Below are 551,145 nucleotides of genomic sequence, written 5' to 3' on the forward strand. Positions count from 1 at the left end.
TAAAACTTCATAAATTTATTAACATCTAGTATTTTTTTTATAAAAATTGATGCGATTATCTATCGGCGTTTTGTGATATGGTTATATTTTTCTTTTTCTTCGAGTGCTATAATCGTTTATCGATCGTAGGCGATTTCTCTGCATATATTTGTGAATCAGATATATGGGGCTTACAGTTTAAAACTCGATTTCGAATAGCTTTCTCTAAAGGGATTTTCGATTATATTTATATCTTTAGCATATATAATCTTCATCAAAACTATAAAGCATACATATTTGTTGTTACGTTCGTTGTTTGTATTTTCTTACAATTATGTTCTACAGCAGATTCTCATAGTTTTCAATTAAATGTATTATTTTCTTTTTTATAAGTGCACGTTAAAAAAAGAGGAAGTATTATAGCCGTGCAAGGTGAAGAAGTTAGATTCAATATAATTATTATTTTAAAAATGAAAGTGAGTTAACTCAAACAGCAAAATTAAAAAATTGTAGTATGTCAGAATAGTCGGCATTCTGACATACCCAGTGAGGTCTTTCACTTCTCATTAAATTAGCAGGCAACAGGCTACTTCAGTTATTAATAGATCGTTCAATCTGCACGCGACGAACTGCTTGGAGATAGATACTTCTGTACGTAGAAAGGTTAAAGAGTAGCAGCATCGGTTTGTTTGCACAGGCCTTACCTATTGACATAATTGAAACACACATGTAGACATTATCTACACATTATGTATCACATATGCATTACTTTTGTTTCCTTCTAGCTCCCGCTTGTTCTTTTTCTACCATTCGACACATGCAGACACATGAGAAGTGGCCGCGACAGCTGCGACCTCAGTGCACCACGTGCATCGGACGGTGCAATTTATTGTTGAAACGATGAGAGACACTTTGTCGTCCTTTCGTGGGTTTTGATGGAAATGATAATACTTAACACGCGACAGCTTGTGAAAACTGCACGTTTGAAAAAGCAATTTTAAGCCTAATAAAATAATTAGAATGCGGACAAAAAAGCTTCGCGGCTGAACTGTTTTTGAATAATTTGGAGAATTCAAGGAAAAAAGCAAGAAAAGCATCAATTATCGAAATAACCATTTATTTTTATTACTCTCTCGTCGCAATGCATCAACATCACTTTGATGTTTTATGTGAAAATCGTGTTTGTTGATTGATTCTTATTTGAACGAATCTTTCTCTATTCATAACGATGTGGTCATAAGCAGAATGCAAATTAGTTTTGTCTAGGCAGCGTAGATCGATCCTTTCTTCCTTTATTCGATAATTTCATTTGATTATGATTGATAGAATGCGTAAAGATGGATTTATAATTGATGCATTGAGATACATCGATGAAATTCGTTTGATATCATTATAATAGGTGAAATAGGGGCCACTGTAAATCCATAATTGTACATATATAAGCGATAATGAGGGTAATAATTGCTTTACGCCAGGTAGATACGGCGATTGTTTACCAGCACTGTCTAATAGCTCGACAAATAATAGTAATTGTGGTAATGGTAATGGCGATGTTGTTAGCGAAATAATCGACTGAATAGCATTTTACTAAAAAGTATGCGAGAAAAAAAGAGACAAGGAAAAACACAAAAGAATAGAGGTACATTAGTGAATACACATTAGATGAAATCAACAAGGGAAGGCAGATAATTGGATTTGTATACGTAATTTTAACCAATGATGAAATTAACATTTGCACTAATTAACAGTTTGCCATTAGAATAGTCATGTTTTCTAACATTTAATTCGACAAAAAGTGTCTACAAACCTTCTTTTTCTTTGATTTGTTGAGTGCTGGTTCGTGAGAGAAACGAAAAATGTATGTAAAAATTATTTTCATTTATTGTACAAACCTGCGTTACTGTGTAAATATGAAAACCAGAGAACAATTCTTGTTACACGAGAACATTTTATTTTGTTGAATTTATCAAAGCTTTTCACATTTCAAAATATTTCAAAATGTTTTTATTCCACCTACAATTATTTGCAACGAGGGATCTTTGCAAGCTTGTAACAGCTTTGTCTCTTTATTCTCTTTATAGTTCTCTTATTCTCTTAGTTTATTAGTTTTGCGTCAACGTGTGTATGCGATTCCGCATACGTAATTTAAATTCAAACAGGATACACCAGGGAATGACGGATAAAGCGATCAATGAAACTAGGGCAGCTTGTCTTAGTCTTATATATTCACCATTAGCTTCTCTGAAGGAAGTTGTTGATACAAAAACGGCTTAATCCTTTTTCGATTCATGTGATTATACATTAATATTTAGTCACTTCCACTTTCGTGATCATTCATTATGCGTGTCTTAGGTATGTTAGATCGCAAAGTCTTAAACTGTCCAAATAATCTAATTACGCTAAAACTGAACAGATTTTACAGAAAAAAATTTTTATTTTTTTTTATTTTCTTGCGTAAAAGATGCAAAGAATGATAGAAATGATATTTTAACATGGATACATAATTTATAATCTAAAAATGTTAAATAGTTTGAAATGCTACTAGATTTGTTCCGCTTGTAAATATAACTTTGAAATGTAGTTCTTTGTAAAAAATTAATTGCCAATAGTATTTTTGGTATGACAAATCAGTATATTCAAATTAATTAACTAAAATTATCATTACTGCACAGTCTAAATTACTGGCTTTTGATGACGTTATTAAACAGAGTAGCAAATTCGCATATATAGTTAAGTACATTCAAGTATGCCATAACTATGTCCAATTCTAGAACATGGGAATATAGTTTACAATTCATTACTGAACAACACAAACATTTGTCCATAATATCTGTAGTTGCAAGCTGTTTTTCTTCACTTTTTATCGAGGAATATTATCGATAATGGAATGGGCGATGATATCCGATTGTTTAAAATCAGGGAGTTATTGGAACGTCGCTCTTTCGCCAATACGAAGATGCACTAATCGTCTTTGCCTAGGTCTTTGTCTTCCGGATCTATAGTCACGCCACGTTGGGCGAAGCTCTTGGAAACGCAAAGCTCTACCCACTTGTTGCTATATAGCCACTTTTATGGCTGATTAAAGTCTCTAGGCCTCTGCTTGTTATACTCTACTTGTGTGGGTGACAAGAGCCATGTGCAATACACGCGTTCCCACGAACGCACAACGCCGTGATACAATTTCCAGGCGTTTAATTATGACGTCCCCGCTCGTTTCCGTCGAATCGATGGCGATTTGCAACCATTATCTTCCGTCTCTGTGCATAGATTGTAGTAAAAAAACGTTTCAATATTTTATATGAGATTTTATATGAGATGCTCTTGGTCTTTCGTAATTCAATTGCAGTCAGTATTATAATTTTCCTTTTAATTATTTTGGAAAGAAAATATGCTAAAATTTAGGTATTATACTTTTGGAAACCATGAATGAAATAGAACGTATATTTTTTGTGTTTTATATGTTTTATTATATGTGTTTTATAGATAGATTGAATGTGCTTTATAAGCATTTATTATATTTATCAACGAAATTCAGACCTTCCTTAGTTACGATCCTCATATTACACGAAAATCTCGAGATAGAAATAAATATCCTTTTAGTGCTCCGGGATGTAATAGTCTTCTTTTTTCTTCGCGCGAAGAATCTTGACGATCCTTTCTTGAATTATCGGGGATCTCTGTAACTGGCACAAATAAGCTTCTCACGTTCCACGTTGGTAATAATATCGATAAATTGTAATCGACCACGCAGCGTTTCGCACATCCTTTCACTTTTCTCCTTGCGTATTTCTCTTAGATCATGATATAAAAGTATCTGAATGTTATATCGTCGTATCAAAATTATTGGATGTAATTATATAAGATGATTCAGGAGGAAATTGTAATAGAACTGTATATTGTAAAATATATTCAGATGATTGAAATAAGAAAAATAGTCCTTGAAAACATTGTTTAGTCTGAATCAACACAACCATAGCAATTTAAAATAAATATTGTACTTGCGTAAATGCGTATACAGAGGCTTAGACTTGTAGCAGAGATGTTTCTAAAGTGAGATATTTACTAGATGACATAGACACTTTAAGATACAATCCTCTAATTGTTTTAGCGTAGTTTTGCTTCCCATATCGTGATTTCGCAGACTGGCTCGCCTTCCGGGAAATCAGCCCGCGCAATATCTCGCTGATGTAATAATGAACTTGTTATTTGGGAAGTGCGAAATCCTCTTGCTCGAGCACGCGCGTGCCGAAACATGGGAATTATTCGCGATCGAGGGGCGTTATCTTTCGCGCGAGGAGCGTATAGAGCGCACGAATGGCGCGAGCGTGAATTTCGAGCGTGGCAGATCGGGAGAACGACAGGGGTAGGTGGAGAGGCAGGTACCACTACCATAAAATTCTCTCCGGGCAGCTACGGGCAGCTACGGGCGTAACGACGTTTCCCCATGTTTATGGGCTACCGTAAACGCGGAATGACTTTGCTGGGAAATTTTACGGGCCGCGGTTCCTCCCTGCGGCTCTCCTCGCATTTTCCCTCGCACCACCGCGCCGCACCGACCTCGCTGACGTACGAGGCACGACGTTCAATGGATTTATTGGTTTCCGCGATGGCGTCGTCCTTCTTCTGTAATAGGGAAAGAGAAAGAAAGGGAGAAAAACTTTCCGGGAACGAAAGAAGGGATATAATCGTGGAAAACGTTGAGCACTGAGAAAACGTGCCGCCTGGGAACGAGTGAGATTTTGACAAAGAGAAAATAAGGGAGAAAATTGCCGGGCTCAATATTTTTAGGATTCTTTTATCGAAGTGAGAAATTTTATTAATCATGCCAGATCGTAAAGAATCTTGACGAAAAGGTTTTGCGCGACGGGAAAAGAAAGAGCACGGGATTTGTAACATACCTATGTTAAAATAGTGTAAACTTGTGCATTCAAAGTAACCAGGACCTGACAAGGTCTTCATCTTCTCTGTAATTTTTATGAAATTTTCGAGATGTAGAATAGTTGTCGAAAAAATGTCGACATGAAAATATTGGATTGATTTTATTTATACTCCGATGAGGCGAGAATATAATGGAACTTCTTTCGAAGATAGCGTTCGTAGATTTACGGAAAGACGGGCAATGGTCCGTCGACAATATATACTTCCACAATATAAAATTGCAAGTATAAAACTGCAGCGAGATGTTTTTACGAGCATACAGAAAAGACATTTATCACACAAACACGAGAACGCGAGATTTTCTTTATCGTGACGTAACCTCGTATTTTTGAAAATACATGATACAGGATATCAATGTATTTTCTCAGAAATGAAATAATACGAATAGTTTATAGTCTTATCAAAGAATAGAGCCACACACATAAAACGTGATTTATTTGATTGAGAAATATTAATTTTCTTATATCCGTCATATTTTCTCCGCAGTGAGTAACGGAGTAACGTGATTTTTTTTAAGCGAATTTGTTTGTAATTGAAAACGCATGTATCCGATAGTATTGTAGTTTAGCGGTTTACGGGTTTTTAAATCTGCAAAGATGTTTGCGTGTCTAATGGACGATTAATTAAGCCGCTAATGACTTAAATCAGTCTGGAGACACAAGTGTTTACTCGGATGCGTTCATTGATTTATACGATCCTTAAGCGGAGCCGTGCGAAAGAGGAATATCCAAGCAACAAGTAGAACGTCCGCGTCGCTGCGAAAGGAGACGCTTAATCAATAATATAAGGAGATGAGAGACGTATCTCGGTTCTGCTCTCTCGGCAGAGCGTGAAACTCAATTGTGTCATCCGTTACGCCGTCATCAGATGAAGTCTCCACGAAGTCACTACGCAGCTTTTTTCTGATACACATTATTTAATGCAAACGCCAACGCGACTTTTACACACAAAAAGAAGAACTCGACGACACGGAGAGAACGCGTTGTTCCGAGACGAGTCCTTCTAGTCCTGTCCTAATTTGCATCTCGCGCGGCGACAGATGTCTCTTTGCAACCAGAATTACCTCTCCATACAAAAACCCTTCTCCAGGTTTTGCGTCTTCCGTCCCCCTTTCTCTTTCCATCCCCTCCGCTCAGTTGCTCTCCTTTTTTATTCAAATTCCATCTTGCGGAATAATAAAGCGCGAGACTCTTGTATCGAGACAGAAAGTGAGAGGGGAGGGGGAGGAGAGAGAGAGAATTGCGTCGACTCCCCCAATATTCCGAACACCGAAAGGTGATTTAAATCGATGCAGCGGGAAGTCAGCGGTGATTTCGATAATGATTGTCGCAGCGAGAACAAGCATCACATTTCAATCGATGTATATGGGGTATTTTAGTAATTGATGATGGGGCAAGTAATTATCTTACACAGAGAATTTTTTGTTATATTTTACCCTTAAATTTATTTCAATCACTTGGGACAACTTGACAACCAAGGAATTTTTAAAATATACAAAAGACATTTTACAAACAACGTGATAAAAATTACCAAGCAGATTGGTAAATTTTGAAAAATTATTGAAATTTCCTAGATATATTTTAGTAAAATTAATCAAACATATTTTATATTTTAATATGTAATAGATATTAATATTTTTTATTATGGTGGATATTAATCAGAATAGCTCGCATTTTCTTGGTGGTACATGTTGTCCTACAACTACCATGATTTCAGGGTAAAGGACCCCGCAACGGTCATGGGGGGTTTTGGCTCCCAGTCAAATTTAACAATAATATAGGATAATGTAGTTCATAACATGCTGATAAAAAGTGTCCATAGGCACCAAGCCCAAAAATGGACAGTTTTCGAGATATAAGGCATTAAAGAGTGGAAAAATGAGGGTTTCAGGTTTCAGCTAATGGCAGTTTGCAACAGGCTGAATGCCATGCTTTCACTAAAACATTTACTTGATTGCTGGATGAATTATACTTATGCACAATATGCGTGTTCACATAGTCAAGTCAATGATCAAACCATACGTAATATGTCATTGCATCGAATGACATGTATGCAACATATATAGCAAGCAAAAATCATTTACTTATTTAATGTTAATCTTTGCAATGTATGAAAAGTACAATAATAACTGTAATTCACAAGTCGGTTTAGTAGTATTATATTGTACTTTTCATACATTGCAAAAATTAACATTAAATAAGTAAATGATTCTTGCTTGCTATATATGTTGCATACATGTCATTCGATGCAATGACATTATATTACGTATGGTTTGATTATTGACTTAACTATGTGAACACGCATACTGTGCATAAGTATAATTCATCCAGCAATCAAGTAAATGTTTTAGTGAAAGCATGGCATTCCGCCAGTTGCAAACTGCCATTAGCTGAAACCTGAAATTCTCATTTTTCCACTCTTTAATGCCTTTTATCTCGGAAACTGTCCATTTTTGGGCTTGGTGCCTATGGACACTTTTTATCAGCATGTTATGAACTACATTATCCTACATTATTGTCAAATTTGACTGGGAGCCAAAACCCCCCATGACCGTTGCGGGGTCCTTTTAAGAGAAAATTCTCTCCGTGTACGATTGTGCTGAAATTGTTAACTAGCCATTCCTTGAGTATGTTTTAAAAATCAAGTTGATTTATAGAAATCTCTCTCTTTCTCTCTCTCTCATTACGGATACTAATTATAATTATTTACCGTACTGATGCAATTAAGAGTCAAGGCGAATTCATTGCCCCTCTAATTTAAGTGTGACGAGAGAGCAAGGATGCTAACACAATATCCTGTCACGTTGGCGAACAGGACCGGTTCATCGGATTACAGGACGTCCCGTGAGATATGATCCAATCGCGGCTGCTGTACCATGCATCATCGAGTGACGTAATTAAGCCAACGTGTAGCGTCTGAGAAATGCATAAATTCATGAAATAATTTTCAAATTGCACGTATATATATATCCGTAAAAATATTCTTTCCGAATATCTAGTCATAAAAGATACATATTGCATTGTTATATTGCATTAATGATATTTTACTCATAGTATTTTCGTAATAATTTTATGAGTCAACACGCGAGCATAAATCTAATGCGAATGAAAAATCTTTTTTCTAATTAATACTGTCAACAAAATATTTTAATTAACTAATATTTTAATATGCGTTGCGATTTATCTGCAGTTGCGGTAAACCGCTATTTAATTCGATGCTCACCTAAAAACCGGGATATATTCACGATTCGAGCTCGGGCGATGTACATTGTCGCGATATTGCTGCGATCTCTCGCCACGGAGAGAAATTCCAATTGCATCGGCAATGCACCGCACCGCCGTCATACGGAACGGCGCGCGGCGCGGTGCAACTGCACGCGCCTACTCGCATCTGTACGTTCTCGGAGCTTCGAAGGAATCTGGTCCCGAGTCGGACGAGTGCAACGAGAGGTCGCCGAGGTCAAGGCAGGGAGGGCGTTCACCAGAATTATTCTCCCCTTTTCTTCCTCCTTCTCTTTTACTGCCTCCGCGCCGTCGTCCTCGGGCGGCAGCGCGGCACGGCGGCGTGGCATGCCTTCGCTCGCGTGTACAGCCTCTTTCATAGTCAATAAAATCCGCTCTTCCGACTAATGGAAAAACTCTGAAAGAAGAATCGTTTTTGCGATTGTGCATTTCCGCTAAAGAATATTCCGCTATATGGTTGGGAAGTTAAACGTCCTTTTAACTTCGAGTATAATTTTTCTGTGTCAAGTATCGCTTGTCCTCCGTTTCTCGTTAGACATTTTTAATTTGATTTTATATTTAGTATGAAATATCTTTATTTTAATTTTTGAATTCTTTGAAATTATAAGCCTTGTTTGATGTTACTCACAATATACAAGTAGTTTATCGCACGGTATAGAAGGCAATATTTTGCATAAACGTTACGTTTTATTGTTTTTTTATTTGCAAGTGTTGTCTAGAATGCATGGTTTTATTTTTGTGGATTATGAAATATACGCATGCGAACCTATCGAACTACATTACAATATTCGCGATATATTTTATAGTCAATATCACATTAGTGCTTTTGTCAAAAAGTTATTCTCTTTACTACTGAACGTTACGGGTTCGTGTCGTGATTACGTCGCCATTGAAGTTAGTAAATTGGATTTGCCTCGGTAACTAAACTACGGTGAACCATCGTATAACTCGTAACTATCGCGAGCATTAAACTTATTGTTTATCGACTCATTACCATCATGACGGCTCCTGAATTAATTGACTTATCCTCTATAACTTTTGATTAGTCTCGCGATTGTACGCTTCCGGTGATATAGAGAACGTTGTACGATCGTTGTATCGTAACGGTGAAGACGGCGGAAATGAAACTGTCGTCGTAGCTTTTCAGAAACAAAGACTGCAAGCACGGCTCTTTGCAGTACGTGGCAGTACGTGACATGGTAGAAATAATATTTCGGGGAACAGATGTACGCGATAGTCTCGTTTCTAATCGGCCGGACGGCGCATCGATTTAATTATCTAACCGTTCTCGGTCATGCTTTAATTATAATCGAGCAATATATGTGCGTTACGGGATCCGGAAATTAATATTCTCCGGATGCATTCTGCTGAATCTATCTTCCTCTCTCTCTCTCTCTCTTTCTCCCCTCTCCCTTTCTCTTTGTATTTGTGCAAGGTGATACGCGCGAATTATCTAATTAAATTTGCACCGTTCTGAGGTTTCCATGCATGGATAAAACGCACGCTTTTATAGATATTATACTTTTGCGTATAATTAATTAATATAACGTTTGATTAAATCTCTCGATGTTGTACAATTTTAAAAAGAGTTATTCTTTATCGGTATACACGGATTTAAACTCTATTTTGGATATTGTGCTATTATAAACGCATGAATTTATCGTATAATCATGCGAGAACCCGTGAAATAATAATTATTGGACGAGATGTTCGATCCGTGATAATGCATTTGTGGGAAACATACAAAATACGTCAAACAGTCTCCTCCGTGGAAATAACTATCCCTGTTGGGAACAGACGAAGAGATCCATTTTCGTAAGATGCGTTGACTTCGCGAACCGGTTTTCTCAGTAGAATATATTCCGGGATATTTCCTGGAAGGAAATTGCAGGATTCTAATTTGCTCGGCTGCAGGCCATTCCTATCGCGATGCAACTTTTTTTTCGATCAAGAGTATGAGAGTACTTTTCACGGTAATAATTGCGTCTCCAATCCCTCCAACGCCCGTTCAATTTTTCTGTCGTAATCCTTTTTATATAAATGTTCTATAACGAGCGATCTTTCCCATTTCACTTTTCAACTACGTGACATAACGATTTCCTTTTTATTTAATTCTATTTAAGCTTTACATGTACAGAATATCATATTTGATGTGAATATTTCAAAAGAGATTGCGTTACATAAACGTTTGTCATATTTTTGAACAAAATTCGACTATCTGAGATAAACGCGAAATATTTTTAATAATTTCTTTAAATATTACTGAACTAATTACAAAATTTTATCTTATAATTAGTAATACATAAATTATGTGCAAGAAATAATTATTAAATAATTTCCTTTTCTTAGGTTAGGTTAGGAGATTAAATAATGATAATTAATAAATAATTATAGAATTACAATTGTGCAAGTTTTTAAAGGATCATCTGTCTGACATTTATGACGGATGATTTTTTAATAATTACCCATTGTTTAATAATTATAACTTTATTAATCCTCATTATTGCTCAGTGACTTTTATCATTCATTTAATAATTAATATAAGTATTTCACTATGTAAACGATTTTGGATCGTCGAATAAAACCGCTCAGTCGCGCAAATGAAATGGAGAATTACGCGAAGTACAATTTTAAACTTTATCTTTGATAAAAAAAAAGGAGGAAACATTGATAGCATCTGGCTGAAAGAACTTGTTCCAATAACGGCCTGTGCCTTCTCTCTTTACGGTGAAAAAATCTTCGAGAAGGAGGATGGTCCCCTTCGGTGCGAGGTTGCTTTTTATGTGAGCTAAGTCGAAATGCCCATGTCGAGATGCCTCCATACGAAAATCCATCGCTAAAAAGAAGCCGGCAACGTAAATCCTCGACCGAGGGTAAATACCGAAGAGGCGATCGTAAAAAAGAAAAGGAAAAAAACCGGAGTTATCGCGATAAAGCATGGGGGAATTCGGGCGAATTTTTAGAATAGATAGAAAAAAATATTGTGCCCGTTCGATGTCAGTCACTTGTCGCTCTGGGGCTTGAGCGTCCCTTCCGCATACCAAAAATCTCATTAAAGCGACGTATATCTACGTTGGGATATGATGAAAACTGCGCGTTCTCTCTCGATCGCAAATTCTTGGTAAGATTTGAAATTGAATTTCAGATTTTTCCTCTTAGCGCAAATTTAACCCGGTGATATCTTTTTCCGCGATTCCTTTCCCGACGAATTTTTTAATCCTTTTAAGGCATTTGTTCGTTCGAAAGTCGTCGTTACAATTAACGTAAGTAGATCGGTGCGATATAGTAGCGAGGCGAAAGGTGCACGGCCACTAGCGCGCGTTACGTAAAGGAAGCACGATGTGAACTGGCCAAGTATCCACCTGCAAAAAAGGAAGTAGAGAAAAAAACAAACGACTGACCTGAAACGAAAGTGTCGGCCATCCTCGAAGCACTTTCTTCTTCCAGACTTCTCTTTCGAAAAGACAGAAATTATCCGTAATGTCTTAAAAATTTTCGATGTGTTTCATTTTTAACTTTTTTTTAACTTTTCTTGATATCAAATGCCATGTTAGGTATTGAACAAAGTCTAAAGGAATCTGAAATAGTTTTACATATTTTGAAAAATACAGGTGATTAAGAATGATATTTAGATTTCATCTTAGGTAGACTCTGTGTCATCTATAAATATTGTGCCTGAACAGATATTTTTTTGAAGAAAGTTATGCAATAATTGAGATTTAATCGATATCCATTACATATAGCTTTAAAAACTGCTAATTAATTCATTGTAATATAATATTGAACGTTGCGGTAATTACATCGTTTAACGACCGTAACAGCTCGCATTGTTAGCTCAACTACCGGTAGTATTACAACTAATGCAAGGAATATCCACTTTCTACAGTGACCTGAATCGCCGTTACCTTAGCGAGTAATAGATCCTTCAAATGCTGTCGATGACGCAAACTCACCCGCTTATTGTGTAGAATATTATACAGTCTCTTCCAAAGTTAATTTATCTTCTAATATTCTTATCTAAATATTATCATTACTCGGAAGGGTATAACAAAACTGTGTTTTAAGCGTACTTATTGATGAATAAATGATATGGAATTCAAAAATATATATTAATTGCTCTTCAAGTATTTAAGAATAAATTTTATAACCGCGTTTATTATTAAACGTTATATATTAAAACTTCCTTATTTCTAATATAAAAATAATATAGATAATTATATTTTAAAAATATTTTTATTTTATAATGATATTCTGATTTGTACATCAACAGTAGTTAAAAAATATTGAGAAATATTATTTTACATAGAATATATATATTTTCTATTATTCTCTATTTAGAAAATATTTTCTTGTCAGAATATAGATGTCTATACATAGACGAAAAAGGAAACGTAAGTCACCGTAAATATCGAACATGAAACATCGTAACTTTCGCGTCAATATTAGCGTTTTATTGGTCTTGGATACGCGTAAATATCGATTCGATTCCGATGAACTTTAGTTAGATACGGAGAAACTCGATTGAGAAACCTTCTTTCTCAAGATAGTCGTTAGCGGAAGAGGAGATTGTGTCTCGTAAAAATACGGAAGAAGATATTGCACTTCAGGATTGTCAATCTTGAAAGTGGTTCACATAGTTTGCACAACTGACGATCATCATGGATATTATGGCTATTATACCGAGAATCCTTTGGCTTCGAGAAACGAGTTTTGTTACGTTTTAACTTCTCTTGGCACGGCATATCATTGCCACAGTTCATCTTTCCCTTTCCTATTTTTCCTGTACTCTGAAAATATTTTGTGGTGGTTAAAATTTTTACAAACATAAAAAAGTATTATCCCCAGTATCTTTCACTTCACTATCTTTGTATTTGTAAAGATATTATTGCAATTTTAGAAAATAGATAGCGTTGTTATTCTCTATCGCACAAATTGATTATTTTTGACAAGGTACATCGTTATTGTAATAATGCCATGCATTTTTTTCTATTTGATAAAAGAAAAAAATTTTCGTATTTACGAATAGACGACATATATAGTAAGCAAATTTCGCGAAATCAATGTATCGGACATTTTTTTATATTTTTATGGACACATTTGAAACAGATATTTTCTTTAAACGTGACGCTCTCTCCTCCTTTTTGCGATTGTCTGGTAAACAGGAAGAATATTATATCTCACAATAGGACAATCATCTCACGGTGAAATCACTTCCGTAGCAATTCAGGGAGGAAAACGACGCGGTTAAAGATCGGACTTGTCGACAAAACGACCGGAGTAATCTCAAGTAAATGCACATCGAGTCGCAAGATATGAAATCCGGTTAAAATTCAAGCCAAACTGAAAATGACGCGCCGCGTCTGATCATATTGTATCACTAAATACATTAAATTACGCATATTGTAGTTTTTAGAGACACTTTAGACTGTTTTTAGCTATATAAAACTACATTAACGGTAGGCTTAAACAAATGACATTATACTATAGAAGTTTAGTGACGACATACATACAAAATAATTTTCAAATGTAATTAAATATAATTTTCAAATATAATTTAACATAGGCAATTAGTTATTACAGATTTTAGAAAGTTTAGGAAAACTAACGTAAAATTAAAATATTAGAAAAAAATTTAAAACAAAACATCTTTATCAGAGTGATCATCCAAGTGGATAAATAAGTAACTAAATGTATTGCTATTAACAGAATTATGATCTTGAAATAATTTTTCTTCTAATAATTCCTGCATTATTATATTACTTATTATTGCTAATAAATTTATTTGAGCGCATAGCTATGATTTACATTTACAGAATATGCAATATTGTAATAAAATAAGGGCATTAGCTGCGAGTGCTCTGAAAATAACTATAATAGTTCTGACATCGGAATCGTCTGTGGGAATTGCGGGATAAGGCATATCGGTGAAATAGGAGCGGGCAAAGTGCAGTACGCGGGAGATGTACAGGGGGTTAATGCATTTAGAATGGGACATAAGCTCCGTGGAAGCTTTCGCTACAAAAGCTACCATGGACCTGGCGAGAGAAAAGATGGTGCTTCGAGAAAGCTGGCTGTGACTAAACCTGGTTTAAATTCTCATCTCGTAACCGTCGTGTATTCCTTCCTCTCTGATGTCTAAATACGTCTTGTCGGGTTGTCGGGCCATCTGTAATCACGTTTCGTCACTCTGAAGCTTAAATTATAACGCCTCTCGCGATTAGATATATCTGCAAGTTTATCTTTTAAATTAGAATCAATCTCTTTCTGATGTAGATGTTAATGTTAATCTACTTCGATCTGATATCGAAGATAGGCTGAACTTTTTCTATATATGTCGTATAAATATATGTTATTGAGCATGTACGTAAAGTATAGATATTACAAAACAGGACTATAAAATTTGTCATAACTTCTTTATTAATACGATGATCATAAGGAAATTTAGAACAACTGAAAACTAGAGAAGGAAATTGCCCTTATATATACATATATGTATAATGTATATATAATGGCCATTTAATTATAATAAATAATTCAAAAATTAGTTGGGGACTGTACTTTGCAAAGTTATTTAAATTTAACGAGAATTATAAATGTGCTCTTTGAAACAAGCTTCTGATTAGAATACTGTTTCAAAGATGCGCGCAGTAACGAAGTCGAGTGATAAGGCGAAAATTGCATCGCAGACCAAAGACTTCATCCTGGTTCCGTTGCCGCGAGATCATAAAAAGTAATCATCGTTCCGGTGTCGTGCACTTTCCGCGAAGTCTCGCTCGCTTACGCGTTGTCTTTTATCTTTCTAAGTTTATTCTATTGTTAGAGAGTGCATTTCGAGACAACTGTACCAGAACCGCCGTCGTCGGTCCTTCTCTTTGTCCGAGCTGGTCCAAGGAACTTCGTGACCTACCGTTATGCGCGATGAAACGTCGCGGAAAAGCATATACCGTAATGCAGGTCGTCGAGGTTTTTCCGTAACTTTAATTTTGCAGGCGAGCGCATATCGGAAAATGTGTTGCGAGGCGTCAGTTTCCTCGTCCTTGACCCGCAGTCGCGGTGGATCTCTGATTTCAGCTAAAGGATTATGAAACAGTGAAGCAATGCAGGCAAATTATGAGATTTAACGATGATAAATAATGGCTTTTATTTGTTTACATAAACAATAAAATTTAGTGAGATACAGTGATAATGAATAATGAATTTTTGTTGTTTCGAATAAAGTTTGGTGAGAAAATTACCGGTAAGCTGATAAGAAGAAAGATATTTAACGCAATCAAGGAAGATTGTTGATCAATATCATTTACTTATTTTGTTATTTTCATTAATTCAGGCTAGATTTATTATAGAAAATGCAGTACTCGAGCACTTGGGAAGCAGATATTATCTTAGAATTTCACAAAAACAACAGTACAAAAGCGGAGCAAAATACATTCTCACAAACGTTGTACAATTTCATCCGACTGATTGTGAGAGCATTTATGGTTGATGCGTGCGCAAGTAGTAAGTTCCGTGATCTAGTCAGACCGTCTGCAGCAAAGAACGAGACTTCTCGTGTACTTAAAAGCGTGTCTATCTAGTCAAAGCATGATTATATCCGTCTTTCAAAGATATTAATTTCCAGTTACATACTCTTGCTTAGAAATAAATTCAGGGCATTCGTTATCTCTAAAATCAACGTTTAAGCATCCGACAATGGCGTAATGGTCTGAAAAAAGAAACGAGGAACAATAATAGCGTTATTCAGAACAATAGCGTATTGTGCTAGTGCAATATGTTGGCAAATGATTGAAATAACTGCGAGATGTGTGCCGGAGTATCTCGAGGTCGTGCCGAGCGAATCTCAAGGTGAGGCTCACTTAAGCGCAAGGAAATGAGACGCGAACTCGTCTCGTAATTAAGAACCGGTGAGAGAAACGCGCAGAGGACGGAGGAAACGGTTAAGGGATATAGGTCCAGGGACGTGGAGGTAGGGGGTCGCGTCGGCCGACTGGAAGTTTAACGAACTCGAACAAAGAGAAAGAGCCTTCAGCAACGAGGGACGAGGATTGACGAATGGGATGCTGCTGGCGCTAGCTCTGCCTCCGCCAGGTTAGAGCGGAGGGTGCGCACGTACATTTTCTCTCTCATTCCCGTTCTCTCTTTTCAACCCTCTCTCTTTCTCTGTCTCTCTCATCTCCCTCCCCCCCTCTCTCTCTCTCTTTCTCTTTCTCTCTGCTTTAGCCATCACGGAATAGCGGCGAGCCCCCGTGTATTACGAACCAGCCACCCCCATAACACTACCCCTTGGTGCTGTATCGATCCATCGCGGTGCCGGCTTCGAGCTCTCCCTCCAGAGCCAACGCCGGAGACTTCGGCGTTGTGCGACGCGACGCGACGCGACGCGACACATCGCGTGGCGGGATTGCTTGAACAAAGGAAACGCGAAGCTGCTGTGGAACCTTTGCGGTGTTTCTTTGTCTCTTGCCGGCGAGATTCGCCGAGACTCGCGTCTTTCTCGGTCGTTGCGTATTTGCCGGGCGAAAAAGCGTCGACGAGTGATTCTAAACTTCCACGCTTTTCTTGAAATTCTCTTTTACTCCTGAAATTAGAAATTAGAACGACGAGAATTTTTAATTGTCATTATTAATGGTTTTTGACTTTAACTACGCTAGATAACCCTGCGATATTTAAGAATTGTCGGCTATTGTGTTACCTTAGTTGGCTCAGCTAACAGCTCAAGCTTTGCTGGCCTTTGTTAGCCTTTCACCGCTAAAATAACATTCGCCGAGGAATTACTGACTAACTCGGAATTCTTAATAATGATTTAACAATTGTGATAATACAAGCCATTAGAAAAAAATTGCGCTTACAATTAGAAGAATTGCGCTATCAGAGATTTAAAGATTTGGAAGTTGATTGATATTAGTATAAATATTTAGGAATTAATCAAAACCAGCTGTCTGAACAAAAGTACAACAAATTAATAAGATTCAAATAAAGCTGTATTTCCGCAAGACGTACGCATGTTCTATACATCATATACAGTCGAGACAACTATATAGAGAATTAATTCAGCGATATATAAACAGACGTCTAATTTAAACATAGCATCGAGTGACATCGAAGCCAAAGTTTCGACTTCCTTTCTGTCTCGAGCAGTTTCTAAATATATGCTAATGAATTTCGAACTTTTACATTAAATTCAAAATATACAGCTACATTTCTGATCGCATATTAAAGAGCCTCCATTAAAGAGGATCTCTGTCGCGACATAAATAAAGAAATCATCGAGTAGAGAGATGTATACTTTGTTTAATTCCCTTTGTTTATCGTCCTCAAGAAAATCTCGCGATTTGCTTCCCAATTCTAAATATGACGAGAGCTGGCACGTTTATATTTATTTAAAGTAAAAAAGATTTGTATAGTATCACTTTTTTGAAGATTATTCTAATTATATTGCGATTATTCTAATTATCGAGTAACGTCGCGTCGAATCAAGCTTGCTACAAACAGATAATAAAGATTGCGATTATCTTTAAAGAAAAGATATTAAAAGTTTCAAAGGATGTACAAAAGTTTAAAATACATCCGAGAGATCGAGACACTTCTTGTTATTCGCATAAACGTATTACGTTATCACATCTAACATTTTAACGTTTAAGCTCGCGTCTTAAACAGGTCGGGGAATCGCACTTGACACGTTAACATGGCATTACTTATGGAGGTGTATGTTGAATGCAACGTGAGCGCGATACGGAATAAGCGCGGGTATCGCGCGCGCTCGGCCCGACGTATTGTCGAGCGAGACAAATGGATCCTTTTGGAACATTGACTACCGGCAACGTATTTGCCAGCCGCCACTCCGCGCTGGCGGAATTGTTTTGTCGGCTTAAAGAGCCGCGCGCCGGCCAGGGTGTTTTGTTCGGTTCAGCAGCTCGAGCGTTTCCCTTGTTCCGCGTCTGCCGCCGCGGAACCTACCCCGACGCTGTGCGTCCGCCGCGCGTACGGCACTTCCGCTTGAATCCTGCGATTTAACGTTCGTTAGAAAGGAAAGCGCGCTCGTTAAGCGTTAAGTGAAATTAACCCAGTTCTGACGTCGCGCGCGAGTCGAACTGGGTTGCCGTAGCACGAAAATGTTTCTTTGTGGATAATGACGACGATTTCTCTCGAAATCAATTAGATTTAATAACTCTGAAGTAAATATCGTTCACTAAAACATTGTAACAATTTCTATAGATATTCTGAAAGTTTTTAGATTTGTTATATCTCTAGAGATTTATATTATATTTGTATATATTTTATCACATGTTATACAGAATTTATATTTGTATTTTTATACATATATCTTTTTTAGCGATATTTATAAAGGATATTCTCTAGCTCCGGAATGTAAAATCTCTTGCTATTTGATTCGTATTCATAAATATATTTCTTTTTATTGAAGCAGCTGCTTTAATGTACATTGGCAATCGCCATTGAGAATTTTCAAATAGCTCGAATGCTGCAATATCTTCTCTGTCGTGTCAATAGCATTGGGCAAATAGCATCGTGATTCCGATATTTTATGTCAGTCTTTGGTTACACAGCGTATATATATGTATATGTATACTTTTATATATCGGAAAAAGGAAAGAAAGAAAAGGGACGATCACAGCGCGAGCGAAAGCGTTATTCACAAAGGGACGAGGGAGTATATCCAAGAGATAGCACTCGCCTTAGTAGATCCATTAAAGCACCCTCACTGAGCTTAAATCCACCCTTCTGTGTAACGTTCTTGCATATAAGAGCACGTCGAAGGACACTCCTATTTCATCTCGTTCGATTAAATGTCTCGAATTTCGGGCGATGTTCTCCGCCACGTCGTCCAACACAATCGAACGCGACCGCAAATCGCGCGAATGAATTCGCGCGGAATTTCGAACGAGACACCGGGAATTTTTTAAACGAGACTGATCATTAAATGCTCGTCTTCTTTTTACGCTCGAAACGGCACACGCCCGTTATACACGTCTCATTAAACGAACATACCGCCTCTGCTCTGAACGCATTATCTGTGGCATAATTAACTACGAATCAGCGATTAGAGGAGGCAAGCGATTCTGTGACGAAAGAACCTTTTACCTTGCTAATTTTATCGTGACTTTAACGGAAACGGCAGAAACGGAAACAAGCGATCGCTTTTCCGTGTACCGCTTAAGATAAATCTCCGCTTAACCGGATTACACTTGCATTTTTTTCTCATTTCGTAACACGCGCCTCACGGTACGACTTTCTGACGGATAACGAGCGAACACCCGACCGCGCGCGGTCGCCCGAAGCGCGACTCGTGAATCGCGTAACGCGTATTTCTGCACGACACGATGATACGTAAGAGATGGGCTTCTCTTCGCTCGAGCGACGAGCGCAGCAAATCGCTCGTTTCCTGCCGCGCGCGAACGAGAAAGTTCATTCCTCCGCCGTCGTGCATTCCTCGCGAGGCACGACGGCGACGTTTACAGCGACGAGAAAATAACGGGTCTCTTTCGCCTGAGACTTTGTCCGATCTGAGCTTTGTTCTTTTTTTCTCTCTCCCTCACTCTCTCTCACTCTCTCTTCAGTACATATTTGCAATGTGAAATAATGTTTCGCGAGTTTTTTTTATTACCGATGGTTGAAATACAATCGCTTAGCTTGTATTGTGTACCGACAAATCAGAATCTTAATAGAATTATGCATTTCATGTTAAAGACAGATATTCAAACAATTTAATAAATCAAATATACTTTGCCTTTTGATTACTTTATTTGTTCTAATAGGTGACACATGCGATTTTATATCGGATCGATTATTACGAATTTGTCTTATCTCGCACGTAACAATGATTAATGTATTACGTGTTAGAAATTTGTGATACATGGATCCGTTTATATCACTTTTCGTCACAAGTTCACAACCGCGAAGTTAAAGTAAAAATTATAGCAATGACATTATTATAGGTATAGAATCACGTCGCGTGATATGACGAATGAATAGCAAAGTGTGGCCCATGTATTTGAACATGACATTTTGCGTGCCACATGCTCCATGTAACATGCGTTTCCGTGCTGATAAGATTGATAAGGTCTCGAATGGTGGGATTGCGGCCTGAGCTCGTTTACGCCCAAAGTATCGGCACGTTCAGTGATAATTCTCGTTTAAACGTGTTGCCACGCAAACCGTCACTCGTGCTATTTAATTATTTGTCATAGCGTGACAGCGCGACAGTTTCGATCAAGGAACAATAATGCCTGGTAAGCAGTGACATTGAATATAATAAAGAAATAAACGGGTGAAGGTAGTAATAATCAAATCACGAAGCAAGTATAAAGTTCATGTTATTTTGATCTTGGGATACGATTCAAAAAATAAAGAAATAATTCTATTTTGTAATGTATTAGCTATTAAAATAATAAATATGTTGATTTAATAATTAGTTTAATAAGTATTAAATTATTTATAGCTTGTTGAACGTTTGTATTCGCCTTACCAAGTTTAGGAATTTTCTGGTAATGAATATCCCGAGATCTGTTGCGGTTTTATATAATTATAATTATATAATTATAATTATAACAATTTTATAATTGCATTTATTCGTTAATTATAAAAGAACTATTTAATTAAAATATTCGTTAATAATAAGAGAAATAAAAGAAAGTATATAATATTTCGACAAACATGATAAGCCAACGTGGAAGTAAATTATCTTTTCGTTATCTTAAACTTTTCTTCTTATGATAGGACATATAATAAAGCTTACTTAATAGTCACACACTGCAACTGTTAAAGGTTAGAGGATGAAATTTAAACTAATACCATGAGTTAGATTTATTTTGTTATTTTTAACTACCATGTGCGTCAAAATTTATTAGTTTGAAACAAAATAGGATATTATTTTAACTTCATTGGTTTAGTCAAATTAACATTGTTTTAGTTAAGTTAACTACATATTGAGTAGGAGCAGTGGCGACCTATGGAATAGTTAAAAATTACTCAAAATTGAGTTTAATTTAACAGTGTGTAACGGCGTTAACGATTACTCACTTATTTGCCTTATGAGAGGTAATCGATACGATAAGAAGCAGCGCGATAAATTATCGACTGGAATCTCGAAGTGTTAACATTACGACTAGATATTTCGTGGAAACATCACGAACATTTGATGATTTCTGTTGTAGGATATAGATGGGCGAGATGGCCGATATCTTACGGTGATCGTAGTATGTTGATCTCCATCGGCAGGGACCTGGACGGCATGAATCTCGTCGTAGGTCGTGCCATGCACATGGGCGACATGATACCGGCGAAAGTGAAGCCGGATCATAACGTTGCCTACGTGTGTCACGGAGGTTCCGAGCACACGAAGCACGACTTCGAGGTATAACCAAACGCGAGAAACAAGAGATTCGAGTCTCTTCGTTAATTCGGACGTCGAATTCAAGCGAAATTCTGTTTCCCTTCCAATTACGCGGCGCTGTTGATCGAACGCCATAAATCGCTGTCTTTTACAATCGTAATTAATCAATTTGTAATTACGTAACGCGCACTGCATTTTCATGTGCCTCTACCTAGGTAATTACAGGCGCTTTGGTTTCATAACGCTACTGTTCCTCCTTTCCTTAATAAGCGAATTAAAGAGCTCGCGTAAACCCTTACGTAACGCAGCGCACGAGCGCGTCGTCACCTCTATCTCTATATCCCTGGAGCATCTCGTTTCGACGAAGATAAGATTATGACTGTGCGATCGAACGAGGTGTGTTAGTCAGATATTTGCACGGCGATATTCCAGAAAACGATCGGAGCGCGTTTTATCGCTCCGACAAATTCTTTCCCCATTTCCCTTTATTTCCGCGCTATCCTTTCCTTCCTTGATGAAATCATAAGCGAACCTGGGGCATTGCATCTTTGCATACGAACGAATCGACGTGTAATTTGATTTGTAAAATCCCCGATTTGGCAATAGTCGTGATCGTGATTGTGCGGCATTCCCTATCCTTCGTGAAAATAGTGAGAATAATTATCGACAATTTTCCGAAGATGTCGGAAAAACGAAGGCGCGAGAATAGCGTAGACGCGACGAGACATATCAGTCAGTATTGATCGGTAGCGGGATTCGACGCGTTACCGAAGTTACATCCCTTCGATTCCGCATTAGACGAACCCTCTGTTTGCCTTTTGGCCGTGCACTCGATCGCGCTCGTCCGAATCAATTTCTTCTCGGCTCGGCTTACACAGCCGCGCGGTCGCCCGCGGATTAATCTATTTGCGTCGGGTGAGGTCGGAAGAAAAGTGCGAAGTACACCGCTTCTCGTTGGCTGGATTCGAACCCCTCTCTCCTTCTTCCTTTCCTCTCCGTCACAAGATTCAGACGGATGTAATTCGAGACAAGCTGGCTTTCGTACCTTAGGTATTGATGCCCGCCCATTTCAACTGGGTCCGAACGGGTCACGGTCACGTACCGGAACACGCGGTGGAGGCTGGGACGACCACGAACGGGGAAATGCTCTACGTCGGCCGTACATTTCACAACGGCGTATTCTGCGTAGGGAAGGTACGCTAGTAACCGGAATGATCCGCTCATCTATTCGTTAATTTCAGCGATAATTTACCTGCGCGAACGATCAGGAATATTTATGTATACTTTATCTATTGTTTGGCAGGTCCAGAGAAGTCACGGTGTTTTGTACATTCCGTTCGACGGGAAGGAAATACCGTACAGGGAGTATGAAGTCTTGGTGCAATGTTAAATCTTATCTACAATCATTGTGGCGTGCGCATTAATATTTTCATATGAAACTGTCGGGATGAATAATGAATGGTTCATAATTGCGGGAAAAATTATTTTTACACAAGTATATTTCAGGATTACATATATTTTACGTCGTATTTTATAGTGGACAAATACGTATGATTGGAACATTCTATCTTGATGCTGTTATTTCATTTTATATTTATTTGTATATACTTTTGTGAAATGAAATATTGACAAACTGTGTACCGCAAATTCCGAACAACATTTTGAGTCATATTGCCACGTCTATTTATGAGGGTTTCCCGAGTTGAAGTTAGATTAAAATTTTATAAAGTTGGCGGCGGAAAGTCGCGAGTTCTTATCTACCCTCGCTTATATAAGTCCTATTAGTATGCAGAGAAAGTAATTTATCGACGCTTAAATTAATGGAAGGAAAGGGCATAATGGGCCACGCCAAGGCCCGGCGACTACCGGCGATGGCGTCGCCGTTTTGCACCCTCTCTTGTAATTTTGAATCGTAATTACGATCCAATTGCAATTCGTCATGTCACTTTCGGTCTTTCGGGTTTATTTTTTGCGCTGACGACGCGCGACGCGGTCGCGAGCATCGAATGATTCAGCGGTACGTAAAAGCGTGAGTCAGAAAATATCATCTCTCTGAAACTTCACAACGGGCCGTTCCCCATTACGCACAAACTTTACGTTTTGTAATTTTCAGTGGAAAGCGAAGACGGTAAATATTAACATCAAATAAACTCTGACTTATTTTATCTCCAAGATGAGACATCGAAGATTATGAAAGCTTGAAATAAGGAGTGAATTTTAAAAGAATAATTATATAATTGATGTAAATAACTAGTAGTTTATTATGACGTCGTACGTCGAGAAATTGAGATACATTGAAAATACAGAGCAGCTCATGGAAAAGTAGCTCGGTCTAAGTGCTACCAACAGTTTTACCAGTACCAGAAGATATATTTCCGATGAAGACAAAAAAGTATGCGTTATTGGTGGTCTATTTTCAGATTCTCATTTAATATGACAAAACAGTTTATCCTACGTATAACATAATATTCGTATCACTATTTTATTTCAATAAAATTACATTAACGCTAAAACCGAGGTACTTTCTCAAACTTTGTACAACTGCCGCGGAGTTACTCGAGTCAATTACCACGCGCATTTACTTAATCACGGGGATAAGTTACATACAGAGTGGCTCCCTGTGTTTTCTCATCGGTGGCGATTCAATTTTCACGCTTCTCAACTGAGGTCCGCGCTCGAGATAGATCCCAGATGCAAATAAATATTGCCGACTGCGCGAGGGAATTAGAAAGCGAAAGCCGCTGCGACGCAACCAGTGGTCGTTTTCTGCCGCTACACCCGATAGGTGCTGAGCACGTGGCCGTTGCGGCATTATTCCCATAGTTGGCACGTGGCCGTTCGCTCCTTCATCTCCCCTTTCTTCTTCCCTCCTCGTCTAACTCATTGTTCCGGGCCTCGAAGCGGAATTGTCAAGGGGGGTTGCGCTATTTAATATTTTGATCGAGGAAAAGCGCGCGTCTGCACAGGGGCGGAGAACGGGGGGAGGAAGAGGCTTGCCCACGTGCGACCGATCGTCCCCTTTTGATTAATTTCGGCTCGGATCGACTGGCATGAGCGAGTGCGAGGCCCGACAAAGGAGCCCGGGGGCGAGCACGAGCGAGGAGGGGCTAAATAAAAAAAAAATGGCAACAGCTGGCATCAGCAAGACCAGAATCAGGCAGACAATGCTGCTTAGGTCGAGGGTGAGAGCCACCCCTCTCATCGCCGAGTCGCCGACGCGAGTCGATTGACACGCGCGCGATCATCCTCGCGTAGTATGCGCGATACGCCATAATCGACGCGCGTTATGGATGCGCGAAAGGGGAGCGACGTTTATTAGGCCGAAGGGGTGAAACCGGTTCGACCGGAGAGAATTTCCAATGATGAGAATGATGATACGAGATTATTCTTATTATTCTTAACGAGACCCAAACTCCGGATAATCTTCAGGTTTGGCAACGAGCTCTCCTTACCGAGAACTCGGTTAAACGCCGTTTCGCGCGACTGTCGTTGTATTTCGAATGTCGAACTCACAAGTTTGATATATAACACTTTTTTAGGTAACACTAGATGTCTATATCTGGATTTACAAATATTGGTAAATCGTCGAGACCATTCCCGAGATAAAAAGTTCCTTTCTTCAAGTTTACCTTTTGCGTTATCGCATCTATTTCCGCGATATCGATAGGTGGATGTAAGTGAATAGTGACTTATATCACGAAATAAAAGACCGAGTGCCGATCGTTTTCACGTCTGTCTACAATTTTCATCGTTTCTTCTATCGCGTGCCTGCTTCGCGCTCGGTTGGATCCTTTCTTCCTTTTTCCTTTCTTTTTTTTTTTACTTGCGTTTGTGCCCCGGACATTGCTGGCATTCGCGTATCGTCGATATACCGAGTCGATAAATCCGCGCTTATTGCGGTTTACGTCAATCGTATCGTCACATCGTCGAAGCGCAACAAGGGAAAACTCGTTATAGAAATATCCACTCATAATATTGCCGTTGTTCAACGTGAAATTTTCACCGATATTCCTCTTTACAATTTATGTCTTCAATATATTTTCAGTATATACATATATGTTTCGCGGACTGTTTTACATTAAAGTAGAACGGGCCCTTTTTTTCTAGTTTGTCGTAAAATAAAAATCGCAAATACATATATTTATTTCTATAAGCCGATCGCTAATATAAAGGACGGGGATTGAGGTTTTGATGGAAACATCAGCGCGTTCAATCCGACTCGGTCGCGTCGAGTTTCGTACATCGAACGTACTGTCGCGGTACTCATTTCATTTGAGTAAACACGTTTTTTGGAAGCAGCACGGGTCACTCTGCGAGTGACGGATCCATCTACGCATATGGCGCGGTAGATACAGCAAGCAGAACCAGAATCGGGATCCGGATTCGAGAGCGGCGAGGGAAAGAGGACAGCTGCTCCCCGTCTCCCCGCTGCGTCGAGAGAGCACAGCGGCAGCTGCTGTTTCGTATTGAGGATCCGCCGATTCCATGATAGGGTGAGTCTATGGCCGATACGTGAGCATGAAACTGCAATCGCGACTGATTTCGGTAATAAAATAAAATTTTGTTTTATCGAGTGAAACGTTAAAGAAGTCCCAGTTAAAGGAGTAACACACATTTTCTTTCTCTTCTTCTTCTTTTCTCTTTCTTTCAAAGATATATGTATCTTAAGAGAGAGCTTATGATTCCTGTCTGTACCACATCAAGCATTTATAAATCCATTCTTTCGTTTATAAAATCTATTCTTATTTTATTATAATTCTTATCTCACTATGCGATTTTTCCTACGAGTAGTCAGATCAGAGTTTTACACAATACAATCCCATTTCTAATATTTTATAAAATATCAACTGCCAGACATGTAAGTTTTTTCCTTTTCATACTCTCGTCTTAATAACGAAATCTTGGCATTTAACAATTAAACGAGGACTTCAGAACAAAAGAACAATGTACTAAAGTTCAAATTACAGGCGCATTTCGAATACGTGCTCCGTTCTTAGGCTGCGTTCGGGAAGCGCGTGTTTCTCCAAACGAATGGAAGTTAATCTTCCGAAAATCTTGACGTACAGTTCCGAGCGCCTCTCTCGTTGCTTTCTGTTTTAATCTGATTATATGGCACTACCGATACTAATCAATTTAAACGACAGAGCGTGCATTTCCCATTTACGGGACTGTGCGAGGCAAATGTGCGCAGGACAACAGCCCGTTTCGCGTGCTTAACGTACATCCATTATTCGCGGTCCGTGCGAGCGAGCTTTTCACCGTTGTCTGCAATAGGCACGCGCGCGGTGCGCATTGCAGGATGATAACGAGATTCACGCTCTCTCGCGTGATGCGCGTATACGCGTCGCGCTCGTACCAGCTCGTTCCCGGTTTTTCGGGATGAGTCCTTTTTTTCTCGTCGCACGATAATCGTCAAGTTGGCACGGGCCCAGCCACACACCAACAGGTTAGCGCTCGAGGGAGCAGCCCGCGCGCGAGGGGCTCCCCTCCGTCGGTTACGGGAGTCATAGGGTGATCCTCGCGATTCCGCGGGTTCTCTCCCCTTCGTCCTTTCTCGCTCGTACCGCCCCTCCCGTCTGCAGCTGCGCCGCAAACGCGGGCCCCAACACCATCTGCCATTAGAGGCTGCACGCGTGCACACGCGTCTCATCCGAAGCCCCCCCGGTCACCCCCAGCCGTGTAATGGCCTCGTAACAATACAAAATCTAACTACGAACTACTGAGGTCTCGATTGCCCTCGAGTGTGAGGACGCTTTCTCTCGTTCGGAATTATAAAGAAATATCATCCAAGTGTGTGTTATACGTACTATAATTACTATAATCGCGATTCATTTCCAGTCATTTATTAGTGCTAATATTAGCGAGAATGAGAAATGCGAATAGATGAAGTAATTCTTGAGATTAATCAAGCTTGTGTATAATGTATATTCATTGATTGCCAGAGAAAAATTGGTAACATTTTTTCATTAATTTATGTATTAGCATTAGGCATAAATAATTTTTCTTTGCTGTAATGTTTCGAAAGCCGAATTTCTTTTACCGCACGCTCCTCTTGAACGTCCTCTTGATATATATGATCGTATAATAATCTTATACATATTATATAAAATTTTACATATATACTAATATGCTCGCGACAAAGAGTATGAAATCGCTTTTATACTCTTCATATACGATTTCGTAGGGAGAGCCGCGCAGAAATTACCATAACTAAAGCGAATAGAGGGAGTGCGAGTATGACACGCGACATAAGGGGTGCAACAATAGCCAAAGTGACGATCTTGCGTTTGCAGCGCACGGGCGTGGCTCTGGGCAGTTTAAAAAAAAAAGCTTTGTGGTGTCCTGCCGTATAATAACAAACCGGCTCCACAAAAAACTTACTTTTTTCATTGCATCCGCACGCTATTCAACGCGAGGCATTGAGCTCGACAGATGTAAAAGGAGGAATTATATTATAGCAGCTCGAGCAATACGAGTAATAACGCAAAAGAGAGGCTGAAGGGAAGAATCGATCGCGATATGTAACGATTAGTCGATGAATGCAAATTGTCCATAAAATTATAAGTATCAATAATATATTTCAGGATCGGTTCGGGAAATATTTGTGATTAACAAATATTTTTTAAAGAAATATTTCTCTCTTTGCACGAGCTGATGTACGATTAATCGGTCTAATTATTCAGAAGGTTTCACATAAAGATGAATATTTTCGTTCGTAAAAGTATTTTCACTCGTTGCTCGTTGCCCGTTACTGCAATTTTTTTTAACTGCTCGCGTTTCTTATGCACGACGTGATCGTACACACAAATTGTACCGGCCATCAGACGGTATAAACTGCTAGGCGCTTTTACGGGCTTCGCGCATCTGGCTCTCCCGAAGCGTCCACGGATACGTTTAAAAAATTAAAAGTTAAGACCTCCAGAGGATCGGCCTCTCCTTTCCGTTTTGTTGGTGCTTCGCGAGGAAGGATACGTGGGAGGCGCAGCATGAGCATCGACCTCTTTCCTTAGAACGCGTTTATCGGTTAATAAATTTAGAAATTAAACGAAGTATGTAGAGTGAATTACGTGCACCGTTAATTTTTATGCGATAAAAATTACCTCGTAAATTCTATGAGATGGAATCATTGGCCAATAATACCTTATTTTGTCGGGAATGTCGGGTATGATAGTTCCGCTCGTTCCGATCGGCAATAACAACGATTTTAAGACTTAATTTAGAATCTTAAGATTAGAACTAACAATAAAACTGCAACGTGACAGAAAGTATGATTATAGTCACCGGACACGTTTCAATTAATGTGGAATTGCTATTTTAAAGCCTTTTAAAAACCACGTGATGGTCATTGACGCACGACACGATGTAAATAGATGGCTATTCGGGATATTGTATCGTTTTTCGCGGCGGACTGTCACAGTCGCGCGCGGAAATGAAATCATAGTTTCGCTCTACACTCTCATATCGGGGGTCAAATATCGCGGCGATATTCACGGTTCGAAACGTTATCATTGGAAACTGCCAGATGTACATGCGAGAAACCCTCAGCCTCGTGCCTGCTGTGAACGAACGCACATACATACACAAACATACGTATATGTGTGTGTGTGTGTGTGTGTGTGTATGAACTCACACCCTGAATATATGCGTGCACTTCGATCGGTCGCGTGGGTGGCGGCGTGCGTATCCGTCACGTGGAAGCCAATCGATAAGGGCGGTAAGGGTGCGGGAGAACAAAGAAAGGAAGCCCGCATATGTCGCTCCGCCCATCCTTTTCGGTGTAAACGGGCCCTCCCGATGGCCGACCGAATGGGAATTCATCTTAGTTGTTTGCTTGCAGGCGGTCTTTATGAATGTATGAGGGATTTAAGGGTGGTCCCCGGACGCATTACGTTGCGCGCCGGGCGCAAGTGGGACGCGCGAGAATAGAGGATTGGTCTGTATCGACGAGATAAGATTCGATCCCTAAATTCGCGGTGTGTTCGAACGCGAACGATTTGTCAAAGGATATATTCCGCGCCGTTTCATCCGAAGAAGAGAGATATCGGCTCAATTCAATAGACGCGACAATACGCAGGAAATCCTCGAAGGTGGTAAACTGAAAACAAGACACTTCTATTGAAGAAGATTACTCCTATTGATGTTTCATGAAATATTTCTGGATTGAGCTGATGTGTTCTAATTTCATCATATTATAGTGGTTAATTAATGTCAGATACGGAGTTTTTTCAACTAAAAATTTTCTATAAAGTCTTTTATACCCAGTAATTGAATAGACCAAATAAATCCGAGCAAATTGAAGTTTACGTCACAAAGATAAATCGCCCCTAAATTCTTCTTCGCGAATTTCAAAATTTCCGGCGCAGCATTATTCGCATAATAGGGAATATTCAATTCGCTGCACAAAGGGATTTTCAACTACCCCTTTGATATAATCTCTTCGGTGGACGTCGCAGCGGTATTCATGACGAGCGTCACCGTAATTGAATAATTACGGGAGCCGTCGTTTTCGGGGCGCAGTCGCGCTCATTAAAACTCGCGAAAGCGTATCTTTGATCTCGATCGCGACGGCGGCTCTGAAATATGTCGGCAGGACACCCGGAGAAGGGAGATCTGCCGTGGAGTGAACGGGATAAAAAGTAGAGAGAGCGGAAAGGACGAAAGACGGATCTATTAATTAACTATCTTAACCTTTGGTGGCTGCTCGAACGACCGAGAATGTCCAAGTCTTGTTTTATCGCCCCGTCTAACGCGGGGTCTCTCTTTCAGCCGGTGCTTGCACTTAATAAGCGTACTTCGTAGTCGAGGTCGAATTGCTCGCGATTCGAATGTAAATCATGCCGAAATTGGCGGAGTGCAGCGAAGCGGTCGACCGTAGGAAGCGTCTCTCTTTGAGCCCCGCTTGAACCAATTTGACGTAAGACAAATTGCCGGTGAACTCAATCGTAATCGATGTTTGTTTGCGCTCAAAATTCAACGGCGACACGTGTATGTGTGACGTGTATAAGAAATATATTCAAATATATACAATGTAATTTTGGCACAAAGTCACACTTGAACTATATTTTTATTCGAGAAAAAAAATCGCGTTATCTTTGCCTCATGCATATTAATACTTTTCACTGCAGAATTCAAACGATTGTACATAACATCGACGCAAATATACTTTTCGGCGTAACATTATTTCACGGGATAAACAACATTTATCCATTCTAAGCGGCTGTCATTATGTAATCGTCATTATGAAGTCGCTCATTAAGCGAAAATTGTGCCAACAATACAGCTTTTATTTTACCCATAAATATCACGTAAACATGAATTCCGTTTTCGCGCCGTGAATAATTCGTGATATTCGCATCCTTGAAAGAATTACATGGATTTTCGTGCGCGACGAAGAGTTTTTCCAGGAAAAAAATTTCATCAGCGTTATAATGTCCGGCGCTCTCAATCCTGTAAGCTTTTTTTCACTGTGCTGTTGCAAAAACTGATATGATATTTTAAAAACGCACGGCAAACGGGATGGTTTCGCAAGCGGCCGCGCACCCGCTATTTTAATCCGCGTTATGAAACAACGGTGTGTCAACAGCAATACACGGATTTGCGGTGGCATTAGAATTTAAATTGTTTTGGAATTACGAAAGACGTAGCTACGCATGTTGGATTTAACGAAGCTCCTATTGATGATTTTTCAAATTCCTCATACAGAAGCGAAATTTGAAAATTAATCCGCGTTATGAAACAACGGTGTGTCAACAGCAATACACGGATTTGCGGTGGCATGATTAGAATTTAAATTGTTTTGATGGAATTACGAAAGACGTAGCTACGCATGTTGGATTTAACGAAGCTCCTATTGATGATTTTTCAAATTCCTCATACAGAAGCGAAATTTGAAAATTAAACCGTAACTGTGGGGGTGTGTACCTGACGTCCTTCAAGCAATGCCGAACGTAAAATCGACGTTGAGAACTTTAGTGCAGCTTTGCGCGCGTGCCAATTTTTGTCCGTACATTGGTATCGACAGCTATTGCGAATTATTGTTTCAAAAATAAAAATCATGTAGAGAGCATTTTGTTCGTTCCTGGTGCATTGGACGTACTATTTTCCACGCTGTCGCACGTTAAACGTTAGTTTCGAGCGTATTATTTTATTGTTAGCGTTTCACGAGTCAATTTTACGGAGGCTTTCTTGTATAACATCCTTTGTCGCAGAGAACTACGAGTGGCTCGCGAGCCATCCGATTTTTTTTTTTTTTTTTACGACGTGGAGAAAGAAAGCAGCCCGAGAAAGTCGAAAGATGGGAAAACAGATCTCGCGAGAAGTCTACGTGTAATAAGCGAGAGGGTCGTAGATTGTAGGGGCAGTTTGCTTATGGGAAATGCGTAGCGTACGTTCTCACAATCAGATGTATATTAGGTGCGCATGATAAGGATCGGCGTTTATCATCGAGTATGAACTCTCCGGTTCTATGAACCGTGCTGGAATGTTCGGTCTACGTCGCGTGGTCGTCTCACATCTTGAATATGCGTCAATAACGTGTGCACTTGTAATATACATATATATATATATATATATATACTTAGATTACGTACGCGGACGTTAATCTTTCTCATGTAGCCGGAGGAAAAAAGAAGTTACATAAATCAGGCTGATCGCACCTGTCAGCTCTGGTGAAAAACCACCGTGTATTAATGCATGATAATTGTGGTCGCCGGGTAATGACGTTCGAAATGAATTTTAATTCTACCGATGGCCGTCGCAGGTGAGGGGTAAGCAGAAATGTGACCGTCTGGTGATTTACGAGTGATAACCGGAGGGTAACGTATGAATTATAAACCGGTTTTCTTATCGTACTCGTTTACATATCATAATTATGATATGTGAATTATGAACGGTTGTGCTATATTCTCTTTTTTAATTGCATGCGAGCGCGCGCTTTTGAGAATCGCGTTTGAACGTTACAAATGTAAATCGGTTAAGATTATAACATCTGAGAAAACTGAAATAATAACTGCTGTGTAATGGTAATATTCGTCTCGTTTTAGTGCTACTCTGCGATGTAATTTTCGTGGTTACATAGTCGTTTACATTTACGTAGTTGAAGCGTTTTCATAATCGCTACCCTTCGAGGACTTGGTAAATTTAGGAGAAATGTGTATTGCAAGGTGATAAAGCGGCCAAGTCCTAAGCATTTGACGAAGGAGCCGTGCTTCCTTCGACGGTTATCGAATAAGCGACTACAAACTTTCTTGCAATCCTTTCTCGTCTACGCATGAACGTTATGTCGTCGGTTTTTTTATGAGGAAACAAAGGAATCGACACCCACGTGTTGCGAGGCGAAATTCGGTTTCTACGACACCTCCTGCGAGCAAAGTTCCGGAATCGATACCGGAGTCGTCTAAAAAAAAATAAATCTTCTCTCGCGGGTATAGAGTTCGAGATTTGCCTACGTTCTCCGCAGAACATTATCGAGATATTTATTATTCGCTTTGTTATACAGTTTAATGAGATATAAATCTTAATTTAATGTCTTAATGTTATATCGCATATTCCAAGAATGACGATGTAAATTTTATTATACATATATATATTTCTAAATTATAGCTTCTGAATAAAATTTATATCGTTCTTAATGGCGTACCAAACATGAACGCATCGCATAATCCGCTAGACTTGAACGTCATGGTGTGGCGAACGAAATACACCCTTCGGCGGATCATCGAGTCGAGTTGCTGAATATTCGGAGCAGGGGTAATGGGACACGTAATAACATCTGTAGGGTCACGTATAACGATCGACATGTTACATCGCCGCTTTATGGATCCAGCAACAGCATCGTGAACTGAAATATATAAATAAACGAATGCTGAATAAAGATAGTACGCATATGCTGCGCTTAGAGACTAAAAAGTATCTGGAAAAGTACGGGACTAAAGAGAAGAGAAGTAGTAACGAGAATCAATGGACATTATGAATCCTTTAGTAGCAAGAAAATAGTTCCAATATAATTTCAATATAAATGATATGTTTAGCGGAAGAAACATATCAAATAAGAGTGATATTTAAGTAACATTAATTTACTCAACAACACAAAGAAATGTTTCCATAGTGTGTTTGAATGCAAAAACATTATTATGGAAAAACAAAAAATTCTTCGTTGGAAATTTTCTATTGTGCGGGATGTCCGAATCTTAAATTATGCTCCGGAACTCGATTGAACTGCGGTTCTTTCAACTTTCGACCTAGATTACAAAAATAGCATACTGCAATAATTTAGGTATTGAAAACCATATTTTCGTAGGAACAATTCATTTACCATATGAATGCACACTATGCATAGACGAATCGCTTAAAAAAAAAAACTAAATCCATCCATACGTGTTCATTGTCGACAAAAATGTTTAAATAGAGATGGAAACTTTATTCTTGGATTCACAAGTGACGCGATCACCGGAGCGCGACGGAATAAATGGAAGCGTGGAGATACGGCAAGGCCGTGTGCAGGCGAAACAATAAAAGTGAATAAGGAATAAATAAAATGGTCGAAAAAGGCGAGGAAAAAGAGACGAGGAGAGCGGTGAGGAATTGCGGACGGAGGAACAACTTGAATCGAGAGACAGAAAAGAAAAAGAGAGCAAGAGAAAGAAGGAGAGGAAGACGGAGAGAAAATGTCGGAGAGAGTGGAGAACTGTGCGGGAGATGAGAGCGAGAGAGAATGCGAGTTTATAAGGGTTGAGGGTGGTAAGCGGAAGAAGGGGAGAGGAGAGGGTGCTGCAGACGCGCCACGACAAGGGTAAATGTACGTACGAATGCACCCCGGATTGGCTTCGGGATGGTTTCCATGGAGACCAATTCGCTCAGCCCGGGGAAGTCGTCGCCGCCGCTTCCACCACCGCCGCCGCCGCCACCATCACCACCGCCGCCGCCGCCGCCACCGCCGCCGCCGCCGCCGTTACTACTATTACTGGCGCAGTTTCCCCTGGAAAATCGTACTACCTCTAAATGCCAAAAAGTTAGAAACGACTAGTTCGTTCATTACCTACAGAATCTCGCGCGCGAGATCTCTACTTGTTGGAGATTGACGCTGGAGAAGTTGTCAACCGAGTCTCCTTCCATATAAAATTAGTTCGATTAAATTTCCGTAAACTACACTTGTTTTCACGGGATTAATTTCAGTCCGGATAACGATCTCGCGTTACATTTTGTGTGCACTGGGCAAAGTACACACAATTTTATTTTTTATTTTTTATTTTTAGCACATATTTTGTACGTGATTGTGAAGATATTAGAGGAAAATACATAAAGAATTGGGTACTTAGTTTTTTAATAATTTATAAAGCATTATGATTAATTACATTGTAACAGAAAGACATGCAATATCTCTAGAAAGACACTTACTTACAAAAATAATAGATCCATTTTTTATATAATCTCTGTAATAAATTTAATGCGTTAATTTGACAAGAAAATAATAACTATAGTCCGTTATTTTTCTAAAAAACATATTCGTCGAATAATTAAACGTACGATTTTCCAGTTACAAAAATATTGTTTATGAATATTAGCAATCTTTTGACTCTGTCTTTTTATTTGACACAATTTATATTGTGTTACATATTAATAAATTCAAGAAAGTCGATGCTAATGTGGCTATATAAATGCAAAAATTAAGAATTTTAATGGTGTGTGGCGATGAGAAACTCGAGAAGGAATTTACGACGCCAACGTCCCGACCCCGTAATTTCGTACTTGCAAGTAAGATGCGGTGACATCGCCACTGCATAGAACTCGACGTAAGCGAAAATTCATGATTTACATTGTCAGAATATAATTCTTAGACACAATCTAGAAAGTTGATACATCCTACACTTCCTACAGCGATATAGAACCGTTGGGAATAAAAGTTTTTGTTTAGAAGATACCCTCTTTCTAAATAAATCTACAGGGTAAGTTTTTGAACGAACATATCCTGTACAGAGATATAATACTTATGAATAATTAATATTTAAAGATACTTAATATAAAAATATGAAAATTTTTTGTTTTTAAGATATTTAATATAAAAAATAAGAACTTATAATTATGGAACAAAATTCGAAACGTACATCCAAACAATAAATGATTATTTTATAAAATTGATAAAAAAAGTACAATTTAAAATCTAATCGGAAATGTGAGAGTCATAAAGCACTTCTTTTGGAAAATATTGCGTTGGGGTTCTCTGACAGAGAGAAAATTGTGTACGAAGGGTAGAATTGCGCAACTTATTCCCTTATACATTACCTTGACACAGTCGACGTGTGTATAAGATGTGTATTTTTGCCAGATAATACGAAGTATAAATTCTCTTCTCTCGTACCGAGTGTAAACTCAGAGTTTGTAAATTGAGCGGTCGCGAGGGGCGATGGAATTACAGTAGCCCGCGCTACGCAGATACGGTCGTCGCTAATAAAATCGTCCCTCCAGGCTGGTTTTCGCTGCCGTGTGAAAGCGTTCTGATTGTATGCGCGAAATAGCGCTAAGTAATCCCAGTGTAATTTCGTTGGCGTTGCGATCTATTCGTTGTGGCCATCTGGCACAATTGCACGCTATCAGAACGGAATACATGCGAGATAGGGGGGAGAATCAGTCCCCGCTTGCGTCGGGATAACTTCCGCAATTTAGCGCGGAACGACGTTTCAAAGTTCTTTTAGGGGATGAAAGCCCGTGACATGCGCGCGCCTTCATCCTTACGAAAAATATTTTTCTTCCCCCGTCCCCAGAAGCAACGGCATATTTTCAGTAAACTGGCGGCGTAAACTGTGCGCGTTTAACAACGTTTACGTAAATATTATTGTAATAAAAAGACGCTAACCAAGGGAACGTTAGCTGACCATTGACTTTTATTAAAAATAGAGTAATCTTCCATGCGTAATTATCTTATGAGTAATTTCCAGCGTTATCAGTAATTCAATATTAATAGTTACAGCCGTTATAATAATATATCGTTACAATGCGTGTAGCACAGAGACGTATGACGCTGACGATTTCATGATCTGCGACAAATAACGTTGCTGCGTGTATAAAAAAATAAACATTGTTCTAATCGTATATGTTAAGGTTAACGATTTACGTGATGAACGTAATAACGAAGCTCTGTTACACATAATCCGATCGACGTATGTAGTACGTTGCGTAAAACTTACATTCGCGAACTGTTGCAAAGAGAGATTCGTGAATCTGCCGACGGTGATCGTCAATTGTTTTTGTGATCTCATTATCAGGAACAGCAGGATTCGATTCTCGCTAGGAGACAAATCGTACCACAGAGACTCGTACGCCGCGTCGCCGATCGTCTTGCTCTGGAAGTCAAATTGGAGTAAAAATTCGAAAAGCATCAGGAGGTAGAAAATTGTCTCGGTAAAATCAGCAGCTGTAATTGCTCACCTTCATGCTTAGATATTCGCCGGCGAAACAGAAAATGAACGCTTCTAAATTTATGACGACATAAAACAAAAGGGATCTCACTAACATAGAAGAGCCTTGATCGGCGCCGATCGACTGCAATTGAAATAACGATGTGCACTATCGAATCTTTTCTACCGCGAATTGCATTGTAAAAGTTTTGAAATTGTAAGTTGCTGAGTATTATAATATAAATATACAAGTACAAGGTAATAATGTCACTTGGGAACGATAACTTGATTCGCACACATATTCGATATACATACGTGTGTTATCGAAGTAAATCAAAAGTGTAATTGATTAATCTGTGCGCGGCGAAAGTCATTAAAATTACTTACATTCACGATGATAAGGCCTAAGCAGCAAATAACAAGGGTGTTCGATACGAATTGGGCTAGCGCGATGTAAGAGTAGAGGCTTTCGATCTTTTCGGTGAAAATAATGATGTTTTGATGCCTTCGAATTAACGAGCCTATCGTGATCATGGAAATAGTTGATTTCTTTTCTTTCGAGAAAATTTCCAATAATCTTTCCCGCAAAATATCTATCTGACCGCCCGCATGAAGCACCTAAAGATTTAATTTTATTATCCGTTCTCTGCACAAATGATATTACGTAAAAGTGTAAAAGAAATATATATAATGTTATATGATATAATAATAGATGTTTCAAAATTTCTACTAAAATGGAAATTTATTGATAATTCTTAAATTTATTATTATAATATCGAAAATTTTGTTAATGAGAAAATATATTTTTATATATAAATATTTATAAATTATATTTAAACAAAACAAATAATAATCAATATTTTTAACATTAGTTAAGAGAAGGCAGATAAGTTATCAAGCCAAAACTTTGATTAATGAGCTCAACAAATCAATTAGACTGGTTAGAAATCAATTTCCGACCAATAACTTTTCTTCCAATTTTTCCTAAACGAATTGAAATGTGTTACGAACAGTCATCGCGGTAACGTGGGCTGAGTTCTAGCTCCCGGGATGCATTCCCGGGAGTAATCTCAGTCGGGAACTTGAAAATCCCCGGGAGGGTTGAAAGCCTCCGAGGCCCCCAACTTACCAGTGTAACGAGTAGCGCGCTGAGCACGCCGATCACGGTGGCGGCCGTCATCTGATGCAGGAACTGCGTGGTCATGACGACCTCGTAAATTGGCGACGTGCCACTCTCGAAGGGTAACTCCATCTTGAGAAAAAGTTCACGATCGGCGGCGTCGGCGACGTCGTTGCTGCGCAGGGCGACGACGCCGATGCCGTAGAACAGCACGGCCGTCGAGTGCAGGCCGATGATCAAATTGGAGAAACGATGCGACAGATTGGCCACGCTACTCATGCTGTACAAGTCGTCCCCGCATTCCTTCCAGTCCGTCGCGATGCTCGTTAACACGTCGTTAAATATTCTAGGAAGAATCGATTTCCTGCAGCACCGCGAGAGCGAAGGTATTCCCCCCTTGAAGACTACGATTGGGAAACTATATTTGTCTGTATTCGATGACAAATGAAGGTGGAAGGTAGATTGAAAAATACGAAGATAAGTATATATGGGTATCATTGTAGATAGTGATATTCCCCGATGTAATAACGAGTACAATTAAAAAAGGATAATAAAGGACGTATTAAAATCCTATTATTTACAAATTACTGATGATGCATGAGAAAGAAATGATATGTATATTATTTCCCGAAACAATGACTTCTAATGTGCTAAAGCTTCCTCATTGCAAAACACAATCACTAATTCTTTCTAATGCTTTGATACGATGCAATGATAATTACTGATGCATGTCAGTTGCTCTGTATTATCGAACGTTTTGCTCGACTTGTACAGCTCATCGTAAAATCATAGACTGCGAGGATCGCGACGACGTACCGTTGTTTTGTCCAGAAAACAATCAACTTGACAAACAACAAACTGTATGACAGCGTTGCGCTCAAGCCGTCCATTAGCTGTGAGATGTCCTCGGAATTAAGGTGCAACGCCATGTGGCGATATTGAAAGATCTGCGCGGCTATCATCGTCGTGGTCCAGTAAAGTCGACTGATGATCACGTAGGCCGCGCCTGGCCAGATGCCGGCGACTCGAAGTCCGATCTCGATCGACCGGGTAATTGTGTTAACAGACATTTAACGAGGCTTAATTCTCGGTCGATTGATGAATACGAACACCCTATGACATAGTCGGCGACGCGGAGCTAAAATGAGGGTAGGCCATGCACGTCCCTCTTACGAGAATGCCTCCTTTCAAGAAAGCGAGAGATATTTGTTCGGGATTGTAAACTTTCTAATTAAGATTAATTTATCTCAGAGAACGATCTGTAACGGTTTACGGCGAATGTGTTAACGGCAAGAATAGAAAGGGAATGTCCGGTGTCGCGGCGTGTCACCAGTCGACGTGGATTAATGAAATGGATGCACAACGCTCGCAGTTAACCGAAGCGCGCGCGGAAAGAACGTCAACGTTGAACGCGATCGCGGAACAGATATTTATGGACGATAGAGGCACGAGACACGCACCTGTAAGCGCTGTGGATGGACTGAAGGATGCCGGAGGGTCACTTGCCGCGAGCCCTACCTTCGTCCACCGTCGACCGGGCAGGGGGCAGCTCATTAAATATTTTCATCGTTCTGCGTACGATGAAGCTGTCGTAGCGTCGTCGGCGATCGCGAATTTTGCGGATGGAAGAGAAACCGAGGGGCCGTCCTTCCGCTCCACGCACCGAATGGTATGGTGCCGTGCAATTTTCGTTAAAAATGTACGATTACGCAAGACGAAGGTCGATGTATATAGCCCGGTTTATAGTACGTCGAAAAATCATGCGCACTGATCTAAGGAAAGATGAAGTAGTTTCCAAAGGGTCGCACCGGAAAGGAAGGGATAATCGCCGCGGGATTCTTGGAAATCGAGAATACACTCTAACGATCTCTTTTTTAAATCAAGATTTTGTACTGCAGTTTAAAGGCCATATAGTTTGATATTATTCTGTAAATAATTTTATTGCTAATTAAATTATATTATCTCGAAGTATGTATGTTCGAAGAATTATATTGTGTTACGCGCTCATCTAATTAGTGAATTTATGTATTACTGGATACATATTTAAGATTGTTAATTGAAAGTCAAAGAGAAACGCGGCGCTCACTGTATCGCTAATAACACCGATATAAGTATTGATATTCCATAAAATTTATAATCTATAACAACGTCATCAGAGTTTAATTTTAATTTAACATTTGTTATTATAGTCAAGCTATCGTTATGAGAATGTAATACTTATACTTATTAAGTAATCTATGTGATAAAAAGAGCTATATGAGCAAACATAAACCTGGAGATATATAATTACGGCAAATGTTACGTGTGTATGTACAACTAGATAAATTACATACTATGCACGAATCTTACTCTTGCGAAGCATTGCAACAAGAGATCCATCATTTTCCCAATTGTGAGCGTCAGCTGCTTCTGCGATCTCAGTGTTACGAATAACAGAATGTGATTGTGTTTGAGTTCCAGATTGTACCAGGCACAATTATACGCAGCGGATCCAACAGTATCGCTCTGCAAAAGTAAAAATAATGAAGGAATTTATAGAATTTTTCTAACAATCAATCAAAAAAGGAATACATAAATTGAACTATAATAGTCATCAGCTCTTATTGATTATGAATTTGCGTTTATTTTTATTGTATAGATATGATAGAGCCTAATATGTTACTTCTCAGCAATTTAACTATAATCTTTCCTTTAATTGTTCTATGAAAGAAGAATCATGAAAGAGAAGATTACAGAAAGAATCATTTATTGAGTGCTTATTTTATTTTAGTTTTCTCTAACCTGATTTGTCAGATTCCTGCGATAGGAAAATATGAACACCTCGATATTTGTTACGCTGTAAAGCTTTCAACTATCTTCCTTATCGCATCGGAACTATCGAATGTCTGCAATATCGAAATAGGATAACTCCAGTATTTACGCCGCGCAGGATTTTACACAGCAGATGTCAGAAAAAATAGAAGGAATGAAGGTACTTGCTCGCAATTATTCTATTGTGTTGTAATTTTCAGTTGAATGTCATATAACCCATCTCTCTGGGATATATGGCAAAAATGCAAGAGTTTCTAAAAGTTTTGTTTATTAAATACAAAGAATAAATATTTTATATTTCTATTTTTTTTATAGTAGTAGACAGTATAAAGTTTTTATTGGTATAATTTATTTGCTTTAAACATAGTAAATAGTACTCGATAAATTAAGTTTCCCTCAGCTGCGGCGTATATACCGGAGTTACCTTATATGATACAAATAATTCGTCGAAACCGCGAATAGTTTATCGATGCAACAATCTATATACAATGCATGAAGGAATTAACAAGATACGCACAATGCAAATACGTAATTAATTTTGCGGAATAAAATACTTATTTTTATTTATTTATACCAATTAACGTCTGTTTTACAGTCACAGTCACATATGACTAAAATCCTAATAAGTAAATTATCACAGTGTTCCATACAAATTACAATAGTGCGATGTATAAATATAAATATTTGATATTTTCCCAAAACTAAATAATCTTCTGATGTTTCTGGATGATTTTATTTATAATAATGACGGGATAAATTTGCATTTATTTACGTTAGTTTTTGTTCGGCAGTATATTGTATACTAAAATTGGATATATTAATTTCGGATATCAGCCTCGCCAATCAATAATGCAGGATATTTATTTGACTACCCACGTACAAAGTCTAAAAAGAAGAAGTCCACTGAAAATGAAGACTCATGTTTAAATTGCAGTAAGTTGCAAAAACACATATATATTTTTGTCAACCACAGCTTGACGTTACATCAAATATCCGGGTGAAGACTGGGAGGTCGTAAGAGGTCATCACACAGGTGCGTCTCTAAGCCAACGGCCAATAGGAGTTGCACATTAAATATTTGTATCGTATCATGAGCACGCATTCGTCGCTGCTCCTCCCCACTTTGATAAAAGAATGGAACAGGCAGAATTATTTCTCCCTCTTTCGTGCACGCGGTGATGTGATCGCAAATTGTTTGTCTTAAGCATGCAACGATATACACGCGGCATACAGGCGGGGCGACGTCCGATGATGAATCAAGCTCGGGGATCCTTCAAAAAGTTTTTAAAATCTAGAGGGTGAAGAGACTTCGATGAAGAACCAGAAAACTGAATTGCGTGATGCTACGGGACCGTGTATATTGTGTATATCTGAATGTGCATTAGTGTTGTAAAATATTCAGCGACAGATTTAGTCTGGATATTGGCTGACGAATACAAAAGTAAGTAGTTTATGGAATAATATTGGAATATATATGTCACGCTTCGTCGTACAAAACGATTTAACAACGTCAATACTGAAGAAATATTTATTTGAGAAATATTGATCTTTGAATTTGCTTTTGCCTATAACTTTAACTATGGCCAGTATTCATGGTCGGTTTTTATATTTAAGACCATCTTAAGTACAATCTTAAGATGTCATCTTAAGATTGTATCTTAACCAATCACAGAGCCGTATTAGCATCTTAAGATATTACTTAAGACGGTCTTGAAATAAGATCTGATTATGAATACCGGCCTATGTGTACATAATATCTCAGAATTTCAGATCGTAGTTTAAATTTCGCATCATGTTCTTTACTCCAAATATATACATATTTAGAAAACAACCTGTATTGTTAGGTGTTTTTCTAACTGGTAATTTGCACATTATTTGATGTGTGTTTGACAAGCATCAGCTGAGAAGGTCGACGAGATCGGATATGATGTTCATTGGATCGCCAACATCACCGATAAATACGATCCCGAAGCATTCATGATCCATAACAAGTATCATTCTTTGTATTAAAAGTAAAGACTATTTTTATAATTATAAATTTATAACAGATTATATTAAATTATTGCAAACAGGCGCGCTTCAATTATGGGTAAAAAATGTACATAAGTAAATCAATTCTAAGAAAGAGAAAAGTAAATATGTTATAACAAACATTATATATATGTAAATAATGTGCAAAATTAGTTTGTGTGTTATACGTATAATTCTTACACTTGCGAAATATTCTAAAGAGAGATCTGCCAACAGAGTAAGTGTTAGTTGCTTTTGCGATCTTAAGACTATAAATGGTAAAATGCGACTATTCTCACAGGTTTCCAATTACACCATGCGGAATTATATGCTGCGTTTCCGATCGCTTTACTCTAAGAAGGTGGAAATTATAAAAAAGATTTTCAATACATTTCACAAATATTTGTTTTAATATAATGTCTGATAACTTATTTTTTATTGTTATTGTTGTAACTGTCGTTCACTGTAAAAAATTTTTGTAAAATTACAACTATTATAGTGGGTAATTTTGAGACCCACTATAATAGGTGTAAATTTTCACACATCTTTAATTTGTGTAATTGTAATACAAAATTACTTTTTCCTTCCGTATTGTAATTTTGTAAAATTAACTTGCTTAACTTACCAATGTTAAAAGCAAAGCATTTACAGCACCAGCAGCCCAGCTGCACGTGATGACGCGCGTATACGGTTTGCATGATTAGAATCATTTTATACGTTCTTTGTGTGTTCACGTCGAAGGGAAGTTCCGTTTTGTGAATGTAGGGTGGCTTGGACGTGTGATCACTGATATCGTCATCGGCCAGCATGATGCGTGTGCTGTATGCGATGGCGCTTAACGTATGAAGAATTATCATTGCGTTAGTGATGCGATTCGATGATTTCGCCTTGCATATCGTTTCATGCATGTTGACCTCGTTATTGGCACAAATGTCCCAGTCCTCCGTCATCATTCCAAGGTTTTGATGAATTCTCTGTGGATGATTTGGTACGTCGATTATCCTATCCGATTACGAAAAAAGATCATTTCAAGTTTTTAGAAAATTTATCGTCTTCTAAATATTACTGGATAACTCTAGCAAGTCAATATTATGTCACAACATTTTAGCTTTTCCGCTTTGTACACTTTTTTAAATTAAATGAGAATGCAAAATCACATTAAACGCGCATAAATATACATAATGTATATACTAAACGCAATTTTAGAATGTATATATATAAAATATGATTATATTGAACACAAATTAAATTAATGAATGGATTATAGATTTCCTTTCGCCACGAAAATTGTTTAGAAACATGTCACATTTAACTGTAATTTGATTATAAACTCATCACTGATTATAAATTATTCATATCATTATTTATGTGTATAATCGTATTACTTACCGCTGATTTAACCAAAACACAACAAATTTTGTCATCACTTTTCATGTATGCTAGGAAGCTACTCAAGCAATTCGTCAAATTGAAAAGATCATCGGAATGGAAATGTACTTGAAGGTAACGATAATGGTAGAATTAAACAATTATTATCGAGATAATCCAAAATATTCTGCAAAACGAAATGCACGATGTGCCTGGCCATATACCGAACAAAGTGAACACAACTTCTATTGTGCGATTAATTGTGGTCTTCCGGATCATAATGTTCTTCTTTACCCCTTTCTCCATACGCGCGCGAGCACACCAAAATGTATAATAAGTATTTTTAACGAAGCAAAAGGAAATACAATGAACTTGATCATGTACTTCAGCCAGATGTACGTTTCGATGGATTGACGTACACCATAGAATTGCTGCGTAAAGATTGGGCGTTCCTAAAAGGTCATCGCACGAATTCACCCTTGGATTGTCGACCAATGGAAAAAACTTATTAAATATTTTTACCGTCCTGCGTGCAGACAATCCATACATCTGTCGCAGGTCCTGACAATTTTAATGAAAAGGAGGGAACACACAGGTGGGGTCAGCTCTCTCTCTCTCTCTCTCTTTCCTGAGAGCCGATGTTGCGATAGAAAATTGCTCGCCTTAAGTAAGCAATGATACGCTTGGACATATTAGGTATGGTATATTCGATTGCAAGTCATGCTCAGTGAGCTTTGGAAACATTTTGAAGTTTAGAGGGCGAAAGAAAATAAAAAATTAAATTACTGCGTATCTAGCATCGCGTGTTATATCTTTACACCGCAAATTCTTAGCTTGAAGAAAGATCCACGATTTCTTTTTCCAATCTTTCCATAAGAAATTGAGATACGGCAATTTTTACAGAGAACAGTACAGTGTATATTATAATTTTATGTTATATTTCATGTAAATTATCTTTATGTCATAGAATATGTTTGGAAAAATATGCAATACTAATGTCTGTTAGTGTAACTAGTGAAAACGCGTATTTAAATGTCGCTCCACGACTATTGATTAAATGTTATCGAGGTGAACGTGATGTTTATTGAATCGCTAACAACACTGACAGGTAGGATCCCGAAGCATTCATGATCTATAACAATGTTGTTTGCACTAGGAATTAATATTTATGCAAATGGAATATTACTATAACAAAAAGAGCGCTCATAAAGGAGAATACGGTCTTGTAAATACTGCTAGAATAGAAAGATAGAGCTAAATTTTTCTTGCATCTTATACTTGCAAAGGATTTCAAGATGAGATCTATTAGCTGGCCAGCTGTTACCGTTAATTGCCTCTGGGATCTTAATATTATAAATAATAAAATGCGAATATCTTTAGATTTTAAATTGTACCATCCGCAATTATACGTTGCAAATTTGATTTCTCCACAAGACATTTGTAATATTAGTTTAATAATAAAATCTAATTATGCCTTATTTTATAAAAAAAAGACATAAAGTATCTATACTGTTATTAGTAATTTTATTGTTATAGTAATTATCTTTCATCGCTGACCTTATTGTTCAAATACTCTCCAGCGTAGCAAAATATAAATGCCTCCAGATTCGTTGTCGTATAGAATAAAAGATGACTTTTTATAATCTGCTCCATAGCATCGCAGCAGTACCAATTGCCTGAAGGAATTAAGGAGATATAATAGTATAATTCTTTCGCGTAGGATACTTAATAAAATATTTTAATATTTTACCTTAAATTGTGCGAGAAAAAATCCCTGATTTTTATGACACTTACGCAGAATCTGATTACATTGTAATGTATTGTAATTTTAGAAAGAACGATTCAGATTATTGTTTAATATTTATATTTGGAGAAATATAATGTATTACAACATGAATTTCTAGAACTACTGATATATGTATAATTCATAATTTTTTACTGTTGTTAAATAATTGATCATTTAGTATTTATCGCATCGCCAATAGCATCGACAGAAATGATCCCGAAGCATTTATGATCTAAAGAATTATTTTTGCGTTACATAATTCTAAATCTCTGTTTTTAATATTAAAAAAAAATGTTTTATTGTATAGATGGAGTTTCTATGTATAAATCTTACACTTGTAAAGGATTGCAAGGATAAATCCATCATCTTTCCAGCTGTAAGTGTCAATTGTTTTTGCGATCTTAACATGATAAATAACAGGGCACGACTATCTTTAATTTTCATGTCATACCATGCAGAGTTGTACGCCGCAGAACCAATTTCTTTGTTCTATAAAGATGGAAATAATAGAGAAATTTTTTATGTTTTGGTATTTTTTACAATATTTTTTTTTAATTAGATGAAATATTATTTATCATTAACAATTTACGACAATTATTAGTATTTTATTATAAATATTACTTTATTGCTAACCTTGTTTTTCAGGTATTCTCCAGCAAAGCAAAATATATACGCTTCGAGATTTGTTATAACGAAAAAAAAAAAAGATCTCACTATTTGCTTTGTCGCATTAGGGCTACCGATTGTCTACGACATTGCATAACAACGATGTGCGAAAAATTATTAAATATAAAGTTAGTATATAATTAATATATAGTATACAAATATATTAATAAAAATAATATATTTAATTATTGTATTATATTAGTTATTATATATTAGTTATTATATTATATTTGTTATTGTATTAATTGTTATATGCATATAAATTAATAACTCTTTAGAATACTTGTATATAATAAAATGTAAATAAAATTAATAAAAGCATAATTTAAACAGCTGAAGTAAAATTGAATATTAAGAAGTATTATTATTTGCAATTACGTTAGAGAAATATTATATAAGTTTATATTTAAAATAATCTTACTCACTGTTACGACAAGGAAAGCTAGTGCACAGATCATTAACGTGTTTGACACAAATTGCACCAGCGCAATATGTGTATAAAGGCTTTCTATATTCTTCGAAAAACATATAATCTTGTTGTGCTTTTCAATAATTTTAGTCGTTGCGGCAGCGAGTGATTTACCTTTACTCGCATTTCCGGAGGGTGTGAGCTGCGTTAACCAATAACGCAAAATATCGATTTGGCCGGCTGTATGTAAGGTCTGAAAAGAAAGATCCCGTTGCTTATGAAATAATCGAAATCCGTAACTGGTTTGTATTCAAGCGGTGCAAATGGATGCGGAATGGTATTATTAAAATACACGGAAATAGTAAATCGAGTAACATAGATAATTTAGCCCAAATTTTAGATCTATCGTGCCTGGCTTTTAAAATGCATACAATGTAGTTACTGTATAAATGAAATTTTAAAATTGTTGTTTAAATTATGTTTTTGAGCTTGAATATCGTTTGTACATCTTCAGCTTACCAGAATTAATAACAAGGAATTTGTTGTACCAGACGACCAGGCCATCATGAATATAAAACACAATTCTATTAGTAAAATAAATCTATATGTGCGTTGCGTGTTTATATCGAAAGGAACTTCTATCTTAGTGAGGAAGATTAAGTCCGTCGTGTTACTGGTGACATCGACATTGGCCAGGATGACACCGATACTGAAGCTAACAACTGACATTGTATGAAGGATGAGGATAATTTTTGTAATACGTTCCGACGTTTTAGCTTTGCTTGCTGTCTTGCGCATGCTGATATCGTCATTAACACAGTCACTCCAATCCTTTTTCATTATTGTTAGCACTTCGATAAATTTTCTGTGGATGATGGTGCTCACCGATTATATTGTCGATCTTAAAGTAATCTTAATTTTCACACTGTAAACACTCATCTTTTTGGACATTTGTTATTTCCAAATGTCATATATGTAAACCAAACTTCACATATTCCAACCAGAAAGTTTAATGGGATACATTTGTAAATTGTTCGCAAGTTTGTGTATATACACGTTACTTACGGCTGATTTAACCAAAGCACAAGGCACTTAAAAAGCACCTTGCAATTTGCCAAAGCAATAGACAAGCAGTCCATAAAGTCCCAAAGTGTGGCAGAATGCATATGTATCACAACGTAACGGTAGCGACAGTACTGAGCGATTATCACTGAAACGATGAAAAACATTCTCCAGAATAGAGCGGATGATGCGCCTGGCCAAGCACCGCTCAAAGTGAGCATAAATTTCATCGTGCCATTAAGCGGATTTTGACGAACCATAATTTTCTATCTCTTTTTATTCTCGTCTATTCGTACTAGTAAATTTGTCAATGTGACATACAGCAGAATAAAATGCTTCAGTGAAGCAAAAGAAATCCAATGCTCAAATATGTATCTGTCTTTCGATGGACAGTCCGATGAATTATAGTTTATATCTCGATGGAAACTATACATCACAGAATATCTGCCTGAGACTGGGAAACAGAGAGAAATCTAAAAGATCATTAATACAAATACAACCTGCAGCAACTGATCAATGAAAGATGTTCATTAAATATTTGTATCGTACCGCGTGCACAGGTCGCAAATATATTTGTCGTCATTTTTCGCAAGTTTGTTGCAAGATAAGGGAAGAAAGCACGTTTTGCTTTTCTTTCTCTTGAATACTAGCAATACAACCGCAAAATTATCTACTTGAATATGCAATGATTCATGTGGAGATAGATATGGCTATGTATATCCGATGGTCAGTCATGTCCGCGACCCTTCAGGAAAGTTTTGAAATTTAGAGGTTAGATAATTGGAAGGAAGAAGGACGTGTGGGGAAACTTCACATTCGGTTGCTTGTAGTAATTTCAAGTGTTTGTAATATTTTGTTATTAGCAATTCATGCTTTAGCGATGTAACAATAATTTTATAAATGCACGAATTTCTGTGTGAAAGTGAAGCAATTTATCACATTTCTAATAAATCAGGACTGATTGCGCGCAAAGACAGGATATATATATATAATTATATGTTTGGCGTGTATTACAGATTATTTTATATAAAGACAATTAATCAAATAAATATGTCGTGTTAATCACAAAAAATCATCATAAATGCAGGTATTAAAAAATATGTTCTTTAAATGTTTATATTAGATAAATTTTACAATTTTACAAAAATTTACTAAATATTTTTATTCTGTTGCATTTACGATACATTCGTCATTTTTGTTGTTTGAGGGGAAGAAAATGGGGTCATTCTTCCCTCTCTTGACTGTTAGTCATACAACCGATCTGTTTTAAATATGCAATGATTCGTGCAGACGTATCGTCATATGACGATGATGTGTGATGATTCATTATACCTATGAACCCTTAAAAAATCTCAAAATCTAAAGGGGAAGAATGAGTTCAACGCTACGGAAATTTATATTATTTTATTTCTAATAATTAGAATTCAAACAAATTTGTTTTTTGCATAGCGAAAAGTGTTTACGATATTCCTTAACTGTAAATATATCGATGATTTAAACATAAAAATAACAAATTTTATAAATATCTTGCATTATATTTAGAAAAATATGTCATATTACAATGTGTATTTTTGTAACTAGTAATATACGGATAACTTCTAAGTTTTCTGTGATTATTTAAAAATTATGGAACTGCTTATTGCATCGCCAACAGCATTGACAAATATGATCCCGAAGCATTCATAATCTGTAACAATGTTGTTTGCACTAGGAATTAATATTTATGCAAATGGAATATTACTATAACAAAAAGAGCGCTCATAAAGAAGAATACGGTCTAGTAAATACTGCTAGAATAGAAAAATAGAGCTGATTTTTTTTTCTTTACTTTTCTTACACTTATTGCAAATGATTTCAAGATGAGATTTATTAGCTGACCAGCTGTTAGCGTTAATTGCCTCTGGGATCTTAATATTATAAATAATAAAATCCGAAAATCTTTAGATTTTAAATTGTACCATCCGCAATTATACATGGCAAATTTGATCTTTCTACTCTATGAAAGCGGAAATAATAAAGACATTTATAATATTAGTTTAATAATAAAGTCTAATTATGCCTTATTTTATATAAAAAAAAATACATAAAGTGTCTCTATACTGTTATTAGTAATTTTATTGTTTACGTAATTATCTTTTATCGCTGACCTTATTGTTCAAATACTCTCCAGCGTAGCAAAATATAAATGCCTCCAGATTCGTTGTCGTATAGAATAAAAGACTTTTTATAATCTGTTCCATAGCATCAGCAGTACCATTACTCTGATTTTGTACATATGTTATATAAATCTGATGTGTTTCTGTATTATATGAAATATAATTGTATGACGCAGAAAACCTTTATTAGGAACTCTTTATTAAAATAATATTGATGCTAATTTGAATATTAATAATTTAATATTGGTAATTTAATATTGATGACAATTTGTGCATTCGTTATCATGTATCCAATATGCAAAGGGAGGAATTCTTTCGCGTAGGATATCTAATAAAATATTTTAATATTTTACCTTAAATTGTGCGAGAAAAAATCCATAATTTTTATGACACTTACGCAGAATCTGATTACATTGTAATGTATTGTAATTTTAGAGAGAACGATTTAGATTATTGTTCAATATTTATATTTGGAGAAATATACTGTATTACAACATGAATTTCTAGAACTACTGATATATGTATAATTCATAATTTTTTACTGTTGTTAAATAATCGATCATCTAGTATTTATCGCATCGCCAATAGCATTGACAGAAATGATCCCGAAGCATTTATGATCTAAAGAATTATTTTTGCGTTACAGAATTTAAAATCTCTGTTTTTAATATTGAAAAAATAGTTTTATCGTATAGATGGAGTTTCTATGTATAAATCTTACACTTGTAAAAGATTGCAAGGATAAATCCACCATCTTTCCAGCTGTAAGTGTCAACTGTTTTTGCGATATTAACATGATAAATAACAGGGCACGACTATCTTTAGTTTTCATGTCATACCACGCAGAGTTGTACGCCGCAAAACCAATTTCTTTGTTCTATAAAAATGGAAATAATAGAGAAATTTTTTATGTTTTGGTATTCTTTACAATATTTTTTTTTAATTAGATGAAATATTATTTATCATTAACAATTTACGACAATTATTAGTATTTTATTATAAATATTACTTTATTGCTAACCTTGTTTTTCAGGTATTCTCCAGCAAAGCAAAATATATACACTTCGAGATTTGTTATAGCGAAAAAGAAAAAAGATCTCACTATTTGCTTCGTCGCATTAGGGCTGCCGATTGTCTACGACATTGCATAACAACGATGTGCGAAAAATTATTAAATATAAAGTTAGTATATAATAAATATATAGTATACACGTATATTATTAAAAATAAAATATTTAATTATTATGTCATATTAGTTATTATATATTAGTTATTATATTATATTAGTTATTGTATTAATTGTTATATGCGTATATAAATTAATATTTCTTTAGGATACTTGCATGTATAAAATGTGAATAAAATTAATAAAAGCATAATTTAGATAGCTGAAGTAAAGTTGAATATTAAAGGGTAAATGGAGATTTAATATTATCATATTATTTGCAATTATATTAGAGAAATACTATATAAGTTTACATTTAAAATAATCTTACTCACTGTTACGACAAGGAAAGCTAGCGTACAGATCATTAACGTGTTTGACACAAATTGCACCAGCGCAATATATGTATAAAGGCTTTCTATATTCTTCGAAAAACATATAATCTTTTTGTGCTTTTCAATAATTTTAGTCGTTGCGGCAGCGAGTGATTCACCTTTACTCGCATTTCCGGAGGGTGTGAGCTGCGTTAACCAATAACGCAAAATATTGATTTGGCCGGCTGTATGTAAGGTCTAAAAATAAAGATCCTATTGCTTAGTTGCTTATGAAATAATCGAAATCCGTAACTGGTTTGTATTCAAGCGGTGCAAAAGGATGCGGAATGGTATTATTAAAATATACGGAAATAGTAAATCGGGTAACATAGATAATTTAGCCCAAATTTTAGATCTATTGTGCTGGGCTTTTAAAATGCATACAATATAGTTACTGTATAAATAAAATTTTAAAATTATTGTCAAATTAAGTTTTTGAGCTTGAATATCGTTTGTACATCCTCAACTTACCAGAATTAATAACAAGGAATTCGTTGTACCAGACGACCAGGCCATCATGAATATAAAACACAATTCTGTTAGTAAAATAAATCTATATGTGCGTTGTGTGTTTACATCGAAAGGAACTTCTATCTTAGTGAGGAAGATTAAGTCCGTCGTGTTACTGGTGACATCGACATTGGCCAGGATGACACCGATACTGAAGCTAACAACTGACATTGTATGAAGGATGAGGATAATTTTTGTAATACGTTCCGACGTTTTAGCTTTGCTTGCTGTCTTGCGCATGCTGATATCGTCATTAGCACAGTCACTCCAATCTTTCTTCATTATTGTTAGCACCTCGATAAATTTTCTGTGGATGATGGTGCTCACCTATTATATTATCGGTCTTAGAGTAATCTTAATTTTCACGCTGTAAACATTCATCTTTTTGGACATTTGTTATTTCCAAATGTCATATATGTAAACCAAACTTTCACATAATCCAACCAAAAAGTTTAATGGGATACTTTTGTAAATTGTTTCCAACTTTGTGTATATACACGTTACTTACGGCTGATTTAACCAAAGCACAAGGCACTTGAAAAGCACCTTGCCATTTGCCAAAACAACAGACAAGCAGTCCATAAAGTCCCAAAGTGTGGCAGAATGCATATGTATCACAACGTAACGGTAGCAACAGCACTGAGCGATTATCACTGAAACGATGAAAAACATTCTCCAGAATAGAGCGGATGATGCGCCTGGCCAAGCACCGCTCAAAGTGAGCATAAATTTTATCGTGCCATCAAGCGGATTTTGACGAACCATAATTTTCTATCTCTTTTTATTCTTGCTTATTCGTACAAGTAAATTTGTCAATGTGACGTACAGCAGAATAAAATGCTTCAGTGAAGCAAAAGATATATGTTCCAATGCTCAAATTTGTATCTGTCTTTCGATGGACAGTCCGATGAATTATAGTTTATATTTCGATGGAAACTATACATCACAGAATATCTGCCTAAGACTGGGAAACAGAGAGAAATCTAAAAGATCATAATACAAATACAACCTGCAGCAACTGATCAATGAAAGATGTTCATTAAATATTTGTATCGTGCTGCGTGCACAGGCCGCAAATATATTTGTCGTCATTTTTCGCAAGTTTGTTGCAAGATAAGGGAAGAAAGCACGTTTCGCTTTTCCCTCTCTTGAATACTAGCAATACAACCGTAAAATTATCTACTTGAATATGCAATGATTCATGTGGAGATAAATATGGCTATGTATATCCGATGGTCAGTCATGTACGACCCTTCAGGAAAGTTTTGAAATTTAGAGGCTATAGATAATTAGAAGAAAGAAGGACGTGTGGGAAAACTTCACATTCGGTTGCTTGTAGTATAATTCCAAGTGTTTGTAATATTTTGTTATTAGCAATTCATGCTTTAGCAATGTAACAATAATTTTATAAATGCACGAATTTCTGTGTGAAAGTGAAGCAATTTATCACATTTCTAATAAATCAGGACTAATGGAGCGCAAAGATAGGATATATATATATATATATATATATATATATATATATGTATATATATATATATATACATCAATAATTAAACTATAAATAAGAATAAGATTTTAAAAAGTAATTAAAATAATTTTAATTAACGCACTCACTTTACTTACTGCTGAGTTATCCAGAACGCAACGAATTGAGCAATTGCTTTTACGTGTGCCAAGAAGCTGCATAAGCAATCCACCAAGTTAAAAAAATTCTGCGAATTTAAATGTGTCGAAAAATAAAGATAGTGACAGAATTCAATAAACGCTATTGTAACAATCCGGAACAATCTAGTAATTAAAATGATTAATTTGTGTGGGCTAACGCCGAACTAGGGGAGCATAAGAAACACTATGCGATTAATCGTGCTCTTACGAGTTATATATTATAGTCATTTATATCTCTTTTTACACTCGATTCTGTCCAAACAAGTGCATTAGGAAATATCTAACGAAGTTAGGATTTTTTAAGAGAAAAAATTAAAATGAATACGCTATCGCTGTTCCTCTTAACAACAGAGGTGTATTTCCCAATTACAGCGATGATTTATATCATTAGATACCTGTGTAAAGACTAGTGCGTCGTGGGAGTTGTTCAAACGTGTACCGTCGGCAAATCGACCAATGAAAGTTGCTCATAAAATATTTTTATTGTGCGTGCAGATCTCAAATGCACCCGTCGCGTTTTCCTTACAATTTTGTGGGAAAGAGGGAACAGATAAGATGTTTTTCGCCCGCCTTTGGTACCGACAGTATAGCCACAATGCAGCCATGAAGTGCGCATATATTAAATACATATAATGATACCTGCGGAAAAATACGTGTATTATTGTCTCACGAAGAGGACGTCTTCGATTTTTGTCCATCACGGCATCACAACTTTTCATAGAAATCGCTCACTGGGCAGCAAACGGATGATAAAGTCCCAGAAGAAGCAATAATCAGTGCTACAATGCTGTATGTTGATATAACTTATGTTGATTTTATTGTTAGTATTACATCGCGTTAATTCACGATAGTAATGTCACGCGGTGAATGTCAATTTTTGAAACTCTATTACTCTGATTTTGTACAGATGTTATATAAATCTGATGTGTTTCTGTATTATATGAAATATAATTGTATGACGCAGAAAATCTTTATTAGGAACTCTCTATTAAAATAATATTGATGCTAATTTGAATATTAATAATTTAATATTGGTAATTTAATATTGATGATAATTTGTGCATTCGTTATCATGCATGTATCCAATATGCAAAGGAAGGAATTCTTTCGCATAGGATACCTAATAAAGTATTTTAATATTTTACCTTAAATTGTGCGAGAAAAAATCCATGATTTTTATTACACTTACGCAGAATCTGATTACATTGTAATGTATTGTAATTTTAGAGAGAACGATTCAGATTATTGTTTAATATTTATATTTGGAGAAATATACTGTATTACAACATGAATTTCTAGAACTGATACATGGATAATTCTCATAATTTTTTACTGCTGTTAAATAATCAATCATTTAGTATTTATCGCATCGCCAATAGCATCGACAGAAATGATCCCGAAGCATTTATGATCTAAAAAATTATTTTTGCGTTACAGAATTCAAAATCTCTGTGTTTAATATTAAAAAAGAATGTTTTATCGTATAGATAGAGTTTTTATATATAAATCTTACACTTGTAAAAGATTGCAAGGATAAATCCATCATCTTCCCAGCTGTAAGTGTCAATTGTTTTTGCGATCTTAACATGATAAATAACAGGACACGACTATCTTTAGTTTTCATGTCATACCACGCAGAGTTGTACGCCGCAAAACCAATTTCTTTGCTCTATAAAGATGGAAATAATAGAGAAATTTTTGATGTTTTGATATTCTTCACAATATTTTTTTTAATTAGATGAAATATTATTTATCATTAACAATTTACAATAATTATTAGTACCTTATTATAAATATTACTTTATTGGCTAACCTTGTTTTTCAGACATTCTCCAGCAAAGCAGAATATATACGCTTCGAGATTTGTTATAACGAAAAAGAAAGAAGATCTCACTATTTGCTTTGTCGCATCAGGACTACCGATTGTCTACGACATAGCATAACAACGATGTGCGAAAAATTATTAATTATAAAGTTAGTATATAATTAATATATAGTATACAAGTATATTAATAAAAATAATATATTTAATTATTATATTATACTAGTTATCTATTAGTTATCATATTATACTAGTTATTGTATTAATTGTTATATGTATATAAATTAATAACTCTTTAGAATACTTGTATATAATAAAATGTAAATAAAATTAATAAAAGTATAATTTAGATAGCTGAATTAAAGTTAAATATTAAAGAGTAAATGGAGATTTAATATTATCATATTGTTTGCAATTATATTAGAGAAATACTATATAAGTTTACATTTAAAATCATCTTACTCACTGTTACGACAAGGAAAGCTAGCGCACAGATCATTAACATGTTTGACACAAATAGCAGCAGCGCAATATGTGTATAAAGGCTTTCTATATTCTTCGAAAAACATATAATTTTTTTGTGCTTTTCAATAATTTTAGTCGTTGCAGCAGCGAGTGATTCACCTTCACTCGCATTTCCGGAGGGTGTGAGCTGCGTTAACCAATAACGCAAAATATCGATTTGGCCAGCTGTATGTAAGGTCTGAAAATAAAGATCCCGTTGCTTATGAAATAATCGACATCCGTAACTGGTTTGTATTCAAGCGGTGCAAAAAGATGCGGAATGGTATTATTAAAATACACGGAAATAGTAAATCGGGTGACATAGATAATTTAGCTCAAATTTTAGATCTATCGTGCTGGGCTTTTAATGCATACAATGTAGTTACTGCATAAATAAAATTTTAAAATTATTGTTCAAATTATGTTCTTGAGCTTGAATATCGTTTGTACATCCTCAACTTACCAGAGTTAATAACAAGGAATTCGTTGTACCAGCCGACCAGGCGTACATGAATAACATACACACTTCTGTTAGTAAAATAAATCTATATGTGTGTTGCGTGTTTACATCGAAAGGAACTTCTATCTTAGTGATAGTGAGGAAGATTAATTCCGTCGTGTTACTGGTGACATCGACATTGGCCAGGATGACACCGATACTGACTCCAACAACTGACAATGTATGAAGGATGAGGATAATTTTTGTAATACGTCCTGACGTTTTAGCTTTGCTTGCTGTCTTGCGCATGCTGATATCGTCATTATCACAGTCACTCCAATCCTTCTTCATTATTGTTAGCACCTCGATAAATTTTCTGTGGATGATGGTGCTCACCGATTATATTGTCGATCTTAAAGTAATCTTAATTTTCACACTGTGAACACTCATCTTTTTGGACATTTATTATTTCCAAAAGTCATACAGTCAGTTAAGTAAGAGCGTGTACAGCATAACTGGCAGTTAGATTTGAAATATCGCCCTAATTTTTGCGTGAGTCGATGGATGGAACTTTTTTTGTCCTGGATGCTTTGTCACGAAAGATTCAGTTGGTGTTGGAATTCTTGCCTGAGAAAATAATTCCGTTATTTACTTGAGAATATGGATTGACTGTTTTTTTTTAAGTAAGAGCGTGTACAGCATATCTGGCAGTTGGTTTTGAAATATCGCCCTAATTTTTGCGTGAGTCGATAGATGGAACCTTTGTCCTGGATGCTTTGTCACGAAGGACTTAGTTGGCGTTGAATTCTTGCCTGAGAAATACGTAAACCGCCATGAGTGCCGCATTTAGTCGAAACCATATGCCTCGAAGATGCCAGGCAATTATTGACGCCGGTGACTGGACACATTATTGATGGAAAAGCATTTTTTTTCTGATGGAGTACAACAAACCCATGTATTTAAAAATTATTTAAAATAAATTTTTCTACACTTTAACTTGTACACGCTCTTACTTAACAGATTGTATATGTAAACCAAACTTTCACATATTCCAACCAGAAAGTTTAATGGGATACTTTTATAAATTGTTTTTAACTTTGTGTATATACACGTTACTTACGACTGATTTAACCAAAGCACAAGGCACTTAAAAAACACCTTGCAATCTGCCAAAGGAAGAGACAAGCAGTCCATATAGTCCCAAAGTGTGGCAGAATGCATATGTATTACAACGTAACGGTAGCGACAACACTGAAAGGTTATCATCGAAACGATGAAAAACATTCTACAGAATAGAGCGGATGATGCGCCTGGCCAAGCACCGCTCAAAGTGAGCATAAATTTCATCGTGCCATCGAGCGGATTCTGACGAACCATAATTTTTTATCTCTTTTTATTCTCGCTTATTCGTACAAGTAAATTTGTCAATGTGACATGTAGCAGAATAAACTGCTTGGAATTACTACAAGCAACCGAATGTAAAGTTTCCCTACACGTCCTTCTTTCTTCCAATTATCTAGTCTCTAGATTTCAAAACTTTCCTGAAGGGTCGCCGACATGACCATCGGATATACATAGCTATATCTATCTCCACATGAATCATTACATATTCAAGTAGATAAAATGTTTCAGTGAAGCAAAAGAAATATGCTCCAATGCTCAAATATGTATCTGTCTTTCGATGGACAGTCCGATGAATTATAGTTTATATCTCGGTAGAAACTATACATCACAGAATATCTGCCTAAGACTGGGAAACAGAGAGAAATCTAAAAGATTATAATACAAATACAACCTGCAGCAACTGATCAATGAAAGATGTTCATTAAATATTTTTATCGTGCCGCGTGCACAGGCCGCAAATATATTTGTTGTCATTTTTCGCAAGTTTGTTGCAAGATAAGGGAAGAAAGCACGTTTTGCTTTTCTTTTTCTTGAATACTAGCAATACAACCGCAAAATTATCTACTTGAATATGCAATGATTCATGTGGAGATAGATATGGCTATGTATATCCGATGGTCAGTCATGTCCGCGACCCTTCAGGAAAGTTTTGAAATTTAGAGACTAGATAATATAATTGGAAGGAAGAAGGACGTGTGGGGAAACTTCACATTCGGTTGCTTGTAGTAATTCCAAGTGTTTGTAATATTTTGTTATTAGCAATTCTTGCTTTAGCAATGTAACAATAATTTTATAAATGCATGAGTTACTGTGTGAAAGTGAAGCAATTTATCACAATTCTAATAAATCAGGACTAGTGGAGCGCAAAGATAGGATATATATATATATATATATATATATATATATATATATATATATATATATATGTTTTGGCGTATATTACAGATTATTTTGTATAAAGACAATAAATCAAATAATTATGTCGTGTTAATCACAAAAAATCATCATAAATACAGGTATTAAAAAATAGGTTTTTTAAATGTCTACAGATCAATTTTACAATTTTACAAAAATTGACTAAATATTTTTATTCTGTTGCATGTACGATACATTCGTCATTTTTGTTGTCTGAGGGGAAGAAAATGGGGTCATTCTCCCCTCGCTTGAGCGTTAGTCATACAACCGCAGATCTGTTTTAAATATGTAATGATTCGTGCAGACATATCGTCATATGACGATGATGTGTAATTATTCATTATGCCTACGACCTCTTAAAAAATCTTAAAATCTAAAGGGGAAGAATGAGTTTAACGCTACGGAAATTTATATTATTTTATTTCTAATAATTAGAATTGAAACAAATTTGTTTGTTGCATATAGCGAAAAGTGTTTACGATATTTCTTAACTGTAAATATTATCGATGATTTAAACAGAAAAATATGAAATTTTATAATTATCTTGTATTATATTTAGAAAAATATGTTATATTACAATGTGTATTTTTGTAACTAGTGATTTACGAATAACTTCAAGTTTTCTGGGATTATTTAAAAATTATGGAACTGCTTATTGCATCGCCAACAGCATTGACAAATATGATCCCGAAGCATTCATGATCTAAAACAATATTGCCTCTTATTTTAAAAATCAATATTTTTAATTTTAATAAGTAAATATATGTGCTTTTTTGTCCTTCATTTTTCTCTTCATCTTTAAAGGCGAGAAGTTTATGTATATAAATACTATAAATCTTACGCTTGTAAATGATGCTAAGGAGAGATCCATCATCTTTCCTACTGTGAGTGTCAGCTGTTTCTGCGATCTTAATATGACAAATAACAGAAGACGACTTTCTGTACATTTTAAATCGTACCATTCACAGTTATATGCCGCGACACCAATTTCTTTGCTCTATGAAAATGGAAATAAAACAATTTATAGTATTCTTTTTAATTTTATGCGAGATGAAAGAAACAATTATATACTCGCAATGTTTTATTATTGTGATAAATATTGTCTTGTCACTAACCTTATTGTTCAAATATTCTCCAGCGTAGCAAAATATAAATGCTTCAAGATTTGTTATAGTAAAAAATAAAAATGATTTCATTATTTGTTCTACCGCATTGGAACTACCGATTGCCTGCAATATTGTGATAAAATAATGTGCGAGTTATATTAAATATAAATAACTACATATCTATAACTTTTTATTATGATATGTATAATAAAAAGTGAGCGAATTTATAAACGAGAAAAACTTGAACAGATGTAACATGTAATAGAATATTAAAAAATAAATAAATTTATATCTAATAATATTATATTATTAGCAACTACTTGAAGAATTACAATAATTTTGTATTCAATGCTATTACTCACTGTTACTATAACGAAACCTAGCGAGCATATCATTATCGTGTTTGACACAAACTGAAGCAATGCGATATATGAATAAAGACTTTCAATGTTTTTTGAAAAACTGATAATTTTTTGGTGTTTTTGAATAATTTTACTCGTAGTCATAGCAATTGATTCGCCCTCGTTTTTACGAGACACAAGTTGCGTCAGCCGGTGACGCATAATTTCGATTTGGCCAGCCGTATGTAAAGTCTGAAAATAAAAATACAATTACATGTGAAATTAATTATAATTCACGAATGAGATTAATATTTAAGCAGTGCATCAGATAAACTTACAACGTGCCAAATAATATAATTAAAATCAATATAAATAAAAAAATTTGTGAACCATATATTTAATTTTTAAATGCATACTATTATTTTTAATTAGATACAGCCTCATGAGGCTGTATGAAGTGGAGAATGGAATCTCATCTTACCAATGTTAATAATAAAGAGTTTGTTATACCAGCCGCCCATCCACAAAGAATCATAAGCAAAAATTCTGCGATTAAAATGATTCTGTATGTGGACTGCGTGTTTATGTCGAAAGGAATTTCTAGCTTATTGATTAAAGGTAATTCTTTTGTAGTGTCAGTGACATCGGCATCGGCCAGGATGATACCGATGCAATATGCAACAATTGTCACCGTGTGAAGGGTGACGACCGCATTTGCAATACGATCCGATATTTTCGCTTTGCGTGCTATCTCGCGCATACTAATGTCATTATTAGTGCAATCGCTCCAGTCTTCCGTCATCACTGCCAAGATTTCGATGAGTTTTCTGTGGATGATTATTTTCATTAATCGTAAGATAATCTTAAAGATAATCTTAATTATCGTCACGTAAATTGGTCTCTTTAAAGATTTGTTATCTTTAAATATTACAAACTAATTGTCCATGCTTTTTATTCACCAACAATCTTTGCTCATAAATTTATTAATATGATTAAAATATATATTGACGGTAAAAATGAAAAGTACGATGCAATTGTATTTTTAAGTGAGAGAGCGCTTTACAATATTTTCTCACCTGAAATCGGTCGAATCGCTATGTGATGTACATTGTATTAAAAAAGAAAGTTTTGTGGCTAATATAATATATTACTCACAATTCTACTTTTGAGAAGAAAGCTATTGTACAAATAAATCTTCTGAAAAATTATGGTTCTGGAGTTACAGCATCTTTCGTTGGAGCTTTGATATGAGTGCATATTAATCGTAACATTTTTTTCCGAATGTTTCTAAACGTTATAATAAATTATATTATATTACTTACCGCTGATTTAACCAAAACACAATGAATTTGATAATTATTTTGGAATACGCAAGGAAGCTGGACAGACAGTCCATCAAATCCAAGATTTCGGCAGAATATACGTGTGTCAGAAAATAACGATAGTGGCAGAATAAAGTAACTGTCAAAGAAACGACCCAAAATATTCTGCAGAGCAGAACGTACGGTGTACCCGGCCAAATACCACACATAGTGAGCATAAACCTCAACGTGCGGTTAAGCGTACTTTTACGAGCCATAATTTCTTATTTCTTTTTGTCCTCCGTTGTTTACAGCAAATCCATCAAGATGTGTATAACAGAACAAAAATCCTCCGGGGTAAAAGAAAGATAGAAGAAATATATTCTGATCAATTAGCGCGCGTTTCGATGACAGTTCTACGTGTATTATAGAATATCTGCGTGAAGAAAACTAGATATTCTAAGAAATCAGCAAGTTCAACCTTCGGCAATTGATCGCAATTGGAAGTTGCTCATTAAATATTTTTATCCCGCCGAGCGTATAGATCGCGAATACATTTTGTCGTGGTTTTTCATGAATTTAATGTAAGAAACGGAAAGATAGATGAGGTCTTTTTCCCCTCTCTTTTGTGCGCCGGTACAAGCTACAATCGCGAATTGTCCCCTTTAAATATGCAACGATACATGCGGACGTAGATACGGCGATGTATATCCGACGGTCAGTCGTAACCACGGTGCTTCAGGAAAGTTTTAATCTCTAGAGGATGAAGAGCCGGGTATAACTATGTGCAACACTACAAACTTTACATTGCTTCATTTGTAATAGCTGAAAGTGGGTTTGTGTTGTAGAAATATTGGTACTGATGAAACACATAATTTGGATTTGAACAAATGCACGGATTTGTACCCGAAAATGTACGTGAAATGATGGATTACATGTAAATCATCAGAATTTACGTAGATGAATATTTAAACAGATTAAATATTATATTGCTGTTAAATTGTATTAAGACTTTCTATATTGTATTTTCTATATGTATGTGCAAATTAATTTTTAGCGTTACATTTTTGCATAACGAGTGTTGTATATATTTAGTTATTTAATTGTTTTATTCAGTATTCTTAGTCAATTTAATAAAAAAGTATGCAAATATGTATAAAGCTGACATGGAAAATATAAAAGTTATATCAGGCTGCCATATACTCTTTGTTAATTTAATTTTAATTATTAACGTTGTGGATATGTAGTATTATAAAATTTTATGATTCCTGGGAAATGAGGATTTATTAAGGTGTTGTGACAACATAAAGAATGACATATCTTTTTATATTATCTGTAAATGATTATTATTTTAAGGTATCTAAATCATTACTATTTTAGACTATATTTTACTAGGCCATTTTTATATTATGAAAATATATATTGTACTATATTTTCTATCATGTTTCTATCACTGAAGATATATTTACATGATATACGCTTCAGGACTATTGTATAAAAATCTTCAAATATATGATGTGTTTATTGCATAGCCAGCAATACTGACAAATATGATCCCGAAGCTTTCATTATCTATAATAAAGTATGAACTTTTTGTATTATATATAAAAATTAATATTTTAAAGGATTATAATTTTGTTATCAGGAAAAATTCATTTTGAACATTGCTATAAGAAATTTACAAACTTAACGGATTGGTATAGAAGAATTGTAATATATATAGACAAAAGGTAAATTTTATGTAAAAAATATCTTGATACAAATATTATGTATACAATTATTGTCCAAAATTATTTTGTGTGTTGCGTATGAATCTTACACTTGTAAAAGATTCTAAGGAGAGATCCATTATTTTTCCGACTGTAAGTGTCAATTGCTTCTGCGCTCTTAATATCACGAATATCAAATTACGACTGTTTTTAGGTTTCATTTCGTACCAAGTGGAATTGTACGCCGCATTTCCGATGGCTTTGCTCTAGAAAGGTGGAGATAGTTAAGGGATCGTCATGACGCGCGATGTCCTCTAACTCGAAAAATTCAAATAACCGCGTTATTGACCATCATATAATTATTGTCCCGTGTCTAACCTTGTTTTTTAAATATTCTCCTGCGTAACAAAATATGAACGCTTCGAGATTCGTTACGGTGTAAAATAAAAGAGACCGCACTATGTGCTCCGTTGCGTCGGGACTACCAATTGCCTACAATATCGAAACAGCAATAATTATATCTTTAAAATTAAACATAAACGTCTATGTTAGTCTGATGCATGTAACAAGGTGCAAAGAATTTATTTTATAACAAAAAAGCACGGCTAAGTTTATGGAATGTAATGTTCACTATGCGTAATACTTAATGTCTTCACTCGCCGTTACAATAAGAAACCCCAAGGAGCAAATCAGCACGGTGTTCAATGTGAATTGCACTAACGCGATGTATGTATATAGATCCTCAATGTATTCCGAAAAGTTAATGATTCGTTGATGCTTGCGAATGATTTTAGTCGTCGCAACGGCGACAGATTCAGATCTTTCTTCACTTCCTCTCGGTACGAGCTCGGTTAACCAACAGCGCAGAATATCCATCTGACCACCTACGTGTAAAGTCTGAAATATAAGAATTGCACGTTGTGTTTATTCAAATTGATCGAAATTCGAAATGATATACGTTTAAACAGCAAGAAAAAAATATTGTTTTGAAATCATTAATTGGTTGAGATATTAATTGACAATTATTTTTATAATTACCAACTTGTATCATTTATGACAAGTGTATTTCGCACGCATTGCAACTTACCAAAGTTAAGAGCAGGGCGTTCAGTAGACCCGTACCACAGCCGGACATAATGAGATGCACGAATTGCATGCCCAATAGCGTTTTATACATGCGTTTTGTATTTATGTCGACAGGAAGCTCCACCTTTAAGAGAAGAGGTAATTCGGACTGACTGGTGACGTCGACGTCGGCCAAGAAAATGCCGATACTGTACGCAACGATGGTCAACGTGTGAAGAGTGAACATCGCGTTAGTAATACGGTTTGCTAATTTAGCTTTGTATACCGTTTCGCGCATGTTAATGTCGCTGCCAGCGCAATCATTCCAATCTTCTGCCATCATCGTCAAGATCTCGATGAATTTTCTAGGAATTATTTGGTATCGTGAATTATTCCATTATTCCACCGCGGCTGTGGAAGAAACTATAATACATAGGAGCTTATGTATTTAGAGAAGTATATTACAAAATACTCATATAGTTGTATTAATATATCTATATATTTTTGTCTTAATTTTTTTAAACGATATTTTATTTTTTTTATTTTTTTACATTCGGGAGAAGAAAAATAGGTGAACACACTTATCGACAAACTTAAGACAGAAAGTAAATATTTGTGAATGGTTAAATATTTTATTTATCTATACGTATATATTGATTATAAATATAGACCATATTGACAGAAAATGATGGAATAATTTTTTAGTAATACACGTACAAATCATTTATATATTATGTAGTACATATTACTTACCGCTCATTAAGCCAAAATATAATCAACTTAATCGAAAATTTTACTTGCGTTAAAAAACTACTGAAACAGTCCATCAAGTCAAAAAGATCGTTAGAATGCAAATGCATTAAAAGGTAACGGTAGTGGCAAATTTCATCTGTTGCTAACGCGATAATCCAATATGTCCTGCAAATCATAATACACGATGTGCCTGGCCATATACCGCATAAAGTGAGCATTAATTTTAACGTGCGATTAATTGTGCTTTTACGCGTCATATTCCCTTAGTTCTTTTTCGTTCTCGCGCTTCTTGCGCGAAGGAAAGTATTGATTTAAACGCAACAGGACAAACGCTCTTTCAGGAAGGTAAAATAACTCTGTTTTCTCTTTCTATTTTTCTCTCTTTGTCACTCAATGCATTTGCCAATGAAGACTCGATGTGTATTGTAGAATATCTGCATAAAGACTGGGAAGTCCTACAATGTAATCAAATGGGCGCTCTCTACCATGATCGGCCAATGAGAGTATCTCATTAAATATTTTTATCGTGCCGCATGCAGCCCTCGCTCGCGCACGCTTACCGTAGCTTCTCGCAACATTGATACAAGAAGAGGGAGAACACGTAGGGTCATCTCTCCTTCCCTTGGACGTCGATGATGTAATCGTGTATTTAAATATGCAATGATTCGTGCGAACGCGAACGTGGCGACGTACACGTCCGTCAGTCATATTTCAGCGCACTCCGGAAAAGTTTTCAAGTTCATGCGCTGGAGTAGCGGAAAAGCAACGAAGAAACCCCTCCAAGTGTTACGAAAATCTCGCATGTATGGCAGTTTGCAGCGCATTAGTGCAGGATAACATTTATATTTATAGTGGTAATATTTATAAAAAATCAACAAGTGCATAGATGCATAAACAAAAATGCATAGTGTGTAGAATGTGTTTACATGCGCAGAAATATATTTGAAGAGTTCAGAAATTGTGTCCTACAGAAGCTATAGAAGTACATATAATTTTTCTCACACTAGCAAGAAGAATATCATGACTTCAATGTTAAAATTTTCTGTTTATAGTTAGTAACTACGTATATAATGTTGATGTCTAGAAGTAAAAATTTAAAAAATATTTATGTGTGTGTATTGTGTATGTGTATATAAACGTACATCCTACATACATACATACATACATATACATATATATACGATAATAAATGTATACGTATGTATATACTGTCCCAATATGTTTTCTAAATTAGAGAAATCAACAGATATGATCTTGGTTCGTTACTTGACGACTATTATTTAGGAAAGATATACATTACGGCGCGCTTATTTCATTGCCAGCAGTACCGATAAATACGATCCCGAAGCTTTCATGATCTACAAAAATGTTGTCCTCATTAGCGATAAAAAACAAAACATATGTGAAAAAATTTATATCCTAGAAAGATTTACTTTAAACGATAATAATCATTCGCTATGTACAAATGTATGTTAAATACCAGAAATATTATTGTAGGTAACAGAAACATAGGTAACTGTGTCATTACATTTAAAAGTTTCAATTAATTAAGATGTTTTTTTTTTATAATTATTATGTACGTATCTTACAGTTGTGAAGTATTCTAAGGAGAGGACAGCCATCTTGCCCGCTGTAAACTGCAATTGCCTTTGCGATCTTAAAATTATAAACAATAGAACCCGCCTATCTTTAGCTTTCATATCGTACCAAGCGGAATTGTACGCTGCGTTTCCGATCGCTTTGCTCTATGAAAATAAAATTAATAACAGAAAGAATTTTATAGTATTGCTCTTTATAATATTAGTTTTAATAACAAACACACACGGAAAGAACGGTTTTGTTGAAGTATTTTAAAATTTACCTTGATACAAAACTGAAAATAATTTTGTTGCACCATCAAAATAATTATAGTAGGTCGCTGATCAGTGTGATGATAATACTGTAAAAAATTTTGGCATTTTAGCAATCAGTTGAGTGCTCTACATAATTATTTTGATGGTGCAACAAAATTATTTTCAGTTCTGTATCAAGATAAATTTTTAGATACTTCAGCAAAACCGTTCTTTCCGTGCAGGGAATATCTACATGTCTCTTTTATTATTATCATGGTAATCTTCTGTTGCTAACCTTATTACTCAGATATTCTCCAGCGAAGCAAAATACAAATGCTTCAAGGCTTGTTACAACGTAAAATAAAAGAGACCTCGTTATTTGTTCACTGGCGTCGGGGCTTCCGATTGCCTACAATGTTGGAACATAATTGAAAATGAACACATTTATGCATGAATAATGTTGTAAATAAAAATAATAAATTAATTAAAATGATACAGGTATGTATATATAATAGAGATTAATGCATAAAAAGTTAACTCATGTAATTGACTCTAAAATGGAATATATATTTTTACATTTAAAATTATAACAAGTTTACTCACGGTTACAACGAGAAATCCTAATGAGCAAATCATCACCGTATTTGATATGAATTGCACCAAAGCGATATATGAATAGAGATTTTCAATGTTCTCTGAGAGGTAAATAATTTTTTGATGCTTCCGAACAATCTTCGTAATGACAGTAACGAATGAGTCATGCCGGTCATGCGTTTTCTCGATATCTTTAGATCCAACTTCTCCCAACCAGCAAATCAGGATGTTTATTTGACTGCCCACGTGTAGAGTCTATAAATCAAACGTGATTACAATTGCTTACTTTACATATAAAGACTAGGAGTGTTATAAGAAATAATTTTTACAAAATGCACATTGGCGAATTAGAATCTGTGATATACGTATTTAATTTTTCTCGAATTTACAGTCTAAAATTTTCTTGTGTCACCAAGATTTGATTATTATTTCAATGTATAAAAGTAACATACAACAGTTATGTTATTTTTTTCTTAAAATTTTCATGTGTTACATTTATGTCAACGTGATAACATAACACTTTATATATATCATTTAGAAATTAAATATTATTTTGTGTTTTTTTAACACAATTATTTAAAAAAATTAACACGTCTTAAAGTTATTTTAACACATAAACAAAAGTTAACCGTAAATTTTCAAATAATCGTAAACTTTGATATACAAAATAAATAAATTTACTAAAATTAAATGTTTTTATTACACATAATTTAAATAAAATAATTAATATCATGTGTTAATATAACTTGAAAAATAAAGTCAAAAGAACAAATATAAATGTAAAGTATAGTGTCAATTAATTAACATTTCTAATTTGTCAACAAGTAACACATGATAAATGAGTCATTTTAACTTAAAATTTAGAGTGAACTTTCTCAGACATGTAAAAAATGTTAAAATTACGTTTTATTTTTTACTGGGTATATATTGCATATAATACTTGTTTATGCAGGTTACCAGAGTTAGAAACAACGCGTTGAATAAACCGGCGCTCCAACTGCACACTACTACGGAAAAGAATTGCGTAGCTAATACCAGTCTGTACTTGCGTTGCGTGTCTATAACGAAGGGGTATTCCATTTTAAAAATGAGAGGCAGTTCAACCGTTCGATCGGTGACGTCGACATCGATCGACGCCTGGAAAATGCCAATGACGTATGCAAGCGTGGCCATTGTCTGAAGAATAATTATTCCATTGCCAATACGACTCGATAGTTTCGCTTTTTTTGCCGTTTCGCGCAACTCGACGCCAGTGTTATCGCAATCATTCCAGTCTTCTGCCGTCATCGTCAAGATTTCGAAAAATTTTCTACAAACGATCAAGTATTTCGAGATAGCTAATGCATATTCTCAGAATGTTATTATCCTTTTCTTTACAAAGTTCTAATGGTTAAATTTATTAAGTGTCTCTTACCGCTGCTTCAACCAGAAAATGAAGAGCTTAGAGAACAGTTTTATAAACGCCAAGAAGCTAGTCAAACAATCCATCAAGTCGAAAAGGTTATGGAAACGAAAATGCACTACGAGGTAGTGGCAATGACAGAATTCAGTAATTCCTACCATTATCATCCAAAACACTCTGTAAAGTACTACGCATGATATACCTGGCCAGTAACCGAACATGATCAGCATGAGTTGTACTGTGCGATTGATCGTACGTCTACTCGTCATAATCTTTTTCTCTAATATTGTTTATGTACAAGCCGGGGCATCAAATTCTACTATTATAGAAACACTCTCGTCGAAGTATAAGAAACATATGCTCTCGCTCAAATGATATTCTCCAACCACAGTTTGATGTGCGTTGTGGAAAATTTGCGTAAGAACTGAAAAATTCTAGGGGCATTGTGAAGTAAATACCTCCGTTAAGCAATTGATCAATAGCAGTTGCTCATTAAATATTTTTATTCTGCTGTGTGCACCCTAAGAAGAAATAACCTTTTGCAATTTAAAAAAAAAGAGAGCGAACAAAGTGGTCTTGCGTTTCCTCCGCTGACAATGCACTCGTGAATAATTTGCTTAAATATGTAATGATCTATACGCGGCGATGTGCGTACATCCAGTGCGTATATCAAGTCACATACAGCGATATTTGAAAAAGTTTTAAGATCTAAAGAACAGAAAAGAGATTCTCCAGGGGAAAAGCTAAAGGAAATGACAAGGTAATTGCGCAACAAACAGTGCACGAAATGTTATTAAACTGTTATAATGTCTTAACTTCTTAGAATTTCTTTCATGTGAGTCGCTCACTGCGCATTTGCGCGACTTATTTGCTTTAATAATTTAGAGTACCATATGAAACATTGTGGACCGTACGCGATTGCGTACTAAAATTATATTTGCCCATAGGTCTCGGTAAAATGTATGAGATGTAAGGCATAGAGCAAATGAAAAAATAAAATTATTAAAAATGACGTATATATATATATATATATATATATATATATAATATTCTTTTCTGTGAAGTACTTTTAATACCTTTGTATCAAATTATAACTGTTATACATCTCATCACTGATAAAGCCAGAAAATAATAAATTAAAAAAAATTGGTTAAATGTTGCACTTAATTGTCATACATTAGAAAAATCGATCGCGTGTATGAGTGCATAATAAAATATCGATAATGAAAAAAGTGGCCAACATAGTAATCTAAATCAGTCTACAGAATGAAGTGTACAGTGAGTCCGGCAATATTGCAAAAATAAGAAGCGGAAATTCTATAGATCGATCGATGGTGTTCTATACTTTTTTTGTTTTTACCTTCTTATATCCGTTCACTGACCTTTTCTTTAAAAAATGTATTATATATATTATTCGTGTTACTAAAGTGTCAAATGTTATTAAATTGCGGAAAGCTGATCGATAATTGTGTCTATCAAATTGATTAAAATTTGATTATTTTATAATTACCAATTAATATCGTCTGAAAACAATAATCGTTTTCTCGCTGTTTATAAGTGTATCATTTATGACGAGTGCATTTCGCATGCATTGCAACTTACCAAAGTTAAGAGCAAGACGTTCAGTAGACCCGTTCCACAATCAGACATAATCAGATGCACGAATTGCATTGTCAATAGCGTTTTATACATGCGTTTTGTGTTTATGTGTCGACAGGAAGCTCCAAATTTAAGAGAAGAGGTAATTCGGATTGACTGGCAACGTCGACGTCAGGCAAAAGGATGCCAATACTATACGCAAAGATCGTCAACGTGTATAAAGTGAACATCTCATTAGTGATACGGTCTGCTAATTTGGCTAGTATGCGCAATTGTTCCAATCTTCTGCCATCATCGTCAAGATCTTGATGAATTTTCTAGAAATTATTTATTGGTATTATAAATAATTCCACCATCTGTAGAGGCGGTAATACACAGAAGTTGTGAGATACAGAAGCTTATATATTACAAAGCATTTTTATAGTTAAATTAACATTTATATATTTTTGTTATTAATTTCTTTAAACAATATTTTATTTTTGTTATTCCCATATATTCAAAAGAATTAAAAAAGGTATGCACTTATCGACAAAATTTTTAAAAATAGCAAATATTTTTAAATGTTTAAATGTTTTCTTATCTATATATATATTATTTATAATATAGATGCACTAAATATATAGAAGATATCGACAGAGAATTATGTTGAGTATCGTTTAGGTATTCGTGGAATTTGGTTTTAACATTTTTTTTTTATTAAGCGGTATCCATAATTAATGTAGAGAATCTAAGCCGATTTTTAGTATTTTTTGAATTTAAAAAAAAAAACCTAAATTTGAGAGTTATAGCTTGCTAAAGTTTCTTTGATGACGGCAACTTCAAAAGATATGACGTCATTTCTTATATAAAGTATGACGTCACAGCACACTTTCGTGTACTATATTTCCTTCAATTTAGAAGAGATTGCAAAAATTCAAAAAATTTACAAAGAAAGTATGCCATGATTTATCAGACCGCTTAATAAAAAAAATTCATGTTAAAACCGAATTATTGTTGTTATTAATACATATGCAAATTATATATATATATATATATATATATATATATATATATATATATATATATATATTAAAAATAGCGTTACCATTCATTCAGCAAGAATGTAATCAATTTAATCGTAAATTTTATTTGCGTTAAAAATTTACTAAAACGCTACATCAAATTAAAAAGATCGTTAGAGTTTATATGCATTAAAAGATAATGGTAATTCATCTCGTGCTAACGTGATAATCCTTTACGCTCTGCAGATCATAATACGTGACGTGCCTGATCATATATCGCACAGAGTGAACATAAAATGTAACGTGTGATTACCCAAGGAGAACAGAAATGTCAAAATGATATTAATTTAACGTCATATTGACCAGTAAATGTCGAAGATTTGGTCGATATGATGTTAAATTGGCATCATTTTGACTTTTCTGTTTTTCTTAGGTAATCGTACTTCTACGCGTCGTAATTATAATTTATTTCTCTTTTGCTCTCTTTTTTAAGCGAGGGATAGTATTGATTTATACCTAACAGGACAAACGCTCTTTCAGGAAGGTGAAAGAACTGTGGTTTTTTTTTCTTTCTTTCTTTGTCACTCAACGTATTTGCCAATGAGGACTTTTGATGTGTATTCTGAACTGGAATATCTACATAAAGACAGGGAAGTCCTACGAGATCATCAAATGGACGCTGCCTACCAGGATCGACCAATGGAAGTATCTCATTAATTTTTTTTTCGCGTCATATGCAGCCCTCGCTTGTGTACGCACCATAACTTCTCGCAACATTGATACAAGAAGAGGGAGAACACGTAGGGTCATCTCTCCTTCCCTTGGACGTCGATGATGTAATCGTGTATTTAAATATGCAATGATTCGTGCGAACGCGAACGTGGCGACGTACACGTTCGACGTTCAGTCATATTTCAGCGCACTCCGGAAAAGTTTTCAAGTTCATGCGCTGGAGTAGCGGAGAAGCAGCGGAGAAACCCAAGTGTTACAAAAATCTCGCATGCATGGCAGTTTGCAGCGCATTGGTGCAGGATAATATTTATATTTATAGTGGTAATATTTATATAAAATCAACTAGTGCGTAGAATGCATAGGCAAAAATGCATATGTGTAGAATGTGTTCATATGCGCAGAAATATATTTGAAGAGTACAGAAATTGTGTCCTACAGAAGCTATAGAAATACATATAATTTTTCTTAAACTAGCAAGAAGAATGTCATGACTTCTATGTTACAATTTTCTGTTTATAGTTATTAACTATGTATATTACGTTGATGTCTAGAAGTATAGATTTAAAAAATATTTGTGTGTGTGTGTGTGTGTGTGTGTGTGTGTGTGTGTGTGTGTGTGTGTGTGTGTGTGTGTGTGTGTGTGTGTGTGTGTACATGTACGTACATCCTACACACATACAGACATATATATACATATATACAATAATATATGTATACGTATGTATATATGTATATGCGTATGTATATACTGTGTCCTAATATGTTTTCTTAATTAGAAAAATCAACAGATATGATCTTGTTTACTTGATGACTAATATTTAGGAAAGATATACATTACGGCACGCTTATTTCATTGCCAGCAGTACCGATAAATACGATCCCGAAGCCTTTATGATCTACAAAAATGTTGCCCCGGTTAGCGATAAAGAACAACATATGTGAAAAAATTTATATACTAGAAAGATTTACTTCAAACGATAATAATTATTCGCTATATACAAATGTATGTTAAATACCAGAAATATTATGGTAGATAACAGAAACATAGGTAATTATGTCATTGCACTTAAAAGTTTTAATTAAGATGTTTTCTTTTTATAATTATTTTGTACGTATCTTACAGTTGTGAAGTATTCTAAGGAGAGAACAGCCATCTTGCCCGCTGTAAACTGCAATTGTCTTTGCGATCTTAAAATTATAAATAATAGAACCCGCCTATCTTTAGCTTTCATATCATACCAAGCGGAATTGTACGCTGCGTTTCCGATCGCTTTGCTCTATGAAAATAAAATTAATAACAGAAAGAATTCTATAGTATTGCACTTTATAATATTAGTTCTAACAACAAACACACACGGAAAGAACGGTTTTGCTGAATTGTCTAAAACTTTAGCTTAATACAGAAACTGTGGATGGAACTGAAAATAATTTTGTTGCACTATCAAAATAATTATAGTAGGTCGCTGATCAGTATGATGATAATACTGTAAAAAATTTTGGCATTTTAGCAATCAGTTTGAGTGCTCTACATAATTATTTTGATGGTGCAACAAAATTATTTTCAGTTCTGTATCAAGCTAAATTTTTAGATACTTCAGCAAAACCGTTTTTTCCGTGCAGGGAATATATACATGTCTCTTTTATTATTATCACATTAATCTTTTTTTCGTTGCTAACCTTATTGCTTAGATATTCTCCAGAGAAGCAAAATATAAACGCTTCGAGATTTGTTACAGCGTAAAATAAAAGAGACCTCACTATTTTTACACTGGCATTGGGACTTCCGATTGCCTGCAATGTTAAAACAGAATTGAAAATGAACATATTTACGCATGAAAAGTTAAAAATGAAATTAATAAATTTATTAAAATGATATATGTATACATATATATATATATATATATATATATATATATATATATATATATATATATATATATATATATATATATGTAGGTCTAGAGGTATGTTCCGGGACTGTTTACGTTTTTTGAAATGTACAGTCCTGGAATATAACGCATATATATGTAATCAGATTCAAAAAATTGTCCCGAAACGTGCCGTAGGACATGAATTTTTTCCAGGACAGTCCTGGAAACTGCCAAATGTCCTGGAATATACCGATGTAAAAAATAAAAGTCCCGGAACATACTTCCGGACCTACATATATATATAATCGAGATTAATGCATGAAAAGTTAACTCATGTAATTGACTCTAAAATGGAATAGGGGGAGTCCGGGAGACTTGACCATAGAGGAGAGTTGAACCACTTCAAATATCTCGTTCAAATTTTGAACAAAGAGCTCAATCCGAGCACGTTAAAACACGTTTGTCTCAATCACAGTCGAAACGCACTACCAAGCGTCATGTTGTCACGTGCTCGGATTGAGCTCTTTGTTCAAAATTTAAACGAGATATTTGAAGTGGTTCAATTCTCCTCTATGGTCAAGTCTCCCGGACTCCCCCTACATATTTTTATATTTAAAATTATAATAAGTTTACTCACGGTTACAACAAGAAATCCTATTGAGCAAATCATCACCGTATTTGATAAGAATTGCACCAAAGCGATATATGAATAGAGATTTTCAATGTTCTCTGAGAGGTTAATGATTTTTTGATGTTTCCGAACAATCTTCGTAATGACAGTAACGAATGAGTCATGTGTTTTCTCGTTATCTTTAGATCCAACTTCTTTCAACCAGCAAATCAGGATGTTTATTTGACTGCCCACGTGTAGAGTCTATTAAATCAAACGTGATTACAATTGTTTACTTTACCTATAAAGACCAGGAATGTTATAAGAAATAATTTTTAAAAAATGCACATTGGCGAATTGGAATCTGATATACGTATTTAATTTTTCTTGAATTTACAGTCTGACATTTATATAGATAATTTGTTGTGTTATTATTTATGAATATAATTACACAGTAAAAAATCGTGTGTACATAGCGGTCCATATGTTAAAATTTTCTTGTGTCACCAAGATTTGATTATAATTATTATTTCAATATAAAAATGACATACAACAGCTATGTTATTTTTTCTTTAACATTTTCGTGTGTTACATTTAACACTATGTCATTTAAAAATTAAATATTATTTTGAGTTTTTTTAACACAATTACTTTAAAAAATCAACACGTCTTAAAGTTATTTTAACACATAAACAAAAGTTAAACGTAAATTTTTAAGTAATCGTAAACTTTGACATACAAAATAATTAAATTTACTAAAATTAAATGTTTCTATTACACATAATTTAAATAAAATAATTAATATCATGTGTTAATATAACTTAAAAAATAAAGTCGAAAGAACAAATATAAATGTAAAGTATAGTGTTAATTAATTAACACTTCTAATTTGTTAACAAGTAACACATGATGAATGAGTCATTTTAACTTAAAATTTAGAGTGGACTTGCATTCATGTAAAAAATGTTAAAATTATGTTTTATTTTTTACTGTGTATATATTGCATATAATACTTGTTTATGCAGGTTACCAGAGTTAGAAACAACGCATTGAATAAACCAGTGCTCCAACTGCACACTGCTACGGAAAGGAGTTGCGTAGCTAATACCAGTCTGTACTTGCGTTGCGTGTCTATAACGAAGGGGTATTCCATTTTAAAAATGAGAGGCAGTTCAAGCGTTCGATCGGTGACGTCGACATGGAACGACGCCAGGAGAATGCCAATGACGTATGCAGACGTGGTTATTGTCTGAAGAATAATTAATCCATTGCTAATACGACTCGATAGTTTCGCTTTCCTTGCCGTTTCGCGCAACTCAATGCCAGTGTTATCGCAATCATTCCAGTCTTCTGCCATCATCGTCAAGATTTCAAGAAATTTTCTACAAACGATCAAATATTTTGAGATAGCTACTCCATATTTTCAGAATGTTATTATCTTTTTTTTTTTTACAAAGTTCTAATGGTTTAATTTATTAAATGTCTCTTACCGCTGTTTCAACCAGAGAGTGAAGAGTCTAGTGAACAGTTTTATAACCGCCAAGAAGCTACTCACACAATCCATCAAGTTGAAAAGGTTATGCAAACGAAAATGCATTACAAAGTACAGGCAATGACCGAATTCAGTAATTCCTATAATTATCATCCAAAACACTCTGTTGAGTAGTGCGCATGATATACCTGGCCAGTAACCGAACATGATCAGCATGAGTTGTAGCGTGCGATTGATCGTACGTCTACTCGTCATAATTTTTTTTTTAGTATTGTCTATGTACAAGCCCGGGCACCAAATTCTATTAGAAACACTCTCGTGGAAGTATAAGAAACATATGCTCTCGCTCAAATGATATTCTCCAACCACAGTTTGATGTGTGTTGTGGAAAATTTGCGTAAAGACTGAAAAATTCTAGGGGCATTGTGAAGTAAATATCTCCGTTAAGCAACTGATCAATAGCAGTTGCTCATTAAATATTTTTATTCTGCTGTGTGCACCTTAAGAAGAAATAGCTATTTGCAATTTAAAAAAAAAAGGAGAGCGAACAGAGTGGTCTTGCGTTTTCTCCGCTGACAATGCACTCGTGAATAATTTGCTTAAATATGTAATGATCTATACGTGGCGATGTGCGTATATCCAGTGCGTATATCAAGTCACATCCAGTGATAATTGAAAAAGTTTTAAGATCTAGAGAACAGAAAAGAGATTCTCGAGGGGAAAAGCTAAAGGAAATGGCCAGGTAATTGCGCAATACACCGTGCACAAAATGTCATTAAACTGTTATAATGTCTTAACTTCTTAGAATTTCTTTAATGTGAGTCGCTCACTGCGCATTTCCGCGACTTATTTGCTTTAATAATTCAGAGTACCGAGTACCATATGAAACATATTGCGTACTGTACGCGATTGGATATCTAAAATTATATTTGCCCTTAGGTCTCGGTAAAAGGTATGAGATGTAAGGCATAGAGCAAAGAAAAAAATAAAATTATTAAAAATAACGTAGTATTTTTTTCTGTGAAATACTTTTAATACCTTTGTATCAAATTATAACTGTTATACGTTTCACCACTGATTAAGCCAGAAAATGACTGAAACTACATAAATTAAAAAAAAAATTGGTTAAAAGTTGTACTTAATTGTCATACATTAGAAAAATCGATCGTGTATGAGAGCATAATAAAATATCGATAATGAAAAAAGTGGCCAAGATGGTAATCCAAATCAGTCTACAGAATGAAATGTACAGTGAGTCCGGCAATATTGCAAAAATAAGAAGCGGAAATTCTATAGATCGGTCGATGGTGTTCTATACTTTTTTGTTTCCAGTTTTTTTATCCGTCCAAAAGTGTATTATTTATGACAAGTGCATTTCGCACGCATTGCAACTTACCAAAGTTAAGAGCAAGGCGTTCAGTAGACCCGTCCCACAATCGGACATAATCAGATGCACGAATTGCATGGTCAATAGCGTTTTATACATGCGTTTTGTGTTTATGTCGACAGGAAGCTTCACCTTTAAGAGAAGACGTAATTCGGATTGACTGGCAACGTCGACGTCAGCCAAAAAGGTGCCAATACTATACGCAACGATCGTCAACGTGTGAAAAATGAACATTTCATTAGTGATACGGTCTGCTAATTTGGCTAGTATGCGCAATTGTTCCAATCTTCTGTTATCATCGTCAAAATCTTGATGAATTTTCTAGAAATTATTTATTGGTATCATAAATAATTCCACCACCTGTATATGCGGTAACACACAGAAGTTGTTAGACGCAGAAGCTTATGTAGAGAAGTATATTACAAAGCATTTCTATAGTTAAATTAACATTTATATATTTTTGTTTTTAATTTCTATATAAACTATATTCTATTTTTGTTATTCTCATATATTCGAAAGAAGTAAAAAAGGTATGCACTTATCGACAAAATCTTAAAAAAAAAGCAAATATTTTTGAATGTTTAAATATTTTCTTATCTATATATATTCATTATAATATAATGCATTAAATATAGAAGATATCGACAGTGAATTATGTTGGGTATCGTTTATTCGTCGAATTGTTGTTGAGTAATACATATGCAAATTATATATATATTAAGGATAGCGTTACTTACCGTTCATTCAGCAAGAATGTAATCAATTTAATCGTAAATTTATTTGCGTTATAAATCTACTAAAACGGTACATCAAATTAAAAAGATCGTTAGAGTTTATATGCATTAAAAGATAACGGTAATGGCAAAATTCATCTCGTGCTAACGTGATAATCTTTTACGCTTTGCAGATCATAATACACGACGTGCCTGATCATATATCGCACAGAGCGAACATTAAATAATGTAACGTGTGATTACCCAAGGAGAACAGAAATTTTAAAATGATATTAATTTAACGTCATATTGACCAGTAAATGTCGCAGTTTGGTCGATATGATGTTAAATTGGCATCATTTTGACTTTTCTGTTCTTCTTAGGTAATTGTACTTCTACGCGTCGTAATTATAATTTATTTCTCTTTTGCTCTCTTTTTTAAGCGAGGGATAGTATTGATTTATACTTAACAGGACAAACGCTTTTTCAGGAAGGTGAAGGAACTGTGTTCTTTTTTTATCTTTCTCTCTTTGTCACTCAACGTATTTGCCAATGAGGACTTTTGATGTGTATTCTGAACTGGAATATCTACATAAAGACAGCGAAGTCCTACGAGATCATCAAATGGACGCTGCCTACCAGGATCGATCAATGGGAGTATTATCTCATTAAATTTTTTTTCGCGTCACATGCAGCCCTCGCTTGTGTACGCTTACCGTAGCTTCTCACAACATTGATACAAGATGAGGGAGAACACGTAGGGTCCTGCCCTTGTCATTTTTCCTCGAGCGCGGTGATGTAATCGCGTATTTAAATATGCAATGATTCGTGCGAACGCGATCGCGGCGACGTGCACGGCCGACAGTCAGTCGTATTTCAGCGTACTTCGGAAAAGTTTCGAACCTCATGCACCGGAGCAGTAGAGAAGCAGTGAAGAAACCCAACCGTTACGAAAGTATGTGCGTTTTCTCGCATGCAATTCGCAGCGTATCTGTGTGCGATGGTGATATTTACAAGAAATCAACAACATAGAGTGCATAAGCAAAATGGCATGTGCAGCGGTAGCCAATGTGTTCATATGCACGGAAATTTATTTGGAGGATTAAAAAGCTGTGTTCTACACAAAAACCGTATAGGTACACATATTTCGGCTCACACTACCGAAAAGAATATCACGACTTCTGTGTTACGGTTTTCAGTATATCAGTTAGTAACTGTGTATATTACGTTGATCTAAAGGTATACATTTAAAAAAATATTTATTATGTATATCAAGGCGTTTATTTCATTGCCAGCAATACTGATAAATACGATCCCGAGGCCTTCATGATCTATAAAAATGTTGTCCTCATTAGCGATAAAGAACAATGTGCATTATTATGATATGTGAAAAAATTTATATGCTAGAAAAATCTACATTAAATAATAATAGTATTATTTGCTGGGTCAAATATCAGATATATTATGATAGATAACAAAAATATAAGTATCTAATAATTATTGTACATAAAAGCTTCAATTAAGATATGTTTTTTTGAATAATTATTACGTATCTTACAGTTGTGAAGTATTCGAAGGAGAGAACAGCCATCTTGCCCGCTGTAAACTGCAATTGCCTCTGCGATCTTAAAATGATAAACAATAGAACCCGACTATCCTTAGCTTTCATATCATACCAAGCAGAATTGTACGCTGCGTTTCCGATCGCTTTGCTCTATAAAAATAAAATTAGTAACAGAAAGAATTCTACAATATTTCTCTTCTACAATATATTTCTCTATACATTAATATTAGTTCTAATACAACAAGCACAGGAATATCTACATGTTTCTTTTATTATTACTTGACATCACAGAGGCGCGCTACGCGCGTGCTATTTAGCTTTAATATTTTACTGTTACTATTACACTATTACCACACAACTGTCAAAATATGCCATGACAGCCGCTCATGAAGTAAGCGCAACGTGAAAATTAATCGGCATCGTGGAAAAGCAACAGCAATACTTCGATAGATTTGAGTAAATGATCGATGAAATGCTCTTTTTAAAAGTGGATCACAGTAATCTTTTTTTTGCTAACCTTATTGCTAAGATATTCTCCAGCGAAGCAAAATATAAACGCTTCGAGATTTGTTATAGTGTAAAATAAAAGAGACCTCACAATTTTTTCAGTGGCGTCGGGGCTTCCGATAGCCTGCAATGTTGAAACAGAATGAAAACACATTCATGCATGGAAAATTATAAATAGTAGTTTAGATAATCATAATAAATTAATTAACACTATGCGGACACTGTGGGCGGACTTTTAAGGCATAGTCGATTTTATATTTATGATTTTCACGGGAATGGCAACGCTTGCGAAGCGAATTGCAACAGTTCCGGCTTATGTAAATATAGAAATCACTTTTTGAAACCGTATAATACACGAATTTTTATAGATTTTTTTGTAACAGAAACGTTTTTCAGAACCCTTCATTCTTAAAAGTCCTAGGGTGTCCGAGTGAGTGCTCCAAAGACACAGTGTCCGCGCAGTGTTAATATGATACATACAGAGATCAAAGTATAAATAACAAACCAAAGTGACTGACTCGAAAGTAGAGAACACATATTTTTACATTTGAAATTTAATAAGTTTACTTACGGTTACAGTGAGAAATCCCAATGAGCAAATCATTACCATATTTGATGTGAATTGCAACAAAGCGATATATGAATAAAGATTTTCAATGTTCTCCGAGAGGTTGATAATTTTTTGATGTTTCCGAACAATTTTTATCATGGTAGTAACGAATGAGTCATGCGTTATCTCGATATCTTTAGATCCGACTTCTCTCAACCAGCAAAGCAGGATGTTTATTTGACTGCCCACGTGTAGAGTCTATAAATCAAAATTCTGTTATTTATGACAACGTGATTACAATTATATATTTTATCTATAAAAATGGGAATAATAATGCACGCGTGCGAATTAAAAATTGAAATAAATTGGTATTCAATTTTTCTCGAATTTGCAGCCTAACATTTATATGGATCATTTGACATGGGCACTAATTATGAATATAATTATATTTTGCTCACGATACTTGCTTATGTAGGTGCAGGTTACCAGAGTTAGAAACAAGGCGTTGAATAAACCAGCTCCCCAACTGCCCACCATCACGAAAATGAGTTGCGTAGCTAATACCAGTCTGTACTTTCGTTGCGTGTCTATAACGAAGGGGTATTCCATTTTTAAAATAAGAGGCAGTTCAGCCGTTCGATCGGTGACGTCGGCATCGGCCAGGATAATGCCAATGACGTATGCAAGCGAGGCGATTGTATGAAGAATAATTATTCCATTGCAAATATAACTCGATAGTTTTGCTTTTCTTGCCGTTTCGCGCAACTCAACGCCAGTGTTATCATAATCATTCCAGTCTTCTGCTGTCATCGTTAAGATTTCGAAAAATGTCCTACAAACGATCAAGTATTTCGAGATAGCTATTGCATATTTTTAGAATGGTATTATCCTTTTCTTTACAAAATTTATTAAGTGTTTCTTACCGCTGTTTCAACCAGAAAATAAAGAGCCTAAAAGACATTTTTATAAATGCCAAGAAGCTACTCAAACAATCCATCAAGTCGAAAAGATTAAGGAAACGAAAATGCATTGCAAGGTATTGGCAATGAAAGTATTCAGTAATTGCTAGTGTTATCATCCAAAACATTCTGTAGAATAGCACGCATGATATACCTGGCCAGTAACCGAACATGGTCAGCATGAGTTCGACCGTGCGATTGAGCGTACGTCTACTCGTCATAATCTTTTTCTCTAGTATTGTCTATGTACAAGCCCGGACACCAAGAAACACCACTATAAGAAACACCCTCGTCGAAATAGAACATATGCTCTCGCTCAAATGTTATTTTCCAACCACATGTTGATGAACGTTGTGGAAAATTTGCATGTAGACTGGCAAATTCTAGGAGCGTTAGGCAATTGATCAATAGCAGTTGCTCATTAAATATTATTATTCTGCTGTGTGCACCCTAAGAAGAAATAGCCTCTTGCAATTTAAAAAAAAAAGAGAGCGAACAGAGTGGTCGTACGTTTCCTCCGCTAACAATGCACGATCGTGAATAATTTGCTTAAATACGTAATGATCTATACGCGGCGACATGCGTATATCCAGTGGCCAGTCGCATCTAGTGATCTTTGAAAAAGTTTCAAGACCTAGAGGACAGATAAAAAATTCGAGGGGAAAAACTAAAGAAAATGGTCAGGTGATTGCACAATAAACAGTGCAAAAAACGTCGTTAAACTGTCATAATGTCTTAACTTCTTAGAATTTCTTTCATGTGAGTCGCTCACTGCGCATTTGCGCGACTTATTTGCTTTAATAATTTAGAGTACCATATTAAACATTGTGGACCGTACGCGATTGTATACTAAAATTATATTTGCCCTAAGGTCTCAATAAAATTAAAAGGTTTGAGATGTAGGCATATAGCGAAGAAAAATATAAAATTACCAAGAATCGTGTGTGTAAATCACTCGTACGACTCTTCGAGTTCTCGATACTTGTGATCTACCAACCTCTCTCATATAAACGTAGAAGTTCAGCATACTTTGCAAAAAGTTTTTGAAGTTCATTCGTCAGGACAGTGGAAAAGCAGCGGTGAAATCGAAGTGTTACGAAAGCATATGAGTTATCTCGCATACATGGCTATCAGCAGTGCATCTATGTATGGGGTGTGGTGGTATTTAACAAAAATTAACAAGTGCTTAGAGTATTTAGATAAATATGCCATGGCTTGTATGTAAAATGTGTTTATGTGAGCGGATCTATTTAAAGAATTGAGAATCTGTGTCACACACAGACAGTAGCCGCAGAAGAACAAAGTTCTTCACACGAAAAGAATATTACGATTTTTGTGTTGTAATTTTTTGTATACAGATAGTAATTATGCATATTACGTTGGTCTAGAAGTATACATTTAAAAAATATTTGTGTGTGTGTATATATATACAGATATTCTACATACATACATATATATATATATACAATAATATATATGTATACATGTATATACTGTGGTACCACCCCTGGTGGTATGTATGTACCTAATATGGTTTTTTAATTAGAGAAATCAACAGATATGATTTTGGTTCGTTACTTGACGACTATTATTTAGGAAAGATATATATTACGGTGCGCTTATTTCATTGCCAGCAGTACCGATAAATACGATCCCGAAGCTTTCATAATCTACAAAAATGTTGCCCTCATTAGCGATAAAGAACAATAATGTGAAAAAATTATATGCTAGAAAAATTTACTTCAAACGATAATAATTATTTGTTATGTACAAATGTATGTTAAATACCAGAAATATTATGGTAGATAACAGAAACATAGGTAACTATGTCATTGCACTTAAAAGTTTCAATTAAGATGTTTTTTTAAATAATTATTATGTACGTATCTTACAGTTGTGAAGTATTCTAAAGAGAGAACAGCCATCTTGCCCGCTGTAAACTGCAATTGCCTTTGCGATCTTAAAATTATAAACAACAGAACCTGCCTATCTTTAGCTTTCATGTCGTACCAAGCGGAATTGTACGCTGCGTTTCCGATCGCTTTGCTCTATGAAAATAAAATTAATAACAGAAAGAATTTTATAGTATTGCTCTTTATAATATTAGTTTTAATAACAAACACACACGGAAAGAACGGTTTTGCTGAAGTATCTAAAAATTTACCTTGATACAAAAATTAAAATAATTTTGTTGCACCATCAAAATAATTATAGTAGGTCACTGATCAGTATGATGATAACGCTGTAAAAAATTTTGGCATTTTAGCAATCAGTTGAGTGCTCTACATAATTATTTTGATGGTGCAACAAAATTATTTTCAGTTCTGTATCAAGATAAATTTTTAGATATTGCAGCAAAACCGTTCTTTCCATGTAGGGAATATCTACATGTTTCTTTTATTATTATTATCGCGGTAATCTTTCGTTGCTAACCTTTTTGCTCAGATATTCTCCAGCAAAGCAAAATACAAATGCTTCAAGGCTTGTTACAATGTAAAATAAAATAGACCTCGTTATTTGTTCACTGGCGTCGGGGCTTCCGATTGCCTACAATGTTGGAACAGAATTGAAAATGAACACATTTATGCATGAAAGTTGTAAATAAAAATAATAAATTAATTAAAATGATACAGGTATGTATACATAATAGAGATTAATGAATAAAAAGTTAACTCATGTAATTGACTCTAAAATGGAATACATATTTTTATATTTAAAATTATAATAAGTTTACTCACGGTTACAACGAGAAATCCTAATGAGCAAATCATCACCGTATTTGATATGAATAGCACCAAAGCGATATATGAATAGAGATTTTCAATGTTCTCTGAGAGATTAATAATTTTTTGATGTTTCCGAACAATCTTCGTAATGACAGTAACGAATGAGTCATGCCGGTCATGCGTTTTCTCGATATCTTTAGATCCAACTTCTCCCAACCAGCAAATCAGGATGTTTATTTGACTGCCCACGTGTAGAGTCTATAAATCAAACGTGATTACAATTGCTTAATTTACCTATAAACATTAGGAATGTTATAGAAAATAATTTTTACAAAATGCACATCGGCAAATTAGAATCTGATATACGTATTTAATTTTTCTCGAATTTACAGTCTAACATTTATATAGATAATTTGTTGTGGGTTATTAATTATGAATATAATTATATATTGCTTATAATACTTGTTTATGCAGGTGCAGGTTACCAGAGTTAAAAACAACGCGTTGAATAAATTAGCACTCCAACTGCACATTGCTACGGAAAGGAATTGCGTAGCTAATACCAGTCTGTACTTGCGTTGCGTATCTATAACGAAGGGGTATTCCATTTTAAAAATTAGAGGCAGTTCAACCGTTCGATCGGTGACGTCGACGTCTAACGACGCCAGGAAAATGCCAATGACGTATGCAAGCGTGGCCATTGTCTGAAGAATAATTATTCCATTGCCAATACGACTCGATAATTTCGCTTTCCTTGCCGTTTCGCGTAACTCAACGCCAGTGTTATCGCAATCACTCCAGTCTTTTGCCATCATCGTTAAGATTTCGAAAAATGTTCTATAAACGGTCAAGTTAATCAAGTATTTCGAGATAGCTACTGTATATTTTCAGAATGTTATTATTCTTTCTTTTACAAAGTACTAATGGTTTAATTTATTAAATGTCTCTTACCGCTGTTTCAACCAGAAAATTAAGAGCTTAGAGAACAGTTTTATAAACGCCAAAAAGCTACTCAAACAATCCATCAAGTTGAAAAGGTTATGGAAACGAAAATGCATTACAAGGTACTGGCAATGAAAGTATTCAGTAATTGCTAGCGTTGTCATCCAAAACATTCTGTAGAATAGCACGCATGATATACCTGGCCAGTAACCGAACATGATCAGCATGAGTTGCATCATGCGATTGATCGTACGTCTACTCGTCATAATCTTTATCTCTAGTATTGTCTATGTAAAAGCCCGGACACCAAATCCCACTATAAGAAACACTCTCGTCGAAATAGAACATATGTTCTCGCTCAAATGATATTCTCCAACCACAGTTTATGAACGTTGTGGAAAATTTGCGTGAAGACTGGCAATTTCTAGGAGCATTGTGAAGTAAATATCTCCGTTAAGCAATTGATCAATAGCAGTTGCTCATTAAATATTATTATCCAGCTGTGTGCACCCTAAGCAGAAATAGCTTCTTGCAATTTAAAAAGAAAGAGGGAGCGAACAGAGTGGTCGTGCGTTTTCTGAGTTTTCTCCGCTGACAATGCACTCGTAAATAATTTGCTTAAATACGTAATGATTTATACGCGGCGTATAGATGCCACTGGATATGCGTATATCCAGTGGCAAGTCGCATTTAATGATCTTTGAAAAGGTTTCAAGATCTAGAGGACAGAAAAAAATTCGAGGGGAAAAGCTAAAAGAAAATGGCCAGGTGATTGCACAATAAACAGTGCAAAAAATGTCGTTAAACTGTTATAATGTCTAAACTTCTTAGAATTTTTTTTATGTGAGTCGCTCACTACGCATTTGCGCGACTTATTTGCTTTAATAATTTAGAGTACCATATGAAACATTGTGTACCGTACGCGATTGCATACTAAAATTATATTTGCCCTAAGGTATCAGTAAAATATATGAGAGATGAGGCATAAAGCAAAGGAAAATATAAAATTATTAAGTATCGTGGATGTATATTACTCGTACGACTCTTCGAGTTCTCGATGCTTGTGATGTATCAATCTCTCTCACATAAATGAAGAAGTTTATCATATTTCGGAAAAAGTTTTGAAGAGCACTTGTCAAAAGATATCTTTTATGTGAGACATTCACAATTCACATATTATATAATTAAAACTAACGTAGTATCTTTTTCTGTGAAATACTTTTAATACCTTTGTATCAATTTATAATTATTATACGTCTTGCTATTGATTAATCTAGAAAATGATGAATTAAAAAAAATTGGTTAAAACTCGAAGTTACACTTAAGTCATATATCAGAAAAATCGATCGCGTATGAGTGCATAAGAGAATTAAAATTGGCCAAGATAGTAATCGTTCAAAGCTGTCTACAGAATGAAATGTACAGTAAGTCCGGCAATATTCCCAAAATAAGAAGTGGAAATTCTATAGATGGATTGATGGTGTTCATATAGGAATTTGTTCTATACTTTTTTTGGTTTCCACTTTTTTATATCTGTCCACTGACTTTTTCTTTAAAAAATCTATTGTTATTAAAGTGTCAGATGTTATCAAATTGCAGAAAGCCGATCGGTAATGGTGTCTATCAAAATGACTGAAATTTGATATGATAGACTTTTTTTAAACAGCGAAAAAAAGAAACCCAACCATTACGGAAGTATGTGAGTTTTCTCGCATGCAATTCGCAGCGCATCTATGTGCGATGGTGATAATTACAAGAAATAAACAAGTGCATAAAGTGCATAAGCAAAAATGCGTGTGCAGTGATGCGCGCATTTATCGATAAAAGGGGGTTCAGAATACGGGCCAATGTGTTTATATGCACGAAAATTTATTTGGAGGATTAAAAACCTATGTTCTACACAAAAGCCGTATAGATACACATAGTTTGGCCCACGCTAGCGAAAGGAATATCGCGACTTCTGTATTACAGTTTTCTGTATCAGTTAGTAACTGTGTATATTACATTAGTCTAAAAGTATACATTAAAAAAATATTTATTATGTGTATATATATATATATATATATATATATATATATATATATATATATATACACATGATGGATATTAAGGCGTTCATTTCATTGCCAGCAGTACTGACAAATACGATCCCGAAGCCTTCATGATCTGTAAAAATTTTGTCCTCATTAGCGATAAAAAACAATATTGTACATTATGATATATATATGTAAAGAAATTTATGTCCTAGGAAAACCTACTTTAAAATATATTAATATTATTATTCGCTATGTTAAATACCAGAAATATTATGATAGATAACAAAAATATAGGTAACTATGGCATAGTATATATAAAAGTTTTAATTAAGATATGTCTTTTTATAATTATCACGTATCTTACAGTTGTGAAGTATTCTAAAGAAAGAACAGCCATCTTGCCCGCTGTAAGTTGCAATTGCCTTTGCGATCTTAAAATTATAAACAATAGAACCCGACTGTCCTTAGCTTTCATATCGTACCAAGCAGAATTGTACGCTGCGTTTCCTATCGCTTTGCTCTATAAAAATAAAATTAATAACAGAAAGAATTCTACAGTATTTCTCTAATATACATATAATATATATTAGTTGTAATACAGCAAACATAGGAATATCTACTCTGTCTCTTTTATTATTATCACATTAATCTTTTTTTTGTTGCTAACCTTATTGCTTAGATATTCTCCAGCGAAGCAAAATATAAATGCTTCGAGATTTGTTACAGCGTAAAATAAAAGAGACCTCACTATTTTTTCACTGGCATCGGGACTTCCGATTGCCTGCAATGTTGAAACAGAATTGAAAATAAACACATTTACGCATGAAAAGTTAAAAATAAAAAATTAAAATGATATATGTATACATATAATAAAGATTAATGCATGAAAAGTTCGCTCATGTAATTGACTCTAAAGTGGTATACAAATTTTTATATTTGAAATTTTAATATTAATTTGTTTATATATACTCACAGTTACTATCAGAAATCCCAATGAACAAATCATGACCGTATTTGATGTGAATTGCAGCAAGGCTATGTACGAATAAAGATTTTCAATTTTTTCTGAGAGATTGATAATACTTTGATGTTTCCGGATAATTTTTGCCATGCCAGTGAAGAATGATTCATTCGTTCTATTAATGTCCTTATATCCGACTTCCGTCAACCAGCGAAGCAGGATGTTTATTTGACTGCCCACGTGGAGAGTCTAGAAATCAAAATTCTGTCATTTATGACAACGTGATTACAATTATATATTTTTATCTATAAAGATAGGAATAAAAATGCACGCATGCGAATTAAAAACTGAAATAGCTTGATATTCAATTTTTCTCGAATTTGCAGCTTAACATTTATATGGATTAATTGACATAGGCACTAATTATAAATATAATTATATTTTGCTCACGATACTTGCTTATGTAGGTGCGGGTTACCAGAGTTAGAAACAAGGCGTTGAATAAACCAGCTCCCCAACTGCACACCATCACGAAAACGAATTGCGTAGCTAATACCAGTCTGTACTTGCGTCGCGTGTCTATACCGAAGGGATATTCCATTTTCATCATGAGTGGCAGTTCAGCTGTTGGATCTGTGACGTCGGCATCGGCTAAGAGAATTCCAACGACGTATGCAAACGCGGCGATTGTATGAAGAATAATTAATCCATTACAAATACGACTCGATAGTTTCGCTTTCCTTGCCGTTTCGCGCAACTCAACGTCAGTGTTATCACAATCTTTCCAATCTTCCGCTGTCATCGTTAAGATTTCGATAAATTTTCTACAAACGATCGAGTGTTTCGAAATAATTGTAGCACATTTCCGCAATGTTATTTTTGCCTTTCTTTACAAAATTTTCCAACAGTTAATTTTTTCAAGTGGCCCTTACCGCTGTTTTAACGAGAAGATAATGAGTTTAACGGTCAGTTTTACATGCGCCAAGAAGCTACTCAAACAGTCCATCAAGTCGAAAAGATTGTCGAAATGAAAATGTGTTACAAAGTACCGGTAGTGCAAAAATTGATTAATTGCTAACGTAATCATCCAAAACACTCTGTAGAGTAGTACGCATGATATACCTGGCCAGACACCGAACATAGTCAGCATAAGTTCTACCGTGCGATTAATCGTACGTTTACTCGCCATAATTTCTTTCTCTGCTGTTGTCTATGTACAAGCCAGGGCATCAAAACCTGGAGATACTCTTGTCACTGTATATAGAACATATGCTTTCACTGAAATTATATTCTTCAACCACAGTTTGATGTACGTTGTTGAAAACTTGCGTATAGACTGGAAGATTCTAGGGTTATTGCAAAGTAAATATCTCCCTTAGGCGAATGATCAATGGCAGTTGCTCATTAAATATTTTTATCTTACTGTGTGCGCAGTACCACGAAGAAGTAGCTTCTTGTAATTTAAAAAAAAAAGAGAGCGATCAGTCTTTTTTGCGTTCTGTCCACCGCTGACGATGTGAATAATTTGCTTAAATATGTAATGATCTATACGTGGAGGTGTATGTACATCCGGTGGAAAATCGCTTCCAGCGAGAGAAAAGAGATTCGAGAGGAAAACTAAAGAATATGGCTAGGTAATTGCGCAATGAACAGTGCACGAAATGTCATTAAACTGTCATAATGTCTTAACTTCTTAGAATATCTTTCACGTGAGACACTCACTGCGCATTTGCGCGACTTATTTACCTTAATAATTCAAAGTATCTTATGATACATGGTGGATCGTACGCGATTGCATACTAAAATCATATATGTTCTGAAGTCTCAGTAAACTAATAATATTAGATGTATGGTACAAAGTATAGGAAGAAAATAAAATTATTTGGTATGCGCGATATACTCGTACAACTCTTCGAATCCTCGTTATTTGTAACTATCAATCTTTTTCAGGTAGAGAATTTAGTATTTTACAATTAACATGATATTTTTCGAATTACTTATCTGGGATTTTGCGTGCACTTGCACGATTGAATCGGAAGATAAATATAAAACAGGTATACGATTACAATAGGATAAAAATTTTATTTAATATATGTTCATATTATATATATAGATATGCATTATAACGAAACTAATCACTCTGTCTTACTTTGGCCTCCAGCCGGGCTTTATTGGATAATATTATTTAGATATTATGTAGCATTACTTATCGTTTATTCAGGTAAAATGTAAACAATTTAATCGTAAATTTTACTTGCTTCAGAATTCTACTAAAACGGTCCAATAAATAAAAAACAGGTCGTGAATTTAAATACATAAAAAATATCGATGGCAAATTTCATCTCGTGCGAACGTGATAATTTATTACGTCCTGCAGATTATAATACACGATGTGCCTGGTCATTTATCGCATACGGTGAGGATTTAAGTGTAACGTGTGATTTATCAATGAGAACAGAAAAGTCAAATTGATATTTCGATTTTCTATTCTCTTTAGTTAATTATACTTTTACGCGTCATAATTCATCATTTCTCTTCACTCTCGTTTTTATGCAAGGGAAAGTATTGATCGATTTATACGCAACAGAACAAACACTCCTTCAGAAAGGTGAGAGAACCGTGTTCCCTTTCTATTTCTCTCTCTTTGTCTCGTTCACTCAATGTATTTGCCAATGAGAACTCGATGTGTATTTTAGACAAGAATATCTGCATAAAGACTGGGAAGTCCTACGAGTTCATCAAATGGACGCTCCCTATCAGAATCGACCAATGAGAGTATCTCATTAAATATTTTTTTTTGTGTCACGTGCAGCCCTCGCTTGTATACGCTTACCGCAGTTTCTCACAACATCGATACAAGAAGAGGGAGAACACACGTAGGGTCCTGCCTTTTTCCTTCGGGCGCAGGTGATGTAATCGCGTATTTAAATATGCAATGATTCCTGCGAACGCGAACGCGGCGACGTACACGTCCGACGGTCAGTCGTATTTCAGCGTACTTCGGAAGAGTTTTGAAGTTCATGCACCGAGAAGCATAAAAAAAACACAAGTTTTACGAAAGTGAGTTTTCTCGCATGCAATTCGTAGCTCATCTATGGGCGATGGTGATATTTACAAGAAATTAACAAGTGCGTAGAGTACAGAGTACAGGCACAAAAAATGCGTTTGTGTTTATATGCTCGGAAATATATTTTAGATGATTGAGAAACTGTGTTTTAGATAAAAGTATAACTTTACATAATTTTGTTCACATTAGCGAAAAAAATATCACGACTTCTTAAACTGCAGTATACAGTTATTAACTGTATATTGTGTCTGGGGTTGATCTAAAAGTATACATTATAAAAAATATTTTCTATGTATATATTATATACAAGATTGATATTACAGCATTTATTTCATTGCCAGCAGTACCGATAAATATGATCCCGAGGCCTTCATGATCTATAACAATATTGACTTTATTAGCAATACCAAAAAATATATATGCATTATTATATGATATGTCTATGCAAAAAATTTTGTACGCTGGATAGATTAATTTTGGACTTTCGAATAATAATATTATCATTTGTTATATATCAGAATACATATCAAAAATATTCCAAATATTGTGATAGATAAAAATATAAGTAACTATGTCATCGCACATAAAAAATGTAATTAATATGTTTTTTCTGTAATTATTACGCATCTTACATTTGTGAAGTATTCTAAGGAGAGAACAGCCATTTTGCCAGCTGTAAGCTGCAATTGTCTCTGCGATCTTAAAATTGTGAACAATAGAACCCGACTATCTTTAGCTTTCATATCGTACCAAGCGGAATTGTACGCTGCGTTTCCGATCGCTTTGCTCTATGACGATAAAATTAATAACAGAAAGAATTCTATAGTGTTGTGGTGATCTTTACAAAATATTAGTTTTAATACAGCAAACGCTAAAATATCTATATGTCATTGTCTGTATTGTTATTACAATAATTGAATAATCTTCCGTTGCTAACCTTATTGCTTAGATATTCCCCAGCGAAGCAAAATATAAACGCTTCGAGATTCGTATTAAAGTAAAATAAAAGAGATTTTACTATTTTTTCAGTGGCGTCGGGGGTTCCGATTGCCTGCAACATTGAAACAAAATTGAAGATGAACACATTTACGCATGGATCAAAAGTTAGAGATATTGGCTTAAATGAACATAATGAATTAATTAAAATGGCATATACATAATAGAGACCAATACATAAAATGTTGACTTATGTAATTGACTCCAAAGTGAAATACATATTTTTATATTTGAAATTTTAATATTAATAAATTTACTCACTGTTACGATCAGAAATCCCAATGAGCAAATGATCACCGTATTTGATGTGAATTGTAGCAAGACGATGTATGAATAAAGATTCTCAATCTTCTCTGAGAGATTGATAATACTTTGATGTTTCCGAATAATTTTCGTAATGACAGTGACGAATGAGTCGTGCGTTTTCTCGATGTTTTTAGATCCAATTTCCCTCAACCAGCGAAGTAGGATGTTTATCTGACTGCCCACGTGTAGAGTCTAGAAATCACAATTCTGTCATTTTGACAATGTAATTACAATTACTTATTTTACCTACAATATAAAGACTAAGAATGTTATGAGAAATGTATTCGATAAAATGCAGGCAGATTAGAATCTGAAATAGATATTCAATGTTTCTCGAATTTACCTAACATTTATATAGCTTATTTGGGACATTAATTATATGAATATAATTATATTTTGCTTATAATACTTGCTTATGTAGGTGCAGGTTACCAGAGTTAAAAACAAAGCGTTGAATAAACAAGCTCCCAAACTGCCCACCATCACGAAAACGGATTGCGTAGCTAATACCAGTCTGTACTTGTGTTGCGTGTCTATAACGAAGGGATACTTCATTTTCATAATGAGAGGCAGTTCAGCTGTCAAATCTGTGACGTCAGTATCGGCCAGGAAAAAACCAAAGACGTATGCAAGCGCGGAGATTGTATAAAGAATAATTAATCCATTACAAATACGACTCGATAGTTTCGCTCTTCTTGCTGTTTCGCGCAACTCAACGCCAGGGTTATCGCTGCAATCTTTCCAATCTTCCGCTGTCATCGTTAAGATTTCGATAAATTTTCTACAAACGATCGAATGTTTTGAAATAATTGCACATTTCCGCAATGTTATTTATTTCTATCTTTACAAATTTTTTTAATAGTTTATTTTATTAACCGTCTCTTACCGCTGTTTCAATGAGAAGATAATGAGCTTAAACATCAGTTTTACAAACTCCAAGAAGCTACTCATACAGTCCATCAAGTCGAAGATATTGTCAAAATGAAAATGTGTTACAAAGTACCGGTAGTGAAGGAATTGATTAACTGCTAACGTAGTCACCCAAAACACTCTGTAGGGTAGTACGCATGATATACCTGGCCAGACACCGAACACGGTAAGCATAAGTTCTACCGTGCGATTGATCGTACGTTTACTCGTCATAATTCTTTTTTCTGCTGTCTCTGTTCAAGTTAAGGCATCAAAACCTAGGGACTCTCGTCAAAGTATAAAGACCGTAAGACCGTATTCTCTCGCTGAATTTATATTCTCCATTCAGTTTGATGTACGTTGTTGAAAGTTTGCGTGAGGACTGCAAGGTTATATATAGGATCATTGTGAAGTAGATATATCCCTTAGGCAATTGATCAATGGCAGTTGCTTATTAAATATTTTTATCTTACTGTGAGCACACCACGAAGACGTAGCTTCTTGTAATTTAAAAAAAAGAGCGATCAAAGTTATCTTGCGTTTCCTCCGCTGACAATGCACTCGTGAATAATTTGCTTAAATATGTAATGATCTATACGTGGAGGTGTATGTACATCCGGTGGAAAATCGCTTCCAGTGAGAGAAAGGAGATTCGAAGGGAAAAACTAAAGAAAATGGCTAGGTAATTGCGCAATGAACAGTGCACGAAATGTCATTAAACTGTCATAATGTCTTAACGTCGTGGAATATTTTTCATGTGAGACACTCACTGCGCATTTGCGCGACTTATTTATCTTAATAATTCAAAGTATCTTATGATACATGGTGGATCGTACGCGATTGCATACTAAAATCATATATGCTCTGAAGTCTCAGTAAACTAATAATATTATATGTATGGCACAAAGTATAGGAAAAAAATAAATATATTTGGTATGCGTGATATACTCATATAACTCTTCGAATCCTCGTTACTTGTGACCTATCAATTTTTTTCAGGTCGAGAATTTAGTATCTTACAATTAACATGATATTTTTCGAATTTGTTATCTGTGAATTTATAGGATAAATTTTTTATTATCATGTTTATATTTTATATATGGAAAATATTTATATTTTATAAATGGAAAATAAGTATACGATTACAATATATATATATATATATATATATATATATATATATACGTATATGATAGTTACATAGATTTAACACATATAAATTACTGTTATATCTTAAATAGTTAATTTATTAAAAAGGATTTTGCACATTTCTTATGGAAATTGGATTTCGGTGATAGTGGCTGAAACTTTGGAAATAGTTTATGTAATGCTGATCAAAATTAAAAGTCACAATGGATTGGTCACAATGGTCACAATATATTATTCTGCACAATCACTTATTTTTTTTATTAATACAAAAATGTATTTATATGAAAAAATATATATATGCATGTATATACACATATATGAATTATAACGAAACTAATCACGCTGTCTTACTTCGGCCGCCAGCCGGGCTTCATAATGCATAATATTATTTAGATATTATGAAGTGTTACATATCGTTTATTCAGTTAAAATGTAAACAATTTAATCGTAAATTTTACTTGCTTCAAAAATCTACTAAAACGATCCAATAAATCAAAAACAGGTCGTGAATTCAAATACATAAAAAATATTGATGGCAAATTTTATCTTGTGCGAACGTAATAATTCATTACGTTCTGCAAATTATAATACGCGATGTGCCTAGTGGTCATTTATCGCACACAGTGAGCATTTAAGTGTAACGTGTGATTTACCAAGAAGAACATAAAAGTCAAAATGACATTTCGACTTTCTGTTCTCTTTAGGTAATTATACTTTTACGCGTCATAATTCATCATTTCTCTTCACTCTTGTTTTTATGCAAAGGAAAGTATTAATCGATTTATATTTACGATTACGCAACAGAACAAACGCTCCTTCAGAAAGGTGAAAGAACCGTGTTCTCTTTCTATCTTTCTCTCTTTGTCTCGTTTACTTAATGTATTTGCCAATGAGAACTCAAGAATATCTGCATAAAGACTGGGAAGTCCTACGAGTTCATCAAATGGACGCTCCCTATCAGAATCAACCAATGGGAGTATTTCATTAAATATTTTTTTTCGTGTCACGTGCAGCCCTCACTTGTGTACGCTTACCGCAGTTTCTCACAACATCGATACAAGAAGAGGGAGAACACACGTAGGGTCCTGCCTTTTTCCTTCGGGCGCCGGTGATGTAATCGCGTATTTAAATATGCAATGATTCCTGCGAACGCGAACGCGGCGACGCGACGTACATACATGTCCGACGGTCAGTCGTATTTCAGCGTACTTCGGAAGAGTTTTGAAGTTCATCCACCGAGAATCAGCAAAAAAACACAAATGTTACGAAAGTGAGTTTTCTTGCATGCAATTCGCAGCGCATCTATGGGCGATAATAATATTTACAAGAAATTATAAGTGCGTAGAGTACAGGGCGTAGAGTACAGACAAAAATGCGGTTTTTTTTACATACTCGAAAATACATTTAAATTGAGAAACTGTGTTTTATAGATAAGAGAGAAAAGAAGCCGTATAACTTCACATAATTTTTCTCACACTAGCAAAAAGATATCGCGACTTCTTAACTGTATATACTGTATATACAGTATATACTTCTGTGAAGTATATACAGTATATTCTGTATATACTTCTTAACTGTATATAAAGAAAACTGTATACTGTGTCTGGGGTTGATCTAAAAGTATACATTTAAAAAAATATTTATTATGTTTATATTATATACAAGATAGATATTACAGCGTTTATTTCATTGCTAGCAGTACTGATAAATACGATCCCGAGGCCTTCATGATCTATAACAATGTTGCCTTTATTAGCAATACCAAAAAATATATATGCATTATTATGATATGTCTATGCAAAAAATTTTGTACGCTAGAAAATTAACTTTGGACGATAATAATATTATCATTCGTTATGATACATATCAGAAATATTGTGATAGATAAAAATATAGGTAATTATGTCATTGCACATAAAAGATTTAATTAATATATATATATATATATATATATATATATATATATATATATTTTTTTTTTTAAATATATATATATATATATTTTTTCTGTAATTATTACGTATCTTACACTTGTAAAGTATTCTAAGGAGAGAACAGCCATTTTGCCAGCTGTAAGCTGTAATTGCCTCTGCGATCTTAAAATTGTAAACAACAGAATCCGACTATCCTTAGCTTTCATATCGTACCAAGCGGAATTGTACGCTGCGTTTCCGATCGCTTTGCTCTATGAAGATAAAATTAATAACAGCAGGAATTCTATAGTGTTGGGTGTGGTTTTTACAAAATATCAGTTTTAATACCACAAACGCTAGAATATCTATATATGTCATCGTCTGTATTGTTATCACAATAATCTTCCGTTGCTAACCTTATTGCTTAGATATTCTCCAGCGAAGCAAAATATAAACGCTTCGAGATTCGTATCAAAGTAAAATAAAAGACATTTTACTATTTTTTCAGTGGCGTCGGGGGTTCCGATTGCCTGCAACGTTGAAACAGAATTGAAAATGAACACATTTACGCATGGATCAAAAGTTAGAAATGTTGGTTTAAATGAACATAATGAATTAATTAAAATGGCATATACATAATAAAAACCAATACATAAAATGTTGACTTATGTAATTGACTCCAAAGTGAAATACATATTTTTATATTTGAAATTTTAATATTAATAAGTTTACTCACAGTTACGATGAGAAATCCCAATGAGCAAATGGTAACCGTATTCGCTGTGAATTGTAGCAAGGCGATGTATGAATAAAGATTCTCAATCTTCTCTGAGAGATTGATAATATTTTGATGTTTCCGAATAATTTTCGTAATGACAGCGGCGAATGAGTCATGCGTTTTCTCGATGTCTTTAGATCCAACTTCCCTCAACCAGCGAAGTAGGATGTTTATCTGACTGCCCACGTGTAGAGTCTAGAAATCAAAATTCTGTCATTTACGACAATGTGATTATAAATTATACTGATTTTACCATAATATAATATAAAGACTAAGAATGTTATAAGAAATTTATTCGATAATATGCAGGCAGATTAGAATCTAAAATAGATATTCAATTTTTTTCGAATTTACAACCCTGCAACATTTATATGGATTATTTGGGACATTAATTATATGAATATAATTATATTTTTCTTATAATACTTGCTTATGTATGTGCAGGTTACCAGAGTTAGAAACAAAGCGTTGAATAATCCAGCTCCCAAAGCGCACACCATCGCGAAAACGGATTGCGTAGCTAATACCAGTCTGTACTTGCGTTGCGTGTCTATAACGAAGGGATACTTCATTTTCATAATAAGAGGCAGTTCAGTTGTCAAATCTGTGACGTCGGTATCGGCTAGGAAAAAGCCAAGGACGTATGCAAGCCCGGAGATTGTATAAAGAATAATTAATCCATTACAAATACGACTCGATAGTTTCGCTCTCCTTGCTGTTTCGTGCAACTCGACGCCAGTGTTATCGCAATCTTTCCAATCTTCCGCTGTCATTGTTAAGATTTCGATAAATTTTCTACAAACGATCGAATGTTTTGAAATAATTGCATCACATTTCCGCAATGTTATTTATCTTTACAAATTTTTTTAATAGTTTATTTTATTAAGCGTCTCTTACTGCTGTTTCAACGAGAAGATAATGAGCTTAAACATCAGTTTTACGAACTCCAAAAAGCTACTCATACAGTCCATCAAGTCGAAAAGATTGTCGAAATGAAAATGTGTTACGAAGTACCGGTAGTGAAGGAATTGATTAATTGCTAACGTAATCACCCAAAACACTCTGTAGAGTAGTACGCATGATATACCTGGCCAGACACCGAACACGGTCAGCATAAGTTCTATCGTGCGATTGATCGTACGTTTACTCGTCATAATTTTTTTTTTTTTGCTGTTTCTGTTCAAGTTAAGGCATCAAAACCTAGGGACTCTCGTCAAAGTATAAAGACTGTATGCTCTCTCTGAATTTATATTCTCCACTCAGTTTGATGTACGTTGTTGAAAGTTTGCGTGAGGACTGCAAGGTTATATATAGGATCATTGTGAAGTAGATATCTCCCTTAGGCAATTGATCAATGACAGTTGCTTATTAAATATTTTTATCTTACTGTGTGCGCAGTACCACGAAGAAGTAGCTTCTTGTAATTTAAAAAAGAAGAGAGCGATTAAAGTCATCTTGCGTTTCCTCCACTGCTGACGATTCACTCGCGAATAATTTGCTTAAATATGTAATGATCTATACGCGAAGATGTATGTACATCCGGTGACAAGATGTTTGGAAATTATTAAGAACTAGAGGACAGAAGAAAGATCCGAAGAGAAAAAATAAAATTATTCGTTCTGTAGTTTGCATGAAATGTCATTAAGTGCTAACTTTTTTCGAATTACCACTATTACGGAAAGAAGCATCTGTCGAAGAATATCTTTTATGTAAAGCACTTACTGCGCATTCGCGAACTTATTTGCTTTAGTAATTCAGAGTATGATACATCGTGGATCGTTCGCGATTGCATACTAAAATTATATATTTTTTTTAAGTATCAGTAAAATAAATAATATGAGATGTAAGAAGCAAGGCACCAGAAAGAAAAATAAAATTATAAAGTATCATGTATGTGAATTAGTTGTACGAATCTTCGAGTCTCCGTTACCTGTGTCTTATCAAACTTTGCAATAAGAAAATAAATGTAAGACTTTACGATTGCAGTGAAATGAGATTTTTATTCAATACGTGCATTTTTTAAATATAATAATTTGATGTAACACTTTTAAGTCAGTATTATAATTATTAATAGTTATTATATTTTAAGCACTCGTATTTTTGTCGTCAATACATCGCTAGCATGACTGATACATAAGATGCTGAGGCTTTCATAATCTATAACAATGTTATGCGTTTGTCATTAAATTAATATATGAAAATAGGAATTGTCAGATTAAGACATATGCGTAAAGTGTTATTAATTTATTATGAACACTACTGCATTATAGATAGCAAATACGCGGGATTGCAATTAAATCTTACATTACAGTAGAAAATAAACTTAAACATTTTTAACGTAACAAAATATTTTGAGGATATTCTTACATTAAGAAATCGTTCGAAGGAAAGATCCATGAATTTCCCAATTGTAATCGTTAGCTGGTTTTGCGATCTCATTATCAGGAACAAGATAATTCGGCTGTCTTGAAATCTGCACTGGTACCATTGGGAATTGTATGCAGCGTCTCCGATTGCTCTGCTCTATATACCGAGAATTTATAGAAGAAGAAAATCAGCGGTTCACTTGTTAATAATTGGACACATCATAGATGTTAACGCTAACCTTTGCGCTTAAATATTCTCCAGCGAAACAAAACATAAATACTTCAGAAGTCACTGCGGCGTAAAATCCAACGAATTTCATCAAAATCGTAGCAGAATCTGGGTTTCCAATTGACTACAATGTTAAAAATAATACTTTTCAACAATGATAATTTTAAAATAGTTAATACTAAGTCGTTGAACATAAGTTAAATCAATAATCCGCAAACTTTTCATTAAAATTATTTTCCATTGAATTATTGATCTTTCAGCTTTGGAACTCATCACGGTTCTTACCCTAACAAGCAAAAAATCGATGCTGCAAATAATCAAAGTATCTGACATGAATAGAATCAACGCAATGTCGGAATATAAATTCTTAATGTTTTTTGAAAAGATAATAATATTCTGATGTTTTTCAATTATTTTCCTTATCGTTTTTACGCTCAATCTGTATTCGTTATCCTTTGAAATGATGTCTGACAACCATTTATCGAGAATCTCGAGTTGGCCAGCTAAATGCAATACCTGAAAGATTTCGAAAGTTTGATTTCATCTTGTGCTTTTGTAATCGCAGTAATTATACAATAACATTGCGTTGCATTAGTTCGCGGACTCGACAGTTAAAAAATTTTTAATCAAAGCATTTTAAAGCAATTTTATTTCACTCACCAAAACAATGAGAAGAGCGTTTAGCATGACAGCAGCGCTACCGTAAAGCACTGTACAAAAAAATTGTATGACTAATACCAATCCATACACGAAACGCGTATCGCTGTTGAACGGGAAATCCATCTTTAGAATGAGTGGTCGCGTAGATATGTCAGTTGCTTCTAAGTTACTCATGAAAATGCTAGCGCAGTATAACGTTATAGCTATTGAATAGGTACCGAAGACGAAATTAGTAAAATTATGCGACAGAATGGCTTTGCTTATTGTCACACGTGTGCTAAAGTCGTCACTGCTTATTTTTTTCCAGTCCATTGCCATCATTGCCAATATCTTAACAAATGTTCTACGAGCGATTTCATGAATTACCACAATAATAGTAAAAAAATATATTAATTTCTTAGAGCTACGTACGTGCAAGAATTTTTATAACATTGTGGTGTGTCAAATGCACATATTATATAATTAAAAATAGTATTATTATGTCTCTTTCTGTGAAAATACTTTTAATATTTTTACAGCATTCAAATTATTACATGTCTCACCGCTGTTTGAGCCAGAAAATGATGAGTTTAGAAAAGAACTGGCTATAACCCAAAGTTGCACTTAAGCCGTCCATCAGATCGGAAAAATCGACGGTGTAAAAGTGTGTAATAAGATATCGATATTGAAAAGATTGAACAGCCACTACTGTAATTGTCCAAAACAGTCTACAGAATGAAATATACGGTAAACCCGGCCAGATACCAAAAATGCGAAGCGGAATTTCTATAGATCGGTTGATGGTGCTCGTAGGTATTTGTTTCATTCTTTTTTTTCGTTTCCTTTTATATTCGTTCACTGTTCTTTTCTTAAAAAGAGGATATATGTATAACTCGCGTTACTGAAAAGTCCGATGATATCGTATAAAGCTCAATCGTACGATGTGTAAAACTACGCGTGTCTGTATGAATTGGAAAGTCTCGAGAGAAGGCGAAACAAAAGAACACATTCTGCTTCCTTCCCTCACAGTCATTAAATATTTGCACATGCGTCTATATTAGTAGTACGCAATTGCTGTGCCTTTCCAGTTGCTTGTAACGTAGGAAAAAGAAAATACGAAAAGCGTATCCCTTAAATCGATTATTATACCTTGCAGACCGGTGCAGTAGTGAGCGATTTGCTTTAAAAATTCAAGCAAACGTAGGTGTGCAACACGCGAACGCACACCGAATGTTAAATTCATTGCGGTGATCGTAAAAAAAATTGTCAGCCTGCGTGGAAATCGCGTGTTCGAGGAAAACCAAGAGCACCGATCATGATTACGATTGCACACTCTCGCGGTTTCAGGTACGGGAAAATAAAAGAAAAAGTGAAGAGAAGAAAATTTACAATTCGCGCGAATTTACATTCTCCCTCCCTCAGTTTGTCGTTTCCTATAACGCAATAATAAAGTAATTCAGTTAAAATGCAAGACGCTGTGCGCGCAGAAAGTGTATAAAGTCCGAATGGAAATCGATGGCGGGGACTCAAAGCGGGGAGAATAATGGGCGAGCACGAGAAAACCATAACTCACTTTGTTCAATGACTTCATTTAACACAACTTTGTGTATTTCGAATTATGCGAGTATTCGATTTTCCGAGTTTATTCTGATATTCAACGAAAGCGTACGAACAAGTACATTGACGCACGTGATAGAGCAGTAAGTAACATCGAAACATTTTGACGAATTTTAATTTGTATGCAAATTTTCTATACAACTATATAATAGCCGACTTTTAATGCTTATTAGAAACGCGATATATAAAATGTTGTTTCACTTTGATATATAGAGCGATAGAATCGTGATACAGAGGCTAACATTTTAATCTATAACAACGTTAATTGTTTATTGTGATGACATATATGTTACGTAAAAAAAGTAATAAAAATTAATAATAAATAGAGATAACTGTAATATGAAATGCTATAATATTATTCATAATGGGTGGAAGAGAAAAAACAGTGATGTAGGATAGAGAGGAAAGAAAATAAGACAGAGGGAATGACAGAATCAAGATATAACATGGTATTAAGAACAATGGGGATGCTGAGATATTTGAGGGCAAGGATAAGTTGCGGAGGGTAGCGGAATGCAAGCATCAGAGAATTAAAAAAGCGTAGAAGAAACACAGAGAGAGGAAACACAAGGAGACTGGGAAATATGGAAATATGTATGAATGAGTGATGGACGGGAGAGAAAATAGCAGAGAATTAAGAGAGAGAAGACAGAAAGAGAAATTATGCTAAAAAAATGGATGAAAGAGCTGAAAGAAAATGTAAATAGAATAAAATAAATAAAATAAATATATGCAGCCAGGGGTATGTCGAAGAAAGAGAGAGGGTAAATAATTAGGTTTAAAGTGGAATATATAGGATGATATAAATAAATGTGTTGTATTTTTCACGTCACGTGCGCGGTCAGTGAGATATTCGGAGTGGCAATGCGAAATGGTAGAATAGAAAAGCGTATAAAATGCAGAGCTACAAGCGTTATCTCTTTTAATCAATTTTTAAATGTTAACATTTATAATTGTTTACAACTAACCATGAATAATTTTTTTTTCCAGGACATGGCCGTCATAGATACGTAAGACGCCGACATTTTCACGATCTATAATAATAATAATCACGGAAAAAGGATAAAAATATACTTCTGAAAATATATTAACGTACGCCCAGCTAAAGGATGACATTGATTGGATTAACTTTACTCTCAATAATTACTGTTTTATTAAGCATTATAGAAAAAAATGGTTCACTCAATTTTTTATGAGAAACAGCGCTATGTAATTAGTGAGCGCTCTTTAAGAAACACACTGTATATATAAAAACAAAAACCAATTGTTATTAATCTTTACGTAACTGCAGTTGTTAAATCGGTTATGCAAATCTAGATAATATGCTCGATTGTTGAGATTAAAGTTTACAGAGTAGGTATTAATTAAATGCCAAGATGTGAAACTTTATATTTAGACGACTTCAAAATGGATTATGAAATCGAGTTGTTAAGTTAACATTATACACTAACCTATGTACTTAAGTATTCTCTGGCAAAGAAAAAACTGGGCGCCTCGAAGTTCATAATGATGTAAAACAGTAGAGTCTTCTCCAACATTGTGGAAACGTCTGGACCGTTTATTGACTGCAACGTTATTTGCATTAATACTCTTTACACCCTTTTCACAGCTTCATTCTACAAACCATGCAATTACCAATTCTCTAAAAACAAAATCCCTCTCTTTTTAATATCATTATGCAGAATAGCATCGTTGAGAGAATGACATTATTATCTAGTGTTGAAACACGTACTTCCCCCATTTAAAATTTAAATCACTTGTTTAGCTTTCAAACAATTTAATTACGTTATTAATAATTTAGTTTTTGTTATTTAGAATACACTTTGAAAAGTGTATTCTAGTGTAGTAAGTTTCTAAAATTGTCCATCAAATCCATCAGCTCATCGGTATGATAGTGCAATGCAATATAAGCGTACTGACAAATTGAACGACGATTAATATGTCACGAACCAGAACAATCTGCGCAAAACAGTGGATAATACTGGCCAGATACCGAAGTTGCGAAGAATGAATTTTATAGAGAAGCATACTGTGCTCATAGCAGTCATTTTCATAATTGCGAGAAAGAAGCTTCTCTAATCAATGATTTATAAAGCATCAAACATCAGCAGGTTTTGTTCACTTTTATTGATTGCGGGATACCTCACTGAAAACTAAAACGCGAAAGCGCATCGACAAGCAATTGAGAGAAAACGAATAATCATTAAACATCCTTTTGGTAAGAACATAAGATACTCGATTACAACTATAGATATACAATTACGAAATTGTAAATAATAACAGAAAGTTTACGAATTCGTTCCTTTCCACTCGTTTTCACTCCCTTTCTCGTCAGGGTAATGCGATAACGGCCAATTATAATTATGAGACTTAAAAATAATGCTAGAAGCCGTGCGGGCAACAAAAGTATAATGTTCGTATAAAAGTTCTACAGAAAAATTTAAAAAAGAAAAAAAGAAGAAGAAATTATCGGGACTCGCAAAGTGGAGGGAATAATGCTAGCAGGGGGGAAAAGCAGTATAAGGTTAAATTTACCGACTTCATTTAATAAAAATTGCGTATCTCGAGTCATCGATCTACCGCTTGGAAGCCCCGAGTTTTATTCTTACTCCAATTGAAACGCATGCACGCATGCGAATATGCACGTACATAAAGAAGAATGGTATAGTAATACTGCAATGGTTCTCGCCGTTTTAATTCATATGCACATTTCTTAGAAACTAAACATATAACAAGCTATTAATGTTTATTAAAAATTCAATGTAACTGAAATGTAGTTTTGCTTCAATACATTGCAAGCAGGACTGACATGTAGGAGGCCGCAGCCTTTACAATCTGCAATAGTAATACTTGATTATTATAAGAATATTTATGTAAAAATTATAAATATTTAAATTTAATGTGAAAAGTTATTTATTTGTCATTTGACTCGTTTCTATAATATATAGCAATGCGCAGTAAATATTATTTGCTATTTGAACCAAATAGCAAAATATATAAAAATATATATTTAAATATGAAAATATATGGTGTATGACAAAAGTTAATTGATAGTAACATTCTATTTATATTTTAAAAAGAAATAACACATTTTTTATTCAATGTGAATAGGAGAGGCAATTAGAGCCAAGCGCGGTAATCAAAGCGCAAACAATTTATAAAAATAAATATATATATATTAACGTACGTTTCGACACATTATTCGTGTTCTCTTCAGCGTTAAAAGTTACATAAAGTCAAATACGAAGATTAACAAGGATAATCAAAAAGAAGTCGAGTATAAGGCGTAGTCAATAGACGAACAAAGTATAAAAGACGCAGTCAAAATTAAAAAAAACAAGGATTGAAATCCTATGGATGTACATACCGTTGCCGAAATAGTCGGCCATATGCCAAAAATTTGTAGACAAACTTCTATCGCTTTGCTAACTGTATTTTCCACTTTCATATTTTTGTTGTTATTATTATTCTATTTTACACCGTTAACTTTCGTTGATCATGAGAATTTTAAACGTTGTTACGAGTCTGATCGATCGTATGATATGCACTGTATGGTATCTCTGTACAAACTGAAAGCTCGAAAGAGAGCATGAGTGGGTTCACCTTCCCACGAGTCACGGCTTATTAAATATTTCGATCGAAACATGCGTGTAATATTGTCAACGAAAAAAAGAAAAGAAATTTCCGGGTGTCCGATTCTCTCCCTCTCGAATTCTCTAGCCAAACGGTGTAAAGCGCAGTCTGTTATTTTCTTTAAAAATTCAAGCAATAGCAGATAGCAACACGTGAATGTACATAAAATACTAAACCGTATTCCATAAGAAAAGTGGTGACCATAAGAAAAGTTTTGTATTTGCGTGCGTAGCAGAGAATATTTCGAGAAAAAGGGAAGGTGGAAGAGACGAAAGTTTCTCTTTCTACAAGATTTTTTTTTTCTTAATATCGAAAGATATACTTCCTCGCGTGTTACGGTAAGTGTGGTGAGTGTGTGCACGCGATCGCAACTATATTCTCCCGAAATATGTAAATCGATTTTGGCTGAAACTCTGGTGCACATAAGATAAAGGTTGCGTGATGCATTAATTGTGAAAAATGTGCCAGAAGCAGAAAACGAAGTGCTGAGAAAAGTTTTATATTCCAGTACCAACAATGTTCGCAAAGTATACATATATTATAAGCTATATAAAAACATCGTAAAGTACGAAGAGCTCATGTAAATTTTTCAAAGAAATTGTTTTATAAGCATTATAATATTAATTTAACATTTTGAAAATCTATAATAAAGGAATATATCTAATTATGCGAGAAAAGAGGATTTGTTATGTGATATTGTTATCGATATATTACATTACACATGGACGAAAAATAGAATAATTACCAGCATGTCCCTTCTCTCCTTTCCACGGTATTACCTCGAGAGTAGTACAGGGGCAGGAAGTCAATCTGGCTAAGTTCTTCTCCCTATCCCTCTTTTTTTCGGCCTCGCAGCAATTCCTTTTTAAGGAGCAGCTGCTACATCAGTAGCAGCAATTTTCCGAGCTCTGAAGAGCTTAATCTGAAGCTGAAGCTACTCCGCCGGAGAATGAGGCCCTTTGCGAGCCCTTATTCCCATTTACCCAAAAAGACCATTTTCAAATTCAGCTACATCTATTCTGGTTACATGAGTAGATAGAGAAAGATGGTCTACCCGGGAAAAGCACCGCATACACGTGCAAGGATAAATATTTTGGAATTTTGTCCGGTATCGCTCCTAGAAACATCATTCATAATGCTGCACCCCAGTGCCATACAGTCATCGCCACGGTAGCTCCCAGCTTGGTATGGAAAAGTTGGTTCACGGCAGTAGCTTTCCTGGCCCTAGACAGGACTTCACGTTCGGAGGACCGGTTAGTCAGGAGCCTACTCGGACAATCAGAAACCCGAAGATCACTTGCATGTTCTCATTGGATTCGCCACTTGGAAACACACCAGATAAGTAGGTCAGCTCACAGAGACTGAACGCACGCATGCATGCAAATGTGCACGCATATTCAAGAGAATGGTAAAAAATAGAACAACGGTTTGACTTTAATTTATATCCAAATTCGTTTGCAACTAAACAACAACTAACTATTAACGATTATTAAAAATTCGATGTAAACAGAAAGTAGTTTCACTTCAATACATTGCAAATAGAACTGACATGTAGGAGGCCGAAGCTTTTTGAATCTGTAACCGTATATTACTTGATTATTATAAGAATAATGTATAGAAATTAGATAAATATTGCCAAGGCAATCTTCAGCATAAAATCTGTGAAGAGTTTCACCTATAGAAAACAAATCTGTGATAGACTTACACTGCTAAATTGTTCTAGAGACAAATTCATTATCTTTCCAATTGTAATAGTTAATTGATTTTGCGACCTCATTATTAAAAACAATATAATACGACTGTCTCTGGAATTTGATTCGTACCATAGGGAATCGTACGCAGCATCTCCAATGCTTTTGCTCTATTAAATAATGGATTTTGTAGCTTTAAGAAGTAATTACGTAATATTTATTTATCGTGTACAATATTTGTCACAACGTCTAACCTTGGCGCTCAAGTATTCTCCAGCAAAACAGTATATGAACGCCTCCATATTCGTAACAAAGTAAAATGAGAGAGTCTTTAGTATACTTTGTAAAGCATTGGGTCGACCAATCGACTAGAATTTTAAGAAAGAGCAAGGGAAATGAAATAAAATAATGAATAATTAAAGACAGGAATTTTTTCTATTTTGCAGATTCAACAGCGCGGTTTCTATAGTATATATTCATCTGAACCATTATACATTTGATCAAAATCACTTACTGCGACAATTGTAAAACCCAAGCAGCAGATAATCAACGTATTTGTTACAAACAGCACAATCGCGATATACGAATACAAATCTTCCATATGCTCTGAAAAAGTGATAATTTTCTGGTGTTTTTGAATTATTTCCTTTATTATAAAACGACTCGGGCTGTGATTTCCTTCTTTTGGAAAAATTTCCATTACACTTTTACGAAGAATATCTATTTGACCGCTTATATGCAATATCTAAAATATACGTTTCTTTCAACAGCAATATGTAAGAGCGGTCGAAAAAAAACATTAATCTTTTAAAATTCGTAAAATATCACAATTACCAATATACTATGTTTGATAATGTAAGATATTTGCATATGTATAATACATTAGGGGTATTCAAATAAGTTAAAGTTTAACGGTTTGACAGGTTATGTCGGGTTAAAGTCGAGTAAAAAGTTAATTAATTAACTTTGGGCGCGTTATTCTTTAAGGTTATGCAAAATACATAAGTGACTCATTAACCTATCACATTAATCTTTGGGTTAAAAGTGTAAAAATTAACTTTTTACTCGACTTTAACCCGACATAACCTGTCAAACCGTTAAACTCTAACTTATTTGAATACCCCTATTCTGTCAATCAACTGATATTATACATGGTTAATGAGATATTACGAAATTGAGTTTTATAAGTATAAATATATATAAATAATAGATAATGCTCAAAATAATAATTATATTAATAACATTTTGTATAACAGGACTTACCAGATTTATAAGTAGAGCATTTAATAAACCCATTGCGTTAGCACATATCAGCAAATAAACAAATTGAATAATTATGACTGATTCATATACGAATCTCCGATTAGCGTCAAATGGCAAATCCATCTCTAGAATGAGTAATCGTGTGGAATCGTTGAAGGTTATGCCATCATCCGCGTTCTGTATAAAAACGTTGCTGCTAAAAAAAATTATAGACGTCGAATAAAGAATCACCGTTATGTTAGCGAAGCGGTGCGACAGTTTGACATTGCTGGTCGTCGCGAACATACTGAATTTCGTCTTGGAACATTTTTCCCAGTCGATCGCCATCATCGTTAATATCTTGTTGAACGTTCTACGAACGGTTTTTATTAATCATAATCGTGATAATGGCCGCAACGAAGCGTTATGCAAACTATCGGTGAAAAATTTCATGTTGTGCATTGACTTTACTTACGCGAGTCCGCTTATTTCCGATTTGTGCTCAATAATTAATTTATTTACAGCAATTTGTCCTAAATTCAAGTTTATTACATTGTTCACATTTGCAATTGCCAAACAATTTACTTTATCGATTAAAGCAATTATCAAATAATTTATTTTATCGGTTAAAATAATTGTTGAATTGATGTAATACCAAATTTATATAACAAACTTAATGTTATTAAATAATATAATTAAATAAGTAATATTTACAGCTAATTTTTTCACTGATAGTGCAATATTATTACATATGTGCCGTTTCGTATCTCACCGTTGTTTATACCAAAAAATAACGAGTTTACATAATAATATCGTGTACGCCATTGTTGTACTCAAAGTGTCCATCATCTCAGAAAGCTCGATCAAATTGAAATGCATTACGATATATCGATATTGAAAGGCTTGCTCGATTAAGACCGTAACGGCCCAGAACACTCTACGTAATAAAACGCACGATGTATTCGGCCAGATACCAAACATTCGTAGACAAATTTCTATCGCTTGGCTAACTGCATTCCCTACTTTCATATTTTTGTTATTATTTATTATTCTATTTTACACTGTTAACATTCGTTGATCATGAGAATTTTAAACGTTGTTACGAGCCTGATTGATCGTATGATATGCACTGTATGGTATCTCTGTACAAACTGAAAGCTCGAAAGAGAGCACGAGTGGGTTCACCCTCCCACGAGTCACGGTTTATTAAATATTTCGATCAAAACATGCGTGTACTTTTGTCAGTGAAAAAAAGAAAAGAAATTTCCGGATGTCCGATTCTCTCTTTCTCGAATTCTCTAGTCAAACGGTGTAACGCGCAGTAACGTCTGTCATTTTCTTTAAAAATTCAAGCAACAGCAGATAGCAACACGTGAATGTACATAAAATATTAATCCGTATTCGGTGACCGTAAGAAAAGTTTTGTATTTGCGTGCGTAGCAGAGAATATTTCGAGGAAAAGGGAAGGTGGAAGAGACGAATGTTTCTCTTTTTACAAGATTTTATTTCCTTAATGTCGAAAGATATACTTCCTCGCGTATTACGATAAATGCGGCGAGTGAGCACGCGATTGCAACTACATTCTCCCGAAATATGTAAATCGATTTTGGCTGAAACTCTGGTGCACATAAGATAAAGGTTGCGTGATGCATTAATCGTGAAAAAATGTGCAAAAAGCAGAAAACAGGGAAACGAAGTGCTAAGTAAAGTTTTATATTCCAGTACCAACGATGTTTGCAAACGACAAGTATATATTATAAGCTATATAAAAACATCGTAAAATACGAAAAGCTTATGTAAATTTTGCAAAAAAATTGTTTTATAAGCATTATAATATTGCAGTTTTAACATTTCGGAAATCTATAATAAAGGAATATATCTAATTATATGCGAGGAAACCACTTGTTAAAAATAAAATAATTACCAGCATGTCTCTTCTCTCCCTTCCACGGTATTACCTCGAGAGCAGTACAGTGGCAGAAAGTCAATCTGGCTAAGTTCTTCTTCCTATCCCTCCTTTTTTCGGCTTCGCAGCAATTTCTTTTTAAGGAGCAGCTGCTACGTTCCATGAGTAGATAGAGAAAGATGGTCCACCCGGGAAAAACACCGCATACACGTGCAAGGATAAATATTTTAGGATTTCGTCCGGTATCGCTCCTAGAAACATCATTCATAATGCTGCACCCTGGTGCCATACAGTCATCGCCACGGTGCTCCCAGTTTGGTATGGAAGAGTTGGTTCACGGCAGTAGCTTTCCTGGCCCTAGACAGGACTTCACGTTCGGAGGACCGGTTATAGTCAGGAGCCTACTCGGACAATCAGAAACCCGAAGATCACTTGGATGTTCTTTTTGGATTCGCCACTTGGAAACACACCAGATAAGTAGGTCAGCTCACAGAGACTGAACGCACGCATGCATGCAAATGTGCACGCACATGAAAGAGAATGGTAAGAAATAGAGCAACGGTTTTACTTTAATCTATATGCAAATTTTTTTGCAACTAAACAACCAACTATTAATCATTAAAAATTCGATGTGAATAGAAAGTAGTTTCACTTCAGTACATTGCAAATAGGACTGACATGTAGGAGGCCGAAGCTTTTTGAATCTGCAACAGTATTACTTGATTATTATAAGAATAATGTATAGAAATTAGATAAATATTGCCAAGGCAATCTTCAGCATAAATTCTGTGAAGAGTTTCACTTATAGATAACAAATTTGTGATAGACTTACACTGCTAAATTGTTCTAGAGATAAATTCATTATCTTTCCAATTGTAATTGTTAATTGATTTTGTGATCTCATTATCAAGAGCAAAATAATTCTACTGTCTCTGGAATTTGATTTGTACCACAGGGAATCATATGCATCATCTCCAATGCTTTTGCTCTATTGAATAATGAATTTTGTAGCTTTTAGAAGCAATTACGTATTCGGTTTATTTATCGTGTATATATACAATATTCGTAACAACGTCTAACCTTAGCGCTTAAGTATTCTCCAGCAAAACAGAATACGAACGCCTCGATATTCATAACGAGGTAAAATACAAGATTATTGATTATAATTTCTGAAGCATTGGGTTGACCAATCGACTACAATTTTAAAAAATATTATAAGTGCAAGTGAAATGTAATAAAATGAAAAATAATTGAAGGCATTCTTTCATTCTGCAGAATTAACAAAGCGGTTTTTATAGAGTATAGATTTCTCTTAACCGCAAAATTTATATAAATCGCTTACCGCGACAATTGTAAAACCCAAGAAACAGATCATTAAGGTATCCGATACGAATACCACTAATGCGATATATGAGTATAGATCTTCGATATGTTCTGAAAAGATGATAACTTTCTGATGTTTTTTGATTATTTCTTTTACCACAGAACGACTCGGACTGCACTTTCCTTCCTTTGGAAAAATTTCTGTCACACTCTTACGAAGAATATCGATTTGACCGCTTATATGCAGTATCTAAAATATATTCAACAACTGTACTTAATAGACGTCTCAAGAAAAAATATATACCTAAATTAAAATTCTGCACAGAATCTTTCAAAATCTGAATAGCAGTACAACTGCTAATAAATAATTTTTGATAATGTAGGAAACATGCACATGTACATTCCATCAGATAATATTATATTTAATAAAATATCAAGAAAATATAGCATTTATAAAGAATATAAATAATAGATAATACTCATAATAATAGTACACATTATTATCTTACGTAAGGATAAACCGGACTCACCAGATTTATAAGTAGAACATTTAATATACCCACTATGTAACCACACAACTGCAAATGAAGAAATTGTACAATTATGACTGATTCATATACGAATCGTCGATTAACGTCAAATGGCAAATCCATCTCTTGAATAAGTAGTCGTGTGGAAACGTTCGAGGCTATGTCATCATCCGCGTGCTTTACGAGGATTTTGCTGCTAAAAAGAGTTACATTTGCCACGTAGAGAATCACCGTTATGTTAGCAAAGCGCCGTGACAGTTTGGCATTGCACGTCATCACTGACATACTGAATTTCGTATTGGAACGCTCTCCCCAGTCGGTCGCCATCATCGTTAATATCGTGTTAAACTTTCTAGGAAATATATTCATTGGTCATAATCGTGATAACGATCGCAACGAAGCGTTATACAAAACATCGGTGAATAGTTTTTATTCGGTATAAGTAATAATTATAAGTTATAAGTAATAGTTATTATTATGCAATGGCTTTATACCCATTCGTGTCTGCTCATTTCTTCCTTGTGGTACACGGAAAGTACAGTTTTGCTGAAGTATTTAAAAATTCAGCTAGATATAGATCTGAAAATAATTTTGTTGCACTATCAAAATAATTATGTAGAACACTCAAACTGATTGCCAAATATATCAAAATTTTTTACAGCATTATTATCATACCTCTGCGACCTACTATAATTATTTTGATGGTGCAACAAAATTATTTTTAGATCTTTATATAGCTAAATTTTTAGATACTTCAGCAAAATCGATCTTTTTCCGTGTATATTAATTAATTTATTACAGTATAAGTACTTAATTCAGCTTTGTTACAATGTTCACGTTCTTAATTACTAAAGAATTTATTTTATCGGCCAAATCAATTGTTAAATAGAATATTTTAATAACTGAAGTAATTGTTAAATTAAGATGTATGACTAAATGTATGTAACTAACTAAATAATATAATTGAAGCTATTTTTTCACTGACAGTATGTATCACTACGTGCCGTTGCGTATCTCACCGTTGCTTATACCAAAAAATGACAAGTTTCGTTAAAAGTATTGTATACGCCAAGGCCGCACTCAGAATTTTCGTCATCTCGTCAAACTCGAACAAATGGAAATGCATTACTATATATCGATACTGAAAGGCTTGCTGGAGTACGAGCGTGACAATCCAGAAGAGTCTACGTAATAAAACGCAAGATATATTTGGCCAGATGCCAAAAATTCGTAGACAAATTTCTATCGCTTGGCTAACTGCATTCTCTACATTCATATTTTTGTTATTATTATTATTCTATTTTACACCGTTAACATTCGTTGATTATGACAATTTTAAACGTTGTTACGAGCCTGATCGATCGTATGATATGCACTGTATGATATCTCTGTACAAACTGAAAGCCCGGAAGAGAGCACGAGTGAGTTTACCCTCCCACGAGTCACGGCTTATTAAATATTTCGATCGAAACATGCGTGTACTACTGTCAGTGAAAAAAAGAAGAAATTTCCGGGTGTCCGATTCCTTCCCTCTCGAATTCTCTAGTCAAACGGTGTAACGCGCAGTCTGTGATTTCCTTTATAAATTCAAGCAATAGCAGATAGCAACACGTGAATGTACATAAAATATTAATCCGTATTCGGTGACCGTAAGAAAAGTTTTGTATTTGCGTGCGTAGCAGAGAATATTTCGAGGAAAAGGGAAGATGGAAGAGACGAAAGTTTCTCTTTCCAAGATTTTATTTCCTTAATATCGAAAGATATACTTCCTCGCGTATTACGATAAATGCGGCGAGTGTGCACGCGATCACAACTATATTCTCCCGAAATATGTAAATCGATTTCGGCTGAAACTCTGGTGCACGTAAGATAAAGGTTGCGTGCATTAAAAGGTGAAAAAATGTGCCAGAAGCAGAAAACAGGGAAACGAAGTGCTGAGTAAAGTTTTATATTCCAGTACCAACGATGTTTGCAAACGACAAGTATATATATTATAAGCTATATAAAAACATCGTAAAGTACGAAAAGCTTATGTAAATTTTTTAAAGAAATTGTTTTATAAGCATTATAATATTGTTTTAACATTTCGAAATTTGTTATGTGTTATTGTTATCGATGTTTTTCATTACACATAAACGAGAAATAAAATAATTACCAGCATGTCTCTTCTCTTCCTTCCAAGGTATTACCTCGAGAGCAGTACAGGGGCAGGAAGTCAATCTGGCTAAGTTCTTCTCCCTTTTTTCGGTTTCGCAGCAATTCCTTTTTAAGGAGGAGCAGCTACATTAGTAGCAGCAATTTTCCGGGCCCTGAAGAGCTTAATCCGGAGCTGAAGCTACTCCTCCAGAGAATGAGGCCCTTTGCGAGGCCCTTATTCCCATTTACCCAGAAAGGCCATTTTCAAATTCAGCTACATCTATTCTGGTTCCATGAGTAGATAGAGATAGATGGTCCACCAGGGAAAAGCACCGCATACACGTGCAAGGATAAATATTTTAGAATTTCGTCCGGTATCGCTTCTAGAAACATCATTCATAATGCTGCATTTCAGAGCCATACAGTCATCGCCACGGTAGCTCCCAGCTTGGTATGGAAGAGTTGGTTCACGGCAGTAGTTTTCCTGGCTCTAGACAGGACTTCACGTCCGGAGGACTGGTTATAGTCACCCAGGAGCCTACTCGGACAATCAGAAACCCGAAGATCACTTGGATGTTCTCCGATTCGCCACTTGGAAACACACCAGATAAGTAAGTCAGCTCACAGAGACTGAACGCACGCATGCATGCAAATGTGCACGCAGATGACAGAGAATGGTAAGAAATAGAGCAACGGTTTTAATTTTTATATGTAAATTTTTTTGCAACTAAACAACAACCAACTATTAACAGTCATTAAAAATTTGATGAAAATAGAAAGTAGTTTCGCTTCAATACATTGCAAATAGAACTGACATGTAGGAGGCCGAAGCTTTTAGAATCTGCAACAGTATTACTTGATTATTATAAGAATAATGTAAAAATTATGAATATTTAAATTCACTGTAAAAAGTTATGTATTTGTAATTTGACTTTTTTTAAAAATATATAACAATGTGAATATTGCAGCAAATATTATATGCAATTTAAAATAAATATATAAAAATATAACTATCGAATAAAAAAATATATTATTAGTATAAATTGTATATACAAGTATACTAAAAATTTAATTCATGTTAATTCTATTTATATTTTAAAAAAAAATAACATATTTCCTACTTTTTTAATGATTTTAGATCATTATTGGCAAGACACAATCTCTTCAGCATAAAATCTGTAAAATATTTCACGCATGAAAGAAATCTGAGATATACTTACACTGCTAAATTGTTCTAGAGATAAATTCATTATCTTCCCAATTGTAATAGCTAATTGATTTTGCGATCTCATTATTAAAAGCAATATAATTCGACAGTCTATGGAACTTGATTCATACCAGAGGGAACCGTACCCGGCATCTCCAATGCTTTTGCTCTATTGAATAGTAGATTTTGTAGCTTTTAGAAGCAATTACGTGATATTCTACTTATTTATAAATATTAGTCTTTATGTTTAACCTTAGCGCTTAAGTATTCTCCAGCGAAACAGTATATGAATGCCTCCATATTCATAACAAAATAAAATACGAGATTATTGATTATATTTTTTAAAGCATCGGGTCGACCAAGAGACTATAGAATATTAAGAAAAAAGAACAAGAGAAATGTAATAAAACAATGATTAATTAAAAAAGCATGAATTAATATTCTTCTATTCTGCAGATTCAACAGCGCGGTTTTTATAGCATATAGAACTCTTAACAGCCGAAAATCAAAATCGCTTACCGCGACAATTGAAAAACCTAAGCAGCAGATAACCAAAGTATCCGATACGAACAGCGCCATTGCGATATACGAATATAGATCTTCGATATGTTCTGAAAAAGTGATAATTTTCTGGTGTTTTTTGATTATTTTTTGAACCATAAAACGACTCGAACTGTTCATTCTTTTCTTTGGAAAAATTTCCATTACACTTTTACGAAGAATATCGATTTGACCGCTTATATGCAATACCTAAAATATATATTTCTTTCACCAGTTGTAGTTAATAAAAATCGCAAAAAAAAATTTTGAATACCTAAATTAAATTTATGCTGCACAGAATCTTTCAAAATCCGAAAAGCATCACAACTGCTAATAAACTATTCTTGATAAAGTAGGCAATATGTACATTCCGTCAGTCAATTGATATAGTTAATGTAATATCGAGAAGTAACATTGGTAAGTAATATAAATAATAGATAATTACTTATAATAATATTGATATTTATAACATTTTGTGTAACAGGACTTACCAGATTTATGAGTAGAGCATTTAATAAACCCATTGCGTTAGAACATACTAGCAAATAAAAAAATTGAACAATTATGACTGATTCATATACGAATCTCCGATTAGTGTCAAATGGCAAATCCATGTCTAGAATGAGTAATCTTGTGGAAACGTTTGAGCCTATGCCACCATCGGCGTGTTTTACGAGGATTTTGCTGCTAAAAAAAATTGCAGATGTCGAATAAAGAATCACCGTCGTATTAGCGACGCGCTGCGACAGTTTGGCATTGCACTTCGTCGTTAACATACTAAATTTCGTATTGGAACACTCTTCCCAGTCGTTCGCCATCATCGTTAATATCCTGTTGAAAGTTCTAGGAAAGATTTCCATTAGTCATAATTGTGATGACGGCCGCAACGAAGCATTATATACAAACTATTGGTGAAAAAATTATTGTCGCAATAACTTTACCCATGAGTTTCAGTTCAATTCTGCTCGTACACAATAATTAATTTATTATATATATACAGCATAAGTATTTAATTTAGCTTTATTACAATGTTCACGTTCTTAATTGGGAAATGATTTTATTTATCGAACAAAGCAGTTGCTAAATAATGTATTTTATTGACTAAAGTAAATGTTAAATTAAGATGTAATACTAAATGCATGTAACTGAATATTACTGAACTAATTAAATATAATTAAATTAAATAATAGTTAAAGCTCATTTTTCACTGATAGTACGTATTACTACGTGCCGTTGCGTGTCTCACCGTTGCTTATACAAAAAAATGACGAGTTTCATTAAAAGTATCGAATACGTTATGACTGCACCCAACATTTTCATCCTGTCGGAAAACTCGATCAAATAAAAATGCACTACAATATATCGATATTGAAAGGCTTGCTCGATTACAAGCGAGCCAATCCAGAAGAGTCTACATAATAAAGCGCACGATGTATTCGGCCAGATGCCAAAAATTCGTAGACAAATTTCTATCGCTTTGCTAACTGTATTGTCTACTTTCATACTTGTGTTACTATTATTATTATCCTAATATTTTGCACCGTTAACATATGCGTTAATCCCGATAATAGAATTTTAAACGTTGTTACGAAAAACTCCTGATCGATCGTACGATGTTCACAATGCGGTATCTCTGTACAAACTGATAGCATGAAAGAGAGCAAGACTGAGGCTCACCCCTCCAGGAGCTACACCTTATTAAATATTTTGATCGCAACATGCACAGATTGCGAATACGGTCGTCGATGAAAGAAAAAGAAGTTTCCGAGTGGCCGACCCTCTCTCTTCGAATTGTTGGGCAAAACGGTGGCCTAGCGTTCATTGCATTACTTCCTTTAAAAATTCAAACAAGTGATAGCAACGGCAGATAAAAACACGCGAATGTACATACGACATTAAACTTTTGTCGGTGAACGTAAGAAAAGTTTAGTATTTCCGTGCATAGGGGAGAATTTGTCGAGGAAGAGAAAAGATGAATAAAGTGGAAGTTTCTTTTTTTGAGATATTGCTTTCTTAATATCAAAATATATTCTTTCTTGAGCATTACCGTAAGTGCGGCGAGTGTGCGCGTGTTCACAACTTATTCTCTCGAAATATGTAAATCGCAAGATTTTGAATAAAACTCTAGTGCTCGTATATCAGATACGGTTTGGCCCTCCTTCTGTTGGCTCCGCAGCCATTCTTCTTCAAGCTGCTGCTGCTACACTGGTAGCAGCAAATTTCCGGGCCCAGTAAACCTCATTCCGGAGCTCCGAAGTTGCTCCTCCAGAGAATGAAGGTCCTTGCGAGCCGTTACTCCCATTTCCTTTGGAAAGACCATTTTCAAATTTAGTTACATCCACTGGTCCCATGAATAGCTAGGAAACGATGGTTTATTCGGGTAGAGCATGTCCGTATAAGGTTAAACACTCAGAGGTTCCGCCCGGGATCTCAGAAGCATCGTTTGCGTTCACGACGCTGGATTCTGGTGTCAAACAGCCATCTGCACTGTAGCTGTCTCAGCTTGACACGAAAGAGTTAGTCCATGGTAATAGCTTTTCCGGCTCCAGGATTTTACGCTTGTAGGATCGATTATAGCCGTCCAGAGGCTCACTCGGGTATTCAGAAACCCAAAGATTACCTAAACGTTTGTTGATACGCCACATGGACACGTGCCCGATAATAGCCCATATAAGTTAAAACGCACGCATGCAAATATACACGTACATGAAAATGAATAGTAAGTAATAAAGAAACGGTTTTACTTTAATTCATATGCAAGTTCTCTTACAACTACACAATAACTAGCCACTCATGCTCATTGAAAATTTGAATGTAGTTTTGCTTCATTACATTGCAAGTAGAATCGATACGTAGGAAGCCGAAGCTTTTAGAATCTGCAATAGTATTATTTGATTATTATAAGAATAATGTAGAATTTTTTAAACTTAATGTAAAAAGTTATTCATTTGTCGATTGATTTGTTTTAGTAATATACATATAACAACGTGAATATTGCAGAAAATATTATTTACTATTTAAAACAAAATATATAAAAATATAAATATGAAATAAAAAAATATATTATTATTATACATTTTATATTAAAAGCATTATAAAAATTAATTGATAATAATATTCTATTTATGTTTTAAAAACAAATAACACATTTTCTATTTTTCCATGATTCTAGATAATTAGCAGGACAATCTTTAGCCTAAAATCTGTAAAAAGTTGCGTACGAAACAAATGTGAAATAGACTTACACCGCTAAATTGTTCTAGAGACAAATTCGCCATATTTCCAATTGTAATAGTTAAATAATTTTGTGATTTCATTATTAAGAGCAATATAGTTCGACCGTGTTTGGAATCTGATTCGTACCAAAGAGAATCGTATGCAGCATCTCCAATGCTCTTGCTCTAATAAATAATGGATCTTGTATCTCTTAGAAACAATTATGTAATGTAATATTTATCGTATACACAATATTCGTCTCAATATCTAACCTTAGCGCTCAAATATTCTCCAGCAAAACAGAACAAAAATGCTTCTACATTCACAATGAAGTAGAACACGAAATTCTTGATTATATTTTCTGCAGCATTAGGTCGACCAATCGACTAGAAATTTAAAAAGGAGCAAGAGAAATGTTATAAAACTATGAATAATTAAAGTAACGAATTAGTACTGTTCTATTCTACAGAATCAACTCTGCGGTTTCTATAGTATATATTCCTCTTAACCGTAGAATTAATCAAAATCACTTACCGTGACTATTGTAAAACCCAAGAAGCAGATAAGCACAGTATCCGATATGAAAAACACCATTGCGATATACGAGTACAGTTCTTCAATATGTTCTGCAAAAATAATAATATTCTGGTGTTTCTTGATTATTTTCTTTATTTCCATAAGATGATTCGAACTGCACTCATTTTTCTTCGGAAAAATTTCCATCACACTTTTACGAAGAATATCGATTTGACCGCTTATATGCAATATCTGAAATATAAGTTTCTTTCAACAGCTGTCTTAATAGAGATCACGAGACAAAATATAATATGGCCACATTAAATTTATGCTGCACAGAATCTTTTAAATCCGAAAAGCAACACAATTGCCGATAAACTATTTTTGATAAAATAGGGTCCATGTATACATTTCTTTAATTAGTTGATCTTATGATTAATAAAATATCAAAAAATATTATTTATAAATAATGTAAATAATTGATAATATTTATAATATAATAATAATAATAGTAATAGTAATAATAATAATAATAATAATAATAATAATAATAATAATAATAATAATAATAATAATAATAATCTTTTTGCGTAACAGGTAACAGGACTTACCAAGTGTACAAGTAAAGCATTTGTTAAACCCGTTCCGTTAGCACATACCAGCAAGTGAAGAAATTGAACAATTATGACCAATTCATATACGAATGTTCGATTAACGTCAAATGGCAAATCCATTTCTTGAATAAGTAATCGTGTGGAAACGTTCGAGGCTATGTCATCATCCGCGTGCTTTACGAGGATTTTGCTGCTAAAAAAAATTACAGCAGTCAAATAGAGAATCACCGTTATGTTAACGAAGCGCTGCGACAGTTTGGCATTGCACTTCGTTGTTAACATGCTAAATTTCGTGTCGGAGCTTTTTTCCCAGTCGACCGCTATCATCGTTAATATCTTGTTGAACGTTCTAGGAAAGGTTTCATTGGTTATAATCTTATAATCTTAATTGCGGCAACAAAGCTCTATACGAACCATCGATGAAAAATTAATTGTTGCCCAATCACTTCACTTATGCAATTCTGCTTAATAAGAGGATAGAATTTTGACAAACGAAAAAATAGACCTTTTTTTAAAGTTAAATATTTAAGAAAAAAAATTATGAGTATTAGAAACTTTGGCATATAATTCTATATTCTTTTATGATTATTAAAAAAAAAAAATTATTAAAAAATATTAATAATAACGGGAGTTATCAGTAATAAATGGAAGTAGTTCTTTCCATTCAGTAGCTGATGGTAAGCATAATTTCGGAGTAACAATTGTAACAAGAAATCTAAAATAAAAAACTGATTCATAACTTTGAAAAGTGTCTCTAAGATATATTGAAAGCAAAATTAAAAAAAAAATTTTTTTTTTAATTTTATTAAAGAAAATTTAGTTTTATACTAGTTTGCAAATAAAATATTTTTATATTTTTTTAAGATTTTTTTCGAAATTCTGTTTCGATACATTTTAGATATTGCTTTCAACAACTAATAAAAAATTTTTGAAAAAAATTGTTGAAGTTTTCGAGATTTCATGTCCACCACCAGGTACTGAACTGCTTTCCGCCATTACCAATAACTTTATTATTAATATTTTATAATAATTTTTTTTTAAATAACCATAAAATCAAATGTGCCAAAATTTCAAATACTCAGAGGTTTTATTTCTTAAATATTTGATTTGAAAAAAGAAAAGATAAATTGTTTGCTTGTCAAGGTTGTTCCCTTTAAATTTTCTTCGTGTACAATAATTAATTTATTTTAGCGATTTGTATTTAATTAACTTTATTATTATGTTTACACTCTTAATTGCCAAATAAATTTTATTAATTAAAACGATTGTAAAAGTCGTATCTTATCGACTATAGTAATAAATCAAGATGAAATACTAAGTGTATGTAACTAACTTGTTGAATAATATTATTAATGTTATTGAATAATATTATTACATATAATTAAGTTAAATAATACGTAAAGCTAATTTTTCATTGACAGTGCATATCACAACGTGCCGTTACGTATCTCACCGTCGCTTATACCAAAAAATGAGAAGTCTGGTTAAAAATATCGAATACGACATGGCTGAACCCAAAATTTGTGCCATGTCGGAAAACTCGATCATATAAAAATGCACTACAATATATCGATATTGATAGATTTGCTCGATTACGAGCGTGATAATCCAGAAGAGTATACGGAATAAAGAGTACGATGTATTCGGCCAGATGCCAAGAATTCGTAAATAAATTTCTATCGTTTTGGTAACTGTATTCTCTACGTCTACTTTCATATTTCTGTTGTTGTTATTATTATCCTATTATTTTGCACCATTAACATGCGTTGATTTCGATAAGAGAATTTTAAACGTTGTTACGAATAACACCTGATCGATCGTACGATATGCACTATTCGGTATCTCTGTAAAAACTAAGAGCTGGAAGAGAACAAGAGTGGGGCTTATCTCTCCCACCCCTCCACGAGACATGGCCTTATTAAATATTTTGATCACAACCTACACAGATTGCGTGTACTATTGTCGGTGAAAAAAATAAAAGTTTCCGGGTGGCCGAAACTCTCTCCCTTTGAATCCTTGGACAAGACGGTGGTGTAACGTGCAGTGCATTACTTTCTTTAAAAATTCAAGCAGCTGCAGACATTAACATGTGAATATACATAGGGCATTGAACCATATTCAACGACCGTAAGGAAAGCTTTGTATGTCCACGCATAGGGGAGAATTCTTCGAGGAAGAGGGAAAATGGACAAGGTAAAAGTTTTTTTTTCTGAGATTTTATTTCCTTAATATCAAAATTCTTTCTCGTGCAGGAAGTGTGGCGAGTGTGCGCGCGTTTACAACTTATTCTCTCGAAATATGTAAATCGTGATATCTTGAATAAAACTCCGGTGCCCGTCAGATACAGATAATCGTCAAAAAATGGAGCTAGAAACGAAGTGATAAGTGAAGTTTTATATTGCAGTGCTAATGGCGTTTCTCGCAATTGACAAGTATAATATAAGTTTTAAGGAAACAGCATAAAATGCAAAAAGCTTATCTTGATCTTTCAAAAAAGACTGTTTTCTTATGTTATTATTTAAACTTTACGGTAATCTAAAAAAATAAATATATCTGATTATATGCGAGAACAGCATTTTGTATGTAATATATTTATCGATGTCTTATTTTACACATTAAAAAAGAATAAATTAATTTAATTGTTGGAAATAAATGGAATATTATTTTAGGTAACATTTAAAATAATAATGTTTTTTTTATACTGCTATTACTGAGATTCTTTTATTGTTTAATTTATAGTTTACTATTTCTTCATGTTAATGCCAAACACTGTTATGATAATATCATGATACTATTAGGATATTTTATGATATTATACATGTCAATCTGATAGCTTTAATTTCAAGATGTGTTCTTGCACGGACACATTTATCCTTTGAATATCACCGGCATTTACAGCAAGCATCCCATACAGAATTACCGCAGTCATGCAATTGAAGAATGAGTAATGACAAGATTAAGGTAGTTCGTCTGGCCGCGCTCGCACTAAATATAAATATCTTATTTTACAAGCTAGCCATAATACAAAATTTATATCTTACCGTTGATTCGCCTATAATGTGTTGAATTTGATAAACAACAGACTATATGCCATAACGCCGCTTACACATTACGTTATCCATTAAATCGGGGAAATTATCGATGTAAAAGTGTCTCACCGCCTATTGATATTTAAAAAATTGAGTTATGCTCAGCACCACGATCCGAAACAATCAGAATGAAACAATTGACAATAGATATGGCCAGATTCCGCAGGTGCGAAGATCGATCTTCATCACGCGATTGACTGTACTCATCTTCATGTTTCCCGTAAACAACAGATAATACTCCACGGACCGCTCCAGCTGTACATATGCCACCAGATAAGTTTGCACACTGAAACATCCTAGAAGGTAATAGAGTCTTCAAAAAGAATATAGCCGCGTTTCGCTCAACGTCCACCGGATAACTATACTCGTCGAATATTCTTATCGCCACGTATCGCAAACTTTGACAGACTTGCGACAATCTCATGGATGATCACTGTCTAGTATATACGTTAAAAAGTTGAGAGGATACCGTTTCTTTCTCCGCGAAATCAAGTATCTGACCATTCTGACCACGAGCAATATGACCTCGTGTTTTCTTTAAAAATGTAACACAACCTCAGAATAACAGTTTCCACAACTTGCACGACGCAAAGGTGAAGTTTCACTGTTGAGGGTGCGTCGCAAGAGAAAACGACGGGCGAACATATCGCGCTGGGGGATATATCTTTCTTAGAAATAAGTATTGCGAGGAAAATATAGCTCGTGTTGCAAGTATTCGTAAAATGAAAGAAACGTGACGAAGTCACGGCAATACATGACAAAATATCTAGCTAAGAAGCACAAGTTTATCAGTTTTAGCATGCTTCGGATCCAGTGAATTAATTTGTCCAGAACATACCGTCTCTCTACAAACAACTTCGTGCGAGGTGTTGTTAAAGGAGTATATATCGAAGAACATTCCTACCACGTAATCCTCAGTGTCGAACGGCACCTAGATTAGAAACACGAACAACAAGTTTCTGTGGAGATGCTTACCATATACGAATGTAGATTCTCGTACAGAGAGATCACAAGAATAACATCTCACAGGTGTAGACATCGATTACCTTCTTCAACGTCTTCAAAAGAAAAGGTGTCAGGCTGCTCAAAAGTGGCTTTTGTAAAAGTGTAGCGTGTTTCAAATAAATATTCTAGAATTTCGCCATAGGTATCGCTCCCAGCTTGGCTTGGAAGAGTTAATTCACGACAGTAACTTTCCCGCCCGCAAACAGGATTACGCTCGGAGGGCCGGTTATAGCCAACACTATCCAGGAACCTATTCAAGTAATCAGAAATTCGTAAACCTCCCGAACGTCTTCTGATCCGCCACATAAAAACACGCCAGATAAGTAGCTCGTCCTACAAAAACTGAAACGCACGCACGCATGCAAATGTGCACGCACATAAAAGAAAATAGTAAGTAATAAAGAAATGGTTTTATTTTAATTTATATGCAAATTCTTTTGTAACTACACAATAACTAGCTACTAATGCTCATTAAAAATTCGATGTAAATAGAATGTAGTTTTGCTTCATTACATTGCAAGTAGTACCGATATGTAGGAAGCCGAAGCTTTTAGAATCTGCAATAGTATTACTGGATTATTATAAGAATAATGTAGAATGTTTTAAATTTAATGTAGAAAGTTATTCGTTTGTCGATTGATTCGTTTTAATAATATACATAACGTGAATAATATTGCAAAAAATATTATTTACTATTTAAAACAAATATATATAAATATAAATATAAAATAAAAAATATATTATTATTATACATTTTATATTAAAAATATTTTACGCGTACAAAACAAATTTGAAATAGACTTACACCGCTAAATTGTTCTAGAGACAAATTCGCTATATTTCCAATTGTAATGGTTAATTGATTTTGTGACCTCATTATTAAGAGCAATACATTTCGACCGTTTCTGGAATCTGACTCGTACCAAAGAGATTCGTATGCAGCATCTCCAATGCTCTTGCTCTATTAAATAATGGATTTTGTATCTCTTAGAAACAATTACGTATTTTGTAATATTTATCATATATAATATTTGTCTCAGTATCTGACCTTAGCGCTCAAGTATTCTCCAGCAAAACAGAATATAAATACCTCTATATTCACAGCGAGGTAAAACAAAAAATTTCTGATTATGCTTTCTGAAGCATTAGGTCGCCCAATCGACTAGAATTTTAAGAAAGAGCAAGGGAAATGTAATAAAACGATAAATAATAATTAACGTCACGAATTAGTACTTTTATTCTCCAGAACTAACAGCGCGGTTTATATAGTATTCCTCTTAACCGTAGAATTAATCAAAATCGCTTACCGTAACCATTGTAAAACCCAAGCAGCAGATAAGAAAAGTATCCGATATGAAAAGCACCATTGACATATATGAGTACAGATCTTCAATATGTTCTGAAAAAGTGATAATAGTCTGATGTTTTTTGATTACTCTTTTTACCATAGAACGATTCGTACTGCACTTATTTTCTTTTGGAAAAAGTTCCAACACACTTTTACGAAGAATATCGATTTGACCGCTTATATGCAATATCTGAAATATACGTTTCTTTCAACAGCTGTACTAATAACGGTCGCAAAAAAGAATATTATATGGCTTATGACATTAAATTTATGCTGCACAGAATCTTTCAAAATTTGGAAAGCGCAATTGTTAATAAACTATTTTTGATAAAATAAGAAATTTGCACATGTATATTCCGTTAATCAATTAATATTATGGTTAATAAAATATTAAAGAAATAATATTTATAAATAATCGATAATACTCATAATAATAATAATAATATCTTTTTGCGTAACAGGTAACAGGACTCACCAAATTTATAAGTAAAGCATTTATTAAACCCATTCCGTTAGCACATACCAGCAAGTGAAGAAATTGAACAATTATGACCGATTCATATACGAATCTTCGATTAATGTCGAATGGCAAATCCATGTCTATAATGAGTGATCGTGTGGAAACGTTGGAAGTTATGACATCATCCATATTTTTTATAAAGATATTGCTGCTAAAAAGAGTTACATTTGTCAAATAAAGAATCACCGTTATGTTAGTGAAGCGCTGCGACAGTTTGGCATTGCACTTCGTTGTTAACATACTAAATTTTGAGTTGGTACATTTTTTCCAGTCGATCGCCATCATCGTTAATATTTTGTTGAACGTTCTAGGAAATTTTTTTATAGGTCATAATTTTAATAACGGCCGCAACAAAGCTTTATACGAACCATCGATGAAAAATTAATTGTTGTGCAATCACTTTATCCATGCAATTCTGCTTAAATTTTCTTCGCGTACAATAATTTAGTTATTTCAACAATTCGTATTTAATTAACATTATTATTATGTTTAGATTCTTAATTGCCAAATGAATTATTTTATCAACCAAAGCAGTTGCGAAAGGTGTATCTTAACGACTAAAGTAATAAGTCAAGATAAAATTCTAAATATATGTAACTAACTTGTTGAATGTTGTAGAATAATATTGTTAAATGTAATTAAATTAAATAATACATAAAGCTAATTTTTCATTGACAGTGCGTATCACAACATGCCGTTATTATCTCACCGTTGCTTATACCAAAAAATGAGAAGTCTAGATAAAAGTATCGAATATGCCATGGCTGCACCCAAAATTTTCATCCTGTCGGAAAACTCGATGAAATAAAAATGCATTACAATATATCGATATTGAAAGACTTGCTCGATTACGAGTGTGACAATCCAGAAGAGTCTACGTAATAAAGCGCACGATGTATTCGGCCAGATGCCAAAAATTCGTAGACAAATTTCTATCGCTTTGCTAACTGTATTGTCTACTTTCATACTTGTGTTACTATTATTATTATCCTATTATTTTGCACCGTTAACATGCGTTGTATCCGATAAGAAAATTTGACACGTTGTTACGAAGAAACCTGATCCATCGCACGATGTGCACTATGTGGTATCTTTGCACATACTGAAAGAGAACAAGAGAGTGGGGCTCACCCCTCCAGGACACCCAGCCACAGCTTATTATATATTTTTATCGGAACCTGCACAGATTGCGTGTACTATTGTCGGTGAAAAAATAAAAGTTTCCGGATGGCCGATCTTTTCCCTCTTGAATTATTCTAGGAGAAAAACAGTGGTGAAGCGCGCAGTGCATTATTTTCTTTAAAAATTCAAACAACTGCGTACGAAACACGCGAATGTGCATAGGGCGTTGAACTGTTTTCGGTGACCGTAAGAAAAGTTTTGTATTTCTACGTATAGGGGAGAAGTCTTTGAGGAAGAGGGAAGATGAATAAGGTGAAATTTTCTCTTCCTGAGATTTTATTTCCTCAATATTAAAAAATATTCTTTCTCAAGCATTATTACAGGAATCGTCAAAAAATAAGCCAAAAGCAGAAGACGGAGAAACGAATTGATAAGTGAAGTTTTATATTGCAGTACTAACGGTTTCTCGCAATTGATAAATAGGTATAATATAAGCTTTAAGGAAATAGTACAAAATGCAAGCTTCCACGACTCACACGATGCGAAAGTGAAGTTTCGCTGTTGGTAGTGCGTCGCAAGAGAGGGAACGACGGGCGAACACACGCATATCGCTGGGAGATATCTTTCTTAGGAATAAGTATTGCGCGGAAAATATAGCTCGTGTTGCAAGTATTTGTAAATTGAAAGATAAGTGACGAAGTCACGGCAGTACATGACAAAATATCTAGCTAAAGGCCTTCACACACAAATCGACGGAAGACGTAAGACGTAAATCGTAAGGAAATCCACCAATCAGAGTCGACTATTCCCCTCTTTAAGAGGGAAGAAGAGGGGAATAGTCGACTCTGATTAGTGGATTTCCTTACGATTTACGTCTTACGTCTTCCGTCGATTTGTGTGTCCGGGGCTTAAGAAGCACAAGTTCATCAGTTTTAGCGTGCCTCGGATCCAGTGATTTAATCTGTCCGGAACACCCCGCCTCTCTACAAATAACGTGCGAGGTGTTGTACCATGCGATCCTCAGTGTCGAACAGTACCTAGATTGAAGACACGAACAAGGGAAGCGCCGTTTCTGTGGAGATGCTTACTATAGTACAAAGAGAGTGCAGCACAAGAATAACATCTCACAGGTAGACATCGATTAGCTTTTTTAACGTCTTCAAGAGAAAAGGTGTCAGGCTGTTCAAACTATATTTTTTTGTAAAAATATAAATATAAAATAAAAAATATATTATTATTTTTCATTTTATATTAAAAGTGATATACAAAAAATGATTTATACTAAAATTCTATTTATCTTAAAAAAAATTCTAGACAATCTTTACCATAAAATCTGTAAAAATTTTTACGCGTACAAAACAAAACTACTGTAAGTCATGAAATTATCGATAAGTATTCGTTTCTTATTGATATCTCTCGATTTTACTCACAATAGAGATAACAAATCCTATGGAGCAAATGATTAAAGTATTCGATATAAATTGCATCAGCGCGATGTAACAATAGAGACTCTCCCATTCTCTATACATATATAAGATAATCTTCCGCTGTTTTTCTATCCGATTATTTATTGTGGATTTGAATTAAATTGTTTATGTGTTTGCTGGAAAATACGTTTATCAACTGTTCTCGTGTGATATTGATTTGACGCCCACCAACATAAAATACCTAAAAATTACAGCAAACAAAAATAACTGTTGAGATAGATTTTATAACATTTTACATAAATAGTTATGGGAGAACTAAGACACACATATACACATGTTCAAGTATTAATTGAGCTGAAAGAAAGATACATAAGTAAAAATTATTTTAAATATCTTTATTTTATTATACATTTATGTGATTCTAGAATAATTACACACAGTTAATCAATATTTATTGATTATACAAAAGTAAAATCTGTGAAAAAATAAAAAGTTTTTGAATTATATAAGTCAAAATTAAATAATTTTAATTTATGTTTCTTTCTTCCACACATTGCTTCAATTATGACAGTCAAATCATCCTATATCGACGCAATATTATTTTAAACAATTTAAATTTTAGTTTCCAGAATTGACCTTAAAGTTTTATCAATATCTATAGTCATCGAGAATTTCTGATCGGAAGGATGTTACGTTGATGATGATTACCTAACATAAAATCACTCGAAATTTAACGATAAATCTTGGGATTTGCCAACGTCATGATTAAAGCGTTTAGCACGTCAATCACGCTTGTGTTAACATGTGAAAAAATTGCATGATCATTACGAGCTCGTGCACGGGTAAACTGTTGATGTGATGATCCTCAAAACAAGTGCTTGAACGGCAGCAGTCGTTATATTAAGGTTATCACTTCCAATATCCCCCGACAAAATTATGCCCAGACTACAGGTCACTATAGCGGCTATGTGAAGGCCGACAATTGCATTCGAAACGCGATATTGATAGCCATGTTCGTCATCATGTTCATGCTGAACGGATATTTCGCATTTTCTTTTTAATCCGCAGCTGTCAACATATCGCAAAACTATCTACACCGTACAGAAAAACCAATGCTAAATAACTTACAAAATAGCAATTTGATACTTGTATCGTATGAAAGAAGACGATTTAAAATGAGAATAATCAGGTTTACTCACCGTCGATGGGTTCAGAAGATAATCAGTTTAAAAAGCAACAGGCTGTACGCCTGTCAAAAAGCAGCTCAAATTGTCCATCAAATCCATCAGCTCATCGGTATGATAGTGCAATGCAATATAAGTATACTGACAAATTGAATGACGATTAATGTCAGAACAACCTGCGCAAAACAGTGCATAATACTGGCCAGATACCGAAGTTGCGAAGAATGAATTTTATAGAGAAGCATGTGCTCATTGCAGTCATTTTCATAATTGCGAGAAAAAAGCTTCTCTAATAATCAATGATTTATGAAGCATCAAACATTAGCAGGTTTTACCTCACTGAAAACTGAAACGCGAAAGCGCATCGACAAGCAATTGAGAGAAAACGAATAATCATATTAAACATCCTTTTGGTACTGAACATAAGATACTCGATTACAACTATAGATATACAATTACGAAATTGTAAATAATAACAGAAAGTTTACGAAGTCGTTCTTTCCCTTATTTGTTCTCACTCTCTTTTTTGTCCGGATAATGCGATAGCAGCCAATTATAATTATGAGACTTGAAAATAATGCGAGAAGCCGTGCAGGCAGCAAGAGTATAATGTTCGTATGAAAGTCCTACAGAAAAATTAAAAGAGAAAAGGAAAAAGAAATTATCGAGACTCACAAAGTGATGCGGACAATGCTAGCAGGGGGAAAAAGAAAGCAGTACAAGGTTACATTTACCGACTTCATTTAATAAAAATTGCGTATCTCGAGTCATCGATCTACCGTCTGGAAGTCCCGAGTTTTATTCTTACTCCAATTGAAACGCACGCACGCATGCGAATGTACACGCACATGAAAAAGAATAGTAAGTAATACTGCAATGGTTCTTGTTATTTTAATTTATATGCACATTTCTTAAAAACTAAACAATAACAAGCTGTTTATTAAAAATTTAATGTAAATGAAATGTAGTTTTGCTTCAATACATTGCAAGCAGGACTGACATGTAGGAGGCCGAAGCTTTTACAATCTGCAATAGTAATACTTGATAATTATAAGAATATTTATGTAAAAATTATAAATATTTAAATTTAATGTGAAAAGTTATATTTATTTGTCATTTGACTTGTTTCTATAATATGTAGCAATGTGCAGTAAATATTATTTGCTATTTGAACCAAATAGCAAACTATATAAAAATATATATTTGAATATAAAAATATATGGTATATGACAAAAGTTAATTGATAGTAACATTCTATTTATATTTTAAAGGAAATAACGCATTTTCTATTTTTTATTGATTCTAAACAATTATCGATGAGACAAATCTTCAGCATAAAATCTGTGAAGAGTTTCACTTATAGAAAACAAATCTGTGATAGACTTACACTGCTAAATTGTTCTAGAGACAAATTCATTATCTTTCCAATTGTAATAGTCAATTGATTTTGCGACCTCATTATTAACAACAATATAATACGACTGTCTCTGGAATTTGATTCGTACCAGAGAGAATCGTACGCAGCATCTCCAATGCTCTTGCTCTATTGAATAATGGATCTTGTAGCTTTTAGAACCAATTACGTAATATTTGGCTTATTTGTCGTCTACATATTCTAGACACAATGTCTAACCTTGTTGCTCAAGTGTTCTCCAGCGAAACAGAATATGAACGCTTCCAGATTCGTATTGAAGTAAAATAAGAGAGTCCTAAGTATAATTTTTGAAGCATTCGGTTGACCGATCGACTATATAGAATTTTAAGAAATATTATAAGAGCAAGAGAAAAATGATAAAATGATAAATAGTTAAAGGCACGAATTAATATTTACTCTTCTAATCTGCAGCACACACAATAGAGCGAGTTCTATAATATATATTCCTCCGCAGAATTAATAAAAAATCCTTACCGCAACAATTGCAAAACCCAAGCAGCAGATAATCAAAGTATCCGATACGAATAATACCAACGCGATATACGAGTATAGATCTTCGATATGTTCTGAAAAGATGATAACTTTCTGATGTTTTTTGATTATTTCTTTTACCACAGAACGACTCGGACCGCACTTTCCTTTCTTTAGAAAAATTTCCGTCACACTCTTACGAAGAATATCGATTTGACCGCTTATGTGCAATATCTAAAATATACGTCTCTTTCAACTGCCATATGTAAGAGAGGTCGAAAGAAAAAACATTAAATACCTAAATTAAATTTATGATGTACAGAATTGTTTAAAATCCGTATAATATCACAATTACCAATATACTATGTTTGATAATGTAGGATATTTGCATATGTATATACATTCCGTCAATCAACTGATATTATACATGGTTAATTAGATATCACAAAATTCAGTTTTATAAGTAATACATATAAATAATAAATAATACTTATAAAATAACAATTATATGAATAACATTTTGTGTAACAGGAGTTACCAGATTTATGAGTAGGCAATTTAATAAAGCCAATGCGTTAGCACATATCAGCAAATAAACAAATTGAAAAGTTATGACTGATTCATATACGAATCTCCGATTAGCGTCAAATGGCAAATCCATCTCCAGAATGAGTAATCGTGTGGAATCGTTGAAGTTTATGCCATCATCCGCGTTCTTTATGAAAACGTTGCTGCTAAAAAAAATTATAGACGTCGAATAAAGAATCACCGTTATGTTAGCGAAGCGGTGCGACAGTTTGACATTGCTGGTCGTCGCGAACATACTGAATTTCGTCTTGGAACATTTTTCCCAGTCGATCGCCATCATCGTTAATATCTTGTTGAACGTTCTACGAACGGTTTTTATTAATCATAATCGTGATAACGGCCGCAACGAAGCGTTATGCGAACCATCGGTGAAAAATTTCATGTTGTGCATTGACTTTACTCACGCGAGTCCGCTTATTTCCGATTTGTGTTCAATACATAATTTATTTACAGCAATTTGTCCTTAATTTAAGTTTATTATATTGTTCACATTTGCAATTGCCAAATTTATTTTATCGATTAAAGCATTTATCAAATAATTTATTTTATTGGTTAAAATAATTGTTGAATCGATGTAATACCAAATTTATGCAACAAACTTAATGTTGTTAAATAATATAATTAAATATAATTAAATAAATAATAATTTAAAGCTATTTTTTTTCACTGATAGTGCAATATTACTACCTATGTGCCGTTTTGTATCTCACCGCTGTTTATACCAAAAAATAACGAGTTTACATAATAATATCGTGTACGCCATTGTTGTGCTCAAAGTGTTCATCATCTCAGAAAGCTCGATTAAATTGAAATGCATTACGATATATCGATATTGAAAGGCTTGCTCGATTAAGACCGTAACGGTCCAGAACACTCTACGTAATAAAACGCACGATGTATTCGGCCAGATGCCAAAAATTCGTAGACAAATTTCTATCGCTTTGCTAACTGTATTCTCCACTTTCATATTTCACTTATTATTATTTTCTTATTGTTCTGCAAAGTTAACATGCGTTGTATCCGATAAGAAAATTTGAAACGTTGTTACGAAGAAACCTGATCCATCGTACGATGTGCACTATGCGGTATCTTTGCACATACTGAAAGAGAACAAGAGAGTGGGGCTCACCCCTCCAGGACACCCAGCCACAGCTTATTATATATTTTTATCGGAACCTGCACAGATTGCGTGTACTATTGTCGGTGAAAAAATAAAAGTTTCCGGATGGCCGATCTTTTCCTTCTTGAATTATTCTAGGGGAAAACAGTGGTGAAGCGCGCAGTGCATTATTTTCTTTAAAAATTCAAACAACTGCGTACGAAACACGCGAATATGCATAGGGCGTTGAACTGTTTTCGGTGACCGTAAGAAAAGTTTTGTATTTCTACGTATAGGGGAAGAAGTCTTTGAGGAAGAGGGAAGATGGATAAAGTGAAATTTTCTTTTTCTGAAATTTTATTTCCTCAATATTAAAAGATATTCTTTCTCAAGCATTACAGGAATCGTCAAAAAATAAGCCAAAAGCAGAAGACGGAGAAACGAATTGATAAGTGAAGTTTTATATTGCAGTACTAACGGTTTCTCGCAATTGATAAATAGTATAATATAAGCTTTAAGGAAATAGTACAAAATGCAAGCTTCCACGACTCGCACGATGCGAAAGTGAAGTTTCGCTGTTGGTAGTGCGTCGCAAGAGAGGGAACGACGGGCGAACACACGCATATCGCTGGGAGATATCTTTCTTAGGAATAAGTATTGCGCGGAAAATATAGCTCGTGTTGCAAGTATTTGTAAATTGAAAGATACGTGACGAAGTCACGGCAGTACATGACAAAATATCTAGCTAAGAAGCACAAGTTCATCAGTTTTAGCGTGCCTCGGATTCAGTGATTTAATCTGTCCGGAACACCCCGCCTCTCTACAAATAACGAGGTGTTGTACCACGTGATCCTCAGTGTCGGACAGCATCTAGATTGGAGACACGAACAAGCGCCGTTTTTGTAGAGATGCTTACTGTAGTACAGAGAGAGTGCAGCACAAGAATAACATCTCACAGGTAGACATCGATTAGCTTTTTTAACGTCTTCAAAAGAAAAGATGTCAGGCTGCTCAAACTATATTTTTTTGTAAAAATATAAATATGAAATAAAAAATATATTGTTATTATACATTTTATATTAAAAATATTACAAAAAATGATTTATAGTAATATTCTATTTGTCTAAAAAAAAAAAAAAAAAAAAAAAAAAAACACTTTTTCTATTTTTTATTGATTCTAAACAATCTTTAGTATAAAATCTGTAAAAATTTTTACGCGTACAAAACAAATGAGATATAGACTTACACAGCGAAATTGTTTTAGAGACAAATTCGCCATATTTCCAATTGTAATAGTTAATTGATTTTGTGATCTCATTATTAAGAGCAATATACATAGTTGGACCGTTTTTGGGATCTGATTCGTACCAAAGAGAATCGTATGCAGCATCGGCAGCAGCTCTAATGATCTTGCTCTATAATAAATAATGGATCTTGTATATCTCTTAGAAACAATTATGTAATGTAATACTTATTGTATATATGATCGTATAGCCTAACATCGACTTAAAAGGAGACTATGTTGAAAAATTTGACCAAATTTGACCAAAAAAATATTTGTTTGAGGCTCTAAACTTTTCAGACTACCCACGTACAATATTCATCTCAATATCTAACCTTAGCGCTCAAGTATTCTCCAGCAAAACAGAACAAATATTAATTCTTTTTTTTTTCAGGACATGACCATCAGAGATACGTAAGACGCCGACACGGAAAAAGGATAAAAATATACTTCTGAAAATATATTAACGTACGCCCAGCTAAAAGATGACATTGATTGGATTAACTTTACTCTCCATAATTACTGCTTTATTAAGCATTATAGAAAAATGGTTTAGGACTCAATTTCTCTAAGGAATAGCGCTATGTAATTAGGGTAATCAGTGATCGAGCGCTCTTTAAGAAACACCCTGTATATATAAAAACCAATTGTCATTAATCTTTACGTAACTGCAGTTGTTGAATCGGTTATGCAAATCTAGATAATATATGCTCAATTGTTGAGATTAAAGTTTACAGGGTAGGTATCAATTAAATGCCACTTGTTAAATGCCAAGATGTGAAACCTTATATTTAGACGACTTTAAAATGGATTATGAAATCGAGTTGTTAATTTTTATAATTGCGAGAAAGAAGCTTCTCTAATCAATGATTTATAAAGCATCAAACATCAGTAGGTTTTATTCACTTTTATTGATCGCGGAATATTTCACTGAAAACTGAAACGCGAAAGCGCATGGACAAGCATTTGAGAGAAAACGAATAATTATTAAACATATCCTCTTGGTACCGAACATAAGATACTCGATTACAACTATAGATATACAATTATCCGTCTTTCGGAAAGAGACGTTAAGCCGTTGTTGGTCCAAAGGGTTGAGAGGAGAAGGATAGTATTGGTGGTAAATTGCGAACCCTACGGGGATATGCAATAAATTACGAATTTTACAGGAATTTACTATAGATATACAATTACGAAATTATGAACAATAACAGAAAGTTTACGAATTCGTTCCCTCCCTCATTCGTTCTCACTCCCTTTCTCGTCAAGGTAATGCGATAGCGGCCAATTATAATTATGAGACTTAAAAATAATGCGAGAAGCCGTGCAGGCAGCACGAGTATAATGTTCGTATGGACATCCTACAGAAAAATTAAAAAAAAAAAAAGAAAAAAATTATCGGGATTCGTAAAGTGGAGCGAACAATGCTAGCATGGGGGAAAACAGCACGGGGTTACATTTACCGACTTTATTTAATAAAAATTGCGTATCTCGAGTCATCGATCTACCGCCTGGAAAAAAGCCCCGAGTTTTATTCTAAGCTCCAATTGAAACGCACGCACGCAATGCGAATGTACACGCACATGAAAGAGAATGGTAAGTAATACTGCAATGGTCCTTGTCGTTTTAATTCATATGCACATTTCTTAGAAACTAAACAATAACAAGCTGTTAATGTTTATTAAAAATTCAATGTAAATGAAATGTAGTTTTGGTTCAATACATTGCAAGCAGGACTGATATATAGGAGGCCGAAGCCTTTACAATCTGCAAAAGTAATACTTGATTATTATAAGAATATTTATGTAAAAATTATAAATATTTAAATTTAATGTGAAAAGTTATTTACTTATTATTCGACTCGTTTCTATAATTTCTATATTTTTTTTATTAATTCTAGACAATTATATTATCGATGAAACAAATCTTCGGCATAAAATCTGTAAAAAGGTTTACACGTTATACAAAACAAATCTGAAATGGACTTACACTACTAAATTGTTCTAGAGACAAATTCATTATCTTTCCAATTGTAATAGTTAATTGACTTTGCGACCTCATTATTAAGAACAATGTAATACGACTGTCTCTGGAATTTGATTCGTACCATAGGGAATCGTACGCAGCATCTCCAATGCTTTTGCTCTATTAAATAATGGATTTTGTAGCTTTAAGAAGTAATTACGTAATATTTATTTATCGTGTACAATATTTGTCACAACGTCTAACCTTGGCGCTCAAGTATTCTCCAGCGAAACAGAATATGAACGCCTCCATATTCGTAACAAAGTAAAATGAGAGAGTCTTTAATATACTTTGTAAAGCATTGGGTCGACCAATCGACTATAATTTTAAGAAAGAGCAAAGGAAATGTAATAAAATGATGAATAATTAAAGACAGGAATTTTTTCTATTTTGCAGATTTAACAGCGCGGTTCCCGTAGTATATATTTTTTTAAACCGTAGAATTTATCAAAATCGCTTACCGTGACCATTGTAAAACCCAAGCAGCAGATAATCAAGGTATCCGATACGAAAAGCACCATTGAGATATACGAGTACAGATCTTCAATATGTTCTGAAAAAGTGATAATATTCTGGTGTTTCTTGATTACTCTTTTTACCATAGAACGATTTGTACTGCACTTATTTTCTTTCGGAAAAAGTTCCAACACACTTTTACGAAGAATATCGATTTGACCGCTTATATGCAATATCTGAAATATACGTTTTTTTCAACAGCTGTACTAATAAAGGTCGCAAAAAAAATATTATATGGCTTGTGACATTCAATTTTATGTTGCAGAATCTTTCAAAATCTGAAAAGTGCAATTGCTAATAAACTATTTTAGATAAAATAAAAAATTTGCACATGTAAATTCCGTTAATCAATTAACATTATGGTTAATAAAATATTAAAGAAATAATATTTATAAATAATTGATAATACTCATAATAACAATAATAATAATATCTATTTGCGTAACAGGTAACAGGACTCACCAAATTTATAAGTAAAGCATTTATTAATCCCATTCCGTTAGCACATATCAGCAAGTGAAGATATTGAACAATTATGACCGATTCATATACGAATCTTCGATTAATGTCGAATGGCAAATCCATGTCTATAATGAGTGATCGTGTGGAAACGTTGGAAGTTATGACATCATTCATATTTTTTATGAAAATATTGCTGCTAAAAAGAGTTATATTTGTCAAATAGAGAATCACCGTTATGTTACTGAAGCGCTGCGACAGTTTGGCATTGCACTTCGTTGTTAACATACTAAATTTTGAGTTGGTACATTTTTCCCAGTCGATCGCCATCATCGTTAATATCTTGTTGAACGTTCTAGGAAAAATTTTCATTGATCATAATTTTAATAACGGCCGCAACAAAGCCTTATACGAACCATCGATGAAAAATTAATTGTTGTGCAATCATTTTATCCATGCAATTCTGCTTAAATCTTCTTCGGGTACAATAATTTATTTATTTCAGCAATTCGTATTTAATTTACATTATTATTATGTTTACATTTTTAATTGCCAAATAAATTATTTTATCAACCAAAGCAGTTGCGAAAGATGTATCTTAATGACTAAAGTAATAAATCAAGATGAAATATTATTTATATGTAACTAACTTGTTGAATGTTGTTGAATAATACTGTTAAATATAATTAAGTTAAATAATACATAAAGCTAATTTTTCATTGACAGTGCATATCACAAACTGCCGTTATCTCACCGTTGCTTGTACCAAAAAATGAGAAGTCTAGTTAAAAGTATCGAATATGCCATGGCGTCACCCAAAATTTTCATCCTTTCGGAAAACTCAATGAAATAAAAATGCATTACAATATAGCGATATTGAAAGATTTGCTCGATTACGAGCGTGACAATCCAGAAGAGTCTACGTAATAAAGCGCACGATGTATTCGGCCAGATGCCAAAAATTCGTAGACAAATTTCTATTGCTTTGCTAACTGTATTGTCTACTTTCATACTTGTGTTACTATTATTATTATCCTATTATTTTGCACCGTTAACATGCGTTGATTCCGATAAGAAATTTTGAAACGTTGTCACGAAGAAACCTGATCGATCGTACGATGTGCACTATGTGGTATCTTTGCACATACTGAAAGAGAACAAGAAAGTGGAGCTCACCCCTCCAGGAGCCTCAGCTTATTAAATATTTTTATCGGAACCTGCACAGATTGCGTGTACTATTGTCGGTGAAAAAATAAAAGTTTCCGGGTGGCCGATCCTCTCTCTCTCGAATTCTAGGGAAAAACAGTGGTGAAGCGTGCAGTGCATTATTTTCTTTAAAAATTCAAACAACTGCGTACGAAACACGCGAATGTGCATAGGGCGTTGAACTGTTTTCGGTGACCGTAAGAAAAGTTTTGTATTTCTACGTATAGGGGAGAAGTCTTTGAGGAAAAGCGAAGATGGATATAAGGTGAAATTCTCTCTTTCTGAGATTTTATTTCCTCAATAATAAAAGATATTTTTTCTCAAGCATTACAGGAAGTGTGGCGAGTGTGCACGCATTCACAACTTATTCTCTCGTAATATGTAAATCGCGCGATTTTGAATAAAACTTTGGTGCCCGTCAGATACAGATTGCGCGCAATAATCGTAAAAAAATAAGCCAGAAGCAGGAGACGGAGAAACGAAATGATAAGTGAAGTTTTATATTGCAGTACTAACGGTTTCTCGCAATTGACAAATAGGTATAATATAAGCTTTAAGAAAACAGAACAAAATGCAAGCTTCTTCGACTCGCACAACGCGAAAGTGAAGTTTCGTTGTTGGCAGTGCGTCGCAAGAGGGACGACGGGCGAACACATATCGCTGGAAGATATCTTTCTTAGGAATAAGTATTGCGCGGAAAATATAGCTCGTGTTGCAAGTATTCGTAAATTGAAAGAAACGTGACGAAGTCACGGCAGTACATAACAAAATATCTAGCTAAGAAGCACAAGTTCATCAGTTTTAGCGTGCCTCGGATCCAGTGATTTAATACTTCCGGAACATTCCGCCTCTCTACAAATAACTTTGTGCGAGGTGTTGTAAAAGGAGTATATGACACGAACAAGGGAAGCGCCGTTTCTGTGGAGATGCTTACTATAGTACAGAGAGTGCAGCACAAGAATAACATCTCACAGGTAGACATCGATTAGTTTCTTTAACGTCTTTAAAAGAAGAGCTGTCAGGCTGCTCAAACTATGTTTTTCAAGTGTAGCGTGTTTTAATAGTTATTTGTGTAACAAATGCTGTAAGATGAAAATTCCCGGGTTTGGAGTTTACGCACTCGCCTTCGGCTCGTCACGGCTTACACACTCTATTTTATGTTGCAAGTGCCTGGAAAGTGGTCTATCACGCACGCGTAGCGTGCGTAATGGGGCACTTTCCATGCATGCACGTGTTGCATAAATAAATATTCCAGAATTTCGCCATAGGTATCGCTCCCAGTTTGGCATGGAAAAGTTAATTCACGACAGTAGCTTTCCTGCCCGCAAACAAGATTACGCTCGGAGGGCCGGTTATAGCCAACACTACCACTCAGGAACCTATTCGGGATAGTCAGAAATCCGAAAACCTCCTGAACGTCTTCTGATTCGCCACATAAAAACACGTCAGATAAGTAACTCGTCCTACAGAGACTGAAACGCACGCACGCATGCAAATGTGCACGCACATGAAGGAGAATAGTAAGTAATAAAGAAATACTTTTATTTTAATTTATATGCAAATTTTCTTATAACTACACAATAACTGGCTACTAATGTTAGTGCTCATTAAAAATTCGATGTAAATAGAATGTAGTTTTGCTTCATTACATTGCAAGTAGTACCGATATGTAGGAAGCCGAAGCTTTTAGAATCTGCAATAGTATTACTGCATTATTATAAGAATAATGTAGAATGTTTTAAATTTAATGTAAAAAGTTATTTATTTGTCGATTGATTCATTTTAATAACACACATAACAACGTGAATAATATTGCAGGAAATATTATTTACTATTTAAAACAAATATATAAAAATATAAATAAAAAATAAAAAATATATTATTATTATAAATTTTATATTAAAAATGTTACAAAAAATAATTTATAGTAATATTCTATTTATCTTAAAAAGAGAAATAACACTTTTTCTATTTTTTTTATTCTAGACAATCTTTATAAAATCTGTAAAAAATTTTACACGTACAGAACAAACTTGAAACAGACTTACACTGCTAAATTGTTCTAGAGACAAATTCGCTATATTTCCAATTGTAATGGTTAATTGATTTTGCGACCTCATTATTAAGAGCAATACACTTCGACCGTCTCTGAAATCTGACTCGTACCAAAGAGAATCGTATGCAGCATCTCCAATGCTCTTGCTCTATTAAATAATGGATCTTGTATCTCTTAGAAAAAATGACGTAGTATATTTTGTAATATTTATCATATACAATATTCGTCTCAATATCTAACCTTGGCGCTCAAGTATTCTCCAGCAAAACAGAATATAAATACCTCTATATTCACAGCGAGGTAAAACAAGAAATTCCTGATTATACTTTCTGAAGCATCAGGTTGCCCAATCGACTAGAATTTTAAGAAAGAGTCAAGAAAATGTAATAAAACGATGAATTAATTAAAGTCACGAATTAATACTCTTCTATTCTGCAGAATTAATTAACAGCGCTGTTCATATAGTATATATTTCTCTTAACCGTAGAATTAATCAAAATAGCTTACCGTGACCATTGTAAAACCCAAGCAGCAGATAAGCAAAGTATCCGATACGAAAAGCACCATTGAGATATACGAGTACAGATCTTCAATATGTTCTGAAAAAGTGATAACATTCTGATGTTTTGTGATTACTCTTTTTACCATAGAACGATTCGTACTGCACTTATTTTCTTTCGGAAAAAGTTCCAACACACTTTTACGAAGAATATCGATTTGACCACTTATATGCAATATCTGAAATATACATTTCTTTCAACAGCTGTTTATTAATAATGGTCGCAAGAAAAAATGTTATATGGCTGATGACATTAAATTGATGCTGCACAGAATCTTTCATAATTTGAAAATCGCAATTGCTAATAAACTATTTTTGATAAAATAAGAAATTTCCACATGTACAATGAGCATTAATGAGTTTCGTTCTCGGTGTAGATGAGCGCACTATTTCTACCTTTTAGCCAATTGCGAGCCTAGAAATAGTGCACTCATCTACACCGAAAGAGACCCATTATTGCTCCCTATTGTACATTTTGTTAATCATTTAACATTATGGTTAATAAAATATTAAAGAAGTAATATTTATAAATAATTGATAATACTCATAATAATAATAATATCTTTTTGCGTAACAGGTAACAGGACTCACCAAATTTATAAGTAGAGCATTTATTAAACCCATTGAGTTAGCACATATCAGCATGTGAAAAAATTGAACAATTATGACAAATTCATATACGAATCTTCGATTAACGTCGAATGGCAAATCCATGTCAACAATGAGTGGTCGTGTTGTGGAAACGTTGGAAGTTATGCCATCATTTGTGTTTTGTAAGAAGACATTGCTGCCAAAAAAAGTTACCATTGTGCAATAAAGAATCACCGTCATCTTAGTGAAGCGCTGCGACAGTTTGGCATTGCACTTCGTTGTTAGCATGCTAAATTTTGTGTCGGAACATTTTTCCCAGTCAACCGCTATCATCGTTAGTATCTTGTTGAACGTTCTAGGAAAGATTTTTATTGGTTATAATCTTATAATCTTAATAGCGGCCGCAACAAAGCTCTATACGAACCATCGATGAAAAATTAATTGTTGCGCAATCACTTTACCTATGCAATTCTGGTTAAGAGAGTAGATCACTTTGACAAACGAAAAAATAGACCCTTTTTTAAAGTTAAATATTTAAGAAATAAAAAATTATGAACATTAGAAACTTTGGCACTTAATTCTATATTTTTTTATGATTATTTAAGAAAAAAATTATTAAAAAATATTAATAACAACGGGAGTTATTAGTAATAAATGGAAGTAGTTCTTTCCATTCAGTAGCTTATTTTTTATGAAGTTATTGCTGCTAAAAAGAGTTACATTTGTCAAACAGAGAATACCGTTATGTTAGTGAAGCGCTGCGACAATTTGGCATTGCACTTCGTTGTTAACATACTAAATTTTGAGTTGGTACATTTTTTCCATTCAATCGCCATCATCGTTAATATTTTGTTGAACGTTCTAGGAAAAATTTTTATTGTTCATAATTTTAATAACGGCCGCAGCAAAGCCTTATACGAACCATCGATGAAAAATTAATTGTTGTGCAATCACTATAGCAATTCGTATTTAATTAACATTATTATTATGTTTACATTCGTAATTGCCAAATAAATTATTTTATCAACCAAAGTAGTTGCGAAAGGTGTATCTTAACGACTAAAGTAATAAATCAAGATAAAATACTAAATATATGTAACTAATTTGTTGAATGTTGTTGAATAATATTGTTAAATATAATTGAGTTAAATAATACATAAAGCTAATTTTTCATTGACAGTGCGTATCACAACTCACAACGTGCCGTTATCTCACCGTTGCTTATACCAAAAAATGAGAAGTCTAGTTAAAAGTATCGAATATGCCATGGCTGCACCCAAAATTTTCATCCTGTCGGAAAACTCAATCAAATAAAAATGCATTACAATATATCGATATTGAAAGACTTGCTCGAATATGAGCGTGACAATCCAGAAGAGTCTACGTAATAAAGCGCACGATGTATTCGGCCAGATGCCAAAAATTCGTAGACAAATTTCTATCGCTTTGCTAACTGTATTGTCTACTTTCATACTTTACTATTATTATTATCCTATTATTTTGCACCGTTAACATGCGTTGTATCCGATAAGAAAATTTGAAACGTTGTTACGAAGAAACCTGATCCATCGCACGATGTGCACTATGTGGTATCTTTGCACATACTGAAAGAGAACAAGAGAGTGGGGCTCTCCCCTCCAGGACACCCAACCACAGCTTATTAAATATTTTGATCGCAACCTGCACAGATTGCGTGTACTATTGTCGGTGAAAAAATAAAAGTTTCCGGGTGGCCGATCGTCTCCCTCTCGAATTCTGGGGGAAAGCAGTGGTGTAGCGCGCAGTGCATTATTTTCTTTAAAAATTCAAACAACTGCGAACGAAACACGCGAATGTGCATAGGGCGTTGAACTGTTTTCGGTGACTGTAAGAAAAGTTTTGTGTTTCTACGTATAGGGGAGAAGTCTTCGAGGAAGAGGGAAAATATGGATAAGGTGAAATTTTCCCTTTCTGAGATTTTATTTCCTCAATATTAAAAGATATTCGTTCTCAAGCATTACAGGAAGTGTAGCGAGTGTGCTCGCGTTCACAACTTATTCTCTCGTAATATGTAAATTCCGCGATTTTGAATAGAACTCCGGTGTCCGTCAGATACAGATTGCGCGCAATAATCGTCAAAAAATAAGCCAGAAGCAGGAGACAAAGAAAATAAATGATAAGTAAAGTTTTATATTGCAGTACTAACGGTTTCTTGCAATTGACAAGTAGGTATAATATAAGCTTTAAGGAAATAGTACAAAATGCAAGCTTCCACGACTCGCACGACGCGAAAGTGAAGTTTCGCTATTGGCAGTGCATCGCAAGAGGGAAGGACGGGCGAACACATATCGCTGGGAGATATCTTTCTTAGAAATGAGTATTGCGCGGAAAATAGCTTATGTTGCAAGTACTCGCAAATTGAAAGAAACGTGCCAAAGACGGTAGTACAAGCCAAAATATCTAGCAAAGAAGCACAAGTTTATCAGTTTTAGCATGCTTCGGATCCAGTGAATTAATCTGTCCGGAACATCCCGCCTCTCTACAAACAACTTTGTGCGAGGTGTTGTTAAAGGAGTATATATCAAAGAACATTCTCACCACGTAATCTTCAGTCTCCAGCGGCACCTACATTAGGGACACGAACAATTGGAGCGCCGTTTCTGTGGAGATGCTCATCATATACGAATGTGGATTCTCGTGCAGAGAATGCAACACTGCAACACAGAAATAACATCTCGCAGGTACACATAATCGATGAGCTTCTTTAACGTCTTTAAAAGAAGAGCTGTCAGGCTGCTCAAACTATAATTTTTTGTAAAGGTGTAGCGTATTTTAAGTATCGCTCTCAGCTTGGCATGGAAAATTTGATCCACAGCTTTCCTGGCGCGAGAAAGGATTTTACGCCAGCAGGGCCGGTAATAGCCATCACTACCCAGGAGCCTACTCGAATAGTCAGACACTTATACTTAGATCTCCTGGACATATTCCGATCTGTCACAACGAGATGTGCCCGATAAGTAACTCAGTCAACAGAGACTGAAACGCACATACGCATGCAAATATGCACGCACATAAAAGAGAATGGCAAGTAATACAGCAATGGTTTTACTTTAATTAATAAACATTTTTTTACAATTAAACAATAACCAATTATTAACTTTTATTACAACTTTAAATAAAACGTAATTTTGTTTCACTACATCGCAAACAAAACCGATATGTAGGAGGCCGAAGCCTTTATAATCTGAAACAGTATTATTTGATTATTAGAAGAATATTTATGTATAAAATATTTTAAATATAAAAATTGCAGTTATTAGTTTGTCATTTGACTCGTTTCAATAATATTTAACAATGAAAATATTGCAGCAAATACTGTTTGCTATTTAAGACAAATATATAAAAATATAAATATTTAATAAAAAATAAATGATATATTACGAAATTAATTAATAGTAATATTCTAATATTAATATTTAAAAAAAAGATGACACATTTTTTATTTTTCATGATTCTAGATTATTATTGGCAAAACAATTTTCAATATAATATCAGTAAAATGTTTAACATATAAAGCAAATCTGAGATAAGACTTACACTGCCAAATCGATCTAGAGACAAATTCATTATTTTTCCAATTGTAATGGTTAATTGATTTTGTGACCTCATTATTAAGAACAATATAATTCGACTGTCTTTGGAATCTGATTCGTACCACAAAGAATCATATGCAGCATCCCCAATGCTTTTGCTCTATTAAATAGTAGATTTTGTAGCTTTTAGAAACAATTACGTAATATTCTACTTATTTATCAATATTAGTTTTTATGTTTAACCTTGGCACTTAAGTATTCCCCAGCGAAACAAAATATGAACGCTTCCGAATTCATAAGAAAGTAAAATAAGAGAGTTTTAATTATATTGTTGAAAGCATCGGGGCGACCAATCGCCTAGAATTTCAAGAAATATTATAAGACCAAGGGAAATGAAATAAAAGGATGAATAATTAAAAAAAGTCACGAATTAATATACTCTTCTATTCTACAGATACAACAGCGCGGTTCCAATAGTACATATTTCTCTTAACCGCAGATTTAATCAAAATCGCTTACCGCGACAATTGTAAAACCCAAGCAGCAGATAATCAAAGTATCCGTCACAAACAATACCATCGCGATATACGAGTACAGATCCTCGATATGCTCTGAAAAGATGATAATTTCCTGGTGTTTTTTGATTATTTTTTGAACCACGAAACGACTCAATCTGCCATTTCCTTCTTTTGGAAAAATATCCATTACACTTTTACGAAGAATATCGATTTGTCCACTTATGTGCAATATCTAAAATAAACATTTTTCTCAACTGCTGTACTTAATTCGCGAAAAACAATTTAACTGCCTAGATTATGCTGCACAATTTTTTGTAAACCCAAGAAGCAACACAACTCCTAGTATATTATATTTTATTATGTAGACAATATGCTCGTGTAAATTTTGTCTATCAATTAATATTACGGTTAATAAAATGTTAATAGGTATTAGTAAAACAATAGATAATACTCATGCATAATAATAAAGATATAAATAATATCTCTGCGTAATAGAACTCACCAGATTTATGAGTAGAGCATTTAATAAGCCGATTGCTTCGGAGCATAACACCAAATGAAGAAATTGTACAATTATGATCGATTCATATATGAATCTTCGATTAGCGTCAAATGGTAAATCCATATCTAGAATGAGTAATCGTGTGGAAACGTTTGAGGCTGTGTCACCATTGTCATGTTTTACGAGGATTTTGCTGCTAAAAAAAATTACAGCAGTCAAATAGAGAATCACCGTCATGTTAACGAAGCGCTGCGACAGTTTGGCATTGCACCTCGTTATTAACATGCTGAATTTCGTGTCGGAACACTTTTCCCAGTTGTTCGCCATCATCATTAATATCCTGTTGAACGTTCTAAGAAAGATTTTTATTGATCATAATCGTGATAACGACCGCAACGAAGCGTAATACCAACCATCGGTGAAAAATTTATTATCACAATGACTTTACCCATGCGAGTCCGCTTATTTTCTTTTTGTGTAAAATAATTAATTTATTACAAGCTACTTGTTTTTCATTCAACTTTATTACGTTGTTCACGTTTACAATTGTAAAATAATTTATTTTTCGACTAAAATAATTGTTAAATTGAAATGTAATACTAAAATGTAACTTAATATAATTGAATAATGTAATTAAATATGTATACAATTAAATTAAATAATATTTAAAGCAAATTTTTTATCGATAGTGCGTATCACTACATCACGTTGCGTATCTCACCGCTGCTTATACCAAAAAATTAAAAGTTTAAATAAAAATATCGTATACGCCATTGTTGAACCTATAATTCTCATCATATCGATAAATTCAATCAAATGAAAATGCACTACAATATATCGATATTGAAAGACTTGCTCGATTACGAGCATGACGGTCCAGAATAGTCTACGTAATAAAACGCACGATGTATTTGGCCAGATCCCAAAAATACGTAGAGAAATTTCTATCGCTTGGCTAACTGTATTCTCTATTTTCATATTTCTGTTATTATTATTTTCCTATTATTTAATTGCACCGATAACGTGTATTCTAATAAAAAAAATTTTTAGCTGCGTTATGACAATAGCACTTGATAGATTATACGATATGCACAATGTGGTGTCTCTGTACAAACTGAACGCTTCAGAGGAAGCAAGAGTGGGGTTTTTACCCCTCCAGAAACCACAGCTTATTAAATATTTTGATCGCAACCTGCACAGATTGCGTGTACAATTGTCGATGAAAGAAAAAGAAGTTTCCGGGTGGCCGATCTTCTCCCTTCTGGGAATTTACTGGCAAAACAGTGGTGTAGTGCTCACTGCATTATTTTCTTTAAAAATTCAAGCAACAGCAGACAACAGCACGCGAATGTACATACATAGGACATTAAACTATTCTCGGTGACCGTAAGAAAAGTTTTGTACTTCCATGCATAAGGGAAAATTTTAGAGAGAAAATAGGAAAGATATGGAAAAGGTGAAAGTTTCTCTTTCCAAGATTTTGTTTCCCTATCAAAAGATATACCTTCTCGTGCATTATACTAAGCGCGGTGAGTGTGCACGCGTTCGCATTTATTCTTCTGAAATATATTGGTCGCTGTGCACAATAATCGTCAAATAGTCAGAAGCCAGAAGCAAAAGACAGGGAGACGCAGTGCTGAGTGAAGTTTTATGTTTCAGTATCAACGACGTTCTTCACAAAGGCAAGCATAATATAACTTTTAAAAAGACATCACAAGGTACAAAAAGCATATATTAATCTTTCTAAAAAACTATTTCATAAACATTATGATATTATTTGAACGAAAATGTAAAGGAATATCTGATTGTGCAAGAAGAGCATTTGTTATGCAATATACTTATCGCATGTTTTATTTTACACATGAAAAAAAAATTAAATTAATTATTAGCAAGAAATGCAGTATTTATGTTGCAATCTGCCCATAGATCACTTGGAGAACTTCCGAGCCGCCACATGGAGACGCACCCGATAAGTAGCTCAGCCCACAGAATTGAAACACTTTACACGCAAGCAAATATGCATGTACATAATAGAGAATGGTAGGTAATATAGCAACGGTTTTACTTTAATTCATACGCAAATTTTTTTGCAATAATATAATAACAATAACAATAGCGGTAACGCTACAGTAAACTCTGTAATGCTGTAATAATTAAGATGTAAATAAATTGTAGTTTTGCTTCAATACATTGCAAGTAGAACCGATATATAGGATACCGAAGCCTTTACAATCTGAAAGTATTATTTGATTATTATAAGAATATTATTGTAGAAATAATGAATATTTTAACTCAATATGAAAAGTAATTTATTTACTATTTTGTTCGTTTTAATAATATGAACAATGAGAAATTGCAACAAATATTGTTTGTTTTTTAAGACAAATATACAAAAATATAAACATTTATTTATAGAAAATAAACGGTACACAACAAAAATTAATGAAAATTAATATTCTACTTATATTAAAAAAAAAGAGATAACATTTTTTTTAATTCTAAATAATTATTGGCACAAAAGGGCAGAACAATCTTCAGTATAAAAGCGGTAAAATGTGTTACGTATAAGACAAAATCTGAGATAGACTCACACTTCCAAATCGGTCTAGAGACAAATTCATTATCTTTCCAATTGTAATGGTTAATTGATTTTGCGTCCTCATTATTAAGAACAATATAGTTTGACTGTGTCTGGAATTTGATTCGTACCAGAGAGAATCGTACGCAGCATCTCCAATGCTCTTGCTCTATTGAATAATGGATCTTGTAGCTTATAGAAGCAATTACGTAATATATATTTGGCTTATATATTTATCGTCTACAATATTCTCGACACAATGTCTAACCTTGTCGCTCAAGTGTTCTCCAGCGAAACAGAATATGAACGCTTCCAAATTCGTATTGAAGTAAAATAAGAGAGTCCTAAGTATAATTTTTGAAGCATTCGGTTGACCGATCGACTATATAAAATTTTAAGAAATATTATAAGAACAAGAGAAAAATGATAAATAGTTAAAGGCACGAATTAATATCTACTCTTCTAATCTGCAGATTCACAATAGAGCGAGTTCTATAATATATATTCCTCCGCTGAATTAATAAAAATTCCTTACCGCAACAATTGCAAAACCCAAGCAGCAAATAATCAAAGTATCCGATACAAATAATACCAACGCGATATACGAGTATAGATCTTCGATATGCTCTGAAAAGATGATAACTTTCTGGTGTTTTTTGATCATTTCTTTTACCATAGAACGACTCGGACTGCACTTTCCTTCCTTTGGAAAAATTTCCGTCACGCTCTTACGAAGAATATCGATTTGACCGCTTATGTGCAATATCTAAAATATACGTTTCTTTCAACTGCTGTACTTATAGAGGTAGCAAGAAAGAATATTAAATGTATAGATTAAATTTATGCAGCGCAAAATCTTTTAAAACTTATATAAGAGCGCAATTGCTAAAAAATTATTTCCGTAAGCGTTCTTTTTCGTATATAGTAGGCAATATGCACATGTACATTCTATTAATTCAGTTGATAATATAGTTGATAAAATATCAAGAAATTAATATTTATATATAATAGAATTAATAAATAATACTTACATGTAACAATAATATGATAATAATATCTCTTTGTGTAACAGGAACTCACCAAATTTATGAGAAGAGCATTTAATAAACCGATTGCTTCAGCACACAATATCAAATGTAGAAATTGAACAATTATGACCGATTCATATACAAATCTTCGATTAACGTCAAATGGCAAATCCATCTCAAGAATGAGTATTGGTGTGGAAATGTTGGAAGTTATTTCATTATCCGCGCGTTTTACGAAGATATCACTGCTAAAAAAAATTATAGATATCAAATAGAGAATCACCGTCATGTTAGCGAAGCGCTGCGACAGTTTGGCATTGTACGTCGTCGCTGACATACTGAATTTCGTGTTGGATCTATTTTCCCAGTCAATCGCCATCATCGTTAATATACTGTTGAACGTTTTAAGAAAGATTTTCATTGATCATAATCGTGATAACGGCTGCAACGAAGAGTTTTACGAACCATCGGTAAAAAATTGATTGTTGTGCAATAACTTTACCCATGCAAGTTTGCTCATTTCTTTTTATGTAAAATAATTAATTTATTACAGTATTTTGTCTCTGGTTTTTCTTTGTCACAATGTTCACTTTTTCAATTTATTTTATCGACCAACGCATTAGCAAATATTGAAGTCTATTTTATCAAAAGTAATTGTTAAAATGCAATATTAAATGTATGTAACAAACTTAATGTTGTTGAATAATATAATTAAATATAATTAAATAAAGTTAAATAATACTTGAAAATTTTTCACCGATAGTGCTTATCACTATGTGTCGTTGCGTGTCTCACCGTTGCTTATACCAAAAAATAATAAGTTTAATGAAAAATATCGTATACGCCATTGTTGAACTCAAAATTTTCATTATGTCAAAAATCTCGGATAATTCAAAATGCATTATGATATATCGATATTGATAGACTTGCTCGATTATGAGCATGACGGTCCAGAACAGTCTACGTAATGAAATGCACGATGTAGTCGGCCATATTCCAAAAATTCGTAGACAAATTTCTATCGCTTTGCTAACTGTATTCTCCACTTTCATATTTCACTTATTTTATTATTTTCCTATTGTTCTGCAAAGTTAACGTATGTATCGATTTTGATAAGACCACTTTAATCGGTGTTATGATCAGCACCTAATCTATACGATATGCACAATGTGGTATCTCTGTACAGACTGAAAGCTTCGTAAAAAGAGCAAGAGTGGGGTTCACTCCCTCCCTTTCCCCAAGAGCCGAAACTTATTAAATATTCTGATCGCAACGTGCATAGATTGCGTGCACTATTGTCGATGAAGAGAAAAAAAGTTTCCGGGTGGCTGACATCTCCCTCTCGAATTCTTGGGCGAAACGATGGTGTAGCGCGCACTGCATTATTTTCTTTAAAAATTCAAGCAACAGCGACAATAAATGTGAATATACACAGGGCATTGAACCGTGTTCAATGACCGTAAAAGTTTTGTATTTGCGTGCGTAGGGAAGAATTTTTCGAGAAAGAGGGAAGATGGAAGAGGCGAAAGTTTCTCTTACCGAGATTTTGTTTCCTTAATATCGAAAGATATTCTTTCTCGCGCATTATACGAAGCACGGTGAGTGTGCACGCGTTCGCAATTTATTCTTCTAAAATATATTAGTCGCTGTGCACAATAATCGTCAAATAGTCAGAAGCCTGCAGATGCAAAAGACGGGGAGACGCAGTGCTGAGTGAAGTTTTATGTTTCAGTATATATCAACGACGTTCTTTACAAACGGCAAGCATAATATAAGCTTTAAAAAAATATCACAAGGTACAAAAAGCTTATATTAATCTTTCTAAAAAACTGTTTCATAAACATTATGATATTATTTGAACCAAAATGTAAAGGAATATCTGATTGTGCAAGAAGAGCATTTGTTATGTAATATACTTATTCGCGCATGTTTTATTTTACACATGGAAGAAAAATTAAATTAATTATTAGCAAGAAATGCAGTATTCATGTTGCAATCTGCCCACAGATCATCTGGAGAACTTCCGAGCCGCAACATGGAGACGCACCCGATAGCTCATCCCACAGAACTGAAACGCTTACACGCATGCAAATATGCATGTACATAAAAGAGAATGGTAGGTAATATATAGCAACGGATTTACATTAATTCATACGAAAAATGTTTTGCAATAATATAATAATAATAACAATAACGGTAACGCTACAGTAAACTCTGTAATGCTGTAATAATTAAGATGTAAATAAATTGTAGTTTTGCTTCAATACATTGCAAGTAGAACCGATATATAGGATACCGAAGCCTTTAAAATCTGAAAGTATTATTTGATTATTATAAGAATATTATTGTAGAAATAATGAATATATTTAACCCAATTAAGAATTTAATCAACTGTACTGGCAATAATTATAATCGTGGCAACGATTATAATCGTCGTGACAAATCGTCACCGCGTTTCGACCAAGGATTCTGATGGTCATTCTAAAATTGATGTAATTTTAGATGCTTATAATGTAAGCATCTTAATTAAATAATTAAATTTTATTATGAAAAACATTACCTCAGCCAGGGTTCGAATCTGGAACCTCCCTCATTCCGATTTGTCACAACGATTATAATTGTTGCCACGATTATAATCATTGCCAGTACAGTCGATTAAATTCTTAATTGGGTTAATTATTGACTGGCGAAGTAAATGTTACTTATTCAAAATGAATATTTAAATTCAATATGAAAAGTAATCTATTTGTTACTTTGTTCATTTTAATAATATAAACGATGGGAAATTGCAACAAATATTGTATGTTTTTTAAAACAAATATACAAAAATATAAACATTTAATAGGAAATAAACGGTACACAACAAAAATTAATGGAAACTAATATTCTACTTATATTTAATAAGAGAGACAACAATTTTTTTATTCTAAATAATTATTGGCACAAAAGGGCAGAACAATCTTCAGTATAAAAACGGTAAAATGTGTCACGTATAAGACAAAATCTGAGATAAACTCACACTTCCAAATCGGTCTAGGGACAAATTCATTATCTTTCCAATTGTAATGGTTAATTGATTTTGCGTCCTCATTATTAAGAACAATATAGTTTGACCGTGTCTGGAATTTGATTCGTACCAGAGAGAATTGTACGCAGCATCTCCAATGCTCTTGCTCTATTGAATAATGGATCTTGTAGCTTTTAGAAGCAATTACGTAATATATATTTGGCTTATTTATCGTCTACAATATTCTCGACACAATGTCTAACCTTGTCGCTCAAGTGTTCTCCAGCGAAACAGAATATGAACGCTTCCAGATTCGTATCAAAGTAAAATAAGAGAGACCTAAGTATAATTTTTGAAGCATTCGGTTGATCGATCGACTAAAATTTTAAGAAATATTATAAGAGCAAGAGAAAATGGATAAAATGATAAATAGTTAAAGGCACGATAATTAATATCAACACATACACACACACACACACAACAGAGCGAGTTCTATAATATATATTCCTCCGCAGAATTAATAAAAATTCCTTACCGCAACAATTGCAAAACCCAAGCAGCAAATAATCAAAGTATCCGATACAAATAATACCAACGCGATATACGAGTATAGATCTTCGATATGCTCTGAAAAGATGATAACTTTCTGATGTTTTTTTATTATTTCTTTTACCACAGATCGACTCGGATTGCACTTTCCTTCCTTTGGAAAAATTTCCGTCATGCTCTTACGAAGAATATCGATTTGACCGCTTATGTGCAATACCTAAAATATACGTTTCTTTCAACTGCTATACTTATAGAGGTAACAAGAAAGAATATTGAATGTATAGATTAAATTTATGCAGCACAAAATCTTTTAAAACTTAATAGCGCAATTGCTAAAAAATTAATAGTTCTATATATAAGCGCTCTTTTTCGCATATAGTCGGCAATACGCACATGTACATTCTATTAATTCAGTTAATAATATAATTGATAAAATATCAAGAAATTAATATTTACATATAATAGAATTAATAAATAACACTTATAATGATATGATAATAATTTTTTTTTTGTGTAATAGAAACTCACCAGATTTATGAGAAGAGCATTTAATAAACCGACTGCTTCGGCACACAATATCAAATGTAGAAATTGAACAATTATGACCGATTCATATACAAATCTTCGATTAACGTCAAATGGCAAATCCATCTCAAGAATGAGTATTGGTGTGGAAATGTTGGAGGCTATTTCATCATCCGCGCGTTTTACAAAGATATCACTGCTAAAAAAAATTATCGATATCAAATAGAGAATCACCGTCATGTTAGCAAAGCGCTGCGACAGTTTGGCATTGTACGTCGTCGCTGACATACTGAATTTCGTGTTGGATCTATTTTCCCAGTCGATCGCCATCATCGTTAATATACTGTTGAACGTTCTAAGAGAATATTTTCATTGATCATAATCGTGATAACGGCTGCAACGAAGAGTTTTACGAACCATCGGTGAAAAATTGATTGTTGTGCAATAACTTTACCCATGCAAGTCCGCTCGTTTCTTTCTTATGTAAAATAGATAATTTATTACAGTATTTTGTCTTTGGTTTTGCTTTGTCACAATTTTCACTTTTTTAATTTATGTTATCGACCAACGCATTAGCAAATATTGAAGTCTATTTTACCAAAAGTAATTGTTGAAATGTAATATTAAATGTATTTAACAAACTTAATTTTGTTGAATAATATAATTAGATATAATTAAATATAATTAAGTTAAATAATACTTAAACTTAATTTTTCACCGATAGTGCGTATCACTATGTGTCATTGCGTATCTCACCGTTGCTTATACCAAAAAATAACAAGTTTAATAAAAAATATCGTATACGTCATTGCTGAACTCAAAACTTTCATTATGTCAAGAATCTCGGATAATTCGAAATGCATTATGATATATCGATATTGATAGACTTGCTCGATTATGAGCATGACGGTCCAGAACAGTCTACGTAATAAAATGCACGATGTAGTCGGCCACATGCCAAAAATTCGTAAAAAAATTTCTATCGCTTTGCTAACTGTATTCTCCACTTTCATATTTCACTTATTATTATTTTTCTATTGCTCTGCAAAGTTAACGTGTGTATCGATTCTGATAAGAGAACTTTAATCGGTGTTATGATCAGCACCTAATCGACTATACGATATGCACATAGTGGTATCTCTGTACAGACTGAAAGCTTCGTAAACCTTCGTAAAGAGAGCAAGAGTGGGGTTTACTCCCTCCCTTTCCCCAAGAGCCGAAGCTTATTAAATATTTTGATCGCAACGTGCATAGATTGCGTGTACTATTGTCGATGAAGAGAAAAAAAGTTTCCGGGTGGCTGACCTCTCCCTCTCGAATTCTTGGGCAAAACGATGGTGTAGCGCGCACTGCATTATTTTCTTTAAAAATTCAAGCAACAGCAACAATGCGTGAATATACACAGGCCATTGAACCGTAAAAGTTATGTATTTGCGTGCGTAGGGGAGAATTTTTCGAGAAAAAGGGAAGATGGAAGAGGCGAAAGTTTTCTTACCGAGATTTTGTTTCCTTAATATCGAAAAATATTCTTTCTTGCGCATTACAGTGAGTGCGGCGAATTGTGCACGCGTTCACAACTTATCGAGCAACTTATTCTCTCGAAATATATAAATCGCGCAATTTTGAGTGAGAGCTTGGTGCACGTCAGATACTGGTTGTAGGCAATAATCGTCAAATAGAAAGCCAGAAGCAAGAGACGGGGAAACAAAGTGCTGAGTGAAGTATTATATTTCGGTACCAAAGGCGTTCCTAACAAACAACAAGCATAAAATAAGCTTTGAGAAGACATCACAAAATACAAAGAGCTTTTCTTAATTTTTTAAATAGGACTGTTTCTTAGGCATCATATTGTTTGTACATTACGAAAATCTAAAGAAATATCCGATTATGCGAGAAAGGCATTTGTTTTGTAATATTTTTGTAGATATTTTATTTTACAGATGGAAGCTAAACAAATTGATGAAATTATTACAAACAAATATCAATATTATGTAAACACATAAAATATTAATAATAATAATATTTTTTATATTATTATTACTGTGATACTTTTATTATTCATTTAATAACTAATATACTATTACCTTATGCTACTCCGCTAAATCCTATCAGGATAATATTATACAATCATAATATTATAGAGATTGATCTTAATATTTAGTTCATCGCCGACATAAAAAACTATGATAACTAATACAGCAACGTTTTTACTTTAAATCATATGCAAATTTTACTGCAACTAAACCAGCTGTTAATTCTCATTAAAATGTTGATGTAAATAGAATGCAGTTTCGCTTTAATACATCGCAAGTAGAATCGATAAGTAAGAAGCCGAAGTCTTTATAATCTGTAACAGAATCATTTGATTTATTATAAGAATATTAATGCAGAATTTATAAATATTTAAATTCAATGTAAAAAGTATTTGTTATCTGACTCATTTTAATAATATAACAAAATAACTCGACTTAATAATTTAGTAAGGTGAGTATTGCAGCAAATATAATTTAATATTATGTAAAATAAATATATAAAAATACAAATATTGAATAAAAAATTATAGTACATTACAAAAATTAATTGGTAGTAATATTCTATATTTTAAGAAGAATTTTCCATTTGTTATTAATTCTGGATAATTATGGCAAAACAATTTTAATATAAAATAAAGTAATATAAAATTAATAAAAAGTTTTGCGTACAAAACAAACTTAAGATAAAACTTACATTGCTAAATTGCTCTAGAGATAAATTCATTATCTTTCCAACTGTAATGGTTAATTGATTTTGCGACCTCATTATTAAGAGCAATATAATTCGACTATCTCTGGAATCTAATTCATACCAGGTGGAATTATATGCAGCATCTCCAATGCTTTTACTCTATTGAATGATGGATCTTGTATCTTTCAGAAATAATTACGTAACGTTCTGCTTTTATGTATATGTATGTATAACATTAGTCCCAATGTCTAACCTTAGTGCTCAAATATTCTCCAGCGAAACAAAATATGAACGCTTCCGAATTCATAAGAAAGTAAAATAAGACAGTCTTGATTATACTGTTGAAAGCATCGGGTCGACCAATCGACTATAATTTTAAGAAACATTCTAAGAGCAAGGGAAAAGTCATAAAATGATGAATAATCAAAGTCACGCGAATAAATATCTTTTATTCTGTAGATTTATCAGAGCGGGTTCTGTAGTATATATTTTTCTCTTAACCGCAGAATTAATTAAAATATCTTACCGTGACCATTGTAAAACCCAAGCAGCAGATAAGCAAAGTATCCGATACAAAAAGCACCATTGAGATATACGAATATAGATCTTCGATATGCTGTGAAAAGGTGATAATTTTCTGGTGTTTTTTTATTATTCTGTTTATCATAAAATGACTCGGGCTGAGCTTCTTTTTCTTTGGAAAAATTTCTATCAAACTTTTGCGAAGAATATCGATTTGTCCACTTATATGCAATATCTAAAATATATCCTTCTCTCAACTGATGTATAGTAGCAAATAAAAATTTAAATGCCTAGATTAAATTTATGCTGCACAAAATCTTTTAAAACCTGAAAAGCTGTACAACTGCTAGTCAACTATATTTTATAACATAGACAATAAGTACCTGTACATTTCGTCCATCAATTGATATTATGATTTAATTATAAAAAAAAATAGATTTTATAAATAATATAAATAATAGAATAATATATAATAAATAATAAAATAATAATCATGACGATATTTTTTTGCAGGTGCAACAGAACTCACCAGAGTTATGAGGAAAGCATTTAATAAACCCACTACGTTAGCAGACAACAGCAAATGAAAAAATTGCACAATCATGACGGATTCATATACGAATCTTCGATTAACGTCAAATGGCAAATCCATGTCTAGAATTAGTAATTGTGTGGAAACGTTGAAGGTGATGCCATCATCCGCGGTTTTTACGAAGACATTGTAGCTAAAAAGAATTATAAATGTCGAATAAAGGATTATAGATGTCGAATAAAGAATCACCGTCATGTTAGCGAAGCGCTGCGACAGTTTGACATTGCTCGTTGTCGTAAACATGCTGAAATTCGTCCTGGAACACTTTTCCCAATCAATCGTCATCATCATTAATATCTTGTTGAACGTTCTACGAACGGTTATCATTGGTCATAGTCGTGATAACGAGCGCAATGAAGCATTACGAACCATCGGTGAAAAATTTTATGTTGTACATTGACTTATAACTTTTGCGAGTCCGATCATTTTCTCTTTGTGTTTGATATTTAATTTATTACAGCAATTTGTCCTAGTTTAGCTTTGTTACAATGTTCACGTTTTTATTTGTCCAATAATTTAATTTATCGACCAAAGCAATTGCCAAATAGTTTGATGTATCGACTAAAGTAATTGTTAAATCAAGATGTTATACATATGTAAAATGTATGTAACAAAATTAATGTGGTTAAATATTATAATTAAATATAAATAAATTAATTGATATTTAAAACAAATTTTTCACTGATAGTATCACTACGTGCCGTTGCGTATCTCACCGCTGCTTATACCAAAAAATGACAAGTTTAAATAATAATATCGTGTATGCCATTGTTATACTAAAAATAATCATTATCTCGGAAAACTCGATCAAATAAAAGTGCTTTACGATATATCGATATTGAAGAGCTTGCTCGATTACGAGCGTGAAAATCCAGAACAGTCGACGTAATAAAATGCACGATGTAGTCGGCCATATGCCAAAAATTCGTAGACAAATTTCTATCGCTTTGCTAACTGTATTCTCCACTTTCATATTTCACTTATTATTATTTTCCTATTGTTCTGCAAAGTTAACGTGTGTATCGATTCTGATAAGAGAACTTTAATCGATGTTATGATCAGCACCTAATCGACTATACGATATGCACAATGTGAGATCTCTGTACAGACTGAAAGCTTGGTAAAGAGAGCAAAGTGGGGTTTACTCCCCTTCTCCTCCCCAGGAGCCGAAGCTTATTAAATATTTCGATCGCAACGTGCATAGATTGCGTATGCGTATACTATTGTCGATGAAGAGAAAAAGTTTCCGGGTGGCTGACCTCTCCCTCTCGAATTCTTGGGCAAAATGATAGTGTAGCGCACTGTATTATTTTCTTTAAAAATTCAAGCAATAGCAACAATGCGTAAATATACACAGGGCATTGAACCGTGTTCAATGACCGTAAAAGTTTTGTATTTGCGTGCGTAGGGGAGAATTTTTCGAGAAAGAGGGAAGATGGAAGAGGCGAAAGTTTCTCTTACCGAGATTTTGTTTCCTTAATATCGAAAGATATTCTTTCTCGCGCATTACAGTGAGTGCGGCGAATTGTGCACGCGTTGTTCACAACTTATCGAACAACTTATTCTCTCGAAATATATAAATCGCGCAATTTTGAGTGAAAGTTCGGTGCACGTCAGATACAGGTTGTAGACAATAATCGTCAAATAGAAAGCCAGAAGCAAGAGACGGGGAAACGAAGTGCTGAGTGAAGTATTATATTCCAGTACCAAAGGCGTTTCTAACAAACGACGAGCATAAAATAAGCTGTGAGAAAACATCACAAAATACAAAGAGCTTTTCTTAATTTTTTAAATAGGACTGTTTCTTAGGCATCATAATATTGTTTGTACATTACGAAAATCTAAAGAAATATCCGATTATGCGAGAAGGGCATTTGTGGCAATTTTATAATATTTTTGTAGATATTTTATTTTACAGATGGAAGCTAAACAAATTGATGAAATTATTACAAACAGATATCAATATTATGTAAACACATAAAATATTAATAGTAATAATATTTTTGATATTATTATTATTGTGATACTTTTATTATTCATTTAATAACTATTATACTATTACTTCATGCTACTGCTAAACCCTATCAGGATAATATTATACAATCATAATATTATAGAGATTAATCTTAATATTTAGTTCATCGCCGGCATAAAAAACAACGAAAGGTAATGCAGCAACGTTTTTACTTTAAATCATATGCAAATTTTGTTGCAACTAAACTAGCTGTTAATTCTCATTAAAATGTCGATGTAAATAGATACAGTTTCGCTTTAATACATCGCAAGTAGAATCGATAAGTAAGAAGCCGAAGTTTTTATAATCTGTAAAAAGTATTATTTGGTTACTTTAAGAATATTAATGCAGAATTTATAAATATTTAAATTTAATGTAAAAAGTATTTGTTATCTGACTTATTTTAATAATATAACAATCTAACTCGACTTAATAATTTAGTAAGGTGAATATTGCAGCAAATATAATTTATTATTATGTAAAATAAATATATAAAAATACAAATATTGAATTAAAAAATATATAGTACATTACCAAAATTAATTGGTAGTAATATTCTATATTTTAAAAAGAAATGACATATTTTCCATTTTTTATTAATTTTGGACAATTATGGCAAAACAATTTTAATATATAAAATAAAATATAATAATATAAAATATGTAAAAAGTTTTGCGTACAAATAAAACCTAAGATAAAACTTACATTGGTAAATTGTTCTAGAGATAAATTCATTATCTTTCCAATTGTAATGGTTAATTGATTTTGCGACCTCAATATTAAGAGCAATATATTTCGACTATCTCTGGAATCTGATTCGTACCAAAGAGAATCGTATGCAGCATCTCCAATGCTCTTGCTCTATTAAATAATGGATCTTGTATTTCTTAGAAACAATTACATATTTTGTAATATTTATCATATACAATATTTGTCTCAATATCTAACCTTAGCGCTCAAGTATTCTCCAGCAAAACAGAATATAAATACCTCTATATTCACAGCGAGGTAAAACAAGAAATTCCTGATTATACCTTCTGAAGCATTGGGTCGCCCAATCGACTAGAATTTTAAGAAAGAGCCAAGAAAATGTAATAAAACGATGAATAATTAAAGTCACGAATTAATACTCTTCTATTCTGAAGAATTAACAGCGCGGTTCATATAGTAGGAGAGACCAAGGCAAAGTCGTCACCGGGGCGGAGTCGTCACTACAGTTATCTCGAAACCTGTATGTTGTGTAAACTCACTATTAATATAGTAAACGCTACTTATGGTGGAGATTGTCCCGATTACGCCCATAACAAATCGGACACGACAATATTTCCCGATCGGGAATGTGTCCAATCGGGAAATATTGTCGTTTCCGATTTGTAATGTGCGCAATCGGGACTCACTTCTTATGGTGCCCATGTAACCAACGGAGTTTAGTGAGATTATATGCCATGTTGTGATTTTCATTAAGGCAAACGTGTTTTCAGTGGTCAAAAGTAAAGTTTTTTGCGCGTCGAAAATTTTAAAAATTTTAAATATTATTATCTTTCCGAATCTCGAGATAAGTGATTCTGAAGAGTAATGCATGCTGAACACGAATCCAGTGAAAATTTTTTATTTTTATTAATTTATAATATTTCATGAGCGATCGAACTTAAAATCTGTGTCCGGGTCGAAATGGTCACCAAGCCACCGGAACGGATTCGTCACTGTGACGACTTTATCCCGGTGGTTTCACTCTATTTTTTGTTGCAAATGCGTCATTGTATTTCTCAATTGCAACAATGCAATTTGAACAGAGCTGACGAGAAACTGTGCATTTCGTGTGAGCATAAGACACACAAGTACGTGCGCTTTTTTTGTAATTATTTTCCGCCATCGTGTTTTTAATTAATAAATGTTTTCATTTTTCTATTAAAAAATAATTAATAAAATATATCCTATTATTTTTCATGATCGGAATTATGTATTTTTATTTAAAATTCAGTCCGATAATGGAGTGACGACTCCGCCCTGGCAATTTTGACATTTCAATTTTTGCACCTTTGTCGTTTTTACTCTATACCGGTTGAACAAAGCGACGTAGACCAAAAATGCCCTTATAAATTTTGTATTCAAGGGTTCACTCTTTACAACGGTACACCACATTTTACTAAAATTATTTGTTTTGTTGTTAAAAATCGGCACCGAAAAGATAGTGACGACTTCGCCCCGGTATCCCCTGTATATTCCTTTTAACCGTAGAATTAATCAAAATCGCTTACCGTGACCATTGTAAAACCCAAGCAGCAGATAAGCAAAGTATCCGATATGAGAAGCACCATTGAGATATACGAGTAAAGATCTTCAATATGTTCTGAAAAAGTGATAATATTCTGGTGTTTTTTGATTACTTTTTTTACCATGGAACGATTCGTACTGCACTTATTTTCTTTCGGAAAAAGTTGCAACACACTTTTACGAAGAATATCAATTTGACCGCTTATATGCAATACCTGAAATATACGTTTCTTTCAACAGCTGTACTAATAAAGGTCGCAAGAAAAAATATTATATGGCTTATGACATATTAAATTTACGCGCTGCACAAGAATCTTTCAAAATCTGAAAAGCGCAATTGCTAATAAACTATTTTTGATAAGAAAGGAAATTTGCACATGTACATTCCGTTAATCAGTTAATAATATGATTAATAAAATATTAAAGAAATAATATTTATAAATAATTGATAATACTCATAATAATAATAATAATATCTTTTTGCGTAACAGGTAACAGAACTCACCAAATTTATAAGTAAAGCATTTATTAATCCCATTCCGTTAGCACATATCAGCATGTGAAGAAATTGAACAATTATGACCGATTCATATACGAATCTTCGATTAACGTCAAATGGCAAATCCATGTCTATAATAAGTGATCGTGTGGAAACGTTGGAAGTTATGACATCATCCATATTTTTTATGAAGATATTGCTGCTAAAAAGAGTTACATTTGTCAAATAGAGAATCACCGTTATGTTAGTGAAGCGCTGCGACAGTTTGGCATTGCACTTCGTTGTTAACATACTAAATTTTGAGTTGGTACATTTTTCCCAGTCGATCGCCATCATTGTTAATATTTTGTTGAACGTTCTAGGAAAGGTTTTCATTGATCATAATTTTAATAACGGCCGCAACAAGGCCTTATACGAACCATCGATGAAAAATTAATTGTTGTGCAATCACTTTAGCAATGCAATTCTGCTTAAATCTTCTTTGCGTACAATAATTTATTTATTTCAGCAATTCGTATTTAATTCACATTATTATTATTATGTTTACATTCTTAATTGCCAAATAAATTATTTTATCAACCAAAGCAGTTGCGAAATGTGTATCTTAATGACTAAAGTAATAAATCAAGACGAAATACTAAATATATGTAACTAACATGTTGAATGTTGTTGAATAATATTGTTAAATATAATTAAGTTAAATAATACATAAAACTAATTTTTCATTGACAGTGCGTATCACAACGTGCCGTTATATCTCACCGTTGCTTATACCAAAAAATGAGAAGTCTAGTTAAAAGTATCGAATATGCCATGGCTGAACCTAAAATTTTCATCCTGTCGGAAAACTCGATCAAATAAAAATGCATTACAATATATCGATATTGAAAGACTTGCTCGATTACGAGCGTGGCAATCCAGAAGAGTCTACGTAATAAAGCGCACGATGTATTCGGCCAGATGCCAAAAATTCGTAGACAAATTTCTATCGCTTTGCTAACTGTATTGTCTACTTTCATACTTGTGTTACTATTGTTATTATCCTATTATTTTGCACCGTTAACATGCGTTGATTCCGATAAAAAATTTGGAAACGTTACGAAGAAACCTGATCCATCGTACGATGTGCACTATGTGGTATCTTTGCACATACTGAAAGAGAACAAGAGAGTGGGGCTTACCCCTCCAGGAGCCACAGTTTATTAAATATTTTGATCGCGACGTGTATAGATTGCGTGTACTATTGTCGATGAAGAGAAAAAAAGTTTCCGGGTGACCGACCTCTCCCTCTCGAATTCTTGGGCAAAACGATGGTGTAGCGCGCACTGCATTATTGTCTTTAAAAATTCAAGCAACAGCAATAATGCGTGAATATACACAAGGCATTGAACCGTGTTCAATGACCGTAAAAGTTTTGTATTTGCGTGCGTAGGGGAGAATTTTTCGAGAAAGAGGGAAAATGGAAGAGGCGAAAGTTTCTCTTACCAAGATTTTGTTTCCTTAATATCGAAAGATATTTTTTCTCGCGCATTACAGTGAGTGCGGCGAATTGTGCACGCGTTCACAACTTATCGAGCAACTTATTTTCTCGAAATATATAAATCGCGAATTTTGAGTGAAAGTTCGGTGCACGTTAGATACAGTAGGCAATAATCGTCACATAGAAAGCCAGAAGCAAGAGACGAGGAAACGAAGTGCTGAGTGAAGTATTATATTTCAGTACCAAAGGCGTTCCTAACAAACGACAAGCATAAAATAAGCTTTGAGACAACATCTGCACAAAATACAAAGAGCTTTCCTTAATCTTTTAAATAGGACTGTTTCTTAGGCATCATAATATTGTTTGTACATTACGAAAATCTAAAGAAATATCCGATTATGCGAGAAGGCCATTTGTTTTGTAATATTTTTGTAGATATTTTATGTTACAAATTGAAGCAAAATAAATTGATGGAATTGTTACAAACAAATATCAATATTATGTAAACACATAAAATATTAATAATAATAATATTTTTAATATTGTTATTACACACTGTGATACTTTTATTACTTTTATTACTTTTATTACTTTTATTACTATTTTTATGCTACTCTGCTAAACCTTATCAGAATAATATTATACAATCATAATATTATAAAGATTGATCTTAATATTCAGTTCATCGCCGACATAAAAAACAATGATAAGTAATATAGCAAATTATATGCAAATTTTATTGCAACTAAACCAGTTATTAATTCTTATTAAAATGTCGATGTAAATAGAATGCAGTTTTGCTTTAATACATCGCAAGTAGAATCGATATGTAAGAAGCCGAAGTCTTTATAATCTGTAACAGTATCATTTGATTATTAGAAAAATATTAATGCAGAATTTATAAATACTTAAATTCAATGTAAAAAGTATTTGTTATCTGACTCATTTTAATAATATAACAAAATAACTTGACTTAATAATTTAGTAAGGTGAATATTGCAGCAAATATAATTTATTATTATGTAAAATAAATATATAAAAATACAAATATTAAATAAAAAAATATATAGTACATTACCAAAAATTAATTGGTAGTAATATTCTATATTTTAAGAAGAAATAACATATTTTCCATTTTTTATTAATTCTGGATAATTATGGCAAAACAATTTTAATATAAAATAAAATAATATAAAATCAATAAAAAGTTTTGCGTGCAAAACAAACCTAAGATAAAACTTACATTGCTAAATTGCTCTAGAGATAAATTCATTATCTTTCCAATTGTAATGGTTAATTGATTTTGCGATCTCAAAATTAAGAGCAATATATTTCGACTATCTTTGGAATCTAATTCATACCAGAAGGAATCGTATGCAGCATCTCCAATGCTTTTACTCTATTGAATGATGGATCTTGTATCTTTTCGAAACAATTATGTAACATTCTGCTTACTTATTGTTTATGTATATGTATAACATTAGTCCCAATGGCTAACCTTAGTGCTTAAATATTCTCCAGCGAAACAAAATACGAACGCTTCCGAATTCATAATGAAGTAAAATAAGGTATTCTTGATTATACTGTTGAAAGCATCGGGTCGACCAATCGACTACAATTTTAAGAAACATTCTAAGAGCAAGGGAAAAGTCATAAAATGATGAATAATCAAAAGTACGCGAATAAATATCTTTTATTCTGCAGATTTATCAAAGCGGGTTCTGTAGTATATATTTCTCTTAACCGCAGAATTAATCAAAATATCTTACCGCGACAATTGTAAAACCTAAACAACAGATAACCAAAGTATCTGATACGAACAGCACCATCGCGATATACGAATATAGATCTTCGATATGCTGTGAAAAAGTGATAATTTTCTGGTGTTTTTTTATTATTTTGTTTATCATAAAATGACTCGGGATGAGCTTCTTTTCCTTTGGAAAAATTTCTATCAAACTTTTGCGAAGAATATCGATTTGTCCACTTATATGCAATATCTAAAATATATACTTCCCTCAATTGATGTATAGTAGCAAATAAAAATTTAAATGCCTAGATTAAATTTATTCTGCACAAAATCTTTTAAAACTTGAAAAGCTGTACAACTGCTAGTCAATTATATTTTATAATATATATAGACAATAAGTACTTGTACATTTCGTTAATCAATTGATATTATGATATAATTAATAAAAAAATTAATTTCTATAAATAATATAAATAATCGAATAATATAATAATAATCATAACGTTATTTTTTTGCAGGTGCAACAGGACTCACCACTGTTATGAGGAAAGCATTTAATAAACCCACTGCGTTAGCAGACAACAGCAAATAAAAAAATTGCACAATCATGACGGATTCATATACGAATCTTCGATTAACGTCAAATGGCAAATCCATGTCTAGAATTAATAATTGTGTGGAAACGTTGAAGGTAATGCCATCATCCGCGGCTTTTTCGAAGACATTGTAGCTAAAAAGAATTATAAATGTCGAATAAAAAATTATAGATGTCGAATAAAGAATCACTGTCATGTTAGTGAAGCGCTGCGACAGTTTGACATTGGTCGTTGTCGTGAACATGCTGAAATTCGTCCTGGAACACTTTTCCCAATCAATCGTCATCATCATTAATATCTTGTTGAACGTTCTACGAACGGTTATCATTGGTCATAGTCGTGATAACGAGCGCAATGAAGCATTACGAACCATCGGTGAAAAATTTTATGTTGTACATTGACTTATAACTCTTGCGAGTCCGATCATTTTCTCTTTGTGTTTGATATTTAATTTATTACAGCAATTCGTCCTGGTTTAGCTTTGTTACATTATTCACGTTTTCATTTGCCAAATAATTTAATTTATCGACCAAAGCAATTGCCAAATGGTTTGATGTATCGACTATAACGTAATTGTTAAATCAAGATGTTATATGTAAATGTATGTAACAAACTTAATGTGGTTAAATATTATAATTAATATAAAAAATATATATAAATATAAAAAAATTAAATGATATTTAAAACAAATTTTTCACTGATAGTATCACTACGTGCCGTTGTGTATCTCACCGCTGCTTATACCAAAAAATTATAAGTTTAATTAAAAATATCGTATACGCCATTGTTGAACCTATAATTCTCATCATCTCGGAAAACTCGATCAAATAAAAGTGCTTTACGATATATCGATATTGAAGAGCTTGCTCGATTACGAGTGTGAAGATCCAGAACATTCGACGTAATAAAACGCACGATATATTCGGCCAGATGCCAAAAATTCGTAGACAAATTTCTATCACTTTGCTAACTGTATTCTGTACTTTCATATTCCTGTTAGTACCTATAATTATGTTATTATTTTGCACCGTCAACATGCGTTGATACCGATAAGAAAATTTTAAAAACAGAAAACACTTGATCGACCGTATGATGTGCACAATGCGGTGTCTCCGTACAAACTGAATGCTCGAAAGGAAGCAAGAGTGGGGCTCACCCTCCCACGAACGACGGCTTATTAAATATTTTGATCGCAACGTTCATAGAGTGCGTGTGCAATTGTCGATAAAAAAAAGAAAAAGAAAGTTTCCGGGTGACCGACCTCTCCCTCTCGAATTCTCGGACAAAACGGGTGGCGTGGTGCTCAGTACATTATTATCTTTAAAAATTCAAACAACATCAGATATCAACATGTGAATATACATAGGGCATTGAACCGTGTTCGACGACCGTAAGAAAAGTTTTGTATTTGCGTGCGTAGGGGAAAATATTTTAAGGAAGAGGGAAGATGGAAAAGTCGAAAGGTTCTTGATCCGAGATTTTGTTCTCTTATAATATCAAAAGATATTCTTTCTCGCTCACTACGTAAGTGCAGCAAGTGTGCACGCGATCGCAACTTATTCCCCTGAAATATGTAAATCGCACGATTATGTATGAAACTTTGTTGCTCGTCAGATACAGATACGCGTAATAATCGTCAAAAAATAAGCTAGAAGCAAAAGGCAGAGAAACGTATAGTGAACTCAGCGACGCTATATTTTTATCGCTATAATAATTTTATATTCTAGTACCAAAAATGTTTCTCACACAAACGATAAGCATAATATGAGCTCCAAAAAACATCACAAAATGCAAAGAGCTTGTTAATCTTTCGAGAAGGACTGTTTCTTAGGCATCATAATATTGTATAAACATTAAGAAAATTTCTAATCCAATATCTGATTATGCAAGAAGAGCATTTATGTTAATATACTTTCAATGTTTTATTTTACACATGAAAGCAAAAGTAATTAATTAAATTATTAAATATAAATTCTATTATGTAAACATATAAAATAACAATAATAATATTTTTGATATTGTTATTACTGAGATACTTTTATAATTTATTTAATAATTATATACTATTACCTCATGCTACTGCCATACGCTATCACGATATTATCATTATATTATCATGATGTTTAGAGATTTAGCTTAATATTCAGTTCATCGCTAATAGGACAGAAATATATGATGCTGATGCCTTCACAACCTACAATATTGGTCGATAATGTCGTATTATAAATGATATTAAATATTAATAATCAGTTAAACAAGACGAATTTATGATTTTTCTTTCGAATGTATCTTTAATTATTCTGTAAAAAAACATATCTGTTCTAATATTAATTAAGAGAATTTTCAGATATTATTTTTACGTGTAGTATTTGTTAAAAATCTCGAAAATATATGTCACAAAAATCTTACGCTAGTAAACCGTTCTAAAGAGAGATCCATAATTTTTCCGATTGTGATGGTTAATCGGTTTTGCGATCTTAGAACAATAAATAATACAATTCGGCTCTTTTCAGTGGTGACATTGTACCAGAGAGAATTATAAGCCGTATCTCCGATCATTTTACTCTACAAGGAAAAGATGGATTTTGGATTTTCGTGTATAAGCGAAATCATCAGTGCCGCAGGATTGTCGGCGCTAACCTTGGCATTCAAGTATTCACCAGCGAAACAGTGTATAAATGCTTCGAGGTTCATCACAATGTAAAATATAATGCGGATCTCACTAAAATTGCCAGTCCGTCAGGTGTACCGATTGACTGTAATAACACCGAACGTGGTAAGTTAGAGGCAATCTGTCGTTTTCTATGTGTGTTATCGAAAACTATATATGTACGTAAAGAATTGAAATATTCCGATATTCACAATTATTTCAAATTATCAACGGTTACTGATAAAATTTAAAACCCATAAAGTAACGCTTTCTGCCGACATTACTCACAGTGACAATTATGAATCCTAGACAGCATATAATGAGAGTATCCGACACGAATAGCGTCAACGCGATGTATGTATATAAAGATTCTCGATGTTCTCTGAAAACATGATAATTTGTTGGTGCTTTGATATCAACTGTCTTATCGTTATCTCGTCCACAGTGTGCATCAAATTTTTGGAGATAGCGTCCAATAGCCAGGCGAAGGATATCGATTTGACCACCGATGTACTAGAATTCACGTCTTAAATGATAAAGCCGCTGATCGTGTAATTCTGCGTCGTCAAGTGGCATCGCAAACTTACCAGAGTGTCAATGAGCGAATTTACCATGGAAATTCCACACATCGCCAGATGAAGAAACTCGAGGATCGTAACAAGCACATAAATGGGAGACGTGTCAACCTGGAATGGCAGCTTTATCTTCAAGATGTGATCCCGCGCGGACACGTTCATCCTTTGAACATCACCAGTGTTTACAGCAAGCACGCCGCAGCTATACAGAACTATGGCAGTCAGTTGAAGACCGATAATCCAGTTTGAAAAGCGATGGGAGAGTTTAGCGCTGTTGATCGTGTAGACTGCAGTCAGTCAAAACGCGGTTTTTTCAGTCTCTGGCCGTCATTTCCAATATGTCGAAAAACGTTCTAAAAGGAATTTACATATGTCAATAGTGCATATAATATTATTATTTATTTCTTTTAAGTAAATAATCATTATAACAAATTGAACTCTAATAACAAATTAAATATAAAAATAATAAAATAGTACTAGCGATTACTTGTGTGCCAAGTCACATGTTTGTTACGCACAAAATGAAGCATTTAATAGTATAAAATAAAGTCTATATCCACATATGTTATCACTGCATATGTAATCCTGTAATATTTCTAATCACTCATAAAAATATAATATTTTATTTTATAAGCTATAAGTCATAATACAAAATATTATGTATATGTCTTACCGTTGATTTATCCATAAAATACTGAATTTGATTGATTTGACTGAACTGACGACTGAAATAAAACGGTTGATGGTAAGTACGGCCAGATTCCGCAGACGCGAAGACCACCTTCACCACGCGACTGAGCATGTACTCATCTCCATGTTTTCCGAAAGAAAATAGACTGCAGATTGCTCAAGGTGTACGTATGCTACCAAACAATTTTGCACGCTGAAACATCCAGGGTATACAAGAAAAACTTAGCCCCGTGTGATGGCCCCGTCCACCAATCGAACAACCTTTTGTTAGGCCAGTCAAATTAGACATTTTGCTATGAAAGTGATGCGAACTTTTTTATTCCTTTTTAGGCGTCTTGGGGGTGTTTAGAAAAGCTTATGTTTGAGTTGTCGTATCATGAGACCTAGAGCTTTTTGAGGGGGAACTAATTTTTGACAAATCGAAACGAGTCACCGCTCATTTTCTTCGTTTTTTCAAGCCCTACAACTTTCTCAGGAGCGAAAAAGTGCTATCTATTAATCGAAACGAGATAAATGCAAAAAACCGCGAAAATTTTATTTTTTGGGGGAACCAAAATTTTTGTTTTTTCGCAATAACTCGGCGAATGTCGATAAAAAATGAATGAGGGGTTTAGTCATTCATTTTTTATCAACATTCGCCGAGTTATTGTGAAAAAACAAAAATTTTGGTTTCCCCGAAAAATAAAATTTTCGCGGTTTTTTGCATTTATCTCGTTTCGATTAATAGATAGCACTTTTTCGCTCCTGAGAAAGTTGTAGGGCTTAAAAAAACGAAGAAAATGAGCGGTGACTCGTTCCAATTCGTCAAAAATTGGTTTCCTCTCCCCCTCCTCAAAAAGCTCTGGGTCTCATGATACGACAACTCAAAAATAAGCTTTTCTAAACACCCCCAACACGCCTAAAAAGAAATAAAAAAGTTCGCATCACTTTCGAGCAAAAGCCTTTTTTTTGTCTAATTTGTGACTGGCCTATGTCATGTATCGCAAACTTTGACAGACTTTGGACCACGTGCGACGATCTCATCGATAATCGCAGGTGGTACGTAAAAAAAATGAGGGGGGTACCGTTTCTCCTTCCGCGAAGTCAAGTTTCCGACCACGGACAATATGACCTCGTGCTTTCTTTAAAATGCAACAACCTCGGGGGTGCAGCTTTCACGACCCGCACAACGCGCAGGTGAAGTTTCGCTGTTGGGGGCGCGTCGACAAAGGGAAGAAGACGAGCGAAAATATCGCTGGGGATATGTTTCTCCGGAACGGACTTCGCGCTGAGCTTATATATTATAGCTTGTTTTACAAAAGTAGTCGCAAATTGAAAGAAACGTGACGGAGACGGCAGTACGTACCAGATTGCCCTGCAGCGAAGAAGCACAGAATTTATTAATTTTGAGTGATTATTTTGTTTCATTGTCACATGAATTTTGTAAAACATTGTCTTATGTCTACTATAATACTTATTTTGTGTTGTATCATGAAGCTCAAACGTCGTTCTGGTAAAATAGTAGGCATAAATTCAAGATTATACAGTAAAAAAGAAAAAATACAGTTTTATGAACCGCGATTGAAGATGCGGAACGGAAGTGCCAAAAAAAAGCGAACTGCGAAAGTTTGTTTTACAGTACTGCATGCCTTTGCACCGTAGATGAACAAACTGAAAGCACTAGGAAAAAAGGATTCGAGTGGATTTTGTTTTATCAATAGTATCATGAAATATATCCAAAACAAAAAAATTTTTTGCCGTATTTTTTTTATTTCGCATTAACGACTATAATATCTCTTTTCTTGTGCGAGAGGAGATGCAAATAATAAAATAGTTCAAACTACTCGCAACTTGTGAGAGATGAAGAAGTAGTAATATTTACCCTATTTTCTATTCACTATTGTTTCATGTTATTGTTACAACTATTATCAATACATCACTCATCTTCAGTACATCGCCAAAAGTACAGATATATACGACAACGATGCCTTTACTACCTGAAATATTATTATTTGTGATCTATAATCCATATCATATAAGGATGGAATATTCAGAAATTATAAATAATACAATAATATGAAAAAAATTTAATTAAATAACAAATAATAACAAACGGAGTTTATTTAAAGCTATTTGTAATTTGATGTGATGTAAACATTGCCATGTTAATTTTTGCAACTCAAGTTATTTCGATAATTAATAGTGAATTTCGTTAATAATTAAAAGGTAAAAATGAATTTAGTTTCTATCTGTATATTGTTACTGTAAAAAAATAAAAAACTTTTGTTTTAACATTAATTAAAATTTTTAAGAAATAATTATCATGATAAAGCTTGTTAAAAATATTCGAGTTTCACGTTACAAGGCAAACAAATGTAAGTAAAATCTTACGCTCGTAAATCTCTCCAAAGAAAGATCGAGGATTTTTCCGCTTGTGATCGTCAATCTTTTCTGCGATCTGACAATCAGGAACAATATAGTTCGACTTTCTTTGGCTGAAAAATCGTACCAGAGAGAATCGTACGCCGCACTTCCAATCATTTTACTCTGAAAAGAAAAAATACAAGATCGAGATATATGCGAATTAATAAAGCTGCCATTTTTCTCTTGGCGCTGACCTTGGCGCTCAGATGTTCACCGCAAAAACAGTATATGAATGCCTCGGCGTTCATCGAGAAGTAGTATAACAATGACTTTACCAAAATTGGTGCGGCATTAGGTGAGTTGAGCGACTGAAATTTCCATGTACGCGAACAGTAATTTAGTATGAGTTACACATACACGATACTTCCACAGATATGTTTAGTGTCAATAATTATTAGCAGTCCTTTAATCCGGTACGCAATATTTATATTTATAAGTAACCAAACGTCACTTTGGACTTGTTACTTACGGTAACAATAATAAATCCTAAACAGCATATGATGAGCGTGTCTGATAAAAGCATCATAAATGCGATGTACGTGAAAAGAGTCTCAACATTTTCCGCAAATATAATAATACGCTGGTGCTTAATAATCAACGATCGCAACGTAATTTCGTCCATCGAATCCGCTGAACATTTGGAGATTTTTGTCAACGATTCTCGTAGAATGTCGATTTGACCACAGACGTGAATTATCTAAGGTTTATAGCTTCATGATCTTTCTCTCTCAGTAAAATAAAAATTATGTCTTGAGTCATTTTTTAAAATATCGAAAAAATATATAAAAAATAGTTTAGCAATTAATTTACATAACATATAAAATATTACAAATGTATATACGTAATATATTCAATTTAAATTATAGACAATCTTATCAGATATGAGATAAAATTGAAAAAAATAAAGAAAATGGAATTCGTCTTATTTTAACTTTGAGAAAGCATAACACGCAATATTTAAGCTTACCAGAGTGACGAGAAGTGAATTGATAGTCGTAATACCGCAGGCGACGATAAAAAGCAGATAATAAAATTGAACGGATTGAACTGTCGTGTAAATAAAATTTGTGCTAATGTTGAATGGCAGCTCCATCTTCAGAATGAGATCTCGCGCGTACGGTTCTAATGTCTCGGGACTGTTTGCGTTACCAGCCAGTACACCGAGACTGTAAAAAGTTACGGAGCCAACATACATGCCGACGATCCACTTCGAGGCACGACGTGCAAGATTTGCTCCGTCTATCATTACGCGTGAGCTACAGCGGCTCGAAATGCAATCTTTCCAATCCGCAGACATCATTTGCACTAGATCGTAAAATATTCTACGGAAAATTAAGTGCACCAATCACATTAATGTTTCTTTTCACACTCGTCTATCATAAATTAGATTAATTCTGAATATGACGCTAACATTTTATTAAAGTATTAAAGTATTAGAAATAACAGGCAACTCACAATATACAGTCATGCGTGTACTCTCAGTTCTCATAATCAAACTGATTGAATAAAATCGAGGATCGATCAATTATTATTCGATACTTTTCTGATCGGTTCGGTAGTTTTGACAAGTGCTAATAATGAGACGAGTAACATGATGTGCACATTATTCCGCCTTAATATAATAATTTGCATTACCGTTGATAGAACCAAAGGATAACGAGCTTAATGTAGAGTAAAGAAGACGTCATTGCGCAGCTAACACCATCCATATACTCGGAGAAGTCGTCCACATGAAAGTTCATCACCACGTATCGATATTGAAAGACTTGAGCCGTGCTCAACGCTATGATCCAGTATAATCTGAACATCACAGTCGACGGTAAATACGGCCATATACCGCAAACATAAAGGCCGAACCTGACCAGACGGCTGAACGTGGTCCTCCTCATATTTCTCTTCAGCGGCGACGAGAAACGCCTCGCCGACCAATCGCGGTCGTCGAATAACTTTATTCATACTAAAACTTGCTCGCAGGTCGACAGCAAAACACGCGACCATGCCATGGTCATCGACCATTGACCAATCACAACTTGTTAAATATTACTGCTGCATTGCACAAAAAAAAAGAAAAAAAATAACTGCAACTGTAATTTTATAAATAATGAATGCATAGACGATATACTTATAGCAAGGGTCCCCTTTTTTTCCAACTTTCGACTACAATACAATTGTATGCCCTCTTTAAAAATGCAACAGATAAAGGAAAGGTGGAGCGAAGCTTCCACGAACTGCTGCCGTGAGGTTGAAATATTCCGCTGCTGGGGAGGGGAAGTAAGCGTAACTGGGGATTCCCTCCGTGCTGAGGGATCATGAGGAAAGAAGACTAAGACGTATCGTAGGAGTTCGTCACGATGGAAACACGAGTGTAAAGATCACAGTTGGCGCCCGCCAACTGTGCTTGCAAGAAAGCTCGGGCAGTTCGACAACGACGGTGCAGGCATACAGAGTTACAGAACGACGGTATAAGCGAAGAAAAATGCAGTCAGAGCGAGAAATTGTTCCTTGTATAACCGAGGTGAGTACTTCACAATACTATATTACACTATTTGTATTTATTATTTTTACACTACACTTTTAACATAATAAGTTTTATTTCATATAATGTTGTTTAGTTATTTTAAAAATCTTCAAAATGAATTTTCGATTTTAAAATAAAAACGCTGATTAAATTAATCTCTCTTAATTAAACACGTTTATTTTGATCAATATTTTGTTGTCTCGGTAAAATACATTGATCTAAAACATCAGCAATGTATTTACAGCACTTTCCTTATACACTACAAGCTAAATAAAGTCATCGCGAAAAGGTACCTTGGTAAATCGATGCTTCGTTACCTCTGCTTGTCTACACTCGTACACTTGATGCGAAACTCCGCCTCTTTGAATAGAAAAATTGTTAATCGTGTAAACGACTGATGGTGGTGAAAGTACTATATCTTTCTACACGCGAAGATATAAGTAGCATGCGGTAAGCCATCAATTCATTGTGTGTAACACAGACACGCATGATGCCGAAGCTTTCACGATTTGCAATATGATAGAAGCAATTTCTGCCGTCATACGCGAATATCATGCCACAACGAAACAATTAGAGAACTGATAAAGAGCAACATGCTGTAAGCCAAAGAGCAGTTTAAATTGTCCATCAAATCCATTTCTCTCAGTCTCTCGATATAGTAGTGCACTACCCAATAAGCATAACAAATTTGAACGACGATTAATGTCGTGAGTACAATCTATGCAAAACGGTGCACGACACGTTGATAAAATGCTAAAGATACGAAGTACAAATTTTATAGAGAAACATACTGTACTCGTAGCAGTTATTTTCATAGCAGCGAGAAAGAAGCTTTTCTATCAATGATTTATAATTTTTATAAATCATTGAACATCAGTGCTCTTTCTTTGATCGAGAAGTATCGCGAATATTGGAGGAGTATCGCTGAAGATTGGGACGCGAAAGCGCCTCGCAAGCAATCGATCATACACGATTAATCAATACAATAATAAAAAAAACACATGCGAATGTCAAATGAGAAGTTGTGCACAACAGCCATGCTAAGTAAATCAAGACTTGAAGATGCAGGCCGGAAATGTCAAGAGAAAGCGAAACTGCAAAAATTCGTTTTACAGTATTGCTTTTGCACCGTAGATGAACCAACTGAAGGACCTAGAAAAGAAGAATTTGAATGGATTTTGTGTTGAGGATGATTAGTTTGTGCGCTTCTCGAACGTTTCGCGATAGGAATGCTGACGCTAAGTTGGCACGAGGCGGGCCGGGATAGGCCAAACCATCCCTTTCTTACTACCTGTGCCCCTGCTCCGACTTGCTCCGTATATTTAGTCGTGGACACGAGTTGCCGGCGTGCGCGTGTATATCGTTACCAGAATAAAACGACTTTCGTACAAAACGGTGTGACTCTGTGCTACCCTATCTCTCGCAATCGTGCGTTGCCAGGTTATCTCAGACAGGCAGAACATCCGACGACCGGACAAGTTGAAGGTCAACGTCGCCGAAGTCAACGCGCCTGCGACATATCGAGATTATTCGAGAGGCGGTGACAGGCTCAGATGCACCAATATGGACGAAAGCAATCGAGGATGAGCTGCAAGCCCACCAGGATAACAGCACGTGGACTGTAGTGCCTCGAAGTCAAGACCGACAACTCATTGATGCAAAATGGGTGTTCAAGGTTCAGCGGACGACAACCGGAGGCATCCGACGTTTCAAAGTGCGCCTGTGCGCTATAAAGGATTCAAACAGAAGGAGGGGCTGGACTACATCGAAATCTTTCCGCCTGTCATGCGATACAACTCGCTGCGTATTTTGCTGGCCGTAGTCGCTGCAATGGACCTCGAGCTTGTCCAATTTGATGTGAGGACGGCATTTCTCTACAGAGATCTCACCGAGGAGATATACATGGAGATACCGGAGGGTCTAGTCGTTAACGACGCCGGAAATCGGGTTTGTATACTTAACAAATCACTATATGGTTTAAAACAAGCTTCTAGGTGCTGGAACAAGAAGTTTTCGGACTTCCTAAAGCGGTTCAACCTGGTGGAGAGCATCGCCGACCCGTGCGTGTTTTACAGCTATATCAAAGGGGTTGCAGTCTACTTGGCACTGTACGTCGACGACGGACTGTTGGCTACAAAATCCCGGGAAGTGCTCGACGCAATAATTTGTGCCTTGCGCGAGGCTTTCGATATCATGCTTGGAGACGGGAGCGTCTTCGTCGGGTTGCAGATCGAGCGAAACAGGCAAGATCGCACCATTTTTATCCACCAAGAAGCTTATGTTACGCGATTGATAAATAAATTTTTAATGACCAAGGCTAAAACCACAAGTGTATCCGCCGATCTGCATGCTCCGTTAATTCCGGCCGAAAGGAATTATTTTCCTTGCGTCGAGGTACCTTTTCGCGAAGCGGTTGGGTTGTTAATGTTTTTAGCCACGGTCTTGCGCCCTGACATTGCGTTTGCGGTGAACGCTGTCAGTCGTCATTCAAATCGGCATAACAATAGTCACTGGCAGGCTGTTAAAAGAATTTTCAGGTATCTGCTAGGAACGCCTAATCTAGGTATTATGTACGGAAACGGCGGGAGCGAGCTTCAGCTAGAAGGATACTCCGATTAACGAGATTCCCACTGTCCCTATCTACTATCTAGCGAAACTACTGCCAAGGGAACGGGCTTGGAAAAATTAGCGGGGAAAGAAGACCCTGTTGAGCTTGACTCTAGTCTGGCACTGTAAGGAGACATGAGAGGTGTAGCATAAGTGGGAGATGGCAACGTCAGATTACGCCAGTGATCTTGAGACCAGAAGGTCAACAACGGGATACGTTTTCATTCTGGCCGGCGGGCCAGTGTCGTGGACATCCCAACGGCAGAAGCTCGTCACGCTCAGTACGACGGAAGCGGAATATGTCGCAGTCGCAGCCGCTGCGAAAGAAGCCGTATGGCTTTGAAGATTGTTAAGTGATCTCGGATGTCAATGTCGAGGTGCCACCACTCTTTTTGTCAATAATCAGAGCACGATCCGCTTAGCAAAGAATCCCGAGTTTCATCAACGAACTAAGCACATTGACATCCGACATCATTATATTTGAGAAAGAGTTCATAACTCTGAACTTTTCCATGTGAACTACATACCGACCGCTCTTCAGCGAGCGGACATTTTCACAGAACTTTTTCGAAGGATCGTTTTAAGACTCTCGCATTAAGTATAGGGTTAACGAAGCGCTCAAACGGCGGAAGTGTTGAGGACCATTAGTTTTCGCGCTTCTCGAACGTTCCGCGATAGGAATGCTGACGCGAAGTTGGCACGAGGCGGGCCAGAATAGGCCAAACCACCCCTCTCTTACCACCTGTGCCCCTGCTCCGACTTGCTCCGTATTCTTATCTCTCGCAATCGTGCGTTCCCAGGTTATCTCTACATTTTGTTTTATCTCAATAATATCATAAAGTATATGCGTCCAGAACAAGAAAGTTTTTCGTCGCAATTTTTTGTTTCGCATTAACGACTATAATATCCCTTTTTTTGTGCGAGAGGCGATGCAAATAGTAAAATAGTTTAAACTCGCAACTCGTGGGAAATGAAGAAGTAGTAATATTTCCCATATTTTCTACTCACTATTGTTTCATGTTGAAGTGTGAAATAACCTTCTTTATTAAGGCTTTTACAAACAAAAAATCCAGTAAATAGTGGTACAAACAACTTAGGTATCTATCTGGGCAAGTCGCCATGCAATCTAACACGAGAGGCATGCAAGTCGCTAATTATTAGTAGTACCAAACTTGAAATAGTTATTTATATCACACGTGCGTGGAAAGTGGCATAATACCACACATGTCATTGCTACAATTATTATCAATGCATCATTCGTCTTCAGTACATCGCCAAAAGTACAGATATATACGACAACGATGCCTTTACTACCTGAAATATTATTATTTATGATCTATAATCCATATCATATAAGTATGGAATATTTAGCAATTATAAATAATACAATAATGAAATAGTATATTGTGCACTAAAGGGAGAAAGTAGCGTTTTTCAGACGAGTGTGAAGTCTGCCGCCCGAGCCGAAGGCGAAAGCGGCAAATCACATAATAAGTCTGAAAAAGATTTCGACCGGAGGTGCACACGATATTTTTCAGTTTTCACAATACCTTTACGGAAAGTTCGACTTTCATGCCTATAGAGAGGCGAGAGTAGGCAGTTTTACTCCAGGGCTTATTTTCCTCCCTAGGGAAGAAAATCGATACTTTCCGCCCGCGCTATATGCCGGGCGGAAAGTAAGCCCTGACGTGAAATTGACCACTTTCGCCCCTCTCTACAGGCATGGAAAGTCGAACTTCCGTGGAGGTGTTGTGAAATAGTTATTTGTGTAACAAGTGAGGTAAGATGAAAATTCCCGGGTGCAGAGTTTACGCACGAGCCGAAGGCGTTCACATCAAATTACAAACAGCTTTATATAAACTCCGTTGGTTATTATTTGTTATTTAAATTAAATAACAAATAATAACCAACGGAGTTTATATAAAGCTGTTTGTAATTTGATGTGATGTAAACATTGCCATGTTAATTTTTGCAACTCAAGTTATTTCGATAATTAATAGTGAATTTCGTTAATAATTAAAAGATAAGGTTTCAATCTGTATATTGTTACTGTAAAAAAAATAAAAAAATTTTGCTTTAACATTAATTAAAACCTCTAAGTAATAATTATCATGATAAAGCTTGTTTAAAATATTTGAGTTTACAAGGCAAACATATGTAAGTAAAACCTTACGCTAGTAAATCTCTCCAAAGAAAGATCGAGGATTTTTCCGCTTGTAATCATCAATCTTTTCTGCGATCTGACAATGAGGAACAATATAGTTCGACTTTCTTCGATTGTAAAATCGTACCAGAGAGAATCGTAAGCCGCACTTCCAATCATTTTACTCTGAAAAAAAGAAAATACAAAATCGAGATATTTGCGAATTAATAAAGTTGCCATTTTTTCTTGGCGCTAACCTTGGCGCTCAGATGTTCACCGCAAAAACAGAACATGAATAACTCGGCGTTCATCGAGAAATAGAATAACAATGACTTTACCAAAATTTCTGCGGCATTAGGTGTGCTGAGCGACTGAAATTTCCATGTACGCGAACAGTAATTTATAGTATGAGTTAATTATACACAAACACGATACTTTCACAGACATTTTTACAGTTAATAATTATCAACAGTCCTATAATCCGGTACGCAATATTTATATTTATAAGTAACCAAACGTCACTTTGGACTTGTTACTTACGGTAACGATAATAAATCCTAAACAGCATATGATGGTCGTGTCTGATAAAAGCATTATAAATGCAATGTACGTGAAAAGATTCTCAATATTTTCCGCAAATATAACAATACGCTGGTGCTTAATAATCAACGATCGCAACGTAATTTCGTCCATCGAATCCGCTGAACGTTTGGAGATTTTTGTCAACGATTCTCGTAGAATGTCGATTTGACCACAGACGTGAATTATCTAAGGTTTATAGCTTCATGATCTTTCTCTCTTAGTAAAATAAAAATTATATCTGTCATTTTTTAAGATATCGAAAAAAAATATAAAAAATAATTTAGCAATTAATTTACATAACATATAAAATATTACTAATGCATATACGTAATATATATTCAATTTAAATTATAGACAATCTTATCAAATATGAGATAAAATTTAAAAAAATAAAGAAAATGGAATTCGTCTCATTTTAATTTTGAGAAAGCATAACACGCAATTTAAGCTTACCAGAGTGACAAGAAGTGAATTGATAGTCCCATGACCACAGGCAATAAAAAGCAGATAATAATATTGAACGGATTGAACTGTCGTGTAGATAAAATCTGTGCTAATATTGAATGGCAGCTCCATCTTCAGAATGAGATCTCGCGCGTACGGTTCTAATGTCTCGGGACTGTTTGCGTTACCAGCCAGTACACCAAGACTGTAAAAAGTTACGGAGCCAACATACATGCCGACAATCCACCTCGAGGCACGACGTGCAAGATTTGCCCCGTCTATCATTACGCGCGAGCTACAGCGGCTCGAAATGCAATCTTTCCAATCCACAGACATCATTTGCACTAGATCGTAAAATATTCTACGGAAAATCAAGTGCACCATTCACATTAATGTTTCTTTTCACACCCGTATATCATAAATCAGATTAATTCTGAATATGACGCTAACATTTTATTAAAGTATCATAAATAACAGGCAACTCACAATATGCAGTCATGCGTGTAATCTCAGTTCTCATAATCAAACTGATTGAAGAAAATCGAGAACCAATCAATTATTATTCGATACTTTTCTGATCGATAGTTTTGACAAGTGCTAATAATGAGACATGATGTGCATATTATTCCGCCTTAATATAATAAGTTTGCATTACCGTTGATAAAACCAAAGGATAACGAGCTTAATGTAGAGTAAAGAAGACGACATTGTGCAGCTAACACCATCCATATACTCGGCGAAGTCGTCCACATGAAAGTTCATCACTACATATCGATATTGAAAGACTTGAGCCGTGCTCAACGCTATGATCCAGTATAATCTGAACAGCACAGTCGACGGTACATACGGCCATATACCGCATATATGAAGGGTGCACCTGACCAGACGGCTGAACGTGGTCCTCCCCATATTTCTCTTCAGTGACGACGAGAAACGCCTCGCCGACCAATCGCGGTCGTCGAATAACTTTATTCATACTAAAACTTGCTCGCAGGTCGACAACAAAACGCGCGACCTATGTCATTGACCATTGATCAATCACAACTTGTTAAATATTTCTGCTGCATTGCACAAAAAAAAAGAAAAAAAATAACTGCAACTATAATTTTAGAAATAATGAATACATAGACGATATACTTATAGGAAGGGTCCCCTTCTTTTCCAACTTTCGACTACAATACAACTGTAAGCCCTCTTTAAAAATATAACAAGTAAAGGAAAGGTAGAGCACAGCTTTTACGAACTGCTGCCGTGAGGTTGAAATATTCTGCTGCTGGGGAAGGGGAAGCGTAACTGGGGATCCCCTCCGTGCTGAGGGATCATGAGGAAGGAAGACTAAGTCGTATCATAGGAGTTCGTCACGATGGAAACACGAGTGTAAAGATCACAGTTGGCGCCCGCCAACTGTGCTTGCAAGAAAGCTCGGGCAGTTCGACAACGACGGTGCAGACATACAGAGTTACAGAATGACGGTATAAGCGAAGAAAAATGCAGTCAGAGCGAGAAATTGTACCTTGTATAACCAATTGGTGAGTACTTCACAAGATTATATTACACTATTTGTGTTTATTATTTTTACACTACACTTTTAACATAAGTTTTATTTCATATAATGTCGTTTAGTTATTTTAAAAATCTTCCAAATCAATTTTCAATTTTAAAATAAAAACGCTGATTAAATTAATCTCTCTTAATTGAACACGTTTATTTTAGTCAGCATTTTGTTGTCTCGGTAAAATACATCGATCTAAAACATCAGCGATGTATTTACAGCACTGGCTTTATACACTACAGGCTAAATAAAGTTATCGCGAAAAGGTACCTCGGTAAATCGATGTTTCGTTACCCCTGCTTGTCTACACTCGTACACTTGATGCAAAACTCCGGCTCTTTGAATAGAAAAATTGTTAATCGTGTAAACGACTGACGGTGGTGAAAGTACTATATCTTTCTACACGCAAAGATATAAGTTGCATGCGGTAAGACATCAATACATTGTGTGTAACACAGACACGCATGATGCCGAAGCTTTCACGATTATTTGCAATATGATAGAAGTAATTTCTGCCGTCATACGCGAATATCATGCCACAACAAAACAATTAGAGAACTGATAAAGAGCAACATGCTGTAAGCCAAAGAACAGTTTAAATTGTCCATCAAATCTATTTCTCTCAGTCCCTCGATATAGTAGTGCACTACCATGTAAGCATACTGACAAATTTAAACGACGATTAATGTTGTCGTGAACCAGTAAAATCTACGCAAAACGGGGCACGACACGTTGGATCAAATGCTAAAGATACGAACAACAATTTTTATAAAGGAACATACTGTACTCGTTATTTTCACAGCAGCGAAAAAAAAGCTTTTCTATCAATAATTTATAATTTTTATAAAACATTTAACATCAGTGCTCTTTCTTTGATCGAGAAGTATCGCGAATATTGGAAGAGTATCGCTGCAAATTGGGACTCGAAAGCGTTTTGCAAGCAATCGACCATACACGATTAATCAATACAGCAATAAAAAAAGCACGTCAAATGAGAAGTTGTGCACAACAGCCGTGCTAAGTAATTCAAGACTTGAAGATGCGGGCTGGAAATGTCAAGCGAAAGCGAAATTGCAAAAGTTTGTTTTACAGTACTGCCTTTGCACCGTAGATGAACCAACTGAAAGCACTGGGAAAAAAGGATTCGAGTGGATATTGTTTTATCAATAGTATCATGAAGTCAAACACAAGAAAGTTTTTCGTCGTAATTTTTTGTTTCGCATTAACGACTATATAATATCTCTTTTTTGTGCGAGAGGAGATGCAAATAGTAAAATAGTTCAAACTCGCAACTCGTGGGAGATGAAGAAGTAATAATATTTACCCTATATTTTATTCACTATTCTTTATATTATTGTTACAACTGTAACAAATAAAAGTTTTATTTATAATTTTTCTGTATCTTTTTTATATATCATTTTATTTATTATTTTTTGTATCTCGCGCTCTTATATTCTAATTAGTTAAGCTGAGTTGAAGTGCACTTGCACATTATACACTTGTGTACACTATTCCCTATTAAAGGCTGCTGTAACACGCACTAGTCCCACGAGTCCCGGCAAGACAAGATATCGATATATCGCCATTTGCAATAAAATAACGTTTGTGTGTGCAATAAAGAGAACAAGCTTTATTCCATTTCCCAGACCTCCAAAATAGTTAACCACGTAACAACAACAATTATCAATACATCACTCATCTTCAGTACATCGCCAAAAGTACCGATATATACGACAACGAAGCTTTTACTACCTGAAATATTATTGTTTGAAATCTATAATCCATATTACATGTATAGAATATTCAGAAATTAAATAATACAGTAATATAAAAAAAAATATAACTAAATTGCAATACAATAACCAACAGAAATTATATGAAGCTGTTTGTAATTTAATGCGGTGTAAACATAGCAATGTTAATTTTTGCAACTTAAGTTATTTCGATATTTAATATATAAGAATAGTGAATTTGGTTTCAATCTGTATACTGTTACTATAAAAATATAAAAAATTTTTGTTTTAATATTAATTAATTAAAACCTTTAAAAGATATGTATCATGATAAAGCTTGTTAAAAATATTTGAATTTTACGTTACGTTACAAGGCAAACAAATGCAAAAATATGTATAAATGAAATCTTACGCTAGTAAATCTCTCCAAAGAAAGGTCGAGAATCCTTCCGCTCGTGATCGTCAATCTTTTCTGCGATCTGACAATGAGAAACAATATAGTTCGACTTTCTTTGGCTGGAAAATCGTACCAGAGAGAATTATACGCCGCACTTCCAATCATTTTACTCTGAAAAGAGAAAAATACAAGATCGATATATTTGCGAATTAATGAAACTACCATTTTTCTTTTGGAGCTAACCTTGGCGCTCAGATGTTCACCGCAAAAACAGTATATGAATGCCTCGACGTTCATCGAAATGTAGTATATCAATGTCTTTACCAAAATTGCTGCGGCATTAGGTGTGTTGAGCGACTGAAATTTCCATGTACGCGAACAGTAATTTATAGTATGAGTTAATTACACATACACGATACTTCCACAGTCATCTTAGTGTTAATAATTATCAACAGTCTTTTAATCCGATACGCAATATTTATATTTATAAGTAACCGAACGTCACTTTGGATTTGTTACTTACGGAAACGATAATAAATCCTAAACAGCATATGATGATAGTGTCTGATAAAAGCATCATAAATGCGATGTACGTGAAAAGAATCTCAATATTTTCCGCAAATATAATAATGCGCTGGTGCTTAATAATCAACGATCGCAATGTAAATTCGTCCATCGAATCCGCTGAACATTTGGAGACATTTGTCAACGATTCTCGAAGAATATCGATTTGACCACAGACGTGAATTATCTAAGGTTTATAGCTTCATAATCTTTCTCTCTCAGGAAATTAAAAATTATCTCTTGAGTAACTTTTAAAGATATCAGAGAAAAATATAAAAAATAATTTAGCAAATAATTTACATAAAATATAAAATATTATTAATGCATATACGTAATATATTTAATTTAAAATTTAAATTATGGACGATCTTATCAGATATAAGATCAAATTGAAATAAGTAAATGAAAAATGGAATTTGTCTTATTTTAACTTTGAACAAGCGTAACACGCTATTTAAGCTTACCAAAGTGACGAGAAGCGAATTAATAATTGTAATGCCGCAGGCGACTAAAAACAGGTGATAAAATTGAACGGATTGAACTGTCGTGTAAATAAAATCTGTGCTAATGTTGAATGGTAGCTCCATCTTTAGAATGAGCTCTCGCGCGTACGGCTCTAATGTCTCGGGACTGTTTGCGTTAGCAGCCAGTACACCGACACTGTAAAAAGATGCGGAGCCGATTTGCATGCCGACGATCCATCTCGAGGTACGACGTGCAAGATTTGCCCCGTCTGTCATTACACGCGAGCTACAGCGGTTCGAAGTGCTGTCTTGCCAATCCGCAGACATCATTTCCAATAAATCGTAAAATATTCTACGGAAGATTAGGCACACCATTCACGTTAATGTTCCTTTTACACTCGTCTATCATAAATTAAATTAATTCTGAATTTGACGGCAATATTTTATTAAAGTATCATAAATAACAGACAACTCAACACGCAGTCATGTGTGTACTTTCAGTTCTCATAATCAAACTAATTGAATAAAATCGAAGACTGATTAATTATTATTTGATACTTTTCTGACCGGTAGTTTCGGCAAGTGCTAATAATGAGACGATGGAGTAACATGATTTGCATATTATTCCATAAGTACTCCTTACCTTTGATAGATCCAAAGAATAATAAGCTTAATGTAGAGTAAAGAAGACGTCATTGCGCTGCTCACTCCATCCATATACTCGGAGAAGTCGTCCATATGAATGTTCATCACTACGTATCGATATTGAAAAACTTGAGCCGTGCTCAGCGCTATGATCCAGTACAATCTGAACACCACAGTCAACGGTACGTAAGGCCATATACCGTAAATATGAAGGCCGAACCTGACCAGTCGGCTGAGCGTGGTCCTCCTCATATTTTTCTTCAGCGACGACGTGAAACGCTTCGCCGACCAATCGCGATCGTTGAATAACTTTATTCATACTAAAACTTACTCGCAGGTCGAGAGAAAAACACGCGACCCATGGTCATCGACCATTGACCAATCACAACTTGTTAAATATTTCTGCTGCATTGCATAAAGAAAAAGAAAAAAAATAACTGCAGCTGTAATTTTAGAAATAATGAATGCATAGACAATATACTTATAGGAAAGGTCCCCTTCTTTTCCAACTTTCGACTACAATACAACTGCATGCTCTCTTTAAAAATGCAACAGGTAAAGGGAAGGTGGAGCGCAGCTTCCACGAACTGCTGCCGTGAGGTTGAAATATTCCGCTGCTAGGGAGGGGGGCGAAGCGTAACTGGGGATCCCCTCCGTGCTGAGGGATCATGAGAAAGGAAGACTAAGACGTATCGTAAGAGTTCGTCACGATGGAAACACGAGTGTAAAGATCACAGTTGGCGCCCGCCAACTGTGTTTGCAAGAAAGCTCGGGCAGTTCGACAACGACAGCGCAGGCCGAATACCGAGTTACAGAACGACGGTATAAGCGAAGAAAAATGCAGTCAGAGCGAGAAATTGTACCTTATGTATAACCGAGGTGAGTACTTCACAAGATTATATTACACTATTTGTGTTTATTATTTTTACACTACACTTTTAACGTAATAAGTTTTATTTCATATAATGTCGTTTAGTTACTTTAAAAATCTTAATTACAAGTCAATTTTCGATTTTAATATGAAAACGCTGATTAAATTAATCTCTCTTAATTGGATACGTGTATTTTGGTCATTATTTTGTTGTCTCTGTAAAATATATCGATCTAAAATATCAGCGATGTATTAATTTATAACACTAGCCTTATACACTGCAAGCTAAATAAAGTCATCGTGAACTGGTATCTCGGTAAATCGATGCTTTGTTACCCCTGCTTGTCTACACTCGTACACTTGATGCAAAACTCCGGCTTTTTTAATAGAAAAATTGTTAATCGTATAAACGACTGACGGTGGTGAAAGTACTGTATCTTTCTACACGCAAAGATATAAGTAGCATGCGATAAGGCATCAATATATTGTGTGTAACACAGACACGCATGACGCCGTAGCTTTAATGATTTGCAATATGATAAAAGGAATTTCTGCCGTCATACGCGAATATCATGTCGCAACGAAACAATTAGAGAACTGATAAAGAGCAACAAGCTGTACGCCAAAGAGCAGTATAAATTGTTCATCAAATCCATTTTTCTCAGTCCCTCGATATAATAGTGCACTACGATGTAAGCATATTGACAAATTTAAACGACGATTAATGTTGTCGTGAACCAGTAAAATCTGCGCAAAACGGGGCACGACACGTTGGATCAAATGCTAAAAATACGAACAACAATTTTTATAGAGGAACATAGGGGGAGTCCGGGAACTTGACCATAGAGGAGAGTTGAACCACTTCAAATATCTCGTTCAAATTTTGAACAAAGAGCTCAATCCGAGCACGTTAAAACACGTTTGTCTCACTCACAGTCGAAACGCACTACCAAGCGTCATATTGTCACGTGCTCGGATTGAGCTCTTTGTTCAAAATTTGAACGAGATATTTGAAGTGGTTCAACTCTCCTCTATGGTCAAGTCTCCCGGACTCCCCCTACTGTACTCGTTATTTTCACAGCATTGCAGCGAGAAAGAAGCTTTTCTATCACTGATTTATAAAGCGTCGAACATTAGTGCTCTTTCTTTGATCGAGATGTATCGCGAATGTTGGAGGAGTATCGCTGATGATTGGAACGCGAAAGCGCCTCGCAAGCAAATGACCATACACGATTAATCAATACAGTATAATAAAAAAAAAGCACATGCGAATGTCAGATGACAAATTGTGAACAACAGCCATATTAAGTGATTCAAGACTTGAAGATGCGGGCTGGAAATGTCAAGAGAAAGCGAAATTGCAAAGTTGGTTTTACACTACTGCTTTTCACCATAGATAAATTAACTGAGAGCACTGGGGAAAAAAAGATTCGAGTGGATTTTGTTTTATCAATAACTGTTCAAAACAAGAAAGTTTTTCGTCGTAATTTTTTTTATTTCGCATTAACGCGTATAATCCTTTTTTTGTGCAAAGAGGAGATGTAAATAGTAAAATAGTTCAAACTAGTCGCAACTCGTGGAAGATGAAGATGTAGTAATATTTATCATATTTTTTATTCACTATTGATTTATTGTTACAACTATTATCAATACATCACTCGTCTTCAGTACATCGCCAAAAGTACAGATATATACGACAACGATGCCTTTACTACCTGAAATATTATTATTTGTGATCTATAATCCATATATCACATATATATATATATTCAGAAATTAAATAGTATAAGGTACAGTAATATGAAAAAAAATATAACTAAATTACAATATAATAACCAACGGAAATTATATGAAACTGTTTGTAATTTAATGCGGTGTAAACATTGCCATGTTAATTTTTGCAATTTTAATTATTTCGATAATTAATATATGAGAATAGTGAATTTCGTTAATAATTAAAAAATAAAAATAATAAATTTTGTTTTAATTTGTATATTGTTACTAAATTGAAAATTTTTGTTTTAATATTAATTAAAACCTTTAAAAAATAATTATCATGATAAAACTTGTTAAAAATATTTGAATTTTACGTAACGTTACAAGGCAAACAAATGCAAAAAAAATATGTATAAGTGAAATTTTACGCTAGTAAACCTCTCCAAAGAGAGGTCGAAGATCCTTCCGCTCGTGATCGTCAAACTTTTCTGCGATCTGACAATGAGAAACAATATAGTTCGACTTTCTTTTGCTGGAAAATCGTACCAGAGTGAATCGTACGCCGCACTTCCAATCATTTTACTCTGAAAAGAGAAAAATACAGGATCGAGATATCTGCGAATTAATAAAACTGCCATTTTTTTCTTGGAGCTAACCTTGGCGGTCAGATGTTCACCACTAAAACAGTATATGAATGCCTCGACGTTCATCGAAATGTAGTATATCAATGTCTTTACCAAAATTGCTGCGACATTAGGTGAGTTGAGCGACTGAAATTTTCATGTACGCGAACAGTAATTTAGTATGAGTTATGTTATTTACACATACACGATACTTCCACAGACATCTTTAGTGTCAATAATTATCAGCAGTCTCTTAATCCGGTACGGAATATTTTTAATTTTTTAATTTAATTTAATTTAATTTATTGCGATGCTTAGTGGAGGATACAGTTATAGAGAGTATAAATAATGAGTGCACGCAAATGGTGAGGCATCAACACGATGTTGTTACTAAGCCTACCAGTGAAGACAGTGTAAGTCAATATATAAAACATATAATATAAAAAAAACATATAATATAAAAAACGATGGATTCGCTCACGAGAATAATATTTTGTCGTACAACACATTCGTCGCAGAACTTACAATACGCACAGTAACACATAGATATATACGCACGCACACACACTCGCACGTGTGCGCGTTAGCAGACACGACATATCGTGCAAGCAATCAGTGATGCGCAGGTTGAGATGCATTTCTGGCAGGAAATGCAGTCGATGAAATGAAGGTGGATGCAGCTGTACGAAAAGAAGACAAAGAGGTTAAGGATCTTATGGTAGAGGGAAAGTCGTTGAAATATTTGACTGCACAGTAGGAGAAAGAAGCGCGAAACTTGGCAGAGTGATGCAATGAAAATGAAAAAAGGTCGGGGTAACGAGTATTTGGGGCGTTAACGGCATGGTAAGTCGAAGGTAAGGAGGAGTATTAGAGTGAAGAAGACGGAAAACCAGTCAAAAAAGATGAAGCACAAAACGTATTTATATTAATAAGTAACCAAACGTCACTTTAGACTTGTTACTTACGGTAACGATAATAAATCCTAAACAGCATATGATGATTGTGTCTGATAAAAGCATCATAAAAGCGATGTACGTGAAAAGAGTCTCAATACTTTCCGCAAATATAATAATACGCTGGTGCTTAATAATCAACGACGGCAATGTAAATTCGTCCATCGAATCCGCTGAACATTTGGAGACATTTGTCAACGATTCTCGAAGAATATCGATTTGACCACAGACGTGAATTATCTAAGGTTATAGCTTCATAATCTCTCTCTCTCAGGAAATTAAAAATTATCTCTTGAGTCATTTTTAAAGATATCGGAGAAAAATATAAAAAATAATTTAGCAAATAATTTACATAAAATATAAAATATTACTAATGCATATACGTAATATATTTAATTTAAAATTTCAATTATGGACGATCTTATCAGATATAAGATCAAATTGAAAGAGGTAAATTAAAAATAAAATTTGTTTCATTTTAACATTGAGCACGCGTAACGTGCAATTTAAGCTTACCAAAGTGACGAGAAGGCAATTAATAATATGAATGCCGCAGGCGAATAAAAACAGGTGATAAAATTGAACGGATTGAACTGTTGTGTAAATAAAATCTGTGCTAATGTTGAATGGCAGCTCCATCGCCAGAATGAGCTCTCGCGCGTACGGCTCTAATGTCTCGGGACTGTTTGCGTTAGCTGCGAGTACACCGACGCTGTATAAACATACGGCACCTACTTGCATGCCGATAATCCACCTCGAGGTACGACGTGCAAGATTTGCCCCGTCTATCATTACGCGCGAGCTACAGCGGTTCAAAGTGCTATCTTGCCAATCCGCAGACATCATTTGTAATAGATCGTAAAATATTCTACGGAAGATTGGGCGCACCATTCACGTTAATATTCTTTTTCACACTCGGATATCATAAATTAAATTAATTCTGAATTTTTGACGTCAATATTTTATTAAAGTATCATAAATAACAGACAACTCATAACACGCAGTCATGTGTGTACTCTCAGTTCTCATAATCAAACTGATTGAATAAAATCGAGAACCGATTAATTTTTATTTGATACTTTTCTGATCGGTAGTTTCGGCAAGTGCTAATAATGAGACGAGTAACATGATTATTCCATAAATACACCTTACCGTTGATAAATCCAAAGGATAATGAGCTTAATGTAGAATAAAGAAGACACCATTGCGCTGCTCACTCCATCCATATACTTGGAGATGTCGTCCATATGAATGTTCATCACTACGTATCGATATTGAAAGACTTGAGTTGTGCTCAGCGCTATGATCCAGTACAATCTGAACACCACAGTCGACGGTACATACGGCCATATACCGTAAATATGAAGACCGAAGCTGACCAGTCGGCTGAGCGTGGTCCTTCCCATATTTCTCTTCAGTGACGACGCGAAACGCCTCGCCGACCAATTGCGATCGTCGAATAACTTTATTCATACTAAACTTGCTCGCAGGTCGCGAGCAAAACGCGCGACCCATGGTCATCGACTATTGACCAATCACAACTTAAATATTTCTGCTGCATTGCATAAAAAAAAGAGAAATAATAAATGCATAGACAATATATATACTTATAGGAAGGGTCCCTTTCTTTTCCAACTTTCAACTACAATACAACTGTATGCCCTCTTTAAAAATGCAACAGGTAAAAGAAAGGTAGAACGCAGTTCCACGAACTACTACCGTGAGGTTGAAATTTTCCGCTGCTGGGGCGGGGGGGGGGAAAGCGTAACTAAGGATTTCCTCCGTGCTGAGGGATGATGAGGAAGGAAGACTAAGACGTATCGTAGGAGTTCGTCACGATGGAAACACGAGTGTAAAGATCACAGTTGGCGCCTGCCAACTGTGCATGCAAGAAAGTGCGGGCAGTTCGACGACGACGGTGCAGGCATACAGATGAGTTACTGAACGACGATATAAGCGAAGAAAAATGCAATCAGAGCGAGAAATTGTTCCTTGTAACCGAGGCGAGTACTTCACAATATTACATTACACTATTTGTGTTTATTATTTTTACACTACACTTTTAACGTAATAAGTTTTATTTTATATCATGTCGTTTAGTTATTTTAAGAATCTTAATTCCAAATTAATTTTTTATTTTAATGTGAAAACGCTGATTAAATTAATCTCTCTTAATTAAAGACGTTTATTTTGGTCATTATTTTGTTGTCTCGGTAAAATATCGATCTAAAATATCAGCAATGTATTAATTTATAGCACTGGCCTTATACACTACAAGCTAAATAAAAGAATCGCGAACAAGTTTCTCGGTAAATCGATGCTTCGTTATCCCTGCTTGTCTACACTCGTACACTTGATGCGAAACTCCGCCTCTTTGAATAGAAAAATTGTTAATCGTGTAAACGACTGACGGTGGTGAAAATATCTTTCTCTCTCTGCACGCGAAGTTATTAGTGGCATACGGTAAGGCATCAATACATTGTGTGTAACACAAACATGCATGACGCCGAAGCTTTTACGATTTGCAATATAATAGAAGCAATTTCTGCCGTCATACACGAATATCATGCCATAACGAAACGATTAGAGAACTGATAAAGAGAAACAAGCTGTACGCCAAAGAGCAGTTTAAATTGTCCGTCAAATCCATTTTTTTCTGCCCCTCGGTATAGTAGACTACTACGATGTAATTAAGCATCTTGACAAATTTAAACGACGATTAATGTCGTGAACCAGTAAAATCTGCACAAAACGAGGCACGGCACGTTGGATTAAATGCTAAAGATACGAAGAACAAATTTTATAGAGGAATATACTGTACGCGTAGCAGTTATTTTTACAGCAGCGAGAATGATGCTTTTCTATCAATGATTTATAAAGCGTCGAACATCAGTGCTCTTTCTTTGATCAAGAAGTATCGTGAATATTGGAGGAGTATCGCTGAAGATTGGAACGCGAAAGCGCTTTGCAAGCAATTGGGCATACACGATTAATCAGTACAGTATAATAAAAAAAGCATTTGCGAATGCCCGATTAGAAGTTGTGCACAACAGCCATGTTAAGTAATTCAAGACTTGAAGATGCGGGCTGTAAATGTCAAAAGAAAGCAAAATTGCAAATGTTTGTTTTACAGTACTGCCTTTGCACCATAGATAAATCAACTGAAAGCTTTGGGAAAAAAGGATTTAAGTGGATTTTGTTTTATCAATAGTTATCATGAAGTCCAAAACAAGAAAGTTTTTCGTCATAATTTTTTATTTTGCAATTATGCCTATAATAGTTCTTTTTTTGTGCGAAAGGAGATGCAAATAGTAAAATGGTTCAAACTAGTCGCAACTCGTGGGAGATGAAGAAGTAGTAATATTTACCATATTTTTTATTTACTATTGTTTCATGTTATAGTTACAACTATTATCAATACATCACTCGTCTTCAGTACATCGCCAAAAGTACAGATATATACGACAACGATGCCTTTACTACCTGAAATATTATTATTTATGATCTATAATCCATATCACATATATGTATGGAATATTCGGAAATTAAATAATACAGTAATATGAAAAGAAATATAACTAAATTACAATATAATAACCAACGGAAATTATATGAAGCTGTTTGTAATTTAATGCGGTGTAAACATAGCCATGTTAATTTTTGCAACTTAAGTTATTTCGATAATTAATATATAAGAATAGTGAATTTCGTTAATAATTAAAAAATAAGAATAATGAATTTTGTTTTGTCTATTGTTACTATAAAAAAATAGAAAATTTCTTTAATATTAATTAAAACCTTTAAAAAATAATTATCATATATGATAAAGCTTGTTAAAAATATTTGAATTTTACGTAACGTTACAAAGCAAACAAATGCAAAAAATATGTATAGAGGAGACCGGGGCACCATGAGTCACGGGGTACTATGGGTCATTGACTGTTTAGGGGTTTAGGGCAATCCAGAATGTTTAGGGTGATTCAACTAGTATCATGTGACAGTTATTTCGTTGCCCATATCTAGGTGACAGTCATCAAAGTCCGTAGTCTCGAGACGCACGTGACATAAATGATTTTCATGATGCGTAAATAACTTTTTAACCATTTAGAAACGTTTTAATATTGTTTTTGTAGTAAAATATACACGTACTAAAAATTAAGTGTAACTTTCTAGCATCTTTTGCCATTTTACTACAGTACAGATAATCATATATCACTTTTTTTTTTATTACGTTTCACCGTTTTCTATATTAAGTGCATTCGGGGCACCATATGGAACACTCAATGCTGGGGCACCATGGGTCACACATTAACCTATATGCACGCCATCGAGGATATTGATAGATAAAGATTTACAGTCAACAGCACAAGAAAAAGAAGTAGCTGATGAGGTCCCAAACCAGTTTAAAAGTCCCGCAGAAATTAGAGGCTAGCCAAAGGCAATACATCAGTATGGAACTAGAAAACGTAGACAGCAGAATAGCAGCAAAATTTTGACTAATTCTCCGGAGAAGAAAAGCTTAGTAAAAAAAAAGAAAAAAACAAGAAGAAAAGAAAAATGAGACACGGAAGAGAAAACCAAACAAGTAAAAAGACGTCCTTACAGTTATTAATAAAGAAAGGGTAATTATGCATAAAAGTAGCCTCGTCTCCGATTTGCTTTATTTTTAAATATGTTGTTGGAGATGTCTTCTCGAGTCATTTCATATATATATATAAAGGCCGGAGTCAAATAGTTTCGGAGATACAAGCTGAGAAAAGATAATTCGTTATACGTGGAAAGTTACAAACCTATATAGAACAGTACTCTCCACGCAAAACAAGATCCACTCCCACTACTATTCATTGTACATATAAATATGTACTTTTCATATACTAACTACTCTCTGCTTTAACAAATTATTTAACAAATCTTCGCCTTACTAAATAGATAAGTCTACCGACTAAAAATATTGATACTGAAAAGATTAGCAAGGCCCCGTACGCAAGATAGGACGTTCCATTCACCCGACATGTCAGATGTGTATATCTATTAAATCTTCGTCTTACTAAATAGATGAGTCTACAATATACTAAAAATAATGGATACAAGAAAGATTAGCAAGACCCTTACGCAAGGTAAGGCGCTGTCCTTCTTTTCACAACCACCCTCCCTACTAACAGTACAAACGCCTGTTTCACGACACTTTTTTCTACCAAATTAAGTCTTGTTTTTGTAATAAATGATGGTGCTTTTGCAATAGAAAAATGTTATATCAAAGTCGGGGAGGCTTCGCGATAGTAATCCTGCTCAGTACGAGAGGAACCGCAGGTTCAGATATTTGGTTCACGCACTCGGTCGAGCGGCCGGTGGTGCGAAGCTACCATCCGTGGGATTATGCCTGAACGCCTCTAAGGCCGTATCCTCTCTAGTCAAAAGTGGCAATGATATCTCTAGGAGTCTCGTGAGTCGAAAGGCTCACAACAATGTGACACACTTACTAGAGGGCTTCGCCCTCTGGACCCCCTTTCGGGGGGTTCCACCCCCTGCTTCCGTCGGGGGGCTACGTTCTCCTGGATCTCCCATTGGGAGTTTTGCTTACAAGTACATGCTAAGTTGTAAAGCGAGGTCCATACTAGAGAGAGGTTCCGTACCGGAAAATGACCTTAGCGCTAATTTTCATTATCATATTCGTAATTAGCGATGCAATAGTTGAAAATTTTGAGATTTCTAATGATAGTGTTGAATAAATCATCATCAAACGTTTATTTTTGTATTTATTATTTTTATCCTTTCTCAGCCTGTATCTCCGAAACTATTTGAGTCCGGCTCTTATATATGTATATATGAAATGACTCGGGAAGACATCCCCAACAACATATTTAAAAATAAAGTAAATCGGAGAGGAGGCCCCTTTTATGCATAAATACCGTAAAATGTTATTTTTGATCAAAGAAAACATGTCAGAAATAGGTAAGTTTTTCTTCCAGAAAATAATATTGTAAAAACCTAAACAGTGTGATAAAAAATGTATAAAATAAAATATATTTTCAACTTTTGTAATATTTCGTTACTTCTTGAATGAATAAATCTAGTTTTTGTGTGTGACCCATAGTGCCCCAGTGACAGACCCATGGTGCCCCGGGCATGGGGCACCTTGGGTCATATCTCAAAAAATGTGTTTTAATTTTTTTCTCAAAAACTAATCAATATTTATCGAATATGCTAAATAAACTTTAAAATATACATTGTGCTTTAACTGTTTAAATAAAAAATGAGACAAAAAATCTTATATTTAAAGATACTTTACAGAGTTTGAATTTGTGTGGCTCATGGTGCCCCGATCTCCCCTAAGTAAAATCTTACGCTAGTAAATCTCTCCAAAGAGAGGTCGAAGATCCTTCCGCTCGTGATCGTCAAACTTTTCTGCGATCTGACAATGAGGAACAATATAGTTCGACTTTCTTTTACTGGAAAATCGTACCAGAGAGAATCATACGCCGCACTTCCAATCATTTTACTCTGAAAAGAGAAAAATACAGGATCAAGATATCTGCGAATTAATGAAACTGCCATTTTTCTCTTGGAGCTAACCTTGGCGCTCAGATGTTCACCACTAAAACAGTATATGAATGCCTCGACGTTCATCGTAATGTAGTATAACACTGACTTTACCAAAATTGCTGCGACATTAGGCGAGTTGAGCGACTGAAATTTCCATGTACGCGAACAGTAATTTAGTATGAGTTAATTACACATACACGATACTTCTACAGACATCTTTAGTGTTAATAATTATCAACAGTCTTTTAATCCGGTACGCAATATTTATATTTATAAGTAAGCAAACGTCACTTTGGATTTGCTACTTACGGTAACGATAATAAATCCTAAACAGCATATGATGATCGTGTCTGATAAAAGCATCATAAATGCGATGTACGTGAAAAGAGTCTCAATACTTTCCGCAAATATAATAATACGCTGGTGCTTAATAATCAACGATCGCAATGTAAATTTGTCCGTCGAATCCGCTGTACATTTGGAGATTTTTGTCAACGATTCTCGAAGAATATCGATTTGACCACAGACGTGAATTATCTAAGGTTATAGCTTAATAATCTTTCTCTCTCAAGGAATTAAAAATTATCTCTTGAGTCATTTTTAAAGATATCGGAAAAAAATATAAAAAATAATTTAGCAAATAATTTACATAAAATATAAAATATTATTAATGCATATACGTAATATATTTAATTTAAAATTTATATTATAGACGATCTTATCAGATATAAGATCAAATTGAAATAAATTAAAAATAAATTTCGTCTCATTTTAACTTTGAGCAAACGTAACACGCCATTTAAGCTTACCAAAGTGACGAGAAGGGAATTAATATTCGTAATGCCGCAGGCGACTAAAAACAGATGATAAAATTGAACGGATTGAACTGTCGTGTAAATAAAATTTGTGCTAATGTTGAATGGCAGCTCCATCGTCAGAATGAGATCTCGCGCGTACGGCTCTAATGCCTCGGGACTGTTTGCGTTAGCGGCGAGTACACCGGCGCTGTATAAAAATACGGCGACTACTTGCATGCCGATAATCCACCTCGAGGTACGACGTGCAAGATTTGCCCCGTCTATCATTACGCGCGAGCTACAGCGGTTCAAAGTGCTATCTTGCCAATCCGCAGACATCATTTGCAATAGATCGTAAAATATTCTACGGAAGATTGGGCGCACCATTCACGTTAATGTTCTTTTTCACACTCGTCTATCATAAATTAAATTAATTTTGAATTTTTGACGTTAATATTTTATGATATTTTGTATGACGCTGTTATTTATAAAGTATTATAAATAACAGACAACTCATAACACGCAGTCATGTGTGTACTCTCAGTTCTCATAATCAAACTGATTGAATAAAATCAAGGATCGATTAATTATTATTTGATACTTTTCTGATTGGTAGTTCTGGCAAGTGCTAATAATGATACGAGTAACATGATACGATTATGATATTCCATAAATACGCCTTACGGTTGATAAATCCAAAGGATAATGAGCTTAATGTAGAATAAAGAAGACGTCATTGCGCTGCTCACACCATCCATATACTTGGAGAAGTCGTCCATATGAATGTTCATCACTACGTATCGATATTGAAAGACTTGAGCCGTGCTCAGCGCTATGATCCAGTACAATCTGAACACCACAGTTGACGGTACATACGGCCATATACCGTAAATATGAAGGCTGAACCTGACCAGACGGCTGAGCGTGGTCCTCCCCATATTTCTCTTCGGCGACGACGAGAAACGCCTCGCCGACCAATCGCGATCGTCGAATAACTTTATTCATGCTAAAACTTGCTCGCAGGTCGACAGCAAAACGCGCGACCCATGGTCATCGACCGTTGATCAATCACAACTTGTTAAATATTTCGCTGCATTGCATAAAAAAAAGAAAAAAAAACTGCAACTGTAATTTTAGAAATAATGAATGCATAGACGATATACTTATAGGAAGAGTCCTTTTCTTTTCCAACTTTCGACTACAATACAACTGTATGCCCTCTTTAAAAATGCAACAGGTAAAGGAAAGGTGGAGCGCAGTTCCACGAACTACTGCCGTAAGGTTGAAATATTCCGCTGCTGGGGGGGAAAGCGTAACTAGGGATTCCCTCCGTGCTGAGGGATCATGAGGGAGGAAGACTAAGACGTATTGTAGGAGTTCGTCACGATGGAAACACGAGTGTAAAGATCAGTTGGCGGCGCCAACTGTGCTTGCAAGAAATCTCGGGCAGTTCGACAACGACGGTGCAGGCATACAGTCACGGAACGAAGGTATAAGCGAAGAAAAATGCGAGTCAGCGAGAAATTGTATTTTGTGACCGAGGCGAGTACTTCACAATACTATATTACACTATTTGTGTTTATTATTTTTACACTACACTTTTAACTTAATAAATTTTGTTTTATATAATGTCGTTTAGTTATTTTAAGAATCTTCCAAATCGATTTTTGATTTTATTATGAAAACGCTAGTATATTTGATTAGATTAATCTCTTTTAATTGAACACGTTTATTTTGATCATTTTGTTGTCTCGGTAAAATACATCGATCTAAAATATAAGCGATATGTATTTATAGCTCTGTCCTTATGTACACTATACAAGCTAAATAAAGCCATCGCGAACAGGTATCTCGGTAAATCGATGCTTTGTTACCTCTGCTTGTCTACACTCGTAAACTTGATGCGAAACTTTGCCTCTTTGAATAGAAAAATTTTTAATCGTGTAAACGACTGACAGTGGTAAAAATACTATCTCCTTCTGCACGCGATGATATAAGTAGCATGTAGTACGGCATCAATACATATTGTGTGTAACACAAACACGCATGACGCCGAATCTTTTACGATCTGCAATATGATAGAAGCAATTTCTGCCGTCAAACGCGAATATCATGCCGTAACGAAACGATTAGAGAACTGATAAAGAGCAACAGGCTGTACGCCAAAGAGCAGCTTAAATTGTCCGTAAAATCCATCAGCCTCTCGGTATGGTAGTGCACTATGATATAAGCATACTGACAGAGAGCGACGATTAATGTCGTGAACATAGACAGTCTGCGCAAAATAGTGCATGACACGTTGGATCAAATGATAAAGATACAAAGAACAAATTTTATAGAGAAACATAAAGAAACTGCTCGTATAGCAGTTACTTTTATAGTAGCGAGAAAGAAGCTTTTCCATCAACGATTTATAAACCATCGAACATCAGGGTTTGAGCTTTTTCTTCGAGGATTATCGCGAATATTGGAGAAGTATCGCTAAAGATTGGATCGTGAAAGCGCCTCACAAGCAATTGCCCATAAACGATTAATCATTAAAATCCTCTTGGTACCGAACATAAGATGTTTGAGTACAACTACATATCTATAATTACAAAATTGTAAAAAAACAAGTTTTACAAAATTCGTTACCTTCGCGCTTTCCTCTGTCTCATCTTTTTCTTTCTCGATATGATCGCGATAGTAACGAACGATGAGGCTTAAAAATGCAAGACAACAAGCGCGCAGCAAGTATATAATGTTTGAATGGAATGGGAAATCTAATGAAAAAATAAGAAAAATTGTCAGGAAGTGAACAATCTTATCTGATGAGGAAAACAGTCAAAGCAGTACGGGGTTGCATTTTTCAAATTCATCAAGAGATACGGCAGTGTCTGGCGCTAAGTTTACTCGCCCGGGACACAGGCAGTGAGACAGAAAATGTTCATTTAATAAACATTGTGTATTTGGAGTTATCGATCTATATCTCGAGTTATATCTTGAGTTATCTACCGCCTGGTAGCTCCGAATTTTATTCTTATTCCCGACTAACACGCATACACGCATGCAAACGTGCACGTACATGAAAGAGAATGATAAATAATATTGCAACGGTTTTAATTCATACGCAAAGGACCCCGCAACGGTCATGGGGGGTTTTGGCTCCCAGTCAAATTTAATAATAATATAAAATAATGTAGTTCATAACATGCTGATAAAAAGTGTCCATAGGCACCAAGCCCAAAAATGGACTGTTTCCGAGATATAAGGCATTAAAGAATGGAAAAATGAGGGTTTCAGGTTTCAGCTAATGGCAGTTTGCAACAGGCTGAATGCCATGTTTTCACTAAAACATTTACTTGATTGCTGGATGAATTATACTTATGCACAGTATGCGTGTTCACATAGTCAAGTCAATGATCAAACCATACGTAATATGTCATTGCATCGAATGACATGTATGCAACATATATAGCAAGCAAGAATCATTTACTTATTTAATGTTAATCTTTGCAATGTATGAAAAGTACAATAATAACTGTAATTCACAAGTCGGTTTAGTAGTATTATATTGTACTTTTCATACATTGCAAAAATTAACATTAAATAAGTAAATGATTCTTGCTTGCTATATATGTTGCATACATGTCATTCGATGCAATGACATTATATTACGTATGGTTTGATTATTGACTTAACTATGTGAACACGTATACTGTGCATAAGTATAATTCATCCAGCAATCAAGTAAATGTTTTAGTGAAAGCATGGCATTCCGCGTTGCAAACTGCCATTAGCTGAAACCTGAAATTCTCATTTTTCCACTCTTTAATGCCTTTTATCTCGGAAACTGTCCATTTTTGGGCTTGGTGCCTATGGACACTTTTTATCAGCATGTTATGAACTACATTATCCTACATTATTGTCAAATTTGACTGGGAGCCAAAACCCCCCATGACCGTTGCGGGGTCCATTTTTACAACTAAGTAATAACCAAAACTATTAATGCTTATCAATAATGTATGTAAATAGAATATAGTTTCGCTTCAATACATTGCAAGTAGAACCGACATATAAGAAGCTGAAGCCTTGACAATCTGAAACAGTATTATTTGATTATAGTATTACACGAACATTAATGTAGAAATTAATTATATTAATATATAACAATTTGAATATAGCAGCAAATATTATTTTTTATTTAAAACAAATATATAAACATAAATATCGAATAAAAAATATACAGTATATATTATAATAATTAATTGACAGTAATATTTTATTTATATTTTACGAAGACATAATAACACATTTTGTATTTTTTATTGATTTTAGACAATTATTCGCTAAACAATCTTCAGCATAAAACCCGTGAAATGTTTCATGTACAAAACAATAAGTCTGAGATAGACTTACACTGCTAAATTGTTCCAGAGACAAATTCATTATCTTTCCAATTGTAATCGTTAATTGATTTTGCGACCTCATTATTAAAAGTAATATAATTCGACTGTCTTTGGAATTTGATTCGTACCAGAGGGAATTGTACGCAGCATCTCCAATACTTTTACTCTATTAAATAAGGGATCTTGTAGCTTTTAGGAACAATTATGTAATATTCTGCTTATTTATCAATATTAGTCCCAATGTCTAACCTTAGCGCTCAAGTATTCTCCAGCAAGACAAAATACGAACGTCTGCATATTCATAACCAAGTAAAATGAGAAAGACTTGATTATACTTTCAGAGCCATCGGATCGACCAATCGACTAGAATTTTAAGAAATATTATAAGAACAAGAGAAAAGTGATAAAATAATAAAAAAATAAAGGCACGGATTAATACTCTTCTACTCTGCAGATACCTGATTTCTATAGTGTATATTTCTCTTAACCGCAAAATTAATCAAAACCGCTTACCGTGACAATTGTAAAACCCAAGAAGCACATAATCAAAGTATCCGATATGAACATCACCAACGCGACATACGAAAATAGATTTTCAATATGTTCTGAAAAGATGATAATTTTTTTGTGTTTTTGGATTATTTCTTTTATCATAGAACAACTCGGGCTGAGCTTCCTTTCCTTTGAAAAAATTTCCATCAAATTTTTACGAAGAATATCTATTTGACCGCTTATATGCAATATCTAAAATATACGTTTCTCTCAACCGCTGTACTTAATAAAAGTCGCAAGTAAGAATATTGAATGCCTAGGTTAAATTTATGCTGCATAAAATCTTTTAAAATCTGAAAAACAGCACAACTGCTAATAAACTATTTTTGATAATGTAGGCAATACGTACATGCACACTCTGTCAATCTATTTATATTTATATTATGATCAATAAAATATCAAAAAATTAAATTTTATAAGTAATACAAATAATAATAGATAATACTAATAATATTAATAATAACATTTTGCGCAGTAGGACTTACCAGAGTTATGAGTAGAGCATTTATTAAACCCATTGCGTCGGAACACAGCAGTAAATGAAGAAACTGAATAATTATGATCGATTCATATACGAATCTTCGATTAGCGTCAAATGGCAAATCCATGTCTAGAAGCAATCGTGTGGAAACGTTGGAGATTATGCCATTATCGGCGTGTTTTACGAGAATGCCGCTGCTAAAAATAATTACAGATGTCGAATAAAGAATCACCGTTATGTTAGTGAAACGCTTCGACAGTTTGACATTGCACTTCGTCACAAACATACTGAATTTCGTGCTGGAACACTTTTCCCAGTCGATAGCCATTATCGTTAATATCTCGTTGAACGTTCTGCAAATGATTTTCTTTAGTCATAATCGTGATAATGGCGGCAACGAAGCGTAATGCAAACCATCAGTGAAAAATTTATTGCTGTGCAATAAAAACTTTATCCATGCGAGTCCGCTTATTTCCTCTTTGCATACAATAATAAATTTATTACAGCAATTTGTCATTATTTTAATTTTAATACATTATTCACGTAGACAATTGTCAAATAAATTATATTATCAACTAAAGTAATTGTTGATTCAAGATGTAACACTAAATATATGTAACTAACTTAGTGCTGTTAAATAATAATAATTAAATATAAATAAATTAAATATTTATTAGTGCGTTATTTTCTTTAAAAATTCAAGCAACGGCAGATATCAACATGTGAATATACATGGGGCATTGAACCATGTTCGACGACCATAAGAAAAGTTTTGTATTTGCGTGCAGAGGGGAAAATATTTTAAGGAAGAGAAAAGATAGCAGAAGGAAAAGTTTCTCTTTCCGAAATATTATTTCCTTAATATCGAGAGATTTTCTCGCGGTAAGTGCGGAGAGTGTGCGCGCGTTCGAAACTTATTCTTCTGAAATATAGTCGCTTAATTTTGTATGAAACTCTGTTGCACGTCAGATGCAGTTGCGCGCAATAATCGTTAAGTAAGCCAGAAGCAGAAACGGGAAAATAAAGTGCTGAGTAAAATATATTCCAGTACCAACGGCATTACTCGAAAACAAAACAAGTATATCATATAATATATATTATAAAATATTGTTTACTGTAATATCTATTTTGTGTTACTTTATCAAGCCTGAACTTCTCTCTGGTAAAACTGGATAAATAAAATCAAATTTATACAGTTAATAAAGAAAAAAACACACGCGAGTGTCAGATGCGAAGTTGTGCACAACAGCCATGCTAAGTAATTCAAGACTTGAAGATGAGGGCTGGAAGTGCCAAGAGAAAGCGAAATTGCAAAAGTTTGTTCTACAATGCTTTTTCGCCGTAGATGAACAAACTAAAAACACTAGGAAAGAAACACTCGGGTTGACTTTGTCTTATTAATAGTATCGTGAAGAATATCCGTCGAAACGAGAAAAACTTTCGTCACGTACTTTTTGGTCTCATTTTAAGGACTGTAATATCCCTTTTTTGCGCAACTCGTAAAAGGAAGCTACTTACAATTAGCTAAAGTAGTAGTAATATTTAGAAAAAACTTTGTATATTTATTTTCTTGCTATATACTAAATTCTACTTTTCACTCAGTTTTGCGTCATGTTACAGCCGTTATACATTATTCTCTTCAGTACATTGCCAATATAATGCCACGCTAATTTTTGTATTTAAATTATTTCAATAATTAATAAATAGGAATAATGAATTTTGTTTCAAACTGTATGTTATTACTATAACAACATAGCAAAGTCTTGTTTTAATATTAATTAATATCTTAAAAAATAATTATTAGAATAAAGTCTGTTATAAATATTCGATTTCACATTAAACACAAGACAGACAAATGCCAGAAAAATATCATAAGTTATATCTTATGCTAAATCGCTTCAAAGAAAGGTCGACGATTTTCCCGCTTGTGATTGTCAATCTTTTCTGCGATCTCAGAATCAAGAATAGTACAGTCCGATTTTCTTTGGCTGGAAAATCGTACCAGAGAGAATCGTACGCCGCACTTCCAATCATTTTGCTCTGAAAAGTGAAAAAATACGATATCCGCGAATTAATGAAGCTGCCATTGTTATCTCGACGCTAACCTTAGCGCTCAGATATTCACCGCGGAAAGACAGCATATGAATGGATGCCTCAAGGTTCATCCTAAATGTAGAATAACACGCACTTTATTAAAATCGCTGCACCATTGAGTGTGTCGAGCGACTGAATAAATTTCCATAACAGTAACTTAGTATGAGTTATTTGCATATTATACCTCCAGACATCTCTTCAGTGTTAATAACTATCAACAGTTTTTCGACCCGATATGCAATATTTGTGTGTCTATTAGTAACGTCGTCTTGGACTTGTTACAGTGACAATAGAAAATCCTAAACAACATATGATGATCGTGTCTGATAAAAGCATCATTGATGCGATGTACGGTGTAAAGAGTTTCGATATTTTCCGCAAATACAATAATACGCTGGTGCTTAATAATCAACGTATTGTAACTTCGTTCGTCAAATCCGCCGGATATTTTGAAAAGATATTTGTTAACCATTCTCGGCTTTAAAATGTCTCGAGACTGTTTGCGTTAGCGGCGAATATACCGGTGCTGTATAAAAATACGGCGACCATTTGCATGCCGATGATTCACCTCGAAGTACGGCGTGCAAGAATCACCGTATCCGTCATTACGCGCGAGTTACAGCGGTCCAAGGTATAATCCTGCCAGTCCGCGGACATCATTTGCAATAGATCGAAATATATTCTATGGAAGATCATGTGCACGTTCGCGTTAATATCCTGTTTCACTCTCGTTTACCATGAAATCAGACTAATTCTGAACTCGACTAATATTTCATTAAAGTATCAGAAATAAAACAGGCAACTTATAAGAGGTACACAATCGTGCGTGTAAGAAAAGAAATGTACAAAGAATCGTGTACAAAAAAAAGAAGAAAAAACTGCAGCTATAATTTTAGAAATAACGAATACACGCATAAACAATATATATATGTATAGGGTGGATCCCCTTCTTTCTGTTTTTTTCGTGAACTTTTGTTCACGATACAACTGTATGTCGTAAAAAATGCAACATGCAAAGGAAAGGTGGAGCGCTGCTTGTCGTGAGGTAAAAAGTTTCGTTACTCTGCAAGGGAATATAATTTGGGATTCCCCTGTGCTCTGAACGATCAAGAGAGAGGAAAACTAAAACGTATCGCAGGAGTTCGTTGCGATGGAAAAACCAGTGTAAAGATCACAGTTGTAGCCTGCCAATTGTGCTTGCCAGAAAGCTTGGGCAGTTCAACGACGACGGTGCAGGATTACAGAACGACGATATAAGCAAAGAAAAATTCAGTCAGCGGAAAATTGTTCCTTGTAACCGAGGCGAATACTCCATAATACTATATCACTCTATTTGTATTTATTATTTTTACACTGCATTTTTAACATCTTAAGTTTTATTTCATATAATTTTGTTTAATTATCTTAAGAATCTTCCAAATTAATTTTCGATTTTAATATAAAAACGCTAGTAGATGATTAAATTAATCTCTCTCAATGGGGAATACGTTTATTCTGGTCATTATTTCGTTGTCCGACTCGGTAAAATACATCAATCTAAAATATCAACGATGTATTTATAGCTCTGTCCTTGTGAACTACAGGCTAAATAAAGCCATCGCGAACCAGGTACCTCGGTAAATCGATGCTCCGTTACCCCTGTTTGTCTACACGCGTATACACTTGATGTGAAACTCCGCCTCTTTGAATAGAAAAATTGTTAACCGTGTAAACGACTGACGGTGATAAAAGTACTATATCCTTCTGCACGCGAAGATATAAGCGGCGTGCAGTTTAAGGCTTCAATACATTGCGTGTAACACCGACACGTATGACGCCGAAGCTTTCACGATCTGCAACGTGATAGAAGCAATTACTGCCATCGTACGCGAACATCGTGCCACGACGAAACGACTACAGAACGTTGCTCGGCTGTCGAAACATCATTCACGTTAACAGCCTACCTACAGATATAGCTTTTCTAACGTTACTTTCATTACATATCTCTAATTTCCTTACGCCAGCGAATTGCTTGAGGGAAAGATCCACGACCTTTCCGACCGTGAGCGTCAAGTGCTTCTGCGATCTTATGATGATGAGCAGGACGTCTCGATTTTGATTTGGGTTCAGTTCGTACCAAAGCGATTCGTACGCCGCGTCGCCGATCTTTTGACTCTGAAATGTGCAATAAATCTTAGCATATGTTGTATCGCAAAATGCTTGGCGTGATATACTGACTTTCGTACTGAGATACTCTCCGAGGAAGCAAAATATAAATGCCTCCATGCTCATAACAATGTAAAAGAACACGGATTTTATTAGCATAGACGATCCGCCTGGTACACCGATGGACTAAAAATTTCAAATATCTCATATTTCAAACGAGTTATGTTATTTCACGTGTTACTTACGATCACGATAAGAAATCCTAGACAACAAATAACCAGAGTGAGAAATAATCTTTTGATGACGAATAATCAATATTTTCACGATGCTCTCGTTCACACCTCGCTTAATATCTTTTCGCGTGATTTCACTCAATTTTTGTCGCACGATGTCAATCTGTCCGCACACGTGAAGAACCTAAACGTCACGATATGCATTCATAATCATCAGTTTAAAGTGAAAACGGAAGCGTATTTTCTTTGTTTATTTAAAGAATAAAATTGTAGCACAATTTTATTTTTTGAATAAAAGACAATGCAAACTATTATTAATATATTTATTATATTTGTTATTTCTTAAATGGATTAAAGTCTATAAATTCCTTTTCTCTGCATATTCTGCATCGTAATTATTTTCTTTTGCGATTTCCAGAAACACCGACAAATTAAGGGAAGACAGTCAAAACTTACCAGTGTTATCAGCAAGGAATTCATCACGCCTACCAAACTGGCTCCACTTGTCTGATGAACAAATTGTATAATAAGGACAACTATGTGTACCGATGTGCTCTTAATCTCGAAAGGCAATTCCATCTTAAGGATAAGCTCTCGAGTGTCAGTCTGATTGTTACTTTTGTACCTCAGCAATGTACCGGTTGCGTAAAGGAACACCGAGAGCGCATACAAGGTAATTATAAAGTTGGAGAATCGACGAGAAATGTACGCCATTCTAGTCATCATGTACTCGTCACAAACATCGCACTCCTTCCGATCCTCAATTACGCGCTCTATGATTACATTCAGTAGACTACAACGGATTTATAGAAATATTGACTTCGCGAGATGTTATTAGAATTGTTATGATTTAATAGCAAAAATTATATAAATTAAAGATTCTCTTTTTTGATTTATTACGACCTGGAATCTAGAACGAACCCGAGACATATGTACTTTGCGAATCGTATTTATAATTTCGTACCGCAACAAAGAACCTTAGTAGTAAGCTTACCGAGCATTAAACGCAAAAATAATCAATTTGATGAGCAGAAGACTGTAAGCCAAAGTTGCGCTTAATACGTCCATGAGGAGCAAAAGATCCTCTTCGCGGAAATGCATGATCAAGTGTTGATACTGAAAGGTCTGGAACATTATCACCGAAGATATACAGAACACTCGGCGCAAAATTGCATACGACGTACCCGGCCATACGCCGATCGCGCGAAGTCCGAACTCGATAGGGTGACACACGGTATTCACCGTTTCTATGCCGTTATTCATTGAGCCCCGATTAAATCAGTCTCACTGCACGATAGCATCAATGTGATTTAACATTAATACTTTAAGTTTAATACTGTACTCGATTTTCTTTTCCGTCTACGTTACAGAAATATTGTAATCCAAAAAAATGATATCAGTTTGCTAACACAAGATTAATATAAATGATCAGTATAGGTACACAGCGCACTCAGCTTAAGTAGCATCGAAATTCTAACACGATTGCCTTAACGTTATATTTTATATCGTCGTCGGTTAGAAAATGGGCGCTGAAATTTCTGACAGCATAATTGATAATTTAACTCAGCCACGGTTAACAGTCATCAGTGGATATGTGGTTGATCAGAGTGGCCTCAGTGAGACTGTAAAATTCTATGAGTTCAGTACTCGAGTAAATCCCACCTTACAGTTGCGATCAATAGAAATTACTTATCCATCGTATTTCCATCATATCTTTTCATATTCTCTTGTCTTAGAAATTGCGAGTAAATAATCAGACATTTCGATGATTATACCACAGTTGCAAAAAAAAGAACAGGCAGAGATAGTCACGGAGAACTTCTACACCCTCGTGTACGGTCTCTGTCCGTTATTTGCATTAAAAATGCAAAGCAAACGTTCGTCAGCGTATGTCGATGCTAACAAATTTCAGTCTTGCGCAGCTCAACGCCGTAATTCAGTACAATCGGGGTATGAACAGGAGATATCATAAATGTGAGGGCTGATTTTAACTGAGCTCTCTTTCTGCTCGAAGAGGAAGTGGATACTAGGATAAATCCCGGTATGCCATAAAATAATTTCAATAACGCTAAAATAAATTTTTACTTATTTATGATAAAAAATATATAGAAAATGTAATAAAACTGCAATTAATATATACATATATGTATATCAATATAATAATCAATATACATACATATTTAAACATTAAACTAGTTATATTTTGTTCTGCGATTTGATTATAAAATATATATAAAATTTAAAAAATATATAAAATAATTTTAATCATATTTCTCATATGCATATATATATTTACATATCTAATTGTTTCAAATATATGCGTGGGCGCATACACACATATACAACACATAAAACACACATCAAATTTTCCAAGTTTAATTTTTAACTTTGTAACTTAAAACAGCGCTAAATAATTAAATATTCAATTAAATACTTTTATTTTATTATTATCAACTTTAAAAAAGGTACATCGACCGAGAAGATCAACTTCACATTGTTCATCACAAATCAATACTTTAATAATGTCCTTCTACTCTTATACACACATATACCTGATGTGAAACCCCATCGAATCTTTGAATAAAAAAATTGCTAATCGTAACTGGCTGGCGGTAGTAAAAGTACTATATCCTTCTGCACGCGAAGATATAAGCGGAGCATAAAGTATGTTTAGGCTTCAATACATCGCATGTAACACCGACATGTATGATGCTGAGGCTTTTATGATCTACAACATGATAGAGAAGCAATTACAGTCATCGTACGAGAACACTATGCCGCGATGAAACAACTAGAGGTCGTCACTCGGTCATGTCAAAATATAAAATTCTACGGTACAAGTACACTTTTATTTAACTACTTTTACTTTAATAAATCCTTACGCTGGTAAATTGCTTTAGCGAGAGATTCGCGATCTTTCCGATCGTGAGCGTCAAATACTTCTGTGATCTTACAATTATAAATAGGATATCTCGACTCTGAATTGGATTCAATTCGTACCAAAGCACTTCATAAGCGGCGTCGCCGATCATCTTACTCTAAAATAATTTTTGTTGTAAAACGGTGTATAATGTCCAATATACATGTCATATTACATACTGACTTTCGTAGTAAGATATTCTCCAAGAAAGCAATATACAAATGCCATCACATTGAATAGAATGTAAAAGAACACGGACTTTACTAGCATAGGCGTTCCGCCTGGGACACCAATGGACTAAAAAGTTAAATATCTTATGTTTCGAATAAGTTATGTTGTTTCACTTGTACTTACGATTACAATGACAAATCCTAGGGAACAGAGGACCAAAGTGTTCGTCACAAATTGTACTAATGCTATACTCGAGAAGAGAGCCTCAATATTCTCGGAAAAAGAGATAATCTTCTGATGCCGAACGATTAGCATTTTTGCAATACTTTTGTTTACGTTTTGTTCGATGTCCTTCCGCGTGATTTCACTCAGTTTTTGCCGCATTATATCAATCTGTCCACACACATGAAGAACCTAAATCATTCAATTCAATTTAACATCTTGTATAATAAAAACGTTATGTTTATCTTTTTTTTTATTTAATTTAATATAAATTTTAATTTATATTTAATATAAATGTGTCTAATTTCTTGATTTTTAAAAACTTAAGTTTCTAAAAGAAATTAACTAATAAAATTTCAACATATTTTAATAATTATTGTATTTTTATTTTTATTTATTTATCTGTATATATTTTTAGTAATCTTAAAAAAAAGTAAAATCTAAAAAAAAGAATTTTATTTAATAATATATTTTATATAATAATGTATCTGTTTTTAATAATATATTTTTAAGACAAGTTAAGTCCTTAAATCATTTTTCATGATATTAAATATAATTATTCTTTTTTCGTAATTTTTAGAAAAATTACGAAAAGACATATAGACTTACCAGTGTCAGAAGTAAGCAATATAGCACAGCCACTAAACTGGCCGTGCTTACTTGGTGAACGAACTGCGTAACGAGAATGGTAAAATATACCGATGTGCTTTCAATTTTGAAAGGTAACTCCATCTTAAGAATAAGCTCTCGAGAATCGGTTTGATTGCTGCTTTCGTTCCTCAACAACGTGCCGATCGCATAGAACATCACCGACATCGCGTGCGAACCGATTATCAAATTGGAGAACCAGCGAGAGATGTAGGCCATTCTGTTCATCGTGCATTCGTTCGAAACATCGCGCTCCTTCCAATCCTCGACCATGTGTACTATGAGATCGTCCAGAAAACTATAATGAGTTATTCAAAAAATATATTGACCGACATGAAATTGCATTCGGGAAATATTACCGAAAATATACAAATCAATGCAGATTCGCAAATTAAATTTGCCAATTAATCGAAACATTTTTTTTCTTGCGATTATTAGCTTATTGAAATCTAAAATAAAGGATCAACGATGTGCTTATTTTATGGCTGTACTTGATTTTGTACTCGACGTACCTACATTGTGACGAAGAAGCTTACCGAACGTTAAATAAGATAATAATCATGTTGATAAGCAGAAGACTATAAGCCAGGGTTGCGCTCATCACGTCCATGAGGAGAAAAATGTTAGTCTCGGCGAAGTGCATGATCAAGTATCGATATTGCAAGGTCTGAAACACCACCATCGAAAATATGCAGCAGACTCTGCGCAAAATTGCATAGGATGTACCCGGCCATACACCCATGACGCGAAGACCGAACTCCACGGAGCGACATACAACATTCACCGACTTTATTTCGTTATTCATTGATCCCGAATAAGTCAATTTTGCAGCACCAACGTGGTTTATCATTAACTCTACTTATTTTTCTTTTCTTTTCTGTCTACATTATAAGAAAGAATATCATCCAGAAGAAGATATCAATTGGCTAACGTAACAGCACTTATTGTTAGTCTAAACTTAGATCGGTGCAACACAGCTTAAGATTTTGCCACTAAAACATTTGCCACTATAATACTGAAACTTCCTTCGATTCCGTAGAGTTAAAAGGCAAACTTCGCCGAAACTTTCAACTACATAATCGATAGTCTTAACTTGACTTCCTCTCCAGATATGATCGGCCGAGAGGTCTCAGTGAGACTGTAAAATTCTATGAGCTCAGTACTCAAGTAACCCCCACCTTACAGTTGATTAATAGAAATTACTTATCCATCGTATTTCCATCATATCTTTTCATATTCTCTTGTCTTAGAAATTGCAAGTAAATAATCAGACATTTCGATGATTATACCGCATTTGCAAAAAAAAAGAACAGGCAGAGATAGCCACGAAGAACTTCTACACCCTCGTGTACGGTCTCTGTCCGTTATTTGCATTAAAAATGCAAAGCAAACGTTCGTCAGCGTATGTCGATGCTAACCAATTTCAGTCTTGTGCAGCTCAACGCCGTAATTCAGTACAATCGGGGTATGAACAGGAGATATCATAAATGTGAGGGCTGATTTTAACTGAGCTCTCTTTCTGCTCGAAGGAGAAGTGGATACTAGGATAAATCCCGGTATGCCATAAAATAATTTCAATAACGCTAAAATAAATTTTTACTTATTTATGATAAAAAATATATAGAAAATGTAATAAATCTGCAATTAATATATACATATATGTATATCAATATAATAATCAATATACATACATATTTAAACAATGAACTAGTTATATTTTGTTCTGCAATTTGATTATGAAATATATATAAAATTTAAAAAATATATAAAATAATTTTAATCATATTTCTTATATGCATATATATATTTACATATCTAATTGTTTCAAATATATGCGTGGGCGCACACAAACACATATACAACACATAAAACACACATCAAATTTTCCAAGTTTAATTTTTAACTTTTGTAACTTAAAGCAACGCTAAATAATTAAATATTCAATTAAATACTTTTATTTTATTATTATCAGCTTTAAAAAAAGGTACATTGACCGAGAAGATCAACTTCACATTGTTCATCACAAATCAATACTTTAATAATGTCCTTCTACTCTTATACACACATATACCTGATGTGAAACCCCATCGAGTCTCTGAATAGAAAAAATTGCTAATCACGTAACCGGCTGGTGATAGTAAAACTATATCCTTCTGCACGCGAAGATATAAGCGGAGCATAAAGTATGTTTAGGCTTCAATACATCGCATGTAACACCGACATGTATGACGCTGAGGCTTTTATGATCTACAACATGATAGAGAAGCCAATTACAGTCATCGTACGCGAACACTATGCCGCGATGAAGCAACTAGAGGTCATTACTCGGTCATGTCAAAATATAAAATTTTATGGCACAAGTATACTTTTATTTAGTACTTTTACTTTAATAAATCCTTACGCTGGTAAATTGCTTTAGCGAGAGATTCGCGACTTTTCCGATCGTGAGCGTCAAATACTTCTGTGATCTTACAATTATAAATAGGGTATCTCGACTCTGAATTGGATTCAATTCGTACCAAAACGCTTCATAAGCGGCGTCGCCGATCATCTTACTCTAAAATAATTTTTGTTGTAAAACGGTGTATCATGTCCAATATACATGTCATATTACATACTGACTTTCGTAGTAAGATATTCTCCAAGAAAGCAAAATACAAATGCTTCCACATTGATTAGAATGTAAAAGAACACGGACTTTACTAGCATAGGCGTTCCGCCTGGGACACCAATGGACTAAAAATTTAAATATCTTATGTTTCGAATAAGTTATGTTGTTTCACATATACTTACGATCACAATGACAAATCCTAGGGAACAGAGGACTAAAGTGTTCGACACAAATTGTACTAATGCTATACTCGAGAAGAGAGCCTCAATATTTTCGGAGAAGGAGATAATCTTCTGATGCCGAACAATTAGCATTTTTGAAATACTTTTGTTTACGTTTTGTTCGATGTCCTTCCGCGTGATTTCACTTAGTTTTTGCCGCATTATATCAATCTGCCCACACACATGAAGAACCTAAATCATTTAATTTAATTTAACATCTTGTGTAGTAAAAACGTTTTGTTTATCTTTTATTTTTATTTTTATATTTAATATAAATCTAATTCCTTGATTTATAAAAACTTAAGTTTCTAAAGAAATTAAATAATAAAATTTCAACATATTTTAATAATTATTGTATTTTTATTTTTACTTATTTATTTGTATATATTTTTAGTAATCTTAAAAAAAAAGAATAAAATCTAAGAAAAAGAATTTTATTTAGATAATAATATATTTTATATAATAATGTATCTGTTTAATAATATATTTTTAAGACAATTTAAGTCCCTAAATCATTTTTCATGATGTTAAATATAATTATTCTTCTTTTGTAATTTTTAGAAAAATTACGAAAAGACATACAAACTTACCAGTGTCAGCAGTAAGCAATATAGCACAGCCACTAAACTGGCCGCGCTTATTTGGTGAACGAACTGCGCAACGAGAATGGTAAAATATACCGATGTGCTTTCAATTTTGAAAGGTAACTCCATCTTAAGAATAAGCTCTCGAGAATCGGTTTGATTGCTGCTTTCGTTCCTCAACAACGTGCCGATCGCATAGAAGATTACCGACATCGCGTGCGAACCGATTATCAAATTGGAGAACCAGCGAGAGATGTAAGCCATTCTGTTCATCGTGCATTCGTTCGAAACATCGCGCTCCTTCCAATCCTCGACCATGTGTACTATGAGATCGTCCAGAAAACTATAATGAGTTATTCAAAGAAAATATTGACCGACATGAAATTGCATTCGCGAAATATTACCGAAAATATACGAATCAATGCAGATTTGCAAATTAATTTTGCCAATTAATCAAAATATTTTTTTTTTGCAATTATTAGCTTGAAATCTAGAATAATGGATCAACGATGTGCTTATTTTATGGCTGTACTTGATTTTGTACTCGACGTACCTACATTATGACGAAGAAGCTTACCGAACGTTAAATACGATAACAATAATTTTGATAAGCAGAAGACTATAAGCCAGGGTTGCGCTCATCACGTCCATGAGGAGAAAAATGTTAGTCTCGGCGAAGTGCATGATCAAGTATCGATATTGAAAGGTCTGAAACACCACCATCGAAAATATGCAGCAGACTCTGCGCAAAATTGCATAGGACGTACCCGGCCATACACCCATCACGCGAAGACCGAACTCCACGGAGCGACATACAACATTCACCGATTTTATTTCGTTATTCATTGATCCCGAATAAGTCTATTTTGCAGCACGATCACCAACGTGGTTTATCATTAACTCTACTTATTTTTCTTTTCTTTTCTGTCTACATTATAAGCGAGAATGTCATCTAGAAGAAGATATCAATTGGCTAACGTAACAGCACTTAGTCTAAACTTAGATCGGTGCAACACAGCTTAAGATTTTGCCACTAAAACAATACTGAAACTTCCTTCGATTTCGTACAGTTAAAAGGCAAACTCCACCGAAACTTCCAACTACATAATCGATAGTCTTAACTTGACTTCCTCTCCAGATATGATCGGCCGAGAGGTCTCAGTGAAACTGTAAAATTCTAACAGAATGCATCTAATTCAGCATTCGAAGAACCCCCACCTCGATTGTAACCGACCAATAGGAGTTATTCACATTATACTTCTCTCTGTCTCAGAAGTTTATCAGAAGTCGCGAGAAAAAAATTATAAATCGATGTGTCAATAATTGCGGTAGTTGCAAAAAAGACAGGTAGAGACAGCTACGAAGTTTTCTATATACTTTACGCATCCCTCGCATCCGGTGTTCGTCATTTGCATAAAAAATGTAAAACAGACGTTCACCATTATACACTGGTACTAAGAGACTTGAATTATGCTCATTGTCATTACTGTCCTGCAAAATTTGAATAACACAATAGAAATGGTACACATGATAAAATAAGATAAACGTGATGGCCGAACCGAACCGCTGCGTGCGAAGAAACGCATCTTTTCCAAAGACTATAAGAAATATTTTGAAGACTATAATTTCATCAAATACTTTTATTGCCTCACGAATCGACAACTAAACATAATCCTATGTCATCAATTATTAATAAATTAATATTTGTTAAATATATATTTTGTACTGCGTAAGAACCGCAACTATAATCTGATGGACGATAAAAATGAATGATGGGGTCGTCCCCTTCGTCCATCGAGTTACCGATCACGATGCAGCAACTGAACGTTTTTTCTTTAAAAATGCAATGAGCAAGGTAGGTAGAACACAGCTTCTAAGAACTGCTTGCCGCGAGGTTGAAAGGTTTCCTCGCTGCTGGGGAAGCATATTGAGGGAGTTTATTAGGGAGGAAAACGAACGACGTACCTCGAGAGTTACGATAGAAAGACCAGTGCGAAGATCACAGTTCACAGTTGGTGCTGTGGGTGGTTCCGAGAAGGATCTGTGACGATAACAGTGCTGCAGGCTCGAGCACGTAGCGAAGGAAAAGGCATCTCAGCGAATGACATTTTCTTGTGATAAAGATAAGAACTTCGTAATACTGTAACACTATTTATGTACAATAATATTTTCACACTACATCTTTAATCATTAGCTCAAAAAAACCTTAAACAAATAAATTTATAGTAATATTGCAATAAAAATCTTTTATAGGAAATGTAATAAAAATACGGTTAATAAATATATACCAAATTTTTAGTCACAAAATACTATTTTATTATACAATTAATTTTATTCTAATCTAATATAAAAATCTAATATAAAGTAAAAAAGGTTTTTGTAATACTTTTGCACTATGTTTGTGTGTGTATATGTATTTATATATTTTTATATTTATTATATAAAAATATATTTTAAATGTATATTTTTATATAGATATGCTTAAAATTTATTTTATGTATACAGAAATAAATTCATAAAAAAAGAAAATATCTTCCACATTTTGATCTTAAACAATATAAAAAAAGTTTAAGTGATATTCGATAATTAAATTAAATTTCTGTTTTAAAAAAATGCTTTTATTTTGATTTCATCAGATTTGGCAAAGTACATCGATTGAGAGAATCGTTGTATTTATAGCTATAATGCTTATGCACTACAAACCAAGTACGATTGTCACGAATCGATGCTTCGGCAAATAATTTTCTTGCTCCTCTCTACTCGCGTATACACTCGATATGAAACCCCATCGAGTCTCTGAATAGGAAAATTGTCGATCGCGTAAAAGTATTATAGTCTTCAACATGCGAACATATAAGCAGCGTATAAAGTACATTCAGGCTTCAATACATCGCATGCAACACCGACACGTACGACGCCGAAGCTTTCACGATCTATAACGTGATAAAAATGATTATGGTTATCGTACGCTGCAAATGTATCGTATTAGAACGCAACGATTAAGAAACAACTGTCAAAATATCATTGTGATAACACTCCGTGCACGTAAATGTAGCTTTTTATCATCGCTTCCATTATTTAACTAAATTCTTACGTTAGCAAATTGCTTCAAAGAGAGTTCCATAACTTTTCCTATTGTAAGCGTCAAATGCTTTTGGGATCTTATGATCATAATATGAATATCTTGATTTTGACTCGGGCTCATTTCGTACCAAAGCGATTCGTACGCCGCGTCGCCGATCATTTCGCTCTAAAATATATGATAAATCTCGTCGTAGAGCAATATATCGTATATGAAATAAATATATGTTACAGTGTATTATATACGGACTTTCGTACTGATATGTTCTCCGACAAAGCAATATATAAATGCCTCCAAGCTCATAACAAAGTAAAAGAACACGGACTTCACTAATATCATCGATCCACCCGGGGCACCGATAGACTGAAATTTTCTGTTATTTTATATCTCGAAGAAATTAGTATTAATTCGATATACTTACGATCACGATGAGAAATCCCAGACAACAGATAACCAGAGTGTTCGATACGAATTGTATTAGTGCGATATTCGAATAGAGAGCCTCGATTTTTTTGGAGAAGGTGATAATCTGTTGATGCCGAACGATCAGCGCTTTCAAAACGCTGTCGTTTATATCTTGCTCGATGCTCTTCTGTGTAACTTCACTCAATTTCTGCCGTATTATGTCAATCTGCCCACACACGTGAAGAACCTAAACGTCGCGATATGTTTTTAGTACAATTTTAACATCTAGATTTAAAGCAAATAACTGCGAACAAACGCGAACAATTTGCTTCAATCAGTGCGAATGACAAGAATGTTCATGAATAATGTACATTTGTTTCGTTTAGAATCTAAATCAACATGTCAAACAAAAATAAAGAGTGTGCTTTTCATGTCTACTTGTGTAACTTCATTTTACAAATAATCATATTTGTATAATTAATATATTTTTTTACTATATATACATATACTTAAGATATTTTAGAATCTTCTTTCTTAGTATCATATCGTAATTATTTTCTTTTACAGTTAGCAGGAACAGCAGACAATCGCACGTACGCTCGAACTTACCAATATTATCAGCAAAGAATTCAATACGCCCACCATACCGGCCGCAGTCGTCTGATGAATAAATTGCGTAACGAGGACAGCTACGTGTACCGATGTGCTCTCAATCTCGAAGGGTATCTCCATCTTAATGATGAGCTCTCGATTATCGGTTTGATTTTCATTCTTGATCTTCATTAATGTGCCTATCGCGTAGAGGAATACCGACATCATGTGCGAGCAGATTATACTGTTGGAGACCAAACGAGAGACGTAAGCTATTCTGATCATCGTGTACTCGTCCGAAATATTACACTCCTTCCAGTCCTTGGTCATACATGTCATGATTTCGTTCAGCAGACTGTAATGGATTATTTAAAGAAATATTGAGATGTGGTTACGCAAAAACACATAAATGTCTTTGCAAGATGTCGAAAAAAAAAGTTATATAAATTAATGGTGAAATTTATATAGATAAAAGAAATTCTCTTGATAACCTGAGATACAGAACGAAAGAAATGTGGAAGATGCTTGTTTTGCGAATCACATTTAATTCTGTGCTCGGTATAATATCATGTTTAAAAAGCTTACCGAGCATTGAACGAAAAAATAACCATTTTAATAAGCAGAAGGGTGTACGCGAAAGTTACGCTTAACGCGTCCATGAGAATCATTAGGTCTTCCTCGCCAAAGTTCACGATCACGTGTTGATATTGAAAGATTTGAAACACGATCATCGACGATATGCTGAGGACTTTAAATAAAATTGCGTACGACGTGCCCGGCCACACACCGATCAAACGAAGGCCGTATTCTACGGAGCGAGACACGGTGGTCATCGAATCTATCTCGTTCTCCATCGTGCTCGAAGACACTTCTTCAAACCGGCGACACCGTGAGTTATCACTAATTCTCGGTTTTCCTCTCTCTGTCTACATTATAGATAAGACTAAATGTAGAAGGGCTCGATTCACGTCGGATTATTTAGCCCGAATGATCGGACAACTCAAATATTGTTTACTGAAGTTACGAGATATTGTGCTGACGAAACGTTGATTCCGGAATATCATAGAATAGGAGGCGAAATTTCCGACTGTGGCATGATCGAAAGTCCCAAGTCAGTTCTCAGATATGGTCGATCGAGAAGTCTCAGGGAGACTGCGGACTCAGCACCTCGACTGACCCTACCTCGACCATGTGTACATGCATGAGACAGTAATTATTCATCGCGTATTTTACGTCTTTTTCTCATCTTGGAAGTCACGAGTAAAAACTATAGAACGATGCCTTGATAATTACGAAAAAAAAAAAAATGGACAGACGCAGCCACGAAAGCGTCCAATATCACCCTTGTGTACGCATCCTCGCTCGGTCGCTGTCTGTTATTTGCATTAAAAATGCAAGGCAAATGTACGTGCGCTGAACACACGTGAGTACTAAATGCCTGCGTGGAATACTTAAAACTTTCGAACGGCAAGAAGAAACGAAGAGCGGGAGAATTGTGGAAAACAAATTTCTAAGAATAAATCGAAAGCGGGGATGAAAGTTTTTCAATGATGAGGAAAGGACGTCGAGCGGCGCATAGAGACATTTGTCTATAAAAAGTACAATGCTATTATCGAATCGAATGAGATATATTGATGTAGTTTTACATAAGGACATTGACGTTCGTGGAACGTTAATGAGTTACTAGAATTCACGGGATGTCACGTCTCTTATAACATAATTATAGTTACATAAACACACGGAGGGTATTGCCTTCTCGACTATACACGGCTTTCAGGACATAGCATGCAGCACGGATACGTAAGACGCTGATGCCTTAATAATCTAGAAGAAAGAAGGTAGAACTTGTCGTATTTTGTAACAGCTACTGAAACGCGATATACTTTTATCTATAAAGCTGATGTAAAAATGTAATAAAACATAAAAAATATATTCTTTTTACAGGTACATGTAAAAATATATTTTCTTCTAATTTATAAATTGAATTAAAATTAGCAACGTACGTATTTTCATTCAAGATATACGTACAACCTATAACAGATACAGCAAAACGTTTTGAAAGCGCATCTTACTGTTGTAAAACGTTCTAGAGAGAGATCCATAAATTTTCCAATAGTAATAGTTAACTTTCTTTGCGATCTCAAAATCAGCAGTAATAAAATACGACTCTGCGTGGGATTCGAATTGTACCACTTCGCTTCGTACGCTGCATCACCGATCATTCTGCCCTGCAATCGAGTGAATGATCAAATTTATTTAGAATTATAATAAAAAAATATAGCGCTAAACATGAGAAAGAGATTATTATTCTATAATGTACATTTTCACTGACATATTTTTCAAAAAATATTTTTTCAATAATATTTTGATATTGAAGAAACGAGTATATGACGATAAATTATATACAGACAGTTATACAGGATTTGCATTTGCAACTGACATGAAAATTTTAACTATATATATATCATTATATCAAGATTTTATTGAGCATTTATAATTATGAATAGAAAATATTGAATTTATAAAGATAATATTATATTTAACTGCAATTATATATAATCGTTCTTCACCTTGGCGCTGAGGTATTCTCCAGCATAACAAAATATGAATGCCTCCAAGGTGATGACAACGTAAAAAAAGAAAGATTTAATCAACATCGTGGATCCTTGCGTGTCGCTGATCGACTGTAATATAATCGGAAATAATATCAAACGTCAAACACACTCTGAATGGCAAGCAAAATAAGAGTGCTTTAAAACCTACACTTGAGCACCATCCAATTATTTTGAATATTCTCGTACGAGATATTTTGTTTTATTGCATATCAATAAACCGACAATTTGAAATAAAATTGTTTTGTGTAATGGCAATTTAATATTATTGCCATATATATATTAACCGTGTGCATCTTCGATTTCACGAAGCATCCACTCACAGTCACGATTAGAAATCCGAGACAGCAGATGACCAAGGTGTTCCACAGGAATTGCATCAAAGCTATATACGAGAAGAGAGTCTCGATGTCGGTCGAGAGTGCGATAATTCTCTGATGTCGACGTATTAAAGCTTTGATAGTCGAGGTTCGCAAGTCGAACGTGTCGTCACCTGAGGATATTTCTACCAACCCTCGGCACATTATATCGATTTGCCCACCTACGTGAAGAATCTAAAAATAACGGTCAACGCCCTGCAGTGGGTTCCCGATACCACCGCGATTCAGTGCAAAGAACAACTTGTGAGTACAAAAGTTTATTAATAAAGAAACAACAGCAGATAAGTAAGTCTATTATTATATCTTAGAATTAAACTTTTGTAATTAATACAATAATTAATATTAAATTAAAAATATGTAGATAATATAAAGTGAGTGATAAAGTGTAAAATAGAGTGCATCAAAAAAATATTAACACTTACATGGAAGTAAAACTTTTTAGAGAAACAGAACTGATAATGCAAGATATTATAGTAACAAATTTGTCTTTTGTCTTCAAAGAGTCACCACTTGTTTACCCTCAATGTCAACATATTCTTAAAATTTTATCCAAGTGATCTACAGAGCCCTGAGGTATATTTCTTTTAGTATTGCTGCAATCACATTTGCAATTTTTTGTCGAAGATCTTCCACATAACAATGATGGTAAACACTGTTTGAATACAAAGTATACTTGTTACTATGCTATCTTACATTATCAGTCCTGCTTCTCTAAAAATGGTAATTTCATATAAATGTTAAAATTTTTTTTAGGGACCCTGTATAATATTAATTACAAAGATATTTTATTAAAAAAATAAATATATGTAAAAAATATATATATAAATAATAATTAAGTCCAAGAAATAAAGAAAATTATGCATTACTTTGGATGATATTACATGTAGCTTATTGTAAAAATTAACGGAGGAAATTAACGGCAAAAATATGGAGACGCTTGCACTTCGCATTATCGGTTATCGATTAAGCTCACGAGAACGATTTCATTACGCACAAATGAAATAAATGAAGTAAGTTATTAATCGCGTGGATGATACAGAACACTCATTACGAACAATGCGGCGCAAAACGCGAGAGAGCCGATCGAAATTACTTTATTATTCTACTTAGCTACTTATGTAAATTACGCATCTCCATGGCACGTGGTATAACTATACATTTAGTGCGATACATATTAATTTAATTATGAATGCTTCGGAATTAGAATCCAATCTGCCTGGCTCTCTTTATTGAATAAGTATAAAATATAAAAACAAATTTTTTTCACTTTTTTTTTCTAAAAAAAAATCAAGAAACTTGCTCAAAAAGCACAATGAATTATATGTTGACTTATTATATCAATAAGATTTATTTAAAAATTAGAAAACTGTTTTCTAACTTTCTAACTTATAAAGCGTTCTTTTTCAAGTCAATTATCTTCGTCAGCTTAAAGCATGTTTACTTACCAGTGAGACAATCAGGGCGTTAAGCACACCGACTATCGTGGCTGCCGCGAGCTGGTGGAAAAACTGCGTGATCATGACGAGCTCGTACGCAGGGGAGGCATTGGATTCGAAAGGTAGCTCCATTTTGAGAAACAGCTCTCGCGCTGGCACCGCGAGCTGTTCGTCGGGCTCGTCGGCGTGAGCAACAAGTACGCCAGTGCCGTAAAGAAACACTGACATCGAGTAGAGGCCGATGATCAGGTTGGAGGACCGATGCGACACATCAATCGTTCTTGACATCGAGCAGACGGCCCACTCGGTCACGCACTCGCTCCGATCCTGGGCCATCATCTCCAGGATGTCGTAAAATATCCTGTGAAAAACCTTGAAGACATGCCTTTCGAACTGTCTTATGATTATAGTAGAATGTGATAATATTTTATTTTCTTTACACATCGCGTACTTCAAATCATAACGAAAGTACATACACTGTTAAATATTAAAGAATAAAATTTAAATCAGTACCTTAAGTTAAATAACATTTTGTTATTTTTAACTACCATATGTGTGTGTCTACTCCTAAGTTTATTATTTTAACACAGTATTACTCTAACTTCATTGGATTAGTTAAATTAACGACACATTGAACAGGAGCAGTGGCGACTTATTGAATTGGTTAAAAAATGATATTCAAATTAAGTATAATTTGACCACGAGTTTAATAGTGTATGACAATTAAATATTTTAATTGCGTAAATCTATATCTATTTGATCATTGATATATGTCACTGTACAAAATAATTTTTTATTTTATGATATATTTTTCAAAAATATTAGACTAATCTAAATTGATTTAGACACACGAAAAGACTGCGTCCACGTCGTCGTTTCATAACAACGTTTTGAAACCTAGATGTAAATGAGACGGACTCACCGCCGATTGATCCAGAATATCGTGAGTTTCAATAATAGAAGGCTATAAGACATCGTAGTGCTGAGGCCATCCATCAGATGCGACAGGTCGTCCGTGCGGACGTGTATGACGAAATATCGATACTGAAAGGTCTGCGCCATCGTCAGAGTGATCATCCAGAAGGCGCGACGAAGGACCGTGCAGGACGAGTCGGGCCAAACGCCGATCACACGAAGACCTATCTCGATCGAACGGCTGACAGTGCCATCAAGGATCGTCGAATCGGTCTTCGGATCCATTTTCGGAGCTCTGACTTCGAAAGGTACTTCCGACCTAAACGCCTTCTTACATCGGTGCCACCGTGAAACTTTGATATTTCAAAAATCCAACCGTGTACTTCGTGTTGCGATGTTGAACACATGGATGAACACGGGGGACGAACGCGGGTGAACACGGGAAAATCGCTGTGCACCAGCGATCCCCCACCTCGATGTCGATGTGAACCAATAGCAAGCAACGACAAGATATTTCCATCGCAATGGAAGAATTGTCAAATAAGAATGATTATAAAACAGACAGATAAGTGAGGGTATAGATAACGAAGAAAAAAAAAGCGAGCAACGGAGGGAAAATGAATTGTCTTCGAAATTACCTTGAACCTTAAAAATTCAGGAACCGTACGCGATCAGGCGCACGGTACGCAAGACCCTCGGGAAAATGTGCATAATAATAGTCAGTTAGATCAAGACACTTTAAAACGGTAAAATGTGGAAAGCAACATGCAAGCGACACTCAATAGCGAGGAAAGTTAAATTGGTACGTCCGGATCTGACGTCCTTATCGAGGGGAAAAAAATAATTATTCGCAGCGGGTATACCTGTAACTATGAGCGTGTAAGTACATGGACAACAGTGAGTGAATAGTATGAAAAAGACGAAACTAGAGTATTTGCATTCAAATTACGTTTCACAGATGATTTTTTGAACAGTGAAATATATGAACGTTTAAATATATTTAGTAAAGCTTCGATTTTCTAATGATATCGAAACGAAGTGAAAATGTGAATGACCTAAAATATGAAATAAATAAAGTAAAAAATGCTTTTTTTAATTAAAAAAATCAGAGATTTTATGATAATAATGATTCGCGGTTTATTTGAAAGAAAAATCTTAGGATTTATTTACTTATATATATGTTTCAATAAAGTATGTCTTATTGTATGTATATTTAGAAAAAATCTCGCACCAATTATAAACTACTACACAATGTAATGCAACACTTGCTACTGTCCAACATAGTCAGTAATCACTGACTATGCATTCTGATGGATGGGCTTGGCACAAGTAACTAATCTCGGCTAATACATCGCGTGCAGCACCGACATGTACGAAGCGGATGCTTTTATCACCTAGACGAAACAAACCAATAAATTTCATCCACGTAATAAACCGCGTATCGTCTTCAACTTTGACTAAAAAACATGAAACATCTTGACATTCTATCTTGTTATAATATATATTCGCAAGACAAGATTCTTACACTTGTAAATCCTATTAGCGAAAGATCCATTATCTTTCCAGCAGTGATTGTCAATCTCTTCTGCGATCTTAATATCACAAATAATAGAATTCGACATTCGGCAGGTGGCATGTTATACCAAAGCGCCTCGTAGACTGCATCGCCTACCGATTTGCTCTGAAAAAAAAAAAAAAAAAAAAAAAAAGAAAACAGTACAACAGCACAAACAAGAAAAGAAAGTCTATCAATTTATCTGAATTCAATTTCAAGTCCGATTCAGTGACATCGTCTAAGAGTTTACGAACTTTTAAGAAACACAAGAGTCGTGAAGTACGTAGATATATATTAAATTGATCAAGCTCGGTAAAAGTTGTCCAGCAGAAAGAGAAAAAAGTTTGAAAATTGATTGTCAACGGCTTCAAAGAATGAAATAGAATTTTGTACATGTAAGATAAAATATAGTGCAAATACCTTGGCGCTGAGGTATTCTCCAGCGAAACAAAAGATAAAGGCTTCCAATATTACGGCGACGTAAAACGTAGCGGATTTCAACATTAACACGGTAGCTCCGTCTTTACCGAGAGACTACAAGAAGATAGCAGAGAGGACTCGGAAGGTGTATTTAATATAAGTATAGTATAAAATTATAAAAATATGCTATAAATATATTTGATTAATTAACGATGCAACTTACCTCTATAAAGGTAAAGCCGACGCAACACATGACCACGGTATTTGACAAAAACTGCATCAGGGCGATCTCGGAATAGAGCTTTTCAATATTGTCCGAAAGCGTTATTATACTTTGGTGTCGACTAATCAGAACCCTGACACTTGAAACGATTGAAAAGCGCTGTGAAGTTTCATTGCCGCAAATTGTCAGTAATTCTCGACGAAGAATATCGATCTGTCCGCTCACGTGAAGCACCTAAACGTTGACTATTAATAGAGTTCACAAAAAAACTTTAAAAACTTTTGATTATTAGAAAAAAAAACCTCTTCAAAATTATCAAAATTCTAGATGCAGATTTAGAAAAAAAACAAAAATTGTTCTTAATTAGTTTTGATCAGCACTCGTAAAGAAATAAGAAATAAAGCTCCCAGGCAAAAAATAAAGCTAATAAATTTTACAAAGCCATGCGTCACTTATATAATCGGTGGAACTCACCAACGTGATGAGCAAGCAATTTATCACCGCATTTAAAGAGCCCACCGACACTGCATAAAAAATCTGAACAAGCGCTAGAAGTTCGAAGAGGGGAGACGCGTCAACTTCGAAAGGAAATTCCATCTTTATAGGTAACACTTTCGAACTAATGTTGAGATCCTCGTTAAATTCGGTCTCACGACGCGCAAGAGTGGTCATGCAGTAGTAAATTGTGCCCGTGGCGTTAATGCTGATCAACACGTTCGAGCAACGGCGCGACAGATCGGCATTGCCGGACATGATATACGATACCGATTTATCGTAAATATCGACGTTGTTCCAGTGTTCTTCCATCGCCAGCAGAATATCATAAAATATCCTGTGGAAAATTGCTCGCGTATTTTGCATCAAAACCGTTGTTTCTGTCATTTACATCGAGGAACTATGTCCCTACCTGCGGTTCGACCAGAGAGATATCTGCTTCAGGCCGCTGAAACTGGCCGACAACATGATACTAAGCGCATCGATGAGATTCGAGATATTCTTGACGTCGAAGTGATCGAAAATGTACACGTACTGAAAATACAGCGCCAACACCAAGCACGTCATATACGCGAGCCAAATGACGATTCCATACGGTAAACCGGGCCAGATCCCAATGAATCTGAGGCCGATCTCGACGGAAGTGCTGATGGAAGTTGCGCGCATTATCTGACGGATTCGGACCACCGCGACGTTTCCTCGTCAAAAGCGAAACGATTATCTTGCAAGCAACGCTACTCGGAAATTAGCATTGAGTTTTGACGAGCTATAACTCCGGTCGCAGTGCGAGGCAACAATGCGTTGCCCCTTCGTCGATCGTTATCAATCAATCGCAATTACGTATGTTCTTGCCGTGCCTGATGCGACGGCAAAAAAGAAGCGTACGTTACATTTTTACGATGATTACAGGTTACAAAGAAGAAAAAGCGTAATTCGAGACGACATATATTGAACGTTACGCGGAAGGGAACGTAAGTTATTCATTTAATGAAAAAAATGAAAGATCCGCTGAGCGCATGTGCACAATGTCAGAGATGCGTTGAAAGACTTGAAGAGAGACATAAAAGTAAAGGGAAGGGAATGTTGCTACAAAGAGACTTGTGAGAAGATGTAAACGCGCATTGTTGTTTTATAAACAAAAGTAACATGGAATTAACGTTTGATCACATTTACGTGCTCCTTAGGAAAATCAAAGAAAATTATTTATTATACCAATGTCTTGAATTTCAATATATACGTAACATGCGTTATATGAAAGTTTATTTATCAAAAAGACTTTTATACAATTTAAAATATTACTTGAGTAAACATCTCTATTTTTGAATGATATCTATTTCTTTTCCAACAATTCGTTAGTAGCATTGATGCGCTTCCAATATCACGTTGCATTAAATAAGCGCATATGTGTTACGTTCAAGATCGTCTGATAATTAAATTTATAACTAATTATTATGTTTCAGGGAGTAATATTTGCATGCGATTTTCTACGTCTTCCTACGATCAGTTTCATCAAGTGCACGAACAAATATAATTGCCATTGATATCCGTATCCGGGCCGTAATTTCATAATAATTGCATATGCAATGTCGATACGTATGATGCAGAAGTTTTTACGACTTGTGTATACAAAAACATATTTTCCATTGTAAGTATTAAGTATATTGAATACTAGCTTAATACCCGTGCTTCGCCACGGTGACCCACATTTTACCCATTTTCACCCCGTTAGGAGTCGAATTTCTGAAAATCATTTCTTAGTTAGTGGGTGCTTACGTCATGGAAGGAATATACTCCCCGAATTTCATGTTTCTAGGTTTAGGAGGTTTGGACTAGGCGTTGATGAGTCGTAACATTGAATTATATATATATATATATATATATATATATATATATATATATATATTTATTTATTTATTTATATATATACATATGTATATAAATATGCATAGTTCCAAAAACCGCTGAATTGTTTGCATTAAAAATTGTGTGCACATTCAACTTTGATATTCATTCGAGACGCGTTTAATATCCATGAGCAAAATTTTGTATGTATGAGAAATGGATCTTACGCGGTAAATCCCTTCGGAGAAACATCCATCACTTTTCCGGCGGCGATCGTCAATCTTTTTTGCGACCTCACAATCACAAGCAGAAGAGTTACACACTGGCTGGGCGTCATTTTGTATCGGACTCCTATACGGCGTCCTAGACGGCGTCCTAGACGGACTTTTAGACGGCATCTACGATCGACTGAAAAACATCCAGTTGAGTTCTATGAATGTCGAAAGAGGACGAATATTTTTTCTCTCGAAAAACTTTTGCTTGACGTAAATACGTGCATATAGTAGCAACTTGTAAAGTTATGTACTCGCATAATTGTCCATTAATACAGCAATTTATCAAAAAATAAGATTTCTCCGATAAAATACAGTATAAATGTAACCTTCGTGCTAAGATACTCTTGGCGAAACAATAAAAAAACGCTTCTGACATAAAATAAAATAATTTTTGTTACTGCTCTTTGATTGTTACCGGTAATTTGTAAAAACAACGAGTAAATAATATAAATTGGTTATATGCAACAGCAAAGCAAATCATGTACGACATTTAAATGTTATGTAGTTATACGTAAATCTCTCGTTAATTGCTCGTATGTCTCTGTATAGAATTAATTCTTCATATTTCATGTTATTTTTTAAAAATATCAAATTAATCTAAACTCGATTTAAAAACGTGCTATGCAAAGTACACAATTGAATTTAAAAAAGATTTTGTCCACGTCATTTGTTTTGTAACATGAATAAGTGAGCTCACCATTGATTGATTAAAAATATCATAAGTTTTAATAGTAGAAGGCTCTCTCTATAAGACATCGTAGAATGTTGAGGCCATCTGTCAGGTCGTCCGTGCGGAAATGACGAAATATCAACACTGACAACTCTGCATCGTCAGACTGATCCAGAAGACGCTACGAAGGACCGTGCAAGATGAGATGGGCCAAACGCCGATCACGCGAAGACCGATCGCGATCGAACTGCCATTGAGGATCATCGAATCGGTTTTCGGATCCATTTTCGGAGTTCTGACTTCGAAAGGCACTTCCGACCGAAACGCCTTCTTACATTGGTACCACCGTGAAACTTTGATATTTCATCGAAAATTCAACCGTGTACTTCCGTATAGCGATGTTAAACACGTGGATGAACACAGGGGACGAACGCGGGTGAACACGGGAAAATCGCTGTGCACCAGCGACCCCCACCTCGATGTCGATGTGAACCAATAGGAAGCAACGACAAGATATTCCCATCGCAATGGAAAAATTGTCAAATAAGGATGATTATAACAGACAAAAAAGTAAGGGTATAGATAACGGAGAAAAAAAGCGAGCAGCGGAGAGAGAATGAATTGTCTTTGAAATTACCTTGAACCTTAAAAATTCAGGAACCGTACGCAATCAAGCACACGGTATGCAAGACCCTCGGGAGATCGTGCATAATAATAGTCAGTTAAATCAAGACACTTTAAAACGGTAAAATGTGGAGAGCAACATCCAAGCGACACTCAATAGCGAGGAAAGTTAAATTGGTACGTCCGGATCTGCCGTCCTTATCGAAGGGAAAAAAATAATTATTCGCAGAGGGGATACATGTAACTATGAGCGTGTAAGTACATGGACAACAGTGAGTGAATAGTATGAAAAAGGCGAAACTAGAGTATTTGCATTCAAATTACGTTTCATAAAAATTTAGGATATTTATGATTTTTTGAACAGTGAAATATATGAACTTTAATAGGTAATTAAATGTCAGTGATGAAATAATACAGCGAGAATGTTAATAGGCCTGACTGGAAATACTTTATTAGATATCAACTACGTTTCGACCCCTGCTTGGTGTTCTTATCAAGTTAAATGATGGATCTTTGTGCGTCAATATTACAATATTTGAGCCATTATAGTTATTGCGTAACGGTCTGTGAACAGATTCGTTGCTCAGGCTCTACACGAGATGGTCATGGTTTGTTCCATCTATCCACAGAAACCATTTACGCAATAACTATGACTCAAATATTGTAATATTGACGCACAAAAATCCATCATTTAACTTGATAAGGACCCCAAGCAGGGTTCGAAACGTAGTTGATATCTAATACAGTTTTGCCAGTCAGTCCGATTAACGTTCTCGTTAAAATATATGAACGTTTAAAATCATTTACTAAAATTTCGATTTTCTAGTGATTTCGATACGAAGTGAAAATGTGAATGACCTAAAATATGAAATAAATAAAGAAAAAATGCTTTTTTTTATTTAAAAAATTAGAGATTTTATAATAATAATATATCGCGGTTTATTCAAAAAAAAAAATCTTAAAATTTATTTACTTATGTATGTTTCAATAAAATATGTCTTATTGTACGTATATTTAGAAAAAATCACGCACTAATTACAAACTACTACACTATGTAATCCAACACTTGCTACTGTCCAACATAGTCAGTAATTACGATAGATGCGCTTGGCACAAGTAACTAATCTCGGCTAATACATTGCGTGCAGCACCGACATGTACGAAGCGGATGCTTTCATCACCTAGACGAAACAAACCAACAAATTTTATTCACGTAATAGACCGCGTATCGTTTTCAACTTTGTCTAAAAAAACATTAAACATCTTGATATTTTATCTTGTTATGATATATATTCGCAAGACAAGATTCTTACACTTGTAAAATCTTTAAGCGAAAGATCCATGATTTTTCCAGCAGTGATTGTCAATCTCTTCTGCGATCTTAATATTACAAATAATAAAATTCGACATTCGGCAGGTGGCATGTTATACCAAAGCGCCCCGTAGACTGCATCCCCAATCGATTTGCTCTAAAAAAAAAAGAAAATAAATAGTACAACGGTACAAACAAGAAAAGAAAGTCTATCAATTTATCTGAATTCAATTTCAAGTCCGATTTAGTGACATTGTTTATGAGTTTTCTAACTTTTAAGAAACACAAGAGTCGTGAAGTACGTATAGATATATATTAAATTGATCAAGCTCGATAAAAATTGTTCCGCAGAAATGACCAAAAGTTTGAAAATTGATTGTCAACGGCTTCGAAGAATGAATCAGAATTTTATACGTGTAGGATAATATATAGTGCGAATACCTTGGCGCTGAGATATTCTCCAGCGAAACAAAAGATAAAGGCTTCCAACGTTATGGACACGTAAAATATAGCGGATTTCAACATTAACACGGTAGCTCCGTCTTTACCGACAGACTACAAGAAGATAGCAGAGAGGACTCGGAAGGTGTATTTAATAAGTTTAGTATAAAATTATAAAAATATGCTATAAATACATTTGATTAATTAACGATGCGACTTACCCCTATGAATGTGAAGCCGATGCAACACATGACTACGGTATTCGACAGGAACTGCATCAGGGCGATCTCGGAATAAAGCTCTTGAATATTGTCCGAAAGCGTTATTATTCCTTGGTGTCGACTAATCAGTAGTCTGACACTTGCAACGATTGAAAAGCGCTGTGAAGTTTCATCGCCGCAAATTGTCAGTAATTCTCGACGAAGAATATCGATCTGTCCGCTCACGTGAAGTACCTAAACGTGACTATTAATATAGATTCCACAAAAAAACTTTAAAAACTCCCGATTATTAGCGAAAGTTATTTTCAAAATTATCCAAATTCTAGATGCGGATTTAGAAAAATACAAAATTGGTCAATTAGTTTTGATTAGCACTCGCAAAGAAATAAGAAGTAAAACTCACAGGCAAGAAATAAAGCTAATAAATTTTAAAAAGCCATGCGTCACTCATATAATCGGTGGAACTCACCAACGTGATGATTAAGCAATTTATCATAGCGACTAAAGAGGCTATCGACACTGCATAAAAAATCTGAACGAGCGCTAAAAGTTCGAAAAGGGGAGACGCGTCAACTTCGAAGGGAAGTTCCATTTGTACAGGCAGTATTCTCAAGCTAATGTTGAGATTTTCGTTAAATTCAGTCTCACGACGCACAAGACTGGTCATGCAGTAGCAAATTGCGGTCGCGGCGTTAATGCTGATCAACACGTTCGAGCAACGGCGCGACAGATCGGCATTGCTCGACATGATATACGATACTGATTTATCGTAAATATCGACGTTATTCCAGTATTCTTCCATCGCCAGCAGAATATTATAAAATATCCTGTGGAAAATTGGTCGCGTATTTTGCATCAAAACCGTCTTTCCTATCATTTATATCGAAGGACTGTCCCTACCTGCGGTTCGACCAGAAAGATATCAGCTTCAGGCCGCCGAAACTGGCCGACAACGTGATACTAAGCGCATCGATGAGATTCGAGATTTTGTTGATGTCGAAGTGATCGAAAATGTACACGTACTGAAAATACAGCGCCAACACCAAGCACGTCATATACGCGAGCCAAATGACGGTTCCATTCGGTAAACCGGGCCAGATCCCAACGAATCTGAGACCGATCTCGACGGAAGTGCTGATGGAAGTTGCGCGCATTATCTCACGGAATCGGACCACCGCGACGTTTTCTCGTCAAAAGCGAAACGATTATCTTACGAGCAACGCTACTCGCAAATTAAGCATTGAGTTTCGACGAGCTATAACTTCGGTCGCAGTGCGAGGCAACAATGCGTTGCCCCTTCGTCGATCGTTATCAATCAATCGCAATTACGTGTGTTCTTACCGTGCTCGGTGCAACAGCAAAAAATAGCGTATACGTTACATTTTTACGATGATTACAGGTTACAGAGAAAGAAAGAGCGTAATTCGAGACGACATATATTGAACGTTACGCGGAAGGGGACGTAAGTTATTCATTTAATAAAAAAAAAAGAAAGATCCGTTGAGCGCATGTGCACAATGTCAGATACGTTGAAAGACTTGAGAGACATAAAAGTAAAGGGAAGGGAGTGTTGCTACAAAGAAAATTGTAAGAAGATCTAAACGCGCAATGTTCTTTTATAAACAAAAGTAACATGGAATTACATAAAATAAAATAATTTTTGTTATTACTTTTCGATTGTTACCGGTAATTTTTAACAACAGCGAGTAAATTATATAAATTGGTTATGCAACAGCAAAGCAAAATCATGTATTATACCTACGACAATTAAATATTATGTAGTTATACGCAAATCTCTCGTTAATTGCTCGTATGTCTCTATATGGAATTAATTCTTCATATTTCATGTTATTTTTAAAAGATTTAAAATTAATCTGAACTTGATTTAGAAACGTGCTATGCCAAGTACACAGTTAAATTTAGAAAAAATTTCGTCTACGTTATTTGTTTCGTAACATGAATAAGTAAACTCACCATTAAGGAGTAAAGCCACTCTAGAATTTTCAAAAAAAACGATTTTTTTTGGTTAAACGATGCTTTAAGGTCTTAGAAATAAGGTACACTTGGTTTCAAAGCTCTGAAAAATCTCTATTATCCCTTTTTCGTAATCCGTCTGCCGCCGCGTTCACATCTGTGAATGGTGAAACTGAAACTTTAAACGCGTTTTTCTCGAAATCGCTTTTTTAAAGTCGGGCGGAATCAGAACTCGAACACCTTTTATCCGATTGACTTGAAATTTTGAGTGAAACTTTACAATAACATTATCTTTAGAAGTACCTAGGGATTTTGCGATAAGTTGAACAAAACTTCTTTTATAAACAATTTTGTGCGACATTTTTTAGCGAAAAGTGAAGCACTTTTTTCCAACATGCGCACCATTCTTACAAAAAATGATATTTCGCAATTCTCCTAGGTACTTCTATAGAAAAACTTATATATTTTTCAAAAATCTTTAAATTTTTGTTCCAGCTTAGAAATTATAGGAGCTTCGATTCTGCCCGTTGGACGCCTTCCGCAAAAAGGCACTTTGGAGCAATGGCTCTGGTGCCGCCATTTTGGCAATAAATAATTAATAAAAATTTTTTTTTATACTTTAATATATAAATAATAAATAGAATTAAACCGATTTTCATTTATGATTATTGTATTTCTGAAAAAAATTATCAAAAATTGGCTTTTTTGGGACTCTAGAGTGGCGTTACACCTTAATTGATTAAAAATATCGTAAGTTTTAATAGTAGAAAACTCTCTCTATAAGACATCGTAGAATGTTGAGACCATCTATCATGTCGTGCGGAAGTATATGACAAAATATCAACACTGACAAATCTGCATCGTCGTCAGACTGATCCAGAAGACGCGACGGAGGACCTTGCAAGATAAGTCGGGCCAAACGCCGATCCCGCGGAGATTGATCTCGATCGAACGACTGCCATCGAGGATCATCGAATCGGTTTTCGGATCCATTTTTGGAATTCTGATTTCGAAAAATACTTCCGACCAAGACGCCTCTTTACATCGGTACCACCGTGAAACTTTGATATTTTGTCGAATATCTAAACGTGTACTTCGTGTTGCGATGTTGAATACATGGATGAACACGGGGGATGAACGCGTGTGAACACAGAAAAATTGCTGCACACCAGCGATTCCCCACTTCGATGTCGATAAGAACCAATAGAAAGTACCGACAAGATATTCCCATCGCAATAAAAGAATTGTCAAATAAGGATGATTATAACAGACAAGGGTATAGATAACGAAGAAAAAAAGCGAGCAGCGGATCGGGAGAATGAATTGTTTTTGAAATTACCTTGAACCTTAAAAATTCAGGAACCGTACACGATCAGACGCACGGTACGCAAGACCCTCGGGAGATCGTGCATAATAATAGTCAGTTAGATCAAGATACTTTAAAACGGTGACACTCAATAGCGAGGTAACAAGTGACACTCAATAGCGAGGAAAATTAAATTGATACGTCCGGATCTGACATCCTTATCGAGGGGAGAAAAATAATTATTCGCAGCGGATATACCTGTAACTATAAGCGTGTACGTACATGGTCAACAGTGAGTGAATAGTATAAAAAATACGAAACTAGAGTATTTGCATTCAAATTACGTTTCATAGGAATTTAGAATATTTATGATTTTTTGAACAATAAAATATATGAACGTTTAAAATTATTTAGTAGAGCTTCAATTTTCTAATAACATCGAAACAAAGTGAAAATGTGAATGATCTAAAATATGAAATAAATAAAGTAAAAAATGCTCTTGTTATTTAAAAAATCAGATATTTTATGAAAATAATGTATCGCGGAATATTCGTAAAAAAATCTAAGGATATTTATTTACTTAAATATGTTTCAATAAAGTATGTCTTATTGTACGTATATTTAGAAAAAATCTCGCACCAATTATAAACTACTATACTATGTAATGCAACACTTGCTACTGTCCAACATAGTCAGTAATCACGATGGATGCGCTTGGCACAAGTAACTGATTTCGGCTAATACATCGCGTGCAGCACCGACATGTACGAAGCGGATGCTTTCATCACCTAGACGAAACAAACCAATAAATTTCATCCACGTAATAGACCGCGTATCGTTTTCAATTTTGTCTAAAAGACACTAAACATCTTGACATTCTATCTTGTTATGATATATATTCGCAAGATTCTTACACTTGTAAAATCTTTAAGCGAAAGATCCATGATCTTTCCAGCAGTGATTGTCAATCTTTTCTGCGATCTTAATATCACAAATAATAGAATCCGACATTCGGCAGGTGGCATGTTATACCAAAGCGCCTCGTAGACTGCATCCCCAATCGATTTGCTCTAAAAAAAAAAAATAATAGTAAGTAGTACAACGGTACAAACAAGAAAAAAAAGTCTATCAATTTATCTGAATTTAATTTCAAGTCCGATTCAGTGACATCGTCTAAGAGTTTTCTAACTTTTAAGAAACACAAGAGTCGTGAAGTACGTATAGATATATATTAAATTGATCAAGCTCGGTAAAAATTGTTCCGTAGAAAATGCAAAAAATTTGAAAATTGATTGTCAACGGCTTCAAAGAATGAAACAGAATTTTATACGTATAAGCTAAAATATAGTGCGAATACCTTGGCGCTGAGGTATTCTCCAGCGAAACAAAAGATAAAGGCTTCCAACGTTACGGCGACGTAATACATAGCGGATTTCAACATTAACACGCTAGCTCCGTCTTTACCGAGAGACTACAAGAAGATAGCAGAGAGGACTCGGAAGGTGTATTTAATAAGTTTAGTATAAAATTATAAAAATATGCTATAAATACATTTGATTAATTAACGATGCGACTTACCCCTATGAATGTGAAGCCGATGCAACACATGACTACGGTATTCGACAGGAACTGCATCAGAGCGATCTCGGAATAGAGCTCTTCAATATTGTCCGAAAGCGTTATTATTCCTTGGTGTCGACTTATCAGGAGTCTGACACTTGCAACGATCGAAAAGCGCTGTGAAGTTTTATCGTCGCAAATTGTCAGTAATTCTCGACAAAGAATATCGATCTGTCCGCTCACGTGAAGCACCTAAACGTGACTATTAATAGATTTCACAAAAAAACTTTAAAAACTTCTGATTATTAGCGAAAGTTCTTTTCAAAATTATCCAAATTCTAGATGCGGATTTAGAAAAAAACAAAAATTGGTCTTAATTAGTTTTGATTAGCACTCGCAAAGGAATAAGAAATAAAGCTCACAGGCAAGAAATAAAGCTAATAAATTTTAAAAAGCCGTGCGTCACTCGTATAATCGGTGGAACTCACCAACGTGATGATCAAGCAATTTATCATAGCGACTAAAGAGGCTATCGACACTGCATAAAAAATCTGAACAAGCGCTAAAAGTTCGAAGAGGGGAGACGCGTCAACTTCGAAGGGAAATTCCATTTGTACAGGCAGTACTCTCAAGCTAATGTTTAGATCCTCGTTAAATTCGGTCTCACGACGCACAAGAGTAATCATGCAGTAGCAAGTTGCGGTCGCGGCGTTAATGCTGATCAACACGTTCGAGCAACGGCGCGACAGATCGGCATTGCCCGACATGATATACGATACCGATTTATCGTAAATATCGACGTTGTTCCAGTGTTCTTCCATCACCAGCAGAATATCATAAAATATCCTGTAGAAAATTGCTCGCATATTTTGCATCAAAACCGTCGTTCCAGTCATTTACATCGAGGAACTATGTCCCTACCTGCGGTTCGACCAGAGAGATATCAGCTTTAGGCCGCCGAAGCTGGCCGACAACGTGGTACTAAGCGCATCGATGAAATCCGAGATTTTGTTGATCTCGAAATGATCGAAAATGTACACGTACTCAAAATACAGCGCCAACACCAAGCACGTCATATACGCGAGCCAAATGACGGTTCCATACGGTAAACCGGGCCATATCCCAACGAATCTGAGGCCGATCTCGACGGAAGTGCTGATGGAAGTTGCGCGCATTATCCTTACGGAATCGGACCACCGCGGTGGTCGCGGTGCACCGCGACGTTTCCTCGTCAAAAGTGAAACGATTATCTTACGAGCAACGCTACTCGCAAATTAAGCATTGAGTTTCGACGAGCTATAACTCCGGTCGTAGTGCGAGGCAACAATGCGTTGCCCCTTCGTCGATCGTTATCAATCAATCGCAATTACGTGTGTTCTTACCGTGCTCGGTGCAACGACAAAAAATAGCGTACGTTACATTTTTACGATGATTACAGGTTACAGAGAAGAAAAAGCGTAATTCAAGACGACATATATTGAACGTTACGCGGAAGGGGACGTAAGTTATTCATTTAATAAAAAAAAATGAAAGATCCGTTGAGCACATGTGCACAATGTCAGATGCGTTGAAAGACTTGAGAGACATAAAAGTAAAGAGAAGAGAGTGTTGCTACAAAGAGACTTGTGAGAAGATCTAAACGCGCATTGTTGTTTTATAAACAAAAGTAATAACGAATTAACGTTTGATCATATTTACGTGCTTCTTAGAAAGATCAGAGAAAATTATTTATTCTACCAATGTCTTGAATTACAATATATAGGTACGTAACATGCGTTACTTAAAGTTTATTTATCAAAAAGACCTTTATACAATTTAAAATATTACTTGAGTAAACATCTCTAATTTCGAATGATATTTATTTCTGTCCCAACAATTCGTTAGTAGCATTGATGCGCTTCCAATATCACGTTGCATTAAATAAGCGCATATGTGCTACGTTAAAGATCGTCTGATAATTAAATTTATAACTAATTATTATATTTCAAGGATCAATATTTGCATGCGATTTTCTACGTCTTCCTACGATCAGTTTCATCAAGTGCACGAGCAAATGTAATTGCCATTGATATCCGTATCCGGGCCGTAATTTCATAATAATTGCATGCAATGTCGACACGTATGATGCAGAAATTTTAAGACTTGTGTATACGAAATAGTATATTGTACAACTAGTGGGAAAAGTGGTCGATTCTGAATGAGTATGAAGTTGGTCGCACGAGCGAAGTGAGTCACTCCAATTTATATTGAGTGACTCACTTCGCTCGTGCGACCATCACACTCATTTGGGCTCGACCACTCTTCCCACGAGTTGTTCATACTATTTTTCCTAACAAGAGCGTGAAACAGGCCGCTTTTCGCGCTTGTTTTACAATTTTATTTCTCCACTAGTTGAGAAATAGCTCCATTTTTTAACTAGTGGAGAAATGAATCGTTTTGCTCACTCAAAACAAGCACAAAAAGCGGCCCATTTCACGTTCGCGTTAGAAAAATATATTTTCCATTGTAAGTATTAAGTATATTGAATATATGCATAGTCCCAAAGACCACTGAATCGTTAGCATTAAAAATTGTGTGCACATTCAACTTTGACATTCATTGGATACGTGTTATCCATGAGCAAAATTTTGTATGTATGAGAAATGGATTTTACGCGGTGAATCCTTTCAGAGAAACATCCATCACTTTTCCAGCGGTGATCGTCAATCTCTTTTGCGACCTCACAATCACAAGCAGAAGAGTTAGACATCTGGCTGGACGTCATTTTGTATCGGACTCCTGGACGGCGTCCTAGACGGATTCCTAGACGGCATCTACGATCGACTAAAAAACATTTAGTTGAGTTCTATGAATGTCGAAAGAATATTCTTTTTCTGGAAAAAATTTTGCTTGACGTAAATACGTGCATATAGTAGCAACTTGTAAAGTTACGTACTCGCATAATTGCCTACTAATACAGCAATTTATCAAGAAATAAGATCGTTCCGATAAAATACAGTTTAAATGTAACTTTCGTGTTAAGATATTTTCGGCGAAGCAATAAAGGAACATGCAACAGCAAAGCAAAATCATGTACAACAATTAAATATTATGTAGTTATACGCAAATCTCTCGTTAATTGCTCGTATGTCTCTGTATGGAATTAATTCTTCATAATTCATGTTATTTTTAAAAAATATCAAATTAATCTAAACTCGATTTAGAAACGTGCTATGCAAAGTACACAATTGAATTTAAAAAAGATTTTATCCACGTCATTTGTTTTGTAACATGAATAAGTGAGCTCACCATTGATTGATTAAAAATATCATAAGTTTTAATAGTAGAAGGCTCTCTCTATAAGACATCGTAGAGTGTTGAGGCCATCTGTCAGGTCGTCCGTGCGGAAGTATATGACGAAATATCAACACTGACAAATCTGCATCGTCATCAGACTGATCCAGAAGACGCGACGAAGGACCGTGCAAGATGAGTCTGGCCAAACGCCGATCACCGATCTCGATCGAACTGCCATCGAGGATCATCGAATCGGTTTTCGGATCCATTTTCGGAGTTCTGACTTCGAAAGGTACTTCCGACCGAGACGCCTCCTTACATCGGTACCACCGTGAAACTTTGATATTTCGTCGAAAATTCAACCGTGTACTTCGTGTTGCGATGTTGAACACATGGATGAACACGGGGGATGAACGCGAGTGAACACGGAAAAATCGCTACGCACCAGCGATTCCCCACCTCGATGTCGATATGAACCAATAGGAAGTACCGACAAGATATTCTTATCGCAATGGAAAAATTGTCAAATAAGGATGATTATAACAGACAGCTAAGTGAGGGTATAGATAACGAAGAAAAAAAAGCGAGCAGCGGAGAGAGAATAAATTGTTTTTGAAATTACCTTGAATCTTAAAAATTTAGGAACCGTACACGATCAGACGCACGGTACGCAAGAATCTCGAGAGATCGTGTGTAATAATAGTCAGTTAGATCAAGACACTTTAAAATGTGGAAAGCAACATGCAAGCGACATTTAATAGCGAGGAAAGTTAAATTAGTACGTCCGGATCTGCCATCCTTATCGAGGGGAAAACAATAATTATTCGCAGCGGGTATACCTGTAACTATGAGCGTGTAAGTACATAGACAACAGTGAGTGAATAGTATGAAAAAGACGAAACTAGAGTATTTGCATTCAAATTACGTTTTATATGAATTTACAATATTCATGATTTTTTGAACAATGAAATATATGAACGTTTAAAATTATTTAGTAAAGCTTTGATTTTCTAATGATATCGAAACGAAGTGAAAATGTGAATGACCTAAAATATGAAATAAATACAGTATAAAAAATACTTTTTTTATTTAAAAAATCAGAGATTTTATGATAATAAGGTATCGCGGTTTATTCGAAAAAAAATCTTAGGATCTATTTACTTATATATGTTTCAATAAAATATGTCTTATTGTTCGTATATTTAGAAAAAATCTCGCACCAATTATAAACTACTACACTATGTAATGCAACACTTGCTACTGTCCAACATAGTCAGTAATCACGATGGATGCGCTTGGCACAAGTAACTGATCTCGGCTAATACATCGCGTGCAGCACCGACATGTACGAAGCGGATGCTTTCATCACCTAGACGAAACAAACCAATAAATTTCATTCACGTAATAGACCGCGTATCGTTTTCAATTTTGTCTAAAAGACACTAAACATTTCATCTTGTTATGATATATATTCGCAAGACAAGATTCTTACACTTGTAAAATCTTTAAGCGAAAGATCCATGATCTTTCCAGCAGTGATTGTCAATCTCTTCTGCGATCTTAATATCACAAATAATAAAATTTGACATTCGGCAGGTGGAATGTTATACCAAAGCGCCTGGTAGACTGCATCGCCAATCGATTTGCTCTGAAAAAAAAAACAGCACGAACCAGAAAAGAAAGTTTATCAATTTATCTGAATTCAATTTCAATTTCCGATTCAGTGACATTGTCTAAAAGTTTTAGAACTTTTAAGAAACACAGGAGTCGTAGATATATATTAAATTGATCAAGCTCGGTAAAGGTTGTCCCGCAGAAAAAGCAAAAAGTTTGAAAATTGATTGTCAACGGCTTCAAAGAATAAAATAAAATTTTGTACGTGTGTGGTGGTCGCGCGCGCCCCTATCGAGACGGCAACACATTAGCCACATTTTCTCGCGAGCGCTCGTCCGCGCCGACATTAATATATAAACAAATTCGGTAACAACATCCATTGCCCCGATCGACACTATCACCGACGATCTCATCGGACGACGAGTTAGACGGGCATATAGTGGAGTGGCACCATCGCGACTCGCAGAGAGTCGCATGGTATTTTTGGGGACGTATCCTCCACTTACCATCATACATCCAAAAACATACACTCTTCTCCATCACTATCATCCATTACCAACACCGACATACGTATCACCAAAGTGTAAGATAAAATATAGTGCAAATACCTTGGCGCTGAGGTATTCTCCAGCGAAACAAAAGATAAAGGCTTCCAACGTTACGGCGACGTAAAACATAGCGGATTTCAACATTAATACGGTAGCTCCGTCTTTACCGAGAGACTACAAGAAGCAGAGAGAACTCGGAAGGTGTATTTAATAAATTTGGTATAAAATTATAAAAATATGCTATAAATATATTTAATTAATTAACGATGCGACTTACCCCTATGAAGGTGAAGCCGACGAAACACATGACCACGGTATTCGACAAAAACTGCATCAGAGCGATCTCGGAATAGAGCTCTTCAATATTGTCCGAAAGCGTTATTATTCCTTGGTGTCGACTAATAAGCAGTCTGACACTTGCAACGATTGAAAAGCGCTGTGAAGTTTCATTGCCGCAAATTGTCAGTAATTCTCGACGAAGAATATCGATCTGTCCGCTCACGTGAAGCACCTAAACGTTGACTATTAATACAGTTCACAAAAAACTTTAAAAACTTCCGATTATTAGCAAAAAATTTTTTCAAAATTATCCAAATCTAGATGCGGATTTAGAAAAAGACAAAAATTGGTTTTAATTAGTTTTGATCAGCACTCGTAAAGGAATGAGAAATAAAGCTCACAGGCAAGAAATAAAGCTAATAAATTTTACAAAGCCATGCGTCACTCATATAATCGGTGGAACTCACCAACGTGATGAGCAAGCAATTTATCATAGCGTTTAAAGAGGCCACCGACACTGCATAAAAAAGCTGAACAAGCGCTAAAAGTTCGAAAAGGGGAGACGCGTCAACTTCGAAGGGAAATTCCATCTTTATAGGTAACACTTTCGAACTAATGTTGAGATCCTCGTTAAATTCGGTCTCACGACGCACAAGAGTGGTCATGCAGTAGTAAATTGTGGCCGTGGCGTTAATGCTGATCAACACGTTCGAGCAACGGCGCGACAAATCGGCATTGCCCGACATGATATACGATACCGATTTATCGTAAATATCGACGTTGTTCCAGTGTCCTTCCATCGCCAGCAGGATATCATAAAATATCCTGTGGAAAATTGCTCGCGTATTTTGCATCAAAATCGTTGTTTCTATCATTTACATCGAGGAACTATATCCCTACCTGCGATTCGACCAGAGAGATATCAGCTTCAGGCCGCCGAGGCTGGCCGATAACATGATACTAAGCGCATCGATGAGATCCGAGATTTTGTTGACGTCGAAGTGATCGAAAATGTACACGTACTGAAAATACAGCGCCAGCACCAAGCACGTCATATACACGAGCCAAATGACAGTTCCATACGGTAAACCGGGCCAGATCCCAACGAATCTGAGGCCGATCTCGACGGAAGTGCTGATGGAAGTTGCGCGCATTATCCTCACGGAATCGGACCACCGCGACGTTTCCTCGTCAAAAGCGAAACGATTATCTTACGAGCAACGCTACTCGCAAATTAAGCATTGAGTTTCGACGAGCTATAACTCCGGTCGCAGTGCGAGGCAACAATGCGTTGCCCCTTCGTCGATCGTTATCAATCAATCGCAATTACGTGTGTTCTTACCGTGCTCGGTGCAACGGCAAAAAATAGCGTACGTTACATTTTTACGATGATTACAGGTTACAGAGAAGAAAAAGCGTAATTCAAGATGACATATATTGAACGTTACGCGGAAGGGGACGTAAGTTATTTATTTAATAAAAAAAAATGAAAGATCCGTTGAGCGCATGTGCACAATGTCAGATGCGTTGAAAGACTTGAGAGATATAAAAGTAAAAAGAAGGGAGTGTTGCTACAAAGAGACTTGTGAGAAGATCTAAACGCGCATTGTTGTTTTATAAACAAAAGTAACATGGAATTAACGTTTGATCAAATTACGTGCTCCTAAAAAAGATCAGAGAAAATTATTTTTTTTACCAATGTCTTGAATTTCAATATATACGTAACATGTGTTATATGAAAGTTTATTTATGTCAAAAAACTTTTATACAATTTAAAATATTATTTGAGTAAACATATCTATTTTCGAATGATATCTTTTTCTTTCCCAATAATTCATTAGTAACAATAACATACTTCCAATATCCACGTTGCATTAAATATGTGCTACGTTAAGGATCGTCTGATAATTAAAATTATAACTAATTATTATATTATATTTCAGGGAGCAATATTTGCATGCGATTTTCTATGTCTTCCTACGATCAATTTCATCAAGTGCACGAGGAAATATAATTGCCATTGTTATCCGTATCCGGGCCGTAATTTCATAATAATTGCATATTATACAATGTCGATACGTATGATGCAAAAGTTTTTACAACTTGTGTACACGAAAACATATTTTCCATTGTAAGTATGTTGTTAAGTATGTTGAATATATGCATAGTCCTAAAGACCGCTGAATCGTTAGCATTAAAAATTGTGTGCACATTCAACTTTGACATTCATTGGATACGTGTTATCCATGAGCAAAATTTTGTATGTATGAGAAATGGATTTTACGCGGTGAATCCTTTCAGAGAAACATCCATCACTTTTCCAGCGGTGATCGTCAATCTCTTTTGCGACCTCACAATCACAAGCAGAAGAGTTAGACATCTGGCTGGGCGTCATTTTGTATCTAACTCCTGGACGGCATCCTAGACGGACTCCTAGACGGCATCTACGATCGACTGAAAAACATCCAGTTGAGTTCTATGAATGTCGAAAGAGGACGAATATTTTTTCTCTCGAAAAAATTTTGCTTGACATAAATACGTGCATATAGTAGCAATTTGTAAAGTTATGTACTCGCATAATTGCCTCTTAATACAGCAATTTATCAAGAAATAAGATCGTTCCACTAAAATACAGTTTAAATGTAACCTTTGTGCTAAGATACTCTCGGCGAAGCTTTAAAGAAACGCTTCTGACATAAAATAAAATTATTTTTGTTACTGCTCTTTGATTGTTACCGGTAATTTTTAAAAACAACGAGTAAATAATATAAATTGGTTATGCAACAGCAAGCAAAATCATATACAACAATTAAATATTATGTAGTTATACGCAAATCTCTCGTTAATTGCTCGTATGTCTCTGTATGGAATTAATTCTTCATATTTTATGTTATTTTTAAAAAATATCAAATTAATCTAAACTCGATTTAGAAATGTGCTATGCAAAGTACACAGTTGAATTTAGAAAAGATTTCGTCCACGTCATTTGTTTCGTAACATAAATAAGTAAGCTCACCATTGATTGATTAAAAATATCATAAGTTTTAATAGTAGAAGGCTCTCTCTATAAGACATCGTAGAGTGTTGAGGCCATCTGTCAGGTCGTCCGTATATGACGAAATATCAACACTGACAAATCTGCATCGTCGTCAGACTGATCCAGAAGACGCGACGAAGGACCGTGCAAGATGAGTCTGGTCAAACGCCGATCACCGATCTCGATCGAACTGCCATCGAGGATCATCGAATCGGTTTTTGGATCACTTTTCGAAGTTCTGACTTCGAAAGGTACTTCCGACCGAGACGCCCCCTTACATCGGTACCACCGTGAAACTTTGATATTTCGTCGAAAATTCAACCGTGTACTTCGTATAGCGATGTTAAACACATAGATGAACACGGGGGATGAACGCGGATGAACACGGAAGAGCTTTCCCACGATATCGATGTGACCCAACAGAAAGTACCGACATGGAATTCTCATCACGATGGAAAAATTGATGAATAAGAACGGTTGTAACAGTCAAATAAGTGTTGGTAGATGACGAAGAAAAGAAAGAGCGAGCACGAACAGCAGAGAATGCATTGTCTTCGTAATTACCTCGAACCTTAAAATTTTAAGAACCAAATGCCGATCATGCAGGCGCCCGGTCCGCGAGACCCTCAGAAAAGTAAACCCTCGTGCGTAACAATGGTCGGTTAGTTCAAAGCACTTTAAAATGGTATAACGTGGAGAATGACATGCGAACGAAACTTAATATAGCGAGGACAATGAAAGTACGTTCGGATCGAACGTCTATAACGAGGGAAAAATGAATAATTATTCACAGCAGATATACCCCTGTTAGAGTAAGCGAGTAAGTACATGAACGACAATGAGTGAATAGCATGAAAAACATGAATCTGAAGTTTTTGCAGGTAAAGTATGTTTTATAGAAATTTTGTATATTCATGATTTTTTGAATTAGAAAATATATGAACGTCTGAAATTATTTAACAAATTTGAACTTTAATGACATCGTCGATACGAAGTGAGAGAGAATGTGCATAATCTAAAAGAGAAAATAAATATTATTCAAGAGGTATTTTTTATACATTTTTAAAGATCAAAAACTTTTTTTGTAAAATTTACTACAATTTCTCTTTAAAAAAAATGTATTGTTATTTATTTATTTCTATATATTTTCTTATAAAGTATATTCTCTTGTTCGTATATCTAAAACTGTTTTCGGTCCAATTATGTAATGCTACTTTGTGTTATGCTACACTTGCTACAGTCCAATATGTCGCTAATCACGGTAGATGCGCTTGGCACTTAAGTATAATTGTAATCCACTAATCTGGTTTAATACATCGCGTGCAGCACCGACATGTATGAAGCGGATGCTTTCATCACCTAGCGGATATAAAACAATAAATTTTACTCACGTAACAGACCGCGTATATCATTTTCTACTTTGTCTTAAAAGGTTTTAGGCCACCTTGAAACTTTCAAAAAATGAAATTTATTTTTTTTTTTACTTAAAACATTCTTTAGGATATCAAAATTAATGTGCAATTGGTCCTAATGCGAAAAAAATTTGTTTGTATTCAAAAAATATTGTTACATAAAACTTCAAATACGTTTTTTTCAAAATGCATTTTTCAAATTAACGAGCAGTAGAACTCGAACAATTTTTTACCAATTTACTTAAAATTATAATAGCATCTTTAAAACTAAATTATCTAAAGAAATACATATAGATTTTACGATTTATTAACAATTTTTAGAATTATAGAGAATTTTATACAGAATTTTTTACCTAAGAATGAAATATTTTCATTCAAATGGTCACCATTTCTTCAAAAATCTATATTTTGAAAAATCCATATGTACTTCTCTAGCAAATTTTATGTAAATAATGAAAATTTTTTTTGTTTTGCCTTACGATCAAATGGTGACCACTTCTACTGCTCGCCGCAAAATGGGGGAAAAAATATTAACTTTAAAAAAATTTTTTATATATTTCGAAATATGTATAATAAAGTGTATACATTGGATTTTGCAGTTACACACACACTTTATTGTTTCTTCAAAATAATTCTTAACAATGACGCGATTTTTTAAGATGGCCGAACCCCTTAAGAAATATTAAACACATTTTGACGTTTTATATATCTTATAGTATAATGTATATTCGCAAGACAAGATTCTTACACTCGTAAATCCTACTAGAGAGAGGTCCATGATGTTTCCAGCAGTGATCGTCAATCTCTTCTGCGATCTTAATATCACAAATAATAGTATCCGACACTCGGCAGGTGGCATGTTATACCAAAGCGCCTCGTAGACTGCATCGCCAATCGATTTGCTCTGAAAAAGAAAAGAAAACAGTAACAGCACAAACAAGAAAAGAAAGTCTATCAATTTATCTGAATTCAATTTCAAGTCCGATTTAGTGACATTGTCTAAGAGTTTTTGAACTTTTAAGGAACACAAGAGTCGTCAAGTACGTATAAGATGTATATTAAATTGATCATGTTTGATAAGTTGTTCTGCAGAAGAAGCAAAAAGTTTGAAAATTGATTGATTAGTGGCTTCAAAGAATGAAAAAAAATATTACACATATAAGATAAAATATTGTGCGAACCTTGGCGCTGAGATATTCTCCAGCGAAACAAAAGATAAAAGATTCCACCATTACGGAGACGTAAAATATAGCGGATTTCAATATTACTATGGCAGCGCCTTCTTTAGTGAGAGACTATAAGAAAATAGCAGATTGGGATTCGAAAGATATTTAATACATTTTTACTATATAATTATAAAACAATGCTATAATTATACTTTATTAATTAGCGATCCAACTTACGCCTATAATGGTGATGCCGATGCAACACATGACCACGGTATTCGACAGGAACTGCATCAGGGCGATCTCGGAATAGAGCTCTTCAATATTGTCCGAGAGCATTATTATTCTTTGGTGTCGACTAATCAGAACCCTGACACTTGCGACGATTGAATAGCGCTGTGAAGTTCCGTCGCCGCAAATTGTCAGTAATTCCCGACGAAGAATATCGATCTGTCCGCTCACGTGAAGTACCTAAACGTGACTATTAATAGATTCCACAAAATAAACTTCCAATTATCAGCAAAAGTTCTTTTCAAAGATATCCAAATTCTAGATGCGGATTTAGAAAAAGACAAAAATTGTTGGTCTTAATTAGTTTTTATCAGCGCTCGCAAAGGAATATCACGGACAAAAAAATAAAGCTAATAAATCTCAAAAAGCCATTTGTCATTTATATGATCGGTGGAACTCACCAACGTGATGATCAAGCAATTTACGATAGCGACCAAAGAGGCGATCGACAATACATGAAGAACCTGACCGACCGCTAAAAGTTCGAAGAGGGGAGACGCTTCAACTGCGAAGGGAAATTCCATCTTTATAGGTAACACTTTCGAACTAATGTTAAGATCCTCCTTAAAGTCGGCCGAGCGACGCAGAAGACTGGTCATGGTGTAGCAAATTACGGACGTAACGTTAATGCCGATCAACACATTCGAGCAACGACGCGACAGGTTGGCATTACTCTCCATGATGCACCATACCGATTTGTCGCAAATATGAACGTTGCTCCAATCTTCTTCCATCGTTAGCAAGATATCATGAAATATCCTGTAGAAAATTCCTCGCGTATTTTGCATCAGAACCGTCGTTCCTGTCATTTATATCGAAGGACTGTCCCTACCTGCGGTTCGACCAAAGAGAGATCAGCTTCAGAAAGCCGAGACTATAAGCCAACGTGATACTAAGCGCATCGATGAGATCCGATATGTTGTTGATGTCGAAGTGACCGAAAATGTACACGTACTGAAAATACAGCGCGAACACCAAGCTCGTCACATACGAGACCCAAGTGACGGTTCCATACGGCAAACCGGGCCAGATTCCGACAAAGCGGAGGCCGATCTCGACGGAAGTGCTGATGGAAGTTGCGCGCATTATCTCGCATGGGATCGGATCACCACCGCGACGTTTCCCTCGTCAAAGGCAAAACGATTATCGTGCGAGCGTATATGCTACTTGGAAATTGAGCATTGAGCTTCGACGAGCTATAACTCCGGTCGCAGTGCGAGGCAACAATGCGTTGCCCCTTCGTCGATCGTTATCAATCAATCGCAATTACGTGTGTTCTTGCCGTGCCTGATGCGACGGCAAAAAAAGAAGCGTACATTACATTTTCACGATGATTACAGGTTGCGGAGGAGAAAGGACATAATTCGAGACGACGTATATTGAGCGTTACGAGGAAAGGGAAGTAAGATATTCGTTAATAAAAAAAAAAAAGAAATAAAAGATCCGTTGAGCGCATGTGCACAATGTCAGATGCGTTGAAAGACTTGAGAAGCATAGAGGCAAAGAAAAGGGAGTGTTGCTACAAAGAGACTTGTGAGAAGATCTAAACGCGCATTGTTGTTTTCTAAACGAAAATAACATGGAATTATCGTTCGTTCACACACATGCTCCTTAGTAAAATCAGAAAAAGATTATTTATTATATCAATGTTATGAATTTCACTGTACGTAACATGCGTTACGAAAATTTATTAATTAAAAAAGAATATATACAACTTGAAATATTAATTGAATAAATATCTCATTTTTTAGTAAAATTAATTTTTTTTCAATAATTTGTTAGCGTTAATGCGCTTCCAATGTTACGTTATATTAAATAAACACATATTTATGTTATCCTAAGGATTGTGTGATTACAATTACAACTAATTAATTAATACATTTCAGGGAACAATCTTTGTGTACAATTTCAATGTCAACAAGTAGACGAGCAAATAAAGTCGCCATTGATATACGGGTCGTAATTTCTTAATAATTTTATGCAACATGGATATGTACGAAGCAGAATTTTTTATGATTTGTATACGGAAAGACACTTTTCATTGTAAGTATTATTATATCGGATATGTGCATAGCGCCGAAGGTCGTTTACTTTATAAATTGTGTGCACAGTCAGCTTTGATATTCATTCGAGACGCGTTTAATATCCATGAGCAATATTTTGTATGTATGAGAATGGATCTTACGCCGGTGAATCCCTTCAGAGAAAGATCCATCACTCTTCCGGCGGCGATCGTCAATCTCTTTTGCGACCTCACAATTACGAGCAGAAGAGTTCGACACTGGCTGGGCATCATATTGTACCAAACGGACTCGTAGACGGCGCGGCGGCGTCTTGCGATCGATTTACACTGAAAAACAACCAGTTGAGTTAATTCTACGAATGTCGAACAAGAGTGAATATTTTTTTTCTCGAAAAAATGTCGTTTGATGTATATACGTTCATATAGCAGCAATTTGTTAAGTTAAATGCTCGCAGAATTGGCTATTAACACAGCAATTTATCAAGAAATAAGATCGTTCCGATAAAATACAGTTTAAATGTAATAACCTTCGTGCTAAAATAAAGCAAACAAGAAACGCTTCCGACATAGAACACATGGTTTTCGTTAATAATGCACTTTGATTGTTACCGGTAGTTTGTAAAGACAATGAGTGAATAATATAAATTGGTTATGCAACAGCATGTGATCCGCGTATACACTAACGTAGAAACTTAGAAAATGATTTTAAATACTATAACGCAAAGACGCTGATTAATACTCGTAATGACAATGTAATGACTAGAGAATTTATCGTTGCGATCAAGAAAGAGAAAGACAATTTGTAGAGAATCTGGGCTACTGCTATGGTCTCAAAGATGGGGATTCATTAACCTCGAACAGTAATTCCATTTTGAGGGAAGATCGAATTTGGTCCCACGTGGATCATCTTTACCCCTTCGCGGAGCGTCGAATGAGACCTCCGAGAACGTAGAAGACAAGTCAAGGTGCTGATGAACATTAAAATGTTAAAGCACCGGCAGCGTCTAGAGATTAACGTTAAATTTATTATCAGATATATACGTGAACTAGCAGTAGTGATGTATTCTCTTCAATCGTTCATCTAAAATCTCGTGAAATACTCTACGCAAAATATCACAAAAGTATCTGCTATAGTGCGAGAGACACATGCGCAATGTAAACAACACGCGAAAATATAAAAGGTGTCTAAACGGAAAGTCCGGAGAACACTTTATGCGAACGTCTTTACGACACCTTTTACATTTACGAGCTGTTACGAGGAGGAATTTTTATAGGTTGAATAAATGTCAGATTTGAAATATGAAAGAACTTATACAAACGTTGTAGAAAAGATGAATATTTTACGGCGAGTAAGTGCCTTTGTCGCCAAAACATTAAAAAAAAATAAAAAACAGGCCTGTGAGAAGAAATTGTAATGATATTCTGTTTCTGCTTTATTTATAATAATTAATTAATTTTATGATATAATATAAGGATAATGAAACATTTTGTCGCGCGATATTGTTAGGTCAAAAAAAGACATGGATGTACTTTCCCGAATTACCCCTTTTAACCGCGTTTAGCGATTCAATCAAAAAAATCACGATTGTTATGCGTGTTATAGTCATCTCGCAAGATTATAATAACTTCTGCAATGACTGGCTTTTTTAAATCTCCCGATATGAGCGAACGATACATATTATGCGTGAAACTTGTACGTCGATTGATCTATTGTACGTCGCGTGATGACGATAAGAGAACTGACCGATCGCAGAGGGGACGACGAAAGTGCAACCATCAATCAATCGTAATTACACCTTGAACGGCTCAAGCACTGGCTGTTCAAAGATTGTAACTTCGGGGGCAACGAGCGATCAACAGGCTACCCTTCGCTGTCGAGCGAGGTAGCAAATTTTCTTTAAAAATGTATATCTTTCTTCGAATATATGCTCGTATCTATAATAGTCGTATTACCTGTAATATCGTGCCGAGAAGAAACAATGGAAATCGACAAAGAATAAATGTAAGAAAACTTCGGAGGAAAAATAGAAAGAAGAAACATAATACGCAGACTGACTGAAGAATTTAACAATAGAAATGCGCAGGACTTTAAAAGTGTGAATTGTTTTGCTGAGTATCATCGTGATATCTTTGTTATATATATATATAGGTAATATAAATTGAAAGTAAAGATATTTTTATTTGTATTAAAAGTAACTTTAATTGATGTAATATAAAAACTTTAAAAACGATATTAAATATAATACTTTTACATGTTAACAAAGTTTAATAGACGGAGTAGTCTTTTATAACAAATTTTCTAAAAAAGATATAAGACTTTTTTGAATTAATATCTAATATAATAATAATATAATCTAATATAATAGTATATTTTCAATCATATTGCATTTACATTTTTCTAGCGTATAAAACAAATATAAACTTCAAAGAGAATTTCTAATCTAATAGGAAGTTGTCATGACGTGTTATTGCATTTCTCCATCAAATTTGGGAAACGTATAGCAGTGCAGTATTGTGAATGACACATTGATGCTCAACATAGCACACGTAAATGCCGATCGGCATTACTTCACTTGTGCCAATCGTCCTCCATTGTCATCAAAATTTTGCAAAACCCGCCACTATTTGTGACTTTAATTGGCCAGATATTTCAACACCAATATGCAGAAAAATCTAATTACACTGAAACATTTGTTGGCTTACTGTCAAACAATATAAGGTTCATTTTGAGCGGTAAACTCACGGCATTCACGGTTATCATTCCGACGGTTACCAAATTGAAACTCATTGTTAAGAGACGTGCGAATGGGCAACTCAAAATTACGTTAACAACACCCTGATACACGAGAGTACGAAGATCGGTATCGCACATCCATATTACGAGTTAATCTGCATAATACACTGAAATTACCTAGCAATCCAAACGATCAATATGCTATATCCCTCGAGCACCAATCAATCAATCCCAATTATGTGCTGCATGGTCTCACAGTAATTCGCGAAATAGCTTATTACCCGTGTGGATGTTCTGTACCAAAATGATGTACCGGATCATAAACTACAACGGAATTTGGAAGCAGAGAGAGACTTAAATCAATGGAACGTATGATAGAAATCTCATTATAACTACGTGCAGTATATCTACATAAAATATATCTGCAAATTATTCAATAAGAATTTAAAAAATTTAGCAGATCAATTCAGTATGAAACTATATATGTATAAGAATAAATTTAAATATATAGCAAAATAAGAAGTGCAATTATTCGCATTTATATTACATTATTTGAAACAGCACAATCTACAAATTTTCAAAAGTTACTTTAAAACAATATAAATATTTAAATAACAATTATATTAATTTATTAACAATTTAATGATTAATCTCTTTAAATATTCAACAGTTTCTAAAATATCTTCTTTTACACTAATTTAATTATAATTCTCACAAATTACTATTGCATTTTTGTTGGTATATCAATACATCGCATGCAAGACAGATACATATGACACCGATGTCTTCATGATCTAAACAAATAAGAGTTAACAAATTAATTTTAGTCTATATATATGTTAAGATAAAACAACAGATTGTAACGGACACTAAAATCAATTGTAAGCATGATAAAGTTTTTATTTAATAATTATTCATCAAGAATGTTGCGAAAGATTACATTCGTTAAAGCTTCGAATGACATATCCATCATTTTTCCTGCGGTGATCGACAGTCGTCTTTGGGACCTCATTATCATAAATGATATAATTTTACACTGATTTGGCGGCATATTGTACCACAACGATTCGTATGCTGCATCAGCGATCGATTTACTCTAAAAATAATGTAAATTATATGTCAAAAATAGCAGGGCAGTATTTTTTCTGTCGATCCAAACAATTCTTTTATCTGAAAGAAGAGCCTTTTTCTAGTCTACCATATTCTAGTCTACTATTATTAAAAGAAAAAATAAAATAAAATGATATATCATATTATATAATATAGAGAAAAACACTTTTTAAATCTTTAATATTATAATTACTCGCAATATATTATATTTACTAACCTTAAGACTAAGATATTCCCCCGCAAAGCAAATGATAAATGCTTCTATTATTACGGCAAAGTAAGCCAAAGTGGCTTTCACAAACACGAAGACATCGGTTTCATTATGAACGGACTGTTTCAACGCACAATAAAAAAAAATGTATAACTTATAATATTGATCATAATGCATTTTTATAATAATAAAATACTCACAATTATAATGATGAATCCTAGGCAGCAAATGACTAAAGTATTCCAAATAACTTGCATCAATGCAATAAAGGAGAAAAGTGTCTCGATGTTTTCGGAAAATGCGTAGACTTTATTGTGCTTTTCGATCAGCATTCCTAATATAAATGCGGAAGATCGATAAGGAAAAGCATTCACAGAAATATTTCTGAACTCTTGACATATTATATCAATTTGCCCGCTTACGTGAAGCACCTAAAATGTACTCAAGCTGCTGCAAAGATTCCAAGTATTATGTACAAAAAAATATTTTTACTGCACAAAAATTACGTTTAGAAGAAAAGAATTTTTTACTTTTTATTATTATATAATATAAATATATATTTAATTAACCAACCATATCTTTTCAAAAGTGATATCAATTTTTATGTCTCTAAATGAAATATAGGTATAGTAAGGTTGCACTTTTGTATATAAGAAAATTTCGCAAATAACATAAAATAAAATTTTTATGCTTCTTCGGTGTAACATCTTCTCGCATCACAAACCCTCTTGTTAAACATCTTTGATAAAATTAAAAAAGCAAATTTAAAATTCAAGACTTACCAAAGTAAAAATTAATCCGTTTAGAACCGCGACTGTAAACGAGATTAATATTACATGTAAAAATAGAGTTACGACCAATAGCTCAAAAATCGGCGATTGCTCAGTTTCGAAGGGAAGTAACATCTTGATAGGAAGCTGCCGCAAGGTATTATTGTAATCTTTGGTCGAATATACAAAACGAATTACGTAATCGCCCAAAACGTAAAGTACAGCAGCAACTCCGTTAAAGCTCAGCATAGCGTTAGAATAAAAATGAGATACACTGGCGTTAATTGTCATCATACTCAAATGCTGATCGATGTTGATGCACTCGCGCCAGTCGTTATCCATAAGGGCCAGGATTTTATGAAAAACTCTACAATATGTTAATTCAATTTGTAAATATAACCATTACTTTTTTTCACACGAAACCGATACACCTACTGATAATTTAAGTGTATTAATTAATATTTCAGTTAAAAAATCTAGATCAACATTTTCACAAAAATCTGGTTACTTGCGAGAGCGATTTAACGTGAAGTTAACATTGCACACGCGATGCGGTATCTTACCGGCGATGTATCCATAGACTGGCCAATTTGAGAAACGTCAAACTGTAATCTAAAGTCAAGGACAAGCCATCGACAAGATTCGAGAGCTCGGTGATTTTGAAATGCTCAAGTATGTACAGATACTGAAAGTATTGTATGACTAGTATACTCGACATAAAAATCAGCCAGTAAACGGTGGAATGCGACACACCCGGCCACACACCGAGCAACCGAAGGCCGATTTTCAGCGCCGGACTGACGGTACTCCTGGCTATCATTCGTTAATAATTTGGAAAACGCGGTATGGATATAAAGATCAGCACATTTGTTTATTGTGACCATGAGAGAAAGCTGATAGGGAACTAACAGTTTTTCCAAGTACACCCCCATGCGCGCGCGGTACATCCCCACTCACGTAAGTACGGATCAATCGCTATTATACATTGTACAGTATAACAGCAAGCAATTCGAGATAGAATGATCTTATACGAACATTCTATGTTCTTTTAATGGTCTCATAATTCATAATGCGTATCTTTACCATGAAGGAACAAAAAATTATACATTGAATCATCTCTTCTCACTGACAATGCCATGTTGTCGATAAAAAAAAACGAATATGCATGCACTATTTTCTAGATATCGCGATAATCGTTACGCGTAAGGCAGTTTGAAAGTTCATAATTATGTCTTGGGCATTCTAGGAAACGGAAATGAATTGTATTCATGGCATCAATCATAAGCTTTTAAGAGGACAAGAAAGGAAGAAGCATTATATATCCCTCTGGCGTAATGATGAGTAATTTCTTTTAATAAGGTAAATATTGAATTTTTGCAGAATACAGTTGCAAGGGAAGTAAAGAAATAGAAATCAACTGGACGTATTACAGAAACTTAGTTACATAACACAAGTAACAAGATATGCAAACATAAATTGCATATATACTCAGATCTCTGGATAAAGTCTTGATATTCGATATAGTCAACGCAATGAAAAATTACACTTCTCTATTTCTCTTCCTTTCTCTCTCTTCTTTTTCGGTAAAAGTATATTTTTATATATAATTATAATATAGATTAAAAATAAGCAAAAGAAAAATATAAATATTCAAATTAAAATTAAATGTAATTCTTCTTATGTAATCTATAAATCTTATGTTAAAACAATAATTTAAGATTATTAATTTGTCGAAAACAGTTTAATTATCAACAACAGTTATTCTACATTAAGATTTTATACTAATAATAACATTGTGATTTCAACAAATTACTATTTATTAATATCAATATATCGCGTGTAAGACAGATACGTATGATGCTGATGCCTTTATAATCTAAAAAAAATTTAAATTCAAAAATCAATTTACAAACACGCGCGCATATATTTTTATTGAATGTTAAAAGATTTTACTTAACTGTCCAAAAAAAATATTTCAAAAACTTACATTCGTGAAAGTTTCCAAAGATAAGTTTGTAATTCTTCCTGCTGTGATCATCAGTTGCTTTTGAGATCTCATTACTACAAATGTTACCGTTTTCCCCTGATTTGATGGTAAATCGTACCACAATGATTCGTACGCTGCATCGGCGATTGATTTACCCTGAAAATAAAGCAGAAGATATCAAAGACAAAACGGTATTTTCCGTTTTTCTTTATTCAATTAAATATGAAAACCTTCTTTGTATAAACGACAATATCTTTTCTAGTTATTTTTATTATTTTATTATTGTACAGAAAGTGAAATAAATTGAAATAAAAAAATATACGCCGTTTATAAAAGATAGAACCAATACCATCAAGTAGCATTGTTTAGAATACAAATGAAAATAATAATATGTTATAAAAAATTGTTTACATTATTTCTATTTCTAGAAGGAGTCTCATACTAGCAATAAACGACTAGTTATTCAGCTTAGTTTTGGCTTTATAATAATTTTTATATTTTTTTATATTTGAAAACTGTACGAATTTCCTTATAGACATTGCAATGTGTTTACCTTACAAATATTTTGTAAGGTAAATGTAATCAGATTACATTAAAAATATGATATACTTGTAGTTAATAATTTTCATATTTTACTAACCTTTAGATTAAGATACTCTCCGGCAAAGCATAAGATGAAAATTTCCATTATCACAGCAAAATAAGTAAGAATAGTTTTTACTATCGTAATGACACTGGTCTCAATATAAAACGACTATTTAAACAATAAGACCAAATAAATTAACTGTAATATTGATCACAGCATATTTTTATTGAAGTACTCACAATTATGATAATAAATCCTAGACTGCAAATAACTAATGTATTCCAGATAACTTGCATTAACGCAATAAAGGAGAAAAGTTTCTCAATATTTTCGGAAAATACATAAACTCTGTTCTGACTTTCAATCAATGTACCTAATGTAGATGTGCAAGTTTCATAAGAAAAAGTTTTTTCAGAAATAGTTTTGAATTCTTGACATAATATATCGATTTGTCCACTTACGTGAAACACCTAAAATATATATGTATATACATATATCTAAATTTCTATAATTTTCAAATATTAAAAGTATCAGAAATATTTTATTTTTTACCAAATATTAGAAATTTAAGAAGTATTTTATTTAAAAAATATTTAAAAAAGTGATATTAAATTTATTTTACACTGATATAAAATCTTATCGTATCAAATTAAGTTTATATATAGTATGACATATCATAATTCGTATACATATATGACCTAACTAAATTTTACATATCTATAGACAAAGTGTAATTTTGATGTTCTCAGATCTGTACTAACATCATATGCTGTTAAACAACTTTTGTGAGAAAGTATATTATTGTTAATAATTGCAATAATTACAATAATTTATAAGGTGAGACTTACTAAAGTAGAAATTAATGCGTTTACAATACTAAGCGTGCACGCATTCAACATTACATGTAGAAATAGAGTTACAACCAGCAGCTCAAAAATCGGCGATTGTTGAGTATCGAAGGGAAATTGTACCTTGATTGGAAGCTGCCGCAAGGTAACATTGTAATATCCAGATAGATACACAAAACGAATTGCGTAATCACCCAAAAGGTAAAACACCGCAGAAATCGTATTAATACTTAACATAATATTAGAATAGAAATGCGATATATTGGCTGTGATTGTCATCACATACAAATGTCGATCATTATTGACACACTCGTGCCAGTCATTGTCCATATCGGCCACGAGTTGATGAATGACACTGCAACGTGTTTTTTTAATTGAACAGATATTGTCGCGAGACATTATAAATCATTACTCGCATTCCGATTTAGGATTAGATAGAATTACGATACGTTTAGCTTATAAGAGATCTGAATATAATATAACAATATAACACGTATTAAGAAACTAATATATAAGATATACTAATATAAAATTTGTCTGTCTCAAACAGGGCAAGATTGGGGATTGAAACTAACGTTTGCAGTGCACACAACATCTTACCGACGATGTATCCAAAGACTGATTAATTTAAAAAGCGTCAAACTGTAGTCTAAAGCCGCGGGTAAGCTGTCAACGAGATTCGAGAGCTCACTAATCTTGAAGTGCTCGAATACGTATCGATATTGGAAGTACTGTACGATCAGTATGCTAAATATATAAATTAGCCAATAGGGGATGGAATACGACACACCCGGCCACATATCAAGCAATCGAAGGCCGATCTTCAGCACTGGACTGACAGTACTCGTGACCATTATTCGTGAAAAATACCGAGATCGCGAGGAACCGAAGATCAGTGTCGGAACATTCTATCCGGCACTTGGGTTTGAGAAAGAACTGAAAGAGCACTAACATTTTCCTGAAGAGCAACCCCACGCGGTGCATCCCCACTCGAGTAAATATGGATCAATCGCTATTATGCATCGCGTATGGTATAACAGCAAATCGAGATAGAGCTCATTATTCATATGGACATCCTGTAATTCTATTGGTAGTCTAACAACGTATAATACCCGCGAAGTAACAAAGATATCAGACTTGAACGCTCAATGAACAACTCCATGCGCAATTGTCAGTTCTATTTTTTTTTTTTTTGTCATCTTGTCTCTTGGCAACGCGATTCTATCTAAAAGAAACAAATGTTTATTACGTTCTATACATCGCAACAATCATTCAACCAACAGCGGAACGACGGTAATTACATATTAAATATTCTAAGCGAACGGAACTGCATTATATTCGTGCAGTTCAACCTCTGGTCTTTAAAAAGATAATGCGAGGGTAGAACTCACTGGATAGGGGATATAATGATGAATAATTTTCTTTAATGATTCCGGGAATGTAAAAAACTCGCTTGAGGAAGAAATTGCAAAAGTAAAAAGTTTTTAATTGGAAATGTTATTAAGCATTTTATAGTTTAAAATACGTCTATACACAACAAAATATATATCCATACAAACTAAATACGCGATTCTCTAATATAGGGTTAATGCTCGAAAACATCCGAGCATTATCTAATTTCCATTTCTACGCTTTCGACTATAGAAAATCGTTCCTTATAAAGAATTGGCCTAGCATGACAATTGCACCATATTGTGTTAATTTTGTTAAAAATCTTGGGTAAATTATAATCAAAAGTTTTTATAATCATTCACATATATTCAACAAATTTTGGTGGATACCTACTTCCTCAAGTCATTGTATAAATGATTAATTGACGTTTTTTACACAGACACTTTCCAACATACCATTTTGCAGTACTTGAAGATAATATAATTCTTCTTCTCTCTTATTTTTGGAAACGGTTCATCTCAGCTAACAGCTAGAACTATACTATCATAACAGCTCCATTATAAACACATCAAAGAAAGATAGATTTGATTAGCTTTTATCGCCGCTTAATTAATAAATATTAAATATAAACTAACAATATTTATTTAATTATTAATTAACAATATTTTTAACTTGCTTTAACTTTACAGCTTATATTAACTACTTGATAATTTCAGAAAATAGATTTTGTAAAGAATGTATTTTTGGTGATCTCAATACATAGCGTGCAAAATCGATACATATGATACTGACGCTTTCATAATCTAAAAAACACAAGTAAAAAATTATACAAGTTAGATCTATAAATTATATTTATCCATAATAAACACATGTCGCAACAGATCCAAAATTAAATAAGTTTAAATAAATTTGTCTTTTAATAATTTAATGATTAAAAAATTTCAAAATTTACACTTGTAAAAGTTTCAAATGACATATCCATCATCTTTCCCGCCGTGATTGCCAATCGCTTTTGCGATCTCATCATTATGAATATTAAAATTTTACTCTGATTTGACGGCATATCATACCATGGCGTCTCATATGTTGCCCTGGCAATTGATTTGCCCTAAAAAATGATGCAAATACTGACAAATATAACGACAATATTTTATATTTATTTTTATCTGTTTAATTCGTTTAGCAAGAAAAAATTCTTCCAGTATTAGTTTTGGCATTGTAAAAATATTATAGTAATAAAATAAAAAAACTATTTATTGATTCCATTTCTATTGTTATTTAAAAATATAATAAGTTTTATGTTTATAATAAACTATTAATTAATAAAAATTTTATAATTTTTAGATATAATTTTATTATAGCAGTCATGTTGTCAGTATTTCTAAAGATATTTATATGTTTGTAATACATTTCTTATTTTAAAATAAGAAAAACTTCTATTTGCTTAAAATTAATTAACATAAATAATATTTTAAATTTTACACACAAACACACGCATACACTCACGCACACACACACACACACACTGAAACATATTAATATATTTTTATTAAAAAAACAACGTCATACAGTTCTATCATTATATCGGCATAAATATCATCTGATAAAAATCTTATTAAATAATTTATGATTAATAACTTTTGGATACCTACTTTTGAACTAAGATATTCTCCGGAAAAGCAAATCATAAAGACTTCCATTGCTACGGCAAGGTAAGCAAACATGGTTTTCACTAATGCGAAAACACTAGTTTTATTGTGAATAGACTGGTTCAATGAACAACAAAAATAGAAATGAATAAAATATATGACAACAACCATTATATATACATATTGCAGTACTTACAATTATGAAGACAAATCCAAGACAGCAAACAAGTGCTGTATTCCAAAAAATTTGCAATAACGAGTACATGGAGAAAAGTTTTTCCATGTTTTCAGAAAATGAAAGAATTCTGTTATGCTTTTCGATAATCATTCCAAACGAATGTATGGAAGATCTATGAAGAAGAGTATTCTTTGAAATATTTCTGAATTCTTGACATATTATATCAATTTGTCCGCTTAGATGGAGCACCTATAATATACTTAAATTTTTGCAAAAATATAATTATTGCCTGTGAAAAAAAATTAAATATTTTCTCAAAGATGCAATAAATGTGATAATCTTACATAACACATTTAATTAATATTACACGACTGTAAAATATACTCTTAACACTAACAATAAATTTTGAAATTTCTAATGCAGAAATGTAGCATGTATTTATGTGTGATGTGTCACATGTAACAAAAGTTTACAATTCAATTAATGTAATACTTCTGTGCAATAGCGTTTACTGATTTGTGTAAATCGTTTTTTTTTTTTTAATATATATAAATAAAACTGAAAAAAATAACAAATATGCAATATGAGTTACCAAAATAAAGATCAATCCATTCAGAATACTAATCATGCAACTATGTAACATTATTTGCAAAGTTATTGCTATAACGAGAAATTCAAACATCGGCGATTGTTCAGTTTCAAAAGGCAATTGTATCTTTATAGGAAGCTGCCGTAAAGTATCATTGTAATGCTCAGTTACAAATATAAAACGAATTAAGTAGTCGCCAGAAACGTAAAATGTTGCCACGATCATTGTGAAGCTCAAGAGACCGTTAGAGAAGAAATGCGACACATTAGCTTTGATCGTCATTATATGCAAATGCTGATCGTCATTGACGCACTCGCGCCAATCATCATCCATATCCGTTAAAATTTGATGAAGGACTCTGTAATACGTTACTTCCATATGTTATTTTAAATTTTTATAAATATTAATAAAATATTTATTTATTTGAGGATATTTATTTTCAAATCAATTAATGTTTCACATTCTAATATTTAAAGTAATATGATAATATTAAGACACCTTCAGGAAAAATCAGACTGAGAATGTATGTTAAGAAACTGAAGGACAATATATATCTTATTTCTCGAACACGGCGATTTAGTAAAACTGAAATATTACGTCGTATATTACATTATCTTACCGACGACGTATAAACAGATTAGACAATTTAATAATTGTCAAACTGTAATATAAAGTCACAATCAAGCATTCAACAAGATTTGACAACTCGCTGATCTTCAGGTGATCAAATACATATAAATATTGGAAGTACTGTGTAACCAGTATGCTCAACATAAAACTCAGCCAATAAATGATGGAATATGACACACCCGGCCAAAGGCCAAAAAATCGAAGAAAAATTATCACGGCTAAACTAACGGTACTTGTGACTGTCATTTGCCTTTGATTTTGGAAACTTTATAAAAATAATAATTAGTTTCAGCACATGTGATCGGTACTGAAGATGTAAAGGAAATGAGAGTGCATTGGCTCTTTCTCCAAGTGTATCCCCACAAGGTGCGTCCCCACTCAGGTGAACACGGATCAATCGCTATTATATGCCGCGTAGTACAACGAGGCAGAGAAGTCCAGAGACAGAACTCATTATTTGTATAAACATTTTAAAATTTTATTAACAGTCTATGTCAGAAAGGCATAAAGTGTATTTCAATCATCATAATTTCAGCAGAGACATTGCATAGATATTGTAGAAGAAAAGAACAGCTATTTATTGCTTTAGCTACTTTTTTTACAACCTTGTCTCTAAGAAGTATAATTTCTTCGAAAAAAAAAACAAATGTCCATACCGCGTTTCCTATCAATTGTGAAAATTATGAAATGATCGACAAAACGATAGTGATTATACATTAAATATTCTAAGGAAATGGAATACAATTATGTTCGTGCAGTTCAACTTCTGGTCTTTAAAGATATAAGATAATGGGAAAACAAAACAACCGACTAAAGCAAAAAAAATCATGTAATGGAGAATAATTTTCTTCAATACAGAAAGTATCATAGTGCAAAACTTGTTTATGTAATAAATTTCAAAAATAATAAGTTTGCAAAAAAATTGAGGATATTATAAATGTTTAGTTACAAATGTACTAAAAAAACTAAGTGTTTATAAACTTTAATAAAGAAATAATACTTGAACGCAATAAATAACTACACAGTTTCTAACTAAAATTATTACACATTACTCTAGTAATAACATATAAGAAAAAATTATTTACAATTTTATTAAATGCAATTTAATTTATTAACTGTAAATAAATAACATTTATTAATTTATTAGTAAGTTTATATTAAATTATTAATAAGTTTAATTATACTTTATTGTTAATGTATATTAACTTATTACTTTATAATAATTATGTTATTATTTTAGCAAATATGTACTGTGGTTTTCGTTGTATAATATATACCGTGCTTTTACTTTTTCAATTCATAGCATGTACGGATACATGTGATGCTGACACCTTTATGATCTAAAAAATAAAAGTTGGGAAATTAAGTTGGTTCACGAACTATATTTATAAAGAACATATATCGTATCAGATATTAAAATTAGATAGTTATAAATAAAATTAATTTGTCACTTCGTAATTAAGTGTTTAAAAGATTTGAAAGATTACTTGTAAAAGGTTTGAACGACATGTTCACCATTTTTCCTGCCGTAATCGTCACTTGCTTTTGAGATCTCATTATTATGAATAATATAATTTTATTTTGACCTGACGGCATATCATATATGATCGATGTTGATGTACTTGCGCCAGTCGTTATCCATAAGAATTTTATGAAAAACTCTACAATATGTTAATTCAATTTGTAAATAACCATTATTTTTTTTACACAAAACCGATACACTTATTGATAATTTAAGTGTATTAATTAATATTTCAGTTAAAAAATCTGGATCAACATTTTCACAAAAATCTAGTTATTTAATTGCGAGAACGATTTAACGTGAAGTTAACATTGCACACGCGATGCGGTATCTTACCGGCGGTATATCTATAGACTAGCCAATTTGAGAAACGTCTAACTGTAATCCAAAGTCAAAGACAAGCCATCGACAAGATTCGAGAGCTCAGTGATTTTGCAGTGCTCAAGTATGTATAGATATACTGAAAGTATTGTATGACTAGTATACATAAAATCGACATAAAAATCAGCCAGTAAACGATAGAATGCGACACACCCGGCCACACACCGAGCAACCGGAGGCCGATTTTCAGCGCCGGACTGACGGTATTCCTGGCTATCATCTATTATTATAACATATTATAAGTACCTGACGTCTATCTGTCTGTCTGTCTGTCTGGCAAATTACTCATTCGTTAATGGACCGAATCTTAAAGAATTATTTATGAAATAAGGGTAGAATTTTCCGGGAAGTGCCATAAAGTATATAATTTTTCGTTACCGATTTTTTAGAAGCCGTTACCGAAATTTTTCCAATTTTTCGGAAATTAATTGACACAATCTTAAAGAATTATATATATATATATATATATATATATATATATATATATATATATATATATATATGAAATAAGGGTAGAAAGAACTAAAGAATGTAATAGAATTAGAAAAATTATTAATAATAAAAAGGTTTCCAATTTCTGTTTAAAAAAATGTACGTGATTGCTCTAATTTCCGCAAATTTTGAGATATCAAGCTAAATTTTTTTTTATGAATAATTTTTATGGATAATTTTTTGTTAGATACTGATTTTGGAACCGGTTTCCAAAAAATCAGTTATGAAAAATTATACACATCATCGCTATCCCTGAAAAATTAGAAAAATTTGGGCACTGTTTTTAAGAAAATCGGTCCATTAATTGAATGAATAGTTCGCAATCGAATAAATTTTATCACCTGCAGTTTCCAAAAAATCGGTACATTAATAAAAAATTAAGGATTTATAATGTGGAAAAATTAAAACTTCTTGAAAATCAAAAACATAATATAAATTTTTATTAAAATAAGAGTAAATAAAAGGGTTATACTATCTGACTTGAGTGCCAAAATGCAACGCGATACAGATATAGAAAAAATTGTAGATACTTTCTCAAGGCATTTTATAAATAATGAATTGACGTTTTTTACACAGATACTTTCAAACACACCATTTTACAGTATTTGAAGATAATAATAATTCTTCTTCTCTCTTATTTTTGGAAACGGTTTATCTCAGCTAACAGCTAGAACTATACTAACTTCACAGCTCCATTATAAACACATCAAAGAAAGATAGATTTGATTAGCTTTTATCGCCGCTTAAATAATAAATAATATATATAAACTAACTATATTTATTTAATTATTAATTATCAATATATTTAATTTGCTTTAACTTTACAGCTTATTAACTACTTAATAATTTCAGAAAATAGATCATGCGTGTTTGTTGATTTCAATACATAGCGTACAAAACTGATACATATGATATTGACGCTTTCATAATCTAAAAAACACAAGTAAAAATTATACAAGTTAGATCTATAAATTATATTTATCCCCATAACAAACACATGTCGCAGCAGATCCAAAAATAATAAAGTTTAAATAAATTTGTCTTTTAATAATTTAATAATTTAAAAAATTTTAAAATTTACACTTGTAAAAGTTTCACATGACATATCCATCATCTTCCCTGCCGTGATTGCCAGTCGCTTTTGCGATCTCATCATTATGAATATTAAAATTTTACTCTGATTTGACGGCATATCATACCATGGCATCTCGTATGTGGCCCTGGCAATTGATTTGCCCTAAAAAATGATGCAAATACTGTCAAATATAACGACGATATTTTATATTCATTTTTATCTGTTTAATTCGTTTAGCAAGAAAAGATTTCTTCAGTATTATTTTTGACATTGTAAAAATATTATAACAAATTTAAAAAAACTATTTATTTATTCCATTTCTATTGTTATTTAAAAATATAATAAGTTTTATATTTGTAATAAAAATTTTATAATTTTTAAATATAATTTTATTATAGCAGCCATGTTGTCAGTATTTCTAAAGATATTTATATGTTTGTAATACATTTCTTATTTTAAAATAAGAAAAATTTCTTTTTGCTTAAAATTAATTAACATAAATAATATTTTAAATATTACACACAGACACACGCTCACACGCACGCACACACACACACACACACACACACTGCAACATATTAATATATTTTTATTAAAAGAACTATGTCATATATATACAGTTCTATCGGCATAAATATCACGTAATAAAAAATTTATTAAAAAATTTATGATTAATCACTTTTGGGTATACTTACTTTGGAGCTAAGATATTCTCCGGAAAAACAAATCATAAAGACTTCCATTGCTACGGCAAGGTAAGTAAACATGGTTTTCACTAAGGCGACAACACCAGTTTCATTGTGAATAGACTGGTCCAATAAGCAATAAAAATAGAAATGAATGAAATATATATGACAACAACCATTATATATACATATTACCGTACTTACAATTATGAAGACAAATCCAAGACAACAAACAACTGCTGTATTCCAAAAAATTTGCAATAACGAGAACAAGGAGAAAAGTTTTTCCATGTTCTCAGAAAATGAAAGAATTCTGTTATGCTTCTCGATAAGCATTCCAAACGAATGTATGGAAGATCTATGAACAAGAGTATTCTTGGAAATATTTCTGAATTCTTGACATATTATATCAATTTGTCCGCTTAGATGGAGCACCTATAATATACTTAAATTTTTGCAAAAATATAATTATTGCCTGTGAAAAAAAATTAAATATTTTCTCAAAGATACAATAAATGTGATAATCTTACATAATATATTTAATTAATATTACATGACTGTAAAATATACTCTTAACACTAACAATAAATTTTAAAATTTCTAAGGCAGAAATGTAGCATGTATTTATGTGTGTTGTGTCACACGTAACAACAGTCTACAATTTAATTAATGTAAAACTTCTATGCAATAGCGTTTATTAGTTTGTGTAAATCTTTTTTTTTATGTATATGTATATAAATAAAACTGAAAAAAATAACAAATATGCAATATAAGTTACCAAAATAAAGATCAATCCATTCAGAATACTAATCATGCCACTATGTAACATCACTTGTAAAGTTATTGCTATAACGAGAAATTCAAACATCGGCGATTGTTCAGTTTCAAAAGGCAATTGTATCTTTATAGGAAGCTGCCGTACAGTATCATTGTAATGCTCAGTTACAAATATAAAACGAATTATGTAGTCGCCAGAAACGTAAAATGTTGCCACGATCATTGTAAAGCTCAAGAGACTATTAGAAAAGAAATGCGACACATTTGCTTTGATCGTCATTATATGCAAATGTTGAGCGTCATTGACGCACTCGCGCCAATCATCACCAATATCCGTTAAAATTTTATGAAGGACTCTGTAATACGTTACTTCCATATGTTATTTTCAATTTTTATAAATATTAATAATATATATATTTTTTTCAAATTAATTAATGTTTTACATTCTAACATTTAAAGTAATATGATAATATTAAGGCACCTTCAGTCAAGAAAAATCAGACTGAAAATGTATGTTAAAAAACTAAAGGACAATCTTATTTCTCGAACACGGCGATTTAGTATAATTGAAATATTACGTCATATATTACATTATCTTACCGACGACGTATAAACAGATTAGTCAATTTAAGAAATGTCAAACTGTAATATAAAGTCACAATCAAACAGTCAACAAGATTTGACAACTCGCTGATCTTCAGGTGATCAAATACATATAAATATTGGAAGTACTGTGTAACCAGTATACTCAACATAAAACTCAGCCAATAAATGGTGGAATATGGCATACCCGGCCAAAAGCCAAAAAATCGAAGAAAAGTTATCACGGCTAAACTAATGGTACTTGTGACTGTCATTTGCCTTTAATTTTGGAAAATTTATGAAAATAATAATTAGTTTCAGCACATGTGATCGGTACTCAAGTTGAAAGGGAAATGAGAGCGCACTGTCCGTTCCTCCAAGTGTATCCCCACAAGGTGCGTCCCCTCTCAGGTGAACATGGATCAATCGCTATTATATGTCGCGTGGTACAACGATATTAAAGTTGAGACCGAACTTATTATTTGAAAATCCTATAATTCCATGAACAGTCTCGCAACGTATTCTTTGACCAAGAAATAACAACGATAATATACAGCCAACGTAACAGGAAAAGCAGCTTGCTGCGTATCAACTTTTTTTCAAACTTTTCTTCTTGCTTTTGTCTCAACGCAATTACATCGACAAAAAAACATATCTACCGCGTATCCTATAAATTATGAAAATCATGAAATGCTCGACAGAACGATAGTGATGACATAAAATATTCTAAGCAAATGGAACCGAATTATGTTTGTCATGCAGTTCACCGTGCAGTTCAACTTTCTAGTCTTTAAAGAGATAATGCGAGGGTAGAACTCACTGAATAGGGGATATAATGATGAATAAATTTCTTTAATGATTCCGGGAATGTAAAAAACTCGTTTGAGGAAAAAATTTTATAAGTAAAGGTTTTTAATTGAAGATGTTATTATAAGCATTTTTCAGTTTCAAGTATATTTTTATGTCTATACACAACAAAATATACCCATACAAATTGAATACGCGATTCTCTAATATGGAGTTAATGCTCGAAAACATCTCCGAGGATTATCTATTTTCTATTTCTACGCTTTCATCGACTATAGAAAATCGTTCCTTATGAAGAATTGGGCCAGCATGACAATTGCACCATGTTGTGTTAATTTCGTTAAAATCTTGGGTAAAATATAATCAAAAGTTTTATCATCATTCACATATATTCAACAAATTTTTGTGAATACTTCCACAAGTTATTGTATAGATGATGAATTGACGTTTTTTACACAGACACTTTCCAACGTATACCATTTTGCAGTATTTGAAGATAATAATTATTTTTCTTTTCTCTTATTTTTGGAAACAATTCATCTCAGCTAACAGCTAAAACTATACTATTATATCACAGCTCCATTATAAATACATCAAAGAAAGATAGATTTGATTAGCTTTTTATCTCACCTTTTAATTAATAAATAATAAATATAAACTGTCATTATTTATTTAATTATTAATATTTTTTATTTGCTTTAACTTTACAGCTTATATTAACTACTTGATAATTTCAGAAAATAGATAATGTATGTTTGTTGATCTCAATACATAGCGTATAAAACCGATACATATGATACTGACGCTTTCATAATCTAAAAAACACAAGTAAAAAATTATACAAGTTAGATCTATAAATTATATTTATCCATAACAAACACATGTCGCAGCAGATCCAAAATTAATTAAATTTAAATAAATTTGTGTTTTAATAATTTAATAATTTAAAAAATTTTTAAATTTACACTTGTAAAAGTTTCAAATGACATATCCATCATCTTCCCCGCCGTGATTGCTAGTCGCTTTTGCGATCTCATCATTATAAATATTAAAATTTTACTCTGATTTGACGGCATATCATACCAAGGCGTCTCGTATGTTGCCCTGGCAATTGATTTGCCCTAAAAAATGATGCAAATACTGTCAAATATTACAATATTTTATATTTATTTTTATCTTTTATGTTTAATTTATTTAGCAAGAAAAGATTTTCTCAGTATTATTTTTGACATTGTAAAAATATTATAGTAACAAAATAAAAAATTTTATTCATTGATTCCATTTCTATTGTTATTTAAAAATATAATAAGTTTTATATTTATAATAAACTATTAATTAATAAAAATTTTATAATTTTTAGATATAATTTTATTATACCAGTCATGTGTGTTGTCAGTATTTCTAAAAATATCTATATGTTTGTAATATATTTCTTATTTTAAAATAAGAAAAATTTCTTTTTGCTTAAAATTAATTAACATAAATAATATTTTTAATTTTACACACAGACACACGCACACGCACACACACACACGCACACACACACACACACACACACACACACACACACACACACACACACACACTGCAGCATATATTAATATATCTTTAGAACTATGTCATACAGTTCTATCATTATATCGGCATAAATATCATGTGATAAAAAATTTATTTAAAAATTTATGATTAATCACTTTTAGATACTTACTTTAGAGCTAAGATATTCTCCGGAAAAGCAAATCATAAAAACTTCCATTGCTATGGCAAGATAAGCAATCATGGTTTTCACTAATGCGAAAACACCAGTTTTATTGTGAATAGACTGGCTCAATGAATAACAAAAATAGAATAAATAAAATACATGACAACTATTTCATATTTATTATAGTACTTACAATTATCAAGACAAATCCAAGACAGCAAATAACTAAAGTAATCCAAACAACCTGCATTAATCCGATAAAAGAAAATAGTTGTTCGATGTTTTCGGAAAATGAAATGACTTTATTATGCTTCTCAATCAGCATGCCAAATGAAGGTATAGAAAATCTATGAAGAAGAATATGCTTGGAAATATTTTCAAACTCTTGACAGATTATATCAACTTGGCCGCTTAGATGGAGCACCTATAATATACTTAAATTTTTGTAAAAATTATAATTATTGCATGTAAAATTTAAATATTTTCGGTACAGAGATACAATAAATGTAATAATCTCACGAAATAAATTTAATTTAGATTTTTTGACTGTAATATATGCCTATTCTTAACACTTAATCACAATAAATTTTAATATATCTAATACAAAAACGTAACATGTATTTGTGTAAATTGTGTCACATGTAATAAAACTCTGCAAATTATTTAATGTAAAATTTCCATGCAATAGCGTTTACGATAATATGTTTGTGTAAATCGTACTGTCATATTAAAAATTGATATAAACTCAACATAACAAATATGCAATATGAGTTACCAAAGTAAAGATAAATCCATTCAGAATACTAATCATGCAAACATGTAATATCACATGTAAAGATACTGCTATAACGAGAAATTCAACCATCGGCGATTGTGTGTATTCAAATGGAAATTGTATTTTTATAGGAAACTGCCATACAGTATCATTGTAATGCTCAGTTACAAATATAAAACGAATTACGTAGTCGCCGAAAAGAAATAGTGCTGTCGCGATTGTACACAAGCTCAATAAACCGTTAGAGAAGATATATGATACATTAGCTTTGATCGTCATTATATGCAAATGCTGATCGACATTGACGCACTCGCGCCAATCATTATCCATATCCGCCAAAATTTTATGAAGGACTCTGCAATACGTTACTTTAATACGTTATTTTAAATTTTTATAAATATAAGTAATAATGGTTTTCTCTTTCAAATCAATTATTGTTGTTAAAAAACTGAAGGGCAAACTTATTTCTCGAACACGGTGATTTAGCAAAGAGTTGACACATTACACATAGTACATTATATCTTACCGACGATGTATCCACAGATTAGTCAATTTAAAAATTGTCAAACTGTAATATAAAGTCACAACCGAACCGTCAACAAGATTTGACAACTCGTTGATCTCCAGGTGATCAAATATGTACAAATATTGAAAGTACTGTATAACCAGCATGATCAACAGAAAACTCAGCCAATTAATAATGGAATATGATACACCGGGCCAAAGGCCAAAGAATCGAAGACAAATTATCACGGCTGGACTAATGGTACTTGTGATAGTCATTCGCAGATAATTTTGGATACTTTACGAAAATAATAATTAGTTTCAGCACATGTGATCGGTGCTCAAGTTGAAAGGGAAATGAGAACGCATTGTCCGTTTCTTCAAGTGTATCCCCACGCACAAGGTGCGTCCCCTCTCAGGTAAACATGGATCAATCGCTAATATATGTCGCGTGGTACAACGATAGTGAAGTTGAGACCGAACTCATTATTTAAAAATGCTATAATTCCATGAACTGTCTCGCAATGTATTCTTTGACCAAGAAATAACGACGATAATGTACAGCTAACGCAACAGAAAAAGCAGCTTGCTGCGCGTCAGCTTTTTTTTGCAAACTTTTCTTCTTGCTTTTGTTTCTTGTCTCAACGCAATTACATCGACAAAAAACATATCTACCGCGTATCCTATAAATTATGAAAATCATGAAATGCACGACGGAACGATAGTGATGACATAAAATGTTCTAAGCAAATGGAACCGAATTATGTTTGTCGTGCAGTTCACTATGCAGTCCAACTTTCTGGTCTTTAAAGAGATAATTGGAAGGCAAAACTTACTGGATAGGGGATATAATGATGAATAATTTTCTTTAATGATTCCGGGAATGTAAAAAACTCGCTTGAGCAATATCTATTTTCTATTTATACGCTTTCAACTGTAGAAAATCGTATCTTATAAAGAATTGACCTAGCATGACAGTTGCACCGTGTTGTGTTAATTTCGTTAGAAACCTTTAATAAAATATAATCAAAAGTTTTTATCACCATTCACATATATTCAACAAATTTTAGTGATGGATACCTACTTCCTCAAGTCATTGTATAAATGATGAATTGACGTTTTTTACACAGACACTTTTCAACATATCATTTTGCAGTACTTGAAGATAATAAATAATTCTTCTCTCTCGTATTTAGAAACGGTTCATCTCAGCTAACAGCTAGAACTATACTATCATCACAGCTCCATTATAAACACATCAAAGAAAGATAGATTTAATTAGCTTTTATCGCCGCTTAATTAATAAATAATGAATATAAACTAACAATATTTATTTAATAATTAATTATCAATATTTTTAATTTTCTTTAACTTTACAGCTTATATTAACTACTTGATAATTTCAGAAAATAGATAATGCGTTTTTGTTGATCTCAATACATAGCATACAAAACCGATACATATGATACTGACGCTTTCATAATCTAAAAAACACAAGTAAAAAATTATACAAGTTAGATCTATAAATTATATTTATCCATAACAAACACATGTCGCAGCAGATCCAAAATTAATTAAGTTTAAATAAATTTGTTTTTTAATAAATTAATGATTAAAAAATTTCAAAATTTACACTTGTAAAAGTTTCAAATGACATATCCATCATTTTCCCCGCCGTGATTGCTAGTCGTTTTTGCGATCTCATCATTATGAATATTAAAATTTTACTCTGATTTGACGGCATATCATACCATGGCATCTCGTATGTTGCCTTGGCAATGGATTTGCCCTGAAAAATGATGCAAATACTGTCAAATATAAAACGACGATATTTTATGTTCATTTTCATCTGTTTCAATTCGTTTAGCAAGAAAAGATTTTTTCAGTATTATTTTTGACATTGTAAAAATATTATAGTAACAAAATAAAAAATACTATTCATTGATTCCATTTCTATTGTTATTTAAAAATATAATAAGTTTTATATTTATAATAAACTATTAATTAATAAAAATTTTATAATTTTTAGACATCATTTTATTATAGCAGTCATGTTGTCAGAATTTCTAAAAATATTTATATGTTGTAATACATTTCTTATTTTAAAATAAAAAAAACTTCTATTTGTTTAAAATTAATTAACATAAATAATATTTTGAATTTTAGACACAGACACACGCACACACGCGCGCACACACGCACACACACACACACTGCAACATATTAATATATTTTTATTAAAAAAAACAATGTGTCATACAGTTCTATCATTATATCGGCATAATTATAATGTGATAAAAAATTTATGATTAATCACTTTTGGATACTTACTTTGGAGCTAAGATATTCTCCGGAAAAGCAAATCATAAAGACTTCCATTACTACGGTAAAGTAAGCAATCATGGTTTTCACTAATGCGAAAACACCAGTTTCATTGTGAATAGACTAGCTCAATGAACAACAAAAATAGAAATAGATGAAATAAATGACAACCATTCCATATTCATTACAGTACTTACAATTATCAAGACAAATCCAAGACTGCAAATAACTAAGGTAATCCAAACAATCTGCATTAATCCGATAAAAGAAAATAGTTGTTCAATGTTTTCGGAAAATAAAATGACTTTATTATGCTTCTCAATCAGCATTCCAAATGAAGGTATAGAAAATTTATGAAGAAGAATATTCTTGGAAATATTTTCGAACTCTTGACATATTATATCAACTTGTCCGCTTAGATGGAGCACCTATAATATACTTAAATTTTTGTAAAAATTATAATTATTGCATGTAAAATTTGAATATTTTCGGTACAAAGATACAATAAATGTAATAATCTCACAAAATAAATTTAATTTAGATTTTTTGACTGTAATATATGTATATTCTCAACACTCAATCACAATAAATTTTAGAATGTCTAATACAAAAACGTAACATGTATTTGTGTAAATTGTCTCACAAGTAACAAAATTCTGCAAATTATTTAATGTAAAATTTCCATGCAATAGCGTTTACGATAATAAGTTTGTGTAAATCGTACTGTTATATTAAAAATTGACAAAAACTTAAAATAACAAATATGCAATATGAGTTACCAAATTAAACATAAATCCATTTAGAATACTAATCGTGCAAACATGTAATATCACATATAAAGATACTGCTATAACGAGAAATTCAACCATCGGCGATTGTGTGTATTCAACTGGAAATTGTATTTTTATAGGAAACTGCCATACAGTATCATTGTAATGCTCAGTTACAAATATGAAACGAATTACGTAGTCGCCGAAAGCAAATAGTGCTGTCGCGATCATACACAAGCTCAATAAACCGTTAGAGAAGATATATGATACATTAGCTTTGATCGTCATTATATGCAAATGCTGATCGACATTGACGCACTCGCGCCAATCATTATCCATATCCGCCAAAATTTTATGAAGGACTCTGCAATACGTTAATTTAATACGTTATTTTAGATTTTTATAAATATAAATAATAATGGTTTTCTTTTTCAAGTCAATTATTGTTGTTAAAAAACTGAAGGGCAAACTTATTTCTCGGACACGGCGATTTAGCAAAGAGTTGGCACATTACACATATTATATTATATCTTACCGACGATGTATCCACAGATTAGTCAATTTAAAAATTGTCAAACTGTAATATAAAGTCAGAACCGAACCGTCAACAAGATTTGACAACTCGTTGATCTCCAGGTGATCAAATATGTACAAATATTGAAAGTACTGTATAACCAGCATGATCAACACAAAACTTAGCCATTTAATAATGGAATATGATACACCCGGCCAAAGGCCGAAGAATCGAAGACAAATTATCACGGCTGGACTAATAGTACTTGTGATAGTCATTCGACAATAATTTTGGATACTTTATAAAAATAATAATTAGTTTCAGCACATGTGATCGGTACTCAAGTTGAAAGGGAAATGAGAACGCACTGTCCGTTTCTCCAAGTGTATCCCCACAAGGTGCGTCCCCTCTCAGGTGAACATGGATCAATTGCTATTATATGTCGCGTGGTACAACGATACAAAAGTTGAGACCAAACTCATTATTTGAAAATGCTATAATTCCATAAACAGTCTCGCAATGTATTCTCTGACCAAGGAATAACGACGATAATGTACATTGTACAGCTAACGTAACAGGAACAGCAGCTTGCTGTGCGGCAGCTTTTTTTGCAAACTTTTCTTCTTGCTTTTGTCTCTTGTCTCAACGCAATTACATCGACAAAAAGCACATCTACCGCGTATTTTACCAATTATGAAAATCATAAAATGCTCGACAGAACGATAATGATGACATAAAATATTCTAAGTAAATGAAACCGAATTATGTTTATCGTGCAGTTTTTCGTGCAGTTCAACTTCTGGTCTTTAATAAAGAAATAAAATAAAGGGAAAACGCAACAACTGACTCAAGTCAAATCATGTAATGGTGAATAATTTTTTTTTAATAGCACATAAAGTATTATAATGCAAAACTTGCTTATGTAATAAATTTGAAAAATAATAAGAGTGCGATTAAGGATTCATTAATGTTTTGTTACAAATGCACGCAACAAAATAAATGTTTATAAACGAATGTGCGAGCTCTAATAAAGGATTAATAGTCGAAGCGTGTTGAACGCAATCAGTAATTCTAAATAGTTTTTTTTAATTAAAATTAAACGTAATTTAACAATAACATACGAAAAAAATTATTTACAATTTTATTAAATATTATTTTAATTGGTGTAAGTGTAATAAATGACATTTATTATTTTATTAGTCGTCTTTATTATCAATTTATTTTAACTTATTGATTTATAATTATTACGTTATTATTTCAGCACATGTATACCGCTTTTTTTGTGTCAATACATAGCATTCAGAACAGATACGTATGATGCTGATGCCTTCATCATCTAAAAAATAAAAGTTTGGAAATTAAGTTGATCTACAACCCATATTTATGCATAAAGGATATATGTCACATTAGTGTGTATACCCAAAATTAAATAAGTATAAATAAAATAAACTTGTCTATTTATAATTAAGTAATCCAAAGATTTTGAAGATTACACTTGTAAAAGTTTCGAATGACATATCCATCATTTTTCCTGCCGTAATCGTCAGTCGCTTTTGAGATCTCATTATTATGAATATTATAATTTTATTTTGACCTGACGGCATATCATACCATATTGTTTCGTATATTGCGTTAGCAATTAATTTACCCTGAAAACGATATCAGTAATGTCAGCGGCGTTTTTTTAAATTTATGTCTTATTTATCCAACGTATTTATAGCACAGGTAAAGTATCTTTCAAGAATATTGAAATATTCTATATTAGAAAGCAGTTATGTATTTCCATCACTGTTAATATAATTATGTTATTAAAAGATTGTGTATATACAATTAACCATTTCGAATATTTACCTTCAAGCTAAGATATTCTCCGGCAAAGCAAAAGACAAAGGCTTCAATCATTATAACGAAGTAACCAGAAATAGTTTTCACAAACACAAAAATCCCAGTTTCATTATGAATAGACTAATTCAATAAATTATAAAAAATAATTGAATACATATAATATTAATTACCGAATATGTATTATAGTACTTACAATTATGATGACAAATCCTAGACAACAAATAACTAACGTATTCCAAACAACCTGCATTAATGCAATAAAGGAGAAAAGTGATTCGATGTTTTTGGAGAATGCAATTATTTTATTATGCCTCTCAATCAGCATTCCAAATAAAGGTACGGAAGATTCACGAAGAAGGGTAGATTTATTGTTAGATACATTTCTGATTTCATGACACATTATATCAATTTGTCCGCTTACGTGAAGTATCTAAAATAGACTTAAATTTAAAAAGAATTATAATTACTACATATTAAAAACATTTATTTAAAAAAAAGATGTATTTCAAATGCAATTATACAATTGGATATATTATTTTTAAATAATATATTCAATAATCACAAATTTGTTTCTAAAAATAATTGTAAATTTTTCTAACATTTTTGGCATTAATTATTCTTTATAACTTTTTACAAAAAAAACAAGGTAACACTTTTTTAAAACAAAATTCTACAAACTACAAAAAATTTTAATGTAAAAGTATGTTTTTACGTCTTTACGTTACAACACATGAGATAAAAAATCATTAAAAAATTAATATGTACATATACGAATATAAGTTACCAATGTCAAGATTAATCCATTTAGAATAGCGATTATGCATGAATTTATCGTCACATGTAAAATTAATGTTGCAACGAGAAATTCAAACGTCGGCGATTGTTGAGTTTCAAAGGGCAAATATATCTTTATAGGAAGCTGACGTAATGTGTCATTGTAATCTGCAGTTAGGAATACGGAATGAATTACGTAATCGCCTAAGAGGTAAAGTACCGCAACAATCGCATTAAAACTCAATAAAGCATTAGAGATTAAATGCGACATATTCGCTTTAATTGTCATCATATACAAATGCTCATCGATATTGATGCACTCGCGCCAATCATTATCCATATCGGCCAGGATTTTATGAAAAACTCTGCAATATATGTTACTTTAATTCGTCATATGTCTCAGATAGATGCGTTATTTATTTTCTTTCGTGAAACAACTGATATTATATGTTTTAATGTTGGAGCTAAGATTTTTTAAAAATAATATTATGATTTCAGGGAGAATTAGATCAATAATAAGCGCTTAAAAATGGAGAGAAATTCTTATTTCTTAAATACGGTTACAGAGCAAAGCTAAACCACTCCACACAGATATAATGTCTTACCGACGATGCACCCACAGACTGGTTATTTTAAACAACATCAAACTATAATCTAGAGTCACAATCAGACCGTCAACGAGATTTGACAATTCGCTCATCTTCAAATGATCAAGTACATACAAATATTGGAAGTACTGCATAATCAGCAGGCTCAACGTAAAACTCAGCCAATAAATGGTACCATATGAATCATTCGGCCACATGCCAAGAAATCGAAGGCCAACTCTCAGCGCTGGACTAACACTAGATGTGATTATCATTTGCAAATAACTTTAAAAACGTAAGAAAATAAAAATCAGTTCCGGCACATTTGTTCTCTACTCTAGTTGAGAAGGAAATGAGGAGCACCGTCCGTTTCCCCAAGTGCATCCCCCACACGAGTGCGTCCCCACTCAAACACACTTGGATCAATCGCTATTATATGTCGCATATAGTACAACGATGAGTCGAAAAAAACTCATTACTTTAATATCCCATAAGCACTCTGATAATGTATACTCCGACCGTAAAGTAACATACATAGATATTGTACTGCAGCTAAAGCAAAAAAAAAAAAGAAATGCTGCGCGACAGTTTCTTTTTGCAATCATTTTTCTTTGACAGTGCAATATTACAGACAAGAAATGGTCATGTTTATCACATTTTCTACCATTCACGAGAATCATTAAATGCGCGACCATTATACATATATTAGATATTCCATGCAAGGGAAAATAAATTGTGTTCATGCAACTAAACTTCTGGTCTTTGAAGAAATATGATGAAGGGAGAACAAAATTCTCTGGCTGGGGATATAATAACAAGTAATTTCCTTTAATAATTCAAATGTGTTATGGCAAGAAACTCGTTTAATTAAAAAATTTAAAAAGTAGGAAGTTTACCATTGAGGACATTATAGGCGTCTAGTTACAAATATATCTAACAAAATACATAAAATACAAACCCAGTATGCAATTTTCTAATAAAATTCAATGGCCAAAACGCCCGATAAAGTTTCCAGCTGTTTTAAAAAGTAAAAATATCATAGTAATAGCACACACGAAAAATAAAACAGTATTTGCACATACTTTTATATACAGTATTTTAAGTTTATGTAATTTCTTGATTCTTATTAAACAACTGTTAACTTACACTATATTAATTATTAATTTCTTATTAATGTATTTAACTTCTCTTTACTTTACGGTAGTAAAGTTTACGTTAACTACGTGATGATTTCAGAAAATAGATACTACGCGATTTTGTTGATGTCAATACATAGCGTTCAGAACTGATATAAATGATACTGACGCTTTCATAATCTAAAAAACACAAGTAAAACATTATACATGTTAGATCTACAAATTATATTTATCTATACACATGTCGCAGCACATTGATCCAAAATTAAATAAGTAAAATAAATTTATATTTTAATAATTTGAAAATTTCAAAATTTACACTTGTAAAAGTTTCAAATGACATATCCATCATCTTCCCTGCCGTGATTGCCAGTCGTTTTTGTGATCTCAACAATATGAAAATTATAATTTTACTTTGATTTGACGGCATATTATACCATGGCGTTTCGTATGTTGCTCTAGCAATTAAATTGCCCTAAAAAATGATGCAAGTACTGTCAATATGCCAGCTTTCTTTATATTCATCATTGTCCATTTCACTTATTTAAAAGAAAAAGATTTTTGCGGTATTTTTATCAATCGTGAAAATATTATAGTAAATATATCAAAAATTCTTTACTATTCCGTTTCTATTTTTATTTAAATATTATAAAAAATTGTGTACTTATAATAAACTATTAATTAATAAATGTTATGTAATTCTTAAATACTATTATGGCATGGATACGTTGTCAGTACTTTTAAAGATTTTTATATGTTTGTAAAATAAATTTTCTTTTAAATAAGAAATATTTCTATTTAAATAAAATTGAATAGCTTAAATAATATTTTATATTGCATTATAACATATTAATATATTTATATTTAACAATATCATATATGTATATATCTATCATTATATTAGCGTAATTATATTCAAAAATTTATGGTAATTCATTTTTTTTCGAATACTTACTTTAAAACCAAGATATTCACCGGCAAAGCAAATGAAAAAGACTTCCATTATTATGGCAAAATAACCAAACATGGTTTTCACTAACGCGAAAACACCAGTTTCATTATGAATAGACTAGTTCAATAAAAGAATAGACATACATAAAACATATAACAACAACAACTATTGCATATTTATTACAATACTTACAATTACGATGATAAATCCTAGACCACAAATGACTAATGTACTCCAAACAACTTGCATTAACGCGACAAAGGAAAAAAGTTTTTCGATGTTCTCGGATAAAGAAAGAATTCTGTTATGCCTCTCGACCAATATTCCAAACGAAAATAGGGAGGATCCATACTGAAGAGCAGTCCTGGAAATATTTCTGAACTCTTCACATATTATATCAACTTGTCCGCTTACATGATGCACCTATAATATACTTAAATTTTTGCAAAAATTATAGTTATTACATGTATGTAAAAATAATTTTTATGTTTTCAATACATAGATACAATAAATGATAAAATACATAGATAAAATAAAAATTTTACATAATACATTTAATTTATATTATTTCACTGTAATATACTCTTGACGTTGACAATAAATTTCAAAATTTCTAATACAGAAATGTAACATGTATTTGTGTGCATCAGAAATGTAACAAAATTCTGCAAATTAATTAATGTAAAAATTCCATACAATAACGTTCACGCTTATAAGTTTACAGAAACCGTTCTGTTACATAAAAATTAATAAAAACTGAAAATAACAAATATGCAATATAAATTACCAAAGTGAAGATTAATCCATTTAGAATAGCCATTGACCATATTTGTAACATCGCGTGTAAAAATAGTGATAAAACGAGAAATTCAAACATTGGTGATTGTTGAGTTTCAAAAGGAAATTGTATCTTCATAGGAAGCTGCCGTAAAGTGACGTTATAATTTTCGGTTAAAAATATAAAACGAATTACGTAGTCGCCTAAGAAGTAAAATATCCCAGTAATCACATTAAAACTCAATAAACCGTTAGAGAAAGTATGCGATATGTTAGCTTTGATTGTCATTATATGTAAATGCTGATCGACACTGATGCACTCGCGCCAATCATTTTCTATATGCGCCAAAATTGTATGAAAGACTCTGCAATACGTTATATTAGTACGTTATTTTAGTCAGATTTTTATAAATATATAAATAATTAATATTTATTTTCTTGTTAAGATTAATTAATGTACAATATTCCAATGTTTGAAATATGATTTAGATGATGATATTAAGTCGGCCACTTTTAGTTGAAAAATAAGATTAAGAATTTATGCTAAGTTAATAAAGAACAATCTTATTTCTCAAACATGGCAATTCAGCAAGGTTGAAATATAACGTAGTATATTAGTATTAGATTATCTTACCGACGATGTATCCACAGAATAACCAATTTCAGAAATGTCAAACTATAATATAAATTCACAATCAAACAGTCAACAAGATTTGACAACTCGCTGACCTTTAAATGATTAAATATGTACAAATATTGGAAGTATTGTATAATCAGTATACTCGACATAAAACTCAGCCAATAAATGACAGAATATGATACACCCGGCCAAAGGCCGAAAAATCGAAGACCAATTATCAGCGTCGGACTAACGGCACTTGTGATCATTGTGTACAAATAATCTTAAATATATTTAGAAATAGAGATACTCAGTCTCAGCACATTTGTTCGGCACTCTAGTTCAGAAGGAAATAAGATTGCATGGTCCGTTTCTCCAAGTTTATCCCCACACGATGCGTCCCCACTCAGGAGAACACGGATCAATCGCTATTATACGTCGCGTAGTACAACGAGACAGAAGTTGAGATAGGACTCATTATTTGTATGCTCATTTTAAAATTTTATTAACAGTCTATGTCAGAAAAACATAAAGTGTATTTCAGCCATGTAACATTTCCAAGAACAATGTATAGATATTGCAGAAGAAAAAACAGCTATATGGTTCAACTACTTTTTTGCAAACTTGTCTCTTGGAAATATAATTCTATCGAAAAAAAGCAGATGTCTACCGCGTTTCCTGACAATCGTAACAATCATTAAACGCAAGACAAAGCGATTATAATTATAAATTAGGTATTCTAAACGATTTGAATTATATCGTATGTTTCAACCTCCGATCTTTAAAAAAATACAGTGAAGGAAGAAGAGCAAAACTCTGACTGGGACTGAATCGTATAATAACGAGTAATTACATTTTATGATTCAGGATAAGTTACTGTGCAAAACTTGATCATGAAATAAATTTCGATAATAAAAAGTTTGCAATGTAAAATAATATATAAATGTTAAGTTAAATATATAATAACACAATAATAAATAACATTAAAAATTTAATAAATGAAGTTATACAAATTGTATATGCCACATGACCGTTTAGTCCCTAGTATTAAAACGTCAATATATGTAATAACAAATTTCTGTTATGCATTCTGCATAACCTTTTTAATTGAACTTTTGATCTTTGAAGGAATATGTATAGTGACGGAAGGACAACTGAACTCTCTAACTGGGGATGTAATAACAAGTAATTATTTTTTTTAATTTAGGTGGTGCTAAGCCTTGTGTCCACAATGCTAGAAATCGCTCCGAGATTTCGGACAAAGGAAGAATTAACCAATCATATGTTTAAACAATTTGGCCAATTGACCAATGCAAGACTTTATTGCAAGAAACTCATTAATTGAAAAAATTTAAAAAGTAGGATGTTTGCAATTGAGGATATTATAGACGTCTAGTACAAATGTAAGGAACAAAATGTACAAAATAAAAAATATAAACATAGTATACGATTTTCTAGGAAATAGTCAGTGTCCGAAACGTTATTTGCATCTACGTATCTTTTTTATAAAGATAAAATATAATAGTAATAGCACACACGAGAAATAAAACAGTATTTGCACATACTTTTATATATTATACAGTAAGTTAAGTTCGTGTAAATCTTTGACTCTTAATTATATTGAACAATTATTAACTTACAATATTATATTAATTGTTAATTTATTATCAATATATTTAACTTCTTTTTACTTTATGGTTTACATTAACTACGTGATATATATATAATATCAGAAAATAGATACTACGCGATTTTGTTGATGTCAATACATAGCGTTCAAAACTGATATATATGATACTGACGCTTTCATAATCTAAAAAACACAAGTAAAATATTATACATGTTAGATCTACAAATTATATTTATCTATCGACACACACATGTCGAAGCACATCCAAAATTAAATAAGTGAAATAAATTTGTCTTTAATAATTTAATAATTTAAAAATTTACACTTGTAAAAGTTTCAAATGACATATCCATCATCTTCCCTGCCGTGATTGCCAGTCGCTTTTGTGATCTCAACAATATAAATATTATAATTTTACTTTGATTTGACGGTATATCATACCATGGCGTTTCGTATGTTGCCCTAGCAATTAAATTGCCCTAGAAAATTATGCAAATACTGTCAATATGCCAGCTTTTTTTATATTCATCATTTATCCATTTCACTTATTTAAAAGAAAAAGATTTTTGCAGTATTTTTACCAATCGTGAAAATATTGTAGTATAAATATATAAAAAATTCTTTACTGATTCCGTTTTTATTTAAATATTATAAAAAATTTTGTGCTTATAATAAACTATTAAGTGATAAATATTTTATAATTTATAAATGTATATATTTTATTATGGCAGATATGTTTAGTACTTTCAAAGATTTTCATATGTTTGTAAAATAAATTTTTTTTTTAAATAAGAAATATTTCTATTTAATTAAAATTGATTAGCTTAAATAATATTTTATATTACATTACAACATAATAATGTATTTTTATTCAAGAAAACAGCATCATACATATCTATTATTACGTCAGCGTAATTGTATTAAAAAATTTATGATTAATCATTTCTGAATACTTACTTTTAAACCAAGATATTCACCGGCAAAGCAAATGAAAAAGACTTCCATTATTATGGAAAAATAAGCAATCACAGTTTTCACTAACGCGAAAACACCAGTTTCATTATGAATTGACTAGTTCAATAAACGAAAAAGATAGATATACATAAAACATATATCAACGACTATTGCATATTTATCACATTACTTACAATTATGATGATAAATCCTAGACAACAAATGACTAATGTGTTCCAAACAACTTGCATTAACGCAATAAAGGAAAAGAGTTTTTCGATGTTCTCAGATAATGAAATAATTCTGTTGTGCCTCTCGACTAATACTCCAAATGAAGATAGGGAAGATCCATACAGAAGAGTAGTCCTGGAAATATTTCTGAACTCTTGACATATTATATCAACTTGTCCGCTTAGATGGAGCACCTATAATATACTTAAATTTTTGCAAAAATTATAATTATTGCATGTAAAAAAAATTTGATGTTTTTAATACAAAGATAAAATAAATGTAAAAATTTTACATATAATATATTTAATTTATATTATTTTACTGTAATATGTGTACGCATAGTCTTGACGCTGACAATAGATTTCAAAATTTTTAATACAGTGTAACAAATATTAGCAAGTGTTGTGTCATGTAACAAAATTCTGCAAAGGACCCCGCAACGGTCATGGGGGGTTTTGGCTCCCAGTCAAATTTGACAATAATGTAGGATAATGTAGTTCATAACATGCTGATAAAAAGTGTCCATAGGCACCAAGCCCAAAAATGGACAGTTTCCGAGATAAAAGGCATTAAAGAGTGGAAAAATGAGAATTTCAGGTTTCAGCTAATGGCAGTTTGCAACTGGCGAAATGCCATGCTTTCACTAAAACATTTACTTGATTGCTGGATGAATTATACTTATGCACAGTATGCGTGTTTACATAGTTAAGTCAATAATCAAACCATACGTAATATAATGTTATTGCATCGAATGACATGTATGCAACATATATAGCAAGCAAGAATCATTTACTTATTTAATGTTAATTTTTGCAATGTATGAAAAGTACAATATAATACTACTAAATCGACTTGTGAATTACAGTTATTATTGTACTTTTCATACATTGCAAAGATTAACATTAAATAAGTAAATGATTCTTGCTTGCTATATATGTTGCATACATGTCATTCGATGCAATAACATATTACGTATGGTTCATTGACTTGACTATGTGAACACGCATACTGTGCATAAGTATAATTCATCCAGCAATCAAGTAAATGTTTTAGTGAAAGCATGGCACTCAGCCTGTTGCAAACTGCCATTAGCTGAAACCTGAAACCCTCATTTTTCCACTCTTTAATGCCTTATATCTCGGAAACTGTCCATTTTTGGGCTTGGTGCCTATGGACACTTTTTATCAGCATGTTATGAACTACATTATCCTATATTATTGTTAAATTTGACTAAGAGCCAAAACCCCCCATGACCGTTGCGGGGTCCTTTATTAATAATGTAAAAATTCCATATAATAGCGTTTACGTTTATAAGTTTATGTAAATCGGTCTATATAAAAATTATTAAAAACTGAAAATAAGAAATATGCCATATGAGTTACCAAAGCGAAGATTAATCCATTTAAAATAGCCATCGACCATACTTGTAACATCGCGTGTAAAAATAGTGATACAACGAAACATTCAAACATCGGCGATTGTTGTGTTTCAAAAGGAAATTGTATCTTCATAGGAAGCTGCCGTAAAGTGGCGTTATAATCTTTGGTTAGAAATATAAAACGAATTACGTAGTCGCCTAAGAGATAAAATGCCGAAGCAATCGCATTAAAGCTCAATAAGCTACTAGAGAAAAAATGTGATATGTTAGCTTTGATTGTCATTATATGTAAATGCTGATCAACGTTGATGCACTCGCGCCAGTCATTTTCCATATCCGCCAAAATTGTATGAAAGACTCTGCAATACGTTACATCAATACGGTATTTTTAGTCAGATTTTTATAAATATGTAAATAATTAATATTTATTTTCTCTTTAAGATTAATTAATGTTCTATATTCCAATGTTTGAAATTTGATTCAGACGATGATATTATAAGTCGGCCACTTCCAGTTGGAAAACAAGATTAAGAATTTATGTAACGTAGTATATATTATCTTACCGACGATGTATCCACAGAATAACCAATTTCAGAAATGTCAAACTGTAAATTGAAGTCGTCATCAAACTGTCAACAAGATTTGTTAACTCGCTGGTCTTCAGATGATTAAATATGTACAGATATTGGAAGTATTGCATAATCAGCATAGTCGACATAAAACTTAGCCAATAAATGGTAGAATATGATACGCCAGGCCAAAAGCCGAAAAATCGAAGACCAATTATCAGCGTCGGACTAACGGTGCTCGTGATCATTTTATTTGCAAATATTCTTGAATACTTAGAAATAGAGATACTAGTATCAGCACATTTGTTCGGCACTCTAGTTCAGAAGGAAATAAGATGGCATAGTCTGTTACTTCACGTTCATCCCCACACGATGCGTCCCCACACGGTGCATCCCCACTCAGGTGAACATGGATCAATCGCTATTATATGTCCCGTAGTACAACGAGACAAAAACCCAGACAGAACTCATTATTTGTATGCTCATTTTAAAATTTCATTAACAGTCTATGTCAGAAAAACTTAAAGTGCATTTCAACCATGTAACATTTCCAAGAACATTGTATAGATATTGCAGAAAAAAAACAGCTATCTATGCTTCAACTACTTTTTTGCAACCTTGTCTCTCGGAAATATAATTATATCGAAAAGAAACAAATGTTCACCATGTTTCCTGCCAATCGCAAAAATCATTAAACGCACGACAAAGCAATTGTAATTACATTAGGTATTCTAAACGAATGGAATTATATCGTATATTTCAACCTCTGATCTTTAAAGAAATACAGTGAAGGAAGAATAGCAAAACTCTGACTGGGACTGAATCGTATAATAACGAGTAATTACATTTTATGATTCAGGATAAGTTACTGTGCAAAACTTGATCATGAAATAAATTTCGATAATGAAAAGTTTGCAGTGTAAAATATTATAAATGTTAAGTTAAATATATAATAATACAATAAAGAATGATATTAAAATACGAAGAAATAAAGTTATACAAACTGTATATGCCACATGACCCTTTAGTCTCTAGTAGAACGTCAATACAACAAATTTCTTTTATGCACTCTGCAATTATACGTAACATTTTTAATTAAATTTCTGATTATTAAAGAAATATGATGAGGGGAGAACAACTGAACTTTCTAACTGGTGATGTAATAATGGGTAATTTTTTTTTAATTTAATAAGTGTTGATCCTTATGTCCTCGATGCTAGAAATTGCTCCGAGATCTCGGACGGAGGAAGAACTGACCAATCATATTTAAACAATTTGGCTGATTGACCAATGCAATTGGTTAATTCTTTCTCCGTCCGAGATCTCGGAGCAATTTCTAGCACAGTGGACACAAGGCTTTATTGCAAAAAACTCGTTTGTTAAAAACAATTTTTAAAGTAGGATATTTGCAATTGAGGATATTACGTCTAGTACGAATGTAAGCAACAATATATACAAAATAAGAAATATAAACAAAGTATGCGATTTTTTAGGAAAAAGTCAATGTCTGAAACGTTTACATTTACGTATCTTTTTTACGAAGATAAAATATACCTAATAATAATATCATACGCGAGAAATAAAACATTATTATACATAAGTACTTTTATACATAGTAATTTAAATTTGTGTAATTTTTAACTCTTTATTATGAAACAACAATTAGTAACCAACAATATTAATTTAATTATTAATTTATTTTCAATATTTCTAACGTATTTTAACTTTGCGGCTTATTTTAACTACGTAATATACTCTCAGAAAATAGATACTGCTTGATTTTGTTCGTATCATAACAAAGCATACAAAACTGATACATATGATACTGACGCTTTCATGATCTAAAAAAACACAAGTAATAAATATTATATGTATAAGTTAAATCTGTAAATTATATTTATCTATAAAGACACATGTCGTAGCAGTTTCAAAATTAATTCAGTAAAATAAATTTGTCTCTTAATAAATAGATGATTGAAAAATGTTTTAAATTACACTTGTAAAGGTTTCGAACGACATATCCATCATTTTTCCCGCCGTGATTGCCAGTCGCTTTTGTGATTTCATCAATATAAATATTATAATTTTATTTTGTTTTGACGGCATATCATACCATGGCGTCTCGTATGTTGCTCTGGCAATTGATTTGCCCTAAAAATGATGCAAATATTATCAAATATAATGGCTTTTTTTATGTTCGTTTTCATCCATTTAACTTTTTTAAAAAGATTTCTCCAGTATTATTACCGATATCGAGAAAATATTGTAGTAACATTATTATAAATTCTTCACTGATTCCATTACTCTTTTTATTTAAGTATTATAAAAAATTTATTTGTATTTACAATAAACTATTAAGTGATAAATATTTTATAATACATAAATGTATGTGTTTTATTATGGCAGATATGTTGTTAGTACTTTAAAAGATATTTACATGTTGGTAAAATAAATCTTTTTTAAAATAAAAAACATTTCTATTTACTTAAAATTGATTAGCTTAAATAATATTTTATATTGCCTTGCAACATATTAATATATTTTTATTTAAACACAATGGCATAAATTTCTATCATTCCATCAGAGTATAAACGTATTCAAAACTTTATGATTAATCACTCTTCCGAATACTTACTTTAAAACTAAGATATTCACCGGCAAAGCAAATAATAAAGGCCTCCATTGTTATAGCCAAATAAGCAATCATAGTTTTCATTAATGCAAAAACGCCAGTTTCGTTATGAATTGACTAGTTTAATAAACGACAAAGATAGAAATACATGAAATATATAACAACATCTATTGTATATTTATTACAGTACTTACAAGTATAATAATAAATCCTAGACAACAAATAACTAGTGTATTCCAAACAACTTGCATTAGCGCAATGAAGGAGAAGAGTTCTTCGATGTTCTCGGAAAATGAAATGATTCTGTTATGCCTCTTGACCAATATTCCAAACGAAGATAGGGAAGATCCATACAAAAGAGTAGTCCTGGAAATATTTCTGAACTCTTGACATATTACATCAACTTGTCCGCTTACATGGTGCACCTATAATATACTTAAAGTTTTGCAAAAATTATTGTTATTACATGTATGTAAAAATAATTTTTATGTTTTCAATACATAGATACAATAAATGTAAAAATTTTACATAATATATTTAATTTATATTATTTCATAGCAATATATATATATATTTCATAGCTATATATATATATATATATATGTAGGTCTAGAGGTATGTTCCGGGACTGTTTACGTTTTTTGAAATGTACAGTCCTGGAATATAACGCATATATATGTAATCAGATTCAAAAAATTGTCCCGAAACGTGCCGTAGGACATGAATTTTTTCCAGGACAGTCCTGGAAACTGCCAAATGTCCTGGAATATACCGATGTAAAAAATAAAAGTCCCGGAACATACTTCTGGACCTACATATATATATATATATATATATATATATATATATACTCTTGACGCTGACAATAAATTTCAAAATTTCTAATATAAAAATGTAACATGTATTTGTGTGTGTTGTGTCACGCGTAACAAAATTCTGAAAATTAATGAATATAAAATTTTCATGGAATAATATTTACGCTTAAGTTTATATGTAAATTGTTATATTGCGTAAAAAATTAATAAAAACTGAAAATAACAAATATCCAATATGAAGTACCAAAGTAATGATCAATCCATTTAGAATAGCGATTGACCATACTTGTAACATCCCATGTAAAAATGTTGATACAACGAAAAATTCAAATATCGGCGATTGTTGAGTTTCAAAGGGAAATTGTATCTTTATAGGAAGCTGCCGTATAGTAACGTTGTAATCTTCGGTTGGAAATATAAAACGAACTACGTCATCGCCTAAGAGGTAAAGTGCCGAACCGATCGTATTAATGCTTAACAAGACGTTAGAGCAGAAATGTGATACGTTAGCTTTGATTGTCATTATATGTAAATGCTGATCGACGTTGATGCACTCGCGCCAATCATTATCCATATCCACCAAAATTTTATGAAGAACTCTGCAATACGTTACTTCAATACGTTATTTTAGTCAGATTCTTATAAATATAAATAATATTTATTTTCTTCTTGAAATTAATGTTGTATATTCCAATGTTTCAAATAAGATTTAGATAATGATATTCAAGTCGGCTATTCTAGTTAGGAAAAACAGGATTACGAATTTATGTTAAGAAACTAAAAGGACAATCTTATTTCTCGAACACGACGATTTAGCAAGATTGAAATATAACGTAGTATATTACATTATGATTATCTTACCGCCGATGTATCCACAGACCAATCAATTTCAGAAATGTCAAGCTGTAAACTAAAGTCACCATCAAACTGTCAACAAGATTTGTTAACTCGCTGATCTTCAGATGAGTAAATATGTACAAATATTGGAAGTACTGTATAATCAGCATGCTCGACATAAAGCTCAGCCAATGAATGGTAGAATATGATACACCCGGCCAAAAACCAAAGAATCGAAGACCAATTATCAGCATCGGGCTAACGGTACTCGTGATCACCATTTGCAAATAATTTTGAATATATTTAGAAATAGAGATATTAGTCTCAGCACATTTGTTCAGTACTCTAGTTCAGAAGGAAATAAGATTGCATGGTCCGTCTCTCCAAGTCCATCCCCACACGGTGCATCCCCACTCAGGTGAACATGGATCAATCGCTATTATATGTCGCGTAATACAATGAGATAGAAGCCGAGACAGAACTCATTATTTGTACGCACATTTTAAAATTTTATTAACAGTCTATGTCAGAAAGACATTAAGTGTATTTCAACCATGATGTTACAGAGACATATTGCATACATATCATAGAAGAAGAAAACAGCTATCCATGCATTAACTAGTTTTTTTTGCAATCTTGTCTCTTGGAAATATAATTCCATCGAAAAAAGATAAATGCCACATTTCCTACTACCAATTGCGAAAATCGTTAAACGCACGACAAAGCAATGGTAATTACACATTAGGTATTCTACACGAATGGAATTATATCGTGTAGTTCAACCGCTGATCTTTAAAGAAATACAGTGAAAGAAGAATAGCAAAACTCTGACTGGGACTGAATCGTATAATAACGAGTAATTACTTTTAATGTTTCAGGAAATGTTACTGTGCAAGACTTGATTATGAAATATATTTCGACAATAAAAAGTTTTCAATTGGAAATATTATAGATGTTAAGTAAAAAATACAAAAATACAATAAAAAATAACATAAGAAATACAATAGATAAGTCTACGCAAACTGTATACATGTGCCATATAATCTTTTAAATCTTTAACACTCTCTGCAGCTATATACCTTTTCAAGTAAGGATGTAAATTATAATAATAACATATAAAAAACGAAAACTTACTTTTAGTTATATACTTGCTTTCTTTTAACATGTGAATAGTTATATTAAATGGTAATTACTAACTTGCTGACAACTTCTTTTAATAAACATTTTAAAATTTGTTGTTTATATTTTTTAATTTATTTTATTTTAATTTACTTTATATTAATTATGTTATAACTTCAGAAAATACTTGCGTTTATTGTGTCAATATATAGCATTTAAGACGGATATATAAGACACTGATGCTTTCATGATCTACAACAATAAATAGTTAAGAATTAAATTTAGTTTATAAATTATTTTTATGGATAAAAAATGTTTCAGAATATCCCAAAATTAACTATAAGGAGAATAAATTTGTCTTTTAATAAGAAGTCCAAATTGTTTGAAAAATTACATTTGTAAAAGATTCAAATGACATATCCATCATGTTTCCTGCCGTAATCGTCAGTTGCTTCTGAGATCTCATTAATATAAATATTATAATTTTACCCGCATTTGATGGCATATTGTACCACAGCGTTTCATACGTTGCATTTGCAATTAATTTGCTCTAAAGAATAATGTAAGTTGTGTTAAGTACATTACCTCCTTTCAAATCCACACGTAATTTAATAGTTGAAAATTGATAAATTAACACAGAACATTTTTTCTATAGTATTAACACCAACATTACAAAAATATTATAATATAATTTATATTAGAAATGTTTTATTTAATTTATGTTTATTGTTATTTTTAAAATACAAAAATTGTTTATGCATAATAAACAATTAATTAATGACACAAACATACTGCAATATTTAAAATATTTTTTAAAGAGATGTGATTATTATAAAAATGTTAAGATAAATTTATAAAATAACATACGTTTTTATTTAAACATTTTTTTATGTTATTACTTAATTTGTTTATGTATTATAATACATTAAAATATCTTTATTAAAAAACAATGTCATGCACTTGCCTTATTAAGAGAGCACAACTATATTGTGTTAAAAAATTGTGTGTCTATAATTAACTGTTTCTGAATACTTACCTTAAAACTAAGATGTTCTCCGGCAAAGCAAATGACAAAGACGTCAATCAATATGACACAGTAACCAAACACAGTTTTCACGAATACAAATGTATCGGCTTCATTATGGATAGACTAAATCAAAGAACAACAAAAATAGAAATAAATAATTTATACGATATCAATCATCATACATTAATTACAGTACTTACAATTATAACGATAAATCCTAGGCAACAAATAACTAATGTATTCCAAACAACTTGCATTAACGCGATAAAGGAGAAGAGCTTTTCCATGTTTTCGGAAAATAAAATAATTTTGTTATGCCTCTCGACTAATATTCCAAATGAAGGTAGGGAATATAGAAAAGTATTCCTGGAAATATTTCTGAATTCTTGACATATTATATCAATTTGTCCGCTTACATGTAGCACCTAAAATATACTTATATTTTTTTTAAATCTCAGTCATATATAAAAAATATTATTATTGTAAAGAATATGTTTTTCTAGTCAGAGAGAGATATATATAGCGTGATAATTCTTACGTAATGTATAATATACTGTAATTTGACTTCGAAATATCTTTAACACTAGCATTAGTTGTAACTTAAAATTTGTAAAGGAGAACTAGAGCAGTTTATATATTATAAAACTTTACAATTTATTTAAATTTTGATATAAAAATGTCCACAGTTACAATTTTGCGTTATAAATTGTTCCAGTACGAAAATATTGACGCAAAATATAAATTACCAAAGTAAAAATTAGCCCATTAAAAATAGATACTGTGAATGTGTGTAACATTATATGTAAAAATAACGTTACAACAAGAAACTCGAACATCGGCGATTGTTGACTATCAAAAGGCAATTGTATTTTTATAGGAAGCTGCCTTAAAGTGTCATTGTAATCTGCAGTTAGGAATACGGAACGAACTACGTAGTCGCCTAAGAAGTACAATACGGCGGCGATCGCATTAAAGCTAAACATAGCATTAGTAATGGAGTGCGACATATTAGCTTTGATTGTCATCACATGCAAATGCTGATTTATATTGATGCACTCGCGCCAGTCATTATCCATAGTAGCAAGGATTTCATGAAAGACTCTGCAATATATTATTATTGTTATTCGTCTTAGATAAAAATATATCACACAGTACTTTTGTTCCTAGAAATACCGATGTTACCTATATGTACTAATATTGAATTAATATTTATATAATGTTATTATTTCTCATTTTTATTTATCAAACATTGAATCAACTATATGTATTAAAAAACTGAGAAAAAATCTTGTATTTCGGTAAATCTTTGTTCTCTGAATATGACTATTGAGCAAAGTTGTACTATTATGCAGTGTGACATTGCATCTTACCGACGATACATCCACAAACTGGTATATTTAAGTAAAGTTAAACTGTAATCCAAAGTCAAAGGCAAGCTATCGACAAGATTCGAAAGCTCGCTCATCTTAAAATGGTCACAAATATACAAATACTGGAAGCACTGTATAATTAGCATGCTGGACATAAAACTCAACCAATAAATAGTAGAATACGGTACATCCGGCCACATGCCAACAAATTGAAGACCCATTTTCAGCGTCGGGCTAACGGTACTTGTGATCACCATTTGCAAATAATTTAGAAAGTATTCAAAAATAGAAATTAGCCTCGTCACATTTGTTCGGTACTCTAGTTCAGAAAGAAATAAAATTGCATGATCCGATCCTCCCCACACAGTTCATCCCCACACAGTGGCATCCCCACTCAGGTGAGCATGGATCAATCGCTATTATACTTTGCGTAGTATAATGGTCAGTCGAGACAGAACTCATTATTTGAATAAATATCCTATGCTTTCACTAACAGTCTACATCGGAAGCAAAACGTGTGCTTTGATCCTGAAGTAACAGAGACGTATAGATAAAATTACGGAAAGAAAAGAATAATTTTTTACGCATTAGTTTTTTACGATTTATCTTCTCGGAAATAATTCTGCACCGCAACAGATGCTCATCGCGTTTCACAGCAATCGTGGAAATCATTAAACGCGCGACAGGACAACGGTAATTATACACATTAAGTATTCTAAACGAATGGAATTAAATTGTGTTCTTACTGTTCAATTTCTGTTTTCTAAAGAAATAAAATGAGAGAAGAATAATAAAACTCTCGGACTAAGGTCAAATCATATAATGACGAGTAATTGTTTTCAATAATTCAGGAAATGTTATTGTGCAATGTACTCGCTTATGGAATATATTCCAGTAATAAGAAGTATGCAATTGGAGATATTGTAGACGTTTACAAATACACGCAATGAAATGTACCTATACGTACCTTATTTTTTATATATGACTTTCTAATAAAGATTCAATGGTGTAAACTGTCGATGCGCTCCGCAGTTATGTCATTTTTTTTTTTTAGTCAAAGTATACTTACAATTAATGATACAAAAAAAAACAAAAAATGTATTTAAATTTACATTAAATTTAATATTAATTTGTAAAATTTATATATTTTACAATTTACATTCAATAAATATAAAACGTTAAGTGACAGTTATATTTTGGTTTAATAACGCTTTAATTCTTTATTTATTATCACAATGTCTACTGTTGAGGTTGATAACATTACAATTTTAGCAACCCTTCTGTATTAATACATAGCATTCAAGACAGATACATATGACGCTGATGCCTTCACAATCTAAAAAAATAATATTAATAATTAAATTTTCTCAACATACTACATTCATGCACAAAGAACACATGTCACAATAGATTTCAAAATTAATTATAAATTTTATAAAATAATGTATTAAATATAAAATTAAATAATAAGTATGAAATAAATTTGTTCTCCTGTATACAAATAGTTTGAAAGATTACACTCGTAAAAGCTTCGAATGACATATCCATCATTTTCCCTGCCGTGATCGCCAATCGCTTCTGAGATCTCATTATTATGAATATTATAACTTTACTATGATTTAACGGCATATTATACCACAGCGATTCATATGATGCATTGGTAATTGATTTACCCTAAAGACCATACAATTAGTTTTAGATGTTTTTCTTTCAGATTTATTTTTATTTGTTTAATTTCTTTGATATTTAAATTCTTTACTAGTATTCTTGTAAACATTAAAGAAATATTGTAGTAAAGTATTAAAAAGTAAGGAAAGATAGTTAAAGAATGATTGATAAAAAATTAAATAATAAGCTCTTCATTTATCCCGTTCTACTTCTATTTTCAAGATACAAAATGTTCTGTATGTAAATGTTATAGTTAACAAAAGATTAATTGTTTTTTACAATGTTGCAATTTTAGAAATATTTTAATTATCATTTGCAACACAGACGTTGGCATTACGTTTAAACACATTAGAAAACATTTGTGAAATAGATTCTTTTTTGGAACAGAAAACATTTTTATTTCAAAAATTGTTTATCTTACATAATATTTTATCACAAGTTATTAAAATATTTTTATTAGAGAATAATGTTTTATTACATAATATTATATATATTTCACATATATTAATATTATATTATATTTCCATCATTATAAGAAATTATTCTATTGAAAAATTACATTATTATAGTTAATCACTTTTAAATGCTTACCTTGTAGCTAAGATATTCTCCGACAAAACAAATAATAAAGAGTTCTATTATTGTACCAAGAGAAGAAAACAAGTTTTTTACTAACGCGAAAACACCAACTTCGTCAGTATGAGTAGACTGGTTCAATGAACAATAAAAATAGAAATGTAGAACAATAAAATATATGAAAACAACTATTATATACATATATTTATAACAGTACATACAATTATGAAGACAAATCCTAAGCTGCAAATAACTAGCGTATTCCAAACAATCTGCATTAATGCGATAAAGGAGAAGAGTTTCTCGATATTTTCGGAAAATGAAAGAATTCTGTTGTGTCTTTCGATCAGCATTCCTAATTCATATACGGAAGATTTGTGAAGAATAATATTCTCAGAGATATTTCTAAATTCTTTACATATTATATCGATTTGTCCGCTCACATGAAACACCTAAAATAAATAAAATTTCTGTAAAAATTCCAATTATTAAAGAGATTTTTCTCTTAAAGATTGTTTTTTATGTATAACGATGTAATAAGCGTAGTATTTTTAAAATAAAATATTAACTTAAATATAATATTTTTCTGACACTGACATTAATATCCATATGTACTTCAAAATTTTTATGCAAAAACGTAACAGTATATATAATAAAATTATATAAGTTATTTGAAGCAATATTTTAATGTAACAATATTTTGTGGTTATAAACTTGCCTCACAAATCACTTCGTAAAATTTAATTCCAAATAAATGAGATACATGTAAAATATGAGAATTACCAAAGTAAAGATCAATCCGTCTACAGTACCGGCCGCGCCTCCATGTAACATTGCGTGAAACAATAATATCACAAAGAGAAATTCAAACATCGGCGATTGTAGAGTTTCGTGAGGAAATTCTGTTCTTACGGGAAACCGTCGTAAAGTGTCATTGTAATCTTTAGTTAAAAATATAAAACGAGTTATATATTCGCCTAAGAAATAAATTACTGTAGCGACCGCGGTGAAGCTCAACATAGCGTTACAAAAGATATACGATACATTAGCTTTAATTGTCATTATATGCAAATGCTGATCGATATTGATGCACTCGCGCCAATCATTATCCATAGCAGTCAGGATTTGATGAAAAACTCTGTAATATGTTATTTTAATCCGTAAAACATTAAGATAGTAACATTGCATATCTTTTGACGAGACCACTAATATTGTATGCACCAATGTTCGAGCTAAGGTTTATCGATTTAATATCAATAAATTTTATCATTTCCGGTTAGAGAACATCAGATTAATGATATGTGTTAAATAACTAAGAAATCTTGTTTCGCAGCGATATGCGCGTAGTTGTATCATTATACACAGCGTAATATATAATAACTTACCGACGATGTATCCACAAACTAGCCAATTTCAAAAATGTCAAACTATAGTATAAAGATGCTGTCAGACCGTCAATAAAATTCAAGAGTTCGCTGACATTACAATGCTTGAATACATACAGATACTGGAAGTACTGTACGATTAACATGCTTAACATAAAGCTCAGCCAACAGGCAGTAGAATACGATACATCCGGCCACACGCCGAAAAATTTAAGACATATTTTCAGCGCCGGGCTGACAGAACTCGTAATTTTCATTTGCTAATAGTTTTCGGTACGTAAGAATATAAAAATTAGTATCGGCACATTCGGTGGTTTAAGAAGATACTGAAAGTGCACCGACCGTTTTCCCCAAGTGCACCCCCACGCGATGCGTCCCCACTCGCGGTGAATATGGATTAATCGTTATTATACGTCGCGTAGTATAATGATAAGTAGAGACAGAATATTATTCGTATGGACGTCCTATATGATCCCATTAAACAGTCTGATAACGTTTATTCCGATCGTGAAGTAACGGAGATATTGTAAAGTAACGGAAAAAAAGGTGAACAACGCTACGTCACTACTTTTTCAACCTTGTCTCTTTGACAACGCACTTTCTCGTCGACAAAATACAAGTATCCATCTCTTTTTCTGCCTGAATTATTGTAATTATTGCATTACACATTCTACGTAAATAAACTAAATTATGTTCGTAGTTCGTTTGCAAGTTTTTAAATAAATAAGTGATGAAAGTACATCTCCCGGACTGGAGGCGAATCGTGTAATAGCGAGTAATTTATTCTTATGATTTACATGCGTGCATATATACGTACGTCTCTCCTGCAAATAATTTGATGTAGGTAATAATTTGAAATAATATTTACCGGCGAAGTAAAAAGATTCTGAAAAAGTTGGATTAAACAAAGAAGTTGCTGATTGTGAAATGTATCGTTACGTCAATACAATACAAAAAGTACGTAGTTAGAAATTTGAATAAGGTCTTGATACATATTCTTATTGCAACGCAATGGATTTTTTAATAAGAAGTAATATAATTTAATTATGTATTGTCGCAAAAAAATATTGACACAAATGTATTGTTAAATCATAATTTCCATTTTCAGTTCCGCGTTGTCCAACAAATAGTACAAAACATGTTCAACCGTCTAATAAATTTTATCAGTTTTTATTTTATGAGTACTTTTACATAGAGTTAATCAACAAAAGTTAATTACTCGTGATAAGTCGATTTGAGTTTCATACATTGCGTTTAGTATTGACTTAGCATACTGACATTGTATGACGCCAATATTTTCATGATCCGGAAAAAAATGTTCTTATATAAACAGCATCGAAAAGCAAATAGACATTCTCCAGAATTTAAATATTATTATAATGTATATACCACGGTACAGTATCAATAATACATTGTATCTAATTGCAATACTTATGGTTGTTTGAGCTTAAGTCAATAAACTTCTACGTATATAATATAGTATTAATCTACGTATATAAATATTATTAATCATTAGCCACGCTTAAAAACGATAAGAATTTTACGTTGTAACCTTCTGTAAAATCAAATCGATGATTTTTCCAGCTGTGATCATCAATCATTTTTGAGCTCTGATGATTATCAATAAGATTCAACATTCGCTGGTGGACAATTCGTATACCAAAGTGTATGCGGCATTAATGATGGACTTGCTCTAACTGTGAGAAAGAAAAAAGGTTTGTTTAAAGACAGCAATACGAGCTGAACTCGCATGGAAGGATCATGCAACCATGTAACAGCCTCGTCGCGTAAAATTAAGAAGTAAGTATACTTTTATAGACAATATATAGAAAAAAGTACTCACACCCAGAAGCTGTTAAAAGCAAAAGGATGCTAATCTTAATATTTATGTAATCGCCAGCAAAACAGAAAACGAATGTAACATCGATATACAGAATAAAATTATAATCCGGGTTTACCACGTCCGTGCCTATATATAGACTGCGTAATGATTATACGGAATGTTAGATTATGTTAATCAGGAGTAAGTCGTAATATCTCGTGCATGTTCGTGCTTTCAATTATTGGATCGGCATTATATTCTAGATGCAACGCTCTAAGAATATAATCTTAGTGTCAAGGAAACGGGATAACGCATTATTCTGAGAGAAATGGTGTTATTGCTATGCAAGTACGAGATTTTACGAGATTTCTCTGTTTAGAATTGCCTTGCATAAATCAAGTTATAAATTGTTTTATTTTTTAGACGTTTCAAGCAGTTACAAAATGAGCGAATAAAGTATAGCGATATCAAAGCAGTTTAACGGAAAAATTGCCATACTACGAAGTTTCGGAACAAATTTTTTGTTCTCAAGCAACACTGAATTTCCGCGATAGGTAAAACATTCTTACTCACTATCACGATCACGATTATATTCTATGGAACAAATAACTACGATGTTTCATATAAATTGTGTCAGTGGAAATTTCTCTCAGTCTTTGGCGTATGATATCGATCTATCCGTTTACATAAAGTAACAAGAACTGAAACAAGATCTGAAGGTTCGAAACACGTTCGCAACAATTCAAAAAATGCGAAAAATAAAAATATGTAATTCGATTAAAGAGAGTTTGTGTGGCATCCCAATAAAATGACTATTCATTATTCAGTAACCATTTATAATGGTTTTAAAAGTTCTCATTCCTTGACTTACCAATGTCAAGATCAAATATTTCGGCAATTATGATTGCCGTTTTCCATATATAAAAAAATGGGTCGATGGCTGTACATAGTTTCGAACGGAAACTGTACCTGCATCCAAAACTCCCTGAGGTTCCCATCCATGAAGATCGTACGGTGACTCATAAATGCCGATGAAGTAGAAAATAGCGAACAAACTGTTAAGGAATATCATAACGTGGAGCACCGATGCGCCAGACTGGCCTTGCTCGTCATCACGAACGCGTGCGGATACGTACATGGAGCAATCGTTTCAGTCAATCGTCCAAATAAATATAAAACTATAAGTGACAGTTATATTTTGTTTTAACAACGCTTTAATTCTTCATTCATTATCATAATGTCTATTGTTGAGGTCGATTACATTACAATTTTAGCAATTCTTCTGTATTAATACATAGCATTCAAGACAGATATATATGACGCCGATGCCTTCACGATCTAAAAAAATATATAATATTATTAATTAAATTTTCTCAACATACTACATTCATGCACAAAGAACACATGTTACAACAGATTTTAAAATTAACTATAAAATTTATAAAATAACGTATTAAGTGTAAAATTAAGTAATAAATATGAAATAAATTTATTTTCCTGTACAAATAGTTTGAAAGATTACACTCGTAAAAGCTTCGAATGACATATCCATCATTTTCCCTGCCGTGATCGCCAATCGCTTCTGAGATCTCATTATTATGAATATTATAACTTTACTATGATTTAACGGCATATTATACCACAGCGATTCGTATGATGCATTGGCAATTGATTTACCCTAAAGACCATACAATTAGTTTTAGATGTTTTTTTTTCATATTTATTTTTATTTGTTTAATTTATTTAACATTCAAATTCTTTACTAGTATTCTTGTAAACATTAAAGAAATATTGTAGTAAAGTATTAAAAAGTAAGGAAAGATAGTTAAAGAATAATTGTTAAAAAATTAAATAATAATTGCTTTTTATTTATCCTGTCCTACTTCTATTTTCAAAATACAAAATGTTTTGTACTTATAGTTAACAAAAGATCAATTGTTTATTACAATGTTGCAATTTTAGAAATATTTTAATTATCATTTGCAACACAGACGTTGGCATTTATACGTTTAAAAACGTTAGAATACATTTGTGAAATAGATTTTTTTTTGGAACAGAAAACATTTTCATTTCAAGAATTGTTTATCTTACATAATATTTTATCACAAGTAATTAAAATATTTTTATTAGAGAATAATTTTATGTTTTATTACATATTATATATATTTTACATATATTATGTATTATATTATATTTCCATCATTATGAGAAATTATTCTATTGAAAAATTACATTATTATGGTTAATCACTTTTAAATGCTTACCTTGTAGCTAAGATATTCTCCGACGAAACAAATAATAAAGAGTTCCATTGTTATGCCAAGGTAAGAAAAAAAGTTTTTCACTAACGCGAAAACACCAATTTCAGTATGAGTAGACTGGTTCAATGAACAATAAAAATAGAAATGAATGAAATATGTGACATCAACCATTATATATATACATATTTATAACAGTACATACAATTATGAAGACAAATCCTAAGCTGCAAATAACTAGCGTATTCCAAACAATTTGCATCAACGCGATAAAGGAGAAGAGTTTCTCAATATTCTCGGAAAATAAGAGAATTCTGTTGTGTCTTTCGATCAGCATTCTTAATTCATGTACGAAAGATTTGTGAAGAATAATATTCTCAGATATATTTCTGAATTCTTGACATATTATATCGATTTGTCCGCTCATATGAAACACCTAAAATAAATAAAATTTCTGTAAAAATTCCAATTATTAAAGAGATTTTTCTTTTAAAGATTGTTTTCATGTATAACAATATAATAAGCGTAGTATTTTTAAAATAAAATATTAACTTAAATATAATATTTTTCTGGCACTGAGAGAGAGAGAGAGAGAGAGAGAGAGAGAGAGAGAGAGAGAGAGAGAGAGAGAGAGACATTAATATCCATATATGTACTTCAAAATTTTTATGCAAAAACTTAGCAGTATATAATACAACTATATAAGTTATTTGAAGCAATATTTTAATGTAACAATATTTTGTGGTTATAAACTTGCCTCACAAATCACTCCGTAAAATTTAATTGCAAATAAATAAGATAGATGTGAAATATGAGAATTACCAAAGTAAAGATCAATCCGTCTACAGTACCGGCCGCACCTCCATGTAACATTGCGTGTAACAACATTATCACAAAGAGAAATTCAAACATCGGCGATTGTAGAGTTTCATGGGGAAATTCTGTTCTTATGGGAAACCATCGTAAAGTGTCATTGTAATCTTCAGTTAGAAATATAAAACGAGTTACATAATCGCCTAGGAAATAAGTTACTGTAGCAACCGCGATGAAGCTCAATATAGCGTTACAAAAGAGATACGATATATTAGCTTTAATTGTCATTATATGTAAATGCTGATCGATATTGATGCACTCGCGCCAATCATTATCCATAGCAGTCAAGATTTGATGAAAAACTCTGTAATGTATTGTTTTAATCCGTCAAATATTAAGATAAAAACATTACATATCTTTTAACGAGACCACTAATATTGTGTGCAGCAATGTTCGAGCTAAGGTTTATCGATTTAATATCAATAAACCTTATCATTTCCGGTTAGAGAACATCATGCACATTAATGATATGTGTTAAATAACGAAGAAATCTTGTTTCGCGGCGATATGCGCGAAGTTGTATCATTATACACAGCGTAATATACAATAACTTACCGACGATGTATCCACAAACTAGCCAATTTAAAAAATGTCAAACTATAGTCTAGAGATGCTGTCAGACCTTCAATAAAATTCAAGAGTTCGCTGACATTACAATGCTTGAATACATACAGATACTGGAAGTACTGTACGATTAACATGCTTAACATAAAGCTCAGCCAACAGACAGTAGAATACGATACATTCGGCCACACGCCGAAAAATTTAAGAAATATTTTCAGCGCTGGGCTGACAGAACTCGTAATCTTCATTCGCCAATAGTTTTCGGTACGTAAAAAAATACAGATTAGTATCGGCACATTCGGTGCGCTGGTTTAAGAAGAAACTGAAAGTGCACCGACCGTTTTCCCCAAGTGCACCCCCACGCGATACGTCCCCACTCCCGGTGAATATGGATTAATCGTTATTATACCTCGCGTAGTATAATGATAAGTAGAGACAGAATATTATTCGTATGGACGTCGTATATGATCCCATTAAACAGTCTGATAACGTTTATTCCGATCGTGAAGTAACGGAGATATTGTAAAGTAACGAAAAAAAAAAGATGAACAACGCTACGCGTCAGTTCTATTTCAACCTTGTCTCTTTGACAACGCAATTTCTCGTCGACAAAATACAAGTATCCATCACTTTTTCTGCCTGAATTATTGTAATTATTGCATTACGCATTCTAAGTAAATGAACTAAATTATGTTCGTAGTTCGTTTGCAAGTTTTTGAATAAAAATATGTGATAAAAGTACATCTTCCGGACTGGAGGCGAATCGTGTAGTAGCGAGTAATTTATTCTTATGATTTACATGCGTGCATATATACGTACGTCTCTCCTGCAAATAATTTGAAGTAGGTAATAATTTGAAATAATATTTACCGGCGAAGTAAAAAAATTCTGAAAAAATTGGATTGAACAAAGAAGTTGCTGATTGTGAAATGTATCGTTACGTCAATACAATATAGAAAGCAGTTAGAAATTTGAATAAGGTCTTGATACATATTCTTATTGCAACGCAATGGATATTTTAATAAGAAGTAATATAATTTATTTCTGTTTTGTCGCATAAAAATATTGACACAAATGTTTTGTTAAATCATAATTTCCATTTTCAGTTTCGCGTTTTCCAACAAGTAGTACAAAACATGTCTAACCGTCTAATAAATTTTATCAGTTTTTATTTTTATTATGAAGTAACAGAGACGTATAGATAAAATTACGGAAAGAAAAGAATAATTTTTTTTGCAAGTCAGACAAACTTTTGATGCACTCCGCAGTTATATATCATTTTTTAGTAAAAGTATATACAATTAATAATAATATTTAAAAAAAATGCAGAAAAATTATTTTACATTTATATTAAATTTAATTTTAATTTGTAAAATTTACATATTTTACAATTTACATTCAATAACTATAAAACGATAAGTGACAGTTATATTTTGTTTTAATAACGCTTTAATTTTTCATTTATTATCATAATGTCTATTGTTGAGGTCGATTACATTACAATTTTAGCAACCGTTCTGTATTAATACATAGCATTCAAGACAGATACATATGACGCTGATGCCTTCACGATCTAAAAAAATAATATTAATAATTAAATTTTCTTTACATACTACATTCATGCACAAAAAACACATGTCACAACAGATTTTAAAATTAACTATAAATTTTATAAAATAACATATTAAGCATGAAATTAAGTAATAAGTATGAAATAAATTTGTTCTCCTGTACAAATGGTTTGAAAGATTACACTCGTAAAAGCTTCGAATGACATATCCATTATTTTCCCTGCCGTGATCGTCAATCGCTTCTGAGATCTCATTATTATGAATATTATAACTTTACTGTGATTTAACGGCATATTATACCACAGCATTTCGTATGATGCATTGGCAATTGATTTACTCTAAAGACCATACAATTAATTTTAGATGTCTTTTTCATATTTATTTTTATTTGTTTAATTTATTTGACATTCAAATTCTTTACTAGTATTCTTGTAAACATTAAAGAAATATTGTAGTAAAGTATTAAAAAGTAAGCAAAGATAGTTAAAGAATAATTGTTAAAAAAGTAAATAATAATTGCTTTTTATTTATCCTCTCCTACTTCCATTTTCAAAATACAAAATGTTTTGTACTTATAGTTAACAAAAGATCAATTGTTTATTACAATGTTGCAATTTTAGAAATATTTTAATTATCATTTGCAACACAAACGTTGACATTACGTTTAAAACCATTAGAATATACATTTGTGAAATAGATTCTTTTTTGGAACAGAAAACATTTTTATTTCAAAAATTGTTTATCTTACATAATATTTTATCACAAGTTATTGAAATATTTTTATTACAGAATAATGTTTTATTACATATTATATATATTTTACATATATTATATATTATATTATATTTCCATCATTATGAGAAATTATTCTATTGAAAAATTACATTATTATGGTGAATCACTTTTAAATGCTTACCTTGTAGCTAAGATATTCTCCGACGAAACAAATAATAAAGAGTTCCATTGTTATGCCAAGGTAAGAAAAAAAGTTTTTCACTAACGCGAAAACACCAATTTCAGTATGAGTAGACTGGTTCAATGAACAATAAAAATAGAAATGAATGAAATATATGACATCAACCATTATATATTACATATTTATAACAGTACATACAATTATGAAGACAAATCCTAAGCTGCAAATAACTAGCGTATTCCAAACAATTTGCATCAACGCGATAAAGGAGAAGAGTTTCTCAATATTCTCGGAAAATAAAAGAATTCTGTTATGTCTTTTGATCAGCATTCTTAATTCATGTACGGAAAATTTGTGAAGAATAATATTCTCAGAGATATTTCTGAATTCTTGACAAATTATATCGATTTGTCCGCTCACATGAAACACCTAAAATAAAATAAAATTTCTGTAAAAATTCCAATTATTAAAAAAATTTTTCTCTTAAAGATTGTTTTTCATGTACAACGATAAAATAAGCGTAATTTTTATATTTTTAAAATAAAATATTAACTTAAATATAATATTTTTCTGACACTAAAAAACATTAATATCCATATGTACTTCAAAATATTTATGCAAAAACGTAGCAGTATATAATACAATTATATAAGTTATTTGAAGCAATATTTTAATGTAACAATATTTCGTGGTTATAAACTTGCCTCACAAATCACTCCGTTAAATTTAATTGCAAATAAATGAGATAGATGTAAAATATGAGAATTACCAAAGTAAAGATCAATCCGTCTACAGTACCAACTGCGCCTCCATGTAACATTGCGTGTAACAATAATATCACAAAGAGAAATTCAAACATCGGCGATTGTAGAGTTTCGTGGGGAAATTCTGTTCTTACGGGAAACCGTCGTAAAGTGTCATTGTAATCTTCAGTTAGAAATATAAAACGAGTTATGTATTCGCCTAAGAAATAAATTACTGTAACGACCGCGGTTAAGCTCAACATAGCGTTACAAAAGATATACGATATATTAGCTTTAATTGTCATTATATGCAAATGCTGATCAATATTGATGCACTCGCGCCAATCATTATCCATAGCCGTCAGGATTTGATGAAAAACTCTGTAATGTATTGTTTTAATCCGTCAAATATTAAGATAGAAACATTGCATATCTTTTGACGAAACCACTAATATTGTATGCACCAATGTTCGAGATAAAGTTTATTGATATTAAATCAATAAACCTTATCATTTCTGGTTAGAGAACATCAGATTAATGATACATTGAGAGAAATTTTTTGTTGTATTAGCAAATCATTTGTCACTATAGTAACAACAAACACTTGGTTTGCTGCGAGAGCTAATTAATTTAGCAATAGTAGCAAACCTTTTGTTGCAATAGCAAAAAGTTTGCTCTCGCAGCAAATCAAATTTTGATGTCACTTAAATTTCTCTCAGTATATGTGTTAAATAACTAAGAAATCTTGTTTCGCGGCGATATGCGCGAAGTTGTATCATTATACACAACGTAATATACAATAACTTACCGACGATGTATCCACAAACCAGCCAATTTAAAAAATGTCAAACTATAGTCTAGAGATACTGTCAGACCGTCAATAAAATTCAAGAGTTCGCTGACATTACAATGCTTGAATACATACAGATACTGGAAGTACTGTACGATTAACATGCTTAACATAAAGCTCAGCCAACAGACAGTAGAATACGATACATCCGGCCACACGCCGAAAAATTTAAGACATATTTTCAGCGCCGGGCTGACAGAACTCGTAATTTTCATTCGCCAATAGTTTTCGGTATGTAAGAAAATAAAAATTAGTATCGGCACATTCGGTGCGCTGGTTTAAGAAGATACTGAAAGTGCACCGACCGTTTTCCCCAAGTGCATCCCCACGCGATGCGTCCCCACTCGCGGTGAATATGGATTAATCGTTATTATACCTCGCGTAGTATAATGATAAGTAGAGACAGAATATTATTCGTCTGGACGTCCTATATGATCTCATTAAACAGTCTGATAACGTTTATTCCGATCGTGGAGTAACGGAGATATTGTAAAGTAACGGAAAAAAAGGTGAACAACGCTACGCGTCAGTTCTTTTTCAACCTTGTCTCTTTGACAACGCAATTTCTCGTCGACAAAATACAAGTATCCATCTCTTTTTCCGCCTGAATTATTGTAATTATTGCATTACGCATTCTAAGTAAATGAACAAAATTATGTTCGTAGTTTGTTTGCAAGTTTTTAAATAAATAAGTAATGAAAGTACATCTCCCGGACTGGAGGCGAATCGTGTAATAGCGAGTAATTTATTCTTATGATTTACATGCGTGCATATATACGTACGTCTCTCCTGCAAATAATTTGATGTAGGTAATAATTTAAAATAATATTTACCGGCGAAGTAAAAAAATTCTGAAAAAGTTGGATTGAACAAAGAAGTTGCTGATTGTGAAATGTATCGTTACGTCAATACAATATAGAAAGCAGTTTAGAAATTTGAATAAGATCTTGATATATATTCTTATTGCAACGCAATGGATTTTTTAATAAGAAGTAATATAATTTATTTCTGTATTGTCGCATAAAAATATTGACACAAATGTTTTGTTAAATCATAATTTCCATTTTCAGTTTCGCGTTTTCTAACAAGTAGTTACAAAACATGTTCAACCGTCTAATAAATTTTATCAGTTTTTATTTTATGAGCCTACTTTTACATAGAGTTAATCAACGAAAGTTAATTACTCGTAATAAGTCAATTTAAGTTTTAATACATTGCGTTTAGTATTGGCTTAGTATACTGACATGTATGACGCCAATTCTTATACAAACAGCATTGAAAAGCAAATGGACATTCTCCAAAATTTAAATATTATTATAATGCACATACCACGGTACAGTTTCAATAATATGGTATCTAATTGCAATACTTACGTTGTAAATCCTTCTGTAAAATCAAATCAATGATTTTTCCAGCTGTGATCATCAATCATTTTTTAGCTCTGATGATTATATTATCAATAAGATTCAGCATTCGCTGGTGGACAATTCGTACCAAAGTGTATGCGGCATTAATGATGGACTTGCTCTGACTGTGAGAAAGAAAAAAGGTTTGTTTAAAGCGTCGTACAGCAATACGAGCTGAATTAACATGGAAGGATCATGCAACCATGTAACAGCTTCGTCGCTTAAAATTAAGAAGTAAGTATACTTTTATAGACAATAGAAAAAAGTACTCACACCCAGAAGCAGTTAAAAGCAAAAGGATGCTAACCTTAATATTTATGTAATCGCCAGCAAAACAGAAAACTAATGTAACCAGCGATATACAGAATAATGGATTACATAAATTATAATCCGGGTTTACCACTTCCGTGCCTATGTAGACGCGTAATGATTATACGGAATGTTAGATTATGTTAATGCATGTTCGTGCTTTTAATTATTGGATCGGCATTATATTCTACATGCAATGCTCTAAGGATATAATCTTAGTGTCAAGGAAACGGGATAACGCATTATTCTAAGAGAAATGGTGTTATTGCTATGCAGGTACGAGATTTTACGAGATTTCTCTGTTTAGAATTGCTTTGGATAAATCAAGTTATAAATTGTTTTATTTTTCAGACGTTTCAAGCAGTTCCAAAATGAGCGAATAAAGTATAGCGATATCAAAGCAGCGGAAAAATTGCCATACCACGAAGTTTCGGAACAAATTTTTTGTCCTCGAGCAACACTGAATTTCCGCGATAGGTAAAACATTCTTACTCGCTATCACGATCACAATTCCTATATGGAATAAATATCTACGATGTTTCATATAAATTGTGTCAGTGGAAATTTCTCGAGGTCTTTGGCATATGTGATATCGATCTATCTGTTTACATAAAGTAACAAAAACTGAAACAAGAACTGAAGGTTTGAGACACGTTCGCAACAATTCAAAAAATGCGCTATTTAATTTGATTAACGAAAGTTTGTGCGGCATCCCAATAAACTGACTATTCATTATTCATTAACCATCTATAATGGTTTTAAAAGTTCACATTCCTTGAATTACCAATGTCAAAATCAAAGAATTCGGCAATTATAATTGTCGTTTTCCATATATGAAAAAATGGGTCAATGGGTGTACATAGTTTCGAACGGAAACTGTACCTGCATCGGAAACTCCCTGAGGTTCCCATCCGTGAAGATCGTACGGTGACTCATAAATGCCGATGAAGTAGAAAATAGCGAACAAACTGTAACGTGGAGCACCGATGCGCCAGACTGGCCTTGCTCGACATCACGCACGCGTGCGGATACGTACATGGAGCAATCGTTCCAGTCAATCGTTCATTGCGATCAAAATCTGAGAATATTCTGCAACCGTATTCATCTCAAATAATGTCCAGAAATCCCTCAGCTGATAGCTGCGAATCTTACCGACAATTGTGCCAAAAGCTTAACAGCTTTAGAAATGTTAGGGTATAATCCAAAGTAATATTCAAGCAGCCATTAACTTGGAGAAATCGTTCGTGCCCAAATGCGTAAAGAGATATGAATACTGAAAGTATCGCATGGTGACGAGAATAGCCATGTAAGAAAACCAGAAGAACGATTCTACATGAAGAAACGAGTTACATTCCGAGACCGATATTTAACGAGGGATTTATATTGCTTGTTAACATAGCGGCTCGTAGACTTATATCAAAAGTTATAACACTTAATCAAATCGTCATTTTTGTTCAGGTGAAATGGATTCGACTATCGGGGAGGAACGTTGCCGCGAGAAAAATACAGAAACGAGGTCTTTAAACACTTGTGCATTCCCCACTCCTTCGCGTGTAGTTAGCAATTTCGCAAAGAGTAAAACTACCCCGTAGAAAAAATACGAGGTAGCGTGAGCCTCTCGGTCAATTACAATTATGTATCTTGCAGTACGACGACAGTCATGAAATAATAAACTAAATTGCGATGACAGAGACGATTACAATTTTTTTTCTGGCAATCAGAAAAAAAGATACATGTGGAAAATATCATCATCAAATGTGACATATAAACTGAACGTAGTAATACAGAGAATTAATAGATAATTTTACTTAAAAACATAATAGTGATTCTCCAGTATAAAAAGAGCAAAAAATTATGCATTGTGAGCATAAATGACATATAATACAATAATTGGTCGTATTGGCAGGAATATTAATTGATTGAATATTAGCCTGTCATTTGCGGAAAAAGAAAATATTATTCTATGCAGAGAAATATATCAGGCGATAAAAACGGGAATTATAATTTTTGTCGAAGATTTGTAAGCTAAAATTGTAAGTAAATTATATAGTGATTAGTATACTATAAGTATACTGTATATAATTTATCTTTTTAATATTATTGTTAAATTATTTTCATTTCTTTTAAAAACTTTGCAATAATTTATACTTGTAACTTAACAGAGAATTGTAAGTAAAATATTGATGTTCAAAGCACATTATTTATTATCAACGAAATATTTCAGAGGAGAATTTTCGCGGATTTTACTAATTTGCTATCTTATATCAAATTAAAAAAAAAGAGATTCTTAGAGATACATAAAAATTCTATTAACAATAAGTTTATATAAATAAGATCCAACAACGGTTGTTAAAAATAAAAGAAGAACTATTATAATAATCACCTTTCTCTATTATTATTATTTCTACAAATGTGTGTACATCATTATTATTTCACTCGCGATGATTTGACGATATACGTATGACCAGCATAGATAAATTCGTGTTTCAATACATCGCGTATAAAACCGAAATATATGAAGCTGAAGCTTTCATGATCTAAAAGAATATCACGCAGAAAGAAATACTAAGAAAAACAATTAGTCCAAGTCCAAAGACGATCTCTCAATACAATACACATATTAATAAATTTTCTGAGTATATTAACACGTTGGCTGCCGCAGATATTATTACATTTATTCCACATGTGCCGACATATCAAAAAATAAGCATAGCTCTTCAAAAAACTTATTATATGATCAAATATTATACTGCTGGATTACATCTTAAAAGTTGGTGAAAAACAAGTATTCCTAATATGCCACGTAAATGTCAAAATAACTCATTATACACGTCGATGGTTCACTTAATTTATAGCAAATGGGATGTGACATACCGGGGCGTCACACGACAGCCAACGTGTTAAGTATTATTAAAAGACATTGGTATTTGTTCGGTAATCATAATATGTTAAGAAAAATAACAATGTAAAGTTTAAAGCAAAAAACTTACAGTGGTAAAACCTTCCAGTGTTAGATCCATGATTTTCCCAGCTGTGATCGTCAGTCGCTTTTGAGATCTGAGGATTACGAATAACAAAATTCGGCATTCGGTAATAGATAAATCGTACCAAACCGCTTCATACGCCGCATCGCCGATAGCCCTGCTCTGAAAAAGAGAGAAAGATTATAGACTACATGTTACATGAGACTATAACACGTGACACATCGGAGGAACACAAAGATCCCCATTTGAATAAACGCAATCACAACACATATATGGTTTAGTCATTTCGTACAATTAAATTATAACAAATTCTAAGATATTTTTATTTGTATTTTATATTATTCGCTTTAACATCGGCGTTTTGCTCTTATTTGCCTTATGTTTTAAATTTAATTTTTATCTATATCTATATTTATCTACTAATATAACGAAAAAAATTTATAAAAATAAAAGGATAGCACCTTACCTTAGTGCTCAAATATTCGCCGGCAAAACAAAATACAAAAGCTTCTATGGTTACTGCCAGATATGGAATAATAAATTGTATTAACATCGCGGATTTACTCGTCATGTTCGTACCTAAAGACTGGAACATTAAATAATGTTTACAAATAGTATAAGATAATATCAGAATTGGATAAATATCCACATAAAAATACATGTTCCGAGATATTATTGCTAAATATCATAATACGTATATTCTTATTTTATTTTAAAATTGCTTTGTAAATTAAATATTGTATTGAATATAAACTAACTTTTCTCTCTCATATGTTGTACAGCGTATTATATTTTAAATTGAATATAATTGTAATTGTAATTGTGAATATAATTAACATTTTAATTATATATATTTTCAAAGTGTATTATTTTTTAGGCAGTGTTCTAGAAACATGACAGGATTTATTACTACAGCAGCCAAACCAGTTTATTCTTACTCACTATCACGACCATGAATCCTAAGGCACAAATAACAAAAGTGTTCCATACAAATTGCAACAGAGCAACGAATGAAAAGAAGCTTTCGATGTTCTTCGACAACGATATGATCTTCTGGTGCCTTACGACGAGCGTTTTGGCAAATACCGAGCTAGATTTGGATATGGAGGAAATCTCTTTTAGCTCTAGACACACGATATCGATTTGTCCGCTTACGTGAAGTACCTCGAAGCAAAAACTAAAGTTTCAAACAGAGTTCGACAAATCCAACGAAAACTTTAATATTAGCCCGTTAAAGAACATTTTAACTACCACATTACATTAATTTTACTTCATGGATACTTGTAAAGAATTCACAACCGCTTTTGTCTCTTAACTTATCTTAACTTACCAACGTTAAAATCAAAGCATTCAGCATCGCTATTACGGTCGCCGTTTCTAACACATGAAAAAACAATCCCAGGCCGACCAGTTGATAAACAGGCGTTTCGTGAACCTCGAACGGAAACTGTACTTGTATCGGAAACTCGCGCAACTGTCCATCCTTGGAAAGCATACTTCCACGTACGTAACTATCGATAAAATACAAAAAAGTGGCGAGAGCGTTGACGGATATCATGGCGTTGGAGCAACGGTGCGCCAAATTAGCCTTGTCCATCATCACGCATTCACGCAAATCGGTCCCGCAATCCTTCCAATCGTCATTCATCCCGACCAAAATATCCGCGAATATCCTACAACCGATCACCGATGTGTCTCTCAAATCATCTCTCGCAGACGATCAAACATCGAGATTGAGAGATTAAGCCGACCAAGCGATCGCTAGGCTTACCGACGATTAAACCAAAGGCTGAGTAGCTTGAGTACCGTCAGGGTGTAGTCCAGAGTGAGACCCAGACCGTCCATCAGCTTCGTCAGATTGCTAAAATCGAGGTGCGCGTAGACGTAGGAGTACTGAAAGTACTGCATCGCGACGAGGGTAGTCATGTAAAAGAGCCAGCAAAACGTCGCGTGCGAGGCGCCGGGCCACATGCCAATCAAACCGAGACCGATCTTCAGCAACGGGCTTACGGTACTTGTCGACATAATAGTGTGTAACTTCACATTGAACCATCACTCCGGGAAATCGTGTGCACGTCTCGTCTCTCCTTCCAACGAGGTGAATAACGACTGTGTACGAGACGAGAAGTGGCGTCGCGAAGAAAACGATGGCAATCGAGTCCTCCGGTCTAGCTCCGTGATGCACTCCCCTCCACGATGTTGCAAGGGAGATAGAACAATTTTACAGGGTAAAACCGCTACGTTTATGTTAGCAACGATCAATCGCAATTACGCATTTCGCTGTAATAAATTGTGCGACAAAGCAAGCTATAATTTGCGATAATAATCAACGATTGCGGACTTTAGCGCGCAAAAAAAAAGACACACGTGTATCTTTACGTTCAAATAACCGTTTTTAAAAATGCAAACGCAGATAGTCGGCGTAGTCGATAATTTCTTTACAAAAAAGTTCTTTGAAAAAAAGATGCTGTGTCTCTAATAGATCTGAGAATTGAATATTTTCAAGCCATAAGATAAATTGCGCAAATAATATACAGCATTTGTCATCAAATGGTAGGATATTTACGCGAAAGAAAAGAAAAAGAAATATTACAGATAAAAAGATTAAAACGTCGACTGCGCATCGAACATAAAGAGACATAATAAGAAGATATATTTATTATATTCTTATGCAAATAAAGTTTTAATGTTATTATTAAAATATGTATATATTGTATATGTTCATACACTCCATCTTCTTCGCATAAATTCAAAAAGTTCACAACGGATAATTTATCACTGACGCGGAGCGTTGATTTAAAACTGTGGATACTGTGGGAACAGATGATACTTCTCCCGATTTAAATCGTAGCATGCAATACAGACATGTACGAAGCAGAAGCTTTCATGACCTAAGAAAAATTCGGTGATAGAAAAGAAACTTGTGGAAAATTAAGAGATTCGTCTACACAGTAGAACATTAAGAGATTCGTTTACACGTCTTACGCTCATAAATCCTTCCAAAGTGAGATCAAAGATTTTCCCCGCAGTAATTGTCAGTCGCTTCTGCGATCTCATCATTATAAATAACATAATTCGACTGTTGGACGGTACCATGTTGTACCAAAGTGACTCATATATTGCGTCGCTAATCGATTTACTCTGAAAAGCGTGACCCGATTTCAGAACACGTAAATGAGACAATCATTTAAATATCGTTTGTTATACAATATTACATCTATCAATAATTATATCTATCATTAACAAGTAATTTCTCCGGTAATCGCAAAGAGATAATAGATCTCGTTTTAGAATTTATTGTTAATAAATTCTATTATGCTGTTTATTACTTGTTAATGATAGATATAATTATTGATAGATATAAAACAGCGTAATAGAATTTATCAACAATAAATTCTAAAACGAGATCTATTATCAGAAACATCTAGCTATAATAACAAAATAATTATTATAGCTATATATTTCTAATAATAGTTCTCGTTTTAATTAATTATTTATTATTTGCGGCTTTAGAAATAGGAAGAAATACATAATCACAAATATTCTGCGCGCACAAAACATTCCTTTAATCACCTTGAAGCTTAAGAACTCCCCTGCGTAGCAGAATACGAAGACTTCCAATGTTTTTGCAATGTAAAGGAATATCGACTTTATTAAAACCATTGCACCTTTGTTGGTACTGAGAGCCTGCGAAAGAAAGCAAATTGTCGGTCGGAGGATCAAAAATCGGAACAATCGATTTCGCTTACAATTATTATCATAAAGCCAGTGAAGCAGATGATTAAAGTATTCCACAGGAGTTGCATCAACGCAATGGACGAAAATAGACTTTCGATGTCGTCCGATAAAGTAATAATCTTTTGGTGTCTATGAATGAGATTATTGATGATGGATAAAGATGTACCAAGTTCGTCGTTGCTACTATGTACTTCCGTTACAGCTTGCCGCATGATATCGACCTGGCCACCTACGTGAATTATCTGTAAATATAAAACAGTTGATAATAAATTAAAAGAACAAGTATGGCACGAGAAACGTAAGTTTGTCAATTGTTTAATAAACGCTATATATTTTTTTAAATTAAAAATTTATTCCAACATCTTTTATTGCTCATAAATTGTCTCGTATCTCTTATTATTAGCTTTTGTTTTGAACGTTAATAAGTTTTCTTATTGTTAAAAAACCCCATTATTATTTACAATTACAGAGTGTTCTTGTATCTAAAATCGCAAAAAGGAATTTTATGGCTTATAATAAATCATTGTTACACTTACCAATGTAGCGAGCAACGCATTAATCATACCGACCACAGAAGCTAGCGACAATATGTAAAACATTTGCCCGGCAAGGATGCACTCGAAAAGCGGCGATTCCAGAGCCATAAGAGGAAGCTCCATTTTTACCGGGAATGCTCGGGGACCTCCAGAATTGCTCATCATGCGAGCCGCGTAAACACCGATGGATAAGAAAAAACCAGTTACAATGTGGATGCCGATGAGCACGACGGAACAACGACGCGATTGATTTGCGACTGTCATCATGGTGGAGTGATCGTTGATAACGCAATCATTCCAATCTCTATCCATTGCTGCCAAGATATTATAGAATATCCTGCAGAGAGTTCATCCTTTTATCGAAACATTGCACGCGTTAATCAGTTTTATCACGAAAAAGAAGAAGCCTCAAGTACCAAAAAAACGTATCATGTATAACTCTATTTAGAAAATATTTATAGCAAATATTACCGTCATTAATGGTCATTATTTTTACGCTTAAATCGTATGCGGTTCAACAAATAGAACTTATATTAAAATATTTCGTTACATAAATATCGTAATAAAAGATTTATTTCTCTCTCTCTCTCTCTCTCTCTCTCTCTCTCTCTCTCTCTCTCTCTCTCTCTCTCTCTTCTCTCTCTAGATTTATAACATTTATATGGTTTGTAAAAATGTCATCTTTTTCAAATATTACAACCAAGAACTTTACCTTCGGTTCCACCACAGAGAAAGCAGCTTAAGAAACGCGAGCGTGTTCGCTAGGGCGAGACCCAAACAATCGGATAAAAGCGGAAGATTGCTCAGGTCAAAATGCGCAACAACATACGAATATTGATAATATTGCGATACCAGTATCAGCGTCATGTATAAAGACCAATAGAGATTCGGGTAAGCCGAGTCCGGCCACATGCCGATAAAACGAAGACCGATTTCGACCGAGCGGCTAATGGTGGTTGCGCGTGTCATGGTCTTCTCAGAACTACCGGTATGGTAATAATAGATAGTCACGTCAACGCACAAAAAGCACACACAGGACGTTGTACTCTTCGCGTGTGACGAAAAAAGTATAATACTGAATAACCACAGCGAAGACGATAAAGCACAAGCAGTAACGATCAATTGTAATTGCGCTTCATCGCATTAATTCTTGGAAGCTCGCGGGTATATTATATGAAAGCGACGACGATGCCCGTTCCCCTTCTGAGGCAGTGACCAATTTAGTAGTTGCATGATGGCACATAATTGTTCTCAAAATGAATATTTAACTCGACTAAATGTCAGTTTCAGCTATATCCGATGGAAAAAAATTATGAAGACATTAACGTTGCGGTGAATGCGGGACATATGTAAGCGAAAAGAGAAAAGTGAAGAATATATTCCACTCTTAAAAATATAGTAAAATGTCTGTTGTCTGAGAAGCGACTGATGTTGCGATTACTTTTTGTTACGTTTACGTTTTGTCCCTTACTTATAGACTCGCTCACGTTTCGTTTCGCTTTGCTAAGTTTCCTCCTACAACCAATGCTCTCAGAGCAAGTACAAAAGCTAAACAAGAAAGATAAAATTCTCAGCATGCGATATAGAAATGTAAGTAATTGTCAACGACATAAATTATATTTAATTGTAAATATTATAATATAAAAAAGTCTTTTAATATAAAAAAAAGAAATAGATCAGAGATTGGGTAATTAAAATAAGATCTTATTTTTAAGCAAAAACTTTCTAAACATATATTCAATGAAATCTTATATTATTAGTCAAATACATGTTTGCATGCGCGCGCGCGTGTTCTCTTCTTCAAATATATAATAATGTATCATAATATTTTAGGTGAAAAGTCCACTTGATATGGAGTACCATTAACAAAGTTATAATATAGTTATTGAATAAATTATAAATCATACTATAATATAAAACTCGAGTGTTTGTCTGTCTGTCTGCCCGCGAACTCATTCGTTAATAGACCGAATTTCAAAGCATTGTACATGAAGTAAGGGTAGAATTTCCCGGGGAGGACCATGATGTGGTTAATTATTTGTTACCGATCTTTTTGAAAACCGGTTCCGAAATTTTTCCAATTTTTCGGGAAATAATTGACCCAATCTTAAAGAATTATATATGAAATAGGGGTAGAAAGAACTAAAGAATGTAATAGAATTAGAAAAATTTTGTTTGAAAAAAATGTACGTGATTGCTCCAATTTCAGCAAATTTTGAGATATCAAGCTGATCTTTTTCTTATGGATAATTTCTTGTTACCAATTTTTTGGAAACCGGTTTCAAAATTTTTCAAATTTTTTCGAGAAATAATAAGTATTAATGGACCGATTTTGTTGAAACCAATGCCCAAATTTTTTTAATTTTTGGAGGATAAGTTTAATTTTTTATTAATGGATAATTTTTCAGAGGGAGATAGAGCGCGCGAAGCGCGGGAAAAAAAATAAATAAATTGATATTAGAACAGAAAGGCAGCAAATGTAAAACTAAACTCGGTAGATTTTTAAACAAAATAGAAAAAAAGAGGAACAGAAAGAAAATAAAATAAAAGAAAGTCAATAATGGCGGGTCAGCGGAGAATGAAAACGCGCGAGGCGCGAGCAAAAATGAAATTTAAAGATTTCAATATAGGGGATTACATTTTTGAAATATTTGACAATATGCTAATCTGCATTTATAATATTATCTATTTATTATTATTTATTAAAAAAGAATTCAAAGATGTAGGTTAGAGTTTGAAGAGAAAGAATATCAAAGATGCTCCTAATTAATGGATGAGTTGGGGAAGAGGGGAATGCTGTGTTATTTAATATTATAAAATAAAGATACTTTTATTTTAGCGCCAACTAAAAATTTGTAAATTTATTCACCTGTGTGTGCGTGCGTGCGTGCGTGCATGGTGTGTTTTATATAATATTATATAGGTATTATATAAAATATATTATATAATTTCAGAGGTTTTCTTATCAATTTAATCTACACAATTAAATGGTTAAGTTTGTTTTATTTCAATTTGCTGAATTTAATTTGCGATAAATTATTAACTTTATTTATATAAAATATTTATTTTATTTCGTCATTTATTTGGTTTTGTTTTTGTTCTGTATATAGAAGTTATGATTATTTTGCTTGTTAGAACGTGTATTTCCATTTCTTAACTTACGAAAGATCATTATCAAAAATTGCATATAATTATCGTAAGTATAAACAAAATAAAAATAGTAGTTATACGAGTAAAGGATGTGACGAACAGCGTGCATTAATTCTGTGGCTGATGATATTCTCCATAAGAGCTACCACACGTGTTGACAGCGTTCCCTAGATTATAATTATTTGTAATATTTATTACTAATATTAGTAATAAATATTATAATTACTTGTAATATTTATTACTAATATTTATTATTAATATAAGAATATTTATTACAAATATTGTGAAATGTATCGTTTCGTCAATACAATATAGAAAGCAGTTAAAAATTTAAATAAGGTCTTGATATATATTTTTATTACAACGCAATGGATTTTTTAATAAGTAATTTAATTTATTTCTGTATTGTCGCATAAAAATATTGACACAAATGTTTCGTTAAATCATAATTTCCATTTTCAGTTTCGCGTTTTCCAACAAGTAGTACAAAACATGTTCAACCGTCTAATAAATTTTATCAGTTTTTATTTTATGAGTGCTTTTACATATAGAGTTAATCACGAAAGTTAATTACTCGTTGTGATAAGTCGATTTGAGTTTCGATACATTACGTTTAGTATTGGCTTAGTATGCTGACATGTATGACGCCAATACTTTCATGATCCGAAAAAGAATGTTTTTATACAAACAGCATTGAAAAGCAAGTGGACATTCTCCAGAATTTAAATATTATTATAATGTATATACCACGGTACTGTTTTCAATAATATTGTACCTAATTGCAATATTTATGATTGTTTGAGCTTAGGCCAGTAAATTTCTACGTATATAATAGTATTAATATAAGTATATAAATAGTATCAATCATCCGCCACGCTTAAAAACAATAAGAATCTCACGTTGTAAATCCTTCTGTAAAATGAAATCAATGATTTTTCCAGCTGTGATCATCAATCATATTTGAGCTCTGATGATTATCAATAAGATTCAGCATTCGCTGGTGGACAATTCGTACCAAAGTGTATGCGGCATTGATAATGGACTTGCTCTGACTGTGAAAAAGAAAAAAGGTTTGTTTAAAACGTCGTACAGCAAAACAAGCTGAATTCGCATGCAAGGATTATGCAACCATGTAACAGCCTCATCGCGTAAAATTAAAAAGTAAGTATACTTTTATAGACAATAGAAAAAGGTACTCACACCCAGAAGCGGTTAAAAGTAAAGGAATGCTAACCTTAATATTTAAGTACTCGCCAGCAAAACAGAAAACGAATGTAACAGCGATATACAAAATGATGGATATATAAATTATAATCCGGGTTTACCACGTACGTCCGTGCCTATATACAGACTGCGTAATGATTATGCAGAATGTTAGTTAGATTATGTTAATCAGGAGTAAGTCGTAATATCTCGTGCATGGTCGTGCTTTTAATTATTGGATCGGCAATGTATTCTACATGCAACGCTCTAAGAATATAATCTCAGTGTCAAGGAAACGAGATAACGCATTATTCTGAGAGAAATGGTGTTATTGCTATGCAAGTACGAGATTTTACGATATTTCTCTATTTACAAGACATTGGTATTTGTTCGGTAATCATAGTATGTTAAGAAAAATAACAATATAAAGTTTAAAGCAAAAAAACTTACAGCAGTAATACCTTCCAATATCAGATCCATGATTTTCCCAGCTGTGATCGTCAGTCGCTTTTGAGATCTGAGGATTACGAATAACAAAATTCGGCATTCGCTAATAGATAAATCGTACCAAACCGCTTCATACGCCGCATCGCCGATAGCCCTGCTCTGAAAAAGAGAGAAAGATTATAGACTACTTGTTACATGAGACTATAACACGTGACACATCGGAGGAACACAAAGATCTCCATTTGGATAAACGCAATCACAACACATATGGTTTAGTCATTTCGTACAATTAAATTATAACAAATTCTAAGATATTTTTATTTGTATTTTATATTATTTGCTTTAACATCGGCGTTTTGCTCTTATTTGCCTTATGTTTCAAATTTAATTTTTATCTATATCTATATTTATCTACTAATATAACGATAAAAATTTATAAAAATAAAAGTATATAGCATGCTTACCTTAGTGCTCAAATATTCGCCGGCAAAACAAAATACAAAAGCTTCTATGGTTACAGCCAGATATGGAATAATAAATTGTATTAATATCCCGGATTTACTCCTCATGTTCATACCTAAAGACTGGAACATTAAGACAGTTTTCGTTAGTGTTTTGTTTCAAACAAACTGTTTTATCGTGCTAATTAGTAATCCGATTCGCCTCGGTCTACCCTATACATTTTTTAGGCAGAAATCGGTAACCTTTCCACCAATCTTCGCCAAATTCAACACCAACCTACCTTTAATAATACTCTACCCATTAAAAAAAAATAAACTTGATATCCCAAAATTTGCGGAAATTAAAGTAATCATGTAGATTTTTTTAGATAGAAATAGACCTATTTATTATTAGCAATGCTAATAATAACCTTTTATTATTAGCAAGGCTAATAATAACCTCTTTATTATTAGCAATTTTTCTAATTCTATTATATTCTTCAGTTTTTTCTACCGCTATTTCATGTATAATTCTTTAAAACTTGGTTAATCAGTTTTTGAGTTATAGAAATTTCGGTAAATTTGGCACAAACACACACACACACACACATACGGACATTTTATAAAATTACGATTTTCCGACGTTTTAGAACATTCTGAACGCACATTGGCATAAAAAACTAAGAAAACAATTTTTTCTTCGGTTTCTTCTGCCCTTATTTCATATATAATTTAAAATTTAGTTGATTAGACCTAGCTTTATATCCGATCAAAGGTCCATATACGAAGTTTATGAAAATAATGCTTTCTCTATGAAGAAGCAAAAATGGCGAGAGCGTTGATGGATATCATAGCGTTGGAGCAACGGTGCACCAAATTAGCCTTATCCATCATCACGCAAATCGGTCCCGCAATCCTTCCAATCGTCATCCATCCCGACCAAAATATCCGCGAATATCCTACAACCGACCACCGATGTGTCTCTTAATTAAATCATCTCTCACATACAATCAAACATAGAGATCGAGAGATCAAGCCGACCAAGCGATCGCTAGGCTTACCGACAATTAAACCAAAGACTGAGTAGCTTCAGTATCGTCAGGGTGTAGTCCAGAGTGAGACCCAGACCGTCCACATCAGCTTCCTCAGACTGCTAAAATCGAGGTGCGCGTAGACATAAGAGTACTGAAAGTACTGCATCGCGACGAGGGTAGTCATGTAAAAGAGCCAGCAAACCGTCGCGTGCGAGGAGCCGGGCCACATGCCAATCAAATCGAGACCAATCTTCAGCAACGGGCTTACGTTGTCGACATAATAGTGTGTAACTTCACATTGAACCATCACTCCGGGAAACCGTGTGCACGTCTCGTCTCTCCTTCTAACGAGGTGAATAACGACTGTGTACGAGACGAGAAGTGGCGTCGCGAAGAAAACGATGACAATCGAGTCCTCCGGTCTAGCTTCGTGATGCACTCCTCTCCACGATGTCGCAAGGGAGGTAGAGCAATTTTACAGGGTAAAACCGCTACGTTTATGCTAGTAACGATCAATCGCAATTACCCATTTTGCTGTAATAAATTGTGCGACAAAGCAAGCTATAATTTGCGATGATGATCAACGATTGCGGGGTTCAGCGCGCAAAAAAAAAGATACACGTGTATCTTTACGTTCAAATAACCATTTTTAAAAATGCAAACGCAGATAGTCGGCGTAGTCGATAATTTCTTTACAAAAAAGTTCTTTGAAAAAAGATCCTGTGTCTCTAATAGATCTGAAAATTGAATATTTTCAAGCCATAAGATAAATTGCGCAAATAATGTACAGCATTTGTCATCAAATGGTAGGATATTTACGTAAAAAAAAAAAGAAATATCACCAGATAAAAAGATTAAAACGTAGACTGCGCATCGAACATAAAAAGACATAATAAAAAGATATATTTATTATATTCTTATGCAAATAAAATTTTAATGTTATTATTAAAATATGTATATATATGTTCATACAATCCATTTTCTTCGCATAGGTTCAAAAAGTTCACAACGAAAAATTTATCACTGACGCGGAGCGTTGATTTAAAACTGTGGATACTATGGGAACAGATATGATACTTCTCCCGATTTAAATCGTAGCATGCAATACAGACATGTACGAGGCAGAAGCTTTCATGACCTAAGAAAAATTGGGTGATAGAAAAGAAACTTGGGAAATTAAGAGATTCGTCTACACAGTAGAACATTAAGAGATTCGTCTACACGTCTTACGCTCATAAATCCTTCCAAAGTAAGATCAAAGATTTTCCCCGCAGTAATTGTCAGTCGCTTCTGCGATCTCATCATTATAAATAACATAATTCGACTGTTGGACGGTACCATGTTGTACCAAAGTGACTCATATATTGCGTCGCTAATCGATTTACTCTGAAAAGCGTGACCCGATTTCAGAACACGTGAATGAGACAATCATTTAAATATCATTTGTTACACAATATTATATCTATCAATAACCATTAACAAATAATAAACAGCGTAATAGAATTTATTAAGAATAAATTCTAAAACTAGAACTATTATCAGAAAATATGTAGCTATAATAACAAAATAAGTTATTATAGCTATATATTTCTAATAACAGTTTTTGTTTTAATTAATTATTTATTATTTGCGACGTTAGAAATAGGAAAAAATACATAATCACAAATATTCTGCAGGCACGGAACATTCCTTTAATCACCTTGAAGCTTAAGAACTCCCCTGCGTAGCAGAATACGAAGACTTCTAATGTTTTTGCAATGTAAAGGAACATCGACTTTATTAAAACCATTGCACCTTTGTTGGTACTGAGAGTCTGCGAAAGAAGGCAAATTGTCGGTCGGAAGATCGAAAATCGAAACAATCGATTTTGCTTACAAGTATTATCATAAAGCCGCTGAAGCAGATGACTAAAGTATTCCACAGGAGTTGCAACAGCGCAATGGACGAAAATAGACTTTCGATGTCGTTCGATAAAGTAATAATCTTTTGGTGTCTATGAATGAGATTATTGATGATGAATAAAGATGTGCCAAGTTCGTCGTTGTTACTATGTACTTCCGTTATAACTTGCCGCATGATATCGACCTGGCCACCCACATGAATTACCTGTAAATATAAAACAGTTGATAATAAATTAAAAAAACAAGTATAGCACAAAACGTAAGTTTGTCAATTGTTTAATAAACGCTATATATTTTTAAAAATTTTAAATTTATTCTACTGGACACTACAGACGCGCGCTTCGCGCGCGCTATTTAACTTTAACATTATGCTATTACTGTTACACTATTAACTCCTTGATACACACAACTGTCAAAATATACAATGACAGCTGCAAATGAAGTAAGCGCAGCAAGAGAACCAATCGGCATCGCGGAAAAGCGACAACAATAAACTTTACATCTCTTTTTTAGATATGGACATCTTTTATTGCTCCGTAAATTGTCTCGTATCTCTTATTATTAGCTTTTGTTTTAAACGTTAATAAGTTTTCTTATTGAAAAAAAAGCAACTCATTTTTATCTACAATTACAGAGTGTTCTTGTATCTAAAATAGCAAAAAGGAATTTTATGGCTTATAATAAATCATTGTATACTTACCAATGTAGCGAGCAACCCATTAATCATACCAACCACAGAAGCTGACGACAATACGTAAAATATTTGCCCGGCAAGGATGCACTCGAAAAGCGGCGATTCCAGAGCCATAAAAGGAAACTCCATTTTTACCGGGAATGCTCGAGGACCTCCAGAATTGCTCATCATGCGAGCCGTGTAAACACCAATCGTTAAGAAAAAACCAGTTACAAGGTGGACGCCGATGAGCACAACGGAACAACGACGCGATTGATTTGCGACTGTCATCATGATGGAGTAATCATTGATAACACAATCATTCCAATCTCTATCCATTGCTGCCAAGATATTATAGAATATCCTGCAGAGAGTTCATCTTTTTATCGAAACGCTGCACGCGTTAAGGTAAAGGTACCAATACCCGGACATGTACCTATATCCGGACACCTTTATTATTTATAAGTATAACGCGAATTAAAATCAAAGATAAAAGTATTTTTTCTTGTAGTCTGAAACTTCAGTTATAATAGTCAAACGTTTATTTTCATAAATTTATATTTTTTTAAAGGTATCCAGACACAGATACGTGTCCAGGTATTGGTACATTTCCTATGCTTAAGTGTCCGGGTATTGGTACCTTTACCTTAATCAGTTTTATCATGAAAGAAAAGAAGCCTCAAGAATAAAAAAAAACGTTTCAACATATAACTTTATTTAGAAAATATTTATAGCAAATATTACCATCATTAATGGTCATATTTTTACGCTTAAATCGTAATGCGGTTTTATACACGTCTTAAAAAAATCCTTGACAACAAATATCGTTTGACAAATGAAACTTATATTAAAATATTTCATAAATGTCACAATAAATAATTTATTTCTCTCTCTCTCTCTCTCTCTCTCTCTCTCTCTCTCTCTCTCTCTCTCTCTTTCTCTCTCTACATTTATAACATTTATATGGTCACCTAAAAATGTCACCTTTTTCAGATATTACAATCAAGAACTTTACCTTCGGTTCCACCACAGAAAAAGCAGCTTAAGAAACGCGAGACTGTTCGCTAGGGTGAGACCCAAACAATCGGATAAAAGCGGAAGATTGCTTACGTCAAAATGCGCAACAACATACGAATATTGATAATATTGCGATACCAGCATCATCATCATGTACGAAGACCAATAGAGATTCGGGTAAGCCGAGTCCGGCCACATGCCGATAAAACGAAGACCGATTTCGACCAAGCGGCTAATGGTGGTTGCGCGTGTCATGGTCTTTTCAGAACTACCGGTATGGTAAAAATAGATAGTCACGTCAACGCGCAAAAAGCACACACAGAACGTTGTACTCTTCGCGTGTGACGAAAAAAGTATAATACTGCAGAATAACCACAACGAAGACGATAAAGCGCGGGCAGTAACGATCAATTGTAATTGCGCTTCGTCGCATTAATTCTTGGAACCTCGCGGATATAATATATGAAAGCGACGACGATGCCCGCTCCCCTTCTGAGGCAGTGACCAATTTAGTAGTTGCATGATGGCACATAATTGTTCTCAAAATGAATATTTAACTCGACTAAATGTCGGTTTCAGCTATATCCGATGGAAAAAAATTATGAAGACATTAACGTTGCGGTGAATGCGGGACATATGTGCGAAAAGAGAAAAGTGAAGAATATATTCCACTCTTAAAAATATAGTAAAATGTCTGATGTTTGAGAAACGACTGATGTTGCAATTACTTTTTGTTACGTTTACGTTTTGTCCCTTACTTATAGACTCGCTCACGTTTCGTTTCGCTTTGCTAAGTTTCCTCCTACAACCAATGCTCTCAGAGCAAGTACAAAAGCTAAACAAGAAAGATGAAATTCTCAGCATGCGATATAGAAATGTAAGTAATTGTCAACGACATAAATTACATTTAATTGTAATATTAAAAAATCTTGTAATATTAAAAAGCATGTTAATATAAAAAGAGAAAGAAACAGATCAGAGATTGGGTAATTAAAATAAAATCTTATTGAAAAAAAAATACTTTCTAAACATATATTCAATGAAATCTTATATGTATATTATTAGTCAAATACATGTTTGCATGCGCGCGCGCGTGTTCTCTTCTTTAAATATATAATAATGTATCATAATATTTTAGGTGAAAAGTCCACTTGATATGGAGTAACCATTAACAAAGTTATAATATATAGTTATGGAATAAATTAAAAATAATTTCTATATAAAGATACTATATGCTTATAATTTTTTGTGCAACATTATTCAATCAACAATAATGACGACCAACTATTAATGACATAATTTGAGCTGAAAAATTCTAATGGTCTAACATTTTTCCGATTTTCAGTACATAGCATTTAATACCGATATATAGGAAACAGAAGCCTTCATAATCTAAAAAATTATCCTCGATTAATAGAATGTAGTGTATTAGATAAGCAGATTGTTTATAACATAACGCCTTACGCTTGTAAATCCTTCTAACGTCAAATCAATGATTCGTCCTGCAGTAATTGTCAATTGCTTTTGACATCTTAACATCATAAATAATATAATGCGACTGTCGCTTGGCGGTAAATTATACCAAAGTGTCTCATATATCGCATCGCTAATCGACTTACTCTAGAAATAGGATGAACCGTTTGACATACAGAGAGAGTAACAATAAATTTAAAAATATTTTTTGTGGTAAAAAATTTCTTATTCTCCAATATCTTTTAACGATGAGAGTAATTTTAAATCATAATTTATGACACGTAGTTAATCAACAGTTGATGCAACGTAAATAAAAAGAAAAGTGTATTTGCAATAATGCGTCTGAAATACGAAAACGACTCGTTTACATACCTTGGCACTTAAAAATTCTCCTGCAAAACAATATAAGAAAACCTCCAGAATTATTACAGTATAATAGCTCACGGACTTGATCAAATTTACTGCATCTTCGCCGGAGCTAATAATCTGCAATAAGATAAGAAAGAAAAAGTTATCTAAAATATGAAGAAAACAACTGACATTACTCACAATTATTATTACAAAACCAGTGCAACACATAACTAACGTATTCCACAGAACTTGAATCAGCGCAACATGAGTATACAGATTCTCGATATTTTGCGATAAAATGATAATCTTCTGATGCTTGCAAATGAGATTTCTTATAACAAGTAGAAATGTGCTGCGATCATATTTTCGACTAAGAAAGTTGGAAATTTCGGCTAAGTCTTGCTGCATAATATTGATCTGACCGCTCACATGAAGTATCTATAAATTATACCAATTAATTTATGTACAATACGTTATCTAAAGTAATACCTTGTCTTAATGTTAATTCGAATTGATCGTATTGGACCGATAATAAAACATTTTTATTTTAACTTCTTAATCTCTTTCAATCTTATTATATACTTACCAACGCGACAAGTAATGCATTTATCAAGCTAACCACAAAAGCTATCACCGTATCGTAAACGAATTGTCCAATTAAGAAACACTCGAAAATCGGTGATTTACTAACGTCGAAAGGGAATTCCATTTTTATGGGAAGTTCTCGAGAACTATTGCCGAACTGATTGACATCGTCCCTCGACTGAAGCAAATGCTCGCCAATCGACAGAGAGAAAGCAGAAAAGGCATACATACTGAACATTATATTAGCAAAACGGCGCGACATGTCCGCCATGCTCATCATCGTAAACCTATACGAATCATTAATAACGCACTCACTCCAGTCTTGATCTATCGCCTTCACAATATAATAGAATATCCTGCAGAACATTTCTTTATGTGTAACGAGTCACGTAAAATATTGTTTATATATGATTTTACTCAAAAAGCAACAAATATATCTTCGCGCACACATTCGTCTCGTCGAAATTATATAATGTTAACGTAATTATATTTGGATTAAGTGGGTAATATATTAATTGGGTATTATATTGGGATTAGAGAGATACATTTGATATCATTCTCGCAAAACGTAGCTTACCGACGATTCCACCACAGAATGAGAAGCTTAAGAAAAACAAGGCTGTACGCCAGAGTAAGACTAAGACAGTCCATAAGAAGCCAAATATCGTTTGAGTCGATATGTGCGAATATGTACGCATATTGATAATATTGCGCTATTGCTATTGTTGTCATATAGCTAAACCAATAGAGATTTGGATATGCCGAGTCCGGCCACATGCCGATGAAACGGAGACCAATCTCAACCGAACGGCTGATGGTAGTTGTGCATTTCATTGCCTTTTCAGAACTACTGATATAGTAAGAACAGATATAGTAGTCGCATAATAAAAAAGCACACACAAACGTTGTATACTTTACGTGATGACGGCAAAAGTATAATACTGAATAATCATAGCGTAGACATAGATGAAGCGCAGGCAGTAACAATCAATTGTAATTGCACGTCGTCGCAATAATGTTTGGAAGTTTACGGGTATATTAAAAGCAAAAACGATAATAATGCCCGCTTCCCTTCTGAAGCGGTGTACAATTTAATATTTGCATAATGGCACATAATTGCTTTAACAATGAATTTCTGTCTCGACTAAATGTCAATTTCAGCTATATCCGATAGAGAAAAAAATTATAAAAACGTTAATGTTTGCGCGACATGTATGCAAGCGAAAGAAAAAAGCAAAAAATTTATTGCAGTAAAAAATGATATCTGAGAAGAAAATCTTCTTCCTATAATTTATTGTCCCTTGTACTTACTTCGCTCACGTTTTGTTTCGTTTTGTTACGTTTTCTTCTACAACCCAAAGATGCTTTCAAAACGAGTACTTATAGAAGCTAGACAAGAGAGGTAAAATTGCCAGCATGCGATGTAGAAATGTAAGTAATTGTCAACAACGTTTATTCCATTTAGTTATAACATGTTAATATAAAAAAAAAGCATGTTTATATAAGAAAAAGAAGGATATCAGAGGATAACTGAAACAAGATCTTACTTTTAAGCAAAAACTTTCTAAAGATATATAATATTGATAATATACCTACATATCCGCATGCGCGTTTTATCCTTTAAATATATAATTTATCATAATATTTTAGACAAAAAGTCTACTTGACATGGAAAAATTGTCATCAATAAAGTATAGTTATTGAATGAATTAAAAATAATTTCTACTAAAATGACGTTACTATCATTCAGTCAACAATAATGACGACAAGCTATTGATGAAACTATTTGGGGACTGAGAAATTCTAATAGTCTAACATTTCTTCTGATTTTAGTACATTGCATTTAATACTGATATATAAGAAACAGAAGCTTTCATTATCTAAAAAAGAATTATCCTCGATTAATGTGGCGTAGTGTATTAGATTGTTTAATGACATAACGCCTTACACTTGTAAATCCTTCTAAAGTCAAATCAATGACTCTTCCTGCAGTGATCGTCAATCGCTTTTGACATCTTAATATCATAAATAATATAACGCGACTGTCGCTTGGCGGCAAATTATACCAAAGTGACTCATATATTGCGTTGCTAATCGACTTACTCTGAAAGCAGATGAACCGTTTGAAACATACGGAGTGACAATAAATTTAAAAATATTTTTTGTCATTGAAGGTATTTTACACTACAATATCTTTTAATGATGAAAATAATTTTAAAACACAAAATATGACACGTAGTTAATCCTCGTTTAATACAACATAAATAAAAAGAAACATATTCGTAATGACGCCTCTGAAATATTAAAAGGGTGTTCGTTTACATACCTTGGCACTTAAAAATTCTCCTGCGAAACAATATATAAAAACCTCCAGAACTATTGCAATGTAATAACTCACGGACTTGATCAAATTTGCTGTATCTTCGCCGGAGCTAATGATCTGCAATAAGATAAGAAAAGAATATTGTTATCTAAAATGTAAAGAAACGGCCGACACTACTCACAATTATAATCACAAAACCAGTGCAACACATAACTAACGTATTCCACAGAACTTGCATCAGCGCAATGTAACTGTACAAATTCTCGATATTTTCCGATAAATTGATAATCCTCTGATGCTTGCAAATAAGACCTTTGATAACAAGTAGGAATGTGCTACGATCATATTTTCCATTAGAAATGTCAACTAAGTCTTGCTGCATAATATCTATCTGACCGCTTACGTGAAGTACCTATGAATATTAGATAATTTATGTATACGTTATATCTAAAGTAATACCTTGTCTTTTAATATGAATTTGAATCGATCGTATTGGACCGATAAATCTTTTTCAATCTCATTATTCACTTACCAACGCAACAAGTAACGCATTTATCAAGCCAACCACAAAAGCTATCACCATATCGTAAAGGAATTGCCCAATTAAGAAACACTCGAAAATCGGTGATTTGCTAACGTCGAAAGGGAATTCCATTTTTATGGGAAGTTCTCGGGAACTGTTGCCGGATTGATCGACGTCGTCCATCGACTGAAGCAAATGTTCGCCAATCGACAGAAAGAAAGAAGAAAAGGCATAGAGACCGAACATTATATTAGCAAAACGGTGCGACATATCTGCCATGCTCGTCATCGTGGAGCTATACGAGTCATTACTAACGCACTCACTCAAGTCTTGATCTATCGCCTTCACAATATAATAGAATATCCTGCAGGACATTTCTTCATGTGTAACGAGTCACGAAAGATATTGTGTATGTACAATTTTATTCAAGAAGTAACAATTAAATATCTTCACGCCTCACATTTGCCTCGTCGACATATGTAAATGTTAACGTAATTATATTGGAATTATAGATATATGATACATTCTACATCATTCTCGCTGATAAACGCATCTTACCGACGATTCCACCACAGAACGAGAAGCTTGAGAAAAGCGAGGCTGTACGCCAGGGTAAGACTGAGGCAGTCCATGAGGAGCCAAAGATCGTTCAAGTCAAAGTGTGCGAATATGTACGCGTACTGATAATATTGCACTATTACTACCGTTGTCATGTAGCTAAACCAATAGAGATTTGGATATGCCGAGTCCGGCCACATGCCGATGAAACGGAGACCAATCTCAACGGAACGACTGATAGTATTCGCACGCGTCATCGTTCTTCGTTAACTGCCGAACGTTAAAAATCAACGACTACGGAGACGTCAGTGCGCGAAAAGCATTTACGTGCACCGATATGTTCCACATGATGGTTAAAACACTAAATAATCGCAACGGAGAAACTCTAAAACGTAAGGTACTTAGAACGTGAATCAATCGTAATTACGTCTCGAGCGTTCTCATCGCATTAGGTAATGCAAGCTTATAGCTCTCTACCGATGAGAAAAAAGATACGATTATGTCCATTTCTTCTCTGAATTAATGAACACTTTGGTTTGCACAATGACAGATAATGGCTTTAGAACTGTGCATTTCTGTCCCGAAGAGCAGTTTTGTCTATATCCATCAGACAAAAAATATGTGCAATATCTTGGCAAAAACGTTGACATCTGCAGAACGCAAAAAAATGGAAAGAGAAAGTTATTATAGTTATTAAATGTGTTCGTGGTATACCGATCCCGCTAATTCCCTTTGCTTTTCTCTCGTATACTTTCTTATGTTACTCCGCTTCTATTTCAAACAAAGACAAGAGCCACCGAAGTTACGATGGTCAATAAGATTTGTGGATTTCGCCAACGTATTTTTCTATAATAATAGACTGTGATATAAAAATATAAATTGTTGACGATTTAAATCATTTTTGTTGCTGATTTTCAAATAAATATTGAGTCGCCGTAAACGAAAAAGTTTCGATACGAAATTCTCTCAATAGATCGCTTCACAAGACAGATAACAGGAGAAAAGACGCGCGCGTTTCTTTCAATTTGTTGAAAGATTAAGAGAAAATAATACAATAGAAGAGAGAATAGAACAATAGTAAATAATTTTCTTTATAAATGCAACACAAGTGTAATAGTGTGATAATATATAAGCACATATCTGTTATAAATATGCACGTAGAGCTTTACGTTTCCAGGAAAAAAACTAGATTTAAGAAAGATAATCAAAAGTAATAATACAATATATATTATTTAAATAATAATTACATGTTTATATTAATGAAGATAGAAAGATATGTAAATCAAGAATTTGATGAGTGCAATGACTGGAATTTGGAACAAAAGGTTTATATTATGAGCGTGGACAAATCTTGGACGTTATTTTGAAATGCATGTAGACCTTCCTTTTTAGATCTGTAATTTTTATTAACGACATATTATAAATTGAAATATAAAAAATTGATATTTTATAAAGTGAAATAAATTATTGATATTTTAAAGTGTGAAATAAATTAGTTACCATATAAAAATAATTATTCATTGAATTCATAAAAAATAAATTTATATTAAAGTAATCTTGTGCCTTCTCTTGTAACTTGTGTTTCATTTGGCCAAGAATAACGATTGTCTAACAAAATTATTGTGGCTAAGGCAACAGTGAATATGCACGCATATAGCAATTGACAAACGTCATTCTGAACTTAATACATCGCATTTAATACAGATACGTAAGAAGCTGATGCCTTCATAATCTAAAAAATTGCACAAACTAAGAAATATATAACCCAAAATGTCAAAGAACGCAGAATTTAATGTAATGTCTTACGCTTGTAAATCCTTCCAAAGTCAAATCAACGACTTTTCCTGCGGTAATCGTCAATCGTTTTTGCGATCTTAGTATTACAAACAATAAAATGCGACTATTTGTCGGTGGCATATCGTACCAAAGTGACTCATATATCGCATTGCTAATTGACCTACTCTAAAATCAGGGTAAATTCAATTTGAAACACAATAGACGAACGATCGACAAACTCAAAAGCGTTTTTCATCAGTCAAAATACATCTTTTAACTTATTTTTTTAATGAAAATTAACTTTTTGATTAAAAACAGATAATGATGAAATCGTGATATGTTCTTCACGAAGTTTTCTACAAACCTTGGCGCTCAAAAATTCTCCGGCAAAACAGAGTATAAAAACTTCTAGAGTGATTGCGATATAAAAACTCACAGATTTGATCGAAGTTGTCCCACTATCGTTGGTACGAATAGTCTGCAATAAAATAACGATGAAGAAATATTCTTCATCAAAGGTGGAACAGCAGCCAAGTCATTACTCACGATTACAATCACAAAACCAGTGCAGCAGATGACTAAAGTATTCCATAGAAGTTGCATTAATGCGATATAAGTATATAAGTTTTCAATATTTTCTGATAAAGTAATAATCTTCTGATGCTTGCAAATAAGGGCTTTGATAATAACTAAGGATGTGCTAGGATCGTGTTTTCTGCTGGAAATTTCGTTTATGTCTTGTCGCATAATGTCAATCTGACCGCTTACGTGAAGTATCTATAAATATGGAACTATTAAAACGTTAAAACGCATCTTATTATTAGTTAAATTACAATATTATTAATTAATAATTAATTAGATGAATTATTAATTAAATTCATTAGATCAATTATATCAAACCAGGACACTATTATAATTGTTAACAACAAAAAAGTTGAAGAAAAGATACCTATATTAATTAAGATGTACAATTGTACGTAAAAATAGCTTCGCAGATGAGTCATCGCGAACTCACCAATGAGACGAGTAACGCATTCATTATACCAACTATAGAAGCCAGCACCAATTCGTAAAAGAATTGCCCGACTAAAAAGCACTCGAAAATCGGGGAGTCGCTGATATCGAAAGGGAACTCCATCTTTATAGGGAGTTCTCGAGAATTATTGTCAACTCCACTGGCGTTGTCCATCGACTGAAGCAAGTGCTCGCCGATTGATAGAAAAAACGCAGCAAAAGCGTTAATAGTAATCATCACGTTGGAGCAACGACGTGATATATCCGCCACGTTCATCATTGTGGCGTTATATGAACCGTTGATGACGCATTCTTTCCAATCCTGATCCATCACTTTTACAATATAGTAAAATATCCTGCAGGAAGCAGCTTATATATCGAGTATTGTATATATTAATGAATTTTCTTCACAGAAAGGGACAGAAGAACATTTAAATATCTGACTTTACTTAAACATGGTACTAATGGTAAATCTTATTCGATCTTCATTCGTTTCGTTGAAATTATTCAGTGATAACTGTAGCTCTAGATAACGTTGCCCCGATTCGCTATTATTTGTTTTTGAGTTACGTCTGCAACAAAATGCGTCTTACCGGCGGTTCCACCATAAGGCAAAGAGCTTGAGAAAGGCGAGAGTGTACGCCAGAGTAAGACCGAGACAGTCCATGAGGAGCGAGATATCGCTCAGGTCAAAATGCGTAAGAACGTACGCGTACTGATAATATTGCACTATCACCATTGTCGCCATGTATATTAACCAATAAAGAGTCGCGTAAGCGGAATCCGGCCACATGCCAATGAAACGGAGGCCGATTTCGACCGGGCGGCTGATGGTACTTGTGCGCTTCATCGTTCTGCCGACAATCACCGAACGTTACGAAACGATGGCTATTGAGATGTCAATAATGCACCGTAACGCGCAACGTGAACGTCGCTCTCCGAATAATCGTGGGGAGAGACGGTAAAGCGCAGGTCCACTCTCGATCAATCGTAATTGTACGCCGACTATTCCAATCCAATTATTTCTTGAGAGCTTACAAGTCTATCAAATGTACTTATAAGTGCACCGAATAAAAAACAAAACGTATCTACTTTGTTTCTATGAAATAGCTCATATGTAATATTGCTTGATAATTGCTTGAAGAAATGAAAATTTCTAAATGCGAAGATAATCATCTCTACAATCATCTCTATAGCCAACAAAAAAACTGTGCATATTTTCGAAAAAAAAGTTGTTATTATCTATAGGCAGAAAATGGAGGTAATACATGGAAGAGAAAAGTGAAGGACATTCGGTGTCTAGTATGCGCGTGAAAACTGGATTATTCTCGGTGATAACATCTTATAAATAAGTAGTAATATTATTTCACACGTGAATAAAACTTTAAATTGTATTATTCAAAAATTAGACCTCTGCAGAGTATATGGTAACATACAAAATGTTTTTTTTTTTTGCGAAATTTCTTTGTACTAATATATACGTATTAACAATCCGTTCAACGGAATCGAACATTTGACTAAAACTATCCCTATCGCATAGAAGTCACGGCGACCGTTTCTTTAGGAAATATTCGTTATTATCGTGGAGATAAGTCTAATTTAGTATTCTATTCTAGAAGAATAAATATATTCTTACCTCTGTACCCAAATGCAACTTTTCATTCTTTTTTAATACAACGCGCTTAAAACGGATATGTACGACGCGGACGATTTCATAATCTGAAGCAATTAAGCATGTTAAAATTTTTGTTTCAGCCCTAATTTGAATGACGAAGATTTCCAGACGGTTCAAATAAACTCACGGTCGTGAAACCTTCCAAGGACAGATCAGTTATCTTGCCCGCAGTGATGGTTAATCGTTTCTGTGATCTCAGCATGAGGAACATCAAGACCCGACACTCGCTGGGTGTCATATCGTACCAGAAGCACTCGTACGCAGCGTCGCTGATGGACTTACTCTGCAATGGCAAACGAGCTTCCATGATTAATCGCGTCTAATGAATTCTCTTTCGGGAGTTAATGTGAAACTTCCAAAAATTCAAAATTCTACGACGCTACCATTACGTTCCCTTACGCTGACCTTAGCGCTGAGGTATTCTCCGGCGTAGCAAAAGACGAATGCCTCAAGAGTTATCGCGACATAAAAGATGAGGGATTTTGTTATCATAGTAGCACCTTCTTCCGTACCGATAGACTGCAATGTGTACAATATGTGTACAGTATAAGTTTGTACATCTATACATTTTGTGTATTTTATTAGAAACAATATTCTAAATTAAACGACATATGTATAGACACACATGTACTGAGAAAAAAATTTTCTGCATTTTAGTAAATATTATTTTGCATACAACTGTGACTCCATTTACTAAAATAGTAAAAATTTTCCTTTTTATTAGTATATGTGTATACACTAAGAAAAAATATACTAATAAAAAGGAAAATTTTCTTTATTTTAATAAATGGAGTCACAGTTGTACGTAAACTAATATTTACTAAATTGCAGAAAAATTTTTTCTCTGTGTGCACATATAGAGAAAGAGAGAGAGAGAGAGAGAGAGAGAGAGAGAATTATACAAAAAATGTGTAAAGTTATAACTTACTATTACGATTACAAAGCCTATGCAACAGATGACTAAAGTATTCCAGATAAACTGCAACAATGCGATGTTTGAGAAAAGGTCTTCAATATTGTCCGATAAATCGATGATTCTCTGATGTCTGTTAATCAAGTCTTTAATAGCAGCTAGAGAAGATCTTGATGTGTGCTTCTTAGAAGAAATTTCCACGAAGCCTTGCCGCATAATATCAATTTGACCACTTACATGTAGTACCTAAAAAACATCTTCAGCTTTACAGATACTTTAGAGCAGTATCGCTACCTTCGCAAAAAATCTGAAAAATTATACACACAAAACTGTATTTAAATAATAAGGTATTGTTAGTATATTCATTGGAACACTAGATTCCCAATGCAATCGCCATTAAAAAGACAAAGAAGTCTAAAGTAGAGCTGCAATACATTTATGGAAATAAAAATATGATCTCTCATAGTTGTTACAAGTACCAGTAAAATCAATTTTCCAATTCTGATCGAGTTTTTGTTCACTCGTTTTTATTTTAACAAAGCAAAGAATTAAATAACAATAACACATAAGAAAAAAATATTATATCTTATATACATATGTATATCTTTTTTCATAACAAGATGCAAGATTACTCATGTCTTCTATTCAACAAGTAATTTTGACAATCTTTAAGCCGATTTAGATCACGAATATGAAATACAGTCAAGTCTTACCAGCGTAACGAGCAAAGCGTTTAGCATAGCGATGACACAAGCCACCGATAAATCATGAAAAAATTGGGCTATCAATACCAGCTCAAAAATCGGGGAGTCGTTGACCTTAAAGGGAAACTCCATCTTGATGGGCAGCTCGCGAGTTGAACTTTCGCGATCGTTCTTTTGAATCATCGATCGGAATATTGGACCGCCGATCACGTAAAAGAACACGGCCAACGCATTCGTCGTGATCATCACGTTGGAACATTGACGAGACAAGTTGGCGTGTCTGATCATCGTGGATACGTCCGAACGGATTGCGATCCCGTCGCTCCAATCTTTGTCCATCGTATCCAGAATGACGTACAACTTTCTACGGAACATTTCTTACATCCGATATCGTTCGCGCGGGACAAAATTGGAATTGAAACGGAACGAGGAGCGCGATCGATCGATCGCCTTGTCCGCACGGAGACCATTAAGCATAAAATCTTACCGACGATTGTACCAGAGATTGATCAGTTTGAGGAACGACAAGCTATAGCCCAACGTGATGCTCAGGCCGTCTACGAAAACCGAGAGATCGCTGATATCGAAGTGCGCCAGGATATACGAATATTGAAAGTACTGCACTATTGCCACCGACAAAATATAACTCCACCAGTTGATATTCGCGTATACGCAACGCGGCCACATTCCGATGAAACGTAGGCCTGCTTCGACCGACTCGCTGACGGTGCTCGCGCGTCCTATCGCACCTTTGCCTAACTCCAGCATGTTTCTCCTGAGAGAGACTATCACCTTCGCGAGCTGTGTAAAATCTCCTCGACATAATAACATTGGATATAGCAAAAAGTCGAGACAGTGGAAAGGGGGAGATGAGATAATACGCGATAATAAACTGTCGATCAATCGTAATTACCCGTACTTCGCAGAAATGGCGAATTAAATCGAAATTGGATGCTCATCAATTCGCTGGATTATAGACTTGAAAGAAAAATGTCACATGTAGAAAAAGCGATCCGTCTCGGTTCTTTCTTTTTTCTCTTCAGTTTAAAAACGCCGAGTTTTCCGAGTCGCCAGTTTGCCGAGTCATTTACTTTAAAGATGCATAAAGCTTTCTCTGAAGATCGCTCGGCGCTCGCTGAGAGAGCAACAAATTAAATATACTGATGGTGAAACGTAAAACGAACATTGAAGCAAAGATATACAAAAATGTAACGCAAGTTGAGCGATATGTTGTACGGTCGTGTATGTCAACGATTCTTTCTATATCAATAATTATTTAAACATATATATATATATATATAAAACAAAAAGAATGTATTACTATACAAAAGAATTACTTTTTTTATATCGAAATGTAAAAGAAAATATATAGATTTAAATATATATGCAAATAGCAATCATGAAAACCTAAATACTTTATTATCAACTGCGGAAGGTAAATTGATACATTACATCTACATATAATTTGCATAAATATTATCGGCTCATCACAGATATCGACAAGAACCGATAGAAAAGTCATAATATCTTTAGCACCACGTAATGGCCGTCTAGACACGATGGCTGGTCCTCAAACTTCAATACATTGCGTGCAATACTGATATGTACGAAACAGAGGCCTTTAAAATCTAGAAAAATTATATCAAATAATAATATAATTTAAAAAAAAAAACAAGAAAATATAAATTCATAAATAAATAAGTGTATAAATATAAATCAAATTTTTTTATAAAAACATGTCAATTAAAAGTTTTATAAAATCTCTTAGTGATTAAAGTGAATCGTGATCATTTGCAATAATGTCCGTTAATAAATTAAATAGTGTTGACCCAATAAATTAATAAATTAAGTGTTGACCCATCAAGAGCAGAATTTTATTAACAAAAAATTTAGTGCTGAAATCTTACGCTCGTGAATCCCTCTAACGACAGGTCCATGATCTTTCCGGCGGTAATGGTAAGCCTTCTTTGTGATCTCAATATTATAAGTAGAACGAACTTGCTCTCATCAGGTTTAAAGTCGTACCAGATTGATTTGTACGCCGCGTCGCCGATCATTTTGCTCTAAAGAAGAATGTCGCAAAAATGGCGTGCTATCAATATGATAAATGAGTAAATTGACATAAAAACTTCGTTTATACTATAAAAGAAATAACAGTTCAGACGGAGTTTCATTATACAGAAGTTATCATATACTTGAATTATCATGCTTTCTCACCAAGTAATTACGGTATTGTATCATTGACATTAATCTAAATAATTATGATTAAAATAATATAAGTAATGATTATTTAAAAAATTGTAATTTTTTGCATAAAAACAGGGCTTCTTTTCTAAAGAAACTCGTATATGACACAATATTGTATTATACAAACTCATATAATTATTGTCGGTGTATTGCAACACATTTACATTAAAAACAAAAAATCTTTTAATTATTTGTTCACATTAAAAAGAAATGGAAAAAGAATATGTAACTTCTCGTTTCAATAGTTGCGTTCTTCATGACGAAAATACAATTGCATTTTTTTTTTAAATTAACACACAATGTATGGCCGAATCGCATAAATTGACGTTTCTACAGTGACTCAAGAGTAAAGACCTCATTGTTCCGACCTTGGCACTGAGATATTCTCCGCAATAGCAGAAGGTAAACGCCTCTACCGCAGCAGCCACGTAAAACACTATAGCTTTTATTAATGCCGCGCTATCGATTGTATCCGAGTCTTGCATCGTATTGATCGACTGCAACATCGAATTGCAATATAAATCACTAACTGCTGCAAAACACAAATCGTTTCTTGCGCACTTTGACGAGGGATTACATACCGTTATGACCGTGAATCCTACGCAACAGGTCAGTAATGTGCTCGACAAGAATTGAATTAGCGCTATATAAGAGAAGATTCTTTCGATTTTATTCGAAAAGATGATGATCCTCTGATGCTTGCCGATCAATGCCTTCATAGAGAAACTTAGCTGTTCATTGTTCTTCACGGGACATATATCCCTCAATGCGTCACACAAAATCTCTATTTGACCACTCGTATGAAGAATCTGAAAAAACGTACATTCTATAAAATCACGTAATATAAATAAAAAAATATTTTACCCTCATCAAATGTAACAGTTGCTAACTATTGGTATATAAAATAAATTATGTATATTATTACACAGGACAAAGTGTAACATGAGATGTTTCATGGTTTAAAAAAAACCTTAAAACAAGAAAAAAATTCAGAGGGATAATGTCCATTTTGAATTTATTTTACAATATTACAGCCGTCTGTGTGAGCCTAATTATTAAAAGTACGAGAAGCTATAGATTATAAAATTAATATACATATACAAACTCTGGATAATTCGCTAGCAATTATATTTTACATACTGACAAAGAATATTAGTGTTTTAAAGTCCTTTCTTTATATAGATTAAGATTATTCTGAATATATTTCCATATGTTACAATATGAATATATTACAAAATCTAAAAAAAATTAGAAAAATGTCTTCTTTTTCAATAAAAAAAAATGGAAGAAGTATCAGTGTCATGATAATCGACTATTTCGAATATTGTCATCTTTAGCAGTATATACATAGCATATTGCTAACAGATAAAAATACAGTGTCTCATGAAAACTAATTGCCATTATGCGACATCGCCTAGTAGATTTAGCTTAAAGATATCGAGAGAAAATTCTTCTTTTATAGATCGCACTCACTAACGTAACGAGCAGAGAATTAAGTACGCCGGTTACAGTGGAAGATGCCAGTTGATGAAGGAATTCCAGACACATAACGAGCTCGTACAGCGGCGATTCGTTACACTGCATTGGGAGCTGCAGTTGCAGCGTAAACGCGCGAACAGGCGTCTCGATTCCGTCGGCATCGTAATCATCGGTATGGGATGCAAGTACCTCGATGCCGAAACAACATGCCGCTGCTGAATGAAGCCCGATGATCACGTTAGAGATGCGTCGCGACAAGTTCGTCTTGCTCGTCATGATGTGCATTTCGTCGTTGGTGGCTTTCTTCCAGTCTGCAGCCATCGCAGCTAGAGCGTCGTAAAATATACTGCGGCAGTTTACTCTATCTGGGTGTATTGGATAAACAATTCACACTAAGATGGGAACACAATAAGATGGATGGGTTTTGGGAAGGAAGCAGGCCTCATCTTTCAAGGTACATTGAACGATAAATATAGTAATATGTATGTATAAAATTGAATTAAAATATTAGTAAATATAGCTTTATCTTTCGACTGTACTTAAGTATTATTGCAAGATGGCGATATTTGTATTTTCTAAACTGAGTAACAAGACTAAAGACAGACAGATTTAAGTTTGGATCATATAAATTCATTGTTTCTTCTTTCATTATTGAAAATTGAGACCATTATTGAAAAATAGGTAGAGAAAGATGTAAGATTGCTGTAAGAATCGTGGCTTTCAGGAACGATTTATATTTAAAAAAACTCAATTTCTATCTTCAACTGCGTGAGAAATGTTCTCTTACCGAGTATTAAACCATAAAATAATCAGTTTCAGAGACATCACGGTATACTCGATGGTGACACTTAAACTTTCCATCAAGTACGACATGTCGTCAGTTCTGAAGTGGATAACGAGCCACCAGTACTGATAAGTCTGCACTACGCCGATGGTCAATATCCAAAGGCACCGAAACAACAGCGCGCATGGCGTATTAGGCCAAAATCCGATAATTCGAAGACCGATTTGCACCGAAAGAGAAATAGCTGTGCTTATACCCGTCATTCTATCGCGTTGTAACATCTTACAATTTTATACCTATATACCGTTATACCAATTTGTATCCACTGCTACGTAAAATTTGACCAGAATTTCGACATTTGCGTTATTATATCTGCGAAAATGTAACTCAAGGTACTTTTCGGTACCTGCTAACGTCGTAAAGTCACGGGTTAATACCAAAAGGCTGCGTATGATTTTAAAACGACTCTAGAGCGGCAAGTTGATCACGCAAGGGTCGCTGACTAAACGCAGCGAGGTAATCACCGATCAATTGCGACCAACTGGAAACAAAAGTTACGGCAATTTGCATGGAACAGAGGGGATTAAAATTGCAACAATCGAGAAATGATTGCGACCGCAGCGCGTAATGGCTGTCTTATTCTATCGTAAAAAAAATGTCGCAGATGGGACAAATTAGTTGCTTGAAAAATGCAAGAGACGGCTTTTCTACTTACGATCTGCGCAGGAGCGAGCGCGGTTCTAGAATAATGGCTCTTTCAAGAAAGGCATTAAATATACTGAAAAACGTAAAACGAACATCGAGATAAAAATGAACGAAAATGTGACGGGCAATATATTGTACGGTCATATTTCTGTAGACGCGTTTCGCGTTTCTTTTGTACTAAAGAGTATTTAGAGTGCAAAATGTTCATACCCGATTTTTTATTAAAAGTCATCTGTCATATTATACAAAAATATTTAATTGACCAAACAATTTCGCGCGATTTTTTGTCAAAAAACTTTGAAATATATATTTTTTAAGGCCTCAAAAGATCAAAGTTTCTTTTTCATTACAAAGTGTTCTGCAATGACTAGAAGTGATAATTTTCAGTGATGGTGCAATGTCAGGATGAAGGTGCAATAGAAGATCTCAATTCAGCTGTCTAAGTTTGCGCTGAGTTTACATCAAAGTGTAAGGTCTAGCGTTATCGTGGTGATAAACAATGGCCTTCTGATTGCCCGAATGCTTCTCCTGTAGATTGTTTCTTTCAAATTATCTAACTGTTAACGGTATATACTTTTCGAAATGAATCTGCCTTACAACCCCACCAAACAGATAGCGTCACCTTCTGAGAGTGCAAACCAGCTTTTAGTATAGATTTATTTCTTTTCTTTCCAAGTCTGTTTGAGACAAACTGAATTATTCCGGAACTGTAGAATCCATTTTCCATCATTAATCGCTCCAAAAGTGAAACTTTAACAAGTCTCTCGAGCAAGAAATTATGCCGCAAAGACTCGATTTACTTTAGTCAGCGTATAATATCAAGATAAGAATTTTATTAACGGAAAATTCAGTGTTGGAATCTTACGTTCGTAAATCCTTCTAGCGACAGGTCCATAATCTTTCCGGTTATAATAGTAAGCCTCCTTTGTGATCTCAGTATCATAAACAGAACGAGTATCATATTGCGAACGAAACTCGTTGGGTTTGAAGTCATATCAGATTGAATTATACGCCGCATCGCCGATCATTTTGCTCTGAAAAATGTTGTGTTGTCAATGAGATAAGTGACTAAATTGACTTCGTTTATACTATAAAAAAAGCAACAATTCAAGCGTAATATGAGTACAGTACATACGGAAGACATCATATGCTTCAATTATTTAAAACTATATACATATATTTGCCAAATAATTACGGAATTATTGGTATTAATTAAATTAATTATCATTTAAACAATATACGTATTAATCATTTTAATAATTATTACTTAATATGTAAAAACAGGACTTCTTTTTTTTTTAAATAACATGTATAATTATTATTGTGGATGTATTGCAACACATTCATATTATAAGAAAAAAGAAGATTTAACTTCTCGATTAAACAGTTATGCATTCTCCATGATAAAATTGTCATTTAATATCACCATACAACTTATCATTTATTTAATATCGTCAAACAATGTATGACTGAATCACGTATGTAAATTGACATCTCTACAATGCAAGTCAAGCGTAAAGATTTCAATGTACTTCCGACCTTGGTACTAAGGTACTGCCCGTAAAAGCAGAAGACAAACGTCTCTATAAAACACAATAGTTTTCATTAATGCCGAGCTATCGATCATATTCGAATTGATTGCAATATAGAACTGCGATATATACTCCGTTCAACGAGAGATTGAGAGTAGATTGGACGAAAACTCGTCCGTCACGCGCAGGTTTCCCCCCACGGAAGACCTAGAAAGCCTTCCTCCACACTACCGACTACCGTGCCGTATACGAGCGCGCTACGCTCTCTCCACTGTGCCCGCCTATACGCAGAACCAATAGTCTCAATAGTCTCAATCTCTCGTTGAACGGAGTATAGATCGCTACCGCTGCAAGACACAGATCATTATTTCTTTCCAGTTTTGACGATCGATTACTTACTGTTACACTCATAAACTTTAAGCAGCAGATCACCAAAGTGCTCGACAAGAATTGGATTAGGACATGGATTATGTAACAAAAAATTCTTTCAATTTTGTCTAAAAAGATAATAATCTTTTAATGCCTGCCGATTAAGTTCCTTCATAATAGAAACAGTGAGACGTTGGTTCTTTTCAGAGGACATCCCTCAATGCGTCACACAAAATATCTATTTGACCGCTCGTATGAAGAATCTGAAAGCACACATTTTTAAAACCTTGTAATATAAATGGAAAAAGATTTCACACTATCGAAAATAAGTTGTAGGATGGTATAGAGTATAAATTATATATATTATTATATAGAACAAAGTGTAACACGTGAGAAATATTTCATATCATTGGAATCTTAAAATAAGAAGAAAAATCATATAAACAAATGTTCGATTTTAAATTGATTTTAAAATTAACTGCCGTTCCTTTGAAGCGCGCCTATTAGGCATAATATGCGAATAGTTATAGATAATAAAATTAAAATGTTTAATTTTTTATCAACATATAAAATATGTATAATTCGCTAGCAATTATACATATTTTATATGTTCATAAAAAATTGTTATTAAGTTTCTTTCTTCAGATTAAAATTCTACAAATATCTTTTCGTATTACAATATTATATATATTACAAAATCTAATTAAGTAAGTAAGGTAAGTAAGAAGAAAGTCTTCTTTTTGTATCTAAATATATCAGTGTCATATGACAATCCGAAGTTCGGATATCCATTGTTCTCTTTCACATTCAATAGTATATATGCTAAAATAAACATATTACTAATAAATAAGTACAGTGTCGTAAAAGATACAGTAACTGCCGTCACACAATATCGTCTGGTTAGATAGATATAGCCTAAAGATATAAAGAAACAATTTTTCTTTCGCAGATTGCACTCATTAACGCATAACGTGTCGATCAGAGAGTTCAGTATACCGATCATGGCGGAAAATACCAATTGATGAAGAAACTCCAGACACATAACGAGCTCGTACCACGGCGACTCGTTGCATCCGAATGGGAGCTGTAGCTTCAATGTAAACTCACGAACGGGCGCCGGGCGTCTCGATTCCATCGACGTCGTAATTATTGGTCTGAAATACGAGCACGCCAAAACTATAGAAAAACGCAGCTCCTCTGAAGCCCGATTATCATGTTGGAGAAGCATCACTACAGATTTGCCTTAGTCGTCATTGTCTGAATTTTGTGAATGGCGAAATTCCCTCCAGTCTGCAGTCATCGCAGCTAGAACGTTGTAAAATATACTGTGGTAGTTTATTCTATCCAAATGTATATAAGGATAAACAATTCGCACTAAGATAGGAACACAATAAGATGGAAAAGAATGGCTCCCAGGAAGGGAGCAAGTCTGATTTTTTAGTGTACATTTAATAATAAATATATAAAATATACAGCGGTAAACATAGCTTTACGTAAAAATCGATTGCACTTGAATATTATCGCAATAAAATGGCAATGTTATATAAACAATATAATCAACAAACCAATCTAAACTAAAAACAATCGCAAATAAATTTGAATAAAATACACTGCATCTTCTTTATTATATATCTTGATTTTATTAAATAAATAAAACTTTTGTTGAAAATTAGATAGAAGAAGACGCAAGATCTTAACTTAAGAAAAAAAAGTATTGCTGTGAGAATCGTGGCTTTCAGGAATGATCTATATCAAATAAACTCGGTTTCCATCTTTGACTGCGTGAGAAATATTCTCTTACCGGCTATTTGACCACAAAATAATCAGTTTCAGTGACATTATTACACTGTATTCCATGGTGACACTTAACCGTCCATCAGATGCGACATGTCGTCGGTTAAGTGAATAACCCAGCCGGAACGCCGACGTCTATAGACGTCGAATTAACATCTTATAGATGTCGATTCGACATCTATCGAGATCTATAGACGTCGAAAAGACGCTAGCATTCTGGAACGACCCACTAGTACTGGCAAAGTATGCACTACGCCAGTGGTCAGTATCCAAACATCCCGAAACAATATACGGCGCATATGCCAAATCCCAACAATTCGAAAACCGATTTGCACCGAAAGACCAACAGTGCTCGTCATTTTATCACGTCGTGACATTTTATACCAAAGTATACCAATACCGATATAACAATTTATACCCACATAAGATTTAGCAGACAATTATTCGACACTTGCGTTATCCGAAATGTAACTTAGAGTATTCGACTATTAACGTCGTAAAGTCGGATCACAATGCCAATGGCTGCGTATGATTTTAAAACGACTGTAGAGCGGTAAGTTGATCACGCAAGGGTCGCCGAGTAAACGTAGCCATAGAAGTAATCACCGATCAATTGCAACCAACTGAAAACAAGTGTTCTGGTGGTTTACACGGGACAAAGGGGATTAAAATTGCAACAATTGAGCGATGATTATGAGCGCATAATCGCACAATGTGTACAATGATTGCCTTATTTTGTCGTAAAAAATGTCTCCGAGACAAATTGGTTACTTGAATAATGTAAAAAACAGCTTTTCTACCTATGCTTCATGGTAGCGATCAAGCTCGGGTCTGGAATAATGGCTCTTTGAAGAAACGTAAAAATACGGCAGAGAAAACGTTCTGAGATAATAAATCATATATAATATAACTATATTAATAAGATTTCTCTCTCATCTGTGTCACAGGATCAACTATACGATATCATAATAAAAGCAAACAATTTATATTTCTTTGTATCCACGATGTGCGTTATTAAATTGTTACAATCAATTTATATAAAGAAATAAATAATATTTTGACTTTCTCACAGCGTGTATACACAGTTCTAAGCTTCTTCGACATCAATACATTGCGTATAAAACAGATATGTACGACGCGGATGCTTTCAAACTCTGAAAAATTAAGTAATATGGAATATATCAGTGCAATAAGTCTGTGCAAATAGATCGATAAAACAGTACTATCATTGCAAACGATATGAATAATATAAATTATGTATAATATTTATCATCTTAACAGTAATTATACATATAGCATGAAAAAAGTGCGAGATACCAAAAGTTGCTTTCACATAATATGCGGTCAGCTGTATTGTATCCTAAAACTATTGTTTTGTTTAAAATGGTATTAAATCTGTTTTACATTATATTCACACATTTAATGAGAAATACAAATAAGAAATGCAAATGGCTAATTTTGATCCCACGATCAAACGTGTATTATAAGATAAATGAGATGTTAAACATAAAGTATAAAATATAATTCTTATCATTCTCTCTTTTCATAGTAAAAACGATATAATATAAACACCTAATATATATTACAATATGTCTATTCTTAACTTATATGTAGCTATGAGAAAAGTCCACAATTTCATCAATTTATTGAAATCTTACGTTCGTGAATCCTTCCAGTGATAAATCCATAAATTTTCCCGCAGTGATCGTCAGCCGTCTTTGCGATCTCATTATCACAAACAGCAAAATGCGACAATCTCGAGGCTTGAAAGTATACCAAACAGATTTATATACAGCGTCGCCGATCGTTTTGCTCTAAAATACGAATGTGGACAAAAGTGGATGTAGAAAAACGAGATGTTGTCCTTGTCACGTATGACGCGGTGCTTCATTTTTACATGAGCAATCTCTCCGAAACGATCCAATCTTTTATAACACAACGTAGTGATCTTTTTTAACAACCTGACACGAAAAAAGAAAAAATTGACAAAAATGATTTCGGGGGTACTCACCTTATTACTCAGATATTCGCCAGCGAAACAAAAGATAAACGCTTCCAAAGTGATAGCGATGTAAAAAAACAGGGTCTTCACTAACATCCTGACGCCTTCATCTGTACCCAATGACTGCAAGTCCAGAAAAGAGTCAGAAAGAAAGTTCGACGTGTTTGCTGTAAAGCAGAGATCTCAGACGCGCGGGCAGCAAGCGGTCATCTCCCACTATCGTGCCAACATTGCCAACTCGCGAGGGTCGCAATGGGCCTTGTATGAAGGATAAAAGAAAAGAGATCGAGGATATCCGGTCAGACTTATTGCTTTTCGAGATGGAGAGATGAATCTTCAAAGAGCTCGAAATCATGCCAATACGTTCACATAGAAATCTTTTTACTTGCTTTCTGCCTGCGGCGAGGTATATAATGGCGATTCGTGTCTACCGTGGGGTTTGAATGAATTAACATGAGTGTGTGAATCTGAGACCGCTGCCATTTCGAATACCATATGAAGTGCTCGAAGCAAAAACATGTGTAGCACATAAAACGTAAGTAACTTATAATACCGTAAGTATCGTAAGTAACATATAAATAACTGTACGTCTAGAAATAAGATTAAAAGTTTATATTGTCATTTGTTTCCGATCAGATGTTCCACGTACCTGTGCAATGTGCAAGTGTATGCATCACGTCATTTATCATCTTCAGATATAATATGCATAACTTTTATAAAGCACAATAATTAGTACGGTGGAAAAATTACAAAGTATGTACGACACTTAAAAATCAAAATTTTTTTTAACAAAACGTTTGCGTTTGCAGATCTCGGATACTCACGGTTACTATGAGGAACCCGATGCAACATATAATCACCGTATTCGACAAAAATTGCATCAGCGCGATGTCAGAGAAAAGACTCTCGATGTTCTCCGAAAAAGTGATAATCTTATGATGCTTATTGATTAAGGATCTTACAATGGCAGAAGGTAAATCATATTCGTTATCCTTATTAGGGCAAATCCCTTCCACTTCCTGTTGCATAAGGTCTATTTGCCCCCCAATGTGCAGCATCTGTATATTATTAGTAAAATAAACGTTATAATTATTCAGTTACATGGCTGCTAAACAAAAGTATTTCGACTGTGTCAATAATATTGCATAAAAACAATCTTTAGTCATTTATATAACTTAGACATTACTATAAAATATAGCATATGTATGAAAGAAAGAACGGTTTTTGCGAAAATACGTAAATATTAAGCTAAATCCAGATGTAAAAATAATTATATTGGACCTTCTCTCTCTAAATAATTATATTAAACGCTCAAGCTGGTTGTTTGAGAATGTCAAAACTTACAGTATTAGCATCATGTTTAATAATCCTATAATTAGCAAAAACGTAATTATTTTGATGGTCCAACATCATTATTTTCAGATCTGTATACGTATCTGGCCCAATTTTTATATATTTTTATTCTTTCCAGGAGACCATTCTTTCCGTGTATATTTATCAAATAAGAAAAAATAGTTAATAAGTATAAACATTTTGACCGATAAGTGATTCTCACAAATAAATAAGGCCGAATTGATAAAGACATTCATCTACCATTGAAGGGAGGTCCAGGTTCGAACCTTGGTTGGAGTGATATTTTTTACAGTAAATTTTTTACATAGTGATTTAAAAGGATGCTTTTTAAGTGTCAAAAAGTTAATTCGATTATCGATTTAAGTATGTTAAATTTACTTTCTAACTGTGTTTCAAGACAGACAAATGATCAACTCGTAATTTAAGGATAAAACGTGTATACAAACATTATTAGGCTATAATAAATCAACCCGACCGAAAACGGCATATTTCTATTTATTTGTGACAAAAAATTTCTGCTAAATAAAGTGCGATGTACAATTTGTCCCGCAGGTACCTGCAATATATGCAAACCTGCACATGGCCTAAAAAAGGGAGAAACAGATGGCCACGCTGACCGTTTCAAACTCTTTTTCAGGTACTAACGTCGTCAAAATAAATGGAAACGCCAGCCGGCCCACGGTAAACCATTCAAACGAAGCAAAATGTGGTTGCAAGGTCTTGTTCACCTCGCGATATGGGGAGGAATATGGGGAGTAAAGGGACATGAAGCAACCGGGAAAGAGGGACCACCCCTCCCAAGCATGGAAACCAATGTGGAGCCGACGTTACGTTCGCATGCGCATAGATCTTTAGATCGAAAGCGTAAACGACGCGAGCCTGATAAACTCGAAAGAGGGGATAAGATTGAGATCTGCGCCGGCCTGCGGGCATCGATCGCTCCTAACTCCTAGCGATCGAGAATCTGTCTCGGAACGTTTCACGTATGACACGTGTGTTACCTGCGTCTGGGTTTTGTGCCATTTAGCTTCTGTTTTGCTATCTTTCGTGCAATTTACTTTTTCTTAAACCAGTGCTTTCTTTACATTCGTACGTCGCGCATAAATCGCGATCTAAATAACAAATACAATATTGTGTTGATTTTTTTGCTTTTGATTAGTTTTATCTAGGAATTGTTTGTTCGTTTTCATTGATATTTTTATTACTCTTTAAAGAAACTAAAATACTGATTCATTTATTTTCTAATAATTAAATAAATCAATATTTTAGTTCGCAAAACAATAAGTTTACGATATAAGAGGAATGTATTATATGGTCTGATAAAAGTAAAACAAATCGCTTTAAATCAAACTTTAAACACAATTTTACATGTTGTTCAGTAAGCAACAAAGTGTTTTTTAATCTTGGCTCTTTCTCTCATATCAGACTCTGCATAATATTATTGACTTGATTCAATCTGTTCTTCAATTAAACGACATTATTTACTTCACTCGAATATATAAAACAAAACGTTCCACATTTTACAGTTTTGGAAAGTTCTTCTTTTTGACTTTCTGAGTTTTTTTATAATATCTTGAGCATATTTTTATCTTATATTACGTATTGTTCCTACAGATCATTTATATTCAACTGCTAAAAGTCTATAAGAGACGCCGCCACGCAATTATTTAACAATTTCTCTTTTTTCTGTTTCTTGCGAAATTGATCTCATTGTAAATGTGGAAGAAGTGAAGCACAAAAATATTATAAAAGTACACAATAACGGAAAAAATAATAAATAGTTACTATATTTGCACTACGCATTGACAGAATTTAGACAGCTAAATTAAATCACAATAACAAATGAATTTTTAATAAGATAGAAATTGAAAGTCACAGAACTCATCAAGTATACTACGCGACAAATTATTTACGACTAACTGAATCGAAGAAAGCAATCGATGAAAAAATCCTTTCAGTCTCGACAATATCGGCTTTTTTTAGTATCGACATAACATATAAACAATCAAATGTCTATGATGTTATTAAAGATATCTTCGTTCAACTATGAACTGTTCAAAAGAAATTGATCGATTTGATCAGTTTCATGAATTATTGTATATATACACAATATCTACATGCACAATATTTGTAATATTTATTATCGTAAAATCTTTGTCTATTAAATCTTCCAGTAGAAATATCTTTTTATCTATATAACGACGCATTTTTACGTTACAGAGAGGATAAGAGGGATTTTTATTAAGAATAAGAGAAATTGCTTCTTTTTGTCATTAAGAATTACTCATGCATTACAAAATTATAGAAACAATATTGCAGTGCGTTGAAACACAGCAAGAAAAATTGCAGACGCTGTCGATCGCAACTCACCAACGTAACCATTAATGCGTCGAGCATGCCTATGGCGGAGGCGATCGCCATTAACTGAACAAATTGCACGCACACCACAATCTCGTAGATTGGCGATTCGCAGAATGCGAAGGGCAGTTCCATTTTTATAAGCAACTCTCGACAATCGTCGTCAGTCTGCTTGCGAAAGTTGACGGACGCGGTGCTGTAAAGCAACACCGCCGTCGAATAAACACCGATGGTCAATTTTGAGCAGCGATGCGCGAGGACCGCCTTGTCGATCATGGCGTACATGTTGGAATACTCGCGCCAGTCGTTGGACATCGCTGTCAGGAGATCGTTGAATATTCTGCAATGCAACACTTCGCAACGCGACGCAACACTGATCTACATTCGCGGAAAAATGCGCTCCTCCAGCTCGCGAGAGAAGGGAAACGACGAAGTCGATTGCCAAGCTCTTTCCTCTTCATCAAAGACAGAAGTTTCTGACTATTAAGTGTTTCTGAATAGCTGCACTGTATTACTGATTAATGCAAAGTAAAAAAAAATCGTAACATTTACATTATTTTTACAGCACAAGACATTTTTCAGACAGCCCGACTAGGCATTAATTTAGTGACACTTTGAGATAATCTTGCTTGGCAATCAACGTATTTCATATATTATTATTATTATCTTCAATTCTTAAGGATTAATTTAACATGAAAATACGACGAATTTTTATTTATAAGTAGCACATTACCGGTTATTGGCCCACAGGACAATCAGCTTAAAGAAGAGGAGACTGTACGGCAAGGTGGTGCTTAAACTGTCTATCAGATTCGGCAATTCTTCGGCGCTGAAGTGCGTCAGAAGATAATGATACTGGAAGATCAACCCTGTTCCCATCACCAGTGTCCAAAGCAGTCTGAAGAAAATCGAGGAATTTGGCCATATCCCAGTAAGACGGAGGCCGATTTCGACCGGTCGACTGACAGTGCTGATCGGTATCATTGCGCGTAAAATTCCACGTTTTCTTTTTTTTTCACTCTGTTAACGAAGCAGAACGAAACGGACGTAAGTTCCTGACGAGAGGCTTCCGTACGATCGCTGCACGTACTCGCTGAAGGATAAGCTTCAAGATATTAACATAAAGAGCAGATACGGCCCCACCTTAACGGCCGCCGACCAATCGCGAACGCTAGACGTGTATTTTCGTGGTGTGCTTAGAAATGCAGAAAGAAAAAGTTACAACGATCGAATGATGATTGCAGGTCTCGAACGAGCGAAGAATCGACGAGGGCGCTATTTGGTAGCTTCCGGAACGGGAAAACTCCCTGTCGCCCGTTATTGCCGAGTGATTTACTTTAATAATGCAAGGAAATAGGAAAAAGTTGCGGCGTGCCAGTGCAAGAGCAAAAATCGCCAGAATGACCGTCGTCGAGAGAAGTTTCTGAAAGTAGCGAACATAAGTTCCAGCCATAAGAACATAGTGCTGAATCTTCGCGAATGATCGGTCGAGATGCATAAGGAAATGCAACAGGCAGAAGATAAATCATATGTAATTTTGATTTGGTTGTGAATTTAAAGTGATTTTGGATCGGCAATCTATATGCTGATATATTTATGTGTCTACTGATACAGATGTCTATATCTGCCCTGAACGAGAGAATTTTAATAAAAATTGAAAACAATAAGCATTTTTTTAAATAGAACTTTGTACGATAAAAATGGCGAGGTAAATACTACTTCATATATTTTTAAATCATAAGAACATTTAGCATGTATATAGATATATATCTCTTCATCTCGTTCTCGAAGTTTACAAAGAGATAAGCGGAACGTGTAAGCAATGATAAAAGTGAGTAAAATTATATGAAAATAAAATATTTACGTAGCACATAATCACTTAAAATAATACAATATATGTATATAATATGCAAATATGTGTACATGTTTATATAGACTTTGCAAATGATATATTTTTGTTGATCAAGACATTGCAAGCAGCACCGATACGTAAGACGCAGAAGCTTTCAGAATCTGAAACATAATATCGTTTTACATTTGAAAGAATCTTGTGGTTTAAAAGACAGGATTTTTAATATCTTACACTCGCAAAAACTTCCAAAGACAGATCGTTAAATTTCCCGATTGTTAAAGTCAATCGCTTCTGTGATCTTAATATTAAAATTAATAAAATTCGACTTTCGCTGGGCTTCGCATTATACCAAAGAGCCTCATAAGCTGCTTTTGCGACTGACTTGCTCTGCAAAAAAAAGAGAAAAAACTAGCAATAAAATCGTGCCATTCATGAAATATTTAAGCAGATTGTTTGCGAAAAGAATCTGGCTTTCTAAAGATTATATTACCATGCTGAAAAATTTGTATGATAAAACAATTGTCTGCAAAGTAAAAATTAATTTTTATACATATCACTAGTATTTATGGCAAAGTATTTAATCTAAACCTTATTGCTAAGATATTCTCCAGCAAAGCAAAAGATGAACGCTTCCAAAGTGATAGCGATATAAAAGAACAGGGACTTCAATAACATGATGTACCCTTCGTTACCTTTGATAGACTGAAACGTTGAAAAAAGATTTTACGTCATTTAACGTATACACATGTACATATCGAGTTTATAATTCACTTATAGCTATGTATATTATTATATACATACATATATATATATATATATATATATATATATATATATTATCTACATATGTATATCACTTATCTAGCGCGATATATTTTTATTTAAAAAAACTCACTATCACGATCACGAATGCTATGCAACATATAACTAACGTGTTCGTAAGAAACTGCATTAGTGCAATGTAAGAGAAAAGATTCTCGATATTGTCTGAGAACGCAATGACATTTTGATGTTTGCGAATAACTGCGCTCTTCGCGTCCTTATATGATTTATATTCGCAGTCTTTTGAGAAGAGTTCGAGTAACCCTCGGCACACAATGTCTATTTGCCCGCTTATGTGAATTATCTAAAAGTTTAAGTCACTTTGAAAAACGGACAAAATTTTCACATATACACGGAGAGAATTTTTTGTTATATTTTACCCTTAAATTCACTACAAACTTGGGACAACTTGGCAACCAAGAAATTTTTAAAATATACAAAAGACCTTTTACAAACAACGTGGTAAAAATTACCAAGCAGATTGGTAAATTTTGAAATATTATTGAAATTTCCTAGATATATTTTAGTAAAATTAATCAAATTAATCATATTTTATATTTTAATGTAATAGATATTAATATTTTTTATTATGGTGAATATTAATCAGAATAGCTCGCATAAAATTCTTGGTGAAACATGTTGTCCCACAACTATCATGATTTCAGGGTAAATTTTAAGAGAAAATTCTCTCCGTGTACAGATCATCGCATTTATACGCTACTAAATGATAGTTAATACAAAACATTCATTAAAAGATCAAATGAAAGAAACTTACCAGTGTTATAATCAGTGCGTCCAGCATCCCAATTACCGAGGCGTTGCTCAACAACTGTATAAACTGAATGAACATGACGATTTCGTAAACAGGAGAAAATTCGTAAACGAAAGGGAATTCCATCTTAAGAAAGAGCTGATTCTCTCCTGTGCCGGACCCGTTGTTGCTGTTAAATTCCATTATGACGGAGACGTAGATCACAACGGCTATCGAATACACCCCGATAATTAACATCGCGCAACGATGAGAAAGAATTGCTTTATTCGTCATGGTGCGCACGTTGAAGGCGACGGTGCCGCAGTTGCGCCAGTCTTGCGACATCAATGTCAAAATGTCGTTAAACAATCTGAAAAGATTGTTATCTCTCCACATCATACAAACTAATTAGTCTGATTGCAGATTTCAAAGTACATAAAAAAAAAAATTGTAACTACAAATTTTTTATGGACAGGAAAACGGGATTACTATAGTTTCCAAATTCTTCTCTGTCATTTTTCTATACCTTAAAAAAAGGACGTCAAATATTGACGAATAACTATTCGATGGTATTACGCAAAAGTTCAGCTTGTGTCGAAATAAATAACGGAATTTCTTACTTCTGATTCTGCCAGAGAATAATCAGCTTCAAGCAGAGCAAACTGTAAGGCAGCGTGGTGCTGACGCTGTCCACTAGATCGAGAAAGTTTGCGGTTTCGATGCAGACGACGATGTATCTGAACTGGAATGTTTGAGCGAGACCTAAGGAGATCGTCCACAAGGTCCGATATAAGATGTTGTAAGATCCCGGCCAAATCCCGATAGCGCGCAGCCCGAACTCAACCAAGGGGCTCACGGTGGACGTAAGATCCATTTTACGTTAACTTTAACATAAAAACCGTATTTGGCGCGTTTGACAGTAAGCTTCTCTTAATGCCGCCCTTTTAATAGCAGCCGTCGAAAAGTTACCACGTCGCAACATCGAGTAATCCTTAAGAATTCCAGAGGGTTCGTCGCCCAGGCATGAACCTGGCGATCGTCGACCAGTCGAAATTATTCATCGCACACATTACGTGGCATATTATAAGAGAGGAAAAGTACTACGGCTATGATTTCAGGTTTGCCGAAGGAAAAATAATATATCATAGGTAACAAGTTTCGTGCTCCTCCACGTCGAATATCTCCAGGTGTGCGATCGCAATGTTATTTGCTTTAAAAATGCAAAAGGTGCGTTTCGGGTAAGCTTGTGCATCGTGATGCGCTACCGAGTTATAATCGAAAGTAAGATGGAGAACTTCGCAAGGGAGGGAGTCGGACATCTTCGACACAACCGATGCGCGAAGCGTGACGCAGTGTTCTGTGTTCAACCACCAGTGTGCAGTGTCAAGAGTGGATGTTTCAAGTTGCTTTATATCTAGTGTGCTGTGTGTATTATATGTGCTGTGTCCTTAAATTTATTACTTCATAATAGACATTAATCAATAGACTTATTTACTCAAGAGAAATGCTGTGATTGATGTTTCTTGCAATATATTTTATGTTACCGGACAAATAATTTTGTTATAAATAGGCCTCTCTTTGTTCTCTTTTTCTTTATTAATCGATGGACTTACCTCTATTTTGAAGGCAAAATAAATAGCGAGAAACGAATAAAGCCGCACAAAAAAGTACTTTTGCACATATTTAAATATTCGTTTATACAATTCTTTCTATACATTAGTTAATATTTCGATTCGAGGCGTTTATTGCACCGCAATAGTTTAATTTTCATCTATATTTGTACAAGATTTTTACAGTTTTGTGTTTCAATACATGGCGTGTAACACCGACACATAAGACGCAGATGCCTTCAGAATCTACGAGAAAAAGACATGATATTAATTTTGTTGTTTAACAATTAAATTTCATAGTTTTGTAATTATAAAGAGAGAGTTAATTAGTAGAAAGCATGAAATAAATATTGAAACAAAAATTGAATCTTCTTTACCAAGAATCTTGCTGGCTAATAAAAGTTATCAATTAAATTACGAAAGTAATGTTTAATTCGTAGCACTTAAATATCATATTTACAATCATATCACTGCTATCATTAATTAAAGAAAACGAAAATCTCAAAATTCTTACGCTCGTAAAACCCTCCAAAGATAAATCTATGAATTTTCCGGCTGTAATTGCCAATTCCTTCTGAGATCTCAATATTAATAAGAACAAAATTTTACTCTCCGTAGGCTTTAATTCGTACCAAAATGAATTGTACGCCGCCCGATTTATAGTCTTGCTCTAAGACAGAGAGAAATAAGATATTAACACGATGTGAAACTTCGCAATTCTTCTCTTACTCTTTTTTCTCACCTTGGAACTGAGATATTCGCCACTGTAGCAAAGTATAAACGCTTCCAAGTTCACGACGGCGTAATAAGGTAAGATCTTCATCATCACGATGTCGGGAGAGTTTAACGACTACGGTTCAGAGACGGATTCTTCTCGAACAAATCGTAAAATTCTGTTCGAGACGAGCGTATCGGGAATACTCACAGTTACAATTACGAATCCGAGGAAGCAAATAACGAACGTGTTTGAGAGAAACTGCATCAGTGCCATGTAACAGAATACATCCTCGATATTATCCGCTAAGGCAATAATCCTTTGATGTCTATTCACGACAGATCTCAATGCGACTATACGCGAGTCGCGTCTGTCCTCGGCAACAGGGATCTCCAGCAATTCATGACACATTACGTCGATCTGACCGGCGATGTGGAGTATCTAAAAGTGATGACCCAAAATTGTCCTGAAAGCTATACAATCTGTCAACGACTAGGGCACGTTAGGGATCTGTTAACTCAATCTCCGTTGACACAGAATTCATTTTCATTGCGAAGTTTCGTTAACAATCACGCGTTATATTGATAACGCTAACGTAACAAACATCATTATGTTAACGTTAACAATATAATATCAATATTTGTCATTAATATTTATATATGTTAGCGTTTAAAAAAAAAATTAAAACAGGGGAGGAGTGAAATAGTGACTGAATAAAATTGGGCTTTTTCAGGGAGAAACGCAACGCGCTCTGATCGGTTTGGAACCAACTTACGAACGTCACCATGAGAGCATTCAGCATTCCCGCTACAATTGCCGACGTGAATTGCAGAAGAAATTGCGTAAGCATGACAATTTCGTAAAACGGCGACGCACTGCACTTGGACGGCAGTTTCATTTTAACAATAAACCGCTTCTCTTCGACAAGTTGCTCAGAGCCCGCGCTCTTTTGAGCGATCACGTCACTCGCCCCAAATAAAAGTAGCACGATTGTATATGCACCGATGCTGCATTTCGAAAATCGATGGGATAAAATCGCTTTGTTCACCATCGGCTGCAGTTTTGATCGAGTGGACGCGCACTCGTTCCAATCTTCGGCCATCATCGTAAGAATATCATAAATAATACTGGATAACACGGCATATATACACGCAGATTATTAATAAACACAAACTAAGAGCAGTAATTAAATTTCCAGAAAATTAAATTCCACTCGAGAAAACCTCGATTCAATTTTCTAAAAAAAAAAACATGTCTAAGGTAAAATCTGTCGCGATGTAACATGTTTAATGTTGAACAGTTTTTTCATGACCAGGTGTCAAATTAACTGTTTCGCTATAACACATTCAACCTCGAGTTAAAAAAAAATATTTAGTTAGTTTTAAATAGAAATATTCACGCATGTTCATTCCTTATTCACCAGTTGACAACATCGCTAACAAGTCTTACCGCCCGTTCAGCCAGAGAAGGCTCAACTTCAGAAACAACAGGCTGTTCGATAAGCACAGACTCATAGAGTCCATGAGGTTTGGCAGAGTATCGGAACCGATGTGAGCGAAGAGGTACCAATACTGCAAGAACTGCGAGGCAACCATCGCCATCGTCCAAACGACGCGCATCAGGTATCTACACGAGGAATCCGGCCAAACGCCGATCAGCCGCAAAGTGAATTCCATCGGACCGCCGATGGTGCTCGTAGGTATCATTCTCTCCCTCTTTGTCCCGTGCTTCTCGATTAATTGACTGATTCCGACAATTGTTACAGCTCCGACCGCACCGGCCGTCTCTCCGGTCAAAACCGACGTAGATTCGCAGTTCTATCACGTTTCTTCCGGAAAAGAAGACGGACCCCTTCCTGATTAAGCGCGACCAGCCGTGAGTCACGTGCTTGCGTACACCGGGCACTGATATATCGGGTGGAATCTCGCGGCTAGCTAAACGCCATGTTACGCCGTAAAAACTTTCCACGAGGCCTGATTGATCTCATGGAGGCAGCGGATAAAGTGCTGCTTGCAAACGACTACCGTCCAACTGCAATTATCTAAGACCATTACACGAGACGTAAATGTATAACGACCGCTTTGACTATCAACGGAGAAAGGGACGTAAGAGATAGAGCAATCGAGCGATAGAGCGATTTCGTCGTGCGCTCGCGACACCGCCGACGAGATATCATGAGACGTTTGCTTTAAAAATGCACGGTTATAATCTATCTAATCGTTCCGCGGACTCTCGGGCAATCATGTGGAAAATTAAAATACAATTGTCCGCGGATAATGAAATATAATGGCGAGCCATAATAGTTCAATTTGTCGCATCGCGTCTGCTATACATCATGGAGGACTCGCTCGAGCGACGCTTTCGCATCAGCCGCCTTATCATTTCGTTCTGACAGATTAATATATCAAAACAATTTTTTTAATGCGTTCAAAATTAATTAAAGAAAATGTAAACTTCGTGTTTTTTTTTTAACATGTGTACACGTATTTTTTTTCGTTCTTTTGTGTGAAAATGTGAACTGTGAACTTCATAGCTTTTTCAAACATATATTTTTTTTTTTCCTTTTGCAACCGGCAGAAACAATTTTTCAGGAAGTATTTCCTCGGCTACGATCTGAAACAGCTGCAGTAAGTAAATAAATATCGTTGGGCTTGCAATAACTCACGGCTGTGAGAATTCCAGTACCTCCAGTTCCATGATGTAACGTGACAATTTTACAACGCGCATGCAGCGGCAGCGGTTACTTCCGCTCCTGAAGTTATATCACGTAATAAATTTTATCCGTATCAGCGACAGTGAATGTGCCGCACGAGCGTGGATGTATATAAGATTCGCTCATATCTCACGTAAATGTATGCACTGCAGTCGTTTTGAGAGAAAAACGTATCGCTCAAAACAATACCTTCCGAGGAGCGCAATAAACAGGCGTCATCTCCGTCACATTTCTCCAACTTTCTGAGAGAAAATAAAAAGAGCGCAGATGGAACATAAAAATTGTAACGTTACGCGTGTCCTCGATGAAAATCGACTCGATTCCACGCCCGACGAAAAATTGCGATGATATCTCCCCGCTGTACGTTCTTGCCGCATATTTTGCAAGCCAACGATCCGGCCTTCGCTCGATATTATTAAATTCACTTTTCGAGAAGATAAACCACTCGAGAGGATAAATCGCAGGTAGGTATACCGACTTTTACGCTCGCTGCTCGTTTCAAAATGCGTCATAATCATTCCTATAAATCATCCTTGCAGTTAAGTTATTGCAAACTGCATACGTTTGGTCATCATCCGCGGTCTCACAGGAAATCATGATGCCGGTAGAAAGGTGTTGGCGAACAAATACGAAATAATGCGAGTCATAAAAATTTACGCGACCTCTGGGACGCGAATTTCAGTAGAAAAGCAAGATTGAACAATATCGAGTCGTCGATATGGATGAAAATGTGTTTTATCTATAAATCCAGAATAAAAAGGTGAGCATGCATCTATATTGAACATAAACATTTTTAAATGAATATTTTTTTTTTTAATTTTCTATACACTTTTGTTGTAGAATATTATATTTATTTTAAATCCAGTTCTAAGATTTTCTCAGCGTAATAATCCACCTTTGTGAATTTTATGTTGTTCTAATTTTTGAATTTAATGTTAGAACTTCGATATAATTTATAGAATCATAGCTCTTCTCCAATGAGTTACAAAAGCGCGAAATAAGTTTCAAACGAAATCCTGATGATTTAATATAATAGAAAAATAGAGATTCTCTCTCTCGAAGGATACCGAAGAATATTTTTTTACATTTATAAAAATCATAGGGAATATAGCTTCATATTTTTGTTATACAAAGACTGTTTTTCTAATTTAATCACGAATGACGATATACTTTTCAGTAGAATTTTTAAGACGCTGAATCTTCTAGTCTAGAAAATATCAAATAAAAATTTTGTGCTCATGGGAACTTGAAGAATATTCATCGCCGCCATCATCCTGATATCTTCTGGAAAAAGAATTTGGATTATTACTGTGGAAGAGGACGATAGCAAAGGTAGTAGCAACAATTACATGGCATTGAATTGGATTGTACATATGTATATTTCGATTCGCCTCTCTGTATAAAAATATAATATAATATACAAATTGATTTATACAAACTCTATCAAAAAGTAATAACAACAGCACTGTTACGCAATCGCTTCGGAAGCGTTTCTCTTGCGTCTCTCCGAGAGAAACGTTTCATTTAATAAAAGCCCCTCGCAAAGAGGGAGAACACAAAGATATTTCCGAGATTTTCATCAAATTAATGTACTCCCACGTGATATTCTTTCAAATTGATCAACGATGCATTTCAATAAATATTATCTCAGCAAAGGATAAATTTTGTAAATTGTCCCAATGGGGTCGAAAAGTTATATATCTATATATATCGATGATATATATAATGTCACGAAATTGGTCGTATGTGCGCCAGCAGCAATGGAAAGATATATCGCTCGTTTCTAACGAATCGGGATTAATCCGTAATTGTATTGATTCATTCGAATGGGAAATAATTACACCGTTCGTATTTCAATTTCAATAATTAGACCGTTATAACAGCATGCGATCAAAAATGTGATTACCATGCCGCAATACGTTCATAGGTTTCGTTGAAAAGCATTTAAAACCAACATTAAACGGTAAAATAATGTGGACCATCGAATATTCACGCAATCAACCAATCGATGAGTTGATCGATTGATATATTTTTACATGCCGTTGTAAGCTGGCCCGCCGCCACCCTCCGGCACGACCCAATTGATGTTCTGGCTCGGATCCTTGATGTCGCAGGTCTTACAGTGAATGCAATTCTGCGCGTTGATCTGCAATCTTTCGCCGTCTCCGCTTTCCAACGGCACGAATTCGTAGACACCTAAAACCAGATTGCACACACGTGTTTTGGACCTGCGGAACAAACTGCCCTCACACATCTTCCTCTTCAACGACTACAATGGAGAGTTGGAGAAATATCTGAAAACCACCGAGCGTCTCCCTGGCTTGCTAAATCATGAAAATTATTACCAATTGTAATAATGTAAGTAACTAACTTAACTTTCCAAGTTATAACTTATTCGTGAAAACTGGCTGTCCTACGTCCGGCTGTCCTACGAAAATGCTAATAATGTCGCAATGCGCGGGATGATTTATTCAACGCGATTTATTCAGCAGACGCATATATTCTAGGCACTCTGCGGAGTGTGAGATTTACGCCGCGAAGGTCACGACGTGCCCTCGGCCAGACAGTCGATAACCCGGTTCCCCACCATCTTCCAGACGGCGCAGCTATCCTGTAGGAAAGCTCCCAGACGAATTCCTCGCCGATGCCCCGACTCGCCAGGCCCGTGAAAGGAAACAGGGAGACGCACCCCGGAGACGGGAGGGAAAAGCCCGGGAATGAAGAAGGAATACGTCGTAAAAATCAAAGGTGGATGTTCACGAAACAATGGTGAGAGGGCAGACGCATAAATTTGTCTGGTTCGAAGGCGTTTATGTGACATAATAGGATATCTACACAAGCTTTCAGCCGCAAAGTTTAAATTAAAAAAAATGCCCCTTGTTATAATGTTGCAGCACTGATTTGAACAATATAAATTTAAAGTTTTAAACCAATCACAGGAGACTTTGAGGATTTAGCAAAAATGATAGAAGATTCTTTCGTATAAATTTTATATAAATTCCTAATAAAATTTTAATTCTAGAGTTCCACAAATTAAATTCCAGAATATTTAATGGTAATTAAAAAATTACAAATTATAACTATAACAAAGTTAATCTTAAATTCATCAATAAATCTGTAAATTAATCACAGTTACTTGCTTGTACGAACACGCTTAATATTATTTTTTGCAACATAATATAATGAGTCTTTCATTCTTAATTATATATCTCTAATTCCATCCTTCGTGTTTGAACGATATTAATTTTACGAACTACGAATGTACGAACTACGAGTGTGTGTTGAATTTCTCATTCTGTATAACTTCTACGAAATTATATTATTAAATTTAACAGCAATTACAGTGTGCGCCTTGTGTGCGCGATGCAGGATCATATTACCGTCGAACTGTAAAATTTATATTTGCAAAAAATATAAGTTAATAATAAAAGCAAAAATATATTCAGATTAAAATTATCTTCGAAGTTTTTCAGATTAATAATCAATATAAATATTGTAATTTATTTCTCCTATAGAAAATAATTACTTTTTATATAAATAATATACTTTACTATAATAATAAGATAAATTTTCAAAAATTGTTGCTAACAAAGAATTGTTGATTATTTGTAACATTGTTTCAAGATTAATATAATATCGGAAGATTCTGAAGGAATAGAGAGAGAAAGGACAAATCGACAGCGAGGTTGTTGGCCGGAGCTCCAGGGCGCTGTTCGATTTTGGGGATTGAGCTTGGTCCGGGGTTGTCTAGCCATGCGGGGGTTGTCCGGGTGGCTCAGGTTCAAGGACACAACGGTCGATAAACCCCCGACAAGACTGGAAAAGGAAGAGAGGGTGGAGACGTGGCTCGAGAGCGGAAGTGGAAGGAGCTGGATTGCCTGCAGACTGCGAAAATTTATTGCGAACGAAATTGATCTCTCTTCATAACAATACCCTTCGAATATTGAATAATTTTGCATCAGCTAAATTTTTCGTGGAAAGCAAGCAAATGTTTAAACAATACGGAAATGAAAATGTTAAAAATTCAATAGATTCGTGCAACAGATACATTGTATTTTACTTTTTACTCCAGCAAATTTTAATGACAGATTTGGATTTAACTTTTATTAAGATATATAGTAGGCAATTTATTATTATTATTATTATTATTGTTGTTATTATCTTGGAAAAAATGCAAAAAATTGCTTTAAAATTATCTGTAAAAAATATCTGAAAATGAAATAGGACACGAGCGGCATAAAATTACGAGAGATAAATATCAAACTCTGCAATGCGGTAAGTACACTACTCATTCATCCTTAACATAATGAATTTCTCCGTTTGCGCCAACAGAATAAGACCAGTGAACAAATTGATATTAATATTAATGAGTACTTTCTCTCTCCCAGCATTTATGAGAGAAAAGCATTTCATGAAAGACATTATATTGTAATTTTCAAATCATGCAGTCGAATAAATAAAAAATAACTACGAAAGAAGTTATATATATAGACATTATAAAATAACAATATTAAAAATGCGGCAAATCAATATGTAATTATTAATTAATGATTTAAAAATAATTTTATAAAAACTGTTTTGTATTTAACATATTTCTGTCAAAACTGTAACACTGAAAAATTAGCCTTTGTACTAAAAAAAATAAAACATGCTCATGAGAAAGAATAAATACTACTAAAGATTCATAAAAATTGAATATTAAAAAATAGGAGATAATGAGACAAATCTATAAACGTGATATATAGTCTCATATTTTATTCACGATTCTAGAAATGTATATCTTTTTGCGATATAAATTCACTGAATGCATATACGCGCGAAAACATATATCAATTCGTTAAAATTAATTTATTGAACACAAGAGTGTTTAATTTAAAACAATTAAGTTTTTTCAGCAACCGTCATAGATTATATAAATAATAAATATATACTCGATAAATTAAAACTATCTATAAAGTTCATTATGTCAATCTATTACACGATTGCAAAAGTAAAGTATATCTAACATACAATCAAAGAGAACTCATAAACATTAGTAGACACAATGCATTATTAAAACGATAAATGATAATCATGCAGTAAATTGACTTACCAGCAGGGCAAAATCGACCTTCCGGACCAGCAAATTCAGCTAAGTTTCTCTTTACTGGAACAGTGTCGTCCATCAAAGTTAAATGGGCTGGTTGATCAGCTTCGTGATTGGTACCAGTTAGAGCTACTGATGACAGAAGATCGAATGATACCTCGTTATCCGGTTTAGGATATTCTATCGGCGTCGATTTAGCTGCGGATTTTAACTTCTTATGATCAGGACCTATGAACACACGGTACGAAAATGTTTAAAATACCATTTGAAAAATCACAATTTATTTTAACTAATGACTACATAACTTAACGGCTCGAATTTGATTCAATTGTTTAATAATTCTAATTTTATAAAAAGGACCATGTTTCTTGCCATTGTCAGCCTCTTATATGACTGTGTTTCATATAATGTATCTCAATGTTATCAGTTTTTAAGTTTCATTTTATTCTAAGCAATGTATTATTTATTATTTAGTTGTATTCGTGGAAAATAGTATGGTAAATTAATTGCATCACACGATCAATCATTAATCTTATACTCGTAAATTCTATTTTAGTACCGAAGAAGACTAATTGTAAGTGAAGTCGAAACATTTACCTTATATTCATTACATCTATGTATAAAATTTATTTCTAATGTAATATCTTGAATTTAGCCCGTATTGTTGATCCATTATTCCCTCATATTGCTTTGCATAAAACGAGCCTAATATTTCAATAATAGCATATTTGAAATTAACATTTGTAGTATTTTTCCAGAAACCTCTTAAAAGGTTCCTGTATAATCTTTTCTTACCTCCGTGGGATAAAGTCCACGGCTCCTTTCCGCCTAGTAACATGGAGAAACCAGAGTACATTAAACCGCCGTAAAGTCCAAGAGAAGAGTGGAAGCTGGGCCTCATATTTCTTACGGCCTTCAATTCTTTATAGATCCAACTACTCTTTATTTTGTCAGTGTATGTTTTCGGCTCTAAGCCTTTCGTTGGTGAGGTGTTACTTTCCGCGTCTATGATCGCTTCAATAACGCTTTCTGCAGCTAACATGCCACTTTTCATAGCATTATGAGTTCCTTTAATTTTGGGCACATTTAGAAAACCTGCCGTACATCCAATAAGGCAACCACCAGGGAATTGGAGTTTGGGAATAGATTGGAATCCACCTTCCACTAACGCTCTAGCGCCATAAGCTATTCTAGAATTAAGAAGAGTAGAGAAATACGTAGAGAATACGAAACAATACGTGCAATTAAAATTTCGTATTAAAGATTCCAACCTTTTCCCTCCTTCAAACGTTGGTCTAATACTAGGATGCTCCTTAAACCTCTGAAACTCCTTAAATGGAGATAGGTAAGGATTGGTGTAATCCAATCCTACGACAAAGCCTACTGCAACCAGAGGTGTTTCTTCATTCAAATGATATAGAAACGATCCGCCATATGTATTCCTATTAAGTGGCCAGCCAACCGTATGCTCCACTGCTCCGGGTCGATGTTTGCTTGGCTCTATCTCCCAAACCTTTCAAAAAAATATCATACTTTAGAATATAAAACATTTTATATTTATATAATTTTTAAGTTTGTTTAGGTGTAACTCAATGATAATTACTTCTTTCAATCCGAGGCCGTATGTCTGCGGCTCGCAATCTTTCCGAAGATTCAATTTCTTTGTTAATTGTTTCGTCAGATGACCGTGACAGCCTTCTGCAAATATGGTACATTTTGCATGAAGTTCCATACCCCGTTCGAACGTCTCTTTGGGCGAGCCGTCTTTAGCAATACCAACATCATTTGTGGCCACTCCTTTAACGGATCCGTCCTCATGATATAAAATCTCTGCCGCTGCATAACCAGGATATATCTCGACACCAGTAGCTTCTGCTTGCTCGCCAAGCCATGTCACTACATGGCCTAATCTACATACAAAAATATAAATTTTTACAATGGGGACAAACGTATACAATTTACAGTATAACCATTCATGGATCTATATATGACTCGCGTTAAATTTAAATTTACCTTACTATATAATTCCCATGATTATACATTGGCATCCCCTTGAAGATAGGTATAGATATCCTCCTCTTTTCCGTGAGAAATGCAAATTTATCTTCCGTGACAGGAGTATTTAACGGCGCCCCTAGTTCCTGCCAATTTGGAAAGAGCTCGTTCAGGGCAATCGGGTCCAAGCAAGCGCCACTGAGGATATGGCCACCGATCGCAGATGCCTTTTCAACAAGAGTAACCCTGAGTTCCTTGCCATGTTTCTCAGCCAGTCTACGGGCCTGAATAGCTGCCGATAATCCCGCAGGACCACCACCGACAATTAGAATGTCGGTTTCGTCCACGTATCTCTCCATGTTCACACCTGGCAGATAAAGAAAAAAACATTCTCAATGCATTATCCGTATTGTTTTGATGAATGAGAAAAATCGAAAGAGAGAGAGACATACCTTTCCATCTTGAGTCCGTCTCCCTGGGTTTCACCGTATAATGAGTGGTGATCTCAGGAAATTTCGCGTCCGAGTAAGTCCTCTGGAAAATCCTTTGCAGCCTCTGTACTACTAAAATGCAACCAAAATTAAACTAGAACATGCAGGTTCCTGTACTCTAAATTAGAACATTTTATTGTGTATAATGTACATACAGTAAACGCATTATATTTGCATGTAAAAGTACACACGGATGAAAGATAAAGAAAGTTATATATTAAAAAATTTTGAATTTATATATCTCAAATTTTCCAAATTTTATTTCGAATTATTGGCGCATATGCGCAGTCACGTGTAACTCTTATATCGACATATCGATCACGAAATTCTAACTTTGCAAAATTTCGCGTTTTTGCACAAAATCGTCTTTTTTTTTTGTTACAACAAAACAAATCAATACTTTTTTCTCCTGTTTTTCTTTTGTTTGGAATAAAAATACGTTTCTACTGTGGCAGAAACAAAAATTTATTTCCTCGAATAAGTTCTTTTGCGAGCTTTCAGCGCTTAAAAATATAAAAATTACAAGTTCTTGCACTTTAAGGAAAGAAGAACCGAGATGGAATGTGCAGAGTTAGTGCAGAAGGTGGACCTTAAGCAGTTAAGAGATATTTATATATCGCGGGATCAAAGGGCACTTATGTTTGTCTGTCACGTAACGCAACCGCTCCGAGATTAAACGCTCGATATTGATGAAATAAAAGACAAAGGCATCAAAAATACAAATTAAATAACACCACTGCATTTATTCCAGGCAATAAACTTATTAACGGAATAGCGCAGACGCGATTCAACAATCGCGGAAAATGAGCGACAAAAAAATATTTACGTACGATCACAAATACATTTTTACGATACATTGAACGCGTCCTTTAAACGACGTTACATAACGCGCGATATATTTTATAAATTTCGCTAATCGCCTCATTGCCTCTCTCGCGAAATGTTATCGCTAAAGGCGAACGATCGTTCATTCTTCGAAAACGGAGCAGTTAATTCTAAACGATACGTTCTTTTTTAGTCGAGTTGTCAATACGTCGCGATAAGGTTATACATGGCTGAAAAATCCTGATTACGTCGACGCACTTACTGGTGCCGGACGCATTGAATATCGCGAAAGCCATAATCAATCGCGCACAGACAACACACAACTACCGATCGGCACGATCGGCGATTTGACAATTACAAATGAAAAAAAAAAAACAAAAAAAAATGGCACATTCGCAAAATGTCGCATGTCCGAATGACATGCAACGAGAGGAAATATTCTAGTCTACGATGATATCTATGAACAAAACTAAAGCATGCAATAGCAATTCATAGCAAAAACGAGAAGCAATATCAGTCTACAATACAAAAATACCTACGATATAAGAAATAGATCTTAAAATAAAAAACCTGTAACGTAGTAAATAATACAGTCAAGGATAGGGGAATCGGACAGGGCATAATCGTGGTCCTCAGACTTTTGCCCATAGGCTGTTTTTAAATCATGCAATGACAGCAGAAGCTGTGGCGACGATTGTTCGGACACAGTGCAATTTCCAAATTTTGGAGGCTTTATTATGCTATACACCGACAATATTTTATATAGCTGCAAGAACGTGGGGCTGTGTGGGTGATCGTTACACCCTGCGGCTTGACGAATGGTGCCAAAGAATTTCTAGAAAAATCGTACGTACATGTACATTTATTTATTGCAAGTAATTATTGTATTAAAAAAGTCATTATAAATTGGAAAGATAAATTACCTGTGTCGCAAGTCGAACGCGCATTTTCGAAGTGCTGTCTAACACAACGTGCCGTTGTGTTAACTTTGGACAGGCCCTCGCATTCCCAGCATGTTGGATGTCAAGGTTGAATAGAGCTGCGATGTATGGAGGATTGACTCCTATTCTCGGGCTCATCCTCCTTTCTATAGTGTATGTGACATAAATTATACCTAAAATATAGATTTTTACCCGTCTAGACTAGAGCCACAAGTAGGATCATCCTCCAGTCTAGAACGGGTATAATGCGCACAATTTTGTAGTTCTTTTCCGTCACGTTATATGCACGATTTTTTGGTCCTCTTCCGTATATTACACGATTTTTTTTTCCAAAGAGAATCAAAAAATCGTGGACATAGAAAAAAATCACCTATAGGATTCGGTAAACAGCCAAAACGCGCGCGGACATGATATCACTCTCATTCTCTCTGGTGCGAGCAGTCCTTTTGTAATTTGCTTTTTACTGCTCCGATTGTAAATAATGCGAAGCCGACGGTCGGTCGAGGGGAAAACTACGCCATGTTTTGGTGCAGGTTGCAGCCAGCAATGCCAGCATTATACAGAGGTGATGGTCTGTACAGTGGCGCAGGGTTTTATCAAAGAATCTTATTGATTCTTTGTACCTCAGTGCTAATGCCCGGTAAGATAAAATCTGATTATGAATACCAGCCTGTGATTGGTTCATAACATTTTAAGATTGTACTTAAGACGAGCTTAAATATAAGATCTGACTATAAATACCGGCCTAAGGCCCGGTCTACAATGGATGTCGGAAGTCGGAGTCGTAAGAAATTGACCAATCACAGTTCATTATTTTTTGACCGCAAAGAGAATAATAGATTGTGATTGGTCAATTTCTTACGACTCCGACTTCGACATCCATTGTAGACCGGGCATAATAAACTTTGATTGGCCAATTCTTACTACTTACGACTTACAACACCCATTGTAGACCGGCCCTAAGGCCGGTATTCATAGTCGGTTCTTATATTTAAGACCGTCTTAAGTACAATCTTAAGATGTCATTAATCAATCACAAAGCCGTATTAGCATCTTAAGACATTACTTAAGATGGTCTTAAAATAAGAACCGACTATGGGCCTAAGCAGAATGGCTGTCTTGGCAGTGTTTTATGCCTTAAGTCTTCGTCTTATGTAATGCAGGCATAAGGGCCTAAGGGCCTAAGCAGAATGTCTGTCTTATAACCTTAAGGCGGTGTTTTATGCCTTAAGTCTTTGTCTTATGTAACGCACAATACTGTGTTAATGTTTCCTGTCTTGTGTAATTATACGTCGCGTATACTACACAAGACAGGAAACATTAACACAGTATTGTGCGTTACATAAGACAAAGACTTAAGGCATAAAACACTGCCTTAAGGTTATAAGACAGCCATTCTGCTTAGGCCCTATGAATACCGGCCTAAGACGATCTTGAAATAAGATTCGACTATGGCTACGGTCAACGTGACGCTACAAATGCTTCGAAGCATTCCTCTTCTCTTTTCTTTCAATGAAAAAAGAAAGAGAAGAAGAACGCTCCAAAGGAGAATAATCGACTGTGATTGGTCAACTTATTGCGACTCGTATTAGGCGCGTTCAGTAGACCAAACCGCTGAGTAGCAGTCAAGCTGCAATTTTTGCATGGATGCTAGAAACTAGAGTTCCTATAATAAGAGTTAAGCCCCTTGCACAATGCCAGGCAACAGGCAATAGGAACAGGAAATAACCAAAAAATCGTTAATTACAACCTAAAAAATTCAAATGCTATGATTGGTTGGCAATAGGCAATAGGCACAGAATTTCCAACGTGACGGAAACTCTGTGTCTATTGCCTGTGTCACTGTTTATTCTGCATTTATACATGATTTCTTATTTCTATTCCCTGTTCCTATTGCCTGTTGCCTGGCATTGTGCAAGGGGCTTTAGGACAAACCGCCGCCATGTTCAGCCAAATGATAGCTTTGTCTCACTCCCACTAACTTCTTGGCTGAAACATATGGCGACCATGATAGCTTTGTCTCACTCCCACTTACAGCTTGTCTCACTCTTATAGCGAATTCGGACGATTGCACTAGTGCACACTGAGTGCGCACTAAAGGCTTGTTTATAATATATTCTTAGATTTAAAGTCGCTTAAATACACATTTAAAAACTTTTTAGCCAATAAAACAATCTGTAATATCTATATGGATGCTGTACAAATTATTTTATAGACTAAGAAGTATTTAAGATGATCTGTAAATATATAACAATTGATTAAGAACAAGCCTTAGTGCGCACTCAGTGTGCACTAGTGCAAGCGCCCGAATTCGCTATTACTAACTTGGCTGAAACATATGACGGGACCAATCAAAAATCGTCACCACATTGGCTTAAAGGTGAAATTTCATGGGCAGTGAAAAGCAGCAGCAGATCGTACTGATTGGCTACAAAATAGAGAAGTTCTCGAGTTTCTAGAACTCCTCTATTTTATAGCCAATCAGTACGATCTGCTGCTGCTTTTCACTGTCCATGAAATTTCACCTTAATGGCTCCTGCACACAGGACGCGGCAGCGCGGCAATGCGGCAACGCGGCACCGCGGTAACCAATTACCGTCTTGCCTTTCCGTTCTACTTCTGAAAGTAGTACGGAAAGGCAGATGGTGATTGGTCACCGCGTTGCCGCGTTGCCGCATTGTCGCGCTGCCGCGTCCTGTGTGCAGGAGCCATAAGGCTGAGTTTCCACTGAGCGCGTCACGCGTCGCGTCATCCAATCAAAACATCCCATTTCGATCCCGTCACAAGAATGTAATGAAATGGGATGTTTTGATTGGTTAACTTGTGACGACGCGACGCGTGACGCGCTCAGTGGAAACTCAGCCATAACTCTTATTATAGGAACTCTACTAGAAACCAGCGGCAGCGTCAAGAAAATGTAGTGGGGGGAAAAAATTCCCTTGAATTTTGCGGTACGCATGAGCAAGAAAGTGCATTCCTCATTCAATCTTACCGCGTTTCAATAAGAGTTAAGAAGCTTTTTACGAAGTCTGCGTGGGCTTGGAGAGATCTCTATGCGATAGATATTGATTTTTATTTCTTGGAGAGGAAAGCCTTGTTCAATTAACTATCAGCACCTAATACATAAAGGTATAACAAAGTCTAAATTTATACTTTAATTTATATATTAGATTATCTTTTTTTTAATGATGCAAAAAACGATATATATTTAAGGTAGTCCCTTCATTCGCACGAATTGAAAATTTCAGATAAATATGCAATGGAAATTTTTTAATTAAATTAAATTGTTGTGTATGTGTATCGATTTTGTACAGTAGTTTAGAAATATATACAAATTTGCTAATACTAAATTGGAGTTGCTTCGCACGAGGTTTTCGTTTGTATGAGAGAAAATGGCGGTAGATATATACCGTCGATGCCACGTGGCCGTGATGTTGGATCGAAAAGTATATTGCGACAAAAAAAAGATAGCCCTGGTGGAAAAATATCTCAGAATTTTTCATATTATTAATCAGAGAGATGATTGAGAGCGGCCACGCCGGCGATTTAGTGATGAATATACTGAAATTTTGGATGATAACACCATCACACAATATATGTGCTTCATCATCATCAAAACCGCGCGCCACACCATTTTCTTTCATACAGGCTGCGCGTCTTAAGTTCATCTTTAAATACTCATCCATAGCCAATAATGAAACGAGAGTTATACAGCATCTAAAAATAAACAGAATAATAAATTTCTTTCGCCAGTATAGAATAACAATCAAGTAATTTCTTTAAATCGACCGTGACTGGCAATAAATAACGTAAAATCAGGAATGGCTATAGGAGTCAGACGCAGTTGTTAGTGCGTAAAAAACTTAAGCGATTTCATCAATCGAATATATATTCAAACGTTTCGGCTCGGGATTGAGCCATCTTCAGTGAAATATATAGAAAAGTTAATAGTTACTCCCATTCTTCTTGTTGGATCGGTGAGTTTCGAGATTGAAAGATCCCAAAAGACAACATTGACTTTCGAATTACTGTCTGTAACAGATCCAAATCGAACAATGATATTCAATATTTCTGTCAGTATTATCTTAATTCAAGTCAATTAACGAGATGTGGTTAAACTCACCCGATATAGCAAAAAAGAACGAGAGTATTACAAAGCCATACAGAGTACCCTAACAGCATTAATATCCTGTATATCTATAGAATATACTGATGTACTTAATATACTGAGAACATCCTATAATATCTTATACTGTACGATATCCTCTGAACATTTTCAGAATATACATTTGCTGTTAGGGTATATATAACGAGTCTTCCGAAAAGATATAACATTCGACTCGTAATATATTTATCATTATATATATATATATATATATAACGAGTATATATATAACGAGTCTTAATGATAAATATATTACGAGTCGAATGTTATATCTTTTCGGAAGACTCGTTATATATACCCTAACAGCAAATGTATATTCTGAAAATGTTCAGAGGATATCGTACAGTATAAGATATTATAAGGATGTTCTCAGTATATTAAGTATGTACATCAGTATATTCTATAGATATATATATATATATATATATATATATATATATATATATACATATATATATATATATATATATCAAACAAACATGTTCGTTTGATTTCGTCTCCGCATAGAATGTTATATCTTTTCGGAAGACTCGTTATATATACTCTGTATGGCTTTGTAATACTCTCGTTCTTTTTGGCTATCGGGTGAGTTTAACCACATCTCGTTAATTGACTTGAATTAAGATACTGACCGAAATATTGAATATCATTGTTCGGTTTGGATCTGTTACAGACAGTAATTCGAAAGTCAATGTTGTCTTTTGGGATCTTTCAATCTCGAAACTCACTGATCCAACAAGGAGAATGGGAGTAACTATTAACTTTTCTATATATTTCACTGAAGATGGCTCAATCCTGAGCCGAAACGTTTGAATATATATTCGATTGATGAAATCGCTTAAGTTTTTTACGCACTGACAACTGCGTCTGACTCCTATAGCCATTCCTGATCTTATTTTATATTTCGGGAGTCCAATACTCATTATTTTAATAAATAACGTCTTTCCGACATTGAAAAACTGTGAGCCAACTTGGTTTGTCAGATTCACCCCACACAAGCACACTTTTTCCTGGGGATATCTCCAGGATATATAGCGATATCACATTGGACATATTGCGATCCCATAGATTGATTGATTGATTGAGCTTTATTAGCCTTCTCGGCTATTTTTTACATAAAATATCCTTAAATTAATTCCTCTACATGAGGTACAATATATTCTCTTTAACCTACGTTTAAATGGTTCAATTCTTTCGCATTGCTTAATTTCTATCGGTAGCGCGTTAATTCAAACCTTCATAAAATAGACTTTTCTGTGCGCTTCTCGTCCTGCGATATTGAATTCTAATATTCTCAGCCTACCTCCATTTGCCGTCCACTCACATTTCCTACTATTTCTATCCTATTACTTAAATGTTTTGACATTATGCCTCTTACTATCTTAAAAATAAAAATACATAAATTGTACATTAGCCTCTGTCTTACATTCATAAACTTAAGGGTTTGCAGCATCAATTCTACCTTTGTATATTGCGAGCATTGCAGTATGACTCTCATGGCACGGTTTTGTCCCACTTGCAGTCGATTCAGTTGCGTTTCACTCATGCCTACTAACATCGTTGCGCAATATTCAAAGTGAGGCGCTATGATAGACTTATACACAGTACATCGAGTGTACGCCGATATATCATTTCCTATTCTATTCAGAAAACTCACTTTTTTTCCCTATTTTCTTTAACATATAATCACAGTGATTCTCCCAACGGACTTTACTATCGATCATTACACCCAGATGTTTCGTTATCTCGACACGCTCAATTATAGTTTCATCCAAACTTTTTACTATTATGTCTGTTTTTATTTCTTTCCTTATACTTCTAACTATCATATATTTGGTTTTATCTGCATTCATTTTTAACATATTCACATTCATCCATTCTTCAAGTATACCGAGCACCATATTTAGTTTTATTTCTAATTTCTCACAACTTTCTCCTGTTACACTTGCGGTCGTGTTATTTGCAAATAATCTAAATATACTTCCCTCCAGACAGACTTTAACTATATCATTTATATACAAAATAAACAATAGAGGTCCTAAAACTGATCCCTGTGGCACGCCATATACTGTCTCAATTATTTTAGAACATATATCATTGAATCTAACTTGCTGCTTTCTATTACTTAAATACGATATTATCCATACCACTCCTCTTATTCCATACTGATATAATTTTTCCACTAATCTTACCCTATCTATTGTCTCAAACGCTCTCCTGAAATCCAGGAATAACACCACCACCATTTTTTTCTCCTTAATTATCAACTTCCATTCCTCGATAAAACTTTGAATTGCTGTCTTACACGACTGCTGTTTCCTAAATCCCGATTGGTATTCGGTTATTATTTCATTGTCTTCTAGAAATTTTTCCAACTATTTTTTTACAACTAACTCTAATACTTTTTCATATATCGGTAACATATTAATCGGTCTATACTCGCTCGCTTTTTTTGGTTTGTTTACCTTCGGTATCGGTATTATCGTGGATGTATCGTAGATGTCCTACGGTTATTGTGATCAAATATTTGAACATATTGCGATCCCTCGGATACCTGGTGGATGTTGCAATATCTTGTGCTGTGTGGGACACAGCACTTTTTTCGGATCAATCAACGAGGCATTATTAATTTCGACCATAGGGTTTTTGTCAGTTGATGTAATTTCTAAGTTAAATAGTTTTAAATTTTTATTGCGAAAAATATTACCCCAGCCAGAGTTTGAACCTGGAGCCTCCCGTATACATACAACATAACATTGAATGTTCATATCGAAAAGACGTTATTATTGCCAGTCACGGCCGTCGATTTAAAGAAATTACTTGATTCTAAAGATAAACTTAAGACGATATTAAATATGTATAAGTGAGAAATTGTTGAGCAGCTGTGCTGCGATTTCGATGAGACCGAGCTAGCAATTTTTCCGGTTCCCCGGGCCTCCACCTACACACACACACACACACACACACACACACACACACACACACACACACGGAGAGACGCTCTGTCTATTCGTATGACGAGTTCGTCTCTTTGCGGAATTTCTTGCACAGTTCATCAGATGTACTTAAGACGATCTTATACATAAGATTTGACTATAAATATAAACCGGCCATAAAAACAACTCACTTAACTAATTATCTCATACTTTTTTTATGATTTTGATTGAGTTAATATATTAATAAAATGGACTTTTCCAATACAATAGAATAAATTTTGTATCCTTTATCAAATTTTATCTTTTAGCAGAATAGAAATGTTTATAACAAAGATTGTAGTTATACTGCAGATTTACTTTTTTTATTTTAATCGAAAACTAAATTACAATCACGTAACTTTTTTATCGTAAATTAAGTTTTTCTTTTTTTTTATAGGACAGAAATTCCATCACACATCAACTAGAGTTTATTAAAAAAGAAGAGATACTATGGAGTATATTGGAGGATATATGGAAGATCGATGGCGGTTTACTATTACTGATTTTAGTAGGATGTGCGAAGATTGGGTTTCCCATGTGCGAAGATCCTGGAAACATTACGGTTCCAAACGGCACGATGACAATTTACAAGAAACATTGAATGGATCCTTTCCGATGATCAATACTTACGAACATTTCGACATTTCGGCAGAAGCGATTAGTAATTATATGTTTGATTCTGATGGCCTCATTGATGTACACGGAGGGTCCAAGCGGAAAGAGAAGTATCAAACAGTAGTAGACGAAGAAAAAGAAGAAGAAGATCGCGAGAATGAAAAAGCAGCCAGGAAGGAACTGGAAAAGCGGTTCTGTGAAATCTGCCGAAAGAAATTTAGCTGTCAGAAACAGTACGAGAATCACCTAGCCTCGAAAGCTCATAAAAAGAAGATTCTGGACCAAAAGAATAAAACCGTAGCAACCGTTTCTAGAAATAAAGAACGCAGAACTACAAAGAATGTTGTCGGTTTCAGCAAAGAAAGGATTAATTCGATTTCTTCCAGTACTAATCATCAATTATCGTCGCCGTCCAGTTATATTCCGCGCCGTCCTCTTATCTTGAATGGTCGATACATGGACGTTCATATATGTTGTCTGTTCTGCGACGAACGTAATCAATCCTTAGAGTACATTATGGAACACATGGCGAAGAGTCATTCGTTTGTCATACCTGATTTGGAGGACTGCGTGAATCCAATAGGCCTGTTATTGCACTTGGCAGAGATAGTTTATTTTAATTTCCAGTGTATTGATTTCGATTGTCGTGAAGAGTCAGGTAGATAAATAACTATTATTTAATCAACTACTTTTTTCGTTATATTTAATTAGAACCTAATTTTACCTAATACCTTTGTTGTAAACGTTCTAAAAATAAATTTTGATTAGAATTAAAATAAAAAGAGTTAAATTAGAAAATTGAATTAAACTGAAAGAAAAACCACAGTTTAAAAAACTACGAATTGAATTAAAATTTGCATATTTTTACAGGAAAGAAATGGAAAAGTTATAACGCAGTGAGGATGCATATGATTGCTAAGGGCAAGCGCCACTGCGAGATATTCTTCGTTGACTATATCGACATTTTTTATGATTACACCAACCGTCCAGACGACGAGACTGCTGAACCAGAAGAGTTGTCGAAAGTTCACGAAGCTAATTGTAAGCTGCTGGAATCATCAGACGTTAACAAGGGTAAGCAACCTTTGACACCTGGCAGGTTTATGAATCGTGCTTTGTTCGATAAAATTAAGCGGTATAAGCAAGACCTCGAAACAAAGAGGAAACTGAGAAACAGCATCAAACAAGCTACCTTGGCTACGTACAGGACTACTATGTTGAGGCTATCTACATCTTGTGCGTAAGATAGCCTCAACATAGTAGTCCTGTACGTAGCCAAGGTAGCTTTTTTGATACTGTTTCTCAGTTTCCTCTTTGTCTCGAGGTCTTGCTTATACCGCTTAATTTTATCGAACAAAGCACGATTCATAGGTATAGTTAATAATTCAAAGTTCATGTTTTTTTGAAGAGTCATGTACCATTTCGCAAGTGAGAAATTTATCAAATTTCTCTTTTTTTTTCAACGGCACTATATAGCTCAAGATCAAGCCATGGCCTCCTGAAGTTCGGTCTGTATAAAATCCGAGGCCTCTCTTCTGCTTTCTTAGAGATACACTCTCGGCGGGTTGCCATTAACCCTTCCGAGAGGTGGCGATCAAATAAAAACCGACGGATTTTCGGTCGGATTTGAACTCGGATCTTCAGCTCATTAGACCAGCGCATATCTTTCTGCGCCATGATCGCCACCTGAAGTCAAGACATGTTTCCGGACCATTTCCCAATATATATATATATATATATATATATATATATATATATATATATATATATATATATATACATACATATATATATATATACATATGTATATATATCGTATTTTTAATAAAAACGTATGTAAATGATTAAAAAATATAATGCACTGCACATATAAAATGAAGTTGATTATTCTTATACTATTACATTTTGTTATTCTATACACACAACAAAAAAATCGCTTATAAATTGATGGATAAAACCACTCGTTGAATGATGGATTTTTCTAGGTTAAAATCAAGTTCAAGTACAAGCGCTTCATAACGCGTCATTTCAATTGCTACGAAATCAAAATTTATTATTATTCTTTAAAGGATATACATTATCACGCAATACAAATAATTATAAATCGCGTTATAATTCGCATTTGATGGACGTTCTTACAAAATAACTCGTGTATACTTTATAATTTTTATATATATTCTTTCATAACATGTTTTATTATCGACAAAAATATTTTATTTTTTTCTCAAATAACTTTTCTTTTTTAAATTTATGTGGACCCGTTTATATCCAGAGCAACACCTCCATATCACGTCACCGCTTTCAATAGAATGTAATAAATATACAAGATTAGAAGATGATTCACGCATCACCGCATTTCCCTGATGTTCATATGGGAAAGAAAGAGGGAAGAAGAGATATAACTGGACGTTTAATGCACCTCATGGACCATTTCTCATGGCGACATCAGCGAATTACGAGATGCGAAAAAAATGGGACAGTATTTGATACTTTGCGACTTTCTTTTTGTTTCTTCCTTCCTATTGTTAGATATATTTTGCTATACGTTCACAGTAAAAATAATATTCCTTTTTAATTCTCAAATATCTTCTCTAAAAAAATTTCTGCTATTGTATATATATGTATATATTTTGTATTCTTGTTACTTTTTTTATTAAATAAATTACGATATATATATATATATACACACACACACACACATATATATATATATATATATATAATAATTACAATGCATGTAATATCGCTGATAATAGAACTTATGTTTTTCTTTTAAATGTGCCAAAATTGTTCAACGGGATATATATTTTTAGAAAGAAGATTCTTATATATATTTTATATTTATCGTTTAATTAAATTTGATCATTGATACGTATCTACGTTTTATACGTTTATTTTTAACGTATATAAGAGTCAAATAATACATACGATATTTCATATATATCTTCTCTGTTTCGCTAGATTGACTGTTAGCCGCGCAGAGCAAGAATGAAAGATCCAAATGCGAAACATTTGTTAGACTTTTAGCAGTTAGACTTTCGCAGCCCGTTCGCTACATTAAATTATTCAATTTCATTGAATCATTCTCTTTTTCGACGTTCCTTTTAACGATGACTCCACGTTCGGAACATATATACTCGTGGGGCAGTAATACCGGATATCATTCGGAAATGATATCCGGTTTCGACACGTATTATGCGTGAAACGCATGATACACTCTTTTTTCTTTTTTGCTTTTAGATAATTAGATAGAAATATTCTATAAGAAGGCGTCATGTCATTCACGACACCGAGACATGCATTAACAGTGCTGTTATTGTCACGACACGACGACAGTATACATATCTTTTATCTACTTCGCGCTTTGCGCTTTCGTGTTGACGGTTTAATTTAATTAAGCTCTTCGAGCGACCGACTTTCTTATTTTATCTTCAATCTAGCAACTTCACCATCAGTTTTAACGCCTGATGAGGCGGCGCCGGTCTGATGGACTTGTCCAATTCCGCATACGAGATTTCTGCCTCCACCTTGAAACCGTGCTTCAGACAGACCTTCTGTGAAAATGCACCGGTCGCGTCGGCCTTACACACCTGCAATGATATAATAGACCAAATTAATTCTTATTTTCTTTATTAATTTCTATTTTGAATAAAATTAAGATCTCTCTCTCTCTCTCTCTCTCTCTCTCTCTCTCTCTCTCTCTCTCAAGTCTTTTAAAGGAAATTGAACAAGTTCCTAAAATAAGTGGATTGAAGCAAGAAGATTACGTTCTCAATTACTTTACTAAACTACGATAAATTCTTTTCTCCTTTTAGCGTCAGCCTAATAATATGAATAAACAATCTAATGAATAAATCAATTTACCTCTTATTTTTCTAACTGATTAAAATTAAAAGAAACAAAAGTATTAATAATAATCATAATTAAATAGTGACTGTTAATCGACTTTACGGTAAATATCATCTACATATCAGTCATTTTGTTAGAATCAGATAGCCAAAATATATTTCTAGAATCAATGTTATTCGACAAATTAACATTTTAGCCACTAGATTCTGAAAGTTATTAATAATAAAAATAATGCATTTATTCGTTTACATTGATTTATTATTCATTATATTATTTATTCGTATTATTTATTAATGATATTTTATAATTTACTTATGATATTTAATTTATTCATTATATTAATCTGATCCTTTGCTGTGGGAGGGGAAGAGCGAGGGTGCAAGAAATACCTTTCAGAAAAGTAACGAATGATGGATTGCAATTATACCTCATGAAGAAGTTAACGAAAAATCATCCCATGCATATTAACCGAAGAGCATGCTGAAACAAAAGGAAAGTGTGTGCTGTGTACGCAAACCAATTACGTCAACGCAACGATCTTAAATTAATAAAATGAAAATAAAAAATACGGAAAGCTCTCTTTATAACATGTAAAATCAATAAAATAACTGCATAAATATTATATTGCCGCTTTAATAAAAAAAAAACATTTTTTGCGAACTTCGTAAATGTCGTACAAAATTACATTGATTTTCTTCCTCTGCAAAAAGAATTGATGAATAATTTCTATCCGTGATATTTTACAGTATACAGAACAAATAAAATTTCACAATTAAAATAGATCAATTTATGATTAAGTTGAAATTAAGAAGAGATAGAATTATATATAGATTCATAATTAAAATTTCATAGACAAATAAATTCAAATAGATAAATTAAATATAAAAGATAAATGAAAGGATAAATAAATTATAAATAAGTGAAAATCAAGTTAATTTACCTTGAAATTGGTATTTTGGGCGGTTTTCAAGCTATCGGCCATGAGAATATTGGCCAAACCTTTGCCGCGGTGATCCGCGTCAACGCTGAGAATCCGACACTCGAATAGCTCATCCACATCATACTTGGCGAACAAATCAACCTTGTCGTTCAACTTATAGAGTAATCTGAAGATCGTCTTGAACTTTTCGTCATCCAACTCGTCGAGACGCCGCTCTGCTTCCTCGCGCTCACCTTTCTTCAGAATACCATTTAGTGCCATTCCCGCTATCTGATAAAAATAAATTATAAATTAATTCAATGATTCTTCGTTATGTTAAAACCAGATATTGCAACCTTCAGAAATAAAAAAGTAAATAGAAATAAAACTAAAAGATTTTAATTATATTATCGTTATAAGAAAAACTAGTTATGGGAATAAACAGAGAAAGTTATAAATTTAAAAAATATTAAATTAATCAGAAAATTCTTTCCATTTTTTAAATGTATTGCGAATTAATAATTTCTATACAAATAAAAATATAAATGATGAATTTCCTGTAGGAAGAAAATGGTTAATAGAGTATTTAAAAATAAAAAAATTTATTATCATCACTTATTTTAATTTTAAATAATTATCACTAATAATGTAAAAAATATTGAATTGTTAAAATATTTAAAAATATAAGTAAATAAATAAATAAAAACAAAAAAATTTGAAACAAGTTAATTCTTCTTTCGAAGTAACAATGAAGCAATTATTATATGTATTTCATGAGGGGGGGGAGGGGAGGAAGTCGCTCACCGCTCCCTTCTTATTCACTAGCATCCTGGAGTAACCCTGCTTCAAGGTGAAAAGGCAGTGTCGCTCAAGTTCGCGCTGAGATTCCCCCCTCGCGCAAAGCCCTACGGCGTTGTTGAGCGGCTCATCGGCAAAGAAGTTCCATCTCAAATGGTGGATCGCCTCCTCGTAGCGATCTTCCGGTACATCCACGACCGTGAGACAATCCTCGCTAGAAGACGACGACATGTTTCGGGTGAGCGAATTTTATGCCGCGCACTGAAAGCAATTTCCACACGCGCATCTCCTCGTGAAGAAGGGTGGTCACCACCTCTCGTGTGAGAAAACTGCCTCCCTTCCTCCCGTACAATATTGATCGACCTAGTTCACTGGCGAGTACACTGGGTCAGTTGTACACGTCGATTGTGCCACGTTAATTGGGAAATAAAATAATTTTACGAGATTAATCAAAATTACATTAAAATGACCTAATTAGTCTAATCAGGTACAATCTGTAAACAAAATTTTATTAAATTAATTTATATTCTTTTTTTAAAAGAGTTATCACTATCTACCATGTCGAGATTGTAAACATAAAAGTTGTTTGCGCGCAATGTCTATATCATCAAATTCCAGTCAAAATTATATCAATTTCAATTCCACTTAAGAAGTAAATTCGTTTGAGCGAATCGTAATTTGAAAATTTTGAAATAAATTTTATTGAATAAATTAAATGTATATGATCAAGATTTGCATTTCAATGATTCGGCGTCTTCTTCTACTTTAAATATCTCGTGTTCACATTTCTGTGAAAATTTGAAAAGAACAGAATAAGAACGACAAAGCAGAGATTGAGGTAATTAATAATTAAAAGATAGTACAAAATATATATACATATACATATATTTATTTATCGGATTGTACAATTCCTCGCATCATAAAAGCCAGAAATGATACGAATGATGATGGAATGATTTGCGATATATGGAATTAAAATAGTAAACTCTCTTCGTTATTTAAAATTAAAATACTCAGAATACTTTTAACTGTAAGAAGTAATTGTGTTGATGTTGCATGCATATTACATAATTACATGCATGATACATAATTACTAATTTATACAAATTGCTGCCCAACAAATACTATAAAAATGTATCTTTCGAGAAATAAACAATATTAACAATGGCTTTTTTAAAGCGGAAAAGGGACCACCAACGACATTCTCTAAAATGTACAAACGAGACTGCCGTGGTTTCGATGTAATTTATGGATGTTCTTTCTATTTAGATATTAACATCTTAATTTATAATGTATTATTTACAGTATTTAAAACAGCACATCATCATCGCTCTCATCAAGCAGATTTGCAGCGTCAGAATATTGTCCAGTTGCAATCATTTCTGCTCTTTCTATTTCAGCCTATAACAGCGGAAAAGAAAATTCAGAGATTTAGTTACTACATAAACCATTAAAAAAGCACATAAATAATGGAACATATTCTTAGGATAATAATAAGTAGAAAAAATATTAATAGCATTAATAAAATAAATTATCTAAACGTACTTTTGCCTTGGCAATCTTCTTTTTATCCTGAATCTTCTTCAGCCGATAAAACTCCTCTCTTTCGAGCTCATCAAGCTCTGAAATAATATAGGCTAGCGTTCTCTCAATTCGTGGGATGATAACGTGCTCGATAGCATTGACACGTCGATTCGTGATCTTGATAACTTCGTCGAGAGTAACAAAACTCGTTTGCAGCGACGCCAGTTCTACGAGCAATTTCACTGCCCGCTGATAGTTCTTCTTCAGTTTGGCCAATTGTTGACCGCCTCTGGCCAGACCTGCTAATTCATAAGTGTCCGTTCCATCCTGATAGGACTCGAATATCGGTAGGTTCACACCGGCAACGTTGTCTTTCTTAGAACGGATCTTGATCTGTGCTTTTGTCACATTTTGCAGAACCACCTGATTGAAATCTCCCGTAGCAAATTTTGCTTCTGCCAACGAGAAGGCTGCCTCCTTCATCACTTCACCCATCAGAGTTTTGGTCTAAAAATAAGAAAAAGAACAATGCACAAATTAGATCATATACATATATAAATGTATGTGTATACATATATAAATAACAATACATAACAAGTTCAATATATAAAAATTCAATAATAATATATAAAAAGAAATAGATAAATTAAAACTAGAGTAAATAATATGATAAACAGTGGACAATAGAGATAATAAAATTAACAAAAATTAATCATACTTCTATGATTTTCCCTAGTATCATTCTGAAGCGCATTTGCAGTGCGTCTGCCTTTTTCTTCAACAATCCATGTCCCTTTTGTGCTCCTTGTAAGCGAAACTTCATCAACATTTGGGCCCTAAGTACACAAACTTTAATAAGTGCATAGTCTATGATAAATAAATAAGAATAATAAAATGTTATAAGTTCTTAAAACATACTAGTATCTTCATTTTCCAAATTGTTAAAGTATACTAATCTTGTATAGGTACTTAAAATACATATTACCGTTCATAAATTTTGTATTACGTCATTAAATATACAAATTCGCAAATTAAATTTCTTGACAAACAATTGACATTTTTGCTGCAAAGCAGGGAAAATAAGAAAATAAAGAACTTCGCTCTCTCTTACACAAACATCGATCTCGACGAAATATCCCTTAAAATGTATCGTGTAACAAACACTTGCAAACAGAAATTTGCAAATTAATATTCTTCACGAAAATTAAGACGTTCTGGTAAAGTAAAACAGAGTCAGAATCCTTAAATAAACATTCACGTTCCTTTAACAGTTGAAGGCTGGGGTTACACCCAGTGGTGCAGTATGTTTTAAAACGGAATTCTGCTCGAAAATAATGACGACGCATGATATACGAATGAAATCGTCGAGATTTTGTAAAAATTAATATGTTAAAACAAGTAACTTACCCCCGAGAGGGGAAAATCGGTAGTCTGTCTCTGCCTGACATTCTCGATCACTGTGCATCAGCAGACAGGAACGGGATTGATCAGCTGACTTGAGCTGACACGAGAGACCGGAAGTCTAGCCAGTTGCGTTCTCAACGGCGCGCGATTTTAAAAACGTACACGTATGTGCAGACCAATGCGGTTGCTAAAAACAAATACAAAATAAAAATTGACATATTCTTTATAGTTAATTTAACATATACCTTTATTTGATATAATGTACATTTTGATACGCTCATATAAAATCAAACGTAAATATAATTGGAATAAAAAATACATAAAGTGATAATCAAATGTAACGTAGAAGTCTCGTATTTTTGGTCAAAATAAAATCTCTGTAATATTATCATTGAATATTATCATGATACTTGGCAGACAATTTAACTTAAATGTTGGAGAAAAAGATTTCTATTGATTATTGAAGAATTTTTATCTTTCAGCAGATGTTTTATTAAAACATGAAATTGATCAACCGGTCTATACTGTCTGTAGGAATAATTTTATGTAAGTTAAAAAATAACGCATTAGCTATAATAAATATGTATATGTACTGGTTTCCATTGTTAATTGAAAATTTATAATTTACGACACGTTACATACATACACTATAGATTTTCAGCGAATACCGACATTACCGACAGTGAATATCAAAACTGAGGGACGTAAACAAACTAGTAAGGTTAGAATATCGAATAACTGAAAATTTAGCAGAGAACATAAAAACAGCTCTGCTAAATAAAGAGAAATTAGAAGCTGAGTTATCTAAAGTTTCAGATGGAAAAAATTAATATCGAAAGTTGTATTTTTTTTTTTTTAATGAATAAAGGAATGTAAGTGAAGGTTAGTTGGTTCAACTAATTATAATGTAAGTTTTGAAAATGAATTGGCTAAATATCTTGATGATATAGCAGAGATTGACAAAAAAACTGTGCAAAAAAGTTTTAATAGATCTGGTTAGGGAAGCACTAGAAAAGGATATAGAACTGTCAAAAAATATTGCATTAATATTGTGACGTTTCAGGTGCAGAGTTAATTGGAGCTGAGGATGTGGATTGGGATAAAATATTGCCTGCAGAAACGATTGATGAAGAACGTGAACAGAAATGCAATTGCCGTAATTTAAATAATGCAGAAACTTGTTACATACTTAATAAAATTCCAAATAGTAACAAATGATGGAAAACGTAATTGTAGATCTGTCGCACTGGAACCAAAGTGTAGATTTTAAGTTAGCAAAAGAAGATGGAATAATTGGAATACTTCACAAAGCAACCCAAGGGCTAAAATATATAGATCCAATTTATGCAGAAAGAAGAAAAGCCGCTGAAGAAGAGAATTTGATGTGGGGTGCGTATCATTTTGGAATAGGAGAAGACGGCAAAGACCAAGCTGAACATTTTCTGAAAACAGTCGGAAATGTTTCTCAAGTAATGCTAGTCCTTGATATTGAAGAGAACCGAAATAGGAAAAATATAACGCCGGAACAAGCGGAAGAGTTTGTTAATCGAGTTCATGAGGCAACTGGGCGTTTTCCACTGATCTATGGAAGTCCTTATTTTCTCAAGGATTTCGCTACACCGATTTTAACAAAATGTCTATTGTGGGTGGTAAAATGGGATGTAAGACCAATGTTACCAAGAGGATGGAAAAAATGGGTTCTATGGCAATACACTAATGGTCAATTAGGACCTGAACCACATTCTGTGAAAGGGATTGGCCCATGTGATCGAAGTAAATTCAACGGAACACTAGAAGAGTTAAAGGATTTTTGGATATCAAAATGTTACTGAAATCATTCAAACAATTATTCCACAAACCACCAAAATCATAAAGTTTAGCATGGGATATCTTTAATATTTTGGATCAAAATGTAAAATAAAAACCTGAAGATCTAAGCAGGCAATTTAAAGTTACCAAAGGGCTGAGACAAGGGTGTGCATCACCAACATTATTACCTGCAGATGTAAGTTTTTCGAATACGTGAAAATATGTTTATGAAATCATAATTTTTACATTTGTAATCTCCTCTATGTTATTTATTATTTATAATATAGATACGAAGTCTGACTGATTTTGCTTGGGGAAATGTGTCTCATAAATCTTTACAATGATTCTTTATAGTAGAAATCGATCTTGAATCTTGAATGATTCTTTATGATGTCTGTGATTGTAAGCACATATCTCGCGCGAATTATCTTATCTGATTATATATACTGGATAAATTGTATTACAATTATAAACAATTTATTTAACATTTTTCCAATATATGCGACATTCTTGCACAAAAATAAATTTAATTTTTTTGGAAATGCAGCACATTATGTTATCATGATCGTGATGTTAGGTAGACTGATGACAACAATATTTTGGTTAGGTATTTAGAGTAAAAATAACTTCCGAAAAGGCAGAAAACACATTTATAAAAATGCAGAACACTACATAAAAAAAATTAGGTTATACATTATTCAGTATTTTTCATATATTATCAATCTTTCAATTTTTATGAAATTCTGTAAAGTAACTGAATTGTCTAAAATTACTTAAAATCACCAGTGTAACTTAATGTTATAATTCAAACAATATTATAATTCTGTGTACCCATTTCCATATATCTTTAATATTATTTATGTACATAAAATCACAATGCGGTTCAGTATAATACAATCTGCCCAGGTTTCAAAACCTGTCTTACATTCATATTAATCCTAGCTTCGGTGATGTAAGTTCGTGCTTTGCGCCAATCGTCCAGATTGTACGCGGGACCTTCACCATTACCTTCACAATTGTCGTCCCAGGGTGCTTTGGACGCTGGTAAAATCCGCGGCACTCCGTGATATCTCAGACGGGAGCTTCCCGACAATATCACTACGTCACCACTCCGCAGAAAAATAGCGTTAGCCGGATCTTCCTGTCTAAGACCACCAATCAAAAATACCGCTGTCTGTCCGAAACTTATGGAGAAAAGTGGCGCTGTAACGTTCATTTCCGAATGATCCGTATGCCCCGCTAAAGTTGAGTTCATCCGATAGTAATTCACAATCGCAGCTTCCGCTTTGAAATCCGAGAAACCTGATGCTTTTGCCAAAACGGACGTTAGGCCGGATAATTCCGTCGGCATGTCGCTTTTCGAGTTTTCCGAGTATAATTTTGTGTCCCAATTGTGATGATATCCCAGTGTCGCCCATCGCAGCTTGGGTAGGAGAGTTTTAGCCCTGTCCTTCCTATGTACAACAAATAAAAACCAACAAAATCTTAATATAGATATCAATACAGATTTTCATTAGACAGCTATATTGAATTATTACAAAAATATTCACTAAAAATATTAATCTTCAAATTTAAGTTTTCTACCATAAAAGTTACATCACTACTAATTTGACAATCATTCCTTACTGAAAACATATGTCCCACCACGTTTCGTTATCTAAAACGTTATGAGCATCTATATTTAACTTGTATGGCTCCTTAGAGTAATCTTTCAGACATTTCGTGGTCCAGTATCGTTGGCCATCAGGTGTAAATGGATTCTGGATAAAGATGAATCCTAAAAGTAAAGATATAAGTAAGTCAGACAAGTAAAGATAAGCAGGTATATAGAATCAAGTATATTAATTACTATACAATCTCTTATGAAATGGTGTTATTACTAGTTAAAAAAGTAATATTGTATAAACAAAGTTTAATCAAGCATTGATGTAACATGAAAACAATATTATTGACGATATTGTTATTTAAAAATGAGTTTAATTATTATTTTATAAAAAATTTGCTCACCAGGAATGGCCAATAACTCGTAAATGCTCCATTTCCTCACCGAATTGAGGCCGAAATTGTTCTCGGTCCATTCGCCTGTTACGCGCGCCTGGATCTTTCTAACCTAAAAACAACATTCGCGATTAACTCTCGAAATAGGATATACGAATCGCGATATCACGTACCCCGACGCGATCTGGACTTTCGAGATCGATCACGTTGCCGAGATCGGGTGTGGGATTTCGGCTTTTGTAGTATTTGAAACTGTCCCGAAACATTTCTCCTCGATCGTGCGGGCCGCCATGTTTCCTTCGCACTTTGCTAGAGCTATAGCGCCAGCGGCCAAATGCGAGATGACTCAGATGACGTCTGCGGGCGCTTTCTTTCGTCGAATTTCGAAATACGATTCTAAACACGCGGGGTTGAAATCGCGCTCAAATCATGCCAAAAAAGTCGGAAAGAAATATATATATAGAAGTTATGCGGGCAACGTGACATTTTATAATCACATTTTATGTAACTGGGTCCAGAAACTATATATCTGTACATCCTATACAGCCATATAAGGATTATACAGAAAATGGGTATATAGGATTTAATACGAAAACAAAAACAAACAAAATAGGTATAAAGATCGAATATTGAAGAGACGTGTTGGATATAAAACTTAATTTTATAAAGTCTGGAAAAATTTTGATTGTCGCGTTTGCGCGGTAAATAATTCGATTCTTAGACCATGCGTGTTGGAGCGTATCGACAGTATACGCTCGCGGATATACTGTCTGACTAAGAGCGGAAAAACGTGCCCGAACCGGGTGGACACGTAAACTATGCGCCACCCACTATTATTACTCAATATACTTTGCATATCTTCATCAAGCGCGAGATTACATCGGGAAAGCGTGCCGTTTTTTCTCACATTGTGTACCCGAGGTATTCGGAGGCCTTAGAGTTAACATCTGGAAGCATCGAGTTTCGAAAGTTTCCTTAAAATCTGAAAATAACGAAGAAAAATAATAAATTATATCATATAGAGTTACACAATAATATAATTTATTTATATTATACTTATTTCCAAAAATAAATAAACAAAAAATAATTCCCAAACTTTTTGTCTCGTCCACATTAAATATTGGTCAAATAAAAAAAGATTTATATTTTTTAAGATCAATACTTTCAAAAGATTTATGTCAATTTATTGTTATTTCTAATGTAATTTGTAATATATAATGTTTGATTTACGCAAATGAAAATCAAGGACTATTAAACAGAACTGTCAAGCAATTAATGGGAAGTTATATTCCAAATTATGCGAGCTTTGTTTGTAAAAAAAAAAAAATCGACTCATTCCTACGATCGCACGAATTACTCTTTATGAATGAGTAAATTAATCGTCGCCCAAGTTAATCGGAGTTTGATCCAAGTCATGTTAAATCCGCCACTTGTTTGCGCGACGCGTGCAATAATCGTTTGTGACTAATTTTAGCGTGCGATTTTTCACATAATGCGGCATTGCCGAGAAACGGCGTGATTTCATAGGATAGCTGCGAGCAGGGCAGGGCACCGCGTGCAGCAGCGCCTCTCAAGGCTTTTCGAAAGCCTCTATACCGCGAGTAAATTAATAGACGCGGCAGGCCGCGGTAATAATGATCGTCCATTACCGTCGCGCTTCTATTCGCCATAAATCTCGCCCACCCGCCTAACCTGACCACACGCTAAATCCGTTGTTCACCCGCACACCTGCGACGGTCGTCGCGTATCGATCGCTGTTCGATCGACCCAAATCATCGTCGCGTTCGAAAAAGAAGTCAACGCATAGCAAAAGTTATTATCAGTCGACGAAAAAAAAAAATTAACGATCGCGATACACGTAAAAATTATAGAACAAATTAGAGACCGCAGAAAAAGTTACTAATTAATAAAAACGTCATAAAAATCAGTTTTCGTACATTACACCATTTCTTTCGCGATGAAGTAATAAAATTATAGCTTTTTCATTTTTCAAAAAATTAGACTATCGTTTTTTTTGTTTGCCTATTTTCTATCTGTTTTATTTAACGCTTGCGTTCTGTCTGAAATTAAATATATTCTCTATGGAGCTAATTACATCTCCATTAATCGTGAACAACGAGGTTGACATCGCAACAGCTAGCGTCAAATGATTTCCAATTCTGCAAATTAGAACGTAAAGTTTATGTAAATATTTTTCACGCGGGGCTCTGTTTGTCTAGTCTTCGTCCAGGCGGCCGCGCCAGTAAAAAATCCTTCGCGCTGTCAGGAGACTGACGTTTTCTGGCAGAATTGAGGCGCTCTAGGAGTGCCTATAGAGAGGAGCGCGACACGCACGCGGATCGAATGTGCCGGCGTGACGCGGTAAGGGAGCGGTGCGCGTACTCTCCCTGACAGTTTCATGTCAACAAATGTCGCGGCCGAGGCGTCGCGCCCAGCCGAGTCGAGCAGAGCCAGCCTGCCTGCCTGCCTCTGCCAGCCAGCCAGCCAGAGCCAGCCCCGGCGAGATCCGCCGGCGCGTATTCGCGGAGTCGCGGCCGCGGCCAATCGCGGCGATGCGCGACGTCACCGCCGGCCAATCGGCGCGCGCCGCGGTGACGACGCGGGCTAAATATAGCCGGTATATATCTAGGCCGGTCGCGACCGCGAATTATCCACAGTCGCGCGCCGGCGGCCGACGGAGGAGGATAAGTGGATTATCGAACGGAGCGGATTTTAAGTGCGTGCGCAGTGCGCGAAGTGCGAACACACCGGGGCGCCGGACACCGGGACGTTTGGAAGGTAGGAATCCGATAGATGCGCCTTTCAAAATCGAAACGTCCGTTTAAACGCAATAAGTTTCGCGTCGAAACAAACCGACCGCGAGAAGGTAGCTGCGGAAGGAAGGAAGGGAGGAAGGAGGTGCTCTCGCGTCAAATTCGAAGCACGTGTTCGCCATAATAAACATGAGCTCCGTTCGCAATAAACACGGCTCGTACGGCTATTCTCGAGCCGCGTCCGAGATCGGCGGACAGATCGCTGAATTGTTTCGCGACTTTTGGCCAGGCGTGGATTTCGGTCGAGTGCGCCGCCGAGCGCGGCGTGAAGTGCGCAACGTACGGCGCGGCGTGACGTTGCGCACGCGAGATGATCGAAGTACGCGCGTTCGATAGCGTCGCGTGATCTGTACTATCTGTGCGATTTAATCGCTTTCTTTGGACTTTTCTTGACTTTCTGACATTATCGAAAGCGCCGGTCTTCTTAACTTCGCATAGAAATAAATAGATTATTTGATGTAATGTATTACTTTAACAAATTGTTTTATGTATATATATAAAAACAATAAACACATATTAATTACGATATATTATTGCCGAAGGATTGTTTTCGCAAGAAAGCAAATAAATAAAGATCGCGACGTTAAATACGACAGGCGGATGCACGCAGCAGTTTCAAATTGGGCGCGAGATATCGAGATCGCGTTCGATATATCGAGGGTATTACGTCACGGGGCCAAAGGGAGAGATTAGCGGCAGTACGCTTATGCCTTGACGTTTACATCCGATAAGGTTATTACGTGTCGGATTGACATAATGCCCATGCGCCTAAGGCTTTGTAGTCACGCGTGATCTCCCGCGACCGTCGCGCGATCGATTTCTTCCCACGGAGGATTTTTTTCCCGATACGCGGAGTTCGCGCGTATGCACGTGAGATTCAAATCGCGGCGCCGCTGCCGATACTCCGAAGTTAGACGTCAGACCGATCGCGAGCGCGATTTGGATTGATTTACGTGGGTTTTATAGCCACGGGCTCGCAATTGCTCAAGGTCGCGACGCCACGAAGTAGAACTTCGCTGCCATCGTAGTTGCAATGTTGCCACGAGAGCTCGCGGTGGAATACATATCGCGCGTTTAAACGCGCCTCATGTGCACTCGCTCCTATTCGTTGAAAACATTTTAAGAACAAGAGAGAAGGAGAATTTAAAACTCGCTTGTTCCAAAAGCATGTTTTAGAGCTCTCAACTTTTTTGTCCAGAGAGTCAAATTAAAATCTTCTGGGGAGGTATAATGACCGGGGGGCTAAGTTTTATTTTTGAAAATCATATGAAGACAAAAGATCTTTATTTTAAAATTCTTTAATTTTATAAAAATCCAACGTAGCGACAATTGAATCACAAAATCAAAGGCGCAACAATATATATAATGTCGTAATTTCTTGGTGGGTCAGATAAAATTTCAGGGGAACCCGCGGGCCATAAGTTGAGGACCCCTATTTTGGAGGCATTAATTCAAGCTATCTCTCTGCTAGTATTTCAAACATCTTATCTCACAATGTCATTCATTAATCATTACAATTGAAGAGTTATAACTGTTTCTCTTTCCGTCTTTCAATTTTGTTATTGGAGATTAACGATGAAGTGAATTTCTCGATTATCTCAGAGAATGATTTCTGCACTCGTTTTACGAAGAATATTATTATTTGATATTTCTAACAATTAGATTACGATTACTACATTTTAGAATTATTTCTACTGTATCTACATTCCTTGCCGCGTTTTATCTTTGTTTCATCTTTGCCCTATTTTATCTCTCATATTTATCTCTCAATGTCTCTGAACTTTCGAGCGAGTTTCTTTCCTCGAAACTGGTGTTCGCGAGAGAGAATAAAGTGGGACGAGGCACTCCGCGCATTGTGCGCCTCTCTCATGAATATGAATGCGCAATCGTTCGTGTCTAAGCGCGTGTCTTTGAAGTTGGCTATCTATTATCGCGTTTACGAGATACGGCGACTTGCAGCGCACGGACGAACGAGCGCGGGTTAGCAGCCGCCACGATTTGTGTGTAGTTAGCCCGGTATAAATTATTTCGGAATTTAGAACACGCGCCCGAAAATAATTTGTTTCCCAGAGAGCCGCCGACCTCTCGTTCGCGTGTTCCGTGTGACGTACCTTCGACATATCGACACCGCTCCTGACAAATCCCTCGATTTTGTAAACGTGGTTCTTCTTCCTCCGCGATTTTGTCAGTAAAACAGCGATAACAAAAGGATAAAATTAAAACGCGACGAATATTTAATCGGGCTAATCAATGCCATTCCTCGATCTTCTTTTTTTATCCAGAATCAAGCTGAAAGAGGTAAAGAAAGTAATAATTAATGAAACGTAATATTACCAATGTACAATATGCAATATAATAATTACAAGACAATTAATATTCATTATGAGGTACAAAAGTATATATTATTAATGTAGGACGGCACGCGCATGATTATTCCTTGAGAAAGAATTGCTCTTGATGTATACATCTATAAATAAGAAATTCTTATTCATCAAGAAATGATTATGAATCTATATTTTTGCAAACTGAAGTTGATAGTTGTAGGTAATAAAAACGATAAAATTTGATGAGTTGTAAAAATTAGACAGTTCAGTCTATAGACTGAACAGTTGCTGCATTTCCTATTTCTGAATTTCAAGTATGTATAATATATATATATATATATATATATATATATATATATATATATATATATATTATATGTATATGCACAGTGCATTGCACAAGCACAATATTTTCCTCAGAGCAATGCGATAACATTATTGCACATCTTCCTTTCTTTGAGATAAATGATAAATGAACCAGGTATGGGATGGGATGGGCGTGTCGTGTAAAAACTATCGTTACTAAATTATATAATGGATAACAGAGTGTTATTATACGTGCATACGATACTTGTGAGATTATCAGTTAAGATCGCGTGGGTGAGAGCGCTAAAAGAAAGGATTCTAAAAAGCGCTTTAAAAAAAGAACATTCAGTTAAAGAACTATTTTTTAAATATTATATATATATATATGTGTGTGTGTGTGTATGATGTGTGTGTATATTTTTTCTTTTTACATAAATTACAGAAAGTAGAAATCTAAACTAGGACAAGTAAATAGAAATTTATTTTAGGAAAACGATATAGATTTATATGATAATCTCGAGAATGCAAAAGGATGAGAGAAATTAATTATGTGTATATTAATTAAATTTTTCTTGAAAAATATTCTTAAGTTTGTAACACCGAAAGAAATTATTATAAAAATTAAGAAAGAGTTACAATTGATGAAAGTTAGCTAAATTTTCGCAGCGCATGTTTTTATCAGTCACACAAACAGTTTGGCATTAAATTGCACGTCTCCAATGTTTGCTTTCGCCGGCAAACTTCCTCCGGCGTTGATAACCTTTGCAGAATAATAATCTTATCTCGCGCATTTGCTATGCAAAGTTACGAAGGTAACCACCTCGATGCTATCTGCTCCATAATTATTGTTAGAAGGTTAAAGCCAACATGTGTGATGTGACAAACAAATTTCTTTAGTAATTTGAAGGAAATTCGAATTAATAATTATTTTTGAATTGAAATAAATATTGAAATGTTGCACGATCTTTTTTTTATATAGTTTCGGTATCATGTTACTTGCGAATGAATGCCAACTTGGCGCTGACTGTAATAATCGTATTGATGTTGTAAACTAGTTATTTCATAACGATATTAAATAAGATTATCAAATGATGAAACATCTTTGTCGCATTAAATATAAACAAAAGATCTAATATATCATAAATACAGTTTCACGTATAGATTAAATCTCGAATTAAATATATATGTATAATACGGAGTAATCTGAAATAATTCTTGAAGAATTACGAAGAATAATAATTAAGAGGAACAAAATGAATCCATTTGTCATTGGTCGAAAATTATCAATTTGCCGCCTTAAAAATTTTTATTTAACTAATTCCCAATTTATAACTCCGTCAAAGTCTCAAGTTCAACTTAGGTGTGAACGGTTTTTTTATATGCTTGCATTTTTCAAGCTTAATCGGCGCTATCTAAAATTAACAATCGCGATTGTACGACACAATCGTCGCTAAACATTTTTGGGCTGGGCGAATCGTCTGTTATTTAATAATACGTATCTGTTGCTCGAAAACGAGTAATCTGAGCATTAAAAAACGTTGTTGAATGGGGAAACCCTTTCATGTGGAATGTGCTCCTCGGAACAGGCGGGAAAAGTTTTTACGCCGTCTTATGCGAAGCGTGGATAATCATCGGGTAACTTAAATCACACGCTTCGCCTTCGCTAATGAATGGCTATTCTCTCTCGTACTCCGTAATTTTTGTCGCCTGAACAAGACGTTAGACATGCCATAAATGTGGATACGCGAATATCTGTTTATTCTAGAGCGAGTCCCTTACGAACAGCGTCATCGCAAACGAGTTGCGATAGACAGCTATTTTCAGGCATTGTAGTTAGATAGAATTATATTTTTTATTTTAATATCACATATAGAGACGGCGCGCGCGTGCATATATTAATATAATTTTATACAATACATATATATTTTAGAATTTTTTTGATTTAATAACTTGAATTAATTTCGAGAAATACGTATTATATAGGTAAAAACTTGCTCCAGTTTCTCTTTTTTATTTTGATTCAAGATTATTCGTGTTGTGATCTTTGATTTTGCAACAAAACCGGACTTACGTGAAATATATACGAAATAAATTGATTACGTATTTATCGTTAAGCGTCGCAAATAAGATCGGTATCGCTTAATGGCTTATACGAATAATTCCGCTCGATAATATCGCTATCGTAACAATATACGAATCGATATGTTTGCTTAACGCAGCGGAGCCGTTTTTATCTGTACACACGTAAGGTAAATCTCCCTTCCTCACCCGGTATCCTTTCTCGAAAGAGCCGTACTGTCATTTCTCTCTCCGCGTTGCGTTGTATATTTGCATTTTAAATTCAATCGCGAGACATTGACGCCCTTGAGCGGTAATGGACTCTTTCTTTCTCCCCTTACTCCCTTTCTGTCCTCTCCCCCCTCTCATCCCTGTCCGTATCTCATTTCCTCTCTCTTTCTCTACTCGCAAATCCACAGTTATATCATCTCTCAGCTTTGCTGTAAGCCGAGTAGCTCATCGTTGATAAATCGGTTGCCCCGTCTTTATTCTTCACTTTTTTTCTTAGTATGCGCTGCGCGACTGTAAATTTAGCTCTAACCCGCTTTTTAACGGCATGGCGCGAGCGATCGACACGCGGAAAAAAAATATACAGGACAGTTTGAGGGATTAAGAAATACGTGATGTTCGCAAATCTTTCGTGCCTTCCGTCTTTCGTTAATTTTTCGATAAATTTTCGGAAAATAAGTAAGTCGGAAAGAATTTATGTCTTTAGTGAAAAATCAGAAAATTCTGTTTTTAACAAAAATTTTGAGGAAGAGGAAAAAATTTTATATTATATTATCTTTTTTTTTAATGAAGTAAAAGTTTCTTATTATTTATTGTAATAAAAATTTTTATGTGCATTTTAAAAAAAGCGCGTGATTATAGATATCAAATTTAAATAGCATGTCTATCTCTCTATAATTTAAATAACCATATCTAACTTATAAAAATAGATATAACTTCGCGTATAATCTATACATAATACATGTAGATTATTTATTTAAAATTTAATTTTCTTATATATTTTACTTCAAATTTTCTCAACTTACCTTTATTTAAAATTCTGCAGCCTTGCTTTTTATTTGTTATTTATTTTTACTTTATCTCAATATTTGTTGAGAATCGTCGAGTTTAGTGTATAAACGCGATTGCATTTAACTAGAAATATAATTGCAAATTGGAAGTGCATTCCGATAGTTTTGCTATTATAACTAAGAATCTCATAGAGCCGTAAAAATGCTGTTAAGCTTTACGATTCTTTGAAAATCCATAAAATCTAGCTCTCCCGTGTTCCTTAGAGCTGAGTTATCTCACAAATTCGCGCCCGTATACCAGTTCCTTGTGAAGAGGGCGAAAGATGCGGGCTTGGGGAAGGCCTCGATCCCCATCATTAATCGTTCGTCTCCATTAAGGTTTTGTCTCTCACTTTCCTCGAAACGCCATGGCAGCGGCAAACGTTTTCTCGATCTGGAATCGTCGTCGATATATCAGGACCAGCAAGAGCGGTTCGCAATTGCGATTAATCATCTTGTAATTTGCAGAATGATCTTAACGGCGTACATAGCAGAAGCTCGATTATTCGAGTGTTATTTAACGAATGTTTGATTATTCTCGAGCGGTGTAAATTGCTCGATTATGTACGAATAACGATGTTCCATGAAGACATTAATGGAGCGTTTAGATAACGTTCCAATAATCAAGACTCTGCTATAAATCTGTGTTTAAAGCGATCAGAAAAAGAAACATCGAAGCGCAAAATGTGTTCCTCGTGTGTTGGCGGATTATTCGATTTGCCGCTCGAAAAACACCACGCCTGCATTCACCTGCGCCACTTTCCACCCACGCAATGTTCCCGAATCGCTTCATTTTCGCCTTTACGCATATAAGGGAGCCCGAGATCGTACCATGGCGACTGCCATTTTCTTTCAGCCCTTTTAAAAAAAATCCTTTACGTCATACGGTTGCGTGTTGAACCGTGCGAGTCTCGTCGAGTGAGTAAAATTTTAATAATATCTGCTCTCCTGTTTTATGCGCATCTTCGAGAAAGAATAAAATCCTATTTTTATCGCGCACTTAAAAAATTATATTCTCATTTGGACGTAAAAGTGCACAGTTTAAGACTTATATGATACTATTTATATCGCTATTAATTTTGACTACACAGAATATATATAAATGGATATACAAATCGATTATATAAATGATATTTATTTTATGATACACATTTAATAGATTAGCGATAAAACTGAAAAACGGGTGAAGGACGTCGTGCAAGAAATCAGTGAAAATCACTGAAAGCTTCTCGCTATAAAAAGATTTTACGAACGTGCGTGCACTCACAATGCCACTTGCCGCAGTGTAAACTCGTTTTAGTAATTTTCCTGGTGATCTTTCGGTCAGCTGAAGAGTTTACGTGTTCAAGCAAGGAAAGTGTCATTTTACACGATAATAATTTGCGATAGCGATACCGCGTTGCGAAAACGGATGTTAAAGGACTTAAATCATTTGCATATACAGTAATCTTGTCAAATTCGATACGGAAGAAATGTCAGGTATTTATATAACGGACGTCTGCATATTCAACTACGATATTCAGGCTATTCTGTCTTGGATAAGGTCAAAATAAAATTCTGCCGCGGATGATAGATCATCTAGAATGGGTTTATAGGCGAGACACGCGCGCGCCCGGTTATAAGGACGCAAGGACGCGCGCACGTATACACACAGGCGCGAGACGTGCGCAGGACGACGCGCGTGTACACATGTGTGTCGTTCGCGGACAGGAAGCATAAATTTTCGACGTGAACTCCAAACACAGTTGAGCGAGAGGACACAGCAACAATGTGCGTGCGTGCGTGCGTGCTACGTTTCCTACGTTCCTAGCTTCGTAAAAATAAAGGATCTGCGTGAGCCTGCGAGCCGATACGCGGTGAGCAAAGAAATAAAATTTCAATGTTTGTCGTTCGTAAAACTGACTTATTCTAAGTCTGGCTTTTTGACGATCTATAATTCACGACGGAGCTGTGTGCAGCTCGGAATATAGAAATACGTAGAGTATTAGAGTGTAAATTCATATGTCGCGAATTCTGTTATTAATTTTGCGATAAATTTTAGATTTAATGGACTTTAAAGATTTTGAAGACTTTGAACCCTCGGAGTAGCTTCCATCATTTTCATTTTCTTAAATAAACAGTCAAGCTATGGCGTAAAGTTAAAAACATTTAACTTTTAATTCTAATAATTCAGATTTAGAGTCTTTTTCTCATTTTTTTTCTTTTTGTTTGCAATACCTATATTCACAAATTGCTACTTGTAGGCATTTTACCGGACGAGACAAAAGTTAGTGGTTTTTCAAGGTAAACTCCTTGCTTATTAAAATTGAATTAAACACAATCTAAATTCACTAAGTGCAGAAATGCCACGGGTTTACGGGTGTCGCGTCACGGTTCGCGACGCCGCGCCGGTGAAAAGGACAGAAAAAGGACGGTAATTCGCCATAATTAAAGCGGTATAATTGGGATGGATAGCGTCGCGCCGCCGCGTCCCTCGTCTCGTGTCAGGCCTTTGTGTGTTTGCTCTCTACTCCTCTTCGTCCCATTTGGAGAGGCGGAGCGAAAATAATCCTGTCTTTTTTAAAGCGCAACATGAATTCCGTTTAATTGTACGCGTTGCTAATTTTTGCCGGCTTTTCGCACATCGTGTCGGACGTTAAAAAAAAAAAAAGACTGAAAAAATGTGATGCTCATTTTCTACTTTATAATCGTGTTTTCCGCTGGAAGATAAATTATATGATTTCCGAGGAAAAGTTAAATTAAATTTCCTGTTCGATTGTTAATTTCAACGTCGGTTCAACTTCAATGGAATCATAATTCAAAGTCTATTCCTTGCGCATTCGCGTGCGCTCCCGACGCGATGTCGCGAATCGAAAGGTCCCGCTTGCACGTGTTGCAATCGCGAATTTTCGAGCTGCGCGCGCGGCATATTCTGAAAAGAATCGCCTATCTCTCGAAACGGGATTCGTATTTTTAGAAAGTACTCTTTGCAGTATACCGGGTAAGAGTTCGCCTGTAATCCCCCGAGGGGAGAGACATTGACCTTTCGAACTCTTTTCTCTCGTTGAAATTCTTGCACGAGCATATTGTATATTGTTCTCTTCGACAGGCTCGTGCTTTATCACTTTTCCCAACCGCAAGATGAGAAACCACGCGCTTCTCTCTGCCACCTTACAATTAACGACAGAAGCCACAGATCTTCGACGATTATTACATCGCTATATTGATATATCTTGTTAAAAATATCTTTGCAATTAATTTGTTTATATAGGTTTGTCTTTACTTTATTTTTTATTTTCTTTTATTTACTTCCATATATATATTTCTACATTATTTTTCATTATCTTTTTTATATTATATAATTACTCTTCCGTTTTATCTTTTACTGAGTTTTTACTTAATTGTATTAATGTATATTTAATTGTAACTGAAGAACTGTTTTATCGTTGATATAAAAGTAATAATAATAATTATACGACAATGATTTCCATCTGTTGTAAATCGACAAGATTTTAGGGAACTTTATATTTCTTGTGGGCTTTCACGATGACACATATCACGATAAAACTTCCGGGACATTATGTCGATCGATCATGTCGCACGTGTGTAAAATACACAATTTGTTCGCTCGTATATGAGGGGATAGTCTATTCTATAAATCTATATTATCTTAATCTTTTCATCTCCGCCATAAATCAAGCGAATATCCGTGTTTATTTGCCAGGAAATTTTTAACAATTTTAATCTATTCCTTCTTTGTTTTTTTTTTAATTTATTTTTATAACATAAAAGTCGTATCTATTTCTAAAAACTACTTTGTTCTGAATTATATTGTTATACGTATTTATAATATAACTATATTTTCGTTGTTTTATTTTCTTTAAAAATAAAGTTTGAAGTAATCTAATAAATTTTCTTATTATTTTTTTTCGCCGTTTTAGCAACTTTATGGATATTCCGGCGGATTTTTAGCATTCTGGAGGTGGCGAAGCTGCCTGTCTCGTAGCGAGGACAAAGTCTCCATTGTGGGATTGTCGATTTTTGCGTATTCATTTTTGGGTATAGAGATCTCTAAAACAGACGGCACAGGCGGAAATTTGCCGTAGCCCACATCCGCGCTTTTTACACGAAAGAGGCAAAAAGATGTTAGTCGTCGTCGTAAATTGACGCTCGTAAAACCGTTCGACTTTAATGCGGCTTTCATGGGATTTCGACGTGTAGTCCAATTCGCCTCCTCCGCAAGAAGATTTTGCTATTTTCTTTTATTCTTTTGACGTTGCTTCAACAGTTCGATATATATACAATTTTTAGTTATTCACAAAATTTATCGACGGGGTTTTTTTTAGAATAAAATATTCCATGTAAGAAAGAATTTTCTGTAAAATTTGTACAAAAATAAGAGGTAGAGAAGAGAGCGATTATGCAAAAGCAAATCTTTATATAAATCACGTATATTGTTAGAGGGATGTAAATAATAATTTATTTTTTAAATAATGCGTTTAAAAATAATTTTTAAAATCTTTTTTACGCGTCTTAATTTCTTTTCTCTTTGAGCTTTTTTCTTTTCATTTTTTTATTGATTAAATTGCGAATTTTCTTGACGTGATGGATATAACATCTTTAATTTAAGAATATTCTTGTCTTCCTAAATCACATAAATTTATGAATCTTGTATATGTATGTATAGCAGACGCGAAACGTAATGATACTCTTGAATCGCGCGTCAATCGGTTCACTAACCTCCGCCATCCAAAATATGCGGTTGGTTCCGCGTTCTATATCGCGATATGTAATTATTCTGAAGTCTGCACTCGAGATCACATGCGTTACACGCGGTACGATCTTGTCGGAATTAGGCCGCCCACGTTCGCTCGTCGTCGACACGTCGAAAAAGCGCTATAAAAGCTTTCGGTGGCCAGATGGGCACCGGTTGCGCAAGCTCCCTCTCTCCCTCTCTCTCTCTCTCTTTATTTCTCTCTCTGTCTTTCGCGTTCTCTCTCTCCTTGTCCTTCTTCTTCATTTTTTGTCGCGATCTATCTTCCTGCTTCTACGAGAAATGCGAAAGCGATTTTGATTTGCGACATACGCATATTCCATCATTAAAAAAAGTAATATTTCTATATATAATACAAAATACTTTTTATAACAAGACACAGATAGAATATTTTTATTTAAATCCGAGAGAAGAATAGAAGAGAAAGAGGTAATTTTACATCGTGTACGGAATTCGGAGTTAGAAATGTGAAACACATATGTTCTTTCGAGAAGCTCTCTTCCAAATGTCTCTCTCTTTCCTCCCTTCCCTCCTCTCTTTCTCTCTCTCTCTGTCTTTGGGGAAAGATTAATTATCATCTACTCAATATACGTAAGGAGGGGAAGGATGCTGGGATCGAGATCGAGCAATGCAGGGATTCCGAGAATTAGATACCGGCTGCTTCCTAGAAACGAGGCAAGACGCAACACATGCCGTATAATATATGTGTATATATACAATATATATATATATATATATATATATATATATTATATATATTTATAAAAAACTATCCATTGATATCAGATTAATCTTCAAGAGATATTTAAGAGAGAAACGATGTTTGATTTCGCGAGTATTGTTTGGAATGGCCATTTCTTTTGTCCTTACTGATTGTGAGAAGAACTTAAATTTATTTTTATAGAAAGTTCAATTAACTTACACAATATTTATACAGAAAAAGATATAAGAAGTATGTAAATTTGGTGGACTAAACACATGTATTACTTCAATTTTTTGCCTACTTTTGAAAAGTTCTCGAATACATAATATAACTATATGATAATTATGAAGTTAATATGCAGAAATAAATTAAACGATATGCATATATTTATGCTTAAACCGTAGAGAATATTATAAAGAAGATTTTTTGACTTTTAGATTCGTTTTTTTTAATTCGATAATATAATTTTTTTTAACTTAAAATGATGTATTCTTGTCCTTCTGGGTTGAACAAATTTCGTGCACTGTGTTTCGGAGAAAGATCTTGGGTAGAGAAAATCGGTCGAATACCGGCGAATCTGAATGTGCCATACGTCAAAATCAAACGATTCCTATTTATAAATTTAACGGCGCGGTAAGCCAGCGGTGGCTTCGATCGGACACCTGTTCTCATTCAAACAAACGTGAATTATTATTTCAAACTGCAACGCTGCCAGTAAACCGCCAGACATCTCCGCCTGCGATTTTGGGAGTAACTTACCATCTTGTATCGTCTTTCAACCTACGACAAAATCTATACGAATATTAACGAAGAATGCTATAAGATTTTGTAATGCGCGTTCAATTTAATTTACGACTAAAATAAATAATATTTTGCCAAAAATATCATTTAATCGTTAAGTTACGCAAAGCCACTTTTATTGTTTAACTCTCTTTTTTTTCATATTCCATAAAACTTTTTATAATATTTTACTTTAAGATTTTCGTAATAAATGAATATATTAAGAGCTAAATTCTTGTATACAGAATTTACGAATAAAAATTAAAATACTTAATATATTTACAAATATGTGGAATATATTTCCAAGATATAATTTCAAAAAGTTCGAAGATTAAAAATCAAGGTCTATTTATTCTTGTTCTTTTTGAGTTTTGAAATCAAAATGCAACTGGTAAAATGTCTGACTTGACCGCCATTAAAAATGCGAGAAGAGAAAACACACAAGCGTGTGTTTGCTCAAGTTCTCTTTCGTTTCGAGCGCATCCCACGTCTTCCACCTCGGCACATATAGGTCACTGGGTGCCGGAGAGGACCCTTTGTCACGCGCGCGCATGTGGGCCCCGAAAGATCTCAGGCCTGAGGAAGTCGATGTTTCTTCTTTTACGTTCTCTTCTTTTTGCTCGCGAGCAGAAGAAACGGGCGGAGGAGGAAGAGGAGGAGGAGGAGGAACCGGAGTGGAAGGTTGAGAGAAGGAGGAGGAGTTGCAAGGGCATTAGGCCCCCCCGAATACGGAACGATAAAATTCTTACGAAACACCCGCATGTGCAGACAGCGAAAGGGAAAAGCGGTCCTCCTCCTCCGCGATTAAGCAACTCCGCGACTATAGCTGGAGAATTTGATGTCTCCGGTTAAAAAAACATTTAACCGTCGAAAACACGTGGCATTCGCCATTGATCGTAAATGTCTTTTTAATATCCTATGTTTCTATTTCTTGCTAAAGTGTCATTCCTTCGAAGATGTAAATTCTTATATTCAAGTGCTGATTCTTAATTAACTTACAATATTCTGTAGTTTCCTCTAATTGTATGTTTCACTCTTATTGATTTTGAATTAATGGATGTAAAGCTTAAACGGATTTACAATATCCTGTATTAATATTGAATGTGCTTGTTCAAATAAATGCGCGAGAAGAGTGAAATAGCGACCGGCCGGAAGTTGCGAATTCTCTCCGAGAGGATTGTCAGCGAGCGAACGCGGTGATGAGCCATGTCGCGAGATCTCGACGCGTTTGCGCTTCGGAGAAAATATGTATCTTAATGCTATCTTTAATGATTTATTCACGGAGATAAAACAGCGCTACGAGTGCCGGCGCGATTGAGAGGAATGTAGTGAATTGAGGTCGAAGCGAAGTGGAAGACGCGAGATGCGCGAGATGTAAGAGTGTCAGCATCTTCGAGAGCTCGAAGATGCTGAGGAGCGACACGTATGTAAGCATTAATTGAATCGCGTTACGTAATTCAACGAGAGATTTCGAAAAAATACGTTTCCTAACAAAAAGATCATAGTTATTCCTTTTTTTCGGTTGTAGAAAATTTTCTACAATCCGGGGCATAATCGAGCGAGACACATCCTTTAAAATACTTTTTACTGTAAGTAACAGAGCTTGACTTGTCAAGAGAGTTGAACGCGATATGGAATAAAATTTCGAGACAACATGTAAGATCGATACGTACAGAGCAATACTCGACGGATATACAAATTGGATTTAAATTTATTCATGATCAATACCTATACTCTGTACGAAGTCGCTGATTCATTACCACTATCTGATAGGGTAACGTTAATCGATGATTTATAAGATACGAAAGACCGTGAAAGTGACAGAGCGACGAGTTGTTGTTAAATATGAAAGTTGATAGTAATTGAAATAAATTTCTCGAGTTGGAACGCAACTGTATGTATGCAAAATATCTTCGTAATTATGACAGTAAAACGAGGTATAAAAAAACTTTCCTTTTATTAATATCTATTTATAATTTATACTTATTATATTTATATCTATTTATATACATGTATTTTAGCACGCGCGATTTTATAATATAATATATAATTATAGCTATCTACATATTATATAACGTTGACATTTAAAGTTAATTTATTTAGAGATATTTTAAATTCTTTATTTTGCATGGAATGATCTAAATTTGCTGGTAAAGACGCTACGATTTTTCTACGCATTTCCGGCGTTACGTAATCCTGTCATCAGTAGTCCGCGCTCGTAAAAATATTGAAGTATAATGAATACCCGGTGTATCCGGTGCGTAAAAAAATGTGCGAGAAAATTCGTCGTGGGTGGGCCACAAGCAAGCAAGCCGGTGAGCAAGAACTAAAAGGTTGTCAATCCCTGTCAAGAGTAATTTTGATAGACGCGTCCACCGGAGATCGGCCAAACGCAACCAGACAGATAATCAGTCAATTTTTCAACGCCTAATCGCGGCTGAAAACGCGGCGTCGAAAGAGAAACGGCGTAAAGAAATTCTTGAATTTGATCGAGAAAAAAATAAAATGTAGTTTGTCGATAAGACATTCTGATTTTTCTGTGCAATTTGAAAAGCATGTGTTACGTAATCCTTATGAATGATTTGCGCACAAGATATTGAAGTATAATAAAGACTCGGAACATTAGACGTGCAGTTTTCCGCCCGGCTACTTTACATGCTCGACCACGCTTACTAAATACGAAGTATAATAAATATTCATATTTATTATACTCTTATAATTCATAAATATTTAAATCACTCATATAATTCACAATTTATGATTTTCATATAAATTATTATGATTCGTATGTATAATATTATGTTGTGAATATTTATAATTTAATTTAAAAGCTACGCTTCTGATAAAAAAAAGGGAAACCTAATAGGAGTGAAACGCTTATATCCAGTTTCGTGTTCTTATATACTTTTGTCTGAACATGAAAAAATTAATTATTTGGTATTTGACGCATTAACTTTTTACATTGTAACAAACAAGCAAAAAGTGTGTCGAATATGAACAAATATTTTAATGTATTTAATTATTAATTTAAGATTAACGTTTTAAAAAATGAATTGTAATACCTATTAAACGCAATTGGTGGAATTCTCACCGCTCGACAAGATCGTCTTCCTGGTCATATCTCGTTATCGGCAATTCAATTGTACAGGTGCTGCCGAGTCGGCTCGGTCCGTAGGCGGGTGCATATACATCGATCATTGATAGATCGCGAAGGTTGCGATCGCATCGATAAGAATCTGCCGTGATGCGGCTACGGTATTGATGTCCTACGGGAAAAAGCAAAGATACATATTTATATTTTAGTGTGATTTTAGTATTTATATTTAATATTTTTAAAATGTGACAGTTCAATATTTAAGCTATGATATTTATATGAAAGATATTAGGTATCTGGTATATGTTGTGTATATCAAGAAGATCCTATTGTACTACGAAGATACTTTATTATATGTATATACATATATGTAATTCGAGATGTAATTGTGAAGAAGGTAGTTGCGTAATACAATTGGAACTTCTTGGATGTGCACATGTATAAGTATATGTATATATACACCTAAATATACTTTATAATATAAAATATTTATAATATAATAAAAATGACACTTTCAATGCAAAACAAGTATGTGTTGCACATTTATCTATTGGCGCTTTTGTGTCACCGTGATTATGAAATAGTACGTACATGTGACGTGAATATTTCGATAAAATGCGCGAAATAGACTCACGACTTTCCAGATAATCGGATTATTCATTTTCGCGATAGTGCGCCAAACAAGAGTAACTATTATACGATATATTTCACGCGACGCAATAACAGGCGTCAGTCTTTCTCGGGAATTCCGGAGACCGAAGCACACGGAGCAAGCGATAGAGAACGACATCCTCGTTTGCGGTTTTCACAGGATAATTTATTTTAAGAGTTCGCACGGGTCTCCATGGATCTCGGCTTAATTATAGGCCACGTTGAAAGGCCCTAAAATTATAGGCTCGCTTTGGTCCTTATGAATATACGTGTTTCGTTTTATGTGCAGTTGTTTCAATTCGATCTTCTGCGCTTTATTTCAATCGTAATAAAGACAAGTATGTGCCAATTTGGCACTGCCAAATTGCCTTTATTACTATTACATTCTGATTTTTTATTCGTCAAGTTAATATCTGTTTTTCTTTCTTGTGTTTATTTCAATCTCCTTCAATTTTCTTTATTACTCCAACCTATCAAAATTGCTACTGAAACTAATTTTAGAATCCAGCATTTTCGAAATGCCTAATTACATGTATACCTCCAGAACGCTTTAAGATTTAATTAATTTTAATCAAAATTATAAAAATATAATGACTATAAAATTATAAAAATATAAGAAATAATTAATAAGCATAAGGCCGCCGAATGCATACATTTCAAAATTCTCAATTTTCAATTCTTTTCAAACTTTAATTTTCTGTAAAATTTTTTCATATTTTTTCGCTGAAGAGTTAATAAAATAAAAGCCAAGAATAAATTTCCTTTTTATCTTCGAAACATTCAATTAAGCTTAGCACGCTTTCAGGCTTAATTAGTTTCACGCGACGCCCTTTGGTTGGTATGTCCAGGTTAGATAAATGGTGAGAGCCCAGCGCAAGCCATGTACAATCTGAACGTGAACGTGAATCCCAGCCCGACCGGGGCCGCGGGTCTTCTCGGTGTCACGGCGGCGGCGGCCGAGGTCACGCCAAGGACACCGGAAATCGTAAATTCGCTGATCGCCATGACCAATCCCTTCGAGGGTTACGGCAGCGGCAACGAGAAGGGCATGCGGGACCGTACGGACTCGACCAGCAGCGGCGAACCGAGCCCGCCAAGCGTCCAGCACACCTGTAGTCAGCTTATCAAAGAAGGTAAATGAAGAATACATTCTCGACATTCATTACATCGTATTAATTGTTACATATATAATGTGTTCTAGTGAGTAAAATTTAATTGCGAAGAATTTCTATAAAATAAACTCGAGAAGTCGACAATAACAAAGATAACGGACGAAAATCTATTAAATATATCGTGAGATTTTCACAGAATGTTAATTAAAAATTTAATATATTGAAATATTTGTTACTCTTAAAAAGTTAAATAAAATAGTATATGTATATACGTATGCATGTAGGATGTGTCGAATATTTTAGATTTACCTTGCATATTTATCAAGAAAATTAAAATTTGACCTAGTACCTAGCAAAAGTAACATATTTAATTTTTTTTTTCTAAATCTGCTATAAAATAAATATTTACTCTTTTACTCTTGCTATTTATTTTTTTTATGTGTACCTACTTTTGATAAATGTCGGAGCAAATATTAATTGCTTCATATCTTTTATAAAGCACGCAAACGCGAGAAAAGTCTGAGCTAAAAAATCTAAGCGAGATTTGCTCGCATTGCACCCACTTTATCCACATTTAACAAATGTCAATGACAATCTGGCTTGTTATTCTGCTCGTTAACATAATGTACTTCTCTTTCCTTTCCTCTTTAATCTTTTTGCCTTCACTATGTACACAGCGCAACGCATTAAATAGCAAATCCTGTTTCTTTCAAATTACGGATTACGCAACATACGCACACACGCAATCACAAAGGAGGATCGTTATCGTAATTGCCTTTGCGGTTTTGTTCGCACCGGTGGCGCTGATCTGTTATCCTAACTGCCAAATTAATTAATTGACATTTTTTTAATTGACTTAACATGCAGAATAATGTAGAATACGTGGATGTGTGTAGAGTGAAGCGACACACAATCTATTATCTTTGATAATAGGTTGTGTGCCGCGATCGCTGACACAAATGATCCTTAATTATTGCGATTTAATCCCTCGAAGGTCACGAGAGTGTCCTTGTACCGCGAGGAAATATTAGCGATCACTGTCATTTTCTATGACATTATAATATACGTGCGTTGCAACACATTTTCGAGTCCACTCTCCGGAAGTCTGTAATTTATTGTGGCATTAAGGAACACAGACGAAATAAAGAATTATATTCGCGCAATCTATTCGATCTTTTGATTTTATATAATGAATATGATTTTCAAGTTATTTTTACACATTACAGTTAAAGTTCTCTTTATGGTTTCCAAAAAATGAGTAAAAGAAGAAAATGAATTGATGAAGTAAAAGTCATATAGAAAATCTCAGAAAATGCACTGTTACAAATTTTAGTAATTAAAAAAAAATTACAAACCAATTATTTTGACTGTCTTGATAATTTCAGTGCAGTACTTTCGATGATGCTAATAAAAAATCTTGCCATCTTTTAAAGTTAAAATTATATTGGAACTGAAATAAAAAATCAGAGTTAATTTAAACAAATTTTTATTTTATATTTTAATGCGAAATAATGAGGAAAGGAACTCCTCCTTTTCATTACAGCGTCTAATTATTTTCTGGGTAATTTTAATGGATTCGCATTCTCCGCTTATAGCGAGAATGATGGCTATTTTGGCCTCGGTAATATACCTGGGAGCGAAATTAATCAATGGAAATTAATTAAACTCTCCTTTGGACAGGGCTGAAGTTAACGCTGCAGACGAAGAGGCGGGCGAACAGTAGTGGCGACGACAGCAAGAAAAAGACGAAGAAGGAGGACGGCAGCGGCGCCGACGACGAGGAAGAGGACGAGGCGAGCAACAACAACAACAAAGCTGGTGTAAGTAAATCTTTGCATTTCTTTACTATTCTCCTTAGAATCAACTTCACGCAGAGTTTTTTTTTCGAAAGCTTCTTGGTAAGAATTGTCACTTTTCATACTCATTCTTAACCCTTTGTACCTTTTGATTAATTCTTCAACTTGATTATATAAATGATATTAAGTATCACAAAAGTAAAGAATCATTAGTTAATAGCTTATCTCTTAGGAATCTTTAGAAAATAAATTATTATTTGTAATTTTATTTATTGTCGAGGAATGCTATTAATATTAAAACTGCAAAATTTATAGCTTAATAAAATATTTAAAGTATTCAATAAAATAAAATTAATTTGGACTACAGAGGGTTAAAATTCCAGATTCTGTAGAAGATAATTTCTTTTTTTTTTTTTAAGGATTTTTATGTAGTTGATGATTTATAAACAATAAATGAAATTTTATGATTGCCTTTCTCTGAACTTTATTTCCCAGTCCCTTCCTTTATTAATTCTAATGTGAACATTCAGGGAGGAGTAATAAAGTAAAAGAGATGTTACGTTGCATTATAATTTCTAATAGAAAATTAATAGATTATAATTTTGATATAAAATCAGGAGAAATTATACATAAAATTTCAACGACTTGGTCAAAAATTACTTGATATCTTTTTACTGCAAAAAGGAATCCCTGAATCTTTTCGGTAGTATTGATTTTCCAGAAAAGTGACAATTCTGCTCACTAAAAACGAAACTGAAAAATATGCAAGCAAATTAAAAGCATAAGATATAACAAACTCGAATTCGTATAAAAATCTTACGAAGAAAAACAAATTAACCGTCAAATTTTTATTATTTTTTAAATTATAGATTACATATTTTACACTCCCGTGTAAAAAGTCTCCAATTATTTTGATTTGATTGAGATAGTATTGTTGGATCTGTTCGTTTTAATTGCATTTTTCACACTATACTTCTTTCTTACTTTTTTTCAATTTTTCTTTCTTATTATTTATATAATATATAAATTGATATAAATTGATCATCAAAAGAAATGTCACACATCGTTATTTTGAGTGAAAAAATCGAAAAAAATGCAGTTAAAACGAGCAATTTAAGTGGTTGAATGAAACACGCGCGAATACATAGCGACTCGATTCCATCTTAGCAATTCTGGCAATAGCTTAGAGACTCGTTCCCAGACCAGACAACGAATCCTTTCGATTCTCCATGTCCTTGGCTGCCGTTGCGACTTAAACTCGCGTGCGCGAATAAATTAATTCCGACAGGCGCCGTGTGTCCAGCCATTTTGGCAGTTTCGGCATTCGCGAATTTGCATGCCGCACATAGAATCGTTTGTTTACGGCACGAAATGCAAGCTGCTAAAATTAGCGGACTCTTGAAAGCGCAAAGAAGTAACGCGCTTGCATTTTAATCGCTATACGGATCACGTTTGTAATCGCGATTTAAAAAAATTATACATTTCTATTCTTTTAATATTTCCATTTCTATTTTCATGTCATGTTTTTGAGTAGATTTCACGCTGCTAACATTGCTATCCTAAATATATAGGATAATGAATACCGTACGTGCAACTCCGTAATAAAATTTCACAACATATATTTCGTATTTTATTTTTGGAGTAACTCGTAAGTATATAACACCGAAATTTATTAATCTGTACAGAACTGTATACATTGTGAACTTTACAAATAAATTTTTTTTATCAAACATTAAATTTATCGTGACTGTTAAGAAAGGTCAGGATATGTCTAAATGGTTTAAATATAAATAAGATAAAAATGAGTATAATAACATCGTGGCTTAAATATAATTCAGAAGTGCATTATAACATGTACTCGCATAACTCCTTATCCAAAGATCATGCCGAACTCCATTCGAATCCGTCGTTGATTAACACCTCTATGTCTATCCTCGCTAATTCTTGCTAATGCGCGTGAAAGTGCAACGAGCTGCAAACCATTAGAATCTTCTCTCAAACGATTTTGCCTATCGTTATTATTCAATAGACAAGCGATGAATGTTTACATAAAATATTTGCGCGATTTTCATCGATCAAAATCACAAAAACCTCAAAATATAGGGACTCAGATACATTTCGCGTCTAGATTTTTTAACGGCGAGATTCGGAGAACACCCAAGAAATTTCCCAACTCTTTTAAGAACTCCTTTTCACATCTCCAGGACATTAAAAGCTTCGCGAATTGTAAGAATATAAACAAATAAAATCTTTTAACGATAAAAATAAAGATTTCAGAAATCTTGCTTCTCTAAAAGAAAGTAGCCGGGAACGAGAGTACCCGCCTTCTTGTCTTTTGCAAATTGGAGAAGTCCAAAACTATTTCCTGTATAAACTCCTTTAAGGCCTCTTTTAAAGCCTTCGACATCTCGAAATTTCCGACATCTCAGGATCTCAACGGGATCTTCAAGGCCTACTTTTTACATCTCAAAGCCGGGATTTCAAAAGTTCCAAACCCGAAGAACCGAAATAACCGCAATTTCCTAAAAACAATTGAAGATACCCAAGAAATTTCCTTATTCTCCCGAAAGGATATGGACATCAGGATAAAAAATGCGGAAATCCTTTGCTCGTTGCAGCTGACGCCGGAGGACGAGGAACGGCGCCGGCGGCGGCGCGAGCGCAACAAAATTGCGGCGACCAAGTGTCGGCTGAAGAAGCGCGAGAAAACGGTGATTCTCGTGCAGGAATCCGAAATCCTCGAGACCCAAAACCACGACCTGAAGTCCCAGATCCAAGAGTTGGAGACACAGAGGCGCAGGCTGGTCGACATGCTGAGCCTCCACGGTCCTACCTGCTTGAAGGGCGTGGACACGACGTCGTTTCAGCAGTTCGCCGAGCCCCTTCATCTCCCCAGCTATCAGGACAATTTTGTGCCACAGCAACCCCCGCCGGCCCTAAATCAGCCGCAGAACTGCGTCACCGAGTATCCGGTGAAGGTCGAGGAGTACGAGACCGATTTCTACCGACAGGGTAGCCCCTTCGTGCCGACAACGTCGGACGCCGGTTGCACGGTTTAGCGAAACGGCGAAAATCGTTTTTCTTCGCCATCTCGAGGGAGGGAGGATCGCCGAGAAGCCCGGAGCGCGTGTATAATAATTGAAGGTTCTTGGAGTATTAGAGACGGTCTCACCAACATTAATTTAGTTTAGCCAAGATACAGAACTTCAAAAGATATTTAATTGTAAGGCCGGTATTCATAGTCACTTCAGATCATCTTCAGATACTCCGTAGCTAATGAAACGAGTCGTACAGCATCTAAAGATAAACTTGAGACGATCTTAAATATAAGATCTGACCGTGAATACCGCTCTAAAAGATATCTGAGGAACATACTTTCATAAAAAAAAAAAAAAAAAATAAATATATATTTTTTGTTCCACAGATAGATGATAATATTAACGAAGATTGAAAATTATATGGTGAATGTTAATTGTTGGTGAAAGTGACTCTCTTCGCGAATTCAATTTTAATGATATTTTGTATAAAATTTCATTGAGAGTTATGAGAAAGTGTTTGAAAGAAATTTTAATATTTGATATTAATATCTATCAGAGTGTATATTTTATATTACATATTCTATAGTTTGCATGTCAGAATTTTTTATTTCACATTTTATAAATTCTAGTTATTAATTAAGTAGAATATTATATACACACAAAAGTTTTATTTTTGAGTTATATTTTTCAATGAACAATATACTTTGCTCGTTGAAATGGTTGGCGTCAGGATGCCGATAACGGCAGGATTATAAGCATTCCATGTACAAGATATCGGAGAATTGAGAAAGTGATTTCGTTGATTATCTTTAATTCTTATCTCGTTAATTTTTTTTTATTTAATTCTTAACTTTTTAGTTTTTTAAACGAGCCATCCGAGCTTCTCACCGTTCGTCTTTCCCGATCGTAAGTCCGTAGCTCGTAAGTCGATTATTATATCGTAAACGCGAACAATGATTTTTATCTTTCGTCTTCCTCTTCATCTGTCGATCTTTCCTCTCCCTTCTTTCTTGTTTCACCTTTTCCCTTTTTTTTCTAACGAGCTCTTGTTATACTCGAAAAACGTTCGACGTAGAGAACGCTTGAAGACATTCCTTCGTAATAACCGTACTGTGACATTCTCTTATAAGGCCTTTAATTAATAATATAATCGATATGTAAGATAAAGACGGACTGTCCAGCGATGCTCGCTCCTTTGCAAGAATTATTGTTACAGTTATTTAGGATATCTGATAAAAATTATTATAACTTGCTATATATCAATAGAACAATTTTTTCCGCGATTAAGAATATTACTAATTTTTTAATTATGTTAATTGCACTATTTTTTTAATCTTTTCGAAACTGATTTCAGTTTCGATAATTTTAATTAACTAAAAATAACTCGCTTCTCTATTAGCAACGAGACTTTGAAAGTCTCTCGGAAAGTCTGCTTCTATATTTTTCAGCGAGTTCGGACTCGAATACAATATCCTCTTTATTTCCTTTTTCATGCTCGTCGCGCCGATGAAAAAACTAGTGAGACGAGTGAGCATCGCTAAAAGATATTCCGTTGTTAAATAATAAGCGAAAATCGAGACACCGCGTCGAATATTGACGACAATTGGAGAGAATTATTTTCAAAGCGCTTTAAACTCACACTTGTCAAAAAAGCATGAAAAACTTTAAAACTCTCGAAATGGGATTTAATATTCGAAAAATTTGTTTGAGATTGGTTTCGAGGTTCTAGAAAACTTTTATATCAATTCAATAGTAATGCGGGTAACTCCCATTTGAGAAAGGATTTTAAACGTTTTGGAAATAAGTTCTTTAATTTTGTGAAGCGCGTGTCTCTGATTTGCGAGACAGTGAGAAAGAAAGTACACGCGAGTACCCCGGTGTAGATAAGTCTGCTCTATCATTGATATTGATTATCAAGGAGTCGATAACATGCGTTCAGAGGATACTTATAATTATATGAGTAACGAGAATGATATTTAATATTATATATGTACGTACGCATATATTTTATACAAATGCATATTATATGTTATATATAATATGCGTATATATTATTATATATTATATATATGTATATTTATACATGTAACATATACATATATATAATATACAATGCGCGAACAATTGCATAAATAAGTGCACGCCATTAACAATTAATGAACACTTAATTACATGACGATTATTAAACATTAGATTCGTTGGAGAACCGAGAATTACGTGCCTAACGACATACCTCAATTTAGCTTCGTTTTATTCTCCCTCAGTGCGTTTGCAAATTGAGATTTTATTGCGGTTAAGTTCTTGGATTTAGTTACCAATAATCATATGAAAACTTATGCAAATAGATAAAAACAGCACGGAAATGCCAAAGAAAACTGAGAAAGCACGATATAACGTGTTGTTAATTCTAATCATTGTTACAATACAAGTTTGGCGAGCAAATTCTATATGTTCAAATTCAATTTTTTAGAATTACTTAATACTTTTAAAATAAAAAAATAACAAGTTTTGATTTAAATATATTTTTCTTATAATTACAAATATATATCCAGTTTTCGTTTTGAAATAATTTTAAATCGTTTGAAAGATTCATCTTTATTTTATTTTTTAATTTGGCAAGCGCACTTTGGGCTACGCTTATAAGATGATTTCTCACGTAATCTATGGAAGTTAGTCTGATCGTTAGCGGAATGCGCTGTAATTATTTTAATTAACGAAGAAAAACGCTTATACAAATCCGCGGACTAAACGACTTTTCCTATTCGGAGTGTGTGTTGCTACAGATTGATAAAATAATTCTTGCTAATAATACGAAACCCGAGAAACTTTTCCGCCGCTTCGCGAGCAAAGCAAAGCGGGACAAAGTCTTTCGTGTTTTTCCCTCTCTTTCCCTTCGATAGTATACGGAATTTACGAAATCATGTAAAATCCAAGTATGACTTTTAATCTATAAATCGCAAAGAGAGAGAGAGAGAGAGAGAGAGAGAGAGAGAGAGAGAGAGAGAAAGTATGGCAGTCGTGCCAGTATCACACAACAGCGATACGTGAATGGTGCTAGAAATATTACCTTCTTTTTATAGAATTTTTATCAAGTTGCCAGAACAGAGTATTTAATAGTTTAATGTGCCCTTAGGGGGACAATAAACTTCTATCTATTTAATAGTTTAATGTGTATTAAATGTTAGATTGGGAGATATTTTATTTCGAAATTGGAAAGTAATATTATTAAGCTAATGTTTCACAGCTCCGATATTAAGAACTCCATTAAAAGCGCTTTGGTAAATTTACATTTGCGCAATTCTTGCGATTTTAAATAGCCCGTTCTATTCGAATACTGCCAATACTAAGATCCCGGATATCGTGGCTTCTAGTATCTAAGGACTCGTTTATTTCTTTTTTTTTTATCATCGAGGAATTCTTTTTTCTTTTAGAAAATATAAGCGCCGCTTTTTGGAGCTATGTTAAGTTGCGAAATAGTAAAAGAAAACTGCGTGCCAGATTTTTACAAGATCATTATTATATCTTTTACGTATATTACTCAGTACCTGGCTATGGTTTTCCATGCAACGTGGCCGTTTTTCTCAAAAAAAAATTTTTTTTATTGATACACACTGCGCGAACAAGATAAACGGTCAACAAAATTTTATCGTTATAACCTGAGAAAAAATTTTATTCTTCAAATAAAAGTGTCTTCAATACTAAAAAATGACTTTTAGGATTCCTTTCATGCTAGGATTTTACTCATATGGAAATTTTGATTTGAATTAAAATGTTATCATAAAAGAACTTAATTGATACATAAGAATAAGATAAATCGAAACTATTTATTTCGTTTATTTCTGTATTTTCAAACAAGACGGTTGCGATTGTGTCTTAGAGTTTGTTTATCTATGTTCAAGATGTCGTAACCACACACATTTCTTAATTTTATTTTAAATCTCGTTCTTATTTTTCATTGGATATATAATTAGTAAAAAAAGAAGGTAGGTAATTTTTTAGACAACTATTTTATTACAAAACTCATTAATATTACACGCGGGTCTCTCTCACCTACCTCACTCACGAAATTAAATCAATACATAGCAAATACATTTTTGTATTATAAATAAGAGTAAGAAGGGACATGCAACAACGGAAATAGTCTTACAGAACCTTATCAATAATTTTCTTAAGAATATTGATGAGAATCTTCAGGATTAATTTTATGAACCTCTGAAAATAAAAAAAGAATTACGTTTAATTATCTTCTCGAATGATTAAAGATAAAGTGGCGATCCTGTGAATACTCACACAATGATATTGTTGATTGGAATGTGGATTAGCTTAACAAAGAACCCTATGAAGCCCATTATACAGAAACCAATCGCAGTAGCAATTGCAATCTTCTGAAATTCTGTAATAGATAAAAAGCGAGTTGTGACTAATCGTCATAATCGTTGTTTCATATTCACGTCATCAAAATTAAATTACCTTTACGATCTGGCTTGGTGCATCTTTTGACAAGCCGGATGCTATCCTTGGCAAACTGACGGCCAGGTTCGGTGAGCTTCTTGATTTGATCCATGGCGATTGGGATACTGCGAAAGAAATAGAAGTACAGTTTCGAAAACATCTGATCAGCCAAACATAAATATCTAAAGTATATTCCAATTTTCAGACGTTCTTCGAGCTTTCATATTGAGCAACAGTGGTCGACCATATTTTATGATAATACTATAACAGTAAATCTGTTTTTTCTTTGTAGTTATACTTTTTGTACTTAAAATAAAATAGGCAAATAATTAGACATTGCGGAGAAAAAGAAAAGTGCTGAAAAGTTGATTGCAAAACACAAATTTATTATTACATTCGTGTCAAAATATAGTCCATGAAAGATACTATATATATTCTTAGCATACAGATACAAGATGTCTATATTTTCATATAGTAAATAAAATCTGTATTATGAGAACCTTTAACTTTTGTACGTAGGCAAAAGAAAAGTATTGATCGACCATTTTGCACAACACTGCAAATCTTGTGTCACGATACTTCGGTTCGCCAAAAATACTTGATTCGTATGTGAAGTACTCTTGGGCATCAATGTGACAAATGAGATCTGGGTTATGTCGGGAAGTTCGAATCTTTTCACAAAGAACCACGCAGGCAGATACTCGTCTCGCGAGAAGAGAACAAAATTCGTACGCAAAGATATAATCGAACAAGACAGAGATATGCGATACTCACGTTACGCGTTCCACACGAGCGCACCGCACGAAATGTCGTTTTTAATGAACGTTGGGACGCACGGCTCTGCGCGATGCGCGAGTACTCAAAACACGCTACGTGGACGGTGCGCTGTCAGGACGTCACTTCCTCACGATTGATGCTGGCACTGCTGGCAACAGCGGAGCGCTGAGGCGCCGCGACGCGGCAGTCATTTAAACACCCGTGATAAGATCTCAGTCGATATCGCTGCATGTGGGGACTCAAAGGGTATAATGAATACCGTCCTAAGATTGATATGCAAAAACGGGTTCTTTAAAAATTGTCTGAGAAATTAGGGAATCTTCTATTTTGTACTTTTACAAAACTTGTTGTTTTGGTCGATTAGATGTTGTGGTTCAAAGAGCAAGATAGATTTTTCGAATGGTTCCTACTTTTCATTCCTTAATTGAAAATTAAAGAAGTTTTTTTTTATAATTAAATATAAAAATAAGAATACACAATTTTAACAAGTTCAAGCATAATTTGTCTCAATAGTTTTGTAACAAAAATTCGATGTAACGTGAGCTCACATATGAACGAGAAATGAAGTTCGCGTCAAACCATTCATGAAACCATTTACAATGACAATAGTCTATCATTAGCGTAATGAGATAGATTACGTTTTCGTAATTTATCTCGTTAGATAAGCAGCGATGCGCTTATAAATTTAGGCGCGAGGATTGCACGCAACGTCATTAATATTTGCGTGAAAATCGTGGAAGCAACATGACGCGAATCAGTGTCGCTTTTTCGCTGTTATGTGCTTTGTGCGGCATAGCATCCTCCTTTGCTTTCGTTTTCGAGGACTGCGGTAAGTGCGTACTCTATAATAATTTTGGAGAATTTTTCTCCAAGAAGGGGCTATTTGAGTCAGAGAAAAAAAATTGGGTAAAGAATTTTCAAGACATTTACTTGGAAGCCCAGGGGTTCAAAGAGCCTTTGGGGGCAAACAACAGGTAAAAACACTGAATTAGTCTTAATAAAAATTAATAAATTAATGCGGAATATAATTAGAGCCCCATGACTTAGAAAGCCTCTCCCTATTCCAAAGTATCCTGAATCACGTGAGATGTTCTTTTTTTACTATTTCTTTGGACAATTTAAAATCAACTTTATTTGAATAAAAATGTAACTTTGACGTATTAATAAAATATATAATAGATAATAAATATTAGTAGATAAGTTTGAAAACTGAAGGAATTACAATCATTCCGATGTATTATTAGCTTTGCTATGGAAAAATAATTTTCAGATTTGTCACAGAGTTTGCAATCAAAAAGTAATTTTAAAATATCCTGTATATTATATTGGCTTTCTTCAGTTTCTTTAAAGCATTGATAAAAACCATCCATTATAAAATCGGTCATTAATTTTGATCGAAGGAAAGAAAAAACAAGTACAAACAACAATTAAATTCGACTAATTTCATAAAAATGACAGACGATGTATAAGAATCTTATGGAATCGCTCGAAAATCCCTGTCAGTAATAGCGTATTATTAATTGTTCGGCTTTTATCGTTAATTATAAATTGGGGGGAGAATTTACACAATGAGAAATCCTTTTAATATCAAGACTGCCGGAAGCTATTAGCAACATTACACGTTAAGCTACTTAATTACGCATGCTTTGGATGTTCGTCTGATTATATATAATTATGTTGCAGCTCACACGTAACTTTCTATTATCATGATATGTAATTACAGCAAATCAGCGATATAAAGAGAGATCGCCTTCACGCGATTCGAACGTTTATGCGATCGTTGATTAAGTTCATTAATTTCAATTACATCAAATTATTACAAACAATGCAATTTGCAAATATATTTATAATGCAAATCATTTGTTTGATGATAATGTATACCTAATAAAATTTCAAATCTACTTCAGGTTCGGAGTTAGCTAAGATCAATGAGATCGAGATTTCAAGCTGCGATGTGTCCGATGAGAAATGCGTGTTAACCCGTGGCGAGGACATACACGTAAAAGCCAAAGTTACGCCAAGTTAGTAAAATAATAACTAGTAAGAAAATAATATTTCAGTCGCATACTTTTTTCAACGTTATTAGAAAAAATTTGATTCCTGGGAAGAGCATTGTATGTATAATTATCGATAAACTTAGAACTTTAAGTCGTAATTTTACGATAAAGATAAATAATTTTACTTATAAAATATCAATTAAAAATATCGTATTAATATATTTTTCTGCAGACACAGATATTACGGAAGTCAAAGTATTTGCATATGGAGTGATACTCGACGTGGCTGTACCCTTTCCCCTGAAAAAGCCTGATGTGTGCAAAAATCCGGATTCCGGACTCAAATGTCCTTTGAAAAAGGATCAGGAGGTTAATTATAAAGCTACGTTCGTTGTGGAAAAGAAGACCCCTACGGTAATTTCGCTTTGAGTCACATTGTTAATCTACATTTCTTCTCCTTTTTCATCTATATTACTTATTGTTAGTCTAGATTTTCCAAATTTTTTAATTCTTAAAATTTTAATTATCTCGTTAATAAAATCATCTCCGTTTTGTTTAGTTGAGCGTCGACGTTATGTGGGAATTTAAAAACGAGAAAGACGAGAAAATTATATGCATAAAATTCCCGGTGAAGATTGTATAAGATGTAGCTGGTATTTTTGTAGCGACTATGACAGATTATTATCGAAATAAACACGTTACACGTTACTTGCGTTAGTTTTTAAACAATGGACCTCGCTACATTTTCAACGCATGTCGATACAAACTTTACGATTAAAATTGTTAAAATAAACGATAGAAAAAAATGGTCTCCATAACACTTGTATTTTTAATATTCTAATATTTTAATACTCTAGTCTTTTTTAAATACTCTCTCTCTCTCTCTCTCTCTCTCTCTCTCTCTCTCTCTCTCTCTCTCGATGTTCATGAGCATTTTTGAAGCAGCTCGCTCCCTCGCTTGCGAGATCGTTCGCGATCGCGACAAGCAAAAGTGAGAACGCCAAACGAGCGATCGTTCTCTTCAATCGCTTAATTGATCATTAATTTCGGCGCTTAACGAGAGGTCCGAGTTATTCACTGATACTACGTTTACGCGAGCGTTACTTTTGTAGTAACTTACGATATATAATTCCTTCGCGTAAACGGGATTTTTCTTCGCGTAAACGGGATTTTGTATAAGTAACTTACGATAATACAGAAGTAACTTACGATAATACGATAATACAGAAGTAACGCTCGCGTAAACGTAGTATGATACGTCTTCCCGCGCGATTCACTTATTCGGAGTAGAATAGTAGAAATCGCGCAGGCAAGAGACGCGAATTCCGAGGTTATATATCTCACGCGACAGGCGGGACAACGATTCTCTTAAGATTCGGATATATCGCGCTTCGAAAGCATTTATTTCTCATGCATAAATTCACTCACCGATTACGGCGTGCTGCACACGGAGACCCGCCAAATCACAGCCGGGAGGATGACACGTACGGCGTCGTCGTCAGTGTCCAGCACGACATTCGGCGTTCATTTCGCTCAACGACGACACTTCCCACTCGTTGCACACGACACGAGAAGGAACGGAATATCCGGCGTGCGTCCAGCTTACAACACACACTCCGTAACTGGATTTCTTTTCGTTCGCGAGAAAGAAATTATACACGATCGACAACGTCTCGCACCGTCGCGGTCTGAATTCAACGCGTCACGTATTTACTTGCGTGACCTGCGTCGCTTGCGCGCGCAGTTACCGCCGAGCCGCTGACAGACGTCGAACGCGATTGGCTCGCGAGTCGAGTCCCCGGGTCCGGCCAATCACGTTCCGCCGCTCCGAGCCGCCGACACGGCGCGGCGGCGCGGCGCAGCGGCGCCGGCGTAGCGGCATACTCGGGCATACCAGAACCAGACACCATACTAGGCGCTACGGCGCTACCGTTGAACGTTGGAAACGGCGTACCTTCGAAGTCGGCGTGCGATCGATCGTTCTTGTTGGCGAGCGGCCTTGCCGCTTGTTTTCTTCGACACTCGGAGTACCTGCGGAAATCATTCGGAAATGATGTCATAAAATGAAACGTTTTGATTGGATAACTCATGACGCGGCGTCGTGATGCGACGCGCGACGCGTATAGTGGAAACGCACCCTTAGGCTGAGTTTCCACTGAGCGCGTCACGCGTCGCGTCGTCACAAGTTAACCAATCCAAACATCCCATTTCATTACATTCTTGTGACGGGATCGAAATGGGATGTTTTGATTGGATGACGCGACGCGTGACGCGCTCAGTGGAAACGCACCCTTATAGTGTCCGTGCTCCGCGCGTGCCCGTCGCCGTGCTTCGTGCTGTGGATGGGTGCTGTGTGTGTTTCAGAACGCGCTCCTTCGTGCGATTGGCACTCCTGCTCCTCGTTTTGCGGGAAGAATCGACATCGACGCGCTCAAGAATTCGCAAGTGTTAATCAAGTGTCTGTCAGAACGAAATAACACGAAAGTGCCGTGCGAATCGCTCGCTCGAAACGGAGACGTCGAGGCGAGGATACGACAGTCGACAAATGTGAGTGATTTGCAGTTTCGTTGTGCATTCGCGGGCGATAATCGTTCGTCTCGCCATGTATCTGAACTCTCGAATAGTGTGTCGTGCTTTGAACGCTGTGCCGGAATTGTAGTGCGGTCTATCTCCGATTCTCTTCGAAGGGGGAAAAGAGGGCCGAGTGACAACGTGAAATCGTATCGAGTGATTCGGAGTAATAGCATATGTCGCCGTGATACAACGCCCGTTCGTTAATACTTCTTATTTTCGTGTATTTCGTGCCGCGTAAGTTAACGATCCGCGGTATTAAATGCAGGTTTACATTCGCGAGATTTATCATGCTCGATCCCGTACTGTGCATGCGATATTTAATTTTAATTGTATTTTTCATTAATCAACTGGCGTGTCTTTACTGGCCGTTCACTTGATTCGCGTAGTGTATATAGCGTCGCGCCAGGTTACCGGACGTCTTCGAACATTTCGTCGTCGTTAACGTAACGCGGTGATGAACGCGGAACGAATCGGGGCGATCGGCGTCGCGATTCTTTCAAATTTTCACGGAACTGCACTTCCTTCCCATGGGTACGACCTCGGCGAGGTGGGAAGGTTCAGTACGAGGATTTTACCCAAGCAAAACTCCTCGTTCTGCTTGGATAAAAATCTAAAAGACGGGGAAGCTAACGTACCTCCTCCGTCCGCCGATTTAATTAAACAAACGAACCGCAGTCGGTTCGTCGCGTTTGCTACCGGGAGTGTCGTATAAGTATTCGGACTAAAGGACTTTTTCAAAGCCCATTTGAATGGGCTTTATAAACGGGAGTGTCGTACAGTGTCGCGCGAGAAAGACTTTTACTGATGATTAATTAGTCCGCGCGCGATTGTAATTTATTAATTTATTATCCGCGAGTGTTTCTCGCGCGAGTGTCCTGTGCGGTGAGAGGAGGAGAGAGAAGGGGGAAATGAAATTGAAGGAGAGACCTGACGTTCTGAGAGGAGGAGGAGGTCCGAGAGAGACATCGGGCATCGGCGGAGCAACCTTGGGGTAAGTGTATCATCTCTCTTAGCTACATAAAATTAATAATTCGTTTCCATTTATTCGAATTGTTTTATCTTGATAAGTTAAAAGTAATTAAAGAAAGAGAAATATCATCTAAAATTTTATTCTCGTAAAGATCTTTTTCGGTAAAGATAATTGTATTGCCAAATATTTTATTGAAAGACGAATTAGAGTACATGTAAGAATTATTTTTTGAAATGTTGATTATTTTGCGCGCTTCTTTAATTTGAATCTTATGTTTGTATGTTACAGTATCATCGTAGCTACGTGGCTGAGTAACTCCGCCTGTTGCGTATCGGGTGTTGGTGAGTCAGAAATTTTTTTTTACTGAGGTAACGAATCTACGAATATATATATAATTAAATATAGAGCAAATGTATCTCGATACGTGTCAAATTATGACAATAAATTATAGTATAAATGTATTATATCTCGTAGATCCGTTGCCTTAAATGGATAAGCTAAAACTGATTAGGGCAAATATTTAATCTTGGTGTCACCTGTTTATTGTTGTATTTGCGATTGTGCTTGAGGAAATACTCGCACACTTCGCACGCACCGAGCTTTTAAAGAGCTCATATTATCGTTTATTTTAATGCGAATTATGTTTTGACGAACTGTCGCGTTCTATGTAAATAATTTTTAAATAAAATTTTAAATGTTAAATAAAATATATATTAAAATATTTTATTGAATCAAAATTTTATTTCGCGAATTTAAATATAAGTAAAGTACGCAGTAAATTAAATTTTTGAAATTTTTGTTACGTAAATTAATTCTACTTACAATTAAAGTAATGATTTTGGAAATATACATTTTTTAGAGCCTTACATACTGTTAAATAAATTTTTTATTTTGATTTCTTCATAAAATAATTTTTATATATTTTTTTTTTTTGAACAAAAAAGATAAGAGTAAGCACAATATTGTGTTAGGTGTTGTAAAAAAATCAACTGTAGATAGGGAAAAATTATTAATTAGTTAGGATGTGTTATTTATACCCATCTATTTCTTTCCATATACATATTTATCCAAGATTAAATATTATACAAATCGATGCAAAAAACAATATCTATATATATAATGAATAAAAAAGGTAAGAAATATTTCGATTTTATTATGCAATTTATTTCATAGAAAGCTCAATAATGATTTTAATTAATTACTCAAATTTATTTCAACAAAGCATCGATTTTACCCTAATTTTTTGTAGCCTATCCATCTAGTTTTGATTGAGAAATTGGCTTTATGCCAGTCAAGTGATATATGACGTGAGATTGTTAAATATTCTATCGAGAAACGTTGAAACTTTTTCAAGAAAATGAAAAATATAACAAGATATATTTATATCGATTATAAAAGTTTATAAAGATTTGCATATAAGTATTATTCAATTATAACAACGCGATTATTCATTAATTGTAATATCTAATTATAATACCAATTGTGTGAGAAGTTTCTTTTTTTTGGATGTCACGTCATTTATTCTGTATATCTCACTTGATATATTTTCAAGATGCGTACTGCATGAACAACATGCACAATATATTACGCATCTTCATATTTTCGCGGTCGGTTTTCGTGGTCGATTTTCGCGGTTGGTTTTTGCATTGAGAAATTTTTCGTTATTAATTTTTTAATTTCATCCATATTATAAATTTTAATTTTTTGCGGAATATAATTAAGATTAATATTAATATAACGCGAAGTAAAATTTTTTCTATAGTTGCAATTCCAAATTAAAAGAACGAGTCACAAAGAAACGGTCAATCCGTATTTTTACGCACATAACGGAACCCAGTGATAGAAATATTTTTTAATTTAATGTTGCGTAGTTAATTTTCATGAATTGATATTTTTTTTATAAATTAATTTCTCGGTGTGCATTTTTCAATACAATCGATACTCACATATAATTCGAACTTCGAACCGAACGTAATGTTATCTGTCGGTTATGATAATGATCCGACAAGGAAAGGTATTTTTTCCTTCGTATTGATCTGGTCGAAATGCGACCAGATTGTATAGGGTAAACTCGGGTAAGATGGCCATACAGGAAAGATGGCCAACCCATGTTTATTCGACGTTTCATGGCGAGCTAGATTGAAAAAACATAGGTTGGCATTCTTTCCTGTATGGCCATCTCACCCGAGTTTACCCTATGGCCAGGACACAAAGGTAGGTCTGATCTGGCCCGAAGAAAGAATATTGGATAAGATACGATAAAGGTAAGTGGTCAACGTTGACCACAATGGACTACAATGCATAAGGTAACATACACATCAGAGAAAAATAATCATTCTACAATCAAGGAAAGCATTTACTTATTTTATTTTATTTTTTTTAAGTAAGCTTTTTTACAACAAATAATATTTTCTTAATTACTAATAGTTTTCAAATATCTTGACACAAGTCTTTGAAAACCAGAATATTGTTTTGAGTAAATGTAATAAGGTACTTACAATGACTTTATGAGGTAGATTTGTGGATTAAGTATTTGATAAAGTTAAGTATCCGCAAATCTACCATAAAGTCATTGTAAGTATTACATTTACTCAAAACAATATTCTGGTTTTCGAAGACTTGTGTCAAGATATTTGAAAACTATTAGTAAGAAAATATTCTTTGTTGTAAGAAAACTTGCTTAAAAGAAATGAAATAAAATAAGTCAGTGCTTTCCTTGGCTGTAGAATAATTATTTTTGTGTGTACAAAAAAAAATATTTTTGATTTAAAAATATTTTTAGTTTCGACGTGGAAATCTTGAAATGAGATTATATTGCGTTAAACGAAGAAAACTTGCTTGAATGAAGTCATTATATAGTTCAATCAAGAAAAAAAATGTTGAAATATAAAGTTGAAATTCTTATAAGAATTTTCTTCGTTTAACGCAATATAAGCTCATTTCAAGATTTCCACGCTGAAACTAAAGATATTTTTAAATCAAGAATAATCTTTTTTTTCTGTGATACAAAATAATTTGATATATCTGTTAATTTGCCCAAAATGGGGCTACTTTCTTTATATTTCCTCGCATATGAGCGAAAGATTGAAAAACTCCCAATTATAAATCCCATACAATCGCGTGTGTTAAAACCGCCAAACAAGTCTCTTATAAATCGTGTCGCGGTATTAAATTTATATTTGATTGTAATACGGATAGGTAGGGAAATGAATAGGTAAGACTATAGATCGGAATACGGGTAGGTACACTGAGAAAAAAGTTATTAACTTGACTAAATGTGTTCAACTGATTACCATTTTTTAAATTGAAATATTCAACTAGTATTTAAATCAAATTACGTCATGTTAAATTTAATAATGTTATATTTAATTATTTAAATACTTGAATATTTTAATTTAAAAAATGGTAATCAGTTGAACACATTTAGTCAAGTTAACAACTTTTCTCTCAGTATAGGGATACAGGTAGATAGGTAGGTAGATAGGTATGCGGGCAGGTAGGGATTCGGGTAGGCAAGGATAAAGGGATATAACTCGATAGTTAAAAAAAAATTGTAGACAAAGTAATAATAAAAATGTTAATATAATAATAATAAATATAATTATATTTATTATTAATATATTTTTAATTATAACAACTCAAAAAGTGTTAAATAATACTAATTTTTATATTGAATAATTTTTATATTAAAAATTATTTAATATATTAAAAATTAGTATTTTATATTAAATAATACAAATTTTATAGACATTGTATTACACGTTATTATATTGTAAATATTGTAAATATTATGTAATCGGATGTGTATAATGTATAATAAGACAAAAATTATGACGTGTTTGGTGAATTTTTTAAAACTTATTTTAAAACAGTAGTTTTTATTAAAAGTTTTTACATTAGTTTTTATTAAACTAAAAAATTGTTAATAAATTTGGGAGATCTTTCACTAAAAATTTTGTATTAAAAAATAACTATTATGGCAAGTATTAGGTGTTTACCTATGAGGAAGCCATTATATCTACACATATATATGTATAACGGAAACTTATCTCATAGGTAAACACCTAATAATATCATTTATTAAATAACAGTGTGAAAAGGTTCGATGCTAAGGCAATGATCATTTACGTATAGAATTTTGCTTACGAAAATCGACAACACATTATTGTTAGATATTATAAAATAAATAAATTTAAGACTACATAAAATAAATAAATTAAAAAAAAAGAATGCCAACAGTACGCGGTGTTCCCAAACGGTCACCCATTTAAGTACTAACCACGCTCAACGTTGCTTGACTTAAGTGATCGGACGAGAACTTGTAGTGTACCAACGTGATTTGACCGTTGACGAAGGATCTTTCTTATAAAGAGATGACATACTTCTTTATCAATCTTTCTGTTACATTTATTATATATTTTTTAAAAGATATATGCATCAATTTGTTATTAATATTAATAAATAGATATTAATATATTTATATAATTAACCGTAAAATAATAGATAATATATATGTATAATTTTATATATTATATCACAGGTTATTATTTTAATTAATTTTATATAATAAAAAATGTGTAATAACAATATAAAATAAATAAATTTATGACTACATAAAATAAATAAATTTAAAAAATGCCAATAGTGCACGGTGTTTTCAAATGGTCATCCATTTAAGTACTAATATTTAGCTTTAGTATTGTAAATTATTCTATAAAAGTATAAGCTATAAATGATAAATATAAAACAAAAACAAAAAATTAAGTTTTTTTGTGAAATTTTGACTTTCAGATTGTCACTCATTATAAAAATTAGTATTTAAAACGTCATATTTTATCTCGTTCTTGATGAATCATTTTCGTGAATTTCATATGATATTAAATATTTGTTAAACGAATTTTTAAATTACGTTTGGCGTTAAATATGTTAAATCGCTAAAAATTACAAATGCAAACACCGTGTTATTTTCACGTTCATAGACGCGATCGCTGCCTCGGTGATAGGGCCTTATCGTTGTCCCTCGCGTCAGGTGGACGCTAGTAAATTCGTGATGGTTTGTACCAATGGAGAGTTGTAACAATCTTTATCATAGACAGTTATTTCTCGTCGGTTTTTATAGGATCCATCTGCGGCGCCTAGTTCGGTGCCTCGTTGAATCTAAGGGTTTCCGTTGTAGGGCCGAAATTAATTTTGAGTTTTCTTGGCGGTTCCCGAAAGCAGTGGTTTCGGCAATAAGTTAACGACGACAACTACTTAATTTTTAAAGTCAAATCACAAAATTGATTGAACATATTCTGAGAGAAGAGACTTTATTCTTTTTATTAAATATTCTTCCATTAATTAATATCAATATGTTACTTTGACGCTAAAAAACTTAGCAGATTGAACACGGATAGTTACTGCTTGCTTATAAACAATTATACTATAGAAATAAAAAACTTAAGTTTGGTTTTATAAGACTCGTTTGAGAAAAAAGGGGTTACAAATGAATATATTTTCTTATCTAAACTTTAGTTTCTTTTAAGAAACTAACTTTTTCAGGCACAGGATACTTCGCCGTTCTAAAACATTAATTAATTAATTTTTAAATTTTTCAGGTTGTTTAATATAATTTAATATATTTAATATAATAAAATACATATGCAATATATACATGATGTTACGTAAACAATTTTTAGCTTGTAATTTACTGGATAAAATTTTATGAAAAAGACTTGTATAGTTATTGAAATAAATTATTGTGATGATATGATGAACATAATTAAAAATGTGCGGGTACTTAATAAATTTGAGACGAATCGACGGGACCCTGATATCAGTAAGATTTTGACAATTCTAATTATCTAAATATTACATTTAATATTTAGATAATCCTATTTAATTATTTGCTCACAATTGATTAAATATTACAGAAAAATGAATTTTATACTATTAGATATTTAACTATAAAATTAATTGAAATCTCACTGTTATTGGTTCAATTAGTCTCGAACAGTCGGTACCCGAGAACTTTCGTACTCGCACATATGTATAATAAACTACAATAGATTACAAAGACGTATATGTATTTTATTTCTAAATATAATTATTTGTACCCATCACTCTCTGATAGAAATTGTTCTATCCATGTTTGTAATAAAAAATGCTTTTCTTAATAATGGAAGAATAATATAATATTTCGCGCGCGAATCTTGATCTTATAAGGAGTTTTGATGAATATCAATTAAATTATCGTGAAAACATATTCGGGTATTGCATAATACTTGCATTATGCAAATATTTGGAAAGAGATGAGTCGTTAATTCGCTGCCGAAATGACCGCTATCGGGAACAGTCTGGAAGATCCGAGATTCGTTTCCTCCTGCAGCGGGGTCCTTTTGGTGTTCAACGAGTCACTTAACTTTCCTTCGCAGATTGATTCCGTGGAACACGACAGAAGCAGAGCACAGCCGCTCTCCACTATGTGGATCGTTCTTCTTTACGTCGGATACTACCCGGCGTGCCACTCGGCGGAGGGATCTTGATCTGATCAAATCATTGAGCTAGTTATCCTCCATGCACTGAATGCGGCGATAACGCGATTTTTACTCGTGGTTTTTTAAAGTTTGCAAAATCTATCTCCCGTTGAAAGTAAAACGGGCGCGTTGTACCAGATATTATAAAAATTACATATATCGGGATTGACTCGGAGTCATTTCATTCGTCGCGTATTTTTCAGTTTGATCATTGCCTTAGACCAAAATTTTTTCTATTTTTTCGGGTACTTGTCATTTTCTTTAAATCTCGCATATAATATATAGTATACGTATGCCAATAATTATCATTCTCCCTGATTGAGAGACGCATAGATAATAAATTTATTAACGATCTTTTTGATCGTAGTTTCTCACATAAATTAAATACAGTAGTAAAATAAACTTTGAAATTTTGATTAAATAATTAATAAGAAATGCTATATAACAATCACATGTTTTTTATTGTGATAACTTTGTGTTATTGTACAGTCGCCGCCAATGATTCCTTTCCTGAGGTATTCTTATGTTCCCCCCTTATCTCAGCGGGGTCCTACGCATACCGAATGTTGCATATCATTTTATGTCAAAAAGAAATATTGTATATAATTTTATTGTAGATTATATATATTTTCAATTTTATAATGTTGCATCTATTGTTGTATATATTTAATGTTGTATCAATTTTATAATGTATATTGTAAATTGTAAGAGGAATAAAATAAATGTAAAAATGTAAAAAAATGCATTGTAAATAAAAGAGGACCGCCAGTCGGAATCGGCGGGGGTGTGGTGGAGGGCCTCTAGGATGAAGTCAGATAGAAACAGGTCACATATCAGAAGATATTTAAAAAACTAACATTTTTAAATTAAATATAATAGTCAAATTAAATATATTTTATTAAATTGTTTTGACAAAACATTTGTACGATTGATTCGTTAATGAATTGTAATTAAATTAATGTTAAACAAGACATTAAGAAATATATAATAAAGAAATAGCGCGCGTCTGTGATGTCTAATTAAAGTAAAAAAGGAAACAAATATTATAAGATAAAAAAGTCTCGAAAAGGTAACTGATTGTTAAAAAAAAAAAGAAATATCCATCATTGAAAAGATAGTAAACTTCCAATTAGCTCGATCGGTACCTCGGCAACAAGAAAAGCGAGTCGAGGCGCTCTTTTGTTAGGTAGGGGGATGTGACATATTTTGAGACAACTACGGACTAGTACGGACTACGGAGTCAGTAGTGTCAGTACGGAGTACGGAGCGTGGCACGTTATTAGCCACGCAGAAGCCATAGTAGCAAGATGAGTCGGGTGACGATCGTCGTGTTCACGCTTTTCTACGCGTTATGTTATTCTGCGTCCTGTCACGCCGTCACATTTGATGATTGCGGTGAGTGTGCGCTTGTTATCGTTAATCTGGAACTGGGCAAATCATTTTGAAAAAAAAATCATTTTGCAATAAACTCACGCTGAATAAAAGATAATAATACTTATTAATAATACTAATCACAATGCTGAAGGGCTGCTGTGTTTCTGGTAAATTGTTTATTGTACGTGTAGAAGGTTAAAATTTGATAGAAAAATTGAAATTATTGTAACAAACAAATAAATTAAATAAAAAAATTAAATAAAACATCAATAAACAAATTAACTATGCAAAGTTAAATTAATTATCATCAATTATTGTCGATGATAATTAATAACTATTACTAAAATAATGTTGAATTTTTAGAGAATTATTTGTCACGTTATCGTTCAGAATTATGAAAGGAACAAGGGTATATTTTAAGAAACAAAAGAGGCAAGGAAAGATCCATTTTCTTATCGACACTTTCTGAAGTTTTTTTTGTCTACCTTCGAAGTTTATTGTCAGATATGTGTCTGTCGCAGATAGCGAGCAGGAAAGTGTAATGTATATGTTATGATTAAAAAAGAACGTATTCAGCAGATCTAATTTCAAAGAGTTCAAATTTCAACTAAACATATTTACTTCTAGATATCTAGGAAGTACGTGCTTTTAATACCAAAAGATAACGAACGATATAAACATATTCATTATCAATTTATCATCCTTTTATACATTCTGCTGTCTAAAATTAATAAATTCCACGCAGTGAAATAATCACGTCATTTCGATTACAAACTAAAAATATATTTATAATGCGTTTTTTCTCTTTATCATAGTTGCACTATTTTTTTCACCCATTTTGATTCCGTATTCACTATATACACATTTTTTATTTTAAAGAGAAATGTTCTACTTCGGAAAAGACAGCAAGGGAATCTCTTGTTAATATATCTAACAAAGTTTTATTAAATATATATATTTTTTTACCGAACAGCGTTGTTTGTCCCCCAATCAAACCAAAGGCTGATTACGTTATCAGTAATGTGTGTCCGGTTTAAAATGAAGAATGTGACGCATATTTTCATAGTGATCTGAAAATGGTGACTCGCATCTATTAAGTCATGTTACACGAGATTTGAGTTATCATATCAAAGATATCAATGCATAACAAAGGAGGACAAAGAACGAAGCGCATTGCTAGTGCCGTCGACCGTATTATTATCTAATTGTAGGATACTTTCTACAAGGAACTTGTCCACTAGAAATTATAACAAAATTTCGAGAAATTTTGTTAGCGAACATAATTAAAATTCTTGAAATTTTATTACCACACGTTTTGTTATTAATCCAATTTCTTAAGATAATCTTTGTTATAATTACAAAAATAATAATACAAAATTTTAATTAATTATACTTTAATTATTTTTTTATGGAAATTTATACAAGTGAAATTGAATGTGGTTTTACCTAATTATTGCGAAATTATATAATTAGAGCAGTCCACTTTTTAAATTATTTAACACTTTTAATTATTTTCGAGCATATTTAATATATTACTTAATATATATACCTAATATTTATTTAATATATTTAGACTTTGATTTTAATTTAACACATATTTAGGACTTAATATAATTCATACTAATTTACATTACATTTTAGGCTCAACATTAGGCAAATTCACGGAAGTATTGGTCTCGGGATGTAAAACGTCTGATGAAAAATGTGTTTTACAGCGCGGCGCTAACGCATCTATATCCATCAAATTTACACCTAGTGAGTACGAGAATTATATACAAAATTGCATATCCAATTTATCGGTAAGAGAATTCGATTTTAAATTGATGATATTAAAACTATTTCAATTATTGATTACATATTATCTAAGATCTATGTTATTAATATAGATAGACATTTTATAATTGCGATGTTTTTGCGTGCATTTTATAATTGTGTTTCTTTTTTGCAGATAAAGACATCTCAGCAGTCAATGTACGTGTATACGGCGTAGTGTTAGACGTTCCGGTACCTTTTCCATTAGACAAGCCTGACGCGTGCAAGGATCCTGACGATGGAATTGATTGTCCTTTACACAAGGATCAAGAGTATCATTATACGACCACACTGCTTGTGCAGAAGAAGTCTCCTCGGGTAATCAACATTTAAAATTCATATTTAACCGTTTCGATTTTTTAGATTCAAGTTCATTTAGATTTTATGGGTATTTGGATATAATTTGAGTGGAATGTTTAATTTAATTTATATCTCTTGAACAACTAGTTAACAAGTTTTATTCTAATAATTTAAAAACTTATAATTCCTTATTTGTAATTTATTAAATATACTAACTTAGTCATTAAGAATATTTTTTTATGTGTACAATAAAGTGTGTGTATAATTAAAAATTTATAATTTTTATTATCTTTCAGGTGAACGTCTATATTAAGTGGGCGTTTATAAATGAGAACAAGGAAAAAATAGTGTGCATAGGATTTCCAGCTAAAGTTAAGTGATTCAAAAGATATTATTTCAACAACTAGAAACAAAAGAAAAATACTAAAGATTATATCTTGATAAATATAAATGTGCCATTTTCTAGATAACATATTTTGACATATTTAATACATTATTTAATTTTAAATATTACCATGTCAATGCATATTCATAAGAAAAATAAATAAATGAAATAAAAATAAAAAGGTAATCCACATTGTTGATATATATAAATGTATTTAAATTTCAAATTTTTCAACTTGACATTTAAGTTTTTAACTATAAACGATTTAGAATGTTGTAAGATAAAAATGTGTATAATGCAGAGTAATTCTATACGTTAATCTGTGAGTATTTTTTATTCAGTACTCTATCAGATATTTTCCTTTGTCAGATGTTCCAACTTGATATTTTTTTCTTTGTAACTATTTCACTATTGAGTTAAACATTAGTCGTTGCTATTGAAAGCTAACAACATTGGTATTCAGATTTAGCTAAAACAAATTTTTTTTTAAATCGTAATATGTACACACTATAGTAAAAATGGGTAAAGAATAGAAGAAATAAAATAAAAATAAGAATTGAAAGAAAGTACAGGAAACTCGACTAAAAAAAAGAAAAATATTTTCGTTTATCCGATCTAATACTTGGTAACTTTGGTCTTCTCCCCACTTTTTATAAATTATCATCAACTGTCCATCATATTTTCGACCATATCTTGCGATCGATTGTCCATTTCAATCTGATGGAATGTTCGTTTGCTACGTTGAATTTCCGAACTTTGATGATCGTTTTTCAGCGTCTTCTCTGCCTGGTAGATGGGCTCATATTCCTTTAGTTGTGTCATAAAACCTTCGTTTGGATTTATACAGAATCTTCTTTCCTGCACCATTATGTATGCGCGCCTAAAATGAATATTGCAGATTTTTCGATATTGTAATTTCAGTAAACGGAAATATATAATTAATATAACGTATAATTAATATAATTACAGAGAATATGTAAAATGAATATACGATTCTGTAATTCAGTTTATCAATCATTGTCATGTTTATCGTCATTTATCAGTTTATCAATATTTTATAATTCAGGTGAAAATGTATAGAAACATGTGTGACGACATGTATAGATATTTTTTTTAGAGAAAAGAAAAAACTTACGTTTGTGAAAGTTCATACGTTTCCATAACATATGCCAAGACTAATGCGGCGGATCTCGAAATACCAGCATTTCCATGAACTAAGACTCGGCCACCCGAAATCAAGGCTTCATCAATGAATGCCTTTACCTTTTTGAAATGTTGAATGATATTTTCCGTTATTGTGTCGGCGATCTCCAAGACTAGGTATCTGTAGAAAACAGAAATATGTAAAATATAATCATAATTAAATATTAACCATTAAATGAAATTTAAAGTAAAAGAAGAAATGCAACCATTAGTAATTAAAAATAATAGAAAGGATAGTACTAAAGAAAATCAGAAATTAGAACTTTTTAAGTTTATAGAGCTGTTCTCTTCTTTGTTAAGCAACTATTAATAAGTTATTGCTATTAAGATCATATATGGCGATCGTGGCGCAGAGTGATGTGCGCTGATTTAGTGAGCCGAAGATGCAGGGTTCAAATCTGATCAAAAATTTGTCGGATTTGATCGCTACAATCATCTCGGATGGTGATGGCAACCCACGAAGAGTATCTTGCCACGAGAACCGCTCTGTATTTGGAGAGGAAACCGACTTCTCAAAGTTGTGGGTTGATCAGTAGACTGACAACCCACCCCAGAAAACAAAATTTTTTCTCAAAACCTCAAAAATTCTGAGAAGGCCGATAGATAGACAGATTGATTGAATTAAGATCACGTACTTGAAGCTGTTGGGAAAGTTTGGCCTTATAAGGTTTGCCTCGATAGTATGTCTGACGCAAACTATGTGTGTTATTCCATGGTCAAGCAAAGACTGCAATTTGGAGCGACTGGCAGCACTGTAAGGACCGAGAAATACGCCAGGTACTACTTCCTGTAACACACAGTAAAAGTAGTTATACATATCAAATTAATAACGTATAATTTTTTTTTGTTAAAATAAGAAAGCGCAAGAAAATTAAGCTAAATTATAATAAGTAATTTAATATTGAGTTAATTAATTTTTTGTAAACTTTAAAGAGTTGTGAGTTAAAAAGAAAGTTTTATAGTTCTACATTCGCACATTTGTTTTATCGATAGAATGGATTATTGGTGGTAAAGTTTGGCCGAATATTTTGTACTTATTATGCCAAATTGACATAATCACCTGCATGTGTCTCCTCATTGTATAAGTCCAGTCCCTCATCTTCTCTAATGGGAAGATGCGATTAGAAATTTCAGGACATTCTTGGTCAGAATCTGATTCAGCAGTGCCTCTTCCGCTGCCTTCCTGCAATTGAGAATTAATATATTTTAAAATTACTTATGAACTTTAAAGGATCGTAAGATATATTATGTCTCGAAATCAATTTCATATTTGTACCCGGTTGTATGTTAAATGTATACATTTTTTTCTTGGAACAAAATTTTCATCGTTTAAGGAAAAAATCCTGTGGCTTTTTCTCTAAAAGTTGATTATATACATCAGTAAAGTTAAGAGAAAGGACTAGCTGAATTTGTTTCAGACCTTAATATTACAAACTAAGATATTAAAAGTATTGTAAAATATAATAAAGCGTTATGCTAATAAGTTTTTTAACTGCGGCATTTTTCCGTACTTGAACCGAACATACATCCATGCTCGAGAGAAAAAGGAAACTGAAGATATGAAGTTCACTCGGAATATAACAAATAGGACAAATCTGGTGTCAATGCCACTGCTAAAATCCAAATAATGCACATCTCTCTTTAATCGCTGTTTACTCTCTCGGATAGCGTCACGTGGCCCAGTGTGTTGAATATTGCCCTTTATCGACGTCCTTTCATGCCGATATACTTGCCGTTAAACGAACGATCGAATTATTAATCGTCATCGTCGGCGCTATGTAATGATGCAGGGATACGTGACTTCATAACCTATCATGACCTATCATTTATTACGACTGTGTTCTAAAATTCACCTGTCAAAGTGTCAACAGTGAACGCTGGAAATCTATAGTACCCGTGACGTACGCTGTAGATTTTCAGCGCTGGCGATAGTGGCGATGAATTTTGAAACACGGTTTATGTGCAATGAAATCGCCTGTAGAGTGTAGAGACCGTAGAGACCTCTCGCAGAAAGTCCTCTGTTCGTTTTAGCTGAACTTCTCGCTCTCGCACAGTTCATATTTTCTCTTTTTCTCTCCAACGTGAAAAGAAAAAGAACAAAAGATGAACCGTGCAAGAAGTACAGCAAACGAACAGGCCTAAAAAGTCACATCTGGATTGTAAATGAGAGAGAGAGAGAGAGAGAGAGAGAGAGAACGAAGAATAAAGAGATAATAGATTGTCCCCTATCTCTCTTTCTCTTTCTTTAACTTTTTTCTGTCATTAGTGACTCTAATCTGGAGTTGTGTTCTCTCGCGATGTCTCCACGATTAATTTGGAATAGTTTCGTTATTTCTGTCCTATTGTCTCGATTTTTTATTCTATTGTGAAAGAAGAAATTAAAAAAAAAAAAATACAAAAAACGTGGGTTTCTCCCACAAGTTTGATGGATATAATATTGCTGTTTGTATGTTACAAATAATATCGTTGATAATGTTTATTCTAAAGTTCAGTATATTGTCTTCTTTCTCTCCTTCGTATAACATATACTGGTCACGCCTTCTGTCGGCGACTGATTAGTATCGACCGGCGCTATCAGAGAGCGCGAGCAGTTCCGTTTTCTCGTTACATAATCGTTTTTATGTTAATTGTACCTTTATTATTGTTTACTCCAATTCTAATGCTCTTCTGCAATACAACAGATAAGCTTGCATCTTTTATTATATCATTATTATGCTTGACTCGAAATTTCGTTTAAAGTATCTCTATGTATTTTAGTATAATTTAATATGTTTACATTTAGTTATTAGTTATTATCTCTCTTTAAGAATTTCACTTAATATATAAATAGATCTTACGAGACGTATATTTAAACACGGCTCTATGTATTAGCATTATAAAAAAGCGCAACTTATATATAATTATGTCAAATAGAACTCTGTTTCTACTGGCTGTATTTTATTTTTCTTTTAACAAAAACAGAGAAAAGTTACATAATCGTGATTCGGTGCGCGCGATCAGTAATATTTGCGTGATATGGTGAAGGAGGGAGTACCACGAACCTATATTATTCGGAGAGCTATAATTATCTATAAATTTGTTTTTTATTGCAAACACTCCTAATATACTAATTGCGTTTGTTCTGTTATTTTCGACAGCTTAATATGCCAGCTTATTGCAATAAATTATTTATATAGTTTTATTCGTTTATCGATTATCTGCTTGTCGAGATGAAATCGAGAAAATAGAAATATTTTGCGCAGCTTAAAATATAAAATCTACGAATGGTAAATAAGAAGAGAAAGTGTAAGGACGGTAGAAACTTGTCAGCATGATTGCAATAGAGACAATTAATATGATAATAAGTTTTCATGCGCTACTTTGCACGAGTGGTAATATTTAATTCCTATAACGTACATTTTTTAGATATTTTAAATGTGCGTTTAAATATAGAATATTACATGATTTTAATGGCAAAAACATACTTATGTAATGAAAAGTGTTGGCGCTATTACGACTTCCTTCGCTAATTACTTCGGGGTTTGATTGGCGGTTGCACATTCATCTAATTAATCATCTCTCTTTTTTTTTTAAATATGGCGAAAATGACTCATCATGAAGGAATAAATGGCTTAATAATATTAGATTTCTATTATTTCTTGTCCAAGAATCATGATTGTTATTTGTTAATTGAGGTATATTAAAAAAGCTAAAAATCTCACACTGTAATTATAATATAAAAGATTTTGTGGCCAGATTATAAATTGTTTTGTCAAAAGAAAGCATCTGTGTCAGATTAAAGCTTTAAACGATGTACAATTCGCGTGAGATTTCAAGAGTCTATATTATATATTATATAATTCTATTGCATATAATTTTATACGCCATACATTTCAATATATTATTTTTATTATATATGTGTACATGTGTATTGATTCTTCAAAAAATTATAAATAATTAAATAAGATGATAAATAACATGTCACCCATAAATTTTAACGTCACGCAAATTATAAATCGTCTAAAGTGGATTTAATATCGAAATTATAAACATTAATAAATTCTCAACAAATGTAAAGCTTTTTGAAATCAAGTAGCGGCGGATGTAAGGCGAGCTCAATTTATCAAACGCTTTCTTTCATTCATGTTGTAGCGCGCGATATCTCAAAGTGCATGTCGATCTCGCGGTTTGTCAGAAATAAATCATGCGTACATACGTCCGGCATTATAACGAAAGATCGGTGATGCCTGTAAACGGTTCTCCCTCGGTTTCTTTGAACTTTTCGCGGCAGGACATTAAGAAAGCTGCTTTCAAAAAATAATAGATGGTCTGAAAAACGTTTTGCTATACGGATCGTTATCCAGCGTCATGACGAGCGTTGTGTCGCGCAACTTTGGGCCTCGTGCCAGTAGAAAGGATTCTTTCGTTTTATCTTCTTGTTTATCTCCGACATCTTTCCCGAGTCTCCAATATTCTAAAATACAAGACATTTTTTTACAGAGAGAGAATACAATTTTTAATAATAATTAAATTTGACACAATTTTAATGTAAAGGGGAGAGATCTTTTATCGCTTGTATTATCACGCGATTAACATGATTAAAATTATAAAATTAAAATATGTCATTAAACTCGTGAAATTGCCAACAAATTAATAAACAGCTATAAGAGTCAGGCGCGGTACGTGGTGCGCAAGTATATAATATACATATACATCTATTCCAACTTGATAAACTGCGCGACGATTATTCGTCAGACTTGAAACACAGCTATCGGCGCGCAGTTTATCAAGTTGGAATAGATGTATATATATGTATATTATATACACTGTAATTCTTTACTTCTGTAACTATTAATTTCTTTACTTGCACACCACGTACCGCGCCTGACTCGTATAGCTGTTTGTTAATTTGTTGTTATGAAATTATATACCATGCACATACCCTTCACTCGCGGGCACTGCGATTCGCGTGAATAAAGAACGTGCAAAAATGACATTCCTTATCTTCAGAATTCATTAATATGTTAAATGTGTCTTAGCAATAGAAGCGTGTAATGTCATAGAATATATAGCGTAACAGCCCGTTACGTTTCCTACGTCTGTATCGTATATCGCGTTGAAAACCATTACCGACAATCGCGCCAGCGGGCCTCAATAATTATTAATCTGCAAATCGCCCGACAGGAAGATTAGCGGCGTGTAATAACACGCGTCGGTTTTTTCTTATCCTTTCGCGGCGTGATTTTCGAATGCAGGAAACGTGCAGTAGGTATGCAGAACGCTTTCGGACATCGTTGGGCGTCGAGGAGGGTGAGCTGGGACGAGGGGTGGAGGAGAACGACGCAATTTGGTTACGAACTGTTTAATGACTTTTACAACGCGCTTCTGGTTGCAGAATCGGCGGCGCGGTTTCTTCCGGGATACGGTAATACGGTTCTCCTTCGATCGCCAACGCCACGCTTTCGCGATGAAAGTTCGTATATGTGTATATGTGCGTGCGGCTTGTACAGTTTCAATGCGTCGCTTGCAAACGATTTGTTTTGTAGCGACGCGGGGCTCGCGGAAAATGCGAAACGAATCACTTCCGTGGGAATCGCGATGTTCCGTTGCACTCGGTTACGCATTTTCGGGATCGCGCTTTAATACTTTTGATTGTTTCCGAGCTATTAGCGCGCAAACCCTTTCATTATTCCGGCACAAATAATCCCATCGTATAAATACGTGTAAAAACATATTGTTGAAAATAAAATTTAATTGTATAAATAACTATTGAAATGGAAAAAAAAACTGTTGACACGCAATTTCCTGTACATTTGTTGTTGTTGATTACCATGTAATTATCGAACTCTCTCTCTCTCTCTCTCTCTCTCTCTCTCTCTCTCTCTCTTTTTTTCTCGCTTTATCCAATTCTACAATTTATTGAAATTTATAGGATTTTTATGTCCAGCATAAACTTTGATATTGGCTAAAATAGGTCAGGTTTGCATTTTCCTGGCGTTTGTATTTTATTTTTACGGAGCATGGATAAATTGCATGGTGCAGTAATGTCTCTTCACACGAGTGAATAGCGCTCGCAATAAATCGCTGTCATTTGCACAGCGCGCGATTCGAAGTACTCGCGAGTGAAGGGTATTGGATAGCACCACCCATTTCGTCACATTGGAGAACCGTGTTATTTCGCGCGTATAAGAAGCATCATTTTCCATGTTCGTCGCTCTCAAAGTCATTGCTGACATTCTGGCGCAATTAGATGGCACTCAGTCACTGAATTCCATTCTAGATCTCTTATACAATTCACGATAGAATAATTAGAAAATTTAATAGAAGTTTAATTATAATTAATTACGTGGATAAAAAAGAGGTTTACGGAATTCCGTTTGAAATTATAGATCGTTTAAAGTGGGCTTAATTTGCTCGTTGGGTTAATTGGTCGTTCTTCAATTTTTGGACCCTCTTGTCGTTTCTTCAATTAATAAAGAGTCGGACGGGGACATTGATCGATAATTCATTTATTTAATGATTATTGAGCTTGGTTTGCTTACAAATAGCATTGTCGTTCCGTGAACCTTTTTCACTCAGCTATTCTTTGTGTTCTCAAGACGAAGATTTATGGTTTCTATTATTCAAGAATTATAGACCGACAAGAGTCTTTCGCGTTCTTACACTTGCTTCTGTGTCATGTCTGCAGTGGCTATTGCGATAATGATCACGAAAACAACTGAACTGAAAGATTTCCCCTTATTTTGCTTAATAATACATCTCTATAAGAAAACATAAATAAATTCTTTTATTTATGAATATCTATTCTATATATAATAAATATTTAAATATATATATATAACAGAAATATTATAAATTTAATAAAATAGATTCAGTTTTGAATAAAATTTCGTACGGTCCATCGCGATTGATCGGGATTTTATGGTCTCCCAAGCCGATAGGTCAGGTCAGTTTCCAGCACGTCGAGCACGTCGAGCGCGTTGCTCTAGATTCGCGTCCAAGGATGGCAATTGCGCCACGATCCCCGACGGCTAACGCGGATTCCCATATCTGCGAGGAACGCGAGCGAACGACAGAATCACTCTCGCCTAGAAAGTAAACTTCCACGCCGCCCGCGGGCGACTACGCCCTCCGGCCTGGTCAAGCTTTAATCATTTAATTACGCTCGCGAAGGCGAAGCGGACGCCGGCGATCGCCAGAACAGAGGAAGAGGAATCGGAGTAATTATTATTCCTGATCAAAGAGGAAGGATGAACGCGAGGAATCACTGATAAGATTCAATTATACCGTTTGGAGACATAAACAGAAAGGAAATTTAAAGATATAATTCTATTAACTTATCAATATTTTAATTCGTGTTTTTTAATAACTACTTCGATTATTTAGAAACATGTACTTTTTACGTTAGATATCTGCTTTTCAACGTTCATATGTAGTATGTTATAAATTTTGTAGAATCATATTTTCCTACTTTTCTGTCTCTAAAATTCTAATTTTTATATTAGTTATAAATTGATTGCAAAAGTTTGTGAGATTCCCGAGATTCTTGAGCGAAGTTTAAAGATCTTTTAATGGTCATCCTTGGATGGGAATATGGAGCAGTTGTCTCGGCTTGGCAGACATAAAAACTGATCGACATTGCTCGTTGCAATGAAAACGAAGAGTCATCAATTGGCATTCCGGTCGATCGTCAAGATCACGATTTAGCGAACGCACCTGGTGATTTTTTTTATAACTGCTCGTTCTCTCTGCTTAAGAATACAGAATATCTGTATATGATTATACAAGTTGGAATTAAAAAAATCTTCATTTAAGATTGATTTTATATAATAATAATTTTTTTAATTTGTTATACTTTATATAGTTATGATTGCATTTATTTTTAATATTATATTGATTTATTATTAGTTATTAATTTAAATACATATCTGTGTTTATATTAGTTTATTGACAATTATTTAGTTTTTCTACGCATCAAGACTTATATAATAATCTGACCTCATTTGGTTGAACCATTATTCTGAACATAAATGAAATCACGCTCGGGATGATTACCGTGCTTCATTAATTTTAGCGCTTGTAATCACCTTTATTTCATCCCTAAAGCCTTGAATAATTTTCTACATTCATTATCTACGTGTAAAAGATAATCTCCTTATTATCTGCTTCCTTCGGAGATTTTATGTGCTATAAAGTGAGTTTTGTGTGAAGAACAAATAGGATTTTGTTATTAGTTTCTTTAAAATAAAAATTAAATTTATATAAAATGTGTATCAATTTATCTCTATAGTTTAGAAATCAATATACAAATAACGGATATATATATATATATATATATATATATATATCAAAACTTGAAATATACATAATAAATAAAAAATGCAACATATATTCTGATATTTACATATACCTTCTCTATATTTTCTGCTGTGAATTTAAATTAAACGATTTAAGCTCAATTAAAAGTAATGAATCTCCGTTTCTTATACCGCGATCTTCTTTTTACAATAAAAGTTCTTTATGTAATATCGATCTTACGTAAGGAGTCTAAACGATTTTTTTTTCATCAGCAATTATTCGCGAATATTCTCGCGCGTTTTGGTGCGCGATCGCATTCGCGTTATCGTGCGAAATCACTTTTCTGCGCAATAGAACAGCCGCTCTACAAATGGAACACAATGCAACATTACACAAGATCGTTGTAAATGCGCCGGTTAATAATGAGCGGAATTCGAATGTCCATGCATCGAATTACATCCGTGGAAATCGGAGGGATGAGCAAAAAACATAACGCGATATTGAGTTCGTTTATTTAATAAACGAATGTGTTATTGACGAAAAAATAAATATGCTTAACGACTCGTTTATCCATTTGTTTCAATCTCAATTTTCATGCCCGGATGCCATGAGAATGCCATGAGATACCGCATGAGATGGATAAATCGTGACTCGCCGATGAATGATTCACTCGATGATTCGTGCGTCTATTAATCGCAAATCGCGACATCCATTTTATTTATATCTTGCCGACCGACTGCGATTGACTCTTAGCGCACAGGAAGAGATAACAGACGAGAATAGATAATTAGCTGCTACCGTATAATTGCCGCTATTGCGGAGGCCGGAAAGAGTTTGTACTTGCTTTTTTCTACCATTCATGTGCGGGATTATTCAGAAAGAGCGCATGAGAAAACGGCTCTGCTTATAAGGTAACTTTAATAGTCAGGAAATGGCATAAATTTCAAATTTTATACTTTCTTATATATTTTTGTACGCTGAAACTTATTCTCTCTTTTTTTTTAACAAATGTATTTTTATTAGTGAATTAAAGAAACAAATAATGAACTATTAACATCGAAGATATAGCGAAGATAAGCGAATATAGATTCGATTAATGTATTATGTATCATGTATTACAAGCGAAAACTGTTTCGTACATGTACGGGAGATCGGTTTAGCGAGTGCAGCGATGCACGAATTGCTGCAATGCGTTTTCCGCGGGGGAAAGCGCGTTCGGGCTGCGGTGCAGTGGTGCATAAGCGAGTGGAAGGGGAATTTTCGATTTTTTAAAGATTTTATCCACATATGTCAATTATCTAATCAAATTGCACAGATTGCACCTGGCTAATAAGAAACCACGCGATATAACGTAATCGAAATTATACATGGTACTGGTAAAAAAACGCACGGCGACATATTTTTGTGTTATTACTTACATACTTTTACTTATTTATTATTTATTCTTTTACACCGCATTATATTTCTACTCATATCATTTTGTCGATATTTTATGTGTCGTTACGTAAATAAAATATTTCTATACGAATTGTCGAGAAATAAACATGGTCGTCTCTCCCTTTCCGATACGTCCATACCATGTCTCTGAAATATTCAAAGACTGTGTAAAGGTTTCGTTCGCGAAATCTCCCTCGGGCATCACAGCGCGATGCAATGTGAGCGTTGCATTAATATTTCTCGCGCGCCCGCCTGTATCGACAAACACGTGTCCATCTCTCTTTCTCTCTCTCTCACCCTCTATCGTTTTCTTCCTCTCTTGTTCATCTGATTCGAACAGAGCGAACGTGAAACGTTACAAAATAATGAGAATCGTTAAACTTTCCAGGTTTTGCAACGATTCCACCGCACGACGTATCTACATCCACGCGGGGTTGTTCCGCGCATACACTTGTGAGAAATGCAACGAATCGTGCTTGGCTGAAGTTGCGCAAATTGCGCACACCGCGGCTTTTATACCGAGTAAAGGCGACCGTCGGCCTTAGTCTTTACGGGTAATTGCTAATCGGTCTGAAAAAGCGCGGCCGACGACGAAGAAATGCAGGGGCGTTCACTTCCATCGCTCGGAAACGACGATTTTGCGCTCGCAAAAATCGCACCATGCAGTTCGTGCTTTCAAAGGAAGCAAGAGAGAGAGAAAGAGAGGGAGAGAGAGGGAGAGAGAGAGGGGGGCCAGATGTACTCCGAACTCCGATGTGACCCAGAACTAAATGCGTTCATGGCTATAACCACCTCTAGTAACTAGCAGTAGTTGCGAAATTAACGCTGCTCGTAAAGCGCGCGTTTATTAGACCCGAGGGTGAATGACGCACAGGGGGAAAATTACTGGAACTACTGTGTATTAAAAATTGAAAGACAGAGCTACTATACGAAATATGTCTACAATTTCACAATATAACTAAAAAATTTTTGCTTCAAAGAAACTGTATTAAAGTGTACTAAAACTTTAGTAAAACTGCATTATAACTGTAAAGAGGAACAATTTTTGTTTACTGTATATGTTAGAATATGAAAATACGAATTAACACGCAAGAGAAAACTTGATTTAAAACTTGATTAAAAACGCATTTTTAGAAAAAGATTAAATGACAATCGACATAATGAAATAATAGAGCATTTAATTAATATAATATTAATATAATTTTTTACATATTTTTGTCAACGTTAATTTTTACTATGTCTATATAAAAGTAAGAAAATATATTTTATTTATAAAACATTTGTTAGGTTTTAAAAAGATTTTTTTCTTTTAGAAATTATAGAAGGAGGTTATTGCATGTGCAAAAATATTGCTTTATTCGTTATATTACATATTATCTGAGTAATCCATGAGGAGCAATAGTAATTCTGAAAAGTTCTATTGTTACCTCTATATGCATGTGCGCACCAATTTCTCAGCGTAACAGCGATTTCAACACGATCCCAAGTCTAGTGAAACGATTGACAGAAGAAACAGATCACACGGTTTTCCTCGCGCGCTGCGAACTAAACGCCGATTAAAGAAACACAGATTTCGCTATTGCAAAATTAATATACATATATAGAACGAAACTATATATCGTCAGTTAATTATGCTCGATCTGAGTGAAGAAACGGCGAATTTCGCCGTTACGAAATTAATATACTGCATGTTGAACGGAATTGTGTTCTGCATAAATTAATTAGACATAAATCGAAAGGATTTCACATTGTAGAAAAGAGAAAAAAAAATTATTTACGGTTTGAAGAAGAAAACGGCGGAACGAATAGTCGCGTCCTATGCCGCAATCGAAATGAGGAATCAATTTTGCTTGTGCTTTCCGTTCTCTGCATGCTATATCGTCGTTCCTACTCGTTATTTTCAAAATATAAGTACGGAGTACGATTGCGAAATCGACAGCAATAGAATCGGACATCTCACGTTACGGAAATCTATTGTTCTCCGGTTTCCTGTAAAATTTGCCTTAATCGAGGTCCAGTTAAGGCAAATTGTCCTAAAAGCGGGATTTCTCGCCGTGAAAAGTCTGAGAAAAACAGATGAGCGCCGTATTTTCCGTTTCAGGAGTATCATAACGTAATTGCGCGCTATTACGCGAGTCGTATATCTTATCTCAGGTAATTACAGCGAGATATCGCGCGGAAAGATAGGGTCAATTGTTATTTTATGGTTGCACAGTATACCTTTTACGCAAGTCGCGTAACAAAAAAAAACACCCGAACGTTTTCTTTCTTTTAAATGTGCCTTCTCATTTTCCTGAAGTGTGTTAACATCCTAATCAGCCGACTCCATCAATGCGCGTTACGGCCGACGCACCTGCAATACGCAAACTCCTTGCGAACGTTACTCGTTACATGCTGGGTTAGTAACTGCGATTTAACATCGTGATCAATAACATCACGACCGTGATCTGTGGATCCGGAGTGATCAATCTTAGACAAGAAGTCAGAAATCAGCGGTGCTTATTAAGACGATTGTGAGCATGATATGGTGCCGTTTGTCAAAGTTGTGCAATTCGTTCGTACAAGGTGATTTGTTTTGGAATAGACAATGTCTAACGTTGGAAACACAGTAGAAGACAGACTAAAGTATTGTGGTCATTTACGGTGACATGCGGTAAATTAACTCACAATCAGTAGCAACAGTTCTAGATATTCACGACTGTAAACTTTCTGATTTCGAATAAAAATTTTTTTCCTTTTAACTTTACGATCATTTAAAAAAATTATAAAGTGAAGTCACGCGGTGAGTATACAGTCCAGTTCTACTTTCCTTTAGTTTTGTACGTATGTATCTATTTGCCCATTCAATCTTGCGAAACGCAATAATTTAGCTTTATATAAATCTACTTTCCCACGTAACCTTACGAAATAGAATAAATCCTTAAAATTAAAAAATATTTATTTCAGATTTTGCAAATTATAGATCTTATCTTGCATCGTAAACTAACCTGTGTTCTTCATTCGAGCGACCTGCTTTTTCTATGAATCAAATTAACGACAAGCGGATTTTATCTGGAGTGCCCCCCTTCGATGGTCCATGATCCTTAAAAATCTTCAAGGGTGTCGACTTGGTACCGGAAGCCAGGCATCGTGATTAACTGGAATCAAGCTCCCAATAAGGGATCTGAAAGGGTCGCGCTATTGGTGAAAGGGGTCCGCATCCGAAGCAGTGCAATCGTGCCCCCGCCTCATCCCTGGGCCCCCCTGGGCCTGGGCAGGGCTCCGCTATAAAAGCATACTGCGTCGCCCCTCGAACACGTAGTGTTTTCTCGCGTAGCGCACAAGAAAAACTGTCATCACACACCATGAAGTTCTTCGTAAGTTTCTCTTCGCAAGTATAACACGAGGAAGTAAAAGTTAATCGTTGTGTTGCCCGAGAATAATCCCCCTGCAATTGATTTTGGGGATTTTGTCGCACGGTGTCGCGCAAGTTTTGCATTTGCCTAGTACTTCTATTATATTCGTTTTATATTATATTTATAAATGTTAAATATATAAATAAATATTTATTTATATAATATTTATATAAGTAAATATTGCAACTAATTTATTTCATATTCTAAAATTGTAATTTAGATATCTTATTATATACATTAACGTAAAAAAATTAAATAAAAGGTAAAAAGTATTAATTTGATTTATATGTATAATTTATATAAGATATTAATTAAATATATATAAATAATATTTAATTATATTATTAATTAATTATTTAATTATTATGTGTATCTTAATTTAAACTGTTAATAATTATGTTTAATTGCATATTTTAATTGATTAAAATATACAATTAAATGTATTAGTTTTCTGTATTATAGTTTCTATTGTATCACAACACAAGAATTAAATATATTTTGAACATATTGTTAATATATATATATATATATATATATATATATATATATATATATCTTACATTATTACATACTATTATTATACTTATGCATTACAATTTTACTGCATTATATTATTGTATGATTGCAGATTGTTTTGTTCGCCATTGTGGCTGCCGTCAGCGCTGGATACGAGGCAAGTACTTTATAATCGTCATTTAAAGAAGCTTATATTTACATAAATATTAATTTATATTATTATTTCTCTTTAAATGCGTGTACGCAAACGTGTAGTAATACTAATTTTATTGTAACAATGTAAATTGCCTGTTAACGTTACTACCACTTTTCTGGATTTCACTTTTGTGATTAATCAAACTTTAATTATTCCATTCTTATTATTAATTTTTAGTGACTCTCGACGTTTCTGTCTCCTTAAATAATTAACATACCTCGTTATTCAAGTGATATTCGAGCGACTCGAATCTCGACGAGGAAACGCACTTTAATAAGGTATCCGTCTATATAATCACCATTTCTTCTTCATCTATTTTTGAGGGAAAGACTTCTAGGCTTTTACAAAATCTTTCAGTTCGCAAATTAATCTTTTAAAAGTAAGTCGTTGTTCATCGTCGTTCATCAAGCATGACTGATATGTATTTCGCCTTTAACTGCACTTTTTATATTCTGATACTTTGACAGGTACTTGAACTTCTTGTGTTTCGCTGTAAGTTTTAATCTACTGATCGATAAATTTATACAACAATTACATCCAGTAACAAAGCCTTCTTCAATCTTTCTTCTCGTTTTCGTGGATGTTTCTACCATCAACCACCATTCTCATTTTATATATTCTTCGCAATTTTATATTCTCTCGACTTGTGATAACTCCTCATTTCTTAAAACACCATTGCTGATTGATCAACGTCATGCGGATTACGAAGGCTCGTTCTATTTCTCTTCCGGCGACCGAGTAACTTTGGACGTACTCGGCGGGAAAGTAACTTCACGTAACACCCGTGTTACCAAAGCGATCGATTCCGATCATGTGAAAAACGACTGTTTGACGCACCTCAGATCGCGCAGCCCTGGCTGGCTCCTGTGGTGCACGGTTCTCCAGTGGTGCATGCCGCACCGGTGGTGCACGCGCCCCAGCCCTGGGTCGCGCCCGTGCCGAAATACCTCAAGGTCGCTGCTCCTGTAGCGCACGCCAAGGTAATAGTGGTACAGAACTGTCACTGAGGGAGGTCGATTATATTACACGATGGATATTTAATCGTCTCTCTGTGGCTTTGGCAGAGCTGGCAAACAACTCGACTAGATAATTCATTGCGTGATGAAGGTAACGCGCTATAAGATAACGGAAAGTGTTAAAATTAAAGTCGCTACGGTGATGATGGTAGAGAAATATCACTGAAGTATTCAGAATTAGAAACATTTAACATTTGACATTAAGCTAAGTAAACGGGATATACTTCGGTTCTGTGAATTCAAGACAAACTGAAACAATAAATAAGTTAATAAATGCTAATTACAGTTTATCGCGTGATATAAATCGAAAAATATTCGCTAGAGAATGAGACATTAATATAGGTATATTATATCTTGCGCGATGTGTGGCTTAAGATATCTAAGATGATAGTATTACCATAATTACATAAATTACAGACGATAGATAAATAATAACGGTTTTCGGAAAATGTCCAAACGGGAAACCGAGCAGAAACTGTTACTTCATGTCGTTGATTGCGCCTTTCCTTCCGTTTAATGGCCAGTCGATTTCTAATGTTATATTACGTTACTAGATCTGATCAGCAGTTACGTGTCTTTCTTGCTTTACGCAGCTGAACCGGCAACGGAATAGGTGTCCGCGATAGCAAATTAATTGGATTTCCTACTTAATCGGAGACCTATAAAGGGGCCGTGACGAAACCCGGCTCAATTGCACCAAAATAATCGGTGCAACTCGTTTACGTAACGTTTGTTCCGCCTCCAACTCCTTGTTGCATAATTAATGATAAGCAGCTTGGATTACCTTTGTTTGGTTCGTTTTCACAACTGCTCAGAAATCTGGTAGTAATGTTAAAACTGACATTTTATTTATAAGGGAAAATAAATATTTTCTTATACAATTTTCTGAATTTCTTTTTGATAATTATTGATTATCTTTACGTTATTATAATTCTATCATACAACAACAAAAGAACACAACATATAAACATATAAATATATAACAAATTTTTTAATTAAAAAATTTCTCATATTTTATTTCTGTACAAGTTTCTTGAAATTAAATTAATTATTAACAATTAATTTTAATAATCAAAATTAATTTATTAATCTAATTTTTACGATAAATTATTATTAATGTTACTGAGTCCAAATTGCTTTCAATTGATTGTAATATTGTTTTGTAAAATAATTTCAGAGTCAATACTTTACGCACTGTGATCGCATTTCGTTGCGAAATTAATATAGATGAATATTCTTGCATAATTTGTAATTCATGTACTTATAACATCAATATATAACATTTATTTTTAATTTTTAATTTTATTATATACATTATCTATATATTATTTTTTTATTATTTGATACGATTTATTTTCTCTGTTTTGTCAATTGCGTAACTATATCCTCACACTTACACAAAAGCAGCATTTAAAAAATGTCTAATAATTATTCTAGACATAATGTTAATATTATTTTGTTATTATTTACAGCAAGTCTACCACGCGCATTACATTCCCCAGCAGCCCGCCATTCCACCCCCACATCCGGGTCCCCTGCATATCAAGGGAAACGACCACGTCACTAGACTACATTACAGCGGTCCCCATATTCCGCATCCACATCTCGTCGGCGTCGAGCATTACGTACCCGCCCCGGAACCCGCGATCTCCGTCGTGAAGACTCATGGACACGGCTGGGCCTAAGAACCCCCCCGTCTAACGATGCTCCTCGATTAAACCCGTTGGTCCAAAGTGGTTCATACCGAAATGGCAGTCATCCCGAATCTTATCAATCATAATAATGACAGCATTGACAGCAGACAACTTCGTCGACGATACATCTGGTTTTTCGGGAATCTAAATAACTTCAATTGAGACAAATATAAGGCCAAGGATCCATCGATGACGACGATCGCCAAAATCAGCATCTCCGAGGAATCTTGAGAGCCTCAGAAGAGACGGAAAATCGTGGACCACTCACTGGATCGCAGACCTGGCAGCCAAACTCAAGAATAAAAAAACTCATCTTGATTTTATTTTAAAGCTACATATGACACTTATACGAATACACATAGACACGAACACCCGCGTCTTTTTCTGTTTCTCCGTTTTTCCCAACCACCGAAATTCTCGTGCGGCAATGTGATATTGAAGAAGACATCACTGCAACATCAGAGAGAGCGTTTTCCCTTTCCCCCTCATTTCTCGGATCCCGTCCTATTTCTCTTCACTGTCCGCAACACTTTTATTTATTTTCTAATAAAAGTTGATTTGTATACGTCTTGTGATAAACCAGAAATTGCGTTGTTTTTCTTTCCTCCGTTCTCTACCCTTGTTTTTTAAATATTTTTATGCTTACTTTTAATTGTTTTTTTTTTAAATTCATTTTTTCTTTTACTCTCGAAAGGAGTAGTAACGATTTTTCGTTTTTTTTTCATTTTTTCTTTTACTCTCGAAAGGAGTAATAACGATTAGTTATGATAGCTCGATCGAGAGAAATAAATTCCGGAATGATTACGTATAGAACGTATGCAAAATAATAAATTGCGCAATTATTAAATGAGTACACGTGCTACACCGTTCTATACAATTTTCCTCTCAGCTTTTTCCGAACCGCATTCTCAAAGTCTCCAAGATCAGTCAAGTGTAACAGAGTAACGACATTTGTTTACTAGTCAACATGCTGCGACGAGGTTGGATTTAGAAGCCTGTGAAAGTTCGCTTGTACCGTTTGTATAAACTAGGCCATTTTGCAAACAGATTTAATTACCATTTAATTAAATTATTAGTAAAAAACTTTATTATAACAGCAAAGAATCCAGCAAAGCAATATTTAATGCTCAATAATAGCCCGTGTTAATGCCAGGTAGAGAGTAATAACATTATTGTATTAGTAGCTGCCATTATATAAAGTAAGTTAATTTGATATTAATTTCTATATATATTTCGATTTGTAGATTTTATTATAACAAATATAAAAAAACGATAACAAATTTACCGGGCATGCGCCAATATAGTAAAAGTACCGGGTATGTGCCAGTGTAGTAAAAGTTTATCTCTCTAGAAGAACATTATATCATTTGCCGTTCCTCGAAATTTCAGATTTATTCTCGATTCTTGGATTATTAAATAAATTATTAATTAAGTCGTATATATATGTAAATGCTGCTTAAGTATATAGAACTAGAGAATCAGAAAAATGAAAGTTAAACTACAGTTAAAACATTACAGTTAAAATATTGGTATAATAAATGAAATTAAATGTAATGAATTTATATATATATATATATATCTTAATATTTATATATGTCTTAAATTTTATGCCTGTATAGACATTATGCCGTAGGCTGTAATTGTGTAATAAAATATGTAATATACAGTATTAACAACAATTCTACAGAACATACATAATACGCAAAACAAAAATAATAATAACGCAAATCATATAATAGAGCGCAACATCCTTATCTCCTCACGAAATTTCATTAAAATTAGACAGAGGATAAGTAAATTTTATAATCAGAATTAGATTAAAATTAATATTGAACTAATGTAAAATCAATTTAAAATTTAAACCGTGTTACTATTGTATATAAATAGATAAGTCAGTTCAACCAGCGTAGATCGAATCTTCTACGGAATCTTACGAAACGCTGTAGTTCCTTAAAGAAAAAAATCGCAGCGATTGCGTGAATCATTGATCGATTTAATCATTGTAATTTAGCATCGCGATTTAACACGCCATTCTTTGTATATTCAAGCAAAGCATATTTTACTTCACATTCACATTCACGTTCACTGATTACTGTAATTAATGAATCAGATTAACGACATTTGTTTCTTTGGGAGAGGGGGGGGTCGCATCTTACGATCTTCAGCATCTTTAAGGGTGATGCTGTCGTTGATATCGAAAATATCGGAAGCGTGACAAGGCGTGACGTCGCGGTTGGGCGGGCACCTAACAAGGGGGCCCGAAAGGGTGTCGGTCGCGTGGTTAGTGAAAGGGGTCCGTGTGACGTGCAACGTCGTGCCCCCGCCTGACGCCCTGAGAGTGGGCCTGGACTTGGGCAGGGACCTGCTATAAAAGCATACCGCGTCGCCCCTTGAAGACATAGTGTTTGTTCGCATAACACACAAGAAAAACCACCGCTCGCCATCATGAAGTTCTTCGTAAGTTTTTCCCTTCACTCGCGATTTCGCCACGTCGATTTATCATATCATTTTTATTTTCATCTTATATGCTTTTATCTACATGCAAAATTGTAGGCATAGAGGAAAATATTAAGCCTTGTATATTTATATAGTATATGTTTAATTATTTATAAATAACTTTATTTTATTTAATGTATTTTAAAAATTGTTTATATCTCTTATTTGATAATTTATAACATTACACTTATATGTCATATATTTTATTTTACTTGCGTTTTTCTAAGTTTCCATTTATTTGGTAATCATATTATATAAGCGCCATTCTTTTTTGCTAGAATTTATACTAAAAAGTCCAAGATTCTAAATATATTTTTTTTCGTACTAAATAACGTTCTTTTATTGCAGATTGTTTTGTTCGCCATCGTGGCTGTTGCCAGTGCTGTAAGTATTTCAGAATTATTTTTTTAAAAGTAACACTCGCAATTTTTCTATCATGTTTGGAATTTTTATAATTTATTTTCTTTTGTCAAATTCTCCAAGTTAGTACACGTTTATAAATTACAAATTGCGTATTAATAATGTATTCCAAAGAATGTATAATTTATATATTATAATTATTCAAAAACAGTCATAATATAACTATTTTTAACAAAAAATTAAAATTATATTGTCAATTAGTAAAATTAGCGGAGATATTTCGAGATAATTAAGCGCAAAGCAACAGCTGGACAGTATCAATATCTAATTATTAGTTTATCATTGGATTTTCTACTTAATTAAGCCCATTATCTCCGTGTCAAAACCCAGCTGCAATTGCATCAAATTGACCGCGGTTATTTGTGCAATTTTCGTTTCAAAGTCCCCATTTGTAGTTGCCCAACCATTCTAAACTCTTTTGCATTCACCCGCGATGGAGCGATTTCGTAATGAGGGACTATGTTCCCTGGAGAAATCATTATTTTTTCGAGATTTAGATTTTCCGATCGATTCAATTACGTAACGGACCACTCGGACAAGTGAGATTAAATATTCCGTTAATTATACTAAAACGCCATATCTTCTTTTATGTTTAGGGGCACTTAGCGCAGCACATCCACATCGCTGGCCAGCCCGCCATCCCGGCCCCCCATGCCGCCCCGCTCGCCCTCCACGGTAACGACCACACCACCCGCCTTCACTACTCTGGCCCGCATGTAGGGCATCCACACTTGGTGGGAGTCGATCATCTCATCCCGGCGCCGCATTACGAGCCCAGCATCGTCAACGTGGCTGTCCATGGTCACGGACACGGCTACTAGATCCCCTGACCTGAGCCAGCAGATCCGCTGGTCCGGAGTGGTCCACGCCGAGCGCGTCATCCTGAGGCTGATATGAGGCAGCGAATCAGCGACCACCACGATTGGTGAACGAGACAACGAGCAAAGCCTCTGCCAAGAGCCACACTTCTGTCTCATCTGGCGAGGCGTTTCGATTCCGCGCGAGATCGCTCGCCGAGGATTATGGATGTTCGGCCCCGGAAGGGTCGAGGATCTCCGGTCCGAGGATCGAGGATCACGGAGGAATATCGTTGCAAAATTGCAATATATATATTGCCTATATTGGCAGATCGAAATGGAATTCGACTGCCTCAGGATACCCGCCATTGTCTTGGGCCACTCCCGAGGACCGTTCCCACAAAGACCAGGCACTCAGAAACTTGAAAAAAGCCACCCCTCCGCCGTTACTCCCTCATCTTTTTTTCGTTTTACCTTGACGCTACATATGACACGCATCGTACGAACATCGACGAACAATCAGGTCCTTTCGTGCTCCCATTCTCCATCTCATTCTGTCAACATCGAAATTCTGTGCGGCTTATTGAAGAAGAGAATACGACATCACTCTGCGGCCATCTCTTCCTGTCCCCTCTATTCGTCTTCCGGCAGCACCACTTTTATTTATTTTATAATAAAAGTCAATTTTTACGTCTTGTGATAAAATGCGTCGTTTTATTCGATAATATCCCGAGTGCATATCTCTCGTAATTGCAAAATATTGCATTACGTCATGAAAGTTATTTAACTAGATCGTACATAAGATTAGATTAAAATATCGCATTACATCATGAAAGTTATTTAACTAGATCGTATATAAGATTAGGTTAAATTGAAGAGATAAAATGCGATAATAAAGCAATAGATAAATTTAAAATGAAATGAGAGAACTAAATCAAACTAGAAAAAATATGTTAAAGGCAACACTATATTAGTTTAAATAAAAAACCGATTTGCAGTTTGTTTGACATTTGCTGAAGTTTATTAGATTGGAAATCCACTGGAAACCGCTAATGGTGCAATACGTATCAAGTATATATAATATCAAGTCAATCATGCAAAACAGCTCGATAACGGGTTTGTTGGGGTTCTTAGTAATGACCGGTCAAACAATACGTCAATTTCGGGTAGTTAACTCCATTAATATTGCTACTCGACCGTATTTCATGGTTTCGACTACATAATTCGATCGCGTAAACTGATATTAGCTTAATGTAGTGCTTTCGCACATTTTGCCGAATAAATCGACCGTGGCGTTTATTCAATGAATATCTAATTCATCTAAACGCATAGCCTTAAGAATTTCTTTTTTATGGAAAAAGCGTTTTTTTCATTAAAAATGTTTACAACTTCTCAAGCAACCTTCCTTATGTTATCTATTTCGATCGGGTTGCATATCCGCGTCAGATTGCATAGTCCATTTGTCCGCGGGAAAGGTTCTTCTTGCGGAAACTTTATGCAAACGCCTCGACTGCGAATCAATCTAACGTCGCCGAGCAACGGATAGTCCAAACAGAGCCACCCTAAAGGCGGTTGCTATTCTTTTCGTCGCGCGGCCGATGTCGTGCATCCGTCAAGCCGCGATGCGAATCGTTCATGTTTTTTGTCACACGCATAACTAATCGACTCGATTGTAGAATTTGTCGCAATCGCGCTCCACCGTCGGTCGTTCTTCATCAGGGAAACTTCCTTCTTTCGCGTTTGCGAGGATTCTAGAAATGCATCGACAGTATCATGGATGACGACTGTCACGATGCGCTTCATCGATAAGAGCTCGCTACATCAACAAGATTTCCGCATGTGGTTCTCAATTGTGTACATATCAACATCGAAGTTTGTTCAAAACTGCTTAAAGACTTAAAACATCTACGTACTTAAAACAACAGCGAATTTTTAATCGTGTTAAATTTTTTTTAGATATTTACTTTAAAATGATATCTTCAGATTTATTAGACGGATTCTAGTGAATTCTTTTTGACACTAATTGTTATGCCGCAAAAATTTTCGTTAAAATCTTTATCGATAAGTGCTGTTCTTTTAAAATAACCTTGTACATTTGTCAATGGTGATATGTTTTGATGTGTAGTAATTCTTAACAGTTACATATTGGAATTGTTCGAATTAATTTTAAGGTCCTTATGATTGTGTCGAACGTTTTCACAAAATCTGTCAATTTTCTTTAATATAATACTATACTAAAGCATAGCATAATGAATTAATTATATTAAAAATTATTCACTCATATTTTAATTAATAATTGGCGTCTCTATCTTCTTTCTATATATTTATTATTAGATATCTATTTTAATAGGTTTTGTTAAAGAAGCAAAATTATCGGTAAAACATGCCGACAAATTCAGCCGATTGATTAATCTTGTTAGGTTCTTAGAATCGCTTGCGGTCGCACCGCCCGATTTCAGCATCATGTCGGTGCTTTTCTATGAGTTTTACGAGTGTCTTTACGGCCCGTTCGTTCATTCGGAAAACACTCTGGGCGCCGCTTGCTTCGAGCTAACGATTGCACAACAGGAAAGGAGGAATTATACGTACCTCGGTGAAACTGTTCCATGGAAAAAGGGACACGATATCCGACCGCGCGATTGTCCCACCGATTGTATATGTTCTTGTTTGTACGACGATCGTTTTGCTCTATTTCTACTCCGTTCGTGAATATTATGCAATCATTTCGGCTCGTAATCGCGCTAATGCATGTTAGCAATGCGTTACGTTCTCGTGAATTCTTGTGAAGATTTTCGAATGCTCGCGCGAGAGAAAGCAAACTAGAGCTGCGCTTTTGTGCGCACGTTTATTGAGTACAGGCTTTTGAAAAAAATTACATAAAACGTTAAATCAAACTGGAAAAGTTGTAATATTAAATTAAGCAACTATTTAAATTTATTTAATTATCTTAATAGTATATATTAATTTTGAAATTAATTAAATTCCTAAGCTAATCCTTTTTTTAAAAACAGAATTATTTTACAAAGTTGACTCTTTTGAATTCAGAGTTTTAAATATAGATCAGAAAATTATTTTATTCTTTAACAACGTAATATGAGCTAGATATATCCCCTTAAGGTGAAATTAAAATAGATATGACGGTATCCCATTGAAAATTCTTACATTCTCCAATTAATTTTCTGAAATGGCACGAGCGAGCTATTTGCAGCAAAGTGAACGTTAACCGCGGCATGTTGGAGAGTCCACGTTGCCCACCCACTCATAATTACACTGCACGTCGCTCAGAGATTTTCAATTTTTCCGTTTGAAGCTCGAGAATGTAGAATGCCAGCCAATCTGGAATAAATAATGTATGAAAACAGATGTTTCTCATAAAACATCGCCGTTCAGTTCGCAACGGTGCGTAGTCGACTGGCAAATATACAATTATGCTGCAGCAGCCAGGTGCATTGCGGAATTATTGCTTGCGACAAGCTTTTTCTGCATATGGATAGGCAGTCGTTTCCTCGCGCTGCAACGGCAGCGTAAAAAGAGAATCGTTATGGCCCCAAAATGCGATCACGCGAGGTATATTATCTATTTATTGCGGTCGCAAAGTCGCCTATTTACGCAATCCATTTTTTTTTAATATTAATCCTACGTTGCTTCATTAAATCTACTTTATTATCGGTCTTTTCTTAATAATTTCTTATTAATTTCTTATTAACTTCATCTATCTGCAATATCTTCTAATCACTGTATTTTTATTAAATTTTTTTATTCATAATTTTAATGTTAGCTTTTCATTTTACTAAAATAACTTTTTTTTAGAAAACTGCTATTACATTTATTAACTTTATTTTAACGGTATTTTTGTTACTGTCGAATATTTTTTTTGTTTTGAAATCGATGAGAAGAGAAAGTGATGAAAACGAACTAAATTCCAGAATGCCCTATACTGTACATTACTATATCGTATAGATTAAATCACAGGTTACATGTGTGTTGATGTTTAACTGATAACTACCGAAACGTCTCACGTTCGAACCGGTTGGGGCGTATCGCCGATTTTAATCGAGCCCCTGTTAATGATCAAGCCCTGCCCCCAAGTCAGGTAATAATCATTGGAGCGTAGAGTTCGCTGGTAAGCAAGCGTGACACTAGCATCTATATAATAATTTACATGCACGGGCATTTAATTAGGTTCCCAGTCGCCCAGTCTGCACCAGTAGCACATATTTCACGACGATAAATCTTGATTACTATCCCGACAAATGTATCAAATGTATCCCCTCGGTCAACCGGGGGAACTATTAATGCTCGAATCTCAATCGCATTTGGATAAGAATCTATTCGAGTTTATATGGCAATCGAGACATGTATTCGGCACGATATTTTATCTTGACGGATTACGCTATGCATTAAATGATGCGCAATGCATTGAATGATATGCACTGAGAGTTTATGGCGAGCGAAACGCCATAACAAGACTTGAAATGCATCTTCAATTATCAAACTTTAAAAATTAGAAGGCTTTATCCGGCTCTTGCTATTGTTTTTCATTTTCCTTCTTTATTTTTTTTTACTATAAATTTTATTAATTTAATCATAAACATCTTTTCACGTTTTTCCAAGTCATTTTTTTAAATAAGGAATATTTAAGGTATTCGTAAATGTCACGAGAAGGGTTGTCGGTTTTCTTAATCGATTTGCTTTCGTTCGTGAGGCAGTTATCGATTGTAACGTCATATTCGTGTCTCTGTCGTCTCGAAATCATAATAATTCTGGACGAGCAGCAGGTACCACTCGAAATAAATTTCCTTTCTATTGACCGCTTACCAAGGAACTGGAGCAACTTCCCCAATAACGGGAGCACGTTCGCGAATACGCGATCACACGCTATCTATCCGATAGAGCGGTTGCATGAATAATGAATGTAGCATGCGGTGCATTACGTAGCACACGTTGTTGCATACTTTCTCTCTTCGTAATAAACGTTTTTCCGCGATAAAACGTGTTTCCTCGGACGCCGCCCGCTGCACGTGCGCTACGAGCAATCTTGACATGTCCTGTCACTTTGATATTTCATATATCTTAACTACGATATTGAGATGACAGCTTTTTATAACAATGTGATCAATTATTATGCGATAGCCATTATTAATCATTTATCGGTCCTTTTGATTCAACTTCTGTATAATTAGCATGCAATTCTATTCTCATTTAATCCTTAGTTGCATTAATAATAATCTAATTGTAAATTAATAGAATAATAATATTATAAATATTATAGTTAATATTAATATAATTATGTATAAAATTTTTTAATAATTTTATTTTACATAAAAAATTAATTAATTATATTATTATTATAATTTATTGTGTTTTGTTATTTATATTCTAAATTTACTTCACAAAATAAAAAACTTGATTAAATTTATAATTATTTTTGTAAGCAGGAGAATTATTAAAAAATTATATGTGTAAGGCATATGAGTAGAGTAGTAGCAGTACAAATAATATGATCAGTATTGCTTATCAATTTTATTTTAATAGTAATATTATTTCATAGATAATTTTAATAACGAAGATATTCTCTTTTTGCTTATATCTTTGGATTTGACGTATGATTGCTTTAATTAGAACTTTGTTCTTGAGCCAGACTGGAAAGTACAATGAGACTTATATGCGGTTAGAAGTTTGCGACGGAAGTAAAATTACATAAACGTTTACTGTACTTCGTAACTACCTTGAGGAAGTGCTTTGCGCAAGCGGAGATTCCTAATAGCGTGGCTATAGCTCTAAGGAAGGCTTGAGCCAACTCTGCCCGTGCTGCATATCGTAATAATAATTGTTAATTGTTTCGTTTGTTGTAATCCGATCGCCACGACACGACCGATCGCGTGCGAAAGGTGGATTTCACTTTGCGCAAAGTGGAAGTAACGGAAGTCGTTACGAAATCGTTACAATTTCATTTTCGCCCGCGGAAATTTATTCTCGTACGAGATAGAGTGATTTGAAAGGAGAGTAAAAGGCTTAGGGTCACACTTATTATTCTCACTATTCATGTCTAGTTAACATTATTTTCAGATAATGCATACGATTTGAATTAGATATATACCTATATGGATGTAATTTGATTTAAGAATGTAATTTTATGAGAACGTTAAGATTAAATTTTTATTTATCACTTCGTTCTATTTTAAATTATTCTATATTTATGCTGCTTTAAATCATATATAGGCAAATGCCATTCACGAGACAAGTCAAGCACGATTTCTAATCCGATTCGTGACGTAGACATAAATGGGAGAGCGAACATATATAACAGCAATATTCATTGATTTACGATTAGTCAGCATTGAACTCCAAATGAATTAAGATTTCAAAAGAAAAACGACGATATCGGCCACACGTTTCAAGTTACACACGTGCATTTATATTTATAGAACAAATATTCTTTGAAAACATTGTAGTAATAATATTTTCTCAACGTTTATCGTAGCAGATAGCTGTAATTGCATCGTGTAAATGCATATGCATTCATAATGAGTTTTAATTATTTTTATTTTGTATAATAAAAGTTATACAATTATAAAAATTACAAGAATAACAGAGTAAAAAAAGAGTAAAAAAAATGTAGAAACATATGAAAATTTTATTAAATATAATTATATGTAAAAATAAAAATTATGAGTATTATGTTGAATAATTAAAAATAAATCTTTTTTAATTTTTAATAAAAAAATATATTATAAAATTGATAAAATAAATTTGTAAAAAGTTTTTGTAAAAAAGTTTATTTTTTTATGTGACACGTTTGAGTTTTTTCTGTACTACGTTAAATAAAAAATTTTGTAATTTTTTTCTAAACTAATATATACACATTTTAGAATTTACAATAAAAGAAATCCCTATTTAATCTAATTTTTTCACTCCCATTGGAGTTTTTCGATTTATCCTCGACACGTGTATGAACTATCATGCTCGATAGTATCGGAAGGATTGAAGGCTCGCTATCGATGGTGGTCGGAAGATACCGGGTGTTGTCCATTTCTCGCAGGCGCGTGAGTGTTATCGCGGATGGTCGGATGGGAAAATTGATGTTCCGTCGCCGTTGTTATTGGTTCGACGACGAGGTACGAGAACCACTGGGAAAATGTGAACGTATGGACACCCGACGTTGTCTGTCCGACTCGACTCGGTGTTCAGTGTCGTCAGTTCGATCCGGTCAGTGGGCCATTCAGCATGAACAACGAGCGCAGTAAGTTATATTTTTATACGCTAACCTGTCTAGCTTTTCTTTTCCGGTGCACCCGTATATAACCCGGTAATGTTCCCGTAGCCGGTGATATTTTACTAAAGCTGAAGTCAAGTAAAGTTTCTGCAGTTTTTATATTACGAGCCTGTTATGCCTTCTATAATACGAACTACGATCGCGGGTATACCGATACTAACGGACGTAATAATAATAAAAATAATATAACAATTGCGTAAATAACCGTAATAATTATACGATGGTTTTTTAATTGTTAATAACAATATCTTTTTTTTTAGTTGTATATCCTTACATTTTTCACATTAAGAAATAAAATAGATGTAAAAAAGAGAAAAATTTAAAAGAAAGATGGAAGAAAAACTAAAATGTTGAAAATTGCATAAAAAAGGAAACTTATAGATAGATCTTGCTATTTTATCATAGTAAAAATTTTTATTTTGTACTTGTTTAATTAATTTAATTATTTTGTATACAATAAAATTTTATCTTTATTCTTACTATTAGTAATAAAAGCATTATTTATTAAAAAATATTTAACATAAAAATTTATTATATCTTATAATATTAAAAATTATATAGAAAGATTATATATAAAAAGACTGATTTTGTTTGTTTGAAATGTTTAAGTCAATTGGGAGCAAAAAAATTCATAATCAAATTTAACATATTTCAAGAAAAATATTTTATTTTATCTTTTATCTTTTTGAAATCGTATTGAGCGCAAAGATGACCTTATTTTGATAGTGCGATAACAAAACCAGGCTATTTGAAAATAGAGGCCTACATTAACGAATGTAGATCGCTCAATAGTTTTAACATTACTTTTCAGAAAGAAATATTAATTTTTATAACACACTATTTTACAGTTTAAATGTTTAAATATGTATGTATGATAGAGATAATTGTCTTTTGCACTTTTTATTTTATCTTTAGTAAATGTAATCATTATTTAAATTTAATACATTGGTTTTCTTAAAAGAAAGTATAAAGTTACAATAAACTAAAAAGTATTTTAACTAATAAATATATATATATATATATATATATATATATATATATTTATATATAATATATGTATAGATATACATATCTATATATAATATTGTTATCTACTTATAAAAAAATTGATACATGTTTTCAATACATACTAATTTTTTTCATTATTTAAAAACTAATACAATTATATATAAATATAATTATAAATAATAGATATACATATATTATAAACAAATTTTTTTTAATATGCAAATTTATGTATTAATTGCTGCTTCTCTGGAATAATATCGTAATTTGTCTCATTGGCTGATTATTATTATTATTATTTTTATATTTTCTCTTTTCTTAGAAGATGAAGTGTCCGTTTACTCGGTTGGAAGCCAGAACCACCTGGTGCCGATAAGATCCAGGAAAACTTTGTAAGTAAGAAAGCGCGAGATTGACAATTTTCTAACCAATGATTAAATTGCTTCATTAAACGAGGAACGTATATTTACTCATTGCAAGTACACGGAAAAAGGTATTCACCGTATGAGATCGTGCAAGGCGGACCATGAAACGCGCTGCGCCCTGCCACTACGCTGGACCCTGGGCCGTGTCCCACTCTCTTCCGTCGTGCGCCCATGTCAAAACACGCTGCTCGCGCTGCACGATACGACGTGCTACGTTCGCAACGCGAAAGCCGGTGCGATGCACGGAAAAATACCGTGCTTAGTACGAGGATAGACGTTGCTGCGCGGCAGCGTGTTTTGACATGGGCGCACGACGAAAGAGAGTGGGGGACACGGCCCAGCGTAGTGGCAGGGCGCAGCGCGTTTCATGGTCCGCTTTGCATGATCTCATACGGTGAATACCTTTTTCCGTGTAGATCAATCTGAGTCTCTGCTAACTAGATTTACTATGTTTGTAGCTTCAAGAAGCGGACGCAGATTTCCAATCTGATGGTAATAATTCTTTGCTTCCTGGTGGGTTCCTTGTTGATAACAGTTGTAGTGCTCGCGGTACTTTGTAAGTTTCTTCTCTAACATATCTTATTCGTTATAAATAAAATTATATTAAAAATATTTATATTAAAATTACATAATATATATAAAATTATTACACACACAAGAAAGTATTATCTATATACGCAGGTTCTTCCCTCGCTATTCGAAAATAGAGCGTTTATATGAAACCTTTCGTAAGCCGAAATGGCGTAAAGCGAAGAAGCAGTTAAGCATTAATTTATATAGCAAAAATTTTTTTCGTAAAAGCGATAATTCTCTTCGGATTTATTTCAGTTAGCAAAAATAGATACTAACGTAGGTCTTTCGTAAAAGCGAAGTGGCGTGAAGCAAACTTTCGAAAAGTAGAGGATACCTGGATACCTGTATTCTTAATTCTCCAATAAACAAGATATATATTGCTTTGATAAGAATATATTGTTCAATATATCTTCGCGTTAAGAAAAAAATATATTAAAAAATAATAATGCATACGAGTTAGAATATCGAAGTAGAAATAGATAAAATCTGTTAAATGTCATCGCATTTATCAACTTATGTCTTATATGTAGTATATAAGTCCTTCAACTGTGAGCTAACTTTATCAAGATTATAGTAGGTATAAGCCTAGGTAGCAGGTATGAAAACAGGAAATACCCTTCAGTTAAAAAGAAATGACTCAAGTCTTACGATGCTTTGACATATCTCCCTTTAATGTCCTTACAATTACATTAGATATCCTTGACAAATTATTGGGAAACCATTTAGCATCTTCGATCACTATTGACATTGTGTAAATATTTTAGCGAACATGGTTATGTATAGATCGTGTAACGTGACGTCCCACACGTGTTGTTCCACGTAACAACTTCAACAAGAAGTTGTATGCTCATTATTATGCGACGATCTATATTCTATGTTCCACGTGGCCATGATTTCTACACTTAATTTATATTATTCAAAGTATTCCTTACTTAGAATTACTGAACATTTTTTAACCACAATTTTATCGGTAAATAATAAAAATAACAGAAAACTTTTTTAAATAAATATGTTAAAAAAATAAATATTGAAATTATATACATATTTAAACTAAAAAATATAATTAATTCCAAAGATACCCAAAAAATATTTAAGTACAAGTAAAAACATAATAATAAATAAATCTCTAAAATGATTAAATAGAAATATAAGTTACATCAATGTGTATGAAAATTTGGGAAGATGCGATAAACTAATAAAATTAAAAAGGTCCTTGACAATTCTAGAATTTTGTACATATACTGTTGTTGCAGATGCATGTAGCACCACGGTGAAGATATGTGATAGCGAGGATTGCGTGCGAGTAGGTGAGTAGTATGCAGTTATTATACTAACAGGTGATTATATATATATATATATATATATATATATATATATATATATTACTTGCGCTATTATTAACGTGAACACACATTGCGCATAAACGATAAAAAGAAAAAAAATGTAATGGCAATCACTATATCCTGGAAACAATTATTTATTCTTCTTTGTTCACCTAGCGGCTAGTTTGAAGGAATCTATGAACGAATCGATAGATCCTTGCGACGATTTTTATCAGTGAGTAAATTTATTGTCGTGTCGTGCTATTATTGTATAATGGATGTAACTGATGCGTATCTCGTGAAATTATACCATACGCGCAATTTCTCTATCACTCTGCAAATCTATTATTTTTATGTTACGCAAATACTGCACTCGCGTGTTTCACTTTCACTCACTTGTACGAGACATATCACGAATTATTTCGTCGGAGAGTGTATTAATTAACACAGATGTCTTATTATTATTAACCCACTTGTTTAAATAACTTATTAAACTACTAATGATCTTCATGATGTGTGAAAATTTTTTCTTTTTCTCTTCATTAGGTACGCATGCGGCAGATGGCCGCAGGAGCATCCTATTCCGGATTCCAGCCTGACGAATTCCTGGTTCAACGAGCGTAGCGATCGCGTATCCAGGAAGATCAGAGATCTGCTAAAAGTCAATGTTTCTGCCAGTGAGGTACCGTGGGCAGTGATGCAGGCCAAGACTCTGTTCACCAGCTGCATGGACGTGCGTACGTTGCTGTTTTTTGTTTAATTAGGTAGATGTTAATCAAAGAAAGAGCTGCTATAATCGGAGATATGTTAATTATAACATAATTGACATAATATGTTACACAAATAACAATCAGTAAAATTTATTAAAATATGTAATTATTTTTTAATTTTGAATATTTCTTATAAGAAGATAAATTTCAGATTCCATGAACGAACTCAATTTGTCACCACTATTCGATTTGTTGGAGTTATTAAATTTACCCATCATTCCGGCGACTATTACTAACAAAACGACTAGTTACATCGAACAACTCGCAAGGGTAAAAAAAAATTTAGGCTATGACGTTTTCTTTGGCTTCGACGTCATGGCTGATCCAAAGAACAAGAGCAAGAACTTATTGATCTTCCACCTTCCGGATCATTCCAATCCTTTTCCCACGTATGTGCATTTTTATTCTATACGATTTTAAATCTTTTATAAATTATTTAAAAAGTTATAATTAATACATGTAACAACAAATTTTTTATTATATTTATAATAGTGATAAAGAATTGGAGAAGCGGTTGCAAATCATCAGATCGCGATTGCGAAAACTAGATGATTTAGATGAAACTATATTGAGCGAGGATGAAGACGCCGAACTTATCTATATGACTGATATTATTAACCAAGTCATCAGCAATGGCACTGTTAATGAATGCAGGCCGGAGGCTGAATCTATGATATATAGAGATGAATTAGAAGAATTTGTTGAGATGCTTTACAACATTAGCAACCTCCTCTATTACGTAAGATGTTTTGGCTAAATCAATTCTAAACTAATGTTTTCGCATGGGCAAAGTAAAAATCTTATTACTATTATATTAAGTGCAAAATTTTATTAATTAAATATTTTTGGGGAATAATTGAATATTTCCCCAAAGATATTAATTAAATATCTTTGGGAAAATATTCAATTAAAAAAATAAAAATTTATTTGTTTTACAGGTGGTTCGTGCAAATCGAAATCAGAGTATTTCCATGGAAGACTTGAGCGATAACGATTATATCCTGGTAGACGATCTACAAAAGTTGACGGACGAGTTTATAATGGATAGTAATTCATCTTTCACGCCCAAACCGATTTGGCGCCCTTTCATTGAATCACTTTTCGAGGGGATCCTTACGTTGGATCTTGATAACAAGGATAAAGTTCTCATCGGCAACTTGGAATACTTGAAAAATGTTGCATTGATATTGGCTTCTTTCGAGGAGGAAGATCTCGGTATGTATTCCTGATTTAGCATATATTAACTAATTCTACGAATATAGAAAACGGGCTAACTAAGAACTAAGCGCGGTAAATGATGCGCGAAAGTTTTATTTATATTTTTATTTTACATATTTTCCAACCTTTGACTGCGCGCCGACTAGATTTGTCAGACTTGAAACACAGCTCCGGTTGAAGTAGTAAAATCCCCCCCTTACACCTAATTAAATCGATTCGATTTAATTTTTGATGCTATATGCATCTAAATAACTGTAAAGAAATCATTGCGAAAAATATTACCTCAGCCAGGGTTCGAACCTGCAACTTCCTTCATTCCATGAAGGTGTTGTACCAATTCGACTATATACTGAGGCATGTGGTAATTAGTAGATTTAATTAGGTGTAGAGGGAGGGATTTTACTACTCCAACCGGAGCTGTGTTTGAAGTCTGACAAATCTAGTCGGCGCGCAGTCAAAGGTTGGAAAATATGTAAAATAAAAATATAAATAAAACTTTCGCGCATCATTTACCGCGCTTGGTTCTTAGTTAGCCCGTTTTCTATATTCGTGCGGATTTCCATTAAAACCTATACTTCGAATTTTAACTAATTCTAATTTAACTACTTTTATTTTTTTTTTATCAATATTTAATTTTGGCAATCAGTTTATAAAAAAGTTTTTCTAAAATCCAATATTTATTTTTAATTTAGAAAGCTATATTTGGTGGGTTATTGTGGATATTGTGGCGCCCCACTGTTCCGAAAAGCTCAGGAACATTTGGAACGAGTACGTGAATAAGTTAATAGAGGTAGAGGTAGCGGAATCCAAGTCGTTGCACTGTGCATCAGTTGCCAATGAATTAATGGGTATGTACAGCGATCCTATTTAAAATTTAAATTATCTTTTTTATAATATATTTAATAAATACGTTGACATGTAATTTTTTTCTATAATTTAGATTTAATGAATATATTTTTGCGCTATATCTTGGATGCTTTTAATTATTTAATGATATTCTGTATTCATCATCGACTTGCAGGAATGGCGGTATCATGGCTGTTCGTAGACCCCACATTTCACAATAACAAAGTCAATAAAGTACTGGAAATGCTAGAAGACATAAGAGAAGCGTTCGCCTCGCTTGTCATTAAGACGGATTGGATGGATCAATCGACGAAAACGGCGACACTCGAGAAAAGTCGGAAAATGGGCTCTGAAATTGGATTTCCCACGTGGCTCTTTAACGAGGAGAAGCTTAACGAGTATTATAAGGGCGTAAGTCTTGTGAAAAAAAATCTGTTTTGTGAAAAATACACATTTAACGTTTTATTTAATTGTAAAATTTTTATTATATGTACATTTACTTAATTTAATCTTATGTATTTTATCTTACATAATACAATAGCATTATGTAAGCATGATATTTTGCATAACATCGATCTGTTAATGTTTAGATAGACCTATCGGAAACGAAATACCTGGAGAACATGATTCAAATTATTCGATTGGAATGGAATACCACATTGGCGAGACTACATGACGATAATTTATTCAACGAGTCATAGTAAGTGAAAAATTTCGAGAATTGTCAATAAAAAACAATGCTAAAGTTTTCTTTCTTTTCATGCTTCGCTTTATTATGGATAATCAGCTGGGCAACTGACCCTACCGATGTAAATGCGTTCCACACGTTTCAACTTAATCATATAAGTATGTAATAATTTAATCTTTTATTTATTAAAAAAATACGGATTAATTTAACTTTGTTACACACTGTTAATAATCTGTTCAGTTGAAAAAGACTGAGATGTTCCCCGCTTATTATTAATGTTATATTAATACATCCTCTCTTCTTTCACTATTCACGCAGCCATACCTGCCGGAATACTTCAATTCCCATTTTATGAATTGGGTCTTGAGTAAGAATAGGAATAATTACTTCATGATTATTTTTATATATAAAGAGATATAATATAAAAACGAATACAAAAATGAAAAATAAAAGTAGAAAATAAACAGTAAAAAGCATGAATTTTTCGTGAGGTCATTATTATAGTGACAAAGTCAGTAATTTTTTTTTAAATAATTGCAGGGCCTTAAATTATGGCGCCATCGGCACGATACTTGGACATGAATTAACTCATGGATTCGACAGTAGCGGTCGGCATTACGACAGTGACGGAAATCTCCGGCAGTGGTGGACTAATGAGACCATCTCGGAGTACTCTGATAGAACTCAATGCTTCATAGATCACTATAATACATATTACGAGAACGAGGCAAGTTTAGTAACATTTTTATAAAGCGTTTAGTATTTAAAAAATTAATTTCATAAAACGTGATTTTTGAAAAAATAAAGTGACGGAACAATTAGTTCAAATATTAAATAAACAGGTATATTTCTAAGAATTTTATTTAATTTTAATTAAAAAATATATAATTTTATTAGAGTGATACTTTTTAAATATATATATATATATATTCGGTTATATCAGTTATATCTTAATTCTATGGATTAATTTTTATGCAAGCATCCTGCTTCAGTTTCAAGGAGTTGAACGACCTGAGCATATCGATGAGTTAATGATACGTCTTGCATAGGTCGACGATTACATTGATGGCGAACTAACCTTGGGCGAGAACATCGCCGATAACGGCGGCCTTCGCGAGGCCGTCATCGCTTACGAGAAGTGGAAAGCCCGGCACGGTCGGGAACCTCTACTTCCGGGATTCACGCAGTTCACGCACGAGCAGTTGCTCTTTCTTTCTTTCGCGCACGTAAGACAACATTCCAAAGTTACGACATAATAGCCAGGTTCCAATTATCATGTTTAAATATGTCCAAAACAAAAATAGCTAAAGTATTTAGGAAAATAAAAAATTAACAAATTAGTCAAAAAGACGTTTTGATTGATATTTTAAATATAAATATTTATTGTTTATACATCAATTTCTACATTATTCTCAGTTTTAAGTTTGAGGAAAAAGAATAGATTCTAAGAATTTCATAATAAAAAGGTTGTTTTTTTTTTAATTTGTAGTAGATAAAGCGAAATGCGCTGGGAATTCCCGGACCTGTCTAACTTATATTTAAATTGTTGAATAATTGTATATTTTTAAATCTTAAAATTCTTCGACGATTCGGTAATCGTCGGTTTATAACTTTATAGGACTGGATTTATGCTCGCTTGTTTTTTTATTTGTCATTGTAAAAAAATCGAATGGAAATTCTCTTCACAACGGGCGACCTTTGTTGAAAAGTGGTTCTCATTTAAATGCTGATTTTAACATTCGAGATAATTGAAAAAAAAAGACGACGAGATTAATAGCAATAAATTATAATTGGTATTCAATCTAATAGCAATTAATTGTGATTGGTATTTACATAGTATTAATATTTGACTTGCCTAGATTTCATTAATCAGTCTGCCGATATTAAGATTCCTTCTTTATATAATTATATGACATGTAGCATAAAAATGTTTTCGCTCTCGTTAAATTATCTTCTCCTTATTAAATTTTAAATTCTTCGCAAAAATTGCTTCTAATGTTGTCGAAGTTACGGATAAATGCTTATTGGATTATTTTCATTATTTCAGTTGTGGTGCGAGTCTTATACTGCTAAATCACTGAAGTGGATGCTGGAAGATTCTCATTGTCCCGGTCACGTGAGACTTCAAGCTGTATTAAAAAATTCCAAAGAATTTAGCACCGTGTGGAATTGTCCCGCTGGATCGAACATGAATCCGTCGATAAAATGTCATGTGTGGTAGCAGCTGCGTCTTCGAAAAAAAAAACAATGTTTGTTATTTAATATCGTTGATTAATCAAATGTTTATTATTTCGTGATATGGAGCTCAAAACAATAATAATCCAGCGTTAAATTAAAACAAAATTAATTTTTTATCTCGTGAGATTCATGACAAGTTACAATAATGCAAGAGCAATATTTAACAGATAAGAGTTCTTTTTCCCTATTTCAAATTTAAATCAGTGAAAATTGATATAGACTTACGGAGTTTTGTGCATGAGTTGCAATCGCTTTAATTTATTGTTATCTATTCGTTATATATAGTATGTGACGATTTGTTTCTATATAATTTTTGTAAGATCTTTTGCACTGATACGCTGGGGACACCCCATTATCATCAAGAAATCAAAGAGTGGTCCAATAATGTTTGTAATAAAAGAGCTTTATTTACATACAAAATATATATTCTCTAATTCCTATAATCCTTTTGACATCTTTCCAATTTTTAGATGTCTGAAGGACGTCTTTGATCTTGTTATTCCAATCTTGTTATTCTGTTATTCCAATATAGGATATTATATACGATCTGAAATTACACTAGTATGCTATACATATTTTAAGTTATTAAAGTAATTTCGCTCTTGCTGTCTTACATTGCAATATTTACTCATACCTGTTCCCAATAACAATAAATTGATAAAGAAGTTTTGTTATTTTTTTTTTTTGGTTTTATTAGTAAATTAGTGTATTAGAAACGTCACGTAGAAAATTGCTTATAAGAAAGTAAATTCGGAAAGTAAATTGAAATTAGATGAAACAAAACAAAGAGAAAACATAAAACTCAAATTTTAGGAAGTTTATTTATTTAAATATTAATTAAAATCATTAACTTATATTTAATTTTTAAATGCGTGGTTTCTCAATAAAAGTTTGTAAAGATCAAACAACAGAAATATGATTTTGATAAATTTAAACGAAGTACTATCAAAAGATAGCTTAAGATTCCTCAAAAAAATTATCCAGAACATCGATAGAGTATCTTAAAGATCGATTGCGTCTTGTGAAAGTTTACGTATTTATCTTCATTATTATCATCAGTAATCATCACTATTCGATCATCTATGCGAATGATAAGCATGAAAAAAATTTATCGAATGTCGCAAGGTTTATTCTCGTGCTCGAAAAAAAGTGATTTTTTTGTTAAACAGTGTAATCAATCCAATAATATTTATTTTCTTTAATTACTTTCAGATCTACCAAAACCACTTGATAAACATGAAAATTTATCCAGGGATGGCCCTCTCTAATAGTACCTCGATAGTGCCTAGAAGAAGGAAATACCATCCAAATAACTTCGATTTAATCGAAGATGTGAGTGTTATTAGGAAAGTAACTAGCGCAAGTTTTCAAACATTTTTCTCTTATATATTCAAAAGTTAAATATTAATAATAATAAACTGTTACAAAGGAAAAAAAAGCACGAACGATTTCGATTCGACACTTCAGGAATAAGTCGTCGAGTAGTTCTTCGGCGCAATATGTATTTTCACTAAAAAAAGTTTCAGTAGCTTATTCAACGTCCATTACAAGATATACATCTTACAATTAGTACACGTAGCCACCATTGGCATCGATGGGTTGCACATATTCTTGCTTGCTGCTGGCGGAGGTGATGGTACATCCGGCGCACGCAGTAGAGGGCCCCTTATACCCTTGTTGTGCCTTGATGTGCACGGGCTTGGAAATCGTTTCGCTCTTCAGCACCGCATTGTCGATCGTAACCGAGTCGCTGTTGCTCAAAGAGTGTACGTTAGCCTGATAGCCCGTATTTTTACCCGGGGTCGACGGTACAAACGCTGCACCGGGTACAGAGGGTACATTGGGTACATTGGGTACAGAGGGTATAGAGGGTATAGAGGGTACATCGGGGAAGGACGGGAAGGACGGGAAGGACGGTAGAGAAGGGAAGTTTATCGATGATGCGAAGTTTTGGAACGGATTCTGGTAGTCGGCGAAAGGATTTGAGAAAGTCGGTATGCCTGACAGCACGTTTTGGTACGTTGCCTGGGGGTTCTCGAAGAAGGTCTGCAACGGATTGTCTTTGGTATCCACCGTCAAGTGATGATGAGCAACCGGAACGCTGGTTCTTACGTAATGGTGTACGGGGTACGGCACCGGACGGGGCACTTCCACGGGGTATGCACGATCCACGGTTACCTGCACAGGCTGGGGCACGCGGACGTAGTAGGGCTTGGGAACTTCGACGGTGTGCGGAATGGGAATGCGGACGGCGACGTGCTTGGTCACTGGTACATGGTATGGTTGGGGTACTCCGACGTGCACATGACGATCCAGGGTTTTCACGGGTATATTGCTGTACGAGGGTATGGTGTAGTCCAACTTGGAGAGGTTGTTGATAGCAGAAGTGAAGGAAGGTATGTTGTGCTGAATCGCACCTAAAACAGAAAAAAATATCTCTTACTAATATTCTTAAAGCATTTATTTAATTTATTTTTTACATGCAAAATTTTAGAGTTATACAATTTTTTTTTTTCCAAGAGCATATAATATTAAAAGAAATGAACTGCTAATAATTCTTTCCCGAAAATTTGAAAAATGTGAATCTACAAATTTATCAAATTAATTACGAATAAATAGTAATAAACAAAATGATCAAACTGCCAAATAAATTACCGATTAAATATATATTAAATTATTTGTCTATTTTTTAAATCTTTTACTTTGATTTTCTAACATTGCGTAAATTTATGACTTACATTGGACATGATATAGCATTTTTAAGAACAGATTGTAAAGAAATACACAGATTTCTTTTTGATTGAAAGTAAAATGATCAAACACCATGTAATTGAAGAAACTATCTCCGATTGTATAACATAATAAATATTCATATGCCATATGCATACATTTGCATTCATCTTCGATGAAAGCCGAGCATGTCACTCAGACATGGTGACAAGTGACAAATGTTTTCATATGTCATCGCGACATTAGTCAAGCATTAGAATATTTCCATACGTGACTCTTGCGACCGGCCTCGAACGGCAGAAGCTTCGACCCGCTAGTACTTATATATGGAAATTGTCAAATATCTTACGTAACTCGGCGCAAACGGTATTCATGCCTGTTTTTACAAGTCTAATGTAGATTTAGGAGAGAAGCCGTAAATTCTCGACGGGCGCGGCGCGACCGAAGGAGGTCGTAAATTCCCGGTAGATGGACGCTCACCTTGGGAATCAGTGGGCAGATGAGACGCTGTCACCTTCACCTGCGGAAGGGAGACGGTATGCGGAATATTTTCCACGTGCTTTTGAACAACCGCCGGTTGCTGGACGTGGTGGGCTTCATCGTGACCCTCGGGAATAGCGGACTTCTGCACATGCACAGTGTCGAATTTTGGCTGCTCCTGGATGGTCGTCTACGGGAAATTCGATATTTACGCGCGCGTTAAAACATTGTATGACAAAAATATAGATTTTAATAATATATATATTAATTATAAGTCCAGTGAAAGGATGTGGGTAAAATGCGAATTTTGGTACAATGTCAAAAAGCTACAGTTCAGTATAGGATTAAAGATATTCGAGATTAGAGTGACAAGAATGAATAAGCAAGATAGAAACAAATGTACGATAGACGCATAGCTAATTAACACATATCAATTGTCGCACCTTCACCGCGGGAGTTCCGTTTGTGGGAAGTTTGTGGGACATTAACAAGTTCCTCGTGTTGAAAATAGAAAGTAGCAGTCCGTAAACGTAAGTAGCACTAATAAGTGCTTTAAATTCAGTAGTACTGTGAATTACTTTTAATTATTTTATTTTTGTCACCCTAACCGACCAACTTTAAGCTATCCAAAATAACGTTGTCGTTGAATGCCTACCTTAACGTTATAGAAAGTGACTGGCGCTTGGATAGATGGTGCTCGATAATCACCATTCAAGTCGAACGCCGTCTTTAATTAATAAAAAAATATTTAAACTTTTAATTAAAATAAATCCCAATTTAAAACAAGTTGTAATAATTAATCAATACTATATATTCTTTGAAAAGAATAATATATAAATTAAAATATTAATTAAAAATTGTTATTTTTTTAAGACTTAATTACATAAGTTTATAACTAATAATATAAGTTAATACTTTAATAAATTATTATTCTTAAATAATAATAAGGATATTTATATTCCCTATTTTATATATATTGCTTGTAATTTCTAAGAACGCGGAGAAAGATTTTAACGATCATTCGTTTATTGGCCTATCGTTCATAATATCTTCAGACTGCTAAAACACGTTATACTGTCAGAAATAATTGATTACATTTTAACAAGCAACCCAGTAAGCAAGATGAATCACCGAGATGTATTGATCATTTTGCAAAGTATTAATTGAAAGGGAAAAAGCGCAGGATTTTGCGAGTTAATTTACAAAATTGTGTGAAGTTACATGATTATAGAGAGACGATATGATCGATGTATGTACCTTGATAATGGCAGAATTTTTGTCATCATTGGCGGGTATAAGATAGTTGTTGTTAAAAATCTATAACAAAAAAGAAAATCCTAATTAGTAGAACGATTTTTAATTAAATCATAAATTTTCACGTATACTGTACTTGTATTAATAAATTATAATGGCTTTACTGTAATTAAAGAATGAATAATTTTACAATTTTCGCTCTTGTAGCAAAATTGCATTTAATGTAAATCCAAGATGACTGTACTATTCGACGAGTTTTTTAATCACCTGATTGTTATCGGGTATCCCATAGGAGGTAGATGGTACGAGGAGGGGGGCTTGTGTTTGGTCAGCATCACCGGATGCTAAGAAATCACTTCCCAAAGGCTTGCCGGGCGTATGGGTGGGCGGTCCATAGGACGATTGGGGTTGTACCTGGAATAGCGAGTGGTCCTCTGTGTCGTCTGGAAGCGTGTAAGAACCTACGTAGCCGCCAGCGGATTTCGAGATCTGTACCTCATTCTCGTGCTCGTGATGCTCATGCTCCTGATGATGATGCTCCTCGGTTCCGTAGCGTGGATCGCCCGGCAGGATGTCCCTCTTTTGCTTAGGGTTCTCTTCAGCCGGCGCTGCTAGAACCACACCGATGCAGACCTGAAAAAGTAACATTTGGTATATATAAGTAAAACAGAATAAAAAAAATTATAGTTTTGAAAATATAATAAGATAGAATTTTGTCTTCGTGTTGCGCATATCTAATATATCAATAAAATGGAATATGAAATATTTTTAGACATTTATTAGTATTTTATATTACTTCATTTTATTAATTTATAAATTTATATTACTTGTAGACAAGCTGAATTGGGTCCTTTTTATTTATCGTTTTGTAATTTGTTATGCAATTTTAAACCGGTCCCGGCAATTAAATTTAAATGTTATGAAATTGATACGCGATCCATGCATTTTAATGAACGACTAAATGCAAAAATATACCGAATTCAAATTTCCACTTGTTGTCTACGACATTTATCTGCGTGATTTTTTCTCGAAACATCACAAAATGTAAACGTGATATTAATAATTGACAATTTGCGGTAGAAACTGGTTATAATTTATTTATACAATTAATAACTTCTTGTTAAAAAGATTGTTTTCTTATAAGATTTATATTTCTTAATGTGAATCTAAAATCACTGTATTACTGAAAAGAAATTTACTTTAATTTCTTATCAAGTAAATTATATATTATTATTAAATTAAAATTTGCAACTGATTTACTCAATGTACTTAATTATAATGTTCTTATTAGTAAAGTCTGAAACACTTAAAATACTTCTTTTTTTAATCCAAAAATCTTTGCAAATTGAATGATAAAATCTATCCGTATATTAAAATGTTATGATTAAAGTAATTAATTAAATATATGTGTGTAATTATGGAGTCTGCACGAAGTAACATTCCATTTTTATTTTTATGATACATATATACACTAAACCGATCCACACTAATCTCAATTTATAAAAATTTGAAAAAACATATGCAAACAGATTTTTCTTAGTCTGTATTTAATTTTCTACTGAAGTGTTGCAGAGAGGGAAGGAGGCAGAATTACAACTTGAAAATAGCCAAAAAGCCGTGAAGTCGCTTTGTGAAACTTGAAACCTACGATGTAATTTCGGGGATGAGGGGAGAGACGGATGTGAGGCGGTCTCTTACCACAAGCAGGAGGAGCTTCATGTTAGCCGTGTGATGTCAGGGCGATGAGTTGAGCATCTGCCCGGAGACATTTCGATCTTTTATACCCCGGAGTCTTCCTCCCCCCAAGACGATCTTCCTCCGCGTGTCGCAATGCCGATGGCATTGGCAGAACTAGATTTTTAAATTTACTCCATTCGACTTCTCTCGCTTGCTCGTCCGCTCGTCCGGCATTCGTTCACTTCGCTCTCCGAAATCTTCGAATAAAAGCCCAACAAGAACACTTTAGCGGCGTGGTTCTCACCGTTCGATCTCTTGTCAACCGGTGTCCCTAAGAAAGGTGTTCATCCTTCAACGAACATTCGGTTAAAGCCAACGCCGAGTGAAAATGATTACGATGATTTATAGCAGATGGATATACGTCAGTTCCACGCTTAGCTGATTTTTACAGGAGGTCCGTTGGCCTTTCGCTTCTTTCTGTTTTTTTTTCTCCTTTTTCTCTTTCCCTTGAGATACAGTTCAAACCGCACTCGTACAAACTTTCCAAACACTTGACATTATCGCTGAGAGAAACGTGGAAGGCTTTTAAAGGTGTGAAGAACGAATAAGCGGCGAATTTTCATAAGGTTTAATGGACCGCATTGCATCTCGATCAAACCGATTTCTGCCTCAATCCTTTAATTGCCGCGCTGATGTGTTTTCCTTGTCTCGGATGTTGTACTTTCTTAATAGTATTCTGATATATTGGTAGCTTACGTATCAAGATTAAGTGATTAGCTTACTTCGTTAAAAAGCATTGACGAATTCGTGTGATTAATCATTTGTTGAACGATCGACTTTCGTCGCTTACATCTATATTAAGAAAGTATAATAACAATTTTATAAAAATAAGAAAAAAATAGAATTAAAAAAAACAAGATAAAATATATTTATAATTATATATAATTATGCAGAATGTTATAGAATTAATGTTGAATCAGTAAAATTAAAAAAAATATAAGTTTTTATGTAACAACTTAATTTTCAAATTACTCGTAATTTTACATAATTTAAAATTAGAATTAAAAAAACAAGTTTTATAAGTCAATATAGCAATATAGCATACATATAAGTAAACAAATAAATATAAGTAATAACTCTATTATAGACAGAATTTAAATATATATTTTTATTTTTTAAATAATAGGCAGAGAAAGATATGTTTTAAGTTTAAGATATAGTAAAATTTTATTTTATTTTAGTTTCAAAAATACAAATAAACATGTATGAATAATGAGATGTCCATTTATATATGATATTCTCTCCAATATGATTGTGCTTTACATGTTTATTTTTCGATTAATTTTTATCTTTGTGTGTGTGAAAGGATAATAAATTAAGAATGGAGGAGAAAGGAAATTATTTAAATAAAATAAACTAACATTAAATTAAGAATAAGTATCCGGAACCACACTATGATTATGTATTAACTGTAAAAGACAGTTCCTTGACCACTTTATTGTAGATGCCTTGACATTTTCGTAGAGAATATCGATTGCTAATCGCTCAAAGAATCTGTTATAAAAATTCCCTATTTTTGGGATATCCCATATAAATCATGATATTATAATTTTTGTTGTATGAAAAAATAAATCGTAAATGTATTGATTAAATAATCATGAAAACCAAAAAAATAATATGCAAAATTTGTTTTATATATACTAAGAGTTACTTTAACTTGGAGTTAACTTTTTTTGTGGATACATTCCGCGTAAGAAGAATTTGCATTATTTCGAAAAATTCCGTTAAAAAATGGTACTATAAAAAAGTTCTTTTTTTACATGATTTTTTTACTCGGTATACATCTACCGTGTAAAAAATGTATTGAGGTCAACCATGTGACAAAAAGATTTTGTAACATGTATTGAGAAAATGGATTATGTTTTACTTTTTTAGTGTCTGCTGATATCATATGAAAACTTTAAATGAAAAGATACATATATGTAATTAACCAAACAAACCTTTATTTAATTGTTGCATTATGATTTAATTTGCCTATATAGTCTGTCTAGAGTATTACTCGCTTTTTTAATATGATATAATGTAGGGGGATAATATATGTCAAATTAAAAAATTTTTAATAAGATATACACGAGAACTGCGTCAAAAAATCGCGTAAAAAGCAATGCGCAAAAAAACTGCGTAAAAAGAGAGTTGAGTATATTTGCAATAAATTCTTTGTAGTAATAATAATCTTTAGTAATCATAATTTTTTTAAGTTTTTTTATTTCCTATTTTCCAAAAGAAAACATTCACTTTTTAAATTAAAAGATTAATATCGTTTAAAAAAATATAAAATTATGGAAAATGGTTTAATAATTAAGAAATTAACAAGAAAAAGTTTTAACACATTGTAACTATCTCATATTTCTTTTTATTTCTCTTTTATATCTTAACTTGCAAATGAGAATAAACGTGGGCGAAGAACTTGACGTAAAAGGATTAGTTGGCACGTGACTGGCATGTTCAAAGGATGCATGTTCAAAAGATGTCAAGCAAAAATCGATCAACTCAGCTTCCGGATGCACTTTGCATAAACTGGCCCGAGAGCTAATAGACACGGGTGGTCCCTTTCTCGAGTGAAAACGAGATGATAAAAATGATAAAGACATTAAAAATTTGCGACGGTCGGCATAACGCTTCAATCTCCTCCCTTGATCTTCTTCGATCATCTTCAATCTTTCTCGACATGCGAATATAAAAGCAAGTGGCACACATATATCTAAAGTCCATTTTACACAATTCAAAAATTGAAATTCAAGAATTTACTTTCAAAATGTCTTGTTTAAACAGCTTTTTAAGTATAAAAATTGAATTTTAGGCAAAGCCTTCCATAGCTCTCTATGGTTTTTTATATCTTTTATAATCTAAAATAATATAATATTACGATACATTTTGTATATAGACAATATTATAATATCTAAAAATTTAAAGATTTAATATTCAATATAGTTAATATTAATTTTCTGTTTTACACAAGTCATATAAGAAATGATGTACTATAATTATTAAATTCCTAAATTTTGTAAGAAATGTTATAAATTGTGTGAATCGTCTTTAATTAAAAGCTGTAAAAATAAAGAAGAGCCTTATCGGAAAGATCGTTGCAAGAGATCCGAGATACAACTCCTGAGGCAGCAATTCGACGTGCATTAATCAATTGACCACCGCCGAGAGATTGGGCGTTTCTGTAACGGATAATCATATTCAAGATTTTGGCATTTTATGAATTTTTTCTCACACTAAGGACAATTCCGACATAAATTGGATGGCATAATCAATATTGTTTAACTCGTCAAGCTTACCAAAAAGTTATAGCCTTCTTTATATGCACATCTTTTCGTTATTGCTATTTCGTTACTACGCATTCTTCACTAAAAAGAGAATGATTACAATACCACATCCAATCGTACATTTTAAAATGTCATTGATATATCTTTAAAATCTCTAACTACAAAATTGAAATATTTATAAGTAAGGGAGATAAGAGATGTAATTATATACATAATTTATAGAAAAATGAAAGTAATAGAGAAACGAAAACAAATTCGGCAATTAAAAACTAACATGGTTTCGTAATACGTGTGTACATAAATTAATTCTACTGTGGCTTCTTTGCATATAAGTGAGGACAGGTATTCCTGTAGAATCGATCGGCCGAGTTACATCTTTTACGACCGGAGCAACAAAGTTAACTATGCAACCTTGGTAGCAACTCATCTCGGATAAAACGGCCAATTCGTGATATTTTGATCGTATCCGGTCAGACTCGTTTACTAAAAAAGGAAAAAGAGATGGAAAAAAATATCATAGTACTTTCGCATTCCTAGTTAATTAATCTTCGAGAAGAGTTACACAATTGAAAAGCATACTTTTTTAGACCGTCTTAAATTGATACTTTAAAAAAGGTAGTCCATGCCATATCCACAGCTTTAAGAAATAAAGGTGGATAGTTTCGTAAGAACAGAAATAAAAATGAAGTAAACAAATTTAAAAAGCTAAATATACGAGTTATACAGTCAATCTTCAAGCAAACAATAAAGGATTGTTGATTTAAATATAAAAAATAATAATTTATTGAATAATGGAAATAACAGTCGTTTCGACTTATTTATTTATTAGTCTTTATCAGAACACGTTTGATCAATCCGATAAAATTACATTACAAAAAATATAAAATTAAACAATAATCTTATAAAGAAGCAATTTAAATAACTTATAGGGATCAGTAAACAAGCACATTACATAAAAGCAAATAAAGTAACAAAGACTGATAGTCGAACTTAAATACAAAAGTAAATCAGATCGAAAAGTTAACAGTGTAGATAAAAATTAAAAAATTACAATTAAACTTTTTCTAAATTTAATAAGATATTATAACAATTTTCGTCGTTGAAAAGTGCAAGAATGGTGTCCTAAACAACATTTGTTTTTGCATCAAAATAAGAAAATTTGAATTATATCATTAAACTAATGCGGTGTATATTTCAACGTAAACTGTTACACAATCCGTTACATCGAATCGAGATATGTCGCGCAAAAGTGTGAAAGCATTAAGATGGATATGTAAATCGAGAAATCGCAATCAGCCCGCATTGCACGGTCAAATCGGCATAATGTATAATGAGGATAAAAAAAAAAACAAGAAAACTGGATTGTGTAAGGCGGGCACTTAACGGGCGTACAACGGGATTTTATCCCGTAAAGACGACGTAAAGGCGATTATTTTTAAAAAGACGACGTAAAACGCGATGTAAGAGCGCGTCACAGAAATTATCGCTGGCTCTTTGATGACCGAAAGAGATCCAAACTTTCACTCTGTTTATTTTTTACGGTGCGTTTGTCTACGCACGTTAACATATCCATAGAGACACACATTGATTTACAAATAATATAATAATATATTCGCGAAATACTGCTGGCGAGAGTTTATGAAATTCTAAGCATTATTATTTCGTCGGATGATGTTTATTTGAACTTTGGCAAAAGCTCGATTAATCGACATAAAGAATAGTTAAAAAATAAAAATTTATTTTAGTTGCTTTTGCACGCACAATTAATAATTTAGTGATAATAATCATGCAATAAAATTTCTTTTACTTAAAAAAATTATTAAATAAATTTATAATATTATACATATTGAATTTAATTTTTGTAATCTAAACATTTTTATTTGCTTGTTTGTGTAAGTATTAAAATATTATAACTGTAATGGGGGTACTATCACACATATTTAATTACTATTGTATATAACTTGCAAAATAATTTGCTTGAACTATTCCTGTATATTCTACGAAACGTTAGCGTATATTATAATAAATTTATTTGGTTGATGCATTTTGTTTGTAGGTATATTACACTAATTAATTAAGATTATTGCGCCATCTACATGTAGATAATATCAAACGGTCGATCACAGTATACGGTTGAAAGTTCGCCTGCGTATATGTTTCTCGCGGTATTTTAGTGCGTTAGTATTGCATGTTATCAGGAGAATCAAGGTAAACTGTGTTCATATTGTGAAATAATATTTAGATACGGAAAATTTTGAGTTTTTAAAATTTAAAAATTAAAATATTAAATGTTTCAAAATTAAAATTATTATTTTTTAAAATTAAATTTATCTATCTAAGCTCTCTGAATTTTTATATTTAAACATACAAATCATCATAATCATAAAAATCAGATTTTGTCATAACTATAGCAGAATTCGAAATTGTAATATAAATTATAATATAAAAATTTTTGCATAATAATTGTTTCTCTTAATTTTTTAATACATAGCAATTTTAGATAAATATTTTGGCAAATTGCAAATAATTTTAGTAGAACATTAATTTTTATACAAATTAATAAAAAAAATTCTTTAATAATTAGGATTATTGTTTTGTTATTTCTAACTGTATCAATTTTTGAGAAATATCAATAATTTAAATTATTTGCTAACTTATTTTAAAGGTGTATACTAGATTTTTATTAAAGACGAAAATAGGAACAATATATGTTTATCTCGTAATAATCAAAATTTAGAAATTTTTTAATAATTGTTCTATGCTGTAGAAGAATTTATGATTATGCTATTTTTAAAAGATTGTTGATTAGATTAGTTTTACTTGATAATTTATTTTAATGCTATGCTGACCTCAATATATGTGATTTACGATGTATGTGGTTTACGAATCAGTGAACAGAAAACTAATCTCAATAAGCAGACCATTAAGGATCATTAACTTTCAGCAAGTTGCATCGTTTTGATATAAAACTAGAATTTATGATTATACGATAAGAATATCAATCAAACGAGAGAATAAAATGTATAAACGTATGATATTAATTCTCAAATTAAAATTTTCAATTCCAACATAATTTTTTGAGTTATTATCATCTTTTTTAATACTGTAAGATTATGATGAGACTCGAGAACGTATATTATTGAGACGGTATAGAACGAGTCGAAAGAGAGTATTGGCGTTTACCAGACCTCTCGTATAATGTCAGGAAATATGTCAGGAAAATAATGAGAGCAGAAGGAAAAGGGTACCTCGGTGCATAAAGTGCTTTGTTATTGTTAAAGAATAAATCACTTCCTAGATCTCTATAAATATATTCAAGCATATCCTGTTTAATCGTAAGTCAATACAGATAACGGCATTCATATACATTTTATACCTTTCTCCGGCTTTGCTGAAAAAGTAGCTTATGCAGAAAATGTTGTTCTTTTATTAAATCTTTGTTTTTCAGCATATTCGAATTACAAGTCAAGTGAAGGTAGGAAGTAGTACCTTTTCCTATACGTTCACTTCCGCGTCTCCGTCTCTGTAAACTTAAATTTCAATCTTTTTATATTAATTACGTTTTGACCTAATTTTTTATATGATCGACGTTATTAAATTAAATTGAATTAGATAAAATGAATAGATGTCTTAATTGTAACATTTTTAAAATAATTTACTCAATAAAAAATAATTTTAATAATTTTATAAATATTAAATAATTTAATTAGTAAATTATTTAATTAATGGGAAACAATTTATTATATGCTAATTTTATACATATTTCTATGTGTTTCATCATGAAGAAATGGTTTAAGACTGGAAAAAGGATATTAAAAAATTAATTTTTGAACTTTTGTTATACATATTTTGATTATGTAATTATAGAATTATTAATAATAAAATTTTAACGTAGTAGATTGGTACTTTGAACGATGAAGCAAGGCTTTAGAATGAGAAGAACAATAACCGGTTCGACACAAAAGCAAAAGTAATATTATTTGCACGATCCTCTCTTTCTCCTCTCACTTTCAATGAAAGTCGGTAAATTCATTCACTGTGATTGTTCATAATAACGGCACGCCGATGCACAAATTGTAATTAATGTCTACTTCTTTAATGATTGCAGTTTACTTTGCATTAATAAATGCGCAGATGAGTTCATCAGAGATTGCTCATGTAATTTGAAAATATAGTCAATTAATTGCAGTTAATAAATTTAGGTTCTTAATTGTAAAAGACATTATCTTCGCTTGTTTCTTACAATAGTCATAAATTAATAATTTGATTTGTTTCAACTCGATTTGTTCTTATTACCTGATTTTATTTCGCACTTTTGCGGTTTTGGCGGTTTTATGATTATGTAGATAGTGGTTTCGGTTTCATGATTCTGTCCTTTGTTGTTTTTATTCTCGCGATATAGATTGATAGTATAATCTTCTGTAACTTAAAGTGTTTACACGCGTAAACGATTTGCAATTATTGGAGAAAGCATGCCCGCTATTCTATACTTACTAATAAAAATAAAATAAATAAATGCAATAAAATTATCCTGAAACCAGAATAGACTAACGTTCTTAATCATTATTAACGCAGAAATATGACACTAAATAACAGTCATAAATTATAATCAGTAGATAAGTGTAATCAGAAAGATAAACCATTGAAATTATTGTGTTAATAACTAATAATTTAAAATAAAAATATTGGTTTTTTTATTTTTATTTTTGTGAGATAATAGATGCGCTATAAATTTGGATTATACATATATTTATAATATTATTTATATGTGATAAAATAATGTTAATTTAAAAAAATATCAATATATAAAAATTTTTTTAAAACATGAAATTTATAATTGATAAAGTAAAATAAGGTAAACACATTGAAGTAACATAAGAAAATATTAATTGTATCACAATAATACATTGTGTACAACAATAACAATTGTAACATATATTAAAATATATAAGAAAATACTCTTTTTATAAATTGCAGAAAATTATTATAAAGATGCATTTTTCTTCTATAAACTCTGTTATAAATAAAGTAAATATTACTGTCGCCACTGATTGACAATGAACTTGCGTGTTTTTTCGCGCGATCAAATGCACTCTTATGATATTCACGTATGGTGAATGCCCAAGTGGAAACCGATGAACTAGGTCGCAGGCCCTCTTACTTTGTAAGTTTCATCGCCACCTTTCGGTGATAGTCCTTTCACTCTCGTTTGCATTACGCTCGTTTGCTTCTGAGAAGACATTGATCGCACGTTCTCCACATTATGTGTGCATAACCGGAAATTGAAAACGCGAGTTGTGTGTCGAAATTATTACTTCCTATGCAAGTGTGCTTTTGACTTTCGCATGAGATTATCTTATAACTACGAAACTACGGAGGAACTACTGTCAGTTACAATATATATCCATGAACTCTTTTTCTGCTATTATATATATATAATAAAGTTATACATGATATACATAATAAATAATATACATAATAAAATATAAATTAAATTAAATTTTTTATATAACATACTCTATTTATAAATATAAATATAAATTTTATATCCTCTTCTAAATATTAAAAATTTATATGTATTTTATTTATATAATATATACGTTATTTAATGTAATCCAAATATTATATTATTATTTAGATTAAGAAAAAAATATAAAAAAATATTTTTAATTTATCAATTTTTTATGTCGTCGAGTTTTCCATTGGCGAGGGTGTGCCTTTTCGTGATCATCGTGACTCTCGATCTCCGGTTCATGTTAAGACTTCTTATCCTATTGTCTTTCCTTTCCATCGCGCCCATCAAATCCTCGGCCGACTGGGTCATTCAACTCGCTTCGTCGTGCGTGTGGCCTAATTGCAAAAAGGAACAATTGCAGAAAAGAACAATTGCAAAAAGCGGAGAAGAGGAGACGAGATCGACGGCGAAAGAGATCGGCCAGTCGGAAAGAGAGTGAGTGAGTGTTTTCTTCGTGGTGAACTGATCTATGGTGAAGGTCCTCGTATATAAGCCACCGTGTAGACGATAATAGTCAGTGCTGAAACACCACCGGATCTCGATTGAAAACCACAAGATGACGATCATGTTGCAACTCGTAAGTTTCCACCGCGGTCGGAAATTTCAAGATCATGAAGATTTCAGAACGTCGCATTTCTTCATTTCTTCACGAGGTTTCCGGATCACCGGCTTTTGTGATACGTGTATTCAATAGTGATCTCGATAGATTTCTTGAGAAGAACACACGAAAACGATTTTTGAACGACTTCTACATTTTTCTCTCGTATTGAGATTGCTTGAATATATGACCGTGTTAAAATTTAGAAGCACATAAGATAATCGTGAAACTGTAATTGAAATTTGTGTATTGAAACATCTGTTTTATTATTGCTGTATGTATCTTGTTAAACTGTGATTGTATTCTAAAGATAGATAAAAGTTTAATTTTGAGATTTAAGAACGAATTATAAAAGTATAAAAGTTACAATTTTTACATTATATATATATATATATATCATATTGCTAGCCGTTATTTTTTTACTGTTTATTCATAAATATAAAAAATAATAAAGATAAAAAATCTTAATTATTAATTAAACACAAAACAAATTTTGACTTAAGTTTTACTTAAATCTTGATCATTGAAATCTATCTATATTGAGGCAATTGCCGCGGCATACGTCGCTGATTATCTGTCAGCCGAATCCGTTACGCTTTCATGACGACGTTACACCTTTGCAGTTTTTATTCACGCTGGTAGTGATGACGGTCACGGCGAGACCCTCGTTCTTGATACACGAAGGCCACGGTCTTGGGACAGTTGAGCCCAAGCTCATCTCACAATCGGTACATTTGCACGAGGTGCCGACTAAGGTGATCAAGATCACCAAAACAGTAGCCATCAAGGTTCCTGTGCCGTACCCCGTTAAGGTGAGCAGTTTTTTTTTTAGAAAACGAAAGCGCTTGCAGTTAATTAACGATTGAAAGTATTGAGGAATAGCTTGACATCTTATAAATTTTTAACAAGGTTTAAATTTGTTATTTAAATGAATTGAATATCGAAATGTAAAGAAATCGCTGTAAAAATTATGATATCAAATTTGTAAAATAGTAAAAAATGAAATAAAATAAAAAACAAAATATGATAAAAATTCTTTTTTTAATAAATAATATGTACGCATATATACTATACATGATAATAAATATATAAATAATAAATTTACATAGCTGCAAAGAATGAAAATACTTAAAAATAAAAAAAATGTTCATTAAATTTTTTCTTATATAAAAATGCGATCAAATTAATTTTCTATAGTTATATTTATTTTTACACATTCTATAATATATAGTAAATTATTTATATAGATTATATTTATAATGTAATAAAAGGGAGAGAGAATAATAATTTGTATTATTTTAATATTAAAGTATGTAAAAACATATCGTAGATTCCTGATTTTTCTTCATACATCATGTATAAATGTTTGCGAATGACTGATCGATTACAGTTTTTTCTGTCTTTTAGGTACCTCATCACATCCCATTTCCGGTGCCGGTAAAACATCCCATTGCGGTTCCAGTACCGCAGATAGTGAAAGTGCCGCAGCACGTGCCAGTGCCAGTGGAGAAGCCCGTCCCGGTGGAACTGCATCAGCAGGTATTAACTGCTAATTTAAAAATCTTATGAGCTAATAATATTTTTTCAGAATCTATAGAATTTTTCTATATAGAATAAGTAACTATATTATATTTCTGTTTGTTAAAATCGTAATCCAAGGAAACTTTCGAGACATGTAATGACTTGCACCAAGAATTTATTTTATAAATTACTTTATAATTACACTTTTATTACATGTACATTGTTATAGAGAGATATATGTATTTATATTTTTTATATTTTATATTTATGCTATATGTATAAAAATTGGTTTTTGATTGGTTTTCATATAACAGCAGATAGAAGAAATTAATGATGATGGCTTTCAATTAATATTAAAGTTATAAATATAGTTAATTTAATTTAATTTAGGTGCCGTTCCTGATATCTAAAGCGGTGCCTGTGCCACATCCGGTCCCCGTACCACATCCGGTTACTTTGACCAAGCCGATCTTCATTCCGGTGCCGAAAGCGATCCCGATTCCACAATCGAGCCACGATGAAGGCGGTATTTCAGCTGGAGCCGGAGGCGGAGGCGAAGGTGATCATGCCAGCCACGAGACAACCAACTACAACACTTACACCTCTCAAGGCCGTGAAACCTACGATCAGCAGAGTAGCGGCCAGCGGGCCCAGTTCCAGTCATCCCAGCGCGACTACTCGGCGAATCATTAGCTTTCGAAATGCGACAGCTCGATTGATTACAACAGTGTGCGAGGTCTGGTGCGACTGAAAGGAAAAGTAAATCGAGAAGTAAATCATTGATGTATGATACACGCGAGCGGATCACTTTGAAAGTGGTTTAAGCGAAATGATAAAGGGCTTCGATAAGTAAAATACGAGTACTAGATAACAGGGCCTTTTTTGGAAACTTTATATACTCATTCCACTTTCAATGTTGACGGCTCTATATATATAAATATGAAATAATATTTCTCAAACTTAACTAGATATCACTCTCGAAGTATTAGATTTATAGAAAAAAGAAAGAAGAATTAGAAGAATTTTATGCTCAAAGACTCGTAAAAAGATTTATATACATGTAATATTGATATTGATTATAAAAGTTTAGAATTTTTATTCTCTATATTCGGATACTTTAGAAAATATTAGATATGTTTGTACACATAATTATGGGGTGCAATTCGTTAACTACTACTGATAAAAAAAGATGACGCTAATTTCTTTCCTACAGTAGTAATAATCGGGAGTAGTAATAATTGATTTCTATCAAATTTAATAGTTAAATGTAGTAATAGAGACAAAGTTGTGGTGACTGCAACACAAATGTTCGCGAATTTTGCAATTCGTCTGAATTAAATGCCCTGCAAATAGCTTCAGAAGAAACAAAAGAACAGAATCATGTGCTAATGATTTTTGACGTTGCTATTTCTGTCAACGTGACGTATTTTAATTATAAAATTAAAATACTTTCAATCATTGATGTCTGAAGAATAAGTTGAGATAACGTATTATACATTCTTGTATACAGACAAGTAGGTTCTCTGAAAGATGTTGAGTTTTTGTTTTTGCTACTTGATGTTATAGTTTTTCGTTATGTGAGATTGTTTTTTCTTTTTTTTTTTTAATGTTGTAGTATTATTTTTTAATAAAATATTTATGTATACACGCTGGAGCGCCGTCTCTTCCTTATTCCTCATGTTTGTAGAATCTGTAGTTTCTCGCGAAGCGCGATACTGCCGGCGTATAACCATAAATATCAGATTGCGACACTTTTTATTGGGCAGGTGTGCAAGTAGCGTTACGAGTCGGACTTGCCCAACGGGATCGCTTACAATATGTGCGTATAGAGAGTACGTTCCGTGCGGCGTGCGCTCTGCATGCAAATTTTATTAATCGCGTGTTTAACGTGTCCTCGTTCTCCATTTAATGGACATTTCACCGCCGCCGCGCCGCCGCGTTCATGTAACCATTTCTCATAATACAGCCTTAAATTTCCCTTTCGTGCCCGTGGATTATACAATTACGATCTTCGTTTTGTAATCTTGCAAGAGATTGTTCACGTAATCAAAAGCTCAAATTTTTCTCGTTATAAGTTATTTGTCGCGTTAATATTTTCGATATATCGATTATCTTACATAATATTCAATACTAACAATAAACAAAAGCTATATAAATAAATATAAATTAATAAGTGAATAAATGTAAAATATAAAATCTAAAAATATATATAAAGAAAAACAATTTTTTGATCTTTTTTTATGCTTATGCGTTTCTCTACAATATTTTTATTCACATTATGCGTGAAGCAACAAATATTTTCAGCAATTTTCATCGATAGAAGAATATATTATTATTTTTATGAACAATAAGAGGTAATAATGAGAATACGAGTTCTTCATGAGAAAAGATTTATTTCAATGATGGACAATCAGTATAATGACGTTATAGGTAGAAACATAGACCTAAGTAGTCACACTTGATGCTTGCGAGCACCACTCGATCCTTTTTTGTCGTGGAAATGTCTTTTTGTTTTTTTTTTTATTTAAAATTAGAGGACGCTCTTCTTTTCCAGACACTCATTCTCTCTCCTTCTCTCCCTATCATACAAATGTCCAAAAGAATTCGACATGAAAGACTCGCGAAAATTGTCCCCCAATATCCGAAACAAGAGGTATTCACTTTAACCACACTCATCATCGACGAAGAAGAATATATATTAACGTACATTAATATATATAGATATAGATATATATCTTTCTTTGGGAGCGCTTTCTTAAAGAAGGTGGTCACTGAAAGCTCTGAAAGATCCACGCGGTCCAAGTGATGCTTCGCGCTGATGATGTCGAAGAGCGTCGCCCTCGGGACTGCCATTTTACCATCCAGAGTATCCATAGGGGATACCGCTGTAACCGCTGTATCCGCTGTATCCGTTGTATCCGCCTAATCCGCTATATCCGCCGTAGTATCCATTGTATCCAAGACCGGAGTTCAGTTTCGCGTAGACGATCGGCTGCGCGACGGGCACCGGCACGTGTTTGACGACCGGGACGGCGTAGGGCTGGGGCACTTTGACGGCATACGGGGCGGGAACTGGGACCTTGACTGGATAGCTGACGGGAACGGGCACGGGGCGGTCTACTGCGACAGGAACATGCTTGGTGACCTCAACTGGGTAGGGTTTGGGCACTTGGACGGGATACGGGCGGTCGACGGGCACGGCGTACGGCACCTATATAGAAGAAAAAGAATATCTTTGACTATCGGTGAACAAGATTTTGAATAAATTTTTTTTCCGGTCCATTCCCATATTTGTATTAAGAAGGTATTGCATTAAGAAATAAGCAAAGATTAGGAAATATATTGTATTAGAATAAATATGAGGTTTAGTTTCTTATAATTTATTTTGGCTTGTCGGTTGATTAATAGAAGCTAAACTTTATACTCTACCCAATTAGCAATTTAAACTATTTTTTGTTACTCTATATCATCCACTTTAGTATTCGATACGAAAGACACTGTGAATTTCATTAAGATGCAAATGTATCCAATATAGATTTAATTTTTTTTGTTATTGTGGAAGAGATCTGGATCAAGGTGACTAATTCACAAGACAACGCAAGAGTATGAAACGAAGACCTCGCACTTCTAATCACGCTCCAATTGTCACAGTATATATATCTCTCTCTTTGTGCAATCGTTAACTTTAGTGTCGTAGAAATGCATACGTTTCGAAAGTCTAGTTACCATAGTTTATGTACATAGATCCCAATTATATTTCATTTTAGAAACTAACCGTATGCACTTCATCAAGAAACTTCTTGATGAAGCAGAAACTTCTTGAAAGATAGATTCCTTCTGCATGTGAAAGAGGGATTCGTGAAATTTGTAGAACTTGAACTTACACCAAAAACATTCGGGTACAAGCAGCAACATTAAAAAATTGATAAATGTAGATGTCGAATTAATAATAATCCATTTATGTTGGCACTTAAGAGATTGAAATTATGTAAAAATTGTAATTGCAAAATAACTTTCACCTATATCATTAGAAAACCAGATAAATATCGCCTTTAATCAATTTTCTTACTGAGAGACATAAATGTAGCTATTATTTCTCTGAGTCATTTGCTAATTGCTTTGCTTTCATCTAATTGCGCTTTCCAGTAAATTGATTCCCAGAAATGAAGCTTCTGCATTTATCTTTTTCCGCCAGTAGCGAGATATGATTAAGCCTTATCGAAGCAAGAAGATGGAAAAGAGCTGTACTCACGGATGCTCTTCACCAAATCTTGCTAACAAATTTTCACACGTGTAATCGCGAATATTAGTGATTCTAACGAGAAAATCGGGAATGGAAAATAGTGAATATTGATACCTTAACCGGGACCGGGACGTGTTTCTCGACGGGTACGGCGATGGGTTGGGGCACGGGTACAGTGACTTCCTTCGTCACGACGGTATTAATACCATGGTTGAGGCCGATCGCGGGAATGGACGAGTACGTGTTCAATCCACCGAGACCATAACCAAGACCACCAAGATTGTAGTCCAAGCCTCCGTAGCCCAAGCCTCCATAGCCCAAGGCTCCGTAAAGGCCTCGCTTATCCTTCTTCGTCTCTACTTTCTTTGTCTCATCTTTCTTCGTTTCTTCGGCGAAAGCGAGCGCCACCAGGGCGAAAAGAACGATCACCTGTAAATCAAAGAGTTATATGCTTTGTTTTCTAAAGAATTTGTAAAATTATATATTGTGTGTGTGATTGCACACACACACATAACAACAATAATTTTCTAACTTATTTTAATATGACCCTGAAATTGTACAATAATATATAAATGTATTTTATAATTCAATTAGAACAATCAAGATCAGAAAAAATAAAAAATGAATTTTTTTCAAACTTGATATAAAGTCGAATAATTGAATTAAAAAATATATTAAAATTATTTACATGAAAATGAAAACGTACAGAGAATTAAAAAATTGAAAAATAAAAGTAAGAGAACTTAAATAATTTGACAATAATAGTTGAAAAATATGTTTGTTATCTTTCTGTGTCCATATTATTAAACAAAAATTTCAATCTAATTAAAATCTATTAACTAAAAATACATTAATTTAAATTAATAAATTTAAAATAAGAGATTCACTGTAAGTATTCTTTGTTTATATTTTTTGAATAATTTGTTCAACTATACAAAGTCCTTTAAATTTTATATTAACAGTTGCAATTAGACAGTTGCAAAACCATCTATCTTCTGCAATGAACTGAATGTATCAATTTTCTTGAGAGAACGGTTCACCCTCGTTGTAACACACGATCGGTTTTTTCTAGATCTTTTCGATCCTCCGGTCGATTTCTCCGCCAAATCAATTTTTATGAATAAACTCTCGTATCCGATTATACCTTGGCGTTCATGATGCTGCACGAGTTTCGGACTTGGTTCGTCGAATTTGCGACTGATGAGTACGATGAAGATCCCCCTGCTTTTATACGATAAACCCTCAAGGAGAGACGGCATGGAGAGTGAGGTGGTGGGCAACCGGGCCTACTGCCGAAACGCGGTTAGGTGAAAAGAAACCGAAACCGGGTCCCGCGAGTAGGGGACCGCCGAAAAACTCGCACCCGCGCGACTCTTCTCGCCGCTCGTAAGAAAGACTCTTGCGCAAATGCACCACCTCGCACGCGTCGAAACTCATAGCGTTAAGTCTCTTTTATTGGCTCATGGGAAATCGTAGAAAAGTTTGAACCTTAATTTATAATAAATAGATTGATAAATTATAGAATTTGATTAACATTTACTTGATAACTCAAATTTAATGTTTCTATATTTTTATATCTCGTAATCTTACTCATCTTCTTACTCTACACAACTTCAAAATTTTGTATAGAATTATTTTATTAAGAAAACAGTTTACTAGTAGTTTTTTACTAGTAACTAAAGAAATTTAGATTATTGTACTATATCTTAATTGTTCACATTTTCAGCCAAATTTCAATTAAATTTTTTTTATGTATATTATTTTTATTATTTTACGTCATTAATCTTACGTCAAATTTTAAGTGGCGTAAGGAGATTTTTATACACCACGGTACTGCTAATTAAGGCCCCGTGCCGATTCAATTTTTGTGGATCTTTGTTTTGCGATCGTGATCGCACCGGGTGTTCTCTCAATCATCTGGTTGTGCAATTGTGCGCTCGGCCGATTCCGTAATTGAAATCTTACGAGAATGAGAAATAAATGATGAGCATAGCTCTCGACTAACTATGGGTAATAATTGTCTGTAAGCAAAATTGTAAGTCGTGTGAATCAAGTTAGTTCCACCCATACAGAAGGTAAAGTTTAAATTCAAGCATAATAGAAATAAACAGATATATAATAATGTTATTATACGTACCTCTCAAGTTTTTTAAAAATGTGCTATTTAATATTAAATTTTTTTATTATATTAAAATATTCTCTTTCTTTGTAACAAAAATTTAAAAATTTAAGTTTTTTTTAAATAATATATTTTATGATTTATTAATTATTAAATATTAATAGTAATTTAGCAAAAAATTATTTACAAATATATTAAAATATAATTATGTATTGTACGTTATATAACTATGACTTAATTGTGTGTGTGTATACTTTTTGGTAATTTTAATATAAAATTATATAGCAGCGTGTTAAAAAAGTGTTATAAAAGATATAAAAGATCACTGTTTAAGAGATTTTAATGTGAATTACTTAATTACTTGATAAAAATGACACAACAATATATTGCGCGCATCGCAGGATATTACATTTGGATGCCCTCCCGTCCATAAATCATTGCGTCGTTTATTACCATGTAACGAGACCATGTCTCATTTTCTTCTTGAAGTCGGCGAGAAAAAGCGACAGGCATGAAATACGCGTTTGAGAGATCAGATCTCATAAATTTTAAAGAAAAGTGAGAAAACGCTTAAGGAGAATCGATTCCATGGCTCTTCTGCAATAAGTAAATACAAAAAAGTCGTCAAATGCAAAGAGAGATTAATCATCTTTAACGGAAATCATACAGAAAATAATATAAAAATTAGTTTTTTAATGTTAGTCATATAACATTAGTTTTTTTATTTTACGAAAAAGCGTTTTGTATATAATCTTTGTTGTGCGCAAAAACTATAAAATATTTTTAAAATTTTGAATATTTTGAATATAAATGTTATAGAAGCTATTCAGTTAAAATACTTTGTGTTCACAGTCAAGATTCTATATATAATTTACGTTTATTTTATTGTAATTACATTCCATATTGCAAAATTGGGCGGCTGTCGCCGCCAGTCTCTTCTTTTGTTCCATGCTTTTCGCGAGGTGTTTATGGAATTTATGAATCTTATGGAACCGGCCTGATTCTCTTCTTTCCAGGTTGAACCGTGCTATTAACGAAAGTGGTCCGACTTTTGGACAGCTTCGCGCAATTTCGTTGCTCGTTAATTGGCTCCACCTGTCTGGCCAGTTCCAGAAAACTTGAGGAGAGCGTGATCATTAAAACACATTTCTCATAGATGAGCGAATATAGCTGTTTACGTGTTGACGAAAATTATTGCGCCAACGGATCACTTATCCTCGTTACAGCACTTGACATCGTTACGTATGATTAATATTTATGATTAACTTAAATTGCGTGCTATTCAACAACGAGTAATGTTGTGTCACAGGTATATTATTTGTAACATGGTTGTTTATATCGGTTAAAAAAATATTAGTAAAATATGGTAAAAGAAAACGCAGTAGTAAGAAAGTAAAATTGTGAATGACTGATTGTGAATGATCTAAAAACACAAAAACTGCCATTAAAATTAAAACAGAGTATTTTATATAAAGTAGAGAGACCAAGGAACAAGAATAAAATTGCTTTTTTTAATATTTGAATGCATATATGTAACACCTGTGTGTCATAAGATACGTAATAAAATTATGTTATCAAAAGATTTATGTTATCAAAAAATTTAAAGATTTATTAAAGTATTAAAAGATTTAATAAGTAATTTCACTTTTTTATTATTTATGTATTCTTTTCATATGGATTTTATATTAATCAGGAATTGTCAGGAAAAATGTGTATAAATTAAAATATATTCGTATATCCGATGGCAGTTAATAAACGAAAGAAACAAAATACTATGATCTTGTACTTTTGACTCGAAAGAAATAACATATGGCGCTCGGGACGCTGTCATTAAACTCCGTAAATTAGTTCGTGGATTCCCGGATGACGTCAAAATCGCGGCATGCAAGGACACGCCAACAGAATGCATCTTTCGGATTCTTTTACACTCCACTCGTAGAATCAATGACTACCTAAACCGGATTTATGCAGATTATTTGTTTATGTATATATATCGAGAACGATGGGTGACAAACGATTCAATGATTTTGGGATTTTCGGTGAATTAATCTTTAGCGAGTTAAAAGTGTGTATAAATAACATACCATTTTTTTATTCCACATTTAACTTCTCGTTGTGTGTGTGGATAGGTGGTTTAACAAAATTTCTATTTCAAGCTAACTGCTTTTAAAAGATATATTATTAAATATTCGTTAAATAAAACAATGTTCTAAGTTATTTAAGAAATATGCAGGTGAAAGGGAGAAAGAAAGAAGGTAATTTGGATATATTCCGTACAAGGAATAAATAGGAAAATATACGAGTAAAATGTACATATATACGAGTAAAGAGTTTTCATAGAAAAAAATATTAACTTATTTTCTTTAGACGTTTTATAACATACTTTCACAGTATAAGAAATTATTTGTTAATTAAATAAAGATCAACCTCAATTTAATTAACAACAATCTTATTTTTTATCGCTATAGTCAACTGTCGGCACAAAAGGTGATACATTTAATAAGTAACATATCAATCAAAGTTGATTTGCAATTGAATTGACATTCCTCCATAATTTTCGTTTCGGCGCTGAATTCTGAATGTAAATCCGAATTTGTGATCTTTACAGCATTTGGCAAACATAAATAATCGATCGAAAGATGCTTACGGTAGTCTAGACTCATTCAAAATAGGCGGAATGTCTTAGCTGATTATTAAAATGCAAACGATTTGGACGCATTTTAGAAATATAAATTATATGACTTGGAAATTAGGGGTGACGAGTGGCTCCTGTATTTTACATAAAACATTTTAGTATCGGCAACTTTGAAGATAGTTTTTTTTAGAAAAAATATTGAAAGAATGTAATTTCATTTTCCTTATTGCTATATTTTATACACAGTTATCCCGAATTCGACCAAAACTAATTTTTAAGAACCGGTTAGCTGATATAAATAAAGTAAATAAACAGTCGAAAGATATCTTGCCATAGTATCTTTTTCTCTGGACTTGTTTGAAATAGTCTTAATTAATATTTTATCAAAATATATTTTTTTTTTTCTAAAAACCCTATTTAATAATTTAGCAAATAATAAATTTAATTTTCCATTATTCTTTAAATTATAAAAGAATGTTTCTAGTTAATATTACGAAAAGATTATCACAAGATTATCAATTTTCAAATAATTAAAAGTAAGGAACTGTTGATAAATTACATTTCTGGGTCTAAATAAATAAATAAAAATTAACAACTCACGACCAATATATAATTAATTGATATCAATAAATTATTAATTGATATAAATGTAATACGCTTAATACAATTAAAAAGACAAAATACTTATGTTAGTAAAATTTATTAAGAAATAAAACATAAAAATTTTATTTACTTAAATTTAAGTTTTAGCGTCTTATTTTAGGTCGCTATTGAAATATCGAGCTCTAACATGTTAATACAGCTTTTATACGTGAGACAGATTTTACTTTTGTCGGTTATTGCAATAAAGCGAGAACGTTTTAATTAAAAATAAATATTGTAACGTTACGAACCCGGATTTTTGTGACGCTGAGAAGAAAGAATGTCTGGCAACTCTCGAACGCTTATAATGGATGATCCAAATTTACATGTGACATTTATCAAGGCCGGCGCCAGCGACAAATTTTTTGCGTAGACAAAATGGTTCTCGCTTATTCAGAGAAAGAACGATCGAGATCTGCGATATAAATTTCTTCTGGACATTTCTTCGTGAAGATTTATGCCTAGCTGTCTCATCTATCGTAAATTTTATATTATTTACCGATAGGATTTGAAGAAAATAAAGATATATGTGAGCGTATTGGTCTAGCAATCCGATTTTTAGTGAGAAGATAAACTGCAAAAAATATTGCAAGTAAAATATTATCTAATTTAATTAGTAAATTAGTTGGTCATGAAATAAAAAAAATCGAAGAAAATATGAAAAAAGACTCCGATATCCTTTATTTTTTAACTTTTATTAAAAGAAGTGAATTAAAGAATTATAAAGAAAATAAAACATTAAAAATTGAAATAATTGTGAAATTAGGTCTATCTTGCTCTAATAAGATGGAAAATTCATGTGAAAAATTAAGAATCGAATATTAATATTATTGTGCAATGTACTGAAAAATGGACTTCATCGAGAGCTTCAGTAAACACTTTGAACCAACGATTTCCGGGTAGGAGAGACAGACGAGTGTTCGTGAATTGCATAAATCGGCAACCGTTTTTGATTTCGACACCGGAAACAGGCCCCTTGCTCGCCCTCTCGTAGTTTGTTGCAAGCGCGAGATGTATAATCGTTTGTAGCGATTGCGTAATCGCGAGCGCCAGGCCCGGCCGCAGTCAGGCGAAATCGCCGAAAATTCCACGTTTCGTTCGTACACCGGTTATTACACGCACGTTCCTCGCGTCACCTCGATGTATGTATACGTGTATACGCATTCTCTGCATCGAATGCACACGACTTGCATTATACAAGTTCCGTGACATTACTTTCGCATCCTTAAGGCTCAAGCCGCAACCTTTATCAAAATTCGAACATTGTTGCGGCGTTTATTGCCATATTCTCGAATTTATTAAATGTCTCAGAAAAATACAAATTAAATATTTTATTTATTCATTTTGTGATTAATAAATATTAAATATTTACTATGTTGTAAATAACAAAAATAAAAATGAAAAAATTGAACTTTGCAATAAAATTAATATTTAGCAGGCATTTCCTGCGCATAGCTTTAATATTCATTTAACATTTTAAATTATATGATATAAATTGATTTTTTAATGTAAATGACAAAAGTATGGTGATTATATTAGGAAATACATGTCAGTAATTTATAAAAGCCAAAGAATTGTGCGTGTAGAAAATAAAGTTATCAAATGTATTAACTACGTAAGTATGGCATGAAGCATCAAGTGTCTCGTTATTGTTGTGCAAATTGATGTAATCAAGAAATCATTATGTAGGCGGAGCGCTTCACGGTGTCCAAGAAAGAAAGTCAATTTCGTGTCTTTGAGCTTGTTCTTGTCTTCTTTGTTCCCTATCTTCTTTGTATCATTCATTGTCAATTGTGTCTGATTATCGCGGTTATAGACAATTTTGTCATACCTTGTATTAACTTACGTAAAAGTGCAAAAATTATTGTATTTTTATTTTTCTTTTATTTTTGCATCAGTTACTAGAGAAAATAATTAATGATAAAATTCAAAATATTAAACAATTAATTAATAATTTGTTTAAGTAAATTAATATAATTGCATTAAAATAATTAGTAATTACATAATTATAATTCATACATAGTTATATAAATTATTAAGTTATCAAATAGAAAAAAAATATCTTAAGATAAAAATTAATATTATTTTTTCTAAATATTCATTATTGTTAACTCATTTATATAGATATTAATATAATTCTAAAACTCAAAAATAAAATATTATTTGCATGCACGCTTTCAAAATTGATACTTATTTGATATTTATTTTTCAATTGTTTTTCATATAATTCTTATTATTGCAGATATTGATTGGATTATCCGATTATTAGAATAAAAAGATTATCTGCCTGTTTTATTTAACTTGTCACATCTCTCAGTAATTGTAATTATTGGAAATTTTTAATTTTATTTGTATTTTAAGAATGTTCAATTTTGATTTAATTTTTTCTTGTTCTTTCGATTAAAACGCTTCTGCTACAAAATGTATAAGCATAATAATGTGTGGTCGACCTTCATCAAGGGAAACGTTAAAGTTACGCGCGAATTTTTTGATATGTATATATATATATATTTATATATATCATAATCCTACACATGGTATGAATAATAGAATTTTTATACGTAATGTAGGTGGAAACGTTACGTGAAAAATTATATCTTGATTTCGTTTACATTCCGCAGCCGCTTTGAAAATTTACGCAAATCTTATGCAACAAGCATAATTTAATTATAAAAAATATATGTATGCTTTCCCTTTATCTCGAAATAAGTATCTGAAGTATTTTATGTGTTTATGCACATTCCTTTATTTGCTTCGTTCTCGGTTGCATATTTGCATTCTTACTTTGACTCTCGCTTTCTAAAGTTTTCCGCAAAACGAAGACATGTTAACGATCATCGGATACTTGAGAAATTAATTTATTGTTTAATTACCTTTTTTATACTTTTATTGTTCCAACACATTTTATATCATATTTTTGAATTTATCCAAGTTTATTACAGAAAAATTAAAAAATCTACCAAATTAAGATATACATGGTTCAATGCTCGAAGATGCTTGATTGAAATAGATATAAAAATTTAAACTTTACTGGCAAAAAAATACCTTATCATATGGAAGAGAGAGAGGAAGAGGGAGAAAGCAAAATGGTTGCTCAATCATCATCGGTTAAAATGACGTTTGCATTTCGATAAAAAAACAAATCAGTAAAAGGTATCATGTGACAGATGACAGGTAGTTAGTACCTGTCATAAAATATAAAAATATTGTTTTTTTATAATTGATATTTTTTTCCATGTTTGCATATGCTTAAAATTTTACGTAAATTTTATTTAACGTTTTTAGTTAAAAGCTTGTATAAAAGAAATTTTATGTAACAATCTTCTATCAATGTTTTACAGAAATTGAATTATAATTATTCTTAAAATAAATATTATTTTTATTATTATTATAAATTTTATTTTTATTATTTTAGTATAAAAAAATAAAATAAATCTAAAGTAATATAATTTTACATAAGGCTAAAAATATTGAAAGAATTTAAAAAAGAGATTATAATTAAAATTAAAAGTCATCTAAAATTGTTTTAAATAAATAACAATTCCGTGAGAACGCTTTTAAGGTATAATATAACATTACTGTTTGTTTAATTTTCGGTTATAATATTTAATACTGCAATATTTTAAGCAGGTCATTTATTATCTTCAGGCAAAGAACCTCCGGGCGTTGGCCAATTTCCCTAAATCTGCCATTCATTTTGCTCTATTCCGTAATCAAGGTGAACCACTAATGTCAGACCGTGAAAAATAAAAACACGTATTGCCGAAATTTCGTGTAGCAATTTCACAGACAAACCTTGTTGCAAGATACTATACTTTATTTCATCGTGCCTAAACTGCCTAAGGGCATTATTTCTCACGTTTCTTGCTTAGAAACAGATCGAGAGAGTGTGAAAGGCGAATATACTTGAGTGAAGTATAAAACAAAGAAGCGAAGCTCTGTCGAAACAACAAATCAATAATTGCAAAAGCGAACCGAAGATTTCATTAGAAACCAACAGGGTGTGTCCGTGTGCCCCAAAAATAGCTTAGATTCCTAGATGGCTTCCTAGATTTCTACCAAATTGTTTAATTTAATTCTAAATATATAATGTTTAATATAGCATATCACTCAAAATTAAACATAAACTTGAAATTGCAATAATAAAAATAATATTTATTAATTTATAAAAATGTAAAATTGTATAACATAAAAAAATAATATCTATTAATTTGATAAGTAAAAAAGTACAAAATTCATATCTATTAACAAATTGGCAGAATAATATGCTTCTTCTATTAATTTTTTTTTAATTTTTCTACTAAAAAGAAATAAATTTTAGAAATATTCAAAAGAATGAAAATATTGCAAGATTTTAATATGCAGTGTGATTTAAAATAATATTTGTATCTTTGGCATAATAAATGAGTTATGAGCGCAAAAGGAAAAGAAGAAGTCGGTTGTTTCTTTACGAAAACATTTACAAAATCGATTTATTCCGTGAATTTAAAATACTACACGACGAGAGAAGCGTCTCTTGAACGGACGCTCGTCGTGATGGATTTTGCGATGCTGGGAAAAGGGTTAAGATGGAGCGGGGTGTATGTGACTTTTTTGAGGAGAATTTCATCTAGTAGTGGCCGTAGCCCTTAACGAGAACGGGAACCGTTTCTTTGACGACGACTGGATGCGGAACCGCAACTGGAACTGCGTGAGGGACCGCGACTGGAACTGGAACTGGGTGGGAGACAGCAACCTAAAAGACAAAATATTGATATTAATTGAAAATATGAAATAATTTCGGTTCTTATTATATAAATAGCTACTTTTCAAACGTTTGTTATATAACTATTGGCTATTTTTCACATTAAATGTAATTATTAAAATACAATATCTAAAATTATGGTGCTAAAGTTTGTAATGTAATTAATGTAATTAGTTAAATAATGAAAATAATACGAGTAATACGGATAAATAGCCAAATATATAAAAAGTCAATATAATTGGCTAGTTTGCATCATTACATATCTATTATTATTGTACAGCTGAAAAACAGAATACGTGATAATATGTAGATTAAATAATTGTGGCCAATATGTTCGCGTTAATTACATCGATCGAGCATATTTCAATTGTCAATTGCAATCATCGACCTATGACTTCAAGTATAATTTTAGTTTAATTACAACACAGCTGTAAAGTTATGTCCAACCAGCGCGGCGGTTGCTTGCACCTCTCTTGCGTACGTTCACCTAATCGCGTAACGCACAAATAAATGACCAAAACCGTGATTCTTATCGCAACACATTGAATCGCCAATTAATCAACGTAGACGGTAAATTAGCTATGCTGAAAACCAAGAGTACACAATGAAACTGTTAATAATCACGTCTCGAAATCGATTTCTACTTGTTGCGCTAAACAGGCAAAGAATTATAATGAGACAACACATTATAATAAGCTGAATACGTTATTGGGATGGAATAATTAAAATTTATTAGAACGTTAAAATTACGTTAAAATATTAAGAGGCAACATTTCTTATCTAGAAACCACGATATAGATCCTGATGCGAAATTTGTGGCTTCCAATTAGAATTCTTTGTCTGTCAAATCGGATTAATTTATTTTCTAATCTTTCGTCGAAATTGAAAGATTTTGGAAATGTCACGGCCAATGGAAGATTAGAATTTGTTATAATTTACCTTGACGGGGTATGGGGCAGGCACGGGCACTGGCACCTTAACGGGAACCGTGACTGGGTAAGGCTTCTCTACGGGAACCGTGATCGTCTTGGTCTGGACCACGGGGTAGGGCTGTGGCACGGGAACGGCTACTGGAACTGGGTGCGGGACGGCAACCGGAACCTAAAGATAACAAAAAATTTTATTATATGTTGAAACAAATTAGGAGAAGTTGTCCCAGTACCGAACAGTCCCCAGTACCGAATAATATATATGATATTTGCATATTTTTACTATAGAAGTGTGCAAATATTATATTGTCCGGCACTGCAGTGTGGGGCAACTTCCCCTACATAACATTTATTTACTCTTTAGTTTTCCTCATTCAAATATTTAATACAATTTTTTACTTGGCTATTTTAACTTTATATTTAATTAAAATTAATAAAAAATATAAACACCAAGTTAAAATTTAGACTCTAATTAATTAATTCAAAATTTATTTAAAATGCAACATTAAAAATTTATGTTATATAAAATTTTACTTTGTAAATTTTCTGTTTAAATTATATAATCATCAAATTTTTATAAAAGATTTTTTATTGTTATTATTTGTCGCGACACCATCGTCAAAAATTAAACTGATTAATTCGTACCTTAACGGGGTACGGGCGATCGACGGGAACCGCAATTGGCTGCGGAACCGCGTAGGGAACAGCGACGGCCTTCTCTTTGACAGCAATGGCAACACTGTGGCCACCATATCCACCATCCAATCCACCAAGGCCACTAAGACCACCAAGACTACCATATCCACCAAGACCACCATAACCACCATAACCACCAAGACTACCACCAAGTCCATAGTCACCCAGGCCGATCAGGCCACGCTTCTTGACCGTCTTCTCTTCAGCGGCGAACGCCGCAGAGATCAGCACCAGGCAGATCTGCAAAATCAAGAAAGGAACGTTAACAAAAAATCTCTAAAGATCTGTGAATGGGTCGATCGAGAAATCTGTGAAAGTTAATATTAACTCAAATATTAACTCAAACGGATAATTAAAAACTATCGCAATTCTTAATTTTCAAAATCAAGAACAACATGTCATTAAAAGATTCTTGAGTAAAAATCTAAATAATAAATGGATGAATAAATTTATCGAAATCTTTAAAAGTAACTATTATTGAGATATCTATCCAATGTAAAATTAATTATTTATAGCCATTTAAATGAGCAAACTTGAGAGAATTACTCGAGACATTGAATAATGTGCGAAATCGTGAATTATAAAGTGTAAATATGATTAATAATACAATCTAGTTTAATCATTATTGGACCAAATAACTGTAAACAAATCGATCTGCGAAACAATTAACGAATTTGATAAAGATGACAATTATCACAATCGAGACTATCGATTCAAAAGTTGGAAGGTCTTCGCACGGGATTTAAATTGCACACAAATAATAGGCTTTTCCAATTTTTAATTTTCATTTATGCTTTCTAATTTTGCAAAAAGAAACACTGTGACAAAGCACGGAAAGTGCAGAAAAATTAGATCGGCTCCTAAACTTCGATCTGATTAAGCATTATGTCCGAACGGAAATGTTCTCGGCAGAATCAAACGGATCTCAGCACTGCTTTTTTAACTTTGCTCGAAGATGTGACAGCACGTACCAGGGCCCTCATGTTGAATGATACTTTGGCGTGATACTCGCGCGTGAGTAAAATAGATCGGTTTCTGTCGTTGTCGGGCTGGAAAACCACCCTTTATATAGGGAATTGACTTTCATTTCGCGCACCCTGCGCCCCGCCAGTGGCGAGGGAAGCCAACGGCCGGTCTATCGCCACACCTACCTAGAGCCTAACACTATTTACCCACGATATACTGCACACAGATATGCGTATGTTATAACACATAATGTGCAACGATTGTATAACATGCTAAACGTGCGCGAGCCGCCAGCCGCGCCGTTATAAATGGAGCGCGCGCTTGGCCACCACTTTATGCAGATATGCGTGCGTATGTGAGCGCATTTCGATGCCACAACCTTAACGAGATCATTTTTCCACCCGTCGAGAGATCTACCTCAATCGTGATGTCACACGCGTCATTGAAAAGTCGCAGGAAACTCGTTAGCAATCAGCGTTACAAGTTACAACAGTTCTTTTCCTCGCGTACGTCGTTCGAGTTCTTCGTTACGAAATTAAATGGAATTCGATTAGACTGTTGTTTACATTATTGTTTATAAGATGTCATATTTTAAAGTATATCTTCAAACGTACATATCTTGCAATTACTATAGGATATCTTTTCTTTACCTTTAAAAGATTGAACGCGGTTTTTTTTCAACAGAAATTAAAGTCGAGGCGTAATTTAATTAAATAATTAAAATTAATTTTATATATATATATAGAGATAGAGATATCGGTATATTGCACATAGTTTTAATCTCCCTATTATGAAATATCTTTGATTTTTATAATGCAACGCGCGATCTTATATAGATACGAAGCAACGAATTTCCAACTAACGTAACGCACGCATAGCGCAGTACTAATTGTAACACGTGAATTTATTCTCGCCCGTGTCCGGCGGCTGTGTCGGTTTGCGCAAGATTGCTCAATGCTTCATTACGAGGTAAAGCAGTTAACTTGCCGCGCTAATATAAATCATGCGTTGCGAGGAACGCGCAGTGTCTTCTATTGCGGTGCACTCTATTATTACGTTATATGCGCGTACCATAAGAGATGCAAGTTGTCCATAAGGTAGCAATTCCGTGGGTATTATCATTGCCATCTGCGAGACTGATATGTTGGTTTTACGCCGGCAAAAATCACCATTAACGGCGTGAATCGTTAGCTGATTGATCTATGGCGATTTTATCCCTGTCTACCGATTGATTTATGGACAATCCCTTACTCTTGAGAAATTAATTGTTGGTTATTCTCACGTTCGCCGTAAGTCTTATTGGCGACACCTTGCATCTGCGTTTCGAAACGAGAACTTTAATCATTATTTGCGAAGGGAAATCACCTTCAACAGTCCGGGGAATAAAAGAGAAAATTATATCTTTGAATGAGCACATGGATATTTATGAGGTTTTTTGTATTTTGATAAACGGAAATTTCTTTTTGCAAATACTGGATGCAATAGTACTAGAATACAGATTTATGTTTAATAAAATCAATATTTTATTAATTTATTTTCATTTTTATACAAATTTATTTTAATTTTAAAATATTTTTTTTATATGTATAGATTACGATAAATCGTATAATGAGAAATTACATTGCATTAGTCACAAGATGGCAACAGCGAATTGTTAAATCACGCCATTACGACAAATAACATGTAACATTCCCAAGTTGATATAAGGCGATTAAGTCTGTCACATTGGCACGCAGAATGGGCCTTTTATCGTTTCACTACGCCCAAACAAACGTTTCCTGGTTTAATGTTCATTTGTCTCTCTTAGAGCACACTACAAACGCCACAAGAAGTCACTTGTATATATTTTACGAGTGGCAATTTAAATCCTCGAAGTTGTTAGCGGCATTTTTATTATTACTTACTTGCTTTTATACTTTTGTACTTTTATACTACTATTTCTTTTTCATGCACAATTTTTGCGATAATTTATCACTGCCTATTTCTTAACATATTATTTATTAATCTTAAATTATTATTCCTTAATTTTTAAATTGTCTAATTTTTTTCAGTGGTTTTTGTTAACTATGCTGTTACTATAATATTACGATGAAAACCGAATTTACATGCAGTTTGACATTAATAATAGACACTTTGAATTAATTTTTAAGAGCGCGTCTTTAAATATACTGCGCACAACTTATTATCATCGATATAATTAAATGCTAATAAATTTAGTATAAGTTATTTCACCATGACATCCGTCCTCCGACTGTCCAGAATAATTATATTCTACTATTTCTTGCCCAAAGCAAGGTTAATTTACACGTACTATTGCGTGACAACGGAATAATGATAGGGATATTGAACACGCTATTCGGAAAAGGTTCGGTTTTGCGGTCTCCTATATACGATTAACTTAGCATGTGCTTAGTTCGTGCTCATGAGATCTTTAAATAAGTGCAATTTGTAGTGGAATGTAACGATCACTCGCTTGTCCGGCTTGGGTGTCTTTGATCGGCGCGTAGTTAATTCGCTAATCTACTGCTAATTTTGATTGATCTCATTATCTGGTGCTCGCCTAAGATTGATATTGATTAATGCTTATCGTAGTATAATAGTTAGGTAACTGAATTGTCTATTAAGATGTGTATCTATGCTATTATGTACCTGTATTATTAGAAACTCGAATGAAATAAAAGAGTTTGATTATGTATTTTATTATTAGTATCTCATAAATTTAATTGTTTGTTATCAAGATTAATTAAAAATTATTCTATTAATTATTTATTATTCTTTATTAAAGAATGTTCATAAAATTATTGTCCATTATTTGCAATTTTGTTACAAGTTTTGCATTAATGGTTCGCTATAATGTACAAAATATCATGTTAAACATCAGTGTAATAGGGACTGGTTTGATAAGCCTCGTTGCGCTATTACTTACATATCACCATGTTTTTATATCAAATAACGATTACGATAAGTATACATAAGTATCGATTTATACACTTATCGTTAAGAAAATGATAGGTTTCTTTGCAGAAAAGTAAATAGATGTAAAAACTGGCGTATAATATTTTGTAAAAAAGAAAAATCCGTTATTTTACGGTATCGGCTTAACTTTCAAGGATATTCGATATTTTTATAAACTCCGCATTATTCATGAGATGTTTTATTACAAATCATTATATCCATTGCGCTATCATTTCACTCTGCATCGAACATCGATCTTTTGTAGTTTTAACCTTGGAACAAAATAATAAAATAATTATATTATATTAAAAAAATTTGTAATAAATTTGAGTTGATATTAAACTTGCAATAATTTAAGCAATTGTGCAAGCCAGGGAAAAAAAAAGAAACTGTGGATAAAGAATCGATGTAAAAATACGGTGACGTCATTTCTTGAGAAAAGCGGGTAGGCGACTTAAGCCAGTTTTATTTGTAGATTTAATTTAATACAAAAAATTTATTATTTTTTAAAGATCGGGGCCGTTTTATAATACTTACATTTTAAGAACGATAGAACAGATATAAAAACAAAAATAAAAAATGCATAAAAAAAATTGTATTATTATTGGAATTACAAGTAGAAGAGATAACATAGTTAAAAAATCTAAGCAAAATAAGGAAGAAATGATCAAAGTCGAAAATTTAACGGAATACCAAAATGAGTAACTCAAGAATTTAAATGTTTACGTTAGGCTCCATTGAGTCGAGTATTTCGAATTAGATAGTTTTTCGAATAATCATTTGAGATCTCATATTCTGGGCTACATTGATCAAATAAGTCAGTTTTCACAGGTTATCGCACTGTAGGCCTTGTACCGACGACACGTCGGATGTAAATTGCATCAACCAGCTTTTCTCGCGCGGAACCGCCCGTGCGTGAAACCAGAACCGGGCGGTTTTTCGACACGCTCGAACTCGCATTTATGTCTAACGTGGATCCGGTATAATCGATCGACGAATATCATAGACAAACGTCGAAGAGCGGTCGCGAACCTGGGTGACACACCTCCGAGCATTATTTCCGTCCGGCCAGGAGGCTGGTTCTCGATCTCGATATCACGTTACGCAATCGCGCGTACCGCCTCGGCAACGCCTTGCTGCGTAACGTCATAGCCGAGAAAATAAATAAGTTATCTTTACGCTGCGGAGAATGGAAACCGGCGACAACGGCGAATAGGTTCGATAACTCGCGAATACATAATAACTAATATATACATATATAATATTTATGAGAGAGATAACAGATTTTAAACTGTCAAGTTTCGCGACAAGTTTCGCGACGTCATTTGCGGAAAAAAAATGTGTTGACATTTAACATATTATTTATGTATTGTATTAAGCTAAGAGTTGAATGATTGGGTTCTAAAATATTAATTAAATAAGAAATTAAGTAATGAAAAATTATTTGTGATATACATCGTTATTAAATACTTATTTTTTAATCTCTTTCACAGTTTTTATTTATTTATTTTAATTTATTATCAATTTAATTTACATAACTTTTTCTTTAATTTAATATAATTAATAGGAATTAATTTTCATGTCCGTTATATTAGTTAGATAGAACTTTGAATAATGTTTTATATTGTAATTCCTCAAGTTTTACATCAGGCATCGGTAATAAAGACTCACTGTGCAAAGATCACAATTATAGTCTTTTACAACCACTTGATACAAAGTCATTACGACGTTTGCGTTTACACTTTTTATTGTAATCGATTCCTCTTTGCTTCACGCTTCTTGGTCAGGATCGAGTCGATATCATGGCGCGAAATCGGCGAAACGATACTACAACAACGTACGTACACGCGCGTGCATTACAAAAATCAAACAGGCAGGCAGGCAGGCAGGCGTGTTGCAGAACACGAACGTCATTGCTTGCTCGCTCAAGCTTCAAGAAGAATTTGCCTTAGCGATAATTATGAGTCACACGCGACAGACTCGCGGGAGATTTTGTAATGAGAGACATGTCACTGGTAATAGCCACTTCTCGCGCGGCCAGGCTGCACAAGAACGGCCGACAATGAGTCCTGCTGCTCGCTGCAATCGTCATTCGGTACTCCACATTCCCTCTATAAAAGGCCCAGCAGGAACGAGGATTTTTCTGCGGTTTCCCGGAAGTCTCAGGATACGCGGAAGCGTGGGCCTCGCGTGACAATCTCTCGCTGCAGAGACTGGAGAAAGGTCGAATTCCTTGCGGTTTTGTCTCGCAATGGCAGATAAATTGGCCAGATAAACGTAAATCTTTGAAACTATCTAATTTAATCTCACAAAATTAATAAATTTAAATAAATTTAATAAAAGTATATAAATTTTAACACTAACGCGTACATACATCAATTTTAAATCTTAACTTTATTATCCTATAACATCTACATAAAAATGCACCTATATACAAATTAATAAAAACGAAAGTAAATAATGTCGGGGCATAAATAAATCAGGTTTATTATTCAGGTTATTTATTCAGGTCGGTTGGCTTTTTTTCCACAAGATTTTGCCGCTTGCCTCCGTTATACATTCGGCAAGAGCGACTTTTGGTATTGCGGATAAAAAAGGCGTGAGCGCATTACTTTCGGCGATCGGATCGACGTGTATGTAACGTAACAAACGACGGACCCGATCCTGTGTCTCGCACTTACGTAAGATGCAGATCTTGATATAAGTGCAATACGGTTGCAGTTTTCACCGGCCGGGTCGCAAGAAAGTGAGAGTCACAGTAATGGGATTTGTAAAACCTTATAATTTTTAAAATTGTATCAAAGAGAAAAGAAACTGATCACAGAGAGAGAGAGAGAGAGAGAGAGGCCAAGAACTCCGAGAAACTTACAAAGTTATAGTAATTAAAAAAAATCGGAGAAGCCGATAAAAGCTCACTTCAGTCAGCCAAATCAAGAATCGTGATAAAAAGTGACACAGAAAATAAATGCATCTCTAGATAAATTTTTAATATCTCGTAATTTTTTAAATTGCTTCAGAAAATTAATAGGTGTATGCACGTGCACGTGCACGTATATTATATGTGTATCAATAAATTTTGCTTCGACTTTTTATTCGACCTAACTGACTATTTTTATTAATTATAATCGTCACGACAATACGACCATTATTAGTTTTGGTCAATTATAATCGTCACGACGTTTCGACCATGGGTTTTGGTCCTCCTTAATCGATGCAGCTTTGATGCTGATACGTATAAAGCAACCTATTTAAAATCACTGGTAAAGAATTTTTTAAATGTGAATAGCACTTATATAATAAACGAGAAATCTCTTGAGAAAAATTTTAAAACAATAGCTCAATTCGTTTTCTTCTACATCAAGAACGATTACCGTTCTTTCTATTATTCTTCTTTTCTTTTTACTTTAACGGTCTTTCTCCGCTCGAGCGGTGCTCCTTTGTATTTCGACGTGGACGTGCAGCGCATGGACACCCCGTTGCACTGCACTCTGTCGCGATGATGCAACTGCAACGGCGCATTCACGCATTCTTCGCAAGGACTCCGAGAGCGGGGCGTGGTTGTGGTTGCGATCGACCAACCGACTGGCTTATCTTCCACGAGGAATCGCACGTACTTACGCACGTGTGCACGCGCTTATTTTCGGCGTGATCTGTTTTTAGCCGGGAGAAAAATTATGTTACACACACTCGGCGAAATCGTGTCGCGTAACGAGGCACTTTTAAATTCGTAAATGAAAAAAGCGCACTTCAGAACGGGGAACAATGCCATTTTATATTTGTGGGGATGAGTTTATACATTACGTTTTTTTCACGCAACAAGAATACACGAAATCATAGAACGTATCTCTGAATTTTTTAATGATAAAGAATTGTGTAACATAATTAAAAGCCACATTTTTTATATTTTAATAACCATAATAATGTGGAAATATGTGGAAGATGTAAATCACTCGTTAAATCTTTTCCTTGTTTTAATATTTTGGATTAAATGCCATTCAATATCAGACGAATATATGTAATATCTATATTTAATTTTCGAAAAGCAGAGAAAATAATTGCGAGCAACTTCCACAGTCGGTCGTAGGAAGGAAATAGAAATACATATTCGATGCTGCCTCGGTAAATCAACGGCGTTTATAAATGTAAATAAACGCGCAACATATTATACGAGAAAGTTGCACGAGTTATACTACCGACGATGTTTTCAATCTCAAAGCGAATCAAAACATATACGCGCAGGACACGCCGCTCTCTCGCTAGGTCACTAAATTTTCCGCGTAAAAAGAGATGACGTGCCGTGACATCACCGCCCCGAATTTAATCGCCCGCCAGTTCGCGCGGTACCTTCCGGGAGATTAGACGCCTTGTAAATATCGCTGTGCGTTCTGCGTTCGCGCGTGTATATTTTTATCCGATCGACGTACTTTCCTGTATACGGACACCTTTTGACCGCTGAATCGTCAGCGACGGATTTACATCGACATTTATTAATACGGCTGTCTCGACGATCGGTTAATACAACGCATAAATCGCGCCGACGACGGAATCATGGTAAGTTCCGTGAAGTTGGCGTCAAGCGATTGCGCGATCCAATTCAAATCTCATTTGTCAGTATTGAGACGAAATTAAATAAATCAAATCTGACGATTAAAACTCTCCATTAATATCTCGATTAATGTCGTGACGATGCTTCGATATTTTTTTTATCGTAATTTTCGTGATCCTAATTAATTTAATTAGTATATCGCGCGCCGGGGGAGAAACTTAGCGGTGACGCGCGGAGCGCGCGAAACGGGTCGCGGGCGATCACGTGACCGCCGAAATTTTCTAATACGCCGTGTCCGGTCAGTTTGCGTCGCGCGTCCCCGGTGATTAGACGAGTCGCGGAGTCGCGCGCGGGGGTGCCGACTCGCGGTGCGCGCCTTTTCCGCCCGCGTCGTTAATTCGGGAGTGCCGTAACCGCCCGACGGAGACGGACGGCGATAGCCGGCCCCGAGTCACCCGCGCGATCTACGCGGCTGTCCGGACGATCCTCGACCACTGATCCGTGTCGGCTCCACTTCCGTCTACTCCGTCGTCTCGCCGGACTTCGTTTCCGCAATCGTCGCCTGTCCCGCTTATCGCGAGTGCCCCCCAGCATCGAGAGGAGCATATCGAGGAGTATCTTGGAGCATCGAGGACGAGAGGTATCGAAACGGATGATTTATTTAGATCTTGTTACGGCCGTTAACGGACAACGCTACGTTTGACACCAGTGGTGCAGTAGCTTCCCGGGATCTCGCGACGCCGATCGAGGTTAGGAAGCGTCGATCGAATCGATTCGTGTCGAACGGTAACGCGCGAATATCGGGAGTGCCGAATGAGTTTACGCGCGGACGGTCGTTTTAACGTTGATTCGCGAGTTGATACGCTATCGCGCGTGTTCATTTTGAATCGATATCGATCCAGCGATGTCGTATTTTGACAACGGGGGTCGCGTATCGCGCGTTACTCGGGAATGTGCATCGCGGGTGCATCGACGAACACTGAAGGAGTATCGGAGCGTTCGGAGCATCGAAGGAGAAGGGTCAGAGATTGCTGCTCGTCTGCGTCGGTTTCAGCGATTGGTGAGTGACCAATGTCTTTTATATTCAACCCTTAACTCGAAACATTTATTTCTGAGACTTGACGATTTGATAGTTTATGATAGTTCAAAGCTTGCACGGTAAACGTACTTCACTTTTTGATAGGATTATGAAAAATACAATGCTAGATAATACACTGCACAATAAATTAATTAATCAAATTAGTTATTATCACTACCTATTTTAATTATTGTTATTGTATTTCTGAAATTGTCTAAAATGCATTTAAAAAAATAAGAAGTAGTTACATGTTCAATTTTTATTATTATCTATGCATGTAATTGTGGTAATATAAAAAAATATCTCAAAAATTACACGTTTTCAAGTATTTACTTGTAAAGGTTTTGATTTGAGGGTTAATTATTTTTATAATTTATAAATAAAAAGTATGGATGATGAGAGAGAGAGAGGGAGAGAGAAAAGGCGGAATAGCGGCGCAACAATTATTCTTATTGAACAATGGTACAATAAACAAACTAAATTTTTAAAAATTATTAATTATTATTTTGAAAGAGAGAAAAATTTGCAAGTTTGGACGTTCATCCGTGAACTAAATAAACCAATATTCTCGATAACGATGCTGATAAATGCGCCGGTATATCCGCGTTGAAAAGACGTTCACGCAAATTAAGCTTATACGAAAGTGTGAGTTATCGTCAACGGATAAACCCGGCGACAATCGTTAAGTATGCTCGATCAGAGTGGAAATATATGAGTATGTTAGGCTTTAATACGGATCGCGTTGTGGGCGCCCGATCGAAAGTGCCGTTGCATAATGTCGGGAAAATTCAATGGAACGTCTCGCAAATGTGGCTCGTTGCGTGGCTTAAGTGTCGCCGGTGTCTTGCGACAAGTATTATACGCGTCGTTTCATTACGTTACGTGGTAACGGGAAAATTATTACGGCGGAGCGTTGCGAGCCCGCCGCCGCCGCCGCCGATATTTGCTCTCGAATTCCTCTTCGCCGCGGTGCAGCAATAATCTACGCGCGCGTTTTCGGAAGCGAAACTGGTGATTATTCGTAAAAGGCGTTTCGTAATTATTCGTATAAAAGTTGAGAGAGCTGTCTTTCGCGAAATGAAATACGCCCCGCGTGATTGCTTCGCGGATAATTGCTCGTGCGGTTTGAAAAATATTATCGCGGAGCACACGCGCTGGATAATGTTTTATTGCATTGTTTGGAATACAGTAAATTAACTACACACATGTAAAAAGAGAATTTACAGTTTCATTCATGAAAAATAACACAAATTAATTATTTATATTATAAAAATATAAGAATAATTATTCTTTTCCTTCGAAATTGTTAATCTTTATGTGCATTATATGAAATTGTTTGTTAGATATATATAATAATTTCACGTGTCATTATATAATGTATCAATTTCATGATTTTAATTTAACCGTTGTTTTATATTAATACGAAAATTTAAACTGTGTGTAATTTTATTTATCTGTGTCTCGTTTATCGGAACTTTTGGAGAAGTAATTTTAGGTGCCGCGATTAAAGAGTGAAACAAAATTCAGGCTATTAATAGTGCTTCTTGCGCTTCTTCTCGTGTACATCTGTTGCACTGTACCTCGCGAGCATTTCCGAGTTACTCGACGCAGGTTTGATGCGAATAATCAACACTCGTTCACGGGATAATGCTAGTCTGACACATATCTGCGTTACGCGAGACGTACATTCATATATCACTATAACGTCGATTATTTCACGGGCGTCTCGCTACATGAGATACGACAACGCGACGTGAACGATATCGATCACTTAACAATGATATTCGCGTAAATCAAAGGTGGCGCGTGGCTCGTGCCACGAAGCTGTCGATCCGCCTTTTATCAGCAGTCCGCCATTAAGAAGGTGGAACCTGCTAATGGCCTCGAGTGCAGGCTACGGAGTGGCCAGCTCGAGGGGGGGTCACAATATAGCGCGACGAACAATAGCAAGGTCGGGCGCTGTGCAAGATCGAGGTGAGTCGTTACGTTAATTTACGCTACTATACCCGGCCGTGGCAGAGAACTTATTGCGGTAGGTCGCGGGCGTCGAAGATTAGCTCCTTCGTTTTCTCTCTCCGTCTCTCACTCTCTTTGACACGAGAACAGCTGCGGGGTATTCCCCGCTCACAGGTAATTCCCCCTTCGGCTCTCTCGGTTATATATGCGACCGCTGTCTGTCGGCGTCTTGATTGACTCAGCGAGGCTTAGCCTGGGGGGCGGGTAACGCTAACAAATTGCGTTAACGTGAGGTAGGTGATCATGTCTAATTGAATTTTCCTGCGACGTCAGATCGTATTCAACTCATTCGTGTCATTTGATCTCCGTGTCATTGTCTTTGACGCCGCCGAAATATTTGTCAACGCAAATTAGACCTCTCGCGATGAATGTTTGCATATTAAAATTGATGATGCATTATTAATGAATATTTTTGTGATTGATAAACATTTTTTAAACTTGGTATACTACAGTTTTGGTAACATTGTACGAATGTTACACAATCAGGTAAGAGAGGAAAAGCATGGCATATTATGAATGTTTCCCTGGAAAATTGAGAAGAAAAGTTTTTAATTCTTTTACTGGCATATCTCATCTAAACATCTTAAAATGTTACATATTTTAGAAAGCTTTCTAAAGAAAATATAAAGGTCGTATTATTCGATTCAAATATACTATCTCCATAAAATTTTTTAATGAAAAATAGATAAAAAACTGAAAATCTCTTGCAACACTGATACTTGCGTTTTTACGAAATCTACGCAATATTGTGCATCAACGAGCGTGTGGGAGCTGCGAAATCTCACGCATGCGAGGTTAAACCGTTCCGATCAATTAAGCAGAAAAGTAGCCCCGGCCAGGATGCCTACGATTAAGTCTTGCGATACTAATCTCAATCGGTCGTTAGTCGATTTCTATTTTCCCGCGATCGTGATAGCGCCGACAACGCGGACTAGTTTTGCGATTCACAGAGACGCCGGTACTTATTTGTGGTGATTATTACATGAATATACCCCCCATTGGATTATCATATATTCTTATTAATATAATACAGATATGATGTAACGATAAAATGCAAATTTGTTGCATTTTTATGCTTGCGAAACTAGAATATGTATATGAAAAATTATATTTTATCTATTGCTAATAACTACTCTCATGTAATAAATCTGCTAAGATAGACTTCCTTGTCGTTTCAAAGCCAAATCAACCAACAAGATGTTTCAGACTCGATAAAAAGAGATCAAATAAGATCTTCGTAAAATAGTCTACATAAATTAAATAAAAAAAGATTTTATTAATTATCAATAAATAAATCGTACACATTATGCCACTTTTTAATTTAACATAGATTTAAAAATATATTCTGTTTTTTGAAATCTACAACCTTTTGATATACATATTTTTCTAACTCTTTGAATCTGTCGTTGGCAGGTAATATACACTCATTTAATTGTACACGCGTCGTAAACGTAGAAAGGACTTGTTGACGTTGGCGGTAATCAATTAAAGTACATTTTACTGCGTAGAATATGATTGTATTATTAATATATATTTTTCTCTTTTTAATATTTAATATATTACATATTTGCAAAGAAAAACGATCTGATTAATCTGCTGTATTAAGCTTGCTCTCTTCTTCTCGATGTTTTTAAAAATAAAATTAGATATACATTTACGCTAGAAAAAAGAGATAGGGAAGCAGACGTTAATAATTATTCAAATTGATGAGACGTTAATAATTATTCGAATTAACAGGAAGTTAGGAATTAAATGAAAAATGTTTAGCGCTTGCTAAGATTTTACCGATTATTTTACTGGTAATTATCGAAGTATTGTAACTGATAATCAAATATTTCAAGCTAAACCAGTAGCTATATAAATCGTTTATTACGTTTCGTTTATTGTGTTGTTATTCGAACGTGTATCAAGCGAAATCGATTTCGATATTAAGCGAAGTTTAGCAGCTCGATATCTGCGACTGTTTATTACTTCATGCTATAATTCTGTTTACGCGGTTGACCTCCCACAAATGATATGTGGATTATGCGCTGTTGCAATCAGATATACTTGTCTCAATTTTCACGCGTGAGACCTATTACAAGTTCGGTGCCGCAAATGCTGATTTGCATATCGCGTGCAATTTTTCGGAAATCTGCGCAGCGGCCGTGAAATTTTTGAAATGCTTTATGCGCGTCTTATCTTATTATACATTTATTAAAAATTATTATTGAATATGACAACAAAAACAAACGACTAAACATATTAAATAATAAAATAAAAGACAAATATGAAGTTAATATAAGAAATAGATAAATATAGTTCGAAATAAATAAATAAAAATGTATCTTATAAGATACATATATGTATCTCGTGTTTAAATTTATGAAAGAGAATAGCTGTTATAAAAATTTTTCCATTCTTTATTATAATTTTCTTCACTTTCCCATTATAAATTTTAAAATTGACAATATATTATTTCGAAACTAGAAACTTGCGTGAAAAAAATTTATTTCTCAATTTTACTTTTGCACGATGACCCGTCCGATATTCGCAAACCGTTACAACATTATCGTTCTATTGCAAATGTATGATATACAAACGCGATATCGACTGCATCCGCGCGGAATCTGGTGAAGGGTGCACTTAAGAAACAGAAGCGACCGGGTTCGTTAATCATTGCAATGTGCAACTACCTTGCGAGCAAGTAACACGTGCATGTATGCGAATACAAGCGTGAGAGGCGAGTATCGTCAGAACTTTCCGATATATCGCAATGAAAGATTTCGCTGCGTAGCATGTCTCGTTTAGTCTGGAAATTAATGTGTCTCTTGTTTTTATTTTTTAATCATAAATAAGGCACAGATATATAACATAACAGATTTCTCTAATATTTTTAGACTATTTAAATATATCTGTGGAGTGTTATTCAGGAATTTAATCCAGCTTTCCAAAAAGACTAATTGTAAGCTCTAGAGCTTAATCTATAATATTAATCTTTTTTTCTTTTTAGAAAATTAAAATGATTTTTTTTAATTTGCAATTTTATAATATATATTATGATTTCATAATTTTTCTAACCCTTTTTTGATATGCGTAAATATTTAATATATTTTACTAATGTAATCATAATTAAATTAATGATTACAGAGAAGAAAATGTTTCTCTCTCACTCTTCTCGTTCCTTTCGTCCGGAAATATTGCGCAAATATTTTCCTCCGCGCCGGATGTCGGTCGGAATTTCGAGCGTGTACTCGGGAACGACGGAGAACAGGAAAAGCGAGCTTGCTCAAGCGGAAGGGGGAAAAGGGGGGCTTTCACGAGAGCTGTTTCCCTTTCGCCCTTCGCCGTTCTCGCACTCACGATAAAAAAATTCCAGTTCCGCAATTGCACCAACCTGACGCTGTTGATCGTGGCTGCTTTCTGAGCGATTGTCATAATGAAAATCGAATATTGTAGCGCAGGGGGTTAGGATCGATTTTCCTTTTAACCGTGAATTCTATTGCGGTATCCATAATACCGTAAGGAATATCGATGTTTTATCGAATTCTTTGCGAAGAATGTGGAAATAATAAAAGAGCGAGTAAAAGAACCAGAGAAATAATGAAGAAAATATTGAAAGTAGTTTAATTTTAATTTTCAATTTGAGTCATTTAATTCGGATAAGAAAATAAGACAGACGCAGCAATATTGATTTGCGCTATTTAATACATTATTAATTTACTTCCTCTTTTCTGCTTACCTCATAGATAAATCGGATTATAGGCGGATTATAATATGAATCCGATTATATAGAATTGGAAAAAAAAAAAACAAAATAAACCGTTGAAGAATTATTTGATGAGTTTATCCACCAATATTTTATCTGTTAACTACTACAAACACAATAGCTAATATAATAATAGTGTCTGAAAAATAAGTTAATTTAAAAAACATCTATATTATCTATTTAACGTTAAATAATAGAATTATATAGGTATGTATAAGAGTTGCTTTTGAAGGATTATTTAGCATTTTATCTATTATAGCTTTGTATATTTGTAAATCTGATTATTAGGCAGTTTAAACCCTTTAAAGTTTAGAGATATAATTCTTTGGAGTCTTGAATGCCCATCAGTTTGTGGATGAGCCTTAAAGATTGCTCTCAGTGGTAATTATACATACCTTAGCGATGGTAAATATACATGCGAGTATATATTGCTCTTTCTGATGTAATACCAATCTTATTAAACGCGCATTAAACGCACATACGGTATATAGAATCTGGGTCGTTTCGCTCTAGAAGCAGCCGACCGCTCGCGTCATCGATTTACTCGATGCACTCTTGCGTCTTTTTTTTCCTTTCGATCTTGTTCCCACGTGTAACTAACGACTTAAGGGTAGTTTAACACCTTTCATTAATCTTATAGAAAATCTCAGAACGCGCAGTTTTAATATAAATTTAATAACAGGAAGTAATTAGAAATGTCATTTTTATTTTATCTTTTTTTTTAAATAAATATGCAAAATAATGAAAAATAATGTTTATTTTGCACTCGTATATATGAATTTTTTATTTATATGAGAAATGAGATGAAAAATATGTGAAAACTCAACGAAGCGTAATTCGATCTTCAAGTTACTGATATAAGACAGAGATTAATTAATTATAAGACGTGAGCAACTTTGGAAAAGTGCGGCTTTCACGTTCTCAATGCCTTTTGTTTTTCGACGATATTTCGCGGTTATCAAGAGTAGGAAATCGAGGAATTTTTTAGGCGCGGCATTCTCAGACATGCTATATTACGAGGGTAATGGTTATGTATTACTCTACTATATTTTCCGGCTATCTCGTTATTTTGTCAGTACACGCACAGATTTAACTGCGTGACGAATATAGCGAATAAACGTTAACGCTATGCACTTTAAGATAGTTATTTCTTTATTATGCACCACGTGCCAGTTATGGCGCAACAATTATGATTGTATAGCACAAGTATAATTAGGGAAGTATTTCTTCAAATGATATATATTTATACTGCAGCCGTTATTCGTTTATACATCGTTAAATTAGGATGTACAATTAAAAGAAAATTACGAATTATTGAATAAATGAAGAAAATTTAGGAAAGCTAGTGTTATCATTTTATTGTATTAAAATACTAAAATATTAATATTTTGAATAAAATTAAAAATTTATTGGTGGTGGAGAGGAGTTCTGATACGTCATTGAATTTAATGTATCACTCATTTCTAGTTTTCATGTTTATTTCTTAGCTTGCGAGGATAACTGATGAATGTCGATCTAAACGATATGATGACTTTAACAAAACACGCCGCAAACAGCGTTAGGGCGTTTAACGTTGGTGTTTTTTCACTCGGTAGCGACTTTTACGATACCCTACGTGAGTTAAGATGGTAATAAAGCGGCCGCATTCATTCAGCGTTCAAGACTTTTACAAGGCGAGGAGAGCCTCGCGTGCCAATTATATCTGTTGTGACAGATCGTTGTCCTTTGTCCCGTCATGTCAAGCGCCACGATTAGCCTCGTTTCGTAAAAAGCAATCGTTTTTACAATCCTGCCTGTAAGATAAATAAGTATGCAATTATTTTATCGTATTGCTGTTCTACGCATATTATTATTTTTTTTCTGGTTAATATACCAAATTATCTACTAAAACTTGAGAAAGAAATAATCGTGCGACGAAATTAATCCAATTTCATTTAATTATGTATTAGGAGGAGCGAAAATGTGCAGTGATGGTTTATTAAAGCTTCAAAATAGCTTCAGCATTTTCAGTGATTCGGGCGAGTAATAAGTGACGAATGCGGATTGGAAGTCATGAAAAAACCACGGAACCGCATTCCGCGAGTAACTAGAATGAAAACAGCAACATGCTGTTGCATTATATATATATATATATATATATATATATATATATATATATATATATATGTATAAATGTGTGTGTGTGTGTGTGTGTGTGTGTGTGTGTGTGTGTGTGTGTGTGTGTGTGTGTGTGTGTGTGGGTGTGTGGGTGTGTGTGTGTGTGGGTGTGTGTGTGTGTGTGTGTGTGGCAACGGTGTAGAAAGTTATTTTATCGCGTATCAGTTTTATCGCTAAAATATGCAACAAAAGATGCGGAATCGGTATGTCTAATCGATACCTGGAGGCAAGTAGATCTATCATATATCATAACGGATCGAATACGTTTCGTACTAATACTTCGATATACAAGGTGTTCTATCGACTTTCATCTTATCTACGACTAATTTTAAAAAATTGGACTTTTTGTTAATAAAGACATTGTCTCGTATCATTGGTAAATCGATAATTTCTAAGTTATAAACTATCGAAGACAGAGAGCTTCTTTTCAAAGAAGCTATAAACTTTAAAGATGAAGGCAGATAGTAAATAGTTCAATTTTGAATGTTTGCTAAGACAAAAAGTTTATATATATAATTTCGAGAAAATTTACTATATTTATGTAGTTAAAGTAGTACCAATTTAAGGATAAATCTATTTAGTTTATGTGAAACCATTTATTTAAAAAGATATTCAGTTTATTTAAAAAGTTGATAACTTCTAAGAAATAATAATTTTCTTTGATATTTTATTGAAGAGAAATCGATTTCAAATTAATCCAGGAATTCATATAGACGAAAGCTGATTTGCAGGGTTACCTTGTATAACGTGACGCAACGCAATCGCCAATTAAACGTATAATAAATGTAAACCTCATAATCTTTATTTGTTATACATTATGTTATAACCACTTAATTAAATATCACTGAAAAATACAAGAAAGAAAGGAAAATAGAGACTCTCGTGAAATTCTTTATACATTTACTCATTAAATAACATTGAAATATTAACATTTAATTAACATTTTAAAATTTTAACTGCGAACAACTATTCTTTACTTAATTCTATGATATATAAATAATTATAATATAAAATTGAACAATAAGAAAATTACAACGTAGAGATGAAAAATTAAACGACAGATGATAGACATTCTTCTTCTGAAAGCAACAGCAAATACGTCGCAATATCGATTTCTCACGTATTCTACTGGCATGGCGTCCCTTTATCCGGCGAAATGGAGGGCGAAATGCAGTCGACGTTACGACATTACGTAAGCGATGCATGTAACTCTCCTGCCTGCGCTCGATTATGTGGGAAGCCGATCGCAGCGGTATATCTGTGAAAACGGCACATGTACACGCACAATCGAGGGATCGAATCGAATGTGTGATCACTGAAGCGTGACTTCGAGAGCGGTTTATGTATACCCAAGCGCGGGCCTGTGTGTCTTTCTCTCTCTCTCTCTCTCTCTCTCTCTCTCTCTCTCTCTCTCTCTCTCTCTCTCTCTCTCTCTCTCTCTCTCTCTTTCTCTTTGTTCTTCTCATTCGTAGGATATACTTCAAGTATCTTACCTTTTACATCCTATATATATTTACTATCTACTGGACATAGCAATAATTGCGTCTCCACTCTCCAGAGATAGTCAGGCAGCTTTCTCGAAAATCCTTGTTCCGCCAGTTTAGGTCGCGAAATCCAGGATCTCTCGCCACACAATGGCGAAAAGAGAGAGAGAGAGAAAGAGAGAGAGAGGGGGGGGGGGGAGGAGAGAAATTCGATAGAACGAAAAATATTCTTCGGTTTAAAGCGCGGCTTTTTATTTTATAAGTTTTTGTAAATTCACGAAAAGAAAATAATTGTAAGACATTCCAGTTATATTCCGTTTTATTTAATATATTAATAACAATAAAAGTAAAAAATAAGAGTAAAAAAATAGTAATGAAAGAAAAGATAGTAAAAAAGGCTAGATGAGTAAAATCCTTAATCAAATTCCAATAGATACCTCCAAACACATAATAATATAGTGTAGATATGCATATACAAATATACATGGTTTATAATTGTACGTTAATCGTTAGATTGATAAAATAAATTGATAAAATTGATGAATTAGAGTTATAAAATAACAATTTTTTAAGCACAATTTACATTTTTAACACAGTTCTACAATACAATAGGTAATTTATAAAAACAGGAATCGAATTTTTTTTAAAGGAGTATTTTCTATCGGATAACTTGATCGAACACAACTTTAAATAAATAAACAAATAAATAACGAAATAAATAAATAAACATTCCGGTTATCCAGTTTTACGTCTCGTTTTCGTCGTCCCTTTCAGTCGTTGCCTCTTCCATCGGCCATTTCCCTGCAGTCGCGCTTGGCTCTACGTTGATAGTCGTGGTCGGTGGATCCGTAATTATGATACGTTCAAGAGGTTCCACGGTCTGTTCTTCCGTCTTTGGAGGTTCTTCTCCATGCTTATCCTCATTCGAGGTTTCTTCGATACTTGGCTTGTCCGCGAGGCTTTGAACGTCTTGTAATAATTCCATGGTGGCATCGGGCATTGGCGGTATCAATTCCATCGTTGGTACCATAGTTTTTATCTGACATTGTCGGCCCATGTAGCCCAAGGGACAAACGCATCTGCAAGAAAAGCGAACGGAAAATCTCTTCTAATATTTCTAAAGAGATATTATAAACAGATATCATAAACACAGTTATCATAACTACGTTAAAATTAAATATTGCAAGAAAACGAGTAAATTTTTAATGTAAGCGTATTTTATTACAAGTTCAGAAATCTGAAAAATTGATAGAGTATCTAAGTTCTTTCTATAAAGATAAATATATGTGATTAGGTTTTAGTATACGATATACGTAAAGCGATATGAGTAGTAATTGCAACCTGTAGACTTACGTTCAATGTGACATAACTTTCCTTTAGCAAATGTAATTAATTCCATAGTAATCTTTTATTGCATTATAATTATATTAGATTTTAGTAAAATGTCTTTATAATTTAAATATAAATGTAATAAAAGATTACTATTACATTTGCTATATTATTCTATTTAATTACATTTGCTAAAGGAAAGTTATGTCACATATTGAACGTAAGTCGGTTGCAATTACTACTCATATCGTTTTAATTGCAACTAACAATAAGATAAGATCGAATTTTGCTCTATCTCACCTATAATCGCCATCCTCATGTGTCATGCTGATGCAAGTAGCGTTATTTCGACAAACGTCGGGATGTTCATCGCAATAGGTGAGCTTTTCGTTGCATAGATCGCCGGCCCAGCTTGGCTCGCATCGACACTCCCATGGTCGTTTACACGATCCATGTACGCATCCTGGATACGGTACACATTCCGTGCAATTGGGTCCTGTCCAGCCGACGCGACATCTGCATGTGCCTGGTCGTCTGCAGCTTCCGCGTTCCCGGCTGCATCCTTGCGCGCAGATCGCTAATAAACGCGGCATTTGATCACTATATTATCGTACTATTAATATTAATTTATTAATCTATTATATTAGAATATTATTCATTTTTGATATTAGAGCTATAACATTAATGGTAATTGGAAAATATATTTAAATAATTTAATCTTTTTTTTTAAATAAAAAATAATTTTTTGTATAGCATTTATTTCCTATATTAATTATTTAATTATCAATTTAAATCCAATTTTTTAATGTTAAAGAGAATAAATTAATAGTGTTTTAAATTCGAGTGTTTTATAAATTAGAGATTTGTCAGTACCTAACTATATATAATGGAAAACTGATAACTTCAATTTTTATATAATTTTTATATTACCATTTTAAATTTTACAATTAACTTAGTTTTAAAACATATTATTTACAATAGATTGAAAGTTTTTTTAAGAATAATTCTCAAATAATTTTATTTTAATATATTAGTTTCTTTAAAAAAATATTGTATTTTAATTTCATAAAATCACAAAAATAAGGAAATAAATGCAACACTTCTCCGTTTATTTTGCCGAGAAATTTTTAAAAGAGAGAACAATATTTCTCTAGTGATTCCGAGAAAAGATTGTTGATCAGCAAACACGTACGTGATTCAAGACTATTTTTATTTTTTGGACAAGTCTCGCGCATCTCAATGTATATATATTTTTTATACGTTGTCAAAGTCGGTTAACGAAGGATCTTGTGTATATGTTGAGGAATGATTCCATCTTTCTCACTCTCTACTATCCGAATAGAAGAAAACTAAGATGATTCTCGGTGATAGTCACGGTTTCGTTTATTCTGAGAAGAGAGTCTCTTCTGTTTGCTCTCAAGAATAAACTCACGTGTTTGACAAAGCAGTCCGGTCCAACCCGGATCACATCGACACTCGAGGGGCCCTTGACAGGTCCCATGGGCGCAACCTGGTAAAACCGCGCACTGTTTGCACTTGGGACCTTGCCAACCTAAACGGCATCTGAAAGGAGGAATACGTTATATAGACTTTGATTTCCCTCTTTTCGACACATCTGTGTCGATAAAAAAATTCTGGCAATTACGTTTTATCGCATCAAGTTTTTTAGTTATGTCTATAATATTATAACTCTATATCTTCAAATTTATAAAGAATATTCTTCTTTAAATAGAGAAGATGCCATTTTTGATCGGGCTGGATCTTGATAATAATAATAATAATAATAATAATAATATTTCTGTGTGAATTTTGTATACTTTTTCCAACTCAGCAAACCGATTATTTGTCGATCTTGAAACGCAACTCTTCGTTTAAAGAGTAAATCTACATTTTTAAATCACATTTTTAAATCTGTAAAGAATTTTTTGCGAAAAATATTACTCCAGCCAGGGGGTTCGAACCTGGACCTCCCTCCGATTTGTAACGGGCGTCTTTACCAATTTGATTACTGAGGCATGTAATAATATTTATCGCAATAACTGGTAAATATAAAGAACATTTTGTTTCAAGCGACATAAATAAACAATAATAAGTGAAATTGGACTGATATGAATCTCATTGCGATAAATATTATCACATGTGTGTGTCTCATTAGACCACCAAGATCCAGCCCGACCAAAGATGACATCTTCTCTATTCAACTAAAAGAATATTCTTTAAATTTGAAGTTATTAGAATTATAATTCACAAAATCTGTTTTTGATAAGTCTAATATTTTGATGTTAATAGTATGTAAAATCTTGCCGAAAATCTTTGCAAAATGTAGAGCATGCACGTGTAAGAAGGTGCAAGATTAATCACCTGCATTCGCCGGGTCTCTCGCAGTATCCCTGACTGGAGAGGCAGTCGGGCGCGCAAACGGGCTCGGAGCAGAACATGCCTTTCCAACCGGGATCGCAGGAGCACTCGAAGCTTACGTTACACCTGAAAGTGAAAATCTCTACGTCAAGTCCCTGCCTGTCTATCGAACAGAATCGATCGATGGTCACGAAAGACTGCTCCAAGCGAGGAAGCGTTTCGTGTTACACGGAAATTAGCTCGTTCGCTCACTCAAGGTGAAAGCAAAGCGAAGCCGATACGGGCTGTTGTTATTCAAGCGGCGTTCAATTTATATCGTTACGTGTGCGGCACGATAAATCGTGCCGCATTTATAGCCGCGTGGGTGCTACGTTGTTACTTAGTATAATTGTTGTGGAATTATCGAACATAGTAAGAGATCGATGAAAGATTAATTGGAGAGTTTAATCTTCTCCAACACGGATATGGATGATATTTGATTTTCGCGCTCAGCGCATGTAGAACAGAAATGCCTATGCGAAATCTGAACATATTTTTTTTTTTTTAAGTAAAAGTAGTAAATCTAAATCTTATCCAATTTGATTTTATAAAATTAAACAGCTGAATTTGTAAAAAAAAAACAGAAAAGAATAAAAACTTTAATGATATACTTTAATGATAAAAATAAATGATCTATTATGTATAATAAGAAAGCCGTAAAATAATTAGATTAATTAATTAAATTACATACTAAAATTAAATGTAGCTATTATACATTTAATTAACATTATTTTAATATAACCAATTTAATTTGTATAAATAATATAATTAAATATAAATTCAGTAATAAATCAATATCACATAATATATTTAATCGACTTGATTACAATGAAAGGAAATATGTATAATATTTTGTGCTGAAATGTAGTTCACATTTTTTTCAAGAGTTTTTATGTTAATGTAAAGTTTTAAGAGATATAAGAAGTTAGTATACATTTTAAAGCGTACTTTCTCTTTATTGCGTATTAAATTAAATACTCGTACCTTCCATGCTGACATCCCGGTAAAGCCACGCATTTATCGCACAGTTCGCCGTAGAAACCTAGCTTACAACGACATTCTCCTGGTCGCCGACAGTAGCCTTGGAGGGGATCACAACCCTTGCGGCAAATCGGTACATCACAAAGATCTCCGGTCCATCCTAAACAATGTTTTATTACGAACAATGTCTTTTATAATTTGTATTAGACAAAAATAATAAAAATTTTAATTATTTTTTATTTTTTACATAGCTCTTTTAATTAAAAGGTATTCTGCTATGAATTAATTTTTGACCTTATAAATTAATTTAATTTATTTTAATTTAGCTGTAGAAATTTATTCGATTTAATTTAATAAATTATTCTTTATACCTGGCAAGCATTTCACTTCACCAGCTTCGTCGCAAATATAGTGCGAATTCGGATGTTGGGATGCTGGTATTTCGCACGCTTGCTTTTTCCATTTTGGAACGTACCTGAATGATTAAATTTAATAAAGTGCTAAAACTAATATAACAGTTCATAACTTAATATAACAAGGTCTCATATTCTCGCCAATCAGGAAACAGTGACACAAATACCTATCGATATCTATCAATATGCAAAAGTTGCGAAATGTCATCGCAAATGTTTCTTTGCAGCGCGATTCTTCGCGTTTTAATAAATCAGACAAACGCTTATTAATAATCCGAGAAATACGTTTTCTCGCGCGAAAAGAAAAATTCAATCACTATAGTGCCAAGGAAAACGACGTTCGAGAATGGTTTAAGAATGTGTAAAGTGATTAACTCACAGAAAAGATTACCGTCTACTTATATGATAATCTGAATTAAAAATCACTTACGGTTGATGGATTCTTGAAGATAAGAAACTCGATTAGTTAGAATGACATTGACACGGTTAGGATTTATTAAAGCCCAGTGTGCTATTTTAATCGCGATTATGATCATTTATGTCTTTTCTAATCGATAGTAATACGGTAAGGTCAGGTAAGATTATGATTGATTAAGTAGTTTATTGAGAAAATAAGAAAAAAATTACATCTTGTTATTAAAACAAGATGGAAATTTTTTCAATAGTGAAATTTTTCCAAAGTTTTTGATAATAATAAAGAAGTATTATTTATAGAAATTTCAAATTTATAATATAATAATTATAATTTTATAGATAATAAATATGTGATAATTCTGTAATAAAGAAAAAAAATCTACAATAAATCATAGAATTAAGAAAGTTTTTTAAGTATATTCTTATAAAAGATAATTTTGTAGTTTGTAAACTACATATTATAATTTTCAGTACAGACAAATTAATTTTTTTAGTACTAAAATTACAATTATTATTATAAAATTTGAACTTGAAATAATTATAAAATAAAAATTGATCTAATATACATATTATATATATATCTACACATAAAAAATTATTTAGGATTACTCGCTATCTTCGAATGAACTACTTCTGAGCACTACGATCGTAATCTACGGTACCTGGGGCCGGCGGCGAGTCCAATGGGCAGCACGGAGGCCCCTAACGCCGCAATCCTGATTAATCCATTGTTCGCGTCCGATTGTGCGAGTTGATGAGGAAAGTTGACCAGGAAGGTGGCGAAGAGCAGTAGTATCATCATCTTGACTTGACTTCCGAGTCAAGACTGGGAGGACGAAGACGTTCAAGGCGAAGCCTAGGATAACGGGACCTTGTTCGAGGTCACGGCATACTTTTCACCATGCGTGTGTGCATGTGCGTGCACGTACGTTCGCCTGGTACAGCTCTGACTTTTTAGTCGACTCATCGCGAGTACGTCACTCGAGTTCAACGCACTTTGCGGACGAGAAGCGAGGCTGAAAAAAGTAGAGGGAAAGGGTCTTCTTTGAAAAAAGTTATTCCGAAAATCGAAGGGGATTAAAATATTCCTTAGAGCCAGGAGCTACAAGAAGTTGCAAGAACTTTTTTGTTCGGTTCTTTTTTCTTCCGAGAATTCTCGACTCTCGAACTTTCTGACGAAACAAATTTAAATAAAAAATAAAAAATTAAGACGTACATTTTTATTAAAAGTTCAAGAAAAATTAGAAAACATAATATTGTATATACGATACAATATTTAATGAAATATTTAATGCGTGGAAAGAAATTCCTTATATAATACACGTATAACAGTGCTTTTTTTTTGGTAGACAATAAAGGATGCTTACAGTTTTAAATGATAACTTCGAAAATGTTTTATTTCGAGATTTTTATATTTAAAAATTCGGATTTTTTACGTAAAAAGAAAAAACAGAATAGAAAATGTATACAGTATTATAAAGTAATATTAATGTTACGTGTGTGTAAAGAAATATATAACATAAAATGTGAGAATTTTTGGTCTTGACATTTATTTATTTTGCTATGAATTATATAATACAAGTATTGTACAAGACTGCAGCTATTTACAAATAAATATTTGGAGTTCGACGCTGCTTGTCAATTTTCGGCGATAGGAACTCTTAGAATTCAGTCTATTCGTTGCATTGCATTGAGCTAGAACAACGTGTGTTTATGTACTCCATTACGTAAAAAAAAATATATATATATCCAAGAGTCTGTAAAACTTCAACTAATCGCTACTTTCTTATTCACTGTTCGTATGCCTTATAATTACTAAGCTCTCATTTGTACATTTTATCTTCCCACATTCTTTGCCTTATTCGTACACATGTGTAGTTACTTATAATAGAATATTTACAAAAATACTGTTAGACAATTCAATAGCACATGTACCAATAATGCTCGATACATCTCACAACATAATATATGCATTTACACATTTGATCTCTTTTTAATGACAATTTTGCCTAAAGAGAAAACTGCTACTTGAAGGTACAATTAAAAAAGATGTACGTGCAAATTATTGTTTTACTCACTGCATATTAGATATAATTATTTGTCTATATTTACAAGTTATTTTACTCTACAAAATAATTTTAACTTAAGATTTTCGAATGAATCATAAATTCTATTATATTTATCTGTTGGCTATTGCTGTGAGGTAAACAACTGCTATAAAATCTTTATCGTTAAATTTTTGCAAAAAACAAGCTCTCCCCAGAAACTCAAACAAAGACACGATATAAGGCAAATGAGAGCTATAGTCTGATATTAAAGCGAGAGATTTAAAATTTGTTTAATAAATTTTAAATCTTTCGTGTATTTCCAAGTACACGAATTTCCAACATACTAAACCGCGCGCCGATTTTTTGTCGGACTGAAAACACAGTTTTTGTTGGAGCATTAGAATCTCTTATCTCCCCCTAACGATTAAATCATTTGATGCTAATTTTAAAATCACAATTGTATTTAATCTCGATCATCCTCAGTCGCAGTACTATACTGCTTTGATTCCGTTTGAACTTTGCCACCGCTTTGTATTCGTGTCACACTACTTCTATGCATATTGCAGTGGGGATTAAATGAAAAAAAGCAGTTTCCTTGTACCATTTAAATATTCTATAAATATAATATAATAAACTATTAATAGTAATAGTGATAGTTTGTTTATCGGCTTTTGAAGATCTCACAGTAATAGTAAGTGCCATGGGTGGTTCCCACTGGGGATGGTAGTCTTATACGGGAGGTTCCAGGTTCAAACCCTGGCTGAGGTAATATTTTTTGCAATAAATTCTTTATATCAATTTAGATGCTTAAAATTAGCATCAAATAATTTAATCGTTAGGGGGGGGGGATAAGGGATTCTAATGCTCCAACGAAAACTGTGTTTCAGTACGACAAAAAATCGGCGCGCGGTTTAGTATGTTGGAAATTCGTGTACTTGGAAATACACGAAAGATTTAAAATTTATTAAACAAATTTTAAATTTCTCGTTTTAATATCAGAGTATAGCTCTCATTTGCCTTATATCGTGTCTTTGTTTGTGTTAAATTTTTGATAAATATGATATAATATAGATACATAGTGTGCGCAAATATCGAGATAATTCGTTTGCCTTTGTGACAGAGAAACGCCAGATACCTGATTTATGTACCTTTCATCCTGCACACTGTTGAAAGCGGAAGAGCGGAAGACTACGCTCTTATGAGAGCAAATAAAGTCCCTGAGTTGTTCTCGCTAAGTTAAGCAAGAAGAAAAAGTTCCAGCTCCAACTTTTCTAGAGGAGTACCTAAGTTTCCTGAATCACATTTGCGTTCGCACCTTGCGTGCTCGCACTCGCGTCTTGCACTTTTACACTTGCGTTAACATTAATGTCCGTTTCTTTGACTCGCAATAGTTGGACTGGGGGATGACTGTAATTAGAACACAATCTCAGCACACCCTGATTCATCAGTTTCTTCTGCATCTTTGTCAGGTTTCTCTCCTTCATCAGCCTCTTCTCCGTCTCCGTTAAGTGCCCCTCTTCTATCTTGCTCTCTTTTTCTACCTCGCTCCATTTTGCAATCTTTATTCGATACTTTTTAGCTAAATATTGAAGTCTAAAGTAGAGGATTCCCAAAAGGCTTGCCGAGACGATTCCCATGAACCCCACGACTGCTGGGTCGTCTAAAAAGTATTTTGGGTTCCAGACTGATACTTTCAGGGTTCCGCAGACTCCAGTGTCGATGATGATCGGATAGCTACCGGGACCGTCATCGGTGGCTATTCTAACCAAATATTTACCGCATGGCAAAGAAATCTGTGCCGATTCGCTATCTGTTACCTGTAAGAATAGAATCAAATTTAATATGCATGCAGGAATTTGAATTATTTTAACCATTTGATTTTTATTTAATGAATTTTGGGCATTATTTATAAAAGTACAATTTCATTTGTCATATTCTCACAACTTGATTTAAACAAACTTTTTAAGAATGTATGGCGATATTTGAAAATTCATTAATTAATTTGTTATTAAAAAGAGATAAAATTTTTCTTTCTTTTTATAAATTTTACTATTATTATAAATTTTATATCAATCTATAATTTTTTTAATATTACTTTAAAATAATAGCATTAACTACTTTTTCACTCTACTATTTGTTTTCTATTTTTTCAAATTTAGAATTCTAATGAAGTTGTGATCCCTAAGATTCAAGTGCCACTCAAAAAATGTCACAGTCTCACTAAAAATTTGAAATATACATCATATGAAAGTAAAAAGTACGAAAGATTATCGTCATATTGTGTTCAATTGTATTGACATGTATTCAATTTTACTTGATAATATCATTTTTGTTTCTTAAGTAATTTTGACGAATTTAAACTTACTTGCAAGTATTGTTTCTTAATAGACATAAAGAGATCGAAACGACTTATTGTTAGCTCAGATTTGAATCCACTTGCAAAATGTTTAATTACCTGGTTGCCCATAACACCGTCTCCCGTCTCTTGTTGCCAGGTAACGACGAAGGACGATTTGTAATGCTTCTCCTTCTTGGCCCAGCGCTCAAAGATAGTTTTAAAGTAATTTGAGGAAATCCTTTCGCGTTGATTATTTAATTGAGTTCGCCAGTCGTGCCACGTAATATAGGCCTGATAGAGAGGACCGTAGGCTTTGAGCGTTTCCAGTTTTGGCCTCCATTTTTCCCAACTATAATAATGATAATGATTTTATTAATGACAAAAATGAATAAGAAAAAGAAAGTTTAGCTATTTTCTTTAAAAAAACATTTTTTCAAAAAGTTATTATTTCGGTTATAAGTAATATTTACATTTCATTGAAACAAACTCATCGTAAGCAATAGAAATGTTTCAAATATAATCAAAATAAACGAGACTATATGTTTGTATATTGTTTCTCATTTTATACCGTGAACTATATCAGACCCCTTACATTAAAGTCCCCAACTGAATCTTTTAAACGTTTGTCTCAAGTGTATTTATTTTTAGATTTTTTGTATTTTTGCTGGAAGTTATTTTCTTGATATTTTTTTTGTGAAAATACCTGCATAAAGGTTACATTAAAAAAAAGACAAAATACCTGTAGTGTCTAACCACGCCGTCCTCCGCGACGACGATGACCCAGCCGCCCGGTATCATTGTAGGCTGCTGTTTTGCGTAGTAATAATTTTCTTCTTCCCACATTCCTTCCAAATTCTTGTTCATTAACACAGCAACGTCATAGTCGTTCATGTGGATAGTTTCGTTTTCTTCAGGAGCCGGTAATTTGATCGGTTCGTATTTCTCTTCCTCCATCCCGCGTGTTTGAAAAAATGTGCACGCGGTTTCACAACCTTGACACTGAAAAAGAAAGGCATATGTTTATACAGAGAAGGTGCATAAGGGATGTATTGTATCTATTTTATACATTTTTATATCAATTTACATAAATTGTCTGAGACGAGGTTTTACAGATATATTCATTAAATTTTTCTTCCTATTGTGACTACTTTTTGTGATTAAATAACATTTCATAAATCTTAATTTTTCGTATAACAAATTAAAATTAACAAAGAGAAAAAATAGTAAATCGCTTTTTTCCCTAAACATTTGAGAGATCCCGGTTTTTTGTCCTAGTTCTATGCTGAATCTCCCTGGAAAATAGCAGGTAGTCGGTTTTAAGGATTTCGTCCTCTACTAGACTTTATTGTGTGAGACTTTCCTTTCTTTCCCGTAGAATCGAAAGTTATCTTCAAGCGACAATCGAGATTTTCCTCGCGCTTGGACGAACTAGCCCCCTCGCCTCGAGGCGTAATGAAGGGCTAGACAGATCGATCTAGGTTACCTTCGTACTCGTAAAAGCATCAGAAACACGAAGCTCTGATCAAAGATGACGATCTAAAACGGCGCGCGAATCCGCTTCGAAGAGATTTAAAAAAAAGATAGTCCGGATACGAATGGCAAAAATCTTTGAGATGCCGTTGTGAGTGTATATTACGTTTCATATTTTTTGTTATAACAATTATTAGATATATATAAAAATATTAAGAGTAAAATAAAAATATGCAAGTAATACGAATATAAATTAAATAAATGAAAGAGAAAGAGTAAAATAAATATAGACAAAATATGTATGTGTGAAAATAGACATATTAAATAAAATATATGAAATAATTAAATACTGCATAATAAATAAACATATATATATAGATATGTATAATAATAATGTTGTAATAGGCATTTTGTCTCATGTAAGGAGTAGAATGTCAGGTGTTAGCGAGTTTAACGGAACGAAACCTTGAATCGTCAGTCATATATTATTCGTCTAAATTAAAATTAAATAAAAAAGATTGAAATGAGATAGACATTGAAATATATATAACAGTCGATGAACCAAAAATAGATTGAGAACTTTTTGTTTACTTACATCTTGACTGTGCGTCGTGCATATATCTTCTCGATATTCTTCTTTCTCCAAAACACCGAGATGTTCACAAGTGTCCCAACACTATAAAAAGAAATCTAAATGAAAATCTTATTCAATTTTAAGATAGCAGATTTTTTTAGATTAACATTTTTTTAAATTCCCAAATTTTCAATTTATAAGAATTATTATAGGTTTTAAATTCTTAAATTGTCAAATTCTTTAATTTTTTCAAAAGATTGAGAAGTCTAGACGGGAGAGATAAAGCAGCAAATAAAAAACCTCTCACGGCATGCATGGGATGCACGAGAAGAAAGAGGAGTTACTAAAGGGAGAAAGAAGAGAGGGGATTTGATGCAGAGGGAAGGGCAGGATAAAAAACGTTGATTCGAGCGATTTAAGGAGAGAAGAAGAAGCGAGGGAGGAGGAAGAGGGCGAAACACCGTGAGGAAGGTGGAAAAGGGGGTCAGGGGGAGAGAAAGGGGAACTGAATTAGCTCCAACCTGTTCCGGGCACAACAGGCATCGTCGTTGTCGTTGTCTTCATATTTATTGGGGTACCGACTCTCGAGTGGACTCGCCCTGTTCCTAAATTCTTTTTCCCTCTTTTTTTCTCATAGCCTATCTCTGTCCCTCCGTTTTTTCTCTCTCTTTCGATTCTCGATTACCCTTCTTAGTCGCGTACCCTTGCTAAGCCCGATTCTCCGCTTCGAAGAAACGAAGGGCCCCGTGGGTTTCTCGCTAATGATGTTTCCCGAAAGCCATGCCGAAATATTCCCTTGCTCAAAACCCGAAAGAAATTCAGGTCCCAAGGGGTATGTTTTCATTTATATCATTAATATAGTATTATACTTTTACATCTTAATGCACATTACATTTCTGCTTAAAAAATATATACTACACGATCTACTATTTTTTTACAGAACTGCTAAATTTTTAACACCGATTAGTTTTCTCAGCCAAATCAGGCCCGCCGATCTTGCGTGCTCTATCGATCGATAATTAATCAGCCTAAAATATTATTACGATTATTACTTTAAATCATAAAACAAGAGGCATCATTCTAATCTTAATCTGAAACTCAGTGACTCGTTTGTTCGACAGTGGGCTCGAAATAAATGGGTGAAAAGAGCGGCAATCATTTAGAATATTTGCAAAAGAAAAATAAGGATTTTTAATAATGCAAGATCCAAGAATGGAAGAAAATGAAATGAAAAGAAAAATAAAAATAAAAAAAAAATATTCTCCATGCATATTTTTTCTAATAATATATTAGAGAAATATTAGAAAAGAAGCATAATTATCTTCACATTTGTGTTCATTATTATTATTGTTAAAAAACTTTTTATATTAGATTTATTTTTTTAATTTTATTTTTTAGTAATATTACAATTATTAGATATTATTTATAATATTATAACTTATATATTAAATTTTAAGAGATTTGTTTTAAGCAGAAAATATCATCTTCACGTATTTTGAATCAATACACGAATCCTATACATTGAAAGTATATTATTTTTTCCCCACACTCTGCATTATATCACGTACGTACAAACTTTTGTAATACATCAATAATATTTCGATTCAATGAACTTTTCTTTGAAACTTTTACTCTCGGGATTAAAATAATCAAAAGTTGCGAAGAAACCTCTCCCCTTTCCTTCGATGTCACAATGTCGCTGCATGATCAGTCTTCCTCTTTTCTCGAGAAAGAGGAGGAGGTGACCAACTGTATAGTGTTCGTTAAGGGTTTATTCCCGCCTCTCTGCAGGCCGTTATTCTAATGCGAGATGCTCCCTCGCCCCCGTGTTCGTCACAGGGACCCGTACATAAATTTGTACGCTCGGCCCCCTCGGTCTCGCGGGACATGGAATCGATGGATCTCTCGAAATTAATGGACACCCCCTTTAACATAAAATGAGCAACGCCCTCGCGCGCGCGTTGTTGGACGTTCCCCAAGTCCCCCCTAACTGCGATTCTCATCCATATGTGCTCAGGGGGTGGCGACCACACCTGGTGATTTTCCACGGCACTCTCTCCTCATAAAATCGACACTCAAAGATTTAGTGGCACCCTATCCGATTTCCGGTTGCGATCAGTGCCACTTTTGGGCCGCACACGTACGTAGAATACACACAAGATTACGTTGCACAAACACTTTCTGTTTATTTCTTTTTTTTTAATAAAAATGTTTTCATAATATAGAAAAATGTTAAATAAAGATATATACATCGTACTTTTTTATGTATAACTTTAAAAAAGTAAAAGACTAACAACTTTACATTTATTCCATTGCGAATTTCATTCCATGGCAGATAATAAATTAAGTTTAGTTATTGATTATTTTTAACTAATTTTTGCAATTATTGGGATACCTTTTAAATTCTTGGAATTAAAATTTTCCGACATTTTTTATTAGAAATATTAATATTGGAACGAATAATAAAATCGTAAATTATTTTCAACCATTTTGTCGATAAGTTATATTGGAATGCAGGAAGTATAATATTTGTTTTTACGTTTCTTGGTTTTAATCTCGGTTTTAGAAGCAGCACAATTATTCCATGTTGCTGATTAGAAATAAGAAGCGTTTTACTATCTTTGGAATTTTTCCAAAAGCGACTGTCGTGCGCGACTCTCGTATCGAGTATCAAGTTGATTTGTTAGAAAAAGATGACGTGGTGCAAGACGTTCTTAATTACCTTTTGACAGTCACTTATTGGAATTTTATTTATTTCCCAGCAGTTGCCGTCGATCATGTGATGTCGCAGGCACATCGATCGGCACTGCGCGATCTGGATGAACGGTCCGAAATCCAGTTTGGCGGCCGCCAAGGCCAAGGTCGCGCAAAATATCAGCGCCGGAAGCCATGCGATCTTCATCCTCATCTTCGATAACAGAGAACCTTATATTCCTCACTTTTTTCACCACAAAATTACTATTATTATTTTCTTTCGATTAAAACTCCAAGATATTTCGCGATCTGATCGATCACGGATCGTGCCGGCTGGACACGAGAGCCACGGGCGTGGGTTCCACGAACGAAATTTCGGTGCGACTGCGGTCCTTCGGGGTTCGGCTACTTCCTTATATAACCGCGCGTCCCTCCACTGCGCGCTCCCCGGGTTTTCGGGTCCCCACCCTTGCTGAGTTACCGTGAAGAGCATCCCTCGTAATTATACGTCGTCGTCTCTCAGCCTCAGCATATGGCCTGCCCCGAGGTCTCAGTCTTGACCGAATTATTCAGCTTACATGAAATGTAGGCCAGTTTGTTGAAGAAGTCGCGACGCTACGAATATTTTCTTGCTCGGATTAGAATATATACTTTGTGAAACAAATAATATTTTAGTTGAATGACGAATGACTCTGTGAATAATAATGGTAAATAGAATGAACAACGAATTAATAAACAGTTAAATAATAATACGAAAATGCAAGCTAACGCTTGATGTAGCACTTAGCAATAAGTTTCTTTGTAGCATAATGACTAATGATTTTTCTATGATAGTGATTGATGAACCGATTTCAAATAGAAAACAACTGGTATTTCTTGAAAGAATTTTTGACTTTTTTTCCTTGAAAACAGTTTTCCATGACATGACACAATAGCGATACTGAACAAAAGAAAAACCATTAGTTTTCTATACAATTGAGTTTCAATTCTTTTATCCTTTTTAAACCGAGAATAATCATGCCTGCACAATGTATGCAAAATGCCAAAAAACGTAGATAATTTATAATTAAAATTTTAATATAAATTATAATTTTCAAATGTGCTTGCTATTCGTAATTGTTATTAAATTTTACATATTATATTCTAATTAATATTAAATTCCATATTGTAACAAACCATAAAGCGCCGTGATTTCACGAGCGACGAGGAAGAAAATTTAATTTGTCCCGCGAGTAAAGTTAATTTTGATTCGTATCCAAGTGCCGCCAAATGGCCAGTTTCATTGTGGTAGAAAAGTGGTTGGTTGGAAGATGGCGTTTTTTGGGCCATATGCCGTGCGGGGATCTCGTATCGAAAACCGGAGAGTAGATAATTATAATAGGTCCCGAGTGTAATTATTATGTGAAGATATGGTAGAAACGATTTGCTACATCATCTAGATACGTGCTTTACGATTCATCCTTTTTTTCGAGGAAATTTGTACGCTCGATTTACAAGAAAAAAATTTTTTTTAATAAGAAAGATTATTATTAATTATGAAGAATTTCCTGTAACTACATTAAAAATTATGCTTGTAGACTTTTTCTATTGGGTAGTCAGGTATAAATAAGGCATCTATGAAACATATATATATTTTTTTATAATTTAATTTTATTAAATCAGAAATTACTGAAGGTATTTATTATTTGTATTAAAAACTGTATATTTCTACAAATTATTTATAACATATTCGTTGCTAATAATATTATAAATAATAATAGGTTTTGATTTTTCGGATTTCTCAGAAGAGAGCGCGGTCACGCTTCAACCTTACCATTATGGTCACGAAATTTAAGCGCAATTAGGCGTTCCGCCTATCCAACATCCGGGGTCCACTGTGGGGAGTCTTAATGTAAGAAAGAAGGTGGAGAAGATCCAGTGTGGATCCTTGAACGGAAACAGACGCACTGCGGATCAAATGACCGACCCATCCATCGAAGTTTGATATTACTTCGAAAATTCGTTGCGTACTCTGCCCTTCCCTCTCATTCAGCAGGTACATGAACAATTCCACTCATCCTCGCAATCGGGGAAGAAAAATAAAAGATATGGGAGTGGGAGGGAAAACGAGGCGGATGAACAGACTGTACTGCGTCTCCCGCCGGAAGTCGGGGTCTACGGGTGCCGCGCGCTACGTCACAATGCACAGGATGTGTACAAATAAGGGTATTTGTCCGCGGCGGCTGTGATTGTAGGGTGAAATATACGTGACGCTAAGAGCGAAGGTACGAGAAAGCTGGGTTGCATCCCTCGCGCTTGTGCCCGACGGTAAAATAGAAAAAGGGGGCCCGAATGATCCATTCATCTAGGCGGTCGTAGTTTAGGGGTGGTGCACACGGATCGCGAAGGCTCCTTCAATAGACGCGAGAGTGACGTTTCATTGTGCGCCGCGCTTTTCTCACACCTGGACCAGCGCGGCTCAGCTCCGCTCCGTTTCGCTTCGCTCGGACGTGCACACAAATATTATCTTAGCACACATAGCTCCTGCGTACAGAACTCGAGAATAACATGTGATTTACGCGGTGATTAATCAGTCTCTTGGTTTTCCGTCAATAACAATTAGAAATGATTGATTATCGAGTTGGTTCTTGCTTCGCGCAACGTATTGTGTTCTAGGCAACCGTCCATTGCCCTTAACGGTCTAATGCGAAATAATAATTTGAAGTTTCAAACTTTGTTAATTGCATCATGTCAATTTTTCTTGAGCTATTTTTTTATGCTTTTTTTGGAATTTTACATTATATTTATCTTTTAGAGATAATTTCTTTAGAAATATTTCCATAATTGAAGAAACCACTACTACTACTGTTATATTATTTTTACGGAAAACTCAATTTATAACAACGTCTCTAAATATGTTTAATATGCAAGATATAAGAATTCTTTTTATTTTTTTCTTATTTATTTTAAAAGATAATATTTTTTTATTGTCTATTTGCATATCTCTTTCTATTCCGCGAAATACCTTTTTGTTTTGTCAGTCATTCTACATTCAATGTTCGTGGCCTCAACATTTTTGAATGATTTTGGTTCATCCGCCATAGATAGCATGAAAATATTTTCCTAGGATTCGGTGAGCATTTGTTATGCATTCTTGTCTCATTTTATTTTTTTTCACGAAAGAACAACTATCGCATTATCGCATTCCGTCTGTCACGAGTGTACGAGTTCTGTACTTCTTACGAACGCTGTAGCCGATTGTTTATCGGCTTTTGGGGACACGAAAGATTATCTCGGGTCGTGCGATTTTCCGTGCGATTATGTCCATTTTCCAGGATTTAGTTCTATCCTGTAAGAGGCAGAACTTGTAAGACCCTCATCTTTCCTCGTCAGTCGCCTTACTCGTCTTACTGATCGAGATACAGATTTTATCTATTGCTCGTATTTTACCGCAACTGCTTTCTTCCGGACACTTTTTGTTTCGTGTTCTGCAGAATCTTTGTTATACAAAATACTACTTTTGTATCTCGCTTCGTAAAAAGTAATTATTAAGAAAGGAGAGTATTTCGGCATCTTTATTTATTATTAATGGCGCCGCATTGTTTCAGACGCAAAATTATTCTGAACGTAGAATTAACATCCTGCAAATTTTGATAGTTTATTTCGAGGACAATAACGACCTAGGGTATCATTCGCGCACTATTTGTCGAATGAGCCTAAAAGATCGTTGACTAACAAAGCGGAAAATTCAGGCCGATTCGTTTCATCGAGGAAGGAAAGCGAGAGCTTTGAAAGGCAGTTTTCGCGTCAAATGTGGCAGTGACAAATTTTTATTGTGGTCGCCTCGCTTCCCCTTACTCTTCGATTTGCGCCGTCATGCGGATTAAGCTGCGGCGCAGACATATTTCTCTAAACGACAGGTGATGGTGGAAGTCGCTATTGAGGAGCCTTGGATTTCAACTTTTCTACGGAGGAGGACTTTGGCGGGGATCGACCGACACAGTACATCTGACAAATTCTCAAAAAGCAGAATTTATAGTCCATCCAGCCACCGGTGGGACATTCTTGGGTCAAAAGCGTGATTGGGAAGTTTACGACTTTGTCGCGCGGGGAGACGTACTTTCTGCTTTTCTTCGCTCTTCTTCCACTTCTTTGCGTTATATTGTAAACGCTACATTATGGTATATTACTACAGGAGATAGCGTTATTAAGTTTCAGAGCTTTTCACTCTTGAAAGCATTGACGTTCTTCACAGCGTGAAAGGAAGAGGGGAATCGCCCTCAAAATCGCCATCAAAATCTTTTAGTTTTGAGTTTAGAATTGACATTCACACATTGTGTATGCTGTAAATTGAATTTTTCTATTGAGTTACCCATCGCATCTTTTTAGGAAAAAATTATAAGTTTTTCAACTTGTATATAATATTTAATGGTAGTATATATCAATAATCTTGTGCGGTAAATATTTTTTCTCGATAAAAGAAACGAACATGGAGAATGCATAAGTACATTGTATAATAAAAAATACACATATTGTGAAGAATAGGAATATTCCTGAAATTCCTTTAGGACCGTTTCTTTTTAGAACCGTTTGTATCTTTTGTTAGATATTCTTTCGAATATTCTCACAAAACATTTTCATAATCGCTTTCATTCATTGTTTTTTTCCGGAAATTATGGTCGGTCGTCTTTTCACGGAAATTAGGATGATTTTGCAAAAATTTTTTTGTATTATAAGGTATCCCATTCGATGGTTTAAAAAAATACAGGCTTTTCGAAGGTCTTGATACGGTAATTACGAATGTGATCTGCAGGCAAGCGAACAAGAAAGTCAATTGTCCCGTCCCACGTTCCATCTTTCCGAAACAGAAAAGATTTATATGCTCTAGCTTCTTCCTTCAAGGTTTCGTTGACGCCACTATCTTGTAAGGACAACGTTAATTTTAATTTTTGTCCTTTTTCCCGACAATGTGGTGACGATTGCGATTTACTACGACCGACAAATTATTGCCATACTTAAAGCTGCTGTTATACTCCAATTTCAATAGTTTTATTTTTTAAAGAATTGTCAGGATAGTACTAGAATCCCCATGGAATTTGATCGGCGACGTAATCATTATTTACGATAGAAAATAAGGAAAAAGAATAAAATATCTTATAAAGAGAGGGAACGAGAGATTTTATTGAAATATGAAAATATTTTAAATACAAATTTTATTAATTAAAGTTTAATATATTTTGCAATATATTTATATATTAAAAAACACATCGAAATATATGTACATATGTATACCTTACCCGAAATATTATTTACGGAAATAACCTGTAAAACTGAATTATATAGCAGTTTCTGTACTTCATATTTTTTGTAGGTATATGTACCGCATGTAAACGCAAATTGTAAATATGATGCCACATGCAAATTTCCAAATTGGTCGATGCACAAAAGAACAATGTATTTTCGTGTTCTTCACACCCCGTTAATTTACCGCGCGTCTTTCTCGTGATTGCAATATCTGGTCTTGCATGACAAAAGGCGTTCACAAAAGGTAACACGGCTAATATTCGCACGCACGTGCATATGTGCAGTTATATGGCCCATGTGTTTCAATGGATTCACCATTTTGTGATGAAAAGGAGAATTGTTGGACCGGCTGCCTAATCGTCGCTGAGGGCACAATCGTAAAGTCGCGAAAACCACGCAAACCGCAAAAAGAATTTTTTATACGAGGAAACATGTTGCAATTTTTTATCATTTTAGAAAAGATAATTAGGACCTATGATTCTGCGAAATTAAATTACATGCATTACATGAAGAATATGTCTTTTAAAAATGTCTTAAATATTTCTTCACTTAGAATATGTATCTAAAAATATTTCCATATTTCGTAATAATTTTAATTTTAATATAATTTTTATTATATATTGTATATATAATAATTTCTAACCACAATTTTTTTCATCTTGGATTAAAAAGTTACGTGACGGGTAATCAAGCCAGGTCGATCCTAGGAACCCCAGTAGGCCGCATATCGGGCCTAACCGCATTAAGGTTACGCAGTAAGGCTCGAAGCGGCGAAATTGGCCGGGACCTCATCGTGCGATCATTATGCTCTTCCATCGTTTACAACGTTCGTAATTCGTAAATAACAGTGTCGGTGGGAGCGCCGTGGCTCCGCGGGCGTTTAGCATATTTTATAGAGAAAAGAAGCGGAAGAGAAAAAACAAAAAAGTAGAACGCTGTTGGATGCGGGAGGGACGGAAATTAAATTCGGCAAGATGAGAGCGTGTATAGATGCGCAGGCGAGATTTTATTTTATTTTCAGATAAACGATTCAAGAGTTTGCCATCACACTCTGTAAAATTATTTCGTATAACGATAGACAAATTGATATAATGCGTGATGAAATTACTTATATATATACACAGAATATAAACGAGTTTAATAACAGAACCATAATTGTCACATTAGAATTATTTTTGTATAAGAGAGCGGATTGTATAAAATAGCGTAAATTAAATAAATCCAGGAAGATTAAAATTATATAATAGTAAAGGCTCACACAAGATTAGAAATCAAATCAAAGACAAAGGAGCATCGAGCCATAACAAGGTGTTGGTGTACATGTATTCTATACTTAAGTAAAGAATTAACGAATTGTAATGTACATACTGTACATATACATATATTCCAACTTAATAGACTGCGCGCCGCAAATTTGTCGGTCTTGAAACACAGCTATCTTGGAACATTAATACCCTTCCAACCCGGAATTAAATCTACACGATTTAATTGTTTAAAATTAAAATTATAACAAGGATTTAATGTTTTAAGTTATACAATAAATTACTTTAGTAGAATTCTTCTTGAGTATAAGAAGCGGGGTTAGAAAACAGTGTAAATCGTTC

At 34.0% G+C, this 551,145-nt stretch overlaps 84 protein-coding genes, 16 long non-coding RNA genes and 6 pseudogenes across 259 annotated transcripts; 25 read left to right on the forward strand and 81 right to left on the reverse strand.

The window, feature by feature from the left end:
• The first annotated feature begins 20,271 nt into the window (after window positions 1–20,271).
• Window positions 20,272–23,190, forward strand: LOC139818655 (natterin-3-like). Its single transcript, XM_071787472.1, has 4 exons — window positions 20,272–20,404; window positions 21,329–21,528; window positions 22,558–22,701; window positions 22,811–23,190. Exons 1-4 carry the CDS (start codon window positions 20,398–20,400, stop codon window positions 22,895–22,897), a joined length of 438 nt encoding a protein of 145 aa, XP_071643573.1. The 5' UTR covers window positions 20,272–20,397; the 3' UTR covers window positions 22,898–23,190.
• Window positions 23,191–30,556: 7,366 nt separating this feature from the next.
• Window positions 30,557–41,512, reverse strand: LOC139818289 (odorant receptor 13a-like). 4 transcript variants are annotated; one of them, XR_011733417.1, is made up of 7 exons: window positions 38,836–41,511; window positions 38,029–38,383; window positions 37,287–37,517; window positions 36,931–37,044; window positions 36,690–36,845; window positions 34,312–34,483; window positions 30,557–33,346 (listed from the first exon to the last, which is right to left on the reverse strand). XR_011733417.1 is itself a non-coding variant. In XM_071786912.1 (6 exons), the coding sequence occupies exons 1-6, from the start codon at window positions 39,087–39,089 to the stop codon at window positions 36,492–36,494; spliced, it is 1,176 nt and encodes a 391-aa protein (XP_071643013.1). In that variant the 5' UTR covers window positions 39,090–41,512; the 3' UTR covers window positions 36,368–36,491. The 4 variants fall into 4 exon arrangements, 3 of the variants coding, with proteins under 3 accessions (XP_071643013.1, XP_071643016.1, XP_071643021.1); XM_071786912.1 differs by lacking the exons at window positions 30,557–33,346; window positions 34,312–34,483 and adding an exon at window positions 36,368–36,557 and having other exon boundaries at window positions 38,836–41,512; XM_071786915.1 differs by lacking the exons at window positions 30,557–33,346; window positions 34,312–34,483 and adding an exon at window positions 36,368–36,539 and having other exon boundaries at window positions 38,836–39,807.
• LOC139818558 (odorant receptor 10-like) lies at window positions 40,386–48,592 on the reverse strand. 2 transcript variants are annotated; one of them, XM_071787300.1, is made up of 8 exons: window positions 48,389–48,590; window positions 48,135–48,279; window positions 47,589–47,934; window positions 47,086–47,322; window positions 46,628–46,741; window positions 46,328–46,483; window positions 45,766–46,226; window positions 40,386–40,524 (listed from the first exon to the last, which is right to left on the reverse strand). In XM_071787300.1, the coding sequence occupies exons 2-7, from the start codon at window positions 48,233–48,235 to the stop codon at window positions 46,176–46,178; spliced, it is 1,005 nt and encodes a 334-aa protein (XP_071643401.1). In that variant the 5' UTR covers window positions 48,236–48,279; window positions 48,389–48,590; the 3' UTR covers window positions 40,386–40,524; window positions 45,766–46,175. The 2 variants fall into 2 exon arrangements, with proteins under 2 accessions (XP_071643401.1, XP_071643393.1); XM_071787292.1 differs by having other exon boundaries at window positions 48,135–48,592.
• LOC139818646 (uncharacterized) lies at window positions 43,457–45,759 on the reverse strand (annotated as a pseudogene).
• A 2,145-nt stretch (window positions 48,593–50,737) lies between the features above and the next one.
• On the reverse strand, window positions 50,738–53,308 carry LOC139818334 (odorant receptor Or2-like). 4 transcript variants are annotated; one of them, XM_071786956.1, is made up of 6 exons: window positions 52,845–53,303; window positions 52,298–52,643; window positions 51,788–52,024; window positions 51,309–51,422; window positions 51,009–51,164; window positions 50,738–50,908 (listed from the first exon to the last, which is right to left on the reverse strand). In XM_071786956.1, exons 1-6 carry the CDS (start codon window positions 53,099–53,101, stop codon window positions 50,858–50,860), a joined length of 1,161 nt encoding a protein of 386 aa, XP_071643057.1. In that variant the 5' UTR covers window positions 53,102–53,303; the 3' UTR covers window positions 50,738–50,857. The 4 variants fall into 4 exon arrangements, with proteins under 4 accessions (XP_071643057.1, XP_071643061.1, XP_071643067.1 ...); XM_071786960.1 differs by lacking the exon at window positions 50,738–50,908 and having other exon boundaries at window positions 50,924–51,164; window positions 52,845–52,989; window positions 53,099–53,307; XM_071786966.1 differs by lacking the exon at window positions 50,738–50,908 and having other exon boundaries at window positions 50,924–51,164; window positions 52,845–52,989; window positions 53,163–53,301.
• Window positions 53,309–54,363: 1,055 nt separating this feature from the next.
• LOC139818705 (uncharacterized) lies at window positions 54,364–56,749 on the forward strand. The gene is made up of 4 exons (XR_011733488.1): window positions 54,364–54,793; window positions 55,442–55,560; window positions 55,830–55,978; window positions 56,427–56,749. It is a non-coding gene; the product is annotated as an uncharacterized lncRNA (long non-coding RNA).
• LOC139818329 (odorant receptor 10-like) lies at window positions 54,831–59,052 on the reverse strand. Its single transcript, XM_071786946.1, has 6 exons — window positions 57,890–59,052; window positions 56,794–57,145; window positions 56,293–56,529; window positions 55,818–55,931; window positions 55,518–55,673; window positions 54,831–55,416 (listed from the first exon to the last, which is right to left on the reverse strand). Exons 1-6 carry the CDS (start codon window positions 58,144–58,146, stop codon window positions 55,366–55,368), a joined length of 1,167 nt encoding a protein of 388 aa, XP_071643047.1. The 5' UTR covers window positions 58,147–59,052; the 3' UTR covers window positions 54,831–55,365.
• A 439-nt stretch (window positions 59,053–59,491) lies between these two features.
• On the reverse strand, window positions 59,492–62,528 carry LOC139818248 (odorant receptor Or2-like). Of its 5 annotated transcripts, none has more exons than XM_071786867.1 (8): window positions 61,858–62,528; window positions 61,691–61,732; window positions 61,612–61,629; window positions 61,017–61,362; window positions 60,557–60,787; window positions 60,204–60,317; window positions 59,930–60,085; window positions 59,492–59,791 (listed from the first exon to the last, which is right to left on the reverse strand). In XM_071786867.1, the coding sequence occupies exons 1-8, from the start codon at window positions 62,112–62,114 to the stop codon at window positions 59,741–59,743; spliced, it is 1,215 nt and encodes a 404-aa protein (XP_071642968.1). In that variant the 5' UTR covers window positions 62,115–62,528; the 3' UTR covers window positions 59,492–59,740. The 5 variants fall into 5 exon arrangements, with proteins under 5 accessions (XP_071642968.1, XP_071642972.1, XP_071642978.1 ...); XM_071786871.1 differs by having other exon boundaries at window positions 61,691–61,729; window positions 61,858–62,523; XM_071786877.1 differs by lacking the exon at window positions 61,612–61,629 and having other exon boundaries at window positions 61,691–61,729; window positions 61,858–62,521.
• Window positions 62,529–63,213: 685 nt separating this feature from the next.
• Window positions 63,214–66,643, reverse strand: LOC139818570 (odorant receptor 4-like). Of its 4 annotated transcripts, none has more exons than XM_071787319.1 (7): window positions 65,364–66,642; window positions 64,897–64,975; window positions 64,633–64,755; window positions 64,206–64,442; window positions 63,924–64,037; window positions 63,656–63,811; window positions 63,214–63,408 (listed from the first exon to the last, which is right to left on the reverse strand). In XM_071787319.1, the coding sequence occupies exons 1-7, from the start codon at window positions 65,618–65,620 to the stop codon at window positions 63,358–63,360; spliced, it is 1,017 nt and encodes a 338-aa protein (XP_071643420.1). In that variant the 5' UTR covers window positions 65,621–66,642; the 3' UTR covers window positions 63,214–63,357. The 4 variants fall into 4 exon arrangements, with proteins under 4 accessions (XP_071643420.1, XP_071643439.1, XP_071643412.1 ...); XM_071787338.1 differs by having other exon boundaries at window positions 64,897–65,021; window positions 65,364–65,494; XM_071787311.1 differs by having other exon boundaries at window positions 64,633–64,975; window positions 65,364–66,643.
• Window positions 66,078–73,176, forward strand: LOC139818668 (uncharacterized). Of its 3 annotated transcripts, none has more exons than XR_011733474.1 (2): window positions 66,078–66,217; window positions 70,909–73,176. It is a non-coding gene; the product is annotated as an uncharacterized lncRNA (long non-coding RNA). The 3 variants fall into 3 exon arrangements; XR_011733473.1 differs by lacking the exon at window positions 66,078–66,217 and adding an exon at window positions 69,818–69,951; XR_011733472.1 differs by lacking the exon at window positions 66,078–66,217 and adding an exon at window positions 70,041–70,160.
• LOC139818179 (odorant receptor 4-like) lies at window positions 66,618–70,013 on the reverse strand. Of its 5 annotated transcripts, XM_071786781.1 has the most exons (8): window positions 69,394–69,962; window positions 69,204–69,309; window positions 68,747–69,098; window positions 67,799–68,044; window positions 67,491–67,604; window positions 67,225–67,302; window positions 66,953–67,108; window positions 66,618–66,721 (listed from the first exon to the last, which is right to left on the reverse strand). In XM_071786781.1, the coding sequence occupies exons 1-8, from the start codon at window positions 69,458–69,460 to the stop codon at window positions 66,671–66,673; spliced, it is 1,170 nt and encodes a 389-aa protein (XP_071642882.1). In that variant the 5' UTR covers window positions 69,461–69,962; the 3' UTR covers window positions 66,618–66,670. The 5 variants fall into 5 exon arrangements, with proteins under 5 accessions (XP_071642882.1, XP_071642877.1, XP_071642864.1 ...); XM_071786776.1 differs by having other exon boundaries at window positions 68,825–69,098; window positions 69,204–70,013; XM_071786763.1 differs by having other exon boundaries at window positions 69,204–69,955.
• Window positions 73,078–76,892, reverse strand: LOC139818323 (odorant receptor 4-like). The gene is made up of 6 exons (XM_071786941.1): window positions 76,495–76,892; window positions 76,035–76,386; window positions 75,032–75,268; window positions 74,201–74,314; window positions 73,645–73,800; window positions 73,078–73,419 (listed from the first exon to the last, which is right to left on the reverse strand). Exons 1-6 carry the CDS (start codon window positions 76,749–76,751, stop codon window positions 73,369–73,371), a joined length of 1,167 nt encoding a protein of 388 aa, XP_071643042.1. The 5' UTR covers window positions 76,752–76,892; the 3' UTR covers window positions 73,078–73,368.
• On the forward strand, window positions 73,430–73,830 carry LOC139818682 (uncharacterized). The gene is made up of 2 exons (XR_011733481.1): window positions 73,430–73,571; window positions 73,647–73,830. It is a non-coding gene; the product is annotated as an uncharacterized lncRNA (long non-coding RNA).
• Window positions 76,893–78,526: 1,634 nt separating the features above from the next.
• On the reverse strand, window positions 78,527–82,560 carry LOC139818447 (odorant receptor 4-like). 2 transcript variants are annotated; one of them, XM_071787176.1, is made up of 7 exons: window positions 82,331–82,456; window positions 82,141–82,167; window positions 81,704–82,049; window positions 81,239–81,475; window positions 80,678–80,791; window positions 80,155–80,310; window positions 78,530–79,927 (listed from the first exon to the last, which is right to left on the reverse strand). In XM_071787176.1, the coding sequence occupies exons 3-7, from the start codon at window positions 82,025–82,027 to the stop codon at window positions 79,877–79,879; spliced, it is 882 nt and encodes a 293-aa protein (XP_071643277.1). In that variant the 5' UTR covers window positions 82,028–82,049; window positions 82,141–82,167; window positions 82,331–82,456; the 3' UTR covers window positions 78,530–79,876. The 2 variants fall into 2 exon arrangements, with proteins under 2 accessions (XP_071643268.1, XP_071643277.1); XM_071787167.1 differs by having other exon boundaries at window positions 78,527–79,927; window positions 82,141–82,560.
• Window positions 82,561–82,752: 192 nt separating this feature from the next.
• Window positions 82,753–104,726, forward strand: LOC139818689 (uncharacterized). The gene is made up of 2 exons (XR_011733482.1): window positions 82,753–82,935; window positions 103,801–104,726. It is a non-coding gene; the product is annotated as an uncharacterized lncRNA (long non-coding RNA).
• Window positions 83,683–86,384, reverse strand: LOC139818312 (odorant receptor 4-like). 2 transcript variants are annotated; one of them, XM_071786932.1, is made up of 6 exons: window positions 85,854–86,384; window positions 85,388–85,739; window positions 84,915–85,160; window positions 84,610–84,723; window positions 84,069–84,224; window positions 83,683–83,846 (listed from the first exon to the last, which is right to left on the reverse strand). In XM_071786932.1, the coding sequence occupies exons 1-6, from the start codon at window positions 86,108–86,110 to the stop codon at window positions 83,796–83,798; spliced, it is 1,176 nt and encodes a 391-aa protein (XP_071643033.1). In that variant the 5' UTR covers window positions 86,111–86,384; the 3' UTR covers window positions 83,683–83,795. The 2 variants fall into 2 exon arrangements, with proteins under 2 accessions (XP_071643033.1, XP_071643038.1); XM_071786937.1 differs by having other exon boundaries at window positions 83,686–83,846; window positions 85,388–85,488; window positions 86,044–86,344.
• LOC139818457 (odorant receptor 4-like) lies at window positions 87,894–90,181 on the reverse strand. Of its 2 annotated transcripts, none has more exons than XM_071787201.1 (6): window positions 89,964–90,181; window positions 89,320–89,636; window positions 88,854–89,090; window positions 88,548–88,661; window positions 88,245–88,400; window positions 87,894–88,010 (listed from the first exon to the last, which is right to left on the reverse strand). In XM_071787201.1, the coding sequence occupies exons 1-6, from the start codon at window positions 90,028–90,030 to the stop codon at window positions 87,960–87,962; spliced, it is 942 nt and encodes a 313-aa protein (XP_071643302.1). In that variant the 5' UTR covers window positions 90,031–90,181; the 3' UTR covers window positions 87,894–87,959. The 2 variants fall into 2 exon arrangements, with proteins under 2 accessions (XP_071643302.1, XP_071643291.1); XM_071787190.1 differs by having other exon boundaries at window positions 89,320–89,665; window positions 89,774–90,180.
• Window positions 90,904–94,770, reverse strand: LOC139818203 (odorant receptor 13a-like). 2 transcript variants are annotated; one of them, XM_071786805.1, is made up of 7 exons: window positions 94,097–94,770; window positions 93,643–93,991; window positions 93,166–93,402; window positions 92,846–92,959; window positions 92,541–92,696; window positions 92,256–92,285; window positions 90,904–92,167 (listed from the first exon to the last, which is right to left on the reverse strand). In XM_071786805.1, exons 1-7 carry the CDS (start codon window positions 94,351–94,353, stop codon window positions 92,075–92,077), a joined length of 1,236 nt encoding a protein of 411 aa, XP_071642906.1. In that variant the 5' UTR covers window positions 94,354–94,770; the 3' UTR covers window positions 90,904–92,074. The 2 variants fall into 2 exon arrangements, with proteins under 2 accessions (XP_071642906.1, XP_071642913.1); XM_071786812.1 differs by lacking the exon at window positions 90,904–92,167 and having other exon boundaries at window positions 92,191–92,285; window positions 94,097–94,766.
• LOC139818157 (odorant receptor 4-like) lies at window positions 96,186–99,919 on the reverse strand. Of its 4 annotated transcripts, XM_071786737.1 has the most exons (8): window positions 99,347–99,919; window positions 98,857–99,255; window positions 98,409–98,754; window positions 97,918–98,154; window positions 97,598–97,711; window positions 97,298–97,453; window positions 96,303–96,476; window positions 96,186–96,222 (listed from the first exon to the last, which is right to left on the reverse strand). In XM_071786737.1, the coding sequence occupies exons 2-7, from the start codon at window positions 99,111–99,113 to the stop codon at window positions 96,312–96,314; spliced, it is 1,275 nt and encodes a 424-aa protein (XP_071642838.1). In that variant the 5' UTR covers window positions 99,114–99,255; window positions 99,347–99,919; the 3' UTR covers window positions 96,186–96,222; window positions 96,303–96,311. The 4 variants fall into 4 exon arrangements, with proteins under 4 accessions (XP_071642838.1, XP_071642830.1, XP_071642853.1 ...); XM_071786729.1 differs by having other exon boundaries at window positions 98,857–99,919; XM_071786752.1 differs by lacking the exon at window positions 99,347–99,919 and having other exon boundaries at window positions 99,047–99,125.
• LOC139818627 (odorant receptor 4-like) lies at window positions 99,940–103,719 on the reverse strand. Of its 2 annotated transcripts, none has more exons than XM_071787428.1 (6): window positions 101,757–103,719; window positions 101,215–101,557; window positions 100,840–101,070; window positions 100,565–100,678; window positions 100,327–100,482; window positions 99,940–100,116 (listed from the first exon to the last, which is right to left on the reverse strand). In XM_071787428.1, exons 1-6 carry the CDS (start codon window positions 102,017–102,019, stop codon window positions 100,066–100,068), a joined length of 1,158 nt encoding a protein of 385 aa, XP_071643529.1. In that variant the 5' UTR covers window positions 102,020–103,719; the 3' UTR covers window positions 99,940–100,065. The 2 variants fall into 2 exon arrangements, with proteins under 2 accessions (XP_071643529.1, XP_071643537.1); XM_071787436.1 differs by having other exon boundaries at window positions 101,215–101,317; window positions 101,757–103,717.
• LOC139818362 (putative odorant receptor 92a) lies at window positions 103,716–115,420 on the reverse strand. Of its 7 annotated transcripts, none has more exons than XM_071786989.1 (8): window positions 114,155–114,557; window positions 113,136–113,487; window positions 112,625–112,855; window positions 112,363–112,476; window positions 112,115–112,270; window positions 111,301–111,986; window positions 104,262–104,375; window positions 103,716–103,844 (listed from the first exon to the last, which is right to left on the reverse strand). In XM_071786989.1, the coding sequence occupies exons 1-6, from the start codon at window positions 114,409–114,411 to the stop codon at window positions 111,936–111,938; spliced, it is 1,161 nt and encodes a 386-aa protein (XP_071643090.1). In that variant the 5' UTR covers window positions 114,412–114,557; the 3' UTR covers window positions 103,716–103,844; window positions 104,262–104,375; window positions 111,301–111,935. The 7 variants fall into 7 exon arrangements, with proteins under 7 accessions (XP_071643090.1, XP_071643124.1, XP_071643134.1 ...); XM_071787023.1 differs by having other exon boundaries at window positions 103,779–104,375; window positions 113,136–113,183; window positions 113,367–113,487; XM_071787033.1 differs by lacking the exon at window positions 114,155–114,557 and adding an exon at window positions 115,291–115,420 and having other exon boundaries at window positions 103,779–104,375.
• On the reverse strand, window positions 107,877–110,920 carry LOC139818388 (odorant receptor 13a-like). Of its 3 annotated transcripts, none has more exons than XM_071787055.1 (6): window positions 110,149–110,920; window positions 109,398–109,593; window positions 108,649–108,879; window positions 108,389–108,502; window positions 108,149–108,304; window positions 107,877–108,018 (listed from the first exon to the last, which is right to left on the reverse strand). In XM_071787055.1, the coding sequence occupies exons 1-6, from the start codon at window positions 110,403–110,405 to the stop codon at window positions 107,968–107,970; spliced, it is 1,005 nt and encodes a 334-aa protein (XP_071643156.1). In that variant the 5' UTR covers window positions 110,406–110,920; the 3' UTR covers window positions 107,877–107,967. The 3 variants fall into 3 exon arrangements, with proteins under 3 accessions (XP_071643156.1, XP_071643146.1, XP_071643166.1); XM_071787045.1 differs by having other exon boundaries at window positions 109,398–109,749; XM_071787065.1 differs by lacking the exon at window positions 110,149–110,920 and adding an exon at window positions 109,852–110,128 and having other exon boundaries at window positions 109,398–109,749.
• On the forward strand, window positions 114,980–125,412 carry LOC139818662 (uncharacterized). Its single transcript, XR_011733470.1, has 5 exons — window positions 114,980–115,117; window positions 115,318–115,882; window positions 121,348–123,028; window positions 123,311–123,557; window positions 123,617–125,412. It is a non-coding gene; the product is annotated as an uncharacterized lncRNA (long non-coding RNA).
• Window positions 115,976–119,599, reverse strand: LOC139818465 (odorant receptor 85c-like). Of its 3 annotated transcripts, XM_071787231.1 has the most exons (7): window positions 118,265–119,599; window positions 117,510–117,861; window positions 117,293–117,356; window positions 116,998–117,089; window positions 116,731–116,844; window positions 116,492–116,647; window positions 115,976–116,112 (listed from the first exon to the last, which is right to left on the reverse strand). In XM_071787231.1, exons 1-7 carry the CDS (start codon window positions 118,519–118,521, stop codon window positions 116,062–116,064), a joined length of 1,086 nt encoding a protein of 361 aa, XP_071643332.1. In that variant the 5' UTR covers window positions 118,522–119,599; the 3' UTR covers window positions 115,976–116,061. The 3 variants fall into 3 exon arrangements, with proteins under 3 accessions (XP_071643332.1, XP_071643322.1, XP_071643313.1); XM_071787221.1 differs by lacking the exon at window positions 117,293–117,356 and having other exon boundaries at window positions 116,998–117,228; window positions 117,510–117,849; XM_071787212.1 differs by lacking the exon at window positions 117,293–117,356 and having other exon boundaries at window positions 116,998–117,228.
• On the reverse strand, window positions 119,743–123,296 carry LOC139818267 (odorant receptor 13a-like). 4 transcript variants are annotated; one of them, XM_071786899.1, is made up of 6 exons: window positions 122,818–123,296; window positions 121,362–121,554; window positions 120,769–121,017; window positions 120,507–120,620; window positions 120,264–120,419; window positions 119,743–119,894 (listed from the first exon to the last, which is right to left on the reverse strand). In XM_071786899.1, the coding sequence occupies exons 1-6, from the start codon at window positions 123,078–123,080 to the stop codon at window positions 119,847–119,849; spliced, it is 1,023 nt and encodes a 340-aa protein (XP_071643000.1). In that variant the 5' UTR covers window positions 123,081–123,296; the 3' UTR covers window positions 119,743–119,846. The 4 variants fall into 4 exon arrangements, with proteins under 4 accessions (XP_071643000.1, XP_071642995.1, XP_071642988.1 ...); XM_071786894.1 differs by having other exon boundaries at window positions 121,362–121,557; XM_071786887.1 differs by having other exon boundaries at window positions 121,362–121,713.
• A 441-nt stretch (window positions 125,413–125,853) lies between the features above and the next one.
• LOC139818638 (odorant receptor 4-like) lies at window positions 125,854–128,475 on the reverse strand. The gene is made up of 6 exons (XM_071787449.1): window positions 128,036–128,475; window positions 127,282–127,633; window positions 126,766–126,996; window positions 126,507–126,620; window positions 126,264–126,419; window positions 125,854–126,015 (listed from the first exon to the last, which is right to left on the reverse strand). Exons 1-6 carry the CDS (start codon window positions 128,290–128,292, stop codon window positions 125,968–125,970), a joined length of 1,158 nt encoding a protein of 385 aa, XP_071643550.1. The 5' UTR covers window positions 128,293–128,475; the 3' UTR covers window positions 125,854–125,967.
• Window positions 128,476–131,841: 3,366 nt separating this feature from the next.
• LOC139818529 (odorant receptor 4-like) lies at window positions 131,842–135,789 on the reverse strand. The gene is made up of 6 exons (XM_071787261.1): window positions 134,264–135,789; window positions 133,504–133,855; window positions 132,969–133,199; window positions 132,693–132,806; window positions 132,447–132,602; window positions 131,842–132,085 (listed from the first exon to the last, which is right to left on the reverse strand). Exons 1-6 carry the CDS (start codon window positions 134,518–134,520, stop codon window positions 132,035–132,037), a joined length of 1,161 nt encoding a protein of 386 aa, XP_071643362.1. The 5' UTR covers window positions 134,521–135,789; the 3' UTR covers window positions 131,842–132,034.
• On the reverse strand, window positions 135,782–140,202 carry LOC139818535 (odorant receptor 4-like). 3 transcript variants are annotated; one of them, XM_071787274.1, is made up of 7 exons: window positions 139,948–140,202; window positions 139,689–139,853; window positions 138,938–139,289; window positions 138,421–138,651; window positions 138,164–138,277; window positions 137,924–138,079; window positions 135,782–137,701 (listed from the first exon to the last, which is right to left on the reverse strand). In XM_071787274.1, the coding sequence occupies exons 2-7, from the start codon at window positions 139,793–139,795 to the stop codon at window positions 137,651–137,653; spliced, it is 1,011 nt and encodes a 336-aa protein (XP_071643375.1). In that variant the 5' UTR covers window positions 139,796–139,853; window positions 139,948–140,202; the 3' UTR covers window positions 135,782–137,650. The 3 variants fall into 3 exon arrangements, with proteins under 3 accessions (XP_071643375.1, XP_071643382.1, XP_071643368.1); XM_071787281.1 differs by having other exon boundaries at window positions 138,938–139,062; window positions 139,169–139,853; XM_071787267.1 differs by having other exon boundaries at window positions 139,689–140,202.
• Window positions 140,203–140,277: 75 nt separating this feature from the next.
• Window positions 140,278–141,545, forward strand: LOC139818698 (uncharacterized). The gene is made up of 3 exons (XR_011733485.1): window positions 140,278–140,405; window positions 140,466–141,114; window positions 141,409–141,545. It is a non-coding gene; the product is annotated as an uncharacterized lncRNA (long non-coding RNA).
• Window positions 141,114–145,530, reverse strand: LOC139818400 (odorant receptor 4-like). 10 transcript variants are annotated; one of them, XM_071787098.1, is made up of 7 exons: window positions 144,853–145,530; window positions 144,562–144,636; window positions 143,347–143,701; window positions 142,704–142,934; window positions 142,437–142,550; window positions 142,189–142,344; window positions 141,114–141,833 (listed from the first exon to the last, which is right to left on the reverse strand). In XM_071787098.1, the coding sequence occupies exons 2-7, from the start codon at window positions 144,633–144,635 to the stop codon at window positions 141,786–141,788; spliced, it is 978 nt and encodes a 325-aa protein (XP_071643199.1). In that variant the 5' UTR covers window position 144,636; window positions 144,853–145,530; the 3' UTR covers window positions 141,114–141,785. The 10 variants fall into 10 exon arrangements, with proteins under 10 accessions (XP_071643199.1, XP_071643189.1, XP_071643180.1 ...); XM_071787088.1 differs by having other exon boundaries at window positions 142,704–142,795; window positions 142,859–142,934; window positions 144,562–145,530; XM_071787147.1 differs by lacking the exon at window positions 144,562–144,636 and adding an exon at window positions 143,771–143,817 and having other exon boundaries at window positions 141,646–141,833; window positions 144,853–144,941.
• An 887-nt stretch (window positions 145,531–146,417) lies between these two features.
• On the reverse strand, window positions 146,418–150,014 carry LOC139818586 (odorant receptor 4-like). Of its 9 annotated transcripts, none has more exons than XM_071787398.1 (7): window positions 148,795–150,014; window positions 148,210–148,290; window positions 147,939–148,131; window positions 147,438–147,668; window positions 147,162–147,275; window positions 146,923–147,078; window positions 146,418–146,569 (listed from the first exon to the last, which is right to left on the reverse strand). In XM_071787398.1, exons 1-7 carry the CDS (start codon window positions 148,914–148,916, stop codon window positions 146,522–146,524), a joined length of 945 nt encoding a protein of 314 aa, XP_071643499.1. In that variant the 5' UTR covers window positions 148,917–150,014; the 3' UTR covers window positions 146,418–146,521. The 9 variants fall into 9 exon arrangements, with proteins under 9 accessions (XP_071643499.1, XP_071643490.1, XP_071643509.1 ...); XM_071787389.1 differs by having other exon boundaries at window positions 147,939–148,134; XM_071787408.1 differs by having other exon boundaries at window positions 147,939–148,134; window positions 148,843–149,818.
• LOC139818692 (uncharacterized) lies at window positions 149,327–151,541 on the forward strand. Of its 2 annotated transcripts, XR_011733483.1 has the most exons (4): window positions 149,327–149,467; window positions 149,598–149,656; window positions 149,865–149,978; window positions 151,195–151,541. It is a non-coding gene; the product is annotated as an uncharacterized lncRNA (long non-coding RNA). The 2 variants fall into 2 exon arrangements; XR_011733484.1 differs by lacking the exon at window positions 149,327–149,467 and having other exon boundaries at window positions 149,479–149,620.
• LOC139818522 (odorant receptor 67a-like) lies at window positions 149,984–153,630 on the reverse strand. The gene is made up of 6 exons (XM_071787258.1): window positions 152,340–153,630; window positions 151,597–151,948; window positions 151,052–151,282; window positions 150,785–150,898; window positions 150,530–150,685; window positions 149,984–150,171 (listed from the first exon to the last, which is right to left on the reverse strand). The coding sequence occupies exons 1-6, from the start codon at window positions 152,594–152,596 to the stop codon at window positions 150,121–150,123; spliced, it is 1,161 nt and encodes a 386-aa protein (XP_071643359.1). The 5' UTR covers window positions 152,597–153,630; the 3' UTR covers window positions 149,984–150,120.
• Window positions 153,553–155,749, forward strand: LOC139818676 (uncharacterized). Its single transcript, XR_011733476.1, has 3 exons — window positions 153,553–153,660; window positions 155,230–155,356; window positions 155,621–155,749. It is a non-coding gene; the product is annotated as an uncharacterized lncRNA (long non-coding RNA).
• On the reverse strand, window positions 153,663–157,089 carry LOC139818478 (odorant receptor 10-like). Of its 5 annotated transcripts, XM_071787244.1 has the most exons (7): window positions 156,382–156,419; window positions 155,916–155,980; window positions 155,629–155,824; window positions 155,087–155,317; window positions 154,815–154,928; window positions 154,564–154,719; window positions 153,663–153,855 (listed from the first exon to the last, which is right to left on the reverse strand). In XM_071787244.1, the coding sequence occupies exons 3-7, from the start codon at window positions 155,749–155,751 to the stop codon at window positions 153,805–153,807; spliced, it is 675 nt and encodes a 224-aa protein (XP_071643345.1). In that variant the 5' UTR covers window positions 155,752–155,824; window positions 155,916–155,980; window positions 156,382–156,419; the 3' UTR covers window positions 153,663–153,804. The 5 variants fall into 5 exon arrangements, with proteins under 5 accessions (XP_071643345.1, XP_071643344.1, XP_071643346.1 ...); XM_071787243.1 differs by having other exon boundaries at window positions 155,629–155,980; window positions 156,382–157,089; XM_071787245.1 differs by lacking the exons at window positions 155,916–155,980; window positions 156,382–156,419 and adding an exon at window positions 156,731–157,086 and having other exon boundaries at window positions 155,629–155,821.
• A 33-nt stretch (window positions 157,090–157,122) lies between these two features.
• On the reverse strand, window positions 157,123–161,567 carry LOC139818281 (uncharacterized). 3 transcript variants are annotated; one of them, XR_011733416.1, is made up of 6 exons: window positions 160,180–161,567; window positions 159,401–159,773; window positions 158,876–159,106; window positions 158,603–158,716; window positions 158,353–158,459; window positions 157,123–157,972 (listed from the first exon to the last, which is right to left on the reverse strand). XR_011733416.1 is itself a non-coding variant. In XM_071786904.1 (6 exons), exons 1-6 carry the CDS (start codon window positions 160,434–160,436, stop codon window positions 157,922–157,924), a joined length of 1,182 nt encoding a protein of 393 aa, XP_071643005.1. In that variant the 5' UTR covers window positions 160,437–161,567; the 3' UTR covers window positions 157,125–157,921. The 3 variants fall into 3 exon arrangements, 1 of the variants encoding a protein (XP_071643005.1); XM_071786904.1 differs by having other exon boundaries at window positions 157,125–157,972; window positions 158,353–158,508; XR_011733415.1 differs by having other exon boundaries at window positions 157,931–157,972; window positions 158,353–158,531.
• A 147-nt stretch (window positions 161,568–161,714) lies between these two features.
• LOC139818211 (odorant receptor 13a-like) lies at window positions 161,715–169,975 on the reverse strand. Of its 10 annotated transcripts, none has more exons than XM_071786847.1 (8): window positions 167,500–167,636; window positions 167,229–167,362; window positions 165,013–166,583; window positions 164,257–164,449; window positions 163,736–163,966; window positions 162,426–162,539; window positions 162,183–162,338; window positions 161,715–161,785 (listed from the first exon to the last, which is right to left on the reverse strand). In XM_071786847.1, exons 3-8 carry the CDS (start codon window positions 165,267–165,269, stop codon window positions 161,735–161,737), a joined length of 1,002 nt encoding a protein of 333 aa, XP_071642948.1. In that variant the 5' UTR covers window positions 165,270–166,583; window positions 167,229–167,362; window positions 167,500–167,636; the 3' UTR covers window positions 161,715–161,734. The 10 variants fall into 10 exon arrangements, with proteins under 10 accessions (XP_071642948.1, XP_071642945.1, XP_071642934.1 ...); XM_071786844.1 differs by having other exon boundaries at window positions 164,257–164,452; XM_071786833.1 differs by having other exon boundaries at window positions 164,257–164,608.
• Window positions 169,976–170,143: 168 nt separating this feature from the next.
• LOC139814303 (odorant receptor 13a-like) lies at window positions 170,144–172,103 on the reverse strand (annotated as a pseudogene).
• A 1,598-nt stretch (window positions 172,104–173,701) lies between these two features.
• Window positions 173,702–176,303, reverse strand: LOC139819011 (odorant receptor 13a-like). Its single transcript, XM_071788136.1, has 6 exons — window positions 176,030–176,303; window positions 175,362–175,716; window positions 174,864–175,091; window positions 174,589–174,702; window positions 174,362–174,517; window positions 173,702–173,967 (listed from the first exon to the last, which is right to left on the reverse strand). Exons 1-6 carry the CDS (start codon window positions 176,281–176,283, stop codon window positions 173,917–173,919), a joined length of 1,158 nt encoding a protein of 385 aa, XP_071644237.1. The 5' UTR covers window positions 176,284–176,303; the 3' UTR covers window positions 173,702–173,916.
• A 4,384-nt stretch (window positions 176,304–180,687) lies between these two features.
• On the reverse strand, window positions 180,688–183,622 carry LOC139819028 (odorant receptor 13a-like). Of its 2 annotated transcripts, XM_071788164.1 has the most exons (6): window positions 183,344–183,622; window positions 182,698–183,049; window positions 182,203–182,430; window positions 181,920–182,033; window positions 181,693–181,848; window positions 180,688–180,833 (listed from the first exon to the last, which is right to left on the reverse strand). In XM_071788164.1, exons 1-6 carry the CDS (start codon window positions 183,595–183,597, stop codon window positions 180,783–180,785), a joined length of 1,155 nt encoding a protein of 384 aa, XP_071644265.1. In that variant the 5' UTR covers window positions 183,598–183,622; the 3' UTR covers window positions 180,688–180,782. The 2 variants fall into 2 exon arrangements, with proteins under 2 accessions (XP_071644265.1, XP_071644271.1); XM_071788170.1 differs by lacking the exon at window positions 181,920–182,033.
• Window positions 183,623–183,746: 124 nt separating this feature from the next.
• LOC139819248 (uncharacterized) lies at window positions 183,747–255,032 on the forward strand. Of its 17 annotated transcripts, XR_011733649.1 has the most exons (16): window positions 184,078–184,217; window positions 188,051–188,225; window positions 188,599–188,922; window positions 200,784–201,088; window positions 209,858–210,112; window positions 220,871–221,161; window positions 230,391–230,575; window positions 230,660–231,194; window positions 231,780–232,056; window positions 232,141–232,287; window positions 232,375–232,595; window positions 241,849–243,286; window positions 246,816–247,003; window positions 247,174–247,340; window positions 252,665–252,821; window positions 252,982–255,032. It is a non-coding gene; the product is annotated as an uncharacterized lncRNA (long non-coding RNA). The 17 variants fall into 17 exon arrangements; XR_011733645.1 differs by lacking the exon at window positions 200,784–201,088 and adding an exon at window positions 193,888–194,209 and having other exon boundaries at window positions 230,391–231,194; XR_011733651.1 differs by lacking the exon at window positions 230,660–231,194 and having other exon boundaries at window positions 231,883–232,056.
• On the reverse strand, window positions 184,257–188,491 carry LOC139819043 (odorant receptor 13a-like). Its single transcript, XM_071788180.1, has 6 exons — window positions 188,042–188,491; window positions 187,399–187,750; window positions 186,894–187,121; window positions 186,614–186,727; window positions 186,386–186,541; window positions 184,257–185,992 (listed from the first exon to the last, which is right to left on the reverse strand). The coding sequence occupies exons 1-6, from the start codon at window positions 188,293–188,295 to the stop codon at window positions 185,942–185,944; spliced, it is 1,155 nt and encodes a 384-aa protein (XP_071644281.1). The 5' UTR covers window positions 188,296–188,491; the 3' UTR covers window positions 184,257–185,941.
• On the reverse strand, window positions 190,510–193,782 carry LOC139819048 (odorant receptor 22c-like). The gene is made up of 6 exons (XM_071788195.1): window positions 193,359–193,782; window positions 192,723–193,074; window positions 192,219–192,446; window positions 191,287–191,400; window positions 191,059–191,214; window positions 190,510–190,629 (listed from the first exon to the last, which is right to left on the reverse strand). The coding sequence occupies exons 1-6, from the start codon at window positions 193,610–193,612 to the stop codon at window positions 190,579–190,581; spliced, it is 1,155 nt and encodes a 384-aa protein (XP_071644296.1). The 5' UTR covers window positions 193,613–193,782; the 3' UTR covers window positions 190,510–190,578.
• On the reverse strand, window positions 195,132–200,666 carry LOC139819064 (odorant receptor 22c-like). Its single transcript, XM_071788215.1, has 6 exons — window positions 200,231–200,666; window positions 199,559–199,910; window positions 199,059–199,286; window positions 198,780–198,893; window positions 198,552–198,707; window positions 195,132–195,689 (listed from the first exon to the last, which is right to left on the reverse strand). The coding sequence occupies exons 1-6, from the start codon at window positions 200,482–200,484 to the stop codon at window positions 195,639–195,641; spliced, it is 1,155 nt and encodes a 384-aa protein (XP_071644316.1). The 5' UTR covers window positions 200,485–200,666; the 3' UTR covers window positions 195,132–195,638.
• On the reverse strand, window positions 203,477–205,995 carry LOC139819183 (odorant receptor 10-like). 2 transcript variants are annotated; one of them, XM_071788389.1, is made up of 6 exons: window positions 205,256–205,995; window positions 204,972–205,164; window positions 204,448–204,615; window positions 204,184–204,297; window positions 203,945–204,100; window positions 203,477–203,625 (listed from the first exon to the last, which is right to left on the reverse strand). In XM_071788389.1, the coding sequence occupies exons 1-6, from the start codon at window positions 205,342–205,344 to the stop codon at window positions 203,575–203,577; spliced, it is 771 nt and encodes a 256-aa protein (XP_071644490.1). In that variant the 5' UTR covers window positions 205,345–205,995; the 3' UTR covers window positions 203,477–203,574. The 2 variants fall into 2 exon arrangements, with proteins under 2 accessions (XP_071644490.1, XP_071644484.1); XM_071788383.1 differs by having other exon boundaries at window positions 203,478–203,625; window positions 204,448–204,678; window positions 205,256–205,605.
• LOC139819241 (uncharacterized) lies at window positions 206,680–214,255 on the reverse strand (annotated as a pseudogene).
• Window positions 215,264–221,748, reverse strand: LOC139819234 (uncharacterized; annotated as a pseudogene).
• Window positions 222,177–226,543, reverse strand: LOC139818764 (odorant receptor 82a-like). 2 transcript variants are annotated; one of them, XM_071787656.1, is made up of 6 exons: window positions 226,245–226,543; window positions 225,332–225,683; window positions 223,830–224,060; window positions 223,465–223,578; window positions 222,923–223,122; window positions 222,177–222,718 (listed from the first exon to the last, which is right to left on the reverse strand). In XM_071787656.1, the coding sequence occupies exons 1-6, from the start codon at window positions 226,520–226,522 to the stop codon at window positions 222,655–222,657; spliced, it is 1,239 nt and encodes a 412-aa protein (XP_071643757.1). In that variant the 5' UTR covers window positions 226,523–226,543; the 3' UTR covers window positions 222,177–222,654. The 2 variants fall into 2 exon arrangements, with proteins under 2 accessions (XP_071643757.1, XP_071643766.1); XM_071787665.1 differs by having other exon boundaries at window positions 222,180–222,718; window positions 222,967–223,122.
• On the reverse strand, window positions 227,358–229,596 carry LOC139818881 (odorant receptor 82a-like). 2 transcript variants are annotated; one of them, XM_071787915.1, is made up of 6 exons: window positions 229,343–229,596; window positions 228,910–229,267; window positions 228,436–228,669; window positions 228,213–228,326; window positions 227,763–227,918; window positions 227,358–227,694 (listed from the first exon to the last, which is right to left on the reverse strand). In XM_071787915.1, the coding sequence occupies exons 1-6, from the start codon at window positions 229,594–229,596 to the stop codon at window positions 227,656–227,658; spliced, it is 1,155 nt and encodes a 384-aa protein (XP_071644016.1). In that variant the 3' UTR covers window positions 227,358–227,655. The 2 variants fall into 2 exon arrangements, with proteins under 2 accessions (XP_071644016.1, XP_071644006.1); XM_071787905.1 differs by having other exon boundaries at window positions 227,366–227,631.
• Window positions 232,602–235,777, reverse strand: LOC139818873 (odorant receptor 82a-like). Of its 2 annotated transcripts, XM_071787884.1 has the most exons (6): window positions 235,216–235,777; window positions 234,785–235,142; window positions 234,316–234,549; window positions 234,095–234,208; window positions 233,655–233,810; window positions 232,602–233,522 (listed from the first exon to the last, which is right to left on the reverse strand). In XM_071787884.1, the coding sequence occupies exons 1-6, from the start codon at window positions 235,467–235,469 to the stop codon at window positions 233,472–233,474; spliced, it is 1,167 nt and encodes a 388-aa protein (XP_071643985.1). In that variant the 5' UTR covers window positions 235,470–235,777; the 3' UTR covers window positions 232,602–233,471. The 2 variants fall into 2 exon arrangements, with proteins under 2 accessions (XP_071643985.1, XP_071643992.1); XM_071787891.1 differs by lacking the exon at window positions 234,095–234,208.
• Window positions 238,177–240,598, reverse strand: LOC139818865 (odorant receptor 13a-like). The gene is made up of 6 exons (XM_071787870.1): window positions 240,077–240,598; window positions 239,644–240,001; window positions 239,174–239,407; window positions 238,953–239,066; window positions 238,510–238,665; window positions 238,177–238,383 (listed from the first exon to the last, which is right to left on the reverse strand). Exons 1-6 carry the CDS (start codon window positions 240,328–240,330, stop codon window positions 238,333–238,335), a joined length of 1,167 nt encoding a protein of 388 aa, XP_071643971.1. The 5' UTR covers window positions 240,331–240,598; the 3' UTR covers window positions 238,177–238,332.
• Window positions 243,613–246,331, reverse strand: LOC139818855 (odorant receptor 13a-like). The gene is made up of 6 exons (XM_071787859.1): window positions 245,773–246,331; window positions 245,340–245,697; window positions 244,871–245,104; window positions 244,654–244,767; window positions 243,924–244,079; window positions 243,613–243,800 (listed from the first exon to the last, which is right to left on the reverse strand). The coding sequence occupies exons 1-6, from the start codon at window positions 246,024–246,026 to the stop codon at window positions 243,750–243,752; spliced, it is 1,167 nt and encodes a 388-aa protein (XP_071643960.1). The 5' UTR covers window positions 246,027–246,331; the 3' UTR covers window positions 243,613–243,749.
• On the reverse strand, window positions 249,010–251,864 carry LOC139818851 (odorant receptor 82a-like). The gene is made up of 6 exons (XM_071787846.1): window positions 251,611–251,864; window positions 251,180–251,537; window positions 250,725–250,958; window positions 250,503–250,616; window positions 250,070–250,225; window positions 249,010–249,268 (listed from the first exon to the last, which is right to left on the reverse strand). Exons 1-6 carry the CDS (start codon window positions 251,862–251,864, stop codon window positions 249,218–249,220), a joined length of 1,167 nt encoding a protein of 388 aa, XP_071643947.1. The 3' UTR covers window positions 249,010–249,217.
• A 144-nt stretch (window positions 255,033–255,176) lies between the features above and the next one.
• LOC139818959 (odorant receptor 22c-like) lies at window positions 255,177–258,446 on the reverse strand. Of its 2 annotated transcripts, XM_071788024.1 has the most exons (6): window positions 258,190–258,446; window positions 257,639–257,993; window positions 257,057–257,287; window positions 256,863–256,976; window positions 256,476–256,631; window positions 255,177–256,329 (listed from the first exon to the last, which is right to left on the reverse strand). In XM_071788024.1, the coding sequence occupies exons 1-6, from the start codon at window positions 258,444–258,446 to the stop codon at window positions 256,279–256,281; spliced, it is 1,164 nt and encodes a 387-aa protein (XP_071644125.1). In that variant the 3' UTR covers window positions 255,177–256,278. The 2 variants fall into 2 exon arrangements, with proteins under 2 accessions (XP_071644125.1, XP_071644134.1); XM_071788033.1 differs by lacking the exon at window positions 255,177–256,329 and having other exon boundaries at window positions 256,489–256,705.
• A 628-nt stretch (window positions 258,447–259,074) lies between these two features.
• Window positions 259,075–303,651, forward strand: LOC139819305 (uncharacterized). 4 transcript variants are annotated; one of them, XR_011733682.1, is made up of 13 exons: window positions 259,075–259,209; window positions 260,949–261,036; window positions 261,108–261,248; window positions 261,598–261,708; window positions 261,812–262,041; window positions 280,426–280,575; window positions 281,155–281,224; window positions 281,512–281,864; window positions 293,669–293,738; window positions 294,187–294,394; window positions 302,860–303,075; window positions 303,361–303,445; window positions 303,521–303,651. It is a non-coding gene; the product is annotated as an uncharacterized lncRNA (long non-coding RNA). The 4 variants fall into 4 exon arrangements; XR_011733684.1 differs by lacking the exon at window positions 303,361–303,445; XR_011733683.1 differs by lacking the exons at window positions 302,860–303,075; window positions 303,361–303,445; window positions 303,521–303,651 and adding an exon at window positions 294,472–295,105.
• On the reverse strand, window positions 259,232–262,681 carry LOC139818997 (odorant receptor 10-like). Of its 3 annotated transcripts, none has more exons than XM_071788127.1 (6): window positions 262,297–262,681; window positions 261,048–261,402; window positions 260,439–260,669; window positions 260,254–260,367; window positions 259,614–259,769; window positions 259,232–259,502 (listed from the first exon to the last, which is right to left on the reverse strand). In XM_071788127.1, exons 1-6 carry the CDS (start codon window positions 262,317–262,319, stop codon window positions 259,452–259,454), a joined length of 930 nt encoding a protein of 309 aa, XP_071644228.1. In that variant the 5' UTR covers window positions 262,320–262,681; the 3' UTR covers window positions 259,232–259,451. The 3 variants fall into 3 exon arrangements, with proteins under 3 accessions (XP_071644228.1, XP_071644218.1, XP_071644209.1); XM_071788117.1 differs by having other exon boundaries at window positions 262,000–262,681; XM_071788108.1 differs by lacking the exon at window positions 262,297–262,681 and adding an exon at window positions 261,648–261,924 and having other exon boundaries at window positions 259,235–259,502.
• LOC139818949 (odorant receptor 22c-like) lies at window positions 262,699–265,777 on the reverse strand. The gene is made up of 6 exons (XM_071788016.1): window positions 265,475–265,777; window positions 264,859–265,213; window positions 264,285–264,515; window positions 264,092–264,205; window positions 263,392–263,547; window positions 262,699–263,242 (listed from the first exon to the last, which is right to left on the reverse strand). Exons 1-6 carry the CDS (start codon window positions 265,729–265,731, stop codon window positions 263,192–263,194), a joined length of 1,164 nt encoding a protein of 387 aa, XP_071644117.1. The 5' UTR covers window positions 265,732–265,777; the 3' UTR covers window positions 262,699–263,191.
• LOC139819312 (uncharacterized) lies at window positions 263,541–265,909 on the forward strand. Its single transcript, XR_011733690.1, has 3 exons — window positions 263,541–264,151; window positions 265,576–265,714; window positions 265,772–265,909. It is a non-coding gene; the product is annotated as an uncharacterized lncRNA (long non-coding RNA).
• On the reverse strand, window positions 268,299–272,455 carry LOC139818924 (odorant receptor 22c-like). Its single transcript, XM_071787970.1, has 6 exons — window positions 271,019–272,455; window positions 270,420–270,774; window positions 269,846–270,076; window positions 269,651–269,764; window positions 268,962–269,117; window positions 268,299–268,810 (listed from the first exon to the last, which is right to left on the reverse strand). The coding sequence occupies exons 1-6, from the start codon at window positions 271,273–271,275 to the stop codon at window positions 268,760–268,762; spliced, it is 1,164 nt and encodes a 387-aa protein (XP_071644071.1). The 5' UTR covers window positions 271,276–272,455; the 3' UTR covers window positions 268,299–268,759.
• LOC139818890 (odorant receptor 4-like) lies at window positions 272,472–275,636 on the reverse strand. 2 transcript variants are annotated; one of them, XM_071787927.1, is made up of 6 exons: window positions 274,811–275,562; window positions 274,285–274,639; window positions 273,703–273,933; window positions 273,516–273,629; window positions 272,773–272,928; window positions 272,472–272,622 (listed from the first exon to the last, which is right to left on the reverse strand). In XM_071787927.1, the coding sequence occupies exons 1-6, from the start codon at window positions 275,065–275,067 to the stop codon at window positions 272,572–272,574; spliced, it is 1,164 nt and encodes a 387-aa protein (XP_071644028.1). In that variant the 5' UTR covers window positions 275,068–275,562; the 3' UTR covers window positions 272,472–272,571. The 2 variants fall into 2 exon arrangements, with proteins under 2 accessions (XP_071644028.1, XP_071644030.1); XM_071787929.1 differs by lacking the exon at window positions 272,472–272,622 and having other exon boundaries at window positions 272,870–272,947; window positions 274,811–275,636.
• On the reverse strand, window positions 275,857–278,754 carry LOC139818943 (odorant receptor 4-like). Its single transcript, XM_071788004.1, has 6 exons — window positions 278,416–278,754; window positions 277,890–278,244; window positions 277,308–277,538; window positions 277,120–277,233; window positions 276,422–276,577; window positions 275,857–276,272 (listed from the first exon to the last, which is right to left on the reverse strand). Exons 1-6 carry the CDS (start codon window positions 278,670–278,672, stop codon window positions 276,222–276,224), a joined length of 1,164 nt encoding a protein of 387 aa, XP_071644105.1. The 5' UTR covers window positions 278,673–278,754; the 3' UTR covers window positions 275,857–276,221.
• LOC139818839 (odorant receptor 13a-like) lies at window positions 279,579–281,875 on the reverse strand. Of its 2 annotated transcripts, none has more exons than XM_071787832.1 (6): window positions 281,736–281,875; window positions 281,024–281,378; window positions 280,433–280,669; window positions 280,246–280,359; window positions 279,888–280,043; window positions 279,579–279,730 (listed from the first exon to the last, which is right to left on the reverse strand). In XM_071787832.1, the coding sequence occupies exons 1-6, from the start codon at window positions 281,873–281,875 to the stop codon at window positions 279,680–279,682; spliced, it is 1,053 nt and encodes a 350-aa protein (XP_071643933.1). In that variant the 3' UTR covers window positions 279,579–279,679. The 2 variants fall into 2 exon arrangements, with proteins under 2 accessions (XP_071643933.1, XP_071643927.1); XM_071787826.1 differs by having other exon boundaries at window positions 281,619–281,875.
• Window positions 282,777–285,629, reverse strand: LOC139818982 (odorant receptor 13a-like). Of its 3 annotated transcripts, XM_071788089.1 has the most exons (7): window positions 285,217–285,629; window positions 285,100–285,141; window positions 284,476–284,830; window positions 283,881–284,111; window positions 283,692–283,805; window positions 283,056–283,211; window positions 282,777–282,916 (listed from the first exon to the last, which is right to left on the reverse strand). In XM_071788089.1, exons 1-7 carry the CDS (start codon window positions 285,351–285,353, stop codon window positions 282,866–282,868), a joined length of 1,086 nt encoding a protein of 361 aa, XP_071644190.1. In that variant the 5' UTR covers window positions 285,354–285,629; the 3' UTR covers window positions 282,777–282,865. The 3 variants fall into 3 exon arrangements, with proteins under 3 accessions (XP_071644190.1, XP_071644181.1, XP_071644198.1); XM_071788080.1 differs by having other exon boundaries at window positions 285,100–285,621; XM_071788097.1 differs by having other exon boundaries at window positions 284,662–284,830; window positions 285,100–285,619.
• Window positions 286,729–290,281, reverse strand: LOC139818971 (odorant receptor 13a-like). 3 transcript variants are annotated; one of them, XM_071788056.1, is made up of 7 exons: window positions 289,958–290,281; window positions 289,841–289,882; window positions 289,282–289,636; window positions 287,863–288,093; window positions 287,672–287,785; window positions 287,038–287,193; window positions 286,729–286,897 (listed from the first exon to the last, which is right to left on the reverse strand). In XM_071788056.1, exons 1-7 carry the CDS (start codon window positions 290,092–290,094, stop codon window positions 286,847–286,849), a joined length of 1,086 nt encoding a protein of 361 aa, XP_071644157.1. In that variant the 5' UTR covers window positions 290,095–290,281; the 3' UTR covers window positions 286,729–286,846. The 3 variants fall into 3 exon arrangements, with proteins under 3 accessions (XP_071644157.1, XP_071644147.1, XP_071644166.1); XM_071788046.1 differs by having other exon boundaries at window positions 289,841–290,245; XM_071788065.1 differs by lacking the exon at window positions 287,038–287,193 and having other exon boundaries at window positions 289,841–290,265.
• LOC139818906 (odorant receptor 22c-like) lies at window positions 291,494–294,411 on the reverse strand. 3 transcript variants are annotated; one of them, XM_071787948.1, is made up of 6 exons: window positions 294,155–294,411; window positions 293,580–293,892; window positions 292,673–292,903; window positions 292,482–292,595; window positions 291,842–291,997; window positions 291,510–291,687 (listed from the first exon to the last, which is right to left on the reverse strand). In XM_071787948.1, the coding sequence occupies exons 1-6, from the start codon at window positions 294,409–294,411 to the stop codon at window positions 291,637–291,639; spliced, it is 1,122 nt and encodes a 373-aa protein (XP_071644049.1). In that variant the 3' UTR covers window positions 291,510–291,636. The 3 variants fall into 3 exon arrangements, with proteins under 3 accessions (XP_071644058.1, XP_071644049.1, XP_071644041.1); XM_071787940.1 differs by having other exon boundaries at window positions 291,513–291,687; window positions 293,538–293,892; XM_071787957.1 differs by lacking the exon at window positions 292,482–292,595 and having other exon boundaries at window positions 291,494–291,687; window positions 293,538–293,892.
• On the reverse strand, window positions 295,364–298,236 carry LOC139819021 (odorant receptor 22c-like). Its single transcript, XM_071788148.1, has 6 exons — window positions 297,647–298,236; window positions 297,023–297,377; window positions 296,477–296,701; window positions 296,286–296,399; window positions 295,644–295,799; window positions 295,364–295,501 (listed from the first exon to the last, which is right to left on the reverse strand). The coding sequence occupies exons 1-6, from the start codon at window positions 297,901–297,903 to the stop codon at window positions 295,451–295,453; spliced, it is 1,158 nt and encodes a 385-aa protein (XP_071644249.1). The 5' UTR covers window positions 297,904–298,236; the 3' UTR covers window positions 295,364–295,450.
• On the reverse strand, window positions 298,824–301,937 carry LOC139818803 (odorant receptor 10-like). 2 transcript variants are annotated; one of them, XM_071787762.1, is made up of 6 exons: window positions 301,276–301,937; window positions 300,674–301,028; window positions 300,112–300,342; window positions 299,906–300,022; window positions 299,165–299,320; window positions 298,824–298,982 (listed from the first exon to the last, which is right to left on the reverse strand). In XM_071787762.1, exons 1-6 carry the CDS (start codon window positions 301,530–301,532, stop codon window positions 298,932–298,934), a joined length of 1,167 nt encoding a protein of 388 aa, XP_071643863.1. In that variant the 5' UTR covers window positions 301,533–301,937; the 3' UTR covers window positions 298,824–298,931. The 2 variants fall into 2 exon arrangements, with proteins under 2 accessions (XP_071643863.1, XP_071643872.1); XM_071787771.1 differs by lacking the exon at window positions 298,824–298,982 and having other exon boundaries at window positions 299,000–299,320; window positions 301,276–301,548.
• Window positions 302,832–317,769, reverse strand: LOC139818800 (odorant receptor 22c-like). Of its 4 annotated transcripts, none has more exons than XM_071787736.1 (6): window positions 317,343–317,758; window positions 316,902–317,244; window positions 316,514–316,735; window positions 316,038–316,157; window positions 315,578–315,733; window positions 302,832–302,972 (listed from the first exon to the last, which is right to left on the reverse strand). In XM_071787736.1, the coding sequence occupies exons 1-6, from the start codon at window positions 317,594–317,596 to the stop codon at window positions 302,952–302,954; spliced, it is 1,116 nt and encodes a 371-aa protein (XP_071643837.1). In that variant the 5' UTR covers window positions 317,597–317,758; the 3' UTR covers window positions 302,832–302,951. The 4 variants fall into 4 exon arrangements, with proteins under 4 accessions (XP_071643837.1, XP_071643826.1, XP_071643815.1 ...); XM_071787725.1 differs by lacking the exon at window positions 302,832–302,972 and adding an exon at window positions 314,872–315,124; XM_071787714.1 differs by lacking the exon at window positions 302,832–302,972 and adding an exon at window positions 314,872–315,152.
• Window positions 303,006–307,133, reverse strand: LOC139818930 (odorant receptor 22c-like). 2 transcript variants are annotated; one of them, XM_071787991.1, is made up of 7 exons: window positions 306,784–307,133; window positions 306,178–306,532; window positions 305,561–305,791; window positions 305,362–305,475; window positions 304,620–304,775; window positions 304,364–304,435; window positions 303,006–304,275 (listed from the first exon to the last, which is right to left on the reverse strand). In XM_071787991.1, the coding sequence occupies exons 1-6, from the start codon at window positions 307,038–307,040 to the stop codon at window positions 304,385–304,387; spliced, it is 1,164 nt and encodes a 387-aa protein (XP_071644092.1). In that variant the 5' UTR covers window positions 307,041–307,133; the 3' UTR covers window positions 303,006–304,275; window positions 304,364–304,384. The 2 variants fall into 2 exon arrangements, with proteins under 2 accessions (XP_071644092.1, XP_071644084.1); XM_071787983.1 differs by having other exon boundaries at window positions 303,007–304,435.
• On the reverse strand, window positions 308,225–311,640 carry LOC139818746 (odorant receptor 22c-like). Of its 2 annotated transcripts, XM_071787633.1 has the most exons (6): window positions 310,831–311,640; window positions 310,049–310,403; window positions 309,478–309,708; window positions 309,280–309,393; window positions 308,546–308,701; window positions 308,225–308,365 (listed from the first exon to the last, which is right to left on the reverse strand). In XM_071787633.1, the coding sequence occupies exons 1-6, from the start codon at window positions 311,085–311,087 to the stop codon at window positions 308,315–308,317; spliced, it is 1,164 nt and encodes a 387-aa protein (XP_071643734.1). In that variant the 5' UTR covers window positions 311,088–311,640; the 3' UTR covers window positions 308,225–308,314. The 2 variants fall into 2 exon arrangements, with proteins under 2 accessions (XP_071643734.1, XP_071643729.1); XM_071787628.1 differs by having other exon boundaries at window positions 308,260–308,701; window positions 310,831–311,140.
• Window positions 312,377–327,933, forward strand: LOC139819316 (uncharacterized). 2 transcript variants are annotated; one of them, XR_011733691.1, is made up of 6 exons: window positions 312,377–312,512; window positions 312,609–312,863; window positions 312,939–313,064; window positions 323,937–324,156; window positions 327,112–327,368; window positions 327,796–327,933. It is a non-coding gene; the product is annotated as an uncharacterized lncRNA (long non-coding RNA). The 2 variants fall into 2 exon arrangements; XR_011733693.1 differs by lacking the exons at window positions 312,377–312,512; window positions 312,609–312,863; window positions 312,939–313,064 and adding an exon at window positions 321,295–321,435.
• On the reverse strand, window positions 318,273–321,167 carry LOC139819079 (odorant receptor 13a-like). Its single transcript, XM_071788250.1, has 6 exons — window positions 320,558–321,167; window positions 319,846–320,182; window positions 319,321–319,551; window positions 319,145–319,258; window positions 318,557–318,712; window positions 318,273–318,462 (listed from the first exon to the last, which is right to left on the reverse strand). The coding sequence occupies exons 1-6, from the start codon at window positions 320,812–320,814 to the stop codon at window positions 318,412–318,414; spliced, it is 1,146 nt and encodes a 381-aa protein (XP_071644351.1). The 5' UTR covers window positions 320,815–321,167; the 3' UTR covers window positions 318,273–318,411.
• Window positions 319,284–319,919, forward strand: LOC139819324 (uncharacterized). Its single transcript, XR_011733697.1, has 3 exons — window positions 319,284–319,420; window positions 319,512–319,607; window positions 319,779–319,919. It is a non-coding gene; the product is annotated as an uncharacterized lncRNA (long non-coding RNA).
• LOC139814321 (uncharacterized) lies at window positions 324,224–326,884 on the reverse strand (annotated as a pseudogene).
• On the reverse strand, window positions 327,025–329,978 carry LOC139819071 (odorant receptor 82a-like). Of its 2 annotated transcripts, XM_071788236.1 has the most exons (6): window positions 329,709–329,978; window positions 328,721–329,057; window positions 327,995–328,225; window positions 327,819–327,932; window positions 327,350–327,505; window positions 327,025–327,257 (listed from the first exon to the last, which is right to left on the reverse strand). In XM_071788236.1, the coding sequence occupies exons 1-6, from the start codon at window positions 329,963–329,965 to the stop codon at window positions 327,207–327,209; spliced, it is 1,146 nt and encodes a 381-aa protein (XP_071644337.1). In that variant the 5' UTR covers window positions 329,966–329,978; the 3' UTR covers window positions 327,025–327,206. The 2 variants fall into 2 exon arrangements, with proteins under 2 accessions (XP_071644337.1, XP_071644327.1); XM_071788226.1 differs by having other exon boundaries at window positions 327,025–327,505.
• LOC139819328 (uncharacterized) lies at window positions 328,857–340,207 on the forward strand. Of its 2 annotated transcripts, none has more exons than XR_011733699.1 (3): window positions 328,857–328,993; window positions 329,687–329,887; window positions 340,069–340,207. It is a non-coding gene; the product is annotated as an uncharacterized lncRNA (long non-coding RNA). The 2 variants fall into 2 exon arrangements; XR_011733698.1 differs by having other exon boundaries at window positions 328,962–329,101.
• On the reverse strand, window positions 330,961–332,953 carry LOC139818777 (odorant receptor 82a-like). 4 transcript variants are annotated; one of them, XM_071787693.1, is made up of 6 exons: window positions 332,697–332,953; window positions 332,121–332,475; window positions 331,733–331,972; window positions 331,556–331,669; window positions 331,175–331,330; window positions 330,961–331,102 (listed from the first exon to the last, which is right to left on the reverse strand). In XM_071787693.1, the coding sequence occupies exons 1-6, from the start codon at window positions 332,951–332,953 to the stop codon at window positions 331,052–331,054; spliced, it is 1,173 nt and encodes a 390-aa protein (XP_071643794.1). In that variant the 3' UTR covers window positions 330,961–331,051. The 4 variants fall into 4 exon arrangements, with proteins under 4 accessions (XP_071643794.1, XP_071643802.1, XP_071643786.1 ...); XM_071787701.1 differs by having other exon boundaries at window positions 331,556–331,972; window positions 332,226–332,475; XM_071787685.1 differs by having other exon boundaries at window positions 331,556–331,972; window positions 332,154–332,475.
• Window positions 333,043–339,511, reverse strand: LOC139818731 (odorant receptor 13a-like). Of its 3 annotated transcripts, XM_071787602.1 has the most exons (8): window positions 338,907–339,307; window positions 338,315–338,669; window positions 337,846–338,076; window positions 337,664–337,777; window positions 337,330–337,485; window positions 334,446–334,559; window positions 334,068–334,223; window positions 333,859–333,999 (listed from the first exon to the last, which is right to left on the reverse strand). In XM_071787602.1, exons 1-8 carry the CDS (start codon window positions 339,161–339,163, stop codon window positions 333,949–333,951), a joined length of 1,434 nt encoding a protein of 477 aa, XP_071643703.1. In that variant the 5' UTR covers window positions 339,164–339,307; the 3' UTR covers window positions 333,859–333,948. The 3 variants fall into 3 exon arrangements, with proteins under 3 accessions (XP_071643712.1, XP_071643703.1, XP_071643719.1); XM_071787611.1 differs by lacking the exons at window positions 337,330–337,485; window positions 337,664–337,777; window positions 337,846–338,076; window positions 338,315–338,669; window positions 338,907–339,307 and adding exons at window positions 334,624–334,854; window positions 334,975–335,329; window positions 335,524–335,881 and having other exon boundaries at window positions 333,043–333,999; XM_071787618.1 differs by lacking the exons at window positions 333,859–333,999; window positions 334,068–334,223; window positions 334,446–334,559 and adding an exon at window positions 336,959–337,255 and having other exon boundaries at window positions 338,907–339,511.
• LOC139818757 (odorant receptor 13a-like) lies at window positions 339,711–342,909 on the reverse strand. The gene is made up of 6 exons (XM_071787645.1): window positions 342,093–342,909; window positions 341,615–341,969; window positions 340,917–341,147; window positions 340,394–340,507; window positions 340,116–340,271; window positions 339,711–340,032 (listed from the first exon to the last, which is right to left on the reverse strand). Exons 1-6 carry the CDS (start codon window positions 342,434–342,436, stop codon window positions 339,982–339,984), a joined length of 1,251 nt encoding a protein of 416 aa, XP_071643746.1. The 5' UTR covers window positions 342,437–342,909; the 3' UTR covers window positions 339,711–339,981.
• Window positions 342,910–343,002: 93 nt separating this feature from the next.
• Window positions 343,003–349,052, reverse strand: LOC139818814 (odorant receptor 10-like). 3 transcript variants are annotated; one of them, XM_071787794.1, is made up of 7 exons: window positions 348,752–349,052; window positions 346,119–348,403; window positions 345,326–345,677; window positions 344,434–344,661; window positions 344,221–344,349; window positions 343,513–343,668; window positions 343,003–343,233 (listed from the first exon to the last, which is right to left on the reverse strand). In XM_071787794.1, the coding sequence occupies exons 2-7, from the start codon at window positions 346,394–346,396 to the stop codon at window positions 343,183–343,185; spliced, it is 1,194 nt and encodes a 397-aa protein (XP_071643895.1). In that variant the 5' UTR covers window positions 346,397–348,403; window positions 348,752–349,052; the 3' UTR covers window positions 343,003–343,182. The 3 variants fall into 3 exon arrangements, with proteins under 3 accessions (XP_071643895.1, XP_071643885.1, XP_071643904.1); XM_071787784.1 differs by lacking the exon at window positions 348,752–349,052 and having other exon boundaries at window positions 346,119–347,445; window positions 347,686–347,775; XM_071787803.1 differs by lacking the exons at window positions 343,003–343,233; window positions 348,752–349,052 and having other exon boundaries at window positions 343,530–343,668; window positions 344,207–344,349; window positions 346,119–348,041.
• LOC139819085 (odorant receptor 13a-like) lies at window positions 346,569–357,213 on the reverse strand. 5 transcript variants are annotated; one of them, XM_071788287.1, is made up of 7 exons: window positions 356,962–357,213; window positions 356,241–356,568; window positions 353,342–353,575; window positions 352,527–352,640; window positions 352,174–352,329; window positions 351,833–351,881; window positions 346,569–351,669 (listed from the first exon to the last, which is right to left on the reverse strand). In XM_071788287.1, exons 1-6 carry the CDS (start codon window positions 357,210–357,212, stop codon window positions 351,876–351,878), a joined length of 1,089 nt encoding a protein of 362 aa, XP_071644388.1. In that variant the 5' UTR covers window position 357,213; the 3' UTR covers window positions 346,569–351,669; window positions 351,833–351,875. The 5 variants fall into 5 exon arrangements, with proteins under 5 accessions (XP_071644388.1, XP_071644366.1, XP_071644375.1 ...); XM_071788265.1 differs by lacking the exon at window positions 351,833–351,881 and having other exon boundaries at window positions 346,569–348,984; XM_071788274.1 differs by lacking the exon at window positions 351,833–351,881.
• A 409-nt stretch (window positions 357,214–357,622) lies between these two features.
• Window positions 357,623–368,455, forward strand: LOC139819277 (uncharacterized). 9 transcript variants are annotated; one of them, XR_011733668.1, is made up of 12 exons: window positions 357,623–357,759; window positions 357,843–357,936; window positions 358,020–358,059; window positions 360,289–360,516; window positions 360,608–360,771; window positions 362,712–362,820; window positions 363,402–363,673; window positions 363,744–365,155; window positions 365,231–365,451; window positions 365,869–366,023; window positions 366,806–367,049; window positions 367,199–367,338. It is a non-coding gene; the product is annotated as an uncharacterized lncRNA (long non-coding RNA). The 9 variants fall into 9 exon arrangements; XR_011733676.1 differs by lacking the exon at window positions 357,623–357,759 and adding an exon at window positions 368,316–368,455 and having other exon boundaries at window positions 357,848–357,936; window positions 367,289–367,460; XR_011733677.1 differs by lacking the exon at window positions 357,623–357,759 and having other exon boundaries at window positions 357,848–357,936; window positions 363,744–364,745; window positions 364,844–365,155.
• On the reverse strand, window positions 357,950–360,739 carry LOC139818826 (odorant receptor 85c-like). 2 transcript variants are annotated; one of them, XM_071787815.1, is made up of 8 exons: window positions 360,623–360,739; window positions 360,274–360,537; window positions 359,678–360,023; window positions 358,976–359,206; window positions 358,669–358,782; window positions 358,571–358,603; window positions 358,312–358,467; window positions 357,950–358,241 (listed from the first exon to the last, which is right to left on the reverse strand). In XM_071787815.1, the coding sequence occupies exons 2-8, from the start codon at window positions 360,525–360,527 to the stop codon at window positions 358,191–358,193; spliced, it is 1,185 nt and encodes a 394-aa protein (XP_071643916.1). In that variant the 5' UTR covers window positions 360,528–360,537; window positions 360,623–360,739; the 3' UTR covers window positions 357,950–358,190. The 2 variants fall into 2 exon arrangements, with proteins under 2 accessions (XP_071643916.1, XP_071643921.1); XM_071787820.1 differs by lacking the exons at window positions 358,571–358,603; window positions 360,623–360,739 and having other exon boundaries at window positions 357,954–358,241; window positions 360,274–360,527.
• LOC139819055 (odorant receptor 10-like) lies at window positions 361,369–363,749 on the reverse strand. Its single transcript, XM_071788203.1, has 6 exons — window positions 363,428–363,749; window positions 362,754–363,105; window positions 362,189–362,419; window positions 362,006–362,113; window positions 361,778–361,933; window positions 361,369–361,509 (listed from the first exon to the last, which is right to left on the reverse strand). The coding sequence occupies exons 1-6, from the start codon at window positions 363,682–363,684 to the stop codon at window positions 361,459–361,461; spliced, it is 1,155 nt and encodes a 384-aa protein (XP_071644304.1). The 5' UTR covers window positions 363,685–363,749; the 3' UTR covers window positions 361,369–361,458.
• Etf-qo (electron transfer flavoprotein-ubiquinone oxidoreductase) lies at window positions 366,052–373,485 on the reverse strand. Of its 4 annotated transcripts, none has more exons than XM_071787590.1 (8): window positions 373,351–373,485; window positions 372,225–372,332; window positions 371,791–372,139; window positions 371,381–371,687; window positions 371,049–371,290; window positions 370,573–370,967; window positions 369,784–370,005; window positions 366,052–366,887 (listed from the first exon to the last, which is right to left on the reverse strand). In XM_071787590.1, exons 1-8 carry the CDS (start codon window positions 373,382–373,384, stop codon window positions 366,724–366,726), a joined length of 1,821 nt encoding a protein of 606 aa, XP_071643691.1. In that variant the 5' UTR covers window positions 373,385–373,485; the 3' UTR covers window positions 366,052–366,723. The 4 variants fall into 4 exon arrangements, with proteins under 4 accessions (XP_071643691.1, XP_071643681.1, XP_071643660.1 ...); XM_071787580.1 differs by having other exon boundaries at window positions 372,225–372,335; XM_071787559.1 differs by having other exon boundaries at window positions 372,225–372,335; window positions 373,315–373,420.
• Window positions 369,878–383,552, forward strand: LOC139819113 (uncharacterized). 2 transcript variants are annotated; one of them, XM_071788299.1, is made up of 5 exons: window positions 369,878–370,018; window positions 376,910–377,158; window positions 381,567–382,442; window positions 382,655–382,858; window positions 383,261–383,552. In XM_071788299.1, the coding sequence occupies exons 3-5, from the start codon at window positions 381,620–381,622 to the stop codon at window positions 383,284–383,286; spliced, it is 1,053 nt and encodes a 350-aa protein (XP_071644400.1). In that variant the 5' UTR covers window positions 369,878–370,018; window positions 376,910–377,158; window positions 381,567–381,619; the 3' UTR covers window positions 383,287–383,552. The 2 variants fall into 2 exon arrangements, with proteins under 2 accessions (XP_071644400.1, XP_071644410.1); XM_071788309.1 differs by lacking the exon at window positions 376,910–377,158.
• Window positions 383,553–383,810: 258 nt separating this feature from the next.
• Window positions 383,811–387,581, reverse strand: LOC139819205 (arylalkylamine N-acetyltransferase 1). Of its 3 annotated transcripts, none has more exons than XR_011733636.1 (4): window positions 387,357–387,581; window positions 386,574–386,843; window positions 386,023–386,113; window positions 385,237–385,374 (listed from the first exon to the last, which is right to left on the reverse strand). XR_011733636.1 is itself a non-coding variant. In XM_071788410.1 (4 exons), the coding sequence occupies exons 1-3, from the start codon at window positions 387,579–387,581 to the stop codon at window positions 386,084–386,086; spliced, it is 525 nt and encodes a 174-aa protein (XP_071644511.1). In that variant the 3' UTR covers window positions 385,237–385,374; window positions 386,061–386,083. The 3 variants fall into 3 exon arrangements, 2 of the variants coding, with proteins under 2 accessions (XP_071644504.1, XP_071644511.1); XM_071788410.1 differs by having other exon boundaries at window positions 386,061–386,113; XM_071788403.1 differs by lacking the exon at window positions 386,023–386,113 and having other exon boundaries at window positions 383,811–385,374.
• On the forward strand, window positions 387,498–421,975 carry Atf3 (Activating transcription factor 3). 7 transcript variants are annotated; one of them, XM_071788363.1, is made up of 7 exons: window positions 390,784–390,824; window positions 390,932–390,999; window positions 391,342–391,434; window positions 391,515–392,283; window positions 413,474–413,758; window positions 415,418–415,557; window positions 418,104–421,975. In XM_071788363.1, exons 5-7 carry the CDS (start codon window positions 413,506–413,508, stop codon window positions 418,590–418,592), a joined length of 882 nt encoding a protein of 293 aa, XP_071644464.1. In that variant the 5' UTR covers window positions 390,784–390,824; window positions 390,932–390,999; window positions 391,342–391,434; window positions 391,515–392,283; window positions 413,474–413,505; the 3' UTR covers window positions 418,593–421,975. The 7 variants fall into 7 exon arrangements, with proteins under 7 accessions (XP_071644468.1, XP_071644464.1, XP_071644460.1 ...); XM_071788367.1 differs by lacking the exons at window positions 390,784–390,824; window positions 390,932–390,999 and adding an exon at window positions 387,498–387,588; XM_071788359.1 differs by having other exon boundaries at window positions 390,799–391,160; window positions 391,342–391,667; window positions 391,773–392,283.
• Window positions 388,220–390,440, reverse strand: Vha36-1 (V-type proton ATPase subunit Vha36-1). The gene is made up of 4 exons (XM_071788393.1): window positions 390,282–390,440; window positions 389,593–389,710; window positions 388,896–389,381; window positions 388,220–388,751 (listed from the first exon to the last, which is right to left on the reverse strand). The coding sequence occupies exons 1-4, from the start codon at window positions 390,320–390,322 to the stop codon at window positions 388,659–388,661; spliced, it is 738 nt and encodes a 245-aa protein (XP_071644494.1). The 5' UTR covers window positions 390,323–390,440; the 3' UTR covers window positions 388,220–388,658.
• Window positions 391,496–392,110, forward strand: LOC139814374 (probable autolytic lysozyme). Its single transcript, XM_071780629.1, has one exon. It carries the CDS (start codon window positions 391,496–391,498, stop codon window positions 392,108–392,110), a length of 615 nt encoding a protein of 204 aa, XP_071636730.1.
• Window positions 392,916–395,054, reverse strand: Alkb (alpha-ketoglutarate-dependent dioxygenase AlkB). Its single transcript, XM_071788326.1, has 4 exons — window positions 394,259–395,054; window positions 394,095–394,197; window positions 393,714–393,864; window positions 392,916–393,541 (listed from the first exon to the last, which is right to left on the reverse strand). The coding sequence occupies exons 1-4, from the start codon at window positions 394,349–394,351 to the stop codon at window positions 392,971–392,973; spliced, it is 918 nt and encodes a 305-aa protein (XP_071644427.1). The 5' UTR covers window positions 394,352–395,054; the 3' UTR covers window positions 392,916–392,970.
• LOC139819336 (uncharacterized) lies at window positions 397,114–427,933 on the reverse strand. Its single transcript, XR_011733702.1, has 4 exons — window positions 427,226–427,933; window positions 411,943–412,146; window positions 402,621–403,038; window positions 397,114–399,187 (listed from the first exon to the last, which is right to left on the reverse strand). It is a non-coding gene; the product is annotated as an uncharacterized lncRNA (long non-coding RNA).
• Window positions 422,858–423,958, reverse strand: LOC139819226 (protein transport protein Sec61 subunit gamma). Its single transcript, XM_071788431.1, has 3 exons — window positions 423,798–423,958; window positions 423,042–423,148; window positions 422,858–422,964 (listed from the first exon to the last, which is right to left on the reverse strand). Exons 2-3 carry the CDS (start codon window positions 423,133–423,135, stop codon window positions 422,858–422,860), a joined length of 201 nt encoding a protein of 66 aa, XP_071644532.1. The 5' UTR covers window positions 423,136–423,148; window positions 423,798–423,958.
• On the forward strand, window positions 424,474–426,505 carry LOC139819219 (ecdysteroid-regulated 16 kDa protein-like). Its single transcript, XM_071788417.1, has 4 exons — window positions 424,474–424,629; window positions 425,708–425,821; window positions 426,030–426,211; window positions 426,357–426,505. The coding sequence occupies exons 1-4, from the start codon at window positions 424,545–424,547 to the stop codon at window positions 426,438–426,440; spliced, it is 465 nt and encodes a 154-aa protein (XP_071644518.1). The 5' UTR covers window positions 424,474–424,544; the 3' UTR covers window positions 426,441–426,505.
• Window positions 427,934–433,571: 5,638 nt separating the features above from the next.
• On the reverse strand, window positions 433,572–433,692 carry LOC139825150 (5S ribosomal RNA; annotated as a pseudogene).
• A 3,396-nt stretch (window positions 433,693–437,088) lies between these two features.
• Window positions 437,089–439,913, forward strand: LOC139819365 (NPC intracellular cholesterol transporter 2 homolog a). The gene is made up of 4 exons (XM_071788645.1): window positions 437,089–437,251; window positions 438,872–438,985; window positions 439,179–439,360; window positions 439,639–439,913. The coding sequence occupies exons 1-4, from the start codon at window positions 437,164–437,166 to the stop codon at window positions 439,720–439,722; spliced, it is 468 nt and encodes a 155-aa protein (XP_071644746.1). The 5' UTR covers window positions 437,089–437,163; the 3' UTR covers window positions 439,723–439,913.
• A 61-nt stretch (window positions 439,914–439,974) lies between these two features.
• LOC139819341 (serine/threonine/tyrosine-interacting protein B) lies at window positions 439,975–442,792 on the reverse strand. Of its 5 annotated transcripts, none has more exons than XM_071788600.1 (6): window positions 442,442–442,772; window positions 442,207–442,287; window positions 441,991–442,113; window positions 441,566–441,717; window positions 440,863–441,051; window positions 439,975–440,607 (listed from the first exon to the last, which is right to left on the reverse strand). In XM_071788600.1, exons 1-6 carry the CDS (start codon window positions 442,460–442,462, stop codon window positions 440,391–440,393), a joined length of 783 nt encoding a protein of 260 aa, XP_071644701.1. In that variant the 5' UTR covers window positions 442,463–442,772; the 3' UTR covers window positions 439,975–440,390. The 5 variants fall into 5 exon arrangements, with proteins under 5 accessions (XP_071644701.1, XP_071644711.1, XP_071644717.1 ...); XM_071788610.1 differs by having other exon boundaries at window positions 442,457–442,771; XM_071788616.1 differs by lacking the exon at window positions 442,207–442,287 and having other exon boundaries at window positions 441,991–442,109; window positions 442,660–442,792.
• A 9,210-nt stretch (window positions 442,793–452,002) lies between these two features.
• On the forward strand, window positions 452,003–458,047 carry LOC139819414 (uncharacterized). The gene is made up of 3 exons (XM_071788732.1): window positions 452,003–454,000; window positions 454,668–454,712; window positions 457,240–458,047. The coding sequence occupies exons 1-3, from the start codon at window positions 453,989–453,991 to the stop codon at window positions 457,450–457,452; spliced, it is 270 nt and encodes an 89-aa protein (XP_071644833.1). The 5' UTR covers window positions 452,003–453,988; the 3' UTR covers window positions 457,453–458,047.
• A 144-nt stretch (window positions 458,048–458,191) lies between these two features.
• On the forward strand, window positions 458,192–462,181 carry LOC139819407 (uncharacterized). The gene is made up of 3 exons (XM_071788724.1): window positions 458,192–459,918; window positions 460,306–460,341; window positions 460,974–462,181. The coding sequence occupies exons 1-3, from the start codon at window positions 459,907–459,909 to the stop codon at window positions 461,196–461,198; spliced, it is 273 nt and encodes a 90-aa protein (XP_071644825.1). The 5' UTR covers window positions 458,192–459,906; the 3' UTR covers window positions 461,199–462,181.
• Window positions 462,182–462,718: 537 nt separating this feature from the next.
• Window positions 462,719–477,526, forward strand: Nep5 (Neprilysin 5). Of its 3 annotated transcripts, XM_071788692.1 has the most exons (18): window positions 462,719–463,028; window positions 468,217–468,417; window positions 469,778–469,847; window positions 470,339–470,436; window positions 471,707–471,760; window positions 471,953–472,010; window positions 472,322–472,512; window positions 472,697–472,934; window positions 473,038–473,284; window positions 473,484–473,760; window positions 474,456–474,611; window positions 474,785–475,020; window positions 475,200–475,309; window positions 475,397–475,455; window positions 475,616–475,664; window positions 475,838–476,024; window positions 476,347–476,523; window positions 477,345–477,526. In XM_071788692.1, exons 2-18 carry the CDS (start codon window positions 468,402–468,404, stop codon window positions 477,516–477,518), a joined length of 2,397 nt encoding a protein of 798 aa, XP_071644793.1. In that variant the 5' UTR covers window positions 462,719–463,028; window positions 468,217–468,401; the 3' UTR covers window positions 477,519–477,526. The 3 variants fall into 3 exon arrangements, with proteins under 3 accessions (XP_071644793.1, XP_071644785.1, XP_071644803.1); XM_071788684.1 differs by lacking the exons at window positions 462,719–463,028; window positions 468,217–468,417; window positions 469,778–469,847 and adding an exon at window positions 470,076–470,274; XM_071788702.1 differs by lacking the exons at window positions 462,719–463,028; window positions 468,217–468,417; window positions 469,778–469,847; window positions 471,953–472,010 and having other exon boundaries at window positions 470,364–470,436.
• A 744-nt stretch (window positions 477,527–478,270) lies between these two features.
• LOC139819400 (uncharacterized) lies at window positions 478,271–482,722 on the reverse strand. Its single transcript, XM_071788712.1, has 4 exons — window positions 482,267–482,722; window positions 482,003–482,062; window positions 480,746–480,935; window positions 478,271–479,952 (listed from the first exon to the last, which is right to left on the reverse strand). The coding sequence occupies exons 1-4, from the start codon at window positions 482,645–482,647 to the stop codon at window positions 479,102–479,104; spliced, it is 1,482 nt and encodes a 493-aa protein (XP_071644813.1). The 5' UTR covers window positions 482,648–482,722; the 3' UTR covers window positions 478,271–479,101.
• Window positions 482,723–493,715: 10,993 nt separating this feature from the next.
• On the forward strand, window positions 493,716–496,785 carry LOC139811379 (uncharacterized). Its single transcript, XM_071775665.1, has 3 exons — window positions 493,716–493,933; window positions 494,529–494,660; window positions 495,033–496,785. Exons 1-3 carry the CDS (start codon window positions 493,766–493,768, stop codon window positions 495,333–495,335), a joined length of 603 nt encoding a protein of 200 aa, XP_071631766.1. The 5' UTR covers window positions 493,716–493,765; the 3' UTR covers window positions 495,336–496,785.
• Window positions 496,786–497,032: 247 nt separating this feature from the next.
• Window positions 497,033–500,101, reverse strand: LOC139811500 (uncharacterized). The gene is made up of 3 exons (XM_071775777.1): window positions 500,030–500,101; window positions 499,000–499,314; window positions 497,033–497,853 (listed from the first exon to the last, which is right to left on the reverse strand). The coding sequence occupies exons 1-3, from the start codon at window positions 500,039–500,041 to the stop codon at window positions 497,497–497,499; spliced, it is 684 nt and encodes a 227-aa protein (XP_071631878.1). The 5' UTR covers window positions 500,042–500,101; the 3' UTR covers window positions 497,033–497,496.
• An 8,619-nt stretch (window positions 500,102–508,720) lies between these two features.
• LOC139810317 (uncharacterized) lies at window positions 508,721–516,308 on the reverse strand. 2 transcript variants are annotated; one of them, XM_071773742.1, is made up of 4 exons: window positions 516,243–516,308; window positions 510,600–510,890; window positions 509,965–510,126; window positions 508,721–509,016 (listed from the first exon to the last, which is right to left on the reverse strand). In XM_071773742.1, exons 1-4 carry the CDS (start codon window positions 516,291–516,293, stop codon window positions 508,891–508,893), a joined length of 630 nt encoding a protein of 209 aa, XP_071629843.1. In that variant the 5' UTR covers window positions 516,294–516,308; the 3' UTR covers window positions 508,721–508,890. The 2 variants fall into 2 exon arrangements, with proteins under 2 accessions (XP_071629843.1, XP_071629848.1); XM_071773747.1 differs by lacking the exon at window positions 516,243–516,308 and adding an exon at window positions 511,622–511,728.
• A 12,399-nt stretch (window positions 516,309–528,707) lies between these two features.
• Window positions 528,708–535,936, reverse strand: LOC139814334 (uncharacterized). Its single transcript, XM_071780540.1, has 7 exons — window positions 535,797–535,936; window positions 534,679–534,782; window positions 534,311–534,467; window positions 533,291–533,413; window positions 532,362–532,492; window positions 531,230–531,506; window positions 528,708–530,679 (listed from the first exon to the last, which is right to left on the reverse strand). The coding sequence occupies exons 1-7, from the start codon at window positions 535,934–535,936 to the stop codon at window positions 530,346–530,348; spliced, it is 1,266 nt and encodes a 421-aa protein (XP_071636641.1). The 3' UTR covers window positions 528,708–530,345.
• A 735-nt stretch (window positions 535,937–536,671) lies between these two features.
• LOC139810068 (uncharacterized) lies at window positions 536,672–544,694 on the reverse strand. Its single transcript, XM_071773398.1, has 5 exons — window positions 544,287–544,694; window positions 541,586–541,666; window positions 540,260–540,519; window positions 539,638–539,869; window positions 536,672–538,999 (listed from the first exon to the last, which is right to left on the reverse strand). The coding sequence occupies exons 1-5, from the start codon at window positions 544,470–544,472 to the stop codon at window positions 538,466–538,468; spliced, it is 1,293 nt and encodes a 430-aa protein (XP_071629499.1). The 5' UTR covers window positions 544,473–544,694; the 3' UTR covers window positions 536,672–538,465.
• Window positions 544,695–551,145: the final 6,451 nt, after the last annotated feature.

The sequence above is a fragment of the Temnothorax longispinosus genome, chromosome 1, assembly GCF_030848805.1.
Source record: "Temnothorax longispinosus isolate EJ_2023e chromosome 1, Tlon_JGU_v1, whole genome shotgun sequence".
Lineage (NCBI taxonomy): Eukaryota > Metazoa > Arthropoda > Insecta > Hymenoptera > Formicidae > Temnothorax > Temnothorax longispinosus.

Bases quoted from the DNA above. Each gene is read 5' to 3' on its own strand.
- LOC139818655 (XM_071787472.1), top strand. The intron at 21,529-22,557 runs GTATAACCAAAC...TTCGTACCTTAG, and splicing joins ACACGAAGCACGACTTCGAG to GTATTGATGCCCGCCCATTT. The intron at 22,702-22,810 runs GTACGCTAGTAA...ATTGTTTGGCAG, and splicing joins GCGTATTCTGCGTAGGGAAG to GTCCAGAGAAGTCACGGTGT.
- LOC139818289 (XM_071786912.1), bottom strand. From the start codon at position 39,089: ATGTCTGTTAACACAATTACCCGGTCGATCGAGATCGGACTTCGAGTC. The intron at 37,045-37,286 runs GTAAGTAATTTT...TTTCAATTGCAG, and splicing joins TAGGCCTTATCATCGTGAAT to TCGATCGGCGCCGATCAAGG. The intron at 36,846-36,930 runs GTGAGCAATTAC...TTTGACTTCCAG, and splicing joins GCGAATATCTAAGCATGAAG to AGCAAGACGATCGGCGACGC.
- LOC139818558 (XM_071787292.1), bottom strand. From the start codon at position 48,391: ATGGTTCGTCAAAATCCGCTTAATGGCACGATGAAATTTATGCTCACT. The intron at 47,935-48,134 runs GTAAGTAACGTG...CATCATCCACAG, and splicing joins GTGCTTTGGTTAAATCAGCC to AAAATTTATCGAAGTGCTAA. The intron at 46,227-46,327 runs GTAAGATTTATA...ATAATTCTTTAG, and splicing joins CCTTGCAATCCTTTACAAGT to ATCATAAATGCTTCGGGATC.
- LOC139818334 (XM_071786950.1), bottom strand. From the start codon at position 53,101: ATGGTTCGTCAAAATCCGCTTGATGGCACGATAAAATTTATGCTCACT. The intron at 52,644-52,844 runs GTAAGTAACGTG...CATCATCCACAG, and splicing joins GTGCTTTGGTTAAATCAGCC to AAAATTTATCGAGGTGCTAA. The intron at 51,423-51,787 runs GTGAGTAAGATT...GCAATGTCGTAG, and splicing joins TAGCTTTCCTTGTCGTAACA to ACAATCGGCAGCCCTAATGC.
- LOC139818329 (XM_071786946.1), bottom strand. From the start codon at position 58,146: ATGGTTCGTCAGAATCCGCTCGATGGCACGATGAAATTTATGCTCACT. The intron at 55,932-56,292 runs GTGAGTAAGATG...GCTATGTCGTAG, and splicing joins TAGCTTTCCTTGTCGTAACA to ACAATCGGTAGTCCTGATGC. The intron at 55,417-55,517 runs GTAAGATTTATA...ATAATTTTTTAG, and splicing joins CCTTGCAATCTTTTACAAGT to ATCATAAATGCTTCGGGATC.
- LOC139818248 (XM_071786867.1), bottom strand. From the start codon at position 62,114: ATGGCTCGTAAAAGTACGCTTAACCGCACGTTGAGGTTTATGCTCACT. The intron at 60,318-60,556 runs GTGAGTAATAGC...ACAATATTGCAG, and splicing joins TAGGTTTCGTTATAGTAACA to GCAATCGGTAGTTCCAATGC. The intron at 59,792-59,929 runs GTAAGATTTATA...ATATTGTTTTAG, and splicing joins CCTTAGCATCATTTACAAGC to ATCATGAATGCTTCGGGATC.
- LOC139818570 (XM_071787311.1), bottom strand. From the start codon at position 65,620: ATGACGCGTAAAAGCACAATTAATCGCACGTTAAAATTAATGCTCACT. The intron at 64,976-65,363 runs GTAAGTAATATG...AATAATTCCTAG, and splicing joins ATATTTTGGCTTAATGAGCG to AAAATTCATCGAGATCTTGA. The intron at 63,812-63,923 runs GTTAGACACGGG...CCACCTTTCTAG, and splicing joins GAGAATATTTAAAAAACAAG to AGCAAAGCCATCGGAAATGC.
- LOC139818179 (XM_071786763.1), bottom strand. From the start codon at position 69,460: ATGACGAGTAGACGTACGATCAATCGCACAGTACAACTCATGCTGATC. The intron at 69,099-69,203 runs GTAAGAGACACT...GATCGTTTGTAG, and splicing joins ATTTTCTGGTTGAAGCAGCG to AAAATTTTTCGAAATCTTGA. The intron at 67,605-67,798 runs GTGAGTAAACTT...CCAACATTGTAG, and splicing joins TAGGATTTCTCGTTGTAACC to GCAATCGGAAGCCCCGACGC.
- LOC139818323 (XM_071786941.1), bottom strand. From the start codon at position 76,751: ATGACGAGTAGACGTACGATCAATCGCACGCTACAACTCATGCTGATC. The intron at 75,269-76,034 runs GTAACCTGCATA...TTGATTTAATAG, and splicing joins ATGCGTTGTTTCTAACTCTG to ACTCTACACGTGGGCAGTCA. The intron at 73,420-73,644 runs GTAAGATACGTA...ACATTTTTGTAG, and splicing joins CCTTAGAATACTTCACAACT to ATCATAAAGGCTTCGGGATC.
- LOC139818447 (XM_071787167.1), bottom strand. From the start codon at position 82,397: ATGACGAGTAGACGTACGCTCAATCGCACGGTCGAACTCATGCTGACC. The intron at 81,476-81,703 runs GTAACCTGCACC...TTTGATTTATAG, and splicing joins ACGCCTTGTTTCTAACTCTG to ACTCTACACGTGGGCAGTCA. The intron at 79,928-80,154 runs GTAAGATACGTA...ACATTTTTATAG, and splicing joins CCTTCGAATACTTCACAACT to ATCATGAAGGCCTCGGGATC.
- LOC139818312 (XM_071786932.1), bottom strand. From the start codon at position 86,110: ATGACGAGTAGACGTACGATCAATCGCATGATGCAACTCATGCTGATC. The intron at 85,161-85,387 runs GTAACCTGCACC...TTTGATTTATAG, and splicing joins ACGCGTTGTTTTTAACTCTG to ACTCTACACGTGGGCAGTCA. The intron at 84,724-84,914 runs GTGAGTAAACTT...CCAACATTGTAG, and splicing joins TAGGATTTCTCGTTGTAACC to GCAATCGGAAGCCCCGACGC.
- LOC139818457 (XM_071787190.1), bottom strand. From the start codon at position 90,030: ATGGCGAGTAAACGTACGATTAATCGCACGGTAGAACTTATGCTGACT. The intron at 89,666-89,773 runs GTAAGGGCCACT...GATCGTTTGTAG, and splicing joins ATCTTCTCGTTAAAACAGCG to AAAATTTATCGAAATCTTAA. The intron at 88,401-88,547 runs GTTAGCAACAAA...TTATTTTTATAG, and splicing joins GAGAATATCTAAGCAATAAG to AGCAAAGCGATAGGAAACGC.
- LOC139818203 (XM_071786805.1), bottom strand. From the start codon at position 94,353: ATGACGAGTAAACGTACGATCAATCGCACGGTAGAACTTATGCTTACC. The intron at 92,286-92,540 runs GTAAGATGCGTA...ATATTGTTATAG, and splicing joins CCTTAGAATACTTCACAAAT to ATCATGAAGGCCTCGGGATC. The intron at 92,168-92,255 runs GTACTGCTGGCA...GTATACTTTTAG, and splicing joins CCTCGGGATCATATTTATCG to ATCAACCCCAGACACAATAT.
- LOC139818157 (XM_071786737.1), bottom strand. From the start codon at position 99,113: ATGACGAGTAAACGTACGATCAATCGCACGATAGAACTTATGCTGACC. The intron at 98,155-98,408 runs GTAACCTGCACA...TTTGATTTCTAG, and splicing joins ACGCTTTGTTTCTAACTCTG to ACTCTACACGTGGGCAGTCA. The intron at 97,712-97,917 runs GTGAGTAAACTT...TCAACGTTGCAG, and splicing joins TGGGATTTCTCATCGTAACT to GCAATCGGAACCCCCGACGC.
- LOC139818627 (XM_071787428.1), bottom strand. From the start codon at position 102,019: ATGAAACAAATACCTACGAGCACCATCAACCGATCTATAGAAATTCCG. The intron at 101,558-101,756 runs GTGAGACATGTA...AATCGCTCGTAG, and splicing joins ATTTTCTGGCTCAAACAGCG to AACATTTGTTAAGATATTGG. The intron at 100,117-100,326 runs GTAAGAATATCC...ACATTGTTATAG, and splicing joins CCTTCGAACGATTTCTTAAT to ATTATGAAAGCCTCAGCATC.
- LOC139818388 (XM_071787045.1), bottom strand. From the start codon at position 110,405: ATGAAAGTAGGGAATGCAGTTAGCCAAGCGATAGAAATTTGTCTACGA. The intron at 108,880-109,397 runs GTAAGTCCTGTT...CGTATATTTTAG, and splicing joins ATGCTCTACTTATAAATCTG to ATATTGCATATAAGCGGTCA. The intron at 108,305-108,388 runs GTTAGACGTTGT...ATTATTTAATAG, and splicing joins GAGAATACTTGAGCGCCAAG to AGCAAAAGCATTGGAGATGC.
- LOC139818362 (XM_071786989.1), bottom strand. From the start codon at position 114,411: ATGAATGTAGAGAATGCAGTTAGCCAAGCGATAGAAATTTGTCTACGA. The intron at 112,477-112,624 runs GTAAGCGATTTA...TTAAAATTGTAG, and splicing joins TGGGTTTTACAATTGTCGCG to TCGATTGGTCAACCCAATGC. The intron at 111,987-112,114 runs GTAAGTCTATCA...ATACTGTTGCAG, and splicing joins CTCTAGAACAATTTAGCAGT to ATTCAAAAAGCTTCGGCCTC.
- LOC139818465 (XM_071787212.1), bottom strand. From the start codon at position 118,521: ATGAAAGTAGACAATACAGTTAGCAAAGCGATAGAAATTTGTCTACGA. The intron at 116,648-116,730 runs GTTAAACATAAA...ACTATTCAATAG, and splicing joins GAGAATACTTAAGCGCTAAG to AGCAAAAGCATTGGAGATGC. The intron at 116,113-116,491 runs GTAAGTATATCT...ATACTGTTGCAG, and splicing joins CTCTAGAACAATTTAGCAGT to ATTCTAAAAGCTTCGGCCTC.
- LOC139818267 (XM_071786887.1), bottom strand. From the start codon at position 123,080: ATGAAAGTAGACGTAGAGAATACAGTTACCAAAACGATAGAAATTTAT. The intron at 121,018-121,361 runs GTAAGTCCTGTT...AGCTGTTGAAAG, and splicing joins ATGCTTTACTTGTACACTTG to AAACTTATATTTCAGATATT. The intron at 120,420-120,506 runs GTTAGATATTGA...ATTATTTATTAG, and splicing joins GAGAATATTTGAGCGCTAAG to AGCAAGAGCATTGGAGATGC.
- LOC139818638 (XM_071787449.1), bottom strand. From the start codon at position 128,292: ATGAAAGTAGACAATACAGTTAGCAAAGCGATAGAAATTTGTCTACGA. The intron at 126,420-126,506 runs GTCAGATACTGA...ATTATTTAATAG, and splicing joins GAGAATACTTGAGCGCTAAG to AGCAAGAGCATTGGAGATGC. The intron at 126,016-126,263 runs GTAAGTCTATTT...ATACTATTGCAG, and splicing joins CTCTAGAACAATTTAGCGGT to ATTCTAAAAGCTTCGGCTTC.
- LOC139818529 (XM_071787261.1), bottom strand. From the start codon at position 134,520: ATGAAAGTGGAGAATACAGTTAGCAAAGCGATAGAAATTTGTCTACGA. The intron at 133,200-133,503 runs GTAACTCCTGTT...CGTATATTTTAG, and splicing joins ATTGCCTACTCATAAATCTG to ATATTGCACATAAGCGGTCA. The intron at 132,807-132,968 runs GTAAGGATTTTT...AATTCTATATAG, and splicing joins TGGGTTTTGCAATTGTTGCG to TCGATCGGTCAACCGAATGC.
- LOC139818535 (XM_071787267.1), bottom strand. From the start codon at position 139,945: ATGAAAGTAGACAATACAGTTAGCAAAGCAATAGAAATTTGTCTACGA. The intron at 139,290-139,688 runs GTGAGATAACGG...AATTTTTCCTAG, and splicing joins ATTTTTTGGTACAAGCAACG to AACGTTCAACAAGATATTAA. The intron at 138,652-138,937 runs GTGAGTCCTGTT...CGTATATTTCAG, and splicing joins ATGCTTTACTTATAAATTTG to ATATTGCATATAAGCGGTCA.
- LOC139818400 (XM_071787079.1), bottom strand. From the start codon at position 144,818: ATGAAAGTAGACAATACAGTTAGCAAAGCGATAGAAATTTGTCTACGA. The intron at 142,935-143,346 runs GTGAGTCCTGTT...TGTATATTTCAG, and splicing joins ATGCTCTACTTATAAATTTG to ATATTGCATATAAGTGGTCA. The intron at 141,834-142,188 runs GTAAGTCTGTTT...ATACTATTGCAG, and splicing joins CTCTAGAACAATTTAGCAGT to ATTCTAAAAGCTTCGGCTTC.
- LOC139818586 (XM_071787348.1), bottom strand. From the start codon at position 148,916: ATGAAAATAGAGAATACAGTTAGCCAAGCGATAGAAATTTCTCTACGT. The intron at 148,291-148,659 runs GTGAGATACGCA...AATCTTTCTTAG, and splicing joins ATTTTTTGGTATAAGCAGCG to AACGTTCAACAGGATATTAA. The intron at 146,570-146,922 runs GTAAGTCTTATC...ATACTGTTTCAG, and splicing joins CTCTAGATCGATTTGGCAGT to ATTATAAAGGCTTCGGCCTC.
- LOC139818522 (XM_071787258.1), bottom strand. From the start codon at position 152,596: ATGAAAGTGGAGAATACAGTTAGCAAAGCGATAGAAATTTGTCTACGA. The intron at 151,949-152,339 runs GTGAGACACGCA...AATCTTTCTTAA, and splicing joins ATTTTTTGGTATAAGCAACG to AACGTTCAACAGTATATTAA. The intron at 150,686-150,784 runs GTTAGACATTGT...ATTATTCAATAG, and splicing joins GAGAACACTTGAGCGACAAG to AGCAAGAGCATTGGAGATGC.
- LOC139818478 (XM_071787243.1), bottom strand. From the start codon at position 156,638: ATGAAAGTGGAGAATACAGTTAGCAAAGCGATAGAAATTTTTTTACGA. The intron at 155,981-156,381 runs GTGAGATACGCA...ATATTCTCTTAG, and splicing joins ATTTTTTGGTATAAGCAACG to AACGTTCAACAGTATATTAA. The intron at 155,318-155,628 runs GTGAGTTTCTAT...CGTATATTTTAG, and splicing joins ATGCTCTTCTCATAAATCTG to GTATTGCACATAAGCGGTCA.
- LOC139818281 (XM_071786904.1), bottom strand. From the start codon at position 160,436: ATGAAAGTGGAGAATACAGTTAGCAAAGCGATAGAAATTTGTCTACGA. The intron at 159,774-160,179 runs GTGAGATACGCA...AACCGTTCGTAG, and splicing joins ATTTTTTGGTATAAGCAGCG to AACGTTCAACAAGATATTAA. The intron at 158,717-158,875 runs GTAAGATATTTT...TTAAAATTATAG, and splicing joins TGGGTTTTACAATGGTCACG to TCGATTGGTCGACCCGATGC.
- LOC139818211 (XM_071786825.1), bottom strand. From the start codon at position 169,113: ATGTTGACGGTGCAAAATAATAACATAATTATAGGTACTAACAGGAAT. The intron at 167,731-168,014 runs GTGAGTCCTGTT...TATATATTTTAG, and splicing joins ATGCTTTCCTCATAACAGTG to ATATTGCATATAAGTGGACA. The intron at 167,343-167,499 runs GTAAGATATTTT...TTAAAATTGTAG, and splicing joins TAGGTTTTACAATTGTCGCG to TCGATTGGTCGACCCGATGC.
- LOC139819011 (XM_071788136.1), bottom strand. From the start codon at position 176,283: ATGAGGAGGACCACGTTCAGCCGTCTGGTCAGGTTCGGCCTTTATGTT. The intron at 174,518-174,588 runs GTCAGCGCCAAG...TTTTCTTTTCAG, and splicing joins GTGAACATCTGAGCGCCAAG to AGTAAAATGATTGGAAGTGC. The intron at 173,968-174,361 runs GTAAGATTTTAC...ATAATATTTCAG, and splicing joins CTTTGGAGAGATTTACGAGC to GTAGTAAAGGCATCGTTGTC.
- LOC139819028 (XM_071788164.1), bottom strand. From the start codon at position 183,597: ATGGGGAGGACCACGTTCAGCCGTCTGGTCAGGTGCACCCTTCATATA. The intron at 182,431-182,697 runs GTAAGCTTAAAT...TATAAACCTTAG, and splicing joins ATTCACTTCTTGTCACTCTG to ATAATTCACGTCTGTGGTCA. The intron at 181,849-181,919 runs GTTAGCGCCAAG...TCTTTTTTTCAG, and splicing joins GTGAACATCTGAGCGCCAAG to AGTAAAATGATTGGAAGTGC.
- LOC139819043 (XM_071788180.1), bottom strand. From the start codon at position 188,295: ATGAGGAGGACCACGCTCAGCCGACTGGTCAGGTTCGGCCTTCATATT. The intron at 187,751-188,041 runs GTAAGGAGTACT...AATCTTCCGTAG, and splicing joins ATTCTTTGGATCTATCAAAG to AATATTTTACGATTTATTGG. The intron at 187,122-187,398 runs GTAAGCTTAAAT...TATAAACCTTAG, and splicing joins ATTCGCTTCTCGTCACTTTG to ATAATTCACGTCTGTGGTCA.
- LOC139819048 (XM_071788195.1), bottom strand. From the start codon at position 193,612: ATGGGAAGGACCACGCTCAGCCGACTGGTCAGCTTCGGTCTTCATATT. The intron at 191,215-191,286 runs GTTAGCTCCAAG...TTCTCTTTTCAG, and splicing joins GTGAACATCTGACCGCCAAG to AGTAAAATGATTGGAAGTGC. The intron at 190,630-191,058 runs GTAAAATTTCAC...ATAATATTTCAG, and splicing joins CTTTGGAGAGGTTTACTAGC to GTAGTAAAGGCATCGTTGTC.
- LOC139819064 (XM_071788215.1), bottom strand. From the start codon at position 200,484: ATGGGGAGGACCACGCTCAGCCGTCTGGTCAGGTTCAGCCTTCATATT. The intron at 199,287-199,558 runs GTAAGCTTAAAT...CTATAACCTTAG, and splicing joins ATTCCCTTCTCGTCACTTTG to ATAATTCACGTCTGTGGTCA. The intron at 195,690-198,551 runs GTAAGATTTTAC...ATAATATTTCAG, and splicing joins CTTTGGAGAGATTTACTAGC to GTAGTAAAGGCATCGTTGTC.
- LOC139819183 (XM_071788383.1), bottom strand. From the start codon at position 205,344: ATGACTAAAGAAAATCATTTGCAGAACGTTCAACGAGATATTAACGAT. The intron at 205,165-205,255 runs GTATGTTTGTGA...AATTATTTTTAG, and splicing joins GTGTTCCAGCACGAAATTCA to CAGCGGCATTCTCGTAAAAC. The intron at 203,626-203,944 runs GTAAGTCTATCT...ATACTGTTTCAG, and splicing joins CTCTGGAACAATTTAGCAGT to ATTGTCAAGGCTTCAGCTTC.
- LOC139818764 (XM_071787656.1), bottom strand. From the start codon at position 226,522: ATGGATCCGAAGACCGATTCGACGATCCTTGATGGCACTGTCAGCCGT. The intron at 225,684-226,244 runs GTGAGTCCGTCT...GGTTTTTCACAG, and splicing joins ATATTCTGGATCAATCGGCG to GATATTTTACGACATCCTGG. The intron at 224,061-225,331 runs GTAAGTAAACAT...CGTTATTTTTAG, and splicing joins ACGCCCTGATTGTCTCACTG to ATTCTTCACGTAGGTGGGCA.
- LOC139818881 (XM_071787905.1), bottom strand. From the start codon at position 229,596: ATGCGCGCAACTTCCATCAGCACTTCCGTCGAGATCGGCCTCAGATTC. The intron at 229,268-229,342 runs GTAGGGACATAG...AATTTTCCACAG, and splicing joins TCTCTCTGGTCGAACCGCAG to GATATTTTATGATATTCTGC. The intron at 227,632-227,762 runs GTAAGAATCTTG...TGTTTCGTCTAG, and splicing joins CGCTAATAGGATTTACAAGT to GTGATAAAAGCATCCGCTTC.
- LOC139818873 (XM_071787884.1), bottom strand. From the start codon at position 235,469: ATGCGCGCAACTTCCATCAGCACTTCCGTCGAGATCGGTCTCAGATTC. The intron at 233,811-234,094 runs GTATTCGCACTA...TTTTTTTTTTAG, and splicing joins GAGAATATCTCAGCGCCAAG to AGCAAATCGATTGGGGATGC. The intron at 233,523-233,654 runs GTAAGAATCTTG...TGTTTCGTCTAG, and splicing joins CGCTTAAAGATTTTACAAGT to GTGATGAAAGCATCCGCTTC.
- LOC139818865 (XM_071787870.1), bottom strand. From the start codon at position 240,330: ATGCGCGCAACTTCCATCAGCACTTCCGTCGAGATCGGCCTCAGATTC. The intron at 239,408-239,643 runs GTGAGTTCCACC...AGTCACGTTTAG, and splicing joins ATTGCTTGATCATCACGTTG to GTGCTTCACGTGAGCGGACA. The intron at 239,067-239,173 runs GTAAGTCGCATC...ATCTTCTTGTAG, and splicing joins TCGGCTTCACATTCATAGGG to TCTCTCGGTAAAGACGGAGC.
- LOC139818855 (XM_071787859.1), bottom strand. From the start codon at position 246,026: ATGCGCGCAACTTCCATCAGCACTTCCGTCGAGATCGGCCTCAGATTC. The intron at 245,105-245,339 runs GTGAGTTCCACC...GTCAACGTTTAG, and splicing joins ATTGCTTGCTCATCACGTTG to GTGCTTCACGTGAGCGGACA. The intron at 243,801-243,923 runs GTAAGAATCTTG...TGTTTCGTCTAG, and splicing joins CGCTTAAAGATTTTACAAGT to GTGATGAAAGCATCCGCTTC.
- LOC139818851 (XM_071787846.1), bottom strand. From the start codon at position 251,864: ATGCGCGCAACTTCCATCAGCACTTCCGTCGAGATCGGCCTCCGCTTT. The intron at 250,959-251,179 runs GTGAGTTCCACC...AGTCACGTTTAG, and splicing joins ATTGCTTGATCATCACGTTG to GTACTTCACGTGAGCGGACA. The intron at 250,617-250,724 runs GTAAGTTGGATC...ATTTTCTTATAG, and splicing joins TCGGCATCACCATTATAGGC to TCTCTCACTAAAGAAGGCGC.
- LOC139818959 (XM_071788024.1), bottom strand. From the start codon at position 258,446: ATGATAGCCAGGAGTACCGTCAGTCCGGCGCTGAAAATCGGCCTTCGG. The intron at 256,977-257,056 runs GTGAGTATTTTA...GCGTTGAAACAG, and splicing joins TAGGATTCATCATTATAATT to TCCGTTCATAATGAAACCGA. The intron at 256,632-256,862 runs GTTAGTAAATAT...CATTATTTTTAG, and splicing joins GGGAATATCTTAGTCTTAAG to AGTAAATCGATCGCTGATGC.
- LOC139818997 (XM_071788108.1), bottom strand. From the start codon at position 261,901: ATGGTCACGAGTACTGTCAGTCCAGTGCTGAAGATCGGCCTTCGATTG. The intron at 260,368-260,438 runs GTGAGTACTTCA...TTGTTTAAATAG, and splicing joins TAGGATTTATTATCATAATT to TCGTTTTATATTGAGACCAG. The intron at 259,770-260,253 runs GTTAGTAAAATA...CTTTATTTTCAG, and splicing joins GAGAGTATCTTAATCTAAAG to GGTAAATCAATCGCCGATGC.
- LOC139818949 (XM_071788016.1), bottom strand. From the start codon at position 265,731: ATGACAGTCACAAGTACCGTTAGTTTAGCCGTGATAATTTTTCTTCGA. The intron at 264,206-264,284 runs GTAAGTACTGCA...TCATTGAACCAG, and splicing joins TTGGATTTGTCTTCATAATT to TCTATTCACAATAAAACTAG. The intron at 263,548-264,091 runs GTAGGTATCCAA...ATCATTTTTTAG, and splicing joins GAGAATATCTTAGTTCAAAA to GGCAAATCAATTGCCAGGGC.
- LOC139818924 (XM_071787970.1), bottom strand. From the start codon at position 271,275: ATGACAGTCACAAGTACCATTAGTTTAGCCGTGATAACTTTTCTTCGA. The intron at 270,775-271,018 runs GTAAGATAATGT...AACGTATTACAG, and splicing joins AATCTGTTTATACGTCGTCG to AGTCCTTCATAAAATTTTAA. The intron at 268,811-268,961 runs GTAAATTTTAAA...TGTGTTTTTTAG, and splicing joins CATGTGAAACTTTTACAAGT to ATTATGAAAGCGTCAATATC.
- LOC139818890 (XM_071787927.1), bottom strand. From the start codon at position 275,067: ATGACTATCACAAGTACCATTAGTCCAGCCGTGATAATTTGTCTTCGA. The intron at 273,934-274,284 runs GTAACTCATATT...AGTATATTATAG, and splicing joins ATGGATTTATCTTTACTTTG to GTGCTCCATCTAAGCGGCCA. The intron at 272,929-273,515 runs GTAAGTATCTAA...ATCATTTTTTAG, and splicing joins GAGAATATCTTAGCTCTAAA to GGCAAATCAATTGCCAGGGC.
- LOC139818943 (XM_071788004.1), bottom strand. From the start codon at position 278,672: ATGACTATCACAAGTACTATTAGTCCAGCCGTGATAATTTGTCTTCGA. The intron at 277,234-277,307 runs GTAAGTACTGTA...TCATTGAGCTAG, and splicing joins TTGGATTTGTCTTGATAATT to TCTATTCACAATGAAACTGG. The intron at 276,273-276,421 runs GTAAATTTTGAA...TGTGTTTTTTAG, and splicing joins CATTTGAAACTTTTACAAGT to ATTATGAAAGCGTCAGTATC.
- LOC139818839 (XM_071787826.1), bottom strand. From the start codon at position 281,875: ATGATAATCACATCTAGTGTTAGTCCAGCGCTGAGAGTTGGCCTTCGA. The intron at 281,379-281,618 runs GTAAGACATTAT...CATATATTGCAG, and splicing joins AGTCTGTGGGTGCATCGTCG to AGTTTTTCATAAAATCCTGG. The intron at 280,044-280,245 runs GTAAATATTCGA...TATCGTTTTCAG, and splicing joins GAGAATATCTTAGCTTGAAG to GGTAAATTAATTGCTAACGC.
- LOC139818982 (XM_071788080.1), bottom strand. From the start codon at position 285,353: ATGATCACAAGTGCCGTTAGTCCGACGCTGATAATTGGTCTTCGATTT. The intron at 283,806-283,880 runs GTAAGTATTGTA...TTATTGAACTAG, and splicing joins TAGGATTTATCATCGTAATT to TCTATTCATAATGAAACTGG. The intron at 282,917-283,055 runs GTAAATTTTGAA...TGTGTTTTTTAG, and splicing joins CATTTGAAACTTTTACAAGT to ATTATGAAAGCGTCAGTATC.
- LOC139818971 (XM_071788046.1), bottom strand. From the start codon at position 290,094: ATGATCACGAGCACCGTTAGTCCGACGCTGATAATTGGTCTTCGATTT. The intron at 289,637-289,840 runs GTAAGATAATAT...AACGTATTGCAG, and splicing joins ATTCTGTGGATACATCGTCG to AGTCTTTCATACAATTTTGG. The intron at 287,194-287,671 runs GTAAGTATTCAG...ATAATTTTCTAG, and splicing joins GTGAATATCTTGGTTTAAAA to GGCAATTTAATTGCTAGGGC.
- LOC139818906 (XM_071787940.1), bottom strand. From the start codon at position 294,411: ATGGTGATCACGAGTACCGTTAGCCCGATGCTGATAATTGGTCTTCGA. The intron at 293,893-294,154 runs GTAAGATAATCA...AACGTATTGCAG, and splicing joins GGTCTGTGGATACATCGGCG to AGTTCTTCATAAAATTTTGG. The intron at 292,596-292,672 runs GTAAGTACTGTA...TTATTAAACTAG, and splicing joins TAGGATTTATTATTATACTT to TCAATTCATAACGAAACTGG.
- LOC139819021 (XM_071788148.1), bottom strand. From the start codon at position 297,903: ATGGTGATCACAAGTACCGTTAGCCCGACGCTGAAAATGGGTCTTCAA. The intron at 296,400-296,476 runs GTAAGTACTGTA...TCTTTGATTTAG, and splicing joins TAGGATTTATCGTTATAATT to TCTATCCATAATGAAGCCGA. The intron at 295,502-295,643 runs GTAATTTTTCAA...TTATTGTTGTAG, and splicing joins CATTTGAATCTTTTACAAAT to ATCATGAAAGCATCAGTGTC.
- LOC139818803 (XM_071787771.1), bottom strand. From the start codon at position 301,532: ATGAAAATTACGAGTTCTGTCAGCCCGGCGCTGAAAATATGTCTTAAA. The intron at 300,343-300,673 runs GTAATTCTCATA...TATTTATTTTAG, and splicing joins ACGGATTGATCTTTACTTTG to GTGTTTCATGTGAGCGGACA. The intron at 300,023-300,111 runs GTATGTACTGTT...TCATTGAACCAG, and splicing joins TAGGATTTGTCTTCATAATT to TCTACTCATACTGACGAAGT.
- LOC139818930 (XM_071787991.1), bottom strand. From the start codon at position 307,040: ATGAAGATTACGAGTTCTGTCAGCCCAGCGCTGAAAATATTTCTTAAA. The intron at 305,792-306,177 runs GTAATTCTCATA...TATTTATTTTAG, and splicing joins ACGGATTGATCTTTACTTTG to GTGTTTCATATGAGCGGACA. The intron at 304,776-305,361 runs GTAAGCATTTAA...TATGGTCTTTAG, and splicing joins GAGAATATCTTAGCTACAAG to GGTAAATCAATTGCCAATGC.
- LOC139818746 (XM_071787628.1), bottom strand. From the start codon at position 311,087: ATGAAAATTACGAGTTCTGTCAGCCCGGCGCTGAAAATATGTCTTAAA. The intron at 310,404-310,830 runs GTAAGTTATTGT...AATACATTACAG, and splicing joins GGTTTGTGGATACATCGTCG to AGTTTTTCATCAAATCCTGA. The intron at 309,709-310,048 runs GTAATTCTCATA...ATTTTATTTTAG, and splicing joins ACGGATTGATCTTTACTTTG to GTGTTTCATGTGAGCGGACA.
- LOC139818800 (XM_071787714.1), bottom strand. From the start codon at position 317,596: ATGTCGACAAGTACCGTAAGCCCGTTGCTGAAGATCGGTCTCGGTTTG. The intron at 317,245-317,342 runs GTAAGCCTAGCG...GATCGGTTGTAG, and splicing joins AGCCTTTGGTTTAATCGTCG to GATATTCGCGGATATTTTGG. The intron at 316,158-316,513 runs GTGAGTAAGAAT...TTAATGTTCCAG, and splicing joins TAGGATTCATGGTCGTGATA to TCTTTAGGTACGAACATGAC.
- LOC139819079 (XM_071788250.1), bottom strand. From the start codon at position 320,814: ATGACACGCGCAACCACCATTAGCCGCTCGGTCGAAATCGGTCTTCGT. The intron at 320,183-320,557 runs GTAAAGTTCTTG...AACTCTCTGCAG, and splicing joins TCTCTGTGGTGGAACCGAAG to GATATTCTATAATATCTTGG. The intron at 319,259-319,320 runs GTAAGCGAAATC...TTTCTTTCGCAG, and splicing joins CTGGCTTTATGATAATAATT to GCTCTCAGTACCAACAAAGG.
- LOC139819071 (XM_071788226.1), bottom strand. From the start codon at position 329,965: ATGACACGCGCAACCACCATTAGCCGCTTGGTCGAAATCGGTCTTCGT. The intron at 329,058-329,708 runs GTAAAGTTCTTG...AACTCTCTGCAG, and splicing joins TTTCTGTGGTGGAACCGAAG to GATATTCTATAATATCTTGG. The intron at 327,506-327,818 runs GTGATTAAAGGA...CACGCTTTTCAG, and splicing joins GGGAGTTCTTAAGCTTCAAG to AGTAAATCGATTAGCGACGC.
- LOC139818777 (XM_071787676.1), bottom strand. From the start codon at position 332,953: ATGAAATGCACAACTACCATCAGCCGTTCGGTTGAGATTGGTCTCCGT. The intron at 332,476-332,696 runs GTAAGCTACGTT...AATGTTCTGCAG, and splicing joins ATTCTGTGGTGGAATCGTCG to GATATTCTATTATATTGTGA. The intron at 331,973-332,120 runs GTAAGTATATAA...TATAATTTATAG, and splicing joins ATGCATTACTTGTCGCGTTG to ATACTTCATGTGAGCGGTCA.
- LOC139818731 (XM_071787602.1), bottom strand. From the start codon at position 339,163: ATGAAGCGCACAAGTACCATCAGCCGCCCGGTCGAAATCGGCCTCCGT. The intron at 338,670-338,906 runs GTAAGACGCATT...TGCTTCCTGCAG, and splicing joins GCCTTATGGTGGAACCGCCG to GATATTTTACTATATTGTAA. The intron at 337,486-337,663 runs GTTTGTAGAAAA...CCCTGATTTTAG, and splicing joins GAGAATTTTTGAGCGCCAAG to AGTAGGTCAATTAGCAATGC.
- LOC139818757 (XM_071787645.1), bottom strand. From the start codon at position 342,436: ATGTTATTATGTCGAGGAGATTTTACACAGCTCGCGAAGGTGATAGTC. The intron at 341,148-341,614 runs GTAAGACTTGAC...GATGTTTTTTAG, and splicing joins ACGCTTTGCTCGTTACGCTG to GTACTACATGTAAGTGGTCA. The intron at 340,272-340,393 runs GTCAGCGTAAGG...TTGCCATTGCAG, and splicing joins GAGAATACCTCAGCGCTAAG to AGTAAGTCCATCAGCGACGC.
- LOC139818814 (XM_071787794.1), bottom strand. From the start codon at position 346,396: ATGTTACAACGCGATAGAATGACGGGTATAAGCACAGCTATTTCTCTT. The intron at 343,669-344,220 runs GTCGGAACAATG...ATTCTTCTTTAG, and splicing joins GAGAATATCTCAGTGCCAAG to AGCAAAATGATCGGCGACGC. The intron at 343,234-343,512 runs GTAAGATTTCAG...TAATTTTTCTAG, and splicing joins CGTTAGAGGGATTCACGAGC to ATTTTAAAGGCCTCTGTTTC.
- LOC139819085 (XM_071788265.1), bottom strand. From the start codon at position 357,212: ATGATACCGATCAGCACTGTCAGTCGACCGGTCGAAATCGGCCTCCGT. The intron at 356,569-356,961 runs GTAATGTGCTAC...GTTGCATTGCAG, and splicing joins GTCCTGTGGGCCAATAACCG to AATATTCAACGATCTCCTGA. The intron at 352,641-353,341 runs GTGAGTATCCGA...CTGGACTTGCAG, and splicing joins TCGGGTTCCTCATAGTAACC to TCATTGGGTACAGATGAAGG.
- LOC139818826 (XM_071787815.1), bottom strand. From the start codon at position 360,527: ATGGATCTTACGTCCACCGTGAGCCCCTTGGTTGAGTTCGGGCTGCGC. The intron at 358,783-358,975 runs GTGAGTTTTTTT...TCAACGTTTCAG, and splicing joins TAGCATTCGTGATCGTGATA to TCTATCAAAGGTAACGAAGG. The intron at 358,468-358,570 runs GTAATATAATCT...TTTTTTTTGCAG, and splicing joins CATACAAATTTTTCAGCATG to AGCAAGTCAGTCGCAAAAGC.
- LOC139819055 (XM_071788203.1), bottom strand. From the start codon at position 363,684: ATGATACCTACGAGCACCATCGGCGGTCCGATGGAATTCACTTTGCGG. The intron at 362,420-362,753 runs GTAAGTTGGTTC...CATCACTTTTAG, and splicing joins ATGCTCTCATGGTGACGTTC to ATACTCCACATCGCCGGTCA. The intron at 361,510-361,777 runs GTAAGAATTTTG...TTTTTCTCGTAG, and splicing joins CTTTGGAGGGTTTTACGAGC to ATTCTGAAGGCATCTGCGTC.
- Etf-qo (XM_071787559.1), bottom strand. From the start codon at position 373,384: ATGGCTTTCGCGATATTCAATGCGTCCGGCACCAGTAAGTGCGTCGAC. The intron at 372,336-373,314 runs GTATAACCTTAT...GTTGCATTTTAG, and splicing joins AATCAGGATTTTTCAGCCAT to TAGTACAGAGGCTGCAAAGG. The intron at 370,968-371,048 runs GTTGGAATCTTT...TCTTAATTCTAG, and splicing joins ACGTTTGAAGGAGGGAAAAG to AATAGCTTATGGCGCTAGAG.
- LOC139819113 (XM_071788299.1), top strand. From the start codon at position 381,620: ATGGAGTATATTGGAGGATATATGGAAGATCGATGGCGGTTTACTATT. The intron at 382,443-382,654 runs GTAGATAAATAA...ATATTTTTACAG, and splicing joins CGATTGTCGTGAAGAGTCAG to GAAAGAAATGGAAAAGTTAT. The intron at 382,859-383,260 runs GTAAGCAACCTT...GGCACTATATAG, and splicing joins ATCATCAGACGTTAACAAGG to CTCAAGATCAAGCCATGGCC.
- LOC139819205 (XM_071788403.1), bottom strand. From the start codon at position 387,581: ATGTCGTCGTCTTCTAGCGAGGATTGTCTCACGGTCGTGGATGTACCG. The intron at 386,844-387,356 runs GTGAGCGACTTC...TATTTTTATCAG, and splicing joins TAGTGAATAAGAAGGGAGCG to ATAGCGGGAATGGCACTAAA. The intron at 385,375-386,573 runs GTAAATTAACTT...ATATCATTGCAG, and splicing joins CCCAAAATACCAATTTCAAG to GTGTGTAAGGCCGACGCGAC.
- Vha36-1 (XM_071788393.1), bottom strand. From the start codon at position 390,322: ATGTCAGGCAGAGACAGACTACCGATTTTCCCCTCTCGGGG. The intron at 389,711-390,281 runs GTAAGTTACTTG...TTGTGTACTTAG, and splicing joins CCGATTTTCCCCTCTCGGGG to GGCCCAAATGTTGATGAAGT. The intron at 388,752-388,895 runs GTACGTTTAGAT...CCGCTGTTATAG, and splicing joins AGAAGATTGCCAAGGCAAAA to GCTGAAATAGAAAGAGCAGA.
- LOC139814374 (XM_071780629.1), top strand. From the start codon at position 391,496: ATGGAAAACGTAATTGTAGATCTGTCGCACTGGAACCAAAGTGTAGAT.
- Alkb (XM_071788326.1), bottom strand. From the start codon at position 394,351: ATGTTTCGGGACAGTTTCAAATACTACAAAAGCCGAAATCCCACACCC. The intron at 394,198-394,258 runs GTACGTGATATC...TGTTGTTTTTAG, and splicing joins AAAGTCCAGATCGCGTCGGG to GTTAGAAAGATCCAGGCGCG. The intron at 393,865-394,094 runs GTGAGCAAATTT...CTTTACTTTTAG, and splicing joins CGAGTTATTGGCCATTCCTG to GATTCATCTTTATCCAGAAT.
- Atf3 (XM_071788367.1), top strand. From the start codon at position 413,506: ATGTACAATCTGAACGTGAACGTGAATCCCAGCCCGACCGGGGCCGCG. The intron at 413,759-415,417 runs GTAAATGAAGAA...TCCTTTGGACAG, and splicing joins TAGTCAGCTTATCAAAGAAG to GGCTGAAGTTAACGCTGCAG. The intron at 415,558-418,103 runs GTAAGTAAATCT...TTCTCCCGAAAG, and splicing joins ACAACAACAACAAAGCTGGT to GATATGGACATCAGGATAAA.
- LOC139819226 (XM_071788431.1), bottom strand. From the start codon at position 423,135: ATGGATCAAATCAAGAAGCTCACCGAACCTGGCCGTCAGTTTGCCAAG. The intron at 422,965-423,041 runs GTAATTTAATTT...TATCTATTACAG, and splicing joins CACCAAGCCAGATCGTAAAG to AATTTCAGAAGATTGCAATT.
- LOC139819219 (XM_071788417.1), top strand. From the start codon at position 424,545: ATGACGCGAATCAGTGTCGCTTTTTCGCTGTTATGTGCTTTGTGCGGC. The intron at 424,630-425,707 runs GTAAGTGCGTAC...AATCTACTTCAG, and splicing joins TTTCGTTTTCGAGGACTGCG to GTTCGGAGTTAGCTAAGATC. The intron at 426,212-426,356 runs GTAATTTCGCTT...CGTTTTGTTTAG, and splicing joins TGGAAAAGAAGACCCCTACG to TTGAGCGTCGACGTTATGTG.
- LOC139819365 (XM_071788645.1), top strand. From the start codon at position 437,164: ATGAGTCGGGTGACGATCGTCGTGTTCACGCTTTTCTACGCGTTATGT. The intron at 437,252-438,871 runs GTGAGTGTGCGC...ATTACATTTTAG, and splicing joins CGTCACATTTGATGATTGCG to GCTCAACATTAGGCAAATTC. The intron at 439,361-439,638 runs GTAATCAACATT...ATTATCTTTCAG, and splicing joins TGCAGAAGAAGTCTCCTCGG to GTGAACGTCTATATTAAGTG.
- LOC139819341 (XM_071788600.1), bottom strand. From the start codon at position 442,462: ATGGATGTATGTTCGGTTCAA. The intron at 442,288-442,441 runs GTACGGAAAAAT...ATCAACTTTTAG, and splicing joins TGGATGTATGTTCGGTTCAA to AGAAAAAGCCACAGGATTTT. The intron at 441,052-441,565 runs GTACGTGATCTT...TGTTTTCTACAG, and splicing joins AACTTTCCCAACAGCTTCAA to ATACCTAGTCTTGGAGATCG.
- LOC139819414 (XM_071788732.1), top strand. The intron at 454,713-457,239 runs GCAAGTACTTTA...TATTATTTACAG, and splicing joins CCGTCAGCGCTGGATACGAG to CAAGTCTACCACGCGCATTA.
- LOC139819407 (XM_071788724.1), top strand. The intron at 460,342-460,973 runs GTAAGTATTTCA...TTTTATGTTTAG, and splicing joins TCGTGGCTGTTGCCAGTGCT to GGGCACTTAGCGCAGCACAT.
- Nep5 (XM_071788684.1), top strand. From the start codon at position 470,183: ATGGGCGCACGACGAAAGAGAGTGGGGGACACGGCCCAGCGTAGTGGC. The intron at 472,513-472,696 runs GTACGTTGCTGT...GATAAATTTCAG, and splicing joins CACCAGCTGCATGGACGTGC to ATTCCATGAACGAACTCAAT. The intron at 476,524-477,344 runs GTAAGACAACAT...TCATTATTTCAG, and splicing joins TCTTTCTTTCTTTCGCGCAC to TTGTGGTGCGAGTCTTATAC.
- LOC139819400 (XM_071788712.1), bottom strand. From the start codon at position 482,647: ATGTTACTTTTTCAGGTCTGCATCGGTGTGGTTCTAGCAGCGCCGGCT. The intron at 482,063-482,266 runs GTGATTAAAAAA...TTTTTGTTATAG, and splicing joins GGATACCCGATAACAATCAG to ATTTTTAACAACAACTATCT. The intron at 480,936-482,002 runs GTACATACATCG...AATTTCCCGTAG, and splicing joins AAAATTCTGCCATTATCAAG to ACGACCATCCAGGAGCAGCC.
- LOC139811379 (XM_071775665.1), top strand. From the start codon at position 493,766: ATGACGGTCACGGCGAGACCCTCGTTCTTGATACACGAAGGCCACGGT. The intron at 493,934-494,528 runs GTGAGCAGTTTT...TCTGTCTTTTAG, and splicing joins CTGTGCCGTACCCCGTTAAG to GTACCTCATCACATCCCATT. The intron at 494,661-495,032 runs GTATTAACTGCT...AATTTAATTTAG, and splicing joins CGGTGGAACTGCATCAGCAG to GTGCCGTTCCTGATATCTAA.
- LOC139811500 (XM_071775777.1), bottom strand. The intron at 497,854-498,999 runs GTATCAATATTC...TCTTCTATATAG, and splicing joins ACGTCCCGGTCCCGGTTAAG to GTGCCGTACGCCGTGCCCGT.
- LOC139810317 (XM_071773742.1), bottom strand. From the start codon at position 516,293: ATGACTTTGTATCAAGTGGTTGTAAAAGACTATAATTGTGATCTTTGC. The intron at 510,891-516,242 runs GTGAGTCTTTAT...TTGATTTTGCAG, and splicing joins ATAATTGTGATCTTTGCACA to ATCTGCCTGGTGCTGATCTC. The intron at 510,127-510,599 runs GTACGAATTAAT...TGTTATCTTTAG, and splicing joins ATCGCCCGTACCCCGTTAAG to GTTCCGGTTGCCGTCCCGCA.
- LOC139814334 (XM_071780540.1), bottom strand. From the start codon at position 535,936: ATGATGATACTACTGCTCTTCGCCACCTTCCTGGTCAACTTTCCTCAT. The intron at 534,783-535,796 runs GTACCGTAGATT...TTAATCATTCAG, and splicing joins GGACTCGCCGCCGGCCCCAG to GTACGTTCCAAAATGGAAAA. The intron at 531,507-532,361 runs GTGAGTTTATTC...CGCGTTTATTAG, and splicing joins CGGACTGCTTTGTCAAACAC to CGATCTGCGCGCAAGGATGC.
- LOC139810068 (XM_071773398.1), bottom strand. From the start codon at position 544,472: ATGAGGATGAAGATCGCATGGCTTCCGGCGCTGATATTTTGCGCGACC. The intron at 540,520-541,585 runs GTAAGTAAACAA...TTTCTTTTTCAG, and splicing joins GCACGACGCACAGTCAAGAT to TGTCAAGGTTGTGAAACCGC. The intron at 539,000-539,637 runs GTAATTAAACAT...CTATTCTTACAG, and splicing joins ACGGTGTTATGGGCAACCAG to GTAACAGATAGCGAATCGGC.